This window comes from Phalacrocorax aristotelis, chromosome 2 (genome assembly GCF_949628215.1).
Source record: "Phalacrocorax aristotelis chromosome 2, bGulAri2.1, whole genome shotgun sequence".
Classification (NCBI taxonomy): domain Eukaryota; kingdom Metazoa; phylum Chordata; class Aves; order Suliformes; family Phalacrocoracidae; genus Phalacrocorax; species Phalacrocorax aristotelis.
Window position 1 is genome coordinate 162,245,981 of NC_134277.1, and position 576,716 is coordinate 162,822,696.

Consider the following 576,716-nt stretch of genomic DNA (forward strand, 5'->3'; position numbering starts at 1 on the left):
CTGACAGGTACTAAAAGGGACCTCTGGTGCACCTTGTCATCATGGTGTATAGCAACATTCAAAGAAAAATTGTTCAGAAACATGGGCTTCATGCTTCAATGAAAGAAGCTATGAAATTTGAAAATACAGCTGCAGGCACTCCTGGATCTAGAAGACACAACTGCTTAAAATGATGTGCTAAGTTTTCACTGCTGTACCAGGTGCCTCCTTAAAGGAACCTGATCACAGCCCTTCAAAATCCAGGGCTTGTGAAGGAACTCTGACCACCCGTTACTCACTGATCACTATGTGGGACAAACTTACGTTATAAATAGAGAAATAGTTGGTTAAAATAATACTGAAGGATGCCATTTCATCAGCACTGTAGGCACAATAGGGAATGTTGCCAGTATTGAAGTATCATCAATTTATCTAATAAGCCATTTAACGAAAATTATAAAGGTGATTTTTGGGAAGGCTTTAGTACATTGTTTTTCTAAAATGTCTGTTTTTAAGTCAAACCCTTTGCATTTTGCAGAAGAGGACTGAGGATGACACTAGTAAATATCCATGGGAAGTTACTAAACAACATGGGACAAGTTTTAGTCATATGCTTCTGTAAGAGCAGTGCCCATGATCATTCTCATCACTTCCAAAGCACTGGATTGCTTCATAAGGCACTGCTGTCATCACTGGTTGTGCCGTGCTGTCCTACAGACACCGACGTTATGAGTCAGGTCACCACTTCGACAGTTTGTCCTTCCAACTAGAGTCCTAGCAAGAGACAGTCAATTTCAGTTGTCACTTTTCTTGTAGCAAGGAGACACTACCTGAAAATGCAAATGCTTTATACAAACAGAGCGTATGAAAATCTATGTGTTTAAAGATCAAAGACTGTCTCACTTGCATTTTTAAATGTAGGCTTGATTTTACTCCCCACATCTCCATTGTTATCAGTGGAGATACCTCCTGGATTTGAGATTGTTCAACATATGATACTGGTTAAACGGCTCCTTTACCTTCCATTGCTCTCTGCAATCTTTTTCAGTCAACTGACTGAGCCCTGTGACAGCAGGTGATTAGCTGGTTAAGTACCACACACACACAGAGCTCTTAAACACCTGGAAGCTAAAAAGGAGACTGACAATTGCTTGGTGAGATAGCAATCAGCATCAACCCAACCAAGGAGAGTAGAGGAAGATGAGATGGGGACAGAGCAGGGTGGAAACAAGGACAGGACACTGCATACTCTGACAGTCCATGAGCTTTCTAGCATTTGTATAATTACATCTGAGTGAAAACTAAATCACACATTTAGTTAGTGCTTTCACCATTCTTATCCATCTCCATCACAGAAGCCGGGGCGGGGGGGGGGGGGGGGGGGGGGGAAGCACCAAGGACAAAAGAACAAAACACCATGTGATAAAGGGCAATGACTCATAAACCTAGAAACATTCATTTAGGAGAATAAAGCTGCCTCTCGGGAAACACAGCACATACTATCTCCAGGATAGTACCACTCCCTTACTGCTTTTAAAGCATCTTTTATTTTATTGTGAATTTCTTCAGAAGCTGGTGTTTGTTGATAGCTGGGAATTTCTATTTGTTTATTTATTTATTTATTTATTAATAATTCCTTGGTTAAGCATGTAGGATAAAGTCACAGTGAGATAACCCTATTCTCCTCTCCACAAATACCTTCACTTACTGTAAAATTCTAAGGAACAGAGGAACACAGTAGAACGAGGACAATAAACACACACAAATATGCTCTGAGACTAAAGCATTAGGAGAAGAAGTACACTCATTAGACCAAGTCTCTTTTTCTGTTCTTGATATTTTTCTTTATTAATTAAAATACTCCAATGTTTGTCTTCATGCAGCTGAACTGGATCCCAGTTTTATGGTAGTGATTGCACTTCAATGCTCAAATTCTGAGCATACATCAACTGCTTGAGTCAAAGCAGTCACAAATGTCAGTAAGTCTTTTGACTACAACATTGTCATTAACCATTCTCCAGTTTACATAACCTGTCATTTTTCTCTGCCAGCACATCAGTAAAATGGGAGAGGTGAGGTCTCCAACAACACACTGATTTTGAAAAGTAACACCTCATTTTGTTAAACTAAATCAAGCCAGTAATTCTTTTCTAGGATTTTGGGTGATGGCAAGATACCTCCTCTACACTTTTAAAAGGAGTCAGTCTCAATACATTACCAAAGATATAAAGAAATAATAAGGCTTTTTTAGCAAAAGTATTAAATAAGTAGTTACAATATCTTATATTTTATCCTTTCTTAGTAGAAATTGCTGACTTAACAGGACCTAGAACCTGGATCTCCAATGACTAATATATTTTTAGACTCTTCTGGGGTAGAGGTGGCATTAAATTTTATTCAGAATGCCTCTTCTTTTCCTAAAACAGTTTTGTTTGTTTCTCTAGCACTGCTGAGGCTAAAGAATTACTGGAATGTAAACTTATTACTTCCATTATTATAAAGCTTACATTTTCCTGAGACATGTGTCAACCCTGGGGAAACCACCAAAGATTATGGTTTTACTTCAGCAAAGCGATTCAAGCATGGTTTTATGTCCCTTTGACTTGTTGAATTAGACCTTTCATATTATTATAGCACAATCAATGAGCTACAGCGGTTATCCTGAGTCATGGAAAGCCAATGAATTATGTGATCCCTCAAGACTGGCCTTTTGCCACAGCTTTAACGGTAACAAAAAAGCTCTGCCTAGTATCCAGATTCTCCCATTCAAGTACAAGAACTTCAATGGATTGATAAATCAAAATATCTACACTCAGTGGACAACAGATACCATCAAGATTAGGCTTCACTCAACAGTATGTAATGAAGCTGAAAGCAAGGAATATATGCAATGAAATCTGCATAGATGATGCACATACAAAGTTTAGAACTCAGCCAGAAGACCTCTTAATTTGTTTCCTAAATGGACTTAGAAAATCCACAGCTTTCAGGTCACTGCCTGTGTGTGATTTTTCTGTTTGTTTTCATATGTACTACTATTTAAGACTTCAGTATCAAGTCTTCTTCAGAAATCATGTTATTCTTAGCCATGAGAAACCTTCTAATGCTCTGTTTAGTCATGGAAGTCTCAGAGATTACTTTGTAAGATCTTCAATCTTTACAGTCACCTAACATTACCCAGTACAGTTTACAGAACATGATAGTATCACAGCACAAGATAGCAATAATCCCTTGCAGCTATTTTGTTAAGGTTTTTAGGTTTCCATTCTGTTGTGATCCTTTGCATTTTTTCTTCGGTATGTAGGCAAAAACAAAGACTTGTGATACAGGTAAAAACAAACACAAAGCACATAGTCTTATTCAATCATATGTATTAAACAGGGTTTTTTTCCACTGCATAAGCATTTAGCTTAGTCCAAAATGTTAAAGACTAATTTGGTTTTTATACTCCAAAGAGCTAACTCTGTTTGGATGCAAGCCCTGAAAATAATCTTCTAATATTAAAAAAAAAAAAAACAAAAGTTTGCTGTTTAATATTCTTGGGAAAATCAATATCCACATTTTTGTCAGATGCATTAGACATATGTTCATAAAGAGTGCAACACCATGAATCACTTTTCCCAAGGTTCATTGATTGCTACTACCAAAATGTTATGAGTTAGAGACACAGAAGACAAATAATAAATGATCCTTTAAAAATTACTCATAATCCAAAGACTATTCAGAGTAGAGCAAATAAGAAAGGAGCTGGTTTAATTTACATAATTTTTTTTGCATTTACAAACTCCACTCTGCTTTGTCTTTTACCAGCACAGCTGGAATTCACACAGAGCCAGTGGCACCTAGTTCAATAGGGGTAGATACCCATTCAACCTCCAGCAATAAAATCAGTGCTATGAGTAAAACCACTTGCACCTCACAGTTGAGAACCTTCAATCTAGCTCAATAGCTTCAGATATATGGTCCAGATAGTCATGGGTGAAAACAGAGCGTACCTAAGGGCTACAAAGAAAATCACTTCGGAAAACAAGCCAACAACTTCAATTCCTCTCGCATTCTGTTTGTGGGACCAAACCACATTGGAGAATTTGTACAGGTCACCAAATCCAAGGAGGCTGAAAACTAATGGTCTAAATTATAGCCTTCACAGACTGGTCATTTCAAGGGTATTTAGATAGAGAAATAAATATACTAGGGGGAAAAAACCAAAAATACCAGCTTATGCCAGAGGATTTGTAGGGCAGAACTGAACAAGGGCCAGAATAAATGTCAGGTGCCAGTAGGCTTCTCTTACAAGATATAAAGCCTTTGAGCTATTAGGCAGGATTAAATGTGAACACAGCTGTGCAAATTTAGGTCAGATCACTTGAAAAAAGAATGAAGAGCAACCTCGATTTGTCCTCTGTTAGCACGTGCCTGTCAGGACACCAGTTCTGAGTTCAGCTCAGCACAAATCACTATCTGCTTACACCAGTTAATAATAATCTGCTGGTGGTGTTGGGCACAAAACAGAACAGCAGGGAAAATTCAGGCAGAAGAGGAGGGAGAGCAAAACAGAAGGAAAAAGGAGATAATACAAACTTTCACCTGAGCTAGCTTCTCACTGCTACATAATCCTCTGTTCTTCACACCTTCCCTACCTCTTCCTTCCCCAACTTGCATTTCTTCTTTATGACCTTCAGAAGAAAAAGAGGTTTTAAAGTTTTATGCACAATCGAGAGCTAAAACTCCAGACTCCTAAGAACATCATCATCTTCAATCTTCAGCAGTTTTTGTGTCTTATTCCCACTGTTCAACTGAATCCTTTTTTTCTGATATTCCCAGTGTCAGTCTTAGAAACACAAAATGCATCAAAAAGCAGCAACTTATTTGAAGCCTATTTAAGACACTCAGACAGAATTATCCATCGTTCTCACATTTGCCTGTGCTCCCCTCACCAAGAAAAGCAGCTATATTCTTCTCAGTCTGGGATCTTTCATTAGTTTCATAAGAAAATTAGAGCTCTTTAGGACAGGAACATTATATTATTTTCCTGTACTCATAAAAGAGTCCAGCAATATTTGTTTTTAAATTATACTCAAGTTAATACATGACTGATCTCCATACTGGAGGGACATATATCTACACTAAGTCCTTGGGAGCATATCAGGATGTTTGACATCATTCAGATATTTAGCAACACCTAAAGGTCAGTTCTGTTTGTCTTCTGCATATGCCACATCTGGACATGATAGCAAGTTGACCAAGATCTTCCTTGGAAAGATTCCAGTATCAGGTGCTGAAGGGCTGGAAAGGAGAAGTAAGAAGATGGATGTCATGGTTTAACCCCAGCTGGCAACTAAACACCACAAAGCCACTGGCTCACTCTCCTCTGGTCAGAAGGGGGAGAATCAGAAGAGTAGAAGTGAGAAAACTCCTGGGTTGAGATAACAACAGTTTAATAGGTAAAGCAAAAAAGCCGTGCACACAAGCAAAACAAACCAAGGAATTCATTCACTACTTCCAGTCAGCAGGCAGGTGTGTTCATCCACCTCCAGGAAAGCAGGGCTCCATCACGCATAACAGTGACTTTGGAAGACAAACGCCATAACTCTGCACTTCCCCACTTCCTTCTTCCTCCCCCATTTTTATATGCTGAGCATGACGTCACATGGTATGGAATACCCCTTTGGTCAGTTGGGGTCAGCTGTCCCAGCCGTGTCCCCTCCCAGCTTCTTGTACACCCCGAGCCTACTCGCTGGTGGGGTGGGGTGAGGAGCAGAAAAGGCCTTGACTCTGTGCAAGCCCTGCTCAGCAACAGCTAAAACATCCTTGTGTTATCAACACAAATCTAAAACATAGCCGCATACTAGTTACTATGAAGAAAACTAACTCCATCCCATCCAAAACTAGCACGATGGATGAGATACATCCTCTTGTAAGAGCCATGTTGCTGCCTGATGCATGAGTAAAGGAGGTAACTGCTTTTGAGCTCAAACTGTCATGTCACTGGAGACATGTCCAAAGAATCCAAGTACATAACAGAGGGACTTGCATGTCACCATGATGCTACTAACTAGTGACAGCTAATGAATTAGTGACAGCTAAGACAGTGAAAGGCTAATGGATTATATGGTTTTTGGCACTGTTCTGACTGCATTTCTATTTCTGGTCATGAAAAATTTCATGGCACTGTCTAACTCCACTGTAAACTCAGCTGTCCTTGTCAGATTTTAAACGCTTATTTTGCATTTTGCCTCATCAAATTCACTACAGAACTTCATTTGTACAAGTTATAGACTCCTTCAGATGTTCTGAGGACATTCTAAGCAAGCACATAGTTTACATTAATCACACCGATTATTCTTGTCTCTGAAAAATTTAAAACACGAACACTTACCCATAAGATTAATTTCACTAACTAGAAATGCCTTCATATATATGAGATGTTTCAAGTCACAGCATAGTCAATTGAGATCTGGCAAATACACTCAGGAAGACTCATGTGACCGTTGACCCCTATTTCTACACTGACTACCAGGGGAGCTGAGGGTAACTTGCTCAAGTACAGCCATGTGAGCCATGTCCGCATCCAGTTAGATGAAAGTAATTCATAGCAAAATTGCACTTATAAACAGGATTTTGAGTGTGTCCGAAGAATCACACGTGAAAAGCATGAGAGGCAGAATGTGTGTGTCTGTAGAGATATTATTACCGTATACATTTAAAAATTATAAAGGAAAAAAACAATAAAATCCTCAAAACTTAATGATACCACATTTTGCCTTTTTTTTCCCTGTACAACATTTTGCCTTTTATGGCACAAATATAGACATCTAGCTGGAATCAACATTCAGAGTATCACTGGGCTGAAAGGTGTTCAGCACTAGGAAATGGCAAAGATAAGGTCAGCCGTGGAATCTCCATTTCCTCCTTACTTAATGCATATGCATCATGTTATGATCAAACGCTGAGCTACCAAACCACATCTGCCTCTTACAGTGCTGAGAACAGACAAGTTCTGGGAATGACTCTGGACTTTTTAGAATACTCTATTCCCTTTTTCAGATTTCAGAAGATGTGTTATAAGGGAAATAAGGGATCCCGGTAAAAAAGAGAGGACTCTGCTGGTTCAAGAAAATATGTTCATATGCAGCAAGTCTCATTCTCTGATGTCTTCATTGCTTAATCCAAGTTTTGAGCAAGTTTAAGATTCTTAACACAGCCCTCCTTATTAAATAAAATTCTGTGAAGTTGCTAACAAAATAAACATTGTCAGCAGCTGCATTAAGGTTTCATATGGAATCAATGGAGCTGCTGACAATCGTAAGGAGAGCTGTTGTGTGTTTGCAGTGCTGAGACAAAACAGAATGACACAGCAAGCAGTGTCCTACACTCACACACTGAGCAAAACAAGAGCTTAGAGCACTGAAAGCTTGACAAGCAGTTCTGGATCATTATCACCAAAAATACTCAGAGGCTGAGACAGTATGGAAAGAAGATAACAACATTGGGAAGAGAACTTGACAGAGAGGGACCATCAGAGCAGCATCAGCAGAACTAGGATCTTGGTACTACTGAAAGTGGGAATATTTGCAATACATAAACTAATACAGCATGATGTTTTACTTTCAGGCTCAAAAACAAAAAAGAATAAGTTTTTTAAAGCCACCCTCACCTGCAAAATGTTAAACAAATTAAACACAACCTTTGAAACAAATGTTTATTCCAAGGGGCACTGACTACTATAGAAAGTAAAGAATCTGTAGACCATTTTCCATCATGATGGCTCTTCAGACAGGCAGTAACTATTAAGCCGGAATGCAGTAACAGAGGAACAGGTGCCAGTTTAGAGCAGCATGATTTAATATAAGCAATAAAATACGCAGAGCCATAATCAGAATGGTGACTTGTTTTAAGTGTTTGGGGCCATGTTGATATAAATACCTGCACCAGGTTTTGCTGTAGAGCAAGAGCTAAAGGATATCCACCTGCAGCCTGTGGAGGACCCCACACCAGAGCAGGTGGATGCACGAAGGAGGCCCTGACCCCATGGGAAGCCCGTGCTGGAGCAGGCTCCTGGCAGGACCTCTGGCCTTATGCAGAGAGGAGCTCACACTGGAGCATGTTGGCTGGCAGGACTTGTGACCCTGTGGGGGACCCACGCTGGAGCAGTTCATGAAGAACTGCAGCCCATGGGAAGGACTCACTTTGGAGAAGTTCATGGAGGACTGTCTCCCATGAGAGGAACCCCACGCTGCAGCAGGGAAAGAGTGTGAGGAGCCCTCCCCCTGAGGAGGAAGGAGTGGCAGCAATGTGTAATGAACTGACCCCAATGCCCATTTCCCATCCCCCTGCATCACTGAGGGGAGGAGGCAGAGAAAATCGGGAGTAAAGTTAAGCCCGGGAAGAAGGGAGGGATGGGGGAATGGTGTTTTAAGATTTGGTTTTATTTCTCATTAGCCTACTCTGATTTTGATTGGTAATAAACTAATTTCCCCGAGTCGAGTCTGTTTTGCCATTGATGGTAACTGGCGAGTGATCTCCCCTTGTCCCTATCTCCACCCATGAGCCTTATGTTATATTTTATCTCCCCTGTCCAGCTGTGGAGGGGAGTGATAGAGCGGCTTTGATGGGCAGCTGGCATCCAGCCAGAGTCAATCCATCACAGTGGTTTACAGAGGAAAAGACTAACTTATTTGTTGTGGCATTGCTTGGTCTGTGACAAAAAAGGAAAGGGCCAAGTGAGGCATCGCTAGACATGAAGTCAACGCAACAGGGCCTGAGATACAGCTGCTGAATAGAATAAGGCTGGCAGAGTCTATCGAAACAAAAGGAAAAACATTTCTTTCTCAGTTTCAGGCCAGCATCTTGGTAAACTTCACCAAAAGGATGGCTTTGCACGGCTACAAAGTTTGCCTCACAGAAGGACTGTAATTTTTGCTGGAGGCCTTGGCTCCTATTCCAGTCTCAGAACAGCTGTCCCTCAAGCTTTGCCTGACAAACCTGTCGCGCTTCAAGCATGTTGCTGTCATCTCCTGGAGCTAATGACCCTTCTCAAATGACTAAGAGCCTGCAGAATGGATGTTGAGCTCTTGAGGTTCAGTAGGACAGGGAGCTGGAGCTTCCTTTGGAGAGCTGGGTGCCCTGGCAACCCATCTCATGGTGTGAATTACTGATTCTCCAAAGTGTCTAAGTATTGCCTTTGGTGTTGTCCTTAACACACTTGAGTTGCAAAGGAAACAGTGCCTGAAGAGGAAGAAGATATGCTAACGAGATAAAGATATCCAGCTCGAGGCTATTTCCCTGAAATCCTCTTTGCTTGTGCCCAAATACTTCCATCCAAGCAAACTTGGGCAACACAGGCAGGGAGCTTTCTAGAAAGGCATCTACTGAGGAACCAGTACCACCATCCTGCCATGCCACCTCCATGGCCCTTGAAGTTCTGCTTTCCTAGCACTGATTAAGTGTGAACAGATCCTATGTCCATAGCATGCTGCAGATGTACATGAGCCAGCAATAAACTGCATATTTCTGACACCGGTAGCAGTCCGGTGGGAGCTGCATGGTATGCGCAGCAGGAAAACTCCCTCTTTCTGCAGTCATTTTGGAGACTGTAATGAACTACATACTGCTACGATTTACGCTGGCACCAGGACCCAAACAGTCTAGTTTAAAGCAAGCAGACTACCCATACCCTGAAGTTATAGAGAGACCACTATTTTGACATAGCCCTCCGTTCGTAAGGTCTAACCAGACAACAGTAGGAGATGCTTCTTGCCAAAATCAGCCAGAATTGTGTGGCTACTGGTTCTGCACCTGGGAGAAAACTGACTGCTGAGGTATGGGCAGCAGAGAAATTTTCCCCTTCCAGATGGGGCTACAGAGGGCATGTTGCTGTCTAATGGAGTTTGACTGCACTTGTTGCTGACTCCTCCCAGACACCAGAGCTGTTACTCTGCCATTTTAAGCACAGATCGGGTCTTGAAATCTTACAGGCGCTGTCCTCCTTCTCGCTTCCCGGTGGGGTTAATAATGAAGTAACTGAAGGAATTTGATTTTGAAGCCAAATGGTCATTGGAGCCTTTTGTGGGAACTGATCATCTTCAAAATGAATGGAAAGGCCTGTTATGTACAAACTTCCTCCTTCCATCAGTAACTGAGTACTTTGTAAGCAAAGTGTTGAATGCTTCTTCAATATTTTTTTTGTTCTAGGTAAGTGTCTAAGGTGTCTCCTAACTCCTCTCTTTCACAGACTAGACTATGCACAGGACAACCCTGTCAGAATATACCAATAGCAAAGCTGGAAGCAGCAGAGTTTTAACAGCCTGATCACTCCAAAAGCTGAGGCAGGCAGGAATTATATCAAAAGCTTTATAAACTTTTCATTATAACATCAAAACTGTTGCAAAAATATAAAAATTATGGGCAGCAGTTCCAGTAGCAGTCACTGGGGCACGAAGGCAATACTGAAACATATATAGCAGAACTAGACTTGGTTCCTCCTCACTCAGTATCCCATCTCTAGCAAGTCACAGAAGAAAGTTACGGAAAGAATGTAGCTGGCAGAAGACATTTCATATGGTCATTCATATGAGAAACCCCATCAGGTACAGAAATCTGGAGACTTTGCGAGGACAAGGCTGTACAGACATCACATCTTCAAAACTGCGGTGAAGTTCTTCCTCTTAGATCCGCTCGACCATCCTTCATAATTTTATTTTCAGACTATTGTTCCCAACAAGCAACATAAAGGCTGGGTAACTTTTTGCCCGTTTTTTTGTTACTTTTTTTGTTTTTTAAACCCCCTTTGTCAAAGCTCCCTGTCCACAGGTACACTGTGTGCCATATTGCAGAAATACTTAGAAAAGCTAAGGAACATTTCATTGTTATTCTTGGTCACTGCCATGTAGCGGTACTAAGTGTGTTTTGGGTACTGGACTATTTACAACATAGCAGTGATGACTGCTTTTACTAGATTGCCATGGCTTGCAGCTAGTTATCTCAGAGCTCTATTTAATGTATTGTTGTTTTAGGTAATGCAGACACACAGTTTCAATCAGAGGCCAGAACCAGACTGTGAACACACCAAATACTGTAATTCTACAGAAACTCTAACACTTCCCGTATAAATATTTATACTCAAATAGACATAACGTGGGGGAAGATTCTAGGAAACCATTACACGGGAGCTCTTCCCAAGGCAAAATATTGCAAACTTGGAAACTGTGAAGGAATTCTCCCAGCTACATGTCTTTCCCCAAAAGTCCTGCTTTGTCATTTCAGTAAGGACAGAGAGTTTACTACCACTCTTTCTCAGGTCTTTAGAACATTAGATATCCTTCCAATAAAAACACACTCAGTGAAGATACTACTTGGTATCAACTGGTCCAGCTGGATATTTTCATAAAGGTTGAGAAAAAACACATGAAAAAAAAGAAATTAAAATATTTCCTACTAGACCTTTTTAAATTGTGTGGGATAATCTCAGCAAAATGAGAGATGCACCCAACACCATGTACTCCCTGCGACAAATTTGCAGCCAGCAAAGGTGTAATTTCAATTATTTTGCTCCCATTTCACTAACACAATGCAATTCCAGGAACAAGAATATCTTGATGAAAATATATATCACCACAAATATCTGGTACAACACTGTAATTGCACAACCACACCCCAAGCTGCTGAGCTAGAAACCAAACCAAAACAACTTCAAAGACTCCAGGCCAGGAATTCAGTAAGAATGAAACACCTAGTCAGAAGCAGATAGGTTATCCACGAGCAGAGGAAATTTCATCTCCCAAGCAGAAACAGGGACAGCATTTTGGACTAAACACTTCTTATTCAGAGCAGGAATCTGAGCAAACAAGGATGAGACAAAGACCAATTTTTTGGTTTATGCCAACCTGAAAGACAATATTATTCAGATTTCCTCTGACACACTGGAACTTACCAGATCTTTTGCTTCGTACTAGTGTGAAAGAAAGTGTAATCTTAAAAAATTATTTACATTATTTCCTAAGTAACTGAATTCTCTGTAGAGGACTAGCCTCCCAGTCCTGACCCTGCTAAATTTTTGAGCTCTTTATATTTACATACCTCACAGGGACATTCAAGGTCTCTTAAGAACGAAGAGTCAGGAGAGGCACTAACAGCTTCTAAAGAAAGATGGGAGATGACTGTCAGGCACAGATATATGCTGTCTATATTAAAACAAGCAGAAGGCTTTTTCTCGGACTCCAAACAAGAAAGTGAGATGTGCATGAAATTGAAGTCAAGACAATGTAGTTAACCACAAAGCTCTAAGCAAAAATAGGTACATCAACATCTAAATAAAAGTCCTTGTCGTGGTAATATATCTGTTCAGAGCAGGTGTATTTAGCACAAATGTCTGCTCTGTTCCTGAAGATTTTTCATAGCCTAGTTCTTGGTAACAGATTAATCATTCCTGGTGTCCCACAATCAAATGCTTAACCCCCATTGTATTTGATTTTTGTATTAGAAGTACAATCAATATGTAGAAAGTCAGGAGAACTTACAGTGTGTTCGGTGGTATAAGAAGCTTAAGAAAACATGAACAAAACCCAGCAAATTTTTTTCATTTCTTATGACCTCATTTTACCTCTGTTGTAGAGGGACTACCTGATTTAAAAATCCTGTATGGCTTTTGTCAGAAGAGTGATTTTATTTCCAGAACTTACGATAGAATTGATGATTGGCCTGCAGGGGTGAAACTAGCTTTATGCTTCCATTTCACTCTGGATTTTAGACACTAGCTTGTTGTGCAAGCAAACATTTCAGATTTAATCTGAAAAACAACAAGATGCAATGAACAGAGGGCCCCCAAGGTCTTTTTATTGCCACTTTAGAAGCAATGGCATCTTTGCCTCTCATTTTGACCCCTGTGAATGTTTATATCTGCGTAAGATACTTTGGCAAAAGGGTAACTTTGGATATCTTGCAGACTCGGATATGTAGCCAGAATGTCAAACTGCTACTATTTCCACCTATGACACTAGATATGAAATTATTCAAGCTCTATTTTCAATAATAATTAAACACCTAGGGAGAAATTCTGGTACCTAAACATAGCGATCTAGTGCCATGTTATACCCCCTAAGGTATAAAATAAGACATCTATTCACAACTGGCAGTAAACCCACAATGTAAAGGATTCCTGTTTCCTTCTGAAACAGCAGCTAAATACCAGATGAGGCATCCTAAAGCCTTATGGTTAGACAACTAAACCTTTCCTCTAAAATCTACAAACAAATAAAACCTAGAAAGAGACTGAACTTAGCCTGAAAGCCACCCAGCTGGACTAGGTCAGCCTCTAGTGACTGCATCTCTGGCTGTAATGGAAGCTTGAACGCTTGGATCTCTACATATGATGTGTGCATTAACAACTAAATGTAGGTGTCTCAATGTGGGAATGCATTCCATTCTGAAACTGAAATTCATCTCACTTATTTTAGGTATATATATTGTCTATCTCTACATATGGGCTGCCTGTCTAGCAAAGAGAAAAATGTAGGCACCTTTAGAAGGAGATTCCTCTGACCCATTTTTCTACATCCATTTTACACTGAAATGAGTCACACCCTTTCTCTCCACAGATTAGCAGGGGAATCTCGGTGCTTATCTCTGATGTAGACTTCTTAAAGACAGATGGGAAATCCTACTTCTGGAGAAGAGGGTATTGATCAAGAACTAGATACCTACCTCTAGACACCTACACATACCTTTAGACACCTAATATGCATTTGAAATTCTACTCCAAAACACAACTCAAAACAATTGCCTTAATGGAAACAGCATTTTCAATGATACACATATCAGACAAAAACCTATGGCTAAGCGTCTAAATGCAGCTTTGACCTACAGACTGTATACCTCAAACAGAAAAATAAATTGTAAGATATAAAATGGATCCAAAACTTTAATGTAGGGACTCTAATGTATGAGCATCAGACTAATCACTCTCGGAATATTAAATGTACTTTTGTTTGTTTATCTTCTTTGTATTTTACTAATTTCTAATGACTCTGTGGAAAGGAAAGGCAAGATTAAATAATAGTGGAAAAGACCCTAGATGCAACAGGAATTGTACTATGAAATGAAGTCCTGTCCACTCACAGGTAGAAATTCCATTGCCTTTCACCTAACTCCCAGTATAGGGAAGTACATTTTATGGCTAATGAATTTTCCACTGCCACACTGTCTGTTTCAAACCAATTTCCAGTTTTGATGCTATAAAATAGTTTCTTTCTTCATCTTACAGGAAGAAATTAAATGTATGTATGCTGGAGTACTTTGGTGCTCCTCTGGGTTAAAGAAACGTGAATTATTGTTAGAACAAAGTAACAAAGCAGCAAGCCACTTCTTCCCCAGGAGTGACAGCCTGTCATTCTGGACAAGAAAATATAAAGGCGTGTTTTCTCCGAGTCATGTTATCATAATCAACATGAGTTTTCAGTGCCTCACAAGATCTTTCTCTTTAAAAAAAAAGCTTAAAATAGGAGAAGAAAAAGTGTGATATCAAGGGGCAAAGTTTCAACAAGATCTTTGGAGTTTTAATCACAATCTTGAACTTGTTGTATTGAGTAAACATTCATTATGGATTTCTGATTTCATCCTCCTATTAGCAGCCAGACATCCATGAAATGTAATTCTCACACAGGGCTGAAAATTAGGAAAACAGACAGAACACATGACTACGGCAGGCACAAGATTTCATCGGGCCGTAAATAGCAAGTTGTGAAATGTTCTGTTCTTCTGCATTTGAATAAATATCACTATGAAGCAGATGAAGACAGGCGACTCAAGCTATTTACAACTTCTGTCATAAGGAAAACGCAGTCATGTTTCCAGAGTGTCCTGATAGCAGAGACAGAAGTTGGCAGAGCACTTCCTGAGTGAGCATTGCATGCTATATAGCAGCTAAGCAACACACAGGCTGCCAGGTAATAAAATCAATTGTGGGCCAGGATATACATTTCACCCAGTCTAGAATCTCACCCTGATCTTCCAAAAAAGAGTCAGTGTTGGCTGAGTCACTGAGTCCTGTTTGCAGGACCTAACTCTGTCGCAGGATGAGCACGTTTTCAGCAGCTCCAGCTCTTTTTACTTCATGTTTATATGCAGAAACATGCCATCTGTGTGTCTTCTGAGATAAAATCTTGGCAGCAAAGACAACATCACACACTGAGTAATAGCCCAGTGGTTCCTGGAATATACTGATTGCAATAAAAGTAACAATGTTGGGTAAAATTCTAGTCCCACTGGTGTCAACAGAATAGCTTTGTACTCTGTCTATGAGTGATAAATACCTATTAAGAGATATCGGAAAAAAGAGACAATAAAAACACTATATCCATCTTCTTACTCCAAAGTTGCACCTAAGGTCATTGTTAAAATTTTATCAATAGCAACACTGTGTGCACTAGAAAGTGCAAAAGACTATTATTTTAGTGATGTGGATCCTCACATAAGTTTGAAGTTGAACATCTGAAACAATAAGTTTAATTTGATATCATATTTATTAAATTCAAGGACCAGCTTCAATATTGTAGAAGAAAAATCTTTGCAGGCTAAGTAACACATTTAACATTGTACACCCTTCTGGCACAGCGTAGACTTTGATATTTGCCCCTCTTTCCAGATGTCTCTCCTTTAGATAGAACAACATGCAATAACTTGTGTGGGAATTGCGCTTTTTTTGTTGTTTTTCAAGCTAGTGAAGAAAAGGTTGTTTCTACTTGCTTGGTCAAAGCAAGGATATACTGAGAGATAAGATGCAATTCTTCTCATTGCACAGAATCTTATTTCATCCACATGCTAAGCCAGAAAAAAAGGTCTGTGTCTGTAGAAGAGAAAAATAACTTAAATTCTACATCTACTTATGAAACTTGCAAAATTTGGCCATCGATGTAGCTCTCTCTGGAAAAGGTCCCACTCCCATTCAAAGCAGTAAAACAGCTATTTTCAAATTTCTTGCATATGACTACATGTCACTATTAAAATCAGGAGATATAAACGACTCTGAAAATTACAACAAGTGTTCTCACGAATCTGTCAAGCTTAATGGGTTTGTGGGATGATACTGTACAAGAACATTAATTATCAAACAGCATGGAATCTGAACAACATGATATCTGGGATATTTCTTGTCACATTCAGGTGCTCAGCCAGTGAAAATCAGTATAGTCTGACTGAGATCAAGAGTGGTTTTTTGCCTACTTATATCATAGGAGGATATTTCCCACTATATGTTTAAAATATCTTGTCCTTCTCTGTTCTTGTATAATAAGCCATTATTTCTGCAGCCAAGGCTTCTGAAAAACATGATTTCTGTGTCAGAGGGATAAAAATATCCCTGACACAATGCTGGATTTCATTTAGAAAAGCATCATAAAATTCACAGTTTGAGCTGGAATTTATTATTGATCTTTTCAGCTCAATGCAAACTTGAAATTGTGCTCTGAAACAAACAATACACTTTTCTAAGTCAAATCCTTACAACAGCATTAAGAAAAAGATCAAAAGAGTTCTAAAGTTAACCACTTCTTGTTAAAATATTTTATGGCTCCATATTTAGTCATATAGATGAAACACAGGGCAGGAATCTGTTTTGGATAAAAACTTGTAAAACTTGCATTTTCTTCCTTTTTCATTTTTATTTCTGTGATAAGATTTGTAGTTTGTGTTCTGAGAGCACCAGGCTGAGATGGGAGACCCATTTTAATGAGCCCTATAGAGACAGAGTAACAATATGTAATTAACCCTTGGAACTTGAGAAGACAGTGCTGTAAATCTCAAGCAACCTCTTTTGAAGGAAAACCAACTTGATTCAACCTCTCTTCTATCCTGATTGCTTTGCCCATACAATCTTCTGCACAAAAACTAGACTCCAATTTGTTTTTTACGGGATATTATAACATAAATAACAAAATGCCCAAACTTCTCAAACATTTAAAATCTAGAAGTGCAAAATAGTTTGGTTATTTATAGCACTACTATGCCAAAATTAAGGTCAGGAACCAGTCTTCTCACTGTCCTTCTCCCACCACATCCAAGGCCTCATCTGGGTTTTTACCAAGAAAGCTCTCTTGGTACCTGCAATTCTGTATAAGGCCTGACTGACATAATTTTGGCTGGGCTGAGCAGCTTTGTTCCCATTTCCCAGTTGAATGGGACAGGGCAGCTTCAAAACATGCATCTATTTCATGCGGTCCCTTGAGTGGCCCAGTCTAGAAAGCATCTTCTGGACATGCTTAAAGCATATGGTAAAGAGCAAACTACACCCCAAATACAGTGTCTAGGACGGCTTTCACCCCAAACCCAAAATATTGGTTGCAAAGGGAGAGGGTTTGGGGACTGAAGGAAACACCCTAAGGGTCAGAGTGGAGACACATGGCTTAAACATAGTCAACACTCCTTTACTACCGTATGTCCCCACCTTATGCCTTGTCTGGCAAATCCTACATTTAAATTCCTGGGTTTGGCATTAACAGTTTTAGTCTTGATGCTCTAAGCAGGCCTTTTCTGTCACTCGCAGGAGTTTGTTTGCTGGTGTAGAGGCTGCAGAAGACGCATGTGCTATGAGTTTCCAACATGCATTTGGGGCTCTGAGCAACCTGATCAAGTTGAAGATGTCCCTGCTTATTGCAGGGGGGTTGGACCTTTAAAGGTCCCTTCCAAGCCAAATTAATCTATGATGCTATGATTCCAGAGAAAGACCATGTGATAAATGAGGTGTTCAAAGACTGAAAGTTCCAGCTATAGCTTGCTAACTGTGCCTGCTGGCAAAAATGATACTCCCCAAGAAAGTCCTACTTTCTCCATATTTATGGTTTTTCTTTTAAAATACTATCCTTGGCTGGTGGGGCAAAACTTCCCATAGAGTGACAGAGGACACATGAATATGACAGTGTCCTTAGCCTTCAGAAATCTAACTACAGTCATGCATCTGTCAGGGACCTCATCATCTGAAACTCCATCAATTCAGAAGCCTTTTAGTGATGTTACAGCTGTTAAGGTTGTAATTCTACAGAACAAGGACATAACAGACTCCCTCTGAAATCACCAGCTATTTTGGAGGTATAAAAGAAAGCATTGGATTTCAGTAGGAATTCACTATGCTAGAAAGCTTGTGAGGAAGCCTGCTTTTTAACAAGCAGGTTTTCAAAGAGTCTGCTTTTACAAGGCTAGCTTGTGAACTGCTGGCTAAGCAGCCAGGTGCTGGAGCTGATTCCAGATATAGCAGGTCTTAAAAATTACAACAGCTCTGTATAAAAATAAGATGTGGAGAATATAAACTCTGGAGAGGAGAAAAATTTGTTTCCATGCTTCAGAAAATTTTGGAGCTCGGCTAAAAGGATTCTGGATATGTCAGTAACAACCGACCACGTGTGGCCTTTTCTGAGCAAACTTGCAGACAGTTATACATAAAGACTCTGGTGTAAAATGCTGTAGTACATTACTATTCCAAAGAGTAAGGAAAATATATCAGTGGCAAAACCCATCATATGGGGACTTCAGCAGTGCTTCATCTCCATATTCCCTTGGGAAGTAAACTTATCATCCTCATTCTATAACTATGTGTAGGCAGTGAAATGTTTGTTAAGAGCAGATAAGGAGAAAAGTGCTGAACAGATAATGCCATAAGCACATTCTTAAATCATCAAACTAAAGGTCCCTCTAGGCCTGCAACATATTTTTTAGAGACCAAGAGAGGCAGAAAAAAACAAGGAGCCATCCTCCTCATTACAGAGCCTTCCAGCCCTCTACAATAACACCCTGGCTCCCAGGCAGTTCCTCCCTAAGCTGAATACACCAGTCTATTTACCTCTGTCATTATAGAAACTATTCCATGTTTGTGATGACTCATGACCCGCTCGCTACATTTTTAGAACCAAAGACAGAAATTTAAACTGTATTTAAAGTGCATACTCACTGCTCATGGCATACAATTCAATGGCATAACAAATTTCTGAGCTTCTTTGCTACTGATTTCCTACTGCTTCCTACCTGTGATTTGCTTCTTTGCTCAGCAGTGACCTGTTTGCAAGAATTTTTCACCATCTTTCCAATACCTCTTTGTGCTCTAAGCAACTACTTTAGAGCCTTCAGTTCATTTAACTACTGAGGTTTTGAGGATTTTCTTTCTTGGGTATTTTTCCTCACCAACTGATACAGAAATTCTGCTTCTACAGAAAAGTTCATCTGGGCTGGACTCGACCTTCACTGAAATCAAGGACAGCCTGAATGTTAAACACAGCTTGTGTTTTGATGGCTAGCATGTCAAACTAAGTGTCAGCAGAAGGGAGAATGCTCCTCTCTTACACCACAAGGAAGATGATAGAGAAGGCAATATACAGCTGGGAAGTTCAGGTCAGGCAGAGGATGACACTACAGTGATAACACCACCAATAACAAAGTATAATCATCATTTTGAATCTAAAGGTAAGTACCTTTCTATGAGCTTTTCAGTGGTTTATCCTAAAATCCTCAATATCAACATGTAGGTCAGTTAATTCAGGGTAAGGTAATATCCCCAGGCAGAAAAATAAAAGGAACAACAACCAAAAAGAAAGGAAACAAAGAGAGTAACAGCGAATTGTAGAGGCACAGCTGTGGGTGCATAAGCACACGCAGGGACATGTGTCTCCTCTGTGCTCACAAAGCAAGACAGCTTCACCTCTCACCTTATTTGAACCAACAAAAGCAAAGCTGATCTGAGAAGCATTCTGCAGTAGGAGTATAAAAATGGTAATTGAAAGTTTATTACTTAACGCTTGGCGAAGCTATTTCCCATGGCAATTTGATAAATACCTTGACTTTTCTGCCCGTCATAACCTCAGACGTTTATTGCCTCATTTGCTATAACAAATGTTCAGTTATCTTCCAAATACCCAGCCTATATTTAACAGACTGTACAGTGGAGATGTTACCACAGTAGAAAACAGCCAAGACATGAGACTGGAAGTTCAGGGGGTGGGAAGGACAACAGCTTTCCAGAGAACTGCTCTCATCTTACACAAGAAAAGCGGCTTAATTTAAGCAGAAAACCTTAATTTAAGCAGGCTTGGGGAAACAGAGGGTCTTTTCTGCTGATGGAGTCTCTCCTCGTTCTTTCCAGCTACAGGGAGAGCAGAGACCCACATCTTCGCCAAATGCCATAGGGCAGGCAGAAGAAATCATCATGGGTTAAGTCACTTGGACTACTGAAATGAAGTATTTATTGCTGTATTTACTGCAGCCAGTTCTTGCTTAGGCAAGGTGATCTTAGGCAGCAGGGCTTTGCAGTCAAAAGAGAATTAGTAGCTGGAAATCCAGTATCAGAGTGGATTGTAATCCTCTACACAGTGCAATTTTTATGGCCAAAAGGATAAACCAACTTGTTACATGTCCTCCCTCTGGTTGATGCAGGCTGACACTGCTGCTAGTTTTAGCCCTCTCTGCTGCAATGAATTAATTGCTTGAAGGCATAGGGCTACGGGGAGCACTGCTGTGGTGGAGCCAGACAGGGTTCTCCTCCTCCCCACTGGGCACTGGGGCAAGCGTGTCCCCAGCCAGCAAAGCAAAACACCTACTGCAATGCAGAGGGAATTTTGGAGAAGAGATGGAAAGATATCCTGATGCTCACTTGAGAATGATAGGGAAAATACTGCCATCAGAGGACAGATCCAGCTTCAGTGAGGTTGAGCACCTCACTCACTGCAACTCATTATTGTTGGCAGGTATTTGTGATCACCAGGTAGACGTGCCATCTACGTGGTAAGGCACAACATGCCCTCCTTGCAGAGTGTCTTGTGCGTGCAGGTAGTGATTATGAGGCAAACCTGTCCCAAGTCAGCTCGCAGTGACACCCGTGGCACCCGTCCAGGCAGTGCCCAAAGCTATTGCATCCTCTGCATCTGTAGCGCTTTTATCTTTTGAATGAGATAGTGACATGGAACAAATTCCCAAGCCAATAAAAAAGAACCTGAGAAATCCAACAGAGTAGGTAACACCCATGAAAGGGGGAAAAATACATGGAAGACCACTGCAGTGTAAAACATGAGTCGTCTTGTTTTCAGTATCTCCTTTGGTGTTTGGGTACTTCCAGCAGCTGAGGAAAGATCAAAGGACCCCAAATAGACCAATGGATTATAATGTCCTATGGAGCCAGTATTAGAAGTTTATTCTTTGGTCAGCATTTCTCTGATATTATTCTAATTAGCTGCATTATGATGGTGGTGCCTAGAGGTTCAATTATTTCATTTCACCAGGGATGGCTGCTGTATTAATTTTTAAACAGTATGCTTTAAATATTTACCAAAGTTGTTAAGAACTTGCATGAGATGCCAAGAGATGCCAAGACCCTTCTTACCAATAGGAAGGATTTAACCATTTTTAGCAAAGTTCTGCTTGTTTTATCATTCAGCCAAACTCCACAACTTACAGAGAAATATTAACCTGTGTTATTTTCCAATAACTCTCCAACCTGAAAGAAATAGTTATGTGATTTTTTCCATTTATTTTATTTACACATTTAACCTGGAGATATTTTCTGCAAAAGACTTAATTCTTTCAGTATAGATATCACAGGTAGTGTAGTATCAGATAAATTTCACAGACTGGATTAAAAGAGGGGAGAGGACAAAGACAGAAAAGAAGAAATGGTGAAAATGTGATTCATTTCCGAGTATTTGGCTCTTTTCTTTAAACTCCAGATCTCAGATGCAACTAGATACAAAAACGTTCATCTTCTGTTACACAAAGGCAAAACATGGAAAAAAAATTGGTTTCAAAGTCTTAAAGTTTTATGAGAAACACAGAATTATTTAATTCTAAAATTCAAAAAGAGTTGACAAATATTTATATACATATATGTATATACTTTGATCAAACATTTGAACAGTTGCCAGAGAGGTTGTGGGATCTCCATCCATGGAGATACTGAGTTCACCTAGACAAGGCCCTGAGCAACATGACCTAACTTTGAAGGTGGCTCTACTTTAAGCAGGCGTTTTGTCTATGTGACTTATAAAAGTAATTTTAAATCAGTCAATGGTTTTATGTATATAAATGATAAATTATTTTGGAGGACCTTCAATGAAATTACAAAACATGGAGTAAATGTCCCTTCTCCAGGAAGGAGACCCATTTGATTAATCCTTCCTCCCCAAATTTCTCTGTGTATTTAGAGATGCAGGGAGAGGAAGCAACAGTTGCAAGCGTGTAGCTGAATGGGGACCCTGGGCCACTCCCCTGACCACATTGCTCATAGACTAGGTGCAAACAAAGCAATATTAGGTCATTTTCAGAGATAAAGTTTGGATTTTAAATCAGAACCAATGCTGAAATTTGAAGATTCTTATGCCAGATTTTCAGAGGAACAATCTTGGAAGAGGGTTTTTTTCTTCTTCTTCTTCATCCCCTTTTTTGAAAGGTATAGAATATTTTGTTGTTGTTGTTGTTTTGGATTGAAAATAAATGTCTAATAACATCTAATAAACAGATTATTTTGGCACTGCTGACGTATTTAAGTATGTTTTGGTTCTGTGTATTTTCCCCCCTCAAAGCAAAATTTCATCACAATTGACACCATCTTGTAAAATTACTGCGTTTTTTTTTATAAAAGCAGCATTTTCTGATAGGAAAGTATTTCATCACAATTTTTTCCTCCAGCTTGATCCGTGATATTTGTTCAGCACATTCTATTCCCTGCACAGTAACTGTAGTATCACTGTGCCATGGGCACTAAATAAAAATGAAAATAAACTAAAGACAAAATGCTCATCTAGCCTGAAGCAGTGGAGATGGAGGGAAGTCAATAGAGCTATGCTCAATTACACATATGAAGGGCCAAAACTGCAGTATAATGTACAAGATTTGTAGGGACACCTCAAAACCTGTCACTTTTATCTATTAAAGAACTCCCATCTTGCCCATTCGCAGGAAAGACTTCTTATCTTCTTACTCAGCTTGGCAGAGTCATACCTCACTTATTTCCTTCTCTGCTTATGTAAGTATTTCTGTTCATATGCTGGTTTAACATCAACATCCTCAAGCTAATTTATTGGGCTTTCTTGATTCACAGATGAGGAATTAGGTAAATCTGGTAGGAATGAGCATTCAGCAGTTTAAATGATGCTTCATAGTGCTAACCTCTGTGCTATCCTGATTGATATGGGCAAAGCCAAGGACCTGCACCTGCTGCTGGAATCTATGCGTCCAGTACAATTTTAGCCTAATAGAGGTGTCACTCAGAGCACCCAGGGTTTACACAAAAGGCAGGTTAAATCTCTGATAGCAAAGTTCTGTCCTCTTTTTCTTCAGTAAGGATCTTCTCTACAACAGTAATCTCTGTCCACCAAGAAATCTGCATAGATAACCAAGAATCACCTTATATATGACACAGAGTTGATTATATCAGCCAAAATATTTAGCTTAGATGACGATGGGCATAAGCTGCAGCAAAGGAAATTATGATTAGAGGTAAGGGAAATATTTTTTACCCTGCAGGTGGTTGCACACTAGGAACTTGTCCAGGCAGGTGATGGAATCTCCAACCCTGGAGATATTTAAAACTCAACAGGACATGGCCCTGTGTAACCTGGTGTACCTTCAGAAGCACCCCTGCTTTGGGCAGGGGTTGGACCAGATCACCTCCAGAGGTCCCTTGCAACCCAACTTAGTCTTTAATTGTATCACCAAGTTTTGCAGTCCTTTGCAGCCGTGCATTGCAACAGTTGAATGCTCAGTCCTACTAGACTCACCTAACTCCTCATCTGTGAACTGACAGACAGCTTAATCTAATCATGATGCCTGTTTAAACTGACGGTAAATCTACAGCATAAGGATGATCCGCTCCTGAGAAGCATAGCTAAATCAGGGCATTTAAGACTACACATCTGTGTTGTTACAACAGAAAGGATAAAAGGGGAAAGGGTACCATGAAGTGCCATATTTGCTGGCATATGTAGAGAAACGTCATCAACTGTAGAGAAACTCATCAACTGTTAAGAAAGTCATCAACAGAGCTATTGTGGCCCTTTCTTCAGGAGCAAGAATATTTCAGAGCAAAAATTCAATGCATAACTCAGCAGTCATAACTGTAAGAAAAAAAGCTTCAAGTGTTACACAACGGCTATCAGGTCCACCTCCTTGATGTCCTTTCCTCATACCCCAGGACTCTGCAATGTCGAGATTACAACCTGAGAACAATCAGACAACCAAGACAGGCTGTAGGTACTCTCTCAAGAAGGAAGTAGGTGGAAGCTCTGCAGTTCTCTGAACTTTCATAGCAGGCCCCTGGCAAACACCTACACAGAGTTGCTCATGACTGTGAGGCTCACAGCTTGTACCGACACACCCGAATATCTCTGTGCTTCTCAATCCTGCAGACCTGGGTGCAGAAGGGTAACTGAAGTAGTTGCACACGCAGAGATCAAAGGGAAGAGAGGAGAGCAGTCCAGGATGGAGATGAACTGCAGCACTGTAGGCTGCTGGTACAACAAGCACAGGGGTCTTCAGCCTGTGAGGTCCAAGGGTCAAGGTATAAATGTAATGGATTGGAGGACGCACAAGCCAAGGTACCCCTCTCATCCCTTGCTTCACATTGCCCATGCCAACCATGTTACAATGGTAGATGTAAGAGTAGGAGTGGAAGAAATGAGGCTGAAAGATCTGATAACATAAGTATGAAGCAGACTAGGGAAAAAGACTGTCAGGGTTGCAAACATAAATGCATACCTGTGCTCATACATTGCAGCAATATGTGAAGAAATTAATAGTCAGACAGGGTCAGCCTTATCTGAAAAGCTTGTCTAGAGTATTAAATCACTTTCTGTATTTACATTTTGAGGCTAATCTGAAGAATATTGAGAGAAGGTGAAACCTGAAAAATACTGACTAGTAGCTATCTTCTTCTTACCCAACAGAACTTTAAGTCTGTAAAAGAGCATTAGCTACTGCACATGCTCTGAAATCAAAATAAAACAAAGAGTAAATGTGTTAATTGTAAATTTACTGTTTTCTCCACTGCTAACATCCATAGGCTGGGTTTTGCAACAGAAAGACTGACACCTTTTTCCTGGGTCCCACAAATGCTTGTGTTGTGAAACAGCTGAACAGGGAGAAAGCTCCTAAAGGAGGAGGAATAAGACGACTGGAAGAGGATGCAAGTTTACTTGTTGAGTAATATAAGCATCAACGTAAATGAAAATGTGACTCTATCCTTCCCTACAGTAAACGCATATATTAATAAGTGTAAAACATACATCAATATTTAAAAGAATACTAAGTGAAACATTTTTCTCTTCCCTGGGATAGTTTTATTAAAAGCAAGAGACTTATTTCATAAAAAGGAGGAGAGAAGAAAATGAGATCAGTGCCACTTCTCATCCCAGTGGCTAGGTCACTCCCAAGAGGCAGAATGTGGACCTTTACATCCTCCATCCTCGCAAACCAGAATGGGGAGCCCAGTACTCGCCGTACTCGCAGTCCCATATTACAGGAAAATTATTATTAGGGGAAAATTCTTGGATGGTTTATCCCAGCTTTTGCACAGAGGGTATATTCCAATGTGTAGAAATAATTAAAAACTAGATTAGTCAGAGAAAATCTGTCTTCAAGTAGGGGCTAAAGAATTTGGAGAAGGTGCAAGAGACATTGGCTCCAACCGCACAGTCCTTAATGTTTAATTTTTGAAACATAAAATAGGACAATTTCAAAAAATCAGGAAAGACACATTCTAAAACTGAAAAACCCCTACAACACTGGCAAACCTCTCTCCTGGCAAATGGGAGATTAATTTCTGCTTCAGGTAGTCTTCTTTAAGGTTCAAACCACCCGAATAGAGGATTTAAAATTCCTAAAATCTCATGGATGGCACTTGAGCTTTGATGTTACTTAACTCTAAATGTAAGGGGAGGTGCGGGGGCTGCAGCTGCAACAGCACTGCAGGCAAATCAGGGTTTTTCTGAAGTCTCTTTGCTCACCTCTTCTTTAAAGAGCTTCTGAACACCTGCAGCTCCCATTAACTGCAATTTGTGGAAGCCCAGCTAGTCTGAAAATCAGTCCCTATCCCCACACCACAAAATACATGAAAATGAAACACACTGATACTTTAACATCAGCAAGTCACTAATAATCTGAGTAACTAATAATTACTGAAAACCACCTGTATACAGCCTCCATGAAAGTATTCTATTACTGAAGTATGCATATGCCCAGCAAGCAAATGTCTAACCCTTTCAACACCTCATTTAGCTCAATACACTATCTGCACATCTGTTTTTTCAAGCAGCTATTAAACAAATTATATTATTGTACTTCTTTTTTTTTAAACAACCCACCAATTCAGATCTCCCTCCCATCTCTCTGTGTAATTTTTGTGCCAGAAAGAGAATGAAATACTAATATCGCTGTTTTAGGAGATATTCACTGTTGCTAAGAGGACATCAACACAACTGTTAGCCAGCAGCAGTCATGGCAGAGATTAACATTTCAAAGGATTTTTGTCTAGCTTCATAGTCTAAACGAAGGGAACAATAGAAGCTATTTCCTTTTATTGTAAAAATCTCCCATTACTAATTCAAAGTCATTTAGTCAGTTGAACTGGCATTTGTTCTAAAGACATCCACCAATGAGCTGTTTTAATGCAGTCAATATATCACCATTAGCCTCACTGAGGAAATAAAAGATGATTTTCACAACAGAACACAAACGCTCATGTTTATTATAACAGGTTGTGTAAAGACCTGCCTCACAAACGTGCGGCCACACAAACGCTGGCATACACAGGACTACCCTGTGTGCAGGAGAACAGTATGGTGCATAAATTTCCAGTCCAAATGCAGGGTACCTGCACATGACGTGTTCAGCAATGCATTTTGATACAGCTTTAACGACAACACTCTGAAGATTCAGAGTTGTACAGGACAGTGTTTATTCGTTTACTTGAGTTGAAGGAGTCTGTGATATGGTCAGGGGACGATAACCTCCCCCCAGGATTTTTAAGTGTACTGGGGCTGTCTTATCAACAGTAATCACTGGACATTAAACTGCGAAGAGCTGTAGACTGCAGAGCAAATGCTGAACTTGCCTTTTCTTGCACAAAGCAAACATCGTGTGGCTCGCCAGTATATGAAAGCTTTTCTTTTAATATAGTCATGATCTATGATAAAAAACCTTCTGCTTAGTAAATGACTTACATTGCACCCTAGCTGGGCAGCATTTATTTAAAAATAGGGATTTTTTTTAGAAAAGAAAAAGGACAAATTTCTTTCTTTTATTAAAAGTGGAGAAGGATAAAGGAAAAACTGAAAATGCACAAAGTGTCATCTGACACATGGCTGCTTCCACCATGTGTGAACGCAGGTCTATAATCTGCAACAACCTATTGAACCACTGAGCTCAAATAGGAGCAATGTGAATCATCGTAGAATATGAAGCTGTGAATGTACAAACTATACAAACCTTAATAAGAAAACTGAAAACAGGATTAAAAGAACATCTTTTCATTTCCTTGTTCTGAGGTGTTGGGTCTGCTGTTATTATTGGTCCTTTATTTTTTAATTGTCATCTGAAGATTTAACAACCAGACATTTGGTTCAACAGGAAACAAAAAAGAACTAGAGAAAAAAAAATAAAAAGAAAATATTTCCATGGCGAACACCATGCTTGGGAAAATGCTGTTAATTTTGGAGAGTTTGAACCAAAAGCTTTCCGATTTTTAAGTCCTATTTCACTTTTTTTCCTGTTGCTGCATGGAAGATTGAAATAAGTAACCACTTCACTGAATCTAAACACAAAATAGTAAAAAGGTATGTAAAAAAAACCACAAGACATGAACAAACTTTAAGAAATTGATTTTTCCTCCTGCTTGATTTTCAGTTCAGGGCACTTCTATAGTTTTCCTACCACCATGGTAGAAATATTCTCAGGAAGATGTATGTCTTTGGAGGGCAAGGGCAGTGCCAGGACAAGAGAGAGAGAAGGCTGCACAACCAGCCTAGACAAACTGATATCACACACTAAAGGTACTACACTAAAACTGAAGATTTTAGAGGAACTGACTAAAATCCTTTCAACCTTTCCCTTATATATGAACAAGAATTTTGAAATTACAGAAAAACTGTTAGTGACCCACTTCAGAATCCCAAGACCAACAAGCCACAACAGCAGACTATAGGAAATGTAAATATTGGCTCAGCCTGAGCTGCAGGAGCAAGATAGGAAAGATATCGTCCTCCTTCAACCCCAGTACACATGAAAATTGACCTTAGGAGCTGTATTCTGTTGGCCTGCATACATACGGCATAACTTGGGTGAAGAGGATTCTTTATATGATGGGAAAAGAGCTGTTTCCCTCTTTCCCCATACTAAAATCCTCCCTCTACCCTGAGGAAATTCTGCCTCTTGGTTTGATGACTCAGAAAATTAAAAAAAAATTAAGGTGAAATCTTCTTTTCCGATGCATTATTTTGGATGGGAGAGATCAATATTCAGCCATAGACTGCATGTGATCTAGCAACATCAAACCTGATAATCCACTATTGATGCTTCCATCAAGACCTCAATAAAGCAAGCTCAGGTTTAGTCTAGTCACTAGGTACTGTGTCAAACTGACATACAAATGTGGTGATATACGTCTAGACATTTAACCAGCAAAGACGAGAGCTAAAATACCAGGGAGTTGTCTTAAATTTGAAGTGCCCAATGTAATGCAGTTTTACATAATTTCATAATTAAATTCTTAATCTTGCTATACCCAGTCAACAGCTGTAAGCAATGAAACTGCTCCCATCCCTCCTTCCCAAGGGTTTCACTAAAATATATAAAGTTCTTATATTCTGAAACATATAAAACTCCAGCTGAGTGGAGTAAGTGGATTATTACACTTTCCTGCAGCAAGAAGTGCACACAGGAGGTATCTACATGCTGCACTATATGAAGTCTGTCTTCATTCCTCTCTGCCTGTCAACAGCTCAGAATGTTTTGTCACTACAAAAAGGTGGCTAAATGTTTTAATAAGAAGCAGTATTTTCTTTTTCAGTCCTCAGGAGGGAGAGGGAATAGCTGGGTATTTAAAGATTGCAAGCAAGATATGAAGATATATTACAATTGAAGGATTTCCTTAGTCGATAGATGGCAGCACACTGGAAGACAAGAAATACCACAGCTGAGACTGATGCTTATTTAAAATGTGTTTATTATGAACAGAAAGAAGACATATGCTTACCAACACGTGTGCATGCAAACACAGCGACACGTGCACAAAGTTATACATGCACTTTAAGTTACATAGTGTGAATGCAGGACAATTCTTTATATGATTTCCATGCTTGTTGCTTGGATGATGATATCTAATGGCAAAATCTAAATGTCTAGAAGACCATATTCCTCTTGTTTGTGAGCATGGCTAGCAATCCCTGCATCGGGCCTGATAGTAGTAGGGTTTTGATCTGTATCTGAGCACATCCTCTGCTACAGTGTCTGAAAATACCCCGACTGCTTATTCGAAGCATACAGAGATAGTGAATGAAGACTTGTACAAACATGCCAAATGCATGTCAACACTGAAAAGCAGACCCTGCAGTTTTAAGAGTGCTTTTTGTCATTTGTGCTGAAAATGCTTCAAATTGCAGCCAGTCACTATGCTGTTGTCTCATCTCTCACTTCACCAAGCTTTAGCACTCGCCGCTGAGGGAGAACCCTTTTAAATTGCTGGCTCAAATCCAAAACCAAAAAGGGCACCCTCAAGTTTAATGTTCCTGACAAAGATGAATAATGTTGAAACAAGTTACAGAAGCAAACCCAGTCAGAAATCAAAGCACATATCTACTAAAGCCTGGGCTTCTGCAGCAAGCCTAGTCAGAACTGGATTCATTGCCTTTCTCTTACAAGAACTGCTCAAACCCAGGAGAAATCTCACAATTGTGATTACTCTTCCAGAATCACAGAGGAATGTTCCAGCTTTGGAGTATTTTTTAATTTTTCAGTTTAGTTCCTGTTAATAAGCATTCATATCACTACCTAAATTAAAGAAAGAACATTAAAATAAACAATTTCTTACAGAGAGAACAGTGAGGTTTATGTCAGACCTTTGCTGATTCTGGAAGATCACTTTGTGGTTTTCCACTGAAAAATTCCTCTCTTACACACATAAGAGCTTTTATTCCACAGAGTTCAAACAGATCAGAAGAGCTGTCTAACAAACTATGTTTTTCATCATCATTAGATGATCTCCAAGGTGTCATGTAGTTGTCTAGTGCTATTGAAGACTACAATGTTTCAGCTATTCTTGGACAGAAGATAAAATATATATGCATGGGGTTGTTCGACTGATGTCTCTGAAGATACATGTTTCACTGCTCTGTAAAAGTTGGACTTTCTAAGGTATATGTACAGAAATATCACATTTTCATAACTCAGCTGAGAACAAATGAAATTAATATCTGTCCATCACCTGCCAGGACAGAGTGGGTTTTCATATACAGCCGTGGGGAACTGCTGGCACTCCCACATGTTGCTAAGATCTCAGAAGGAATTTAATAGCCAAATTTCCAACCAAAGGAAACTACATCAACGCTTAAAATTCCTATGAACTCTAAAAGGATTTTCCTCTGTCTATTAATTTTGCCTCTGTTTTCCTCATAGTCACTTCAGCCTTGGTAACTGGTCAAGAAACAGAGAGTCACTATAAACATCACTTTTATTCACTAAACACTAGTGAATGTTCTATTCACTAAACATTTGATGAAATTACCTGATCTAGTGAGCTCTTGGATCTCTCCACCATTTCTTTCTTGGCTGGATCCACAAACATGATCAGCTTTTCAAATATATGCTTGCTGTGGTCCCTGCATCCTTTCCAAAACTTAATTTCATAGTCCTACTCTTGCACAGATATTTGTTCCATACAAAATAGCCTGGCACCCTGCTCTTACCTGAAGGTGGAAGAATGATTCAACGAACACTGTGCAACCTTGTGATACAAGAAAACTGAATTTGTTTCTGTGTTGTGACACATATTATAGCTGAATTTAGATGAATCATTTAGTTTCTTTATGTTTCTACTCCCTTTATGAAAAATAAAAAAGCAAAACAAACAAAACAACAACAACAACTACAACAACAAAAACCACCACAGAATAAATAGCACACATTTGGCTCAAAGGCTACAATGGAATGCTCAGGTGTGAGCGCTACACAACCCAGGAAAGTACTTCAGATACTGTTCTCATGCTAGTCCAAACACCTTCTTCTTCCTCCACCACACCAGGTAATTTGTGCTCCAGCAGCTTGCTGGTATTAAACCACTTTCCACAAATGCCCACCAACAAAAAGTGTTTTCTTTAGCTCACGTTTTACAAGACAGCTTTGGAACTGGCAGAGAGGAAACCCGGCTGAAGGGCTTGGACAATGACTACCAACCCACATTTATCCCTACTGCAGTCTTATGATTTTTTCCTAGACCTGAAATCTCTCCTTGAATAGTTTTGAAACCCTTTTGCACAACGCTGATTACAGGCAGACAATGAGACTCTCAAAATCTTTAATGCTTCAGTCCTTTTTAAGGTTTGGTGAAATATATAGAAAACATTGCACACACCATGACTGTTTATGGGAGCAGCTAGGACCTGGCTGGTTTATTACTTCAGAGACAGATCTACACAGGGATCTCCATGCTATCGTTTAATACAATTGTAGTTTTTAAATAGCTTCTGTCTGACTGCACAGCCAAACAGCAAGGATTTTAAAAAAATATGTATTATAAATGAAACAGTGGAAGATCATTTTCAAGGTTAAATGTGGTAAATTTGAATCAAGAATGATCAGCACAGAATGGATTAATTCTGCACTGGTTTATACCCACACAGCCTGACCAACTCTGGTAGCAAAGGACAATGAGCAGAACTGGATTTTTTGAAAGGTAGGGAACTGAGAGTACCTTATGAAGAAGACAGGTTCCCCCAGGATCAGTGTCTCTGGTAACAATACACAATGAGTTTGAGCAGCAGTAGTTTCAAAGAAGAGTCACAATCTGCATTCCCATTAAGTGCTTTCAGCTATAAAAATTCATCAGCCTCAGAAAAAAAAATCTGAATATGCACATGCAGTGCTGAATTTGTGGTGATCTTTACTTGTAACAGAGTAGGATCTATATTAAAACAGAGTCCCTGTGTTAGGAAAGCTATGGTTCTCCAGTGGGGTACATCCAAGTCATATGAGGACTTCAGGACCTTGCTTTTATAACATCTGAGTGTCACAGGTCAATGAGGCTTTGGTAGACAAAGAGTCACAGGAATGTTACTGGAGTTTGGATTAAATGGTGTGAACCATAGGTGCTACAGATTGCCAACACTGCTGCAAAAGAGCAACACAATGGGACAGAGAGATGCGGGACAAAGTAGTCGTGATGTGACCTATTGGTACAGCTGTTGGTCACACCATGATATTAAAATTACATGGAATACCCACAAAATGGTGTTGAAAGTGAACATGGAAAACACACTCAGTATAAACACTGAGACAAAGTGCAAGAGCTGACTATCAAGCACATACTACCATGCAATGATGGAGAATATTTAAAGAACCTCTTCATATGGGATTTGGCTCCATATTCAGATGTAATGAGTTTAGGTGACTACATGTGCACCTAGGTACTCTCCCCATTGCATTCAATAGAATTGATGGATCCCGGAGCATTTCCAATGTACTCTAAAATAAGAAATTCAGAATTGCAACCAGTCAGCTGAGTAGACTGTTTCTAAGTCTGTCATTATTTTGAGGAGGTCTAATAGTTTTGAAACTCTTTTTTAAACTCTTCATTTTTCCTGTAACCTATCTGAAATCAGAATAAAGTATTCCAGTACTGGTCACTGAGCCTCAGTAAAGACTTAATATTTCCTTGCCATCGGTATTGGTAGTCCCTCTTACACAAAGTCCAACAGAACACAAAGCCACTTATTAAAGCCTGGATCTTTATATTAATCTGTGAAAATATTTGGCTTTTTCATTATTATTATTATTAACTTCTTTTCTGAATGTATTCAAACATCACATCAAAAATTTTAGCAGGAAAAATGCTTTTGAAGTTATATAAATCAGAAATCATATTTGTTAACTTAGCTGACCCTAATATGGTAATTAACATAGAAATAATCTCTCTTGAGGAGATATAAAACATATGAAATCAGAAGAATGTACTGTACCATTTAGTCAACAACTTTGCACTAATCTTTTAAAAGAAGGTTCCAAATACTAAGTTTTAAAGTGCTAGAATAAACTAAAACCTTGAAGACTTTATTCCTAACCCCATAGAGCAGAATCTTAATTACAGCTTCAGAATTAGATAATTTCATATGCATAAACATTGTTCACAGGTTAACCACCCTTTTTGCCAGAGGATTTTGTCAGCGAGGAAGATTCATTCCTTTAAATAAAAACAAAACAACCAACCAACCAACAACAACAACAACAAAAACACCAAAAAAAACCCAGACATTATGTCAGTCTTATTGTAATGGCAAAGAACAAATCTGGCAAGAGGATCTAGTAGCCAAATCATTGACTCAGACTCTCTAGCAAAAAAAACTTCAGCTAAAAGCTGGAGAAGAGACATGCTATTGCAAAAAAAACCCCCACATGCATAACCTGTTTTAAAAATAAAAGTAACACAAACATTCCAAAGAAGGGGAACAAATCCATCAAGAAATGAGAGCAGTGAACAAAAGAAAAAGGGCTAAGGAGAGAAAGAGTCCTTTAGAGGAGGACTCAGTCTCGCACAGGGAACCCACCATAGAATCATACAATCATAGAATGGTTTGCATTGGAAGGGACCTGAAAGAACAACTAGTTCCAACTCCCTTGCCGTAGGCAGGGATACCTTCCACTAGGTAATGTTCTCAAAGCCTCAAAAGTTCTCAAAGCAATGAAAACTAAACAGGTATTTGCTAGTTTCCACCCTCTATAGCTTCCAGGTACTTTTCTGTCAGGGAAGAGGCCTCATCTCTTGTTCCTATGCAAACATTGGATCTTCAATGTCTTTGAATCTCCAAAAATGTTGAAATGTGATCCTGACATGAGCATAGATAAGCTATGGAGGAATCTCAAGTGAAGCTGAGGTCTGAAAGCATCACACTACCAGACTATCATCAGGAAGAATGGAACTGTGTGCACAGCATCAAATTGACAAGGCACCGTCCAAACCCACTTGCCTTATGAACCTTTGTAATTTAAAGCTGTGATTCACACAACACATTGGCAACAGTTCAAAAACGAGGGAGGGCAATTTTCAAACAGGAATACGTTGCTTTCTCCTAGTGCCCTGGAGGTCAAACAGGCATAAAGAAAGTCTATTTCTTTCAAGAAGTATACGGTTGCATCCTTCACAAGGCAACTGGTGATTTCTAATCACCCCATTTTATTAACACAAATCAGCACGGGCACATTAAACAATGCAGGAAGGAAGCTATTAGACAGAGAAGCTGCCTTTTCGTGACAACAGTCTAAATATCCTCCCATCACCACTCACAAATGCTAAACACATACCTTGATCCCCAAAAAGTCTAAGCCAATTTAGCAGGGGAAGCCCTAAAGATGCCTAATATGATAATTACAATTAAATAGGTGTATCTGCATTTTTAAAAATGTAGGCTTTGTAAGGGGGGCACAGAAATTGGAGCTTTATTAGGCACTGAAAAATTCCCATGTCATTTAGATCTCTTCTTTGCCCTCAGCAAGCATCTCTTCCCCTTGCCTGTTTGTACAGCCTTGGCACTAGGGGTCCATCATTCCCAGCATTTAGCTCTCAAGGCTCTGACAGCCGAACATATTTAGTCTTATAAATAGAAAAACATTTGCGTCAGCCACTACACTATGTTAATTCCCTAAATTGCCATATTTTCATTACTCGTTATAAAACATCCCTTTTTCCCCCTCATCAGGGAATGATCTCTTGTGTAAAGGAGATAAATGTGGTTAACAGTCTAATTAATCCTCATGTTAAATCGTATTTTCTTAGAAGGAAATACTTAAATTTATAGAAGGCAAAGAAAGAATATAAATTAAATGGAAGCTCCCCTTTCTGAAAAAGACTGTTCAGATTTTCTGTCCACGTATAACCCCTCTAATTGCAGCACTTCAGACCTTATTCCTTTCATCCATAGCATTTCCATTCCCACTTCTCAGGAGGACCGTGCAAAGATGATAGTCCAAGCCACACTCCTACCACATCGGATTCTCATATGAACAGAAGAAGCTTCTTTGCTGCCATCAATGGACACACTTCCCTTCACTCTTCCCGTTCTCCCCAAGTCATCTGCCACAATACAGCAATTACACTGCAACGTTAAGTAAACTTTACAATACAGGTATTCATAATGGGTAGTCTCAGTGTCCTCACTTAGCAAAGATTTCTTTGATTTGTCTACCATATGTGACCTAGTCTTATAACCAGTATGGTTGTTCTCATTTGCTGGAGGACCAGATAATCAGATAGCTAACAGGATATTTCACAGGGTAATGAAGCAGCAATTAATTTGTTAATAATTGTGTAGTGTTTTGAAGAGGTAAATAGCTGTAAGTGCTGGGTACTATAATTAAGAAATTGCTAGATGCAGATAAACTGAAAAACAAAATTTCATATCTGAAATTCCTACAGAGCTATTCACCATCCATCTGTGGATACTGTTCTTGCAGCAGCTATTGATTGCACAGCAGTAAGCTTGAGAAGGCTTAATTCTGAAAAACTAGCAGGTGAAATGCTGGTCTTATTCAAGCCAACATCCACCTTGCCCTGACTTCAGAGGGTCTGTATCCTGAGAAACTAACTTTCATGGTGAAATATTTCTAGTTTAGGCACCAGCAGGTCATTCTAGGTAAGCAGATTTATTTCTCCAGAAGCCACCTTATCTGCACACAATGATTGACTGGAATCATTGGCTGTGTCCATCTCAGGTGCTTTAGCATTACTGGAGGGGGAAGGCAGGTATGAAGAAAAAGCTTCTCTGCTTCCATGCCTGGAGATCAGTTTCAATACCTTAAAATACCCAGAACTAGTAGAAATGCTTTAAATTTTCATCGTGCTCATAGGTGGCAGTGAATATACTCATATTGCAAATCAGACTTAATTTTTGCTTCAAAGCAGGCCCTGAACTTTTTACTTTGTCTCATATTCACCAATATCATTAAAGTCACATTGACAATTAATTGGCCGCAAAGTGCTGCCACCTTGTTCTGCATTGATCAACAGAAGAGAGTGACCTGCAGCAAGGAGTGACTTGGGCAAGGATCAGCCTGGCTCACCACAGACTCACTAATGATTTGCATCACCAATGGAGGAAGAACAGCATTACTGTAGCTCAGACACTGTAAAAAAGGTATAAGGGAGTTATCTACTGTGGTCTACTGGGTTGAGAAATCCCAAAGAAATTACTCTTTTCTTTACATCAAACCAGGGAGCCCAACTAAAATGTTGTCTCTCTAGACAAGAAATCAAGTAAAATCATCCTTCCACTAATGAAAAAATACCAAATTAAAGGCAATACGACTTGCCTTATATGCGCTCTTCCAGTACAATATGCAAAAACTGGTCTCACTGGTTGTGTACGGAGGAATTGTACGGGGAATTGTTTGCAATATCTAAGAAAACAAAATCTGTTTTTCCAGACAAAACCTGATAGTGGGGTCAACCTGGATGCAAAGCAGCTCATTCCCGCTTGCAGTCTAGCCTGATTCTGGAGGCACAACACCCAGGGTAGAGAGAATACAGATTAATAGTGCAAATCTGTGCCTAAACCCAAGCAAGCAAATCTTCAGGGGATTAGAGCTTTCTGCCCACAATATGCTTCAAATCACTCTGCTTTGTTTTGTGATATTTCTTCATGTTGTCTGTCAAATACTGAGTTGGTACCACTGGATTGATTGCTCCCAAAATATGTTTCCTCACATTTCTAGTAAAATTAAACAAATATAAGCAACAGCTCAGTCTTCTTTCAAAAATATGCACAGATCTACTAGTTTATTTGATTTTGTGGCAGTCAAAAAATCTGCAGCCTCTCCTTAATCCCCCAAATAAATCATTGAGCTGAAAAACAGTATTTGAAGCATTATGGCTAAACAGTCACTTCTGGTAATACAAGCATGTGGAGCGCAGACACAGACCTCAAGTGCATGGAAACCCAAGACTCTCCAAGGCTCATCAGAACAGTAGGGAGCTCGCTGCCGTTAAGAAGCAACTTTCAACTTGCGTGCAGTTAGGTAAACAAAACATAGAACTGGTTTGCTTAACACGTGCTTTCTTTGTGTTGGGACAAAGCCACTAAAATCTAGGAAAAAGAAATGAAACAAAACAATCCTTTGCATAAAGAAATTTTGCCTCATGAGACTGAAGAAACACCTTGAAATACAATGGAAAATTCACTATTCCTAATTTTTTTGTCAATTATCATGTGAAAAAATGGACTGCCCCAATGGAATCAGATGAGGCAATGTCTCAAGAACACACAGTTCAAACCTACACCACAGCACCTTTGGAGACAGAGAGTGCAAAGGCCCTGATTCTACAGGAAAACAGCAGCATGAAGAAGCCATTTTTTATGTTGCAGGTGCCCAAACAGAACCGAAGAAACTGGATTTTGCAGGTTCCCCAGAGCTTTACTAAGACATCTGAAGTACAGAAACCAATAAGCAGGGGATTTTTTTAATCACTCTCATACTGAAGGTATCCTATGTTTCTATTTCAGTTTTGCACTGGAAGTTTCTTGCCTCAGCACACTACACAGGCAGTAACTGTTTAAAAACTACATATGTTCATGTTCGTGTTGTCATTCCAAGACAGAATTATCATCACCAACTTCACTTGGTAAAGCTTGTTAACATTTCTGTTTCTTAACCAGTCTAATTAAGGCTGCTTTTTCCTGAGTGGAAAGATCACAGTACAAAAAAAGAAAAAAAAATTAAAAAAACCCACCTCTCAAATTTTTGTATATTGTTGAGAAACACACAATGCCATGTAGCAGTTAATATACTGCGACAACCTGGGGGGTGTCAAGTGAAATACTGGCTGAAGCACAATCAAGGATGATAAACTATCTACCCTGAACCCTGAGTATCGCTGCCACAATAAATAAACAAAAAATAAAAACAAACAAACAAATAGAATAGAACATGGATTCAAAGTGACTCTTCACCAGAGATTCACTGCTACAAAATATAACAAGATATTGGGTCCATCTTTCTTCTACTGAAACTCTTACCACCACATCTCTAGGTATTTAAAGACAAACCTGCAGATCTAAAAATAAACAGATCCAAGACAGTGAATAACTGATTCCTCTTCTCCATTCGACACCAATCATAGTAATGAGACCTTCATTGAGAAATAAACAAGCTACATAATTAGTCTGCTATCCTGAGTCTCTTATATTCCTCATTTCAAGGAACATCAATTACTCACATCCCACATTACTTCCATTCTACTCAGGCACGGCGTCCTTCTTACTGCTACCACAGAGCATTAATTCTGTTAGAAATGCCAAATCACATAAGCAAAGTGATACAGAACATTGTTTACAACAGTGTAAGGAATCCCATAATGTTTTGTATTTCCTGCCTAAATTATGTATACGTTTCCACTTCACATTTGAGCCATGGCAGGCTCAGAATTATGTTTAGCAGTTCAGTTAAGAGATCAGTTCACACTCTCGTGAGATGTTCATATAATTCCAAGTCAGCCGGTCAGGTGCCGGAAGATAGCTTCCAGACCACAACTGCACAAGTCAAGGAACACAGCACACTTTATAAAAGCTGACTATTAAATGATATCAGAGAGGAAAGGAAAGATGTAATCTCAAACCTTAAGGGAATGCACACCATTTAGCTATCACCGTCTCCTGGCTGGCTTGCTGACTGATGACAAGAGCTACAGATGGAAAAGGTGGGAGGGAGTTAAAAGGAAAGCTGTCCAGCTCTTACACTTTCCAGACTGTCAACAGCTCTTCTCTGTTACTTTTTATGAAGTTTTTTCAATTTCCCTAGGAAGAATTGTTCATAGATTTAATTACCCTCAATTTCTAAGAAACAACATTGAAACAGAAAACAAAGTTATTGGAGTTGTTCTCTGCTCCTGAATTCAGTAAAGACCATGTCAGCGACTCCCACCAGCCTCACAGGGACTCTCAGCGAACAATTACTACACATCAGAACAATTTAGGGACAGCTTCTTTCAGGACTTGGTTGTCCAAAGCTCAGCTATGAGCCAGAGGGGCCTATCTTTGTACGAGATCCACACGCTTCCAAACTGATGCCTGTTTCTCTGAGCTCCTCCAGTGACATTTTGTCCCAGGCTGAAACTCAACAATTCCCTCTGGTCAGCATGTACTACTGAGGAAATCTCATTAGAGACAGATTTTAAATATGACATTGTTTTTCTTCCTTACCCTTTCCCCTCCTATCTTCAAAAGCCAGTTGAGTGCAAACCAAACAGAAAAGAGAGTAACAAGGTTTGACAGAGATATGAAGCCTAAGATAATATCTCACCAAGGCGTTAAGTCTTCCAAACATTTTGTAATAAACCAATGGCATACTGTAAAACACAAATGAGCATCACTGCGGCTGTGATTTCATTGTCCCAATGGGGGACCTGTGCCTGGCACAACGCCAGCTACGTAATTCAATACTGAGAGAGAGCACACAAATGGACCTCCGGAGAAGGATCGATTTTAATGTAATCCCATCTACTAATCAAAAGAGACTGAGAGACCAACATTCACTAGGAAATGTCTGCTCAAAGTTGTCATAGCTTATTGATAAAGATAGCTTTGTTTAATTAAGATGCAAAATGCCAACTCCAGGTCTAATTTTAGCTGCAAAAAATCAGTTATTGATGATGTGTCTGGCTGAATTGTTTTAACCTGCCCTAGAAGGTTGGGTTTTTAACTAGATCAGCCAGTGTGGATTGGTTTTTCATACTGCAAGGAGATCATGTTCTCATACTATCTTCATCCTCCAGGCATGAGTTGTCCATAGTTTCTTATTTTCCCAATATAAAACACATTGTTGGCCCCATGCCAAATCCAATTCATGACTCTCCGTCCACCACCATCTAGCCACCTGCAAGACTGTATCACGCTTTGTCTATCCTATGACATGCTGAAAGCAGCAAGCCAATATGCACACCTCAAAAGTGCAGATGACATCTTAATAATCCAAGCCAGATGTGTCTAAAAAGGTTATCACAGAATCACAGAATGGTAGGGGTTGGAAGGGACCTCTGGAGATCATCTCGTCCAACCCCCTGCTTGAGCAGGCACCCCCAGAGCAGGGGGTGCAGGACCACATCCAGGAGGGTCTTGAATGTCTCCAGGGAAGAAGACTCCACAGCCTGTGACAGTGCTCTGTCACCCTCACAGGAAAGAAGATTTTCTCATATTTAAGTGGAACTTCCTGTGTTCCAACTTGTGCCCATTTCCCCTTGTCCTGTTGTAGGGGGCCACTGAAGAGTCCCATCCCATCGTCTTGGCACACACCCACACCCTTTAGATATTTATATTGATGAGATCCTCCCTCATCCTTCTCTTCTCCAGGCAAAACAAACCCAGGTCTCTCAGCCTTTCCTCATAAGGCAGATGTTCCAGTCCCCTGATCATCCTGGTAGCTCTCTGCTGGACTTGCTCAAGAAGTTCCCTGTCCTTCTTAAACTGGGGGGTCCAAAACTGGACACAGCACTGCACGTGTGGTCTCACTAGGGCAGAATAGAGGGGCAGGATAACCTCCCTCAGCCTGCTGGCCACACTCCTTTTAATGGACCCCAGGACACCGTTGGCCTTCTTGGCCACAAGGGCACAGTGCTGGCTCAGGGTCAGCTTGTTGTCCACCAGCAGTCCCAGGTCCTGCATCATCTGCTGCATTATCTCCTCAGAAGGACCAGAACCTGGTCTAGGCTGTGTGAGTTTTCCAAGATAAGCAGAAATAACTTGCTTAAGACTACAATCAGTGACAAAGCATAAGAACTGTATCTTCGGAGCCCTGTGTCCCACTGTCCCCATCACTCTTGAATATTACCGTCTGAAACACTATCTTGTAAATACTTTTGGCTGCACTTATCTTTCAAAACTACAAATCACACAAACAGCCATTTTCAGTGGAAGATGGCAAACTGACACATGCTTTTATGACCCACAAGAAGCCTCATCCCTCTGTGGGGCACTGCTTGTAGAAGATGCTGTCCACGGTGATGTTATTTCCCCGAGTCTCGGAAAGCAACTACAGGACACAGCTTGGCTTCACAGGGCTGACAAACCTCTTCTGATCTAGTGCTGTAAAATGCAAACAGCAGTTAGGCTGAGCAGCAATATGTGAAAAGGCAGGGTGTTTTGCTGCAGTGGCGCGTACAAAATAATTTTCCCGATTTCCTTCACTCTAGGTTTTCCTCACTCAAAAAAAGCTGCAAAGTTTTGCCGCAAATCAAACACAACACACCCTAGCCTCTGCAAGATCGTAGGGACAAGCAAGGACTCTCTGACAAAATATCATGAAATCTTAGGCTCAGACCCAGAGTCAGGTTCAGAACTGACTTTTGCATCTGGAGTCTCTGTGGGTAACAGGCCACGGATGCAGATAGTTTTATCATATTGATCTTGAACACTGAAACTTGAACTTGTTTTCTGATTTGGCTCAAATCACAGTGCATTCCTATTCCAAATGTTGGTGTTCAAGGAGCTACATAGAAGTAGTCAGGCCAGGGCAGACTAAATCCTACATCATATGCGCTAAACTGCATAGCCTCACAGCTTGACCAATCCTCTGCTGATCTCCCACTTCCATCATTTGGACAGGTTGCTTTCAAGGTGTGATTTAACTTAAAAGCTTAGGCTTTACTTCTTTGACAAGCACTCAGTTGCCTCCATCTCCCTGCTGCATAGCTGTCACTCCAAACTCACCCCTGCTCATTTCCAAGGCCTGCTGATAGCTCTTTATTCATACCTTGCCAGTACAAAGTACAGGGCCTATTCCCCTCCCACCCACTTATTTGCAATCAGCTGGTGCAACTATGAGTCATCCACTTCTAATACAGACTTCAGGAGTTTATTAGCTGATCTCACAGTAGCTTGTAATTAGTTGCCACCATTTAGAGAGGAACAATTTTAAAGATTGCCATTTTCTTTCTCTTCTTTCCCTGGGTTAGAAGAGGATGGGTCCTTTCAGAAGACAGATGGCAGTGGAGATAAGAACATGGTCCTACCTGAGAAAATGGGTCCCTTTTCAGTACAGGGGGTGGGTGGCTAGATCTTGGCAGGGGGAGGAGAGAGGGAGAAGCAGCTTTCCTATGGAAAGATTATGAGATTTTGGAGAAACAGACATTTGTGATAGGTTGGAAGGAAAGTGAATGAAGGTATGGAGAGGGAAGACATGGAATGAAAGGAAGAACATGGGTGATTCAGCTTCTTTTACCAGAAAATACAACAGTCTCAAGCCCACCTAAGATGAAGGGGCTACAGATACTAGTAAAAATATTATATTTTTTTCTGCATAACTTCAATCACTTTCAGGCACCTGTTCCATCCTCAGAGCTGAACAAGTTTCCAGGATGCAGAACTCACATTCTGCTTCCCAGAGACAAGACACTAAGCCAAAGGAGGGAAAGAGTTGAGCAGCTCTTATGAGACAAAGCAGCACAAGGATAAACCCACCTCAAGATCATCCTTGCCAAACTGGACAAAAGGGGAGAAGAAAGAAATTTAATTTTGAGGTAAGGGAGGGATAAAAGGGAAGCTACCTTCCAAAACCAGAGGAGACAGGTCAGCACAGCTTTCTGTCTTGGCTAACAGGGAAAAGGACAAATGAGAAAGCAGATACCTGGGAGTGCCCTAGCAGTCAGCATGGTGGTTTGCTGGGCTTAACACTGAGATGAAACAGAAATGTGGCAAGTTCCCATGCAGGGACGGCAGAGATGAGGAGATGAGGGCAAATCATCAGGAGAGGAGGCAATGGTCAGCACATGTCCATGAAACTGGAGATGAGCAGGCCAACCCTTGCATGTTGAAGCACTGCTGAAGTCAGGACCTGTTCCTCTCAGGGAATTGGCCTGGGCAGATTAGCATGAAGCAGTAACAGCACAACACAATTGCAGGGAAGTGGCTGTAAGACTATTTCTCTTGTTTCTGCGGCAGTCTTGGTATGGGGACATGGAGATAAGAACAATCCCAAGCATTACAAGAAGTTGATTATATTGAGAGCTATTTTACACAACTCTGCCTCCATCCTACATTTGACCTAGAGGAGGTCATAGAAGATGCTGGCAAAGAGGAAAAAAGAGGGGGACAAGCTGTGAAGGGGTGTTTCTAAGCTAGGAGGAAAAAAAAGGCAGAAAAATGCCTACTGAAGCTTTGCTACATTTAGCTTTCCTCTTTTGAACATACCATCATGAACACTGTGGTTTTTAACAACTGCTTTTTACAATCGCAGCTACACAATAATGGCAAATATTAAATCCTACTACGGTACAATGGGGATTTTTCTTGAGAAAGACAGTGAATGTTTTAATCTACTGTGGTAAGGCAGATGGGTCTCCTTTGAGCCCTGAAGAAAAGATTGCTAATAATCAATTTATTATAGGACAACTTCACCATGCAGGTGGAAGAGAAAAAACTGGTTTTAGTTTTGTTTTCTGTTGTCACAAGCATCTAATTTCTCTGTGTATAGACTAAGCCTTGGAATTTTGCAGTTCTTTAAATTTCCTCCCCTCCATTTTCAGCATAGAGTTCACCATTCTAATTTTCTACACATTGAAAAAATTGAATTCTCATTTTTACAAAAAAAAAAAAAAATAGTGCTGAGAAAGTTAATTAACAGGTTTGGGTTTTCTTTAAAAAAATCCTGCATGACACAGTACGTGGCACCAAAACCAAGCTTTCTGAATGCTTTTAGCAAGGAAAGCACTGTGACATTTAAAAAGCAAAGCAAAATACAGATAGCATTCTGTGTACTAAAGTCTAGCGTTATGTGCACTATGGCCTAACAATTTCAGCACTGAAAAAAAACCAAACTACAAGCATCTCTGCATACAGATAGGGGTTTATGAACCAAGAAATAGATTCAGAGTTCACCTTTTGACTTCAGAGTACTGGAGACAAATCTGGCTTGCAGAAATGCAAGAGCAAGAGCAAAGACAGAGGTTTCAATTAAAAATAAAATTAATCCTGCAACGACAAACTAGACAAACTGTATCTATGAGACAAACTGATAAAATACAGACTGGACGGGCAGTGTGTGAGATGGGTAGGAAATTGGCTAACAGGCTGCACTCAGAGGGCGGTGATCAATGGATTTTACTTAGGCTGGCAAACTGTCACAGGTAGGGTCCCCAGGAATTCATACTGGGCCTTACACTGTTCAGCATCTCCATAAATGACCTGGATGTTGCGGTTGGAAGCACCCTCACCACGTTTGCCAATGACTCCAAACCGGGTGGTGAGGAGGACACACCAGAAGGGAGAGCCATCTTTCAGAGAGTCCTGGGCAGGCTGGAACAGTGGGCAAGCAACAACGGTATGAAGCTCAATAAAGACAAGTGCGAGGTCCTGCACTGGGGATGACATAACTAAAGAGCCGAGTGCAGGCTAGGGTCTGTGTGTCTGGGGCGTAGCCTTGCTGAAAGGGACGTGGGGGTCCTGGTGGACAACCAGCTAAACACCAGTCAGCGGTGCACCACTGCAGCAACAAAGGCAAATTGGATCCTGGGCTGCATCCACTGGGGAATTCCTAGCAGAGACAGAGAGGTGATCAACACATTCTACACAGTGCTTCTCTGGCCACATTTGGAGTATGGTGTCCAGCCTTTGTCCCCACAATTCAAGAAAGACATGGACAGATTGGAGAGAGTCCAAGGGAGTGTTAAAAAGGTGATCAAAGCAGGGCTGGAGAACCTGCCCTATGAGGAATGACTGAAGGAGGTCTCTTCTGACTGCAGGTCTGTTCTCCCTTGAGACAAGCAGGCCTAGGAGAGACCTCATCACAGTATTCCAGTACTTAAAGGGCAGCTACAAAGAGGATGGAGGCTCTCTCCTCACAAGGAGCCACGTGGAGAAGACATGGGGCAACTGTTACAATTTAGACTGGGAGAGGTTTCATCTCTGTATAAGAAAGATTTTTTTTACTCTAAGAACAATCAGTCACTGGAATAACCTCCCCAGGGACATGATAGAGTCCCTGTCTCTGGAGGTTTTCAAGATGTGACTGGACAGGCTGCTAGATGAACTCATCATCGCTCCCTTTCCCAAGAAAGGTTGGACCAAATGATCTTCTGAGGTCTGTTTTAATCCTAGGCTTCTATGACAATGAAAAGTTATAAAATGTATTTCCCACTGGGCAGGTTTTGTCATAATTTCCCTCAGATATTGCTTGATGCAAAAATGCATCTGATAGGAATCTCCTTTTTTTTTAGCCTCTGTCAGCACCTGGGAGATTTTAAATTCAACCTGTAACTGCAAATGTTTTTATTGGCTGTAAAAATAAGTAGTACCTTTCCCCCTCTCCCTCATTTTCTTTCTCTAAATTCTCCTAAGCTTTGGCCTCTGCTTTTTTCTAAGTTTGTTTTTTTGCAATGTCCATATTTAAAAATGTTTTAAAATCTATAGGGAATGTAGCGCCTTTCACTTTCACAGAATGCCATCTTTCTCTTACATTTCGGAAAATAAGAGAGACAAATGTAAATTGTGTTACCTTTTATTTTTCTAGGTACTCACCAGTTAGCTCTGCAGAGCCCTACTGCACCTGGCCTGGCATATAAGTGACCTTGCTGATAACAAAACCAGGAGTGAAAACCCTTCCCCATCCAAGGGGAAGTTTTTCCATTAACTTAATAGGAGCTGAAAACATCAGTACATGGCCCTTCAGATAAGGAGTTTTCTATATTCACAGCTGAAATAACATATTCATTCTACTCAAATAAAAGCATAGAAAAGTCTTCCTATCACTAATAATTCTTGTCACCTGCTTCTGAAGCCTCCTACTTATGACGTGGGCTCCTTAGGAGACAATGATCAGATTAAAATGCATTATTTTAAGAGATGCCATGCTTCTGGTAAGACACTGTAATGTTTTGGAGAGCATGCCCATGGGGCCTATAGCAAGCAATTCTCCAACTGTGAGTGGATGGTTATTTGTGTTCAGACTCAAAATGAAAACCCTATATTTCCAAAAAAATAGCTTTTTTTGTTTGTTTTTGACAGAAATAATATTTTGATGGATCTGAAACACTGCGCTTCAGTGACTCAGCATGTTTCATTTTGAGGTTTTGGGGTTTTCTAAATCTAAAGAGCTTTTTCTTTTTCCTAAAACAATTGCAGTTAGAAATTAAAAAAAAAAAAAAAAGACATTTCAAAACAAGACAAACCCTAAGCATTCCAATAGGATTACGGAACACTTAATTTCCAGCTTTTTCCCCCCAAAAATTTTAGAAGATCAATACTTCCCACAGGTTGATGTTAATTTAAGTGAAAACATTTTTAATTGACAAATATTTCACTATGAGAAAAAAATTATTAATACTTACATTCAGAAATAATCCTCATCCCAGTGTTTATGCCCCAAATATTCTATTCACTCACAGTGTATTTTATTTACTAAAATAACCATACGTGTAGGAAAGTTTTCTGGAGGATCTCCCATCAAGTGGTGAGAATTTATTTAGAATGCAGCAAGGGCAATGAATCATTCAAGTTGCTTCTTACCATTGTACATTACTTTGTATTCATCAGAGAATTTAGTTTTTTTCCATACAGCCTTGTTAAGTTTCGACAAGACTTGCCTAAGCATAATAATTTTGCATTTTCTACCATCTTTATTACTTTGTTGATCATTAAATCAATGATCTGGAAAAAAGGGATTTATTCAACACTGATTTGGGGCTTACAGTGGATTTGCTAAGACTTGACAAAGATTCATAAACAAAACAAGATAAATATTGCTCTTAAAAATAAAAGGAAGTAGTTTCTACTCTCTCTCAGCAGGTCCATTGCTCCAGACTGGATGAGACAAAATTTTTAAATGAATAGTTTAGGTTCCCTGTGAGAACCCACCTGACCTGCAAATCCTACCAAAGCAACGACAGAAAGTGAACGGCAGTTGTGCAAGATCGTGTACTACATTGCACAACAGTGGAGAGAAAAGAAAGCAAGAATGTAAGTTGCCTTCTGCACATATTGGCTAAAATGTCTGGGACACAACTTTTGCCAGCAGCTATAGCCACTCACGTCAGCAGTTACAGCAGCAAAGCATTTCAGCCTCCTTCCTGCACCGCCAGCCACAGTATTCATCCAGCATCATACTGCTGCTCTCCTTGACTTCAGAGTCAGAAAGGCTTGCTGTGAATGAGCCAGAAAAACATCTACAGCCACATTAGGAGTTTAGGCTCCAGAAAAAAGGCAAAGTCCAGGTGGGAGTCCTGACAAAGGCAAAGAGGACCAAGCCTCAGCATGGCTTAATGTCACTCTATTAGCAGTTGTAGCAATAAGGTCTAAAGGTGCAATTCTTTTAACAAGTTTGTGGATTTCCTTACTACCAGACACATTTCCTCCCTTTGGGAATTAACTTCCAACCCCTCTTCTCTCCCCACACAGAAAAAGCTATTAAGGTACAAATATGATATTCACAACTAAAAGTGTTGTCTCCAAAGAACTGCCGGTGAATAATGGAAGTTTCCTCCACCAAAATGTCCTTTTTTCCTCCCTCTTATTTTGCAGCCATAACATCTGTAAATATCAGAAACATGCATATCTCTTTAAGAGAAGCTGTGTTTTCCCATGAAAGCACCCACACAAAACACTAAATTACTCCTCCAAACAAAGGGTACTGCATATCCGAACCACAGCAGAGGTGTGCTTAAGCTATCTCTGAACAAGCTCTCTCAGGGGAAAGGAAAGGATGCTGCTCTGCTTGGGCTAAAGCACCCTACCAAGGCATGGATCCCAGTGATGTCCTGGTGCTGCTGGGCAGCAGGCTAAGGCAGTTATGGTGCCTCTGTTATCCAAGCTGGCTCATGGGTTTTGCATCCTCAAAGCTCAAATGCACTTTCCAAACATATTACATTTTTGCCAAATAAGCCATTTTTTCTCTGACTATATCTTATGACTAAAATCACAGAATCACAGAATGGCAGGGGTTGGAAGGGACCTCTGGAGATCATCTCGTCCAACCCCCCTGCTTGAGCAGGCACACCCAGAGCAGGGGGCACAGGAACGCGTCCAGGCGGGGTTTGAATGTTTCCAGGGAAGGGACCCCACAGCCTCCCTGGGCAGCCTGTGCCCCTGCTCTGGCACCCGCACAGGAAAGGGTTTTTTCCTCATACTCAGGTGGAACTTCCTGTGTTCCAACTTGTGCCCATTGCCCCTCGTCCTGTCGTTGGGCACCACTGAAAAGAGTCCTGTCCTGTCCCATCGTCTTGGCACCCACCCTTCAGATATTTATAAGCATTGATGAGATCCTCCCTCAGTCTTCTCCAGGCTGAACAAGCCCAGGTCTCTCAGCCTTTCCTCATAAGGGAGATGCTCCAGTTCCCTGATCATCTTGGTAGCTCTCCAATGGACTTGCTCAAGCAGTTCCACATCCTTCTTAAACTGGGGGACCCAAAACTGGACACGGCACTCCAAATGTGGTCTCAAAAATCCTTGCTACAATACCACAGTGAAAGAATGGTAAAGCATCCCCTAGCATTGCTTCATATTATGCCTATTAAAATCCTTCAATAGCAACGAGCCAGGAGTCCAAAGTGGGACATCATACAGAGGAAGATGATGGCAGATCAGAGGAAAGGTGGTCTTCCCATGCAAAATACCAGAACGGTCTGGAAACTAGAATGACGAAGGCAAGAGGCCGGTATGTGGTCCCTCAGGCAAAAAAAGACCACTGTGCCACATATATCAGAAAATGTACAAACAAGTGTAATGGTGCCTGGAGAAGAGGGGTAAGGCTCAGGATGTCCATGCTCTATCTCATATTTTGACAGATTTGATTGATTGGACCCACTTGGTAAAATAACAGACATCTATAATGCAAATGGCTGTTCCTCAACTATTTGTCTAGGTTCCTATTTAGACAGTGGAGACAAAGTCTGAGTGTGATCTTTCTATCCTAAAGTAGGCATTTAAAAATCATTGTCCATGTAGTGCCTTAGAAGTATCTTTATCTCTGCCAAATAGTCACCAGAAAGCTGCTGGCTACTCTGGATTAAGTTGACTCCACTGCAGATTCCTGAAGTAAAACAAATTAAATTCCACAAATCACCAGGATCTCATATAAAATGCAAACACTCTTGGACCTGAGCCTTCTTGTACATGAACTAGCAACAGCATTTCTGCATGGAAATCCTTGCATTAAAAGGTGAGGGGGGATGAGCAGACTTCACTGCAGTTCAAAGAGCTGCTAGATTGTGTGACTGGTCTCCAAAATCAAGGGGGGCAGGGAGGGGCATGGCATTCATCCTCTCTTCGGAGGTCTGGCTGCACAAACTAATGTCTCAGAGGGTGAGTTGGAACTGATATCCTTCCAATTTTGCACCTGTGCAACCATCAGAGGAAATATTCTCACTCAGTGCAAGTCTGTTGCCCACAGTGGGAGTAAATGGAGGTGCATTGCCACCAGACAGTTTAACACCAAAGGTGGGATGAAGGCAGAAAAGAGGACTGCTGATAATGAGACCATCACCCCTATCACAAATGCACCATGGCTGAATAACCATCTCCATTTATAAAATGTTTCAGAATGGAAACTACTCGTAACCAGGATTCACTCCACCACTCACACTGTATAGCTAGTGGTATATTCCAATTTTAGATCTTGTGTCTGTCTTGAGACTAAGAAATACTGTTCTCTCTAGCCAGAATAGGCTACAGGGATTTTGTTGCCAACCATAACATATAAAAGAACCTATAAAATTACAGTCACACACTAAGGCATATGTCTCACATTTAACTTAATGTTTATCTTGTCAGGAAATCCAGCTAGACCATGCCAACATTTTGTTTCATTCATGCTGTCTTCAAAATCATCTGTTGTTGACAGAGGAAAAGGAAGGGAAGAGAAAAGAAAATGCAAGAGAATTATCTAAATATAAAAAGAGAACAAAAATCAAGTTAATCTCAAAAATGAGGCTCAAAACCAAAAGCATTGTACAAAAGACTCCATCAGTAACAGCATTCACCTTTATTCCTCTCCCGTGGATTGAAGTCGTCATCCCCAATTTCACCTGGAAAATAAACAGTGATTCTAAATCTGCCCTTTGCACATCTATAATAGGAAGTGGACTCCTCAACTTCTGATAAGCCTTATTCTGCTGAAAGGCTTTGTGATTTCTGCTGCTGAGGAGGTCACCTTGACATGCTACAGGCCTGGTATCAGCCACTCCTGAAGAACACACTCATGACAAAAATCAGCTGCAACATAGACAGAAGCAAGATAGTGAAATGGTAGCTACTTCTTTCAAAGTTATCTGAGATATCTGCATTTCCTTCACATTAAGAAAAGCATTTCCTTACTTAAAACACAGCTTACACAACTAAATAATTCATTATGATGAATTATTTAGAGAGATGTGGACCCAGTATGTTTACAAGTCCCAAGCTGTTTTACAAAAGAGGAAATATTTATATAATTGATCCTCAAACTCTTTTTAAAATGTTCTTACAAAAAGAGGTTTAGCAGTGGCACTGGTCCTGAAAACAAAGCTTTTATAAACTAAGCTGTTGGTAGGAAGATGGAGTAACAGGGAAATTACGAAGCATGACCTTTTCTTAGTAATCGGTGACTATTGTTGCTGAAGAGATGATTCTTCCAAAAGCCATCCCTTAAGCTTTGAGTTATCTCAGGTATGGTAAAAAATGTCCAAACCAGACATAATTAAATCACTGACCTGAGGCATTACCTCCCAGAACAACCATCTGCCACATTCAGAAGCAGGGCAAGCCAGACCCATTTCACTATAAACATCATCACTTTTCCCCCATCAATGCATATTCCACAAGTCCCCAGAGTAAGCCATTTATGCCTAGGAATAAACCTGTCCTTGACAACCCAAGGATGTTTCTGATAAGTTCGTCTTCACCTCTGTCATGCTCTACATGCCACTCTCCTCTCAGAGTCTCTTCCAACTTCCTCTGCATATTTCCATGGTCAGAAGTCCTCATGGAAATGCTTTTTTCACATGCTGGCAGATCTCCTCTCTCTCTCAAAACAACCTCTTTCTGAAAGCTCCTGCTGACCCTAGCTCTGACAATTCAAAAGCTTTTACAGGCCACCCACTTTTCATGGGTGAAAAGCTGTACTGGTTAAAACCCTGAGAAAGCTGGCCTGACCCCGCACATGACCCTGATTTGAGCAGGTGATTGGAATAGAGGTCCCTTCCAACCTGAATTACCCTATGAACATACCTTATGAACAAAAATGGCTTTTTGCTATTCACTTCATCAAAGACTAAGTAGACTAACAGTCCCAGAAAGAAGCTAAGACTGGCTAAAACGGACTGGCAAGCATGCTTGTCATTCCTGGTGCTCCTTTTATCTAGAGAAACCTCAGCACAGAGATGCCCACACAAAAGGTACCTATTGCAAGAGAAATAATCTCTGTGCGTTGCCTGGCCTGTCCACAGCTGATCTCTGTGACTCCAGAGAGTCTCAGATGAGACACAAGGGAGATGATGTCCTCGGATTTTCTGGCTGTAATACAGCACAGAAGGAAAATAGGCAGAAGAAAAGCTCGGGTGAATTGAGCAAAGGGCTTACCTTTAGGTTGAATCTTTTTAAAAAGTTCTGTTAGCTACATTTCTTTATACAATATACTGCCATTTTCTGCTCTGAGGGAAACACCTGTGCTTGTATGGTAAGCAGACACCTGACTTTAGGAGGCGAAGCAAGGCAGGAGTGCTGATGAAGACACCTGTATTCCTCCTGCCTTCAGGTATGGTGATCAAAGTAGCTACAATCTACAATCATATCCTTGTCAACTCCTATCCCAGCTACACTTCTGTCTGCATTTAAACCAGTGAAGGATTCCCACCACAGCCAGGGTTTTATTACACATAACACAGGAATTTCAAATTATTCAGCCCTTTCTTCTTGTCTTCACACTTTCAGCAGTATGTTGTGTTTGTGTCCGTTATCCGGAGACAATGTCTCATCACTTGTTCCCAACACAGTCAGTTAACTCCCTCTTTTCACTGAGCATCATTCTTCATCTATGGTGTGTTCCTCATCTTTGATCTAACATCTGACAATGCAGCAGATACTCTACGCTGCACTGCTGATTCTGGCGTTAGATGTGTCCTAATTTAATCTAGCTAACCTATTTCAGGGTCCCACATCACCACTACATCTGGGCCACTCTTAGATTATTGTCATGGTGACTTCAAAGTTCATAGCAGAAAAAACATGTACACGCTGTATCAAATTCCACCCTTGTAAAGCCCAAGTTGGGAGGGTGGATATGCCCTGGGAGGCCATAGAGAAAAACTGATAAATTTCTTTAAGCACAAACAACCCTTGTGTGCAATAACTCCAAGGCTCATAATTCAGCAGGGATCTTGACATCTGCTGTTTATCCCCAAGCAGGAGAATGGAGCAGAGGAACAGAGTAGCCATGGTTACATCCCTGTCCCTGCTGCAGGTCACTCCCACCTCATCGGGTGCTGCCATGATCACGTAGTCCTACCCTGGGACAAACTGGCTTCCCAAGTCATCCTACATAGTCTGTTTCACCCTATATAGTCTGTTTATGACTCTGGAGAATTATTAACTTGCCAAGGATACTAATTAACTTGCTATGAGGGGCCTTGCACATCTGAGGTAGAGTTTGGCGGTCACACACGCAGGTCACTGCAGAGCACTGCTGATCTAGCAGCTGCTGAAAACAAAGGAAAGCCATTCCCCCCACCCCCAGAGCCCAATGTGTGTTCAGCATGTGCTGCTGTAGGCAAGAGGGTTATGCTGTTGTGTATTTTTAGTTCAACTAGCAGCGACTATTTCTGCATTCCAATTTCTGATGCCGAGTTATCCCACCTTCTGTTTCTCGATTAGGGTGTTATTATTAGCTACGCTAAACCGATGAGCTTCTCAGCACAGCAAGTTTAACGGGTAGACTTGATGATCTTAAGGGTCTTTACCAACCTAAACAATGCTATGATTCTATGATTCTAAAGCACTAATATCACCCACTACCGACACAAGTCACTTAAAGAAAACAATGGCTAATTTACAGTGCTGCTAAAAATTAGCAAGAGTCTGCTGATCGTTCCTCACTAGTTTTTTGTTTGTTTTTTCTTTTTTCCCTGAGCAATCTTTTTTTCCCTCTACAGACAAAAGAATTGACACAATCCAACACCTAGCCCTCCCTTTCCAGCCATAAAAGATAGCATATCTAAGGGCTTTTAGCATAACATTCTGGAATTATTGTTCCCCTCTGTTTTGGGCCAACCTGCAGACGTTGACTTCTTGCAAAAAAGAGTAGCCTTGCTGAAATGACATCTCTCTACCTTGTCTCTCTTCTGCCTCTCAATGCCCATGACTTTGCTGCTCGGTTCCCTGCACAAAGACAAGGAACATTCTGGTGGTCGTGACGTCCAAGGCTAAAACAGCAGCATGACATTGATCCATCCACAGCAGCCAACAAAAGCTTTTCGACCGACAGGGTTCAGGCTTCCACGCTTTTCTCAAACAACAATCTCTTCACAGCCTTGTGCATTATCTTTCCTTCTGAAAAGACTTTTGTGCATGGGGATGAATCCTGCTGTTTCTGAGGTCACTGTCAAGCACCCTATAGCCTCCAGCAGCGAAAGGGCTGGGTGACTGTAGAGCAAAGCACTGTAGAACATAACACAATGCAACTTTATTTTCTCTAATGTCTACCCTGGCAAACTCTACCGTCACACAGCTCAGCTTAAACACAGCTGCAAAGGGAGAGGGAAACAGAGAGAAAACAATGAGGACACATGGATAGAAAAGAGATGTTTTCAGCTGAGATTTTAAACCAAAAGTCAGGCAGGCAAAGAAAATAAATAGGGCTGCGCTGCTGTGTGGTGTGGAATAGACTTATGCAGTGTAGTGTACTCTGTGAGCGCCTGTATGAAGAGTCACTTGCGGCAGCAGATGCAGTTTAGCTCTAATGAAATCCATCTGCCTTGTCCCACAGAGATCTTCATAGCTTAAGATGTGGGATAGTTGGCTTCTAATGGCACAGAAGAGCTGTGCAAATAGAAGCCAGAAGCTGCTGAACTCAGGTACTCCATCACACAGAGAGTAAGCAGTCGCTACAGGTAGCAGCACCTAGCAAGCCTGCATCCTAGGCTCAAAACCTGTAGCTCAGAGTCTCAATCCTCTGCAGAAGCCAAAATACCGGTAAGATCCCAAAGTTTTTTTAGATCACAAATATACAGAAAAAAAAGGGTATACAAAGGGATATGTTCTTCCATAATTGTGTGTTGCCCCATGCTTCCCCATCACCTCTAAAACAAATGGGAGACTTTCTTATGCAAACAAAATCATTGCAGCAGTTGTTTCATGCAGACATCTTCAGAGCTGACACTCACAAGCCCAGGGCCTATTTAGCTAGGCCATGAGGTTACACCATCTGCAAGCATCATCTGGCCACAACAAGGTCAAGTCACAGCCACTGAGAGAGCAATAAGCTACGAGTGGAAAGGAGAAGGACATGATATAATAGAGATGGAAATTTTCATTCTGAAACACCTCACTTGTAGAGGACTCAGTGGAGGGAAATACTGGTCCTTTTCCTCTGTTCTTTATGAAATCATTCTCAGAAAATAGGATTGCTTTCCCTACTGCCACAGTGGTTTTTGCAGTACGGGCTGACAAATTGATAGAGATACAAGCAACGTTTCACTCAAGCCTCATCCTCCAAGTAATATTCATGTTCTTTTGGGCCATAAAAAAGTAATGGAATACTGCTTTCTAGCCTCAGAAATAAATGCAATGTTAGCAGCATGTTAGGAACTAAAATTACACATTAGAAGATGCTGGCAGAACCGGATTCCTTCCCAGTCATGCAGATCTGTATAGTAATACAACAGGAGAGATTTGTTTGCCCAAGTAGCTGGACAAAGAAAGAGCCTGCTGCCCCCCGGCTGCTAAATGGTGGCATCAGGGTCCTAATAGCCCATATAGTCCCTACCAAGCCAAGTTACATTAAGAAAGTCCCACTTGTCATAGTGCTGCATGCTGTGAATCCTTAAAAGCCATACTGTTACCTGGAGGTCAGAATTTGAAATTTTTATGCAAGAGAGACAGACACCAACTTATTATAGCACTGTTGCTATGCATTATCAATACGGGTCTGTGGTATAAAGAATAATATCTGCAATTCCTCTTTTAAAGTCCAATAGGATGCATAAGATCTGACCTATCCATGAAAACACCACATAGCTAAGAATAAATAAGAACAAATGTAGATAAATACATCTACTAGACACAGACCAGAAAGTACAAAAAGCAAGAATTTGGGAAATATATACACCAGCAGAAGGTCAAACTACAGCTTAGGCTGTCTTACACCTATGAGTCTAAGGATGAGAAAACACAACAGGCATCAAGGACATGTCAGTATATTGCATCTACCTACAGTGCCTCACATGCAGTAAGAGAAGCAAACTTTGTGGATCCCTCTGTGTCCACTGAAGAAGACCAGAATCACTTTCTACCGGACACAGCCATAAGAAGGGATTACTTCAGTACTGAAGCATAGCCACATCTGAGGTGTGGGGGATCAAGGCACAAAGAAACCGCACCAACACATGGCTGAAGCTGAGAGAGAGAGGCAGAAATGCCATCGGATTTCTGGCAGGTTTACAGAAGGACAGGGGAGAGCACACCAGCACCCTCTTTGAAGGGATTCTCTTTTGATCTGGGACAACACATGGGTGTCAGCAGCATCTGAGTGTAGGAAAAAAGTAAATTCTTTATTTTACACTTTGCTGGGATGCTCTGTCTGCTGCAGTGAAACAGGGAAGAGGTAAAACTGCTTAATAACAGGGTTCTTAGTATTGCAGGCACTAACAATAGGATTAGAGAGAGAATAAAATCATATTTTCTTGGATTTGGAAGATTTGGAAGAGGTCAACTTCTGACTCACTTGCCTGACAAGTTGAGATCAGGCATGTCGTGGTGTTGACCTTCTGAAGAAGGACTCCGATCATAGCAGCCCAGTGGCCACAATCACTCTGGGTAGTTTCAGCCCATTACCTCCTGGAGCAGTGTTAGCAAAGGTCAATCTACATCGCAGGCCCTGGTTTCTTTGCAGCATGTCAGGCATTGCCAGCATGCATGGAAGAGAACTGGGTACAGAGAAGATCAGAAGAAATAAATACTGAGACACCTGCACTATTCATGCTCTTAGACACACTTTTCTCAATGCCTGGTAGCTGTGCTGCTGGGAAGCACACGCTCACGGTCTGTCTCACCAAGCTGAGGGGGAAGGTTTAACCCATGAGCCAGAAGCCAGTGGACCCCAGGAGATGCTGAACAGAGACCAAGAGCTTCCACCACCTAAGCCAACAGACTAGTAAACAGTTACAACCTTTCCAAGTGTCAGTGAGGGTATCCGCTAGGTGGACACAAAGGTCGATATTACATGAGCCAGGGTATGATTCAGACTCAAGGAGAGCCTGCCAAGACCAGACTGACCCCTCAAGAGGATGAGTATTGGCAAAAAAAGGTAATTTCCTTATTAGGTGTGGATGGGGCACAACTTTTGGTAATTTTAGGGGGACAAAACAGAGTGGCCAAGCTCTGATGTAAAGATCTCACCTTCCCCTAACTCACTGGGAAAACTTTTATTTTCCATGGTTACCTGTCTGCCTCATTAAGCAGCAAATCTAGCCAATCACCATATAGTGTAAAGGAAGAAAATTACAGTATTGCAACACGGAAAATCACAGAGTGTGATTATTGAATGGAGTAATAAACAGCAGTTTAAACATAGCTTCAAAATAAAATGAATAGCATTGTTCAACTAAATGCAAGGTACAACATTCATCATCAAATCATCTCTTGCCTGAGGTTACTAGAGAGTAGGATCTGGAAAGCGGCAGCTTCCTTATTTTAAAAAAAAAAAAAAAAAAAAAGCCTTGGCTGCAGCATTTCAGAAATCCCTGTGTCAACCTGTTGGCAAACACTGACTTTTGAACAGCAACTATTGTATAAACCTTCTTTTGTTCTGAGGTCCAAAAGACGCAGTGGATGACTAACAAAAATAAGGAAATAAGGATCAGGATTTTAAAAGATGCTTAGTAATATCGTTAGATACAAAAATAGCTTTTTTTCTCTAGAACAGTGCTGGTGAAAAACACTAAGTGGGCATCAAGAGACCAGCTCTTAACAGCCGTGCACAAAGCAAAAGACAGACTGTGATCCCTTCCATTACCAAACAAATAAAATACAATAGAAAAAGCCATAAGGCAAAATGAAAAGAATCTCTCCTAAGCTTTCCAGTTTAAGCAAGGGAAAGAGATGCGGGGGTGGGGGGCACTGAGTATTAAAAATTGGTTATCGGAGATGGGGAACATCCTTGCTGTTTACACGGATATCAGACTCAGTGCCCTGACTTTCCCTAAACAAACAACCCTCCACAGAGGGTTTTAATGGCAAAGCAGTGCTCATGAAATCACCAACCTTTCCTGCCTTTCCCAGAACCATTTCTAAGAGAAGTTTTGCATCCCTGTAGTAATCAAAAGTCTGTGTATGAGTTCTGGTTTCCCCGTAATCATCTGCCCACAGACAGCAGCAAAGTAAGACTACATTAGAATATTTGCAAGGTGTTGATGTGTAATCCCCAAAGCCCTTTGACCTTCACTCGTTTGCTTGCATTGATGAGAGGGTCACGGCTCCACGACTTATTGAGGTGCCCCTTGACTCTGCAGTTTATAGCTCTGCGACATATATAAGCAGGATTTTGACTCTCCTACTGAGATCTCAGTGTCAGAAGCATGATCAGGTTTGTGCTCTTTTTACAGGCAGTTTTACAGGCACTTTTATTCCCTCTCTGTTATTACAAAGGAGAAGTTGCAAGATTTAAATATTCTCTAGATTTGGAGTAGACATCGAATCTTATGCAGAAACACGCTGTGTAATGTGGCCAAGCTGGTCTAGTGTCCTGAGAGTTGTAGCCCTACAGTGCCTCAGTTTAATTAACATAAAGATCCAAGATCACCCTCTTCAGTTAAACTTAGTGTCCATGAGCACTGTTATTAGCATGAATCAAACAGCCCCTTGTACAGAAGACCTGTTGTGATGATAAGGTCAGGTTCCTAAGGAAATTGTCTTGCAAAATAAAGCACAGATACCAAATACTTGTCTGTGGTTTCTTTACCTGCCCCTCATCCTAACAGGTTCCCTTGGGATGGAACATAATTCCCAGGTAATTTTTACAACACTTCTGGATAAGGACTGGGCGTGAGGTCCTGCCTACCCAAATTCCTTGTTCTCCTGTAGCTTGCAGGAGGAGGATGTTTATAATCAGAGACAAAGGGTGGGCCTAATTCTGCCTTCTGTTCTCCTCATCATCAGGATAATGATGGTTTTAGGAGGATCTGCAGACAAGTAGAAAAACACAGGATCAGGGCCAAAAAGCCCTGTGATTTTCAAATCAAGTTTAACATGAAAGACAGGTGCCTCTTAGCCTTTACCACATTACTTGGTACTGGGTCATACCCAGACTGTCCCCACGGTATAATTAGGAAGCAGAATTATAACTGTATTGTACCATGGGATGGGCTCAAAAGCCTGCTATTAAAATGCTTATCATCATTAAAGCCAGTGGTGTTTCCAGCCACGCAGACAAGGATGATCTGGGGAGGACAGGGGAAGATCAGGACGCCAGACAGGGAGAACAGGGGTTTAGAGAAGGACATGATAGACAGTAGCAGCAGCAGCTCTATTACTCCTTCCCAGTGACAAAATAAATGAGTAAATAAAAATAGTTAAGTGGAAGTGGAAAGAGCTCTCTGCAGTCATTACATAGTAAACACCGCTTGGCTTAAACTTACTTCTTATTCTCTCCCCCTTGGCTGTCCCCAGACATGTACGCACTCATCCACATATATTTGCCTCCACAAGGACACTCCACAGCTCTGGACCTCTTTTTTTTAAAAAATGACAAGGACTGTCCCCGTATGCCTTCAGATTAGAGCTATTCTTCCTGCCGTTTTGAAATGTACCCAGTACATGCTTTCTCACACAGAGATGAAGTGAGCATCTCTTACTGCCTGACCATCACACCCACATCTTTAAGAAGATTTTATTTCTTTTTTTCCTTCTTAGGAGAGATAAAGGTTTAACAGCAGTATTTTTACAAAAATATATATACACACACACACATATACTCACAGGTATGGTCGTGTTGTTATTATAACCATTTAGTCTGGTTTTAAAGCACTTAAGGTAAATGTACCCGTTGTGGACTACAGTGAGGTTTCTAGTCTCGGCTGTTCATACACCTCTCCGGTTTACAGCTCTCTGCTGAATATGATGAGATTTATTTGCAGAGTGGGCAGAGACAGAAGTACGTTGTTGCATGATTTTTTTTTTTTAAAGGGTTATTAATTACCATGTCAACCTTTGCTCTGCTGCTGCTGTCCACTTTTATTTTGGAAGCACAGCCGTGCGACACTGATCACATTGGGTTCCCCGACCACCACATTTTCCACCAACCTTTTTGAATATTATTTATTATTCCTTATGTATCTGGGTGGAGGGGAGGAAGAGGGACAGTATGGCAGAGATGGGAAACATGAGCCGGAAAACATGCTTGCCTTGAATTGTCATCACACTGCTGCTGGAAGGAGCGAGCTGGAAAACTAGCAACAAACACTCGCACGCAAACACACGCCAGGCACACACCACATCGATCACGGGGAGTTTGCGAGCAGCCCCACAGCTCTTACCTGGGTTGTCTGGGATCCCTCTGCAGTGCACCTCCCTCAGCTCCCTCTCCCCTATTTTTCCCCTCCGTGGGGAGCAGCAGGGCCGGTGCTGTGGCTGGGTGACGGTGCAGGTAGGGGACAGCAGGCAGCTGGCTGCAGCCTCGGCTGCCGGGCTCTGGCTCCTGCCAGGGCTGCTGCTGCTGCTGCTCCTGATGATGCCGAGGAGGAGGAGAGCCGAGTGAGGAGGAGGAGGATGCTGGCAGTGATGCTGTTGCTATGGTTACCCAACTCAGTGGCAGCGGCGGCACCACTCAGCGCAACAGCTGCCCCAGCACCCAGATCTCCCCGGCACCCATCACAAACGGCCCTCAATGTACAGGCACAGGTATTTCACCCCGAGCCCTTCCAGAGGGACAGTGACAGTGGGGAGGATAGAGGTCACTCCCTGGTGCGGCGCTGGGGCTCTGGGAAAACAGATGGAGTGATGCCTCCAAAATGTTTGCATTTTACACTTGTGGGTAAAGAGCTCACTACCCTGCAAAGGTCAAACACCAGCTTCTAGAAGAGCAGATTTTGATTTTTCAGAGGTGCCTTGCATTTTTATAAGGAAGTGAACGAAACAGCAAAGCTGAGGAGGGGAATAATTTTCAAAGTTCCCATTTTGATGATATTTTAAACTTTCTCTTTTAAACCAAAGGTAAACCCTCTTTCCTTAAAACAGGACTTAAAAGTGGGATTTTACTGCCTTCTTGTGCAAAGGTGTTTTTTGCATAGAGAAATCCCCTTATAAGTGAGTTCCTCGTGAGAGAAAAAACTGCCTCTTACCACGAAACAGTGAGAAAAAACCTTTCTGAAAGGAACCTTCTTACACAGCCCAGGACACTAATACTTTCATGCGTAACTGCATGAAGCAAGCAAGCTGAACTTTGCTTTTCTCTAGGGATCTGAAAATAAGAAAGGAAAAAGACCTGAGGTGGATGGACTGGCACATGAACAAAATGCAGAGTCCTAACTGAGACAGACATGTGAAATCAAGGCATTCAGTTGCCATTTATCTATCAAATACGCATGTCATGAGGCTCTCATTTTGCACTGGAACATCAGAAGACACAGTAAGGTCACAACCATCAAATGTCACTTCCATCCAAAAACGTCAGTGCAAAGCTGCATAATGCTCATAAGCCATGACAGTTCTTTCAAGAGCTGGTACTGTTTGCAGGACATTGTGAAACCCTGTCTAAAACCTACTGAAAAAGAAAAATCACTGGTGGAAACTTTCTAAAGGGATTTGCTGCTACTGCCAGAACTCTGCTTGCAGCCTGGATACTGCAGATGATATGAATCTGTGAGCCTGAGACACCAAGAAGATGCACTGGGTGGTGTTTCCTATTAATGTATCAGACCTGGAGAAATTATTGTAGGAGATGTGCTGGTGGCACCTCTTCTAGAAGACAGCGTCTCCACACCATGTTCGATTGAAGAGTTATAATATAATTCATATAAAGGTGTTTTCTATATATCTCTTTGCTGTGGGAGAACCTGGAACCACCCAACTGAGGAGCGCAATGTGCCAAACAGCATACATCATCAGATTTCCTTGGAATAGCTTCCCATTTCCCACCCTCCATGTTTCTTATAAAATTAGTCATCATATAAACCATTCCCCCTGTAGGTTTTTAATTAACATCCTTTTAGGCAACAATTCTGATATCCACTCAGAGACTATATGGAATAGTTGACTCAAAGGGCTTTTCTACCTCTCAAAAGGAAAAAAGAAACTTTTTATCTATTTTAATCTTCAAGAATGTCATGCGTGTAAAATTAGACAGTACTCTGAACCCTTTCTCAAGAGCTAAAAAATAATATTTGCTGCATGTATGGCCCAAGGGATTCCCTGCTGTAATTCTGGGTGCAGGGGGAGAAGATCTCACTGCAGTAATAACTTTGAGCATATCTAAATCACCACCTCCATAACTTACTAGCTGACAGCAAAACACATGGTTATTCTGAATAGATCACTGAAACCACAAACATCTTATTTCTGCTAAATCAGGGAGCGTACTGCAAAATGTATCTGCTGAGGTACGTGTAATCAGCTTGCAAGCTTGTATTTTCCAACTTTGCTTATTAGGGCTATTTTTTGAAAGCTGCATCTCTGATTTCAAGAACACACGTAAGAATAGCAGAAGATAGTTGGTCTATTTGGCTTCAGGTGCTTTGGCTCAGTACGGCTGTGTTACAACACTGAGGATCTGCCCACCTTAGTTCTCTTGTTGGCACTAGTCTGCAACACTGAGGAAAAATCCATCCCTAAGGACATGCAGAGCCCACTAAAATCGATGGCTCTTATACCTCACTGTCTGGACCCTGCAGATTGCACAGCTTCAACTGCGCCAAGGGAGAACAAAGTGAGTATAAAGCTCTAGCAAAACAAAATACAGGCAAAAAAATTTCATTTGACCTCAGACATACAAAGAGGTCCCGCCTAGTGTGATCAATGACCTTCACCGGTTTGCTGGGGAAATAAGTCATGTTACAATATGTAAAGCATGTTGATTTCATAAGTAGATATGATTCTATAAAGAAAGGACATGTCACATCCATATTTGACAGAGCCTAGAGGAAAGGCTGCATTTTCAGTCATAGCTTTCATTTTTAAGGGTAGAACCTATGTCATATCTTCCAGACCTGGTTAGGAATTACAGACCCCTTAGGATATCTCAGATGGTACTAGGCACATAGTTTATGCACCTTAGTCATGTCTAGATTATTTTCTTGCTTTAAATACCGAAGAGAGGTAAATCAACTTAGCCTAACACAGATTTCTAAAACAAATCAGTTAAATTTTCCCTTGTGTGTCTTTTTCTCTCCTGCGTTGTTAGGAAGACACCAAGGCTGACTAACTTAGCTGTGTTTATCCACAACACCCTGAGGTAAAGGCAAATCCCATCCCTAATCCTTGTTTGGAAGAGCTATCCCACCAAATCAAACATCTGAGCTCTGATGACTGTCAACGAAGATTAAAACCAAAACGTACCTTCTGGAAATGCTTTCTTAGTTGCCACCTTAGCCCCACAGGAGCCTGAGCTTTCAGCAGTGAAGACACCTGTGTGGCTGTTTAGCTGCTACATGTTCCCCAACTGGCTGAAATCTCAACAGCACAGACATACTTGGACATACTTGGTGTCCCAGAACCCAGCATAGGCAGCAAATGTCATATTCTAGATTCTTTGTGTAGAGCATTTGGGTTATTTAATAATAACCTATAGCAGATATTCCCATTAGGTAGCAGGATACCTAATAGATGTTCAGTGGAGAAGTCCATCCTGTGGGGCCCACATTGGGCTGGGAATCATTTCTACAGGCTGTAGACTCTCTTCAGTGTGCTGCTCTACACTGCCTGAGCTGTAGTGTAGTAGTCAGTCTACCAATTCTGCTAAGAGCAGGATTAAAAAAAATATCTGAAATTAAATTAAATAAGCTTAGAACTGCAAACTTCCCCGAGTACTCAAATCTCAGCACATAAAACCTTACACAATGACGCACAAGCATGTGCATTAAACACATACAGGACAAAGCAGTGAGGGTGTCTCAGGCCAGCTGTCTCATGTGGCAGGGAAAGACCGCAACACTAAGCTTCCACCTGGAGCACCCAATGAGTGGTTGCAGGCAGAGACCACATCCTGGTCTGCAACAGCTTTCTTCAAGTTCTGGGACAGAGCCTGCAGCACAAAAACCCTGTGACAGCACACTGTGGCAGTGTAACATGACAACACCATGGCTGGAGAGCAGAAGGTAGGGTCACATGTGTGCTTCAGGCTAGCAGTAGGAGACTCAACAGCTCTGTAGTTAATGGACAGAGAAAGTTAAGCTTCTCTTTTGATTAAATGAGAATATGAATTTACCTTCTGGTTGTGACAAAGAGTTTCCAGTGAATGCTTCTTTCTACTTAATCTTTATAATTTCAGGAAATGGGAAAGTGTCCAAAGGGAAAGTGTCTGGCCCACAAGAACAGACAGCACTTTCAGTCTTGGGGCTTTGCTTTCTTCTGGATCCTCTATACCCTCTGGGAGCATTCAGATGGCCAAGACCCTTTTAGGAAACATTGCACCATATTGCTTTAGCAGGATTTGAAACACCCTCTGATGCAAAAGGCAACACAGTCTCACATAATCCAGTTTCACGCTATGCAACAGAGGAGCAGTTAAGCAAAGGAAGAAGGAGAAAAACAGGAGAAGGGATCAGAGGATGCTTTTCATGCAGCTATTTGATAAAGTATGTCTGGAATGGTTAACTAAAGTATATCTATATTTATTTTGATCTAGCTGGTGACAGTCAGAGCTCCATCACTCATGCCTCATCATTGGAAGTGTTCAAAGTCAGGTTGGACAGGGCTTTGGGCAACTTGATCTAGCGTTGAACTAGGTGATCTGTAAAGGTGCCTTCCAACCCAAACCATTTTATGATTCTATGATTGTAATAAATATAACAGATTCTTGGGGAGTAACACAGCATAAAGGTGTTTTTAAAATAATGTACCATTTTTAAAATCATGCAGCATTTTCACGTATCATACAGCAGAATTAAAGGTAAAGATTACAGCACTAGAAAAAGAATAATCCCTTGCAGTATAAAGTATAATTTATTATTTTACTAAGTATGTATTTCACACAAAAAACACAGTGTAATATTTATAAGGATCACAAAGGCTTGGCTTGCTTTAACTGTTGATCCAAGAAGAGCTTCAATGGCATAAGCTTATGCTTCTAACAAGTCCTTACACTTATCCTGTCCTCAAGGCACAAATTCCTCATTCAGCTGCTATCCATTTATCATTTTGTTTCATTCAGCCATTCAATTTGTAGTCCGGCATCTTACTTTTTACAGCCAACCTGCCAAGTAAACAGCCTCGCTTTAAATAAGAAAAAGCTACATTTAGCCACCAGTGCTTCCCTTACCTGGAAGGCAGTTGGAAATCTCAGGATACAGTCTTCTCATTCACGACCCTGGAAGATTGCATACTAGATAGAAAACCCAGAGTAAATATACTAAGCACACTTCAAATGCTTAACATGATACAAACATCTGATAGGACTTGAGGGAACTACAGCAGTATTATAAGTTCAAAAACAATTTCTGAAGTGTCTTTGTGTACCATAGAACAAAGTTCTGGAAAATAACACATCTACTGACAGTGAGCTATAGGAATGAGGGGTAAACACATTCTGGACACCTTTAAAGAGTGACAAATATTGGATATCTACTTAAGCACATCTTCTTAGGGTCCTCTGCAAAACACAGTAGTTTGATTTAAAGGTATGTTTCTTATCTTACCAATGGCTAAAGCAAAAAGTGAAACCAAGCACGCAAGATTATCCTTCTCTATCCTCAGCTTAGTGCCCATGGTGGGGGGTGGATTTTGCGAATAATCCAGCCCAGGCCTGAAAGATCAGGTTACAGACAGCCTCAGGAGCTTCAGAGCACTCCTCTCATTGTTGCAGTATCTCACAGAATCACAATCAATCACTACTTTTCTAAACACCCCTATGGAAAAGGGCTATCATTGCCATTTATTTTGTGTATAGAAAACAAGGCATGGACTTTTTCAGAGGCACCCACACGAGCAGCTGAACTTTCTGAACACTGGAACAGGTTGCCCAGACAGGTTGTGGAGCCTCCATCATTGGAAATATTCAAAACTTGATTGAACGTTGTCCTGGGCAACCTGCTCTAGCTGATCCTGCTTTGAGCAGAGCTATGGGCAACATGATCTCAAGAGGTGTCTTCCCACATAAATCATTCTGTGAAATCATGAACACGTCCCGTATCCCACCGCTCCCAGCATGCATTCCACAGATTCCTGAGCTCTGCCCCCTTAGTTCAGCCACTGCTAACCTCTCCCTTAGTTTTACACATAGCCTCTACATACACATATTTCAGTACACATACTGTCACACCTCACACACATCCATCCCAGTCAACCTACAATATCCTAAACCCAAATCACTTGGTCCCTTCCTAAGTCTTTTGCTGCCTCCTAGATGTGCCAGTTTTGTTCTGTAAATCACAAGGGCGACTTCTTCCCCTTTTTAGCTTGGGCATAGCGTAGGGAGCCTTTCTCCCACCTTGGGTGTGTCACCTCCCATCTGGTGTCCCTCCTTGGATCTGGTCTACCCTCCCAGAAAAAGGAAAGCAAGTTTTAGAACTTCAGGACATCCCAGAAAAAGGAAGGCAAGTTGTGGAGAAATTCTTGTTTGAGGCAGACTGGAAAACATCCAGTGCAGTCAGCATGTTGGGGAGACAACTGTTTATGTCTAGTTGCTGCCGAACACCAGAAAACTGCATTTATTCAAATGTTTATGGGCTGTCTTAAGATAGAATTTATGAGCAATGGATGCAACAGAAAGACCGTTTCTTCTTCTCTCTTCTCTTTGGAGTATCTGCTCACAAGTACATGAGAGCAAGTCTTCCAAAGAAAAGCATATGGTCCATTTCTAATGTGAGCAAAACTGATTATTTCTCCTAGATACCTTTATGGAAACAGTTAAACTCTTTTGGCTGCAGTTTTCCAAAATTAATTCAGTGCAAGGCAGATGTCTCTGCATAAAGACTTTCAGCCCAAGCAATTAAGATACAGCAAAATTATAAGTAATAAAATCTAGAGCATTACTATAAGAAATGCTGGACAACCTTAACAACACTCATTGGTATCACTCCCGCCTAAAATACATAATAATTCACTAAACAGGCAGATGGGCTTGTTTGTTAAAAGACTCTTCCGTAGTAGTTTCCAGCTTATTTTTTATATATGTCTTTTATAATGCAAAATACCAGTTGGCAGGCAGTACTAGCAGTACCTTGCTATCAAGTGGAGTTTGCATATAAAGATTTAAAATAAGATAAAAAAAAAAAAAAGAGAACGAAACACTGTTTACCTCCAAAAGGCTTCATATTGTGGCCTTGCAAGCAGAGGAGAAGCATCACCCTCATTTGTGTCCGGGTAAACCATGGTACAGATAAGCTAAATGTGCTTGAGGAAATGTCTGTTACAGGTAGAAAATGGACAGGGCAGCAAACGGCTTACTCAAAGATATGTTTGCATGCAACATGTTATTCAGCCACTGGATGGCAATCTGTTGTACAAAACCCAAACGAGTGGCAAACCAGCACTTTCAACAGTGGTGGACGCTAATATTTCAGATCTGAACACCTGGTTTAAGTTGCTTTAAACGCTGACCTGTAACTTCCAAAACCCACATTGTTTTCTAGGTCAACGACACACCAAAGCCTATTTACACAGTGGTAAAATGGTATGAAGGGGTAAGATCAGGGAAAAGCCAAACTCTGAACAGTTCTGACAAGTCTGGGCAAAGCAATTTAACATGTCATCATCCAGACGGATGAGTCCCACCTTTCTACCACAGCTCTATAGACTGCATTGCAACAAAAACAGAAAAGGATATTTTTCAGTGTCCCAACCACCCCTGTTAATCATAGAAATTGCTGGTGGACACTTCCTTACCTCATATTCAAAATGGCTTTCAGCAAATAGGTCATTCATAGCATCATGAGGTGGAAGGAGCTCAGCATAACAACTTTTGAGACACGTCTACATCACAGACTGTTTTGGAAAGGCTTGCACAGCTATTGAATGGAGTGCAAATGCAGCAGTGCATAGCTTAAGTGAATTTATTGCAAGCAGAGATACATACCCATTGATTCCCTCTCTCACTACATTGTGTTCGTTCTCCTCTTTTGAATTACTAGCAGGCATGAAGCTTCAGATTCTCCCTCCGCAAAGCTAGTCCAGTTAGCAAGTTTGTAACAGCTACAATAATCTAGGGGATTGTAGAAAGCAGCAATGAACCTATAACCAAAAGGCCATGAAGAGGATATATACCATAAAGTTGAGTTCCTGTGTTCTGGTAAGTCAGCAGAGCAGGCTAGAAGCACAGATCAAAGTAACACATTCACAAGCATTAATGGGGGAGAGACTATGTTGTTCCTCTTCCATTCTGCAAAAAGCTAAAATTTCATGAGGTCTCACTTTAAAAAATAAAAATAACAGAGGATTTCTGGTGTTAAATTTCATTTCTGCTCTTCCTGTCCCCAAAAGAACTCACACAAGTGTCCATCCCATGATTACCTTGCCACAGCCATAGCAGTACAGCTACTGTGTAATTGCTGTGCATTATATCACGTGGACGCACCACACAGCCTAAGGGATAATCAGATGTTGGGGACAAGATTCCATAAATCTTCTCTGGTTATTTTGTAGTGCAGCCACTGACTCATTTCAGGGGAGCTTTTCCTTTGACACCTATTTAATTTTCTTTGTTATTTACAGGGAAGGAATGAACTGAAAAAAAAAACCCAAAGAAAATACTGGGACGTTTTAGGTGGAGAGAAAAAATACAGATCATGTAGAAATGTGGAAGTTTAGTTCACAATTTTTGAGCTGGCCTACGTGATTTGAGGATTGGAGGCAGAAAATTGCGTGCCATTCAGACCAACGTGTCTGTGTCTCAGTCTTACTAACCTCTGAAATCCCAGAGACCATGGTTACAAGTGCCAAAAGACCTGTTCTCACCTGTCTCCTGGGTGGCTGGAGAAATTAGTTGGAAGAAACTACACCAACCTGCTTTGTAGAGCTAATGCCAAAAAAATTTCCTCTCTTTGCACGCAAGGCCAAACAGTGGTTATGAAACACATACATGTTGAAGTTTAAGTAAGCTAAACATTAAAGGTTTTCATAAAGGGGGCTATGCAAGCTATATGATGCTCTTTGGTCTGTGGTAGTTCAAAGAAAGGTGAAAGATATTATTTTGCATAAGAAATCACAGAACCCCATCTTAATATCTGGGTAGACATCTGCTGTTCTTCTTATGGCTTACTATTTATTGAAGAGAGAATAAGAACTACTACTTCTTCATGACATGGTTTAGGAGGCATGCTGATTTTGGGTCGACTGTTGGACTTCATGATCTTGGGGATCTTTTCCAACCTTAATGATTCTATGACTCTATGATTCTACTACAAGTCTAAAGCAAGAGGTAAACCACAGGTGCAGAGAGCAACTGGAGGGCTTCAGGCATTTGCTGTAGCATAGGATTTATCTTGAAATCCACAGATACACAATTCAAACACATTTCATCCCCTTCATCTGTCAGTATGTTTCTGTTGAGCATATGACAACAAGAGTCAGTGATAATACATGCCACCAAATGGTTTTTCTCAATGGGGAGAAAAAAGACAGTGTAGGTGTAGAGATAGAGCTAATTTGGGATGATGACAACATAGCACCCTCTCACTGTATGTTCCAGCCATGTAGGCATATCTTTAACACTGAGACCATACAGCCTGGATATTGATACCTAAAGATATTTGAAAGACTGGAAACGAAGGAGTTGGGCCTTTGTGTTTGCTAACTTCTCAGCTGGAGGCTTGATATGAACAGGGAGGGATTTGGTTTCCCAGTAAACTAAATGCCCCAGCAGAACTCATGTTCAACATTCAGTCAAAGCAGAATATCCTTGTTCATGTTATTACACAAAATATTGATTAAGAACAGACATTATCCAGCTCCAAAGGAAGGACAAAGAAAATTATTGAGGATTTTGCCAGCTTTGGGACTTTCACTGCAACACATTGCCCTTGTTATCCTTGAGAAACAGCTGCAGTACACGTTATATGATTTAGCACGGTCAGAGTCCAGGGGATGACTGCAAAGGCTGGACATACATGTGTCAGAAGGAACAACACTTTACTTTTCCTTCTCTGCTTCCCGGATCTGAGGGGGAAAAAAACCCATGGTTTTGTTCCCCCCGTCCCATTCCATTCCAATGGGAAAAATCCCCACATACACTAACAGCAACAGAGGCTTTATCAGAGCCAAAACCCTGGGCACAGCTCCATCGTCAGAGTATATTTTATGGTCCTCCTTGCCACATAAGTGCAAGTAGGAAACTATGTACACACACCACAGCGTAGGTGGGAGCATGAGGCACCTGGCACTACTCTGCCCACAGCAACATCATGGCATAACATCAAGAATATTGTTATATATAGATCCAACAGCCAATGAGGAGAACTGCAAAACATGGCTCTTGCAAACGCTGCTGTATCCTTGGAATCACTGATTCAGTGTAAGGAACTGGGAAGGAAGAAACACTGGAAACAACAGAGGCTGTGGCTGATGGACTGCAGAAAAAGCTCAGGGGGTCCCAGTGGACTATGGGCTGAATGTGAGCCTTGTCAGCAAAGACCAACTGTCTCCAGGGCTGTAACAGGGCCACAGACTGTAGATCAAGGGAAGGGATTATCCCTCCCCTCCTCAGCACCCTTCAGACCACCTAAATACTGCATCCAGTTGTGGTCCCCCCAGTACAAGAAGAACACGGACAAACCAGAGCAAGTGCAGCAGAGAGCAACAGGGATGGCAGGATCTGAAGCACTTGCCCAGTAAGGAGAGGGTGACAGACCAGGGATTTTTCAGCCTGGATAAGACACTGCTTTGGAGGGACTACTGAAGGGTCAGCAGCCACCCCACTACCTATGGGGAGAGGTCATCAAGAAGATGGCAAAATGCTCTTCACAGTGCTGCATGATAGGGGGACAACAGACAATAGGCATAAGGTTAAATAAGGAGATTGAAACCTTTTCCCCATGAGGTCAGTCAAGCAGTGGAACATGTTGTCCAGAGAGGCTGTGTGGTCTCAATTCCTGGAAGTTTTCAAGACTGAACTGGATAAAGCCCTGAGCAATCTTAACTGACCACAAAACTGACTCTGCTTTGAGCAGGGAGCTGAGCTAAAGACCTCCTGAATTACGCTAGGGTACCTACGACTTGGCTCACTACAGAAGTCACTTTCCCTGTTCTCCAAATCTTCCTTAGTAGCCTGCCTTGCACTCTAGTCTGTGAAAGGAAAAAGAGAGATTATATGCATGCGTACTTCTCAGTGACGACATTCTGGATAACAGATTGGCACAGCAGGTAGATGTCAAACCAATAAAAAGGAAAACTAAAGAACGCTAAAGATAATCACTGAATTTATCAGAGTATTACATCACATTCTTTTTACTTTCCTTTCTTCTCTAGTCACAAATAAAGCAATAGCATTGGCTTCATTACCCAGCTCTGAAATTAAATGGGGCAGGAGAGAGACTCAATCTCTTCAACACAAAGTGAAAAGTAAATATTTCCCTCTGCCTTGAAAGCCTGCATGACCCAGTTCCCTGCCAACACACAGATATGAAAGAGATGTGAAAGAGAAAGGAGGGATAGATCAAGGTGAAAAACAGTAAAGGCTCTTCTTATAGCCTGTGTGTTGAGAAGTGATGAACCCTTATCTATTGTTTGTCCAGTTCACATCACAGACCATGCCTTTGTTTGCCATGCTGCATGGGACAAGGGATGATAACAGCCCCTCTATACTTAAATTGGGTGTTAGCATCATCCTCTGCAATCTACACAGACAGCCCAAATCAGCAACTGGGGTTTGGGTTTTGATAGGGCAAAACTGGGTCCCTATGCTTGAGTGGCCACACACAAACCCATGACAAGCACTACCTCTTAACAGAAAGGACAACATACTGCATGTTGTGTGTCACTGGGTGTAAGGTGGCAAAGACCTTGAGAGATCCTTATTCCAACCCTGGCTATCTTGTTAGGAACTCCGCAGGCTCGTCAAGGACCCCAGTCCTCAGAAGGTAGCTATACCTTTCCCTTACAGGCAAAAGCAGACTCATTAATGCGGCCAGATATCTCACACCTCTATTTTTGTTCAAAATGGAGAAAAAAGTGGGACCATTTTTGTTCTGTTCTGTCACCAAACAGCATCATTACTCACTTAGGGTGTACTATAATAAATCCTCTGCTAAGCTACAGCTGTGACATAAGGAACAAACAGGGTCTGACTGGGTGCAGAATAATGATGTGTCACCCAACAAGCTGTTGGAATTGATTCTGCACAGGGTGTAAAGAGATTGAAATTGGAGGCTCTGTCAGTCCTAGCCCTGAGCAACAGGACTGTGTGCTTTGGCTAGCCCTGCTGCAGGCTCTTCTTGTAGCCCTGGGTAAGGAAAATCCCAGTGGAGTAATCCAGTCTGTGTAAGTAGGAGAGCTCGCTCTCCTCTGGAGAGACTTGGACCTCCAGAAAGCCGTTCGAAGGACACCCATTTGAGCTTATCTCCAGCCTATCCTGAGCAATAGTTAGGAGAAATATCTGACTCAAGCTTTCACATTTTGGAAAATTTTCACAAATTTTCACATTGCTTCATCTTACGGAGCCAGAAGACTGAATACCTCTGGAGGCCCGAGAGGGCTTCCAACTTCCAGGAGATTTGCCTGGAGATCAGGCCCAGTGGCAACCAAAGCTAGTGATTTCTCTGCCTGTTCACTCTGTTCAGTAAGAGTGGGCCAGCCTGCAGGCAAGAGGGATGCTGTAGCCTCCTAAGGGACTCCCCTGGGACAGCACCAGGCCTGTTGCATATGCCTGCTTCCAGGGGAGTCAAATGTCTTAAATACTATTTAAGTAACACAGTGGGAAACTCAGCCAGGTGGTCTGAAGTATGTGGCTGAGGACCTTGTTCCAGATCCTCCAGAACTGACAAAAACAATACAGAAGTCATAGTTTTCTAATTCCTTATGTTGTAACGATCTAGAATCACACATTAATATATATATGTAAATGTGTATACACACAAATTCATACATATATCCACAGATACACTCTGCAGATATATATATTAATTTATACAAATTCATACAGGCCCTAATCACATATTGACAAGATACCTCTGTGTGTGTGCTTTTGTACATACAGGCACAAACACAATTTTGTGAGAACTTAGTACTCACAGAACTAAGCTAGTTACGCATAGTTGTAGTGCACACTTAGTACAAATACAGTTTCAGTCCATGTTTCTAGAACTAGCTAATACTTTATTTTATGCCTCTTTTCCTACTTGATTTGAAAATTTAAGAATATTTTGAGAAGGTGACTAATACAATGCTGGTTCTAAAGGATCTGCTCAGTTTCAAAACAAAGTTGTTTTCTAAAGTATTCTCATATTTATATTTCTCAAATTCTAAATTACCATAAATTTACATTTGAAATGACCCAAACGGTATTTATAGGAAAGTTCAACAAATCTGTTTCAGTCACAAAGAAAATAATCTCTGAATATACCAATCTTTCCCCAATTTCACATACGTACAACAATTTTGTCAGCTTAATCTTTTAAGAGATTAAGAAATATGAGATATTATTGGAGTTGTTGACCAGTTTTGCAACGTACTTTTTTCTCCTGATTCTCCAGTATGACAAATCAGTGAAAAAAACATGTATCTTTTTAATTCATACTGTGAAGGACATTAGAAAGTGTTTTCTGCTATTTCAATCTTTATTCCATTTTCCTTTTTTTTTTTGCACTTCCCTCATTCTTTTCCCATGCTTAGACAAGTCCTTGGACATGAGAACTCACCAGAAGATCAGGTGTCCTGAACACTAGAGGGCAGATTAGAAACAAACCATCAAGTTTATCTCTCATCATTCAGCCACTGAAATAAATTTTTTCTTCCGGTATTTTCTACTCTTTCTTTTTGCATTCCATAAGCAATTGTGATTATTTCAACTTTAAATATCTGTGCCAATGATCATAATTGCATAGCATTTTATTTTCTCTTAAGTATCACTTGGGAACCAAAACAGGAAACTTCATGAAAATAAAAATCACATTCAGACTTGTAGAAGGACTGTTGCTTACATGCTTCCTGCAGCTGATGGGAAATCAGTCTTGGCACTAAGACTGTACATAGGGTGAGCTCTAGTGCAGAACAAACCAGAAAAAATCCTTCACACCCTTGTACATATACTGGTATTGCAAGCATATCTCAGTTACAGTCACCAACAGCCAGGGCTAAAAGTTTACATTAAAAACGAGATTGACTTGCTTGGCACCCTTTTCACTGAATGCTTCCTCACTCCAGCCTGGTCCTGGACTTCCTCCATCCCTGCAAACACTGATGATCAATTATGTGTCCCCCTTCCTATAACTTCATCCACGGAGTTTCCTACATTTGGGAGACAAAGATGAGATTTCTGTCACTCCCAGCCATTGGTGGTCTCTGATAGAGAGGCAGAAGTCACATGCACAGCAAAAATGACATGCACATTTATGAACATTAGAGGGTTTCCCTCCCTCGTGCTGCCAGAAGCAGCCAGCCCATAAACATTTGAGACAATTCACCTCATTTCTCAGGACAGCTTGAGCGAATACTTTTTTAAAAAGTCAGTCATAGCCTCACAAAAAGCTTTGAATCACACCTGAGGTGAAGTAATCATGCTGTACTCTTTTGCACATCCTTAGCACGTCTCTTGTCACCACCAGGAACCTAGCAGACTGCTGTAATTCAGAGGGATGTCTCAGTACTATTTACAAACACACCTCCTTCTGCAGTACTGCTCTCTCAGCATAAATGCAAATACAGACCCTACAGTATCTCACACACATAACATTTAGTGCTATGCAGATCATGCCTAGATGTTTTGGGAAACTGTTTTCTCTATATGCTGATAGAAATATAAAAAACCTGCTATTCTTCAAGCCATGACTTTTCCGGGCAACCCTCAGTACAGGGTCACTCAGAATATATCTTGTGGATATAGGCAAGCAGAGGAAACAAAAATAGCCAGTCTCTGCTGGCAGAGTGTACAGGCAGAGACATGCAGCTGTATTAGTGTGGCTGAAAGTCTGAACTAACATATCTCAAGGGCTCTCAGAAGGAGTTACTAACTTGGGTACAGACAGATGTATCCATGTTATATGACTTCTGGCTAGGAGAGGGCTCTCACAAGCATGCAAAAATGCAGATCACAAACTCTGTGTTTCCAGTCTCTTTTAGGCCAGCAAGGAGAGCCAAGACACTTCTCTCACTCATCCAAAAATGGAGAAGAAATGCAACATGATCATGATAAACCCTCAGGCAGGAAGAAAGGGGCACATCAACTGATCCCGAAACAGGTGCCATTTCCGATGTGGTGAAACACAAGGGACACTGAGATCCTTTAAAAACCACTCTGAGAAGCTTTACAAAAACTAGATAATACGGTCATTCCTGTGTTTCTCTGTGGTGGGTTAGCCTTGGCTAAGGGCTAAACTCCCACCCAGCTGATCACTCACTCCACCTCCTCAACAGGTCAGAGTGAGAAAATAGGATGAAAAAGCTCATGGGTTGAGATAAAGACAGGGAAGTAACTTACTAGTTACGGTCACTGGCAAACCAGACTTGACATGAGGAAATTAATTTCATTTATTGACAATTAACATAGATTCTGTTAGCAAGAAACAAAGACAAGAAATTAAACTGACACTTTTCCACACACTCCTTTCCCACTCCCACCTTCACCCCCTCACTCCCTACTCCTCTCCCCACCCCGAGGGGCGCAGGGGTGGGGATGGGGGCTGCGGTCAGCCCATCCCAGCCCCTCTCGGCCGCCCCTCCCTCCTCACACCCCTCCCTGCTCCCGCGCGGGCCCTTCCCCGGGCTGCAGCCCTTCAGGGACCCCCTGCTCCCGCCTGGGCTCTCCACGGCCGCAGCCCCCGCAGGAAATATCCCCCGGCTGCGGCGTGGGGCCCTCCCCGGGCTGCAGGCGGGGTCTCTGCTCCGGCGGGGCCTCTGCAGGGCTGCGGGGGGTCCCTGCTCCGAGCCTGCACCACCTGCTGCCCTTCTCCCCTTCCTCCTGCCTGGGGGTGCCTCTGCTGCTGCTCCCTCCTCGGCTTCCTCCTCCTGTGCCGTGTTTTGCCTTTGGCCCATTCTGAAGCCCGTTTCCCCCCGGCGCCCCCAGCTCGGCTGAGGGGCTCGGCTGTGCCCTGCCGTGGGGCCGCTGGAGCCGGCCGGGACCGGCTGTGCCCGGCACGGGGCAGCCCCGGCCTCTCCTCACAGGGACCACCCCTGCAGCCCCACTGCCAGTGCCTGGGCACAGACATCTGGTATTCTCATATATTTATTTACCATGAATTCAGCAGGGATGTTATTGCGACATGTCTGTGTGGAAAAACAAAATGCTGTCTAATGACCTCAGTGTGAAGTGATACTAAATCGTATGCTAATAAGGACAAAACTATGTCCTGTGGAGAGGAAATAAACACCAGTTTAATTCTTCAAAGTCAACTTACTTCCTTTGTGGTCTACTACAGCCCTAACCACCACATTTCCAACAGACCACACCTCATCTTTGTTCGTATCCAAGGAGCTTCCTTTCTGTGCATGTGAGAGATCAGACCCATGAGCAAGTTCCTCCCAACAAGGACAAAGACAACACAGTACAGGTACAAATGGCAAATTATTCTTAACTCATTTAATACAGCTAAGGAATTACCCACACAGTTTTAAAAAAGCCTGGTGTGGCCTCAGACTGAATTGCATTTATATTTCTAAGTACTTGTTTTCAAGAGCAAAGAACATCAGTGAAAAGAGGAACCAAAAAGGTCAGATAAGATCATTGGGGGACAAAAATACACAAAAAGCTTGACTTGGCATAGGAATCTAAAGGTTGAGGGAGAATATGGTGACTCATGCTTATAAAGGATGAATGTCAAGAGAGTGGAAGAGTTAACTAACTTTATGTATGGTACTGGCACACGATCACCTGGATACATAATGTTCAGAAACAGACTTAGGTTGGAAAACTAGAAGATGATTTCTAACATTCCAAGAACAGTGGTTTTGCCCAGGCAAGATTGATAAGGTTTGTAACGGATTGAAGAGATTAAAAAAAATGCTTCTCTTGATACTACTAGCCATCATCTTCTTCCTCGGATCTCAGAGGGGATTTGTTAGATTGAACTTCTGCTGCTGCAGGAATACAGGATAAGTGCTAACAGACATGTCTCCTACTTCTTGAGGAATCATATCGTAGCAGCTCTAGGTTTCGCACTGTGGGTGGGGAGGTTAGTATTATTTATCAATGATACCAATGGTTGTGCTAAAAAAATTACTTATTTTGGAACGGGCATCAGCGAACTTGAGGGCAATTTGTGCCTCTAGCCAAGACCTGGTATAATTTTTTTAGATGTCACTGCCAGCCAGCTTTCTAACTGGAAATTTGGCACTTAGTTCACATTCATTTAAAAGGAAGTGAGGAAACCAAACACCTTGGTAAAACTGACCCCAATTTTTTTTCATACTTAAATCCCTGGTCAATAAATAAAACATAGAAAATCTGTGCTGCTGTTCTTTGGACTTTCTCTAGACTCAGTTGTGAGCTCTGTGGTTCACTGAGGATACCTTAGTCTTAGTATGTGCTTGCACAGAAAATCAGTCTGGTGGGGACTGCCATTGTTACTGTGAGATAAATAACAACAGGAGTTGGGAATGCATAAGTAATGCACATGTGCTAACAAGTATGAATCCTCCACCCTCTTTAATAGAAGAATACTCTACAAAAATACCTATAAACTTCTGTAAGAAACTATATGGAGGGGAAAAATAACCCCACCACATTCATTGGTCCTGGTTTTGTAACAGTGAAGCAGATTTTGCCCGTCTATTAATTTTGCATGCATTACACGCTTGGGCTAGGTACTAACTGCACATTTGTACTTAACTAGATGAAAGGAGATCAATGCTAGAAGTGTCCTGGATGGCAAACTGCTTTGCTTGCAACTTAATCAAATAATGAAAGAATTAAAAGTAATAATGAACCTACAATAAAGCAGGGAATTGTTATGTAATCAGGCCTATTCATATATATGGATCTTAAAATGCTGCTTATTTAACATTCTAAATTTCCCTTATTGAATAAAACACAGTCTAATGAACAATTTAACTTAGAACACAAAGCTGAATGTTACATATTAAATATTAAGCACACACCAAGGAAAACAGTTGTGTTCCTTGCGGGCATACAACTCTGGGCTGCTGGCTTAGTGGTTCAAAGGGAAGCAGGAGGGCATAGTCCCCGTGCGGGGAACCCTGGTGGAAAATAAGGATGGAAGGAAGCAAAGGGACGATTTCTGTGACTGGCTGACTTTTTTAAAAATTTATGAATCTACATTAATGTATGTCATAAAAATAAGACATACCTAAAAAATTGTGTCTCCCATTCTACAGAATATTTTTAATGGAACAGTTCCTTTGGCAGCAAAAGGAGTTGTAAAAGACTGATAAATCATATCAGCCACACTGATTGCAGAATGTTAGAGTGTAATGCAGTATTTCTCATTCCTTTCATTATTTATTTAACATTTTCAGCAGAAAAGGGGGTCTTTTTATGGACTATTTTCCCTTGAAATTAAGAACTTCACCAAAGTGAAAGGATTATGATGAGACAGACTAAGTGGAATTGATCCAATTATTTTGGTACAAAAAATTTATTTGACTATGTTCACCTCCTCTGACCCCCTAAGCAAGCAGCCACAGCAGCAGCAGGTGTTCAAGAACACTGCACATTAAAAATCTGTGAACTACTCAAAACAGTCGAAGAAACTGGGTGGCATATGAGGTACTATAAACTAGAGAAGTCTTACTGAATTGAATGGCTAAAAGTAGTAGGTGGTTGATTATCAAAATCATCTCAGGATCCACCAATGAGAAGTTTGGAAAATTTTTATAAAGTTTGCTCCTATAAATATTTTTGATCAGTGTTTAAATTCTTAACAGGGTGCACAGAGTACCTAGTGTGATCTAGTTGGACAAATTCAATTAGTTGTTCTGAATACCCTGGTCATCTAAATTGGAGAAGGTTGGCTAATACCTGGAGATAGGGCAGAGACTCATCTCTCTAAAAGCCAGCCACGATAAATCTCATGCCCCAGTGTAATTGCAGTTAAAAATTCAGGTAGTTTTAGGACTAAGCACAGGCTAACTGGGTGAAACTTAACTGCTGTACTAAAAAGTACAAGGGTATTTTCTGGCCTTAACTTTCTCACACTGGAATTGCACTGCTTGCTTTGTACGAAACAAGTGTGACCTGCAGTTACGTTAACAGTGAACAAGGATGGATGTTTGCCTGGGCAATGTGAGAAATAGTGGCCCTCATTCTTTTACCTGAAGTAACTGTTCTTTCTTTCATAACCCTAATTACTATTCACTGTAGCTATGATGTTTATTGAATTATTTAGCAAGATTTAGGTGCTGAAAAAGGCTGAAACAACACTGCTTCCGTTCCCTTTATGAATGCATTAAAAAGGGAGCATACAACTTGCTCTTGAGCAAGAACACATAAAGAATTTTTTCTTGTCCACAATATTTACTTGAAGTTGAAATTAAACAATAAAGTATTAGAGAAATGCATTGTCCATCCAGAAATATACTTTCAACAACTCTTATACCTTGCATCCTCTTTATACTTTCCTAGAGAAAGGATATAGGTGTACTTGTACATTGTTCAGCCTGAAACTGTGTTGTATTAAATGCTGCATGAACATGAAAAGAAACCCTATGTCTCTCAAAATATACATATAAGCCCAGTGCAGAGTTTAAACTATTTACCACCCCACACATTATGAAACACAAGGTGCCTGCTAGGTTAATTGAAAACCTAGGCTTTCTCATTGATCATTGATATTTTCATAAAGACAATGCACATAGAAATAGAGGTGGGTCAGCAGGATTAATTACAGTAAATTAGACACAAAAAATACCCTTACATTACGTTGCCAGGATATGAAGTTTCTAATTTCAACTGCAAGAGCAGCAGGTATTCACAAGTCACTTGAAATTTTTGGTTTGGTACAGACATATGCGTATGTTGCGCAGATCTATTTAGAATGCAGCTCCTGAATTTGTACACCATTGTAACAAAAAAAAGTAAGCATACGGCCAGCCAGTTGTGATGGCATCGCAGCAGTGAAAACATTTTGCTAAGCAGAAGAAACCTGACGCCTGCCTGCAACATTCTCTAAGAGTATTAGGGCTGAATATGAACTAGATAAAAAAAAAAACTTTAAAACATTCAGTGCAAAACTTCAAATTCACACTGACTTCATTCATTTGTACAGCTTCTTCCTGCAACTTTTTATGAAGAGGAAGATTTTCCTGACAGTAAATAAATTCCTGTACAACAACACATTTAGACAAGTGTTTAAGTTCAAGTACAGATTTAATTCCCATGGTTTGCTCAGTCATGTACAAACTCTTAGCTGAAAGCTGGTATCCTAGATTACCATCCTGGATCAGAGGAGTCATCCATTTATCACAGTATGTTGTATCTCCCCGGCATTAGAGGCTTCAAGGGATGACACACTTAAAACCCACAAGGGGGAAATTTGATCCATCTCACCTGACCTTTATCAGTGGTCTAGATGCCATAGCACATGATTTACAACCCACTCCAAAACATTTACCACCAACATCCCTGAGTCTCGTTATCCATGTACAAACACCTAATCCCTTTCTAATTCACTTCTACTGCTGTCCTCAGGAGTCTGCACTTCTTAATCACAAATTATGTGGAAAAGAACATTTTTGTTGGTTGAATTTGAACTTCTCACTATTAGCTTCATTGACTGCTATTTGGTTCAAATGTTCAGATGTAGGGAAAACACAGAAGCTCTTGATCTACCTCCTCTAGAGTATTAAATATCCTTTTATGTTTTATAATGTTAAACTTCATAGCTTTGCTTCAGAGGAGTCACCACCCTTCTTTGCATTCATTTGAAGTCCGAAATATGGTTTTTGAGGTAAGGGATCAGTCCTGCACGTACTATCTCAAGCAAAGATGCACTTTTCTCTCAGTAGCCTTCAGCACACTCCTTATATATCACAATGCATTTTCTGCTTTGCTCTTTAAAATTGCAGATGACAAAACCAGAACTAGTTGGGTTTTTTTGGTTCCTTGAAATCTATTCTGAAGCAGTTAAAACTGTAAGAGTAGTCACATTTTTCTCTCCAAATAGTGATGACCATGCCACTTCAGAGCAAATGATTGTTTGAGATGTGTTTCAAGAAAGTAAAATAGATTGTTTATACATTTATAGATATAGAAATTTCTTTCCAATATTCTCCACAGCAAGTGTGATTCCAGTTGCAGTAGAAATAAAAGGAAACTTTAAAATTCAAACTCCTTAAAAAAAAGTTACCACACCGAGTTCTACTTCTGTCTTTACACATACTTTCTGATACTCTTTATGCTTTCATAATCACATTATCAGGCTCTAGAAATGTCTTCCCCCTTCTGTAGGAAAGCCTGAGCAATGCAAAAAACTCAATGAACCTGCCAGTCATAAGCGTGCTGCTGAATGTGAATAATAGGAGCCAATGGAAGAAAAGATGTCATTCCCCCAAACCTGCCCTTTTCTAATCTCTTTCTTTTAGAATTGTATTTTGGACAGTGCCTTTAGACAGCACTGTGCAGTTTAACTTGGCAGCAGTCTTTGGGACTGAGAGAGGACTGTATTTCTCAGGTGTGCTGGGCAGCTACACCTCTCCCAGCAGTTTCAGCCAGAGTATGTGGGTGTGTGGCCCTCCAAAATCCAGCCATTAATGAGTGTCCCTCAGTGTTCAAAGTGAAGAGCTCCATTTTTGCTAGCTGCTTGGTGGCGTTGCTTCTGAGGAAAGAACATGCCATTTCAAATTTGGTAATTTAACTGGGCATAGCAAGCTTGGCGGAGCCTGCAGGAGGAACAACCATTAGAGACACATGTGGAAAGAGAAAAAGGTGGGAAACAAAGGCTGACTGCAAGGGGAAAAGCACAAAATTGATCTTGATTTCTGTTTTTATTTCCTCTTTGCATGGTTCTAAAGGGATTTTTTTTGATTTGTTTCTTCAAGTATGAAGTTCCTGAAATAGCAATAGATATCCTTATAGAAATGTGAGGGTGTTCATTGTGGAAGTGAAAGGAAACAGTGAGGAACTACTTAAAGCTAAACCTCAAAGTGTAATATATTTATAACGTTCAGAGTATCTATACTGAAATGCTGTAGTAACATACAGTGGTATCACCTGCTCGATGGTACTGATATGGAATATGGAGATTCCTCTGTATCTTAAAACTAATCTTTACATAATTTGGGAAAGACACTTCAAGTGGTTAAGTCTGCCTCAAAAATCTCTCAGAGACACCAAACACTCCACAACAATTAGTTTAGTGGTAGAAGTTGTGAGCCCAGACACAATCTGCTCCAGAGTAAGGCAAAAGATCTCCATCAACAACAAAATTTTTAAAACCCCATAATTTATTTTTTTGTTCAATTGTTTGCTCCTTCACTCATTCCAACTGCAATCTGATGGAAGATTCTAAGATGAACTAGACCTTTGGGACATGCCAAAAATCTCTGCAACAGGGCACTAGCAAGAAGTCTCACCCCATGCTCTGCAGAATTTATCTACATGGGAAAGATAAACCCTCCAACAGGGATGTAAGCCCATTAGAACGCAATATTAAGGATAGGGGTGGCTAGTTTTTGATGTAAGACAGCAGAGCTAAATTATAATTATGGAAGTCCTGCTATAGACCTACACAGAGACATGCAGTGCTCATCACCAAAGAGAACCAAGATAAATTAATTTTCATATGAAAGAAAAGGAAAATCTCATCTCTTCTCCTGGCTCTTTTTTTTTTTTTTTAACATCATCCCAATCAAATGGCAAATACATCCCTATTGCAAATATGGCCTGCAAGCCAGACTGTCCTTGGAAGGCTACACAGTACCACTACTATCCTAAGCCTTCAGGCACTGCAGAAGAACAAAACTGATCATCACTATGGCCTTCCTAAAAAGTAAAATATTTTCTCACCCCCTTGTTAGATAAGAATGTAATGAAACACTTATGGAAATTCACAGAATTCAAGTTTAAAGCTAAGGTCTCAGAGAGTTGCTAAATATGGTGTGTAGTGCTGTTAGGATGCTCAGGGTTAGAGACAATAAATTAACACAGACAACTAGAAGTCCCTGAGTATCAAATCTCATTGGGAATATATAAAAAAAAAAAGTGAGATGAGGGGGACGGCACAAAAAACTCCCTAAGGAACCTTCAAAACAACATATTTCATCAGCAGATGTGAAAATAAAGATGCCACAATGAACACAAGGATGTATCCAAAATAGAAGCTAGCAAAAGCCACAGGATATTGTCTGAAGCAAACCACAGAAACCACATACCACAGAAATTAAAGCAATAAATAATCTTCCATCTACAGGGAGGTCCAAGAAAAGGATTTAGGAGAAAATGAGAAGAGGGGTCAGAGTATTCTGAAGTAGGCAAGAGATGAGCTCAAGCCACCTTCCAGCCATGGAAAGATAAACAAACAAGAGAGAAGTCTAGCTTTGTCTCTTTTCACTAGCATCTCATGTTATTGCCTCTCAGTTTATACCACTGGAGAGTCTGAAGCAACAAGCAGCATTCTTCATGCTCTTGGTTCTACCAGTAGTAACGATCAGGATCCCTTTCCTTAATGTTACTAACATCTTAGGTTACTTGGGTTATTCATTTGCACCTCTACCTCAGTAAGCACATTCAATCCATATTCATGTTTTACTGTTTTTTTTCTAGAGAGAAATTGCGCACAAGTACAAATGTTTGAGACAATACAAACCTAGACCATTGGGTTTTCAGAGGTGTGTGGCAGAGAAGCAGGTCAAGGAAGAAACAAAGAAAATTTTTAAGAGGTTTTTAAATAGAAGTTTCAAAACTTCCAAATAGATTTGGTAGATAATGTCAATATAATCTTAATTTTTAAATTCCCATTAAAAACTGTAGTTTTCACAGTCACAAAACTGAGAATTTTATCTTCTGACAACACTGCCACAGGATTTTCCCCACGCTGTTTTTTTCCCCATTCTGGCTGCAAAAATATTAATCACTAATTCTACTTCCCACAGTCTTTTCAGAAAGATTCTGAAAGTCTGTGAAGAGTTCAGTGTGAACAAGTGCAAGGATTTTAATCTTTCTTACATTAGATAAGAAGCCCTTGTGTTTTCTGGGGCCTTGCACTGAGAGCACAAAACCAAGCCTACCAAAAACTATGTAGGAAAAGACCATCTCAGAAGAGTACCTTTGGTACACCCAGTCTCCTAAATATGCCAATATCAAGACATATCAGTTTGGTAAGAGGGAGACTTCTTAGTCTTCCCGGAGCAAATCTTTACAAAATAGCAAAAGGAAAGGAGGAAGGGAAGGGGTGTAACTGTTAAACTCCACCTGCTTCTAGTATCAAGAGAAAAGTTCACCAGCTTGAGCAGCTCGTTCATAAGCTTTCACACAAATGAAGGCCTGTAAATGCTTTTCTGAAAATTTTGCAACCCAGAGGACTGATTTTTCAAATACCAAGTGTGATGAGTGCTTCCTGGAGCACCATGACTAGTATCTTTGCCTGGACTTACATTTGCTGATCTAACTTACTCTACATAGACAACTGACTGCCTTTGCCCCATAAAATCTTTCTGCATTCTTCACAAATCAGCAGAGGTTTTCCTAACACCACTATCAGTACAACACAACCCTAATCAGAGATAAGAAAAACAAAGTCGTTGTAAACATATTCCCATTACAAAAACGTGATTGTCCTGATCATCTGAGAGACAAAAGCTGCGCTTTCAGAGTAATAACAGAGCATTTAACACTGCCAACTGCAGAGGAAACTGTTCGGTACAGATCAGGCCATAGCTAAATTGCAAAATGCGCCTTGTTCTAGCATGGTGAGCCTGTGGCAGCTTTGAATACAATCCGTCTGAGAGTTTGTGCCAGCCCATGCACATGGGCTGTAATAAAAAAGCTATTAAACACTTCTTGATTTGCAGTCTCAGCCCGTGGCTCCGTCTTAAGGGACTTAATACAGCAATAATGTCTTGCCTTAAAATAAAAAGAATCATTATGGGTCTTTCACATAGGTATTTCAGCTAGCAGAAGAACGTTATTTGGGAAGATTATCTTGGCTTTCTGTCTGTAGATGAGATCATTACATGGAAATCTTTACAGCCCCACCATCATCACTTTAAATTTTGTTTTTTTTTTCTTCTATAACATGATGTCTGGTTCCAATTGCTCTGAAAGAAATGGAAGTACCAAGAAATCCTTATTTTCCTGAGATATGGAACACTTCCATTGTCTGGTTAGAAGATCCTCACCTTGTGCCTAGTGTTCTCCATGACTTCTAGGCAATGTTTTGTGAAATGTAATGTTTTTCTTTTCCATTTTCGTGCTCCCCAGAAATCTACTAACTGTAGATTTGAACTGGTAGGAAGAACATCTATTGTAAAAGGCTGTGTTTGATTATATGTGGATTAGGGGATTTGTTAGGTTTTTACAGTTTTTAATTACAAACATCAAGTTTGACAACAGTTAACGAAAGTTTTTGTTTTCAGCCTGCCTTCCAAAGATATATTTGGGGTAAACAAAAATAAAAATAATAAAATATATTAAGAAAGAGGTTTTCTATATGCACTACTTTATATTAAATTAATAGCATGGCAACACACAGTATCAACAGCTCTAGAGTTTCTGCTGAATTATGACCAAGCTCCCCCTAAAAAGTTGACCTCCTTTCCTTTCTGATCTCTATAGATTTATTCTTTACTCTGCTTGCAACACAAGGTTTAATCTTGTAAGACCTTAAACTTAAATGAAAACATCTAGGTGCTTACATTTAAGAAGTACGTTGGCTGGTTCATTCTACAGAAACTTTGCTATCTCTGCACATACCTACCACTCATCCTTTGGCTCTCCTTATCTCACTCTCTGACCAGCAACAGCCTTTTCCCTGGCCTTGATGAACGCAGTCTTGCTGTGGTCATTGTCTACTTGGCATGATGTTCCCTTTCACCTTACTTTGTGTAGTTTCCTCACTTCATCCCTCATTCAGCACTAGTGAGAATCACAGCTCAGAGGTTTTCAAATGTTGTTTTCTCATCTTGCCCTGGTGTTTCTGCTTTCAAGCAACCTTCCAGAAACTTGCAGTGGGCTATCTAATTATTGTCCTTCAAATACTTCTTTTGCCATTATGCACTTCACAAACATTGCATGTGTTAGAAGAAAAAGCATAAGACCTACTGACACTCAGATCCTAAACGTAAGACTTGATACATTATAGAAAGTTGGGTTCTAATATAAACATGGTGCAAAATTCTACCATCTGCCCTTTGGGAATGCTTGGTTTAAAGCTGTGATGAGCCTTTTCAGCCTTATTGTTCATAAATCAGAGGCTGCACATCTCCCCAACCTCCTTCCTTCTTAAGCCACAGAAAACACAAGAGCAATCCGCTTTGTCCTCGTGACAGTCTTCACCATTACAGATCTGTCTTACATGGGCTATAGTCAAACTTCATGTTTTGCCAATTACCTGTGAAGTCTTTCCCCCCCAAGGACAATTTCTGTTTTGCATGACATATCAAAACATCTAAATTTCTTGATAAATAGGAGTCACATGGAGTAAGTGAGGTTGGCTCTCTAGAGAATTCACTTTTATCCATTTGGAAGACAAAAGAGGGGAACTAAAGAAACCAACTGAATTCACAGACATCATTAATAGTATTCAAAACAAAGGGATGTGTGGTACACACACCTATAACACACCATCTTGGATTAGTATCATGTATGACCAAACCTCCCATTTCAGACACACTGGTTTGGTCTAAACATTTGCAGGCATTTGTTAGGAAGTCAGGTTTCCATCTCACTGGGAAAAGCTAACCAGGTCTATTTTTTCTGGTGAGGCAATAAACCCTGGCTGCAGAATCCTAATGCCACACTTTCTCCTCTAAAATAATTTTGAGCATTGATTGTTGGAGAATGAAAATAGGCAGTGGTTTTTTGATATAAAAACACAGTTACTGTTGTAATATAGTCCTTTTTATGTCCAAGGGGCAGAGTAGGACAAATGAAATGGATGTTTTCCCCATGGCATTTTCCAGCAAGGCTTGCGTTGATCTGCAGTCAACACTTCCTACCATTTTACTCAAACATTGAATCAAACAAGGATGAAATTAAATCATGCATTTTCACTTCTTCACCCACTAAATATACTTTCATATACAGAATCCTTCCAAGTATATCACTGAGAGCCAGACACCATCTACCCCACACTGAGTCTATGTAATCAAGTCTCCATTGAAAACACAAATATAAAGCTGGCTGAGTGACTGATAGGCAAATTAGTTCCTGAGCTAAGCCCTGCAGGACAGGCTCGGCAAAGTAAGAGGGTATTTGCTATCTAGAAAACCAAAGAAAAGAAAAGTATAGAAAACTCTTGGTTCAGGAATTACAGCTTCATAGTACTCTTTATTAAATACAGATGCTAGAAATAGAAGATTGCTTTTGACATCTTTGCCAGAGAAGGTAAGAAGCCATAGATCATTATTTTGAAAGAGAAGGGCTACAGCTTTTTTGCACAGAGTCTTCATTGTGCTTTCACAGAGCTAAGGCAAATTCCAAACTGTTGGCCTTACTGAAAAGGTATTGCTTTTAAAAATGTTCAAGAACCAGGTCTCCAAGAAAACCAGACCCATAGCAGTAACCTAAGCTTTAGATATATGCCGGTGTCATCAGCACCCATTGAATTCAACCTCAGTACCTTTACTATACTGTCAAGGCTGACAAATTATTTCAGAGCCTGTTCCTGAAAATGTGCTGAATATAGAGCTATAGTTCATATACCAGTAGTTTGAAAACTAAAAGAATCAAGCAACACCTCCACCAAATAATTCCTACAAATAGCTATGTCACCGTTATCAATTCTGTCCTCAGTGAAGTAAAGCAGGTAGGAAAGAGCCTAATTCAAAGTTATTATGTGATTGGACACCAAGATGAATAGGCACAGTTGATGTATTGGTTCATTCAACATAGTAGACACCTTTAAGGTCAGAATAGAACAACATATAGTTCACTAGACTATAGACGGGAAGTATCACCAACCTTCACCACTTAACTATCAATGTACTTTCTTCCTCTAGATGTAACTGAGGACAGGGGAGAGAAACAAGTTCAGGAGTAGGAAAGGAAATGCTTATTTCCCTGTTATATTATATTTACTCTACTGCTGTTTCCAGGCTTGTTTATCATTCCTCAAACAAACATATTTCTTTGCAGGTCTCCAGTGATTCCTGAATGCATCAGGTAGATCAAATGTAATAGACTATTTCAGTTCAAAGGGACTTACAATGATCATCTAGTCCAACTGCCCGACCAATTCAGGTCTGACCAAAAGTTAAAGCATGTTGTTTAGAGCATTGTCCAAATGCATCTGAAACACTAACAGGCTTGGGACATCGACCACTTCTCTAGGAAGCCTGTTGTAGTGTTTGTTCACCGACTCAGTAGAGAAATGCTCTTAATGTCCAGTCTAAACCTTCCCTGGTGAAGCTTTAACCATGTCCATGCATCCTATCACTGGATTTCAAGAAGAGATCAGCACCTCCCTCTTCACTTCCCCTCCTCAGGAAGCTGTAGAGAGCAATGAGGTCACCTCTCAGCCTCCTTTTCTCCAAACTAGACAAGCCCAAAGTCCTTAGCCGCTCTCCATAGGACATTCCTTTCAGCCCTTTCACCAGCTTTGTTGCCCTCCCCTGGACACATTCAAGGACCTTCATATCTTTCTTGTCAGGCCCAGAACTGCACACAGTACTCAAGGTGAGGCTTTCCCAACACCTTTTTTGACTGGCTCGTTTTACTGTGTTTGGTGCACCCCAGGATGAGGTTTGCCCTCTTGGCTGCCAGGGCACACTGATGGCTCCTATTGAGCCTGCAGTTGACCAGCACCCCAGATGTCTTTCTGCAGGGCTGCTCTTCACCCACTCCTCTCCAAATTTATACTTGTGCCTGGCATCACTCTGGCCTAGGTACAGAGTGCTGCATTTTGATTTGTTAAATTTCATCCCATCAATCATAGCCCAAAGCTGCAACCCGTAGAGATCTCTCTGCAAGGCCTCCTGTCCCTCAGAAGAGTCAAAAGCACCTCCCAGTTTGGTATCATCAGCAAACTTTGCTAATGGTGCATTCAACTTCTGCATCCAGATCATTGATAAATATATTGAACAGAACCAGCCCTAGAATTGAACCCTGAGGCACACCACTGCTGACCAGTCACCAACTAAATGTAGCCCCATTTACTACAACCTTTTGAGCTCTGCCCTTCAGCCCATTCTTCACCCAGTGCACCATGAACGTACTCGTTCTACAGTTGGGCATCTTGTCCAGAAGGATGCTGTGAGGGACAGTACTAAAAGCCTTACTAAAAACCAGAAAAACTGCATTCACTGCCTTCCCTTCATCCACTAGGCTGGTAACCCTATCATAGAAGGATATCAAATTGGTTAAACAGGATTCTCCGTTTGTGAACCCGTGTTTACTGTGCCTGCTTATTGCCTTATTCTTTAAATGCTTTTCAGTAGCACCCAGTATAATCTTCTCCATAATTTTTCCAGGAACTGAGGTTAGACTAACAGGTCTGTAGTTCCCCCAGACTTCCCTCACATCCTTTCTGTAGTTTGGAATAACATTGGCTAGCTTCCAGTCATCAGGGACCTCCCTAGACTCCCAAGACCTTTGATAGATGATATAGAGGGGTCCTGCCATAACATCCACTAGCTCCTTCAGAACTCTGGGATGAATCTCATCAAGCCCCACAGGCTTGTGAACATTCAGATGGTACAGCTGGTCCCTTACAATTTCGCTGTCTACAAATGGAAAGTCTCTGTTCCCACACTCGTGGTCCTCTGACTCAGGGGACCAGGCAGCTCAGAAAGGAAAAGCAGCAAAATGGTATGCTAAGGTTTTATTTTGCCTTTACTGGTCTCTTGAGGATATTACCTTTCACAGTCATCCTAAACAACACTTACATGGGAAGTTTCATCATTACTCAAACATGCAAAACTAACCCAGAGAAACACAAGCTAACAACACAGTATGAAAGAGATGGTAAGGCTGGAAAAGGTGCAAAGCAGGTGGAAAACGTCTACACATAAGATGGAGTGAAACTACCTTTTGTTTTGGAACAGTACCAGAGGATCCCAAGTGCCAGACACTTGACCTTAGAAAGATAGCAAGAGGCAATAGCAGAGCTCTCAAGAGAGTAAAAGTGAAGCAGCTGTTTAAATCTGAATGAAACTGTTAAAAAACTCCTCAGTCAGAACTGCCATAATATTCCAAAACCTTTACAACAAAATGGACAAGGATTTTGGAGATGCTTATTTTGTTTCAGCCCATTTGATTACTTGATTTTTTCCTTGAGGGCTCACCAAGATAATAATCGCTTCCACTGGAATCAAGTTCCTCAGTCAAAAAAAAGCCACGGAGCTGATCAGACCTTAGCGAATCTCCCGCATAATATTTGTTGGGGTTTTTTTTGTGGTTTGGGTTTTTTGTTTGTTTTTGGGTTTTTTTTTGTTGTTGTTGTTTTTTAACGCTCTATATGTATCAGAACAGTTACTACATTCCCAGCTAAATGTATGTGGGAAGCTAGCACAGACCTACAACTCTGCCCAGGAGCTGTCAAATTAGTAAAACCTGACAGAACAATTCGTTCTCTCATCCCAGAAAAAGTAATCTGTTACTGCCACAGTTCCTTATCAATGAAGACTTTTTATCCTGTCTTCCTTGGTATCTCTGGCCATGTAGGACACTAAATGGGAAGGGAAAAGTCAAGGCTTCGCTAACCTTTGCTCTCTTGGCATGCATCTGAGTGGTAATGGAGCCTCGTCTGTTCCCTCTCTGACATGGAAAAGATGTGTTTCTTCTTATTCTTTGCTATTTTCAAAAGCAACCCAATCAGGAGACATAAGTGAACTGCTCTCTTCTTTGTGCCCATCAGCCTGGCCACCATCTGGCCTTTGGTTCCAATAAACAAGGTGGGGACAGGGAAGCACAGCATCAATAAACATTTTGTATTTTTTAATATATCACTTCCTACCCATTAAGTATATAGATCCTGAAAGGTGTTAAGGTGTTGATTTAAAACACCTACAGCTCTAAATATTTCTCTTTCCATGGAAACCTCCTGGGCTGCAATAATCCAGGCTTTCCTAGACTTCAGTTAGGAAACATGTTGCTTTGCTTTGCCTGTGTAAAGAATTGTAGATTTGGGGTTTCGGGTTTTGGTTTCTTGTTTTCTGGGGGGTGTGGGTTTGGGTTTTTGGGTGTTTGGTTTGTGGATTTTTAAAAATTATTTTTTTTTTGTGGTGGGAGGGTGTTGAATCAGGACTGAAAAGGGGCATTAAACACCGCAGAGGCAGGATGAATAATTTTGAGCACACAAGTCTGCATGGTGTCAAAGAGAGATGAGACAAGTTCAGTAAAGAGAAATCCCCTGAGGAGGCATACCAACCAGTTGTGACTCGGGAAGTCTCTGAGGGTGAAAAAAGTAGAAGGCTGGGAGAGATAGGTCAGGGGAAAACATCTCAAAGATACTCACCCCTTTTTACTCCCCCTTGGATATCCACCTCAAATCGAGGGCCAATAAGACCTTTGGTGTTGCACAGTTTGGCTATGAGGGTCTAGAAAATGGTTGATACTTCAACACATGGAATGAAAAAACAGGGCTGTTGAATGCCATCTGGTGCCTACTGAAAAACTTCCTTCTGAATGAACCATTCACAAAAGAGTGTTGAACACTGAAGGTGTATCTATAATCTTCTCTGAAGTTTGTCTTGAGCCAACTGATAGTGTAAGGACCCCTTCTGGAGTAAAGGGACTCTGCCCTTTTCGCTGTGTGGCAGTCTTCATGGATCTGATCCACCAGGACTTAATAGTACTTTTGAAAGTGAGGTGGTAAACCATCTTTGTATTGTCAAAGGTAAACAGATTGTACAGTGCATTGCTGGGTCAATGCCAGAGCACACACTCCAGCGAGCCAAAGTCGCTCCCTGTGAAACAGACTCTGTAACAGCTCCAAAATAAAACTTCCTGTGCCCAGGAAAACACAAGTCCTAGTATCTTCCACCAGCTGCTGTTAACATTTCTCTTCATTTCACAAATAATCAAGTAAAGCTCTCTTACAAGATGAGCTTCCTACAGAATTCTACAGAATTCTACAGAATACAGAATAATTCCTACAGAATTAAAGACAGGATCAGGATACTTAGGACTATAAATTAAAGGAAGTCATATTAGACATATGCTATGTTTTCTGTAGTAGAAAAAGGTAATTAAATAATGAAACAATTAACTTGGGTATATTTGTCATCAAATGCAGAAATTATGTCAGTTATCAGATGTCTTTTCCTAAAGCAGCAGAAATTATTGGCTATAGCTTGGAACTCCTTTGGCTTACTTCACAATGATGGTCAGACAAGAACATATCAATTCTATTTGACTTCAGAATCTATGCATTTGGGGAAACTGTTTATGTATCAGTCCCTTTATTATGAAGAGATGATAAATTCTTCAATGATGTCCTGGGCCCGGCTGGCATAGAGTTTTCTTTCTTCTTAGCAGCTCATATGATGCTGTGTTTTAGATTTGTAACAAAAACAATACCGATAACACACTAATGCTTTAGCTGTTGCTGAACAGTGTTTGCACAGCGTCAAGGCCTTCTCTGTTTCTCAATCTGCCCCTGCCCGGGAATAGATTGGGGGTGGCACAGTCAGCTGGGAGGGGTCACAAGCAGGCAGAAGACCCTAAATAACCAAGGAGATATTCGATGCAATAAAATGACATGCTCAGCAAAGAAAAGGGAAAAGAGGGGGTTTTATGTTAGTTAGCCGTCTTTTGCTCAAGAAGTGGGCATTGGTTGACCCATGGGAGATGGTGAGCGATGGCCTCTGAATCTATTGTTTTGCTGCTTTCTTTCTGACTTCTTCCACTTATCCTTCACTAATTAAACTTTTAAAATTATTTTCATTTTTTAACCTCCAAGCTTTTTTTTGCTCTTACTTTTCCTTTCCTCTTCTTCCATCCCACCACAGAGGTCAAAGTGAGCTAGCAGCTGTGTGGTGCTTCGCTGCCTACCAGGGTTAGCCCACAACAAATGGGCTAAGTATGAGATTCACATCAGAAGTATTGCAGATAAGGGTATTTGACAGACATGGATCCATTTACACAGGAAGGACCACCTCTGAGTAACAGGCTCAGAGCAGCAAAGGTGTGACGGGTATGACACAGCCGATGCAAATTATCTTTTCCCTGCTGAATAGAGTTAGGCTAAACCTTGCCCTGGAGTGGTCAGGAATTTAGACTATATGATAGTTACAGGTCATTTACAACTATTCTATTCTATTCTATTCTAGTCTAGTCTAGTCTAGTCTAGTCTATTCTAGTCTATTCTGTTCTGTTCTATTCTACTCCTGAAGACAATGAAGACAGAAGATCTCAGCTCAGGAATATCTGTAACAGCAGTAATCCATGAGATATAAGTTGATAGCTAGAGAGGGGGAAATTTTGCCTTAACTCAGTCTGACTAGGACTGCAACAGTTTCTACCAGGCTGGTTTTTCCTTGAAAAGTAACTGGAAAATTTTAACAAGACCCTCACACAAACATATGTAGGGGGAGAGGGGCATGGAATATTTCATCAGGGTCATGAAGTTGAAGCAGGTTGATGACAAGAGAGTTTAGGAAAAATGAGCCATGAAGGTCATTTGATTTGAGTTTGATCTTGCCTGCCTCCTCGTGAGCGTGAAAAACAACGTAAATGTAAATTAACATCAAACTACTGGCTTATACTTAAAGGAATTAAAACTTGTGCTTCAACAAGTGCTTTGATGGAAGAATGAGATGGTAAAACTTTGTAAAACAAAGGATTAAGAGGAGTTGAGGGTCCAGGGAGATCTAAGTTACACATAGCTTATCTATGCAGCTCTGTCAGTCCTAGCAACTAACTCTCCAGTGTCTGGAAGAAGAAAACCAGAACAGAAAAGTAAGAGCAGCTTGAGAAAGGCAAGTAAACTGCAAGAACATAGACTAGAACATAGGCTAGAAATGGAACATGAAAAAGTTCATTATTTGAACAAATATTTCAGAGGCAAAACGCGTGTCAGATTGATGAAGACAAAAGGAAGCCTAAGTCTTTATTGATGGTTAAAACAGTAGACCCTCACATCAGACCTTGCAGAAAGGGATCACAAAAAAATAAAAAAGGAAAAACAGGAACTCAGTAAAAGGTAAATGATTTTCAGGCGACAGGACAGACCCTGATACAGAAGAGACATAGAAAGATGGGAAGGAGGGTTTCACAGCTCCCTGCTTCGTGCATCCCTCATTTTCCTCTCAACCACTGCACTGCTGGAGCTTTCACTGCCAGATCCTTCACAGGAGGCTAAAACCTAGGCATCCATGAAATAAAATGTGAGCACTGGGGGTATGAAGAGCAAGTGCATGAAGGCTGAAGGACACACAGTGCTCCACCATCCTTACCAGAACAGGAGCTGAAAGTTAAATACCAAATGAGACAAGTGTTGTAGATGTTATTACAATTGATAGGGAAGCATGGACCCTTTTCCCAGGAGGTGGGTGGTGTCCTGAAGATGTCCCTAACAGTCCTAGCCTAGCCATAAATAGCCCTAACTTCATGTTAAGGTGAGTCCATTGTCCCATTCAACTTCATCTGCCCACTTGTATCCTCACCGCTAGGCAGAAAGCTCTTTAGCACAAGTATATGTTTAGTCACTCTTAAAAAAACTTTCTGTGCCTGGAAGGTTGTCTGTCTTAGTAAGTCTCTTAATAAAGACACTACCTCTCCTTACAGAACTTGCTTTACATATACCCTTAGGCCCTCAGACTACATCAGGAATACTAATTCATAGATCTATCCCTTTGACTAAAATATTTTTCAACCCATGAGAGAAGTTTCCTTAGCAGAACAATAATACAAATGAATAACCTCATTGTAAAGATCACTTTTCACAAATGGACACAGCTCATTCCTAGCTATGAAGTAGGAGCAGTCTCATTGTCTTTTCTGGCACTAGAAATTTTGGGTTTCATTTATGTTGCTTCATGTTTGGTTTCTGGATAGGGAAGAAACACATCCACCTTTAGAAATCAAACCCCTAAATTTGAGTTTGAATGAGCCCTTGGCAGGGGCTCTAGCCCTAAGTACTTTCTTTTAACATGAACACTTTAATATAATCTCCTTCTGTTGTTACCTGGCTGAACTTCAAGAAGAGTGAGGCAGCCACTTAGCAAATGAGATATTTCCGAATAGAAAGCGAGAGGGAACAAGAAATCCGTTATCAGAGACAGGCCTGCATTGCCTTGGCAATTAAAAAACTAATGACCCCATAGCTGGAGCCAAAAGACTTTATTGTTCTTTTCTACTATAAATCAGCCAAGCCGAATTCAGCCCAAATAATTACTATGCCTACATCCTACAGCAGAGTGCCTTATGAAATTACTGGCCATAGGAGGTAATCAGTCACTCTTTGGAGCTTCACGTTGGAGCCTGGAGATGGACCTTGCAAAGCCTCCTTTCAGCCATGTTAGATTCAGAATCTACAGATCTAGGCTAGCAGGCAGGTCCTGGACAAAGTCTGGTGTCATCATGGAAGCATGAGAATGATGCCAGGTTAGAAAGCAGGTGTATGTTCAACTGGGGATGTAAGCTGCAAAATTATGTTAGGGATGCAGCAGTAACAGGCAGAGGAATCAGATGAATCTTTGCTGAGACTGTGTCTACAGAGTCACTTAAACCTTCATCCTGAATTGTCTATTCTTTACCAACATCTCCAAATATTGGTTGTGCCTAACCAGCCTATTCTCAGCCACCTATTTAGCCGTTCTGCAGTGCTGCTATCATTTTCCATTCAGTGACATGTGCCATCGGAAACAACCCTCCATCAGTCTTGCATTGGCCAAAAACATATTTGAAAGGTTCACCCACTTCTGAGAAAGCCCAGCTAGCTCTGCTTCAGCCTTTCTGATGTGGAATTGCCCACAGATCTTCCTTTCTGTGGATATCAGACATTGACCCTGTGTAATGGCATTCAAATAAAAATGCTTTTTCCAGTCCCACAGTACACTGCAACTCTTGCTATGCAGTGAATTTTTCTGTTAATATCCTTTGCAATCCCATTCAACAGACATACGTCTATCCATCAAAATAAGAACCTTCACATCTTTTAAAAATCTACCTTTCACTCCCTCAAAAAAAATCATTGCCAAAGCCAAATCTCCATATTTTCTCCCAGGGTCTTTTTAGTAATTTTTAAAAAATCTAATTTATGGAAGCCAATGGTGGCAGCTTTGTCAAAATGTTTGCAAGAGGGAAGGGGGAAGACGTGCAGAAAAAAAGTGGAACATTGCTGTTGAAATCATCCCTTCAGTCCATTCCTGTAAGATCTCTTTGCTATTGCAGAGCACTCTCTAGGGAAACACCTCCTAAGAAAGCGGACTTCAGTGGGTTGTCAGGAAAGAGCAGCTGAGTGGAAAACAATATTTTTAGTGACGTACGCAGCCATGCCAAACACGTCAGCCTGGAGCTTAAAGAGCTGCTGAAAAAGTCCACTGAAGACTGTACTGGTCACTGTGTCCAGAGCTCCAATTTCAGAAAACACAACCATATCTCATTCATACGCTTGATCTCAACTTCAGCCTGGAGATGAGGGTGAGACACCAATCTCGCCTTCCTTCACACCACGACCCCCAGGAGTGACCCTACTGTCACCTCTTACCCCACTTGAATTTGCAAGCAATTCACCATACAGAGACTCATACTCCATTTGAGATTTCAGAGTGACCCACAGAAAGAAATAAGCTACACATTAATTAAATCCACATCTGCTACAGCAAATATTGCTGCTGCCAGCACTGCAGAGAAATGATATAAAAGTACCCCAGGCCATTAGAGAGAAATTCACTTGATTTCCTTCCAGTGCTGCTGACTCAGAGCTCTCCTGTGCTCTTGATGTCGTATCTCTTTGGCTTGCCCTCTTGACCCCATCACTCTAGGATTTCTTACTGGCTCATTTGCAGCCTAATTCTCTCCTCCTTATTCAACGTCTGTCATATTCATGCCTGTCTCCCTAGTGCAGAACGAACATACTTTTCAACCCCATCTTTGAACCCCTCTCCAAGCCTTCAAATTTTGATGGCACAGGCTGTTTCACAGTTTTAGTGACCTCACCACCCTGTTTCCTTGGGTGAGAGATGTATTAGTACGTAAAAACAGGGCCATTGGTGCACAGAATCAAACATTAATTGCTATCAATCGTAGCTTTCAATTGTTAGCACACCCTTGTTCAGGTGTAGTTAGAATGTCAATTAGCAGCCTTTCAGGCTGGTTTAGGAAGAGCTTTTCCCAGGGTCCATTCCCTGAAGGCAACGTGGGCTGAGGGAAGGGGAGGAGAGGGAGTTTAGTTGTGTGGATACAAGCAAAGCCTTACCATTTGGCCTCTGGGCTGGACACCAATGCCTAGCCTGCTTTATTTAGCAACGCAGCAGCACCTTTGCCATCTAGTTTGTTCTGTTCCCATTGAAAACCATCCTGATATCTTTACAGTACACCTATTTGCTGCTGGATGTGATCTTACTAATTTGTTGCCCCGGTCAGAGAAGTTACTAGGAACTCCCTGGTCTGGTACAGCCTTGTGATTATCACCCACTCTTGGCTGTGCAGGTGTTCAGTGATGAGGTTGTGGAGAGAAGTCCAATGACTCCATGGCTGGAGTGTTGCAATGGATGGCTATAAACTCTTCAGACACTTATAGATCATACTCATAGATCAGATTGTATGATCCTATGATTCTATACCACCTTCCAAGCCAAGTTTCCATTTTGCTTCTATTCAGACCAGCAATTTACTTTTTAGTTCCTTCAAAGAGGGGATTTGTGCCCGCAGAGCTTCCCACCTCCCCAGGAGCATAGCCAATGTGTTTTAACAGACGTGATGGTGTATCCCCTTTTCCTTCTGCTATTGTACTGAGCTATCGTTCAGTTGTTTTGTGTTGTAGCTCCTGTATCTTCTTGAACACTTCACCACTGGTCATGTCCCTCCAGGACCTGTCCTCATTTCACCCCTTTGACATGTGTGGGCTTTCCTTTGATGACGAACAGTCACTCAGCATTTGTTTCTGTCTCCCAAACCTGGAAATTCCCAAAAGCTTAACACGCCTCTGGCCAATTTCCCTTTCACGTCTCCATGCAGGCTATCCAGCAGCCAACTCTAACAAGAGGTTCACTTATCGTTCATGTATGGCAGATTCACCTCCAACCTTGAGCATCAAGATCAAAGAACTCCAGCACAATTTTCAGTAGGATTTTCCAACAAGATCATATAAAAATAATAAAAAAATAAGGTCTCTTAACTGCTTTCTCCATCCTCCTTTCATCATTGGTTGACATCTTCCTCTAAGATGTGTACTGCAGCTCAGAGAGGAACTGGATACAGCAGCTGTTGATTAGGATCAAGGGCACCGCTATGCATGAAATTAGTATTGATACCTTAATGGCCTTAAAAATATTTGTTAATTGATTACCCTTTTTATTCCACAGCCACAGTGAAACATCCTCTCTGTTTCTTTCTAAACAGGCATATCTAAATTCTTTGATTTCTTCTTTTGAAGCATCTAGCAACATGGACCATCCAACTCAAGCATTTGGCCAATGTTTTTACATCACTGCAGCTACTGAAGCCTTTGCTTCTTTCTGAGGTCTTCATTCTCTTCTAATTGTATCTGGAATAATCATTTAGAAGAGCAACATATCTCCTGCCCAAAGCTTAATATTTGTTGTCCAAACTCTTTAATGACTTTGTCTTCCTTTTGCCTGCATCACCTTTTTATCTTTTCCTTCCACAAACTTTTGCTCCCACAGACCTGAACCTGCCTTTCTTCTTTTCTTTCAGTGCTCTTTCCTGAATCATTCTCATCATATCCCTCCCTTTGCTTTCCCACAGGAACTTTCTGTCAGAATATCCCTCTCTGTCTTCTTCGTTAAAAACATAAGAAATTTCATGGAAACACACATTTGATAAGGTTTGTTATATTATAATCTGAACCTGATTTGATAGAAAATCAAATCCAGACACACAGCAGACTTGATGGCTTTGTGTCAAAGGAGGCCCATGTTTTATTTTAAAATGAATACATGTCTATGTTTCTAAATAAACACCCTGAAACTCCCAGCATTTCGACCTTCAGAGAGATGTCTCATCTGTATTAGCAACAAACTCACATAGAAACATTTTCTATGTTATTTTTTAAATGAAAACATAGGCTTATATTTTCCCTGTATTGCTACTTATATCTCATAAGGTGTACACACTAACTTTTCATGTTATATGCCTGCTTGTTTTAATCTCATATTATACTGGCAAATTATATGACACTGTAAGGATTGTTTGTGAAGATATGGAGTGATTAAGATAAAGCTACTTTCTTTATTAATTACATCAAAGTATTTAATGATGCCCAATGTATTAAGTGAGAGAAAGGTAAACCACCTTCTGGTGCTGTTGTTTCAGAAACAGAGGTATAGTAAGCGATATGCAGACTAAGGTACTTACATCATCTCCGTCTCAGAAGACTCACATAATTTTCATTCTTCCTAGCATTGCTGTTGTTCTTCGTGCAAGTGAAAGGTTCTTCTATGGTAAATTCACTGTTAAGTTTACATTCTGCTGTTGCTTAATTGTATTCAAACATTAATTAAAGAAGAGGTTAGTTATATTGGCAGTAGTAACTACTGAAGATATGTGAGTCATGGTATTGCAGTCGTTTCAGTTCCCTGAGTATACCTCTAAAAAAGGGACATAAAACAACGTGGGATACTTCAATTTTAATACCTATGTATAAGTCTAATTTTCAGAAAAGGTAAGCAATTATTCTATCAAAAATCAACTGCTCAACCATAACAAAGCCTCTGCTCTTCTGTCCACATTTACTTTACCTTAGACATCCTACCTTTGGAGCAATATCCACAATAATAACAACAAAACATGCCCCCTTTACCTGTTTAGGCATCATTATTACAAACATACCCAGTATGCACTTAAAAAAAATATGGTCCCACACCACATTGCTGTTTTAGAGAGTTCAGCTAAAAAGAACATGGGTCAATGCATCAAGGTTAGTTTCATTTCTGGGAACTGTAGGAACTGTTCGTGCCAAAACTAAATGTTAAAATACCTTGTAGGACACTGGAGGATAAGGCATGGATTAGAGCACACAATAGACTGCAACTGGCAACACATCTACATGAACCTCTGCAAAACTGCAACAGAGGATCACCCTTCAAAAGTGCCAGCAAATCTGCATGCGTGCAGCACAGGATGCCGTCTCACCAGAATGGTCATCTTCTAACCTTTAAGACATTCTAGTTGTCTCTTAAAAATCCAGTTTTTCTCCAGGTTTTTTACCTTTTTTCAGTCTTTGTGGATGACAGTGGTGCAGTAACATCTTTAGTAGGGACAACCTGTCAGGCACACACCCACAACCATTCTAATTTGGGTGTCAGGAAGAGCTGCATCAAATGCTGCGCCTATTTTAGGGATGCACAGTTCCCTCCACCCCTCCTAGATGCATCCATTCACCAGGCCCAAGTTCCTGCCATGATGTAGTCTTTTAACAGCTATACAGCACAACCCAGTGAAGTCTGTCTGACACTTTCTTCTGTCCTCTGAATAAATGCTGACTTAATGGTCACTTAAAACTGAACAATAAATAAATAGATAAATGAAGTAAAATCATCAGGTGTCCTTGCTCTCCAATGAGTAAGCCTGCTCCTCAGACAATGGCTTAGGAATCACCCAGGGACAAGCACAGCTAGCCTGTAATGCCACAAAAAGGCTGACAGTAATGCAGTTGGACGTTCATTTTGAACAAAACTTGGCTGCTGGCATGCAATCTGTTTTGAGACAGTACCAAGAGGACAGCTCTGACAAATGCCTTGAAATTCAGTGCCCGTGGCCCTGCCCTTGCCATGCTGCAGTGTGTAGCAGAGAACAGTGACAGTTCAAATGGCTGGCTGGCAGATACATTCCCAATACATTAACATTTTGCTAGAATCCTGCCAAGTGTCTCTTTGGTCTCAGTGGGAACCAACCAACTGCTTTAGCTACATTTGGATGGGACAGCTGCTTCATCAAAATATCCCATTAGTGGATGGTTTTGCAGGGTGCACAGCTTAGTAATAGCCTCTTTCACCCCTTTACAAATGTATCTTTCATGTCATAAAAGTCTAGTTTAATCTATATTCGTCCAGTCCACAAGCACCTTGTTAATAGAAATCAAAGATTCTCATTTTCCCAAGGTCCAACACAGAGACCATAAACTCTGTTCATCAGTCTTAGGGCAGCACTGCCAAGACCTGGCTCATGCCTTCATTCTGCCTCCAGAAGTGTGTGGGGATTTCATTAATGGAAGGTCAACACATCTAAACACATCTAAAGGTACCAGTCGCAGTGCACAGTCACATCTTTCGTAGTGCTGTGAGGCAGCCCCTGAATTACCCTAAAGTGAATTATCTCACCTGGATTAGGTTCACAGGAGGCTTCTAGCTGTGGAAAGACTCCTGCTTCCCTGCAGGGAGCTCCTAAGATGTCCTCAGGTGTGTGTGGAGTCAGACAAGGGCAGAAGCAGGAAAGTCAGCAAGAGCTTCAGTGAGAAAGTACTTCCTCCTGACTCCCTTGGAAAAATAATGCACCTGGGTGTATATTAACTACTCTGCTATGGAGCAACCCTACTACCCATTCCACAGTTCTGGGTTCTCCACTCCTGTTAAGCCCTTGTTGACTCAGGGCAGCGATGAAAAATAATTTAGTTTTAGCCCAACTCGGTACTGATAAGACTCTTGCCAACTAACCAGGCTGGTGCAAAGCCACAAAACTTGGTGTTCAACTCTGACATGCAGAAGCAGAATTATAGGTAATGAAACATCTGTTTCCCACTCTGCAAATGGTGTACCATTGGCTCCTTTGGAGTTGATTCAAGCTGCTCTCTGGAAGGCAAGGGTATCACTGTTGCAGCACTGTAGCAAACCTGTTCCCCCTCTAGCTCACACTACACTGAGCATAGTTTTCTAGACTAAAATAGCCATAGGAACAGTCAAGAATAAGGTAGTAAGTTGCTGTTCACATTAGGGTCCAGGGATCAAGTGAAAGGTCCTGCACCTGGGTTGGGGCAACCCCCAGTGTCAGTACAGGCTGGGGGATGAAGAGATTGAGAGCAGCCCTTGCAGAGAAGGACTTGGCAGTGCTGGTGGACGAAAACCTGGACGTGAGCCAACAATGGGCACTCGCAGCCCAGAAGGCCAACTGTACCCTGGGCTGCACCAAAAGCAGCGTGGCCAGCAGGGCGAGGGAGGGGATTCTGCCCCTCTACTCCGCTCTGGTGACACCCCACCTGCAGTGCTGCGTCCAGCTCTGGAGCCCTCAGCACAGGAAGGACATGGACCTGTTGGAGCACATCCAGAGGAGGGACACAAAGATGGTCAGATGGCTGGAGCACCTCTCCTACGAGGACAGGCTGAGAGAGTTGGGGTTGTTCAGCCTGGAGAAGAGAAGGCTGTGGGGAGACCTCACTGAGGTCTTTCAGTACTTAAATGGGCACTGTAGGAAAGATGGGGGCAACCTCTTTAGTGAGGCCTGTTGTGACAGGACAAGGGGTAGTGGTTCTAAACTAAAGGAGGGTAGATCTAGACTGGATATATGGGAAAAAAATTTTACAGCGAGGGTGGTGAAACATCAGCATAGTTTGCCCGGAGAGGTGGTAGATGCCTCATCCCTGGAAACATTCAAGGTCAGGCTGGACGGGGCTCTGAGCAACCTGATCTAGTTGAAGATGTCCCTGCTCACTGCAGGGGGGGATGGACTAGATGAACTCAAAATGTCCTTTCCAATCTAAACCATTCTATGATGATTCTATGATCAGAGGTGAAGTAAAGGACGGTTAAGATTGTGAAGAAAAAAGAAGCAAAATTAAGAAGAAAGACTAGGGTGAAACTGGACTGCTGTTTTACCAGGCAGTGTATGTGCATGGCTGCTTAACACGTTGCAGAGTGAACCCCTTCCTACCTAATGAATATTAAACTGAAAACACTGGGTGGAAGAGGAAGGAGGCAACCTTCAGAGGTCAGGCTTCAGATGGAGGCAAGTTCTGTCTGGGTTTTGTACAGTATAATTTCAGAGAACAAATCAGATGTCATCTTAAACAATCAATACAGCAACTCTGAGCATAAATCCAAGCCAGCAAAGCACCAACGATTTATGCACACAGCTATCAGATCCATAGTATTTACTCCAAGTATAATGCAAAAAGCATTTTGGCTTGCTGTCAGGAAAACAGACAGTATAGGAAAAAGGAGCAATTTGAACATCCTTTCCAACTGGAAACTAATTCTGAACCCTTTAAGATCTGATTTCAAAGAGTACTGAAATGAACAGAAGAAGCTCAAATGGATCACAGAGTATTACAGATACATTCCTAAGTCAGTCTGCTAGCAAATCGGCAGATTGAATGTGGTAAGAATGGACCATAAAGCAGTCTACATAAAAAAAAGGATAAAGTAAATTAAACTTCACTGACCAGATATTGTCATCTTCAACTCTGGTAGTGGCAGGCTATAAAGCTGTCCATCACCTATTCTTAAATACTTCAATGTAAAACCTGCTACAGCCTAGAGATACATCCAGTAAAGGCTACCTTTTATAACTTATGAGTGCCCAGTTTTTCCTTATTTGGTGGTGGCTCTGACTGGCCTTGGCTGAAGGACTCAACTGTTTGTGAACCAAGACCTAGCTTGGTGCAGAACATCTGTGTAATCCTGATTCTGTTTTCCTAATAAAACTGTTGTGGGAGGTGGTGGTGAACATGTCCATCCCCTTGGTGAGAACACCCAAGAGTTAAAACCGTGCAAGACCAGAAAAGTAATAGCAGAGATGTATTAGCTAGCAGATCCAACATTCAAAAGGGAAAAAATATTGACATGAAAAGGGTATAAGACCCTAATTTAAAAACCAGGCAATCAGAAGATGGCAGCTGAGGAGCATCAGGGATCACCCTGTTCCATAGAGCAATGGAGATGAGCCCTTCCCTGTCTGATCGATGAGTGCCTTGCCAACAGAAACACTGTGGTGAGCATATTAATGCTTAACCTGCTAGCTCATTAAACCTAGCTATCTACTGCGTGTAGTAGCCAGCAAAGAATTACTGTGTGCAAGTTGCCTACATCCTGCTTGGAGGCTCTCCATGTGCGCACTAAAGTTGCCGGAGTCAAGTATGCTGGAAAAGGAGAGTTACAGTTCATACAGAAAATTGTCCACACAACCAAGTTTTTGTAGTGGGCCATCACCACTATGATGAAAATGGAAAGAAATATAGAGCAACACCTAGAAATCTCAAAGTGAGAAAAAAACCTAAAAAACACATAACTAAATAAAAGGCGTTGAATGTTAAATGGTTCAAACACTACTACAACATTATTAGTATAGAAATTATAGGAAAATAGCAAAAATTATAAAAAAACACCATCCATATTTCTTTTTATTTTGGTACTGAAAAAAAATTGCTAAAGGCTAAAGCCTGATACAAAGAAAAATAATCTTTTAAAATCAAGATTTATAGATTGCCACCTGGCTTTTAATTTATTGCATCTCCTTTCTCTAATTAACAGGCTGTGTCACTGGAAGAGAAGAACATTAATGGCACAAGACCAAAGTGTCATCTCCTACTACAGAGTAAATCTTGAAGAGAAAATAATCAAAGCAGTTGTTTAAAATAAATCAACAGCCTTGGCTGAGCTGGCTGTCTGCATGGCAGGTATTTATCGCCTCACACAGTCTTTACAGAGGAACAATATCTGGCAGCAACTGGTTAAAAATAAATTAAGAAAGGTACTTCCAGAAAAGGAAACAAATAATACTGTTCAATATTTTCTTTCTGGTTAAGGTACAAACAGTCTCTTGAGAAGGGGAAGCACAAAATGGAGATGTATTTGCATCACAGTGCTCAGCCATGAATTCTACCCTCAGTCAATTCTAGTGTCAATCTAAAAATATATATTGTTATTTCATTTTTATATCGTTTCATATTTCATTTTATTCAGGAAACACACTATATCATTTTTAAGGGCCAGTCATCTTGGAAGCCTGCATTTTCAGGCACAGAGTGCTCCACTCTTCCTGAGCTCCAGTTAGAGCCACTTTAGATGTGATCCCACAGTCACCATGGCCACTACAGAACATAAGGCAGTGGAAATATTTCCACACACACCCCCCAAAGTTTGTTGGATGTGAGTACCAAACTCATGGGGCTAAGCAGCACTTTGGGATACATTCCAGCTCCCCTTCTTCCCTGGAGAGATCACTGCACTCTCAGCAATCTCAGATGTTTTCCAGCTTAGGCAGAAGCAGCTCCTGCTGCAGGTATCATCCCCCAACCTAGACCTGATGGCAAGCATGGGTTTTCAGTGCTTGGCACACAAATCTGATGGACAGTCCAAAGTCAACCATCATCCAAACATTCACATATACTTTTAAAGTTTAGTGTGCTTAGATTAACACTGACTGCATTTTTAAACTCTACATCAGTAAAGAGAGGAATCCTGCAATCTGTTCTGCTGAAGGTGTAATGTCAATTGACACAGTAATTTTTTTTTTGGCTGGCAATTAAGTGCAATATTAACAATATTAATATGGCAGCGTAGTTACTCTCAGGCTAAAGCTAAGAGAGGATTACAACGTTTAGCAAAGGTCACAGATCTCCCACTGCAGACATCTGTGGTTTCCAAGATAAGGCCAGAGGGCCAATGCAATCATCTGTTCTGAGCTGCTCCATGATGTTGCACCCTTTCATTTAGTGCAGCAGGGAAAACCCTTCTTCCTTAGTGTGTGCCTACCTTTGAGAACTTTAAACTGTGGTTGAAGTAGGTCAAGTAGTTTCTAAGAGATCCAATACTGACCCTATTTAAGACTGCATCTGGGCCAATTGAGACACATTTTGTATTTGATATTTTATACAAAGACCTTCATAAAATAAATGTACACAATCCTTTCCTCTCAGTTTGTGTGGCAGATTTTAGGAACAATAAAGACAGATCAGCATCTTGAAGCAACAGTGTCAGAGTTCAGCTTTCTCATCATAAGATCTTGCCATGTCTTTGACCAAAACACCATCTGCTTTGCTAGAGAAGAACAAAGCTTCTGATTTTTCCACTCTCAGTGTCCAGCATCCCTCACAATAGCCAGGACAATCCTCGATGGCTGTGGTAACTCTCTCCTTCCATGCTGTACCATCTGGGTACCTACTGGAACAAAGGATGATGTTCTCAGAAATCAGTCCAGATTTCATGGAAGATGAAAACATACTTTTGAGGTCCTTTTGTCTTATTTTTACTTTCCCAAGAAAGAACATCTTTAAAAATTATAGGAAAAAATATTCATTTATAGAGACAAAATTGCATTTTAATAACTTTCTTTTCAGCTTGAGCTTTCTACCTACATCAGGAAGGGTTCCCTGACATCCAGATAAGTCCTGCGTGTGGAGAAAATAAAAGCCAGAGCAGGTGGATGTGCCCTGAAGGAAGCCGCAGCCCGTGGAATGTCCATGCCAGAGCAGGCTCCTGGAAAGATCTGTGGCCCTGTGGAGAAGAGCCCATGCTGGAACAGGTTTTCTGACAAGACCTGTGGCCATTGAAGAGGAACCCACGCTGGAACAGTTTGCTCCTGAAGGGCCCATGCTAGAGCAGTTTTTAAATAACTGCAGCCTGTGGAAAGTGCCTGTGCTGGAGAAGTTTGTGAAGGACTGTCTCCTGTGGGAGCCACCCCACACTGGAGCAGGGGAACAGTGTGAGGAGGAAGGAGCAGCAGAGATAAAGCGCAATGAACTGACCAGAACACCATTCCCCATCCCCTTGCACTGCATGCCGGGGAGGAGGTAGAAGAGTGAGGAGTGAAGTTGAGCCTCAGAAGAATGGAGGGGGAAAGGTGTTTGTAGTTTTGTTTTATTTTTCACTATCCTACTCTATTATTAATTGGCAATAAATGAAAATAATCTTCCTCGAGTCAAATCTGTTTTGCCTGTAACAGTAATTGTTGAGTGATCACCGTGTCCCACTTTCAACCCATGAGTTTTCACCTCTCCTTCTGAGGAGAGGCTTGGTGGGTGCCTGTTGGTCAGCCAAGGTTAACACACCACAGTAAGGTTTAAAATGTATGTCACTGAGTATTCAGTGTGTGCCTTCAAATTCATGAATCGCGGGTGATGCATACAGGCAAAAAACCTGAAGATCAAGGGGCTCAGCCAACACAGCCGGGCCATGGAAAGGAGGAACGTGATAGCTGAGCTATCAGCCTGGAGTCTAAGTGGCTGATCAACAACAGGACCAGCTACCACGTGTATCACACCAGGTCTACCTGAAAATACTTGCATACAATGAAATACAAATTAAACCCATAGCATAAATGATATCTGGAATTTAAGTAAATGCTTAGCACACCAATTAAATAGTTTGAACAAATGTGTGACAAACAAAAGCAGCCAATAAGAAAGTACACGATACAATATAGAGGGACGTGTTTACATGCACATAACAGGGACCTGCACTACATCCCCCACCTGGCTGGGAAGTTGCATCTCAGGCTGCCTTCATTAACCATGGATGCCAGGGCTTGTTATTTACTGAATACATAAGGCTGTGTCACAGATCTGCTGTTGAAATCTAGTTCTGTGGTTAAGGGTAACCAAGTCAGGGTCCCCAGTGAGAGGCCCCAAGTGACAAGCCAGGGATTGTGAAGGAGGGCTGTAAAAAAGAAAACAGATAATACCTGTTTTCTGAGTGCATGGGCTTTTCTGCAAAGCGCTGCATCATCCTTCCTACAAAACTCTCTAGAAGGTATAAAAATCAGCAGTGGACATGAGAACACAGAAGATTTAATTTGACCATGAAGATAGCATGGAGTATTACAACTGAAATTCCTACATTTTCTTTTCCCTTTGAGCTTTGTATTTCTCTTGTTCACCCTCTTTTTCATGTGCATTATTGCAGAGGAACTGCTGACAGTCACTACTTCAGATGTGGGACTTTTTCGCAGCAGGATTAACTAAATCACAAAGGCAGAGCCCGTACACCATCAACCCCCTTCCTTTTCACATCCCAGAGGCAGATGGCAATAAGAAATGAATTTTCTCATATTGTTAAAGCTTACGCTTTTTCACCTGTGAGAAGGATTTTTGCTTTGGTTCAAGGAGGGAACTGATTTTACAGTTACAGTGGAAAAGATGAATAGGCTCTACATCAAGGTGATTAATATGTTCTGTAAGTTTGTGAAGAGCAGGGATTTCTTTTTATTATTTTTTTAAATTAAAGTTGTCAAGAACTGTTTTTGCTTTGCATATAGCCTTATGCTAAGACACATGTAGATTATTAGCATGAATTCTTGCAACACAAACTTGTGATGATACAATCCCATATTGGAGATGCTTTTTATCCCCCACACAGACTGGGAGCTCCCATGATATTAGAATATGTTAGACCGGTGCATGACGCATTTCTGAATTTCAGGCTATCACAGGATTATTGCTTGTGGCAAGACATTGAACATGATGCAGCCAGAACTAACTTTCTCAAGATCTTCAAGATGCAGCAGAAAAGGAACCCCTGCCAGAGCAGCACAACAGAATTGTGCAAGAAAACTTGGAGATGTGAATCCTTTTACAAGATTTCCCCCTGCAAAGATGTTTCCTGAGGGTGATAGGTTATATCACATGCAAGCTATTAGTCTGAGGATGATGTTAAACCCCCTGTTATTTCTCTAAGGATACATTCTAGAGCTGAATGATATCAAATCGGCCCCACAAATGCAGAAAAGTTATTTGTAGTTTGATGCAGATAGAAACAAATAAGGTTCTTGCTACTTTCAGATGCAATGTAATGAATAGCCAGGGAAAACTGTGTCCTGCTTGTGGTTGCTATGGCAAGAGCAAATTTCTCCCAGACAACCTACTTTCGTCCTGGGCAGCTCTTGGGCTGTACAGAAAAGCTGTTGCAATGTGAAACCCAGCACGGATCGCTGCTACATCACTCCCAACCTCCTCTTGTGATGTTCATCCTGCTCCAAGTGACCTTTTGAGGTTTCCCCAAGTTCAGTCCCAAATAGACATATGTTAACTAACACAAAAACACTGTTCCAAAAAACTGCATGGGGAAAAGTCATTCCAGGCAACTCCCTGAGACAGATAAGCTCTTAAAAAGCCATTAAGTCAGCATTTTCCTTAGTCTTTGGAGCTTTTCATAATAATATTGTTAAGGGGAATGTTGTGACTGTACTAATGATTTCCTCCAAACAAACTATTTAACAAAAACAAGGGGATCAAGATTTTGGGGCTCTTTCTGGTATGTTCTGGAACTGAACCATGACCCACACCCTTCCTCCTCTCAGACATGAGACACTAAAAGCTTTTTCCCATTCATAAATGAGACTGGATTTGAGCTGTGAATGACTGACAATGGGCTATTAAAGTCTCCTGAGCCATTCTGCTTCCCTCCCCCCTTCATTTTTTTTAGAGAAACTCTGACGGATGCCCCACATGATTCATTGGAATTTAATCACACAAAATAAATGGCCAAGTGCAATCTCCATCTTTCTATTTTTTTTTTCATTAACATACTGGTTAATAGTTGGTTTTCTTTTACTGTACATCATATCGATTATGCATTAGATCTTCATAGTAGTGATTGGAATGTAGACATCATCTTCCATTATTGAGACATTTAATATAAACGGATGTCTGGAACAGATTAGACAGCCATGTCAAACTAGTATGAAGCCAAAGCTATTAAAAAAGCACTATTGTTTAATTTTTTTTTTTTATTTTTATTAAAGTCTGTACTGATGCCTTTATCACTATGACAAATTTTATGTAGAAAACTGTCTACCTCATGGTAACTTATTCATATAGCCATATATATAACCAAGGTTTAAGCTTTTCTCTTGGCTTTCTACCGTGATAAATTTGTAGTAACTTATTGCTCTTTAAATGAAGGTTGAGCTTCCTTCTGCTCACCACAGCCTCAACACCTGTGTTGGTCATTATTATGTAGCTGTGAAGTTCCATCCAGCTGATCTCCCGTCGAGTGGCTGTATATGCATGTACTTGCTTTGAGAGCTATTCCCCTACTCTCTGCTAACAGAATACCTCCGGTACATGGTATATCCTGTATTTACTTCACTGTCAGTGCTGTGATCATGCAGGTCCAGACCCACTGGTGACTAATGATTGAGTCTAGCTGTTCTGTCCAGATCCCACAGATTAAAATTGCCAAGGTACAGAAGGTAGACAGCCTAGAACTTAAATTGCTAGACATCTGATGCACTTTTACACAATATGCAAGTCAGCCTTAAGCTTCAGAAAAATCCATTTATGACACTGTCTCTTTGCCCTTTTTTTCTTGCACATCTTTTCACATCACTAACAGTTAGCATTGAAGAAGCACATAGATTAGCTTTATTTAGCAATTGTTCTCTTGAAATCCAAAGGAACTTTGCAGTACTACTATTACTCACTTGCCATTTTCTTTTTGGGCCTGACAACATTTGCTGTTTTTCTTAAATTACCCCTCTGCTGAAACAGAGGTGTGAAGTGAAAATTCAGTTTTCATGTAGCATATTTAATCTTTATTGTTGGAGAAAAAATTCTCAAATGTAATCCCTAAAAAATGAGAGTCAAGGTAGAAAAAGAAGCCGGTATAATTTAGCTCTATGAATTTTTATCACTTCAGATTGAAAAATCTGAAATAAGAGCATTTGATTATAGCTGTTTCTAAAAAAAAAAAAAAATTCCCGCAGACAAACATAGGTATCTCTGCTATCACTGATTTCTATCCCTTTTCAATGTGGCTGCGTTCATCTTTCACTGGTTGGTCTCTGTTACTAATGAACTCTCAAGAGCAACTTTCAAGTTGTTCTTAAAATGGTTTAATTTTTAATTCAGTCCCAAATTCAGGATGCACTACACACCATGGAAAGCATTTTGACAGGATCCATCTCCTTACAAAACACTCTTCAGTCAGTGTGTAAGCAGGCTGACTTGAACACAAAGATAAATAGGAAAGAGGTTTAGAAAAAATTTCATTAAAGTGAAGGAGTCAAAGAGCTTTAAAATTTGTTTTATTTCATCTTTCACAAGAAAAGATTATTTTCTACAAACACTCGGACCAGAAGGAAAAGAAGTCTACCTATGCATTTCTCACAGAAAGTTTCATTTATGTTTTATAACCACACATGGTGCACACCACTGAAACATTTCTACATTCCAGATGGGAAAAAGCAGCTCTTAGGCAAGTGGTTTCCAGTTTTTTTAAAGCAAACCTTCTTGTTAATCCATTATTCCGATCAGTCTAAGGTCCATGCATCCCAATTCTTCCTATCATCTCTGCCTCAGGTTGCTCAACCCCTGACCTGTTCCTAAGTCCTCTCCCCAGAACACCAACTCTCCTCACACTTTGGTCTCTTCTTACCTCCACTTTCCTGGAAATGGCTGAACACCTGCCTTCCGATAGGAAGTAGTCAATGAATTCCTAGTTTTGCTTTGCTTGCATGCATGGCTTTTGCTTTACCTGTTAAACTGTCTTCATCTCAACCCATGAATTTCCTCACTTTTACCCTTCTGATTCTCTCTCCCATCTCACTGGGGGGGAGTGAGCGAGTGGCTGTGTGGTGCTTAGTTCCTGGCTGGAGTTAAACCATGACAAGGTGATACTGGAAATCAATGGAGATCAAGGGGGAGGAACAGAAAGCATTGAGCTACGAGTACCACCAATTCACCTGACTAACGAGGGTATGAGTAACTTCAAATCAATTTGGTCTAACTCTAACTGTGGAGTGGATAACTGCCTAAGCAGAGGTGGGAGGCTGTGTGAGGACACACGGCACAGCTGCTGTTTCAAGAACGTTCCCAGTCCCAGCCCCACCTCCTTCCCAGAGAAATGAAGGCAACAGTGGTGGTAGAACAGGAAGAGAATGTAGGAAGGAGCAAGCACAGCTATTGACCCATCCCAGCCTACTCTTTACCTGCAAGATTTCTTGCCTTAATAATTGGGTACACTGGATTAGACCACACACATTAGTGAAGAAAGAGAAAAATTAAGGCTAGGGTAGAAGAACAAATCACCATGACTCCAAATGCTTCCAAAAGCACAAATGCTTTTAACACCTGTTCAAATGAATCATAATTTTTTTCTTTAAGTAACAGCAAAGAGCAATGCTTTAAGTGCTATTTATTTTGAAAGTATCTGAAAATATTTACAGCTTCTGCATTAGTGCATGTATTAATTGCCCTTGTAACTTTAGTGTCCTATCAAACTGTTCACAAGTGATAGAGCCAATTATAGCAGATTGAAGTTCTAATTAAACACAATTAGGTTAATTTAATAAGCTCAGTTTTCAGCAAACACTAGAAAGCTTCCCCATCAAAATCAAGTCTCCTTCAAGGAGGTTATGCTGGACAAACAGGAGCTGCAACATCACTGATCGCTGCTTACATGTTAGATCCTAATGCTTTTCTGCCTCTGCCAGCTGGCCCGTGTCCACTTCCCTCTAACAGATCCTAACATTTAGCCATTATCTCTCCCACCACTGCTCCAACCACTCCAGTCTTCCAGCACCTCTTTCACCTTCTCTACTGCCACCTGTTAGCTCTGCAATAAATTCCCAAAAATGTATACCATATAGTTTCTCCTGGAGACAAAAAGGGGAGTATTTTCCCAGTAAAATTTTTATGCACTGATGTTTCCAGTATCTCCTTCCAAGCAACACGAACCTGTTTGCTTCTATACCTTAAAGTTGTTGAAGATCAAAACAAGCTTTAAAGTCCCAGCAAGAGAACATGAGATATGCCTCAGATGATCTTCAGTTTATCTGCCCTTATGTTCCATCGTGATGTTTGTAATCTGTCCTCAGATAGCACTGTGACAAATAGTGCTAATTCCAGGTTGGTTCTAATAAAAACAAGAGCAGTAATAATAGCTAGAGTTTTCCCACTGGTTGTGATTGTGCTGGAGTACAAATGATGCCTGAAGACTGAGCAGAAGGAGATGGGAATTTTATTTTCTTCTTACAGATGATTCTCACCATCTCTTTTGCCTTTAGGATTGCTCCCCTCTAGTGATAGCAGAGAAAAGCGTAGCTGATTGCCTTATGGCTACCACTTAGTGACACATAAGCGCTAGTTGCTTTACCCAAGGAAGGATATCAAATGCAAAACAAGTATCAGAATGGAAAGTGAATGAACAAGCAGAATCTGTGGGTCTCATCCTTAGCAAGCTGAGCAGTTTTGCTGATATGATAGACAACAACTGTAGATCTCCATCTGCAGGAACAAAAAAAAAAACCCACCCAAAACAAAACACACAATCCAAGCAGCATATTGACGCCCACTTCATGTTCTGGGGGACAAGTTCTGTGAAAGTCATTTTCAGACTTAGTGACAGAGATAAGGTTAGCTCCATGGTCTCAATGTGAGCTGAATTTCACCTTCATCAGAGATATTTTTGACTTACTGTAGCGCTTTAGATAGATTACAGAATGAAAGACCCTTCATTACTATATTCAGGATTTCTTTACGATAAGGGGGCTCCATGCTCATTACCAAAACCCTTCTACAACCTGTTGGCTGACAGGATCCATGTTTCAAGACACAGACTAGATGTGTGCAGTGTAGATATACAAATACAACAGAAAGCCTAAACCTTTGTAGGTTTAGGGCATAACTGTGGGGTTGGAGTAGATGACCTTTAAAGGACCCTTCCAACCCAAACTATTCTATGATTCTATAATACTGCTTGAAAGAAAGAGCCAAAACCAGACTGGGGATTGTGGCAAAAGAGCTCATTTATCTCCCCTGGCTATAAAGAGAGGTTAAGAGGATAGCTAAGGTCTTGACCACAACAAGGTAAGCATTCAAAACAAAGAATCAAACAAAAAAAAAATCAAGCAGAATTAATCCCACCTTCTGGCTCTGTATCTGTCTTACACTCACTATTTCTTTGCTTTGCGTGAGACAGCTTTTTGTGTCAACCAAGGACCTGCATTTGGGGAGAATCTTTTAGAGTACACGAGTTACGCCGTGCTTGCAGAGTGCAATAGAAAGTGGCTATATTAGACACTTTTTTTTTTTTAAATGTAGACACATACTTTCCCAGTTTGTGATAGACTTTTGTTTGTAATAATATTTTATCTTCTGTAGCACCTAGCATCTCAGCATGGCAGAATACTTTGCAAATATTTAATTAAGCCTTATGAAGTCCCACTGAGATCGGCAGGTAGGTGTTTCATAATGGCATCAGATATTTAAAATTACTTATGCACACAGACACACAAAAATTGTTGATCGTTAGGTTAGGGGCAGAAGTGGAACCACAATACAGAAATTTCATTGCCACTTCTCCAGCCTGACGATCTGAGGACTCTCTGACTTTGGAAGGCCTTGAGTGGACAGTGCTATGTCAGGTGGCAGTACAGCTGACGGCTAGAAAGGAAGGTGAAACAGAGTATGCTATGGCAATCTTCCCAGGATTTCAAGTGACAGAAGTCAGAGTGTCTAGCCCTTGGCTTCATTCACAGATGGACAGAAGGGTATAAGATTATTCTCCATCTCTGAACAGCCTATGGACAACTGCAGTGCCAAAGTGCAGAGTGTTCTGTTCTGGCATCCAGAATGGCATCCCAAAACATAAGCAAGGTCAAACCCTTGCCCACACAAGTCTGGCAGAGCTGGCTGTGTAGATGCAAGCTGGCATATTACATGCAATTCTCAGACTTCCCCCGGGCTTCCATAATCTATGGCTGCAGCACCTGTCTCACCAAATTACAGAGATAAGTTCATCCTTGAACAACAGAAAGGAGGAAATAAAAGCAAGGAAGCTGACACTTGAAATTGTACGTATGTTCTATAGTGAGGTCTCAGCCCACTGGCTAATGAAATCAAAACTCATATGGGAATTTATCCACAAGTCCCATTCATCAAAATCCTTATGTCTAAAGCTAACTCCTAAAATCCTACCTGAATCTATCCTTTCCCTTCTGCTCCAGATTTCTGGTAACCCACTGACTTGAAGGTGTGCCTTAAAAGGGCCACAGGACCTGTGCTCACAGTGGGTTTTGAGACATCTTTGGCTGATATCTTTAGCTTTGTTTGCCATATTCCAGTGACATGAAATCAGAGCTGGCAATCTGGTAGATGGCAAAGAGTTTCCTACTCGCTGCCCAAGGGTCTTAGCTCTGAGTTCCAGCCCAGGCCAGACTCCTTCAGTCATATGAGCAAAGTCACTTCCCCATCACATACTATGGCACCCAAACTTTAAAAATGTGGCAACAGAACTTCCCTGTGTTGTGGGCATGCTCTGAAGTTGGACATACATCAAATCAATAACATTTTGCACAGGTATTGATGAGCTAAATGTTGCCTAAACATCGTATTTCGATAAATAAAAACTTGAGCGTGAGACAATCCTTTAAATGCCATGGTCTTAATTCCTCTATCTTGGCTTTCCTCTCTGACAAAGCATACAGCAGTATCTTAAAGAAAGGTCAGATGTTAAGGGCTCCTTGGGCACCTTCAACACTGCTGTGCTGGTACAGACTGCTTAAGCATCCTATTAATTTCTTTTATTTATCCTTTTTTATTATTATTATTCCATAAGCCTTGATTGAGTAACAGCACAGGGAACAAGAAGTCCAAAGGACAGGGAGGAAGGGAACACCTGCCAGACAAATATAACTGGTATATTCACATCCATCTGAGCCAAGCAGGGTGGGCAATTAACTAAATCATTTAATCCATCCCTTCCAAGCTCTATGTATGCAAATGCAACTGGGACATTCTAGTCAATCACTATATACAATAGATTTAAAGATCTCTTAAAGAAAGAGATTACTGCAGGATTTTATACCTTGTAAGGCTTGTGAAGGAATGTTGTTAGGGGCTATGAAATATCTCTACCTATTCTATAAGCACACTTTGCATTAGCAGGATGCAGTGCAAGTAATTCGGCTAATGTGCTGCATTTGGAGAAGACCAACAAGAGCCAGGTACAGACCCATGAGAAGTAGCTTTTCTGTCACTTCTTAAAAGCTTCTGTCTGCTTTATCATGTCCATATCTTACAAATGTATATGCTGGCTTTTCTAAGTAAGATTTATGGTGGCTTGCTAAATGCAGAAGATGGCTTAAAGTAACCATCAAACACTCAGCCTAGCCTAGCTTTCCTGAGACCTAGAAGCTTTTTAGTAGGACTAAATGCCTACAATACATTTGAAATTCAAAGCATTTAAAATCAGGATACCCTTTTCAACAATATCAGGTTAAAAGGTCTTAAATAACCTGCCTGGGATCTTGTACTGAGACCACAACCATAACCAATCGTCTTCTGTTACTTCATACCTGATTCTCATTCTTTCAGTGACCTTGTGAAAAACACAGCCTTAACAAACATGTCACTGATAGCAAAGCAGCAACTGAAATGCTTTTTTACTGGTAATCTCTCTATCTATCACCAAAAAATAAAATAAGATGAAGGCATAAAGAATAAATGCCCACTTTTAGAAAGATTTTGCATCCTACTAGTGAGAGAACACATAATACCTTTGTCTTTGGTTATTCTTGAAAAGCAATGAAGGGACCCGTACCCTGTAGGGTCTCTCAATACTGCAGACTACAACTCACTTGCAGGAGAAGACTGACACCAGGTAGTTCCCTTCTACCTCATTTCATTCCTTGAAGCTGAACGCTGGTATAAATATGAGCAGGATGGGGCTGTTCCACATTCTCTGGGAACTATTGCCAGGAAATATAAATTGACAGATATCCACTGACTTAATCTGGGACCAGAAAAGAAGCCAAGATGCTCTACAAAAGCAATCAGTGTGACAGTTTAGACTCTCTTCCCATGGGTGTGAGCATCTCCAGGAATTTGGGGCTATTTCAGACTTGTGGGAAGCTACATGTGCTAGTATCAGCAGCAGGTCTCAGAAGACTTATAAGCAACTTCTCAAGTTCTTGGGAGACTCTCAATTTGCTTTTTCAGATCAAAAAGACTCAAGACGACCAGGGTCTTCCTAGATTCATGTGTTAAGGATATTTCCCTTGGCATTTCCAAATGATCCAGCACTCTGATGAAATGGAAGAGGAACCAAAGGGAGATTCACAAAATGTATCATCCCTTCAGCAGGCAAGTTTGCCCTTATTTCCAACAGCACCTTTGGCTAGTGAAGCTTTAGGTGTTACTTCAACCGCAGCAATCACTATCACTACCAACTAACCCAGTACCTAGCCTGCCCTTTACATCTGCACCACCACGTGTAGCCACTGTGATCTGAGCTCTCTGTGTTGCAGAGCTGTTATGTCTCATCACTCAGGTGTCTCATCAATTGTCTCAATAGAGATTTTGGCTTTCTGCATGGAGGTACCAGAGAGCAGGAGGTCCTGCAATGGTGCTGAGCCCCACCCCATAATTTTCCCTGGGGCAAGCAGGGGCCATCCTGTTCTGCTGCTCTGCCAAAGGGGCACCCTGACTCTATCGGTTCAGAGCCCCAGGACCACCCACTGGGTGGGAGATGATGAGTCTGGGGTGCTGGGGTGATCAAAAGGAGGACTGAAGCATTTGGGGAGATGTTTGAAAGAGAATTCTAGAAGGGAAAAAGGAAGTGAAAAGCCTTTGGGTGTTGGGAAACTTTTTCTCTTCCTACAGTCATTTGGGGTTTTACTGGTTTCCCATCATCCCCCAATCTTTTAACATGGGAGAAAACATCATTCAGAAGGGGAAAGCAAAGATGTTTTTCACCAAGCCGCTAAAACTGAAAGTGTAACCCCCTTTCTCCCTGAAACAGAGGGGTGTGGAGGTGTCTTATGTCAGAGATGTGAGATCAATTGACTTGGAAAGATATTATGAGAATGTGCACTGGCAATTTACAACCACCCAGAGCCATTTTGATCTGTCTCTAGCTGAGGACAGGAAAAAAAAATAAAGGCAGTCATAAGGACAAACAGTCCTTTCAGGACATCAGCCCAAAATAGGTTTCACACAATCTTTATATCCTGTAAATGTTAAATAAATCTGAGGGACAGCAGACAGGACACAGAAACCCAGACTACCATAGGTCTATTTTCTTTCTACATTGACTGAAATAGCCTTGTGAGGCCTTCATGTCATTTGTCAGCTCCACCTACACGTACCTCCTGGGGAAGGGCCTGGATAGAGACCTGCAGCCCTGCAAATTCGTCATAACTGTCGGATACCAGCAGCATCAGGTAACCTCCTGGGTTTTCTGCAGAAGAGAGACTGAGAGGCAGAGCAGAGAGAGCGAAGCAAGAGCATCATGAAGGTCTGGGGGCGTACGAGGCTGGGGCAGGGGAAGCAGATGATGAAGTGAGGGAGGATTAATGAATTCCCAAAGAAGGCGGCTGGGGCGGATGTCAGGGCAAACTTGAGCTGAGAGTAGTTGGAAGGTTGAGAGACAAGTCGGAGCAAAAATCATGTTTGGAAGCTGCTTGTGACAGTTATACGCTGATTTTCTCTTAAACCCTTTTAGGTGGGCAGCTGCCTGAGGCCAACCCTACAGACACCAGGAGTAATATCCATTTTGGTGCATAACTGCAGGGCAAATCCCATTTGAAGGGGAGGTAGGCACCTGTGTGCATTTAAGACCACTGGCCCTGGAGGTCTGAAGCTTTCCTAACACTAGGCACTGTGCTGGGTAATTTTATCTCTGTATTGCAAGTCTTCGAGAACAGAGAAAGCCTAACACACACAAACCATTTTGCAACTAAGTGCATTCAAATTCAGCATTTCCAGTGTCAGCTGGGGATCTTTCAGTACACAATACTGAATCTGGAATCATCACAGAGAGAAATAATGGTGCTATTCAGGTAGTATCTTAGACATCACATACACAGCAACTAGATGGTTTTTCTCCAGGCTCCAGGCAGTCAGTGCCTCATGACAGAGCAAACAGTAAACCAGGTTTCTGGCAATGGAAGCACAGATTTCTTCCTTCATGAAACTGAAGCCTTTCTTCACACTTTTCTCAGCCTGGCCATAAATCCCTCTCCACACTAATTTATTGCACTGTGCCCTGTGAATTCACGTGAAGACAGTTTCATAAAAGAATATGCAACCAGCCTTATGCTCTGCAATGGCATAAAAAAGATTTAGTATAAACAAGAATGAAGGCTGAAGGGAGAGCACCAGTGGGAAGTCTGGTCCTGTGACTAAATTAATACAATGACAGACACTCTGAAATTTGTCTTTTCTAGCAAAATGATGAGGTACCCTGAAAGTCTCCATGACAACACAGCCCGGCCTTGTGTTACAAGATGCTTATGCAAGAAAGAATCTAAAGGTACAAATCCTGGGGAAAGCCTTCCAAAACAAACCCCACAGGGTTTCAGCTGCTTCCCCCACCGTATTCAGATTTTCTTCCACATGTTTGTTTTTTCCTTATCCAAAACTTCAGATAAAAATGGAAATTTGCTTAGTCTTCCAAGTATATCACTGCTTGTTATTTTCAGTTAAAAAGACATGCACAAAAATGTTGAATAACATGGAAATCTGACACGATATTTCTTTAGTCAAAGTACTAAAACCTTGTGGCTTAATAGATTTTTGTGTTTCCAGAAGAGCTGTGTTTATTGTTCATCACTGTAACACTGGCCAGAAATGCCAAATATCAAAACCACTGTTGTCCATGGTGTATGCTATCTAAAAATACAAGCTATCAAAATTAGACAGAATACACTTCAATACAAGATTCTTCTATGGCAAAAGAGGACATGCTTTTACATCAGATAGGTTCTCATCCATGGTGGGATTCAGCTGCCTAAATGGAAATGTCTGATGCCATTTGAGATGTCCCAGGCTTCCCTGCTAGCCGCCATCTGCTACTCCAGAAGAGACCGGAGCTCCTGCAAGTCTTGTGTCACATCTGTCAGCTCTGTGGCAATAACTCGGACACCAGAACATTTAACAGCCAGGTTAAGGGCCTGAGACCAACTAGTATCTGGCACTGTCAGAGTCAATACTCTTTAGAGGCCAGGATTTCATCCTACAGATTTTATCTAGTGCACATGCAGAGTAAAAATATTATAATAAAAAAAGTAATCAAATGCTTAGTTTATGCCCCATCTCTGGGAAGAGCCTAGACCTTTCGAATTTTGGGGTCCATTCCACTGATTTCAGTGTTACTGTGAGGTTGCTCAAGGTCCAAATCAAGGCTCAAAGGTACAAAAATTGGGGCCTGAAAACAGCCCCCTTGCCTACAGGATGGCTGAGTTTCCCAGCAAAGCTTTTCACTAGGATCACAGAAACACAGGTGGAGCAAAATACTAAAAGATGTCTTATTAAGTTAACATGGCTAGAGAATTAACCTACAAAGAAATAAGCCAGGCAGGGATTATATAAGCTTTAATACAATCTTTTATCAGAGCTGAAGAGTCCCTAATTAAACTAACTATGGAAAATAGTACGTAATGAATCTGTAAATAAATGCCAGCAGGAGAGACAGCAGAGCTAAAAAATACCTACCAGGGCAGATCTCATCTCCAGAGGAGAGTTAAAAAGAGCAAAGCAAGATCAGAACTGCTAGAGCACCCCAGACCACCTCACTAATGAGCATCCCAAAGGGGAAATGCACAAACACCCAGGAAAACACCCATAACCTTCTGCCTTCCCTCACTAGCTCTTACCATGCACCTTTATCTCTGGGAATTTTAATGGAGTTTAACATCACTAAACATTCTAACTATTCATCAGTTCAAATGTCCTTTGAAGTCTCTGCTTTTACACGATATATTTCACTTTGTTTAAAACACTAACATTCCAGCAAGTTCTACCAGCAATTGCCTTTGATTAGAAGGGTGTGTGCAATATCTTGCCAAGTCCAGGAAACCACAGCAGAATCACAGAATGGCAGGGGTTGGAAGGGACCTCTGGAGATCATCTTGTCCAACCCCCCTGCTTGAGCAGGCACACCCAGAGCAGGGGGCACAGGAACGCGTCCAGGCAGGTTTTGAATGTCTCCAGGGAAGGGACTCCACAGCCTCCCTGGGCAGCCTGTGCCGCTGCTCTGGCACCCGCACAGGAAAGAAGGTTTTTTTCATGCTTATCTGGAACTTACTGTGTTCCAACTTATGCTCATTGCCCCTTATCCTGTCACTGGGCACTACTGAAAACAGTGTAGTCCCATTGTCCTGATACCTTCCCGTCAGATATTTATAAGCATTGATAAGATCCCCCCTCAGCCTTCTCTTTTCCAGGCTGATAAAACCCAAGTCTCTCAGCCTTTCCTCATATGGGAGATGCTCCAAACTCCAGACCATCTTGGTAGCTCTCCACTGGACTTGCTCAAGCAGTTCCCTGTCTTTCTTAAACTGGGGGGCCCAGAACCAGGCACAGCACTCCAAATGTGGTCTCACTAGGGCAGAATAGAGGGGCAGGATAACCCCTCTCGGCCTGCTGGCCACACTCCTTTTAATGCAGCCCAGGATACCGTTGGCCTTCTTGGCCACAAAGGCACGTTGCTGGCTCAGGGTCACCTCGCTGCCCACCAGCACTCCTGGGTCCTTCTCAGCAGATCAGCCCCCAGCCTGTACTGGTGCCTGGGGTTGTTCCTCCCCAGGGGCAGGACCTTGCACTTGCTTTTGTTGAACTCCATGAGGTTCCCTCTGCCCCACCTCTCCAGCCTCTCCAGGTCTCGCTGGACGGCAGCACAGCCTTCTGGGGTATCAGCCACTCCTCCCAGCTTGGGATCATCAGCGAACTTGCTGAGGGGACGCTCTGTCCCTTCGTCCAGGTCATGGATGAATACGTTGAACAGGACTGGACCCAGCACAGACCCCTGGGGAACACCACTAGTGACAGGCCTCCAACCAGACTCTGTCCCGATGATCACGACCCTCTGAGTTCTGTTGTTGAGCCAGTTCTCTGTCCACCTCACTGTCCACTCATCCAACCCACACTTCCTTAGCTTGCCTGTGAGAGTGCTATGGGAGACAGTGTCGAATGCCTTACTGAAGTCAGGATAGACAACACTCACTGCTCTCCCTTCGTCGACCCAGCCAGTCACGCCATCACAGAAAGCTATCAGGTTGGTCAAACATGATCTCCCCTTGGTGAAACCCTGTTGACTACTTCTGATAACCTTCTTGTCCTTTACTTGCCTGGAGATGACCTCCAGGATGAACTGCTCCATCACCTTTCCAGGGACGGAGGTGAGGCTGACTGGCCTATAGTTTCCCAGGTCCTCCTTGCCCTTGTTGAAGATTGGAGTGGCATTTGCTCTCTTCCAGTCCTTGGGCACCTCTCTTGTCCTCCACGACCTTTCAAAGATGATGGAGAATGTCTTGGCAAGAACATCTGCCAGCTCCCTCAGCACTCATTGGTGCATCCCATCGGGCTCATGGATTTGCAAGGATCCAGTTTGCCTAGTTGATCTCTGACCCAGTCCTTCTCAACCAAGTGGAAGTCCTCCTTTCTCCAGATTTTCTGTCTCTCGTCTGGGGGCTGGGATGCCTGAGGGCCAACCTTAGCAGTAAAGACCAAGGCAAAGGCGACATTCAGTAACTCCACCTTGTCTGCATCACCACCAGGAACCCTTCCTTGTTCAGCAGTGGGCCCACAGTTTCCCCAGTCTTCCTTTTACTGCTGGTGTAGTTGAAGTCCTTCTTGTTATCTTTGACATCCCTTGCCAGATTTAGTTCCAAGTGGGCCTTGGCCTTCCTCATTGCATCTCTGCATACCTTGAAAACATTCCTATATTCCTCTCAAATGGCCAGTCCCTTTTTCCACATACTGTGAACCTCCCTCTTCCATTTTACTGTCTCTAGAAGCTCTTTGCTCATCCATGCAGGTCTCCTGACTTCTCTGCCTGACTTCTTCCTCCTGGGGATGCACTGATATTGAGCTCAGAGGAAGTGGTCCTTGAATACTGACCAGCTCTCTTGGACCCCCCTGCCTTCCAGAGCCCTAGCCCATGGGATTCCTCCTAGCAGGTCTTTGAAGAGGCCAGATTTGGCCCTCTTGAATTCCAAGGTTGTAATCCAACTAGTTGCCCTGCTTCTACCATGCAGGATCCTGAACTCCACCATTTCATGGTCACTGCAGCCAAGGCTACCCCCAACTCTCACAGCCTCAGCCAGTCCTTCCTTGTTTATTAGGATAAGGTCGAGCAGCACATCTCGCCATCACCTTACTGGATCTTCCACCACCTGCATTAAAAAATTATCCTTGATGTTCTGCAGAAACCTCCTGGATTGTGTGTGCCTCACTGCCTTGCTTTTCCAGCAAATATCAGGGTGTTTGAAGTCCTCCAGGAGAACCAGGGCCTGCAACTGTGAGGCTACTTCCAGCTGTCTGTAGAAGGCTTCATCAGCTACCTCTTCTTGATCAGCTGGCCTGTAGAAAATGCTCACAACAGTGTCACCCATATTAGGCTGTCCCTTAATTTTTACCCACAAACTCTCAACCTGTTCTCCTTCCACTCCAAGGCAGAGCTCGATGCATTCCAGTTGCTCCCTCACATAAAGAGCAACTCCCCCACCTCACCTTGCTGGTTGTCTTTCCTGAAAAGCCTGTAGCCATCCATGACCACATTCCAGTCATGCGAGCTATCCCACCATGTCTCTGTGACTGCAATGAGATCATGGCCCTGTGACCACACACAGACCTCCAGTTCCTCCTGTTCATTCCCCACACTGCGTGCGTTGGTGTACAGGTACTTCAGAAAGGTGCTTGAGCACACAGACTTCCCTGGAGGGGTGTACAAGGACCCACTACAGCTATGCAAACCCTTGAGGTGGTTGATCTCCTGGTTGTCATCGTGTGAGGCTGCTAAAGCACCTTTGTCACTGCTCTGGTTGACCTGTCTTATTGCCCCATTGTATGTAATGGCATTAACCTTGCCACTTTGGACCCCACCCCCGAGTTCCTCAGTTTAAAGCCCTCCTCACCAAGTCTGCCAACCTGCTGCCAAAGATTCCCCTACCCCTTCCAGACAGGTGGAATCAATCCCACCCTAGCAGGCTATGGTTGCTGAAGAATGTTCCATTGTCATAAAAGCCAAAAGCAGTCTACATTTATGGGTCTATGGAAAGATTTACCTGAGTTCATGACAGAAAGAAGGTCACTTAGAATAAGTGAACCACTAACTACCAGTCGAGCCAGATAAATGGTGTACAAAAACTCTGCAGAGGCCAAGACGTCAGGTGAGTCAAACAGGATGTGAAGTTTAGTCATTTTACTCCAGGGGAAGGTAGGCAGCTGCTTTCCCTGGGAGCAGCGCAGGCATCTTACTCTTGTGGAACATTCCTCCACAATAAAAACACAGTATTTTAATGATCTGTTATAGATGCCACCCATCCCTCTGCCTGCATCCTGTTACTTTGTGAGCTCTGCTGGGACAACCTGCCTGTACAACAAAGTGGTTGTCTGCAACTTTTGTTCCTTCTGAAAATGATTCTGCCTTTCCTCCAGGACAATGTGCCGCAAGGTTCTCCCAGCATCACTCCAGGAAATTCAAATAAGCCACAAAAAAAACCCAGCCACCAAAAAACTTTCTTAGACACCCATGCCTGTATGTTTAGTCCTCCCTTAGGTCTTTGGTGGTTCTCCTCAGCATGTTGACAACTAGTACTCTGCTTAGAGGAGGACTCCTCCTTCAGCCCTTCTCAGTGGTGTTCAACAAACAAGGAGCTGGTGAACAACTATTTTAATGCTGGTTTAGCTAGTCTGTAATGCTATTCCACAAAACTTTCTGCAGCAGGACCATACACTGTAGTTGCACCCTGCAGGAACCACTCAACAGTACAATGTCCCCTACTGCTTACAGCTTTCCAGACTCCTCCACCTTTGCTGATGACTGTCCTTTCCCAAAGGGTTAGAGCTCAACAGTAATTTTTTCTCAGATCTTTTGTTTCCAGCTTGCTCTTATTTTTTTTTCTTGTCTTAAAAGAAAAATCACATTTCTGAATTTTTTTCATCCCTAACAGCCAAACTCACCTGAGCAGCTGAACCTACTAATTGATCCAAACCAGTCAATCCCAAGTGGAGAAGACTGTATCATGTCTTAAGATCAGTATCACTACAACAATCTACCACTATGGCAATCCTCCTTTCCCAGCTATTTTCTGGCGGAGCTTTTGCTGCTCTAGAAGCAGCAGACATACAGATATTTTACCCAGGAAGAAAAAAGGGAAGAAAGAACAGTCTCATATTAGAAAGCCTAATTTCATTTCTATGATTAGCCTAATACAACTGTGTATAAGTCCATAACTTACAGGAGAACCTTACACAAGCCACTGAGCTGGAAAGTCAGTCTGGGGATCAGCAAATAAATAGATTACTTTTTTCGTTTTGTTTGAATAATTTGTTTCAACAAAGTTTTTATTACATCACGCTTCATTATGGATACTAATACACCAGAATCCTCAAGGAAAGCTCAGAGACTAATATCCAAATTTCCATGTGCAGCACAGCAGAAATAATTTTTGGAAGATACATGCAACATGGATTTCCTTTGTATCATAAATATCTTAAACTGTTACCTTTGCCTCAGCTGAATGATTAAAACAATATGATAACAAGAACAGAAAGCCATCACCAAGGGGAAGAAAATACCATTAATGAAGTTATGGTTTAATATGGTATTTCTCCTCCTTTACAGTCAGTTCTTGACAGCTGATCTTGACACCTCATTCAAACAGAAGTCTTCAATACATTTCAATTACAAGAAGAAAATAACCAAAATTTTGCACAATAATGAACTAATGTCAAGCCTGACAGGTAGCTAGGAGGTTTGAAATGTCTCCTTGCACAGAGAGCAATATTGATCTGCAACATCTATTTCCAACCCTTACTTCACCCCTTTATCCTATTCCAATGCAAATACTTTCTTTCTAAATCTGCTTTTCTCTATCTTCATTCTTTCTTAGTTGAAATAACTTACCAGTTTCAGCGAGCTTATTCTTCTGGGTGGCGTCTTTTAAAAATAAAGATACATGCTTTAGAAGACAGAGTGTTTATAGGAGAAGCTCCACCACAGTCTAGATTATGTTAAGTGGTGGGAAGGACTAAGATCCCAAACATGTGCATACATATTCATCTACACCCACAGCATCACTGACAGCATTAGGTGAGCTTGTCTTGCTGCAAGTGGTGGCTCATGTCAGAGCATATATTTTATATGTACGATATTGCAGCTTGGTTTTGTTTTGTTTCTTCTTCTGAAAGCAAGTGTCTTGACATAAGGAGCAGCATTCCCTTTAGAGACATATGCATTTAATACAGTCATGTTTGCAACAGCAGAACAATGGAGAGGGTAGCTGAATAACATTTTACTTGAGTGATTCAGATAACTACATTTTATAGTAATGAGCTTCTGCTATAACATATAGTTAACCATTATGATTGTCAGCCTGAGTTGGACTGGAAAAATGGTTTTCAAGTGGGTTTTTTCCCCTCTTCCTTTTGTCTGGAACAGAACTATGTTGTTTTCAGTTTATATTTCAAGCCTAATATCCAAGAAACTGGGAGTCTAACAATTGGAGTTAGAAGTTATTAATTTCTCTGAAAAAAAACCCACAACCCAAACAAACAACATACCAGGCTTTTTGTGTCTTTTACAGTATTTTCTGCCTTTTCTCTTGCACCATGCAGCTGTACCAGGGAATAAAACAAGTATAAGACTTGCTTGTTGTACCTGAATGCAGAGTAGATAGCTGCTGTGAGTCTTTCCTAAAAACAAAGAAATGCACTACTTTTTGCCAGCTGAAGTCCTTTTCAACCCTGAAATCTTTTTCTTATGGATAAAAATAGCACCTTGGTGACAGGGCTGTGCCCAGCCCTTCTCTCCAACCCTGAAACAAGACAGCACCTGGCAAGAACCTGCTGGTGTTAATGAGGTGATGTCCGAACATCGATGGTATCAGCTGCTCTGTCCTGTGCAGTGTGAGACTTTTCCTGATGCACCCTCTTCCCTGTATGCATATAACTACTAACTACACAACACCACATGTAAGGACTTGCCGTTTGCTGTGTTCCTCCTGCATTTTTCGATCTCAGGTGCCAAGCTTTTCCTTTCTGCTCCCTGCTGTGAAGGACAGGTCGTATCTCCAAAGACTCACACTTCAAAGTTGTTGTGTTTTTCTTTTTTTTTTTTTTAACCTTTAGCTCTTCTTTCCTTTTTTTTTACTCCTGAAACAATTTCCAAATGTTCCTGTCCCCTCCCCATTATCCCTGTCCTAGCTTTTCAAGTTTAAGTCACAAAGAAGCAGATTGGTTTTTGATTAATTTTTTTCAGAAGCAGAAGAACAGCCATCCAAGATGAACCCATTAATATATATCTCCCTTCAGGATTTAATTTCTCCCTTACTACCCTTTCCTGCACCATTTCAGAGGGATTTACCAATGTGGACTTTCACTGGTTATAAAAACCCCACCCTTCTAACCTTCAGCATTTATTTACTAAAGCCTATTATTATTTAGTTTAAATACCTCTGTTCCCTCTGAGGTGCTACCTTTCTTTTCTTTCAAGTATACTTATAGGCAGATATCTTTACCTTAATTTCATTAACCAAGGTCTCAGACTCACGATTATCTTAACATATCTGCACATCCTACCCTTCAGTCTACATAACTGAGGGCTGAAGCATGGCTCTTTATCTTACATGAGACCCAGAAACAGGGTGGAAGAGCTCTCCCTGTTTTTTGGGAGAGCAACTGTGCATGTCTCCATCTCACAGTTTTGAGCCTTCAGCAAGCGCAGCCCAGACCACGATCTCTGCTTTCAAAGCAAAGCACATCACCAATGCTGTGTATCCCATCGCTGCAGGACTGTGGTAATTCCACTATCCAATGATCCCAAGTTAGCTGGTAGCAGCTCAACACTCCAGCAAAGAGAAGCATCTTTTTATTGGGAATACACCTACATAGTTTCAAACCTTCACCTACATAACAGAGGAGCTCAAATGAGGTGATGGATCTTACACTTGCTTTAAAAGTAATTCCTAGGTCATGGGCTTTACTAACAGGTTTTCCAGTCGTTTGTGAGCAGGGCTAGGAAAGAAGGAAACAGTTAAATCATTTGGCCTGTTTAAGATTTTTTTGGTTGGTTGGTTGGTTTTGGGGGTTTTGGTGGGGCACTGCTATGGAATGGATGTCTCTGTCAGAGGAGAAGGTCGCCACACACATAACAGATAACCAGGGCACTCACATATCTGCACTTGAGAAGTCTGAGGTAAAACAAACTGTAGTGAACAGATTAAGCAAGATGAATTGAGCAATGAAAGACAACATCTAAATTGTTATCTAAATCTAAATCTCAGCCTCAGTGTTGCCATAAGTCAACATGTTTGTATCCCTTTCAATTAAATGACCCAGATGAGTGAGAAACATAATAAAGTAGCATTCAAATATGAGTAGTAGCTCACTGCTGATTGTAGCATATCAGAAGTTGCTGTTCATAGGAAAAAGTTTCCAAGTGAGAGTGATCCATTTTTCAAAGGACATTGTGGACTACTGTAAATTCTAACCTCAGAAAGGCTGCAATTATGTATTTTAGAAAGCAGATGGCTAGGATGGGATGTGGTAAAAGAATATAAGATAATGAATGCTCTGGAGAAGGTTCGTTCTTTCTCATAAGTCCAGATAGATAGATGTTCAAGGAAATTAAGAGGTGAGGAATGAAAGGCAGATCAAAGCAATGTCATTTCTAACTCACAATGTGATTAAACTGTAATTAATTGCTAGAGGATGGAGATGAGGCCAAAAAATAGAAGAATGTTAAATGGGATAAAATATCTAAACAGATATCAGGAGTACTCACAGCTATTTTTATTGATGATTAAAATTTTTAATTAAAATAATTCACCCTATCAAAAAATTAAGAAAGGATGTTAAATCTCATGCTGTAGGGCTTGAGAGAATCTCCAAATATTAAGGGCTCTGGATGAGTCCCAGCTGGTACATCTTTCAGTTGTTAATTCTGACATTTCAATTCTACCCTATGATTTCAAATGAATGGGGCTGGGCCTCTGCTTCTCTCAGGCTAATTGGAATTTCTCAGCCCTAAACCATACTGTCCTTGTGCCCAGAGTATCTGAGAACTGCAGGTGCTGAAGGACACATTGCTACTTATTACTTCAATACATACCTCCATGAGCAATTGCATATGACTATTTATCAGCCCAAAGTACAGAGTAGAAGATAAATTATATCCAATTATCTCCTGTTGTCCTCTGTGATGTAATAATTTCTAGCTTCTCTTCAAAACTTATCACCTTCCTGGTTTCCCATTAACTTGTTACTGACTTTATTAAAAAAAAAAAAAAAAACACCAGTGTGGCTTACCATGGAGACATGACTGTATATAGAAATAAAGCGTGAACCAGGGGCTTAAAGCAGAGATGTTATCTTTTACAGGAACTCCAGAAATGGTTTCCATCTGACATGTGTCTTTGACCTGGTGATTCGAACTTAAATGTACTTCTTCATATCCTCAGTTAAGTGCTGAGGCTAATGACGTTAACGTTCAGATCAATAATCCCTTGAAACAAATTGAAGTGAGTTTAGGGCAGGGGAATCTGAAATACACTGAATCCCTCGGGACGCACCTTGTACCTCTTCAAAACAGTTACAGCATAGGCATTGTAAAGCCTACCTTGATCATGCAACTCTGCCAGCATTGTCCAGTCTTATTCTGGAGAAACTGCTTCCAGGGATCACAGAATAAGCCCCCTCCCTCTTTAATTAGACTGCTTAGTGTGCCAATTAGCACAGGTTGATAGGAACTTCAGTATGATGAGAAAGCAATTGTATGCCCAAAGGTAGAGATAAAAACTCATTTCCTGTTAGGAGGAAAAAAAATCATGCAGCTAGATTTTTGCAAAAATTGGAAACTCAAGTGAAATGCCCAAACTTGAACTCAGCTAACTTTAGTTCTTCAACTTAAAGTGGATTCTTTTTCTAGCTGCTATTAGATTGAACGTTATAAGGAACAAACTTTAAAATAAAGTTGTATGTTTTTCTGATAGGTGTGTCAGATTTCAGTTGTCTCTAGTGGGTTTGAGTCTACAGCAGAAGCAAGTAAGAGAGAGCTAAAAGTATATATACCCCTGACATTGCAGCATAGGGGAGTGCAGCATGTTACACTACAGCAGTAGAAATGTGAGGCTTGCCCTCCACTCCAGAATGACTTTCAAACCACACATGGCTTCCTTTTGTTTACCTTTTTTCTTTTTAAAAATGTCAATGGCAGTTGATTCACCCACTGTAAGTTAGATGGGATCCATCTTGGCATCTGCTTTACAGGGTGGGGCTTAGATGTCTTTTGAGTCTCTTTTCAGAGGAAAGAAATATTTCAAGCCTAAGGTAGGCCAGTGTGTCCATGTATCCTGCGCTTGTGGTCTGTGCTGCTCAGAGACGAGTAGACCCTTCACATCCATCGACTGCTTTGTGGTTCTGGGCTAGACACCTCAGTGGCTGTAGATCAGAGAGGCTGATCTGTGATCAACTTTTTGATGGCTAGGGTATGCCTAACCAGACCCCTAATTAACAAGAAGCTGTTGTTAGGCTCATCCATTTGTACTTTCCAATAACTAATTTGCTCCTACTGCAGGAGCGTGAGATAACAAAACCATCCCTAATCACTTTCTCACACAAAGCCTTCAGGCACTAGTACCTTTGATTTGCAGATGCAATAGTATGTTTTTACACACGTGACTATATATACGCAACAAACCTTCTATGTACTCATCTAAAGACAATATTGATTTGATCTTTCCCTGGTGTTCACAGAGTGCTGGGTTGCACTGAATGATGCAGAAGCTTCTTTGCAACTAACTACAGATTCCTGTATTTTGTTGGACATAAGATACATTTAATTCGCATCAGTATGCACAGTGCTTGCATATGCGCTACTGTGAGTCAACAGGATTTCAGGATGAAAGACCTCAAAATTAGGAGCAGCAAAATCCTTCTTTAGCTCCTGTTTTATCCATGATGCGCCAGAAATAACAGTAGTTGCTCCAGGCACTTCACTTGCTGCATACAGTATATACAGTGTACTTATTTTTGCTTTGAGAAGTCAGAGCAGCTGAGGGTCTAGATCTTGTCTAACCCAGGGAGGACCCGTAAGATAGCAATTCCTCTTCCAATATTACCAAAGAGATTTACATGGGGAAAACATAAGGGAAACATAAACACTCCATAACTGTATTTTCTGTACCCAGGCTCATTAAAAAAACACAGATAGAGCAGGCACAGCTATGTCTTTCATCCAAAAATTCAGTGATTAAAGTATTCACAATCACATGGTAGACTCTTGAGATCAGTTCCCTTGCCCTGGTTGTGTTGATCTTAATCCATATCTCCTTCACTCAGTCTGCCCAAAGGGTTTGGTTTTGTGAAATACTAAGAGTTGTTTTGGAACCTGTGTGCACCTCATGTTGAAGTTCAGTTATTTGGGCATTAAGAGTCTAAAAAAAGGTTATGTGAACCCAGTGACTACACAGAACTGCCCCCAACATTTCATTAATTTATATTTTCTCCCTTAGGCGCTCAGTGAGGCAAAGACTAAAAAAAAGTTTTCCCTTTTTCATCCCAAGGGAGAGTTATCATTAGGCAAAACAATCACACTCTCTGTCTCTCTCCTTAAAGAATATATGACTGTTTAAATCAAAGTGAAACCACTTCAATACACTAGAGAAAAACAGTAGGGAATAACTCACCTTGTGAACATCCTCAAACCAAGTGTTTAAGGTCTTTACCTTACATTTGGAGTCGTGGTTCTGTTTCCTTTAGGCAGCAGGAGTTCAACCTCCCAAACCTCCATAAGTGCTCTAACTGATCTGTTGGATGAAAGGGTGCCATATTATCTTTCTGTGTCCTGCTCAAGGCCAGATCTGTAAGGGATGCTCCAAGCCTTTCTACCTGATTGAGAGATACAGGTAGATGGTCATCACAAGAGATTGTTAATCTGGATAAACATATGAGCAAATCAGGATTTCCAGAACCGAGGCAATTCAAAACACATTCAAGAGCAGAGTGGTGAGTTTACCTCTGTAAACTCAGTGTCTGCAACCTTGGTACTTCCAGAGTAAGGCAGTTGAGCAGAGATTCACCTGGCACCCACACCGAAGCAAGCACTTAACAAGGCTTACTTACCAAAGCCCTTCTGTCCCCTTGCCTCTATACAGAGACCTGGTCCCTCCACCTCTGTGTTTTATTACAAGCAGCATATGTTGTTAACAGAAATAGGTCTCTCTACTAGTTGACTTATATCTGAGGAGAGTGAAATTATTGTTCTGTCATTCCTAATTGCTTTTATTAAGAACAGCTTGTGTTACTCCCCATTTGATGTCATGTTCGTTGGTTAATTATTTCATGTGACTGTCCTAAGAAAGTGGGAATGAAAGCAACTTCTCAGCTGTGCACCAGAAAAGCTGGAGATCATGTTAATAAGCATGCTTTATCAAGGTTTTATCCCACAAGGCTGATTAGCATTCATTTTTCAGAGTTATCCCAGCTGGACTCCTACCTCTGTAGCAGAACTGCGCTCAGCTGGTTGTTACCTAGGGTTGTTTCCTTTTACTTTTAGCCAGGATAGAAACTTCTCTCTTCTCTATAAGTCCTTTCTTTAACAACACCATCTCAAATTATATTTATTTTACTTTGGCTATGCACACAGGTAAAATCCTTTCCTCAGTTCATCTCCTTTCTACTCTTTGGCTACCACAGCTTTCCATTTGCTCATTCACCAGTTACAGCTAAGCTGGGTGTGTCACTCTCAGTGAGCTCCCTTTGAACATTTCAACTTCTTCTACAGATTAGAAACAAGCTCCTTTATGCAGTTTTATAATTTATCCCCCATCCCATTTAGCTTGCTCATTAGTGCATTAAAAAAACCCACCCAATTTCTGTTGTCTTTCCACTAGCCTTAACACTAAGGGATTAAATGAAACACAGCATTGCTCCCGTATTGCTCCCAGTTTTCCTTCAAGTGATGAAATTCACCTCTTGCTCTGGCATGAAGTCAGGATGCTGCCAGAGTAGGGACCTAACTCTACAAAGTGCCTACTGGGACCACACCAAGACTCTGATGCTCCTCACTGGTGCTATGCTCAGGCGCCCTCATATTCAGCTGCGACGTCCCATTTAAAATTGCCCCATATGCCACTGGTCCTTGACCCACACAGACATCTGCAGAGTTGTAATAACACAGGGATTCATAATCTTTACTTGTCTAACTCACCTGTTATTACCCTGCATCAAGCCTAAAACATAAAGCAAAATGTAATATTTGAAAGATAGCCAATCACATTACCAAAATTACTTTTTTTCCTCTATAAGTTGGTCCAGTGGCTCAATTTACATTAGGAAACACATGATTTTAAGAATCTGACAATATGTATGCATATTATTTGAGCTGCCTGTACACCAAGGATTGAAGTGAACAAACTTCGCCTTCTTTACCAGAAGCATATTTTCAGTTCACAGAAGATATCCTTATATCTGGGGTCACCAGGTGAACTGTGAAAAGCCAATATGCAGAGTAACACTGAAGACAAGACTCAATCCATGAAGTAGAAAAACATTCATCTATCTTCTCTCTAAGGAGCCTGGGTAGCCAGTGAGGAGAGCCAAAGTCCTCCAGACAGGTTCTCAGACCTCAGGATGGGATAAATTACTCTGAAGAAGACACTCTCTTTCTATAGAAGAAATATTTACCAGACACACGCAGTGGTTTCAGTTAAGTATCTGAAATCTAGCAGTATGAACTTGGACTTTTAAGAAAGCCACAAATTTTTACAGTTGGCAATGAGATTTAAGCATATAAACTTCTGTAAATTCATGAATCCATAACAAAATTCTATTTCTGTGGATATGATTATTTCTGATTGTTTCCTTTTCTCCACAGCAGTAAGCTTTTAGACTGAAATGCCCACATAACCTTTTCCTTCCATTCTTTTTCATTTACGCATTACTGTTTCGGGTATCATAAGCAAACTTTGAATGAATTCATTTTTCCATACTTTTACTTTAAAATCCATTTGCTATACAGTGCACGTCCTTTAAAATGCACTTCAGGGATAACTTATTGCTTTTTTGTTATGCCTTTACTATGCTGTATAAATCAATCAGAATTTTCTTTTTTTTTTTAATGCTAAATTTCCTGCATGATCACACCTAAAAGGGAAGCAAATGCTTCCAGAAGAAGTATTGTGCTATGGCCCCACAAGACGCAGATTTACAGTTGGGGTTTCTTTCTAGGTGTAGTAATTTTTGTTGGTAGGCTGATATTTTAATGGAAAAAGATGGCAGATGTAAACAAGTGATGTGAGGAAAAAGCACAAGGATCATTTCCCTCACTCCAGTGCATCCTATTGAGATAGAAGTTAATGAATGAGTGAGGTCATGGTTTAAATATGGTTCAGATTAGTCATGAAGTAAATCTGTTTCTAATAAAAACTTCCCAGTGGCCTGCGTAAAAGATACGAGATGCTCACCCAGAACTCCTAAATAGGCCTAATTATCACCTTTCTTGTTTTTTCCAGAAATTATAGGTAGTGAGGATTCCTGCTCTTCAGCACAAATTCCCTCTATCATAACAGCTGACATGCTGTAACTGCCCTAGAGCAGGGTGGCATTGTATCTAGGGCTTGTCATCACTTCTCAGGGACATGAGCTCATTACAAAATTTAATGCAAATGACCACAAAATATAGCTGTTAGCTTTGACTAGAACTGAAATAACACCATCTTTTTCATTGTAGACACTCTTGAAATATTTTAGCCACAGTTGCCTTCCTGGCCAAAGTAAAAATCATTACTTCCTTGGATTGTTATTCTGTCTTTTCTGCCTCTTCTTCCTTATTAACCTCCTTGATCTGTGTGCAGCTTCTGACAGGAGGGTTGAGGCTGGGGGGAGAATAAATGGACACCATTTTCTCAGATCCACTCTTTCTTTGGTATGACCTTATTCACTGGGCTAGGTAATGTCCTCCACTAAGGACCATGCTACAGAAAAATTCAAAGCAGAAGAAGTGAAGGCAGTGCAGCTACTCTGATCAGGAGAAGGGTGAGAAAGCCTGCCCTACAAGACCCAAGTATAGGGGAGGGTAAGCAGAGAGAAGATGTCAGGATTGGGAAACAGCTCCTTTAACCAAATGACAATCTCAGTTCATAACTTAGTATAAGCAAGGTCTATACAGGAAAAAAGGTGTACAAAAAAGATGTGGACAGGCTGGAGAGGGTCCAGAGAAGGGCCACAAAGATGATCAAAGGACTGGAAAGCCTGCCAGAGAACTGGGTTTGTTCAGCTTGAGAAAAGAAGTCGTAAGGGAGACCTTATTACCATGTTCCAATATTTAAAGGGTGGCTACTAAGAAGATTGAGACTCCCTATTTACAAGAAGCCACAAGGAAAAGACAGGGGTAGTGGGTATAAGTTACTCCTGGGGAGATTCTGATTGACACAAGAGGAAAATTTTGCACAATGAGAGCAAAGAGCCACTGGAATAATCTCCCCAGGGAAGTGGTGGATTGCCCAACATGAAATACTTTTAAGATTTGGCTGAACAAGGTGCTGGGCCATCTTGTCTAGACCATGCTTTTGCCAAGAAAAGTTGGATGATTCCTGAGGTCCCTTCCAATCTGGTATTCTATCATTCTATGAAAAAAAGTTGAAAATTAGAAGCGGGTTTCCAATTGACAGAGGGGTGAATTACTAAATCATAGAATCATAGAATCGTTAAGGTTGGAAAAGACCCTTAAGATCGAGTTCAACTGCTAACCTATCACTGCCAAGTCCAACACTAAACCATATCCTCAAGCACCACGTCTACCCTTCTTTTAAATACCTCCAGGGATGGAGACTCCACCACCTCCCTGGGCAGCCTGTTCCAACGCCTGACAACCCTTTCAGTGAAGAAGTTTTTCCTAATATCCAACTTAAACTTCCCCTGGCACAGCTTGAGGCCGTTTCCTCTTGTCCTATCACTAGTAACTTGGAAGAAAAGACCAACACCCACCTCACTACAACCTCCTTTCAGGTAGTTGTAGAGAGTGATAAGGTCTCCCCTCAGCCTTCTCTTCTCCAGACTAAACACCCCCAATTTCCTCAGCCAAGCCTCAGAAGACTTGCTCTCTAGACCCTTCACGAACATTGTTGTCCTTCTCTGGACACACTCCAGCACCTCGATGTCCTTCTTGTACTGAGGGGCTCAAAACTGCACGCAGTACTCGAGGTGCAGCCTCACCAGTGCCGAGTACAGGGACACGATCACTGCCCTGCTCCTGCTGGCCACACTATTCCTGATACAAGCCAGGATGCTGTTGGCCTTCTTGGCCACCTGGGCACACAGCTGGCTCAGCCGGCTGTCAACCAACACCCCCAGGTCCTTTTCCTCCCAGCAGCTCTCCAGCCACTCTTCCTCAAGCCTGTAGCATTGGATGGGGTTGTTGTGACCCAAGTGCAGGACCTGGCACTTGGTCTTGTTGAATCTCATACCATTTGCTCTGGCCCAACAATCCAGCCTGTCCAGTTCCCTCTGTAGGGCCCTCCTGCCCTCCACCAGATTGATACTTCCACCCAGCTTGGTGTCATCTGCAAACTTACTGAGGGTGCACTCACTGAGGGTGCACTCAATCCCCTCATCCAGATCATCAATGAAGATATGGAACAGGGCTGGCCCCAACACTGAGCCCTGGGGAACACCACTCGTGACTGGCCGCCAACTGGATTTGACTCCATTCACCACCACTCTCTGGGCTCGGCCGTCCAGCCAGTTTTTAACCCAGCGCAGAGTGCCCTTGTCCAAGCCGTGAGCAGCCACCTTCTCCAGGAGAATGCTGTGGGAGACAGTGTCAAAGGCCTTACTAAATTCCAAGTAGGCAATGTCCACAGCCTTCCCCTCATCCACTAAGCAGGTCACCTTATCACAGAAGGAGACCAGGTTAGTGAGGCAGGACCTCCCTTTCATAAACCCATGCTGGCTGAGCCCGATCCCCTGGTTGTCCCCCACATGCCGCATAATGGCATTCAAGATGATCTGCTCCATGACCTTTCCTGGCACCGAGGTCAGGCTGACAGGCCTGTAGTTCCCTGGATCCTCCTTCCAACCCTTCTTGTAGAGGGGCGTCACATTTGCTAGTTTCCAGTCATCTGGGACCTCCCTGGTTGACCAGGACTGCTGATAAATGATGGAGAGTGGCTTGGCGAGCTCCTCTGCCAGCTCCCTCAGTATCCTCGGGTGGATCCCATCCAGCCCCATGGACTTGTGAACATCCAGGTGAAGGAGCAGGTCAGTGACTGCCACCTCTTCAACAACTGGGACTTCATTCTGCTTATTAGCTCCATCTCCCAGCACAGGGGCCTGACAACCCTGAGGATGACCAGTCTGACTATTAAAGACTGAGGTAAAGAAAGCATTAATACCTCAATCAACCTTTTGATCAAACGCTAGGGGAAACATTTGCCATATGGATGCCAGCAGCACAGTTTGGATTCTATCACTTAGAAGGTCCTTTCCAGTCGCATATCCTAGCTTCTTTCTCCAAGAGGTAAGTATTTAAATGCCACTGCATTAGTAACAGCTCTCGCTTCCTGAACAGACTGGGTAGGCTAATGTAGGTTAGGGCCCACCACACTAAGATTGTGGATAGTATTAAAAAAAAAAAAACGCTAATCCAGAAAGTTGGTTCTAAAATCCAAACTCATGGTGGGTAGGGTAAAACTCAGCCAGAAGAAACATGTGCCCCAGAGCATCAGTCTTCCAATCTATCTTAGACTCCTTTTCTTACCATGGGATGTTTTATGCCCTGGAGCTACCTCTTTCTCTCCAGAAACTACTGACAGATTCTAGAAATGAACTTAGACTAGATTCCTAAATTGTAGATGGCTACAGGTAAGGGAGCTGAATCTGAGCATGACGTGCATGTTAGTTTTGAATACACACTGCATTGGCTAATTCTTCCTCCTGTGGTAGGGTAAAGTGACCGTTTTCTGTGACACAGCTTCACAAGAACAGCGAAAGACAGAAGAAAAAAAACTATAAAAAGAAACATCAGTGACACTACACAGGTGGTCATCTCATCAGATCGCATCTTCTAATGGCTAGGTGTTGTCAGCCCTGGAGTAAGTGGCCTCCACACAATAGTGAAGTACCACAAACTAATTCTAGGAGAATTGTGCTTCCAGGGGACACTGGAGCAGCAGATATAAGGGGAACATGGAGAGTGTATCATCAATTGTATTTTAATTTGGTACTATTACTGTGTGCCTTTTAAAGTTTGTAACAGCCTTAGTGGCAACACCATGTTGACACTTCAGTAAGTCATCTGGATGCAAGCAGCTGTATTACAGCTGTGACTCCCATCTCAGCTATTCTGTTTTCAGCTTTGAGACGTACATTAAATTTTGTGGAGCCACTCCAGATGGACACAGAGGTTTTAATCAGGTTGCCGCCCTGTTTCCTATTCAGTACAGGTTCCCATTTATAGTCATATAGGAGCACCTGAACTGTTCTGCTACTGCTGAGAGCTGATATCTGAGCATGGTCTGTCTTCACCTTAGTTCTGCTCACAGCTGTCATTAACATCCCCAGGCTATAAGCCTGGGCATACCTATAGTCCCAGGCTCTACTTGTGAAACTAATGATATGTTAATCAGTACCATTCTGTTCAGCCTCATTGTTTAGCACGCCTGGCCTGGCTGCATATTTTAAAAAGCAACACATTAGAGAAAGAGAATCATCGTATGTAACTTCTTTTTATGATGATCAAGTGGTACCTATTTTGAAGAATGTAGGGAGCTGAATATTTCGGTTACAACATCCCCTGATGAAAAGATAGTTTTGATCTAATCCTCCTAATGATGTCTGTCATGCCCATATTTTGCTCAGTCTCATAGAAATTGAAATTGTGAAGTGTTAAAATAGCCTGAAACAAAGCAGCATAGCACAGGTGGTAAAAGGTCTGCAAGGGCTGAAATGGGAAAGAAGTGTAAAGAGGCTTAGCTCACCCCCTTTAAATGAAGGGAAAATGAAAACCTGTGGCTATTTTTCTAGTGAAAATTAGGTAAGGGCAAGAACAATCTATTCCAGGCTGTCCCAAAATATATTCCAAACAGCTTTCGCCTTGGATTTGAGATGAGGAAAAACTTTGATAGAAAGGATGATTTTCCACTGAAAGCCACTTAATCCTCAAAAAGGCATCGAACAAAATTCCCAAACTACCCTTGGTGCTGAGTGAGCTGCTCTTATTGCTGAGTATGGAAATGGATTTTAACAAATGTCAGCAATAGAATTGTGTAGGATCAAAAATACCCTCAAGGAAGTGAGTGCTTGTAGCGTGAATGAAAACACAGGGTGATTCTCACTCTCTTAGCCAACACCAGGGATTTCTCTGGTGTTCCAGAGCAAGGTATAGCAACCTTATCAGCTTGAAGGTGAAAGTTTCAGAGTAGTAATAAACCCACGTCCTCCATTATCAAGGCCAAAGCAATACATAAAACATCCCAAGGAGTCATCTTCAGACATGATGACCCACATGAGAAGGAGGCTGGGTGAAAAACCACCTTCAAAGGAGGAAAATGAAGTCGTTTTAGGAGGTGATATTTGGTGACATGGAAGAAGTCCTCCAGTTTTAGCTGCATCCACTGTTGATCAGGATTTGCCTTGGAAACTCGTATTTACTTATATTTACAGGAAACAGTGAGCTCAGATGGTTTAACGAGACCTGAAGTTGGCACATGAGGAAAACTTGCTGCCTCCTGCCTGTTGAGACAGATCAAAGGGAAAACCTCAGCACCTGGCAATAGGAGTGTCTGAGAGATGCCAATCTCCTGTTCTCAGATTTCTTATGTTTCTATTCTCCCAAAACATGATTCTCTGTGCATCAGAGACCTAAGTCTCTCCCAAATAATTAGTCAGAAATAGGAAAGAAATAACAGTGTGATGCCCAGCCCCTGCATTGATGGATGCAGCTGAGCTGTAGCATGGGGAGGAGAGATCTCTCTGTTCCCAGGGAGGGAACAGTAAATGGTTCCTCTGTAAATTGTTCTAATTATGCCCTAATTACCGTACCTGGAGGAAATCCTTCAGATGCTCTGTGCTGAAGTCTCACCTTTAAATTTTGACAAACAGCTGCAAATTGCTGTCAAAGTCATTAAGCTAGTGGTGAGAAGGTCACCAGCTAGCTTGGTACCATAGCTTTCACACCCCCTCAGTTTTCTTCATTCACTTTTCTTTGTTCTGCAGCTTACACGCAACCCAGACACAGGATTATATCACCATCTCCCTCTGAAAGAAGAGGTTGTGGCAGACCAAGGTTCTTCATACAGTAGCCTTCAAATCAGGCTCAAAACCCCAAGCCACAGTCTCATAGCAGCTGTCACAGTTCTTATACTGGTGAATAAACTTAAATGGATGATAGCTTAATTTAGTGTGCTTGGCTAGGACACTGCCTGCCCTGTCACCTTTTCCACAGAGCTGGTTGTCTGGGTTAAGATGCAGAGCAGACAAGTAGAAACTGTAAACTTGAAGTGTCCTGCATGAACCCTGAGTCCTCTGATCCTCTGCCATAGAAGCTTTGTTGTTCCATTTTTACTAACATTAACATCACTACAAGATACTGCATATGTGAAGTGTATTTCAGTTCTAGGTAAGACATCCTCTTGAGAAGTCTTAACAATTGATGGTGAAACCTGAATCAGGCAGTTCCTCACCCATTTTACCGACATTTTACTGCCATGCATACGAAAGACACGAAGTCACAGCAGGGCTTATTGCACCAATGCAATATACGATATCCTATTTTTATCTAGGAAAAGGAGGAGCTAGAATGAAGACATATCCTCGAGGTCATGTTGTAGTGTTGATGGTACTTAGGACCAGTTCTAAAACAAACTTCCAATTCATGATCTAACCACTGGATATTATTTCACAAAATCATTTGGATATGAAAAAAAATAATAAGTTTTTGGAAGCATCAAATGCTAATTCTTTTGCTGCTGTGAGATCTGTGTCTGGTAGGAGCCCTCAGTTTGCTATTTGCATGGCAAAGAGACAGAGCACATATGTAGGTGGAATATTCATACATGTACCGGTTTTTCAAGAAAATGTGTTATTGTTTCTGGTACGGCTCATGTTAAATCACAGGGATTCATCAATGCTAAAACACTCTGTTCAGCCATACCCAGGAACCTCTAGAAGACCGTCATGTTGGAGAGTTGGAGGACTAATCCTCTTGGTCTCCCAGCTACATGCACCTACAAACATGACTGGATCTATTTGCTGAAGGCCTTAAGACTTCAAACATGTGGAGCACTGATAAATGCATTAATACACTCTAGTTCAGCTACAGGCTGCATAACTGAATGCTTAAAGAACAGATGCCTTGAACATCCGAAATGAAGATACAGTGGAATACTGGAACTTTTTTGTATAAACTGGTCATGCACAATCCAGTGCAAAGACGTTCATCCTTCCAGTAAAAGCAAAGAACAGTCCTGGGGTCCTTATTATTCTTTTATTTGTAGAAGAAACAGAGCCCCAGTAAAATTCAATGAAAGTTACCATAAAAGGCAGATATTTTTCCAGGCTTCAGAACACTTCTGCCACCTTTGGTATTGTTCAGATATTAGTATTTAAACCAGCTATAAATATTACATAAAAGATCATACATCAAATAATTCATCCATCACAGGATTTTCTGCATTTCTGTCTTAGACCATGGGGAAATTATCCCAGGGACATACGATCATAGTCTTAAGGCAAGTTTATACTCATTAGAATTCTTCCTTTGCCCACTATTTAGGAAAGCAAAGAATCTGTCTGTATTAAAGAGAAAAAAAACCCAGCCCTGTTCATTAAACATTCTGTGTATCTTAAAAACAAAAACCAACATCAACAACACTTTATAATGGAGGGTAGTTATTGCTCAGTGGGTAAAGAATGTCATAGATGAAAAAACAAGAGTCATTCAATGCCAAGAACAAACATGAAAACTAATTTTTAAAATTTTTTTGCTGCCTGACTTGTACATTATTCTTCCAAATGTAGGGTTGGCAATGACTACAGATCAAGGGAGAGGGAGAGGGAGGGGGAGGGGGAGGCAAGGAGAGGCGAGGAAAGGAAAGGAGAGGCAAGGCAAGGCAAGGCAAGGCAAGGCAAGGCAAGGCAAGGCTTGCTGGTGTGCCCAGTGCAGACATGGGCGTGTTTGTTGTGGAGAAGCAGGTTCATCAGCCAGGAAGGGGATAGAGCAACCCCATGCTGATGGACCCTAAACCATTCTGCCATGAGAGAAGTCCCTGTATCATGGAGTTATCTCAGATCTGTGCTCAGACATGGATGGAGTGCGATACCCAGATTAGTGCTACAGGGAAGATTTTTCTGCCCACTGAAGATCTACAGCGAAAGTAACAGAAGGAGAGGGTGAGGCTATCCGGTGCTGTGGACATACCATGACAGACTGCAGCACCCTCCCCAGTCTCTTGCTAGGAGACACCCTTTTTCTAGACCACGGGTGGAAAGAAGACCTACAGAAATTAACATCTTTCTAAACATCCACAGGCCCATTCAGCAGTACCACCTTGGACTTGACCCTGGGAACATCCAGAGTGGCGGGAACATCCAGAGTGGCAGGAGCATCCAAAGGAGATTTCAGGATTATCTCCTGAGCCTGCATGTCTTCTTGAGAGGTGCTGTCTTATATCCTGGCATGTCCTCCTCATGCATAGACACTCCTCTAAAGCACTGGGTGGTTCAGCCTTCAGAATGTGGCAAACAACCTAACATCACGATCAGGTGTAGAAAGAGGAAGGGTGGCAGAAAGCCCCCAAATGTGTGCGGCACACCAGGACCTCCATCTGGTCACACAAAAGTGTTATGCTAAAGGCCAGCACGATGCGGAGCATCTCCATGCCTCTCTCCTACACAGAGACAACATAACTCTATCACATTCGTCTAATAGTGTGTATGAAATCAGACGGCCCTGAGAAGAGTAGGGAGGGCCGAAAGCATAAGGGAGAGAACAGAAACAGTTGGTTTAATCCACCCAAGCAACAGGCTGCCAGTTGGCACTGCTGGCATTTAGTGTATTAACTGTCAGCACCTGACTGATTAAGCAGCAGAGCTCGGTGGTATGTTTCTGCTGTAGGAGGCAATTCTTCACTGGTGAAGGGCATTCTGTTTGAAGGAAAAAAACCTCGCTCTGTAGTCTGCTCTCGGTTTACACGGAAATAACAACAAAGTGGCTTTAGGTATACACCAGGGTAACTGACAACAGAATTTGACCTGACTTCAACAAAACTACATTCTATTAGAGGGGAAGGGATGCTATCCACAAGGATGGAGAGCTCATTGTGTCTTTGTTTGTACAGCTGCTAATACAAGAGGGTTCTTGATCCATGACCAGGGCTCCTGGGCATTATGAAATACTAATTATAAAATCCATCTATGTGACAACACAAGTCTATAAACACAAGCTGAAGCACCTCCCAGTGACTTTCTTACATTTAGGATGAAACACAGACAGTCTGAAACACTGAAATGTAAGGATCCTGCAAAGCTATCCAAAGTTAAAGTTCAGGTAAACAATACAGGGCTTCTAGAAATGCCAGATGAGATCTGTCTAATTCAGGATAATGCTTGCTTGTACCTTGCTGTGTTGGAACAGTTAGCTAGTAATCTAGCTAATCAAATTACTTGGTTTCTTTTCAAAAGAATTAGAAGGAAATGCTGATGCACCAAATATTTACTCTGGGTGTAAACATGATGGAGTTGCGCAGTGCTGTGTCTTTTCCTAGCCTCTAACCCAAACTTCAGCCATATATGTGAGCAAGCACAGATTCAGTAAAATGACCCCTGTACAAGGTCATTGCCAGCTGAGAGCACCAGGAAGCACGTATGTTGCGTGGCTATGGAGAGTGTGCAAGAAGTTTTGACAAGAATTTTTACTGTGGTTCTTTTGTTCTTGTTGATGGTGAGATTTTGTTTTATTTTTAATAAAAATCACAACACTTCTAAAAGTTATTTTCTAAAGGTTATTTTAACGGTGATGAGATGCCCTCTGAGCCTCCTTTTCTCAAGGCTGAACAAACCCAGCTCTCCCAGCCTGTCCTCGTATGGCAGCTTCCTAGTCCTCTGATCATCCTGGTGGCCCTTCTCTGGACCCCTTCCAGCCTGTCCACATCCTTTTTGTATAGTGGGGACTAGAAAATTTGGTTCTATTTCACGTTATACAAGGTCAGGTTTTGAGCTTTATTTTTATTTTCTTGTGGAAAAAAGCTGCCCACATCCTTCTATCCAGGAAACGTTTCCTGCAATCAAGTGAAATCCACTTCTACTGGTTCTATTTCCATCTGCTCTGTCCCCTGTCCTCTCCAGCTGACATTCCTTTCCACCCCTCTTTCCACCCTCTCTTCCTACCTAGTCCAGTCTCACGTCTCTCTGTATCTGGGCTCCTTGGACTTTGCTTTCAGGTTTGTTGTCTTGCAAACCCTCACTGTCAGCTTTAGCCAGAATGTCTTCTCCTCCATCATGGTGCCTTCACAAGAAACAACGGTGAACACAAATTATAGGCTTTCTGCTGTCATCACTCATTCCCTGTCAACACCCTCTGCTGTCAACACCCTTTATCTCCAGTTTGCCAGAGGTGGGAGGGATGGGATTCAGCCCAAATTCAAGTACCTACATCTAGATGTCAACATGTAGGTTGTCCAAGCTCCCATTAACTCAGCAGAGATTTGGTCAATCAGTCAATAGAACCTAGAGAATAGTTCATCTCTCATCACTGTTGGGTAGCACTACTGTGGGTTTCTCTGGAGCTTATCGTGCATGCTAACACCTAATGGTATGAACATTCACATAACTAATGTGCACGTTGACACTCAGAAAGACCTTAGGTCTTATGGCAATCTGGAGTCAATGAAAAGAAGGTCCTGCCAAATCTATGGAAAGTGCACGTGTTACCGCTGTGTATGGAGTTGCTGTAAGGTGCTAGAGCATGCTCAAGAGCACCCGTGTCTTGAGAGCTTTTTACTTCCACCATATTTTCCAGATGATTTACAAACTTGGATATCTGTGAGTCAGTAGCAAAAGACATGGCTCTACCATTATCAACAACCTCATGAAATTCAGCAAAAGCAAGTTCAAGGTCCTGCACCTGGGGAGGAACAACCCCAGGCACCAGTACAGGCTGGGGGATGAACTACTGGAAAGCGGATCTGCTGAGAAGGACCCGGGAGTGCTGTTGGACAACAAGCTGACCCTGAGCCAGCACCGAGCCCTTGTGGCCAAGGCAGCCAACGGTATCCTGGGATGCATTAAAAGGAGTGTGGCCAGCAGGTCAAGAGAGGTTATCCTCCCCCTCTACTCTGGCCCAGTGAGACCACATTTGGAGTGCTGTGCCCAGTTCTGGGCCCCCCAGGTTAAGAAAGACAGGGAACTGCTTGAGCAAGTCCAGCAGAGAGCTACAAAAATAATCAGGGGACTGGAGCATCTCCCGTATGAGGAAAAGCTGAGAGACCTCGGTCTGTTCAGCCTGGAGAAGAGAAGACTGAGGGGGGATCTTATCAATGATTATAAATATCTGAAGGGTGGGTGTCAGGACGATGGGACTAGACTGTTTTCAATAGTGCCCAACGACAGGCCAAGGGTCAGTGGGCACAAGTTGGAACACAGGAAGTTCCAGATAAACATGAGGAAAAACTTATTTCCTTGGAGGGTGACAGCAGTGGCACAGGCTGCCCAGGGAGGCTGTGGAGTCTCCTTCATTGGAGACATTCAAACCCTGCCTGGACGCGTTCCTGTGCCCCCTGCTCTGGGTGTGCCTGCTCAAGCAGGGGGGTTGGACGAGATGCTCTCCAGAGGTCCCTTCCAACCCCCACCATTCTGTGATTCTGTGATTCTGTAACTGGACTTTCAGCTAGTCTATGCATTAAAGCCTCTTGAGGAAGGAAAAAAAAAAAAAAGAGCCTAGTGTCTTTTCTTTCACATGGAAAAAATGGCTTTCTTCAGTTCTCAGTCTTCAGAATGACTGAAATAGTACAACACACATACACACCCTTCAGTCTCAGGCACGCACCCAGCAAGAAAATTTTCAGCCAGGAGAATTAACGGCTGGCAAAGTTACAAGTAACAGAAATGAGGGCAAGTCTTGCATAATCTTAACCCTCTACTAGCTCAGCTTATTGCAGTAAAACCTTTTCCTCAACCAACACCACACAGATCTTTCTCTTCCTCTCTGTTTTCACTGTCTTCTTGATGAGAGTCCTATTCTCTGCTCTTATCTCTTATCACTAAATGCACAAAATTGTTTTTCTTGCTTAAATAAATGAAGTCAGTCTTCTCTCAGTTCTGCCAGTGTACTTCCACTCCTTTCATCTGACCTCCTCTCAGGTTACCCTTGTGTGACCTAAATGACTGCTTCTCAAATTCTTGCCTCTTTCAGAGATTTCCATGTGATCTGCATCATCATCTTTTCCCCTTGTGCTTCCCCATCACCTGTACACACCTAGATTTTTTTTCATGCTTTACACTGATAGTATCTTTTTAGGTCAGAGACCACTGTTCTGTTCTGTGTTTCCACAGCTTTCCAATGCAATCCTGGCACAAGACTCATCTTCTTAATTGCAGTGCACAGATACAAATAAAAGACATGAAAGACATGTACTGCTAATAGCTACAAGCATATCTTGGTAAATGTTTTAGCTAAGACCTTCCACTCAACAAAAAATGTGCTGTTTTCCTTATTAACCACTAGGTCAAAACATAGTTTTCTAACTTTTTCAGTTAAAATGCAGCTAGCCCTGGTAATGAATCACTGAATCTCTCTACAGAAACTAATCACCTCTCACAGTGCATCTCTTCTTATTGACATTCCCCTTGGCTCAGGAGTGACTCACCAGCTGCTGAGCTATGAACTTTGAAATGTTTACTTTCACAGTACACAGTTTGGCCTCCATTGTTAATGAAGAGAAAGAACAAGGCAGGGACACCAAACACTTCATGCCAGCACTGTCTCACTCTTAATGATCACAGCAATCTGTCTGTTAAAAAAAAGTCTGAAGTTTTTACGTTACATTGAAAGTTATTATTAATTAAAAATTTTCAAGACTCCCATAGACGGAAATAACAAATGAAAGAGATGCTGCGCTGCGCTGCCTACAGAAGCTTATAGTCAAAGTCAAAATCAGCACAGATTTCTGCTTTTGTCCCAGTTCTCTGCCTCCCAAGCGTGTGTGCGACAGGACCTCCTCTGGGCTCAGCTTCCCAACAGTGACTGCGTTATGATCAGATATCTCAGCTCTATAGCTGAAAGCACAGCTGTGTTGGCCAAAACAGTAGCCGTCGTAATTTGTCTCTCCAACAAATAAAATGAAAGAAAGGGAGAAAAAGATGCTGGAGGTAAGAAGAGTAAGGGCTGTTTGCTTTTGAATGATCTCTGATGGGCTTATGAGAGTATCAAATTTAAGCAGGTTCTGAGACAAAAGGATAGAAGTGGAGGCACTTCATTATTAAGCCATAGAAATTTCAAAAATGTTATCACCTGGCTCCAGGGATGTCTTCTGGAGACAACAGTTTAAGACTGCTTAAATATCCTAAATGACAACACTTCTCATCTAGAGATCCGTAATTCTTTTTTTTTTTCAGATTATATACCTGTTGCATGAAAAAATAGCTTAAATTGTGAACGTTGATAGCAGATAATTGGGTGCATGTGTGTTTGTGGGAAATGTGTGAAATTATGGGGACAACCTCTTTAGCAAGGCCTGTTGTGACAGGACAAGGGGTAGTGGTTTTAAACTAAGGAGGGTGGATTTAGACTGGATATAAGAAAAAAAAAATACTATGAGGGTGGTGAGACACTGGCACAGGTTGCCCAGAGGGGTGGTCGATGCCCCGTCCCTGGAAACATTCAAGGTCAGGCTGGATGGGGCTCTGAGCAACCTGATCTAGTTGAAGATGTCCCTGCTCACTGCAGGGGGGGTGGACTAGATGGCCTCTAACAGTCCCTTCCAACCCAAACCATTCTATGATTCTATGAAATTGAACTTCTGATCTCTCAAGCAGAAGCCTGCTGCTTGCTACCTGCAACCAGTAGAAGCTGGCTGTAAATTTTGATAACTTCTGGTCTAAACAGAAATGGTACATCCTGAATCCTCCTATCAGTAAAGAGACATGAAAAGACCCCCAGATAGGAGGCTGATGACTTATTGTTGTTCCGTACCTAGACCATTCAGACTTGGAAAACTGTGGGCTCCCAGTCTGGAAAGAAAAGAAGACACATACTTGAAATGAAGAAATTTTGAGAAGGTGTAGGGGGCCTGGAAAGAAGAAAGTGAAGATCCTGGCTGGATTAAAGATCCTGAAAGGTGGGGGGCGGGGGGGGCTGGAGGTGGGGCAGATGCACAGACACAAGTCCAAGGGTACACCTAGGAACCTCATCAGTAAGGCCCAAGAGTTGTAACTGTGAGTAGCAGCACAGTACAGACCTACACGACTTTCTTCCCTAATATCCCAGGCCAGCAATGACCTCTCTGCAGTGAATGGAAGAGGAAGCCTGATGAATGCAAATACCACGTGGCAAAGTCTGTGAGTCAGAAATAATCAAGTAGGGTAAAAACTCCTGTCTCCTTGATTCTTAAATATACCTCACTATTCAGATACGCTACAGGTTGTCGTACCCTTTTTCTTGCCCTTAGCAAACTCCCACAAGCTTTACATGTCTGCCCATAAAAAAGTTCATCCAAATATTAATATAGCTATACAAAAAGATGTGGACAGGCTGGAAGGGGTCCAGAGAAGGGCCACCAAGATGATCAGAGGACTGGGAAGCTGCCATATGAGGATAGGCTGGGAGAGCTGGGTTTGTTCAGCCTTGAGAAAAGGAGGCTCAGAGGGGATCTCATCACCGTGTACCGGTACTTAAGGGGCAGCTACAAAGAAGATGGAGACTCCCTTTTTACAAGGAGTCCCATGGAGAGGACAAGGGGGAATGGACACAAGTTGCTCTTGGGGAGATTCCGATTGGACACCAGAGGGAAATTTTTCACAGTGAGGACAGTCACCACTGGAATAATCTCCCCAGGGAAGTGGTTGACTCGGCCACGTTGGACACTTTTAAGAGTCGTCCGGACAGGGTGCTGGGCCATCTTGTCTAGACTGTGCTCTTCCCAGAAAGGTTGGACTGGATGATCCCTGAGGTCCCTTCCAACCTGTGATTCTGTGATTAATATGTCTCTATAATTTGGTTTTATTTCAACATGATTAAATAGCCCCATGTTTCCCAAAGAACTGGGCATATTAGATAGAGTGCAAGGCATGTGCAAGAAAAAAATTTCAAATGCTGCCATGATTCTCCTTATTCTCCCTTGTCATATATACTCTGAAAGGATCTTGTAATCCATCTCAGACAGATACAGACTCCCATGGGATGTCAGTGACATTCTCTGTGGTCGATTTTTCAAATTCCCTCCTGTATGTACTGAACATTCCCAGCGTGTACTTGCCTGGGGTACAACGGATGAGTCTGCAGAGACCATGTTCAAGATCTAACCTGACAGTTCACATGTAGTAAATGATGGACTAACCTGAATGACAGAAGGTGCTGGGGCAGCTTAACATCTTTGGGAAAAGAAGAGCTGATATTCACTGCACTATTAAGGATAGCATGCAAGCCCCTGCAATTTCTGAGTGAAAGATACTGAAAGTTCACATACTTGTTCTTGTCCCAGCTTTGAAAAAGATCCCTTCCACATTGCCTAAGTTTTAGGGCTCACTTCCCTCCCCACCCCGCCGCCGAATTTTTGACTGGCCCACAAGTGTAGCACTGCTTTGCACCCAAGGAAGGGCACAATGTTGTAACGTCATTGTTCTCCAGATCTGTTCAACAATATTTTGGTACTCTGAGTAAGGTATCCCACTGGACAGAGCACAAAGACAGCTGCCTCTTCAGCAGCAATTATAGTCAGCAGGTACCCACAGTTTGAGGTGCAGACCATTGACTTTCTGCTTGGGATCTGTTTCCTCATCATTATCATTGAATATATTGAAGCAAGGGGACTTGCAGCTTTTGGGTACCTTACCTCTATGGGGTTTTTTTATTCATTGGCAAAACAAGTTATTAACCTTGACTTTTTAAAGCATTACACATTTTGTTAATCATTGTTGGACCTTACGGCTGGCAGCTGTGTTCCTGAGGTGACTGTAACTGTTAGATCCTCTATTGCTCCTCCCAGCGAAAAAAGCCTCACATACAAACTGCTGCATGGCTATAACTGGCTTAAGCTTGAGTAATGGTACCAAAGCCTACAGAGTGCTCATAAACCTGTACTGTGGAAATATTTGCCAACTATAAATAGAAGACTGTCAACTGAATAAAAGCAATCTTTTTCTGAAAACACTTTGTGATGCTCCCAGACAACTTCCACAGCTGTTACATAAAAAATGGATAGAAAATACCGCTGCTAAACCTAAGGATTTAAGGTTCTTCAATAACTTGCACACAATCTTATTGACTTTGCTTTTTTTTTATTGTTGTTCCAGAGATCTTGATAAAAACAGTCAGCAGCCAGAAAAATCTGTATGCAATGGGATGCTACTGTGGGCCAGCATACTGAATCTAGTCTAGCCTGAGACACCTTTGATAGGTGAGTGAGCAGCAGCTAAATCAAGCAGCTTATGTAATATCAGCCTTGTCTTCCTTTGTCTCTAATTCAGCACATCACTCCTCTCCCCTAGTAAAGACAAGCATCCTTTGACACTTGCCGTGCTGGACTTGCTCTTCACCACATTACCCGATGACTTGTCAAGCCTTGGTCCAGCAAGCAGAGACTGAACAGCAACACCACCTGTACAATTCGATGGCTTTTCTCCACTTACTGTTTTCTCACATGCCTTAGCATTAGCATTATCCCAGGCAGACAAGTGTGAATGTGAACGCGCATTGACCATAGTCTTGTACTAAGCTGATTTTAACTTCTGGTGGCAAGGGGTGTCCTTAGCTCTTCAGCTATTGAACCAGATACATAATGGCCCAGAATACTTACTGTTATGCTCATTCCAGACTGGTTCTTAATAACTTCACCATAAAGGCAGCAAAAAGTACTTCAGTAAGCACTTTGTTTTCTACATGTGACTGAATGAATGAAGCCTGGGCTAAAGGAGTTTATCGCTCACTATACTTTATGTCTTCCTTCTGTTCTGTTAACATGCATGGAGAAAGCATGTGACTGAAGTAACTACGTTTACTGAGCCGTTAGACAGCTCTGAAAGATCAGGAGGCCATAAGGTATTCATGCCTTGCATTTTCACAGCATTTTTCATTAATACAATTTTTCCACACAAAAATACTGTAGATCTTGATCCTTGCTTCTGTCTCCAGCATCATTATCTGTAGCAAGGTTATATATCAACAATATATTACGTACTGAAAACTGCACAAAATTCACTTGCATCAGGAAAAAAAAAAAGACAGCAATAGAGAGGCACAAGCATGCCTGGTCTTGTGAAATTTTATTTTCATTTTGGACACCATTTTGGACAAGCTGTTAACGTACAAAAGTTGGCATGTTTCAAGAGATACCTCAAAATCCAGTCTAAAACCCTGCTGCCTAGGTTAGTAATGGTTTCACTTGGTCTCATGGACTACTTTAGTAGCCAAATAGGCAGGGAATGAAAGACAAGACCCAAAGTAATAATGAAAAAAATATATATGCACTTGTGATTTACTCAGTAAATATCATTCAACAGCAAGCGAGTGGGAGGATTAATGAGAAAGCCTGTGTTCTTCATTAATAATGAGAGATGTTATTCTGTAGGAAAGATCAGTATTCAGCACACAAAGTGGACAGTATCATAGACTGGCTTCTGGAATTGCGTACATAACTGTATGAATGCAAGTCAGCTTCTTAAAGACCTGGACGCTGCCCTTGAGAGGCTCCTTCATGAAAACTGGTCCTTTTCCCCCAGTGTTCGTCATCATACCCTTGTTCTGAAACATTGCCTAAAACATTGTATGTGCAGCTTTGCAGCACCCTCTTAGTATGAGAGCTTCAGCTGATCGTTTATGGATAGATATTGTGTAGATATTTTAAAGAGATATTGTGTAGATATTTTATAGTACTTTAATAAAGTGATGGTCCTGCAAAGCTTAGGGCTTAAAGCTTTCAGAAAAGCCATTCCCATTCTGTCTTTAAAAAAGGCAGAAATAATGCTGGAAGGTTATATGCAGATATCTGGATATGTATATTGAAGTTCTAGAGAAAAATGAGCATGTCAAGAATTAAATTGGTGTTCTTCTCATCCACTATTGAAAGAATTCTGTGTTTCAGAATAACCAGTAGAAAATGCTCTGTGATGACTTCATATATAACCGGCACCACTTGCCAAGTGCACACTGCAGAAAAAGATCCATTTCTTTTCTGTAGACTACATGGTGCATTTATGATGGGAACCCTGTAGAGGTAACTTCATGTAAAATTTAGAACCATTTCCCAAGTCATACAAAGTGCTGGAGAAAGCAAACCCCAAATGCTAACCTCCAGGATACACAGATTCCCACCTAATTTAACAAGCTTCATAGATTTTTCCCGAAATATAGATTTGTGCTGATTCTCAGTAAAATTCTTGAAAGACTTTAAGGAAGAATTTGAAAACAGGAGCGTATGGGCTTGTGGTGTCACGATGTAGCGTTCAACGGCAGGCTCTCTCTTCCTAAGAAATTGTTCAGCAAGAAATCAAGGCCTCTGAATCCTGACTGTGTATCAAAGAAATTATTCAGGGAACAATCTGGAAAAGAAGGCAGTATTACTTATCTGCCTCATAGGTTTCTTGCAAATAGAGCAGAATATCAAACATTTCCTTTCTAAATCTCATGCTAAAGGTCAAGTGCAGTAAATTGCTGCAGTTGTACAGAAGTGAGTGGAACTAAAGCAGACTTTACTATAGATCTAGCTTGCACTTTCATACTAGATGACTCTGCATCTTTTCTTTTTAGTATTAGTGGAATATCCTTTATCCCACAGAGACATTGCAATTCAACCCCAATTATGTTTATTTTTAATTAAAATATTTGCTCAGAAACAGTCCTTGATGTATTTTAATTGAAAACGAAGTGAAAATTTTTTGAGCAAAGAAAAACTGCTGGAGTGGAGGGGACTGGAAAAAAAACCAAGGGTTTCCTTAAACCACAATTAAAAACTCCGTAAGACCAGTCATACATGTTTCACGTGTTGTTTATGTGTTTTTCTTTCAAAGGCTGTGGTTGAGCAGTAAGAAGAGAGGCCATCTGTTTTCCTTTTGCTGGTGATGCAACAGCCTGGCCAGGTAAAAGCATCAAGAAGGGAGAAGCATGTGCCTTCTTTAGAATAACTGAACATGCCTGGAAGAGAAAAGCTGTCAAGATGACATGTGGAATGGCAGAGAAGAAACATGGCCAGGAGGGAGGCTGCAGCACGGGCAGGAGGTAGAAGGTGCCTGTATCTAACAAGCAGCAAAAAGAGAGTGGGCGGGGACTGACTGTTCAGAGCACTGTGAAGTGAGGATGGTGGAAGCCTCAAAAAGAGGTGATTCTTTATGAAACAGGCTGTAGCCCTGGGAAACTTCTTGCCAAAGATGATGTAGATGCAAGAAGTTTGCATGGGCTCAAAGGAGACTGGGCTGATATTTGGAAGAGAGTACTTGGGATTATCTACTAAGCAGACAAGCTACGTCAGGCTAAGGTTTCTGCTGAACCATAAATACTCAGAAACCGTCAAAGCATTAGAGAGTAGTATTAAATGTTTTTTTCCTTGCTTTTCTTTTTCCTTTGGCTACTTTTTGTGGCCCTAATTAGAGAGCGAATACTGCACAGATGGTCCAAGATGACCCTTAATCTGAAGCAGTGTGCCTCTTCTTCTGGAGACAGGCAGCCAGGACTGATAAAGGATGAAAAGAAACTACTCCTGAGGGTACTATGTGTAGTAAACTGCAATCCCAGAAGCTACTGAAAGATTACTGGAGAGACAACAAATCTCAGATAAAGGACTCCATTGCCAGTACAGAGCTGGGTTTATAGACCAGTTTTCATTTGTTCTCTCCCACTATGAACTTTCTTGGGTTTAAAATTATTAGCGTCCTAGTTCCTGTTGTAACACAACCTAACTTTTGAGGCGCTAAGCTCTCTTGGGAATTTTGGGGGTGGGGAAGTCTCACTTTCAGGAAAATGTATAGGCAAATCCATCTGTAAGCTGAACCTTCATGCTCAGGGTGCATACAACAGACTGGTGCTACAGCAATGGTGCTTCCAGGCACCATTTCCAGCAGGTTAAACCGTCCAGATTTTTTTGCAGGTGTGTAGCTGGGAGAGACCAACTAGTTCAGCCTTATTCACCGACCAGAGGATCACAGGCACAGGCTATCACATACAGAAATGGCCACTGAGCACCATGGTGTGCAATTAATACCACCTTATCACCTCCAAAAGTTTGGCCTCACTGTTTGAAGAATTTGGACCTCTCTGGCTGAAAATTCAAGTGAAGAGCAGGGATCCATAGCCGAGATGGTTGATTTCTCTGTGGCAGATATTAAATTTGAGAGCTTACCGCAGCCCATCACTGGAACAGTTCCCCAGCTGTGGGGTCAAGAAAGGACCCATTTTTTAGGAGATGCTTGCAGAGACCTGCTGACAGGCACGTTCAGAAGATGTGTAAGCCACCGTAACCAGGGAGCGGTTAGTACCTTACAGCATCCTATTCAAGGAAACACCAGTCAGCTTTAGTAAGCTGGGCCTGCAGGGAGTCCCTCTGGAGAAGAGCTTTGCTCTGGGGTCCTTCAAGTCCTTTTTCTTCTCTGAGAAGCACCAACAGAGCTGGCAATACACAGCACTACTGTCACATGGAGGGGTCCTCAGTGGGAATCGGTTTGAAACCCTTTGCCTAAGGAGCTCTTTGCAATCAGTGACAGATACTAATGACAGCAATTGATCCTGGAGATAAGAGTGAATCAGCCTTCGAGGACTCCTGAATGATCCTGCAGCTTAACAGCTCCAGCTCGAAAACATCAATTTAACATCATGCCTGTAGCCACCCTAATTTTATCCAGGGGATTAGATTAAAAAATGTTTTTCTCCAAAAACAATGTCTGTATTTCGCTAACGTATGATACGTGCAGTGTTCACAGAAAAAAAAAAAAGATGCAGAGTTGTTAGTGTTGTATGCAGTAAGAAAAATTAAATACAAACTTGATACTTCTGAAATAAAACACTACTCATTTAATTTTTGGGAGGGAGCAAGGGAGGACTTGTGCAACTAAAGAAACACATTTCATTTTGAAAAAGAATTGTAAAATATCCTATGTGAGGTTGTCTAGAGAAGAAAATGATAATTTTGGCTTAGGCTCTTTCTATCAGTCTGAAATGCAAGCTGTTTCCAGTGACAAACTACCTCGTTCAAGTAAAGCTAGTGCTAGTTTTTCCACACATTGTCAGTCCATTTTTATCTTTCTTTCTGAAGAAATATCTGAAGGTCTGGCATGGACACAGAGACATCCAAAAGAGTCTGTAAAGTGCTTTGAATATTAAAACAGGGCGAGGAACTGGAATCGGTACAGGGCATCTGCCTAATGGCTCTGCTAAATGAGGATGCAGAATCCACATGCACAGATATCCATGGCATTGTATAACTTCTTTCATTTTCTTTTCTAGTTTCGTTCAGTGAGATCATCAAGAGTTTGATCAAAAACATAAAACTCCAGTGTATATGACTGTGCAGAATGTCAGAACAGTGAAGAACTGGTGCCAGACTGTAAAGTACAAACAACAGTTCAAAAAGTTAAAGGAAAGTAACATTAACATTTCAAACAGAAACAGTCTAGATATACAGAACATCAGTTTAGCATGTTCCCAACAAGCAACACCATCTAGTAAGCAAAGAGACAACTAAGAACACAGAACTGGAAGGAACAAGCAGTGTCATCAAGTCTAACTTCCTGGAAGGGCAAGTAGCCTTTTGTGGTGGGTGGACCCTGGCGGGACATCAGGTGAGCACCAAAGATGCTCTATCACTCCTCCTCCTCAGCTGGAGATGGGAAAGAAAAATATAAGGAAAGGCTCGTGGGTCGAGATAAGGACAGGGCGAGATCACTCACCAGTTACCATCATGGACAAACCAAACTTGACTTAGGGAAATTAGTTTAATTTATTACCAATCAAATCAGAATAAGGTAATGAGAAAACAAAACCTAAATCTTAAAACACCTCTCCCCCATCCTTTCCTTCTTTCCAGGCTTAACTTTACTCCCGATTTCCTCTATCTCCTCACCCTGAGTGGGGTGCAGTGGGCGGGGAATGGGGGTTGTGGTCAGTTCATCAAACATTGTCGCTCCTTCCTCCTCAGGGGGAGGGCTCCTCACACTCTTCCGCTGCTCCAGCGTGGGGTCCCTCCCATGGGAGACAGTCTTCCATGAACTTCTCCAACGTGAGTCTTTCTCACGAGCTGCAGTTCTTCATGAACTGCTCCAGTGTGGGCCCCCTACAGGGTCACAAGTCCTTCCAGAAACCTGCTCCAGCATCTGCTCCTCTCTCCATGGGTCCACAGGTCCTGCCAGGAGCCTGCTCCAGCGCGGGCTTCCCACAGGGTCACGGCCTCCTTTGGGCATCCACCTGCTCCAGTGTGGGGTCCTCCACAGGCTGCAGGGGGATATCTGCTCCACCGCTAACCTCCATGGGCTGCAGGGGCACAGCCTGCCTCACCATGGTCTTCACCACGGGCTGCAGGGGAATTTTTGGTCCAGTGCCTGGACCACCACCACACCCTCCTTCACTAACCTTGGTGTCTGCAGAGTTGTTTCTCTCACATATTCTCACTCCTTTCTTCAGGCTGCAATTGTTGTTGTGAAGGTTTTTCCCCCCTTCTTAAATATGTTATCCAAGAGGCGCTACCACCATTGCTGATGCGTTCAGCCTTGGCCAGCAGCGGGTCTGTCTTGGAGCCAGTTAGCATTGGCTTTATCAGACATCAGGGAAGCTTCTAGCAGCATCTCACAGCCACCCCTGTAGCCTCCCTGCTCCCAAAACCTTGCCATGCAAACCCAATACACTTTTTATAGACATTAGCTCAAAGGGGGTCTACTGAGAAGCTTTGCCTCTCAATCCCATATACAATAGGCCATGCAGCTCCTCCCAGTTGTCCAAACCCTGACACCACCAAACTCTAGGAGAGGGACTCAAGAGCATGCTTAAACCTCAGAGTTGCAAAAATTTAGGAAGAAGGGATAACTTGTGTTTATTAAAGCTCTGGGAACAAATCAGTTATTCAGTCTGGATAAGGCCTGCTTTAAATCTGCAAAGGAAACGTTGCAAGTAGTAACCAGACACAGAACCATGCTGTTATTGCTGTGTGGATGTTTAGAAATAGCTGAACTCTAATAGGGTTTTTGGTGTGAAAAACTGTGCAGAAGCAATCAGTCTGGCAGATATTTAGCCTATGTGAGCTGACTTTTTTTCCCTATGCTTTCTGTGAGTGTGCAGACCCAATGCAAAGGGTGAACCTCCTAAAAGCCAGCAGTAGTATTGAGAACAAGAAGGAATCCTCCTTTCATCTAGATCAAAAGAAGATGTCTGGGCTGATCTAAAACACCCTTTTTACAAGTCAAAGAGTGCAGATATCCTCTAGCTGACATAGCTGCCGAGGGAACACACGCAGACACATGCTGAGCTACTGAAGCTACTTATTGCAGGATCAAAACTGTCAGGTTCCTGCTGCCTTCTTAGAAATTGCATGCTGCTCAGGCCCTTTCTGGCTCTAAGAAATAGGATTAAGGACATCTATTTGAAAATAGGCCACTGCAAGAAAAGCCAAGGAGAGCTCCCAGCTGACAGGACAGGACCAAAGTGGGTCCTGTACCCAAAGACCCTTGAGGCTTGTGTCATTTCCCCCTCCCAGTGACCGCCTTTTCCCTGAACCATGACCAGACTGAAGTGTCCTCCGCACAGCAACCAAGTAGGGAAACAGAAATTAATGTTTCCCCACAGGTTTCTGAGTTGCATATTCAAAACTGCAAGAGGAGCTGAGCCCTCCATTACCACCAGGGCACATCAGGACTGGCCATGACAAGGTACAGACCCTACCAAATCCTTCCAGGCTGGATGTGCTTGTGCTGTAATGAGTTCTGCTGGAGCCCTGGTCCCTGAGCAGCCCTGAATCTGTCTGCTGAGCCTGAAGCAGCAAGTGGCTGTTGCATTAAAGACAGTTGTTTCACACAGCACCAGGCCTGTGCAAAGCCAAGAAATCATAGTAGCTATAAAGAATGCATATAGTCTAAGATAAAAGTCTTTTGGTTTTGTTGCTGTTTTTGTTTTTGTTTCTGTTTTTGTTCTTGTTTGTTTGTTTTTGTTTGTGTTTGTTTTTGTTTTTGTTGGGGGAGAGGGATAGGAAATGCTGTTCACCTTCCTTCAAGCCTTGCAAAAATTCTGGAACAAATGCATGTTTCATAAGCACCTGGAAGATAACAATTCACAGCAGCAGCTGCTTCATGTAGTGGCAAAGACAAGTAACCCATGTGGATTTGTCAAGAATAAATTGTGTTGGTCTGATCTAATCTCCACTTTTAGCAATGTAAGAGGCTTTAAGAATAAAGGAAAAGTAGCTGTCACAAATCTTACCATTGCTAAGGTTTTCAAAATGGTCGTATGTGACATTCTCTTAAGCAAGCGGCAGCAGTAGGGTCTAGGTGAGATAATGATTGATTGGGTGCAAAGCTGGTTTGATAATGTATCAGAAAGGTTATCGGTGGTGCTTTGTCAGAGTGGAAGGAGGTAGAAAGTGGAGTTCAGCCAGGTCTGTTCTGGATCCAATCCTGGTGTGTGTTTTCATTAATGAATTAGGTGATGGCAAAGAGAGTATGGTTATTAAATTTTCAGATGGCATAAAGCTCAGAGGCATTGTAAGCACAGGAGGACAGGATTTGAATTCAGGATGATTTTGAAGAATTGTATAACCTGTCTGGGGAGGGAAAAAGCTGAAATTCAGCAGTGACAAGTGGAAGGTTACAAACTTCAGCTTATACAAATAAACCAATACCAAAATTTGATGATAGCAGCTTTGTAGCAAAGTGTGGTATCACAGCAGAAGACAAGCTGAATTGCTTGTGAAAAAAGAGAAATCACTACCACACAAGAGTGAGCAACCAAGGTTATAACTTTTAATATGTGCAGTAATCCTTACTTTGGCACTAGAATGACTTCAGATGCCATAGTCTGGATGCGACTGCTCAGTAAAGATGTGTAGCAATAGTTCAGAGGAGAAGAGCACTATGAGAGACATGCAAAACATGACCAGAGCAGAAAGACTGACAGGCTCAGTGCTTGTTTAACTTTAGTAAGTCTCATAAGAATATATTCAACAAGCTTCATGTATGTAAAAGGCTTGATGCAAACAGGAATATAATAATCTGTTTTCTAAGTCTCCGTGGAACATAACCAAAAAACCCCCCAAGCTTGCATTACAGGAAGAAGTTTCAGTTTGAACTTTTCAACACTGAGACTTGCAAAGTACTGGAAAGATTTCTCTTCTAGATATAAGTTTGTACTAATGTACCAATACCTTTGATATGAGAGTCATTGCACCCTACTGAATGTAAGCCCTCATAAAGTTCATGCACCGAATGGGTGGATGTTGGATCACTTTGGGAGCCCCAGCAGTGATGAGTTCCAGGCTGGCTTTATCAGACACTTAAGTCTGGCAAACTCCAGTGAGTTTCAGTACAAAGATTCAGTGCGGGCTGTTCCATCTGGGCTCTGCCGGTGGCATCATTCTCTTCCCCTTTCACTGTTTTCTTGCTTCCTGAACTGTTCAAGGAAATTTTGTTTGCATGGCAGTGAGAATGGCAACACATTTTACAGTTTCCCTAGGGTGGCAGAACAATAAAAAGCTCTTGACAGCTGCTGAGATCTCTAACAAACAGAAGAAATCCATGGCTTAGGTGTGGTATTTATGTAAGCATCATTTACTACCTGTCTCTTGATTCATGGGCAGAACACTGTGGAGTTAAAAACCATTCTTTGTATGGCTCAGAGTGATCTTCATCAGATATGCTACTTAGGCTTTCACTGCAGTTGGATGTGCTGAGCAATATGGCACTTGCTCATGATACACTGCTTTGTTTCTCCTATGGTACCATTGCCCAAGCGTAGGGAAACATGTTCTGTTGAATCTGGTGTCTCTGACAGTGACTGATCATGTGCAATCAATGATAATTAAACCTATTGATTCCATGGATTCATGTCAGACCTGAGCCTTTTGCACTGAGTCAGTGTTGCATTACCAGAAAATCACCATTTCTGAAGTCAGACTGTCAAGTTCTGAGACAAGGCTACAGAGCTCAGAGGAAGAGAGAAAAGCAGGTAGTACCGGGGTCCATCCACCTAGCAGGAACAGTGGCCTCTCTCAGTGATGATGGCCTTTTGTTTGTGTACCCTCCTGGACTAGGGAACCCAGAGAAAATATCTGGGGACAGATCCCCAACAACTGCATGTTCAGAAGCTAGCACTTTGATATCAGATATGTTTGTATTGCATGTAGGACGGTAGCTGCAGTGTCTTTTGTTTTCTGGGGGTCTCCAGAGTTGTGGGTTTTTTTGGTGTCTGCTAATATGGAATATATTTGATTGACCAACCACAAGACTTTTCAAAGACTTGAAAAACTGGTGGGTGCTAAACTCTACTCAAAGTTAATTCAGGACCAGCCTTCTGTTTGTGAGCCTCAAAATCTGCTGCTGAATCCAGAAAGCATGAGGAGAACAGCAGCTGCCACTTCATTTTCATTTTACAAACTCAGAGAGTCCACCACTGAACACAAGAGCCCTCTGATCAGTGCTCCTGGATTGGTGACCTTCAATTCTTTAAGCGCTGCTCATAGCCATTGAAAACTAAAAAGCTGAAGTTCATGCAGAGGCAAATTGAAGTGAGAAGTAGGTAAATGCTGGGATCTAATCTTTTAGATTTATGGTAGCCATAGATTGTAGCCATATACTTTTAAAGACAGAAAGAGGCTTTGTAACTTTCACTTTGCATAACACAAGGTGGAGTGTTACAGTCACACCTTCGGGTGAGCTAGACTGTGGGTTTTACAGAATCTGTCATATCCTCAGGTGAACTCTCTAGCATTAAAAATATGCAGCTTATCTGTAGTCAGGACTTGTCTGACTTGAGCTACCAGTCTGTGAAGTGTTATGCATTTGTATGTTAAATTAAAGAGCCCTCTGCCCTTATATATATTATTCTCCTGAATTTCTATTTGGAGCTTTTTTTCACTCACTGCTTTTACATTTCATTACTGTTCTGCTGCAAGAGTTCAAAGTTTTCAAATGAAAGTCCTATGCAATTCCAGGGGACGATGCTCTTCTCCTACACCAGTCTGTTTGCAGTCCAGTATGGGGCGAAGGGAAATGCATGCACAACTCCCATCAACGCTGAAATGTCAGCTTTAACAATTCTCCCCTCTCCCTCCTGCCCCCTACCCCTGAGTGTGGATTATATCTAGGTCTTTTTGCCGGGAGCCTATATCCTAACCACTTGCCATCCTCTGATGTTAACGTTTGGATTTTTAATGAGCACAGGCAAAGAAGGGTGCTTAGCAACAATACAGATAGTACAACAAATACAGGATAAGCAGTTCGAGATTAGATTTTTATGCCATCTTAATGACAACACCAAGATCTAGTTAGTGCTCTGCATAACTATACCCCTAACACAGATGCCACAATACTGCAGTGCATATGCACTATTGGGCTTTCCACTTTGGGAAGTGGGATTTTGGAAGCAACCAGGACAAAGGGAGAGAAAGAGGTGATGGACAGCATGGTGTCAGGGCAGAATTTCCTCTAGCTGAATAATATTCAGTCTGCTTGATGGTATTGTCAAAATGCCCTCACTTGCATTAATTTCTTAGAATTTCTCTTGATCCTAACAGACTGGAGAATTAAGGCAAAGGTATTGGCACTATTTATTACAGATTACTTTTTCATGCTGTCTTTAACCCTCTTTTTAGCTCCATTCATTCCCAAGAATGACAGGTATATTATTAACAGATACAATCAGACTTCAGAAATCATGTCTGGGTTTTTTTTGAAAGAGGACTAGTTAAACTAAAGGTGTGAAACCTGGTCAGCCAAAACCAAAAGTGAAAGCTGTGAGATGCTATAAACTCCCCGAACAAGCTAAAGTCACCTTGCCTTTTGGGAATCACTGGCCAAGAAGCAGGAGGAGAAGGTTGCCATAACTGGAAACAGATCCTGAATCCCAAAGCCTGTGCAATGTAGAAGAAAAACAGCAAGATAGGATCTGAAGAGTTTAGCATGGGACATGAGAAACTGTCCCTCTTACCACTTGTCTAAGATGATGCCCTGGAAGGATTTGGTGTGTTAGACACAAGGCTCTAAAAAAGACCATAGTTACTAGAATTTCATTCCTGCACGTCCCAAAATGGGGGAATAATCTTGCCTTTACTTGTGCCCCACTGCTAGTACTGCCCTTATATCATGCCCTGTACAAGGCACGCTTTAGAACGGCAGGATGCCTGCCCATACTGAACGGGTGGGGAGGAAAGGGGAAATAAGACAGCAGACCTGTTTGAGTCCAGAGAATGGACCGATGGCAGAAACAGGCACAAATCCCCAGTCCTTCAATGTCTTTAATGTTGCTGCCTTGATAAACTCTCTGTCTGACCTATCACCAGCTTCAGGAGCTGCTTCGCACAGAGTCCCTTATGATGCTGCAAATCTCCTCTGAAAAACAACCAAAAGCAATAGACTTACAGTTTATTGTCCTGTTCCTTTTTCTCTGATTTTCCATGCTGCCACAGAAAGAGCCAAGTAAGCAAGGCACCATGGTCCCTTTACTCCTTTCTTTCCTGTGTCACACATCTTAGAAATAATCAGCTGCAGGAAAACTGAACAAACTGGCGTGATGTTATTGCATGCCCATTATTGCCAGGCAGTGATTTATCACTGTGTGACATACTATTTCTACACTGAATCTGGTTACTGTACTACCAAAAAGTGGTGGCTGGATTGAAAGCTTCACAGAGGTGAGGGTAGGCTCAGTGTCAAAGCAGTGTAAAAATCAGTTCATGCTAAGAATATCTGGAGTTGTGCTTTTGTCACCCAGTAAAATTTCAGCATCAGTTCACATCTCTTATTCGCCTTGTGCTGATCTTTGCTACAAGGAGAAGAAAACGACTGAACAAGAGACTTAATTGTCCATGTGTCAGTGTCTCAAATCCTTTCTCCCCCCTTTCTCTGTGAACCCGGAAGCACATGTTCATCTCCCAACAGGCCTGAGTCCGACCCTTGTTTCCGGGAAAGACACGAAGCTGCAGTTTTCTGTACATTGGCCAAAGAAAAAATGGGAAACAATGGAGACAGAGGGCAAAGACATGCATTTAGAAGGGAATGAGAGGCTTTTAATGAGAAAATAATGAAATACAAAGATAATATCAGAGGGAGTAGCTACAGACAAAGACCCACAAAGAGCAAAGCAAACCAAAGAGGCGTGGGAGGAAAATGCTGATGAGAGGCAAAGGGGAAGGCAGAGCAAAATGAAACAGAAAGGAGTCTCAGCAAATTTCCATAATGAGCACTGATGAAGCCTTTTATGACTGTAGACAGGGATTCTCAGAAATGCTCCCTTGTAGGAAGTTTGCATACTCATATTTTAATATCACTGAACACTTTCCCAGCCTTGGTAGAAGCAGACACCTTTTTGCTAGCTCTGCACGCTCTAAATCTGGGCTACCCCCGTGCATCACCTAGCTCCACAGAGCCACCTCACTGAGGTCTGCTCTGGAGGGACTGGCACATCGACACCAGGTCCATGCTGCCTCCAGCGAGTGTGATAGCCCTGCGCTGAAACTGGTCTTCAGGAGAAGCAGGGTAAGAAATATGCTATGTCCTGCCAAAGCAATGGAGACGTTGCTTGCACGGTACCTTGTGGGATGTGCACACAGGTTAGTGTTTAGCCAGAGCTAGACAGAAGCCTGAGCTGATTCAATTTGTGTGAGATTGTGGTTACCTGAAGCAAAGCCAAATCCACAAGGCTGTATGGCCTTAAAAGCTTTCAGAAATCTCAGCCTGCACTTACTTCAAGTCCAGACTCAAGGACCAACCCAGTGTGCAAAGAAACAGTGTGGATTATTGCTCTTTATGTACCCCAGTTGTTTACCTGATTTTATCCTCTGAGACTAGCTATTGTTCATTTTCTCAGACTGAATGTTTGGCCACAACATTTCCTGAGATAGATCTACGCAACTATAAATAACAAAAAGATTACAGTTGTCCTTGAATGAATGTTTGAAAGGTATACACCGCCGTTCAAAACTAGTGTCAAAAAAAACAAACCAAAACCAAAAACACAGACTGCCAAAGAAATCACCTTACAGCAGAGAGGAGGCTTTTGAGCTCTACAGAGTGATTTTTACCAGACTTTTCCATCTGGAACACATTTTGCTTGTGCAGTTGGTTTGTACAGAATAAACCCTCTCAGTCACTTTGTGAAGACTGACACCAGTAATCTAGTTCCTCTGAGTCCTACAGAATGACAAGAAATAGTCTCTGATCTCTTCAGGGCCTCTGCTGCAGACTTCAGGGGGAGGACTTTCCAGGGGATTCCCCTCAAAGTTGCACGAACAGTAATTGTATCCCCAGTCCAGGTTCACCAGCTCCCCAAACCTTGCTGGAAGGGACCGTAGATGGTTGTTTCCCAACCAAAGCGTGCGCAGATTCCTTAAAAGACAGACATCTTCAGGTAGACTCTTCAATGCGTTGAAGAGCAATAACAACGTTTCCAGTTTCTCCAGATTCCGAACAGTGGAGGGGATTGTGCCTATTTTGTTGTCACTCACATCTAGAAAGGTGAGGCTCCTCAGCTGGCAGAGGGGTGCAGGCAGTTCGGTGAGGCTGTTGTTGGCCAGATGGAGGCTGTGCAGCCTTTGAAGTGCCCCTATTTCTGGAGGCAGAGATCTCAGGCTGTTGTTGCTCAGAGTAAGCCTCTCCAAGTGACTCAAAGTGCCAATCTCGGCAGGGATTTTCTTCAAGTTGTTGGAGTCCACGTAGAGGCAGGTTAAATTCCTGAGGCGGCTGATCTCTCGGGGAAGCAGCTCCATCCTGTACCTCAGGCAGCTTTCTCGTTCTGGGCTCATCTCCAGGACCTGCAGCCGGTCCAAGCCAAAGACCTGTGCAGGAACCGATGCCAGCTCTCTGCCTGAGATCTTGAGTTTCTTCTTCCCTTCATACTTCGGATCGTGCTCTGTAAGGTACCTCCAGAGCAGATCAGGGCCTGAGGAGGCACATGCGAAGGAGGTGGCTGTGTCCATTGACCCACCAGAACCGTGGCAGGTTGAACTGAGACAGTTGTTGATGTTTTGTTGCACACTCCACAGACAACCTTTGAGGTTCTCGGTGGATTGATGCCCTCCGTCAGCTTTCCTCTCCGCCAGGCACGTTACCAACAAACATGCAGAGCATTTGGGTTGCTCAGGTACATCCCACTGAGTAAACAGTTGGTGTTCCCACTTGATCAGGTGTTTCCCTTCCAGCTCTGCAGTGTACACAAAACCCAGCCCCCAGGCTATGACGTTGCCTCTCACAGTTGCAGCTAGTGAGCTGCTGGCAAATATCTGCCCGTGCTTAGAAAGTGAAACAGAACTGCTGTGCCTGTGCTGTTCAGCAGGTTGGTTGAAATCCTAGTTTGTGTGTAGCTCTCTCCTTCTGGGAGCACCTAGGGTGCTGTTGTCTGAGGAATTCACATTGGTCAGTCCCAAGGGGTTGCAATGGAAGCAGCAAGGCTGGGTAGATAAAGCACATGGTAAACTGGACAAGAAGAAGACAGACTCATAGCTGGTGGCTTGGGAGCTGGGAACCATAAACAGCTCCTGTCCTCAGGTCAGTTTGTGCCTTTAACATTCAGCAAGCACAATAAATAATAAATTTTGAAATCTGGAAGTCCTTCTCCCCCCTGCTGAGTGTATGAACCCCTGCACCACAGAGATACTGTCCTGTGCTGCATTATTAAAATTATTAAAAGCAAATTTTTATTCCTTGCTGTCATAGCTTTTGTAGGAGACGTAAAATGCCAGGTTTATCCCAAGCCACTCGGCACAGCATGCAACGTAGAGAGCAGGGCATTTTCCTAGAAGGGGAAAATCGTGGGTTTGAAGTCTCAGGCTGAGAGAACTTTTACTTCATTCTCTAATCCTTGTGACTTTCAGCTAAAAAATGCCTAGCACAACCATTTCAAATGTTTTTCAAGGAGGGAGGGTCTCCACAGTCTCCCACAGGCTACTAAAGGCAGAAGACAGTGTGTTAGAGAGATCGTGTAAGCACGTCTCCCAGGTCAGGTCTCGTGAAGGTGGGTTACGCCAGCTTTGCTTTCCCACCCTGCTCAGTTCTGATCTCCTCAGCCCTCCCTGAATTTCCGGGGATCCTCTGTCCCGGCACTGGGGGGTGTGTGGCTGCACAGATCAGTGGTGAGTGCTGGGAGCCCTCTATCCAGAAGATGCTGACAAGAGGATTTCGGGATCATTGTTCAACCCTCTGGACTTACACTTTAGGCTCTGCTGGTTTTTAGCTGGATTTCACCCTGAAATACAGATTTTTAGGGCTGTTGCTTACTGGCTGTTACTCTTAACTTGGATTCAGAGCGCAAACACCATAACCCTATTGAAATCAAGCCCTGAATATCCTCCAGATTAATTTTCAGCTTCTGTAAGAGAAAACTATATCACTTGCCTAATACTGAGCAGTGTTGTGAGGCTGCTTTGGCACTACAGGCTCCTGGGATGTGGGTGCCTGGAGGCAGGCCTGCTGGGCTTCCCAGTAGGGATTGCCCAAGCTGTTGGTCTGGGGCTATCACAGTTGATTGATTGCACAATGGCACGAGCAGATCCTGGGGACACTGAAAGTGGTTACTGCTGTTCGTTAGGGTCACCATCAATGTCAGTAGTGTCTGAAGGCTGTGCTAGCTTCATCAGGAAAGGGTGGACATTTTACATGAAAAAGATTCATCAGAACTTGAGAAAGTCTAATAGTTGTTCATAAGTAAGAATGGGTACCATAACTTGGAAAGATACATACATCGGAGATTAATACAGCAGCCAAGAAAAAGTGAGATTTTTACTTGCAAGGGAAAGCTGCTTACCAGGAATGACAGACCTCACAATTAACCATAAAAATAAGACTCAAAGTTAAACTCAACTCCCATCAAGAAAGTGCTGAAGAAGTTATTGCAATTAAAGTCCTTTCAGACTTGGACGAAAGCCATCTCCCACTTTATTAAGGGGAAAAATGTGTTTCTAAGAACACATTGTCAAATACATCTGCCTTGTGAAATAAAACAAATTACCGTGTGTGCTGCCTTCTGCCTAAACATGCTTATCTTGTCAAATCAAACCTGAGTCTTTCAGCCAGCATGTCATTCAGAGCCAAAGCTGTGGTCAGGGGGAGGTTTTTGTGAGGTTGAACACTGGTCTCCTGTTGCGCTTTTTCACAATTTGTGTTTGACCCTGCATTTTCCTTTACCAGCATGGAAAGTTCTTTTTTGCTCCATCTTGTAGGACATCCTTCTTCCTGATGCCAATCACTGGCTCATCGGGAATGTCAGGGTATGATTAATGTCCCTCTGGCAAATTGTTTCCTTGTGCTTTCTACATAAGGTTTATGATCCAACATGTGAAATAACAAGAGAGAACTCATATTTTAAACACATGATCCCCCTGGAGACCCAGCAGGATATTCTCATTCTCAGTTCAGACAAACTCTGATGAGAATATTGCCAGCATCGACATTCTTGAGTCAAGCTACGCAAGGTATTCAGGAGTTAGCCCTTAAAGTGAAAATCTTCTGTTCATCATGTCTTCATGCTTTTCTAATCAGTTGTTCCCGTTTCACAAGTCAGAAGACAAAAATCTATGCTTGTGACATCCAGGTTTAATCCAGATTGATGAAGCTAAGCAGGCTTTCTTTTCTTAATCCAACTTCACCATTTACAAAGGTGTTGAAAGGAAAGTCCAGGCTCTGATGGACCCTTATTAACCTAAGGACCTCAGACAGGTGCTGAAGTTGGGATGTAGGAGACAATTGGGTGGCTGATGAAGAGACTATTACCCCAGCAGTGCTGGCTCTACAGAGACAGCAGCAGGGAGGACTCCTCGTGGTCTCGGATGGATGCTCACGCCTGCCAGCACCTGCCTTCACCCCCAGGCTGGCTCTGTCCTCCTGCTGCTCTCCCTTCCCATGCCATGGAGCGGCAACCTTAACCCTCAGCAGCACTGGACTCCAGCTCACAGAGGCTAAAAGAGGTGATAGTGGATTTTTTCCAGTCCATGTTTTTACTGTTGAGTTAGTGCAGTCATTTTAAGAAAATTTTCCTGTTATTCCCTGGCACAAGGACAGTACAGATTTGTGCCATAACCTTGTCCTTCCTCCGAGTCGCCTGGCTGCTAGTCACATAGCACCCAACGCCTCATCATCTGTAACACACATATTGCCACACCAACTCAGTGTGAACATGGGTCAGTAATGGTGGAAGATAAAGACAGCTACCAGATATTTTTTCCACAAAGACCTAGTTAACGTAGGCAAAACAGCCCAGACTGCTTCAGCTGACTGCTTTAGGATGAGCTGCATCGCTCTCCAGACTCCACGACTCACACTGGAGCCAACAAAGTGCAGGTGGTGCCGCCTGACTGAATCCCACTGTGAGAGACTGAGCATGAGATTCAAGACCTACCTAGACATAAGCATCTTACATCATTTGACATGATACATAATCTCCCCTGGGGTCACCCACTGCAGATCTGGAAAGACTTCCCTAGGTCTTGTGTCGTATTGACCAGTCCCCAGTCGGTGTCTCTGGCGTCCAAGACATCGTTGCATGGTGATACTCAGCTACACCTAGGCATCACGTACTGCTCCAGAAGCTGCCAAAATGCAGTCTACAGCAGGGTGGAGCTTGGCCAGTTTCGACATCAAAAGACTGAACTATCCGTAAACTCTACTTTCTTTTCTTTTTGTTTTCATAATTTTAATTTTTTTAAGAAAAATTGCCCAGAATGGAAAAGCTGTGCTCATCTCCCAGCCCGTTTTGTCGTCAGAGCGCAGAGCTTGGGCTTAGCTGCTACAGCATTTATTGTTTCTCTGGAAAAAACCACAAACATTTGGTTTAGTCCTGAACAGAGTAGCCTTGCTTTGATTACATATCCCCAAATAAACACATAGAACAGAGTTCAGCCTTACACAGTTTAATTATCCCATATTAACAACAAGAGGTGGGAAAAGGACAGCTCAGGAAAACACTGTCACAAAGCTGTACTGAGAAAAGCCACTCACAAGTGGCAAAGAAGGGGAATAGTCCATTCCCTCCTACAGCTTCCAAAAAGCAGCTAATTCAAAACTGTTTAGAAAACAAGTGTAAATTATTAAATAATTTAACACAGAAAAATATTTTCCCCAAATGGCCTGGTTTTGTTTTGGTTTTTAATTTATTTATTTGGCAGGCAAAAATTTTACTGGAATAGTGCTCTGTTTGCTATAATTGCAATAATTTACACACTTGATTTAAAAGCAAAACAAAACAAAACCCAACCCACAGTGATTCCATAAACCCCATGTGCCATTGGCACCTTTTTAATATGTAAATAATACATTGCCTGGCTCCCTAATGCAATTTTAATGGTGTATCTTCTTTTACCATAGGACCAGCCAAAACAAAATCCAACAAAAACGTAGCATATTCTTGGTTTTAAATCTCAGGCTCAGTGAAAAGGCTTTCCTGTGATTTACCAACAGCTTTGTTGCAGAGACAGGAACACTGAGATGCAAAAGCCCTTGTTCAAGAGCTGTTAGAGGAGAGGCCGTCAGCACTGTCTCTGCCCTATCTGCCACCTCCTGCCTGCATGGTCACCTTGAGAGATGCTGGACAGAGAATACAAGTCTGCCTGTCACCTTCCAGCACAGAGAGTCACCTGCTCAGGCACAGTGACATCTGCATTTTCTGGAGGGCAGCTTCTGACCATGCCCAGGGCTGTACTTGTAGGTTTACTGTCTGCCCAGATGGCAGAGCTAATTTGGAAAGTAATCTCCGGCCACCTTTCCAAAGACTGCAAATACCCATGAACAGACTGAGGCAAAAACTGTTGCAGCTTTTGGTGCTTGAGCTTGCAGGGCAGAAATCCTGCAAATACACCATCCTTTCTTACCTTTCATTGCAGGTGACTTTTTAGGCACATTCATATAGGGCTTGCTTCTGTAAGAGGTGGCAGCCTTCCTTTGATGACTATACCCATAGAAACTGGGTGGCCATGGACACAGGCGTTGAGCCGGGGCTGCACCATATGCCTCATACTCCTTTCGCTGCTGACAGCTTATGCTTGGTAAATGCCATTTAACTGGCTGGAGAGAAAACAAGATTTAAGAAAAAGCAGGAAAATGGCACCCACTGAATTCAGGGCACAGAGACAGTCTGGGGTGTCTCCAGGAACAGACTGAACAACCGTCTGCTAGGGAATATGCTGGAGCAAAGGGAATTAGGCTGCGTCCCTTTTTCTGGGTGGGAAAGCTACAGAGCTATAGTCTGCCTAACCCATGGAGATCTTTTGTTATTAAAGATACAGGTGTGTCCCTCATGTTCCTAGCACAGGCTCTTGGCAACGGTTTCAAGAGACATTGAAATGAAAAGGGTTATCCAAAAAACCCCTAGATCTCCTTCAACTAGATACCGCTGCACCATCTTACCCATATGGGGTTGGACTAGATGATCTTCAAAGGTCCCTTCCAATCCAGATTATTCTATGGTTCTATGATCTCACAGGGATGAAAGAGCCTGAACTTTAACAGAACATCATTATGTATGTACCCTTTGCACAGTGCACTGGAGTGTATTAAAGGCTGTGCCATGCAGGGCACATGCAGACACACATAGTGAGACCATCTACACAGGCTGAGGAGTCACTGTCATGACAGGAATTAAATGTCATATTTACATGGCCTAGTTAACGCTTGACCTCCATAGAACCTGCTCATTGCCACCACGTTTATTCAAAACAATGTCTCATAACCGGCTGGGAGGTGTCTTGTGTAGAAAACCTGTTCTGCCTCACTGCTAGAGGACTGAAATCACACTCAGCTTGGACTAGGAAAAATGGTGCTTTTAAATACAGTGTGATCAACATGCTTGCTTAATACTGAAATATAGCAAGCTGACCTAAGATGCAGTACCATAATGGCAATAGATATACCATTAAGAGTTACTTAAAAGCAGTAAGTTTTTCATGTCATGATATTTTCACTTTAATTAGTCTTTCCATAGCAAGAAACACAGTAAAATCAAATCAAAGAGTTTATTTGCATAGGAAACAGCAAAAACAGCACCACTGAGAGCTACACAGTAAAGATTTTGTTTAACCCTGACATGTGAACATGATATTTAATTTCATTTCCAGTAAAGCAGAGGCAAATTGTATCTGCTACGGGATGAGAAAAAGACTCCAAGGCTGGGAAATCATTATCTCTGAGCACTAGCAGTGGGGTATGATTCTGGGGTGGTTATAGACGGCTGTGGCTTATGCTTAGCTTGGCCAGCTTGGAAGCACCATGCGCTATGGTGAACGTGCCAGGGCAGGGTGCCTCTTTTCCAAAAGACCCGATGAGATTTCCAAACACATTCAGCACTTAGTGCCCGTGTCAGGTTCATTACTCCGATCGCTTAATACAAACCGCTTTGTGCAGAGGAGTTTTGAAAACGCAGCTGCTTTGCTGGCTGGCACATATGTCTGAGGCTGATCACCTCTCAGATCCGCACCTTTGTGGGTGGGATTGTCTTGGTCAGAGGGTTAAACTCACAAATGGCCCATTGTGAATGTTTTTTCAGACTCCATTCCCTCTTTATTTTCACTTTGCATTCTCAAGTTGATTTTGGCAATTAGCTGATAGGGGAAAAGGGAGAGTGTCTGACTTTTTTGCTTTCTCCCTCAAACAAAATTTCCTCTGGGTTTCCGAAGAACATTTTGTTCTGACCCTTTCATCAGAGTTCAACCTTCTCCTAGACCAGCCTGCAACTTCTGACCTAACCTCTAAAACATGACCCTGCCAAGTTATAATCACAGTGGATCATCCAAAACAGTGAAGTTGGGTCAGACTTGGGTTCCTGAGATTTTTAATGCCAGGTGATTCTCTGTGCTGCTGTGGCTGATTTTTGGGTGAAGCAGTAGTAGGCAGCTCTGTGTGTGTTGACAGCGAAAAGGGAATTTGGCATCCCTGAGCTGATGGAGGACAATGTCACTGTTTTTTGCAGAGGCATGTCCCTGACAGAAGGAAGCTAAGCTCCATCTGGTAGGACCAAACCCTTCGGGTACTGAAGTTCTTGCACATGGAGCAATGAGGAAGTTTAGATCACCTCTGCGGTCTCTTCAGGCCTTACTGTGAGATCCCACACGGTCCCATAAAAAGTAGCTCCTATAGGATATAGATTCACTTACGGGCTGAAGAACATTCAATTTAATAGGGAATTCATGGGAAAACACACATTGGCTGTTCACAACTGTCTGTCCACTGTGAGCTGAATGTGCTGGAGACCTCTTCCCCGGCTTTGGCAGGGCTTTGCCTTCCTCCCCTCCATGTGGATGGCAGATAGCACCAACAATCCTGTGATCAGCCTGTGTCTCACAGTTAATGCCCTGGACTGCACAGTGCAGGATTTTATTTCAGTTTCAAGGGTGAGGGGTAAAGCTTTGGAAAGAATTAACCAGATAACAGACAAAAATTTTGGCATTGGAATGGTTTTGTATAAAAAGCTACACGATGCATTGCTACTGTATGCTTTTCAAAAGAGGAAAAAACACTTATTTTTAATGTTGTAATATGACCTGATGTTAGAGAAAACAAAAACAAATTCACATATCACATCAAAGATAACAATAATAATAATAATAATCCATAAAAATAATCTGACCGACCGGCAGCATTTGTTGTCTTTAGAAGGCCTCCCACAGAAGAAACACAGTTGAAGGTATCTGAGAGCTCTTGGCAGGCGTGATGAATTCAAGTTTTAAAAACAAGTCTGGGGATACTCCCTGCACGCTACGGCCCTTTGACATTGGCGGGTCTGGCAGCCAGGCTTGCATAGTAAGCGCACTGAGTGGGGTCACACTGTCCATTGACTCCCGGAGGTCCCTGTGGACCTATGAGACCAGGCACACCAGCTTCGCCTTGAGGGCCGGGTGGTCCTGGCATCCCATCTTTGGCATAGCCAGGCTCCCCTGGGAGGCCTAAAATATAAAAAAAAAAAAAGGTGCCCCAGTGAGTGACACTCCCAGGGTACAGCACTCAGCAGTGTAACATTGCAGGAGATGGCTTTGCTGCCAAACAGGGAAGAATACATCTGTTTCTGCAGATTTGGGTCTGGCTAGCGTGTATCTACAAGGATGTAACAAGTGTGTCTCCTCTGAAAGAAAAATTTCCACCATCTATGGCATCCTTGGGTGGCACAACTCTGATGTGGCTGCTCTTCCTCTATCACCACATTGAAGTTGTGCAGCTGCATGAGCCGACTAATGACATATAGCCCTCATGAGGAGGTGAGGATGGGAAAGCTTGAGGCAAGAGCCAGCTTTGTGAGATAACTCATTTCCGTGAAGCATAGCAGGTCCATTGTTACTTTAAGGCAATGCAGGGCCAGCATGCCAAATGCAGACCATGGAGTTACGAAGGCTTCCCATAGTTTCCTCCCCCAACAAAGCAGGGTAAAGGCAAAACTGATCAATGGCTCCTAATTTCAGATTAGAAACAAAATATATTTGATGTTTCTTTGTCAGCAAAGGTAAAGCATGAACTGTATGCCTGAGGCACAGGTGTTGGATATGACCTCACATGACATCTGAGGCTGCCTGGATCTCTTGGTTCAGCTTGGTCACAACAAGATTCTGGCAAGGGCAGATAAGACAATTCATAGTTTATCTAGTAGTTAAAGCTTCACTTTGGATTAGTTCCAAAGGCCAGTTAACTTAGCTGTTATTGAGGTGGATCATTATACCTGTCAGTCAGGTTGGGGAAACAAAAGTGGCCAGATATGCTAGTGATGTATTTTTTCCCTTTGAGCCACTTCCTACAGAAACTGTGTGTGCCATATTTATGTTATCCTGATTGTCTATGTAATATAGCAGAGACTTGTGTCCTTGTAGCGGTTCTGAGTGATGCGTTTTGTGTGGTGTTCTGGATAAACACACCTGGAATTCCTGGAGGACCTATTTCCCCTCGTTGGCCAATGCCAGTCTCTCCTTTCTCACCCTTTGCTCCTCTTTCTCCTGTAGAGAGGGGAAGAAAAATAATGAACTGATAAGCATGATCTGTGGAACTAAAGAATACTACCATAGGTCTTCCATCCACACCGAAGCCAATATATTTGCTCAGAATAGTTCCTAATTGTAGCCAATCCTCTGAGATGAGACATTAAGTAGGAATGAAGACTCATCCCACTCCGATTCTGGCCAGAGGTGGAACACATCAGCAATTGCTGGTCACATTCACCACCTCTGGTTCCCCAGACTGAGGCTGCTTCTAACACATGCATTTTGAGGACCGCTTAGATGCTGCTAACAGGAGAGGTGGACACCAAAGTGTGATGGACACATGCCGTTATCAGACTGCCCAAACACACCAAGTTCCACTCACCTTTGGGGCCGATTGGTCCAGGTGGCCCTTCAGACCCAGTCTGTCCAGGCTGGCCAGGCTCTCCTGGGGGGCCAGTTCTTCCTGGGAGTCCTTCCTTCCCAGGGGGACCAGGAGGTCCTGGCCTGCCATGGGATGCTTTTATATGTGTGGGCTGGATCTGAGCCAGGATATAGGCTAACTTTGCTGTGAAGAGAAGGAAATGGGTTTGTTAGACTAGAAGGTCAGTGCTCCAAGAGACAAAGAGCCAGAAACAGTGGCCCAGCAAAGTCCAAGTATTGTCATAAATCAATTTTTCAGGACCACCCATTTCTTGTCTACACACAATACTTCCCCGTAAGTCATGATGGTGCCTCCCTGACCTTCTCTAAATTATTTAAACCTCATTTCTCCGTGGCTTTGAACTTCTCCTAAACCTCAAACTTAATCCTAAACACTTCTCTCATCCTCTGCTCCTTGTCTACCAAGGATCTGAAATGTCCTTTTCTTTAGCTGTGCAGCTGGTGGATTTGTGTCAAACTGGAATCATTGCTATTGCAAGAGCTTATTTCCACGGTTTCTGCTACGTGGAGCAAGATGCTACATGGCTGCTTTGTAGGGACAAAGCTTAGTTTCCTTGCTCTGGGCTTTTATACATGTGGAGTTAAAACTAATGTACCCATCTCTGGCTGTGAAGTCAGAAACTGTAAATAAGGCAGCTCCCTGCATCAGCATATTCTCCGATTTCCAAGCAGGCACATTGCTTGTCAGTTCCATATTAAGACCCTGAACAGCCTACACAGCTCTTAAAAGACATACTCAACATCACAAAAACATCCTACAGAATAGGGAGAGAAGGGGTTTCTATCTTCTCTTCATTGATCCAAAATATTGAATGCTTTTAGATTGGCATGGAATTTGAAGTCTCAGAGTGTGTAAATAAAATCCTTCAAATAAATCACTCTATTGAACCATGATCTTTAGCATGGAGGAAAATGCATGCAGCTATATGTCAGCTGCTCCAAGAGCTGTGTGAGAAGAAGCACTACAGCCCTGCATTTCCCTGTAGGTAGGACCAGAAGTGGTCTGCAATTCCTGTGCTATAAGAGAAGCAGTATCCCACACCCATTCCATCCCCTCTTCTCATACAGATGAGAACAGATGAGTATCAAATGTCACAGCCAGAAATCAGGAACATTTCTTCTCCAACTGGGACCTCAAGACAAAGGTTACATCCTACTCTGATTACTTTCTCTTCCAGGGCCCCATATTAATCTGCTTGACCTTGTATCTTCTCTTGTCCTACCATCTCAGCCCAGGCATCTGCAGGAACGAGTCTGCAGCAAAGCTCTTCGGGTAATAAAAAGTGATGAGGTGCTTAGCACAGGCAATGGCCTTGTGTTGAAAGAGAGAGAAAGCCCCTGTGCCGTTGCTGGGAACATCAACCTTAGGGAATGGTAAGGCTTGCTAAGCACATTTCATTTTACACATTCCTCCTTCCAGGCAGGCTTGTTGCAATGTGGCCTTCCATAAGCAGGAGAGGTGCAGGTGCCACCACAGCTATAGAAAGTAACTTTCGTACTCTCAGATATATCTTCTGGCTTCCCAGAGCCGATTACTTACCATCTAGTTGCTTGGATAACTCCTCTTGGATAAGCCTTCTCAAAGTCTCTAGAGATGGGGATTCCCCCTAGAGAGTAATAATCACAGCAATAACAAGACATGATAATCACAGCCAGGGGATGTGCAAACTAAACCCACCACAGAGGTTTGATGGGTTGCATTTCATCACCCATGGCATACACAGGGCTTCAGGGACTGCCTGCAAGAAAAACGTAAAGGGACTCAAAACATCTGCAGTCCCCAACCTGCTGGCAAGCCATGGGCTCAGTGGTGTAAGCAGGGAGCCTGGTCAGAGGGCGTAGCTGGGACACTGTCCCCATCTCCTTCCTAGAGAAAATCTCCCTCCTATACGTTCATAGGAGAAGTAGTAGAAATCAAATCAGGAGGCATCCTCTGCCCTACTAGATCATGGTGGAAAGCTTACCTCCTTTGTCAGCACTGCATGTTTCCTTGCAGAGAGAAGCATGCATGCCCCCATAGTTAAGGTGGGTATCTAGACTTGCTATAAACACTCATACTGGATGCGTGGCCTGCCAGCAGCCCTCATCTGGGGGAAGAGAAGCTGCTTTATGCATATGATACCCATTCTTCCAAATGAGTAGAAGGATCTGCCTGATTTCAGGCTACTGAAGGGGGAAAGGAGGTGCGGCTGCCTGGCGTTCGTCCCCTACCCCGCCTCCAAGGGATAGTACCTTTCATTCCCTCCCTCAGCTCTTTTGTGCGATGTTGCTGTTGAACAGCTCTAATGGCTGTCAAAACTCAACGCTATGTGAACAACAACGCTGGATGATGCAACTGACCAAATGATGAAAGCATTTTTGGTAGGTGGAAGGAGAAGTTTTTAGTTTGGGGCTTTCCAAGAAAATAATAATTAAAAAAAAGTGGTTTTAGGGTAACCAGACTCTTCTTTTTGCACAAACTCAAAAGAAAAAAATGTAGCTATATTTAAAAAATAAACCATTTCAGACCAGCAAGAGCAAAGTTTTCCTTTGTAAATCATAAAGTGAGGTGTTTCACTTGAAAGACTTTTCATTTTTTGGCTAAAATAATTCTTTGAATTTCTACCAGTTTTGAAAATGCTTCTGGTCAACCTAAAGACTGCATGTTTTTGCATATGAACTATTTGCATGAAACTCTTGCTTTTCCCTGACACCTATCCTTTTAACATACAACAATGCAGTCTGTGCCCTCTATGTTGATAAAAATCCTAAGAGGCTCTTCTGAATCAGAAGTTACTCTTCATTAAGGACTGCAGATTTTATTAAACAGCTAAGAGACGTTTCAATTTTAACCAATAACATTGCTGGCAAGTACGCAGTTGGTCTATTTGCTGCCTTCTTCCCAACACAAATTTTGCATGAGAAAAAGATCTTTGTTGGTGACAAAAGAAACAATTTTGTCATTAAGTACTAACCATTTGTGATGGCTCTCAGTGAATATCCCAGTAAGTAAACACGATTATGGAACATCACTGAACACTTACAAATTACCTTTTCAAGTTTGAACCCTATTAGTTGCATTAAGCCTCCATAATCATCACTGTATTTCACCAAATCTCTGTGTTGTTGAGAAAGAGATAGAAATGCTTTGTCTAAAATTTACCAAGCTTCTGCATCAGAGATTATTTCACTGTTTATTCCCCTCTGAGGTCATCTCAATTTTAGCCTCAGGATGGACATAGCAGTTTCACTAGTGTCAGTAGCTTTTTCTCATTCTTGTACATACATTACCCTCAGGCATTCTCAGTAGCAAGACTGCTTCCCATTAGGGAAAAAAAAAAGAGATAATATTAAACAAAAATAGAATTTTGTGAATTCTGATGAGCTGAATCCAGGATTTCCAGGAAACGAGCAGTGACCTTTCCACAGCTCAGCACTTTGTCTCGCATAACAAGCAGCAGAGGAAGGCATAAGACCTCTGTATGAAATGCTATGCGTTAACCCCCATATAGAAAGAAGCTTTTTCAAACTCCAGACCTATGGCCATGGTCATGTGACCTGATTTAGGCTTTTAGGGATATAAGGTGTCAGGAACTGGCCACCCTGGCTATAGGTCTGGTTTGCTCAGCTCTCTTGAAGTTCAATGCAACACTCCCACAACACATCCCTGAGATATGCTATAGCTCTCCTTTTTATGTATCAAGAGATAAAATTGTTGCCTCCCTATTATAACAGACACTTGCTCTGATTTCTATCAGCCTTACTGTTATCTTAGGTACTTTCCTGATCACACGCTGTGGAAATAAAACTACTGTACAAAGCCCTTCTCTGGCAATCTTACCCTTGGTCCTGGAAATCCTGGCTGTCCTGGAGGACCCGGAGGTCCAATTTGACCAGTGTCCCCTGGGGGCCCATGGGGACCCATCAGTCCTGGGTGGCCTTTATGACCAGGTATCCCAGGATCACCTGGAGGGCCCTTTTCTCCTTGAGGTCCTTTTTCGCCTTTGATGCCAGGTTCTCCCTAAGTGAAAAAAACAACATTACCACCACAAAATAAGAGGCAAACTTCTGATTTCCAAGCACAGCAAAACACAAACAGCTGAGCTGGCAAAGTTACTGAATACAACATCTGGTGCATTACAAATGATCCACAATTACTGATGGAGAATGATTAAAGAGAAGGCTGGGAGGGTGAGGAGCATGGCAGATCTCTACAGGCCATGCTTCGGTCTTAAATGACCCCTTCCTCAGCCCCTAACTTGAAAGATCTCTCTTTATTTCAACATTCTGAAATAACTAATAATATGCTCCAACCTACCCTCTCTCCTTTGGGGCCAATTTCACCTGGTTTCCCTGGTGCACCCTGCAACAAAGTAAGGGTGAGCATGAAAGAATTATCCACAATAACGGTAAGTAATAAAGCACATGCCTTTGCAATGATTCTTATGACCCGGGGAAAACTTCTTTCCCTGCCAGTCCCACAGATCCCTGAGAGCTCCCTCTTTGCTCTCAAATATCAACAATTCAAGAAAAGAAATCAGTTTATTGCAACCCAGGTAGCATCCATGATGTTTTTTCCCCAAGTCACCAACCCTATTGAAACAACTGGGAATTTAACTTACCTCTTTTCCGGGAGGACCTTTCTCTCCTGGTTCTCCCTGAGAGATATGGAGAGTGAATTTAGCACCAGACTGCAAGGAGTTGGAAGAAAGACCCTACCTAATAACCACAAGTCTTGCTTTCTGTTTAGAGCCCAAGTTTTCTGCTACACAGCAGCGGGTTTGGATGATTTATCCTTATCCTACTGCTACAGGTCATTCCTGGAAAGACACATCCTACTATTTAGAAAGCATTTTTTAGTAAAATGGCATACTGTGTGAATGTAAATAAAAGGTAGTCATTTCTACCCAACCAGCTGAGGTCAGGACAGATGTTTCATTGAAAGTGTGTTCCTGCTTTCAATATATTTTATTCCTTTTTCTTACAAATGTTTCAGAAACCTTTGTACACTTTATTTGAGCTGGTGCAGCTTAAGCAATATCGATGTTATAGCCATAACAGTCTAAAGATGTAAAGGAAGTAAATTTTGTAAGAAGATGTACCATTTTGTATTACACCAGCTGAGATAATGGATATAGAGCCAGTGATAAAGCAAGGTTGAGCCTGAAAGCTTGCCTGTGATTCAGAACTATATCATAGAATATTAGAATGATTTGGGCTGGAAGGGACCTTTAACGGTCATCTAGTCCAACCCCCAATATCAAATAGCCTCAATTTAAACAAGCACCCTATTAAGGTTTCTTTTTTTATTATACTCTACATTTATAATGTCATAATTAGGCAATACAATCTTTGCATTTTATCATTTCAGTGAAAAAAAGTCACTGCAGTCCTGAACTGCACTGATAAAATAAAGCAAACATTAAACTAGTTACAGCTAAAATTCTGCCTGCTTTCCCATATCGTGGATGGAAAGTTCACCTTTATAGTCCATTTACAAGCCACATACATGATGATATCTATAACGTGTTCATGCAGGTGATGTTTTTCCCATAACCTGGAAACGCATATAACAACTCTGACAGTGCTAGCATACTTTCTGTATGCATGAGCAGTGTAACTAATCACAGATGTGTGATCACATCAGCTCCAAATTTGGCAGCATCAGACTCACTTGAGTATTCCTTAGGGCCACTTCATTTTTAAATGGCCACCACATTTGCTGCTTTAAATTAATTTTCCACAGAAATATTTCTTTCTCCTATTTTCATCACGAAACTGCTTTTCCATTAAAACTCCTTCCCATCAAGAAAAAAAAAAAGAAAGAAAAGGGAAAGAAAAAAAAAAGAATCATCCTGTGCAAGATTCAGCTCTGCTAGATTCACATGGAAACCTTTTAAATCTCATTTTAAGTCACAGCAGAGCTAGAAACAAAAATATTTACCCAGCATTCACCTTTCCACCCTTCCAGTGGGATGTAACATATTTTACTCGCCTTGGAAGGGCTAAAAATATTGGATTTCGAGGCAGTCATATTTTCAAGTGTATAGGTATTATTTTGGTAGATATATGATTGCTTTATTTGCAATGTACCTCTGTCGCTGGTAAAATACCTATATTATTATTATTAGCACTTATAATTTCCCTATTTAGCCTGTCTGGAGTCCATGCAGAGCTATAGTCTGAGTAACTTAAATACCTCATACCCCTATGAAGACGACCAGCCTGATCAATGCACACATTATCAGGGCTGACTGGCAGGTACCAGCTCAGTAAATGAGATCACGGGTGTTCGTCCATAACAAAAATGCTGGTTTTGCAGTATCCTTTAGAAGCAGAGAGTTTGGTTTCTGGATCTGTCCGATCTCCTGCCTATGTTTTTTACCCAATTAAAGTTGTCTATATTCCTTCTTCATCAGTCCAACGTTTAAAAGCACGCAAATTAATAGGTCTAATCCATCCCCAGACATACTTACCGGTGGTCCTCGGGGTCCTATGAAGCCAGGGAGGCCTGGGCTGCCATTTTCTCCTTTATTTCCTTTAGGACCCTTAGGACAGAAATGAGACAGACACTAGCAGCCCTTTCTGCAACACCTCTTTTCCAGAGCATGCATTTACAGATACATTGGACCTGGGAAATTTCACTTTAGCACTAGGACTCCCAAAACTGGCAAGTAAAGGAAGAACAAAGTAGCTGAGAAAAGCATATTGCCAGCACCACATTTGCACTATTAATAAGCTACGTGGGGTCCCTGTGAGAAGATGAAAAGGAAGTGACAGTTGTGGAAGTGACAGGAGGTATGTTCGGTGGCGGTTCTGGCACTGCATGGCTTATAAGGTGGTGGTGCGGAGCGGAAACGCTGAGATGCGCCACAACAGGGAAACAGTGCAGATGGTCATACTGCTCAAACCGGAGAACACAAACAACAGACAGCTCCTGGGGTGCTCTTTTGCCTTTATTTCCAGGTTCAATTTTTAAAATGTCTGCCTTTTACTTATCTCTTATGATATTCTGTAAAACTATCCCTTTTTCTTACAGATCGGGGCAGCTTAAATGGCAATTCGTGATACAGAGCCATTTCACATACACTCTTATTTTCTTTTCTTTCCCAACTTTGTCCCCTACCCTTTAATTCAGAACATATCCCTTTTCCTTCTTAGAGTAAACTTGTCTTCATTTTAAGCCCGTCTTGTGCAAAGTAAGCACCAACAAACCTGACAGGCACGAAGCACGTGGCTTTCGGGGATGCAATCAGCCCTGGAGATTTCGGAGGCTGGGCTCCACTGCTGTGTGCAGGCTTAAGCATGAGCACTGTGAAGTGGGATGGGCACTGTCAAACGGCAGATGCAAAAGGAGAAGGCTCCTGGCAGGTTTTATCTTGTGATTACAAGTCAGCAATGGTGAAGGTGGAAGAGAAACCCTTATTGCCATGATAACCTTCCTCACTTCTTTTTTCCCAAATAGTAATACAATATTTCAGCTTGTCACACTACATCGTCAAGGAAATTAGTGCACTTCCAGGCAAGGCTAGAAATAAATTGACTTGTGTATAGCACAAGGAAATACTTCCCTTAATAACCTTTATGAAAGTGAGCGGATTTATTTTAATGACAGAGAAGGATACTGATGAGGTGACTGTTCTTCTGACCAACACTATCTCATTGTTTACCCTTTCTCAATCATCTGACTTTATCCTTTTTCAATCTCTTATGTTATTTTTGGACTGTGAATCCTCTGGAGAAGAGACTACTGTAGTTTTGTAATGTGCAGGCAGCTGCCTGGTGAGTCCCTGGGTCACTAGCTGACTGTCTAGGTAATGTGATAATGTGATGATGATTTGGCACTCACAGGGCATCCCAAAGCCACAGCGGCCAGGTGAAGACCCAGAAAGCCAAAAAGCGGTAACAGGAATTGGGAACAGCAGTGGGCATGATGAGAAGAAGAAATGAACGTTGAAAAGGAAGGTAAGAAGAAGTTACATCAAGGAGAAAAAAGCATCAGCCCTAATTCTTGGCTGCAGAAAGGCTGCGAGACTGCACCACTCCTACCCCAGCTGTAATCTGTGAGTTATCACCTCCCCATGCAGAAAGGTGATGCTTACTTCACTGAGACCACTCGGGAGGAGACATCCCTAGAGCAAAGCAATACGTGCTCAGGGCGCAAGGCTGAGGTTGCTTTATGGCCTTGCCAGGGCCACAGAGTGCAGTCCTGCTGCAATTTTTCAGATTCTCCTGTTACGCCTTTCTGCCTATTTGAATCTAACAGCCCAGCAACCTGTAACGTCTAGGCGGACAAAGAGAGGGAAGAGCCCTGTGTTGCAATAGATGCTACTGGACAGAAAGGTACATTTGCATGGATTTGCTGAATCCTGAATAATTTTCAGCAGCAGAACAGAGAAAGAAAAACAAAACCACAACCAAAACAAAACAAAAAACCCTAAAACTCCTCACTCTCCTTACAGCTCTTCATTACCATGCTGTTCTTCCACACAGGATGGCCCCAGTGGGGTTTCATTCTGCTTCGTGATCTTGGTTTACTGCCCACTGTCTGCTCTTTCCCCAAGTGCCTGGGGAGGATTTTGCTGCTGCTGCTTTTCCTCAATGGCAGCCTGCCAACTCCCCGAGGCCCTCTCCTTCCCTGTGACAACTCTCTGCTGGCTGCACAGTCTCTGCTTAGCAAAATTAAATCTACTAGTGAAGGTCAGGCATGATAATCTTTTTTTCCATACCAGGTAATCAATCGTTTACTTTTTCTGTGAGCACTTTGGCTGGGAAAAATGATGACACAGCTAGCAGCTCAGTTCCAGGAATGTAGCCAAACCCCCTTTGATGTCATGGCCAGCCAGTGATTTTCAGATCGCCGATCTTCAGACATGGCAGCTTCAGGGATGGTAAGCGGCTACATATAATCCACTCCATCTGTACTTCATCAATCACCACTCCTTGACATAACTGCTTGCTGCATGAGTATCCCTTTGTGGTACTTACTGGGTTACCTGCCGGGCCAGGTTCTCCTGCAGATCCAGGTGCTCCATTCTTGCCCTATGTCAAAAGGAAAAGCGTTAGTGAAGTAACGTATACTACAATCAAAAATATCCACCTACTGCTACACCAGCAGGGATTTCTTTAGCATTGTCTAACCTCCTCTCTTGGCATATTGCAGAGTAAGGGTCTCTTTCCAGTTGAGCCCACAACTTCTGCATCCCCGATTGCATGGCTGACCCCATCTCAGGACAAAAAATTGAGATGTGGACCCAAATCCCCTAGTCCGAAGAGGACCAAACCACCACTCCTCCTCCTTTTCTTCACCCTTATCCCTATCATACACAGCATCCTTCTGGACAGATGGAACCACCTACTCTGGCTGCTCCAAGTCACCAGCGTTCAGACAAGTCCCTTTAGTCCATGTTTGAAGCACCTTTTGGCAACTCACTGATCAAAGTGCTGGGCACTAGCTGATAGGTATGTCCAGATCCCCCCACACCTTCCTGTGTTAGAAAACTTCCTCTCTCCAGTGGCTGATGTAGGTCCTGCAAATTACTGCCTACCGTCCTCTCCTCAGGGCTGTCATCTGAATCAGGGTCCAGAGGCCAGGAATCTATTTTTTAATCATCTCAGGATTCCTCTTTTTTGGGGAAACATTTGTCCTAAAAGCCTTGAGGCATCTGATACTTGCTTGACACCAGACAACTCAGAATGAGCCAAATCACCGTTTAAAAGGACCTGTTTTTCACCATTCCTTATCAAAGGAGCTGAGCTGACTGCCTACACTGACTAAAGTTTGATGAGATTAATTTCTATACCCGGCTCCTCTTTCCTCCTAACTCACCATGAAGAGATGTTTTTCCCTGAATTGGAGTTGACCATAAAGACCAGCCTTTGTACTGGCAATATTTAAAATCATGCCCCGCACTCTTTATTAGAGAAGAAACAAAGCAAAGGAAGAACAAGAGAAACTGATACTTCGCCCCCCAACACAGAAAACCCCAAGTTTCTCTCCTCCAAAGCAGAATATGTCCTGGAGTTATGATAATTTCTGTCTCCTCAAATCTTTTTATTCATTGCTAGTGCTGTGCAGGGGCATGACACATTAGTGAATGATCCAGCAGTACAGGAATAATGAGATAAATTACAAGGTAGACACAGAGCCCTCCATATGTTCCAGCAGTCTAATTTAAACCCCTACCCTCCCAGCTCAGAGGGACCTGCCGCTCCAGCTCCTGGCATTGCTGGCTGAATCAGCATTTTGCCCTGATTATGGAATAGGTTGTACAATCTGTTTCACTAGCAGGTCTTCCGAGAAGGAAAAAGAAATCACTCATTGCAACATATTAAAGATGTGCCTAGATTCAGCAACAGAGACTTGTATTCAAATTTGGAAAGGGTTGATTTTTAAGAGAGACTTTAAAAACCCATTAAATTAATAAAAGTAATTTCTGAGCCACCCCAGATGACACTTTCTGAAATGTCAACTAAATTGCCATTTCACCGCTGAAGTTGTAATAAAACTCTACAGGTGTTCAATTAGACAAACCTTTTCCTAAAGTTTACTTTTTGTTGTTTCTTTTTCCCCCAGAAAAAATCACAGAGAGCATGACAAAAATGAATAATATCACAACTGGACCCCACATATCTCAAACTGGGCACCCGCAATTAGTGTCTACCTTGAAAACTGAGGCCATGTGAGGAGCAAGTGAGATGCCAGACAGGACTGGAATATGAGCCCTTCTGACACTGCAGTCCTGGCAGAATCCATTAAACTACTCTTCCCATGGAGTCAGCAACCATCACTCCATTTCACTATTATAAAAGTCTTCAGCTGTTTCTAGCAATATCATTCTGCCTACTTTGAGAACAACAAATCAAAGTGTTTTAATCAAACATCACCCGAATCTTGCTTAAGACTCTTCTTCCAAAACAGTGCTCTGGACTACAGGACATTTCCACTACACACAATGTACCTCCAGAAACGGCTTGTCGGGAGAGAAAACTCACCGGCTGCCCTCTGAGTCCTCGAGGGCCCTGTGGTCCTATGGGACCAGTATCACCCTGAAATGAAGAAAAGTATTCTGGGGAGTGAGAAAGATTCGACATGGAGACAAGCAAACAAGCACTTAAAAATGTTCCTACTAAATTACACTGTTCACTTATGAGGGGGAAACAGCGTTAAAGAAGTCTCACTACCCCCTTTCTGTTAGGTATGAGGAAGACCAGCCTTTTGAATTTTAAATATCTATCACTAAAAGCAGTCTAATTACAGGCAGAAATCATCATTATCGGGTTATCTTAAAGCTGGAGTTCTCAGGGACAGAGATACTTTAGTACTTCACAAAGAATTGACTTCTTTGTCCTCTCTTGAGGGAGGCTTAAGGCCTGCTTCTATCTTCTCTGAGGCATTCCCTAAGGTCTATCTCCCATTTTACTTTGTAGGGTACCATTTACAGCACAACAGTTTTCCAGAGATACAACGGGGTGCAAAGGAGAAACAACTTCCCCAAGTCCCACAGCAATGGCATGTCAGCACGTGGTATGTTGCTCAGCAGCTGCTGCAGGATCCCACGTCAGCTGCACTCTCCCAGGACTTTGCTATGTGACTGCATTTGACACTAATAATGTCAAAGGATCTGTTTGTACCATCTTTCTTTCCTGTGAGCAGCAGCGTCTTATTCCGTAGGTATTTCGCAGATTTCAGTGGAGCTATGCGTGAAGTACGGTACAGCTTTTGCAGAGGAAGCGTGACAGAACCTGGCCCAGCGGGACCTGCAGAATGAAGCACTTCTCGGAGAGGGGTGGCAGAAAGCAGGTCCATGGCTACACAGCACAGCCTGGGATTCAAACTATGCAGCTTTCTCTGCTTTTCCAAAGACACAGCTGATATTTAAGTGTCAGCAGCTGAGCAGTGACAAAAGCCCTCAAATTCTTTGTTACCCTAATGATCACTGCACAAACCATTCCCTGGGCTCTGCTGCAGTATTTCACCCTTTATTGCAGTTTCTGCAGCTGTTTTAGGTCAAGGTCACTGTGAATGAAAATCTTCATTTGTCAGAGAGCAGGAAATTAGTTTCTGCTTAAAATGTTACACTTACATCCTTCCCTGGTGGCCCCTCACGCCCAGCAGGACCTGTCGCACCTGGCTCCCCCTGCAATTCAGCAAACAGGAAAGAGAGATCAGCTCAAGGTCGAAGACAGACCAGTAACACCACTGTAAGTGGTATGGAGTTTCTGCAATACTGGACTGAGCTCAGTGAAAACTTTCTAAAGCCAACATGAGCCTCGTACACCATACATGACACCCAGCTTATAAAAATAACCCAGAAGCATCTTCTATAACTGATGCACAAGGCAGTGCACTGCTGTCCAGCAGAATATTTGCTAGAAATATTCATTTCCAATCTATTCATGATACAGAAACTACCGTAACGAGGAATAGATGAGGAACTCCAGCACTGGATTTTGCAGCTAAGCTCCTGCAAGCACAGCATTTTATTTCCCTGTAAAATGCCAGAATTAGGCAGAAGGACATTCAGTTTTGTATTCCACTTTCTATGCCCAGGAGCTTTTTGTACTGCATTGCTCAGAACTGAGAGGAGACCAACTTTTCATACAGGATTTGAGCTTTGGGTTTTGTGATCCAGAGGCAACTAAGTCAAAGGGCTAGAGACATTTCTATTCTCATTTCTGTAAGTTTTGTCCCTCAATTTACTTTGCACTTCTTAAGTGTTTTTCAAGGAGAGCTAATATATGATAACAAGTGCCTCACCTCGTCCATCAGTGTTTGTACCAGAGGGATGTGGTATGGAGGCATCCTTAAAACTTTCTCACAAAAGGCTATCTCGAAGTGAGAATCAGAGGATGCAGCTCTACCAGCTGCCTCACCTTACCTAGAAGCAGAACTTCAGCAGAGGGAATGAAGACAGCTGCTGTGATTTTATGCCATGGGTTGAAAACAGGCATGTTAAACACAGACCTATTATAATTTTTACCTATTGCCTCAGAAAGGCCAGCTTCAATTCACACAATCTTTCTCCACAGGATCATCATTCATGTGGTATGTGTTACTTACCTGGGGGCCTGGGGGACCTGTATCTCCTCTCTGACCTTTAAAACCCTACAAAAGAGAATGAAAGCAACAATCGCTCATTACTCTGATGCCTGAAACACTAAGAAAACTCTAGCTTGAATATGCACTTAATAACCTTTCCAATTTTGCCTAACATTACTTCCATAGCTCCTTAGGCTGCAAGACCAAGACTATACTCTGTGTATTCCTGGTGTGACCAGCCCACAGATTATTTAGCCCTAAATTTCCTTGTCCCCATCGTTTCAGAGGATACGTAACAGAGCACAAGGGCCACAGCTGGTAGAAGGTGTGTCATGAAGTTATGTGCTTTAAATCCTAGGTAAGGGACCTACTCTTCTCCAAGTATGAAGGATTTGGAAATGCCTGTGTTTGATTTGTGTTGATTACTTATTTATTTAGTCACCATGCCATGACTATTCTCACCCAGGCAAGATCTTTGGTTATAGGTTTGCATTAGTAAAGGTGTTCATCTACCCAGCAAAAGCTTCCTGTACAGAACAGGAACCCATCAGAGAAGCACCTACCGGTAAGCCTCTGGCACCCTCCTGGCCTGGGAGGCCTGGTTCTCCAGGCTTTCCCTATGGGAAACAATAATGTACATGTTAGTGAGAGTCTCAGGTCCATCTTTCTGCTGTTGAAAATCTCCTACTCCTCTACCTTAGGATGTAACAGCACTGAGGACCGTGATTGCTCAGGGTTTCTCCAGCAACACTGGAGTCGGCGCATACAAGAAGGACTGTAGTGACAGACATTCCCATACATACCGTTACCCACACAGTCACGAACACAGCCTTTGAGGTCCAAAGGCAGCTTAAACCTTTGGACTGGTGTACCTTTACAAGGTTTTAATGTCATAGAATCATAGAATGGTTTGGGTTAGAAGGGACCTTTAGAGGCCATCTAGTCCAACCCCCCTGCAGTGAGCAGGGACATCTTCAACGAGATCAGGTTGCTCAGAGCCCCGTCCAGCCTGACCTTGAATGTTTCCAGGGGTGGGGTCTCCGCAACCTCTCTGGGCAACCTGTGCCAGTGTTTCACCACCCTCATTGTAAAACATTTTTTCTTTATATCCAGTCTAAATCTACTCTCCTTTAGTTTAAAACCATCACCCCTTGTCCTATCACAATAGCCGTTGTTAAAGAGGTTGCCCCCATCCTTCCTATAGTCCCCCTTTAAGTACTGGAAGGCTGCAATAAGGTCTCCCTGCAGCCTTCTCTTCTCCAGGCTGAACAACCCCAACTCTCTCAGCCTGTCCTCGTAGGAGAGGTGCTCTAGCCTTTGGATAATTTTTCTGGCCTCCTCTGGACCCGCTCCAACATGTCCGTGTCCTTCCTGTGCTGAGGGCTCCAGAGCTGGATGCAGCACTCCAGATGGGGTCTCACCAGAGTGGAGTAGATGGGCAGAATCCCCTCCCTCGGCCTGCTGGCCGCACTGCTTTTGATGCAGCCCAGGATACGGTTGGCCTTCTGGGCTGCGAGTGCACATTGCCAGCTCATGTCCAGCTTTTCATCCCCCAGTACCCCCAAGTCCTTCTCTGCAGGGCTGCTCTTGATCCCTTTGTCCCCCAGCCTGTATTGATATTGGGGGTTGCCCCAACCCAGGTCTTGTTGAACCTCATAAGGTTCTCACAGGCCCACCTCTCCAGCTTGTCCAGGTCTCTTTGGATGACATCCCGTCCTTCTGGCACGTCAACTCTACCGCTCAGCTTGGTGTCATCTGCAAACTTGCTGAGGGTGCGCACTCAGTCCCACTGTCTGTGTCATTGATGAAGATATTAAACAGTACTGGTCCCAGTACGGACCCCTGAGGGACACCACTCATCACAAGTCTCCATCTGGACATTGAGCCATTGACTCCTACCCTCTGGATGCGACCATCCAACCAAGTCCTTATCCACCGAACAGTCCACCCATCAAATCCATATCTCTCCAGTTTAGAGAGAAGGATGCTGTGTGGGACTGTGTTAAAGGCCTTACAGAAGTCCAGACAGATGACATCCATAGCTCTTCCCTTGTCCACTGATGTAGTCTCTCCATCACAGAAGGCGACTAGGTTGGTCAGGCAGGACTTGCCCCTGGCGAAGCCATGCTGGCTGCCTTGGATCACCTCCCTGTCCTCCATGTGCCTTAGCATAGCTTCTAGGAGGATCTGTTCCACGATCTTCCCAGGCACAGAGCTGAGGCTGACAGGTCAGTAGCTCCCCGGGTTCTCCTTTCTACCCTTTTTAAAGATGGGAAAAATGTTTCCCTTCTTCCAGTCCCCAGGGCCTTCATCTGACTGCCATGACTTTTCCAATATCATGGAGAGTGGCTTGGCAATGACATCCGCCAGTTCCCTCAGGACTCTGGGGTGCATCTCATCAGGTCCCATAGACTTGTGTATATCCAGGTTCCTCAGGTGGTCACAAACCTGATCTTCCCTAACAGTGGGAGGGGCTTTATCCCCCTGGTCTCCATCTTGTGGTCAATCGACCTGGGAGAAATAAGGAGAGAGGCTACCAGTGAAGACTGAGGCAAAAAAGTGCTTGAGTACCTCAGCCTTCTCCTCGTTTGTTGATACTAGGCCACCGTTCTTGTTCATTGGGCAGTACGCTTTCTTTAACTTTCCTTTTCTGATTGACGTACCTGTAGAAGCCTTTCTTGTTATTTTTTTGCATCCCTTACCAAATCCAGCTCCAGCTGCACCTTGGCCATCCTGACCCCATCCCTACACAACCAGGCAGCATCCCTATACTCTTCCCAGGATACCTGTCCCTGCTTCCACTGCCGGTTCAGTTGCCTCTTGCTCTTTAGTTTGACCAGCAGGTCTCAACTCAGCCATGCTGGTCTCTTCGCTTCCTTGCCTGATTTCTTACACCTGGGAACTGAGAGCTTTCACAACCTACAGAACGTGTCCTTAAAGATCTGCCAGCTCTCTTCTGTTCCCTTGTCCCTGAGGACCATTTCCCAGGGGGTCCTGCTGACTAACTGCTTGAAGAGCTGGAAGACTGCTTTCCTAAAATTTAGTGTCCTGACTACACTCCTCGCTTTTCCCGTATCCCTCAGGAGTGTGAACTCCACCAATGTGTGATCACTGCAGCCCAGGCTGCCTCCAGTCTTGACATCACCAATGAGCTCACTTGCATTGGTGACCACCAGGTCTAGTATTACATCCCCTCGGATAGGGCTTATTACCTGGCTTAAGAAGTTATCCTTAATGCATTCTAGGAATCTCCTGGATTGCCTACAGCTCACCATGCTACTTTTCCAGCAGATGTCAGGGTGGTTGAAGTCCCCCAGCAGGACGGGAACCTGCGAGCGTGAAGCCTCCTGGAGTTGGAGTAAGAAGGCTTCATCATTAGGCACCCCTTGATCAGGCAGCCTTTAGGAGACACCAACCACAAGGTTCCCTTTGTTGCCTCAGTCTCTAATTCTTACCCATAAGCTTTCAACCTGCTCGTGGTTATTCTTCAGAGACAGCTCTTCACACTCTATTTATTTCTTGATGTAGAGAGCAACACCTCTGCCCCTCCTTCCTTGCCTGTCCCTTCTGAACAGCCTGTAGCCATTGATAACCACATTCCAGTCATGGAATTTGTCCACCAAGTTTCAGTAATGGAAATCAGTTCATAGCTTTCTAGCAGCCCCGTAGTTTCCAACTCCTCTTGTCCGTTTCCCATGCTGTGCGAGTTAGTATAGAATCATTTCATCTGGGCTGTGGGCCATGTCTCCTTAGAGGAACGCCTCTTGTTTCCCTTAAGGTGTTTCATGGGAGTTTCCTTCTTGGCTCCTGTTACCTCAGGAGCCCCCAGCTCATCTCCACAAGACTTCGACTGTGCTGCAGTGTCCCCAGCATGCCTCTGGGCAACAGGTTGAGGGCTCACACTAGCAGCCCGTCCCTCTAACCATTGTGGATCATCCCACAGCTTGTCACAGGCAAGCCTGATATATTCCCCCTCCCCCTTCGCCTCGAGTTTAAAGCCCTGTCAATGAGGCCCACAAGCTCCTGAGAGAAGACCCTCATTCCCCTTTGAGAAAGATAGCTCCCATTTGACGCCAGCAATCCTGGTGCCGTGTAGGCCATCCCATTGTCAAAAAACCCAAAGTTATGTCGGTGACACCAGCCATGGAGCCATGTATTGACAGATTGGGTCCACCTGTTCCTTTCAACACCACTGCCCACCAACCAGAAGAAGGGAGGAAAAGAACCTATGCCCCGGATTCCCTCACTAACTGTCCCAAAGCCCTGAAGTCTCTTTTAATCACCCCTGTGTTACTTACTGCAATTACATCACCGCCCATGTGGAAGGGCAGTTACAGGTAGTAATCTGAGGGCCGTACCAGGCTAGGAAGTTTCCTAGTGGTATCTCCAACCTGGGCTCCTGGGAGGGAGCAGACTTCCCTATGAGGAAGGTCAGCCCAGCATATTGAACCCTCTGTTCCCGTCAGAAGGGAGTCTCCTACACCTATGACCCATCTTTTTTATCTTGTGGAGGTGGTGGTAACATGGGGGGTAGGTGTTTCTGATCTTGGTGACTCCTCTGATGTAGCTGGATTGGCACCCACATCATCCACTGACTGGTCCTCCGCATCTAGAGCCTCATACCTATTGTGCAGGGGCGTCTGCGGGGGATGCGGTGGGCAAGGGAAGGGTTCTCTGGCTGCCCTGATTGTGGACTTGTTTCCACTTGTAGTTCCCCTTTAAGACCCTGCCTATATCCTGGTGGGGGGATGATACCGGATCTCTTTGATCACGGGCTCTTTCTGGTGGTTGACCCTGTTCAGGTTTCCGGGAGGTCAGAGCATGGTTCCATCAGTCTCTCTCTTGCTCGGAGTCGCTGATGCTCCTCAGTCTATCTATGTCCTCTCTTAGCTCTGCCACCAGGCCAAGCAGATAGTCTACCTGATCACACCTTATACAGTTGTTCCCTCTGCTGCCATCTGTTTCCAGCGCAAGCTGGTGGCCTCCCTGCAGCCAGAGACCTGGATGGCTGTGTGTTTTCTTGGGTTGACACATCCTTTCTGGCTAGTGCTGAGGACAGAGCCTTCCACCTGGTGGATGCCATGGCTATGCTCCCTCTCACCACCTGAACTTACCAAACTTACCTCTTGAGCTGGGAGAGACACTTCGCCTTCCCTGCATGCCCTGCCTCCATAAACTGCTGCGCCACACCCTGTTCGCCACAGTCCTGGTCGCTCGTGCTCCCTGGGGGTTGCTTTTGTACGTGAGGGGGTTTTGCTGCCTTTGCTCATGTCCTGGCCCACACTGAGTCAGAGCTGCCGCATCAGGAGCTCATTTGTTCCCGCTCTGGGGGCGCTGGGCTACCCTCTCTCTCCCTGTGCTTTTGCCTTCATGCTTTTGCTGTGGTTTTGCTGCTTTAGGAAGGTTCCTCCGGCACGATCCTTTGCTCCGGAGCCCTTTGCCTTGGTGGGGTAGTTGAAGGGGTAGCGCACAGAACTGTACCAACACTTAGTGAGCACATACAATATCGGCATCTGCATGTAGAAACCAGGTGTTTTGATGTAAGCACACAACTGTCTGCAGCGCTGTGACAAGTGCTGCTCCACATACCAGTTCTCCTAATGACCGGGGACTTGGCTCTTCACAGAACCACTAGGTCCCATTTCACAAGTCACAGAAAGAAGCTGGCAAAGCCAGATACTGGAAGCACATTCCTCATGCAACAAACACAGTTGCAAGGAATAACATTCACTGCCCAATTTATTAACATTTCCTTTTGGCTGACAACTTCATGGCTCAGCTTTTTTTCCCTCAACAAATGCAAATATAGAGTAAGTAGAGAAAATCAAATATAAAACCTCTAATCCTGGACAACAGAACTGTCACAGATCAATCCAGAAAAGGCTTCTCTGAAGACACCTCCTCTGAACCTTTTATGCCCCATAATCTTCTACCTAAAAAATAGATCACTACGTTTGATGTTACAAGAAAACCTTCTTCCTCTGCAATATTTACAGTAGCTGTAAAAGTGGAATCACTGAGTCTTAGTATATTTATGGTAGCTGTAGAAGTAAAAGAACCCAGTTTCTTTTCAAGATTGCTTATGTGTGACTCATAAATTGCTCAAGACAATATAGTCCTTCTGGTGTTAAAAAAAGACGTGCAAACAGGCTCCCTGCACCGCCTAAGGCCTCCATAGATAGGCAGGTCCAAAAGCAGTAATTGGATCCAGGCTCTGATTGACTGAGTAAAACAGTTTTAAATTACTTTACCGGTTCCCCAAGAGATCCCGGCTTGCCATCTTTGCCATCATTCCCAGCAATGCCCTGTAAATGAAATGCAAAACAGGGTATGAGGAAGGAGTCAATAGGGAAGATACAAACCACTCCTTGCCACACCACTGTAACAGCATAAACTGTTTCCCTTTCCAATATGGCAAGTCTAAGGGGTTTCCTCCTGTTCAGCAAGGCGAGCACTCTAACAATCTTGAAACAGGATTTTAAAAATAGCCGATATAAATCATTATAATGCCATTGTCCTCATTCAGCTAGGCTGCTTCACACTACAAATAGCTCTGGCCCTATCCCTATGACAGGTGAAAAGAACCCCAAATGTTGTACTAATACATTTTCCAGAGGAGAATAGTCTATGCCCAAGATGCATTTGATCTTGAGTCAGTGCAAAGGAATTATTTCAACTGCGGATTCAGATAAAGACAGTATTCCGGTCTATGGATTTTTGTGCTCTTACACTGGAGCTATTAGTTGATTTTTTGTGCTCTAAATAAGAGTATTTCTTCCAATGAGGAGGAAGATAAGGAACAGACCTGATTCACATTAGTAATTAACACTGAGCTTTCAAGACATCAGATACAGCATGCATGCGGTCCTGGACCAAGGACATAACATCAACATGACAGATACCGTTCTACATCATGCACCGCTTTCAAAGCACCTCAAAAATGTTACAGCTTTTTTTTGAACCCCTATGTGTTTATGAACAGCTTAATGTATTGAATTAGAAGGAGCTGAACTGCACTCACTGGAAGTCCAGGCAACCCTGGTGGGCCCTGTGGGCCTGGAGGGCCATCTTTACCCTGGAAAGAAAGCAGAAACACTGCAGGTCAGACAAGCTCCACAGATGCTTCTGTCAGATGAAGACTTATCAAATGTAGAGTTTGACAAATGTGAGAAGCTGGTCTTGTAGCCCATGTCGTAGAGTGTACAAGGTTTCCTTAAATTCCTTCTAGTTTAAACTGGAGGCCTTTCTTTTCACATAAAGCATCCAGTATTAGTTATAAGTTGTTACGGATGGAGAAACCCCTGAAATCACTGGTAATTTTTTTCTGAAGTTTAATTATATTTAATATTTAGTCTTTAGCTTCCTTCATGAGGTGTCCAGCCAGGAAGTAGAAGATATATATTTTATACCTATCAAACGAGTAGTTATGGAGAAGTGCCTTGCTGACAGGCCCAAGAAATCCCCTTACTCCACAGGACTACATGCTATGGGCAGTAGCATCCCACGTCTTTCACAGTGTCTCAGCCCTGATCACCCGTTTGAAAGGGAATTTCAGCCAGCCTGTCCATATAGTCTCTGGCCTCTCTGCTGAGAGTTCTCACTGATTTGATAACAGCCATCAGAAGTACCATCTCTGTTCACTTATGAAGTTCAGGTTGAAATGGATCTGCAAAAGGCACCTTGCTCATTAGGAAACCCTGCTCTAGAAATTAATCATAGAATTACACAGTCTCAACCTGTTCCAGCTCAACAGCATGCATTACTCAGGGAAGGTTCATTTTTTCTATTTCAACCTGAAGTTAGTGTTTATCAGATCACCTATCTCTCACAGGGTTTGCTGTTGCATAAAGTAGCATCTGAACATCCTTCAAATGAAACAGCAGTAGCAAAATTTTTCAGGGACTTCTCAAAGGTTACATCTGGACTAGTGTTTTCAGTCATGCCAGGGAATGGTCTCAGGCCCTGGCAGCTGAGCAGCCTGTGCTGTAACATCCTTCAACAGGTTGCTGGTTTCATTTTGACAATCCACACACACAGTTCAGGTGTTAGCCTGGGTCATGAAGGATCCTACAGATTTAGTCATCCTGTTCTAGAGCCTAAGAGATGTTAATAGCAAGGACAGACAGACGAGGTACAAAAACCTCCTTAGGAGTCCCATGGACTAGATTATGCTCTGGTGAATTTGGAGTTTCTTTTGGTGAGTAAACAGAACTGCAACAGAGTAATCTGTGGTTATTTGTGGAGGTCCTACTTGCACGTGTAGCGTTGATTCAGGCTGAATAGTTTGGGGAGCTTTCAAAGGACATTATGTAGGTTCCAACTCAGTTTTACAAAGCTAAGTATAGGTGAAGCTGGCGGTGAAACACACAGCTTAGAGCTTACTGTGTCTCCTGGATTTCCTGCTGGTCCTACTGGTCCTGGTGCCCCATCTGGTCCCTAAAAAAATAAAGCAGAAACAACATGAGAGATTAACACATTTTGTACATCTGTCAACACACTCCCTACCACAGCTGGCAACACTGAAGTTTTATTCAGTCACTCAGTTCAACATTCATTCCATCATTTCTTCATTCATCACAGAAAAGTGATGCCAACCTCTGCATTCAATCAGCCTCCGAAGCTGATCCAAAGAAATAGTCAGATACTTGAGTTTGTTCCTGGCCCTTCCTTCTGAAAATAGGGGACAAATAGGAAAAAGCCAATCTTGTGACAAAAATAACTCTGAAGAGTAGAAAATACGGGAGTTGTCTGAAGCACACTCTGTGGCAGGCAAATTCCTGGAGCCACAAGTCAGTGCCAACAGACAAAAAAGTCAGTAAAAGTTGAAGAAAAAAAAATATGTAGGAGAACATCATATTTTGCTCTGCTTTGACAGGCTCAGTTTTACTTTGCACATTTCCTTTGAATATGAGCCTACTCAGAGGGTCCCATAGGACAATTTTAAGCATTTTAATCCTACTGGAATAACCCCATGGCTGTGGTAACATAAGGTTAATACAGACACAGTAAATACATCTGTGTTGTTTGCGCCTCCTAAAATAATGCTCATGGCTGCACAAATGACCCACAAAGCAGGTCCACGTGTTGTCCCAGCAGCAAAGCATACAGCATCCTTCAGGTACTGCTACCATCTGAAAACAGAATTTTAATCTAATCCTCTTTTCTGGTACCTCCTGTCATTTAGTCAGTGTAATGTAAATTCAGCTTTGAAGAGACTGTGCTAATCCCCAGAACAGACGAAGGTTGCACGCCCTTAGTGTGGCAGAGCCAAACTGCACCGTAAGCAGCAATATGAGTGGTGATGACTGTGGGCAAAGAGAAGCGGTTTGGAAAGAAAAGCCCTTTGCTCAGGAAAAGTCCCAACTCTTGGAGGGCATAAGCAGTGATACCACAAGCAGGAGAGCCAAGTTATTTATTTCAACCCTGCTTCTGCACTGTGACCCCTTTTTAAATACAAAGAAGCATAATTGTATTTGCAGAGAGTAGAGCTAGGAATGAGAAGCACTGTGATGGAGAGGGACACATGTAAAGGTCCTTTTAATTCAAAAGTAACCCACAGAATATGAAAATTACAGAAAATCCAGTCTCATACAACTGTGTAAAATTGAGAACTAAAATACTCTTAGATCTGCTGGGTCTAGACTGACAACTTACTCCACATATAAGGAAACACCTATACACATACTACTAAGTAGTCTCTGCAGAAGAATTTTCATCATAATTGCCTTAGCATCAATTTACAGAGCGAGTTGAAGCAATCAGTGAAAAGCGGCCGATGTATTAAATAACAATTATCATGAGTGGGGAACTTTATGCACTCAGGGGACCATTAGGAACCTGCTGGAAAATGCAAATGCAATACGCAGACAGGTAGGAATGGTCCTTCCTTCCATATGGAGCTTGCAGCAACCTTTATTAGTAAGGAAAATACAGGACCATCTTTGCAACAGAGGAACTTACAGGTGGACCAGGATTTCCAGGAGCCCCTGAGAAGCCAGGTATTCCAGGGTGGCCCTGCAGAATGAAAAGAGAGATTTTCTTTATGCATTATTCAATCTCTAGTTGTGTAAAAGACAGCTGCTGACTGAACGTTGTGAGGTAACGTCAAAATGAGACAACACACAGAAAGCTGGTTATAAGGAAATAAGAAACCATGGCTTTTTAAAGCAAAACCTTGGTTTTCAAAGCACGCACTTCAGAAATGAACATAGTTAGATTTCAGGTGTACTTTTCTTAATGTGTACTTTAGTCTATAATGATGGTCGATGAGAACAGATATTGTGGAATTGTACAAGGCAGGAGATCAGGCAAGAAACCAAATCTGTTTAAAATATCCTACAAATCTCATTGAAAAGGTGCTGATTTGCACCTTACACTATTGACTCAGCCCTTGGCAAAATTAACTATGACAGTTTCCTCTAATTTAGACGATTCTGCTCTTTCCTGTGGCATCTCAGTCCCTCCTAAAAGATGTTATCCTTACATTCATCTTCTAGGACAAACACTGGCTTTTTTAGCCCAAAGACATCTGACCTCCTGGATCTCATCTAGGGGAAATGACTAAACGTTGGTTAATGTAGAGAATTGAATGCATCCAATCTAGAGGTGAGGCAACAGATCATAAGGGAAGGTTTTCATGGGAGATGGGGATGGAAGCCTGTGGGGGACTGCTACAATTCCACTCTTCAGCACAGCCCACTGGAGGTTTATCAGCGGTGAAAAGCTCCCATCTTCCTCTTCTGCCTCCGAGAAGGGTATTCCTCTACCAAAATCATAGGAGTTATTGATGAAGGAACAATCACAGTGATGGCACTGTCAGAAACCACGCTCTGTTTTTACCTGTTCGCCTTTTTCTCCTGCATCCCCGGTCATACCACGGTCTCCCTTAGCACCCTGGTGATGAAGAAAAAGCCATTGAAAGTCACTTAGATTCAGTACTCTATCAGCTTTTTGACCTATTTCATAAAGCACTTGGACATTTGAGCAAAAAGCACATAAATTAGGATTGAGTCCTACTTGTCCTCCTCTTAAATTCTTCCCTAGAGATTCACTACCAATGTTAGATCCAGAAATATATGTGAATAATGGCCTTTGAGCAGACCCAGCATAGTCCTTTTTCTATGTTGTAGTGTCATGGACATGACGAGGACTTCCACATCCTTAGAAAGTAGACAGGTTGTTAGCAACTTCACTAAATCAGACCTTGGTAAGGTATCATCTGGCCCAACAAAGTAGTCCACAGTATGAGCTAGTAATTTCCTTTCCCTTCAGGGACAGCAGCAATAAAAATGGCATTTCTGACGTGCAGTCAGAAAATTCATGCCCAGAAAGTGCTCTCCTCTTTCCCTCATTCTTTCTGTCCTAGTGACAACAGAAAGAGGCAGCTAACTTAAATGTAGTTGTCTGTATTATCAGTGCTTAAAGTAAGGCAAGATGAGTCTCACATCGTGAAAAATAAGGGGAACAAATTGAGAACAATGCACAGAACGCTGATGAATTGCTGGCCATAGAAATAATTCTCTGCTTTACTAGATGAGAGCTAGGAGGCAAGTGGGGGAGTGAGGGCTGCTATTTATTAATTAAAAGAGGCCTAATTCATATTGCCAGAAGGCGTGAAGCTGCTCATGAGCAAAGATCTGCAGTTCTACAGCTCTGTTTCAGAATGGGACCTAATACTAGTTTGGATTGTGTTGGTAACGACAATATACTACAGCTTCGAAAGCGCAAAGTTTTTTGGGTCTTTCACTGCGAGGACCCTCCTAATATATTTAGAAAAGATTCACAAAGACTGTGTTTGCACCTTCTTAGCAGCCTTACAATATTTTCTTTTAACATATGCAAACTGTGTGAATCTGCCTTTTTACTGAATACAAGTCCGACTGTTTATCAATTACTTGATTTTATTTTATGCACATCTACACAGTTTAAAATTGGTCCTGTTACTTCACCTAAATGTTCAATCTTGCTGCCCAAATCTCTGCTTTCTCACAGCATATAAGAAAGCAGCGGACGTGGTATGTCTCTGCTTGGCATTTCTGCCAGTGCTTATGGTTTGCTAATTATTTTAGAAATTTTATCCCAGTACATAGTTTCATTTTGATGAACCCTGTATTTACTTTTGAGACTCTACTGTTCTCCCCACCACACTTTTAATTCCAAGACATAAAATTAATTAATCTCTAATAGCTTGTCCAACACTCTAATAAGTGCAAATACAAATATGTTAAAATAGCAGAAACTGTTTTAGACAGTAGGTCAGTAATGCAGGAAAGTCTGGAGGAAACTGTGGCCCATTATGAAATCACCTTACCTCTGCCCTCATTGATTTGTTTTGATTTATTTCACATTAGGCCGTTCTAAAGGTTTTGGTTGTGCCTAGGCACTGGCATTGTGAGCAGACAGATGACAGACCTCTTCATGGGAAATGCTTGAAATGTAACATTATTGGAAACCTTTAGACATTGGAAGTTTTATGTTGGCCTATGTCCCTAGACTGTTCGGCAGAAACATATAGCTGAAACAAGCAGTTCTTCCTATAGCATATTTCAGGAAACATGCAGTCTGTGGATAAAACCACCATGGCAGATAGTATATATAGAGCTCAGCAGCCCATTGCATCACCCTTAATTTAAGTGATCAAGCATATAGGATTCAAAGAGGAGAGGAACAGGCAGGGCGGCTACGGTTGAGGCTTTAATATCTTACCTGATTTGGATTGAAACTTACTGTCAAGTCCTTATCTGTCATCATAACACCAATGTAATGAAAGTCAACATCAAGAATCAAGCCCTTGACTTGTGTGTGTGTGTCTGTGAGTCTCTGGGTGAACAAAGGGATGGGGGAAGACACTATTTAAGTGAAACGGTGTTCATGTGGGGAGCTGTGCAGTTCTGCGTGCATGTGGCACTCCAGTGAATTGTGAGTACACGGCCCACCCAACAGGCCAGTCCTACCTCTTTACACAGAGACGGATGCCACCAAGATCCTGCTTCAGCCAGTGTACTAACTAGCCACAAATAAGTTTTTACCAGACAACTGAAGAAAACCAACCAACCTTTGGGCCATCCAGTCCAGGTGGGCCTGCAGGACCTCTGGGACCAGCATTCCCCTGCAATGATTTAGTATGTTATTGATTAAAAAAACAAAAATCAACCATCTAAAATATTACAAGAAAAACAAGGTTACACCACATCCAGGGCATGATCACTTCTTCAGCTCTCTTACCATTTTCCCATCCTGGCCATCTCTACCTGGTGGTCCTCGGAGACCTTTATCACCTTTGAAACCTGGGATGCCTGGCAGTCCTGGTGGGCCAGGAGGGCATTCACTGCACACGTCCTAGGAGAGAACATGGAGAAATAAATTAGCACTAGACTGAAGGCACTTAGCAGACCCTACAGACACCCATTATGAATGCAGGAGTGTGGTGCTCATATAATACAGAGGGCTCTGAAGCTTGACCACACTGGGTAGGATCAGGGTTACTTTGCCTGACAGAACTGAAATGAGGGCAAGGTGGAGCAGAGCAAGGGTCAGCAGCTGAGTGCACACATGCTCCCTGTCAGTTCTAGTTGGACAGGTCCTAAGTGATCATCTAGGATCAAGAAACCAAAAAAGAAGCTCTTCCTAATGGGGAGGTCAGAAAGTGACAAAGCAAGACTACCAAAACCAACCTTGTTTTGAAGCTACAAGACTACTAGAAAACTCTGACTACACCAGTCTGAAAGAACTGGGTTGCTGCTGAGGGGACAGATTGCTAGGGAAAAGCGAGGTGCAGCACAATGTCAGAAAGGCTGTTCTGCAAGGGAAACAGTATTCAGCACCTAGCATGGCCCAGGAGAACTCATCTGATGGAGTTCGTGAGGACTGAGTGAATGTCATGGTGTCCTGGACAAATTCTGTCATGAATTACTACCTCCCTCCTTCTAAAACATTTTGAAGCACCATGTCAGTAGTCTTTACATTTCTACTACCCTCAGGAAATGAAACACCATGGGCACGACATTTCCATTTCAAAGGCAGATCCCCTTCAGGAAAAGGGGAGTGAGTCCTGGCTATAAGAGACATCGTAGCACAACAGACAGATCATCGGGCCAAGACTTAAGAGACCTTGCTCCAACACCCAAGTCTGTCAATGTTCCATTGCAAAATTGTGGGGTAAACTGTCTTTCTAAGTCTCAGTCCCTACGTGCATATTTATCTACTTACATTATAAGTGCTTGAGAAACACCCAGAACAACAGAGCCCTAATTTAACCTGGGATTTCAAGGTGCTGCTTTATATACATCTGTACCACATCTGGAGTGAAAAAATACCAAGCAGAAAGAATATGCAAGCCATATGAGTGTTTTAACCAAAACATAATGAAAGGAAAATAACAAAGGAACATCAGAATGACATCCTGTACCCAAGAGTCAGTCTCTTGCTATTGTCCTGGTCAGAAATCCCAAACAATACCATACAGTGAAATCTCCAGAAAAAAATAGTTGGTTCCATAAGAAAGACAGCTCTTCAACGAAGGCATTTCACAGTAGCAATCTTTAAAGGGTCCTTTTATTAATGGGGTTGGTAAAAAAAAAGGTAATGTTTTAGTGTCTTTTAATCCATAAGAAAAGATTTCTTGCCATGTCCTAAGACCGCTTAAAAATCTCCCAACTCAGCCCACATAAATCTGTAAAGATTTTGCAGTCAACACCTATCAAATACTGATTTATTTCACTGACAACTCTCTACCATGGAGAGTAAAAGCAGACAGATCATGACTTTTGAAACACGGGTGCATCTGGTTAATTACCTGCAAACTGACTTTGCACCCACAGTTCAAAATTGCTCCAGTCACTGTTGAAGGTATACGTGAAAAATCAGACATTTTATTAAAATGGTTTCTGGTTTCTGGTTTAGGTGATACAACGTGACAATGTTTATCTCTCCCTGGGAATGCACACCTCAGAAAGAGCTGAAAAAGACTCAGAGCTTTTGTAATTTACACCATGTTATAAAGACCTTTGTCGGTCATTTCACTGCTGGGGACGGTCAAATGGCATTGGATTTTGATGTCCAGCATGTGTTCTAGTGTCCCAGTACCAGTGCAAGAGGGAGACCTGCAAGTTTCAAGCTCTGACAGAGTGTTTAAAGGCCCCACACTTGTAGCCCAGATGCCTTCCCATCACAGAGCGTTAGTCAGGTCTGAATCATACAGATACACTCCCACCATCATCAAAGGCTGATTACCTTTACTAAGAGATTTATGTCCTCTGGAGAGAGCAGGGGCGAGGAACCCTGTGGAATGAGAAATTCATTATCTCAAGCAATTTTAAAAGGCATGAAGGTATAAGAAATTTGCCTGAACATGCTTATGGACTCTCATTGGTTTCCCTTGCCCTACCTAGAACCCACTGGGACAAACACATACTTTCTGCCCTACATTAACAATGCACTTCATCACACCTGCGATGAGTTTTTGCTGAGGGTACTTCATAGTGGTGCTAAGAAAGTGCCTTTAAAATTTTGGCTTTTATTTACATGCAGGATATCCAGTTATTCTCATACTGTTCCAAAACCATCACAGGTATTTTTATCATAACCTCTTAGTGGTTCTTAGAGTTTCCCCAGTTGTTCTGCTGGAAAGAGCAGCAGTGGAAATGCACTGAAGTCCACTTCTGAGGTGAGGTGTACAGGTCGAAACTGAGTTAAAAGGAGTATGTAACATAGAAATGAAGTTACATACTGGTTTTCCAGGAGGTCCTCTTTCCCCTGGATTTCCAGGTAGACCCTGCAGATCAAGAGAAATAAAAAATTGTGACATTGTCATGCAATAAGCCCCTGGTTGCTCCCACACTTTGCTGACTGCTCTAGACTAGCACATATTTTACTTTCTGCCACTGAGAACCACTGCTCCTTGCATGTGACAAACAGTAAATATCTGCAGCGTTAATGTCCTCTGAACCCCTCCTAAATCTCACGTATCTACTGTGTGACCCTGTTAAATTCATTGGAGTCGCACAAAGACTGAAATTGCTTTAGCTTGTCTTCTGGTCACAGGAAACACCATGAACTGCAAGTGTGAAGGATGAAGCTTTAAATCCCTCAAGACACCTGCAACATCCAAAATCAAGACCTTGCTTTGCACGAGCCTTGCAAACCTGAAATACCAATGAGTCTTTTGGTTTGTCTGTCGGGGTGTATCGGTGTGAGTTTTCATAACATGAAGGCATAGAAATGACAAGCATCCTTAGACTTTAAGGTCCAGCAAGTCATGGTTTGGAAAAGGGACGGCTTCCCCCACCTTCCCCATGGGTATCTCTTGCCTATCATTAACAAGTCCTTAGCTGGTTAAAAATCCAACAACAACAGCAAACAAAACAAAAGATTATTTTTAAATTTTTCCATGAAGTAATGTTCACATGGGAAATAGAATCTTTTGAACAGGACAGTTGGCCACTGTCCAGATGGTGACAGAAATCTGCATTGCCAGGATCCTTGCAGTAGTGTTTTCAGTTGGACTGGGTGTGATTTCCCCAAACCATGTTCTGATAAATTCCTGTATCCAGCTGGTCCATCACCCTAGGTCATCACTCAAGCATATGAATGTTCCATCCTTATTGAGTACCTTAAAGAACATACAAAATATCTTCTGTCTATCTTAGCCACATACAAAAGGCTGCCCTAAGTGTCCATTTTTGCATCTGCAGGATCAGTTTCTACTGACCATGTAAAAGCATCTTATTTGTGTTCAGTTTTGTTGATTCTGCAGCAGGACCTACCTGGAGAGGTCTCTGGGATGGTGCCATATTCCCCACCCACTGAAGATACAAATAATGGCTTTCAGTTGGTCTAGGCTCAGGAGGGACTACCTAGGGGCTCTCTGAGACTGTCCAAAATTTCCACCCAGAGAGCTCCTTTAAAAATTGGTCAAATGCTTTGCCAGGAAGGGGACTAGGCATTCTGTCGATCACCTTGTCTCAGGTTGGTCTGTTGTCTCCAGTCAGCTCACTGTATTATTTATGCAGACAACCAAATAGGGAGTTACTTGGCCACCTGGGGATTAATGACTTACTTAAGTGTACTGTGTGTGCACACAGGCAAAGTTATGATACCCTGCTACGCCATTAATTATAGCTATAGAGCAAACTTGCATTTCATCCTTGTATCTCACTTAGAACTTAAATCCTGTACCTTTGCTAGAGGAGAGAGGAAATGGGAAAATATATTGATTGTTCTTTTTCTATGTCCACATTAAAGACTTCTGGGTGATCAACCCTTCAGTTACCTTGACTTTCTAAGAGATGAATATTTAACATGAACTGACGAGGAGCTAAAGTAGAACTGAAGTAGTACTGAAGTCCATGGATGAAAGCTTGTTTTCTGAGGAACTAAACCTTCTGCAGGTGAGAACCGAGAGAAGATAAGTGTGAAGGAGATTCTTAGCTCGTAATTCCCACAGATGTCCTTCTGGGGAATCAAGCAAATATAAGGAAACATTATAACCACTTATAGTTTTGCTTTGTCCACAGAGCAGCAATGTGAATGTGAAAGGTTGTGGGATGTTCACAAAGTCCCTTCTCTTTCACAGATGCTAACTGTCGGCTCAAGCTTTTGGCACCCTCTCCACTGTAGTTCTCAACCACTTCTGCAAGCGGGAGGAGGGTTGCCTGAATAACAGTTACACTGATCTTATATTCCCAGACCTACTTTGTTCAGGCAGACTCACACAGCACTTGCTTAAAGGAGTGCGATGCAACGCAAAGACTTGCACCATGAAAATCATCCCGGATCAGAAAGTAACACAGAAAAGACAATGCAGAAATGTCTTTCATGTGACACTTAGCATAGCTATCAATAAACTATATCTACCATGGGGCTTACTGACAGCCTTCTGCTTAGGGTTCTGAAACACGACATGGTACTAGCAGTGGAATTTGAGCATTTAAAGAAGATTTTTTAAAAGAAAAATATAGAAAAAAATTCTTAGTTATGAGAAAAAACATACAAGAAGGGAGTGACTAAAACTGAAATCCTGGGAAAGATTTAAGCATGGCTGTGATATCCACATGGTATCAGATTGCCTCGAGACAAAAAAGGATGGACCTGTTTTCTTGAACATTTTGTGATATGGAGCTGGTGAAGTCTTTAACAGGGTGCAAATAAGCCAGGATAAGAAACTAAGCTATGTGCCATGGCTGACAAATCTGAAAACTACTGCATTCCCAGGAAAAGTCAAACAGTTGACAGGTACAAGACTGCAAAAAGGGAGTGGCCTTTGAAGAACACTTTTCTGAGTCAAAATGAACAAACCAGATGTAGGATGACGGCACTTCAGCTTGTTGCATTATCAGAGAACAGGCAGCTGGAAGCAGAGCCCAAAGTAGAGGAAAGATTGCTGGACTCTAGAGGCTTGGAGTTAGAAAAGGCTGACAACAAGAGCCAAGCTGCAAACGTTGCTCAGAGAATGCAGATGCTCGGAGGAAGGCACAGAGGGTATAACTGCATCTGACAAGCTGAGTAACGGGGAAGGAAACTGGAAAAGAGAAAGCCAGCAAATAATGAAAAGAACTTAAAAGAGTCTGCCCCCAAAAAAGCACGGCACTGAAAAGAAACACTGCTAATGCTATGTGGGAGCATGCGCAGACCCAAATAACAAAAGCTCAGAGTTTATACACTTTCAGGAGTTTGCAGCCAACGGTGGCTGGCACGAAGTAGACTATCCAAGGACCAGTACAGCATACCAGTGCAGGAAAAAGATGTCAGCAATAAGGAGGTATGATGCACAGGATCCAGAGTACTCTGTCAGCCTGCAAAATCTGACACACAGGAATGGTCTCTAACTGGGAACCGGTGGGAGCTGTGCAGATGACACACTGAAAAATGATGCTCAGGTAAGTGACGTATATGAAAATAAAAGAAAGTGTAAAAGCAAACTACTCACACAGGCTTATGGTAAGCTAGATCTATTACAAGACTGAAAATTAGACTTGAAATGCAATAGCTTAAATAGGTTATAGGTCCCAGGAATAAAAAGCCAATAGGGGGTTTAATAAGTGTATTCTGATTTGGGGTGTATGTACCCTAAAACAAACACGAAGACTCCTTGGAACTGCCCTTGTAGCCGCATGGGAAAATCAACCCCAGAATAGAAAATCCTGCTGTTCAGATCCGATGGCAGTAATGTATGCATACACAAAACTTTTGTAATTATGAAAATAAATGCAGGGGAAGATTAACTTCCCAGTAATACTGAAACTTAGTTATCATAAATAATTAACATAATTAAAAAGTTATTAAGTCAATGTTTATGTTAATTAAATTTATTATGATCAAAATACAGAAAGCGCTTACTAAATGGGTGCCCGCGTTGCTAATAGTAGGACATGACAATGTCTCAGTCAGATTGTTTTCTAATCTAAGGGAGCTAAGTAGGTATGTTGAACAGAAACAATTTATCTCCCAGCAGACAGACAGAGGAGAGTGGATGCTTCCCAAAAAATGTGTATTATAAGGGTATTTGGACAGAGAGTGTCAGCTCCTTTAAGGGTATTTTGTCAAAGGACCTTTTTCAGCAAAACAAGGGTAAATAAGGAGGAAGCCATAAATAAGAACATACAGGGACACAAACCTGACCAACAAATAAAGGAGGCAGTGATGGCAACCAGACCTGGACAGCCACACTAATTGATGAAGGCATGTGGGAGTGTGAGAAGGTTTATTCCAGCAAGGTTATCTGATCCAGAACCGTGTCAGTTTGGAAACTAAGGGAAAAGGAGGAAATGAGAAACAAAATATAGCAAGACACAGACCTAACAAGAAACGAACCTTGCCACTCACACTAACTGATGGGCTGTCAGCAAACCACAGGCTGCACTTCCAGCAAGACCAGTGTGGACTTTGCAAGTCATGTGATTGTAAACTAGGAGGACCCTGAACTGGGAGGGGTGCAGGACTTGATAGAGCTGTAGGGATGCATGAGGGGACATGCAGGGGAAGGGAGAGAAGAACAAACAGCGGGGTGGACAGAAAAGGGTATAAAAGGGGCCAGTCATGTAAAACAGGGCTGGTCCATGCAGTTGTGTAGCTGAGCCCTGCACCTGATCACCATGGATTTTTCTATCATCTTGTATCGTCTTACTGAACCTTTCCTTAACTACCTCTCTGCATAATGTGTATGTGTGCCGCAGGGACTAAGTGCCAGCTACTGGTGAGACCTGTATGTGCGTGTGAGTGAAAACTGGGGCTAGCTACTAGAGTCAGCCCAGGGTTGCAGGCTCCCCCAGCCTCTGCTGTCAGCTACTGCAGTGAGGGCAGGGGTCTTTAACATTCAGCCACTGGGGCAGGAACGGTGTGTGTTCCCAAAACCACCTACTGGGGGGACCAGCATGAGCAAGGTGGGTGAGAGGATCCACGCTAGTGGCTGGTATGCGACCACAGGTCATAGCCCTTGTGTCTGGTGCCAGCTGGGATGTGGCGAGTGTCTGTACCTTCCCCAGTCCTGGTGTGTGTGTAGGGGCGTGTGTATTAATCAGCAAACTTCTAGCTGGCAACAGGGGGACTTGGGTCCCGGCTGGGGTATCAGGTGGGTGGGGGCCATGCTGGTACGGCCATGAGGAACCGCAGGCGTGGAGTGCACGAGGAACAAGTCTATGAACATTGCATGTTTGCAGCAAGCATCAGGCTGGACCAGCAGGCAAGCAGGGGACCCATGGGGCAGGTAAGGGGGTCTGGGCAGGGGTGCCAGGACACAGGGGCTGTGCCAGTGCTTGAAGGATCTGCAAATATGTGTGTTCTTGTGAACCTAGAGCGGTGCGTGTGTGCCACCACTAGTGACCTGTCCCTGCCAGCTGAAAAGAAGGAGGGGACTTGACTGTCTGGTCTTATGTTAAATGTGAGTCCAGTATGTAGGTGCTGTTGAAGGCAGAGCCTTGCCTGTGGCAGTCCGTGTGATCAGCCATGTCAGTGTCCTCTGTTACCGTGTGTCCATGTCTCTATCTCCGGGATTCATGCAGAGCTTCATTAGTGGTTCAACCTGCAAACAGGAAGGCAGTAGCCACATCCCTCCACCTGGGCAGAGACCCTGGGACGTGGGCAACAGAGGCCACGCAGGTGGGACCTGGTCTGAAGCAGCTGGAGGAGGCGGCCATGCACATAACATCACTTAACATGTAGAAATATTCTTCGTAACTCTCAGAATGTGAGATTGGCCAATTTCTCTGAAAGAAGGTATTTAAGGCTACGCTTTTTAAATACTCGATACAGGAATACTGCTTAAAATGTGATATGGATTTTTTTTTCCCAGAAGCAAGTGCAAATAATATTTGAAGTAATTGAGGGCATGAAAGTAGGCAGAATACATAATAGTCCTGCTATGGAAGAAATTAGTCCTACTATAGGAAAAAACAAAGACCACAAAATAGCCTAGAGAAAGCACTTTTCAGGCTCTAAGAGCTGGAGCTTTAGTTAATCTGAAAAAAAAATCAAATTTAAAGACAAGGAAATAATGTATATGGGACAAGACAATATGTCCCAGCTTTGTCCCAGAGGAGAATTTGTAGGGATTTATGGACATATTGAATTCTTGAGGACAAATAAACAACAAGTCTTTTGCTAAGAGGAGCAGAACAAAACCAAACCATCATCACTGTACTGTAAACTTAGACTAGGATTTTCAAAACCTAAATTTTAATAAAACAAGGCACTGTCCTGAGAACCCCTGATAGTTGATTGAATTGCCAACAGGTGTTTCAAAAGGTGACTTTGGGCAGTGCTATTGCAAAAAATATGGCACGTGATTATTTAGCTTTAGAAAGAAGCTAGAATGTAGTCATGCAAAAAACCCCAATCTAATCACCTATGGGAGATAATTCTGGCCAAAGCTATTGCAAAAGAATTACTGACTCTTCCACTTCCTCAAATACAACTGTAAATCTTATTTAGAGTATCAGGGAATACAACAACATATAGCAGACACTTCCAAGAGCATCTGATGAGTCTGCAACTGGAAAAAAATAATGCAGAGAATAACCTAATGTGTGTAAATGTGATTTAAAATAATTATTCAGTCTCAGAAGAAAACATGGAATAAATTTGCAAAGGCCACAGCAAAAAACCAAGACACTGAGTCAAGTCATGAAGGCTTTTGCCACTGAATGGCTTGGGAGTTGCACGGCAAATTCATATTAGAAATTCAAATCAGAGTTTCCCTAACTGATGACGTACTGTTTAAACACAACAGAGTACAAAAATGAGCATGCTTCGAAGAATACAGGAATATTACATTGATACACGAGCACAAAAGCAGAACAAAAAATCCTTCGTAGCAGTCATAAATGAAAGTGGAGATCAAGAAACTGCAAATGCATGGTCCTGTCAAAAAAGGTATCCCTGCTGTTGTACCAAGAAATGTTGAAATGTGCCCTGTAGTTACATTTACACTTCCTAAAACACAGGTAGAATTGCTTAACAGGTGATCACCCAAAACAGAGAGCGCTCCTAAAAGACATATTGAGTGCAATTAAAACAGTGTAATAGGGGATGTGTTTTGTAAGTACCATAAAGAATGGTTCTGTTTGGGTAATTCTCTATGGGGAAAAGGAAAGATGTGAAGACTCCAGTACTGCCACTCCAAGAGCTAATCAGTGAACACTGATCTAAGTAGAGCCAGAAGGAGACTCAGAAAAGCTGGCTCTGACACTCCTCACACAATACAGTTGTAATAAACCCTTCTGTTGTATTTTCTCTTTAAAAACTCTTGACTAAAAATCTCAACTATCCGAGACAAGGGGGCAGTCAGCAAGACACAATCAATCCTGGATCTGTGGCTGCTCAGGGACAGAGGGTGATGGAGGCAAAGGACCTCAGACGCAAGCTAAGGAAGTGTGGGTTGGATGAGTGGACAGTCACCTCACAGAGAACTGGCTGAAAAACAAAACTCAGAGAGTCGTGTTCAATGGAGCAGAGTCTGTCTGGAGGCCTGTCACTAGTGGTGTTCCCCAGGGGTCTGTGCTGGGTCCAGTCCTGTTCAACGTATTCATCGATGACCTGGACGAAGGGACAGAGCGTCCCCTCAGCAAGTTCGCTGATGATCCCAAGCTGGGAGGAGTGGCTGATACCCCAGAAGGCTGTGCTGCCGTCCAGCGAGACCTGGACAGGCTGGAGAGGTGGGGCAGGGGGAACCTCATGGAGTTCAACAAAAGCAAGTGCAAGGTCCTGCACCTGGGGAGGAACAACCCCAGGCACCAGTACAGGCTGGGGGCTGAACTGCTGGAAAGCAGCTCTGCTGAGAAGGACCTGGGAGCGCTGGTGGACAACAAGCTGACCCCAAGCCAGCCGCTGTGCCCTTGTGACCAAGAAGGCCAATGGTGTCCTGGGCTGCATTAAAAGAAGTGTGGCCAGCAGGTCGAGGGAGGTTATCCTCTCCCTCTACTCTGCCTGTGAGTCCATGTCTGGAGTGCTGTGTCCAGATCTGGGCTCCCCAATTCAAGACAGGCAGGGAACTACTGGAGAGAGTCCAGCAGAGAGTTAGCAAGATGATCAGGGGACTGGAGCATCTCCCGTACGAGGAAAGGCCGAGCGACCTGGATCTGTTTAGCCTGGAGAAGAGAAGACTGAGGGGGCAGCTTATCAATGCTTATAAATATCTGAAGGGTGAGTGTGAAAAGAATGGGGCCAGACTCTTTTCAGTGGTGCCCAACGACAGGACAAGGGGCAATGGGCACAAGTTGGAACACAGGAAGTTCCACCTCAATATGAGGAAAAACCCCTTCCCTGTGCGGGTGCCAGAGCAGGGGCACAGGCTGCCCAGGGAGGCTGTGGAGTCCCTTCCCTGGAGACATTCACACCCCACCTGGACGCGTTCCTGTGCCCCCTGCTCTGGGTGTGCCTGCTCAAGCAGGGGGGTTGGACGAGATGATCTCCAGAGGTCCCTTCCAACCCCCACCATTCTGTGATTCTGTGACCACTTCTACTGTCATGGGCTGTGGAGGAATACCCTGGCCACAATCATTTGTTTTGTGACAAAGGGTGCAGAAAGAAAACTAGACCTTCTACTCCAAACACTGCAGGAGGAAAGGAGATCCATCCCATAGGTCAGTACACACCTTAAGGCAGCTGATGTACATCAATAAAGCCACATTAAGATTGAAAATGTCTTGCCATGGATTTCATTAAAACTGGTATCCATTTCAGCCACGACAGCATTATAAAGCAGTGCTGAGAAGGAAAGTTACAGAAGGCCACTGCCCCCTCCCCACAGTGTTCCCTCAACAGGCTCAAATCCAAACATCAAGCCTTTCAAAATCTTCAGAGCCTCCTCACTGGATTTCCTCCAGGACTGGTTTCCACATCACAGAGCTGGATGACCAGCAGAGAAAAAAATACGTTATTTTTTCTGATTCAACACTGCGACAAAGCCAGGCAGCAAGAGGGGTCAGCTTTCCAGCTGGGAGTCTGCCACTTTTCTCTCTATCCCTCAGCTCCATGACTCACCCACTGAGACAGCAGGAGTGAGGACACACACCAAGAGGTTAAAATGTCATCTCTCATGCACAGTAGCAGCAGCAAAATGAACTAAAAAAGAGCTTTTTAACAGCTCTAGCCCTGTTTTAATAAAAAATATTACAGGTTACTTATCTCAGAGGGTTCTAAGAAGTTCCTAGACAGCTTATCAATCATCCTTTTCCAGTGTGGGATTGCTCCCCAGTGTATGCTGCCAGGTCCCTTCTCCAGTGTCATTTTAAAATAGTTCAGTGGTAAAGTCGACTGTTTTCCTTGAGACAACCCTCCTTAGCCTAACTGTTCCCCCCTGACATCCTACCTTGTAAGAGCTCCACTTCTGCAAATCATCACCCTTGGACCATCCTAGTAACACTCCATTTCTGTGATTAAGTATGAGCACAATTTTTAGGGAAATTAGACTCAGGCATTGGCAAATTTCTTGAGCACTTACACTTTTATTTTACTTACATCCTGGCCAGGGGGCCCCTGCGGTCCAGGGATACCAGGAACACCGCGGAGACCCTGGTAAGGAGAGAACAGACAAATCCAATAACGTGAACACTACTTATGAGGTGCTGCTTAGCTGAAGAGAAGAAATCCTCAACGCAATAGTTATTGGGGAAAAAAAGTAACAACTATGACAGAGTTTAAGAAAAAAAAATTAAATCTCACATTGCACTATCACAGTAACAATCGTTTCTGTGCCTCAGGGGAACGTGCATCACTAAAGTCAAGCCTCACATGCCTTGATTGGAAAAGACATAATGAGTCTTTATAGGAGGCAAGTTTATGAACAGGAAGAAAATATGACTGAGCACAGGACTCTAGAGGAGAAAAGAAGGTCCAGCTCTTCAGTGCAAAGCTAGTACAGTGGCTAGGACTGGCTGTTGTGCTGGAAATTCACGCCAGTGTATGCTGAGACCACAGTACACAGTTACTTGTTTCACACCAATGGATTGCAACTTTGCAAAGCTGCCTGTTGAGGAACAATGTGTGTTTGGTGAATACAGAAATGCAGGTTTTTCTGTAAGATTTAAGTCTTTTTTTTTTAAACCTTCGATGCCTTGGCTATAAGGCATAGCAGTATGACTTCAATTACATGCCTTGAAATAGTTTTTTTTTTTTTGATTGAGGGGTTAAACGACTCATTCGTTCTTTTGTAGGACTATTGACAAGTAAGGAAAAGTTCTCACCATGCCAAAAGTCTCGATCAATTCTTTCTCACATCTTAGTATAACAGACAAGTAGCTGGTAATGAACAAGAGAAATTATGTTTGGAGGGTCAGCTACCCTGTGACCCTACCATCCCTGGGCAAAAAAACCTAATTAAACATGCCTTCATGAAATCGCTGGTAGAAACACAGTCAATGTGGTCATCCCCTCCCCATAAAATTTGGGTGTAGTTAGAAAGACATACTGTACCAATGACCCTTTGTCTCCTGGGGGTCCCACAGGGCCCTGCAAACAGAAAAGATACAGCAATAAAAACTCTTAAAATTAACACCCCCCTTGGCTAATTAGGGTGGGTCCTGAAGCACCAAGGTATAAAAAACTGGAGAAGGAAGGGTGAGGAGAAGGAGCAAGTCTGACAGGCTGCTGACATAGACATTGTTAAAGTGTGCAATACTCACAGCAGATTCTTTAGGGGAAGGATGAAAGGCAAAGCAAGGAAGAAATTGAGGTAGATCATGGAGGAAAAAGGGTGAGAAAAAAAGAGAGAAAAAGGGACCAGAGGGGTCAGCTGTATGCTAACATGATGCTTGACTGACCGAGCCCTGTACTTCATCACCACAGTCATAGAATCATAGGACAGTAGAATATCTCAAGTTGGAAGGGACCCATAAGGATCATTGAGTCCAACTCCTTGCTCCTCACAGGACTACCTAAAACTAAACCATACATCTAACAGCATCATCCAGATCCCCCTTGAACTCTGACAGTCTTGGTGCTGTGACCACTTCCCTAGGGAGCCTGTTTCGGTGACTGACCACCATCTCAGTGAAGAACCTTTTCCTAATGTCCAGTCTGAACATTCCCTGATGCAGCTTCATTCCATTTCCTCATGTCCTGTTGCTGGTCACCAGAGAGAGGAGATCAGCACCTCCCCCTCCTCTGTTCCCCTTGAGGAAGGGGGGACCTTCCTCACCACTGAGTCACCACTGAGCCTCCTCTTCTCCAAGATGAACAAGCCAAGTGACCTCAGCCACTCCTCGCTCCTCATAAGTCTTGCCCTCAGGGCCTTTCACCATCTTGGTCGCCCTCCTCTGGGCACACTCTAACAGTTTGATGTCCTTCTTACATTGAGGTGACCAAAACCGCACACAGTACTCGAGGCGGGGATGCAGCAGTGCGGTGCAGAGCGGGACAATCACCTCCCTCGACTGGCTACCTACGCTGTGCTTGATGCACCCCAGGACATGGTTGGCCCTTTTGGCTGCCAGGGCACACTGTTGACTCATATTCAAGTTTCCACCAACCCAAACCCCTAGATCTCTTTCTGCAGGTCTGCTCTCCAGCTTCTCATCCCCCAGGTTTTACGCGTAAGCAGGATTACACCATCCTGGGTGGGGGATCCTGTACTTGCTGTTGTTGAACTCCGAATGGCTGGTGATTGCCCAGCTCTCTAGTCTATCCAGATCTCTTTGTAAGGCCTCTCTAGCCCCAAGGGAGTCTACAATTCCTCCTAGTTTAGTATCATTGGCAAGCTTACTTAATATATATTTGATTCCCGCATCCAGATCATTTATAAAAGCATTGAAAAGCACTTACCCTAAAACTGAGCCCTGGGAACCCCACTGGTGACTGGCTGCCAGCCTGATGTAACCCCATTTACTATATTCTCATTAAATCCTATTTGTTACACTCTTCAGCATGGGTGAGTTCATGAATCTGAGCTAATGTCATCGAATCTTAATGAGTTTCAAGCCAGATGAGCTGGTGAGTAGGGGAGGTCTGGGTGGCAGCAACTGGGCTGTGAGGCTGTGAACCCAGGAGGCTCACAGATCTGGGTGCCAGTAACTTGAGGACCCTGGGGTGTGGAGGCCTGGGTACTGGGCAGAGCAGGTGTCCAAGACCAGCTGCTGGAAAGATCCACATTTCATGTATATATTCCAACAGTCACCTTCAAACCTTCTCAGCCAAACAGGAGGAGCAGGATTAAGACATTCTTGCTCATGTTTCTGAGAGTGCTGTTCAGGTTTATATGAGTGTTGATAAAGGCATTATTCTCTGCACCGGTCTGCGCAGTCGCACGCATGTTTGCGTATGCGTGTGCATTGCATACGCAAATGCCCATTGGGTATGATGCCACGTGCTCAACCTTGCTACTGGATGGACCTGGGGACACAGAACCACAACACCCCCGCATCTGTTGGGCTGGGACAGGACAATTCCCCCAGGTCCTGAAGACCACTGTATTCAGCTACCTCTAAGGCAAGGGAAAGCATACCATGGGACATGTGTGCTCTTTAAATGAGGTCAAAGCAGGGAGTCCAGTGGGTTTGCATATGCTATTTGTTTGGGGATGCAAGTTAAAAAGATGCAACTGAGTAGAGTGAGCCACTAGAAGGTATCCGCTTCTATAGGAACACCACAGAAGGGATGCAGTACCCATATCCAGCATGGATGAGTCAATCTGGTATTCCAAACACACCCAAAACAAGGCTTGACCTTACATCTCTGGGACTGTGTTTGAACAAATTGGCTCACACTATGACTCCTCTCCCTTTGGTTTCTATTTCAGGCACATTAATTCACTAATCCTCATACAGTCCTCCATGCAAGAAGCCTTAATACTCTGCTCAAGCAAAGGCTAAATACATAATTCCAAACCCATAGTAATATGAACAGGGCAAGGCAGAGCAAAAGCATTCTACTTTTGCAGCACATGAGCCCATTAGGCAACTTCAGCCTAAGCATGTGAATTCACCCATTTCTCCAAGCTTTTGGTTCATGTGGGAAGAACACACTCTGTTGATACTCAGTTTATGGCTCAGTGTTATGTAAATAGTAGCTCAGTACTTCAGCAAAGTAAAAATATCCTCACCTATACATACCTTTTAAGCAAGGAGCAAAGCCTGAGTGAGATTGAGGGCACAGGAGGAAACAGGGTGAGGACTCCAATTAAAAAGAGGTGCTGGCTCTCAGCTCTGAAGCTGGAAGTATTATACACACAATTTTGTCACATCGCTCTAAAGGGTATGGGCTGACACTTTTAATTCAGTGTGTAATATGCACTGAGGCAGCTCCACTGACTTTACTATATCTTTTTCCGTGGGACTCAGACTCTGTGAAAGCCTGATGGATTCAAGGTTATAGACCGTTTTTCAAATTCCAGAGTCTTTGTACTGGAGGTGAGGTTATGATGAATCTACATCATAATAGTTCTTTAAAAAAAAAGTATTTAGTGAAGCAGATTAAATAAATAAAAACAAATCAAATAGGGAATAGTGTGGCATGTAGGTGGCTACTCATCCTGACAGTGGTCAATGATGACACAGAAAAAAGTGATCTTCTGGTGTAAGACAAGTGATGTCTACACTCGGAGTCAAGTTCTTAGTCACCTGTGTTCATGGATATGCAGATGCTAAAGCCCAAATGAAGAATAACTTTGTTGTCTGGTGTACATCAGGATGCAGAAGTGAACCCTACCCCTCTACTGAATCTAAAAATCAGTAATTAAAAACTAGACACAGTCTAGTGGCTTTCAAACAAGCCAGTTACTTATTTGCTAATTTCATTTTAATTTTGATATTAATGACTGAACATCAAGAAATGCGATAACATCACTGTTCCTTAGTTAGGCAATAAATAACACCCAGCAATTCTTCAGTCATGGGGAACCCTGTGAGGAGCATGAAGGCCTCGACACAGTCAACAGTGTGAAACATGCCTGACCCAGTCTGCTTTACCTTATAGAGCATTCAGCATGGTAAAAGCAAATATTAAGTGGAGATACACCTCAGAAACCTAGATTTGTCAACCAGTATTACACAACAATATGACCTTATCATTTCAAGGTAATTTCCTGTACTAATTGGGAAATTTATATCTAGATAACCAGAGCATGAAAACATTTACTGTGATTGGCACAGTATCATGGCATGTACAATGGGAAGCGAAAGAATGCAAGATCTCAGATGTCCTCTAGCAATTACAGCTAGGAATGAAGTTTGCTTCCTCCAAAACATATTTCTCTTGCAAATTCAGTGCATATCTTGAGGACTCAGAGCAGGGCTACAGTCAGAGCACTCCCAAATACTCCTCATCTCAAGAGGAGCTGTACAGGACAAGTACTGGAATGATTGAAGCCCAGTGATATCAAAATCCAAACTTTTCAGAGCAGACTCCCAGATATACCTCGTGGCCTATGGATACAGGAGGTGAGGGCTGAGCTGCATGAGGTCCAACTAAACATTTGTGGGAAATTATGGGGATGATGGCTCTCTTGGAACGCAGCAATTAAAGCAATCCGATTTTTTATTTCCCTATCAGAGTGCTGACCGTATCACTGATGTGGGCATGTGTGTCACACTCATCCCTTCTAACAGGGTGACAGCAAGGTTACGTCTGCCCAGCAGACCAGACCTGCTGGCTCAGCACAGATCTCGACTCACATCTACAGCCAATGTGTCAAGACAATGCAGAAAAGTCAGGAGTAACAGCCAGCGGTATCAACCACTCCTACAGCACTTCTCTGCCTTTCTCTTTCAACTCAAACTGAATGCATCAAAAGCCCTCACAACAGTTGTGTAGAGATCTGAGCCATGAATGGCAGCCTCTGGACTAGTTTGTAGTTTACATCTTCAGAGGGTAAAATATCCCACAGGCTGGTGGCACAGCTGAGCCCAGGGAACCCATTCCCCAGATGGCGATTGGTAAGTTTTTACCTTGTCAGAGGCTGCAGCAGCATCTGCTACTTACAGGGGGTCCAGCCAGACCGATTCCTGGCACGCCTCTGTCTCCCGGCTGTCCAGGGAGGCCAGGAGCTCCCCTCTCACCCTGAAACAAAGGAAGAAGTTAAAGGCTTAGTGCACTGCTGAGAAAATGTGCTGAAATGCAATCAGGTTTTACAACATAACACTCATACACCCTGACCTGATCCTGCCCATGGAGGAATGGTATCAGGTGGTGTCAGCGTGGGGATATGGCACAGTTACTGTCACATCATGCCCCCTTCCTCCACATGAGCCCCAGCCCACTTCTGTGAGCTCTCACACAACGCCAATGCGTGCCGCACCACGTAACTGAGCGGAACACAGCCTCTACAAGTATTTTAACTTATCTTAGTGCACAGCATCCAATTTCCAGCATTTACCGTTGCCTGCAGGGTATTAGGCACTCTCCTTGGCTTGGGGAAACACTAAGCACCATAACGCGCTTTTCTTTCGCTGTGTTTCTACGGTAGATGGCAAACTTGCAAACATTGCTAACTACAGATTATTTATCTGGGTAAGACAGAATTAGAGATGTTTGGTTACATCTTAATATTCTCCTTTCCTTTACCAACAGAAACCTACTCACAGAAGAATATGAATAATTTTTATAAAAAAATAATTCAGTAGTTCTACCACTCTTTCTAGACGACTATACTATAAAAGGAGAGACCTCCCTTCTAGAAAAGAAGGTTTTCAATAGTAAAATCTGTGAAGCGCAAACAACAACTTGACACTGCGTTGTAGACGGAGGGCTAAGAAAGAATTCAGATGCGATACTTATATTTAACATCAGTTCCCTCGTCATAGGGAGAAATAAATTAAGATTTTTATGGATTGTATTGCAGTTGTGAGATTTGGTCTGCCAATCTCACTGGCAGTAGACTTATAACAGTGAATTTTATTTATGCTATTTATTATTACACTATTTCCAGCTATGTAGAAGCATGATAGAAAAATTGTTACCCATTAATTCTGCCCACCCAAAATTCAGTTTGCAATATCTTCTAATTTTTTTCCCTTTCTTTCTTCCTTCTTAAACTAATCTTACATTACAAAGAAAAAATACCGCAAGGACAGTGAGAGAAAATGTATTCTGATTAGTTCAAACACTCTGGCAGATCCCTTATCTGTTATTTTATTCAATAACATAATTTGAGTAGAAAATGTTCAATAGTATTTTCCCAAGCACAATTAAGGTTCTTACCATCTTGTATTGATATTGAATAGAATATTTAATGAGATTTCTTCTAGTGGGTTTTTTTCTGACTTTTGTATTAATTCTCAGTCTATTATTCTGTGTGTGTTCTGAACTGTCAAAGATATATAGAACTGACTACAGTGCATTTATACAGAATGCAGCAAACCGAAAAGAAAACATTTCACAACAGTTTGGCTATTTCAAAAATATGGGACCTAGATGGATCTAGCTCATACTGCTATATTCCTACTTATATCATTTACTGAACCTGTTTCAACATCCTATTTTTCTTCCAATCCAGATCAGGACACAGTCATTTCAAAGAGGAGAATTTCTGACACATCTGATTGAAGATTCAAGCACAATCCAGATACTCCCAGAAGGTTTTTGCTGTTTTATTCCTTTCTCTATTTGCTGCCTACTTATAAGGGAATAAACATTCTTTTCAGCTGAAATTAGTGTCATTAACTTAATCAACTAGCTGCTTTTTGCCTTAACTGCAATATAGGAGGGCAAACAAGGACTATCTGGTCCCATTAAAAAATAAATCACATTCTCCTTGAGAGAGGTGAAGGAAATGAGTGCTGCGGAGGACTGCTCTTTGAGGGGCTGACAGACAGCCTCAGGAGTAGGTCATCCTTTAGCTATGAAAGGTCTCTTTGCTGTATGGATTAAAGGTCCCCAGTCACAGTCTCCCTGAGAAAGTGTGCAGCATTTAGTCGTAGTACGTGTTGAATTCACATAATGCTGGAAGAAATTTTAAACACGGAAAGCAAGCACAGCTAATTCATATCTCAATATTTACACCTACAGACATATTGGAATAATAAAGAACCTCCTAAATGGCTAGAAGTCCATTTTTGAGTGAAAGTTTTACAAACTCTGTATTCCAGTGAAAAACAGACCATGTTTTCACCATAACTTTTTCTCCAGTTCAAGTGATGGAAAGAAGTAGTCCACAATGAACAATAAAGCCCACACTCACCTTATGTCCAAAAGGTCCTGGCAAGCCTGGTGGGCCTCTTTGCCCCTAAAGTGACAGAGCCAAAACCAGAAAACAGTCACCATGCAGCCAAAGAGGAGCCTGGACTTTGAGATAGTCAAGGCAGCAAGCATCCCACCACCCCCCTCCTTGCCTCACACTGTCCTGGCAATATTTTACCGATAACACCTAAGCAAATTATATAATCTGCTAATTTGGCTACAATTAAATGCTTTTAGAGAAATTCTGTCAAGCTAAGCATTTTTTTGCTGATCACAAGGACAACGGTTACTCCTAGTGGAAGCCTCCATTTCCAGTGGCCACCATGGCACACTGAAGGGGGTTTAATGTTCAGAAATACAGCTTCAGCTCTCTCTGCCTTTTTGGATGCAGCAATGTGATCTGCAGCGATTTGCACAACCAGGCCTTTCACCTCTTCAGCAGACAGCCCGTGAGCTCTTGTGACAATGAAGCCTAACTCTACCAAAAATACACCGTTCTCCTGCAAAAGTCATGCTCGTCTATCTTACATTGAACTACTCAGGCACAGAGCTTGCCAGCAGTACTTACCTGTTCTCCATCTTTACCCTTACCAGGCAAACCCGGCTCACCAGCAGGCCCTGGCTCACCAGCTGGACCAGGTAAACCGACTTTTCCTTCTTTTCCAGGATCACCCTGTAGAAGACAATCCAGCAAAACCCTTAGTAGCATACTAAAGACCATTCATGTCTCAGGTCTTTCACTGGGACTGAAACTTTTGTGCCTTGTCATCTGAATTTCTCTTGGTATCATAGGAAATCCTCTTTTAGAGGAAGCCTTTTCTTTCAGTAATCTCAAGGTATTTGTAATTTTCCTTAAGGAAAGTAAGAAGAGACTTCAAAATATTTTGGGAACCAGCTATATGAGAGAGCCCTTGGTCCACACATGACCCTGAGGTAGATCTCAGTAGTCTGGAAGATCATTTGACTGAAGGGGCTGGGATTCATCCCCTTCTAAACTCTCTATATATGTATACATGGGCCTCTGTTTCTGATTAATCATTCCTACTCCAGCGAACAAAGATCAGGACTCCAGCATGCTGGGCACTGTGCAACGTATAAGCAAATTACAAACCCCTGACCTCAGAGAGCTCATTGCCTAGCTATGAGATGGGACATAACACTTATCCAAGGCAGGCAAAAGGTAAGCGAGGGTGCACTGGAAAGCTGAACTAACGGTCCAGTTACAACAGTGTATCAGGAAAGCAGAAATCTGAGATTCATAACCATGAAAGCCAGTTTTTCTTCCAGCTTTGGATTGACAGTGGTGAACAGCAGGTACTTAAAACACCAAATGCCCACTCTCATCAGACAGTGAGTGCATGAAGATCATCATTGCACAAATGTGTGGCAGTGACTTCACTGCATCCAGTTGTATCTCAGTGGTTTTATTAGGTAAATTATAAAGCTGCAGCAGGATGAAAACCTTTACAGCATGTGTAATGGAGGGAGTCAGACAAGATGATCTAACAAGCCCATGTATATTAACCATCCATGAATCTATGAATTTACTTCCCAGTTCAGACTGCTTCTTTCCCGGGTTACTTAAAATGCCCAAGAAGAAAAGAAACAAATCCACGAAAGAACAAACTCACCTTTTCCCCCTTTGCTCCCTCCTTTCCTGGTAGTCCAGGGTCTCCAGGCACACCCTGGAGAGAAAAGAACTATAAAGCTAAAAAAGCTAAAAACTTTCTTTTTAGGCAGTATTTGATCCTAAAGCAAATGGATAGACCCATAGGTTCAGTAAAATCTATCTCAAGGATTAGTATCAGTTCTACGTTTCACAGTACAGACAACCTGTGTTCCAGAGAACACCACAGAAAAGATGTGTACAAAGTGCTTAAATGGGGGTGGGGGGTTGGGGTGTTCAGTATAAAAAAGAGCTGAACAGCAAAAGCAGAAAAAGAGCTAATCCCGGGTTTGGGGATTCTCTTTATACCAATAACTACTTTTTTAATTCTGTGAAATCCTCAGCAGTTCCCAATCCATTACCAACAAATACCCAATCATCACCTCTGTATCAGAAAAGCCAAAAGTCTCACAATATGAATTTTTTATGGCTACTGCTCTCCAAAGCTGTGCATTGGAAAACATAGCTACGTTCATTTTACCCTCTCCTTCAGTTTTCAGTCTTGGCAGATCTTGAAGGATTCCTTGTCAAAACGTAGATGATTTAGAGCTTCAGATTAAATACTGTAGCTTCCTAACTCACCAGAATATGAGTTAGCAGTATGGAGTGGTACTCCATTTTAAGATGTGAAATGATGCCTTGGCACCAGTAAGATTGAACTGACCTCCTTACAGGGTGGTTGTGATAATTATTTTCTTTTTGGCACCAGTAAAAATTATTTCTGACTACATTAGCTTTTATAGGTAATATATTGCTTTTACTGTATAGAAGTTTGCTTAAAGGAATATGAAATCAGAAAAAGTCTTTATTTTTTATATCACCTTTCAATTTGAAAATAAATCACTACATTAATACAATTAAATCAAATGCACCTTAACAATCAGTAGAAAGGCAATTTAAAATTTCTTTTTTTCCCAGGTAATAAATTCTGCCTTAAAGAGCCCTCTGTGCTAAACCACTGGGCCTGAATACATTATAACATGGGGTCTAACTGCTGTTTTTCACTTACTCTGGTGTAAGCCCAGAGAACCCCAGGCACTAGAAAGAAAATTACTGGTGGAGCAGGGAGTAGAGTTAGTCCAAAGGTTTTTTTGTAAACATGAAAAGCTGTATCATGCACAACTCAGTAATGTTGATAAACATCTACTGAAGTAAGGATGACACCGTATTGATTTCAAGGATTTGATTGTAGGATCAAATACTTACATGCTTTCATAATAAAAATGGGAGATTATCATACAATTTTTATACCAAGAAGTCATGGTTTCAAAAGGAAAGGACAAATGAAAATGAGGCGAAGGAAACAAAACCAGAGAGACCATAAACATCGCAGTATTTCTCTTGAAGAGCTGGCAGCAAAAATTGCTTCTGACAATTTGGTGAGGAATGAAGCAGCTCCATGCCTCCCTCTTTCTGCAAATAAATAGTTTTCATGGGTACACCACTCCCAGGTGCCTCCAGATCTTTCAGTTCGACCATTAAAGTAGGGTAATGAAACGCAGCCTTTTGAACCTGATAGTAAACCCTGTGGAAGGGAAAACTGAACATATTAAATAAAGAAAATAGGGCACAGATGGGAAAACAAATACACTGGTGCGTACATACCACATTTCCTGGCAAGCCTCTTGGACCTGGGGGCCCTGCTGGTCCAGTCACGCCCTGTTTTAAGAAATGAAATATGTGTGCATATATAATTCACAACTTGTACCACCACAGGAACAAGATGTTCCAAGCGAGATTCGAGTTCATGTCAGACAAGGTGTTGTACAAGCACAAAGCAAAACCCAGCATTTTTGTGAAACACTTTGTAGTGTAAAGAACCATGAAACAATACAAAATGGATGAAGGCTCTCTTTGGGAGCTTAAAATTACCCTCCATCAAACTAAATCTAGCTGAGATACAGGAAGAAAAGTCTGGGTCTGAAACATCAAAAGAACGGTATGTTGATTTATCATTAGAATAAAAATCTAGGTCAACAAAATATGCTTTGTTGACTATTCTACCTTTCTCTACTCTGGGGAACAAAACCTGAAAACACTCATTTGCACTAAATAGATGAACAACTCAAACCATTCAGAGTGTTATGGTTCTGAATTGCAGGTCTTTTCTGTCTGCAAGTGAAAGCTTTTTAGGGTGGGAAAGCCAATGTGTGGCTGGCATGGGGGGCATGAGAGGACATGTATTTGGGGATTTATGTCCCCATAGAGATGCACATTTGGGGTTACTAGGCTATATTTAGACATTTTCCTCTATACCTGACTATATCAGGTTGAAGTTGCTACCTCTGTAGTTACTTGGCACCCTGCACTGGCAAGGGTTCACCTGTCGTCACAGCTTTTAAGGAAAAGGATATCTATTAGCATACCTAATCCATTTAGGGCCAAACCAGACAGGCTGTCTAAAAACATCTACATCAGCAGACTGAAATAATCTGTCTGACTTGGAGTACAGAGAACCCCTTCTACTGGAAGGGCTGGGCAGTAATGTCTTGCAGAATGACAATGCAAACAGTTGAGAGATGATGAAGCACAGTCTTCACAAAGTGAATGTCTATCTGTTGTCTTTGGCTTACGAAAAGCAAATTAAAGGTTTCCTCATTTCTGCGTTATTTACAGACACCGGTCTACGAGCCAGTAGAAACATTTTGAGCAGTGGCAGCCTGTGAAAAAATGGCAACAAAAAGGATGCCTGCATATGCCTGTATTTCCATATCATTAACATCCTCCAAGCCACCAGGTTATACAAAGAAATAAACCCAATGGATAAGTTTGGTGGGAGGGGGATATTTTTTGCCATTTGTTTTTTTTCTCTCTAAAAATGTTAAGGAGTCCTTCAATCAAGAGTGAAAGAGAGATGGGGACAGGCAGTTTAGAGATTAGGGTCAAAGCACTGCTAAAGACAACATCTGAACACAAGCCCAAGAAGGAAAACCATGAACACAAAGGTGGAAGAAGAAATTTCAGTGCTCAAGGATGCTTAATTTTGATTCCCTATTCCCTCTTTCTGCCAGACACCAACATCCTCTCTCTCAATCATTATTTCAAATAGTTCTTCAGTCTTCCTCCTTCTCTGCTTGCAAAGAAAGTGTGTGGCCTTCCATTCAGCCACAAAGGGCTTATACACTCTCACAATAATAAAACAGGACTTGAATCCTTTGCTGTTCTTTAGCACACAGTCAGACAGTAACAGCACTCCCTACAACACATGCCTCAAAAAGTGGTATGTGATGATTCCTCTGGTGATGAGCCTGTATTAAAGAAAGCAGAATTGACGAAGAAGCCTAAAACCAACTGCGATCAAAAACTAATTCAGGCTGCTGCTGAGAAGTGAGCTCCCTGCACCAGCTGGCTGCCTGGGCTTGGCTGATATCGCAGTGCAGTAACAGGCTCCGCCGGCACCTCACCCAGAAAAGAGGGCATTTTGTTAGAGAGGGAGAGACTTGGCCAACAAAAGATGTTCAATTTAGAGCTGGCCTGACTGGGACATTGATCTGTTTGGTGCAGCTGCGCCTGTTTGCCCACAAGCAGCGAGCCTTCCAGCTGAGCTTAGGATGTGCCCTGTGCCCAAGCAGCCTGGGACTGCAAATCTGCAGGCATTAACTTCAGAGTCCCTTCAGGTGTGTTACTGTCAGAGAAAAAAGGTATAAGGAAAGCAGTTACTCACAGTCTCTCCAGGGGCTCCGGCTTCACCTGGGGCTCCTTTCTGCCCCTTTGTGCCCTGTGCAGAGAGAAGAGAGATACCAGCTGATTAGAGACGGGACAGAACTGCCTGCCAGACAAAAAGACTTCAAGATGCCTGAACGTGCACTAGGCAATGGTTTTCATTAATCAATTCACAGAGGAGTTTAACGGCTGAGGAAATGGCTCCCAGTTCTCTGTGCAGTGATAAAATGAAATATAAAAATAAACCCCTGAGACATAAGAAGAATTACTAATGACCGATCAGCTCAGAGGCTCTTTCTCAGCATGGGATGCTGAAACTCACAGGCATTCATCTGGGTAAAATTCTTTCCTATTCTCATGCCTACCAGGTACTTCATTTCCAGCTCAGCTCCGATGGTCTGCCTGTACAGAGGAAGTTTTGCCTGCAGTTCTCAAATCAAACAACAGCCATTTAGAAATGGTCAAAATAGATCATAGTCCAGAGGGTTTGTTCCAGTCCTACACACCACATAGCCCTTTCTTAAGGATTTTGGCAGGACAGAGTCATTCTCACTCACTGAACAGTCCCCCATTTAACAGAAGTCAGTTAAAAGTTGCACGGTACTACTGTTTTTTTAATAATGCTGAGACTGCTATTAAGCTGTTTAAGCTGTTGATGCCCAAGCTATAGCTGACACTATTGCCTGGGCACAGCACAGATGATGGTAGAGTGAATACCCTCCCATGCTGATACGAAAGCATACCTAGGTGATGACTAGAAATAATACGCGTGCGCCAAAACTTTTTCAGAAGATAATTGAGACTATAAAATCATTTCACATGAGCCTTCAGGATCAAATGGGTTGAGGTTGAATCTGAATGCTCTGAAATATTTTGCCAGTGTACTGCACTAACGTATCTGTGAGACCTGTGGTTCAGTGGCATCAATATAAGATGGCCTCTTGAAGCATCCTGAAGTTGGAAGGAGTCTCTCAGACAGTACTGATCATGCTACAGAGATACTACGTTTCTGCTTTGATTTTTCTCACGTTGTCCTGATGTCCAGCATAAGTAAATACCTCTACAGAAGTCCCTGAGTTCACAATGATGAAGGAGAGATGGGCTGTTGTGTATAGGGGAATTATTTACAGTGATATCGACCTCAAAGATACCTCTCTCTGGTCATGTCAAAGATTTTCTTCAAGGCTGGGCCCTCTTACCTGTACTCCTGCAGGTCCTGGGACACCTTGTTCACCTGGGACCCCAGGTAATCCCTGCAAAAACAGAGGGAGAGTTGAGGGAGCTGAAGGAAACTACTCCTTTTTTCTCCTGAGGAGAGGAGATGTTTCTCCTTCCTCCCACTGAGAGAAGAAAGGGTGTTTTTCAGAGGCTGTAACTGCACAGGACTCTCTCTCTCCTGGGGGCTCCATCCAGAACACGAGCAGTCCAGAATAAAAATGGAGTACCCAAAAGCACAATTTAGGTGGGCCACATCATTTCAAAAACCCTTACTAAATGCTGTACAACCATACTCTCAGCCATACTCTATTTAGGAAACCGCATAGTCCTCTTTTCAACCACTAAGGCCCAAAGTTTAGGTGCTTCAGTTCATGTAGTTACATAGCTTCCTCTACAGTCAGTACAAAGCCAAGCACCACCGTGGCCATTTCTGATGAGAGAAGCCTCCCAACTTTGGAAGGGACATTTCCCCCCAATCCCTCCAAAACAGGCAACTTTTATGTCCTCTCCCTGCTAAAGCTGAAATCCAACTGAAGAAACAATGGGTTGTGCTTACAGGTTCTCCGCTTGTTCCTTGATCTCCTTTTTCCCCTTTTGGTCCAGGTTCACCCTGATACAAAACAATAAGACAAAAAGAGAAATAAAAGGTATTTCCAAGGCTGTATATCACACTAGTCCTGTTTTGTAAGCGTGTTCTTTCAAACAGATACCGATTTCTAATATAGAGTAGTTTCTTCAAAGGACTTTGAGATCAATGAATCAAAACTATGATACCACACACTAAGATTTGGTGATTTTTTCCAGACTTCTTGGACTGTTGAGGTAATAATTATTGCAAAAATGCTCAGTTTAAAAGGAGAACAGTTTTCCTTCATAGAGGATAGTAGATAAAGAATTTGTCATTCCAAAATTTGATCCCTTCCGCTCCAGTGTATTAAAAGGTCAGATGATACGACCAAGAGCAAAAGCACCAGTGCCACTGCACTGCCCCTCTGTAGGACGACGGACCTAATGTCATCCTACAATTGGGGAAATTATCCCACATACAGACAGTTCCCTGTTCCACCTATAAGGGTGGGGTGTTCAGGGTCTCATCTTGAGCAGTTCCAGAGATGCGCACTATGTAGCTTTTCTTGATCTCTAGTCCTGTTAACATCTCCATACATCCATGCAACTCCCCCTCTGTCCTGCAATGTCAGTACACCATCTCATGCGCCACCGTCATTGACTAATAGGATTTATTCCTGTTCTTCCTCCTTACAGCAAATTGAAGATGCTTTCAGACAGAAATTCATCAGCTTTGTTCTCGGCTCTAGAACAATAATCAATAAGCCCGTATTTCTGCTTGTTATAAATTGAAAAAGATCAGCACACAATTATGGAACTAGCTGGAATAAACCAGGCAATACATGAATACTCACATTTGTATATTTATATGAACATATGTATTCAGGCAACAGCAATCATTACTTATTCATCATTTATAATACAAGGTGTTTCAATTATGCAATCAGGGAAGAGTAAGAACATCAGTGATTTGCACTACACACACATGAGGAATAATGATCAGTCAAAATGCAGAGCCCAAGACAAATCATCTTGAATTTTATTCGCATCAGCTATTTGCCAATCATTTCTGCAACACCTGGGAATTTAAAGTCCATTTGCAAATTATTCTTTAACAGACAAAATAAATGTAACTGCATAAATATTACTTATGTCTGTATTTATTATGCAGTATGAATAAATATTATCATCTGTGATAAATAATAAGAGGAATTTTACAAGTGGTACATTAGATCAACTTTTAATCAGGCAGTCCCTCATGCCATCTAGTGGCCTTCCAAAAGATAACGGGACCACCTAAAGCAGTCCAAGCAAAGGGTCCTATGCAACAAACCTGTATGGTTGTGCCTGGAAGTTGTTTTGTGTAATGACATTTCAAGCTCTGAAACCCTTCTGAGAGAGCAGAGCAACAAAGCACAGACATACGGCAAAGATCTGTAGGCAGGGATGGTGTTACTAAGTGGGATTAAGGGCACATTTTACCAGGGAAAACAAGACTGCAAAGGGAAGAAGTAACACAACAGGTAAAGGGGAGGGAAGCTTTTTTAATATTCTCCTTTCTTCTACTTTTTCCTTGATACTTGACTTGCACATTAACGCAAAATCAGCAAAATTCCATTCTGTGGCACAGCCACAAACGTGGGTAGAGGCAGCATTTCTTAACCCAACCTGTCAGCAAATCTGCTTGTGAGTCCTTCCAAATTTGCCGAACCCACGACTACCTGCTGAGACTGTTAACGCTGCCTGCTAGTTTTGCACCTTGTGGAGACCTCTGCCCCCAGTAGCTGGACTTAATCCACTGCCACCCACTTCTTTCCTACAGCTCAATGAACAGAAATGATGCAGAGACAGCTAACAGCTGCTACCATCCTGAGCCAGATCAGTGCTTACAGCTTCCTTGACCTGCTCTCAACAGTGTCCTGTAGTCTCAATTAACGCGTTAGTCATTTCTGTGCCACTTAAAGGAGAGCAAACACACTGGGGGCTCAGCTGTGCCCAGCTGCAGTGGGAGATAGAAGGCAAAGTGAGGAGCCATCTTCTGTTTTACTGCTTTTGCCTCTTTCTAGCCATCATACCTGATCACCACTGTGGTTCCCACACACCCCGTCTCCAAGAAATATTTAATGATTTTAACTCATTGGCCTAAATAAACATGAAAAAGTTTCCATGGAAGAAACTAACACCCCCCTCTACCACCCTGCTGCATCAGCAAGTTTCTTCAGAGGTCACAGCACAGGCTGCACCCAAAACACACAATGGAGCTGCGGTGGTGGGTAAATGGGAGCTCAGACTCACTCAGTCAGAGATTTTCTACTTCTGACAATTACTAAGGTGTCTTCTAAATGAAATTGATTTTAATGAATAATAAGTAAATAGAGCAATGCTGCTACTGCATTCTAATTAGGCTGCATTTCCTGTCTCCGCCTGTGTAAGTGGCTCCTGGCACTATGTACCACATACTCAATGGAAAGCAATAGCAAGTATTGTGTTTTGGAGAGTGCATAACATTTTTCAGCACCCTGCTGGCCCTGCAGCCTCTGTAACATAACCTATGACACTCTCCTAAGGCTTATCACCACCTTCTGACCCCTTAATATGTAGAGCTGTAAATCAAAGGTAACTATCCTTTCCTCCCCTTCTCCTCCCGAAGCTTGCAATGCTGTGTGCAGACCTGTGCTACAGTATCATCACATTCATCTTGCACATGGAGAAATCCCAGCAACCTGACCTGATGACACACTTCAAGCCTTTTATTCTTTACTGTCTTGCAGCTCATTTACAAGAGTAATGCACTCAAAGCAAAAGACATAACTCCTTCTATGACTGTAGCACCACAAAGACCACATACAATGTCATTGTTCTGCATATTTCCTTAGTATATATCTATTAGCAAACTACGAGCCAAAGGGAAAAGTGAACCAAAGAAATCTTGTCTCTATTTCCATCACTACCTCACATTTCTATTTCCTTCCGCAGCCTCTGAAGAACCTGGCATAGGTACTTTCTTTTCTAATGGTAGTCTTACAGCCTACCTCTGCTGTTAATACATGTTGTAAAGCCTCCTCATCCTTAACAAGTTTGTTCACATACAAATGGTGTGATCCTATATAATGCCAGATATTTTCCTATGTGCTGCAAACACTTCTCATTTAAGAGACCAGGACAGCATACAGCTGTGTCCTGGCCACAGCTAGCTTGGACGCTGGTGTTACCAGGACAGCCGTGGGCTTCTCATCATGGCTGTTTACAATGGTATGGTTGCTCGGAACCAGACTCCAGCTGAGCTCTTCACTGAAAGCATTTAAATAACATGGAAAATACTAAGATGCTGTGTGTCTATCAGATACAAGAGGTAGTAAGCCAGAGGCCGTGTTTACTGGAGAAGTTACTTACAGGAATCCTAGGGTGTGGGGTGAAGAAGGCTGTCTGGAAGAGAAACCAGAGTGTTAGAAGAAGCGTTCTGTATTTTTCTTGAAATGCAATAATGTATGTATTCTCCTTGTCATTACAGATTACACATTCCATATATCCCTCAGTAAGTTTATAAATGAGCAACTCATTGTAACATCTGGCTGTTTGAAAAAAAAACCACAAATATCAGACATTTCCCAGAGCATTTGAAAAATGAACATAAACTCAAAAACATCCCCTTATGTCCCACTGCTACGAAAAACAAAAAAAAATCCTTAACCTTGTTAGCAAGTTTACTGTTAGCAATCTCCAGCTCACTTTTCCACTTGGAGCCAGTCTTAAATTTCCTAATTCCGTGGCTGAGCTTGGTGTGTCTCTCTCTGCTTTGTACCATGCACAAGACACATACATCTCAAAATGGTTTTCTTAGGAATTACATAGTTATACTGAAGGATATGCCACAAGAAAAGGAACAAGTTTTGTAGAAAGAGGCAGTATCTTTTATCAAAACTGATAAAATTAGGAAGAAAAATTTAGTCCTTGATGAAATGAGGATATGTCAAAATGATCATCTATGTTTACAGCTGAAATAGAAATAATTTCTCCCTATAAACACAGGAATCTTGAACAGTCAGGCATATCTTCTCTCTATATCTAGCCACGTGGTATTGTGTTTGCACACCACCTTTTCTGCCTTGACTAAGGCAGGTTTATCTTTGGTGTTGTGATTGGATCATTCTTATGTGATACTCATGGAGTCTTCCTCCATGGTACCATGAAGCACTCTTTGGCACAGATTGAAGAGGCCCAGCTAACAGCAGGGAACAAATTATAATACCTCCTCCATTGCTGCATGAAGGTCTTCAGACACTTGATTTTCATCAACAGACTTTGAGTCAAATTCCCTCCATAATGTGACTGTGGCAGCTGTAACCAGTTGTGGTGAGAAAAGCTGAAAAGTGTTTATCTGCCCTTTTTTTGGGGGATCTATGAGTGGGATCAGCCCTCCTGTTGCAATGATAGGCCTGTTCCTAGTGCTTAATTCAAGGTGCTTACTCAGATTTTGCTGGAGGGAACTGTGAGATTTATGTATTTACATTCAGTGGATGCTGGTTTAATTGCCTTTAAAGAATTTCATTGTAGTCATGCTCATGCTCCCAAAAGTAATATTGCAGGCTCATTTTTAAAACAATAAATTTATGTTTTCTTGGTCTTGGGTACATGAAATCACGCATGACTGGTTTGTATGTTGAATCCAGTGCTGAACCTAGAATGAACTCGGGGATGAGAGGGTCTTTCTGGGCTTACAGCAGAGCATGGCATTGTAGGTGATGGAGGCCCTGGGAGGCTGCAGCATCGCTGAAGCTGAATGCTCCACCCCATAAGATCATGTCAATAAAAAGTGGAACACTCTGCTCTTCCTGGAAAAAGGTGAATTGTCCCCCAAGAAGGCAAGCTGTTGTTTACTGGTATCTGTTCAGAGCCAGTCTTATCCTGAGGTCTCAGTCGGAGAAATCTAGCTCTTTATGAACACGCGCCCTATTTTCAGCCATGACTTTCTTCAGACAACTCCCACAGCTGCTAAACAAATCACAAGTCCAATTTAAGTGCTACAACAAGGTAAGAGCATATAAAAATGATGTTTGCAAAGAGGCAGAAGAGGACACAACCTCCCCAAAAAATGAAAAGACCAAATACAACCTGGTATTGTTTCTCCAAAGCAAAGGGAGATACTCTCAGAGTAAATGAGTCCTAAAGTTTGTACAGAGAAGTAGGGATCTTGAAAAGCTTTGTTTCTGAGGAATTTGGGTGGAGGAAGTGATGCCTTAAATATTGTTGCAGCACAGAACACAATCTTACTTACTGTTCCAGGTAAGCCTGGTGGTCCAGGGGAACCGATGTCACCCTAGAGAGAGGAGAAAAATATAACTAAGGATATAAAAAGAAGCCCAAATAAAAGTCAACATTATCAGCTAGAAGATGCAACATTGCCAGATGAGATGTAACCCAATGACAGCCTGTCAGCGCAATGACACTGAAAATCCCATAGCATTTCTCTGATGGGTGGATTTTACCCCATTGCTCTGGCCAGAATTTCTGCTGTCCTTGCTTTGTTGCATACAGGAATCTCACTTTGTTGTCTTTATCACTTTATGACTTTATCATTCATCTGACTGCACAGGTCAATGAATTTCTAATGTTGCCCCATCCAGTGCAGGATTGATATGGCGTTTAATTTGCATTTTTCAAAGTTCTTGATTGAAAACCATGTTTAGCTGAATTTCTTTTGTGGATGGTAAAAAAATTGTCTGTTTTTCATCAAAAATATAATTTTCTAAATCCAGTGCTTGCCCTCCATAGATGGTGAAAGTCACTGGTAAACTGAGGGCTGATGTATCCTAGGAAGAAGAACAAAGTAGTACCCACTTCCTGATGGCTATTGCCACTAAAATGAGGGCAAATATTTCACTATACAGACACAGGCATCTGCAAATTCAGTACTTCATCTTTACCTTCATGTTCACAGTGGTTGAATGTAAATTTTGGTGGACATCACATATGTCTAGTTCTCTCATTTTCACTAAAATTAATAGTATTGTGATGGCAGAAACACAGACCATTCCTTAAATTATTGTTCTAGCACATCACAGACGGGCACAGGAAAGTTCTTTAGAATTTAATTCCAGGCTCATTTCTATCAGTCAGTTTTAAAACAAAGAAAAGGTTTTTTTGAATTAAAGAAACTGTCCTTAGATTTCATCAACTACTTACTATTTCTTGTATTAGTCAACAAATGGTTGTCATTGTCCCTCACACAGCTTTCTCTGTTGCTTCTTGGTAAGGCTCAGCTAAGAGACTTCTAATGTTTCTAATCTTCCTCAGATATTCTCCTCTACCACTTGCCTCTGTGCCCTTGCCTCTTTTCATCTCTTGACTAAGGAGAAGCATTCTCATTTCATGACTCACCTTTTCTCCTCTTTCACCTTTCAATCCTGGGAGACCATCTTTTCCTTTTTCTCCCTAAAAGCAGGGAAAAGAAAGCAGGAAACATGCATGTTTTGATTTGATTCCATTGGTCCCACTAGAATATTTTAAGCTTTCAGCTGATCTTACCTTCCTCCAAGATGTAGTGAAAGCAGTTAAAAATGTAACATTTTGGAGATGCCTTCATAAAATCCACACTATTTTCAAAAGCCAATTAATAGCAGTTGAGTTCAAGGAAAGGAAAGCACCAATCCTAAATCAGCTTTCATGTAGAAGATCCTACTGCCTGTTGCAGTTATAAAAACCAGATTTTTTCTAGCTGGACAAGAGAGACACCGGAACAGGAGTTAAGACCCAAAGCGGACGTTCATAGAATCATAGAATCATTAAGGGTAGAAAAGACCCTTAAGATCATCGAGTCCAACCGCTAACCTATCACTGCCAAGTCCAACACTAAACCATATCCTCAAGCACCACGTCTACCCTTCTTTTAAATACCTCCAGGGATGGAGACTCCACCACCTCCCTGGGCAGCCTGTTCCAATGCCTGACAGCCCTTTCGGTGAAGAAGTTTTTCCTAATATCCAACTTAAACTTCCCCTGGTGCAGCCTGAGGCCATTTCCTCTCGTCCTATTGCTTGTTACTAGGGAGAAGAGACCGACCCCCGCCTCGCTACAACCTCCTTTCAGGGAGGTGAAGAGAGCGATAAGGTCTCCCCTCAGCCTCCTCTTCTCCAGGCTAAACAACCCCAATTTCCTCAGCCACCCCTCATAAGACTTGTTCTCTAGACCCTTCAGCAGCTTCGTAGTCCTTCTCTGGACACGCTCCAGCACCTTGATGTTCCCCTTGTACTGAGGGACCCAAAACTGCACACAGTACTCGAGGTGCGGCCTCACCAGTGCCGAGCACAGGGGCACCATCACCTCCCTGCTCCTGCTGGACACACTATTCCTGATACAAGCCAGGATCCTGTTGGCCTTCTTGGCCGCCTGGGCACGCTGCCGGCTTATACTACCAGTTTTGTTTATTTTGTTTATGTTAAAGATTTCTGAATCATTCATTCACTGGTGCCTACCTCTCTATTTTGCCCAGGTAACCTGATCATTTGAATGGGAGATGCTTATAAAGGATGATGTGAATAGTCCTCAAAGTGCATACACAAAATATATTTATCTTGCATTCAAACAGGAAGTATCTGACCTACGGTTCTATGAATTTATATAGAGACTACATTCTGTCTCTTATGCTCTACAATACATATAATATGCCAAACTGAACAGTAAGACCTCACTTGATTTTAGATCCTTCTTGACCACATTCAAGCATGCAGTCAGTTATCAGGAGTACAGGCCTCATTTACAAGGCTAAATTTACCATCAGGCCCCTGATCCGGTATGTAAATGCTTCTGGAGGTTTGGAGCTAGCCAGGGGAAGCAGGAGGCACCAGGACTTGGATGGAAGTTAGGCCATCAGAAAATGATCCAACCACCTGGAGCCTTCTCCAGGGCTCAGTGACAAGGGGAATTAGTGATTTTTTGCTGCAATTCACTTTTTAAAATGTTCTTAAATCAGGCAGGTATTTCTGAAAGTAAAGTCTAAAGACCGCTGAACCTCTTCTACTGCCTCCTGAGTCATAACTTTCTGCATTTAATGACATAATGACTGTTCATTAACACCTCTGCTGCAATTAGGAACAGTCACTAGGTAGTAAAGTACCTCTTTGGAAGGGGTACTTGGTGACATTGCTGCATGCCAATCAGCTGCTCACCACAGCAATCACACCAAGAGAGAACATCATCTGGGAACAGTCAAGATAAGTCTTCATGGAGCCAAATGGCCAGAAAAAAATCAAGTTGTGGCTCAAAGTCACTCACCCGGTCTCCTTTTTCTCCTCTCACTCCAGGTAAACCCTGAAGACCAGGAAGACCTGCTTCACCCTGAAAGTAAGATAAAGAAGTGTGTGAAATCTAGGAAGAGGCATCAGCATGGCTTCTATTAATAAACCCCGTTACTCTCAAATATAATTGAGAATGAAAAGGCAGAATGGTGGGGCAAACTCGTCTCTCACTCACGTCAGTTGAAAATGCATCAAGTCTGCTCTTCAGGGCAGGCTAATCTAGCCATGGTGCCCTTAGGCTGGGAAGGATGAATCCCTGATTTAGCTGTCTATCTCTTGCATGTCTAATACTGGACTGTGAATTTTTCAGAACTCATAATGACGGCAAATGTTTTCTTCTTGATACCTACTGACACCATGATACAAATGGTCTATGCTGTAGGCCAGAACCTGCCCCAGTTTCCTCATGCGATTGATTATAGATGTAGTTTGCTGAGAGAGAATTGGATTAGTTTTATTATCGACTAATTTCTTATTCTTGGAATATCATTACTTAAAACTACAGCTAAGAGCTCTTTTTTTTTGCTGTTACACTGTTAACTGACACCATGGAATTTAGGACATGTTTTCTTCATGATGCTCTGTAGCAGGACCAAACAAGCAAATAAAAGCAGCTTAGAAAACTAAATCTAACTTTCATTTTCATTTCTAATGATCTGGAGTAGTCTGAAAATACAAAAACTGCACTGTATTAATCTGAAAGGTACAAATGTTGCCTGACAAACTGATCTAGAATTTTCTAGATGCACCATTGCACATTTTGTTTTCTTTCTGTTTGAACCTTACCTTTGAGCTTCTGCTTTATAATACTTGCTATTGGTGTAATTATGATCTCTGTGCCATGTGCTTTGTTCTAAATACATCAAGTATTCTCAAATTTAGCTCCAGCTTGACCCAGTTTGTCATCTGAAAATAACCATGTGGTTTCCTATTTATAATTATTCTGCTCTCTGCATTTTAGTGCAATATCAGGAAGGATCTCAGTCATGGGCAGGACCCAATTGCGCTAAGAGCTGTATGAATACTGAATGAAGAAAAGGTGATGCCTGCTTTAAAGATATTATATCTGAAGTATGACAAGAGTCAAAACATTATCATTACATAGGTGCAAGGAGTCTGCAGAAGAAATCAGGTGAGGAACAAGATGCTGTGTTGAGTGAGTATGACTAGGAACATCAAGGTGACAGTGACATTTTGTGACAGAGGGAGTGGTGCTTTATGAGAGCCACTGCAGGATCCTGGCTGATGATGAGACCCTAGAGATCATGAGGACAAAGAGGGGGCCTAACATTAAAGAAGAAAAATGGAGAATTTGGGAGAAAAATAAAAACATGTGGTGTAACTTTGGCATCTGGAAAGGTACTGAAGCAAAACATCAATGAGTCTGTGTGAGCTCAAGGATAGAAAGATAATAGAAAACAGCCAATGTGGATTTGTTAAAAACTAATCATAGCAAACCCATTCAGTTCCCTCCCTTGACATGACAACTAAGCAGACAAGAAGGAAGCATTCGTGTGATGTATCTCGACACCAGTAAGACATCTGATGTCTTCTGAGGTCAGACACAGTATCTGATGAGTAAGACACAGACCAACATGATGTTCTGACTAACAAAACTACAGAAATGCAGGGTAGAAGTAGGGTCTCTGGAGGATGGTGTACACATGATTGAAGAAACTACATTCACACACCTGTTATTAGCTGTTTCCTGTCAAATTCAGAGGATATATGAAGTCCTCTAAGGGTCTGCACTATTCTATATTTTAATTTACGACTGAGGTGACAGAAAAGAGAACATTTATGAAATGTGTGGAGAACACCATGCTTTGGAGTGAGAGGCAAGTGTTTTGGAAGGTAGTATTGGAATTCACAACAGCCCTGTGTGGGGAGGTGATTCAGCCTGAGTGGCAGTGCTTTGGTTGGGGGTCTGACCCTTCACTGCACCGGGCCCAAGCTTGCCCTGCAATGGCAAGCCAGGCAGTTTTTTTGCCCCACAGTGAAATGACACTGCTAGACAGTGACCACAGGAACCACTGAGGAAGGGTATAGAAACCGCTCCCTGAGAGCCCAATGCAAGCACTCCTGATGTACGGCTGGCCCACACCAGGGTGATCTCCCCTTACTTGGGACACCAGGTAAAGATACTTCCCTGGGAACTAAGTGATACCCATTAGGTAGATTATAAGGAATTTTGGAATAGAAGCAGAGTAGTCCCCAATTGCAGGGTGGTGTAATTGTTATCCACTTAAGTGCCTTATACCAATAAGCCTCACTTTCTACCTCAGACTTGGAATCTTATTCCTTCAAGGGGTAGGTAGGTAGCAGCAGGGAAGTCTGACCACAACACCCTGGCAAATATGAAAAATGGTCAGCGATTCCTAAAATTGAATGGTTGTGGAGAGACTGCCACACCTCATGGAAAGCTGCTATGAGACTCGTCATGGGCTGCTTCTTTCCTTACTCCATCTAAGTCCAGTTTGTGGGGCATGTTTTGCTTTATTGCACAAGACAACATGGGAGCTGAGGTCATGACCGTTCTCCCATTTCATTGTTACAGCAGAAGATTGGACTGACACTGGTAGGACAAAGAGAAGACTGAGGCTCTGAGAGCCTTATGTTACTGGCGTATACTCTGTACCCCAAAATCCTAAGATGTATGCCAAAGATACAAGACTCTGCCTTATACAGATTTCTCTCTCTACAGTTTTTCATACTACAGATGAATAGTTGGCATGTGGGTGACAATGTTAACATCTATGGTTAGTGGTCCTTACTGGGGTCTAGACAGCTGTGTGCTTTAGGAAATCACAGGACATTTCCCTGGTTCTTCACTGAGTTCAGCAGTTGTCTGCTGAAATCCAAATCCCAATACAAAAAAGACTAACATAGCTGTGTCTAACAGTCATCTGGGGTTATTTCCTAGTAAGCATTTACAACTTAGAAATGACAGCATCATCCCTTGCATCGCGTAGTTACAAATAAGTTCATCATCTTCTAGAACCAGCAGCCTGGGTTAACATGAGGTGTGAAGGAAAACAAACACTTTTAAGCCACTCTGCCTTCCTTTTCTTCCCTATCCACCAGGAACAACATGATTGAATTTTCCAGGATACAATGAAAAGCTGGATTTAACATATTTTTGTTCTGGAAATTTTTCTATTACTCTCTCCAGCCACGAGTCTCACCCACTCCTCTGTTGCATCTTCAGTTGCAGATGCAAATGACATGCACAGATCTTGTTACTGTCAAATGGCATTGTCATTGCATGTAGTCATTTTATATTGCTCTGACAGGTAGGCCTTGCTGTTAAGACTATTTTTCCTGCTCACCTGCTCACCAGGTTGGCCACGGCTCCCTGGTTCACCCTGGAAAAACAAAAGCAAAACTTCAGCACTGCAAGGACCTTACCCTTTTGTAAGAACACTTTCTCATTGGTAAAGTGTGTCCCCTATTGCCCTGGCCCATGTTGTTCTACCTACTTCCCACAAGGCACTGAAATTGCCTTCTTGGTGGCTTGGGAACCTGGACCACAGGGAGCTGATGCAAGGGCCAGGTCAGATCTCCCTATATATGTTGAACTGAGAGAGGAGCATCAAACAGGCTTTGGTATTCTGGAACACCATGGACTCTGAAAGGCAATGAGCCGCATCTGCTCATCCTCTTATGCCTCCAACTTTAGAGGAAACTTACACTCCCGACTTCAGTATAAGAACTTCCAAAATCACACCCTGATTAACTCAATGGCTACAGCAAACTATGAAATAAAATTCCTTACCTTAGGGCCAGCTTTTCCAGGAAAGCCTTCTTCACCCTTTTCCCCTTGTTCTCCCTGCAGGTAACACAATAAGTTAATATACAACCTCCTCTGGTGGTGAAGCACGTTTGCAGGCAATACTGAGCAATATTTTGACTCAGGTCCTCAGTATCATCCTAAGGATGCAAATGGAGCCATGTGAGAGTACATTTCCTGGAATGTTTTTCCATTCTAGTATTGTTCGTGATCACATCTCCAGCACCGATCACCCTTCTGGAATATTTCTGGAATAATACAAAGTCAACCACTGTTACATTAAAGGTGTCCATAGTGAATTACCTGAAAAACAAAACCTCCGGTCAGTTTCTTGAAATGATATGTTGTGAGAAAGTCTGCATTATTTCTGTTAAGAAAAGTAAATAATTGTGGCATTGGGACCTTGGCCACTGTGCCTTTTAGGTAAATACTTTGAAACTGATCTATTGGTATGGGTAGTGTCAGCACAGAGAGCAGAGACTGCAGTGCATTAAGAGCTGAATTGTGCTACATAGCTGGGAAGTGCAGCAGGTACTACACAGGCTGTGAATAAAATCCAAAGTTTATTTAGCCTCAGAAATTTGTCATAGGCTCCAAATTCCTCACCTTTATTCACCAATAAATGGGAGCTGGGGACTCTGCTAGACCTGGGCTCAAGCACTCAGTTGAGAAAGACAAGTATAAATGTAGTGTGTTATTGGAATGAGTAGGCATCATAGTGCTCAAGTATCAGAGGCAAGACGACCGCTGCCAATGCAATCCAAGGCAGTAGATGGTTAAGAGCTGTTGTCCTTGTTCCAATATAGAGTCATCATCCCCAGAGCCTAGCTTGGCCTTCATAGTCAAAATATGGCACACATCTTTGACACTTATTTACATAGTGATGCAAGCCAATCAGAATGTCTCCTACCTCTAACACTCCTATCGTCTTTCTCCCACTGCAGAGACAGCAGAGGAGACAACTCTTCCCAATCTGTCATTTGTAGAAGCTTTCAAATGGGGCATAAGAAGTAGGAAATAATGAAGAACTGTCTTTCTGCCACACAGCCCTAAGAAGACTTAGGGGATGGCATTTCTTCTTTTCAGTCCTTCAGGGACGAAATGTCTTTGGGACCGGCCACACTTTGTTCTTCTTCTTCAGGCCTTGGACACATGTCTTGACTTGCCAGTGTCACTGGCTTTCCTGACTGACAGTAGAAGCTTCTCTGTTTGCAGTGCTCAGCTGTGTTTGCCAAATAGGATGCAGTAGTTGAAGACTGGAAGAAGATCTCTCAACCCTGCTGTATTTACAACCAGCTCCATCTCCATAATGACTCAGTACAGCTCAATCACTCCAGCTGATTTGGCCTTGGAGCTTCACCGGTGCCTCAGTGATGTGGGATCGGTGAGGTAGCGTTTGGCACAGGAGATGTGCCCCCCCTTCCCGCTTACACTTGCTAGCTCACCCAGAGAAGCTGCTTAGGTGAGTAGCTTAATACCAGCGTACATGGTGTCACTTGCCTTTTGACCTGGAAGCCCAGGAAGCCCATTGAATCCATCTTTGCCAGGCAACCCCTAAACAAGAGAAAATCATAAGCTATAAGCACATGTTCTTTAAATCATTAACAGTAAGCTCAGCATAAGCACACTCAGTTCATCCCTAAGTTTAAGAAAAGAAGAACCACCTCATACATTTTGTTCTGACTTTTTCCCTACTGTGACTCAAAATATACAAAAGTTCTTACAATGCACATATCTGTTCAGCCCTTTTTCCAGTATCCCAGTTTTGGTGAATGACCACTGGATGTCAGTGTTGTTACAGGCAAACAACAGCATAGCACTTTCAGGCACTGTGGATTCTTAAATAACTTTAAAAATTACATTTTTACTATCATTCTCTGTAAGTCTCTATTATATGTAGCTATTAAGATGGTTTAAAGTCTATTACTTCTTTTAAATATTGGTAATTTCTTATGCAATACATAGACTCCTAAAACAAAATTATACCGTACATAGTGACAGAATTGTTTAGCAAGAATTAAAATTACATTTAAAATTGCATTTAAAATGGTGATAAAATGTTTTGTCCCCTTTCCAAGTGTCAGTCAATCCCCAAATACTGCAGACTGTAGGTGTCAATTCTTAATGCTTCATAATTCACCTTTCTTGACTTAACAGCCAACAGAAATTGCTAAATCTGAGATTTTAATTTCAATTCTTTGGCCTAATTCAGGAAACTCCAGGTTTGGAAGAACAATATCTTGCCAGATGAAAAATGAGTTTTGAAAGGTATCATACAAGGAAAACATCATGATCCCAATGTGTAGGAATAGCGCAGCTGGGACTGTAAAATTCTTGTTCATAAAAGGTATCAGAGGTTAATGTCTGCATTAAAGGCAACAGTGTTGGAGCCCACATTAAAATCTTGCATGCAGACAAGCTGCAGGAAAGGAGGCAAAGACTTGAGAACTAAAGTATCTGAAGTCATTGAGAGCACGGAGGCAAGGGGAGCAGTTCCTCAACACTTACAGAGGGTCCCGGTGGTCCGGTTTTACCAGTAGCCCCAGTCTCTCCCAGCAGTCCCTGAAAAATGAAATCAGAAGATAAATTAAATAAAAATCAGTACTTCAGGTAGCATCAGCTTGGTTCCGATGCCCAGCACAGAGGTGTCCTCTAGGACCAGCTGTGGCTTTTCAGTGAGAGTATATGAGAGAAATCGCACAGTGCCAGAGGCCCTGACTCAGTTCCCACTGAAACCCATGACCTAAAATTCTCCCTGTTTTTTCTGCTCCTTGATATAAAACACAAAAAATGCAAGCTTGTTTTCTTACGGGTGCTCCAGGTGGTCCAGGGGGTCCAGCAATGCCTGGGGGCCCTGGTGGTCCCTGTAAGAGAGAAAGCAAAACCAGTCCATCAAACTCTCTGATAGTGGCTGAAAGCCTCAGGTGCTTCCCTGTGCATCGGTGCCCTATTCGACATGGGCAAAAGCACTGAGCTTTATTTCATTAACTTCTACAAGGAAATCCAAGATGCCAAACGGAGCTCCAAGGGAACCATGCTCACGAGCAGAGCAGGGTCTCCTGCTTAAGCCACTAATTACTATTGCTACAAGGTGAGGTCCGTTCTCCAATCCAGTACAAGAGTCGGAGAAGTTGAAGGCCATCAGTGGTAATGTACAACACAGAGCAAGCCCAGTGGGATCCCCTGTAGCATCCAGCCTAATTTGATCTGGGTTAATTTTGTTTCAAAGTGACCAATTTACATCTGCAAAAAGATCTCTTAAGTAACTAATTAATGAACCAGGCTTGTGGTTTGGGCTTTATTTTTGGGGGAGGGGGGCCTGGGGGGTAAAAATATGAATCCAAGAGGGTGGAGAAACAGTATAGTGGAGCAGGTGTTTTAAAACAAATGCACCACCATTTTAGTGCTCTACATTAACTTTGTTGATAGTAAAAGGTTCTCACAAACTCATACTTCAGTGCACACATTCAGCTGGATGTGTCCTAACAGTCTTTCTTACTCATCTCCCTGCAACAGCTGTTTCTCTTAGGGAAAATATTCTCTCAATAGCCATCCAATTTTCAGAGGGATTTATTTTTGTGTATTGAGCAAATTGTTAAATTTGGCTTCCTAGCTGAGAAATTTGTTTCCATACTCGACAGATCTTAACAGGTTGCCTGAGATGCAGAGGTGTTTGTTACTTTCAGCTTCCACTGTAGGCAAGATAGAATTTCTCCTGTGCTCAGAATGAAGCATGTGTTCATGTATTTTTTGGATCAGGACCCAAGCAAACAACATGAGGACAGATGTGAGAAATGGATATACGACTGAGTTGAAATTTTAGCCTGGCTGTCTCTTTCTGCCTTTCCAACATGATGACTGCATTCATTTTCACTTTGCAGTATAGAGAGAGTTCTGGTGTGTTTGTACTTTAAAAGCCCCAACAAACAACCCCACCAGCCCAAACCCTATGTAAAGAATTGAAACTGAGCAACAGATACAAGATAGAAAATGGCCAGGCAGCATTTTCCCTGCTAGAGCTGTGTCACCATTCCGTATCACAAAGCACAGCTTTTGTGATTAAGGTATTATGAGTCAGTGTTAGCGTTTCACATTAAAGGAAAACTGTAGCCGAAGAGAATAAAATGGTGTAAAAAAGTGAGGACATGGAGTTTATTTGTGCCATGGTTTGGCAGAGAAGGTAGCAGATAAGCAGTCTTTTTAGAATACACTTGTAAAATTCAGCCAGAAGGCAGCCTTTCACCAATAGATGGGGCAAAGTGACCAAAAAAGGGACCTGCAGATGCATTGGCTCCCATGTTTTGCTTTCATTGCAACACAGAACAGCCATGGAGTCATCTCACCAACAGCATTAGCATTTGTAGAGTGCCTAAAATGTGAGCACACCTAAAAATTCCACAGAAAAATGTGCCTTGGGATGCATTGATGCTACTGATGTAATTCCTAGGGAGCCCTGCATCGGCATCAAGGGATGTTGGTTCAGCTGCTATTGCAGAAGGGTCCTGCAGTTAAAGAGCTCCAGTCGCATCAGGAGACACCTGGTCAAGACCACCCATCACTTTAAAAAGGCTTTGCCATTCAAAGAAAAGAATCAACTGTCCAAATTAGCCCAGCAAAAGAGAAAATACCACACTGCAGACAGAACTGGATGGAGTGACCTCAGGCTCCAAGGACCTGGAAGTTCTCCTTAGTCCTACTCCACCTCTACAAGCATGGTATTGCTGAGAGGCTGTGCAGAAGATACGGGCTCCAAGAAGGGGCTTCCTTGTAGAGTGGGTGCAGCACTGGGAAAGAAGGCAACAACAAACTGATTCAGCAGCAGAGTGGACTATGGAGGAAAGAAAGTGCAGACTTTTACCTTTGTAGACTTTCCTTGCCAATTCCTTTGGTTCCTCCCTAATAGGCTAATTTCGTTCTCTCTCCTTCTGCCCATAACTGAACCACCTCCCACCATCAAACACAGTTTCTCCATGACCCTACAATAGGGACCTTCTATCAAGAGGTGAAAAGCTCCAGCCAGGACCCAGCCTCAGCCCAAGCATCTGCAGGTCTGATGCAAGTTACCCCACACAGTACAGACGGGTCAATCTGACCTAAAAGCAAAGTCTTACTCAAGCATCTCTCAGCAACCAGCATAATCCCTGAAACATGAGGTGCTATACCCTCCTCATCCTAACTATTTCTCCTAGTAACTCTTGATATTCTCATTATCCAAGACAATTTCTAAACATTCTCTTAAAATTTCCATATTCTGGACCACAATAACCTTACACAACCAGAAGTCTTTAAAAGGAAGGACACCAATCTGTACCCTAAATTACCACTGATAATTCCATTTCATTGCTTTCAATGAGAGCAATCATCCACGACATCATGCCCAAGTCTGGGTTACTCAGGTAGCTTCACCACATGCTGCACCAACAAATGTTATACCTACTAATGGAAAGCTCTTCCGATAAAAGCCTAAGATGGACAGGTTGATGTAATAACCAGTATCCCTGGGAGGTGCACAGGATGCTAACAGGCTTCTCCAGCTGACTGCACCCACTAGTGCATCTACTGTCCTACTGGATTTCTTGCTTTCTTCAGCCTGAGCTACAGCAAGTGACTGGGACACAGAGAAATAAAATGGCACGGTCACATGAAAGTTGCGGAAATACATCATGCGTTACCTTTACAGAGCCCTCCCTTTTGCTACTATCCAGAGAAATCAGTTTCATTTGTATATAAATTTCTGTTATTGTAGCCTTTCTACTGACTTCTGAGTATCCTTCAGAGCAAGGAGTATCATTTCTAAGTACTTAGAAAGGACCAAACTGACAGCATTTATTTGTGATTAAAAAATCCCATGAAACAGCAGCAGCAGGACAGCTTGTAATGTTTAACCCCAAAATCTCACACCATCTGTTTTATTTGCTTCCCTTTTTTAACTGAATTCAGATTAAAGTACCTGATTTAAATGATCACCTTTTTCAGAGATCATTTGATGAATTATACAGACGACAGTCCCTGTCCCAAATCAAGTCCCCAGTGTTATCCCTTTAAAACTCTGATCTAGAAGAAAACAATCATGGAGTGTAGAGGTTCTGATGTGTGCTTCCTAGATGTTGAAGCAAAAACTTATATATGAAAACTTATTCAAAAACAGGGCTACACAAACTCAGTTTGGAAAACAAATACAAAACATGGATCTTGTATCAAAACGTTTAAACCAAAGTATTTTCCAACCGCTGTTTTGAAACAAAAAGATTTCAAATGCTCATTAAAATCCAAACAGTGTGCAGAGGTGTGTGCATTGTGGCATGACATTGGGTGGGGGTGGATTTTTTCAGGCTTGTATTTTATCCAGCTCTATGTCTTAGACAATGTGATGCAGGGACAGTTCTCAGGAAAGAAACCAGACACTCCCCATAGTGGAGGAACAGCTAGCTGTGCCTGTCCTCCAGGATCCGCTAAAGGATGCTCTGCTCTTCCAGTGTGTACTTTGCTGAAAGGCAGGCGTGGAAAGGCAGAACTATTAAGATTTAGGTGCTGCACTTTCTAATGAAGCTCTGAAAAAGAACAAAAACCTTCATCTGTGACTGTATCAGTAGGCTGCTTGGCCTAAATCTCTTTTCCATGAAAGAAGGGATGGCTGTGTTTTAGAAGGAGGTGAAAAAAACTGCTGTTCCAAGATAGAAACTGAAGCCTGATGGCTTTTCCAGATATCTGTCTCTAGAGGCAAAGCTCGTACAGACATATTTTCTGTATACTACTCCATACTGACGACTGGATTCTTTTACACTATGAGAAAAGCTTAGAGAAGCCTTTAATCCATGTCAAAAGAGAGCATGGTCTGGGCTTTTTAGTCAGTGTGCCAGCTTTATGAACAAGAAGAACCTCTGGGACATGCAAGAGCATCCTGTCCGCTGCCACAACGATAGCAAATTGCATAACTATGGTGCTGACAGCCTTTTCCCCTCCAGTGTCTGTGCTTGTCTCCACTTCAAAATCAATTACTCTCTGCAATTTTGCCTCTCATAAAGTCCCCACAGACCCTTCCTGTTGGCTTTGCACTGTCTCCCCTTTATTTCCACTTCTCTCGCATCAGAAATGAGGCTGTTGCAGCTAGTTTTGTGGAGCAGTCCACATGTCTCACTATGTCCCTTGCTACTCCAACTCTCCACTTCTCCTCTGCTGCAGCTGAGTGGGTTCTGGGCTCAGCTCCTCAAATCTGCTCTTCATTCCTCACCCCAGGCACTACAGTATCCACCAGAATAACTACTGTGAACTATTTTCAGTAATGCTCCGTTAGAGCACCATATTGCTCTCTTTAAATCCTGCTTTACAAACCAAGACAAAGATAAGAGGATGTAGAAAAAGGCTGTTGCTGATGACACTGGAAACCAAAAGCCTAAAGAGCCGGCAGATATGAGCATTTCTGTATGATGCATGCTCCACAGTCAGCTTCAGTGATAGTGCCGTAATTCACAAGCAGATGAGGTCTCCAGTTATTGCACCAGGTGGTACTGTAATTGGAGTACCAACGTTTATTTTTTAAAATAAAGTTTTTCCAACAAAAATTCTCTGAACTGTCTTTCCAGCTCTGTAAAATACTGAATAAAGTTGACTTTGTACATAGCAGTCTCTCCAGGAGAATTTCTTGCTTCCAGTGAAAGGCAGTATTCGTTTAATTTCATCCCTTAGTGTAAGACGTGGACATGATCTCTTTTGTCTACAGAGGAAGATTTATTTCCCTATGTGTTTGCTTTGAGTTGGTTTACTGAGTCAGTGCAGCAAATGAGAAAAACAACAAAAAAACCTCCCTTATGGTCTTTCGTTTCAGTACTATTAGCGATCTGCACAGGTGAATACATTTTTTTTCTTTACTTTTGTTAAAGGTATAGATCTTATTAAAGATAGCTCTGAGCAATATCTTCCAATTTTGAGCAGCACTGGCATAGTTTGAATTCAATCTGAGCTTTGCAGCTGGGGCCTGTATTCTTTTCTTACATTTTGCAGTATTAACTTGCATTATAAAAAGGACATTAAGGACATCATGCATTTCAGGGGATATAATTTATTTCCTGAATTACTTAAGAAAAGCTGAGCTTGAACTCACACCCTACGGACAAGTCCATGCTAATCAAATCACTGCTAGCCATGATCATAAAAGGTACGCCTTGTACTGGTCTTCCTCTCAGGTCTCAGTTATACCAGGTTATCTAGCCTAAGGCAAACCTCAATAACAGCCCAGAGATACTACAAGTGTGAGGTACAGTATTTTTGTTTAAAACTCAAAGAGTTTTTACTTGTTTTGCTATCCCACAGGTGGACAGCATGTACCGGCTCAGCTCGGGGAATCTAGAAAGTGGTTCAGCAGACCATTTGTAGGTACCTGCTTTAGGAAAGCTTCAGGCTCCACTGATTATATTGACTGGATCTTCATCAACAGCAGCTCAGACACCTGTATCCCCATCTTTAACGTAACAAGTGCTTGCGTTTGGAGCTGAATCCCTGCCCTGGTGATTCAGCGATACAGCCCAGAGTGTCTGAGCCCCCAGTACTGGGGCATCATCCCCCGTCTCTGCTGAGCCTGTGAACACAGCCTTCACGGCCCACTCAGTGTACGCTGCCTAACTGCAGATCTCCCTCCTCAGGATACCCCTCATGCCCAGAGAAGCATTTGCAAAGGTACCTCATCAGCTGCCTGCAGCCCCTTCTCTGAACTTTTCCTATCAACAGATGATGGGATAGACAAGGTATACTGAGATCTTGGGCAACTATGCAGAAATGCACAGCCTCGTTGTTTCCTGTGCTTGGTACCCAACCATCTATTTCAACAGAAAGTGCTTTACAGAAATGATCATTTTTCAGTCTGCATTTGAACAGCCTACAGCAATAGAAGTTTGGCCCATGATTAAGGTTCCTGGAAGCTAAAATAGTACAAATAAATAATAACAACATAAACACATTATGAGTTCAGTTGTCTGTGTCCTTGTTGCAGGAAAATCATTCATATCCAGAGGGGAAATATGACCCAGAGTGTCTACTCCATGGCTTTAATGGTGTTGCAAGAGCACCGTTTTTAAAGGTCACTGGAAAATAAATGCTCATTCTTGGAGGTGCTGACTGGACAACATGGGGCAAATAAGTACAGGGACTGGTTCACCACCACAGCTGATTTAGAAGGGGAAAAAAAATTTAAAAATAATTCGGGATTAAAATTACTTTGACTTGGTGTGTACAAGGAAAGAGGCACAACTAGGGCTATGCTACTGTCACAAAACTTCACCAGGCTAGCTGAGAAGTAGCCACCTTGGTGCTGTTTCAGGATTTGACAGTTAAGTTAACTTTCAAATGTAACCACACCCAGTCCATGGTCACAGAATCCCAGGTTGGAAGGGACCTCAGGGATCATCCAGTCCAACCTTTCTGGGAAGAGAGCAGTCTAGACAAGATGGCCCAGCACCCTGTCCAGACGACTCTTAAAAGCGTCCAACGTGGCCGAGTCAACCACTTCCCTGGGGAGATTATTCCAATGGTGACTGTCCTCAGTGTGAAAAATTTTCCTCTTGTGTCCAATTGGAATCTCCCCAAGAGCAACTTGTCTCCATTCCTCCTTGTCCTCTCCATGGGACTCCATGTAAAAAGGGAGTCTCCACCTTCTTTGTAACTACTCCTTAAGTACTGGTACACGGTGATGAGATCCCCTTTAAGCCTCCTTTTCTCAAGGCTGAACAAACCCAGCTCTCCCAGCCTGTCCTCATATGGCAGCTTCCCAGTCCTCTGATCGTCCTGGTGGCCCTTCTCTGGACCCCTTCCAGCCTGTCCACATCCTTTTTGTACAGTGGGGATCAGAACTGTACACAGTGCTCCAGGTGTGGCCTGACAAGTGCTGAGTAGAGCGGGATAATGATCTCTTCTGGCGATGCCCTTTTTGATGCAACCCAGCACCCTGTTGGCCTTCCTGGCCGCAGCAGCACACTGTTTGCTCATGTTGAGCTTTCTGTCCACCAGGACCCCCAGGTCCCTTTCCACAGAGCTGCTCTCCAGCCAGGTGGATCCCAGACTGTGCTGCACTCCCGCATTATGTCTTCCCAGGTGCAAGACCTTACTCTTGTCCTATTTGAACTTCATAAGGTTCTTGCTGGCCCACTCTTCCAGCCCACCCAGATCTTTCTGCAAAGCAGCTCTCCCTTCTGGAGTGTCTCCTTCCCCACTCAGTTTGGTGTCATCCACAAACTTCATCAGGTGACACTTGATCCCGTTATCCAGATCACTTATAAAGATGTTGAATAACATTGGGCCCAATATCGATCCCTGGGGGACCCCACCTGTGACAGGTTGCCACTTGGAAAAGGAGCTATTTACCACCCCACTGTGGGTGCGGCCTGTCAGCCAGTTCCCCACCAACTGCACAGACCACTTGTCTAGGCCATAACGCATTAATTTCTCCAGGAGGAGGCTGTGGGGGACTGTATCAATGGCCTTGGAGAAGTCCAGGTAGACAATATCCTCCGCCCGCCCCATGTCAACCAGGCAAGTCACTTTGTCATAGAAGGCCACCAGGTTTGTCAAGCACGATCTGCCTTTAGTGAAGCCATGTTGGCTTTTCCCAATCACGTGCTTCATTTGACTTGTGATGGCCCCCAGGAGGATTCGTTCCATAACTTTCCCAGGGACTGACATAAGGCTGATGGGCCTATAGTTACCCGGATCCTCCCTCGAGCCTTTCTTGTAGATAGGGGTAACATTTGCCTTCCTCCAGTCCTCTGGGACATCCCCCGTCCTCCATGACTTCTCAAAGATTATGGAGAGCGGCCTGGCGATGATGTCAGCCAGCTCTCTCAACACCCTCAGGTGGATGGTGTTAGGGACTATCGCTCTCTAGGGGTCAAGCTCCTGTATAATTCACATACTAACTCTTCCTTCACTGATGGTGAGTATATGTTAGGATTGACGAGGAATTTTCTTCCCAAAGCCTGGGACCCAACAGTGTTGGTAAAGACAGAGGTGAAGAAGGTGTTGAGGACTTCTGCTTTTTCTGCATCATTGGTGATTGACTCCTTTTCTGTTCAACAGTGGGCCTATGTTTTACTTCTTTTTCTGCTTGTGGTTGACATACCCGTAGAAACCTTTCTAGTTATTTTTGACATCTATGGCCAGTTTCAATTCAAGCTGGGCTTTTGCTTTTCTAACTGCATCTCTGCATGCTCTGGCAATGTCCTTGTAGCTCTGGATGGATAATCCTCCACTTCTCCATCTCTGGTATGCTTCCCTTTTGGATTTGAGTAGACCCAGGATGTCATGGTTGAGCCATGGCGTCCTCTTGCTCCACTTACTTCCCTTTCCTTTATAGGGGATAAACTGGTTTTGTGCTTCCAACAGAGAGTTCTTGGAGAACTCCCAGTACTCACTAGGTCCTTTATCTTCCATGGAAGCGTCCCATGGGATCCCTCTCAGCTGAGCCCTGAGTGAGCTGAAGTTTGCTTTTCTAAAATCCAGAGCCCTTGTCTTATTACTGACCTTCAGCATGCTCAGCAGAATCCCGAAATCCACAATATTATGATCACTGCAGCCAAGGCTATCACTAACCCAGATATTACAAAGCAGGCTTTCTTGGTTTGTGAATAGCAAGTCCAGCAGTGCCTCATTCCTGGTTGGCACGTCTATCGTGTATCAGGAAACAGTCCTCTACGCATTCCAGGAACTTGGTGGATGACATGCGAGCTGCCGTATTGTTCTTCCAGCAGATGTCTGTGTAGTTGAAGTCACCCATCAGGACCAGGTTCTGTTGGCCAGAAGCTTGCTTTAGTGCCCCAAGTATCGCTTCATTGGCATTGGCATTGTGGTTAGTATGTCGGTAGCAGATGCCCACCGTGAGGTCCTGCTTGGAGATGACCCCTTCAAAGGCATTCAATAGAGTAGTCGCAATCACCATAGTTGACTTCAATACATTCAAGGTTTTCCTTAATGTAGAGTGTGAGTCCTCCACCTCTTCTACCCTGCCTGTCCTTAGGAAAGAGCCTGTAACTGTCCATTGCGATCACCCAGTCATTTGAGTTGTCCCACCATGTTTCAGTTACTCCTATGATGTCATAACCTTCTGAACCTTCTGGTCCTTGAAGTGGGACTGACATCATCTCAACTGCAGTTCATCACTGGATCTGCCAACCCTGCTCCAGAGTAGCCCTCAGGTGGGTTCCCTTGCACAGCTGCCTGATCCTTCTGTGGCTTCTTCCAGCTTCTCAGTTGGACTGCACATGACAGCAACTATTTCTCTTGACAAAGCCCAGCAATAACTTCAGATGGTCTTTTCTATGTCTTTCAGAAACACTGTGCCTTCTACAGCTCCTGTATCCACTCCTTCCTTCCCACACACCTATCAATGGGGGGAATCAGGTCACAAAACAAAACTGTGTTTAAATTTAAAAGAGCAGAGGAAAGGGAGGTTATTTTAGTGTCCTAATCTAGTTTATGTGTGGCCAACTCAAATCAGTTGGGCTCAGTGCCATGGAGATAGCACGGGAATAGGTGACAAAGACTTCCATACATGACTTGGAAGAATATCCATGTAACTACAACATAAGGAAACCACTCTTCTTCTTGAGGTTTTTTTGGGCATAGTCTGATTAAGAAAAAAAATGCTGATGAAGTGCTTAAAAGTGCTGTTAAGCTGAAGTAGTTTTGTCACAAACTGAATGTAAGCACTTTCTCCAAACAGAAATATAGAAATCTGCAGTAATATGTCCAGAACAGAGTGCCAGTACAGGAATAGGAACAATATTTTTCCATTCTTACAGTTAGCCTGGAGGAACAGTCAATTTAAGTATCCCTTGATAGGGCTAGCATTATATGTGGTTTTAATTAACATAAAATTTGCTAGCTTTATTTAGCCTGTGCAGAAAGGAAAATTACTTAATGCTATGTCAGCAGTTTTCTCAGATACATTTGTACAATGTTAACACATGCATATATATTTTTTAAAAAAAGTTGAAGGGAACTTGAGCTGAGCAAGTATGACATTGGATGGATAGTGTCAGATATTTTAGAAATAATGTATGGGGAAAATCTTCCTCCAAAAGCAATGAAAATCCTCTCCCAATGGTTCAGAAAGCTTGGGGGCATCTTTTAATGTTATCCAATGGAAAAACAAAACAAAACAACACAACAAAAACAACAACAAAAAACAAAACCACAGAAACCAAACCAAAACCAGCAAAACTCTTAAACACATTAGAAATACTGTCTTCATTCTTTTTGAAGGTTGCTGATGAAATACTCGCAAACCAAATACCGTACCGTACCAAAGGAAGATGTCTTAATAATATGTAAACCAGTATCAAGTGGTGTTCCACAGGGCAAGGTTCCCGGCTGGACACAAAGGCCCTCACCTGCACAGGGTTGCAAGCCCTTGGACTGCCTCTCTGACATCCTCCACAGACATGTGAAGAGCTTATTACAAAACGTCTGCCACAGAAACCATTTCTGCGTGATGTTTCCTGGTTACAAGGGCATAACTTGCCAGAAGAAATAAATGAAAAATCAGCATCTGCTGTCTAGCGGTGTGGCGTTCGTTGCAATACATCACCAACAGTGGCAGTAATGGAGGCTCTTCATTCCTGCCCAAAACTTAACCAATTATTGAAACAAAATCCCAAAGCCAAAGATCCACCTTGTTAATTTATTATTAAAAAGGGAATTAATTAAATGCTCAGTTTTATCCTGAGTAGTCACCTTAAAGTGAGGTTGCATCTTTCCTGCTTGAGGACATTCCCACAGATATTACTTTTGTTGCAGGAGTGACCCTACAAAGTGAGTCGGGTCAGATAATTTGGCTACAAAGTTAGCAAGAAACCAAGCCAGGGGTAAGTGTCAGTGTTGTTATAATACAGGGCAGAATGGCCTGATCCAAGGTGGAGCCAAATCTTCCTTGATGATTCTTAACGTGCACAGCACAATTTTGTCCTTATGATGTTACAGACGGTGCAATTTGGAGCAAGAACTTGCCAAAAGCTTTAAAAAAAAAAAAAAAGGAGCTAAGGAGTCATTAACTTAAGACATCCTTCCTCACGGGAAGAATAAACCTTTAGTTTTAAGCCCCTATCAATAAACCAACACCTATCCCTCTATAACAAATAGAAATGTGAGTATCAAAGCCACAAAACCAGTCTTGTGCTCAAAGAAGTGTGCTTTCTGAATAGCAAGTACTTTTTGAACTGCTTCTTCCCTCACGCGTGCAGCACAGGAGGTATATCTGCAATCGCCAATTCACACAGCCAACAATTAGCTGAGACACTGTCCTAAACACAAATCATTGCTTTCCCTCCAAATGATACTGCTCTGATCACAAGCAGTGGGGAAATCACATACAGAACACCTCCTTATGTCCCTGTTCAAAGTTGCTGAAAAACTCCGGAAGGTAAAAGTAATTGCTGCCAGACAGGCAGACTTCTCTCAATCACAACAGGAAAAATCAGTCTGGCTCTTAAAGGAGAAACACTAACTTCAAAGACGGCGCAGGTGAGAAGAGAACAAGGTCACAGCATGCTGCATTGTGGTTCCAGGTTACCTGTTGCCACAAAATATGCTTTCTCACATATTATATGAAAGTGAAGAAATCATCACTTACCTGAGGGCCGATCAGACCATTGATTCCTGGGAATCCAGGTTCTCCCTTTTTACCCTGTGTGTTCAACAGAAGAGAAAATATTAGTCGCCGAGGAAAAGACTGCTACTGACTTTCCAAAGTCTTTCACCCCAGAACTGGTAAATCACTGTGATGTGGGTACACAAAACATGAAGGTTAGAAATGAAGGCAGCAAACACCATCTGGGTGCGAAACTCCAGTTGTCTTTGACAGGTCTGTACCTCTCCGGATTGTGGTAACAGCCCCCACAGATGAGGGCTGGTCTCATGCACACCTTGGCGACTCTTACACCCTGCAGTCCCACCTGGGTGCTGCCCACAGAGGGTCAGAGATGTCACGGTGCTGAGATGCAGCCAAGGGAAGTGCCATGCTGAGAGGCCCTTTCCTTGCTACGGTCTAGCCCTTCACCCCTCCCCAGGAAGCCAAGCGATATCCCTCGAGTTCCTTGCACAGTCTCATGCATTAAGAATGGAAATAATTAAGAACTCTGGTGCATGGATGAATATAAAAGATTCACAGTCTCTAAGCCAGAAAATAGGAATCCATGAGGCATTTCTAAGTAGGGTTGGCATTAACCGCCAAGGGATGGAGCTCACTGACTCCTCTGCAAGCAAAAAAAGATTCCTCCAGAGGAACCAGAGAGCTTCGCCAGTGCACGGGAAGGATAAGCCAGGACCTGGAGTGTACCCTTGAGACAAGTTCACCTATATGGATGCTGTGGCATGTGTTATAGACTTGGGTTTATCCTCAAGTAGTTCACAAGGCAGAAGTCCTTCATAAGAAAAAAAAAAAGGAAGAAAGGATATAGTAAGGATGCCTGAAGCACCGGAGTTAAGGCGGGGATTGGATTTGTTTCTGAACTCAGCAGATGACTTGCTGTGTTATTTTGAGCAAGTCACATATTTTGTGACTCAGCTTTCTTGTAAAAATAATCTGTCCTTCCCTGGCACATAATAGACACTGAATCGCTAATAATTCTGAGGTTGTTAGTAATATACTAGCAGGGTACAAGAGGAGTCATGTAAGTATCTGAGAGACAGAGAAAAGTTATTTTTCCCTTCCTCATTTCTACAGCTGACCCAAACTAATATTCTTTTCAGAAGGATATTATAATAAACCAGGCCACTTTCATGTCACTGATGATGTGATTGGTCATACAGAAATATAAAAGTTATATAATTTTGCCTTTATTTTTCTTTATTGAAATATGTCCAGAAAAATATTATATCATTCCTGCTGAGTTAAATGAGTGCAAAAACTAAAAACATTACACACAAACCAAGTTTTCATCATATTTTGCTCAGTGTTGACTGAGTTTCATTAGCTGGTGTGTCAGGATCTGATCTTTTCCTTATTTCACAACAAAAAAAAGCAGCTGTCACATACAGAAGAATTAAAGGGGTGATTATAACATCCTTGGGTATCAGAGGACGTTTGTAGTCATTTCCAGGAAAAGATTTTTTTCCCCATTTCCCTAATACCAATAAAAATCTGCATTATATACTCAAGTACATGCACTATTCATAAGTTCTCCTTCTACTTTTTCAAAATCTATCACTTCTTAGTTTCTCAAAGCCAAAAAGAGCCCGTTTTTAACCTACAGGACTCATGTCACCACAAGATTCAACATATGTTTTCTAGTTAAAGAGGCTCATTTTGTCAACTGCCAAGGTGACCATTCAAGGGATGCTGTTAAAATACTCGTTTAAATAAATAAATAAATAAGCATACAGGGCGTGGTGTGCGAGGGCAGACACGGGAGATGACTATGACTGCGTGCCACCACCAGCTCCCCATCAACACCGGAGCCGTGCATGATGGTGGCTGGTTCCACAGACACAACACTGAGGCCAGCACACAGCACAGTGTAACCCATTCCTTCACGTCCCACCAACCTCATTGGTCACTGGGCATAGTTACCACCCACCTTATACCTCTCCTTCCAATGCTTTTGCATCTTCTTAGACTCTAATTCAGAGACTGCATTAGGGGCAGGAAACTGGTATAAATGCTTTTGATAACCCTTCGAATCAGCAGAATGGAATTAGCTCCCTAAGTAGTCGCCCAGATATTGCAAGTCAGAGAGCATGAACACATCCTGGTGCATACTCTGTCCAAACCCACAATGGCTGATACACACGTTAGTGTTCAGGGGAACAAAATCCCAATGAGCCTTGTAACCTTGCAAGCGAAGAGATGCAAGTAGCACACGTAGACCTTATTTTGGAGGTCCACAAGCGTGTGGCTTTAGCAGCTTTGTAGCTTAAGGGCATTATTTGGATACAGTTTGCTGAAATGCTACTTTTTGGAAAGTTGGTCACACCTGTAAAATATTACTTGGGGAACCTGAGGAAGGTGGTAGCAGCACCACCTTCTCCCTAAACCCATCCCAAAACCAAGAAGGCGGAGGAAGGACATATTTTGCCTCCTGCGACAAGTACACACCGATTGCTCTGTTTCCATACTGATGGCCAGGCACACTGATCTGTGGCAGCAATGAGAGATGTAAAGGGAACCTATCCTTTCTTTGGGAATAATGCTGACAAACTTTGGTGCTTTTCAAAACACTGGGAAATCCCTTAAAGCAGCATATAATTATACTGACAGAGAAGCCGAGTGGAATTTCCCACTGTGAAGGGCACATTTTGGCCACTCAGAATTTAGCCAAAATCAAACTACAACAGATCTGCTCCATAACATTACAGCCTGTCTGTAAAGCACAGAAATACTTGCTGGGAGAAATTATACCTATGAGAGCAAAGCTCAGCAAAATTTCACATCGCCTAATAATATGACACAGAAAATGAGGAATTATGCTGTTACTTAGAGTAAGAATCAGCTAAGTGTGTAAGAATTTGTACCCTTCGACTATATGAAATACATTATTTGCCTTCATCAGCTCTTTGAACAATAGCACAGTTAAAAATGTGTTTTATTGGAAATTGATATATTTACCTCATTGACAATTACAGTCTCACTCTGGGTTTAAACTATACCATCAATCTCTTTTTCCTTCTTTTTGTTCGTTTGCTTACATTTTGATTTCTGCATGGCTGAACTTTGCCAGGGCAGGCAATGTCATCTGAACATTTCAAATATAACACAAATATTAACACAGTCGTCTCTTGGAAAGATCTCTACCATACAGAGGACAGGAAACCAAGAGACAAGAAATTTTGAAAGGTAACATAGCCCAAGACTGTTTCTCATCTTGCTGTCCAACAGCCAGAATGGCCATATATTTTAATATGCATGTTTTTCACTGAGGTTTGGCCCCAGGACAGAGTTGCCTTTGGTACCAAGTCTATAGGAAGCATCCTTAATTGTCAACGAATACGACTGCTACCATAAATGCCAACTATTTCCTCTGTAAACTAGTTGGGATACTAGGATTACCCATTTCAGCCCTGTCCTTTTACCTCTACATTACTAGAGAAGCCAGAAGAAATACAGAAGTGTTAGTCAATATTTGAGCCCCCTGAGGCACCAGCCTTTTACCGTCTCACTATGTGTGAGAGAATGACAGTAAATTGTGAAGTGAGAGCGCCTCCCTAGCTTGAGGATGCAAATACCATCGGGGTTGGCCAGCTAATGGCTGATCACGGGGGCTGTTGCGACAAAGGAAAAAAAGGTTTTTAAGAGCTTCTAGACACGGAGAGAGATTGCACCTTGGGACTGGCTCCTTCCAAAAGCCCTACTTAGTCTGCTGGGCAAATTTGTTCTCCTCTCTCTCCTGGATTGTTTAGACATCTGCCCCTGGAGATACCAATCAGCTATCTCCTTCCCTTGGCGCCTGCGAGTCTAAGGTGTTTCAAAACAAGGGGAGTTCATACAGAGAGAAATAAGAGTTGAAGCAGTGTCGACCACACATTTCAAGTTGTGACTGGCCAGAACAGCAATATCATATGCAACAACACAGTTAGACACGAGACAGATGGGTCAAGAAGGGGAAAGTCAAATACATATATTTCTGTCCCACCATCAAACACACAAAGAGCTCAGCAGCCCTCCAGGGATCTGATAAATTTATCTCCCCTGTGACAGCTAACAGGGATAAACCTTTCATGTACTGGCAAGTGCTCTTAACACATCTCCTCTGGGTGGAGGGTACGCTCTGAACCCAGTTGTCCCCTGTTTTAACAGGATCCTTTAGGCTCTATTGTAAAACAAATATGTAGCAGTGAGACTCGTAGCCTCATAATCCAGTTGTAAAGAGCCAAGAAAGGTCTGTTAAGGTTTCTGTGCTGCTCTGACTTCGGGCATAAACATTCAGGGGGTGTGGACACATGAACATGAAAACCTCCTGAAATGTGACAGCTGAACTAAAGATGCAGAAGACACCCCTTTGTAACTCACTCCCGGAGCTGTATCCAGTCCTCTTGCCTCCAACCTGACAGACCGCGACACTGACCTTCGCAATTAGCTCACCAAAAAAAGGGTCTTGCAGTAAAATTTTTCTAAGTTTACTCTGTTTCTACAGTCAACTCACTCGTATCCTGTGCTTCACATAAATTATTTTGTGCGTGCAGTAACTAGAAAAAAGGGGAATTATTATTACTTATCTGCTGGACTCATATACATTAGAGTCTTAATCATTGAGAAGGACATTCATTAAAGGTTATGATTTTAAAAAGATGTTTTCCATTTTTTTTCCCATAAGACTATTCTTACTATACTATGAGACTCCTGTATATATTTTGTTTTTCACTGATTGTTCTTTGAGCATGGGAAAATTTTGAGAATGGAAATTTAGAAAACCAGGCTGCAGTACAGCACATCATACCCAAAATTGGTTTAGGTAGCTGCTACTTAATGCCTATGGGGAAAGTCCTGCTGTAGGATAAATAGATGTTTTCTTTTGGTCTCCTTCTGAAAGTTTGATTACTTGAATGAACTTACATAATTTCAATTAAGAGGCAAATTATCAAAATCCAAGTTATGCAGAGCACACTTCAGAAGAACCCTGTGTTTAGGCTGGATTACCCAAAGAGCTGCATGCTTTCCAGAAGCATGTCATACATCTGCACCTTTTGTGTCTATCAAGCAAAGAAAGCTGGACTTATTTCCTACAAATATTTCAGTAGATCAAGTGTCAAAAACCTTAAAAGCAGAATCAAAGCACTTCAATACTCTTCAATTTCACAGAAGAAATAGGAAGAGGGGGAAAAAAACCCACAAAACCATCCTAAAATGAAACCAGACTCTCAAAGTTCTACCTCTTTTTCACACAATTTTAGTAAAATCAGAGAGACAGTATTGTCTATCACTCAAAGGTCTTACGGGACAGATGAGAACAGCAAAGCATCTTTCTTCACACTGTGTGCTCTTGGTGTAAGGATATTGTTGTCAAAATATAGATGTCAGGTGCCAAGCACTTGGAATCAGCTGGCTAATAACATGAACATAACCTGTTTGCCTGGTTCAGGTTGGAATTGTTATCTCCTGCCCCCAGACAGGATCAAAGGATGGACGTGAACTGTCAAATTAGCAGTACAGCAGATGTACTGAGGAGACTGTGCACATTTTTTTCTATGCCCATAAAATACTTCAAGACCTGCAACTAAAGCAGGCTAACAGAGAACTGCTTTTAAATGCCTGAGAGATGATCTGTCTTCCCAGCTTATGATCCCATTAGTGTGCTTCTGCTACTGGGCTGCTCCCCAAAATGTAATCAGGCCTCCAGTCAGCCTCCCATGTTAGAGAACTGTCTGTGAGTGTGCATTACTATGATTACACTGAAAACACATGGTCCATATTGGATCTTCTGGGAATGGCTGCAGGAGAGGTTCATATACAGCAAGCTTAGCTTATGATAAAATTGGCAATCAGATTCCTATAATACCATTAGCTCTTTTTAGAACACAACAACCCCTTCACTATCTGCCCCCAAACATGTCTGGTTTCTTCTTTTTTCAAAAAAACATTAGGCAGATGTTCTATCACAATCTTCAGCCATCTCAGGAGTCTTTTTTTTCCTAATGCCAGCTAGGGTCCTGCCCTGTAGTATCTTCTTCAGTCTGTCCCTTGCTCCCTCAGACCCCATCCTCCTGCACAGCAGCAAATCTCAGCCTCTGGCACACTTTCTGTGACTCACCAGCAACCTTTGTGCTTCTGAGGACAGCTGTGAGTATGCTGCTTTCTTGTCCACAACGTCTGGAAAGTTTCTCTGAGAGTAACATGGTGGTGATCTGAACTGCTTGGAGGTGACCTGCTGGGTATGGCTGGGCTATATCTAAAGTTTTCAATGTTTGCTGATAGCAAGGCTCATTTGCTGGCAAGCCCTCAAATGCAAACAGAGGCATAGAATAGAATCAAAGGATCATTTAGGTTGGAAAAGACTCTTAAGATCATGAAGTCCAACTGTTAACACTACCAAGTCCACCACTAAACCATGTCCCTAAGTCCCATATCTACACATTTTTTAAATACCTCTGGGGATGGTCACTCAACCACTTCCCTGGGCAGCCTGTTCCAGTGCTTAATAACACTTTCAGTGAAGAATTTTTTCCTAATATCCGATCTAAACCTCCCCTGGTGTAACTTGAGGCCGTTTCATCTTGTCCTATGGCTTGTAACTTGGGAGAAGAGACCAATGCCCACCTCACTACAACCTCCTTTCAGGTAGTTGTAGAGAGATAAGGTCTCCCCTCAGCCTCCTCTTCTCCAGGCTAAACACCACCAGCTCCCTCAGCCACTCCTCATAAGACTTATGCTCTAGACACTTCTCTGGGCACACTCAAGCACCTGAAGGGCTTTCCTGTAGTGCGGGGCCCAAAACTGAACACAATATTCAAGGTGCAGCCTCACCAGGGCCAAGTACAGGGGAACAATCACCTCCCTGCTCCTGCTGGCCCCACTATTCCTGATACAAGCCAGGACGCTGTTGACCTTCTTGGCCACCTGGGCACACTGCCGGCTCATGTTCAGCTGGATGTCAGCCAGCACCCCCAGGTCCTTTCCAGCCACTCTTCCCCAAGCCTGTAGTATTGCATGGGATTGTTGTGACCCAAGTGCATAACCCAAGACTTAGCCTTGTTGAATGTCATACAATTGGCCTTGGCCCATGTCCAGATCCCTCTGCAGAACCTTTTTACTCTCAAGCAGGTCAACACTCACAAACAACTTGGCGTCATCTGCAAACTTACTGAGGGTGCACTTGATCCCCTCATCCAGATCATGTATAAAGATATTAAACAAAACTGGCCCCTGGTTCTTGGTCTTAAGCACGATCTTAAACAATCTGTAACACGGTCTTAAACAATCTGTAATACCCCTCTTGTATGTTCAGATATACTTGTACCACACATCAGCAGAAGACTCTGCAACTGCTCCTAGAAATACGTAGTGTAAGAGGAGATGATGGAAGAAATTTTATGCAAGTACAATGAATGCATTTAAATGAAAGACTAAGCTTGCAGTAGCCATCTTAAGAAATTAAACTGACACTTTCTTTACTATAATGTAAATGGTAACTCTATAAAGAATACGCCTAAAAATATTGGCAACTGTACTATCCCATGTATTCTTTTATTTCTTCAGCAATAACTGGAAAAGCAACTTCAGGCTAAAAGAATATCATACTTACTCTTTTCCTAGAAATCTTCCTGAAATGTATGACCCTATTCCTGTCAGCCAAACTGTCACTAGGGTTTTTGGCACAATGCGTCATCTTCTGTGAAATCTACACACTCTGTAGGTGGCTCCTGCATCATATTTCTAACATCAGCCAACATTGTCCTTGCACAGCTCAGGATCCTTCTGTTCTGTTGGACTGTGCTATGAGACATGAATTCCTCTATGAAATTTTTCCAAACACATCTTTTGTCCATTAGTAGTTTGTGTCAGTTGCATTAAAGCTAACTGCAGACTTCTAAGAACTCCAGCAAATGGTCCTATCTGCCTCCCTGTGTCAGGACAGGGGTTCTGTGCTTGTGCCAACTTCATTTACGTCTTGGTTAAGTTGGTGTAGCACCACATCTTGAAACCCCCCCATGCATTAAAGAGCAGAGTGATCAGCCAAGCAGGCGGTTAGTGATTTTAACCTGTTCTGTATAAATCTGCTAACAATACCAAAAAGTAGTCCCAAATCTGCCTCTAGCTATGTCTGATTTTTCCGTCCTTACCACAGTGAAGAAGGCAACGTCCATGCTAAATACAACGGGCCAGAGCTGCACGTGCAAAGAGCACAGGAGCTTGTGTTCACCCACCCAAACTCCCCTTCTCACAAAAGATGGCCTTTGACATTCCTCCTACCAGATACAGTCACCTTGCAATGCAGGGACATTTGTGGGAGACAACTACTTGGCATGACCCAAAGGTGTACCGGGGAACGTGCTCAGTGATGAACAAACCCATGCTCGCACTGCTACTATGGCTGTATGATTTGCTTACACATTTGTATAGCCTTATACTCCTACCCCTATTTACAAGGGGTACAGAGGTGAAGAGATGTGAATGTCTTAGAATAGAATCATAGAATCATTTAGGTTGGAAAGACCCTTAAGATCGAGTTCAGCTATAAATCTAACACTGCCAAGTCCTCCACTAAACCATGTCCTTAAATGCCACGTCTATACCTCATTTAAATACCTCCAGGGATGGTCACTCAGCCATTTCCCTGGTCAGCCTGTTCCAGTGCTTGGTAACCCTTTCAGTGAAGAAATTTTTCCTCCAATCAACAACCAAAGTCTTACAACAAGCCAGGGCTGGAGCCACAAATGAAACTGAGGCATCCTGATGCCGGCCACGTCCTCATCGCTGGATTATGGTGCTAGAGAGCCTTCTTGTTTGGGTGTGTGCAAGAGGGTTCGCTACACCTCTGAGCTGTGACTTCAGAGCCTGCCCTCAACTCACATCCAGTCATTTAAAATTAGACTAACACAAATATTTGAGGAGATTTTTGCTCTTGGCATTTTAACTTCTAAGCCTGCCTAGGGAAATGCTTTCTGCAGCCAAATTTATGTAAGATGGTAATCAATGCCTGGATTTATATGCATGCTTTGTCAAGAAGTGTACTAATGGTGAATTGGTAGTATCTGTTCTCTCACCCGCGTGTAGGTTATCCATGTAGATCCACCAAGCCCAGGACTTTGATTCATCTCACATATTCAGTCATTGAATAATGGCCTTTAATTAAAAATATATATCTATCCACTTAACATGTCGGGTAACTAATAAAGACCCTTAGGAGAAGAAGTCTAACTTGCCAGACACAACAGAGTCTAGGGAAACATTCAAAGACAGGATGGATCAAATGACATCTCTAATCAAATGATCATTAGCAGGAGCATTTTGTGTCCTGTTACAGATCCTGACAGATCACTGTCCTTTACCCAGGTAATATGTTCTATTAATCTTATTCAAGAAGCAATGTTTCACAGCAGGCTTTAAAGCCAGGACAGTTCAGAACTTGTCTACTCATAAGTAAAGCACAGCACAGTTATTTGCTAAAGTGATAAGGTGAAATGTTCTAGAGACTGGAAAAGTACAAGAAAACAAGTAAATGCCCTTTTCCACTGTGACATTAACACGAGGCTGCATGTGCCATCATCCCAAGAAGAAGATTCCTAAAAGCCAAGCTTACAGCTCAATTTCATATCATGCATTTCAATGGAAAGTCTGTGGAAAACCACCTACCAAGGAATATATTTCTTCCCTGTACTGTCCTTTGCCCATAAGCTTCCCATGCTCAAAAGCAGCTCTTTCACATCCACTCTTTAACAGCACTGGTGCTGACTCAAGTGCAAAGCAGCACAATCTCATCTATGGATTAAGCTATGATCAAGTCTCTGTGAATACTTAAAAAAATAACCCAGCAAATTGTGGTACTGAGACTGAAGTAACTGCCTCAACAAAGGTTAAATAGGTATCTCACTTCCACTCTTATCTGTTGTCTACTGAGGTGTTGTTCATACGAATGAGCTGAAGCAAGGAAAGGCAGGTTCAGAGCGTTCATGTAATGTGATCAGGCCCACTATAAAATTTACTGTTTGTCAGTACTTGAATATTTCAAGACATAACTCTGAGTCAGAGAAAATCCAATTGTTTTTTAACAAGAGGAAACTATGAGGTCCAACAAGGCCAAGTGCAAGGTCCTGCACCTGGGCTGGGGCAACCCCCAATATCAATACAGGCTGGGGGATGAAGGGATCGAAAGCAGCCCTGCAGAGAAGGACTTGGGGGTACTGGGGGATGAAAAGCTGGACATGAACGAACAATGTTTGCTCGCAGCCCAGAAAGCCAACCGTATCCTGGGCTGCATCAAAAGCAGTGCGGCCAGCAGGCCGAGGGAGGGGATTCTGCCCCTCTACTCCGCTCTGGTGAGACCCCATCTGGAGTACTGCATCCAGCTCTGGAGCCCTCAGCACAGGAGGGACATGGAACTGTCAGAGAGGGTCCAGAGGAGGGACACAAAAATGGTCAGAGGGCTGGAGCACCTCTCCTACGAGGACAAGCTGAGAGAGTTGGGGTTGTTCAGCCTGGAGAAGAGAAGGCTGTGGGGAGACCTTATTGCGGCCTTTCAGTACTTAAAGGGAGACTATAGGAAGGATGGGGGCGACCTCTTTAGCAAGGCCTGTTGTGACAGGACAAGGGGTAATAGTTTTAAACTAAAGGAGGGTAGATTTACAATGGACATAAGGAAAAAATGTTTTATTACGAGGGTGGTGAAACACTAATACAGGTTGCCCGGGCAGGTGGTCAGTGCCCCATCCCTGGAAACATGCAAGATCAGGCTGGACGGGGCTCTGAGCAACCTGATCTAGTTGAAGATGTCCCTGCTCACTGCAGGGGGGTTGGACTAGATGGCCTCTAAAGGTCCCTTCCAACCCAAACCATTCTATGATTCTATGATTCTATCTAAGCTCCTGGTGGTGAATGGTACACCAGGTCCTATTTTGTAGGAGCTTCTGTTTCAGTATAGACCAAACAGAATAGAAAGTAATAAATATTGCAAGTGTCTTTGCATTTATTTGACTTCCAGGATAACAGCACTTCTCTGAACTTTCAACCTGTCCATACTACTAGTGGCTTTACACACTCAGAGTCATATCAAGAATCTGCTTGGCAGCAAGGAGCAGGCACAAAGACAGGAGAGCAAATGCCAAGAAACTTTTCTAGGGTCCCACAGTACCCTTGTGGACTCCAAGAGGTACTGAAAGTTGCTGGACCATACAGAAGGACTAGAGGAAAGGATCTAGGCCTCCAGGATCCTTAAATAAGTAGAAAAGTATATGTAAAGTGGGTCAAACCTTATTGAGCAAAGCTGTCCCCAGCCTCTTGGGAATTACTTTAAATAAAAACAGCAACTCACCCTTTGACCTGGTAAACCAGGGACTCCAGGCTTGCCTTCCGGACCAGCCTCTCCCTTTAAAAGCAAAGTTTTAGAAAGTTAACTGAGTAAGAAAAACTAATGAAATATGTAACCACTTCCGAGCTGGTTTATGCTATCATTACAGCATGGCTACCTAGATAACTCTTACCTGATAATTAAGCTGTCCTGTGAGCAGAAAAGAATAAGAAAACAGGATAGAGAAAAGTGATAATGCCCTGATTAAATACAGAGCACACATCTATATTACATAACTAAAACCAGGTTTACCTAAGTAACACATCTTCACAATGCCATCAATTTTACAAAAACTGATGAACAGTGAAACCAACAAACAATTCAGAAGTGAGGAAACACAGAGTATTTGCAGATGAGGTAGCAGTGACAGTCTGAACTTAGATATGCTGCAGAGTTGGGTTGTAAAATATAACTAGAATAAGCTATAATTAAGTCAAAAGTAAGAATGCTGGAATGTCTAAATTGTTACAAAACTTGTGTTGAAACACAAACACACATACCCAACTCTTATTTTTGATCCATAAAATATTTTAGCCAGGACCTTGTGGCATAAAGCCAACCCGTTTTACAGCAACTGTTCTCTGACCTTCTTTACATGATGGCTTACAAGTTACCAGTGAGTGCCTCTCTGAGATATGCTGAATGCTCATACAGCTCTTCAGGACATTAGGAATAGAAAAACAATCAGGTTCTGCATGACAACAGCCTCGAAGCAAAGTCTGCCTCTGTGCAATGACCGCCCATGTCATGGGTGCCACCTCCATATGTTCAGAGTGGCCACCCACAGCAGGATACCTTCTCTCAGCAGTGAAGAAAACAGGAGGCTGGGGGAACTGTTAAAGTTCTTAGTGCCTGTATAATGCATAAGATTTTTCATGTATGCCTCACACTAGTCTGAGTTTCAGTTTCTGGGAACTGCAAGTGGTGAGAGAAACAACTTACCGGCAGTCCAGGAGGTCCAGGTTGGCCTTGTGGTCCTCGTGGCCCAGGCTCTCCCTACAAAAACATTTATTTTAAAGAAGTGTTAAAAAATCTGTATGAAAAATTATATGGGCATATTACTGATGTTGGCCATTTTACAGGACCTATACCACCCCTTTCCTTGTAGGTGCCAAAGAACCAGTGCAGACACCAGCTGGTTTTCTCCTTAATCCTTCGGCTACTCAGATTATCAGAACTCATTGGACTGCACACAGACTGATCCACCCACGCTCAGCAGGCATTTATCCATAACTGGCTCTTTGTTTTTTCAAAGGTAGTAACTCTACCAAACACACTGAGTTATCCTGGATATTCCAGTAAAACACTGTGGGTTGAGGTTTGGTGGTGGAGAAAAGCAAGTCTGGCAAAACCGGCTTCCACAGGCATTTCACCTGAGGCAACACAGCTGTGAAGGGCTTTGAAGTATCATTTATATGATGCATATCATTATATTAAATAACAGTAAAATACAAATTGCACACCTACAAACACAAAATAAAAAAATAAATATATTTTATTTATACGTAGGACTACAGACTGAAGAAACTGGTGTCTTTTCCCTATTTGAGTGCCGATGTTCAGAGATAAACTCAGCATAAAACTCAAATACAGTTTAACTTTTATATTAACACATCCCTGGACTTAAAGAATTGCGTAGCAGACTCTCTCCAAATCATACTTCTCATTTACGTTAGATTCACTGCACCTGAAAAGGATGTTGCCCTTTTTCCTTTGTTGTTTTTTTTTTCCACTGTAAATAGGAAAACTTGTTTCTTGATGTCCTGACAATGCCTCTACCCGCCTTAGTTCTGAAGCATTATTTTAAAGCAAAATCTAATCTAACAGGCAGTTAAGTACTTAAAAGCATCCTTGAAAAGGAAAAAATAGATATTGAATCTCTCTTACTTGCTCTCCTTTTAGGCCTTCTGTATGCACCTGCAATAAAAATGCAGAGTCATAAAGGAAAAAAAGAGGAAAGACAATGCAGAAGGTGCCAGGGATGTGGTGGATCCCCACCGCACAATTTTCTCCCCTCGCCATTCCCTCAAGACGCACACTAACCGCCACAGCTCCTCAGTTCAGGCTGCAGGCTGAGGCATACTTTCTATTTAAGCAGCTCAGACTGACACAAGGTTTGCTCACTCAGTTTACCTGTGAAGTGATTTGCGTGGCTGTACAGTGAGAAGGGAATTCATGATCTCATTGGTACAAATAAGTCAACAAATTCCCTGGCTCTTGTCTTATTTTAAATTACAAAGTCATCTTGAGTGAAGAAAGCATCATAAAGGCAGCAGGCTAACTTTGGATATGGTGCATGATGCAGACCTTCCTTCGGCTCCTCGATGCAAGCCACCGTGGTTGTGACTGACAGCTGTCAGTCTTCTCAGCCTGTTTTCCACCCACCTCCTGGAACTTTATGTTCGTTTTCAGGTTTTATACATAGCTTTCAAAATCGCTTGGCAACTACTGTCACATCGCTAATTTCACATTTAAGCAGGACAGTAAAAGGCTCTTACCCAACCAGTTTTCTCAGAGCTCTCTCTTTCTCCCTCCTTTGCTTTCTATCACATTCTGGGTAAGGAAATTGCTTCATGCTTTTCTCATGATGACCAAGAATCTTCTCATTCTTGTCTCTAGCAGCCAGTCCTTCTTTGGCACAGTGCTACAGTTAATGTTGCTGGTCTCAATGGCCCTTTAATGCTTTCCACCAATAGTCCAAGAGTGCTGTTTCTTAATTTTAATCCTTTTTTTTTTTTTTTTTTTTTTTAATATATTGGGGTTGCATGGCAATGTTTTGGTAGTGGCGGGGAGTTGCAGGGGTGGCTTCTGTGAGAACCTACTGGAACCTTCCCCTATGTCCAATAGAGCCAAAGCCATCCGGCTCCAAGATGGACACCCCACTGGCCAAGGTTGAGCACATCAGCGATGGTGGTAGCACCTCTGTGTAACATATCTAAGAACGGGAAAAAACTGCTGGGCAACAGCAGCCAGGAGAGAAGAGTGAGAATATGTGAGAGGAACAGCCCTGCAGACACCAAGGTCAGTGAGGAAGGAAGGGGAGGAGGTGCTCCAGGCACTGGGGCAGAGATTCCCCTGGAGCCTGTGGTGAAGACCATGGTGAGGCAGAGTGTCCCCCTGCAGCCCATGGAGGTTAATGGTGGAGCAGATATCCACCTGCAGCCCGTGGAGGACCCCACACCGGAGCAGGGGGATGCCCAAAGGAGGCTGTGACCCCATGGGAAGCCTGTGCTGGAGCAGGCTCCTGGCAGGACCTGTGACCCTGCGGGGGACCCACGCTGGAGCAGTCTGTTCCTGAAGGACTGTGCCCTGTGGAAAGGACATATGGAAAGGAACCACACTGAAGCAGTTCATGAAGACCTGAAGTCTGTGGGAAGGACCCACGTTGGAGAATTTTGTGCAGGACTGTCTCCCATGGGAGGGACCCCACAATGGAGCTGGGGAAGAGCATGGGGAAGAAGGAGGGGCAGAGATAACGTGTGATGAACTGACTGCAACCTCCATTCCCCATCCCCCTGCGCTGCTGCGGGGAGGTAGAGAAACTCGGGAGTGAACGTGTGCCTGGGAAGAAGGGATCATTGGGAGAACAGTGTTTTAAGATTTGGTTTTATTTCTTATTACCCTATTCTGGTTTTGACTAGTAATAAGTTAAATTAATTTCCCTAAGTCAAGTGTGTTTTGCCTGTGATAGTAATTGCTGAGTGATCTCCCTGTCCTCATCTTGACCCACGAGGTTTTCATAGTATTTTTCTCCCCCTCTCCAGCTGAGCAGGGGGAGTGATGGAGCAGCTTGGTGGGCACCTGGCATACAACCAAGGTCAACCCACCACAGAAAGTAGAAGGGTTACTCCCTATCTGCTTTTTTACCAGCCCCTGCAAAACTCAATTCTAGGCCTCTCCTCTGCATACTTTGCAGTAAACCTTCTTTCTCCATTTACTTGGGGATGATCTCTTCATACAGGCAATAGTAACCTCTGGACATCCTTATGTCCCTGCCAGTGATGCCTCTGGGGTCACTGAAGGCATTGCTGAAGGCAAAGGGATGCACAGAGGCACGTAAATCTAGAGCCACAGTAAAGATCAACCCCCCTCTCCTATTTTCTCAGTTTGCTTTTTTATCACTGCTTTCCTGATTTCAGCACATCAGCTCCTAGCTGTCTCATATTCCACTAGGGCTTTTTCAGACATAATGCAAGGAAAGATCATTTCCCCTCATCACAAATTTCCTTTTTCTTCTCCCCTCCCAATTCCCACATCCAGCCTATGACAAAGGCACTCAGTAATTCAAGTCAATTCTGAACTTCCATTTGCTTTTATAAATTTCACAAGCTCTACATTCAAAAGACCACTAGGCACCAACTCAGCAACTGTGCTGGAAACCACACAGTCCTGTCACAGTGCTGCTCTCTCTGATACACCTGAGGCAATGCTTTCATTGCCTCTTCAAGTCCTAATCTTCACATTTCAAAATCTCTCAGAATTGTGGCAGTGCATCTCCTTGTTCGACCCCATCACTTGCCTTCTTCAAAAACCTTCAGTGCCTTAAATTTCATTTGTTTCAAAACAACTTTTATGAACACCTCTCATTTAGTAAAGTCATCCCACCCCCAGCTTCCCCCTTCTCTTCTCATGCAATAACGCCTACAATGTTTGAGAAAGCTACAAAAAAATCTTACCGAAGAGCCAGGCAGTCCTGGAACTCCTGGTTCACCCTGCAGGGAAACACGAAAGAAATGAAAGAACATAACATAACACAGAACACAACATAGCACAACACATAACACAAACCAAAAGCAAACCTCCGAGCATGTTTTCCAGTTGCTGTTGTACATTCTTATTTTCAATACCAGACTGCGATTAATAGATATGAACACGCAATCCCAATTAAGTCTGTTTTCCCTACGTTGCAGATGAATACACTCAGGAACTAGTTGTGTTCTTTGTTACTGTGATGTTACACATTGATTTTAATGACGTTTAGTGATTTAAATGAATGGTGCACTGGATACACCATAACATTAATTTTGAGCTTCAAAAACCTTACAGTTTGTGTATACATACCACACAAATACGTCTCATTGACGCTCAGATCCCTAACATATCTGCAGGATGGATATTTAAGAGCCAAAATGCTTTTGTTAGTTAATAAGCAAAAAATCTTTGCAAAAAAGAAAAAAAAAAGTGAGAAATGGAACCATTTCCCCCAAGTCATTTTATAGAGCAGAATCGTGCTATAAGTGTTTGTAGGACACTGAGATGCTACACCCTTCTTTACACGATTTCTTGCCATGTAGGCTATCAATTTCTTCCAGAACATTTTTTTTTTCCAGCAGTGTCCACTTTTGCATTAGTCTGCACCTAAAGTAAAGGAGGCTTAGTCTTAAAGCACAACAAATAGTGGAAAGACAGTCTATACTATGGCAGAAGGACTGAAAAGACACACATCAGCTGCACTGGAAGGAATGGAGCAAGGAGCTAAACATCTTTTGGAAGCACCAGATTCAGCCACTTCAGAGATATAGATGAACGATTATGAACTCAAGAGGGCTCTCTACTGCACACGTGATGGAGCAAGATCTTGTTGCTTATCACCACAGTGGATGTGTCCTGCTTGTAGGTGCTTCTGAAACCTCACCTATAGCTGTTGAATCTGAGTGGGAAAGTAAGGGGAAATAGAGAGATTTGCTGCTGATCTCTTCATTCTTGGATAAGGCTCAATGCCTTATTTGGAGGAGAAAAGGAGAAAGAAAATCCAGAATTGGGAATGCCTTTCCACTCATGCCAAAGAACTAGGTAGGAAATACCAAAACCACAACATCACCTTTAGCAAAGATGGAAGCATAAGGCTGCCCCGGGAACTCTAACAACTCTGTAAAATAATGAGGTCAAAATTGCTGCTGAGAACAGTGAATAATTATTTCACAGGTAGGAGGGTTGCATTTGCTTGATTGGCACTTTCTGAGTCAATTCTATATCTCCTGGGTCAGAAAACCGGCATCTGCACAAACATATTGACATTTCTACTCACCTTTCTTAGGTGAGGAAGATTTCCTGAGCAAAACCACTCCCTACTTCCTTCTACTCCCACTGTGAGGGTTAAACCAAGAGTAGAGGAGCTATAACCCCACATGATTTAGCACCCACCTATACCCATTTCAGACCGAAGCAACATCAGAAAAGTGGAACGTTTAAATGCATATAAGTTTCACTTATGCACAAATGAGATAAATATTAGGCCAGCAGCCCTGATATATCCATCACTGGGCACCCAAGGAGGAATTAACAGATGTGTGTCCACACCCCTCCCGTGCACCCCATCCCAACTCACCTTTTCTCCTTTGGTCCCACTGGCACCTGGAGGGCCTGGGCTGCCAGCAGGGCCCTATAAACAGGTAAAATGGAGAGAAAAAGCTTTTTTTTACATACTGCAGGTCATCAACTGCAATTCCCTTAAAGTACAGGAGAAACATAAGGCTGCAGGTCTGGGTATCGGTAGCACAGTTATGTCCCATTGCACTGGGGTAGAAGCTAATACAACACACAAGGCTTCTTTGGCTCTGCTGCTAGAGAGGAAGGGGAAAAAGGATGGAGATGCCACAACAGCCACGATAACAGCAATCCAATTTCAGCTGGTTCAGAAGGATTGCAGTTCAGGGAGTACATCAGTGTCAAATACAAAATTTAGGATAAAATTCAGGCATGAAGATTTGCCCGCTGCTAGATGTCTAGACACAAAAAAGGCAAAAATACTTCAGAAAAACCCAACTTCTGTAATAGCGTGTCGCTTGGAGAAATTGTTCCTTGGAAGTAGTAAAAAATCAGCATCCACCTTGCACATCCCTCTGCAATTTCTCACTTCATCCACATTTGCTGCAAGTATAAACCAGTCCCGTAAACAATGTAATGGGCATAGTGAACATAGTTCATTGTGATTCCAGTGCTGCTTTGAGCACGGGAAAACATTTCCATCTTATAAGGATAGTGATAAACACTAACTAGACAAATACTTCTCAGTATAAGGTAAATGGTGGCTGAGGAACCAAGCAGAGGCAAAGCAATGATTAACTGTCAAATCCCCCATGGACAAGCAGGGAAAATTTAATGCAATAATCTTTATCACCTCACAGAGAGGAAGGTGTAGATTTAACAAAGATTAAGATTGCTAATGATGCTATACCTTACCGTCTAAATACAAAAGACATGGAAAGATACGGAAATAAAAATACTTCCCAACAAAATATAGTTGAAACTCCAGCTGCTAAAAGAGCGATAGCAAAGAACTCAGGCAGCAGGAGGCTGCCATGCTTGTAAAGCACATTCGGGTCAGACCCCAGCCACCTCAGCTGTCCTCAGGATTTGATGTGAGGCTCTTCCACCTCTGCAAATGCAAAAACGTGCCTCCAGATGATCCTTTCCAGAGAGGGAAGCAGCAAGAGCTAGTGAATAGGATGCAGACACAGCAGCCTGAGGGCTTCAAGGCTCAAGGGTGGCAATGATTAGCTGCATGGCTTCTGGCAAATCACTTTTTAGCCTCTGCTTCTTACTCTGTCCTCTGTTATTTGGATCAGAAGATCCTTGGGAGTAAAGGATGCCTCTCATTAGGTATTGTGCCATGAGTAATGCAAACAGTCTTGTGGGATCTACAGATAGCAGTTTTAGACAAAGCATTATCTGTCTAATCAGCAGAAATGTACCGGTCCTTTAGACCGTTTCCTGGTTTCATCTTGTCTTAAAAATGTAAATAGTTCCAAGCCTTTCTTATTGAAAACAAATATATTAAATTCAGTTCTCCTCCTTTTACGTTGTGGGAGGGAAAAATAGTTTATAAAAATCAGGCTTAAGCAACTGAATTTTTATATGTACTTCCTTACGTCTTTAATGAAAATTAAGACAAACATCTAACCCATCATGTTTAAAGGACTGGCATTTCCTTTAAGTATATATTGCATTACAATGTAATTCTAAAACCAAAGAAAAAAAAACAAAAAACCCCAAACCTGTGCCAACAAAGATCCTTAGAATAAGAAGTACAAAACCTGCCAGTGCAGCGGGGTCCTGCCGTGACTCAGCAGCCACCAAGAATAAATCTCAGTTTTAAAGTCAAACTTCCACTCGTTCCAAAGAAAAGCCTCCAGGCACTGAGTATTTGCCACATACCTGTCTCCCCTCCACACCTGGCTTTCCAGGGAATCCGTCTAGGCCTTGTTCTCCCTAGAGAAAGAAGGGAAGAAACCACCGTAACTTAAACCTGTGGTGTTTAAGTCACCATTCTGCAAGAGATGTCCGTGTTATCTGCTCCAAGAGTAAGGAATACGGTGAGAAATCCAAGACAGCCCAACAGAGAAAATGGCTGACGTCCCCACATCTGTACCACGAACAGTTGCTGGGAGCCTCCCTCCAATAACAAGGAGATGAACCAAGTGTAGTCAGTAGGAAACCTTTGTTCTCTCTAACTTTGCTAACTGTTGGCACTTGTCTGTCCAGAAAACTTAGCCCCAAATACCTGGGATGTGAATTTAGAGACGAGAAGCGGCTGTGTGCCAGCTTTCCATGTGGGCATCCTTCGCCTGCCTGCTGAGGCGGGTTCATGTAAACCGGACAAAGTGCACGAGAGGAACATCAGCCCGGAATAGCTCTTACAAAAATAATGAATCCACAATCCAGCAACAGCACATTTTTACTCAGTTAAGAAAAACCTTTCCTTTCCCACTTTTGCTTTCTGTAACCTGGGGGAACAATTAATCCATTCCTATATGTCTTCAGAGCTGGACAGTCCACAAAGTCCACAGGCAATCCATTCCACTACTTTATTTTTTTTTTTAATACCTGAAGATATGTTTTTTTGCCTCGGTACCTAAACCTGACTTTTTCTTGCCGCAGTTTCAGACTAGTATGTCTTTCCTTAACCCCCCACAGAGAACACACTTTTCATCTTTACAATGGCCTTTTATGTATTTGAAGACTTATAAAACTCCCCCTTCAAACTTCTCTAGACTAAACAACGTCAATACTTTCAACTTTTCTTTATGGGCATGTTTTTCAGACCTCTGATCATTTTTATTGCTCTCATTTGTGCACTATCCATTTCTTTCACACCTTCGCTGTAGCTAGGTGCCCAAAGCTGGATACAGCTGAGGCTAACTTTGAACAGAAAGATTATTTCATGTTTTATAGAGTATTCTTCTGTTTAAATCCCAGGATAATGTTGCCTTTACCCAAAACCCCTTTCTGCAGAACAGCTTCTTAATCAGTTTTTCCCAGTCTGTAGCAGTGTGCTATTTGTTGTCGTACGCACACGAAGCATCCTGCAGCTGCCCCTTCTTGATGTCACCTTCTGCCTTGGGGGATTGTGTTTTCAAGATCATTTTGAATTCTGACCCTGACCTCCGTCGTACTTCTACATTCAAACTTCTCTTATTCCATATTTTATAATCCAGATCCTTGATAGAGATGATGACTAGATCAATGACAGACCCCAGCTGAACTTCATTTCTCTCTTACAGGTTGTGGCCCTTGCCCATTCCAGCCTCTTTAGATTAAAACTCTTTGAAATGGGGACTTTCTCTTACTCTGTAAAATGCTTAAACCTCTGTAAAATGAAACACTGTTTGCTTGGATCCTGCACACACAGCTGAACATAAATTATTAAATACACATACACAGTGCCACTGTCAACTTGTGCGTGTAAAAACAAATTCTACAACTACAAGGAGTGACAGCAAAATATTACTTTTACTCTACTTTTTTAATGTTTCAGACATTTTAATTCTGATTACTATCCCACAGGATCCCTGTTAGACCTCTGTTATTATCTGCAAACCCACACTTATGGCATTGGATTTAATTAGGTTCTTTTGAAAACGACATTGATTCAGCAAGTCAGAAATTGATTTGCAAATCAATTTTTTTTCCCTTTAGAAAGTCAATCAGTCTCGTAACATGTTATTTCAAAATTATATATCCAAGGAACAAAATTAGAGATACCTGTGCCCTACAGAAAGCAGCTGCAAACCAGTGTCAGACATCCAGATCTACTTGCTTTTGGGGCAAAAATTTCTATATTAATGGTTTCCTTTACATTGACTGAACTACAAGCATCCTGAATCTGAGACTTTCAGTAAGCAACAGTCTGGCGGGTTGCTGACAAAATGTGCAGTGCATTCTCCGGAGAATTTTTAACATCAATACACTGCAGCAATGAGTGCTTCACACATGCTGTTTTAGCTGCCAAAACTGAAAAGTGTCAATATTCTTACTGCTAGTAATAGGGGCTGGGAAAGGCAAATGTATTATTTATTCAAATGTATACAATAAAGCTGTTTGAAAATACTCCAAACAATTGTGCTTTCAGTTGTTTCTTCACAAAAATCTGTCATTATAAAAACTTTTTTCCAATCTTTAAAAAAATGTTAGAGAAAGTGTTGGGGTTTTTTTTTCCCAAAAGAAAGAAAAAACACAATAAAATTTTTATTCTCAAACTTTCACTTCAAGACTCCATTTCCTTCCCCTGTGCTATACTGGTTTTTCTGCTTTAACGAGTAGAACAAAGTGGTGAAGAGTCATAAGCAACTGGGGGAAATCCCAATTCCACACAAAGTTTAGTGCTGTTTTCTGACCTCTACCAGTTAGAAAGTGTTAATGATTTGTTGGAAAATTTGTTTTCCAAGAGTCTGTAGGGCCTTGGGAAGCACTGGAGGAGAGCAAACCCACCGCACAGAGGGACCCGGCAGCAGCAGACCAGCCCCGCTTCCTCCTTACATGAGCTCTTCTGCAACACAACAGACAAGGATTTACTGGGTGGAGATATGTTTATGCAGCAAAAGCAATGCCCCGTGTCATGTGCCTAAATTAACATGTCAAGTGTTGCATATATTTGTGGATTATGATAGCAGGGAAGTGCATCGTGGTTATCTCTGCGGAGCCTGGGTCTCCAGCGAGCCCACTGGATGCACAAGGACATGAGATCTCACTCATATTGTGCAGTGGCTCTCCTGAAGTGCAGGTGTAACTGATGATACTGGATTTAGGAACCTCACTATAAAACCTCAATAGTTTCCTCGGAGGTTTGAGGATATAAGAATATAACAGCAGGAAGTATTATGGGATGTTTAGCTTTTTTTGATACTAGTGTGCAGATTCGATAGACTCATAGTGCATGGGCTAGTGCTCTCATCTGATATAAGAAACACGTTTCTCCTCAGGCACAAAGAAACACAGGTTGCGTAGGTGTCAGTATTCAAGTTACAGACTGAAGAGCAGACAAGAAAATATTTGGCCCGCCGAATTTACGCCCACTGTTTTTGCAGTAGTACTGACTGGTAGAAGTTAAAGCAATGGCAGTGGGTGCTCTGAGACCATCATTAAAGTCTGGAAAAAATCAAAGTACAATTGTTGTAGCAGAGATCTGGCTGCTCCAGGAAAAAAAAAATGAAAAAAAAAAAAGAAAAAGCTCTAATTGTGCATATCCTTTTAATGAAACAATACCTAATTCATTTCTTCAACACTTTAATCTTCCTCTAGCACAGTCAGCTGCCTGCCCACACAGAGCTCCAGCTTCCTCTCCCATCACGGTGATGTCAGAAAGATGGATTTTCTTCCCAGAGCCAAATATTCCAGAAGATTAGACAACCTCGCCTCCAGAAAGGCAGCGGAGGCACTGGCTAGACACAACACACTGAGCCAGTCCCGCAAAGGGCTGAGGCAAAAGCGTGAGGAAGATAAAGTACAATCCAGCCTTTTGCTGTAGCTGCAGTGGTGAGGACAGGTAATACGAAACATGATCATGGCTATTTCATGATAAACAACAAAATGGACACTGCGAATGGACACCTTAACACATGGTAAAGCAAACCACAGTATCTCACACTAAGGCTCTATTGATCATTTTTCCCAGTGGCAGAAGCTTGGTGTAAATCTCTGGGTTTCTTCTCCAGAAGGAGATGGAAAGTGAGAAATGAGAACAAGGCCGTGGTAGCAAGGTAATAACTCCCTCCTTTGCACAAGCACATACAGCCAGATATCACTAAAGACAGCTTGAACACAGGCAAAGCTGCCAGACCAGCACTGAGATATTTCTGTCTCAGGACCAGCTTGAGACATAAGCAAGACAAGCCACTGCTCAGGGCTGCAAGAAAGGCCGTGCTGCCTGTTTTACCTGCGCGAGAAAAGGGTGACTTGGTCCAGCTGAGAGCCTGGTGATGCCCCATCTCCCACTGGTTGTCAGAGCAGGAGCGGACCAGCACCCAGTTCTCCTAGCCAGGGGCAGCAAAATGCATTTTCGGAGGCGTCTGTGGGAGCCTCAAGCACCACCTGGCAGGTCTGCAGCAGAAGTGTGTGCACACCTGAGGTGTCTCCAAACACAACAAGCAAAATGAAATAATATAGACTTTGTGTATGCCCAAATCTCCATTTCAATGCTTATTCCAGCTATAATAGGCACTTGGTCTCTTTCTTGAACCATAAACGTGGTTCAAATCCCAGAGCGTCCTGTGCTGTGTAAAACAGTTATTCCCAGACAGGAGAGAGGAAGGAGCACCAGTTGGATGAAGCCTTTAACAGACAAACTACCAGGTCCTCATTAAAAATTGAGCTTATGGTGATGGGAGAAGACAGAAACATAGGACATTGGATATTCTGAGCAACTGCAGTGAGACGGGGAAATGCTGGATGCAGATGTGGTCAGCAGCAGTCAGTGGTCATTCACAGCTCTCAGGTGGTGCAGACACAGTGTGGACACCCTGCTAGATCTCCTCAGTGGCTTGCCTTCATTAGACTCCTCTCTCCTCCATCCCCAGCTACACACAGACAAGAAGCCCCTAATTGTGTGCTTAGTAGACAGAAGAGATCCGTAAAACCCTCCTGTGCTCCCAGGGGAGGTCATTCCCGAACAGCAGTGGGAGGTGCAGCACAGTGAGGGAACTCCATCATCAATCATCCACCAGAGCTGCTGACCTGGAAGCCCACCCCACCTAGGACACAAATGTGAAGAGAAGCCTGGCTTTTCCTAGCATGCAGCAGGAATACCTTGTCTCCTCGTGTTCCCTTTTCTCCTCTTTCTCCTTGTAGACCCTAAAAATAAAGAGAAAAGGAGATTATAAAACTCAGTCCAAGTAGAGGAATAGTTATCTCCTCTAATTAGTCACCAGATCACTGTACTGTACACATCTGCACAATCTATTCAAGTGAACCTCAAGGACATTTTCCGTGTTTCCAGTCCTCAAAGCTGGCCACAAGCATGGTCTAAGCAGACTCACAGAGCAGGGTTGACCTGTGGGCCTAAGAACGTCTGTAATATTATATTGCCTGCAGACACACAACCCTCCTGCCAACTGCAGTGTGGAGGGACAGAGAACACACCACAGCTGCAGATGGTCTGGAAAACAACCAATGCTTTGCATTTTTCATGTTGCTCATAAACAGTGAGGACTTAGAGGACAATGCTGATGGAAAACCGTATCGCATAAACAAGAAAGAATGCCCATGCCTGGTGGTTTTGGATGCAGTAGCTAGGCCGGCAGCAGGTACCTCTAGGTACTGGCAAATGCTAGATAATCCCCGTCCTGGAGGCCCAAGCACATTTTTGCACTGTGAATCTAACGCCAGTGTTCATCTGGACTGCATAATTCATCTCCTCCCAGGTACATCAGAACCATTTGCTGGGACTTAGTCTGATGAAAGATGGCAACGCTAATACAGGCAATCGACTCAACAGGCAGGAACAGATTCCACTTTCCCTTGGCACAGGAAGAACCTTATATTTTATCTTTATTGTAGCAACTGGGCAACCAACGAATGACTACAGGCAGACAAATATGCTCAGTCAGTAGTGAACTCACCAAAACTGCCAAAGCTTAAAATGCTGCTTATTCTAACAATACATTTGCATTTAAACTTCAGTTTATACTACAGTGGAAGCTTACCTCCAAGCTAATGAGAGCTACATGTCTGGGCTTATTTGACCCATAGGATGATTTAGATAATTACTAAGATATTCAGATTTCAGGCCATGGTTGAGTGTAAGCAAACTCTGTACAGCCCTGTCCATCTCTAATGACCCCAACTGAGCCTGCACAGCTTTCCAGACTGCAAAGCAGTAACCCCACTATTTCCAAAAAGCAGATGGCAGGAGGTTTAAGAATATTACTCCTTTAATGCACTAATAACTATGGGGCCCTCATGTGGACTGGGTAAATGATTACTGCCTTGCTCCTCCCCAGCAGTCCAGGCCAAATGTCAATCTTATGACAGAAATGATCTGCAGTAACAGCGCACCACATATATGTGCTTTCCTTCTCACCCAAAAAGGTGACTCAAGGAGCAGGAAGGAAGTATCCTTATAGCTATGTCCATTTATCTCATTAATATTGCAAGGGTCTATGGCATGGGCAGGTAATGTCACCCATTCATTTCGTCACCTTCAAGCCTAATACAATTCAGCCTTAGACCTTACAGGGAAGCAGCATGCACCTGGGCAACGACAACAGTGCTCAAGCTGTTTTGAACGCATTGGGCCTCTTTGCAGTGAGTTGTAAAGCAAGTCCTTGGCTGACACAGGGAAATCTTTCAGTACATGAGCATGTCTGGTACGTCACTAAAGCACACTGGTGTACAGTTGGGTCATTAAACCTCAGAATATCTATCAGCCTTTAAAAACACCAGCTTAAAGCCTGCCTCCATAATTACCAGGTGAGACCACAAGGCAGAGACGCTAACTTGACAGAATCGAATTTATTTTGGTCTTGCTGCCCTTTCATTCAAGGCAGGTTTGTCCCCTGACCCCAAAGGCTATCCCCTGACAGTTTTGAAAATTTGATTGGAAACTTGCTGAGAGGTGGTGATTTTTTATTGGTGTTATGATGAAGTTTTCAAGCACCATATAAATGGTGCATCAACACAGATGAAAGCAATTGCGTTACAGTGGGAGGATCACAAAATCACCATCTGTTATCTCCATAACCAAGTAATTTCTACTGACGTCTCTCTACTGGCTACAGGTCCGTTCTCATTTAAAGAAGTCAGAAGAAACTCAATGAAGTCAAGAAAATGTCACTATCTGGACATAGTACAGGTCAGTGGTCAGACATACCCTATACTGCTTAATAATAATAATAAAATAAAAAAGATAGGTGACCAGAAGACACTACAAAAGTGGAGAAAGTTTCTAGAGTGTCAAAAATTTAATAAGAACCATGACTTACCGGTGCCCCTACGTAGCCTTTAATTCCTGGAGGACCCTGTTTTCCCTCGGATCCCTGGAAGGAATTGAGATACAGTAAAACATCGGAAGCTGTTCCACGTAAAAGACCAAGACTAAAAACAGTTATTCAGAAATGTAGCTTGCACTCCTGGGCTCACAGGGAGCTGTTGAGCTTCTTGACTGTCTCAGCCCTAATACACAGAGCAGTGTCTGACTTTCCAGCTATTCACCCAAAGCGATACCCCGTTGTTTTCCTCTGTCCCCAGTGCATAGACATTAACAAGTTTATTCTTCAGCTTTCAGTCGTGCCCTAAAATGGCAAACTCTTCCATGCGAGTTCCTCTGCAGGTTGTTTCAGAAGTTCTGGCAATGGCGGTCGTTGCCTGCCTGCCGTGCGCAGGGTGACTGAGCTCTGTCTTGACGCCTGAACACGGTGTCGGGAGAACACAGCACAGGCGTACATTGCTGCAGATGCCGCAGCAAAGGCTGTATCCCAGCATAAACAAACCACAGACTTCGAAGTGTTACGCATTTTGAAGAGTAATTGAAAAGAAACAGATCAGAACTATATTCTCCGATGTTTATTTTCAGCGTAAGTGAGAGAAACGCAAGAGGATCGGGTACGTTTCAGCAGTTCTTCGGTTGGTTACACACCGACTCTCTCCCTGGAGAAGGTAAACTGAAATGGAGAGCACTCTCACTGTGTGCTTTTCTGTGCCTTACATGCCTGCAAATGGTCTGGATTCTCTGCTGAACAGTATCAGCCCTCAGAGCCATCTTATGGAGCTAACCTGACAAGGAGGCCATGAGAACTGGTTAGATGTATTATACCACCTATTTGGCTGACTGTTTTCTTACTTATCTTACTTTATTTTCTCCTTTCTCATCTTCTTAACTCCCGTATTGGGTGGCTGTAGTGGATAAGACTTCAAAACAGATCAAGATTTCATTTTTAAATAATTTCTATGTTTCATTTTAATAGATGATTCTTATTTAAAAAAAAAAATTTAAAAAGTGAGATGTGTTTGCCATTAACTGTTAGGAGAACCAAGGCTTTTTTGTCCTAGTGCAAGTGCCCAGGAGGCTGGTCATGCCACACCACTGTTTACACATGACTTAGACCAAACGACAATCTCATTTGGAGCAGTCATTAAGCGCAGACCTGGCAGGCTGGACTTTACTTGGCTAGTGTTTCACCTCTGCTTTAAGCAAGGCGTTGCCAAAATTGTCCCCTCCCTGTGCCAGAGAGGAATTGACCTGTTAAAGAAGATGAAGCCATGCCCTGAACCTTGTGAAAAGTTCATCAGCCCAGCTGTAAAGTGATTGAACCTGTGTTAAGTATGGAAGTGAACCAAATAAAAACCCTGGGGGGAGATTCACAAACAGGGTAACAAGAGCTGGGCTTAGGCACAAAGATGGCTCTGGGGTCTCTACAACATCAGGCACCAGAGGACCTCTGCAAGGTCAGGAAGTGGTGCAAGCCCTCTAATGGCAGAGGGAAAGCAGAAGAGGTAAAACTCTGCCATCAGCCCACAGAAGAATACTACTATCAAAGTGTAGGCAAAACCCCTACAGAAATAGATGCCAGCTTCAAGTTGTCCAAATAATAAAAGTGTTATGTTCAGTACTGTTACATAAAACATGACTATAACACTCAGCAAAACTTCTAAATAGAGAAAATGGGTTTGTCTGAATGAGAAGACTTGCTGATCCCACTCAAGGCCTGTGCTGAGATCATGTCTGGTAAACCAGAGAAGTGGGAGACCTTTGACAGCTGAGGCAAAGAAGACGGAAATTTGTCAAAATGAAACTCTTACCTAATACTTTATATTTTAAAGGCATGATTTTTTTTCCCTCTTCCTCTGCTTTTTCTATCAAGTGCAGATAACTGTCAGTTCAGATGGGAATGCTATAGCTATGTCAGTGCCACAGCAATGACAGCCATGAAAAACCTCTTTAACATTTTATTAAAGATACAGAAAACAAAGAAGGAAAAGGCTGAATATTTGCTGGAGGATTTTACAGGCTAAAGAGCCTGTTCTCAAAAATTCAAGCTTTGTTTCTCTGCTATAACATCATACAGTGAGGGACCTGAGCTATTGCCTTTTTCTCTGGACCCATTTACGCCATTTAAATTAACCTGCCAGGTCCCACATATTTATGTGAGAGCCTTCCCCACTGACCAGTGGATATTTCTTGCCACCTCAGACCACCGTGGTGTCTTCCAGAAGTTCCAACACTGATTAGCACAAGGCTGACTGAGACCTCTTCTCTGCTTCTACCAGCTCATAGCCAGCAAGATCAGAGAATCATAGAATGATAGTATCGTAGAATCATTATGGTTTGAAAAGACGTCTAGGATCATTGAGTCCAACTGTTAACCCAACACCCCCAGGCCTCCTAAACCATGCACAGAAGTGCCATGTCTACATGGCTTTTGAACACCTCCAGGGATGGTGACTCCGCCTCTCTGGGAAGCCTGTTCCAATGCCTGACAACCCTTTCAGTAAAGATACTTTTTCCTAATATCCAACCTAAACTTCCCCTGATGCAGCTTGAGGCCATTTCTTCTCGTTCTATCACTAGTGACTTGGGAGAAGAGACCAACACCCATCTTGCTACAACCTCCTTTCAGGGAGTTGTACAGAGCGATAAGGTCTCCCCTCAACCTCCTCTTCTCCAGGCTAAACAACCCCAGTTCCCTCAGCCGCTCCTCGTAAGACTTGCTCTCCAGACCCTTCAGCAGCTTCTTTGCCCTTCTCTGGACACGCTCCAGCACCTCAGTGTCCTTCTTGTAGTGAGGGACCCAAAACTGAACACAGGATTCAAGGTGTGGCCTCACCAGTGCCAAGCACAGGGGCACGATCACTGCCCTGCTCCTGCTGGCCACACTATTCCTGATACAACCCAGGATGCTGTTGGCCTTCCTGGCCACCTGGGCACACTGCTGGATCATGTTCAGCCGGCTGTCAATCAACACCCCCAAATCCTTCTCCACCAGGCAGCTCTCCAGCCACTCTTCCCCAGGCCTGTAGCATTGCCTAGGGTTGTTGTGACCCAAGTGCAGGACCTGGCACTTGGCCTTGTTAAACCTCATACAACTGACATCAGCCCATTGATCCAGCCTGTCCAGATCCCTCTGCAGAGCCTCCCTACCCTCAAGCAGATCGACACTCCCGCCAAACTTTGTGTCATCTGCAAACTTACTGGGGGCACACTCAATCCCCTCATCCAGATCATTGATAACTATATTAAACAAGACTGGCCCCAACACTGAGTTCTGCGAAACTCTGCTCGTGTCTGGCCACCAACTGGATTTAGCTCCATTCATGACAACTTTCTGGGTTTGGCCATCCAGCCAGTATTTTACCCAGCAAAGGATACACCTGTCCAAGCCATGAGCCGCCAGCTTCTCTAGGAGGATGCTGTAGAAGACAGCGTCAAAGGATTTACTAAAGTCCAGGTTGACAACATCCAGAGCCTTTCTGTCATCCACTGGCGGGTCACCTGGTCACAGAAGGAGATCAGGTTGGTCAGGCAGGACCTGCCTTTCATGAAGCCAGCAGGCTGGCTGGGCCTGATCCCCTGGTTGTCCTGCACATGCCTGGTGAGCGCACTCAAGATGAACTGCTCCATAACCTTCCCCAGTACCAAGGTCAGGCTGACTGGCCTGTAGCTCCCCAGATCCTCCTTCTGGCCCTTTTTGTAGATGGGCATCACCTCAGCAAGCCTCCAGTCATCTGGGACCTCCCCTTTTAATCAGGACTGCTGATAAATGATGGAGAGCATCTTGGCGAGCTCCTCTGCCAGCTCCCTCAGTACTCTCGGGTGGATCCCACCTGGCCCCACAGACTTGTGAGTGTCCGGGTGGAGCAGTAGGTCATAAACTGTGTTCTCGTGGATTATGGGGGGTTTATTCTGCTCCTCTTCTCTGCCTTCCAGCTCAGGGGGCTGACTATCCTGGGGATAACTGGTAACTGGTATGACTATTGAAGATTGAGGCAATGAAAGCATAACTTACTACCTCAGCCTTCTCCTCATCCTCTGTGGTCATGTTCCACAACCAATCAAGGATGGAGATTCTTTTTGTTAGTGCATTTGTAAAAACATTTTTTGTTATCCCTTCCAGGATTTGTTATGCCTATCCAGTGGCCAGGCTGAGTTCTAGCTGGGCCTTTGCCTTTTTAATTTTCTCTCTGCATGACCTAACAAGGTCCCTGTACTCTTCTTGACTTGCCTGCCCCTTCTTCCCAAAATGGTCAACTCTCCTTTTTTCCTGAGTCCCAGCAAAAGCTCCTTGTTCAGCTAGGCCAGTCGACTTCCCCACCGGATCATGCATCCTTCTTGGTGATTAATGAAGTTTACTCACCAAGTCTGATGAAAAAGGTAAAAAAAAAAAGCTAAAAAACGCACACATTTTTACGATGAAGGCAGTGAGCTAGGAACAATCTACCCTGGAGATTTCACCAAGCAGCAAAAGCAGTAAAACCGGAGATGACATACCGAGGCCATTTCATTCCTGTAACCCATACATGTACCCTAATGGGCTCATCATCCATTATGGTACCTCTGTGGATTGAAGTCCTATTACCAGAAGTCTGCAGGACCCTTATATGTGCTACTGGAAGCTTCACACAATTAATGAGGTCTGTAAAAGCTGTGAGGCACCTCCTTAAAAGAAAGTGCCGGCAATTCCTGCTGAGGCAAAAATTGGAAATCCCTCAGCCAAGCAGATAAACAGGGGGCTGAATTTCCTGGGATATATGTACAGCTGCTGAGCATGCACTGCGCTTGCCTGGCTTGATGCAAATTAAGACGGATTGAACCGGGAAGAACCGCATCCCAGCCAACCAGAGAAACTGCAAGGTAGCTCTCCATGCAGGCTGGGGTAGAGCTCAGAGCCACTGTTGTGATGATGATGATTTCAACTAAAAATAAGTGATGTGGCAAAAAACAGCCATTACAACAGTAATTGGAGATGTGACCTTTCTGATTGCTCCACCTCTGCCCACCTCTACACACCCCGCTCCACACCAGTGAGGTGGTTGGTCTTTACACTGAAGAGTAAAGGAATGTGGATTTATACTTCAGATTTTGAAGCCCTGTCAGCAAAGTTAGGATTATTTCTTAAAATAGCTCAGGCCAGAATCCAGCTCAAGGATGCTGCATATAGACAGCACATCCGATGAAGTAAATAAAAGTCACTGTGAAAGCACACAGTCATTTTATATTTAGCCATGTAGCTGAGAGGATGAGGTTAGCCAAGCTCACCTCTTCCCTAGGAGCATTTCGCACTGCCTAGTCAGATGTCTTTAGGTCCAGTCCCACCAGTACCTATCCTGCCCACTCCGTAGTGCTGAACTTCTATTCAGCATTGTCTCATTACTTGGCTGAACTATACACGCCTGATGATCCTGGTGGGAAATATGGAGCATTTTCCAGGATCAAGCCCTTCTGGAGGTAGATGTAGATGCCTCAGTTTAGTTTGATTTATAAAAGCTTTGCAAAGCAAGAGTGAGGATCTTCATACCACAAGAAGCATCTTGTAGCCTACTGGTTTATAATCCCACTCCGGGAAACATGCAGGACAGAGAGAAAATATGTATTTGTGGGTGATGCATCCGTTCATATCATCCACTCCAAAATCCCACTGAAGGGCAAAATGATATCCAGAGCACCTCCACCCAGCTCAGCCCAGCCCTGCTTCACAGCTGTCATTTATCCCCTGCTGAAGATGCCATGCAGCTTCCACAATGAACCCCTTCGTGTTGCTGAAGGCAATATGGCTCCCGCAGAGAACCATGGGAGGGCTGCCAAGTGTTTCCACTAATCCACAAACACACCATTAGTTCTAATACCCTCCTGATGAGACTTTAGGAAATTATGAACATTTGACTCTATGAAAAAAAGACATTTTGGAGAAAGGGCTTCTCCATAGCTGAGGAACCCAGAAGGACCTACGTAAATGAACTGCTTCATGGAGTCCTCCCAGACAGAGCCAAACAACAATCAGGACTACATCTGGAAAGGCGTTCAGGTACTTAGCTCCTATTTGAGGACATCTTTTGTGTTATAACAACAAGACTGAAACCTCCTGAGGGGTAGTTATCCCTCAGGAAAAGGCAAGGAGAGCTGAGACTTTGAAAGGCAGTTAAAGAATTGCTCATGAGAAAGGCTTCAAAGTTTAGATGCACTTCTGACACTCAGCTATGTCTCATCAGATTCCCTTTTCAGAAGCACCTTGTTTGAAGCAAACTCAGTGATGTAAGCACTGGCTCAAATTCTGTATCATTTTGCCACTGCCTACTGGTGCAAAACTGATGCTCCCAAAACAGGCAGAAACATCCAGGCTAGGATCGCTCCATGATTATTTTTTTTTTCAGTCATAGAGTAGGGATAATATTTCTCACCTGCATTGTTGTGAGAGTTGGGAAGGCTTACTGAAGACATGAAGCAAGGCTTATGTGCCCCAAAAAATGTTCTCCTCACCTTCTCCAGCTATGCTGTTGATTGAACAAGAGGTATTTCTTCTTTTTACATACCTTGCCTAATTGCTGATAGCTTAGCAGAGCCCTGATGAAAACGAGCTTTTTGAGTTTCTTCATTCACCAGTGAGGATATCAGAAGTCATAAATTAAAAGTAATTCAAGCAATCCACACATATAAAAAGTCAGTGAAAAAAATATGCCTGTCCATGTAAAGAAAAAAATGGAACGCTTACCTTCGGACCTGCTGGCCCAGGCAGTCCAAATGCTCCTGGTTGTCCTGGCTCTCCCTGCAAGTAACAGCAATATCAGTGGTAAATGCTAATCTTATACATATAAAGGCTAGGATGGCTCAAAACAGTCATTATATACAGCTTTAGAAATGGAAGCTCTATCCAATATCTACAGTCCTGAGTACCGCTATCCAGAGATCTGAAAGGTTGCGGTGTGCTTTCTTCACAAAAATAAACTCAGGAAGAGACAAACCAAAAACTGAAGCAGCTATTCATCTGCTTTACAAACACAATTACCTAAGTAGCAAGAAATGAGTTCCCTAAGTTGTGAACAACTTGCACTGACTATAATCTACGAACCTTTCCTTGGAGATAACATAATACATTTGTTCTTGAGCAGCGACATTTTAGTGCAATAAACATGTCCTATTGTCCTGGTTTGGGCTGGGATAGAGTTAATTTTCTTCACTGTAGCTGTATGAGAATAGTGCTGATGGCACATCGATGTTTTCATTGTTGTTAGGTAGTGGCTAAGTGTCCCTGTGCAGTGCCTGTACTAGTCAAGGACTTCTCCAGCTTCCCATGCTCTGCCAGGGGCCCAAGAAGCTGGGAAGGGGCACAGCAGAGGCAGCCGACCCAAAATGACCAAAGGGATATTCCATACCATATGACATCATGCTCAGTATATATAACGCTGGGGCAAGGAGAAGGAAGGGGGGGATGTTCAGAATGGTGGCATTTGTCTTCCCAAGTAACCGTTACGCGTGATGGAGCCCCGCGAGATGGCTGAGCACCTGCCTGCCCATGGGAAGGAGTGAATGAATTCCTTGTTTTGCTTTGCTTGTGTGCACACCTTTTGCCTTTCCTTTTCATTATATTATTATTGCTATAATAATTATTATTACTGTTTTGCTTCACCTATTAAACTGTCTTTCTCTCAACCCATGAGTTTTCTCACTCTTACCCTTCTGATTCTCTCCCCCAACCCACCAGGGGGAGCGAGCAAGCGGCTGTGTGGTGCTTGGGTGCCGACTGGGGCTAAACCACGACACCTGTAAGAAACTCTGGAAGTCCAAGTATGTCACTGTCTGATCCCAGACTATGCCATACGTGATTTGATGGAATTGCATCAGTACAGAAAGTGACAAAGGAAAATTATCAGTGTTTTTCCAAAGTGGGACAGTGTGGCCCAAAGCAGAAGCAGAACGTTGACAGGAAAAAGACCTCTTCTAATGCATACCACTACTTTGGTGTGTGCCTGACCTTCGAAAGAGTCCTTTCCCCGAGTTTCTCCAGTCTCCATTAAATGATTGTCACAAAGGGAGAGTGAATGAGATTATAAAGGTCTACCATTGGGATGAAGATAATTCAAAGTGATGGTGATCAAGCAGGGGAAAGGAGGGAAAGCTCTAAAACACATTTATATAAGATTCCGGCAAATGTGTTTGTGGTTTTATGCTTCAACTGTAGTCCTCTCAAAGGCAATATTTAGTATGCTTCATCCTTCTTTGAGCTAACCCTACACCTCCTCCTGTGCTCTTCGCTTTTAGCAGTGCACAAGAGGACTTCAGGTCCTTGCTTCTGCAACCGATACATCTATTTCTCTCACCCCCGTCTGTTGTGCAAGCAGAGGATGGCTCTCTGCACCCCCTGCCATCTCCAGTAGCCAATGAATCCTTGCCAGACAAAAAACAAATGGCCAAGCTCTGCAGCTGCAGCTATTAACCAACGCAGCCGCAGCAGTGAGTCCCAAACCACAAGCTGCCATGACTGCCCCCTTTCCCATCTTAATGAATTGTAACAGAGCTGTCCTGGGAGCCTCTCAGGATGGCTAATCCATACGGCACCTGCCATCACTGCAAACGTGCAAGGGAGAGTGCTGGAGCTATTAACCTCCTGCCATTTGTTTCTGCTGCTCCTAAAATGGCCATACAAATCCCCAAGACATGTTCCACTCAATACAGATTGATTTCCACTGCCTGCCTTGCACTGAAAGACAAGGATTACACAGGAGTAACAAAAAGGCTTACAGCTTCTCCTTTTGCTCCATCCTTCCCAGGGGGGCCAGGTGAGCCCAGGGACCCCTGTAACAAGAGCAGAATTATCATCAGCACAATATTAACATCCATTGCAAGTACAAGGACATGAGTAAGACATCAAGACGAGAATAAGGAATGAAGAGAATCATTTCAACACAAACATTTATTATTTACAGTCTCTGGAGGAGCTGTTGCTGACATTAACACACTATGGCCAATTGATGAGCTGTAATGAAGAACTAGGCACTCTTGGCCACTCAACTCATTTAAGAATAAATGAATATAAAAGTTTTGCAGCTAATTAGACACGTAACCATTGAGTCATCTTAATATCATCTCCCCTCAACCTCTCTGTCCAACACTCCGTTGTCTCAAAACACTGCTGTTTTATGCTAATTTTTAATTTTTTTTTTTTACTCCTTGCTTGTACAGCATCCATCCCAAAGCTCAGAAGCCTCTAGGCACAGCTATAAAGCACATAAGTAATGAGTCTAAAAGCAAACAGGAAACTTGAAAAACTCAAGCAGTCTTCAGGAACTGCCCTGGCTATTGGAAAGCGAGTCGGAGAGCTGTGAACGTGCAAAGCTATAGAAGGCAAACAGCAAGCCAGGCACCACGTTTTACACCTTCCTATGCACCAGGGTGAATGGAAGCAAATATGTTGAGGCAGAAAGCACCACAGCTAACAGGGACTGCAGCAAATGCAGGGAAAAGGCAAGTTTTGCTGCATGAAGCTGGCAATTTAGAAAACAAATGGAGAATGAAAAGACAATAGACACACAACAGGCAAACCAATGTACATGGTGAGGAACTGGCTTGGTGTTTTTAGTTCTACACACTGCAGCACTTTCTTTTTAAATGTGTTGTTAAAAAAAAAAGGCTCATATGAGAAACAGACATGTGTACTGCAAACTGCCACCCTGGGTTGTAATTGTAGCGGGCAGGTTTGTTGTGTGTTACTTGGAGGCAGATCTTGCCTTGCAAGATCCTAAATTCCCTCCTGCAGATGATGTTTAAGGTATTCCTGACAAATGTGCCCAAAGCAAATGCTAGTTGACCGAGCAAGCTTGGTGCAGGATATGGGTTTTTTTGTTTGTTTTAAGATGATGACACAGTAAGCAGCTAAAGGCCACCTCAGTCCAAAATTTATTTATGTTCAGTGCAAGAAAGGACACGACAACATTTGGCCTTCCATGTCTAATGTTGAACACTGGTGTTCCTGTATCTGGAGTCATTAGCACTGAGCTTCTATTCTGTTTCACTCTTCTCTCCTGTTCCAGAGTTTCACAAAGTTTAAACAAAGCTCATGCCCTTGAGATCTACACGTTTGTCAAATGTGGCTGAGTATAGTCAATGGATTTTAAGATTTTAAGGTGCACTTTGCTGAAGAATAGTACAACACCACAGTGTCCTTTTCTTAGCACCTTGCTAACATAAAACAAGAAAACACAGAGGTAAATCAAAAGACTTATAAGAGTGCCTGTTTTCCTTACCCTTCCACAATAGCTTTATAAACTCTTAAACTTTTCGCAGTATAAATAATAAAGACTTGAACTTACTTTTTCTCCTTTGTCCCCTTTAAGTCCAGGAAAGCCGGGGGGCCCTTCTTCACCCTACAACACCAGTGGAAGAAATACCTTATATGAAATGCCATACCATTCTGTTGTATATTTGTGTATTTTAGACAGCACCGTTATCTTCTGTTGAGAGTTGAGGCCAACTTCACATCCTCGCTGTAACAGTGCCGTTCTCCGTCACCTGTAATTTGCCCATATTTGAACAGGTTCACTTTAAATTTTCCATTCTCGTGCCTTCCTCTGGCTGATCGCTCCCTACTCTCTTTTTTATAAATACCATCCAGAACCAGTCCTTTTCCAAGGACAAGATTAGAGACCTATCCTTGCTAAACAAAAGTATTTCAAGCATAGAAACATTTCACTGAGACTCTCCTGTTGTCACATTTCAAAGCACGAGGACTGAAATTCAGCGTGGCCATCTTACTGCCATGGCAAATTTCCAATGGCATTGAAATTTTTTTTAAAAACCCAAATGTGGGAATTTTCCCCCTTTTATCTGCTCACATTAGGCCAAAATGTAACCTTGGAAGCCACTCCACTTAGACCTTATCAAAAGGCACTTCTCGTAGTCAACAGCTAATTTCACCAAAGAGTGAGTAGGTTTCAGCAAGAGCTCTGTGAATGGAGCAGGATTAAGCCTGCTGTTGTGGGGTGCTTGCCCATGATCCAGCAGCCTGCCTACATCTGTGCTGCATGTTCATGCCCCAACCAACGGCACCCAGGTTCCAGCATTGCTGGATTTTACAAGAGGTGTTGGCACGAGTCCTTTAACAGACTCTTACCAGCGTCTCTTCTGCCTGAAACAGTGGACATCCATATGTGGGATGTAAAGCCACTTAGCACTGCTGGCAAATGACATGCCACAAAGCAGAACAAAGTGATCGAGAGCTTTTTCCCCATCTGCTTTTGTAAAAACCCAATAACATAAAAGTATACCGTTGAAGAGCATTGAAGTGGCTAAGCAGTTGATGCATAAGTTGTCTGTGTGTACATAAGAACTACCTACATATGCACTTAAATTCAGGCCAGATTCTGCCACACTCAGTCTTATATGTGACATTTTTTCCCTGCATGAGTAGTCCAGCAGACTTGGATGTATTCCTAGGGAAAGGTTCCAGTCAACGTCAGACAGAGTGACAAAACTGGCCTTATTTATTAATTGGTATATTTGGCACTTAAAGGTTAATAAAAGATAGTATCTGGAAAGTAGCTGTGCTGTATATGCAAATTAAAGCCATTAGATACTTTTATAATCACATTTCTTGCTAACTGAACCTTCAAGAAGCACTCTGTCTAGAATTTGCAATGTAGCTAGTGGTAAAAATCAGAGCTGCTGTATTTGAATGGCTCCCTAATGAGGTAAAAAACCCATCAAATAGCAAATGTGATTCTTAAGGAAATCATTGCTCCAAGAGGTCAATATAACTTGAAGGAACTGTTGTTCTATGGCAAACTGTGCAACATAGGTAGGAGAATGATTTGTTTCTTTTCTGTGCAAAGTAAAGGAATACAATTAATTAGCTGCTTCTCTTGACTTTTTTTTTTCTTTTTTTTCTCCATGATGTAGCGACTCCTTGGCACAGCCGAACAAATGAATCGCAGCATCGGTCAATAAGTTTGATGCGCAGTGCTCATAGAGCCATTCATGCTGGACAGGACCTCATAAGGTTTCTATGATTCTATGATTCTAAGTCCAACCTCCCACTCAAAGCAACATCAACAGTGAATTCAGACCAAGTTATTCAGGGCTTATCCAATTTGGTGTTGAAAACTTTGAACAATAAGGTTACTCTTCTTCCCAGATGCAAATGGTAACTTGCCTCCTAAGCCAATAGCATCGCAGGAAAAGAAGGCGGCTTTTTCTTTTGCAAAAACGGAGGTTCTATCCTTTTGACTCTTAACAGATCTCAAGCAGCTGCTTACAGAGGTGTGAAGCCCAGAGCAGATTTGTTGGCCCTCATGGCCAAGAGGCTACATGGGCATTTGCAGGAAATCACTGTAGACTCTCTCCCACTTGGTGACCATACATGCCAGAGGCAGTTGGTCAATGCAAACTGCCACCCACTGACCAGCTCTAGGGTCACCAAGCAAAGGAGAGGGCCTTCAGGGTTGCACTGCTCTCAGGAGTATGTGATCCAGCAAAGACCAGCACTGCCATACATCAGACAGCCCAGCACAGAGCTGACCCTTTACTGGAAATAAAGCTGGGGAGTTTTACCATCTTGCAGGGAAAACCTTTGAGTATCCACCAGATTTACCAGTTCCTCCCCAAGAAGAAAACTGCACAGAAGCAGCATAGTCTCAAGAGATTGATTGGTTTAACGTCTCCTGGGGAACCACCACTGAGACCCTTCAGGCTAAAGAATGGAAAGGGCTCCTACTTCTTTCTGCCCCTTTCGCTGACTCCCCGTTAAACCTGGCCAGCTGCTTTATATTCCTCAGAAAGCAGAAAAACCTGTCAGGCTACAGGTAAGTTCAGCAGCTGTTTGAACCTCAATAAAAACACAAGAGAGATTGCATTGTTTCTGTTAAAACTCTCACATTCACGAAGTAAACTGCATAACCTACAGGAGTGAGCAGTGGAGGAAAGCAGGAAGCAGAAAAGCATTGATGCTGCTGTGCTTGCATAGTGTCAAAGTAGTTGTGACAGGCCGGGATGGGAAAGTAACCAACAGCTTGCACCCTTAACTCACAGCCAGCTTCCAAAACCCCCACTGAGGATGCAGCTAACTGGAACAGAGTCCTGTTGCCAGAGCAATTTACTTCACTAAGCAACTCTTTATTTTTTTAACAACTTCATGCGCTACACCGCAGAATGGTCACCCTTCCTTTTCACTTGTCCACCATGTATTTTTAATCAGGTAAATCCCAAGCATTGTGCTCAGCATGCTGCTAAGACCTAGGAAAGTGGTGGTGGACCCAAAAGGTTCCTTCCCCTCAACGCCTCCAATTAGGTCAGCTGGGTTAGCGAAAGAGATCACCTCGCTCTCCAGCACTTGTGGACTGAGGGGCTCTGCCAGCGCATCTATCCTTGAAACCGTTTTCTAAAGCCAGGGAAAGTTGCAATTAGAGGATGACAAAAATTGCCCAAAGAAGAAATCGCAAGGACCCGAAATAACATTGTTCAAGAGAAGTTCTTGCTGGGAACATTGCAGCTCCAGCAATTAAAAAGAAGGCAGCAGATTTTCCGGAGTACTTTCCCCTTTTCAGGCTCATGGGCATGGTGCCCTTTTCTTCTCTACTGGAAAGCCAACCACCCATGTTTAGTTTGATCCTCTGCGCTGCACAGCCAGTGGCCTTTAACTGAACATTTCCACCGAAGTTAACAAGAGAATAAACATGTTCATTAGCTCACCATTGACGAAATATTTGTCAAAAGAGCCTAGATTTGGCAAGCTGCCATCTGATCTAAAGCAACCGGAGGACTTTTCTTGCAGTACGGCTGTGAAGTGCAATCAGTCATATGGAAGCAGATATGGCTGAGCAAGAAAGGGCATGCACGAACTGCAAATACTAAAGTCATATAGCAACAGACTGTGACTATACAGAGTTTACATGGCACACAGGTAGCTACATATTTCTACAAATGCCATTTTTCACTTTTCAGTAGTTATTATACGATTATTTACTTGAATTACAACAACGCCTCATTTGTTCCCTGCTTGGGTCACTCTGCTGGGCACTGTATGAATAAATATTAAATTACAGTCGCTACACTCCAAAGCTCAGTTTAAATTGCAAGCAATGTGTAAATATAATAAAGAAATATCAGAGGCTCAGAGCACAGGCCAGAGAAATAGCTGCCAAGCAGACATGGTCTGCAAGGGTGCTGGGCTGATGATTCCAACCACCACAGTGGGAAAACGGGTAGGCTTTGGCAGCTGGCATCAAGCCCTGGGGAAGAAAAGCTTATGGCATTCCTTGCACAAAGGCCAAACCTGGTTGTGCCACTGAGAGGGATAAAAATAATACTATATACCCACAGGCTGGCTGCGTTCCCAGCTTCAACACAATGAGATTCTGGTGGTGGCATGTAAACCACATGTGTCTGTTTATGCCATGCATTTCTACTGCCACCCGTCTACCTTATGGATATCTGAACTTTGAAGGCTGTCCATTTCTGGAGAAACATCTGGACCAGAATAGCAAGGTAACAAGGATCAGGCCTTCCAGGGAACTGGGAAGAAGCAGCAAAGGTAGAAGAGACTATTGTTAAGGAGGGCAACAGAGTGTAGGTTCTAAGGCAGCTTCCCTTAGGCTTAGCCTACACTTTCTGGAGTAGCTTTATGCTGTAGGTGGGGTGACTTGTTGCTTCCTTGGTCAATAGTTGTGGACAAAAACTTGAATGTGTAGGAAGTGGTACCTGTGAGGAAGTGTATTAACAAATAAGGCAGCTTGGCTTAGGAAGTTCCTAAAATGCTGAATACTGCCAGCTCTGAGGATGTAGCATGAGACAAATCATCCTGAAAACTCCATCTTTCATTCCTCAAAGAATTGATATAAATTCTGCAAGCAAATTAGAAAGGTTTTCTGAGCCATACTAAAAAAGTTTAGGCAAAAATCAGTAAAAAGGATAGAATTTTTAATTTGCTTGTATATACTTTTTAATAGAAGTGTTCAGAGCCACAACAGATACAGAGCAAGGCCTAAGCACTACTGTCCTTCTTGTGGAGCCTCAAAGCAGGGCTTACATGGGCATATGGTTTGTCCAGACCCAACTGTCAAAAGAAAATGCTACATCAGGAGGAAATTCAGAGCGCAGATAACTCTCAGCTGCTGCAGAGTGAGTACTGGGGTGACAAAGAATAAAGATATACCCCCTGGCTTCAACCATATCATCTATTAAAAATACAGAGGTGAGGTGGGGAAGTATAGATATACTCAGATAGGTTCCTTCATTAGCTTGTGTACATGAGCAGAGTTATCCGATTTCTACATTTGAGCAAGGATGTCTTCCTGGTACCCCAGTGTCACATGGATTTCTCAGATCATGCCAACTCTAGATTAGTGATCCCTCTGTGGTCATGAGGATTGGGATTTTTTTAAACCTTCCATTACATGCTCACTATATGCACATATAGCTTAATTTGTTGCATACCACCCAATGATTCACCTCACCTGTGTTATATTGAGCCTCACTCACCCACAGCCTGAACATTAGGTACATGGTCTGTGACCAAACTATATCTACATCCCATGGAGATTCTCAGATGGCTGAATAGAGATAACTATGAAATTAAAAAGCAGATAACATAATTGCTAGATGATATGTTTCCTCAGATTGGGAACAATTAATAGAGGAATTTTGCCATACCCAGCCTCATAGCAGAATTTCTCTGAAAAGAAAGAGACTTAAAATGGAGGAGGAAGGGATCTACAGGTATATGGAAAAATACAGGGATAGAACAGTTGGGTATTGCCTGATCCTAGAGAGACATCAAAAGTACACAAAAGAATAATCCCTCAGTGATGTTTTTAAGCAATCTACTCAAGTTTAACTGCTTTTCTTTCTTCCACTTGCAGCTCCTCAAGCATCTGCCAAGTTTACAAATATTTCTTCCAACTTGAGAACAGCTGTAGCCTATAATCACATATTTTATTTCAAACTCTGGGTTGTGGCCTATGTTAATGGAAACAAGGGCAAACTAAACAAGAAAATAATGGGAAAAAATGAGTCCAAAATACATGGTTAGTTTCTCATTTGCCTGTCAATTCAAGTAAATCACTGGATTCTTCCTTCAGCTTACAGAGCAGATGACAGAAGATAAATCATTCTAAGGTCAAGCCTATACGTTTTCTTTTTCTCTTCCAAACTGGTCTACATCTAACACAGAAGTACCACTTTTCTAATCTTAAAAAGAAATAAAAAATTCTAAACCTGTCACAAATGTCAATAAAGGTGTCATTGGGAGACCTTCAAAAATCTGCCAAGCAGAACCCCATGAATCACACACTCAGCATACTGACAGCTGTGCAAACTGGGGGGTCTGTATCCAAGGTAGGAGACAAAATAACAAGAGCTGAAGAGAAACAGAACAAAATGGGCAAGTTAGAATGGAAACAGAAGCAAAATTGAACTGTTCTGTGTTGCCACTTCACCTTTAAGACACCCCTCTCTCCTTTGTTAATTAACTTCACAGCACCCCTGTGAAGTGAGAAGGAAGTTATAGCAACCCTAATATTGCTTTTTTCTCAAGAAGGTGATGAGTCAGAGGTACAACTGAGCAGAAGACATATGGAAGGCCACAGAGTCAGGGTCAAAGATAGAAACTCACTCCAGATTTCCTGTGTCCTAGGTCAGTGCCCTAACCAAAAGTTTATTCTTTCTCCCTCCTGGCTCTTTGGCCTGCATTTAACTAGGCAACCTGATGTTCACACAGAATAAACTAGAGCATGGGTAAGTGGCCTACTGCTGATCTATGGTTACACACTGAACTGTTTCCACTCTTTGGTGAGAAAAGTGAAGAAGGAAGACAGAAGAGATGCCGCAAGTTGAGTGTGGCTTTCAGGTTAAACCTCTGAGAACAATTCCAAGAGACCGCATGGTCTGGAAGGATATAATACCTTTGTTTTCTAGGTTTTCCATAGAGGAGCTACCAACTTGAAGAGGCTGAAAGGAAAGATTTCACAATTTTGACTTCAGCAGCCATACAAAATAAATATTTTATTGAAAAATAGTGTCAATTTTGTGTTTGTGTTTTTTTAGAGTAGTGAGGGAAAGACACAGGTTTCATTGAAAGCCAGGGATGGCCTGCAGATCAGCTGAGAGGCAGATCTGCGCTGGATATGTGTGACCCAGTTCCATTTTCAAAAGCTGCTGACCAGACAGGCAGCATAAATGACTGCCATTTTCCCATGGACAGATGCAGGATTCTACTAGCCTAATGATGCTAAAACCCTATTAGTATCTTGGCAAATTTGACACCGAAACTGGCATTATCTTCTGCTTCCACAAGAAATAAGACATTCATCTCAACCTGGAGTTCACTTTAATTCATTCTAAGAAATTAAGAAAATCTTCTCTAGTGGGACTCTAATTTATATTCTGATTTAATAAACAGAAAAATTATGTGGACATGATACACAGGGGTCAGTAGCAGTCATAGATTTGGCTAGTCTATCAAGAAACTCAGCCCAGTATGCAGACAGATGGTTTAATGATAGTTACAGGCATTTTTTGTACAGCAAACATATCAAAGATTTTATTTAATACATTGCATAGAAGTTATTTGTCCCCAAAAGGTACTTCCCCAGGAGAAACTCAGGAGATCTTGTCTTTCAAGGGCCTCTGAACCCTTGAACCTTATCATGAACATCATGGACCCTACCGTGAGATCAGAAGGGTCCTTCTGACCCCCCATCATATGATCCTAGTAATTCTTCTTCTGGGGAGACAAAGTGTGTCATTATTTCAGGCATACCAACAGATATCTTTCTCTGAAGAAACCTAATACTCCACCTTTGCATCAAAATAGGTAAAACAACAGCTGTATCGCACTTAATTTCACACTTGGTCACCCATAAACTTAGCCCTGCAGGAGAGAAGATGCATCAGAGCTTACTCATGTGGTAAACAGCTATACCCTAATCAAGGTCACTTTAGAGTTCAGAATGGCTTGGAAACGTCCTAAAGACTTCAAAGCTGTCATCGGTGCCCAAGATCTGGTTCATTATCTTCATGTTAGCAGCATCCCCCCCACAACACTCCTTCACTCACTACATAAGTAATTGCTGAAAGACTGGGGTGGTCAGACACCTTTGACAACTATTGAACTGCTGGTTCATCTATAATCAAGACTTACTTGAAGAGAGCGTGTATCTCTGCAACAGGGAGAGCACAGGAGAGTACAAAGGGAAGCTGTTGTCTTTACAATACTTTCGTTCAACAGCTAGAAGAGTTGCCCAATCAGTTGCTGAAAGGTTCAAATTAAGAAACAGTCAAATGGCTTGCAGGCCTATTCATTATTGAACACACTGAATGGGAGGTAGAAGATAACTGGAATTGGTACCACAGTGCCACTACACAGGGGAATAATGTGAGAAATAAACTGGACTACAATGTGTTGGATTCCCAGAAGCAGGACTAGTAGTTCTTCGAATCATAGAATCATTAAGTTCGGAAAAGACCTCTAGGATGTTCCTGAAATTTCAGCTTTTCTTGTTTGCATGGTTGGAGCAAGAGGGTCCTCGATTACGATACATTTGTCAGACACCGAAATGTGAGAAACATAACAGCTCTGCTCCGAAATCTTCCTTGTCTCAAAGTACAAGCTGATGCTCCTCGCTGACATCTGCCACTGCTCAGGACCAGACAAAGATCTTGCCAAGTGCTAGAGGGCAAGTGCTCACTGAAGTAGAAAAATAACCCAGTCATGTATCATGACATTGATTAATTTATGTCCTTACACCTAATAATAGGAGACAGAAAATAGTTCTGGCCTGGGGGATGATTTGCTACTTACTGGTTGATAACCTAGCCTTGCGAGAAAAATCTGTTAATTCCTTTTGCTCCCCTTCTGGGAAGTTCCTTCAGACCTCCACACACCCCTCACAACTTTCAGTAGCTCTGAGAAGAGCACATTAGGACAGAGGAGTACTGTGTCAGAGCACTCCAAACTCCAGTGCTGATCTGCCCCAAAACATCTGCTGTTAGTGATATTCCACATTCACCCCTTAGAGTTTATTCTGGCATCTCACTGGAATGCATAGAAAACTTTTCCTCAAGATTAACGACATCATCTAGTCCATGATTTTTCCCCTCCTTGCAAAGCCCATTCCTTTCAATCTCCCTGCTGGTTAAATCTGCAAAATCACTGATCATTCTCCTTACTGCTTTCTGCAATGAGCAACAGCTCTCCACATCTCTCTTTAAATGTCAGGCCCAAACTGAAGACAGCATCTTGCCTTAAGTCTTACCACCGCTTACTTATAACTTGCAGTGATACGCCTCTATTGGCTGCCAAACACCTGAGACGGCTCAGCCAAGCCTTTGCCAAAATTATAAATCATTTTTGTCCAAGCAGACACATTTGTTTACAAAGTGATGCTGCTCCCTAGGTCTTTTTCATCTCAGAGTGCATTACTAAGGTCATGATTGTTCCTCCCATTTTACTTGAACACTGAGGTACAAGAAGGGGAAAAGCTAGGGCCAAGATCTCCTATGGAGCCAATGATATAGAGCCAGAAATACAAACTGAGTCTCCAGAGACCCAAACCCACTCACAGCACCAAATGCATCAGATTCACTTGAAATAACAGGCACTAATGGTCCACACACTTTTTCTCCAGGAAAATAAATGTTTGCCATGAAAAACCCCACATTTTCCTCAGCTGGCATTTGCTCCTATGTGCACATTCATTACGCAGCAGGGTCTGAGACACAAATCACCATCCTTCTGTCAAAGCCAGAGACAGCAGGCCTTGTGGGCTTTGGGAGGCATAGAGATCTCTATGTAGTGCTTAAGAAAATGGGTGAGAGACCCAAAAGGAGAAATTAAAGATGTCTAGGGTTGTACCTGGGCAACTAAAGAACAGCATGAAACATGGTGCTGCCATGGTCTCGCTTGCCCTCTCCTGCGCCTTCAGAGAGCCCATGAACAAGGCACCTGCACCTTCTCAGTGGTGAACAAGGAAACTCAGCCTGGCAACAGCTTTGAGCAGTGGAAAGGGGAAAATATGGCTGCTTAACTAGATAGATGTGAAAAGGCGTAGCAGGAAGAGGGGCAGGGAACACTTAAGATGCCTTTGATAGAATGGTGATGGCAACTTGTTTCATGCAATGCTTCAGCTCTCTGTGATTCATTAGGCCAAAAGATCCACTTCAGAGTTTATGCTCCAGACTGTTAGGGAAGCTTTTTTATTTTCCACCTAACAGGCGGCTAATCCGTACCTATCCACTGCAGTATCACTCTCAGGAGCATCCCGCATTTGAACAACAGCTATCAATGACAGAATCAAGGCAATCTGGTTCCCCCACCCCCCCCCCCCACCATCCCCAGCCCTTCTAGCAGAAGAAGCACAGAGTTGGCAAATCTTTCTCACATGCTGCCTTTCCACACTACCAGGGGATCTTGGCAGAGAAATCCTCTAAAGAAGCAAGTGCTGGAGACTTTGCAAACTTCTGTTTGCCAGTAGATGTCATTATATACCAGCAATGCACCTGCCAGCCACGGGCCAATGCTGGAAAGAAAGAAATGTTTTCTAAGTTTACATAAGGAAAAAACCCCAAGTTACTAGTATTCTCGCACCGCTGAGAATTAAGCTGTCACGATGCACAATTAGTATGTGATCTGGCTTCTAGTTGTTTATTACAATCTGCAGCTGTTATTCTGGGTCACAGAAAACCACAGAATTTATCTAAAACCCTCTAATTATTGTTAAGAAAAAGAACTCTATCAAACCACGGTTATTTAGCTGTGCAGAATGTACTTTAACTACAGTTAAGAGGACCCAAAAATACTCAGCGTGCAGACTGAAATTGCCTGCATACACAAGAGGATTCAGAACATACTCAGAGTAGTAAGGCAGATAGTAACATTAATATACCTCACCTTTTAATCAGAAGATTCAGAAAGAAATCACAGATACTACCAACTCGAGGAGCTGCATGACAGCCTTATAAAGTAGATGAGGTGTTAATACAGATGCTTAAGTGCTGGACTGAGACGTTAAGTGCTGAGTGACCTTAACCAGATGAAGTCAGTAGCTAAGTCTGGTTCCCAAGAGAGATGATTCCCAGCACAAAAAATAATAATAAGAAAACCTGCAGATATTGCACTTTCACTTTTCATTACCTGGTCAGTTTGAGCTATGCTCACATTATTTTTTATTCTGCAATAAAGTAAGAAGATCTGAGCAGTAAGAACCAAACCCCGAACAGGCAATGTTTCTACAGCCACTGTCTCCAAGGAACAACAACTACTGGGCAGTTGGGGGTTTGTTTTGTTTTCAAATTTTAAACTCAATAGTATCTCTAAACTGGGAGATGTTCCCTCATCTTGTTACTGCCAAGACATGCTCACTGAAGGAGCACTGCCTGCCCACCTGGATGCTGATGTGCAAAGGCTCCTGCTGCCTGCTGCTACCTTAGGCTCTCGGAGTCACCCTTCAGCTCACCAGACCTGGGTAAAGTAGATGGTATTTAAGAGTTTTGGGACTTAGTGATGATGTCTGAAGACCACAGCAGCCCAAACAAGGCCTGTAACGTCACTGGAGCACCTTCCCTGCACCAGGCTCAATGTTTCAGCAGTGAAAAGGACACACACATCATCTCTTGGGGAGATAATTAGTGTTATTTGGAAGTTGCAGGAATAAGGACTAATTCTTGGTTTGTGCAAGCTCAGGCTCCACATCATGTAAGTGCTCAGAGAGCAAATCCTGCTTCTAGAAGTTCTGATGGTTCCTCCCCTCCTTTGTATTGAGGCTGGTTTTAAGCTGTCACCTTTGGCCCTTGCTTGAGCTACGCTGCAGCAGCCTGGCAACACACCCTGGAAACCTTGACCCTGACTTGCAGAATCACTTTCCTGACTTGGACTTTGACTTACTTCATCAACCACAGACCAGTCTGGTGATCTGGACTCTCAGCTGAACCTGGCTACCACCACTAACCCATCCTGCTCCCTTTCTGGGGTTCTATGGGATAAGCTGATGAGGCTGGTGAGGTCCCTGCCCTGCCAGTTATGGGATTGCTCCCAGCTCCCTTACGGCACAGCTGGTCCTTGCTGCACCCTGACACTCAGGGACCTGACTCTTAAATGTTATTATAGCTCTGTGTGTCTAAAATACAACTTCCAGCCTGAGCCTTACCTGCAACCAAGTCACACACACAGCCCTTCTGGTCCCAAAATGCATCCCTTAAAAATACCCAAGCAAAAGCTCTCCTTTGCCATCAAACCAGCATGCAATGTCAGACTCCAGCTATGTCTGCGGCACCTTTTGCAGGCAGAACGGCACTCATTTTCTTGTGCCCCAGGTTACTGGATGCTAGCCAGCCCCTACCCAGAGGCACTGCACTCGTGCTAATTCGGTAAGCCCTGCTGACAGTACAGCATTAGGGTAAAAAAGTTAAATGGCTTTCAGGTCAGACTTTTCTTATATTCAGCTGCCTTGGGGCAAAGACAGAGAGCACAGGGCTCTGTGTGGATAGACTGTATCTAACAGGGTAGATTTCCACAGCTTTTCCAGAAGCCCTAAAAATGACAATAACTCCAATTTGAAAGACAAGTGAGGGAAGGGGAAGCAAAGCCTTTGTTTGAAGGATCTAGCAGGCAAGATACACAAAGCCTGGAGGGAAAGAGGTTCTCCAGCTTCATTTTACAGGAACAAAGACTAGCTGCTTTGCCCAAGGTCAGCAAATCTGTTGAAGCCAAGTTTTAAGCCTGGGTCTCCTGCAGCCCAGCCCAGAGCCTTAACTATCTGCCTGCTTTTCTTTTCTATGCTTGGTCTTGCAGTCACTGCATCTCTAATAAGCCAAGTCACTTCAGAGGTTTTGTTCTCATTAGAAATCCTATAATAATCCTTCTGCATTTTTATCAGAGCGAGTCATTACCATGAAAAAAAAACATTGTTAGGAGAATATAGACTTAATCTACTAAGGTTGTTTCTTATATTCTCTGCTGCATATGTGATTATTAGCATGAAGGGAAACAGATAAAGCATAAAGGGAAAGCTCAGATACTCTTGGAATGAGGGAAGTCCCGGTGTAGGCTATAATGAAACCTTCATCCAGCACCTCTGCAGAAGGTGTGTGCTCCTGGTTAGAGTTTTCTCCTCCAACAGAGTCGTTTCCTGTGGAAAATCACACTAGTGATCACTTGACCCAATTGTTTCATGACACCTTTCTTGTGTTTCCTACTTTTCTCCAACAGTAAAAGACAGTGTTGGCCCAGGCCCTGAGTGGACTATGGGAACTTCTGTCCCCTTCTGGGCGATAAGGGTGTTAGGAATATTCAAGAGTTGTACAAAAGTCTAAGAATATCTGCCAGCAGTCAGGCCAAAGGTCTAGCTAGCTCCTACCCCATCTGTGGAAGTGGCCTTATGGGAGACCTCGCCAGCCTACAGTCCTGCTATCACTGATCACAGTGCTGATGTCCTGAGGCAGAGATAATGTCTTTGTACAGACTGGATGTTTACAGATGTTTCTCTTTAATTAACCCATACACACTTTTTTAAACACACAAATTTTAAACCTCCAGAGCAGACTGTAAAGAGGATCTCTGATACCTACTCTATGAAAAGCAACTTCATTTTATTCATTTTAAACTTGCCATCAGCTAGTTTCATTTGTTTCCCCCTAACTTTTGCAACAGAAGAAACAGTGAAAAGTCATTTCCTACTGATATCTCCACATACCACTCAAAGTTTGACAGATTTTCGTTATATCCTCTCCAAAGCCATCGATTTTCCAAGGACCTTCCCACCTGCAGGACCTTCTCACTACCATTGGCCTCTAGGATGCTGGAAGGGTGGCTCTGCACCATTGCATAATACCCTGTACTTTGCAAGACAAGGGCATAAGTTTTTGAAAGCCTCTAAGTTAAACTTTGTATAGAGGCATTAGAAGAGCAGGCTGGCTCACGTTGTGAATGGTTGTGCCTCGGGAATGCAGACCTCATATTCTACAGAATGTCCCTTCTGATATATGATTGCCCTGACTTTGATCAAGAATCACCAAAACCCTGCTTGCTTGAGTCATCCTCAAAAATCATAGAATCATAGAATGGTTTAGGTTGGAAGGGACCTTCAGAGGTCATCTAGTCCAACCCATTCTACTTTCTGCTTCCTTCTGCCCTCACTCCTCTCATGTACCTACTCCTCTTGGATCAACAGAGGTTTGAAGATTTGTTTTATAACTCTTGCAGGACCAGGCTTTATGGTATAGCAAATTGCCATTTGAATAACCTACGGAATAAAGACAAACATTGCTTTTCATGGTGATTGTGTTATAGAATTGGATATCTGCCCATGTATAATAATCAGTTCAATAACATAAGGGTGTGCAAACAAGTGAATGAACGCACAGTAAAGGTGAACACATTTATGAGCAGAAATATAACAGACTATATCTAATGCCACAGGGATTAATCACTCCAAGGGCTGAAAGAAGACAGTCAACAGTGTAAATTTAAGACCCAATACAGAGCAGTGGCAGCTGGATCACACCTAACCAGGAATCCCACTTGAGAGCAGTTTACATAAGCACCTGTACATACATTGTGTTATTTTCCTTTTTAATATCTATGCACAATTACCTGGTCTGCACATGCATGTTTCTGGACGTAATAAGCATCCCCTACCAATCCAAAATATTTAGGCCTGGCAGAACATGTTGGGCTTGAGCCATCACAGTAAATTTTCTGGTTTTCAAAAAGTCACACAAGACCTCACGTTGACATGAATTAGATTTTTAGCTACAGCTGCTATTAACTTTTCGTTTACCACTAATGACGTGCTTGGCATGTTATGTATTTTAATACAAGCATCATTTTCGCTTTAACTTAGTGATGTAACTGAGGTAATGGCCTGGAGATGCAAGGTCAGTGTCTCTGTTGTCCTCCTGGAAAAACACAGGATTTGCCCTCCAACAAATGTGTCAGACCTCACATAATTGCCCTACACACAATACTTGGCAAAAGCATGATCTGGCACGTGTTTGGCACTATCACAGCTGAAGAGCAATACTATAATAAAGGGATGATTTTAATCTTGTCATCTCAGCCTTTTCAAAGGTGAGATAACTTTATTCTATCAACACTTAGGCTGTGCGCCTTGTGCTTAGAAAGGAGCCCATATCACATGCACAGCAACGATTGCACAGACTGCAGCTGTTTGAAGTCCAGCATCTCTGATCCAGTTTCCTAGCATTGGCCCATGCCCATAAAATTCAAGGAAACATAAAGCTGTCACAGCCAGAGTGAAAAACAAAAACTCACACTCCTGCAGCCATTGCAGCACAGCAGGCAAATAGAAAGAAGCCATATGAATCCTCTCCTTCCAGGTGTTCTCTGTCTGGGAAGGGTTTCATTTCATAGGCTCTCCTCTTTGTTTCAGGAGTATAGATGGTAACTAGCATTGCTGGCACTTGCATCCCAGCTCCCTGTGGTTCTGGCTACTTTCCTCTCATAGACACTTCTTCTAATGCCAAGGTACAGACGCGGCACTCTGCTCCCACATGCAATAGTGATCCATTGCACGCGCACCACCTGCATTGCCGATCCCCCCACCTACAGTCCTACCAATTTCTGCTGCTGAAGGCTCACCTTTGCACCTGAAGGCTGACCCTAAGATGATCTTTTGTGTTTGGAAAAAATTATACACACAAACACATTGCCGAGGCAAGCAGCTCCATGACCAGCAGTGGAGCACTCTAGCGTCATGCACAGTGGGGGTTTCCTGAACCGGGGGAACCTGAGAGGAGCAAAGAGACCCACCAAGAGCCTGCAGCTCAGCCACAGCAGCTGAGGAGACCTGGGCGCAGCCAGGAGCAACAGTGGCCAAGCCCCCACACATCTAAACAAAACGCCTAGGGACCAGCAGCAACAGTTCACACAGAAGGGTGTGCAGGAAGGGCATGGAAGCTCTGCCGTCTTGACCAAGGAGCAATGGCACCCACCCGGCCGAAGGCCACAGCCTCTCCAGGCTCTGCACCCACCACGACTGATGCAGCTCCCCAGACGGAGCTCCCGGGGGGAACACGCTGCCGCCCAGGTGTCCGGCTGCAGGGTGTGCCCTGCCCGTGTGCCGGTACCGGGCGGCAGCAGCCAGCACACCCTGGGGGAGCTGCGCCCGGGTAGGGGAGCTCCTCACTGCCGACAGAGCTCCGGGAGGACGCGAGTAGGCCGAGGGGTGTCAGGGAGAGCAGGAGAGAGACGGACTGCTGGAACCGCACCCTGCCTTCCCTGGCACAGGCCCGGCAGGCAGAGAGGATGCATGTTAGGGAGGATCCCCCATCCCCTCTGCCCCTGGCTGAGCACAGGGACTCAAAGGATGGGGGGGCAATGGCGACAAGATCCCACCCGGCACAGCAGGCGTGTCTCCTCCGTGACATTCCCAGGTGCCCTTGCATAATAGGTAGGAGGCTCTCCAAGTGGAACCAAACAGTAACGAAGACGATGGTTCAGGGAGAGCAGTCTTCAGGCTGCTGAAGCAGCTAGTTAGCTAGGTCTCCTGGAAATCCAGGAGATTCATGAATGCTGGTCCATGAATGCTGGTCACTTTCTAAGAGCCATCTCCTAAGAGCGCAGGAGCTGGCAATTCCAAAGTGTTGGAAGTCAAGCAAGCAGGGCAGAAAGCTGGCTTGGCTGAACAGAGATCTTCTAGAACTTAGGTGGAAAAGTGTACAAACAGTGGAAGTAAGGACAGGCAACATGGGAGGACTACAGAGATGCTGCTCGCCACTGCAGGGAGAAAATTTGTGCAGCCAAAGCCAAATTAGCGTTCAAACTGGCCAGCACTGTGAAGGGCAACAAAAAGGGCTTTTTAAAATACATTAACAGCAAAAGGAGGATCAGAGATAACATTGGTCCATTGATTCATGGGGTCGGTCACCTCATAAAGAAGGACATAGACAAAGCAGAGACATTTAATGCCTTCTTCACTTCTGTCTTCAACACTGATGATGGGCCCTGGAACCCCCAGAGCCCTGTGTTGGAAGATCATAACTGGGGGGATGATAAACTCCCAGCTGACTTGTTTGAGACTTGCTGCTCCAGCTGAATGTGCATAAGTCTATTGGGCTTGATGGGAGTCATCCCAGGGTACTGAAAGAGTTGGCTGATGTTATTGTGGGACCTCTCTCCATTATTTTTCAACAGTCTTGGGAGTCTGGAGAGTTCCCAGTTGACTAGAAGCTGGAAAACGTTGTCCCTATTTTCAAGAAGGGTAAGAAGGAAGATCCTGGTAATAACAGGCCTGTCAGTCTCACTGCAGTGCCTGGTAAAATTATGGAGAAGGTTATTCTGGGAGTTATTGGAAAACACTTGAGAGACAACATGGTCATTGGTCATAGCCAGCACAGGTTCACAAAGGGAAACCCCTGCTTAACCACTTTAATTTCCTTTTATGACAAGATCACCTATCTATTTCACCAAGAGAAACCCATAGGTGTGGTTGGTTTTGGATTTTAGTAAAGCCTTAAATACTTTCGCTCACAGTATCCTTCTGGACAAAGCCTCCACCACACAGCTAGACAAGTCTATAATACCTTAGGTGAGCAGTTGGCTGATGGGTCAGGCTCAAAGATTTATAATAAATGGGGTTACATCAGGCTGGCAGCCAGTCATCAGTGGGGTTCCCCAGGGCTCAATGTTAGAGTGAGTGTTCTTCAATGCTTTTATAAATGATCTGGATGCAAGAATCGAATGTATGTTAGCTAAGTTTGCCGATTATACTAAATTATGAGGAGCTGTGGACTCCCTTGGGGCTAGAGAGGCCTTACAAAGAGATCTGGATAGACTAGAGAGCTGGGCAATCACCAGCCATTCGGAGTTCAACAAGAGCAAGTACAGGATCCCCCACCCAGGATGGTGTAATCCTGCTTACGCGTAAAACCTGGGGGATGAGAAGCTGGAGAGCAGACCTGCAGAAAGAGATCTGGGGGTTTGGGTTGGTGGAAACTTGAATGAGTCAACAGTGTGCCCTGGCAGCCAAAAGGGCCAACCATGTCCTGGGGTGCATCAAGCACAGCGTAGGTAGCCGGTCGAGGGAGGTGACTGTCCCGCTCTGCACCGCACTGCTGCATCCCCGCCTCGAGTACTGTGTGCGGTTTTGGTCACCTCAATGTAAGAAGGACATCAAACTGTTAGAGTGTGCCCAGAGGAGGGCGACCAAGATGGTGAAAGGCCCTGAGGGCAAGACTTATGAGGACTGAGGAGTGGCTGAGGTCACTTGGCTTGTTCATCTTGGAGAAAAGGAGGCTCAGTGGTGACCTCATTGCATTCTACAACTTCCTCAAGGGGGACAGGGGAGGGGGAGGTGCTGATCTCCTCTCTCTGGTGACCAGCAACAGGACATGAGGAAATGGAATGAAGCTGCATCAGGGAATGTTCAGACTGGACATTAGGAAAAGGTTCTTCACTGAGATGGTGGTCAGTCACCGAAACAGGCTCCCCAGGGAAGTGGTCACAGCACCAAGACTGTCAGAGTTCAAGGGGGATCTGGACGATGCTGTTAGATGTATGTTTTAGTTTTAGGTAGTCCTGCAAGGAACAGGGAATTGGACTCAATGATCCTTATGGGTTCCTTCCAACTTGAGATGTTCTATGATTCTATATCCCCATCTTTTAATCAAGACAGCAATGTACAGCTGATACATCTTTGCTTGCCATCAGCAACAGCATTGACACTCAGCCACTGGGCAGACATGGAGCACAAACACACCAGATACCAAATACGCTTCCTCCGCAGATGAGGACAAGCTGCCTCAGCTGGCATGAGGACCAAATAAACAAAACAAGCTAGCCATAAACTCAGGGATCTCTGTGCCTGCACATTCATTCAGGCCAGTCAATGTTGTTTGGCTCTCCCAGTCAAAGAAGTTCTGCACATACTGTGCGTTTTTTATTTTTCCCTCTGCAATCCAGACTTGCAGACCTATTTTTCTAGGCATAACAATAATACAGAGTGATGTTTTCTGACACTTTTCTGCAGACATCAAAACACAAGGAAACAAGAACTTGCTTCAACTGCAGCACAACTTATATTGTAAACATCGTGTTTCCCATCAGACTGCTGACTCTCACCACCTGCCAAACACATGAGCTGGTTTCCAAAGGCTGAATCCTGAGTCTCAAAGGCTAAATAGTGGCTGTCAGTGGGAGGGCTGCAGGAAGATGGATGCAGAAATGTGTGCTTTATAGCCCCCATGTCTGTAGCTTGGCTCAATAATATTTCCTGCCATGAGCAACCCTCATTTAGATTGTAATTTCATATGATGCATTACCACTATATACAATCTATATATCATAATCACAGAAAGAATAAATGAGAAGATGCAATGGCCATAAATGCCATGTTCTCACTAGTGCAGCATTCTTCTTTTCAGACCGCAATCCAATATTATTTTAAATTCCCTGAGCAATTGGGTAGCCACAGACCCCCTGGAAAACAGCTCCACAGTTTCTTAATCCCATTTTCAGTATGATCCATGACTTCTCCTTTAATACATCCATCTATCTCCTAGACCCTCCTGTCAATCTTTTTCCATTCTTCTCCACAGCTCGAAATTTCATTTTGGTGGCAAGGAAAACACCCAAAATCAGGTGTCGTATGGAGCTACAGAGAGGAAGAGCTACTTCTCTGAAGTCTAGGTCTGCAGCCTTGTTTTGTTGTGGGGAATGGGAAGTTTACAACCAGAATTGCCTGGAAACCAACATATTTTTTCACGTAAATTGGTCCAGTCATGCTACTTGTTTCCCATTGTTGATCACCACTGAACTTATTTTCCGACATGGATAGCCTAGCAATTTTCAGTGGTTTTTCTGTATCCTCAGTTTTAACCTCCAAATCTTAATACTCTGTCCTGCCTATTATTTGCAGTAAGAAAATACTCTAGCTTTTGTTCTTCAGGTTATTAACGAAAATATCCAATGAAAAGAAACAGTGTGGCAGTCTCCTCATGACCCAAATTTAATCCTGTTGAAAATTCAATAAACTCGAAATTATACTTTCCCTTTGTTTTTCATCCTCCCAGCCAGTTGCTTTACTGCATTATCCTCCACAAACTCACTACTGCTTACATAAAGCAAAGATTATGATTTCAGTCTTATAGCATTTTACATGGTCAATGCACAAAGGAAACTCAAAGAACATGAAGAGGGAAAGCAATGAACCCACAAAAGCTTTTCTGCAGAAGGAGGCATAACACAATATAAAAGTTCCCCCAAAAGAACCAACTGTATCATTTCTCTTGCATCCTGTGCACTCAAAAAGCAACCTCTGAGCTATGGAAAGCAACAGCTAGTGACTCTCATTTAATTAGTCCAATGAAGGATTAGATCTTACCTTTTCTCCTTTTTCTCCTCTGCCATAGGCTCTGCCCTAGAAATGAAAGAAGAGGGGAAAAGGCACATTTGATAGCAAGGATGTCAAACGACAGTATAAATGTATATGTCATGTTTTCATTGTTATATATCTGAGATATATCTATCTATCCATATATATCACATCTATATATATATAGACACACAAGTCACAGGACAGCTACTATAGAGAAAGAAATTTTCTTTGGGCATCATTCCTTGATAATAATTCAGTGAGAAATTAAAATAGAAAACCTACCCCCTGTTCTCCTACTGCAGCCAGGAAAACTTATTTTCTATTCAGGGCAGAGTCAGATATTACATTTCCAAAATTAAAGATGTCAACAACCCTTATTAGAATGAATTTTACATAGGGTTAAAGAGTTTCTCGCCTAAAAACTCAGTCTGGCATTTGCATTAATTGCAGCTGGGGGAAGCTGTATCTTGGTCATCTCAGTGTAAGAGCTGAAAGAGATTTGCATCTTCCTTGTGTTCAGTTGCCTCACACTGTCCCCGTTGGATGTGCAGCTGTGCTATAATCAAGTACACTCCAGTTACACATTTTAATTAGAAGTCACTTATCTGCTGTATTCAGGAATGAACCCACCCATTTCCCCAACTCCAAAAAATGCTGTTGGGTGCCAGAAAAATCAGCTTTCCATTGGGATAAAGGCCCAGCAGAGGGAACATTTTCAGCTGGGCACATTGACATTAGGAGCAAATTCTCACCAAAAAGGAGAAAAACAACTACTTGTATTTCCATTTCCTCATGTAAAATAATTCTGGTATTTTTTTACTTACTGACTCTCCTTTTTCTCCTCTGAGTCCAGGAAGCCCTTGGGTGCCAGTTTCTCCCTTGAAAAAGATAGGTTGTTAACACCACAGAGTTAATTAATTCCTTTCTTAACAGGCATAAAAATAACAGATGAGATTTCCTCTTACTCGTTTGTGAAGTGTGTGTACCACATTAGTGTTTGTATTTTCTGGTCAGCTTTCTGTTGCTTTGATTTTTTGGGAAGCAGTGTAACAAGGGTTTGACTGAGGTTGTGGATACTTCTGGTCCCACCAGTCTGTACCTTCAGCTCCTGCCATAAGGACTGGACGTACCTCATTACATTTATACCGACTTGAATGTCCAAGTTCTCAGATTGATATTATAATCTATTTTTCCTATGAAAATACTGCTAGAAGCCTTCAGGATGCACTGGCAAGGCAGAGAGCTTTCTCTTGTTAGGTATTTTAAAAGTCCTTATTTTCCATTAAGCCAGGAAGGCTTTGGAATGGTGGTTTGCATAAGATCTAGAGGGTGTACACCTAAAATATGGAAAAAAAAAACCCTGTAAACATTATCAAGATTTTAAAGCTATTAAAAATAATTTAAACACTAAACTTTCATGATCAGCTAACTCCTCCTTCCCTCACAGAAGTGTGCAACACATACAGAGTCACTCTTCTTGCTTGTTCCAGTGGAAGAGAGGGAAGGGTACACAGAAAAAAGACATCTGAAAACATACAAATTATGATGGGTAGAGGAATGAAAACTGGAGAAGGAAATAAGTAGGGAGGAAAAGAGAAAAATGGTCAATCAAAAACAAAAAACCCTTTTTCTTAATTTGTCTCCTAAAAAAGACAGGGGTGAAAGGGATAAAGAATCAAAGAAGATACATAATTTCATAAATATTCATCAGATGCAGAACTAGAAGTGGTGCCAAAAAACAGCAAGTGCAGGAAAAATACCTGCAAATCATTTTCACATACTGATCCGCAGTCACAAAACCGGAAGGAGGACCAGCTGAGGATATACCCATTAGTAAGAGTAGTTAAAGGCTACGTGCAGTGCTGCCAGCAGTTCCTTCAATTCCTCTAGCACCAGGAGCTGCTGGAGAGCAGAGGGCTCTGCCCACACACCTCCACCTAGCTCCTCCTTGATTCTCACCCAAAAGGTGTATCCCAGAAATAAGCTGTGCTGGGCTCCCCGTCCGTCACTAACAGACACAAAGTCCTCACCTATTGGTACCTCCCATCGCCTTTTGCCTGTAGGGGGTTTAGGCACTTTGGACTGCAATATAGACATGGCGTTAAGCGGAAAAAGTCTCAGACCTGGAACACGACCCTCCAGTACCGCGGCAGCAACATGTCCAATGACCCCTGTACTTCCCAAATCTCCCCACGTGGACCACAGTAGGATTTAATTTTGTCACTCTATTCAATTTGTCCTGACCTATGCCCCAAAAAGCAGGCTGAACTGCACCAGACACTGAAACATTTATCGGGATCGTGCTTTCTTTTCCTCAGATCAAGACAGGCTTTTGAAAGCACAAGAAATATGAAAGTTTCTTTCTTTAACCTTTATCTTTCTTTTGCCAAAAGAAAGAAACCTCACAGGGCAAGTAGCGTGTATGCAAAACCAATGTCACAGTCAATTCAAGTAGGCTGTGGCAAAATTCATACAAGTTTTTATGTAACCGTCTCTTTTAAGTCACTTAAAGTATATCAGAACTCCCTTTTAATTTGGAGGAAAAAATACATTCTGCTGGAGCCTATCTAGTACACTGGACTTCACAAACTTCCCAAAGGCAGGGAAGCAATGTCATTTCTATGATGTGGACAAAAAAAGATCTCACAGAGATGTGATTTTCTCTAAATTCGGATCGACAGCAGTGCTGGAAGAGAGCAGAAGCCTGTTGACCCAGCGCTCCGACCAGCCAGCCTCGCTGCCTGCAGATACAGCATACAGAGCAAGTACGTAAGGAAAATAAAGTAGACAAGGCTGTCATTAGCATCTAAACTTTATCAATAGGGCCCAGCTTCAGGCACATTAGCCAATTCTTCCAAAGCTATCTCCTGCCTCCCTCTCCCCCAGCACCACCCTTTACTGTATCTCCTTCCAAAACACGTACGCCGTGTTCCCATGCATTACCTTCAGTTTAGCAGCATGGGAGGTTGAGGCAGAGGTGGTAATCCCTGAGGGATTTTTTTCACTTTTTCTAATAACTGCAAACACTCCAGTTTTTGCCCTGCCTTTGGAAACTTAAATTAGAGAAGGAACAGAAACTCATTATCTTCCTGCACTTTGTATATTTGCACTGGTCAGATGGTACGATAAGAAAAGCCTGGCCAAACCTCCTCCCCTAAAAGAAGGAATATGCTATGGGAGCTCAGGATAGCAGAGCCTGGACACTAATCTCTCCATCTTCAACTCAGATGACAGCCACATTCACTTTACTTAACAGACCCTCAAACTGACCTTTTTTTTTTTTTTTTTTAAGAACACAGAAAGAACCACGTAGCCATTATTCCTTCTTTGGATAAAGAGTGAAAAATCTACCAGCTACTACTGGTCTAGGGAAAAGAAAATGAAACCAAACCCCCAAACTGTCTTAGCTTAGAGAAGGACCTTCACAGTCCTGTTATCGTTGTCAACCGCTCCAAAGGTCCCTGTTTTGGGGCAAAGGGAGGTGTTTTGGTTTTTTAACACTGACCTCTCTCCCTGTTAGTATCCCCTGTCAGGATTAATTTCTCAGGTGACTCCCACCAGCTGTGTGCTGTGTTTCTGATACAGCTGAACCAGCTGCTTTCCTGGGTTCTTATGTGGCCATATAGTCTTCCAAAGGGCACTTCTCACTATCAGCCTATAAAATATTTTTGGATAATGCTCAAGTACCTGAAGCCTACCTAAATATCCCTTGGGCCCCAGTTATTTAGGGGTAGAGTTTAGCTTTGCAATCCAACCCAAATAAGAGATGCTCAGTAGCAATGGTGTCTACAGATAAAATGATGAATTTTGACTCGGAGTCCTAATGTCACTCTGTTTCCACCTTTTCCTGATAATTTCTTTCCTTATTCATTTGTTCACTCCCACCTCTCTGTTTAGACAATGAATGCTTGGTCTTTTCTTATGCTGTACTTACTTGTTAGCCTGTTCTAATCAAACCTAAGAATATAGTATAGATCTTACGATTATTTTTTGTGTGTGTTTCTTGAAGCCCCAGCTCTTGGATTCCAGTAACAAATGGAAATCTTTGATATTCGTTACCTTAAAAAAGCTTTACAGTCTGCCTCATTACATGACAACAAAGCTTTAAAGCACAATCCTTGGACCTTAGAAATGAGAGGTCAAGTTGAACGATCCTAAAACATATTATGGACACTTACAACCACATAATGCAGAAGCCACTCATAATTTTGTGGGGCCGTAGTCTTTCCTTAACAAAGTCCCAGGTGGTAATACTGGGGAGCTGCAAACAGTATTCACTTTCTTCCTCATGGCCACCTGGGATGCTCCAGGTAGAATAAACTAATTACATCCCACCAGAAGTTACTCATTTATTAGGAAGCATTGTGGGAGGAGAAAGGAGAAATCTCTGGGCTTTGGAAGGTCCTCAGCAATGTGTTGTGGGTTTTTTGGGGCAAGGCTTGTCTCAGGGAGAGAGGAGGAGAGAGATATTAGTTCCTGCACATAGAGCAGGGACTGTGATAAGCTGGTCCTTGGCAAAAGCAGTGCATGAACTGCTGTCAAGGGTGGTAAATGTCATTTAATAACATCTTTGCAAGTCAGGAGCAAAAATCTATTACTTGCCTTATTTAGCAGATAGAGAAGCTAAGTAATTTTTCCCAAATCATCATATTTATACCAAATTGTTGTCAGAGCCTGGCTTTAAATGGCATCATCCCCAGCTCTCTGAGACTCTGACACGGTCCTGCCTCGGCTGTATACGTGTCTTGGATCACTACAGCCAGGGAAAAGTCACACACACCTGCAGAGCTCTTCAGCACCCTGCCTGCAGGAGTGGGACAGCTATTTCAGGTTGTTATTGAAAATCTGCTGATGCAGTGCTTGGATATACACTATTTTGTGTTCGACTGGTATCTCCTGCACCCCAGCAGTGCACCAACAGACATCCTCACCAGCTCATAGACCTTGCAAAGTGGTGAAAGACAATGGGATGTTGCTGCAGGCGCTTTTATTATTATCATCATCATCCTTCTGCAACGTCCTCACAATAGTCATGACTCTGCCATTCTTCAAAACAACCCATCATTATTTAAGCTGTCACAGATTAAAATAGAAAGTTGCTATATAAAGTGGAAGCATAAGGAAACATTTTATGCATTTTCAGTCAGGCACATCTGAGCATTAATGTGCCCATGTTCTTTCATGCCAACAGAAAACATACTCCAAAACACATCTCCTCATCACCCAAAACCTCTCCCTGAGACAAGCCTTTCCCCAAAAAACCCACAACACATTGCTGAGGACCTTCCAAAGCCCAGAGATTTCTCCTTTCTCCTCCCACAATGCTTCCTAATAAATGAGTAACTTCTGGTGGGATGTAATTAGTTTATTCGCCATACAGGTAAACAGTCACTTGATTGAACTTGCAGAAGTGATTCAGATGGAAATAATTTTGAATACAAACTGTTTTCAAACATCTTTTTAATCGCACAGATGGTGAAACTGGGAACCACCAACTTTCATCTCTTCAGCAATGTTGTATATCTTTGTTTTCTTCCAGTACAAGCGCTCCCTGTAAGTCAATTGTCTGACAGCTCTATTTGTAACCAAGCACAGAAGGAAAATCTGTGGAATGCTGAATGTACACATGTACATATCAAAGAAGCTTGCAGAATATGCAGAATAACATAGAGGTTGTGCTGTGAAACCTGGAGCAGAGATCACAACCACTCTCCTACCCTGCTATCTAGGAAGAAGAGTCCTGAGGAAAGTGGATATTTAACATGAGCTCATGACTCAGTCTTGCTAAAGATAACAGATTGTGGCTATTCTTTGCTCTAGTCTCAGGAAATTTTGTAGAGTGTGACTGGGAGGCTGCTACCTAACCTATGGGTATCTAGTACTGCTGAGCAAGGCACAGCACAGGAGCAGCACATGGTTTTCCAGGTGACTTATGAAAGCTGTGCATGACCTAGAGAATAACACGGAGTTGCAAAAATGCCTGTTTAAAAGCTACAGGAATAGATTTTGGAACAAACTTACTCTAGGAATGACATAAAGCAGCAACAGAGAAGCTCAAATGCAAGCCTGAAGCAAAGATACAAGATGGACAGTCTCCTGCACTCTCAGGCTCTTCCAAAACTATCTAAACTCAGTCATATGCCAAACTGACTCCTATTTCTCAAAATCAGCTCCTCCGCTTACTTTGAAACTGTTTTCTTTGTTGTTCTTTTTATTGAACAAATGAACTAGTACTTATTACTGACCTTTTGACCTTTAGGACCTTCAGGGCCAACTGGACCTCTCTCCCCCTAGGACAAAAAGTATATGATTAGTCAGACTGATCTTCTCATTATACAACAGAGCAAGGGGCTCAATGCAGCAACAGCTGAGGACAACAAAAATGTTTTTAGGCTTCAATGGAGAACAGACTAAAAATGACATGCCCTCAAGAGCAGTGACAGTGAAGCTGGCTTCTCAGAGGTACCGGTCACAGCCAATGTAAGCAAGTACACTGCTTTTTAAAGCTATGAGATATTTTTTTTTCAGTTTGCCTGTATTTACCTCCAAAATATCTTCTTTTTTATTTGAAAAAGGATGCACATAACTGGGCTGGATAAGAATAACCACTTTGTTTTCAAGGTTGTTACCAGGACTACCAGCATGATCAAAATCACTGCATTAGGTAAAGAGAAAATGACTGGAAAGACTGCCATTACCTGTACAGACACCCCACCTGAACTCATGTGAATAACACATGGCTCTTTCTATGAAGTCCTTTCTACCACTAGGTCTAAAGTGCTTCTTGAACAAAGACAGCCCTTCTTATAACTCACTTGCATGGTGTCGTACCCTTATTTCCAAACCCAGCCAGCATGTCTCAAATGAAACACACCCAACACTCACCTTTTGTCCAGCAGGACAGGAGCAGTTGACAGTCTTGAGGTGGCCAACTTGCTCGTTACCAACAGTGGGCCTTACTTCCAGGGGAGGTGCTTCCGTCAGGACCGTGACCTGGCACTACACCCAAACACTCAAGGTTATGATGAAGCCTTTGACTCTAGAAAGCTTTCTCTTCAACCCGCTTTAGAGAAACCGCATAGCCATTACTCGATAACGTACAGTAAAATGAGTCATAGTGAGGAACGAAATCCCAAAAAAGCCATTCGTTCAAGCAATGGGGAAAAACATGGCAAAATGAACAATGAATCTCTTTAACAGGATCGAGGAGGTAAGAGTGGAAGGAGGGTGGAAGTTTCTAATGAGAGCTGAGCACAGGAAACTAAGCAGCAACGGGCACCCTTGTAGCTCTTTCCAAATAAAACCAGTGGGAAACATGTTGAATATTTCATGCTGAATTTCTGTTGTTCCATCATCACTTCAGGGTTTTGTTTCCCCTGACAGTCTGACAAAGAAAGAGCAACGTGGAAACTTCGAATTCCTCATACTCATCCCTCTGCAGTGATCCTCTTCTGGTGCTGCTGCATTACCAATTATATAGTTAGGCTTCTCACCATCATTAAAAAAATTATAATCCTACACTGTCATATATTCCCTGATTTATGTAATAGATTTCAACAAAGAATGTTCATGTGAAAATGAATAAATGACAGAAGGAAGCTTACTGGTCCAGAGGGAATATCACAGCAGGTCTCCAGCTCAGCATGCCGAGAATCACAGTAAATAACCATTCGCTGAAGATCAAACTAGAAGACAAAGTGAGGCAATAGTCTCAGAGACAGTAAATTATTAAAAACCGCCTGTCCTTTTGCTTGGATACAAACAGTGCAGATGAATACAAACAAAAGCCAGATGTGGCTAAATTCATAGTGACTCTATGGATCCTGTAGTCAATATTTATCTCTCTGTGTATCAGTAATGGACCAATATCTCAGCATGCTTCAAGAGTGCTGAGCTAATGAGATCCAGAATATGCCTATTAAAATCCTGGTGCAGGTTTTCATACAAATAAGGAGGCATGTTAATCCCCATGTCCTGGCCAAATTTCTGTCTGTGAAGACATATTCTGAGCACCTACATCCTTCTTAGAATTTCATTTAGACATAAAGTTAATTTTTCTCCTGTTGCTCCTTGCATCTTCTGATCATTTACTCCTGCGTGAAAAAACCCTATTAGCACATTTAATATGCACATTCCATCCATTTTGCACAGCTAAGAAAGGTTACACGAGTCTCAAAACACCAAACAACCACAGAGAAGTTATACCGGGTTAACACTGCTACTGGACAATCAAGTCCCACCTGCAGGTCTCAACTTTGGTTCAACTGGAGCAAGAGTGATTTAATACCAGGTATCTTTTCTGTGAAACTGAGAATATATCATGACTCTCCTGAGTTAACAAGCTTTCTTTTTTTTCCCCATCTCCTCCTATCACAGGTGGAAACATTCATAATGTCAAGATCAGGCAGTAAAAGACCTTTATGTGTGTAGTGCAATACCCAGCCTGACAGCATTTGTGGATGATTTTGTCTCTGATTTTAACTATAGAACATTCTAGGACTAGACAGAAAAATTAAATTAATTTCTCATTTTTAATCTCTATTATGGAGATACTGAGAGTCTCGCATAGAAAGATGGCAAGTCTTGTGTATGATGAGATGCCAGTCTGTCTTAGCTGTGTAACATAGGTAACGTCTCAGTGATGCTGCTTCAGGAAAAGGGTCAGTTACAACATAACCCCCAAAACCCCAGTCACATGCTGCAAACCAAATGCTGAACGTTACCCCAGCTCTAATCGGCACGTGCAGTACTTACATCAATGGGGACGCTATCGTACAAGCGTTTGCCAATCACAGTCTTTCCTTGAATGTCAATATTTTCTCTGTCTTCAATAGGTAGCATCTGCACCAGCCTGCAGTCTATGTAAAGTGAGACAGCCTTTGACTGAATGCTGAGGGCAATTTTGTGCCAGCTGCGGTCAAAAAGATCACTGACTCGTGCGTTTCGGAAGACCACTCTCACGGCGTCCTTGGTGAGCCCGATGGCATTGTACTCCACAGCTTTGTTCTCTCCGTCCAGTCTGATCGAGACCTATAGGCAGACAGAAATGATTTTGCCTTTAAAGTGCAAAGCCTCGTCCTTCCTTCTGCCTGCCCGCCATTGTGACTGACACCCCAAAGTCAGGGGTGGTACGGCATGTGGTGAGAAGCCCAGACAAAGAGAAGAGGACAGAGTTTTGTGTGAGATATGAAGTTGGACAGGGAGCCTACACCTGTTCTAGTAAATGAGATGGGGCAGGCCACAGGCTTGGGTGCAGACCCATGAGCACCTAAGGACTTTTGAGTACAGACCTCGGCATGGTTTCAGCACATGCCACCTTGATGCCTCCCAGGCAATGCTTGGGCATGGTTGGGTAGTAGCACATGTCAGAGGCATCTATTCAAAGGTAGAGAGACAAAGCTGAGACTGTTTTGGATCTCTCTGTACCATGCGGTACTTCCCAGCAGGCTCTGTGCTCTTTAGTATATGTCCTCAACCATCCCATGGAGCGTGGACAAATCCCTCATTGCCTGGAATGAAACCAGTCTGCTGAGCTGCAGCACTGCCCACGCTTTATTTCAGATGCTTTGAACAGAAAACTGAAACACACAATAATGATTATGCCTTAGGCTCAGAGAAGACCTAGGACTGTGTATTGCACAGTGTGGACACAGCCAGGCCATGCCACTTAAAGTCTGTGCTGAAGACTGGTTCCTGGCCTAATCAGGTTCATTAGAAATAGAAGAGACAATGCCTAAGGATATGGGAAAGTTAAAAGGGTTTTAGGACAGATAGCCTCAAATGTTTTCCTTTCTGACTAAAATAATCAAGTGTAACACACAAGAAATGAGGTCCTAAGTGACCATTCTTAAGCAAAGTATTTTCAAGTGAGAGTGGAAAAAAATTCCATTTTAATTCTGTATTAAATCATGTCACTCCACTTGAACACTGCAGAATCAAAATCTCACCACTGCCTCTGTCCATCTTCCTTCCTTTTCATGTCTCTGCCTTTCTCCCCCCACTAACCATTCCTAACAGCACCTCGCTACACCCCACCACCGTGTTGCAAGCTACGGGGCAGACAAAAATAGGCTTTTGAAGACATTATACTTTTGGTTCATTTACAAATTGATTTCTTCTTTTAGCAAGTCAGGCAGTTACCAGCAAGCAGCAGGGAACGAAGCAAAGCACAGAGCCAGGGGAGCAAACAGCGCATCCGCAAGCTGCAGAGCTGGAAGGAGTTTGGCCACGCTGGCACTGAGCTGTCTGACGTAAGCAGCCCAGAGTAGGCTGCCTCCAGATCTGACCCAACATCTCCACGCAGCTGAGCACCGTGCTGGCTGGAAGCGCCAGCTTGGATCAGCATTAGTTCAGAAGTGTCCGCAGTCTCTAGGCTCTGCAGGTCTGCAATGTAGTGGCCAAACCACTACTGACTTTACATGAAACAAGGCTCATGATGCTCTAAGGCACTTTTGGCACCACAATTTAAGGCACTTTTGAAAATATTAATGAGAATCTCGAGTGCTTTTTTCTCTCCACACCTAAGCAGTTCAAGTTTCCAGCTGTCTCCAAGAAATACTGAATGATATACACATTCTCACTCTGCAGGAATTAGGAATGCATGTAGCACAGTAAACCGTGTTTCATGTAACAAAGTGTTGCTGATAATAATTTTCATATGAACCTTTTACCATTGTCTGAAACTCAGACAGCTAAATCTTCAAACTGCACCTGTCCTTCACTGTGAGTTGCCAAAATCCTTTCAGATACTAGTCCCGAAGCAGCAATACTGCATTACATGGCTACGTGAGCCCATGTTGACAGCCCGGTTTGGAGTCATGGGTAATGCCATCAGCACCGTGTTTGTACTGAGCAGGAAAGCATACAGCCCATCCAAACCACCCCCTCCTCAAGCACACCAAACCCCTAAACTATAGCATGCTGCTAAGAACACGCTATACAGGGACAGACAGCCCTTTACTACACTCTTACGGCATTTTTATTCTGAGAATATGAGAGTACTTGACAAAAATTATTAGATCAAATACTGCAGCATCCAGGGATCAGGGTTGTGGAGTGATAATAGGTGTTACATCCACATCCTAAGTAGGGAACCCATAATGCCTTTGCATGATATCTAGAAGTCTGTGCAAAAGCTTAACATAGCTCACTGCTCTGTGGTACATCTGTGCAGCCGCCTTTTGCCACACAGGCAAAGTATTTTCCCTAAACAGAATTACCTGAAAAAACAACCAAATCCCCAAAAGTGGTTTCAAAAGAAAGGATGGTATATTTTCCTCCCCCTTTCCAACTAATACATCTACCTGCATGCTAACAACAATGAAGATCTATGCAAACCTTCCTCCAGAGTTTGAATTAAAGGCAAAGGATTTTCAGCAAAATGAACTGAGAGGCAGGCAAAGGGATTTTTAATAGTCCACAAGGAAAAAGGAGTGGGAGGTTAAGGCAAGAGAGTTGGTTCATGCAACAGAAGAGAAACAAGGCTGCTCTTGCTGGCTGCAAAGGGCCTCGTACCTGTGGTATGCCGTACTTGTCAATAATCTGCCAAATATACCAGTCTTCTTTCTTGGAAGCCTTACGGAATTTGAAGGTAGTGACAAAGGCGTATTCATCAGGCAGACCTTGTGGAAATACATCCCTGGCACGGGGAGGGAAAAAGAGAGTAGTGTATCAGGCTTAGCAGCGAAGAGAAGAACTTCTAAAACTCTCTGCATGTCCCAGCAACGCTTCCCAAAAATATCAAATAGCTCCACAAAATCTGCTGTATTTGGCAGCCTGCAGAGAGATGAACATGAGTTTGTGCCCTCCAGGTGGTTCTGTCCTTGAGGAACCCTTTTTGGAACAATGGTGAAGCTCTCAAATTAAATGAGAAACAGTGAAAAACTGCAGTCTAGTATCCATCATGTCAAAGCAGTTTCACCTGATGCTTCAGACCACACAATCTGTAAACCATTCTGTTGTCCTCTAGGTGCGCTGGAGACCTGTGACATCTGACAGTGGGCAGGCACACTGAAACTCACTATAAATGTATAGTTATAGCAACAAATATTGTAATATTTGCCCCAAAACATGTGCTACACCTCATGCCTGCCCAAGAAGATGTTCCTTGACTGATGGCCTGGGAGAAGAGGAGAACCTTCTTAAATCAAACATAACAAACACATTAGGCAGAAATTTACTCAGTGCAACACCATGATCCATGCATAAGTCTGAGGTAACCAAAATCAGCACTGTTTGACTCAGCCCTGACATAAGAACACAGCATAACATGAGCATGCAGGGCTGGACAGAAGGGTTAGCTAACCCACTGTTATTATTTTTTTTTGTCGCTAGCCGTTACTGGATGCCTAAGAATGAGAAAAAAACAGAACAAACATATCCCCGCTACCTCCAACCCTTTGGGATGGAGAGGTCAAATTCAGAGACAACTACAATTTCTACATTAATAACTTGTTATGGATTTCTCTTGTATGGAATTCTCCAGTCTCCCCTTGAACTCAGGTAAACTTAGTACATCCACAACATCCTTTGGCAAGGAATCACACAGCCCTGCTACCCACCGTATAATAAGCCTCCTCGTGTTTATTTAGTACTTAGCTCAGTTCTTATAAGGGCCAACACAATGAACCTATTCTTTTTCTATTTTTCATGCCATTCATGATTTTGCAACTTTGCTTATAATGCCTCTAAGCCATCTCTTTTTCCAGCTGAAGAGTCCCAGTTAACTTCGTTGTTCCTCATGCCCAAGCCAGCCTGACTCTCTGATCATTTCTAAATAGGCCTTTCCTAAATATCATGTCTTTGCTTCCGGACATGTGAGCAGTGAGGCATAAGCACCCGTTAGAAAAAGAGAAAAACAAAACACAATAGCAGCAATTAATGCAGAGCAAAACAATGATGACAGATTCTCTTAAGGAATATTTGACATAGTCCATCACTATGTAGAAACTGGCACAAATACATGCAAAACTAGAGGCTCTTAATAGTGTTTAAAGCAAAATCCTCAAAATTTCCAAAATACTTTGTTTTGCAGTTACACAAAGGTTGAAAGCCGGTCTTTCCTAATGCCAAAATATTCAGTCATTTTTTGATCTGTGCTTTGAATTTCCTACCTTTTAGCCAAGTTAAAAATTCAGAACACTGTGCTTTCATCCACTAGTGTGGCTTTTGCTATATAAAATGCCCATGCAGGCTATGCACCATTATAAGCTGGTCTTCCCACTGGGGACACAGGCACTTTCTGAAGTCTTCCAACACAAGAGAAAAATGAACCAGGCTCCGACTAGCTCCTTTACAGAACCATTCCTTTAGGAGAGCAGACAAAGCTGTCTCACTTCTTGGTATTAGCTATTCACAAACCAGCCCTCCCTGGTCACAGATCCACCTCACCCCAGCACCCATCTCTCCCATGGCACACAAAATAGCCAGACACTCCCTCCCTTCGTGACAAAACAAGAAGTGTGTCAGTTGTCACTCTCGTGCCAGAGTTGCCATGGAGAATACAGCTGGCATGACTGGGGCACAGAAAGCCACCAAGGAAGTCTACGGGGTATTTGGCAGGAGAGAGTCAGGTCAATCACATCAGTCAGGGACAGGGCACCCTGCCAGGTCTCCTTCACTGTTGACATGCCTTAGTGCAAATTTCCTGTCAAATGGCTTTGTACACTTGTTGTATCCAGGTTTGTCAGAGAAGATGCATGTTTTGGCTTTTAACATCCACCCCTTCAAGAAACTTCAGCAAGGTGGCAATGTTGACAGTTGAAAAGGTGTTGCTTATTGCACTGTCCTCTTGAACAAAAACCATGGATGTTTCTATATGACATTGCTGCCGGTGGGGCATTTCCCTGTGGCTCAGCTCCTCAAACTCTGTCATTGCTACATCTAAGCCTAGTGCATTTACCATCACTCGCTCCTCACCACCTATCTTCACCATCACATTTAGGTTTAATGAGTTTCCTCCCTGTCCTGATCTTTAGGATTCTGACTCACATTTTGGGCCCACAGAGTGCCCGCTAGAGAGTATTGAACTGTCTCCTAGCTACACCCCACCACCACCTCCAGCCACCTACTGAATGAAAAGCAAGCAGAGAAATGGTTCCTCGGTTTATCCGGTGGTGGCACAAGGTAGTGGAGTTACAGCTCCGGGGTGCTTTGCTCTCCTCCTGATCCATAGCACATTTGCTGTCATCACATCAACAGCAGCGGGACACATGCTTTCGATACTACCTTTCCATAATGGTTTTTCAACTCTGCATATGCAGTTGTGCTTCTTTCCAACTATGAATTAAAGGCAGTGGCTGTGACTGTGGCATCACTGCTTTGCTGAGCAGGGAGGTATAGCAGCATGTGGTTGAAATTAATCCCCAAGATATCCTGTTAAGCCTTGGGCCTGACAACCTACAATCAAATCTGGAATAGCCCACTGCTAGCCTCCGTGTTAATATAGTCTTTCTGGATACCGTTGAGCTGGGAACCGGAATATCACCATGCAAGATTAAATTGAAGAAGGGCTTTCAGATGCTTAATGCCCACAGAAATAACTGGGAGTTAGGTACCTAAATATCCTCGTGCGTCTGGCCACACCTCATCACACAGAGGCTGACAGATGGCCCATCAGGTAGATTGAAACTGACTGAAAGCTATAATGACCTATTACCTGTCACCCTCAACCGATTTTTAAAGGTGCTGAAGAACTGGCTGCAAGTTGCCAACAGAGAAAGGCTTTGTGCCAAAAACAAATCTAAAGACACTCTTGTTGCTCTGAAGATATGATAAAAGCTGTTTCTGAAGTCCTTGGTCCCTGCATCTTTTACACAGATGCATTGCTGCATAAATAACAAAAACTCTGTTTATGAGTTTTCATTTAGTTCCTCACTAAAAAGTGATCTCTGTCTAGAAGCCTGTCTTAACTTAGGGATCCAAGGGCAGAAATTGCTGTCCCCAGAAATATTTTATTTCCTTCTTTCACCCAAGGCTGAATTGAACTGATGATCCATATTATGGAGCTTTGCTGGATGCCTACAGGGAGCACTCTGCCAGCCCCTTAGTCTATAATTCTGACAACAGGATGGATTGCAGAAAAGGCCATTATAAAACTCCAGGACAAGAGAGTCCCTTGGTGCTGCAGGTTAGTCTAAGAGTTAATTAACCCAACTCCAAGGTCAGCTGAATCCCAGCTTCTGCAAAGAAAAAATTATAATAACCAGGCAGGAGACTGTCTTAGCCATTGCCATGCTATTGCTATTTTCACGATATATCCTCCTTCCTACATGCTTCTGTTTGGCATAAGAGCCTACATCTGTGACAATCAGCATGAGATCCTACATCTATAATAATAACACAATGGAGAAAAATAAGAGTATTCTCATTTCAGACATTGAATGTAACGACAATTAATAAGGCGTCTGCATTTCGTGAGAAAGGGTAAGATTAATGTATGTGGGAAATTTGACCACTTCTACAACAGCTAAAACCTGCTAATACTCAGTGTAACTCATTGACTATTAGGGGTTTTCATGTCTGAAACAAGGCTGGAGAAAGCCAGTTCATGTCCATATGTATCACATCACCAGAGTCTCTTGGAATGACAGAAAAGAAGGAAAAAAAAAAAAAAAAGAAAAAGGAAAAGAAATGGTTGTAGAATGATTGTCACAACACAGAATCAACCCCACCTATACAGCCTTGGCAGACATTTCTTTGGCCTTTAGTTCAGAAACCTCAGTGATAGAACAGATACAACCTCCCTAGGCAATTTTTCCCTGTGTTTCACTATCCACCATGCTACAAAAAAGGTCTATCTTATATCTCACTTGATGCAGTTTAGTCTTCCTGAAATAACTTTTTCCACAAGGAACCATGTGAACAAATTCTTCCCACCTCTTGGCTGCAGCCTTTTGTATGTTTATCATCTCTCCCCTCAGTCTTTTCTTCTCTAAAAGACCAGAAAAACTTTCAGTCATTCCACCTCTGCCAAACTTCATCTCCTTTACTTAGTTAGAAGTAGGAGACTCTACCCACACTAGTCCAGGAACGCGTCCAGGTGGGGTTTGAATGTCTTCAGGGAAGGAGACTCCACAGCCTCCCTGGGCAGCCTGTGCCCCTGCTCTGGCACCCTCACATTAAAGAATTTTTTTCTCATGTTTAGCTGGAACTTCCTGTGTTCCAACTTGTGCCCATTGCCCCTCGTCCTGTCATTGGGCACTGTTGAAAAGAGCCCAGTCCCATCGTCCTGACACCCACCCTTTACATATTCATAATCATTGATAAGATCCCCCCTCAGTCTTCTCTTCTCCAGACTGAACAAACCCAAGTCTCTCAGCCTTTCCTCATATGAGAGATGCTCCAGTCCCCTGATCATCTTGGTAGCTCTCCACTGGACTTGCTTGAGCAGTTTCCTGACCTTCTTAAACTGGTGGGCCCAAAACTGGACACAGTACTCCAAATGGGGTCTCACTTTGGCAGAGTAGAGGGAGAGGATAACCCCTCTCGATCTGCTGGCCACACTCCTTTTAGTGCAGCCCAGAATACCATTGGCCTTCTTGGCACATTGTTGGTTCATGGTCAACTTACTGTCCACCAGCAGACCCAGGTCCTTTTCAGCAGAGCTGCTTTCCAGTAGTTCAGCCCCCAACCTTTACTAGATAACAAGCACTTGTCTGGCAATAGAGGTCACAAGATCAGATAGGGACCACAGCAAGATCCTTCAGCTGGGAAGCCTGCTCTCACCACTTCCTTAGAACAAGGAGCCATGTCTCTCACCCCTGACCTCAGTACAGCATCTTGGCCTTTTTCCAACCCCAGCACTTTGATAAATTTTGGGACAGCCCACATACCAGGCCTAACAGCTGCCTCTGGTATGGGGGAAGACTGAGGGAAAGGCCTGGCAGAGAGTGGGAGAGGGTGCAGCACTGAATCGCAAATCCCAGAATCATTGAGGGTAGGAGGGACCTCTAGAGATCATCTACTCTAAAGAAGGATTTTCTTGCGTTCAGATTGAATTTCATGTTCTTAATTTGTTCCTATTGCTTCTTGTCCTGTCACTGGATGCCACTGAGAAGAGTCTGGTTCCATCTTCTTTACTTCCTCCCCATCAGGTATTGTATGGATAAGATCGCACCCTAAACCTTCTCTTCTCCAAGCTGAAGAACCTTAGTAGTCTCTGCCTTTCCTCATATGAAACATAAGTTTGAGAAGAAGTAAGCAACAAGGAAACATTCAACAGGTTTCATGTTTAGTGTAGAATGTCTTGGCAGCTTTGGGTAGAATTTTCTTCTCTGAAGAATAAATGATGAAATCAGGGCAAGAGCTCATGGAGAAACCCGACGCAGGTAATTGAAGTCAAAGCTGATGTCAGGAGCCAAAGCCTCCAGACAAACACATCAAGATATACATGCCCCAAAATCCCCAAGACTCAGAAACTGGGGAAGACAACACTGTACCAATATAAAGAGCAAACAGATCATGACTAGAAGTTAGGCCAAGCATCAGGAAGTTCTGTGAGATGGCAGCTGGGATGAGGACCAAGCCAGGCTGGACCCAGATCAGGCAAGAGAAAATTGAGGGATGGACAGGGCAGGAGGACAGCTTTGGAGCCAGGACTAGGGGGAATAGATGCAGAACAGAACAGGACAGTAAGACAAAAGCTTGGCATTAGCCAAGACGATAATAATGAGAAACATGTTTTAGTTCCCCAAACCAGAAACCTGGGGCACAGCTTTGGCCAGAAGACTGACTGGAGAGCCATAAGCAACAGTAGGACGGCCCCAGTTACCTGAGGAGTGGGGAGAAGCACCAGTTGGATTTAGGGAGCAGCCCTCAGCCAGCTAGAGAGACCTGTAAGTCCTTCAGTGACCAGTACATTGATCCAGCCGCTTTCCTGGCTGTTGTGCTTGCTTGTTCACAAAACCATCACAGGCTGCTTCATCACAAATGGGAAGAAAGGTCATAGTTGTAGGCTCCAGATCGGAAGATGAATAGGCACATTTCCCAGGCAGCTAAGCTGGCACTTTGTAAAAGTACTAGTGCTTATATAAAAGGATACAAATCCTTTAAGCAGGTGATAAAGTCAATTACATATATTACTCAGTTAATGATTTTGTATCTAATTATGAGATGTTGTTATCAATTGTTAAATGTTGCTTGAGGTTATTTGCAAGACCGGGCAGATGTTTTTGTTTTGTTTATTATTCCAGTTATCAGTTTTGTGCAGCTTTATAAGACTGCATTTTCTGTGAACAGTGATGGTGCATATAGCACCTTCTCTGAATCCTGACATCCAAAGGTTAAAATGAACGAAATACGCGAACGCCTACCATGGTGGTATATCCATTTGGGTTCATTCCCAAACCACAGGAGTATGGAAGTAAAAATACAAAAGGCTGGAAGTACAGAAGTTCTTTAATTCCATGTTTCAGTTAATCATTCAAAAGGAAGCTTAGTCATTTCAATTACTAATTAAGAAAGTTAAGCCACTGACTTTCAATCTACCACTACCCTTAGCACCAAAGAGCCTTTGCTAAACTTTGATTGCCCAGGGGTTCTTACAGAGAGCAATCACCTCAGCTGCTAAACACTTCTGAATTTTACCTGACTACACTGCACTGCTTGAATTTCTGACAGTTAGACGGGTTTCCCAGTATTTAAACTTTCACTCACCCCATTCCTATCTACTGATAGAAACAACGACTGGACATAACACCCCAGCAGTGGTGACTGAGTTGCCTGATATGGAGGTAGTCAGCTCATACATGACAGTTCTTGCTTATACACACAAGGACTGCACTAGTCCTATTTGTCATAGTATCAGATTCAGTAGATCATCATTCCTAGCATTTCTGAAGTGCAAACTGGACTTCTTCACTTCAAGGGCTTCTCTCTATGTAGCCCTGGTGGTAATGCTTTACAGTGCTAAACCACACTGCCACTAGTTGTTACAAGCCGCAGCAAGCAGAGATTCTACCCAGAGACTGCTGTGAGCCAAGCAAGATGGGTTTATTCCCCTTGCCACACACCCCAGTTATTTATATACTACTTATCAAGACCAAGGTGTCTTTAGTTGGCTGGCCTTCTCCCAGATCAGGAATTTACTTACTCTGGGACTTGACATAATTTATGGACTTTAGAGCAAACAGTTTTCCTTTCAGTGTATCATATTTATACTTTTTTTTAAAAAAAAAAAAAGATTGTGTGTTTATATGGAGAGAGTGGGGGAGGAGAAAAGGGCAAATCAATCCAGGTTGGCTCCAGGATGAAAGAAATATTGTGAAATCAAGCAAATGTAAGTCATGGGACAGTCTCAAAGATGCACTGAGCTGAGTAAAAGAGCTAAAACAGAATAAAAAATAACAGCCCTCATCCATAAGAAGGAAAAGAATTACTATTGATTTTTTAAGCTGAAGTTCAAACAAGCACAGAGAAATTTACTGCAAAAATGTTAATGATGACAATTCAATCTATGGCTTATGGTTACTCAGTGAAATTATGCACTCACTCTTTTCAAGGCTAATGCTAGCAGGACTCAAATGACAACCCAAAGAGAAACTGTTCTGATAGACTATGACACAACTGGCAGCCTCAGGTCATAAAAGGCTCCAAGGATTTAATCCATGTTGACACAGGATTAAAAATTGCTCATTCTTTTAGGGGTCCAAAACTCATATTAGCTCATGGATAACAACATCTACTAGGAACTGGTCTCTTACAATTAGCATATATATATATCAGTGGGACTGCTACCAAATATTCCTTTTAAAAGCTATTTACTAAGCCTTAATTTCTTTTGTGAATTTCTTGATACTGCCCCTCACAACCATTGAGGTACACTGAGAACAGCTTATACTCCACCAGGACGGAGCCTGTAGTTGCTGCAGAGGCTCCTGACCACATTCTATAGATTCTGTGACAGCAGAACTGAAAGGATCAAAGCAGCAATATATGTGTAGGTACTGGATAACTACTACAAGGCTAACCTAGTGGAACCAAACAATGTAAAGCAGAGGCTCAGATGAAAATAAGGTGAAAAAACAGGGTACTCACTCAGTTTGCTGAACAACAGGAAAGCTTCCAAGTCGCACATAAGCACTCTGAATTCCATTTTCTTTCATTCCAAAAATCTCTTTCACACTGAACGAATCCATCAGGTCAAATCCTGTCCATAATGGAAATATAAATATAAGCCATTGATCGGGCAGTGGGACATGTCTTCAGCTGTACTTAGGTAGTTATCTTAGCTCACAAACACAGCACTTCAGAGATTAACCTTGTTCTTATTGGGAAAAGCCAGAACAAGATTCTGACACGGTCTATTCTGCTTAGTCCAAAAACTCAAAAAGAAGCATAAATTCAAACTGTAACAAGTCCTGAAGAGATTAGAATAGAGTTCTCCAGAAATCAAGTCATTGTTTGCATTGCCACAACACCCTGGAAATGCTGTATAATTCATTAATCCCTATGTAGAAAAATGCACAGGTGCAGACTGAAACACTTTTTCATAGAATTATAGAACCATAGAATCATAGAATTGTTTGGGTTGGACAGGATCGTTAAAGATTGTCTAGTCCGACAGCCCTGCCATGGGCAGGGACATCTTTCACTAGATCAGGTTGCTCAAAGCCCCATCCAACTTGATCTTCAACACTTCCAGTGATGAGGCAACCCCAGTTTCTCTAGGCAACCTGTTCCAGTGTCCCACCATCCTCATCAAAAAAATGGTTTACCTTATCTCCAACCTATATCTACTCTCCTTCTTCAGTTTAAAATTGTTGCCCCTTGTCCTGTCACTACAGGCCTTGGTAAAAAGTCTCCCTCCAGCTTTTTTATAAGGCCGTTTTACATATTGAAAGGCCAAGACAAGGTCTCCCTGGAGCCTTCTCTTCTCCAGCCTGAACAACCCCAAGTCTCTCAGCCTGTTCTCGTAGGAGAGGTGCTCCACCCCTCTGGATTGTGGCCCTCCTCTGGACCCACCTTAATAGGTCCATGTCTTTACTGAAAACTGCTAGTCCAAGACAGTGGACTACATATATTCTTTAGAGAATTTTAATATAACTTATTCCAATCAAGTCATGATTATCAGCTATTAACTTTGACTGCAGACATTTGTGTAAAGCTTCTGACTTTGTTCTGACAAGGCTTATTAGCTCAAGCATAAACCACACACGTGGGTCTACACAGCTCCACAGTCAATATGGTCCCAGCCACAACGAACATCTGTGACATGAAGTCCCAGCTGCTAAACCCTGCCAAGGACAGCGAGGGTACAGTTGTGCCATGCTCCTGAATGCATCTAGTTCCTGGAGGTGCAGCACTGTATGGATGGAACCATCCTGCTTTTAGCTCCAAACTGGCTCCACAGGATGCCAGTTCTGGGCCCCCCAGTTCAAGAAGGTCAGGAAACTGCTCAGCAAGTCCAGCAGAGAGCTACCAAGATGATCAGGGAACTGGAGCATCACCCTTACGAGGAAAGGCTGAGAGACTTGGGTTTATTCATCCTGGAGAAGAGAAGCCTGAGGGGGATCTCATCAATACCTATAAATATCTAAAGGGTGGGTGTCAGGACAATGAGACTAGGCTCTTTTCAATAGTGCCCAACGACAGGACGAGGGGCAATGGGCACAAGTTGGAACACAGGAAGTTCCACCTAAACATGAGAAAGAACTCCTTCCCTGTGCGGGTGCCAGAGCAGGGGCACAGGCTGCCCAGGGAGGCTGTGGAGCCCCTTCCCTGCAGACATTCAAACCCTGCCTCGATGCAGTCCTGTGCCCCCTGCTCTGGGTGTGCCTGCTCAAGCAGGGGGTTGGACGAGATGATCTCCAGAGGTCCCTTCCAACCCCCGCCATTCTGTGATTCTGTGATGCACATCCAAAATAAGAGCCACTCCCAGAACCAGACACACTGTGGAGTTAGAGGCAGAGACACTGCAAAAGCCAGGCTGAGAGTGACTGAGCAGACAACCTCTGTTTTTCTTTCATGTGGGCTATTCCAACCTCTTCTCTCCCTCACACATGCACAATTACACAAATTAGCTCCTGTGGGTGTAATTCTAGCACACAAAACTGGTGATATTATACTAGCTTATTTTGGTAAATTGATTTTAAACTATGGCAGTGTTTTAAACTTTGTTCAGTTAGTGAGCTCCTAAAACTTTTATAGGATAGATAAACATTTTTGTGTGGTGAACTTAGGCCCTAAGATTCTTGGGTTTCTTAATTGCCTTTGTGAACCTTTCAAAACCTAGAGGCTGCAAGCCACAGCAGGGCTTGAAAACAGATGTAACAGGAAAAGGCACCCAGCTAATGATATTATTCTTCAAATATAAAGGAATAAATAGATGCAAACAAACCTCTGTGGGCCAGTCCTGAGGCAAATCAAGATGTGACAGCAAACAGCAAATAAAACAGAAAACTTCCATCATGGAGCTTTTTCAAAAGAAATAGCTTTTTTTTCTGAGGAAATATAATCTTAATTGTTTGCAAAGACAGAAATTGTTGCCTGGTGCCAAGCTGAGGCCTTTTCTATTACAGTAACTTTCCTGGCTGTCAACAGCTTTTCCCTCCTGTCCACTCTATTTTCAGCTATTACTGGACATTCAGGAGGGCAAATAAGGCAGTTAAGATGCTCCAGGGCCTCGTGGCTCCACCTCATAATCACCTCTGCAACAACTCCAGTGATACACTCTCCTGACATACTGTAATCAGCCACGATTGCAGCTATAAATCGTAGCAAACAGACCCTACCAGAATATGAGAGCTCCCTCCTGGCTATCACATAAAAAACAGTATGGCCTGTCCATATAAACCCTCCCACAGCTCATCTCACCATGCGGTACGTACCCTTTATCTACAGCAACCACAGAAATGTGGAAGGCAGCTGAGTGTTGCTGGTAAGAAGAGACCACACTGACTGGCAAGAGAAATTGTTAACTATTCACAGCAGCTGAGCTGTGAACAGTGAAGGCTGAATTGCTGCCCAAGTGATGTCGTAATGTCAGGTCACCAGAGTCCTCAAGCTGTGGAATATTTCTCATCTAATGGAGCTCATAAAGCTCCATTGCTCAAAATACACAAGAGCAAGATACAGTAACAAGAACTTCTTGCTAAGTTTTCCCATCATTAGCTCAGACCCAAACTTATTCTCATCTTTCTCTGACAACGCAGGCTAACGTTCACATCAAGAGCAACTGCTAAGGTGTGCACACTAGAATGCTTTTCCAATGCAAACAAGTTAAGGCTCAGATTTAATCAATCTCTTTTTTTTTTGCCCTAAGATTCCCTCACAACATGCAGTTTAGAAAGCCTAAATAACACCATGAAACATATGCAAGGTTATTAAAACTATTTTGCAAGCAGAACTTGCAGTAATGAAAATAAGTCATGCTCGTAACTTAGACTATTTCATTTGCATTCAGGATTGAATAAAGCGCACAAGTAAATCATAATAGGACTTTTTGTATTCAGGTTATGGATCGGCAAATTGCAAATTTCTTGAAATATTTTTCATTAAAGAGTGAATGAGGGTTGTTCTTTGAAAAATGTCATGTAGGTCCACAGGAAAGTTCAGCCCTAGATGTGTCAGAGTCCACACTCAAAATGAGCAAATGGTTTTGTTTTAATCACACCATTAATTTGTTCTGTGTCAAATTGAGATATTGCCTCCACTTTCCTTAGAGGGAGCTATGAAACAAATTAATTCATGTTTACAGAGCACTTCACATGGGGTTCATCTCGCTAAATGTCAGTTCTCTAGACAGGGTAATAACATAGACTCTCATTCAGTTAGGCACGGAGAGTCAAATACAGGCGCTTCTAGGGAAAGATTAATCTCATACTAAAACAGATGCCAAAAGTGCGTGTTCCTTTCCATTGACATAAAGAGGGCTTAGGATTCTCAGGTTGCATGCTAAACCTCACCTAGTAAAGGTCTATAGCTGGTGAGATTGCCTCCACTCTTAGATACTCCCTTGCCAGCCAAAGCCATGGAGGTAATGGACACGTTGGTTGCTGGAGGATTTCAGCAGCATACAGAAAATGTGGCATCAGGCCATACAGCAAACAATGACGAACTGTGCTGAGGATGAGAGGCATCTCTACTAATTTTAGCTGTCTGAACAGGAGGCATGTGATCTATACAGGTTACTTCGGTTCCCTTGTGGGTCAGCAGAGAAACATAGGAGTCTCTAGGAGGACGACTCATCACATCTGTCTCAGACCTATCTAAAGACAGGCTGAATCCCTATTCGGCAGTGCCCACCTCCTTCCATTCAGCAGAAATTCCATTTCAGACTGCCGAAATTAGGTGAGATGTGTTCCACTCACAGGGAATGCGATCCGTTTTGTGCACCGAATGAGGCAGAACTAAACAGAAAAAAAATGCTCACTTATCACACATAACTTATATTTACACCGTTTCGTTTGCCTCCAGGACTGAAGAAAGGATGCAGGTTTTTAAATTCAGACTAGCAATATCCTAAGATTGCTATCCTGACCACTTACTGTAAGAGCCTCCTTGAACAGATACCATTCCATTTCTAAGTGGGAGAAGAAACAAGCAAACCCAAAATATTGTCATTTGAGCTGAGAAATAGTCAAGGCAGATTGCCCAGGTGGGACTGCAAGGAAGACATCTAGGGAAAATTAAAAATTAATTTGTGCTTTAAAGTCACCTCTAAGGTTATTTCAGCTTAAGGAGAAGAAAATAATATTTATTAGTGTTATTTTTTTGTTTATTTCATGTGCTTGGAAGCACTTCGGAATGAGTATGTTCCCTGTTGACTTTAAGACTGGAACTGGGATTGTGAGGGACACAGCACGGTGCTTTTAATTCAGCCTTGAAACACAATGTTAATGGAAAAAATAGGTGATGCTGTAATCATTTCTCCAACAGGATTTTTCACCTGGCACTGGCTGGCTGCACTGGAAACAGCTCAGACCTTTCCTCAAACATCTTGCTGGCCATTTAGTCTGCTGTACAGCACTTCTGGGCTGGAGTGACAGGAGAAATACGGGCTATCCATTGTATTCTCAACCACCAAGGAGGGGCCACGCTGTCGGTGCCATAGTGAAAATGAGATCTTACAAGTAGCTTCTCAGTCCTCTCCACAAGGGAAAGGGGAAAGAATGTACCTGCCTAAATTAGCAAGGACAAAGCTAGTGTTACCCAGTCATTGCACCATGCTCGACCACAGGATGAAAGGGTGGGACTTCCCTGTTCTCAGCTGCTTTGATTTAAAAGGTGTTTTTTTGTATACCAGGGCAGGTGTGGTTTCCTGGTTGGTTTATAAACTAATCAGTAATGCCATAAATATGGCAATTTTTAAGATGAATAATGCTCTTTGATCGTAAGCCTCCTACTCCATTATATCTACTAAAACAATACGGGGCACTGAAACCCTCTAACATGATTACATCTCCTGAAATGCAGCACGCTTTAGTCCATTAACATTAAAATTAAAATAGTGACCTGAAAGAGAAGCTCAGATTCCTAACAGCATACTTGACTTGAAAAGCAATTTCTTATGCACTGCTCTGCTGATCAAATCAGCCGAATGTCTCTTTACTTGCAAGTAATAACTGCCTTACAGGAAGCAGCCCATTTTTCCGCAGTCAGAAAACACAACCAGATCTGCCCATTACAGGGAAAAGATGGGCAAAACTTGGCCCTGGACAGCTTCTACATCATCTAACTGTAATAAGCAACCAGATTCTCTTCTACAGGAAAGATGTCCACACTGCACCCAACCACACCCTAAAGCGTGGCCAAAGGATGATCAAACAACTCTGTACTTCTCCAATGGTCCTACAACATTTATTTCAAGATAATTATTTCAAGACCAGACTGAAGGGGCCATGGTTGGTTGCCCTGAGTATGAGCTGGATTTCTGCCTGGCTCCTTTAGGGGCCTGATATGGACAACATGGTGGCAGCTAGTGTGCTTGTTGTGATTTTCCTGTCTGTCCCGTGTTCAGGGGCAAAAAAAGCCCCAAATTAAAACAGGACCCGAGCCCAGAAAACCAGAGCAAAAAAAGGAAGTTTTAATAGCTAGAAAACACAGCATTGTGCACGATTGGAAAGACTTTTCAAAGTAGGACAGAGCCATTAACGTCTTCTTTAGTCTGAGGAAAGCTTCTGAGAAAAGTCTCCTGCTTTGCATTCCCAAGGAGCCCAAGGTAACAGTCACAGCAGGAACCACTGGGACACTCCTAATGGTGAACGTTTCTGGTGAGGCAACGGCCTGGAGGGGAATGTGGAAAGCAGATGAGAAAGCAATCAGGAAAGGCACTGGACATCAGCGCCTCAATGATGTGTCCAGAAAATATTTATTATGGGGGATTTCCAGCCTCAGGCGCTAATATCAAACAAAGCAGCTTTTGCAGGAAATGCTCCATACTCTGGTCTTACTTAAACTCTCAGCTGAATTATCAGCCTTGTCAACGTATTGATGGAGTATCACCAATAGCCAAGGTCAGGGAGGTTGTCACCAGCTACTGGTTCTCTGAGACTCCTGAAAATAGCAATCTGTATTGCCTGTGATAAAACAGCGTATGTTACTTTTACTAGAGGGAGGTCAATGGCAATAAACTTTATAGTAGACTAGAGGAGTGTATAAATTCCTAGGAAGAACAGTATCACTTGGGAGCCTTTCAGCAGATACAAGATCTTATCAATTTTCTTGCCTAGCATTTCTGCAGTCTTGAAAGTCAAGCTTTCATGGACTGCCTGTGCTCACATGGAAGGGCCTGCGTGTTCACTAGGTCCTGAACACCCCTTTCAATTCCCCCAGTATGGTGTACAAGGCTATTACTGCTATAAAGAGCCCTCATTTTTATTACCTGTCCTAGTTACTTTCATGCTAATATATACTTTAAAGATAACATAAAAAAACCACGTTATCATGCCATATTCTAAACTTAAATAGTGCGTTTAACCAGCTATGCCTGGTAATTAGTTACTTGAAGTCAGAGTACAGACGAGGGGTATTTTTCTTCTACTGTATCTAAACCTTTGGCATCCTTATCTTCCATAACACTCTACGCTGAAACCGGCTACTTCTGGACAGCCAAGATGTGTCTCAGTTCAGGGCTGGGATAGAAGTAAAAGTGTCCAAACCCTGAAGGGAAAACCTACTACTTTATTCAACATGTGTTGCTGTTATTGTTATAGCATCCATCATCTGCTACAGCATTTTTGTTCTTCCTGACATTCCTTTCTCCCCAGGAAAGGAAATCCTGGCAAGAGCTGACAGAGCATCTGATATTAAGGATATTTTTAAGACCTCACTGAAAACTCCATCTCTAAGGCTCTTCCACTACCTTAAAATTACCTACATCCAGATCAGTATATCACTGCCCCAACCACAGAACCCCTTGGCAACAAGAAGTACTATTTAGGAGGGGGTGAGGTGCACACTGGTGCTATCATCCTTCAACATCTTGTTGGTGTGCTGGCAGGAGGCGGTCAGAAAGCCCCTTTCCTCTTTCTTGATGACCAGCTGCTTGGGTTGGTGAGATGTCTGTGATGACAACACTGGGGTCAATGTCAAAGCAGCCAGACACTAAATCTTCACACTGTCCCAGCATGCTTGTGGGTACACAGGTGTCACTTGTTTGCTCGTGGTAACCTAGAAAACAGGTAAGGTCAGAGTCCTGCAGCTCAGACACTATTTAGACCTGTCGCATTTTGAATGATTGTAAAAAGGGGTTTGAAATAAAGTCTTTTGTTGGACTAATCTTTTTACTCTCTCTGGCTGTCAAAAGAAGTGCTTTCCAAAGACTTAAGATGGAAAAGAATTCTGCCTCCTTGTACTGTTTTATTCCTCTCTAGTTCACCTCTCTAACAAAGACAGAAAAAGCAGCAGCTTATTTTTTGCATGAATAATTCACCCCACATCTAGCACTTCCAGCTCAACAGTTTGATTCAGCAGTACCATCCGGCTGTGGTTATCTGACTTATTCCCAAAGCATTAAGCACTGCACCTCTGGAGGAACAAACCAGAGAGATTTACTGGTTGCCTCCAAGCCTTGCATGAAGTAGTGCACTGACTAAAGGGGTTGCACAAGTCATTAAAAAAATTAATTTTCTATATTTTACAAGCAGCTTGCAAGGGAATTTTGGAACTATAAAATTTTCTTTAAGCCTATAGATTAAAGGCCCTCAAGAGTGTTTTAAAGAGGTTCTTGCTATTAACCGGTTGCCCTTTTTTCCACAGATGTTACAGTTGGGATTTAAGCAGCATTTCATGCTGGTCTGAATTTCTTCTCACCAGATCCACCGGACTTCAGTGAGGACAGCAGCTAAGAGCTTAAGCTAATAATGAGGCTTTGTTGAAGCACATGAAACAGCTCTTACGCCAGCATGAAGAAGGTATCTTCCAGCAAGCCTACTGCCTTCTAGGTGATACTCCATAAGGTGGCTTAGAGGACCCTTTAGATGGTCTCAGTTTTATAAAAATAATAAAACAGATTTACCCTCGATACACGACGCCAACACTCAGGCTGTTGGTTTATGGATTGGGTTTGCTTCCGCCGCATCACGACATGTGGGAAACTTTTCCTTGGCCCCAGCAAAGGAGCAAGCCACACAGGCAGATCACAAAAAAGGGCTTGATCTCAGCTTAAGTACCAGTCCACTTTTGGGATTACGAGAAGCAGAAACCTTGCTTGAGGCATATAACAGAGTTATACCTCAAAAAGGAGCAAGCTTTGGTAGGCAGTGAGGCAGGTGAGCAGGCGATTACCAGGTTGAACTGTGGGGCCACCCTGTTTCAGAAATATCAGCTTAAAGCTCAAGTCAAAAGCAGGGGACAGATATAGCACTTGGTAGCCTAACACAGGAAATGAAAGATAACACTTCAGGAAAGATAAAAGGGATTTAAAACCAGTAAGAAAATTAGGCCAATGAGCCAATATGAGAGAGGGGCCAAAACCACAAGCAAATAAATGAATACACTGTTATAGTCCTCCCACCTGGTGGAAAGAGCTGTTGTAATCTAACCCCCAGCCTGTTGTAAAAACAGGAAATAAATACAGGTCTAAAGCGGCTGCCTCTGAGGCAGCACCTTTCATCACCTGATCTCATGTTAATAACACACCACTTTGTGTGATGCATTGTTCTGTTTATCTGCAACAGTCCACTTATTCTCTCTTACCTGTTTGCCTCTCAGTTTTGCAAGTGGCATATTGAACAACACTGAAAGCTGTTTTTGACACTGAACTCTTTGCCTCATTACTGAAGGCTTTTCTGTGTTGAAGTCGTTCTCCATTTTCTCAGTGATGGACATTTGGCTTAGTGCCACGGTCCCTCTTTCAGCTCCTTTCCTGCTCCAGTGATTTACAAGATTAAACAGGGGTTCATTATTCCTTTGATGTCCTTGTACGCCAGATAGGCTTGCACTAGCTGAACTTACTAGGACTATTTGTATAAGCTTCTGATTTTGTTTAGTTCCTCTATTTTGAATTCGTCTTTTGAGTTCCTCGGTGCCTAAAGTGCTCTGTGTTCCTCTGGAAAACCATAAAATGGCACAACTGCACACTCACCACTTGGGACAGCAGTGGGGAGGGGAGGACTCTACACTTCTTTGAATAAAAGTTTTGTTGGCAGTACAGTGGTCCCAAGAGGAGTCCATGCATATAGCTAAGAAAAAATGACAGTGGGTGTTTATGAGAGCAGAGTGGCAGGACTGATACATTCAGTATAACCTGTAACGGTTCCTATTGCTTGTTTGTATGAAAGGCCAGTATTATTTTTTAGGGTAAGAAAAGGTATTTGAGGAAGAGTCTCCCTGTAATGTTGCTATCTGGGCTATAGGGAAACCGCACCAACATGTTGTTTATGAAAATAAAAATATTCCTATTATTTTTAGGTGCTATGAGCAAGGCCTAATATGAAAGCAGGTAAAGACTACTCTTAAAGAGAGAAACACAAGAGAAACTGTGGTGGTTGCTATATGCCAGATGATCAGTACAAAATAGATTAGACCTACAGGTAAACTAAAACCTGGCCACAGCTCTCATCGGAGAGCATTCACCCCAGACAGACTGATTTAATTCCAAATGTCCAGAGGAGTTTATTGAAATTATTTATATATGCACCTTCTTCCCATCATGTGTGCACAATGGCCATAAAGCTTGCACAGGTGAAGAGTCTATGGGGTGGTTTCTCCAGGCTCCTCTTTCGCAGCAATCTGTCTCTGAAGTAGAATTAATCTAAAATATTTGGACCAAGAAATATCTGGCAAGTACCTCATAGTTAGCCAATCCATTAGTGTTTTTATAGCCAAAGGACTGGTTATTCTTGGGCTATGAATAGTCAAAAAATCTAATTTATTTCCTTTTCATCAACCTCAAATGCACTGGAGTAAGAAAAACTCCTGGCTTGTTTAACTTCTGGGAGAAAGCAAATACCACAAGTTTAAAAAAAAAAGAAAGCCTGTAGGTCTAGATTTATTTTTTTTTTTTTAATATGCAGGTGGATCTGAATACTTCATGTGCACATTCCTGTGCATGCTTAACCCTTGTTAAGTCTTACATGCGAACGCAGAAGTCAGAATTTGCCACCACTGAGAGTCAGACCAGAGAACGTCTTTCACAGGGACCGCTCAGCTGTTACCTGTTTTCTTCCCACAGTAGCGGATTTAAAGTAATTTCAGCACTCATCCTCCATGTTTCCTGATGTCTTTGAGCAGCTCAGCCAGGCTACCTGCTGCAGCACAGATCTGATGCCTAGCATCGGTCAGGTCATTCCCAGTGCCAGAAGTCCACTGAGATCCATGATGCTGGGTAATAGCTACATCTCTGACCATATTAGGAAAAATATTAATTTAAAATATGAGGGGTTTATTTAAAGAACTCAACCCAGCTCCGTTGGTGACAGAGTGGTTATGCATCCTCTGCAGGGTGCTTGAGTGTTTCCCGGCTCCTAATCCAGATGCACACTTTGGTGGCACCCTACCCCGTTGGGGTGACGGGAAACTTTTACTTTCCCATTCTTTAGTAGAAGGGAAATTCCTTGGTACATAAGCCCAAAAGAAACTACCACAGGTCCCCAAGCCAGATAACTTGGGGATCTTGACACTGGGCATGCCACAATGCACATCTAATGCACAGGTTAGAGTTAGCCCACAGGACTGCAGTGACTACACTTAGAAGTCACAGATGACTTATTTGTAATTATTTGCCTGCTTGCCCTAGTTTTCTGGGAGTTACTGGATATTAAAATGTCCTTGAAGACAGGTAAATCATTTGGCAACCTCTGAAAAGCTTCAAAGATCTTTTAAGTGCAATGACCTAGGCAATAATGTTAAGATTAGCTATCGCACAGTACATAGACTCCTAGAAAGCAAAGCTAAAAGGGACTCGCTAAAGTCACCTGCACCAAAGGTATCCCACCTACCAGCCCAGGGGACAAATCCACCCCACAGCACAAGTCCATCCATTTTCTCCAGCTCACAGGAGGCTGAAATGACCCTTGGGTCTACAGGTACAAGTCAGCTACTACTTTCCCTATATACTTCTCATCAATAGACAGCAGCTAGAGCCAGATGTATATGTCTCAGGAACCAGGTTTCAAATTCAGCTCTCCAGATCCTTGAAGAATGGAGAACATTAGTACTCAAGGCAGTGCTAATCACTCTATGAATTTTTATATGGGGAACTTCCCAGGGCAAGTGTGGAGGGGAGGAAGAAATAAGAAGCCCTTAGCCCTTTCCCCATTACCTTTGCCTAGTGAGGGGTCACTGAAAAATGTGACAGCAAAGTGGCAATGCCACGGCACAGCAAAGCTTCATCCTTCTGCCCCACCTCCACACCAGTATCCAGTCCTGCCTATACACGTATAACACAGGATGGAGAGTGGCTGGTGTCCACATGAATAGCCAGCTTCAGCTTCACCGCATATGTGCAGTCTTTGCCGGTGACCATCGTGTCTGAGCATCTACTGTCTGAAGACAGTGATCCGTTACAAATCTCTGCAGCTATTCATGGATTTTGCACTTGCCTCTCAGGGGCTTCCCAAGGAGACTATGAGAGGGACAATACTGAATGCCAAGTACAAAGGGAGGGCAAAATGCCCATCACACAGGCACCACAAAAACGCTTTTGTACCCCAGAGGACATCGGTCTAATGTGCTCGTTCTGCAGGTTCAACAGCCAGGACACTCTAATTTCCTCCTACCACCACGTGTTTTAGTGGGCAAATATAAATAGTCCCAGGGATATTATAATTAGCTAGTGAGTCACCGGCATCTCTGGAATGTGAACCCTGTGCTGCAAACCGCAGGACGCTGGAGACATGCTGACAGTTAAACCCAGCCGCTGCAGTCTATAATTGTAGGGTACTAGTTTTACAACCAGTGCCTCTACCATGAAATGCCCAAACATCCTTTACAGACCTACAGAAAAACACAGAGGTCATAAATACGCTGGCATTCTTCTCACGTGCACATGGAGGTTTCCGAGATGGAGAAGAGCGTTAGAGGCTGAAGTCAATCTGTGGTACAACCCATAATGCAATTTCTGCTGTTCTTCATACACACAACCTTTGCGACTAAACATGAGAAAAAACCCCTTCCCTGTGCGGGTGCCAGAGCAGTGGCACAGGCTGCCCAGGGAGGCTGTGGAGTCCCTTCCCTGGAGACATTCACACCCCGCCTGGACGCAGTCCTGTGCCCCCTGCTCTGGGTGTGCCTGCTCAAGCAGGGGGGTTGGACGAGATGATCTCCAGAGGTCCCTTCCAACGCCTACCATTCTGTGATTCTGATTCTGTGACTACTTAGGATTTAGAGTCAGGGCTTTATGTTCCCTCCTTGCCCCATTAACATCATCCAGTGTGGCTTGTATGGGATGTATAATGTCGTGTAGTGTCTGGAAGTATCTGTCCCCAGGGTTAATTTCTCTTAGCATTTATGGAAATCATTGCAGGTTTTCCGTTACTTTTATGGCAGATTCCCTCTGGAAACAGCAGTCATCTGTTGAGGAGCATTATCTCCTCTGGTGGATAATGTTGAGGACGAGAGCTCAGCCCATTTTTAATTCTAGGGATCATCCAGATTTCTGCAACCAAATCCCATGTCCTGCAGGTCTAATTTAAAATACAAAAAATTCAAATGTGAAGTTTTAAAACCTCAAAAAACCTCAGAAAATATAATTCATTTTCAATAGCTTTCATGTGTTGTTTTGATGCAATATAATGGTTCATTAAAATCCACACAGGGCACATCTTCAGGGTGCAAAATGTTATCATTGTGTTTTCCTGCCTGGTCACAACTAATAGAAGGTCATGATCCTTGGTTAAATGCTGATGGAACCAAAATGACAATTCAGCAATGTAAGAGATAATAAGTACTACAAGTGGGGTGTTGTTTTGAATACTTCAGGGCAGATGAGTCAAACCCTCTTTTGCCTTCATTTCTCTACTGATAAAAAACCCATGGTACCCACAAGGATGCTCTAAGAACTTTGTTTAAAGTATCATTAAGCATTACTTTAAAATATCAGACTTTCTGGAAGAGAAACGGTGTTTATCCTGGTATTCTAAACAGATTTCTCCCTTTCTTTCAAAATTCCCTGTGTGATTTCTAATGCACGCAGTAACATTTATATTCTGAATTTATGTGTTATCAACTGTTAAGCAGACGCTGCTTCACTTCACTGCCAAAATTTGTATCAGTAGTAGAGTAAAGCTGCCTATATATTCTTACCTCATGCAATCCCATTTCACTGTGGCAGCCCTTACCGAATGCTACAGCTAGTGATTTTTTTAAAAAATGCTATGATACCAGAGGGTCACAGAGTACAATCCTTTGCTACGAGAGGGCTCACGACCGTCCATCACTGTTTATTTGTCTCCATTACTACTACTTCACCCTTGTTCCAGTACTTCATATCTCTGACAGTTTGAAACCTTCTTCTAATGTCTTGAATGTCTCTCTTAAACAGTTGATACCCATTTCTTTTATACTCTTTGTCCTTTAGCTTGAGTGATTCCCCTATCTCCCTTCCACTATTCCCCTGATCTATTTGCAGAAAACAATAGTATCTCCCCTTTCCACCTGCACACTGCAAGATTAACCAAACCCAGTTTTCTAATCTCCTGTTTGAAAATAGTCTCTCTGGCTCTTGAACACACTAATAGGTCCTCGAGGCTGAATCCATCTTTCCTAGCTAAGGAGGTCTGAGCACACTTTTCTAGATAAGCAGTAACCAAAGCCCCGTCCACTCTCATGAGTTCTTCTCTATCTCTACAAGACCTACTTTACCTCGTCCAATAATGTCTTTTGCCTTTTCCCCCAGCTGTACAGCACTGTGACTTACAAATATCTGCTGACTAAGACACCATCAGTTTCCAGAGTGTGAGTTTATAGCACAAAGTCCTGTTATTGATCCGTAAGTACCATTACAGGCCTTTTAAATTAATAGTCCCAAGTCAGTTGGAAAAAATCCCATATTTTTGAGCCGAACCAGTTCCTCCTTCAATGATATTCTCATCCAAATCTATATAGTGGTAAATCACAGAGAAGTTTAGACCTAAAGCTGGAGCCCGAGGAAGTCCACCTCTGTCCGCCCTCTGGCTTGTTATTCCCTTTCCTAGAAACTTTGTCATTATCCCCCTGCTAGCCAGCTTCTGGCTCCCTTTACAACTTTTATTAATCTCTACCCTTTTTTGCTTTAGCAGTGATTTTCAATACAGTACTCAGCAAATGCTTGCTGAAGTCAAGATAGATGAGATTTACTTAGTTCTGCTCATCTAAAGAAGAAAATCACCCGTCTTTTAAAAGGAAAATATCAGTTTAGGATGTTGGCTCTCTTCTAGCTCATAATGTGCTTTTTGACGCAGTTATTCACTTGATTATGCACGGAGCCATCCTCCTCACCCCTACTCTCAGCCTCCGACTTAACAAAATCCCATGCAACTTGGTCCTGAAGTCAGATTTTTTTCCTTTACATTGCCCAACAGAAGATCTAATTTCGAAGTCAGATAAAAGTATAGAATCTGTTAATTAGTGCTTGAATTAAAATTGAATTGAAATGTGAACTAGACATGGGCATGCCATTTGTAACTCCATTCTTCTGGAAAGGATCACATAGAAGATTATCAACATCCTGAGCAGCAGCTTCCCCTGCAAATAGGTTCATTCAGAATCAGTAGGGCTATTTGCTGAGTAACTCTATAGTTTGTGCACCCCAGTGACAGAAGAACTACCAGAACAGGTTAATGCAAGACCTAGGAATAGACAGCAATTGAAAATGGGTGTTTGGGGATTATGAGTTTGGGTCTAACAACCAGAAAAGATGTTACCACCCAGCATTATCACAGGCTTAGGTGTAATCAGATTGAAGCCAAAATAAGCTCCCTACAGATAGCACAGTTAGAACTGATAATTTGTGCAGGCAGTGAAAATCCCCCAATGAAAAAAACTCTGAATAGGTAGCAGAGCTGTCAAACCTTGACCATTTCTGCTCATAATCAAGTTGCAGAAGAGCCTCCAGCCTCCCACTGCAGTAACTTACAGTTTTTGGGTCAGTCACAGATATTCCCAGTACATCCCTGGTGGGCAGGTTTTCTCTGCCAATAGGTCAAACTGTCCTGGGGGGCTAGAAAAGAGGTGCAGCCCACACATATGTCTGACAGACTAAGTCTTTCAGCTGGCTGGAAAGTTATATCACAACTCACAGAAAAGCAGAGATATCACCAGAGTGGCTTTCCTCTTGATTTTTCACCAGCATTTCAGGAAAGATGGTTCTTCTTGGGACTTTTTACCTTTTCTTTTTGTTTTGTTTTGTTTTTCTTATATACACGCATATAAGCATTTCTTCAGTGGTAATTACCATTGTGCTTGGACGTCCCACAACAATCACAGATCAAATAAATGGACATTAAAACTCAGCAAAAGTAGAGTGGGGAAAAAAAGCCATCTCCGAGACTTAGTGTATTTCTCTACTACACTAAGCTCCACTGGCTTTTTAATTTGCTGTCATATCAAAAGAAAGGTCTTGAATAATTTGCTAACTCTTTTCCAGCCCTGCAGTGTCTAATGTACTTCTCCACCACTGAATATGTGTTGGATTAAGAAAATGCCATCTAGGAAAGGTGTAATTAATCAGAACATCGCACTAGATACATACAGTTATATTATTTCAATTCCCAGATGTACAGCAGAAAAGTGTGTCTCTTTACCTGGAATCTCATCAGTCCCTCCATTGGTGTGTTTGAATCGATCTCCTTCCACACGGACGTTTGGACACAGGACATCTGAAAAGCAAAAGAACCAGTACGAAATTATCACAGGTACACACATCAATTTGGAAGCTATAGAACTAACAAAGGCTGATCTCCTGGGTTTTGCCCAACACTTGCACATGGTCCCACAGCAATAATTCTGTTCTCTGCATGCCCTAAATACCCTTCATCTATCCTATCCCCTAACTACATGCTGGGCAGGAGACCCAATGTGCTACATCTGGTTTCAAGATACTTTTTAATGGCTGGCCAGCCAAGAAGCTAAACAGAACAACAACCAAAGCCTTTCCTTCAGCTAGGATAACTCTCCATGTTTTTCTCTTTTACTAGTCTGTAAATCTGAAAGTAAGTCGCAAAAACTTACGAAAATTGATAATATGATTCCGCTCCCAGATTTATTGGAAGGAAATTTCTGAAGACGCAGCTGACATTGGGGTGTTGTCCAGACTTTTCAGAAAGTCCTGCTCAGAAAAACCTCGAACATAAGTGCTAAGACAGGAAAGAGTGCAGAGCACAGAATGATGAACTGACTTTAGTCACACCAAGGTCCCAAAACAGACCAGTGTAAGAGACAAAAAGCGAAGCCCACTCTCCTATATCTTATTGTATTACTTGTGATTCCCCTCTTAATACTCCTCCAGGACCATGACTATATATGTGCCTGCTCTCTAAGTTTGTTCAAGCAGAAAGCAGTGTTTATGACTAAACTTTGAAGAATATTCACACCTACACAAAGGTTTCAAAAAAGTCATGAAAATACCCATCCTTTGTCAGCCATTTCTCATGCACCCAATTAGTGTCAACACAATCACAGGTAAATGCTTTTCTGCAGAGAATTGTCTGCCTACCCACCTCTTCCCTGCTGTATCTTTGAAGTAACATTTATTTATGCTTTGTTTTCCCAGATCAATAGGTAATTGGACACTTATAAAAAATGGGGACAGGTAACTCAAGGAATCAGTTTAATGAGAATATAAAAATGAACCCCTGACTTTTCACTGCTTGCTCAGCTCCACATTTATGTCCTTTCCCTGATTTAAAGAACAACCAGGTGAGGACAGCCAAGTCCCATCCCTTCATTCACCCAGTTGCACACATGATCATACAAATATCCTCATCTTGATGCATATGGTATTTAGCGTCATCTCCACCTGGTGTTTAGTGTGTTATTCCTTCAGTATCCGCTGTTGTGCTTGTGAAGGAGCAGCAAGGACCAACTACTCCCTAAGGGATGGGGAGGCAGGAGATGAAGGTGACCCAAGCCCAGGCAACACCTTCACCAATGGGGCACGATCTCACAGGGCTCTCTAAAGACTTTCTACAGCAGGTCTACCTTGAATTGTTTGCAAAGCTACATCCAAAAGCATCAGATAAAAATTACTTTTCTGAGGACACTTCCGGCAGGCCTTATATCACTCCTCCCGCTTCCTGACTCTCAGTAAAACATCCAATGTTCCACACGGTTTGGTTAAGCCTAGCAAGGAAGTCAGATATTTTTCCTGCTTCATTGTGCTAATGAATTTATGGTCCAGATTATCAGGTGCAGGTGAGGCACTCTCAGCTCAGTGGAAAGAAAAAGGACTGTAAAAGCCATTGCCAGAAGCCCCAACAGCCAACGCAGCCATCAAAAGCAGTCAAACACATTCAGCTGCCTCTTTGCTGCCGCAGCGGAGGATCCCAGAGACTGATTACTCATGGAACTGTGTGTTATCCAGGGCATTTCAGATTTTCTTTGGACCATCTTTAAAGCTGCTGCTTCTATAGATAAAACCCAGAGTAGTCACGGTTTTTTCACCACACCAGGAACCAATACTGACTGATGCACAGGACCACTTCCTGTATTTTAGCCAGAGGTCTCTTGTGCTCCCTGATGCCTGTTGGTTTGAAAGCCAGGATACTTCACTCAAACCTGCTTATGTCTTAATGTTTGACAGGTGAAACCATGTAGTAAGTTGACCTCCATCAGAGGTCTGCATAAATTCCCAACACAATAGGGAACCTCTCCTCTTCCAGGAGAACTTTAAAAGTCAAAAAACTTTTAAACCATTAAGACTTGCAAGAACCAAAGCTAGGCCACCTCTATTCCCATTCAAGACTAAGCTGCACTGACAAGAGATTTGCTTAGAAGTGTCAGAAACCCTGTGCAGATGTTTTATTGATGCTTTGAATTTTGTTTTTGCTAACCACAAATGCTCTTCTGGTTTACAGGCACTGAGTCAGTGCAGTAAACAGCACTTCTGAGCCTGTCTCAGAACTGGAAGATGTATGGCTGTGCAGAAAAATAAGCACCATAAGAAATCAAAATAAGCAAAATTCCCCCAAATAAAGAGTAAACAAATGGAAGGCATGAATAAAGTCACAAAAATATCATTCACCTCTGCTGCCCAGGACTCCTGAGAGTTCACAGGGAAGACTAAAACTTCTCAGGCGCAGCAGCGTACTTCTTCATGCAGCAGGGAGGTAATGTGTGAATTATAGATACATAAATTACCACTCCAACCTTTAGTGACATCACACACTCTCCACCAGGTCCAGTTAGAAAGAAACATGGCTTCCTAGCAGGGAAGTACGAGCTAGCGAAATCTTCCTGGTTATAGCCCTTATTTTGGAACCAGGACTATACAGCAAACTCACATGCTTGGCCTAGGGACAGAAATGTCCTGCCACAAAAAACAGAAACGTCAGTGTTAATAAAATGACTCTCTTCTTCCAGCTCTCTCCTTTAAATCCCTTATTACCTCTTAAAGAACTGTGGGCTCACTTTGGCTTTCATTTTACAAATGTCCTGTGCTCCCTTTGGCTTCCCCCTTCCTGCCTGCATCTAAGGCACAAGCACAAACAGTCCACAAGGGAAAGAAAACAATTGCAGTGCTTGCTTTCCAGCTACAGAATAAGTCACAGAGGCACAAAAGGAGTTAGTGCTTTACCATCCAAGTGAGCAGCATGGCTACTTGTGTCCAAAGGCGCAGTGTGCCAGACTGACAGCACGTCAGTCCCAGCTGAGACCAGGTCTCATTGCTACACCCAGGGGTGCATTGTAGGAAAGGCAAGACAAAAGATGTCCCTTCCTTGCGCTTATTCTTTCTGCTACTGCCAGGCCAAACTTTGAGGAAACACTCCCCGTGCTCAGAGGATTTGCAGCAATGAGCAGCCACTGCAAATGGCAGAAAGAGTGATAAAATCTGCACTGCAACGCCATCTCTACTGACTTGTAAACATTTACAGATTTGCAAACGAGAAGATAACAACTGACTGACCAGAGCTTTCGGCCACTGGTCCTTGCTATGTCCTTTCTGGCCATGTCATTCAAAGCTATATGAGCTTGCAATTGCTCTTAAATACATATTGTTTAAAACTACTTCCTTGTCCTCAACTTTATGTAATATTCTATCGATCCTCTGGTTTATCCACAAATTTTATCAGCAAAGACCTTCCATTTATGACCATGCAGTTCATGGAAATTTTTAATAGCACCAGAACTGCTATATATCCCTTTTACAGTTGCACTAGAAATTATGACTTTCCACTGACACCTGCTACATGAGATCAGTCAGCCTTTAATCCATTGCAGAGTGTTACTTTTTAATGCAAATGTCATTCAATAGGCAATAACAATGCCTAAGAACAAATGTGGTATATCTAGGTAGTTACCATATCAACCAAACTGTAACTCTCCACAGAAAGAAAATAGTTTTGTTAGAGATGACCTCTTCCTCATGAAATTATAATCCTTGTCTAGGAATACCTAATAGTTTCCATTCTGTAATACTTTATTCACTAGCTTCAATATCAATTACTATCTTTTTGTGTCTGAGATCAGGCAAACTGGTCTATGGCTATACATATGAATCATTTTTCTTTCTTTAATAGCAATACATTATCATAATTTCAAAGACCTGTAATGAATATTGTACTAGGAAGCTGTATGTTTTCCCAGGTATCTTCCTTCTCTTTTACTACTGTTGTGCTGTAGTAGTCCAAACTTGCTGAAGATGACTGTGTTTTGTTAGGATGGCTCATGAATTTCTCCTAAAGTCAGTTGTTTCTTAGAACTAGAAGGTTCATCCAGGGCTGTCACCTGAAACCTCATTTCCTTCCTCTAGAGACACACAAACATACATCCCTGTAAAGTGCTAAACACAAACCCCAGTTGCCAGCGCTCCATCCTTTTGTCCTTAGGACTCTACCTAAACAGTTTCTTCATTTTCATTTTCATTCTTTCAAGAATAAGTAAGCCCTCAGCTGCCAAGGGCTCCTCCAGGGACTTGTATATAATGAAAGCTGAACACGTGTAGCTGTCAAGTTACGCAAGAATATAGTAGAGAGGTGAGAACAAAAACACAAGAAGGTTAAAGCAAACATTATTTATTACCATGTTTCTTTTTTTTTCCTCACCAAACCAAGAATTTTAGGATTGCAGATCTCAGCAGCACCTGGTGAACTGCCAGAGATTCAGCCGCTCTCTGCATCTCCATTATTTTTCCATTCCCACAACAGAAAGTCCAGACTTTCTGTTAAAAAGCATTATATTCCTAACCTAAAAATTTCAGTTATCTCAACCTCTGACACCAGTCTTTAGCCAACCACAAAGTCTATCCATGGATAAGGAAATAGTCTGGCAAATGCAGGCCTCATTAAATGCTGTCTTCCAAAACTTTAGACCAGAATTCAAAATATTTACAGGGAATAACTGTTCTTTAGCCACCATCCAAAGAGGAATTCTGGATTGTGTCTGCTTCTGAGAGCTAAATAATAACAAGAAAGAGGGATCTGGAGGATTTGGGGTGGGATTGAGGGGGCACCTACATAAAGCAAGCTTCATTTTTTCTGTAGTTAATATTGCAGATTTTTGCCTACATCAAAATAATGCTTCCCATTGAAGCCTATGCTTAAAGGGGAAGGGCTTGGTGAGAAAATTTTTCTTGAAGTTAAGAATTCATGAAAGTAGTTTCTCAGAGGAGCTTTTCCAGACCCCATTAGCTCTGTTTTTCAATTATTTAGTTCTCTGTGCAGCAGTTCCTCCAGCACACTTAACTCCCTGCCATCAGTTGATGACGAAAGTGACTCCTATATATGGTACTACCTTTATTTGTTCTTTTTTTTTTCTTTTATAAAACATTGTACGTGGTCTATTAAGAAGCCTCAACATTTAAGGGTTTTTTCCCCTCACTCTTTTAAAAATACTTATTCTTTTAAAAGAATACATCCATGTTCTTCCCATATTCACAAAATACTTCTTGCAAATGTTCATTGTCAGATATTCTTTCCCAGCAAATGAACCAATCCTTAAAGTGCCACCCACCCTTGGAAACACATTAATACGGAAAAAACCTGGCATACCTTTCAACTACAGTGGTGGCACCGGCAGTGTAATGATACTGCAATTGCTTCTACACTAACGTTATAATTTGTAGCACGGTGTAGGTAAAACAGAGCATCACAGCAATTATAAGATTCTACCTTGCAGTTTAATGTCTTATGCAATCCTTACCTCCTTTCTGAAATCACGCAAAAATCATGCAAAGGCTAGAGCACCTCTCCTACAAGGACAAGCTGAGAGAGTTGGGGTTGTTCAGCCTGGAGAAGAGAAGGCTCTGGGGAGACCTTATTGCAGCCTTTCAGTACTTAAAGGGGGACTATAGGAAGGATGGGGCCAACCCCTTTAGCAAGGCCTGCTGTGACAGGACAAGGGGTGATGGCTTTAAACTAAAGGAGGGTAGATTTAGAATGGACATAAGGAAAAAATTTTTTGTGGTGAAGCACTGACACAGGTTGCCCAGAGAGGTTGTGGAGGCCCCATCCCTAGAAACATTCCAGGTCAGGCTGGATGGGGCTCTGAGCAACCTGATCTAGTTGAAGATGTCCCTGCTCACTGCAGGGGGGCTGCACTACATGGCCTCTAAAGGACCCTTCCAACCCAAACCATTCTATGATTCGATGATCTTTACACTGGGAAGTTTAAAGTCCATCAGTGCCAGGAAAATCACCCATTCGGCCGCTGCAGCCAAGGTGGATTCTGCCTTTTTCCTTTCAAATAACACCTACATTGATTCTGGATGCGGTTTCCATATTTGCACACCAAGGCACTCTATCACCACAGTGATGGGCCTCATAAATGGGTATGATGAAATGGAAAGGGAAAAACCAATTCTCCCCACAGCAGAGCATATAAACTGAGCAAACACAGCTTCAGCTCACCCTACTCCTCATATCGTGAGACTGTGACATTGTCACATCTTTCCACTGAAACGTTATTCTAAAAATACACCAACAGCCAGCTGAATTGCTCTCCAGACTCCCCTGCTGCTGAGTAGCTCCCAAGTATCTGCAGTGAGAGTGCTGAAATTTGCATTTACAGTGCAGCAGCCAGCAAATGTCGTTCTTTGGGTAACCACACATTTAGTGCCCTGCACTGTTCAGTAAAATCATTCCTGCAACATACATTTAAGGTCCCACGAAAGAGGATGGTCCTCGTTGGCTCCTTCTGCAGGATTTGAGAAGCAAGGCTACCTCAGAGGCTGATTCAAAGCAGAAACCCAGTTTAGGTGCCCTGATTTTCCCCTGAAAAAGCTGGTCTCTTCCTACTGGTTACAGGGGGAACCTAAGGACACCTGGTTCCCAAGTTAGACATCTATCAAAGGCACCACAGTTACCTCCATCCAATTGAAACAAGCATTCCTGGGCACTGACACCAAGGCATGTTCAAGCCCATGTCTGTGCCAGCAAATGGCCTTAGCCTCCGAAACACGGTGGCTGCTGGCCATGAACACTCCCTGGCACATTCTAAGTACCCACCTGGGCCCTTGAAATATTCCAATAGAGCGTTAGCTCACCTGGGCCAGAGTGTGGCAGACACCGGTGCAGATGAGCGCATTACATTGCCCAGGAATGCTTCTGGCCACATTTACGGTTACTAGTTGAGATACAGCCCATAAATGTAATCTTTGTTAAGAGCTCCGTAATAAAGATCGAAAGGACCCTCTTGGGCAAAAATGTTAAATTCATTTTATGGTCACAGGTCACCATATTTTAAATGCATTTGGTTCAAACAAGAAAGTGGGAAAGGGGCTGAGTGCACAGCTAAGAAATGTTGTATCTTATTTAAGTAGGGACAGGGGAAATGGAGAGAGTTCTGGTGTTTGCAAAATACTCTAAGTCCTGTTGAAGGTGAAGAAAGAAAAAAAATGGTAAATTCTTTTCCTACACTTTGCTTCCTGTCCTGCCTCACATTGGAACTGTTCACATAAGTGTGAAAAATATTGTTTTCCCCACAATGCGGCAGGCTGTTCTATGTATTTATGCCACCTTCTCACCCTGGATCGAAACTTCTCTTTCTTCTCCTTCTGTCACCATCCACTGCCTTTTTTATTTCTCATTTCTGCCTGTCCTGTGCTCTGGATCTTGATTCCAGAAAGGACCATCCTACTACAGGTACTTACACACCAACAGCACGCATGAAGTGACAACTACCCAACCGCACCGACACAGGGATCGCTGAGCAGCCCAACAGCCCTATCTCCAGGTTGATTCCAGACTCTAACCTTTAGCCCGTCTTCAGACGTCCTTTAATATTTCCTAGAGAAGCTCCTGAATCTTGGTGAGGACTCATCTTTCCAAGAGATACCTACACTGCAGGATTCACTGATAGCCTCTTTCATGCACCCACACAAACGCAAGAAACTCACTGGATGGCTGACAGCAGACATATATTGTCAAAAGGACTGATGTAATTAGCACCATTTAAGTGAGCAGCATACAGAATTAATTTGCACGTGCTCCCACAGGGACTGTGTGGGACTATGTGACCATAAATGGCACTATGGGAACTATGATTACAGCATCAGGCCTTGGCACTTCCAAGCTAATTCGCTTGTGTCTGCCCCTAAACAAACACACAGACTGTGTGCCAAGGAGCTTGTCGGCAAACAGCACAAGGTTTGAGGAAAGCAATTAGCAGCTGCAACGCCCAGGCTATAAGCTGGTTGCTACTCTGGGGCATGAGTCCACCCCTTTCTCTCTGGTTCTCCCACCTTGGGAAAGAGACGAAGCTTCACCTTGCAGAGTGTGCTTGATCCCAGTGAACCGCAGGGTTTCTCCCGCGTGGCTGATCACTGCCTTAGCAAATAAATTGCCATGAAAATGGCTTCATGCTGATGACCGATAAAATGTTGAACATGACGGCAGTGTGGAGCTGGGTTGGAGCACAACCTCCAAGAGCCGGCAGCCACAGCGACAAGCCCTTCCCCAGTGGCTGCTATGTGGGCACAACTGGACCATGTCAGTCCCGACCCAGCTTCTGGGCTCCTCAGGGCAATTTTAGCTGCATTCACTGCCTGTACAGACAGGCTGGAGAGATCAGGGTGCTGCAAAACTGAAAGTTTCCTGTTTGCCCCGTGCCCAGACAAAGAACAAGGATTACAAGTACTGCTCACCTGGCTGTGGGGAGACAAAGCTCCACCACCTACCAAAGTGAGTATCCCAACAGTGCAGAAAGAAGAGATCGGCACATAATGCCTCTCTAGGGATGTAGATGAGGACGAAGAGTCTGTGAATAGCAACAGAAAGCACTCCAGGGAGACTGTCTAATCTGCTGACCACCTTACAGCTGCAGGACTGCCAAGCATCAAAAATGTCATTGTTCTCCCCTCCCTTCTCACTTATGATGTTTTATAAAATAAGGCTTTTCTCTTCTTGGATTTTGCACCATTGCATATGGGTCAATTCCAATATCCATTAATGTTATGAATAAATGAGACTTCTGTGGTCTGTAAGGAGAGCTGAGCTGAAACGTCTGTGCTTCATACTCCTTTAAAAACATAAGGATTGACATGACACGTGCAACTGTTGATTGTAGAACTAGGAAGAGAAGCACCTCCACTAACAGAAGCAGATCTCTATTATCTTTCTTCCTATGTTATTAAACAAGTAATATGGAAGTAAAATTTTGCCAGCAGCAAATTTCACAACTGGGAAACGGTAGCAACAGTAGCAAAAAAATGCTAAATCTCATATCGATGGCTGGTTTTAGGATGGAGTCAAACGTTGTAAAATGTTATTGACACAACAGAGAAGGTGTTTTTGTTTCATTTGGTTTTTAAAGTAGCAATTCTGTGTTAGTCCTGTAATTGAAACAACTGAGATTAAAAATAAACACAGTGCGAAGCTTCGGTAGGTTGGCTCTCACTGAACAGGAACATTAGAATATTTCTGCTATAAAACCCCATCAATCTCACTTGCACTTGGCATTCATGAAAGGCACATTCCCCAAATAAGCCCAACGGAGCGGTACAGCTACAGATATGCCGAAGCCATTAGTTCCCACTCCCAGCTGGAGGTACAAACCGGTCTGTCCATTATCCTCCCATGTGCCACAACACAAAGACAAGAGTCTCCTAATCTGGCTACTGTCAAAACAGTGACATGCCAAGTTAGAGTTTATAATTGATTTTCAACAAGCAAATTCTGAGAAGACAAAAATGTTATTTTATTTGTTAAATTGCTATAAAAACAATGACTTCTCCGGAATTATAACAAGAAATGCATGGCAAGGTATGGCATACTGTTATTTCACAGTAGTTCCAAAAGTGCATTAATTAGAGGCAGATTGGTTCAAAGCTGATGCCTTTTCAGCTGATCAATAAATATACACTGGTTGTTCTCAAATAGCTTTCAAGAGAGAAATATAGCTCGAGGTCATGTTTAAGAGGGACTTTGACTGGCCTTGCTCTTCTGGTGTAATTATACAACAGCAAATTGAAGACTATCATCTTCCCTGTTGGTATTTTTGGGGGCTACTGTAACAGCGGCTCTGGGACTTGAACCAGGAGCAGTATAATTATATCACAAGAGCAAAGCAAGGAAATTTCCATATAAATACAAGGCTTGACTCTGGTTAAGAGTTTGTTTTTGTTTTGTAAAGAATTGTAACATCACCTTTGCAAAATAGGGACTTTGAAGATAAATAAGGGACTTTACTTTCCACTTAGAAGAAGCCAGGATAAATTCATGTCCTGGCAGAAGGGTCTGGATGCACCCCAGCAAACCCTGCAGTTCGCCTGGTTGCTGTCTGCATCCTTCCACTACCTGGTGTGGCCTTTCATAGGTGAGACACTGAACTGGCCACGTAGATGCAGAAGGTACCTGGGGGCATGTAAAACGCCCCGTCATCAACTAGAGAAACCAGTCTGACACTTCTTTGGTGGTAAAGCTCTTCAGAAGAGATTCTTTAACACCCAACCATCCCTCTGATAATCTTCACGGGGATAAACCTTGGGGATGCCACTGGAAACAGAGTAGAGATGAAGTGACTGATCATGTGAGAACAAGGGCTTGTCCCAGACCTGGCACCACCACAAGCTGGCAGCTTTCAGAGCTCAGTAAACTCTCTGGTTCTGCCTTCTTGTATGCTACAGAGTCCAGCTGGAAAAAGACATTATTCAAAATGATTGAAGGGTGGCAGAATCAGGGCTAGTGCCTGCTTCCTTCCATGCAAAATCTTTGAAAGGGTCTTTGGCATCAGCTTTTGGCATTGTTAACGATTTACAGACCTTTGAGGGATTATTTGGGTTTTGCAGCTCTCAAACACATTTTGAAAAGCCAGACTGAAAGCACTGGGTTCACTTCTGACTTATGTTTTTAAAAATAACTTCAGTCCAATATTCATTTTGTCTGAACAGCCTTATCCACCTGCCAGCTCCCATACATGCCACAAGGCCCATACTTTCTAAGGAAGTTTGCATGGGATCTGGGCACTTCATTCCCATGGGCACTTGCAGGCATCTCTCCCCTGAAGCCTAAAAGCAACTGAAAGAAAAGCAACTAAGTGGGAAGTGCTTTTGAGGGCACCTGCCCCCTCCTTTCTACCCAAAGGATGTTGCAACTGGAGCCTGGAAAGCAAGTGTTTGGGGCTATAAATCAAAGCAGGCACAACCTGAGCTCTGTTCCTCGAACCAGGTGCACATAGTTCAAACGCATTCTTCCTTTCCCTCCCCAGAGTTTTCCCGGCTCAAAAATGTCAATCACTCATCTTTAAGGCAAAAAAAGAGGTCAGAAATGATGCTTCAGATAAGACAACTCTGCAAGAAGGGGAAAGGGAGAGAATCAACCCAGATTACAAAAAGGAAACAATTCAAGAGACAGAAAGCACACGAGTATCAATCAGCAGCTACAGCCCTGCCACTTCTGGATACTGAGGTCTTCATTCCCCACTAAGAGCCTATCTGTGCCAGAAAAGATCCCATTTATCAAGCACTGTGCCTTAGTACAGGGCTGCCACACCGTGCAATACACCTGTGCCATGTTATTTATGTATTTGAAATCAAACCGTGCTATTCTTCTGCTAGCCTGCCAGAAATACAGCCCAAGCTTCCACACAGGCATGCCAGGATGATTTAATGCTGTAAAAGTTTCGGCTACACAGCTGTGAAAGGGACATCACAGCGTGTAAGAATGGCTGCCTCCAGAGGACCTGCAAGCTCGCAATGACTGTACCCATCCCCACGGTTCCTCTTGAGGGAGCCGAGCACGCTGACTGTCTGAAAAGGAACGTGGTTTGCATTGATTTTTTAAAAGATATTCAGTAATTGACATTTTGAACTGAAAACAGAACATACTCACTTTGCAAAAAAGATCAAAATAAGACATTTGAATAACGTCAAAACTTTTTTCCAGTCCCTCTCCATCACCAAAAATCTATCTAAATTGGCTTTTCCCAGGAAGTTTCAGTCTTGATGAATTAGCAATTCCCCTATGATAGACATTTAATTAAGAGGTCCCAAACCAACTCTGAGATGTTTCTTTTCCTACGCAATGTAATGTCCACAAGCCCATACGTGTAGGGCTATATGGTTCAGGAGGTGGATAATTTTATTTTCTGCCAATTAGGAAAGAGAGATTTGAAATCGATGTTTAAATCAGAAATAAAATAATAGTGGGCAGAACTACGGTATTTCAGCTCGAGAGCCTCTGATGAGTCCTGAGGGACAACCTTCAGCAATTGCTCATCCTGCACATTCCTCTCCAGACTGAGAAGGAAAGAAGTTTCAGAAAAGCTCTGGTGGACTCAGGAAAGGACATTCGCTCTCATCAAATACCTCAGCAGAAGTTCAGCAGCAGAAGTAGGGTCTGTAGTGAAACCTATCTCCAGAAGGTGTCCTTGCAGAGTCACTGCACATTTTTAAGTACTAATTCCCAGAGGTTGTTGTTGTGTATATTTTTTTAATTTGCACACCCCTGTTTCTTTTTCAAGGACCCCCGAAACCTGCAGTTCCAATTTAGGCCAAGAAACAATTGTTTTTCTTCCTTTTGGACTTTTCTCTTTTTTCCCTAAATGATAGTTCTGCAGAGCACATACTGGGAACCGCTGGCTTAGAGAATCATCAGGCAGGGCTATGTAGCTGTGAAGTGGGATTTCATAGTAAGCTCCCCATCCTTGGTCTGCATCACCAAGCATGGAGATCCACTGTGATCCTCTTCAGCACAACGCACCGCGTCTTTGCCCGGGCCAGCTCGCCTCCGTTGGCTCCAGCACGGCACTGGGTGGACACAGTCACGCAGCCTCTGAACCCCCGCTAGTCCGTGCCTTTGTACAGTGCTAAAACGAAGATGCACCAGAGAAGCACACAGGCACCGAGAACTGGGCAGACTCTACTGCATTGATACATTTTTTTTTCCCTATCACATCTATTGTCTCAGATGTTGCTTCCCCTTTCTGCATTTGTGTAAAGGCAGATTAATATTAGTCTAGCTGATACCTGAAACAGTAATTCTGTGAGTTCTTTAGTGGTCATTTCCCATGCTTTATACAGAGCGTGTTGGGCACAAAGCAAAATAAAAGCAGGGAGGAGCAGGGACAGAGTTTGGCTGGGATGTTCATGTGTCTCTGCACACAAAGAGGGCACGGCTAGGAGGTCTCACAAACACCTGGCAAAGGACAGAGCAATCAGCTTTGTTTTTTATCAGGGAGCACTACAGAAGAGCATCCCTGCAGGAAGCTTCCTGAGGGTCATTTCCAATTGTCCGTAAGATCCAGAAGCAATGGGGAAGGTGTGTGGTGCATCCTAGAGAGGAGTTAGACAACTATACAGCTACTGATAAATGCAGAGCTGTTATCTGGACTGGAATATAGCATCTGTCCCTCATGGGCAATGGGAAAATAGTATCACAGCTTTACTTACCAGGGAAGTTGCCTACTCAGTAAGGTTTGGCTTGCAGCTACGTGTTACTGATATAGAGGGAGAACTGGAAGAGGAGCTAATGTCATCGAAGGGACTGCAATGCCTAAGGAAGTTACCAGCTACCTTTGGCAGTCTGGATTCCTTCCCTCTTAAAGACAGACTTGAGCCTTAACTAAATGCGGTGAAGGCTTGTGCATGTTTACCTGACCTAGCTTGCAGAGGTACAGCCTTGGGGAGTGGATATTTTATGTGCTGACCTCAAGAAGAAATTGTTTCTGAACAAGGATCACAGGAGAGTGAGTTTGTGCTTGCAGAAGTGTAACAGGGCACATATTGGGCTGGGACTTTGTATGTGACAGAAGGAACACTGATGAAGTCTGCTACAGGATTATGGCTAGACACATTAAAGCTTTTCATTAGAACTTTCTGATAACATTAGAAATATTCTATATAATTACCATTAGCTAGAGTGGCCATAAGCATAAAGTGGCAAAAAGTATAAGTTCATTATAAAAATTATGCAGAATACATGAGAGAGGAATGCAAAAGATGGAAAATAGAGCTAAGGAAGTTAATTCATTTCTTAAAAAATCTTTCAATAACTCCAAAACACATCCCACAAGTCCCAGTGTGGACCAGTTGGCCCTTTGCCACCTTCTGCTTCAGGGCAATGGAAACAGGATCCATCAACTCAGCAAATACCATCAGTGAACAAAAGCCCCACTGCCAGGATTTGTTGGCACCGGCACCATTCCCACGCATCGCCCCACATCCCCTCCAGAGAGCAGGACTGCGTATGACATGCTTAGTCCAAGTGTCCCTGCCTGGCACCAGCACCCGGAGCTTTGTCCTCTTCCCCTCCCTGTTTCGCCGTGGGTCTTTCGGAGGCCTGAGCTGTCTGGACCATCCAGGGGGTTCCCTCGCACACCGAGCCGACCTCATTGTGCTCTGCCCCAGTGAGCACAATTAATAACCACAGCTCGCCCTCCTTTAATTGAGGCTCTGAATAACCAAGTGCAAGTACCCACCCCTCCAACAAAGGCAAAGCTACCCGTACCGCAGAGCACAGCTGCCACTCACACAGGTCCGCGCTGGTATTTCACAAAAGCTGGCATATTTGCATGGAAGGCGGCTATCACAAAAAACAGCTACGACCAAATGGAGGACAGCATGAATACCAGGAAAGCCCCCATGGCAGAGAGCATTCTAGCTTTCCGCACCCCATGCTTGCTGAGCACCAGCAGCTTGGCTAAATTATTTTGTCCTGCAACAGGATTTTCTACGCAGCTGTGGAAGCCCAGAGGAACGATATACATGGTGGTGATGAAAATTACTGCAAACCAGAGGGTGTTTTTCAGCTCAGAATACAAAACAGATCAGCTTGTCTGCAGGCACTGGTAAGAAAAATACTAATTAGTGCTAAGTATGGTGATAGGCCAACTCTCTTGCTTAGTTACTCATTCATTAAAGTGAAATTAATCTGGATTTAGATCTATATAAATGAGTTCAGAATGTAGCTGGGTGTTTTGTTTTGCGAACACCCATCTGCTGCTGTTGCTAATAGCAGAGAAACAAAGCTAAAAGTGCAACATAGGACACCAGAAACTAAGCCCTATCCCTAATGACCAAGGCATGATATGAAACAGCAATGTGCCCTGTTACAGCTGCTAGTCCCCAAAACTCAGTTTGAGGATGAGACATTCAGGTGAACAGAGATTAATCAAGATAAGGCTCACACAGAATTATTGGGGAGCAAAGGAAGGAGGCAGGAAAGGCAGCATGCCTCTAGTTCCCCATCTGGAGAGGTCAGAGACAGCCTTGGCTTGGTAAAGAGTGAGAAACCCTTATATATAAACCATCACATTCTTGGCTTTGGCCATGAGGTTCCAGAGCTTCTGTATTTCACTGGGCTCCTCATCCCAGCAACATCTCAGATTAGACTTCATTGTTCACTGTACAAAAACCCAAATCCACGTAGAAGAAGACACCATGAAGCATGTGACGTGCATACGGACTATTTCAAATCTGAGAGCTTTGCTGCTAAAGGAAAGATGATTACATCATTCAGGACTAGCTGAGGGAACCCCCATCCATGCCCCAAAATAGTGCAGTATGGCCCAATGCTTCCACATTCAAACATCCCATCTGCTTGACAGTGCTCAACACTTCTGTGTTTCTATACAAACCAAACTCATTCTGTGGACAGGAGGGCAAGAAGGCAGAAAGAAAACTATTGTCCCCACTCCCATCCATGCAAAAGTAGGATGCCACATTCCCACTGCCTATTAGGGAAAGGTTCCTGGCCTGCTATTCCCTGAACCATGTCTGGTCATTGTTCAGAAAGAGCTCATTAGCACAGAGTGAACCCATCCCACCCCGTGTCCCAGGGGTTATGGTGCCAGGGACAGTGCCAGGGCCCAGGCCTTGTGCAGGGACTGATGGAGTTTCCAAGGGCCTGTGTTAACACAGCACATCCCTCTGGGTTGCATTTCTCCTTGCTCCGCTGTGCATGCACGTGTGGAGGTGGCTGTCCTGGCAGACAAGAGGAGACACAGGCAGAATGTGTTCCAGATGACAGTGACTCCATCCTACAAAGGCCTACCCAGGGGCATTTATTTGGGTAGGACATGTTTTTATATGACACATGGTGTTATGTCAAGAGGGAATATTCATATAAGTAAGACAATGCAGGACTGAGCCCTTTCAAAATTAGACTTCATCTATCTTGGATCTTTTCTTTCCTAACCATCCACTAGCCATCACATCATTAGCTTCACAGCAGAACTGACTGCCTTTATAATGATCAGTCCTAAGGCCAGTTCCTCTTGAATTGTTCTGTCACTGCCTCTCTGGGAAGCAGACAAGGCAGGGGGAGAGATATGGACCCAGCGCTCCTGGTGGGGAACTGAGAGCTTGCTCTCTGCAGTGATCACCAGTAGGAATGTATGCCCTCTTTCCCTGTTAAGTGTTAGATATGTGGCATTGTTTTCTGTGCTCATAAATGACTCAGGATTAGTTACTGAGACACATGTTGGCAGTCTTCCAGGCCCCCATACAAGAAAACTACTCTATTGCTTTATGGACAGTCTTCAATTTGTCTCTAATCATCTCCATTAGAGCACAGTTTGCCTTCTAATCAAAGAACAAGTTTTCCATTTTTTCCTTCTTCCGATCTTCTGCCCGTGACAGGACCAAGACGCCGCAAACAACCCTATACATGCAGACACTTATAGATTTAAATGTCCCTCCTACTAGGGTCTGGAAGCTTAGAGTCTGAGAGAGAGATGTTCTGGTGGCCTCTCTGCTGGGAGAAAGCATAAGGCAAATATATTGGTGATCTCTCAACAAAGAGGTTTTTTCTACTTTCTCTGACAGATTCGCAGATTTTACAGCTACAGAAAACTACGACCAGCATCAAGGCCTCTTGCACAGGACGTCAGACATCTCATGTCCCACAGCAATAGCTGCTCATCTGGAAATGAATCTCTCCTTTCTCAGAAGAAAACGCTGTTAAAGCCAGCAGTTTGAGGCTGAACAGAATAAGACCACATCTCTTACAAAGGCATCAGCCTGCATTTTAAAGAAGCCAGGGGACGACACTCTACCATCACCCTTGGTGATCTTGTTCCAGTGATTAATTATCTTCAGAGTTAGGAAAAAAAAAGAATCTTACAGGCCTCTTGAGAAGCAACCTTCAGTTTCCACTTTTATCTTGCTGAAGGGATTCAATCAGTGTGCCAGACTATTCTCCAAAGGGTTTATAGTCTGGTTTGTAGCACAGAGGTTACAGCCTACTCAACAATTCCCATACGTCCAACAAATTTTACCATAGCTGATGGGTCCACTCTTTTCATGTTTCCATACTTCTCCAAAGGCATGATGGGCACTGATGGTCCTATCTCCTAATATACGATTCCACAGGTGGTTTGGGAATTTTGATCATTAGCAATACCTGTGTTTCATGTGGCATGAATTTTCTAGGTCAGTGTAAGGTCGTTTACAACTCCAAATAAAAGAGTAATTTAAAGGTAAGATTCAGATTCAGCCGGAAGCAGAGAGTGATACACTAAACAGGCTGGCTATCTTGTTCTAAGGGAAGTATATGTTAAACTGTTTCCTTAGACTACAATAACTAAAAACCCCAAAATGTTGATTTTTTAAGTTGGAATATGTTACTGAGACCATGATTTTGCAGATATGATAAAGGTGAGAAGCTCCAGAGAGACTATACGGTCCTTTTAGTAAACGTTGAGAACAGAAAGGGAGAATGGCAGTAGGACCTCTGGGCAGTGAAGTTCTTCTGTTGAAAGGCCAGATTCATCCCTGGTCAGAAATAAATCTTGAATCATGAGGCAGAGTCACATTTGCTGTAACTACTGCATGAGAATTAATTTGGACCTATACATCGAAAACAGAGACACAAGTCTAGACTATAGACACCTTCTCTCCTGATTTCAAAGGAGGGCTGGGCAAGCAACAGCTAAGGGCAGGACAGTGTTTCAATGGGTCTATACTGGAGGCAGTGCTGGTACCGTGTCCACAGCACCATGACTCTCTTGATATCTTGCACAAATACGGAGCAAGCCCAAGTTTTCATCACAAAATACCTGTCCAGACAAACATAAAGCTGCACATGTAGATCTAATCTATTATTTGCATTAACTACTTTATACATGTATATAAACTGCGAAATGTAATTGCTTTTGAATTAATGCTGCCATGGTGTACCCAGGAGTCACTTCCTGAGCTGGCCCATTTTAACTAGGAGAGTATCCACCTCCCACAGCTGGATTTCATCTCTATGCTTCACCTTCATTGAAAAGAGCTGCCATAGCAGAACAAGTGTATCCTGCAGGGAAGGTTAAATGCCGCTAGGCAGAATCATAGGGGAGTAAGCACTGCGTTACTTTTTCCTCAGTGAAAGATAACACTAAACATTTCTTCACACTATCACCCTAGCACGATTCCTCCTCAGCCACAAACCCGAAAGTGTAGGGAGAATCAAACTTAGCACCCAGCCTGATGTTTTAGACAGAAAGTGACATAAGAAGCTCAGCCTAAGAGCAGGAAAACACCCAGACACTGGTTTCTCTTTATTGACTTCAGCCTTTTCATAGCTCCTACCACCCCTAGGAAAATCATCCACAGCGTGTCAAAAAAACCCCAACCCCAAAAACCCAACAAAAAATACAAAAATTACTATATAATTACAGATACATTGCAGATACATGTTTACTTTCTCCACTTTCTCATCCAAAATTATATAATTCAACATCTACTAATTTAATGAAAACTCAGTCTGTGCTATTCTGAAATTAGGACAATCCACTCCCCCCGTGGGACCACAGATCCACCCAGCATGAATAACATGTTTAGCCACCCCTGTGGTTTCTATTCCCTAGACTTTTTTTTTTTACATTTACTGAAAGAAAATCACTTCATTCACTTCCAGTCAAATATATATATATGTAAGAATATATACACATTAAAAAAATAGTGGATGCTATAAAAAGAACTAAGTGCAGAAGAAGAAAATAGAAAGGGTGCTGGATAGAGTCTGTACTCCAAAAAAGGCAAATTTCAAGGTAGGATTGTGGAGGATGCTCAAGCCCATGGGAGATGCGGAGTAGCCCATCAGTGACCACCAGGAAGGGCCCATATCCACAATCAGATGACCAGTCAGCGCCTTCCAATTGACTTTATCAATGCTTCATCTTCTGCTCAGCTTGAAACCATCCAGTCACAGGCAGTGGCTCCCTGGGCAAAGCCGATGAAGCAGGGGGTGCCCTTGGTCCCCTCAGTCCCATTCCTTTTTAGTGACAGCAGGTTACTTGGAAGCTTGTGCTATAATGAAGCGTGGGTGGGGGGAGACAAACCAACCTCTGTGACTATGAACTTATAGGCATAAATTATTTGCTTTTCTTGGCATTTCTCTCTCTCAATCCACCACAGCACAGACTTACGGGTAGAAAAGACTTTTCCTGAAAAGCTGTTTTTCTCCTGTACATTTTGTGGTGAAGGGAAGACAATTATTGAGAAGAAAAAAGAAAAGAACAGAAGATAAAAGGGCCAGCCTTGCACAATTACAGCCTCAAGCGCTCCTGCACCACTCCTGGACTGCACCAACATAGCATTGTCCTGGCACGACACTGGTGGTACCTTTGAATCAGCAGCAGAAAAGACATGAGCAGAAACACCATCTGGAAATCTACAGAGCCAGGCCAGGCCAGGTCCATCTTGGGTGCTGGACTGTGCTGATCACACAGGAAGATGTAGGGACATACTCCCCCTACCTAATACTTCCATATACAGCCAGGAGCGAGGAATAATCTGCTAAGAATTTCTACATTTGTTTCACAGAATCACAGAATCACAGAATGGCAGGGGTTGGAAGGGACCTCTGCAGATCATCTCATCCAACCCCCCTGCTTGAGCAGGCACACCCAGAGCAGGGGGCACAGGAACGCGTCCAGGCGGGGCGTGAATGTCTCCACGGAAGGGCACTCCACAGCCTCCCTGGGCAGCCTGTGCCACTGCTCTGGCACCCGCACAGGGAAGGAGTTCTTTCTCATGTTTAGGTGGAACTTCCTGTGTTCCAACTTGTGCCCACTGACCCTTGGCCTGTTGTTGGGCACTATTGAGCCCAGTCCCATCATCCTGACACCCACCCTTTAGATATTTATAGGTATTGATGACATCTCCCCTCAGGCTTCTCTTCTCCAGGATGACCAAACCCAAGTCTCTCAGCCTTTCCTCATAAGGGAGATGCTCCAGTCCCCTGATCATCTTGGTAGCTCTCCACTGGACTTGCTCAAGCAGTTCCCGGTCCTTCTTAAACTGGTGAGCCCAAAACTGGACACAGAACTCCAAATTTGGTCTCACTAGGGCAGAGTAGAGGGGGAGGATAACCCCTCTCGACCTGCTGGCCACACTCCTTTCAATGCAGACCAGGACACCGTTGGCCTTCTTGGCCACAAGGGCATGTTGCTGGCTCAGGGTCACCTCGCTGCCCACCAGCACTCCCAGGTCCTTCTCAGCAGAGCTGCTTTCCAGCAGTTCAGCCCCCAGCCTGTACTGGTGCGGGGGGTTGTTCCTCCTCAGGGGGCAGGACCTTGCACTTGCTCTTGTTGAATTTCATTACTTTCCCCTTGGCCCAGCTCTCCAGCCTGTCCAGGTCTCGCTGGATGGCAGCACAGCCTTCTGGGGTATCAGCCACTCCTCCCAGCTTGGGATCATCAGCGAACTTGCTGAGGGGACGCTCTGTCCCTTCGTCCAGGTCATCGATGAATATGTTGAACAGGACTGGACCCAGCACAGACCCCTGGGGAACACCACTAGTGACAGGCCTCCAGACAGACTCTGCTCCATTGAACACGACCCTCTGAGTTCTGTTGTTGAGCCAGATCTCTGTCCACCTCACTGTCCACTCATCCAACCCACACTTCCTTAGCTTGCCTGTGAGGATGCCTTACTGAAGTCAAGACAGACAACATCCACTGCTCTCCCAACGTCGACCCAGCCAGTCAGGCCATCACAGAAGGCTATCATGTTGGTCAAGCATGATCTTCCCTTGGTGAATCCATGCTGACTGTTTCTGATAACCTTCTTGTCCTCTACATGCCTGGAGATGACCTCCAGGATGAACTGCTCTATCACCTTTCTAGGGATAGAGGTGAGGCTGACCGTCCTGCAGTTCCCCAGGTCCTCCTTCTTGCCCTTTTTGAAGTCTGGAGTGACAATTCACATATCATCCCTGCTAGTAGGGCAAGATTTATTTTAGGACTAAAATGACTGGATCTGACACCAGGATCTCTAAGCCCCAACATGCATCCTCTGTACACATGGATGCACCAAACTTCTCATGCAAAATCTTCAGTTTCCCATAAGGAAGGGAACTGTACCACAGGTAAATCAGGTCAACCAAGGTTTTTTTTCTGAGGTCTTTTACTGCCTGGCTGTGTGAGCTCAAGAAAACCATTGGATTCACTAGAAATAATTCAGAATTGATTAAACAATTATTATCTTGCTACACTACTAGTTCACAGAAAATAATTAGCAGTGAGATATTACTGAGTGTAAACACAGACGAGTGAAACTACTCCATGTTCCAGATGAGAGTCCCAAAATAAAACTTACTTCTTTAGTTACAATCTAAACTAAGACGATTAATGTTGAAAGAACTAAAGAAAGAAAACAACCTGCAGTAGGATCTGAACAAGAAAATACTTTCTTGTCCCTGTGAGACCAAGAGATGGGTTTGGAAATTTAGGCAGGGCGTGACATTTTATGATCAAGGCATGCACCCATGAAAATCAAAGAAAAAAGTTGAGACTTTTCTTTATTACAGACCCCATGAACTAAACCAAATAGAAATACCCCCTTCAAAAGCCAGATTACTTGAGAGATGTAATCATCTCAAAAATAGTTTGCAGAGCTGAATGTGGTGGCAGGGTGTAGCAACCCATCCACTAATTCCACTTGTTTTGCCATCCTGTGCTGTATTCTTGTGCTGTCAGCAGGTACCCAGGGCAGTGTTTTTAACTAAATAATAATATGCAAGAGGATTTACAATGAAAAAGAAATCCCATCCACTGGGATGAGCTGCTAATTATAGATGATAAAAATCCCTGATCCTGAACTAGCCATAAATTAAAGACATTCCAGTGTACCACCTCACATTGCGTGAATCCGCAGTGTCTCACTGCATATAAAGCTGTGAGCATGTAAATATTCAGCCGGTGATAAATGCATTATAAATATAATATTAGCCCAAGGAAATTAATTCTTCAGGATATTATCAAGGCCACTACAGAGTCGAAGAACAATTTATCAGATAGGTAAACAAGCCAAGCATCAGCTGCTATGCTTGCTAATAGAAATAGGAACAGCTAGTGGAAATGATGTTGAATTTTCAGAAGATTTGTTGCTCTGCAAATTTTACACTAGTTCTTAAACAGCTCCGTTAAAAGTCAACATGCATGACTCACTAGTCCACAGAGCTCTGATAGCTTGGAGGAATAGTTAGCAGATACCTCCCCAAATATATTGATTTGTAACTAACACAGTAAATTTTCTAGGATATTTTGTCTGTTTTCAGAAGTTGTTATATACTCAAAGTTCAAGTAAGTCTCACGGCCTATGTGTTACAGCTCAGATCATGATGAAATCCTTCTGGCTTTATACTGTGTTGCCCTTTTCATTGAAGCAGTGAGCTCTGAACTATTAGGGCCACAAGTGTAGTTTGGGGGTCATTTCTCTGGAAGGCGAGTCATCACTGCAGGTTGTTGAGAAGCTGGAGTAGGGCAGGAACTTAATGCCCAGTATTTGCACTCTAATAGGACTCCTGGGGCTGGGCACTGCCAAAATATATAGAGAAATACAGTGTCAGGAATTGAAAAAATAGATATCCAACCTAGACACCTACTGACTTTCCTTCCCAGAGTGCCAAGCAGGCCCTTTTACCTCTTCCTGGACCTGTGCAGTGTGTTGCGCCAGAGAGCATCGAGACTGGGTTTCAGGAATCTGAGATCAAAAGCTGTTCTGGGTCTTTCAGTCCCCTGGGATTGTCTGCCCTGTGCACACCCTCTATCACAATCCTTATTATGTGTGCCACACTATATACAAGAGTCAAAATATTTAAAACAATCCATGCAGCCTTCCAGCAGAGCAGAGACTACTGCAGAGCCGCCATTCACATGGACACTTTTGCAAATGACATCTGCAGTGAATTAATCGGAAACTTGAATAAATATTTCTTAATTACCCAAACCCATACTTATTAACTCCGCTGGTTCGAAATAATTTGCCACCTTTCCAGTCCCATTCATAGCCCCAAACCCACAAGAAGCACCAGCAGTTCTTCCACTGGGTTTTTTCACGGGGTCCTACGAGTGAATTTGTAGCTTGGCTGTATGGGAGGACAATCGGTATGAGCCAGTAACACGGACTTGATTAACATGCAAGCTGGTCTGAGCTGGCACCCTTCCCATTTTGATTCCAGTACGATACAGTTTGTTTTGGGGTCTGACTTTGTTACAGTGCAAACCAGAAAGATCATTAAGCAAGAGTGGATTTGCAGGCCTGCCTCAGGATGCAACCTTCATGCTTCAATTAACAGTAAAAAAAGGCTGTTTGCAGCAAAGGTGTCTTTCAACAACATTAATTAAAAAAGCTGTCTCCTCCTCTGTTGCTCTTAATTGCATTTCAGCCATTAGTTGCTTTTTAAAGCATTATCTCCTTGCTATAATGAGTCAACAGACTGCAGCAGGTAGTATCACAATGCACTTTACTTCAAGGGCCAATTTATCACAACGTTTAGGAAGAAGCCCAAGATAAGGCAGAGGAACCCATTCTTCTCACAGGAGTAGTCCCTTAGGGATGAAGTACAATTTAGCAGTACAATGCTTGACCCAAAACATATGGCAATACTTGACAGTAGTTCTCTAAACTGGCACTGTCTCCTGCGACTGCACAAATACCGCAGAGTCGGGTAGCTAGATGAGAAATGCAACGCGCGGGTCTGAGCTCGCAGCCACGCTGCCGTGTATATGAATCAGTAATGTGAATCCCAACAGACTGACTTACTGGCGTAAGGAACCAAGTATTATTGTATTCCCAGGAGGTGGGGAAAGATTCAACTCTTTTGCTTTTGGCTGTCAAAGTGAGGAATCTGATGTGAGGAAGTTATCTCAGCTCTCTCAAAAGTTAATGAAAAGGGATAGGCACTCAGAGGTTGAATCATGCCACCTGTCTTGGACAGCCTTCTTCAAAAAGGATGAATCATTCTCTGGAGGTGTCTATTCCTTTCCACTGACTATCAAAAAAGTCTAGACAAATAACTTCCACACGACTGCAGTTAGGTGATATGAATCCCACTGAAGATACTTGAATATAAAGATAATAATATTGTTTAATTCAGTTTATAGATCTCAGTTCTGATCCAACATCTGTTTTAAACTCAGAACACCCTCAAGCTATTAGAGTCATTTGCCAGAAAGCAGTAGCACTAGCGACTAAAATTCTGCTGCACCATCCTACTTGTGTCATATTAGCATTGCAGCCTCTCACAGAGATCTTATGTCTTCACTGCCAAAACTGAGAGGTTTTTATAGTAGGTAACTAATATATGCTATCCATCTTGCTATAAAACCCTGGGGGAACAAAGCACAGTTATTTCTACTGCACTGTAGCTAAACGAAGTCTAACCCAGAGGTGGTGGATTGGGTTGATCGTGTGTAGTTACACTGCATTAAAAATGTCCTGTATTTCATCTTCACTAGGGCTTTAACATGTTATGGCTTTTTGTCTACTTCACTGTAAAAAAAAAAAGACTGATGCTTCAGGCTGAAAGGACACAGTTTTATTTTCCAGAGTTTATAAATATATAAATAAGTATCTGTCTGATATACACACCCACACATACACACATATATATGTATTTTATATATACATTTCTTAATTTCCTAGAGTACAGATCAAGTTATAGCCAAACTGACACTAAATGTTGACTATTAAGTTATAAGGAAATGAATGGAGTTTTGAAACCTGACATCAAACAAGGTCGCTGTTCAACAGTTTAGGACAGCAAGCAACAAAAACTACAGTATCCAATAGTATATTCCTATTACCCAAGTATCCTAAATAAAATAAATAAAAAATAACCTAAATACCTAAGCGTACTCCCTACTTCTGGTCAGCATTAGCAGTAGTACTGACAGTTCCCAAAATGGAGAGCATGCCGAAAGGCATTTTATGCAGAACTCTCAACTATTCTCCATCATTTGTAACTACATTAACACAGCAGAGCTTGTTCAATCTCTTATTTGCATTTTAAAGAACCTAATTAGTACTTTATCAAAAATGCAGTTCTCCTAGGTGTTCATAATGATCCCATTGCTTTTGTTTCATGTTATAATCAGGATTACTCATTTGAAAATGAATTTGGTATTTGGGTATAACTTATAGGGAACTTGATGGGATTGAAACACTAACCCTACAATTTGCTAGCAAAAAAAGCCCACCAGCTAAACCATGCTGCAGCTTTACCACTGGGGAAGAAATATTCTCAGCAGACCAGCACATTACAATTCAATTTTGCACATTGGCTCAGTTCATTTGAAAACAAAATGAGAAGCTGAAATTCAGTGGCAGAAGGGCTGATAACCTTTACAAACTTCCACAGAAAAAAGGATGCACCAGTTTATATTAGCAAAGGATGAAAAGGGAAACGGTTATGTCATTTGAGTTTGAGCTCCAGTAATAACATGAAGATCTCTTACACAGAGTCTACTCAGGGTTTACATGTATCAGAGATCTACCTACAGCTTCAAAATAAGCCCTTAGAAATTTAAACAACAAGCTTTGCTTTGGTCCTGAGCACAGGGATAGACAACACGGGCCTCTAAAAAAGCTCAGCAAGACACGGAACTGGAAGCAACGGTTTCATTACAGATCTTAAAAATAGGTGGTCCTTCTCATTTTGTTTCATGTGTTAATGTGACAGCTTATCTAGGTCTGAGCACAGTTGTGTTCTTACAGCTCACTTCTGCCTGTGAAATCATTTCCGAAATCAGTTTAACTTTCAGGTGATGCAAAGACCTTGATTCAATACTGCAAAAGGCCACAAATGTTCCAGTGAAGCTATGTGATGAGGAAAGAGCCTTTTACCCAGGCCAGAGTTTTTGTGCTAAACTTTTGCCCAGGTGCCACAGGCAGCCTGTGACCAGCAACAGGTCCCTCTACCAACACCCCGCACCCCCCGTGGTACCTCCAAGCTCCCTCATTACCTGGAATATTAGGATCGGCAGCTCTAATTGCAGTTATTCATCACAAGACTTTGAGGCTTGAATATATGGAGCCAGAAGAAAACAAACAAACAAACGAACAAAAACCCAGCCCTGACAGAACAAGCTCACTGTTGCCATAGGGGGTTTACAGAAACATTAATTCCATAAGAAGTCACGGGGTTCAGGAAACAGATTTCAGGAGAAGTGTAATATGCTGCGATGGGACCTTTAGTGCATTGCACGGGGTTTTGCATGCTCTGACAAACATTCATACTTCTCTATCGTTTGCAGTAAATTCTACCAGCTCCATCGGCAGAACTGGGACTAAATTTCCATAGGACCTTTCCAGACTTGGCTTTCCATATCCTAAATAGAAGTACACCCCTGAATCAAGGGAGAAAAGAGGAAATCTTTAATTCACAGGTGCAACTAACCAGGGCAGGTGATGGTCTAGTTGCATTTATAGCCTGTGCTGAAAGATACCATTAGATTTTTATGAGAATAGCCACATAAAGCATAAAAAAACCCAAACAAAAAACCCCCACAAACAAAATCCCTAAGGCAGGCCTAGAACATTAAGTGGTGTCCTTTCAGTTTGAGCTCAGTTTAGGGGCTCTTAATGAAGGAGAAATAAAGCACTGACTGCACACAAGAGCTGCTCAGGTTCAAAACATTTTAGCCTAGTGAAGGACACATGGCAAGGGTTTTCTCCTCACCTCTGTTTTTCTCGGACAGAAAAGCCAGTAACTAAACCTGAAACCTCAGAGGTTTTTGTGTGCCTTGCCCTAGTCTCCTGCTGAGCACCTGCCCAGCTTCAGAGGTTATTCTTTCTACTGGCCATTCTTTATCAGTCCAGCGCAAAGCAAACACCAAGACGGACAGCACTGCTCCAAAGATGAGTCCTCTCTTTCACCCCATCATTTGGAGTCCACTGGAGCAGACAGAAGCCTCCTTCTGACTGCAGCTGGAAAGTATTGGGCTCCACAGCCTCATTTTGAAAGTGCTGAGCACCCACAGTTCCTGGAAATCAATGAGGGCTGCAGGCACTGTTAAAAACAAGCTACTAATAACTTTCAGCACACGACAATATGTTCCAACTTTTTGCCTGTTCCTATTTCTGTATTTCTCTTTCATTCCTACACTATTTAGAAATGGCTCACATCATCACCGTATTTTTCCTCTTTTTGTTCTCTAAATGGCACATTACTTTTTCATAAGATGCAATTTCTCCTGCCACTGAGACCCATACTTTTCCTGATTGTCTCAATGTTTCTTTCTAATGTCTGGGATTTACTTTTATTTGTCATGAGTCTAATCTTCTCTCTGCCTTTACATTAGTTTTACTGTATATCAAACATAGTTCACAAAGATTTCTTGTCTGAAATGCAAGAAAAACTACTGCAAGCCATGGGAGATGTTATCATTCAGCTAGATTCTGTGATTTCGGACAAGAGGTTGTTGGCGGTCCAGATTCATTGCTTTACATAAAGTGATTGTCCGTATTTTATGATGCTACTCTTTGTATGTAATTGTTAAAGAAAGAAACAAGAGATAAGAAAGGCAAGTGCAAAAGGTTTAATTGATCTCATTATACGTCTACCTTCAGAGTCCCTTATTAAGGTTCCCAGAAGTCAGCACAAAGGTGCACGTTTGGAACAGACTCCTTTTCTCAGATGTATCAAAGAGTAGTAGAACTAACACCATTTTCTGCCACAGACTTATTTCTAAAACTCTGCTGTTTCAATGACTGTTGGATTCATACCTTGCTCCCTCAGCAAAAAGGAGAAATTGGGCCACAACTGCTGCAAGGCTGAATTTCCTCATCACCTGAAGGCAATGCCTAAGACATTGCTTTTTCCAACATACAAGAGAAGAAAAATAAATCAATAAATCACTTTCCAAAACTGTAACAGAGCTAACATTGGCTTTGGGGCAGAGAAGCTACTCAGGTGCAGGATCACAGAAATATCAAAGTGCTGCCTGGAGGCACTGGCAGACAGTCTGTATCCAAGTGAAGGTGGTGGTCAGCTTGCTCATCCCGCCTACCATCGAGTCCCAGCAGGATGCTCCCAGCCAGCCACAGTGTACGTCGGAGGAGGGAGAGCTCTCTCATTACAGCGACATTCCTGAACAACCAGAAGCTAAGTCATTAGTAAAGCAGCAATAATTATGCAAACTGAAAAGCCTATTTAAGGAAAATGGAACAGTATCATGAAGATATCCATCTGCAGTGGGATATTTTTGTTAAACATGCAGTTTATTCAAGGCAAGCAAGCTGTGCTGAAGCCTAGAAGTGAAGTTTAAATGGGAAGAACCTGCCTAGCAATCTACTTTGTGCACACTTAAACCAGAGGATAGCAGAGCACAGGCTCACATTTACAGTGGGAGCACATGGAGGATTTTCCTCAGCCTTCTGAAATTCTTAGCTAATGTTCATCAAGCTGATATGGACTAGCACTACTGTACCAAAGGAAGCAGTCAGGCCTTCCTCCCACTCCTAGTTATTTGTTCTCACCTTGTGCCAGTTCCTCCCTGGGACAGCAAATATCCATGCGGCTGCTTGGTGAACTAAATCTGAGCAAAAACTAATCTGGGAAAGAAAACAAGAACATTCATTGGCTCTCTGCTGTAGTTCATGGTGGGGCCACATAAATGCCTGTGCTGGCAGATGGGAGAAGGAAGTCAGGAAGAATAAGACTTTCTTTTTTAGCAGTGGAGCTGGCTTTAACTGGTCATAAAACAGCATGGTTGCTAATCTCAGAATAAACCTACTCATTTCAGAGTCCCAAGCAAAATAGGAAGTTATTTAAATGATATGGAGTTTACACAGTGGCAGGACTGTAGTCATGATCTGGGAAAACAGTCACTTCTACATCATCTGTGGAGGAACTGAAGACCAACCAGCCGCCACTGCAAACTCCCTGAGCTCAAAGACTTCTGTCTGTCAGACACCAGCTCTGGAGCCATCTTGCTCTAAGCTGGTGGTGACTGGACAAAGTGGAAAATCAGATCTGAGGTTTCAGGTGCTGTAAGAGAAAAAAGAATATCTCTGCTGTGCTTCCCGGAGCCCTAATCCAAGATACCAGGCTGTCCTTCAACCCACCCAACAGCAGAAGAAAGTTGCATAATGTCATCACCACTAAGCCCATCAAATATTTTATCTCCTCCCAGCGTATCATCCATGAAAAGTGAATTTTCTTCTTCTCTCTCAGACAAAAGATAAATCAGTTGGAAATTCTGTCACAGGCCTTTTATCTCTTTGCAGGAAACTGCAGTTAGCCAGCAAATGTGGTGATGAAAGGATGTGTGATCCTGTCATCTGTGACATGAGAGATTGCTAGAAGTTGGAGACGTTAGAGTTTGAAAAAGCCACCACTGCAGCTGGAGGAGAAGAGCATCAAGAAGCAACAGGAGATATCAGAGGTGATATCAGCTGGGTCACTGCCTAGCTACAGCTTTTAAAAAAGCAGCAGTTGTCTACTGAGCTTTTAACAGACTTCCCAAACCATCTGGAAGTGACTAGATTTTTCAAGTCAGAATCAAAATGTTAGTAGCTGCACTTAGCCTGGACATACTCTTAAGCAGCCAAATGGAATATGCCACTAAAAATGCTGCCTGTGGCAGGTGTGATGTATACATGATCCAGAAGCACTAGAGTTAAATTATCTTCATGGGACACCCTGTGCTAGTCAGACTTTAACCAGTCTGTTAGACATCAATTATTGCTCCAAAACACCTCAACCTTCTCTGCATTCAACATGGAGGTGGGTGCCACAGATTCTTCCAAGTAAATGTATAGGTGCACTTGTGGGATGTACGAAGTTCTGCCAGATGACAAGAAGCTACATTCACATTTCCAAGAGGTCTCTACAGGTCATCACAACAATGAAGAAGAGCTCTTGTAGTAAGACCAAGCAAGACTTGGAACTACTGCTAAACTGAACTTTTGAAGAACCCAAATAAAGTCATACTCCAAGTATGAAAGTAAAACCAGTCTACAAATTCCCAGGTCCAAAAATTCTGCCCAACAAACTAAAACTAAATTAAAACTAAAAGAAATAAGACTACTACCACAACTGAGTTCATTAAAATACTTTAGGATTCCCACTCCTCCCAGCTTGTTGTGTTCCACCTCCCTTCCTATTCCATGATGTCTAATGCAAAGCTATCTAGAAATCAATGTTTTTGCAGTGAAATCTCAGAGCTCCGCAGAGAATATAAAATGGGGGTCAACAGGCAAATTCTGTTAGGTGCTGATGTATTCTGATATTTCAGTACTCATGTGAGGTTTGACTATATTGATAAGTCTCTTAGAAACTGTCAGTCAAGGTATGGCAATTCAGACGCCTACCCTTAGTCACAGTCTCTGTGCATGAGATATTTTTAACATTGAAGGCCAACGAGAAACAGCCTGATGTTCTTCTGTGAACATACCATGAACCTGAGCAAAGGCAACTTCAAAAAAAGACATTTCTGAAGGCTTTAGCCTATTATTTTGAATGGTGTTCAAGGTGTTGCCTTGAAGGCTGGAAGCCCTTTTGCATCACAAACAGAACAGTGGAACCATACGACTGACATTTTATGCACTGTAAACACAACCCAAAGTCAACAAAGACATGTACAAATAGAAAAATAAATGTTATGAATCATCTGAACATGTGACTGCTTTTGATATTTTATCACAGGCCTCACTATATCAACCGAAATCAATGACAAACCATTGGTACCAACCAGTCATTGAAACATTTCAGCTTCATCTCCTTGCGTTTGCAAAGCATTTCAGATTCATATGACACAGTCCTTGGGTCTTCCATATATCTGCAGAGGAACTCATCGTGGCAGGGATCTCATCAGGCTCACGGACAACTGAAAACTGGTTATGTAAAGAGCTACATTCTACACGAAAGTCACTACTGGACATAGACCAATGATGAGCACAATACTCCTGTAGTTCTTCCTGAGAGAACATCTGCTTGTGTTTCTCCTATTACTAGCTGTATTATAAAACCCCGAATCTTAGCAAAGACTCTACCTCTAAAGCCAAATTTATTTTCAAGCTGTGAAACGTGGCTTTTGCAGTAGAGCAGAGGCTTAGTAATCGCATATACATGCCTTGCACTCCAAGGGTGCCAAGTGACAGGCTTCTGCTTTATGGAGCCAGTAAAGAGTGAGAATGATTTTGGAGAATGTTTTTGCTCAGCTTTGCAAACTGTATCTTATCACCTTCTTGGTTTAATGATAACAGAATAAACTCAATATTACAGCATCTAAAGCACTGAAATCAGTGCTTTTAAGAAACAATTACCTCTGAGCAGGTACAGGTGTTTTAGATCACCATTGCAATACCCTCCCCCATTGAGGTTTAAATGCCAGATGATAGTGTTAAAACCCAGCCCTACCAGATCCAAGCCAGGCTGACAACTTTGTATATGCACTAACTTATCAAATCCAGCTTTAAATTAAATCTGGGTTGAATTTGAAGAAATTGGCTCTCTTTGATGAGCATAAACTTACTATTCACCTACCAGAAGCAGATGCTAGTGTATTTTTAAATATTCCATAGCTGACTGTTGTTATCTCTACAACATAAAAGCAGAAAACCTATTTAGGAAGCATGTAGCATCTCTGGAATTTTTAGCAGAATGCATCTCTCCTGCTTTCCTGTGAAAGCATCACCCATTTTTGTCTGCTAACTATAGACCAGAATGTAATGGAGATGTTTGGCAAAAATATCTCACACTGACACAATGTCCCACTGAGCAGACAGGTTATTTTTTGATTCTGCTATGCTTACTTCCACAAGATCAAATGAGAGTTAAATGCTATTAATGCCCTTAATGACATGTTCTTAGCAATAAACTCAGTCAAATATAGCAAGATGGAATGACTGAGTCTAGGACAGGCTAGTGAGACCAGACACAAGTGATTCTGAACAGCTGTTGGCATGAAATTCAGTATTTGCAACACTGCACAACTATTCACGTTTTGGTAGTACAGCAGTACAAGGACTGGAAGACTCATCATTGGTCAGTACAACAAAAATACTTTCTACCATTTCCGCTCTTTGACGAGTCTCATGTGTCTCCCAAGAGCTCACAAAGAATTATGTCTGTTAAAACACTACCTTGGCTGTGGCAATACATGCTCTTGCCTTAGAATGAGCACGAACTAAACAGCAATTTGGCATGTGCCCTCATCACATCCTCCACCCACTCAGTGGTTTGCATGCTCCTGTTCTATCTAATGCTGTCATATTAAAATTACAGAAAGTAAACTACAACAACTATTAAAAGTTTTACCTTCTAAATATGTGTAAGGCATAGCCCTTACAGCTAATGCCTTTCCCGTTCCCACTGTGTTAACATGAAATTTAAGTGGCACACGCATCAGAAAACACTTGGTCCTGTTCCCTGCCACCTTTTCCCACATCCCAAAACAGTTCCATCACCACGTATTCAGATAACTAAAGAGTTACCTGATCTCTTCATTAATACTTTTGCTGATGGTTCTCTCAATGTCTTATCCTGTATTTTAACAGTCAACTTCAGTGACAGCAAGAATTTCTAAATATCATGCCCATTAAAAACCTTTTGCATGCAAACCAATAAATTCTATTAGTATGACAAGACTGCCAAAGAGCAGTTTTCCTGCTTTAAATCAAAAAAGAAAAGACTTAGGGAAGATATGTAACATCCTTCCAAGCAGAAAAGACTGATGTACAAAGGAAAAGACTGCTCTTTTAGATATCCAGTGAAAACAGGACAGGAACAGGCTCCAGCTGCAGCAAGAGGGACTGAGTCCGGGCACTAAGAAGGTGTCCCTCACCAGGGCTAGAGTGAAGGATCTAGGGATGTTACAGCATCTCAGCGGAGTCCTTGGACCTAAAGAACACCTCCCAGGAAGACCTATGGCAGGCCTACCTTCTATAACTGCTGCTGCTGTGGAAATCAGCCCACTGCACCTGCATCTGTTGCCTTACTTGATACCCTGTCTTTCTATCCTGCATCCACTTCTCCAAATCCACCTGCACTCACTGTGTCCTGTGTACCTGGATACTCAATTCCCCTTGTCACTGTTAACTTCCTTACATCTCATTATTCTGCCTGAGTTGTCCCCAATATGTGCACATTATCTACTTGATGTTTGTTCAGCTAACTCCCTCCTCCCTGCTCCCTTCCTTATTAATGTTCATTGATGGTAGTGTGATTCCCTGTGTTCTAACACAGAAACCAATTCTTTTAGCAGCCCGTTTACCCTTAAAAGTTCCCTGTATCTAACAAAACTAAACCCTTCCCTTTCACTTATTCATTTTATTTCTTTCTTTCTCTTTTTATTTCTTTATTTCTTCCTACCGAACCCACTAGTGCAGGTGGGAGCAAACAGCTTGGAGAGTGACCGCTATCGTGCTCAGGATGACGGATGCTCCCCGTAATCCTTTGTGATTTAATGAGGAGTGGCATGCACACACGTGTGGACATAGTATGGGCTCAGACAGGCACAGACAAATCCCATTATACTGTGACAGGTAAATGATTTTTTGAGAAGGTGACAATCACAGACCCAGGTACAAAGTTCTGAAAACACTTGCTTTAGAAAAGGAACATAATAGAATTTCAAAGGAAAATCATATTTGGGAGTTCAGCAGCTGCAGTAAGAAGTTGTTTGAGTTGGTTGAGTGTGCCCACTAGAAGGATTTACCCTTCATTCTACCTGAGTGGTGTGTATGATTACATAAGATTTTGGGGCAAAAAGACCCAGCTCCTTCAGTCTGCATAGTTTACAATTAACATCCACCACGACTTTCACTTGTATTGGGATTACACTATCCATACTCACTTTTATTCAGGCTGAAAAAAAAAGCAGTCACACCTAGATATTGTTGGGTTATGTCAACTGGTTTAAGCCTGCTTGTGCTAGTCTCTCTAGAAACATACACAAACCCAGAACATTACATTAGCACTTCTTTCTTGCAAATGGAGGTCACAAAGAGCCATAAATGAGCCTCACACCACCACCTACAAGGCCTGGTGTTTTTCAGGCAATTTATTGTCATCTGATCTCTTCTCCTTGGTACCCAGTGACAAGATGCATGGGAATGGTTCAAAGCTGTGCCAAGGGAGGTTTAGACTGGACATTAGGAAGCATTTCTTTACAGAGAAAGTGGTCAGCCACTGGAACAGGCTTTCTAGAGAGGTGGTCAATGCCCCAACCCTCCAGTGTTTCAGAGGCATTTGGAAAATACCCTTAATAACATGCTTTAACTTTCAGTCAGCCCTGAAGTGGTCAGGCAGTTGGACTAGATGATGGTTGTAGGTCCTTTCCAACTGAAATTTCTATTCTATTCTATTCTATTCTATTCTATTCTATTCTATTCTATTCTATTCTAATCTAATCTGACAGTAACACAAGTTCCTGGCCTGCAGACTTGGTCATTGTAACACTGCAATGTCTTACAGCATCACACAGGGAGTCATCTCTTGTCTTTCAAGTTCAGACCTACGAAGCAGAGCAGTGTCTCATGATTTTGACCCAAAGAACTCACAGCAGTCACAACACACACTGCAAAAAGCAGCAAAACAAGGTAACTTCTATGTAGTCACCAAGAACTAGAGAGTGATTTATGAATTGTGGAAGGAGAAAGGGACATGTGATTGCTGTTCCCTTTACAGAGCTGGGAGATACCAGCCATAATGCCATCACAGTCCGCTTCACCAGGGTGCTGGAAATTCTAAGTTCATTTATTCGGTGTGACTTTCACACACTGTTCTCCATTAAAAGTCATTCAAAATATCACCAAGGTTTATGTGGTTGATAGACAGAGGCTAGTGAACACCAGTTGTCAGTGGAATTGGGATGCTGCAAGGCAGACAAGCACATGAATCCTTTTGCTGCATGCATAGAACCCTTTACACACTGTAATGCCAGAAAATAAGGGGAAATAAACTAAATCTGGGTATAAATAAGATGTCATCCTTCATATCCAGTAGTCCAAACTATTATAAAATAACTGAACTATCTCAGACCCAAAATGGAGTTCACTTTTCGGTCTCGAGTTGACCACTAGAAGCTGACCTATAGCTAATGCTGACTTGGGCAGGAGAATCCAGAAGTGATCACTTCATCACACTCCAGGTAGTAAAATGGCTTCTTACAGAGTGGAACAGAGTGGAAGACAGTAAAATAAAGAATTATCAGCATAGAATTATAAGCACGAAAGAAAACAATCACAGCTTTTCATACCTATACGCTAACTGAACCTATCATAATTCTAATTGTGTAGAAGAACTTGGAGCTCTACTTACTTTCACAGAGACGTCTTCTCAGCTTCCCCCGAATTTTATCGATGGCGTTGTAATCAGAGACATGAAACACGTGAGCAGACTTGGGTTCTGAAGCAATCTCATCTAGTTCCTCTTTTAAGGCTTCGCCAACACCCACAACAAAGATCCTAATCCCAGCCTGATGGGCTGCAGTGGCTGGATCCAACACATAATCCTGGCTCCTTCCATCAGTCAGAAGGATAGCCACTTTTTTAACAGTCCGATCACTAAGTCTCCCACCAGCTTCTTTGGAAAAACTGTAGGTGTTGATGTACCTGAGAGCATCTCCAGTGTTCGTATTACCTCCATAATACTTAATTTTTCGTGCAGCCTCTTTGATTTCCTCACGGGTTTTGTACTTTCCCAGGTCAAACTCTGTGGTTGGACGATCACTGTATCGCACCACACCTACACGAGTTTTGTCTGGGCCAATCTCAAAAGTTTCCACCAGATTAGACACCCACTGCCGAACTTTCTCAAAATCTTCTTTTCCAACGCTGGAGGAGGCATCCAAGATGAAGACAAGGTCATAGTGAACATTCTTGCAACCTACAAGGGTGGCAGAAAATATCACTAAGGGAAGCTGAAATACGAGTATCAGACATACTAAATATCCCTAGGCTTAGCTCTCTAGTGAGCCGTTTGGAGGAGGCAGCAAACCTCCTCTCTATCCTGCAGAGAAAGTGCAGATTCTCAGCCTTTCTTACTTGTGATTCACCTCATCTACTTCAGGACATCTAGAGTAGATCAGAACACACTTCCCTTGAAAAGGCAAACCTTTTCCTTCACTACTAACTGCCTCTGCTCAGTCTTTCACCCACACCATCTGCATGCATATAAAGCTATTTTTCTCAGACTTCACTGCAGTGCCTTTGCTCAGGCAATGCTCTAAAATGACCTTGGCAGATCAAGAGATCTGTCCTGACCTTGCCTGTGCCAATCCAGACCATGAGTAGCGAAGCTTTCATGTTCCTTATTGCATTAACATTATGATTTATTTATGCTTAGCTAGAAGCAGTTCTTTTGCTCAGCATGATATCCTGGTGAAGCAAGTTTGTAACAAGATTACTTTGATTTTGAGGCTCTCTACCGTTGACTGTTGACTGAAGGATGACTCACTGAATACTGGCATGGCTTCCTTGACAACAAAAGGCAGTTGCTCTGTAAGGGAAAAGTTCACTTATCCCTACAACCACCCTTTTGGCTCCAGCCATGATATTTGTAATTTGAGGCCTGTGTAATCTAAAAGGCAAATGTATTTGAATTGCAGCTTGCTGGCCCAGTGAAGTCAGACTGGTCATATATTTGTCAGCCACTTGCCAAGAAAGTAGATCTCTCAGGAGATGTTTTCTAGCTCTTTCTGAATATATGTAAGCCAAGAGGCAGTATATTCATAAATGTCCCACAGATGCCAAAGATTTATCATCATAATGCCTGAACTGGACAAAATGTATATAAATACAGACATGTGTTTATTTAATTGACTCTTATTGTCCATAGTCCCAAAGAAATTATGAGTTTCAAGATTGAAAGCTGCTCTACAAAGTCAATTTATCTATGGTCACAACCATTAAACATTGTTTCTCCTGTAGTTCTTGTCTCACATCATCTCACAAAATATAACCACTTATTTGAACCAGTGGTAAAAAGCTAATTTGACCAATCATGTGGAGAACAAAGCACATATAACCTGATACAATACAGAGAGCTGGTCCATACCAGTGCCTGTGTTACTTTATTTCTCCCAGAGTGACGGTGCTCTTCTATGTCCCACCGAACTGAGATGTTATATCTGTCCTCTAAACTGTTGCCAATTGCCTTTAAATTCTGCTGCTTTACCAGAATCTGAGCTGTTAGCCCACATCTGCCCACATCCACTAAGAGCGGATCTGTTCTGTTGACTCCTGTTTCACTGCAGGACCCTGATTCACAGAATCACAGAATCACAGAAAGGTGGGGGTTTGAAGGGAACTCCGCAGGTCATCTTGTCCAACCCCCCTGCTTGAGCAGGCACACCCAGAGCAGGGGGCTCAGGACCGCGTCCAGACGGGGTGTGAATGTCTCCACGGAAGGGCACTCCACAGCCTCCCTGGGCAGCCTGTGCCACTGCTCTGGCACCCGCACAGGAAAGGAGTTCTTTCTCATGTTTAGGTGGAACCTCCGATGTTCCAACTTGAGCCCATTGCCCCGTGGCCTGGCGTTGGGCACTATTGAAAAGAGCCTAGTCCCATCTGTTCCCACTATGACTGTGTTAGTAACCTCCTCTGGGCTCTGACCTGGACTAACCAAGTTACCTGCCTTGGTCAGAAAATTTGAGCGTATTTGTGAGATACGTAACTCCAGGGTATGCCCACCGAGGACAGTTTAGCTCTCCATACATTAAAGAGTGACATTCCCACTGTACGGTTTGCACGTTTTTACATCAGATCAGTTCCAGCCAGGTCCCAAGCAACTAAATGTCCATCAGTGACTAAGACCTCAGACCTGCCTGACCTCTGTGGACTTGCCTGGAGAATGGCTGGCCCTGGATGCTGTCTTTAGACCTGATCCAGACCTTGACTTCCTGACTCATGTTCTTGGCTTGATCTTGGACCTGCTTCATCAGTATGAACTTGTCTGGGAATTTGGGTTACCTGTTGAGCCTGGCTGCCATCCCCCAGCCTTCCCTGCTCCCAGGATGGGGGTGGTAGGAGAGTCTGTAGCTGGTGAGACCCTGTCCTGCCAGGCCAGGGAGACCCCCAGCTCCTGGCTCCCCATCCCTTAGGAAGCTGTCTGTCCTTGCTGCACTCCTGATCAGAGCTAAAGCACTGATGTAAATACACCCAATGTGGATGTAGGCTGAGGACTAGGGCGTTTTCCCCAGAACAGACCAAAGAGTATGGAGGTATCATACACAGATCATCCAGTCAAGCACTTGATTGACAGCCACCTGAGTGAACAGAAATATGAATCATGCTACCCAAAGGTAGAAGGAATGATGCTGTTGCCATATTTCCTCAGTGGGTTCCAGCACTTGAATGCACAGGAAAGTCAAAAAGTCTTATTCAAACACCAGAGCTAATTTATGATCATCCTGGGGTTGTGCACCTGCCCTGAAGAGGACAGGAATCCCAGAACAGCCCACTGCACTGGGAAGAAGCTTGTGGGTGGCTCATCCACTTGAGGAGGACTTGCCTTCAGATAACAGTAAAATCATTATAGATGGGCATTATACCACTGTAGGGCCATGCTCATGGTATTGGATGATTGCCATGAGAGTGGTTGGATATGCAGCTGGTGTGTTGAGAATGATGATGAAAAATGAGCATCATCAGTTGCTGTGTTAATTCCCATAGCAGGGTACATCCCAGAGACCTGACCCAGGCGCTGCTGTTCCTTCAGTGTCTAGGGAACAACCCATGGACATGGGATCACATTGGGAACAACCCATCCATATGTGATAACGTTGGAAACAACCTGACCACATCGGATCATGTTCTGTGACGGCATTTTGTGAGTGAGGCAACGCTTGTCTCTAACCACAGAGTAAGAAAGGTCTGGCTGGAAACACACAGTAACTGCCTCAAAGGTAATCAGAGTGTGGAGATGACTGAATATGTCATTTTATATTATCAGATATAAGTTACGTTACATCTATGTATATTGGCTAGACTGCCAAGTGTAGTTCTGCTTGGTTTTTCAATATAAAGGATATAATATATACCAGTAAAGGGTAAGCAAGAAATCTCCACTCTGCCCCATCAATTCATTATTATATTAATCTATTCTGTTTGAAAGAATATTAAATAAGTGAGACTAACCAGAGTATAAAACCCACAAGGTACAAGACCTTCCTGTTGCTTATTTTAACGACTCTCAGCAGATGAGATGACTGCAATTAAAAACCAAACAGAACAGACAGAATGAATCCTGTTGGCATTCAAGAGCAATGAGTCTTAAAATAAGAGGGGATTAAGGTTTAAAAAGTGATGCCTATTCAGACAGTATGAAGGGAAGAAATAGATGGTCCTTCAGGATCATTTTCTTATAGTCAGTGATTCTTTGCTTACAGACCTGATGGCAGTGAGACGAAATGTTGCAGAAAAGCTTTTAGCAAATATTAATCTGCATTTTTAACACAGTAATGTCCACTGCTGGACAAAATTGATTGTTTTCCAAGAATTCTATAATAATATTGTTTACTGGCAGGAACAGTTCATGTTAAGGGAATATAGGAGATAATTCATAGAAAGTGAACTTTCAGTTTTGTAATTACAGGAATACTCTCTGGAAGCATAATTCCAGGAGTTGTATTCATCCACTCAGACACTGAGTCAACCGTTTTGCAATATTGCCATTAAAAATAGTTCACAAATAAGCCATAATCCCAAAATGAATTAAAGTAATTACAGAATGAACATATAAATGGAACCACCATATCCTTCCTGTGATTGATCCACAGACAGAAAAAAAAGATGAGATTTTGCTTTGTTTCATTACTAAGTGCTTATTGTTGTTAAACACAAAAAGCCTTATATAGATCATGTAACAAAACTGTAAAGCAGCTATTCCTTAGACTGAGACAAGGTCTAAAAAATACTTTTCTTTCTTATAAATTACCTAAGGCTACACAATAGCATCTTTCCTAGAAAAAGAGACAGAAAGCCTCCATCTCAAAGTACCTTTGGGCTTTTTTTTACCAATAAACTGTGTGATTCTACAACTGTTTTCTGTCTCTGAGATATAGCATCATTCACAGCCAGATAACTCAACTCTTTCTACTCCCCCCAAAAAAACAATGCGTCCGTGTCAAGTCTGCCTAAAGGCACAGTCCCTCAGCTGCACCATCCCCTAATGCACTCAGTGGCATTTGGGAGAGAGTGCTCATCATCACAGGCCTAAAGCCGTGCCGGGGACTGTGTTAGCAACTAGACAGTATGAACCAAGGGAGGGCACAGTGTCCTGGCCCTGCTGAGCTCACTAGGGAAGTCCCAGCCAGCCAGAAGACACACTAGATCTAATCTGAAACCCACTGAAGACAATGGAAGAAGTGATCTCCACGCCAGTGCAGGGTAGATGAAGCACATCCAGAGTAAACTGCAGGCTTCTCCCCTTGCTGTGGGTAGCTGCAGAACCAGAGACACTAGGTAAATCATAACCTTGATCGCTGAGCTATCTCTATCCCTAAGGTCTGTTTTATGTCTTTTCAGCAGTAAATGTCTTGCTTGGGTTTTATATTGTTTTCCTCCTAGCAACAATAGCTTCTCAGCCACGTCAAAGGCCCAGCAGCTACTTATCACGAGGCAATAAGCCGAATGGCACGTACCTGCTCTTTGTGCCTCAATTCTTTCCCCGCTGAACATGAATGTGAGAAGAACCAGGAGATGGGGCACACGGCGTCTTCCCATAATGGACATATCTCCTCTTTCACATCAGCTTGTCTTTTCGTTGTGATGGGAAGCTTGCTAGAAATCCAATCTGTAGCCTAAAATAAAGAGCAAGTGTTATCTCATAGAAACGCAAACAGAAGTAATGATGCAAGTGATGGGAGCAACGTTCTGGGGAGTTGTCTCTTCTGCCTGTCATTTTAGTTGACTAGACAAAAACTGCTCAGACAAAGAGGCAGGAGTTTTGAAAAGCTATAGCCTTTCACTGGCTCTATTCAGTGTGCAGCAGTCTGAACGGAAAAAGGAGAGAGATTACCAGATTATTTACTTTAATTGAGCCCACTGCCAACTACACAATCAACGCACTGGAGTGGAAACCATTCCTGACCTGGCCCTCCCACACATTCATCATTAGGAGATCCACAAGGCAGAGCTGAGATACAAACCACTGCAAATCACACACAACCCGTTGCCACTTCACCCATTGCTGCTGTCAGCTCCTGAACCTCAGAAATGACGAACTCTAAAAATACATGGCTGTTTTCACACACGTATTTGTTGCTAAAGGTCCTTCTCTAGAGGAGTAAATTCATCAGCATCTAAACATATCTTTCAACTGTTTAGTTTAAAGGAGTGCAAAAGCTCAGGTGGATGATCTTCAGTTCAAGGTCTTTGGTTTGAGTTTACCTTGACTGAAGCCGCTGAAGTCAGCCGCTATTGCAACAAGCCAGGCAAAGTGGCTGGGCTGTTAAAAGTTCAGCTATGTTTTTTACAGAAAATTTTATTATTTACTTATTGCTGTAGTTTTATTATTTTTTATTAGACAGGTCATAAAATCATTACAGTTCTATATCCCATGGACACACGCAGGGGAAAAGAGTTTCCGTGCTGTAGCTCCTCACTGCTTAAGGAATCATTTTGGAAAACTTTCTCCTAGCTCCTGAATCAATCTTTTCCTCTTTAAAGCACAGATTTCTTTGTTCATTTTCTTAGGGAATTTCTGTTTCCTCTGTTTTTTAACATGCACATCAGCTTCTTGCTGTTGATAGCTGCGTAAAAGAGGCATGAAGGGGAGACTGTATGTTGTAGGTCATTGCTGCAGAGTCGGTTATGTATTCTAAGATATTTCTTTTCAAAGCAATAGGGTTCTGTGGGAATCACGGACAAAAAGAATGGCGGCGTCAGCATTTGTTCAAAACCAGTTTTGATCAGGCAAATGTTGGGCCTATCTCTACCATGTGTCTCAGAAATAAAGTGCATGTTGTGATGGTTTAGGAAATAAAAAAGAGGAAAATCTTATGTAGTTGTTGAGACGTAGCTGTAAATCCTTATTCCCAGGACAAAATACAGGCTCCTATATTTTCAAAAGTCCATACCATATGCAGACAAGGAGAAAAGCAATACATCTAATAAACCCTGCACCCTGCAAATAAAATTTGGAAGTATCTGCCAGTAGTGGAACAGAACTGCAAGAAAGAATTAAACAAAAAAAAAAAAAAAGGAAAAGAAAGAAAAAAGAAAAAGCATGCTTATTCAGGCACCATCCCTAAATCCAAAGGGCACAGGCAGGTGTTGTATTTTACACCTCAGCCGTACGGTGTCCCTGCGAGACAGTGAGGTGTTCAGGTTTGAGCAAGCTGCAAAAGGTTGCTGGGTAAAAAGGGCATGAAAATATCACCATGCCCTACAGAAGTTAGAATTTCTTTTTAAATAAGTACATTACTGAAATACCAGTCAGGCAGCTGCCTGCAGAGGGATCAAGACAAGCATTACTTAAAATACCTTCAGCCCAAGGTTTTTCCTTCTGTGTATTTTTTAGGAAACATTGTTTTCTGGCACTGGTTATGGGAGAACAGGTTAGTGGGAAACCAGATCTGCCATGCAATGTTCTGCAGTTCCAGTGGTGAGAGCTCAAAATGTCCTTTCCCTGCGTCTGGACTTGCACGGCTGCAAAGTTTTATAAATACATTATTAAAAACAGTCTTTGCCAGCTGCTAACCCACATGAGGCCAGGATAAAAGGATCAGAGCACCAGCTGGTGTCAGTCAGCAGAACGGCAGCAGGACGGGCTGACACTGGCTCGACAGGCAGCAGGCGCGGCGGGGAGCTTGGTGGACGTGGCTCACTGGGTGCACTCGTGAATTCTGCCCCCACAGAAGGACTACCTACATGACCAGGTCTGAGAGCTGCATCTCCAAGGTGTCATTCCTCTCCACTCTTTGCCGAAACAATTCAAGAGCTCATTGCTGTATTATGAATGCTGAAAGGTGTCTCAGAACAGTAATTTAGCCTAAAAATATTGGGAAAAAAAACCCAGATCAAATCAGAACATCTGCTTAAAATCGATAATCATAACCTGTGGTGGCTTAAATAAACATTTGTGGTTCAATATTATTCTTACATTCAGGCCAAAATACAACATTTTATCCATTTTTATAGCACGAAGAATTGAACCAAGTCTCTTAACTTGCAGCTACTTTATATATGGATATATCAGTGAGAGAAAATTGCTCCATTCACAACAACAGGACTCATGTCATGGCAAGGAAGCCTCCGGTGGTATTAGAAGAAAGGTTGGAGATAAAGAATTTTTAGTGATGGGTTTTCCACACTGGTTTCTTTCCCACCTCAGTCTGTCACTGTGAGACTGAGCCCAGTCTGAAATTACAGCAGCTGATCAACATTTATTTCCCCTTCCAGGAGAAAGGGTTGAAAAGGAGCCAAAAGTGGGACAGTTTAGGCTTCTGAGTGATCCAAGAATAGGAAATTCTCTTCAGTTTACCCTATTTCCAAATGGCCAACATGGATTTTTGTATTACTATTATTTTTAGTTCAGCCTATCATGTGGGAATAATTTTGCTCAAAGCGGCCCAAGTCAGTGTACATACTTTAAAAGTACCTCCTTTTTACTTTTTATCTCACAGACATCACTTTGAGATTCCCTTGTGACACATTTAGCTGTATTAAGTGATATTGTAAAAAGAACTGACAAACCCTATCATGTCTGAGTTTATTACCAAACTGTGGACTCTGTGTCTGAGGCTCTGTTTTTAATAGTTTAATGGCGAAGAAAAGAGGTGAGTAATTCTAGCTACATTCAAACATGATGTGGGAATGGCATCCAGGCTGAAAAGCATGTTGGTAAATGTTAAAGTGAGCTCTCTACACTTAAAATACAGGCATAGTACTAAGCTATTCATACCGCCTCACAGCTGAACAAACAATATGCAGAAGATAGACACAAGCTCTATATAACCTTCAGCTTCAGTATGGCTTTTTCAGGAGAGGAGGTATAGAGTTTTAGGTTAGTCAGCATCCATCTTAAGGCCTCTCTACTTTTGAACAATAAGTAAACATTCTTTGGGAAATGTACGCTCATAAAAAGCAGCATTAAAAAAGAAAAGAGCTGAAGGAGAACTGGGTCTTCTTATCTCAAACATATTTTAATATTTTGCTCACTGTTGGGCTTCCCTTGCACTCCTGCATTTTATGGGATGCTGCTTTGTCTTCTCGAGCTTTATCCCTTGAGGCTGAGAACAGAGCTAGGGCTCTGCTTTCCTAAGAACCACATACATATCCAGAACAGAACCACGCAGCTGGGCTGCATTTTGTAATGGGGTTTATTTCTGATTGAACCAAAGTCAAAGAATATCCTGACATCAGTTTATTTAGAAAATGAAACTCCTGTCCACTACAAATGAGATGATGGTGTTTTCTACCCTGCGCTCTCTGTCTTTGTCCTGCCAGAGCCTGATCCTGAAGGGACATATAGTGACTTTGTTCTAAGCTTCCTTCTCAGATAATGCTGTTGCATCATTTTAATTCACAGGACAAGGAGGAAAAACTTGTATGAAAGAATAGAAGCAGAACTGTTTGCTTAGAAGTGGCATCTTAAGAAAATACAGGGGCAGATACAAAGAATGTTACAGAGAAAAAAACTACTGGATTTCTAGGACAAGCAATTTCAGCACAAGCACTGGATATTCCCTATCTCAGCCTCTCCAGAGACTGCTCTTCTGTCCTGGTTTGAGAGAAGTCACCAACAGCAAAAACAACGTGAGATGGAGATGGAAAAAAACCAGAACACTTTCTGTGATCTCTTTCATCCTTCAGAGGAGTGATTCAGTCACAAACATTAATAAAACAAAACAAAACAAAACTGGAGTCAATACTAAGATGAGCATTTCAGAAGTGTGATTTAATAAAACTGCTTCTACCTCATGCGAGTAAAAGTTCAAAGACCCTACAGGGACAGTATAAAGATCAGTGATTCACAGCTGAATGTAAAAAGCATGTCCAGTTATGGACTTTAGCCTGCTCATTAACATATCTGAGCTTTTACTTACGTTTTACTAAATTATACTGTTCATCTTACTGTTAAATTCAAGAGGGGCTGATACTATTATTGTGCCTAATTTCATCCATTTGTCTGCTGCCACCGAGCATCACCGTGCATCATATAAATGTTCTAACTATGCTGGCATTCATAATGTGATTTTAAATGTCTTTGGTATGCTCTTCTGAAGAAGAGGTTAGCCTGGGGTGAAAAAGACAGTGTCCAATTATACAGCTTTTCACACATAAAAAAACCAAACAAACAAAAAAACCCAGAACACTAATACATCTGATGTCCTAGAGCCAGCTTGTTGATCTTGCCTCTTCCAACTACTGAACTAAGCAATTCAATTATCTAAATTATTGCTCATATGAGCAGGAAACCAACCATATAAAAGAGAGATGGGACTTTCTTTCCCCCGATCAGCCCACGCAGTCGTATATCTTTGTTCAATGCTTTTTAAAGAAATCATCCAATGGCATTTCTGGAAGATATGCATCTTGCCAGGCCTGATCCAAAGCCAAGTGTAGTTAATGAAAAAAGGACCATTGATTTCAATGGGCATTATTTCAAAACCCATGTGAATAATCGAGCAGAATATTCTCTGCTAACACCAGAGCTGTTCCCGAGGTACTTTGTTCAACCACAACTGATCCAAAGTCTGCTAAAATCAAGGCGGAGACTGGCAGCAGGTCCGCAGTTTGTTGGATGAGGGCGTTCATGCACCCTGCTGGTGAACAGCTCTCTAACATCTGCTCTAAGTGCCGGCAAGGCTGCAGGGACTGAGACATTTCTTCTCTTCTTTTGCAATATCACATCTCAAGAGCAACTTTTACCCCAATCCCTAAAAAAAAAGATCAGACGCAGAGAGATGGTTAACGTGAATGCTAGCCAGAGTCATCTGTCAGCTTTATAGGAGATGAAATAGGGTGGTGGGAAAGACCAGCAGACAATTCAAACCCATCAATTTGTTTGCCTTAGCTGAACTCTATTACTGACCTGAAGTACTTGGTGCTGGAACTACCAGAGCCCATGAATGATTAATATTGCTGCAATTGGAAATAAGTTTGATCATGCAAGAAATGAAGTCCATAGAGAACAATTAGGAGGGGAAAAATAATAAATAGCTGTTTCCTAAGTGACAGATACCTGTCCAGGAGACAGAATGAGACAAGAATCTAATGGGAGAAAATATAATACAGAGGAGCGTAACCAAGAGTCTTAGAAGGCCGTAAAACATACCCCAAGGGGGACTGGATTAACTCAGCATGGCCATTTCCTAATTTCTGCATGCTCCACTTTGCAGCCTTAGAAACCTTCTTTCAACCTCTGTGGTGTTGCATGTTCACGCACAGGGAAACCTGAGAGAAGGTCAGAATTAGAATTCAGGCACTCCTGACTCCTTGACCTATGCTTGGATCACGCATCCCTCAAATTGACCCCTTTGTAAATGCATCCACCACAGACGCTTTAAAACCAGCTCTTACTGGTTGCCTGCCAAATCACTGCAATTCTAAAATACCCTAAGTGCTAGATGAGGGCTGTGCAATGTATTTTTGCCTGCTGCAGCCACGCTGTGTCTGCAGGCTAAAACCTTGATGCAATATCCCCAAGTATAACTTCTCAGTGATTCGTTCAGAGGAAGTAACTCCAGATTTAAATTGTACTCTTGCATGTCAAGCTTAGATTGGCTAAGAAAACCCAAAACTAACCTGCAATAAAAAGTCTCTATGATAGACTCTCCCAAACTCTACAGTCTGTGGTTAGGGCACTACCAAATCCACACCACTATTGCCAAATTAATTTTGTTACCTCTCCTATAAGTAGGCCGCACTTGCATGGTGGGACCGGTTGCGTGCTGTGTCTACACCCCAGCTCCCTGATGGGATAAGACATAGGTGCACGCTGTTCTGCAATGCCCCCACTGCTGCTGTGCCCAGGAGAACAGATGCTGCAAAGTGATGCTCCAAACCTTTTAGATCTGGCCAAATGGCTAAAGCAAGTCTTAAGAGCATGACACAGAATGCAACTGTCTCTTGGTCTCCCACCATAACTTCTGAGGAGCTAGAAACAGCCTATATCCCTTGCTAATGCAGAAAAAGCACATTCTGAAGCAATGTTTGAGAAAGTTACACCCAGCAGTTCTTTGGCTTTGGCATCGTCAACCAGTCTGTAAGGAAAATCCATACTGTACCATATGAACACATGTGTTTATTGACCAGCCAAGTGGCAACCCTGTGTCACTTCAGCTAATAAGGAGCTTGAATTTCAAAAGGAATTCTACATCTCAAATGCTGGCTCTGTATGAAGCACTATTCCACAAGCATCTTAGTTAACCTGACTGAAATAATTGTCAAGGAAAAGACTCACAGAAAGTGTTTTAGAGTGTATGTTGGGTCCAAAGGATTAGGAGAGCTGATGGGGGAAGCTTTGCCTATCTCATTTGGGAAAACAATGCCTGCAAAGCAGGGTTTGCCCAAGAACCAGGCACCAGCCCCTGTAGTGCCGGTACTGAGACCTTCTTTCCCCAGGTTTATTTACTAGCTGGCAAAACCAGGAAGAACAGCTTGAATCTAAAACTGAAACATCAGTTTGATACTTTTGGATGCATTTTTCTTTATAGTAAAGTAGCTTCTCAGTGCTGCATTTCATTTAAATCGTTTTTTCCCCTTAATTTCTACCTACTTTCCTTTGGAAAGCACTAGCCTGAACCTCTTCAGCATGGACCAGGGAATTAGGAAGAGAACAGGAGACTCAGAGGTCAGTTAACTTGTCATAATCTTAGTTGGGAGCTACCCTTTCCTACCCCCAAAATAACCCCAAATATATAAATTTAGTCATGTAGACTGCAAGTCATTTACCCAGCACATTCGCACATATTATGCCTCTGCAGTGGCTCATCCATTGGGGTGCAAATGTATTTGAAACCTGAGGATATTAATACAGTGAAATGATTAGATACATAATAATTTATGAATGGTGATGGACTTACTAGGGGGGGAAACACACACTCCAAACTACATGACTCAATAGCAGCTGCACAGCTCACCCATCTCAGTAATGACTCTATCGCACCCTGGCTAAATTAGAAAACTTTGTCCATACTCCCTTGCCTACTTGTTTTAATCTTAACACAACTCTGAAACATGCTGTCACCGAAGCAGGGTTTGCACCATACGTATGTCCTAGAACTGAAAAGTCCACATCTGCATGCAATACAAGGCACACTGGCTATTTAGGGTAATAGATAACATTATTCACAGGCCTTCATGGGAAAAGGAGCACAATTCATACATTTATATTAACAGCCACTGCCGGCTGCAGGATGTCCAGATTAATGAGGAGTGATGTAAGCACGACAAAGACAAAATTATGTCTGCAGAGGAAGCAAACAGTTCATACTGTAGAAATAGTTTGCTGTGGAGTGGAAAGATCCTGAGATTTGTCCCCACTACTACATGCTCAGACTGTCCCTACTGCTGTATGTGCGGAGCATGTTGATTTATTACAGGGTCGCAGAACACCAGTCCTTTCCCCATAACATGTACCGGGAAAGTCCCACAAATCCCATTTCCTCTCCAGCAGAGACAGAGCTGTTCCAGCCCACATTAACTATTAGGAAGAAGCCTTTAACATTGAGCCCCTCAAGGCTAACTAATATGAGAGTGCTCTACTCTTACAGGGCCTATTTCCTGCTTTTTATATCCTCATGGAAGTTCTTCCAGCTCTTGGAATGAAACTTAATATTTTCTTTTTTAGTACAGTAGAGGATTATGTCAGTAAAAAGACCCATATGTCATGGCTTTATATAGTCAGCTAGCAGAGCTGGAGTGAGGAATCAGGATGGGGTAACAGCCTAAATCTGTTTGGAAAATAGGCAACATACTTTCTAACAAAGAGGTGCCTGGTGAATGCATTTACCAGAGCTCCTACTGGGGCCAATACAAGGAAGAACTGCTTTGGATTCCTTGCTCTACGCCTTATGATAACGGCCTGGATGAGGATTACCAGAATCCCTACAAGTCCCAAAAACTGTCTCATACCAGTTGTCTGTCACTCTCAGGGTTATTAACAGGGCTATCCTAATTTGAAATGTACCGTGCACTCACCCACCACTTCCCCAACACTTCTGCTCAACTGTCCAGATGACAGAAAATTTCCCAAATACAGGAACATCAATGCCTCCTACTTGCACTATGTGGGTGAATTTCTCCCCCTCATGTTCCAGCAAGTTGATGGCCATCTAATGTCATGAAGTTTTGTTCAGAAACAACTACATTTGATTAAGAGACTTAGTGTTGCAAAGCCTTTCCATGGTCTAATTTCCATGGTCTTGGCCTTTGTAATGAAACCCAGAACTCTACTGTGGGCACCAACACACCAGCAGAAGCGAAATATTTGTGAAGGAAGGCCATGAAAACAGGAGATATCTCTTGTTACTTGGGAAGGTGCAGACAGCAGGGTTACATCCTGAGCCTTAGCCCTTTCTGAAGCTTCCCCTCTTTACCCAGCACTTGCAGGAGGCTTTGTCCCCTGTGCAGTATCCACGGCCTGAAATCCACCCACACTCAATATCTCCATGCTCATCTACTGAGAAGCATTGACAAATTTTTTTAAAAACACAAGAAAGAAAAAAGACAGCTAAGCAGATATAGGCAGTTTGCAAGCAACCCTTTCCCACCAGGTATTCTAGAAAAAGGTAATTCTTCGCCTCCTTGTTGCAGCAGGGTAGAAAGCAATTCACAGTTAGTTGACATTGCATCAAGGCTGCAAAGCATTTTGGGAACTGACCTGAAGCCCAAAGTGGGGCTGGAACCCAGATAGGATTGCTGCTTTTATTTCTCATAATTGCATATGGAAGATTTGAGACTGAAAAACTTGGAAGCTAGTGCCTCAAGTCTTTTTTGGCTCTAACCTCAAATGCTTCTCTCCCCCATGAAAGCAGCTGGGGCTAGGAGGAGAGAGGAGGACTCATCTTCTTGACCGTAGAGGTCTGGATTGTGGATGTCTTCACCATCAACACAGATTGCTTTAAAATAAGGGAAATAAATAAGGGAAATAAGAAGCACAGCCTTAATACAGCATCAGCTTTGAGTGAAGACAAGTTGACAGCATATCCTTTATGTCTGCGCCATCTCTACCCAGCACTGTGGCCACCACCAACACGGCGCTAGCAGGTAAGGGGAACACATAGGAGTCAAGCAGAAGCGGAGTTTGTTCAGTGTCACAGAGATCCTAAGCCCAAAATTGAGGTAAAACACACTTTACTCCTCTCAGATTCTGAACACAGCACACAGGAAACCACTGCCTGTGAACCCTTCTGTGATCCTGCCATGATCCTGGCAGTGGGAGACCTGCAGCAAAGTCCTGCCTTGTCATTTTTCCTGGCATTGCTGCTTTCAGGGCTGTAAGACAGAAAGCAGGAAGCTGCTGAAGACACTTAAAAGAAATACAGCAAACAAGGGTCTGAAAGCTGTCAATTAAACAGGAAAAAACTGTAGCCAGAGAAGGCACGCAAACAACCCCTATATTCTACCAGGAAGGGCTCTCACCACCACTGTCACTTGCATAGAAAGGATAAGAACCCAAAAGTTGTGCTCTACAGCCCATACGCAGCGCTCACACCAGGCAACTGATAGACCCAGGAGGCCTGTAGCATGATAAGAAATGTCACTGCCTGCTACCCCTGCACAACAGTTGGGTCTACGTGTCTGTGCTTAAGGCAAGGGCTGGGACAGTGTCAGGTCAATAAACCTGACATTGGCTGGAAGGGCTTTGAACCATCTCAACTACGACCCCATGCCAACCCCGCCACTCTGCTTCCTTCCTTTTAGTTCTTCCCCCCAACATCAGAAAGAGCAGCGGTCACTCTGTTGCAGGAAAGAGAAAGCAGAAAGGGAGAGGGCCATGAAAGAAATAAGGGAGTATAAGGAAACACATGGATGAAATATGGAATAACATCAAACTCGGGTCTTCCGAACATTTTGTTTTTTCATATCTCAAATTTTCATAATTAACTCTAGGAAGGAGTGTGATACCAAACTGCCTCAAAAAGACCTAAAATGTAAAAACTCACTTCCCTTTCCTTAATATCCTGAATTTGCATCTTAGAAGAAGAGAGAGATATTAGGTAAGTAATAGTAAATACCAAAGATTTTATATGATAGTTGGAGGGAGGATATTTTCAAATGGATGAGAACTCAAAAATTTTCAAAGTTCCCATTACTTCCAAAACTGGTAACAACCTTGCAGACTGAATTGTTATTTCAGGAACAGGGTATTGATCTTTAGGTACAGGTCTTTTATGATACTCTATCTACCCATGTGCTCTGTTCAGGTAGATGGCCAAGGGCTGTGTGATGACATCAGGAAAGCAGTATTTTCTTGAAAACAGAGATAACTGAAAATGAGAGAGCCAGGATCAGATGGCAGGACATACAGTAGTTACTAGGAAAAAAATAGCAAATGCAAATTGGAAATTTTGGTGGAAAAGACATGGAAAAATTGTAGAAACGAAAAAAAGATACCCACTTAGACAGCAGTGCTAGAACTTAAATCAAATTACATCTGTGCATTTCTGGACTTTAAAAACGAATTTAAGATACTGTCTCACACGAGGCTATTTCCTAGGACGTTGCAGAGCTTTGGCTGGGATTTATCTCATTTATGTCTAGACTGTAGGTGTCTAACTAACATTGTATGTGGTTTTATACCTGAGCTCCTCAGGATGGGTCCCCTTTCCAGTTCATGGGGGAAAAAAAATAAAAGAAAAAGAGAAAAAAATCCATAGCCAGATTGATTTTATCTCTTTCTAAGGAGGATGAGCATAATAAATGAACTACTCACAAGAAGTGTTTCTTTTCTTCAGATGCAATAAAGGGAGCCTAGAAAAACAGCTAGGATTTGATACTGATAATTCAACAGATATTGGTATTTCAACAGATGTCTATCTGGTCAAGGAGACATAAGAAAGTCAGCCAAAATCAGCAACAGCTAACAGATGGTATTTAGCAGGTTCAGAGGCAGAGGGTGAAAAGACTTGAGTATAAAGTCTTTGTCTAATGGGGAACAGAAGAAGCACATCTAGATTTCTAAGCAGATACCCTTCCTGAATGATTAAATTGTCTTAGAAAAGCAGGTTTGGGTAGAAGGACCAAAATGGAGTTAGGAAAAGCAATGTCTTTTTGAACTTTTACAGTAGGTTACACAAAGAGAGCTTAAGAACATCCTGTGCAGGATTAGTCCAATTTCTGCGTAATTATAATGGATATAGGAACTAAATCTATGGGGCATTCATGGAATCGCGGATTGCCTAAAGAGTTACACTTCAGCCTGAGTTTTCTGTTTCCATAAACTGAATTGGATGAAGTCAGCCCTGATGTTCTGCTGCCCTAAATGCCAGCTGGTAATGCTTTGCTCTCACTGACTCTTCAGGTAGGCTCTGGGACCTAGAGGCCAGGAGACGGTTCTCGCCGGTAAAATAAAGGTTACAAAAAGGCACTGAGTACCTTGGCCTTTTCGACATCTTTTTTGTCACTAGTTTTCCTGCCCCACTGAGCAGCAAGCAGGTACTTTGCTTTCCTTTTGATGCCAAAGTACTAATAAACTGCCATGCTGGACGAAGGTGCACAATTTACTCCACATACAGATAAGCAAATATTTCAAACACAGTTCTCTGAAGACTAACTGGTTTAATCTACCTGTTGCCAATTAAAAAAAAAAAGGATGATGGGATTGTGCTTGTTTCGCTGTTTTGTCTTAGCTAGCAAGACTGACAGCTTATTCTTTGTTAGGTAAAACTCGTTTTCCATGGATATATATAAGACCTAATTTAATGTATGAAAGTTTTTCATATTCATGTTGATGCATTCAGGGAACAAATCTTACTTACAGGTTATTACAGATGAGAGGAACAATTATGTACAGTCTGACCTCCTGGCCAATATAAGTCCAAAATTATTCTTAATAATACCAGTATCTCATCTATTTCTTGTTCAAAAGTTGCAGTACTTTTCCTGCTCCAGAGAGCCATCGGTCTTGATTTATGAGACAGAATATCCCCGCACCAGAAGTAGAAAGTTTTTCAAGTGCTCAGTTACCATCGCCTGATGTACTTGATCTCTAGAATGAATGCATTCATCTTCTGTTTGCAGTGTCATGTTTTAATCTGAAGCTTTTCTCTGGCTTCTAGGGCCCAGACGAGTTGCTACGCTAGTGGTTAATAATTAAAGAATTTGATTTTTTTCCCCCTACTAAAGTAAACATGAAACCTCACAATGTTATTATCTATTCCTTATCCTAAAAAGAACCCAAACAGACAAACAAACAAGACATGAAGTAACACACCAGCTCAGCTACACTAGCAATGCATCAGTTGTGCAGTAAAGAGGAAAAAAAAAAGCATTCTCAAGATCAGCATAGCACCTTGCCTTTTTCTACTCTCTTCAAAACTCTAAACACTGCTGCTGCTGCTGACCAGTGGCAGCTTAAATGCTTTAGGAGAGAATCCAAATACAAGGTGATGCTGAATCTTCAGCCTGAGAAAAACTATGCATTTGTGTACAACTAAACAGTAAGTACCTCAAGAACTTCTCCAAAAACCCTGCTGGTAGCTATAGCAACTGCACTCCCTGTATTTTCACTAGCAAACGTTTTTTAAAGCTACTTAAGAAAGCCCATTTTTCAGCCATTATTTACATACCTAACTTTCAGGCCTTTCAGTGCAATCCTGCTCTCCATGCAGCTTCCACCCTTCCACTTCCACTTGGCATGCGTGGCATGTGAGTTGCTGAGGTGACCCCCAAATTCAGGGAAGGAATTTTCTCTCCAAAATTCAACAGGCTTAAATCTGAACTGCTGAACTGTGACTTTCATTTCCAGCGAAACACCATGCCGGCACAAACACTTACATCTCTCAGGCAAATCGGGCATCCGAGGAGAATTACACTTAAAGCAATAACTGATATAAGTCCCAAAACACTATGAAGAGAATGGGGAAAGAAATAATTTTTAAGAATCCTAAATTTTTAGATCTGGAGAAATATTTACTGTATGATAATTCAGGTCTTGCTACGTTTACTTACTAGCAAGCCCTGTAAAGCAGCAAAACTTCAATACTACTTTGGATATGAAAGCCTTGGAGAGCCACTATACTTTGTTCATCTTACATAAATTACGCCTTTCCCCGGTATGGTCTTCTCTATATGATTGGCATCATGCAGTACAATAGCCATGTTTGACATTTATCTTTTGAAAGGGATTTTACCCCCCTTGAAAGAGCTGTGTGAGACCAGACGAGAGTGCTCGTGGCTTCCTGTATTCTTCAAATCAACCATCTGAGCAGAGGACTGCTGTAGGCTTAACTCTTCTCTCTGGTGCTTCCATCTGCATGAACAATAGCTTTGACTCTCAAGCCTGAATGGGAATTATGCTAGCACTTCACATTTGGTTTACCCTGTGGGAAGACAGAATTTTATTTCCCTCTGAGGTGTATGAAATAGAGAAAAGATTGAAAGCATAATGCAGGTTTTCAGTCTTCGTGCAGACCTTCCACTTCTGAAGTATGTGGAAAAATGTTTGTCAGAGCAAATTGCAAAGCATATCCGCTCTCTCACCCCACAAGCCTCTTCTCACTGACAATAGACTGCTTCTTGTTTTCCTACACCACTCCACTACTTTGACGTATTGGTTCATTTATTCACGTGTAGCAGCTTGTCTAACGTGCCCGTGACTTCACTAATTATGAAAAGATCACCACGAAAAACAAAACAAAACCCACAAAAAAATCCTTCATAGCCTACCATTAGATTTCTTCTAAAAGCTTTGCTTTGGGATGTGTTTTTATAAAAGCTAGTCCATTACTTTTATAAAGCATTCAATTATATCCACAGAAATGCCACTGGATAGCCATGAGACCAGTGTTTTCCCTGTTTTTGTGTACTTTGTAGGTAAAATCCCTGTAAGGCTGAAAGCTCTAAAAGACAAAAAAGAGTGTTGAAAGCTATAATACAGGTCTCAGCATTAAGGCTTTTGATGTCCACCTTAAGCTAGAACAAAGACAGCTGCAATTCAGTGTAACAGGAATGCTAGTTCTTCTCTCACACATTGCTGTGATGGTATCACCAATGTTATTCAACATCCCAATATATTAAAGCATTATGATACCTGGAAAATATTCACAAGTTGTCATCTTGTTCCTAATAACATCCTAGAGGCAAAAAGATTTCTTCCCCACATACCAACGTACAAGAGTGTCAGCTTTGTGACTCCTGCCTATGAATTACACCGGGAGGACTCAGTTTCACTGGAAACAATTCAAGAACAGGAAAGTCAGGAAAATGAAATTACTTCAAAGGAACATGAGTTATTGGAAAGATCACGCAAGTACAGACTAAGTATTCAACACATTGCAGTTTCATCAGATTCCAAATAGCAGGAATCAATTATGTTTTCGCAGCAGCAAATCTGTGGTATCTCAGTGCCTGGCTCCATCCTGATATGCAGCTGCAACTCCATGTATTAGTACAAATCAAAAAGAAAACTGAAAAGAAAACCAACAACAACAACAACAAAAGAAAAACCCCAATCCCCTGTGGAATTACACAAGTGCAAAGTATGAATAAAGCCACACAGACCCTGGTTATGAGGCTGACCCACCTTTCTGCGGAGGACAAGCTCTTTAAATATGTTACCAAAGCATTTAAATCCATTCAACAGTTACTCTAAGACGACTCTTCTACTTAATGAGAGACTTCTCTTCAGCCACAAGTTATAAATAGGAGCATTGCCTTTGCATAGTGTGAATCTTGCAGTGAAGGGAACATTTCTAGGGAAAATGCAAAGATTTCATCTAGGACTGGATTATATTATCCCATTTCTCATTTTAGGAAAAGAATGAGAGGAGGGGAAAGTGTTTTTCCCACCACGTGGCTCTCAGCCGTGTTAAGACCCACCTTATTTCTGAGCTCTGTCCTGCGGCAGAGGAACGCCTTTCTTGCAGGCTACAGCCCGGCAAGTAAACAGGCAGGGACAGGCAGGATGTGGCCAGAACTTGGGATCTACTCTACCCCTCCCAGGGACCAAAGTAGCCTCACAGCCACCACAAACACAGAGGAGGATGGTAACGAAGGGCTACCCCTGCTGTGGTGCCTCCCATGATTACTGCTTGGGCAACGGCTCCCCTCGCCTCCTGCCTGCCCCACAACAACACGTGGGCAACTTCTTCACACCCCTTTCGACTGCAGACAGATACACCAGTCTCTGTGCTGGTCCCAGTATCGGTGCTCATGTGCCAGGGAATGCACCAGCATTTGCAGATACTCATTGAATTCAGATTGCTGCCTGTCAATCAGAGGTCAGTGGCTTCTAGTCTGTGATTTCAAGCCTTTCCTGATGCAATTGCCTAGCGAGGTTATTGCCAGGAATGTTCTCTGCCACCTGCTTTTGCTGTACAGAGCAGCCCGAGTGCATTATTTTTTTGTAACTTGTCATATACAAATTTTTCAAAATATTTAAGTCAAAATTTTAAACGTACAGATTTTGACAATTATTGAAAGCATTAAAAAAGTTATATATTTCAAAAGTTATGTATTTTCAGTACGTCAAGTGTTCCTACTGAACTTCTCAAGTCAGTGGAAGCCAGTGCAGACAATTATCTTTTTCTTTAAATACCACACCCTGAATTATGTGATTCAGAAACTACTACAGTCTTTCCTAGCTCTGCTGATTTAGTAATACCGCTTGCAAAAAGATCAATGTTCAGACAATCCCACTGGTATCTCAGCATACCTCTTAGCAGATTAAAACACTCCATAATTTTTATTGGAATGACAGACTCTGCCCCTAAATAAAGACACCGTGGTAGAAGCCTCAATAAATTGGAAGTGATTTTCCACTTAAGTCTGTATAACACCAAACACACTGTTGAAACCTTAAATCACAGATAACTATTGGTAGTGACAGAGCCCTCCTTAGACTTTACAGATTTATTCCCAGAAAGCATTAAACCTAAGGGAGGGGTTGCATTAATTTTCCTAACTCTATTTCCCATTCTGTTCAGACATCGTTTAAACCATATCCCAAAGAATTGATTTTTACTGTCTAAGGAAGCGTTAGCGTGAACAAGATCAGAGGCCTTTCCCCGAATGCAGGTGATGCAATAAAAGAACCTGGATGGAGAAGGGGACACCTGTGGCTTAAATACAGGTTGGATATAAAGCAATCCCTGAGGAATCCGTAAGTTCCCACCCATCCAGAAAAGCTACTTAGATTCATCACCAACTTCTCTCATTAAAAGTTTGGGACTTGGGGTCCCATACCCTATGGCATACAAGCAGGCACTGAAAGAGAGACGCACACCATTACTTTTATATGGTCACCAAAGAAAGCAGCTTGCCTTTTCAAATCCATCTTAAAACTTCCACTTCAGTGGAATCATTGAAGGAAGATTTTTTTATTCTCCTTCAAGTATCAGGCTAATATTTTTAGTTTAATAAGACATAGCTACCCTATTTCTCCTTTCTTCTAGAAAATAATAGCACAACCTTTTGAAAATTTGCCCCTGTTCCTAATACTTCACAATGCCCTTTTACAAATTTTAGCTTTTAATTCCCATTCTTTTCAATTTTTGGGGTACATAACAAAGTGATTTTATATTCCAGGGGCTGAAATCGATAGTCTTCTGTGATTCAGTTTGAATTCCCCAGAAAGGCAAGAAGCTTGTCTTTTGTGATATACCATGAGCTGAAAAGGACCATCTCCAGTAAAACACAAGATTGCACAACTCCTAGGACCAAAGGAATGTGCTGCTTCAATATGCATCCATTAAAAGATAAAGCAAGCCCAATAATCATCCAGATGCCTAGAAAGAAGACTTGCTCTTGGCAGCAGGCAACACATTTGAAACAGCAGCAATGCCAAAAGCATGAACAGGTAATAACTGACTCTTTAAAACTCAGTAAGACAACAGACCTCATGAAACCTCATGTAAAACCTACCAGACCTCCCGGTCACTCATCTACCACCCAGGAGTCTGGGTGGTGCTCTTGGCATTGTCACAGCTCCCAAGAAACATAAGAAGCTACCGAGCCAGAGCTTTTCAGGAAGAAAGGGGAGTTAGTCAATGAATAAACAACACAGGCAGATGGTGGGACAAACAGGGGTAGGTTGGACAAATCCATTCCCCAAATCTTCTTTTAGCCTGCTTAAGCCTCCTGAAGCATAACTGCGTGTATCCTCACCCCAGATCTTGTTTCAGTGACGGTCCCTGTTACAGCACCTTGGGGAATTTTGGCAGGGGAACAGTTCAGTGTCAGCCTCTGCCCTACAGAGTTGTCCATGATTTACCCATGGTAACTCCTCCAAGTTTCTCTACCCTGATTGAGCCTTTCAAAGTCCTAAAATAAAATGCTCCCTCATCTGATCTTTGAGATGCCACCATGCCCCAAGTCTTCCATCAGGGTCATCTCCCAGAAAGTCTCTGTTACAAACTGAATTAGAAACATGTCCTGGAGGGATGAGAAAAGCATTATAACAGGTTATTCACTTGTTACCTTCCCTTTAAAATGCCAGTTATTTACACAGGGGACTTGGACACTGAATTACTTGTTTTGCATAAGGTTACTGTGACAGAGCTGGAATTAAGCTCAGTCCAGCAGTCAAAGTCTTGCATCAGAAGGAAAGCCCCCCTCTCCCACATTATCTCTGCTGGGACAGGAGCAGAGGGTGCCCTGTTTACCAGTGTTTCCTGGTTTATCCCTGTGCCAAAAGAGTTTACAATCTAATAGACAGGATTTCACAAAACCTGTAAGTACAGAGCCAATCAAAGGGAATTAATAGACGCCTCACCCATCCCATTCTTAAGGAGAGCATTAAAGGAGACAAACTCTCCTGTTGGCTTTGCTGCCATCCAGCACAGCATCACGTCACAAAACAGAGGAAGGATTAGCACTCATAATCTGATCCAACAAAGAAGCTAGCTAAACAAGAAGAGCTGGTAATGAGGCAGAAAGGCTGTACGCACAATGGCATGGATCCTCCCACCTAGGCACGGGTCAAGAGTATTCATAATACTGTAATTTAATTGAGAGACTTCATAGATAAAGACCAATTTCTGCAGACAGTGTAGGACTGACAGTGGAAAAATCCATGCTTAGTGGAGCCTTTTAATGACAAAACAGAATTAACAGACATTATCCCATTTATAACAGGAATAAGTGAAATGATCATTCACATCAATGTCTGTTTCACAGAAAATTGTCACCATGTTCCAACAATTATTTTTGCTGGCTGATTTCAATGCAAGAGAAACACTGTCTTCATGTCCTTATTGTCTTAAATTGGCTACAGGAGGCAACTAAACCAACCCAAAGGTTAGTATTCCCCAAGGCAATGTAATCCCTCCTCCTGCATGGGCCCTGGAGGAGAGAAGGAAGAGCTTTCTTAAGATAATCTGCAGTCCAACAGCCTAATACTTCCTATATCATCTAAACATGACGGAGCACTTAGCTACATGACATTACTGTCACACCGTGTATCTCCTGCAAGATCCTAAATCTGATACCTGGGATAAAATTGTCACATCACCATGCTACAGCTATTCCAGATCCTCCTGCTCACCTAAACTGCTCTGATATAGTTTTAATCAATACAAAACTTCTCTGCAGTGCTAATTTATAGAGAGAGAGATGACACTGCATGTTGGTCAACAGCGATGGGCTCCCTCAGCCAGCCTGTGGGGAATGCAGTCCTGCTAGGTAACTCTGCCGAGCGATGCACTGAGGCTTTATTGAAATTATGGGGATTAATCTGACCAAATACAGAGATTTACAGAGTAGCTGTCTATATCTGAGTAAACCACCTACAGGGCCTTTATAATCCATAGAGAGGAACAGACACTTCTAGGGAGTAATACACTTCAAACAGGTCAGATGAATCATCTTGCAAAACCTCCTATTTTTCTACGCCATCCCTAACTTCAGCGAGGGGTGTCTGGCTGAGCAGGACACCCTCCAACAGACACCTAAAACTAAGTGAGGTACGTACTCAGCCTGTCTGCTCAAGGCAGAAGACCCAAGAAAGGTTAAATGCCACATAAACTAGTGGCACAGCCATTGCCTGTCCATGCCACGTGTCATGGCAATTATTTAAGGGAATTCAGCCCATGATATGATGAAACTTCAAGTCAATAATGAACAACAGGACAAAGGCACATAGCTAAGGGAAGAAGTGACACTGGTTAACACGGAATTGTTCCTGCTAATGTCTGGTGGGTTTTTTTCTTGTTCTAGTTTGATTTTTTCCTTATGAATCCTGAAGACCTACAAAGCTGCCAGCAGCTCCTCCAACCAGGTGGACAGACTCCCCTAAACTCAGTGTACCTGCAAGCTCCCTCTGTGGCTTCCTCGTCTGGATAGGACCTACCTTATGGGTTATTACCTCCAAAAATACTCTCTGTGAGAGAGACGGGGAGCAAAAACAGAGATGGAAATGAGGAGAAATTTAAGTAAGCGTAAATAGTTTTAAGTTTTTTATCATACCCATGGAATCCGGCATAAGGGTACTTTGTGCTTTATCTGTTTCGCTGCATGATGTTACCAGTCTTAGCTCAGAAACTGCTGAAGGAAAGGCGATCTCTCTTTACATAAGGATACAGCTCAGTCAAATGGTGTCCTGGAAAGCAGCATTTCTCTGACTTCCCTGTATTGTCACAGCTAAAATTAGCAACTTAATTTTATAGCCCACTCATAACTGCCACAGCCTTCCTGGGGTCATGGCCCATAGTCTGGGAACAGCTGCTAACGGAAGTGAAAAGGATGCTAAGGGAAGAAAATATGACAATAGAGGTATCAACTGAAAAGGAAAAAAAGTTGAAGGCGGCAATAAAAAGACAGAACAGTGAATTAAAAAGAAGAAAGTATTCAGAAATGCACAAATAACTTGATTGAAAAAAAGAACAGAAAATGCACTGAGTAATAACCCCAAGGGATGGCAAAGAAAGAAGCTAAAATAAGCCCACTTGTAAACTGATTTAATTTCAGGTATCAGTCATAAAAGTACTTACCCGTATAATTAAGAAAAGCCTCCAGAAAACATAAAAACCACTCTCAGAAATACTCTAGAGGTGGTACCATAATTAAACAGCAAAGCAGGCCAGGGGAAATTGGTTTGAAACAACTCAAGCACAAGGTGGCTTATGGAATGTCAGACTTCAACAAAGGTTGACAACCCATCTGTTAGGAATGAGCGATTCCCTCCTGCCCAGCCTCCCAGAGCAACTGGACAGTTTTATTACCTATGCTAAAGTGTTGTCCTTTACAAAATGAATGATTTTTTTTTTCTTCCTGCTGCAGGAATGTGAAGTCACCGGCCATTGCAGAAGTGGATCCTCGGGTCCCGTGTTCAGACTGTGGTACAGCAGATCATGTAGATGAGGCAGATTTGGGCTTTGCCAGCACTCACACAGGACCAGATGAATTTCAGGTGCTACAAGAAGGGCTGAGTCTTGCTGCCTTTTAGCAGGTACCAAATTTGTTTCCCAGTCAGGAGTTAAAACCACTGTGCCTGACCTAGATCTAGCCCATGGGGTTTGCTGAAGATTTTCTGATACATTTTGCAAAGATCAGCACTGAGCACCCTTCTCTTCTCAAGTACTACAATGGGCTGAAAACCATGAGCTCCTTTGCATTCCTACCCTATTGTTTCATTAGGATATTTCACTTAATGTGGAGAAAAACTGTGTCCTACCACAGAAACAGACAAAAAGTTGCAGGGATGCCCAGTACAAGAAGTGCTTTGAAATGGGTACCGGCTGTTGTTTCATTTCTAAGAACTGCAGTGGAGATCAAGACAGTCCATGCAGATATTTGTAGCCTTTATCTGCTGATGAAATTGGAATTACTGAAGTTCTGTCATACAAGGGCTAATTAGTTTTATACTAAATGTGGAATGAACCGAAATCCCCCTGGTACCTCCAGCTCTAAAATTTCCAGCTCAAAGAAAATCGTTGCAATTGATATGCAGAATAATCCTTCTTATGACAATCAATATTAAACCTGGTTTCTCTGGAAAGAAATACCTGGCTGCTGCCAATAGGCACATAATTCAGTGTGGTTAAGCAAACAGCACTGCGAAAATTGCACTTGGGTAATAAGCAGTCAAACTGCAAATAAGTGTTGCCTAAGCTTAGATCAAAGAGCTCAAGTCCAAAAATATTTAAAATTGTCAATGGTTTAAACTTCCCCTCAAATATGATAAGAAATATTGTAGTTTTGGCATCTCTTATTAAAATCACTTAAGAATCAATATTCAGGACATAACAATAATCAAATCCAGTTGCTTAAACCGAACTCGAGGGATCCTTCTATTTTGCAAAGAATCAAAGATTAATTTCTAAGGAACTGAATCAATGCAAAGTAAATAGACTCTGATAAGCTGGGGAAGGATAGCTTACACCTACTGCATAGTACATAAGCTCTGTGATAGCAGTACTCCCTGAGCAAAGGAAATCTAGACAACTGCATAATCAGGACTGACAGCACTTGCAAAATATGACCCATAACTCAATTTCATTCATTCCTAATGAATTGTCAAGGCTAACACAGCTTGGAGAAGCTTTGTGACGTGTAACCAGATCAGACCCAGGTTTTGCACTTTTTGGGCAGCTGTGCAGCCACATCTGCCCTGGTGTGGGATTCGTGATTCTTCAATGGGCTCTCAGGACCGGCTGCTTTGCTGCTTCTGTAGTGCAAAGGTACGCAAGAAAGTGCCAGGACTCATGGGCACCTGCCCTCTCTTTATTGCTAAATTTCCTCCATACCAGGGAAGTATGGGAGGTTTTTAAAGACTATTTATACTGTTTTACAGGAAAAGGTCTTTTAAGGTCAAAATACTTCCAGAAATCTCAGGCTCTTGTTTGTGTGCTGTACACAAAGATAGGTATTTGCCATGAAAGCCTCAATATAATAAAGAACGGCAGTCCAGCACACTTTCAGTCTCCCAAGCAAAGAAACTCCGGGGGTTTTTAGGTTGTTTCTAGCAGCACAAAAGCTATCTCACTACTTGCATCACCTGTGATGTGAAATTAATTTTCCACTAAGGAACAGGAAGCAACATATCTGTTGTATATCAATAATGTTTATTACAGAAGTGGGTTGTTTCTTTTTTCCCCACTCCAGATTAAATCTCTGATCTATACCACTAGTCCCTAGCAGGTGATATGCCCACCATCTACCCACCTACTGCCATTCCTGAAACAGTTTTCTCAAGGCAATAATAACGCGTGCATACTTCTGCCTTGCTAGTTGAAGCATCAGCTATTTAATCTTCATAGAACTTTTAGTGATGGTGAAAAATAAATATTATCATACTTCTCCCACCCTTATATTCAGACTAGGAATGAATAAACAACTTTTTCCTCAACCAGAACTGCAGGTCCTGTTTTGCAGATCATATTCACATGATTAAATATTTCAGCCTAGTCAGTGGAGCTGGACATCAGTAGAGTGGGGAGAAGAAATCAGTGCACATTCCCCTCCCTACACCCCTGGCCAAGCTCCACTGCTGGGGATGTCAGCCTGGGGTTTGTAATTGCTGGTCACAGCCCCCATGGCAGCCAGCACCAGCAAGTGCCATAGAAATCGTACAAAGGAAAGGAAAAGACCTGAGATGGACAACAAGGGTTGTAGCATTCTCAGTGTTGCATTACGATCTCTGAATAGAAGACCGTGTCATTTTTGTTCACATTTCTCAATAACTGGAGTACAGACACACTGCAAGAGTAATAGAAGTGGGCTGGAAGCTCAGTAAGTTCATGCACATGTCTTGGACAGAAAGGGGGGTCTGCCTGCCCCATTCTACAGCTTCCTTACTCTTCATGGTTTCAAAGCCACACCAGGGTACATCAGGGTTCCCAGGGCCTCATTCCCCCACATGAAACAGCTGTGCAGAGATTCAGTCTAAAGGCTGAGCCAGAGCAACATCCACTGTATGTGGCCCCTGTCTATATCCAGTGGACTTTTTAGCTGTAATGTTGAGGCAAAAAAAACTCAATTTAATCTGCAATTTACTGACCCTTGATGTAATTTATAAATCAAGATCATTAGGACTAACACCTCCTATCCCCTGAAATACACCCCAAAACCTAGCAGTGTTTTTTAAACAAAATTTGAAACAGAAAACTATAAAATAAATGTTATGATTTATTACCTCACAAGATCTTATAATTGCTTGCCAAGGAGAAAGTAAGTCTGAGTGCAGCTTGAGCAGACCACTTCAAGGCTTAAGACATGAAGACTCCCAAAAGCAAAATCTTTGCAGAAGCTTCTCTCTCTTTCTGCAAAATACATGGCTCTGCTTGGCTCTGCTAACTGGGCTAGGACAGTCACGTGAGCTGAGCTTTCCTCGGGCCAGTTTCAGAAGCCTGATGCAACTTCCATTGAAGGGGATCACAGAACCTTCAGCAGCAACTGGAACAAGCCATAAGGAAAACACCAAGTAAAATGGCGTATATGATGGAGGAAATTAGCAGAGTGAGCTTGTGTCCAAATATGTCTAGATAGTTTCCAATTTGTTAATTTTCCTGTTCTTTTCCTGTTCCACCTACATTTGCTACAAGAATTTCAAAATATGTTTCCAATTCCTCAGTTACAGTTTCGTGACTTCTGTAGATGCTGTCTCCCTCTTTCCTCATTCCCAAAACCTGAGCTCCCATGCTCCAAGACATCTTCGTAACGGCTGGTAATGCCTAATACAAAGTGAGTGGCACCCAACAGAGAGCAAGCCTTATGAGGAGTGGCTGAGGGAACTGGGGTGGTTTAGCCTGGAGAAGAGGAGGCTGAGGGGAGACCTCATCACTCTCTGCAACCCCCTGAAAGGAGGTTGTAGTGAGGTGGGGGTTGGTCTCTTCTCCCAAGTTACCAGTGATAAGACAAGAGGAAATGGCCTCAAGCTGCATCAGGTGAGGTTTAGATTGGGTATTAGGAAAAATGTGTTTACAGAAATAGTGGTCAGGCATTGGAACAGGCTGCCCAGAGAGGTGGTGGAGTCACCATCCCTGGAGATATTTAAAAGATCTGTAGATGTGGCACTTCAGGGCATGGTTTAGGAGACATGGTAGTGTGGGGTTGATGGTGGGACTTCATGATCCTCGAGGTCTTTTCCAACCTTAATGATTCTATGATTCAATAAGGGTCCAGCATGCCTGTCTTTAGACTCATTTGACCAAAGAAAGACCTGCAGGAATGGCTCCTCTGTAAAAAGCTAGTTGTAAAGGCAGAAATGCCCTGCTACCTCTTCCTTGCTAGGGAACACAGAGTTGGAAAGGGTGGAAGGGGATATTTCAGTGTCATGGAAGACAACACATATTAAAGTTTATCTGAGAAAGAATGGGGAATTTGGCATTGCCTGAACAGCTGAAATAGCCCAATATCACCTGTATTATTCAGGTATGATGGTACAGACAAGACGTTGATATAATGCAGGTTTTTTTCTTAACGGTTTTGCTCCTCATTATGAGAAAGGGAAAGAGTTTAAGAATGGATTTTAAAGGGGAGGAATTGCAATCAGCCAGCAGAGATTAATCAAAACAGGTTTTAGAATAAAGTGTTGCAGTATGACAAATTGAAATATCCTTTGAAGCCAAGATAATTACTGAGCAAATCTCAGAAACATATTTTAGCAAGAAAGTTATCACATGCTGGAAATAAAAGTGTTCTTTTATTCCAATTATTTTCAGTATCATAATCTCCAGAATCAAAAGCTAGTTCCGGCATGCAGCAAAGATGTTTGCCCTAAACCTGTATAAAATGTCAGCAGAAGTAAGAAAAGACTTCTGTGTATGTATAGGTGCTTCAGGGACACTCACCCACACATTGTCTGGGTCTCTGAGCTCACAAAAAGCTTCCCACAGACCACAGAAACAAACTAATTCTTCCACCTAATTCTTCCTCCGTCAGGTCCCCATTGGGGACCTTGTTCTTCCACCATACTAACATGAGTCACATTCATGAGTCATACTGATACTTCCCCCACAATAAGTCTCCCATCAGATGTACTGTTCCAGTCCAAAGCCTCTTCTCATTCATGGTATTGGTCTCACTCAAATTTGAGAGACAGTCACTCAGACTAGAGAGAATACCGTTTGCACTGATAAAACAAGCAAGATTTGGCCCCAAACTGATCCCAGGAGAGAGCAGCAGCACCGTCTGCTGTTCGGTAAGTCAGAAGACCTGGTTTCTTCCCTTTGCTTTGCAAAGTGTTGAGAAGTGCCCTTCTGCAAGTTACTTGGAATAATTCTACCCAAAACCAGATGACATTCGTCAGTTGGTGGGCAGCCCATTGCTAAGTTCAGAATGGGACTCTTAACTTCTCCAAGCCTCGGTTTCACCAGAAAGGATCCCAAAACAGCACACCGCCTCTTATTAGAAACAACAGCAACACAACACGCTTATTGAAGATACACAGTGATTCTGCAATACTAAGAACTTTCTTTTGCAATAATATTCCATCAACACTTTACCTATGTAAATTCTAATATACATCTTCATGTACTTGATATGTCTTATTGGAAGTTACTTCAGAGCACTTTCCCAGCTGCGGACAAAGAGCATAGTCTTTATATATTCGGAATAGCATCATCATGCTGGGAAATATGTGTGACAGTTGGTAGAAGGATTGAAACTTCAGTAGAAACTACTAAATGCAGTCATGGAGCTTTTGAAGTAGAATAAACCTTGCATTCACCTGCCTTACCTATCTGAGATCTGAGAAACTGCCCTTACTATTTTATTAATTAGTATTTATTCTGCAGTATTTATACAAACTCCCTGAAATCAGACGTCTAATCAGGTATTTGTGAAAGAAAAAGAGGGGATTTAGGCACGCATCTAGAGTAATCCTGGGTGGAAATTAAGCACACAGTTACATAGATAGATTTTGCAGGTGCATCTTCCTGAGAATTATTCCATTAGTGTCCACACCGCACAGATGGGCTGCGTTATTTTAAGATCTTAATCAAAATACGTGCAAACAGGCACAGCACCGCATGCATACTAATGCCTGTGAAGTGTCAGCTGTGAAGCAGTCAATACACTTTTTAAGAACACTAGCTATGTAAAAATACAGAAGCAAAGGAACTGCTGAATTAGGCAGCTTAGAGGAAGACTTAGAGGCTACAGCCAGAAAGTAATGCATAGCACATTTGTAATAAATACGGACTGAAGAAAACATCATCCTGTTAACGCAGCATGGTATTCCCACACACTGATAGAAACTGAAGTGTCACACAGACAGAACACAAGAAGGTGTTAGGACATCAAAACCCCCAGGTATATATGATTAGGAGAACCTACCCTAAAAAGAGTAACTATAATGTAATCTTGACATCTATAAACCTCCTGTCAGCTCTGAACTTTTTCAGTGGCTTTCCTCAGCGAGAGCATTACCCAGTCCTCAGCCTCTGCTTTATCATCTGCAGTGAAGGCACTTTGCATCCACTAATCACAACTCAAGGGCTGAACCAGACCCAAGCTCAGAGGACAGACTCACGTAGCAGTCGGTGGTCTGAAAACTTTTTCGACTAAAGGAAAATAAACCAACCCAGCTTAAGAATACTGTTACACAGTTCCTCAGGGATTTTCTTTTCAAGAGACAGATCCTGTTCCTGCATGCCTGTATACTTTAAAAAAAAAAAATTCTTCTGAACTTGAGCTGCCTCCCTGTGCAAGGGAAAATGAAAAGGACAAAGCAAAGGTTGTGTTCAGAGTCACAGTGCCCCAGGTGCCAGGCTTGTAAACCCCAAAATGTCCTCTTACCTGCACAAACACAGCACCACTCCAAGTGGTAACTGGTGCCTCAGCAGGCAGCTAAGGTGCGCTTTGCAGAGTTGTCAGCCCAGGCAGGGACCTGTCGTGGCGGTGGGCGTGCAGAGGCAGAAGTGGACACAGGGACACACGGACACAGACACGGACACACAGGCACTCGCCCCCCCCAAACACCCCCTGTGCACACACGTGCTCACAGAGAAGTGCTGGTGACAGAGTGGGGACGGGCAAAATGCTGCATCTTCTGCCCACCCACCCCCACCCTGGCTGGGAAACCAAGGGGAGGAAAGAAGGAAAAAGAAGAAGAAAAGAAGAGGAAGAAGAAAAGAAGAGGAAGAAGAAAAGAAGAGGAAGAAGAAGAGGAAGAAGGGGAGGAAGAAGAGAATGGGTGAAAGAAAGAGAAAGAACAGAAAGGAAGAAAAAATGGAGAAAGGAAGAAAAAGAAAAAAGGAAAAGAAAGATTAGAGAAGACAATAAGAGGGAAAGAAAGCGAGAGGAGAGAGAGAAGGAAAAAAAGGAAGAAAGGAAATAAGGAAAGGAAAGGAAAGGAAAGGAAAGGAAAGGAAAGGAAAGGAAAGGAAAGGAAAGGAAAGGAAAGGAAAGGAAAGGAAAGGAAAGGAAAGGAAAGGAAAGGAAAGGAAAGGAAAGGAAAGGAAAGGAAAGGAAAGGAAAGGAAAGGAAAGGAAAGGAAAGGAAAGGAAAGGAAAGGAAAGGAAAGGAAAGGAAGAGACAAAGGAAAAAAGAAGAGGAGAGAGCGGAGAGAGGAGAGAGCAGAGAGAGAAAGGAAAGGGATAGAAAGAGAGAAAAGAGAGAAAGAAGGAAAGAGAAGGAAAGGAAAGAAAAGAAGGAAAGAAGGACAGGAAAGGAAAGGAGGAAAGGAAATAAAAGAAGATAAAGAAGAGAAAGGAAGAAAAGGAAGGATGGGCGGGAGGGGGCGAAAGGACGGGCAGCGAGCAGCGCGGGCAGGCGGCCGGCGGGAGGGAGGGCAGGGCGGCAGCGGGACCTGGCGGCGGGACGGGCGCGGGATCCGGCCCGGGCCGGGCGCCGAGGCGGGAGAGGGGCCGGGCCGAGGCGGCCGCGGGGTTTAAGGAGCCGAGGGGAGGGGAAGGAGCTGGGCGGGAAGGGCTGCGGGCCCCCCCGCCGGCCTGGAGCGGGGGAGCGGGGGGGGGCGGCCCGGGACGGGGACGGAGGGGTGGGGAGGGACGGGGCTGAGGGATCCGGGAGCTGAGACCCCGGGGGCCGTGGGGTTGAGGGGCTGAGGGGCCCGGGGGTGAGAGGTGTGAGGAGTGAGGGAGATGTCTGAGAGAAGGAGGCTGGGGGTGCCGACCCAAGGGGCATGTGGGGCAACCTGAAGCCCCCTGCCCTCCAAGAGGAGGGGCAGAGAAATGTCCCCCGCGGCGAGGGGCTGGGGAACCGGAGGGAGACGTGTCCCCAGGCAGTGTGGGGAAGAAATGCCCTTTCTGGTTTAGCAAACAGGTGGCCCCTTCGTTTACCTCATCCCTGAGCTCAGTGTCTAAATAAAAAGTCCTCGGCTGGGATATTTCTGCCTGAATTTCAACTCCAGCTTGTCTGCTGGAGCCACTAGTCCTTCACCCCTCCTCCAGACACATCGCTCCGTCTCCTCCCTGCCACACATCAGAGTTGCAAATTAGACACTGCTGAGAATTAGAGACAGTAGCTTCTCCACATTAAGCAGCGTTTTGATAGCTGTCCCCCACTCTTTCATCGGGGATGGATGTCCATCAGAGCGGGCTGTAGGCTCACAAAGTAGCCCAGTCCCAAACTGCCGGTCCCAAATGGGGGCCGCAGGGGATACACAGGCCATCGTTGTCACCCTGCATTTCCATGAAGGTGTTCAGCACGGCTGTAAATGCAGTTGTTTCTAGAGCAGGTCTGTCAGCCAGGATCTAGACCAGGTTATGGAGATGTTCTTGCATCTGCTGAAATTTCCCAGTGCAGGATTGAGGCCTTATGTAGCAGGCTTGAGGCTGCTCAGCTCCGTGAATGCCAACACAGCTTCCGTGGCAGATTATAGCTTTATCTGGTCTGTCTGCTACATGGTACCAACAGGTGCAGAAATTGATTTCCGTTCTGTAATAGCTCACCCTCAAGCTGAAGGAACACTGCAGATACCTCTCTACAAAGTTTTCAGCTTTTCAAAGAAAAATAATTGGCCAAATTCAGTTATTCCTGCCCATATTTCAAGATCTATTGGGGATTAAAGGTATTAGCTTCATATAGGTGCGTATATATATGTTCATGTGTGTTTATAATTTCAATTTTTAAAATAGGCACACGTATTTCCTATGGTTTGGGCAGGAAAAATGTTATTAAACTAATAATTTTTACAATAAAATTGTAAATAAATAATATAAATCTTTACAGTACATTATTTCAGGATTACTGTCGCAGTTGCTGGGAGATGGGAGACTGATCTGAAGTAGATGCTCTTTTTTGATTTGGCCTCTCTCACCACGTGCCTGCCTGTGTCTGGCAAGTGCTCGCTGTAAATCAGCACACAGGAGCAAGGCCCCGCTCCCCCTGCGATCAGGATCTCTGGGGCTTTGCCTCGAATCGCTGTGGGAAGAAGCAGAGTTACGCAGGGCAGATCACACCGTGCTCACAAACTACCCCCACGTGCTCCAGGGCACCGGAGCACTCAGGAGGTCAGTGGGCCACTGTGTACCTCTAAGGGGTTTCTCCCTGCGTAATAACCTACAGCAAAATAAAGCTCGCCGGTACACGCTGCCCCTTTCTCCAGTTTATTCATACAGCTAAAAATCTTTTGACTCTGGAGTCACTTCAGTTTGTTTCAGGTACCAAAGCCTGTGGTGCATGCACGTGCGATTAAGCGTGGAGAGGATTTCTGGTCTATAAGATGGCTGGGGTGGCAGCTCTCTAGTGCTTTCTGTAAACCTTCTTCCCAGTGACAGATGTTATTTTCACTCACCCCAGTCTCCTCCCTGTCACTGCCAAGGTATAATAATGTTATCCTGTAAGAAACCTATTTCATCTACCAGTTGCTCCCTTCCTTGGGAGGAACACATTCCTTAACTTCTGTGTGGGTATAGAAAGACTTTGCTGATGAAGAAGGATCACCACCTTTGCTGTTTTCTTTCAGGTTTCCTGCAGGGATCATTACCTCGATACAAGTGAGAGCCTGATTCAGCAAAGCACTTAGGTAGTTATTTACTGAATTGGGACTTGAAGTTAGTGTTCATAGTGTGGCTGTTTAAGGTTTTTTTTCAGGATTGCATTTTAGGCACAGGTTATTAGAAAATCTGTTCATAGATTATTTTTTTTTCAGAAAGCAAAGATCTGTAAGGGAGTGAAGGAAGGTGAAAGATTTCTTGAGGACCCACAGCCTGCTTGAACACTGCCAGCTTCTGGAGCATGGTTTATTCACAGCTCTACCATCAGAATCAGCCTTTCATTAGTCTACAAAAAAATAGATGCAGTATCTAATTCTCCATATGCATCTACAGCTCTGAAAAGGAAACATCTGTCTCAGATTGTTCCCATTCCAGCACTCACAAACTGCATCAAGCGGAACAGGAGGATAGTGGGTTGCTCAACTCTAGACCAAAGCAGCAAACCAAATTTTTTCCCATAATAGAGTGCTACAGGATCTATGCTGACAGTTGATTTTACAACCCAATATTTGATTAAATATTATCTTTACCTAATGTAAAAATGTTACGTCTATGGGATGCTGGTGGTTTTCTCCCTGAAGCTTCACCTTCCCAAGACTTTGGTGACACTAACGGGAAAGGGATTGTTTCAACAGCACATCAGCTTGATCAGCTGTAAGAGATTAAACCAAGAGGTGTATCGAAGATAAGTGTTTCCTACAGTGGAGAAAACCTAATATCTTCACTCTTTCTTTAACAGTGGCCTACTATGCATTTATGTTTTGCAGCGGTTCGTATTTCAGCTACTGCGTATAATAGTCATCTGTCAATATACTTCAAGCAAGCTCAGTTGTTAAAGCTGTTGCTCCTCTGCATTGTACCAAGGTGATTAACAGGAAGGAATTCATTCCTCTGCGGATATTTTGTCTCCAGTGATCTGGGGAGAAACATAAACTTTTTTAAGAATATGTTGATGGGAATCCAAGATGCTGTCTTGTGACGATTTCTACTGGAAACAGCTCTGAAGCAGCAGCTCACGGGGCTACAACAACCATCAATGCGTGGATACATAATTCAGTTTTCCCATATTTTCTGATTGTGAGACTTTGAATTCCATTTTCACCCTGGGGTTAAGAATATAAAAGATGGTTGTACCAGGTCAGGGAGAAGGTTTGTGTAGCCTGATATCTTATCCTTAGGAATGGATGCCTCAGCAGGTGTGGAAGGAAACAGTAATCATTCCACAGTGCTTCCCCAGAATAGCTTTTCAGTCTGTGAATGTGGCGCAGGGATTTCCTCACAAGACATGGTGTGTGGCTTGAACAGCTCACAGTCCCTTCTTCTTCAGTAAATTTGACCAGCCACAGTTGAATCCATATAAATTACTTCCAAACGTTTTGTGGCGATGTATTTCTCAATAGTTCACTACCAGGAATTACGCAGTCTGCAAATCACAGTGCCTTCACTGCCTGAAACTACTAGTTTGATCACAGATATAACCATATGACCATAACCATCAGCCAGGTTTTTTCTGCAGTAACTTTGCTGCAGTTGTGCAGTGCTTTTTCTTCGGACTGGTTAATGGTGTCTCAGGGCTCTGACAGGTTTCTTTTACAAATTACCTGAAATTCTGGTGCTGGCAAGGCTCAGATCAGTAGCTGTGTGTTGGCAACTCATAAATTCCTAGGAAACAAGGAATAACATCACTGGGGAGCACTCCTGTGCCTTTTAAATTTTTATATATATTCTCTTGTACACATTATATGCTGTAGTCCCAAATGGCTTACATTTCAAGGCATGAAGCAGATTCAAATGGTCTCTCTTAAAAAAAAGTCTCTCTAGCATGGAAATGTTTTCTTTTTTTTCCTTCCTGCAGTGTAGAATTTTCTAAGCCAAAGCCCTTAAAAGCAACGAAAGAAAAATACAAAATTGTGCAGTAGGATACATGTGCTGTCTTGTGTTGCAGTAGGCATTGTGTGCTCCGTCACGGTTTAGTTATAGGTTGTATATGATACGTGTATCATGACACTATGCTATTTTGGTCTCACTTGTTGTTATCTTACATTGTTGTTACTAGTGATTTACAGGATTTTTAATTCCCAAATCCTGACTCATAAATAATTTCAATTTGATGAGCACTGCATGCAGTGCTTCATCCAGTACTGAAAGTTACAAAGTCATGAATTATGGAATCCTCACAGTTTAGTGGAAAGACTTGTAAAGTTAATCTAACAACAAGTAAAATTTCTACTAATCTTACAGTACTTTTTGAAATAAAATCTTAAAGGCTAAAGAGAAGTAGCAACAAAAATAGAAAAAAACCCCACCATCATGAGCAAAGACTTTGCTCATTTGCTGCTTGGTCTTTAGAAAGATCATTCTTTAATTAACTACTTGAGCCATATATAATTAATTCCTGTATCGGTAACCCCATCTACATCTAAATACCATTTAATCTAAAACAGTTTTAAGAACAATGATAACTCACACAAATCATTATTCCTGTTACATTCCAAGTATTTCTTGTCTTCTAACTTATCTAAGGATAGACTCATGCTGCTCTGTCTCTCTAATGTTCATGTTCATTAATGTTCATCCATCTCCACAGTCACCAAATTCTGACTCTTCATTCACAAATCACCTTTATAAAAATGTAGCCTTTAATTTGATGAGCTAGGAGATACTGTATGTAGACCATATCACAAGTACAATATTTAATAAGACCCCATTTGTCTTCTCTGTGTAATTCAGGACAGAAAATGCTATGCTAGAGAAAAGGAGAAAACTTCCCGCATGATGGCCCGACCTTTTAAAAATAATTTTTGTAAAACATAACTGTTTTAAGCAGCTCATCAGGCTGACATATGAGCAGGATGCGTAGTGGAACAAAGTTCTATATATATAACAAATGTGATTAATCACATGGCTCCCTCCACAACAGTCTACAAAAGCAATGCAAAAGCCAAACATATAATTTAGTTCCAGTTAGTTTTACCAATATCACAGAGTTCCAAGTATCACATCATTTACATACGTCTGATTTAATTATTGCAAATTAAGACTACTGGTAGATTTAGTAGCTTCTGTAAATCGGATAGCTGATCAAAGGTGACAGTACAGCTCTATACTTAAATACTGCTTCTTCTCTCCAGCTATAGGTGATCAGCTTCTGTGCTGCTGAGTTCTGGAGCAAGGTAATAAATCACATCCTGCCTGAAATCGGGACACTTTTAATGATACTGCCACAGTGGAAGAGGCTTCTGAAAATGACTATGACTCAGTGGATCAGGTGGTCAATGAATTGCAAAGTGGAGCTTGCCTAATGGAGCAGCACTGAACAGTTTTCACAAAATCCTAGAATGGTAGGCGTTGGAAGGGACCTCTTGAGATCATCTCATCCAACCCCCCTGCTTGAGCAGGCACACCCAGAGCAGGGGGCTCAGGACCGCGTCCAGACAGGGTGTGAATGTCTCCACGGAAGGGACTCCACAGCCTCCCCGGGCAGCCTGTGCCACTGCTCTGGCACCCGCACAGGAAAGTAGTTCATTCTCATGTTTAGGTGGAACTTCCTGTGTTCCAGCTTGTGCCCATTGCCCAGTGTCATTGGGCACTATTGAAAAGAGTCCAGTCCACTCATCCTGACACCCACCCTTTAGATATTTATAGGTATTGATGACATCTCCCCTCAGGCTTCTCTTCTCCAGGATGACCAAACCCAAGTCTCTCAGCCTTTCCTCATATGGGAGATGCTCCAGTCCCCTGATCATCTTGGTAGCTCTCCGATGGACTTGCTCAAGCAGTTCCCTGTCCTTCTTGAACTGGGGGACCCAAAACTGGACACAGAACTCCAAATGTGGTCTCACCAAGGCAGAGTAGAGGGGGAGGATAACCTCTCTCGACCTGCTGGCCACACTCCTTTCAATGCAGACCAGGACACCGTTGGCCTTCTTGGCCACAAGGGCATGTTGCTGGCTCAGGGTCAACCTGCTGTTCAACAGCACTCCCAGGTCCTTCTCAGCAGAGCTGCTTTCCAGCAGTTCAGCCCCCAGCCTGTACTGGTGCCTGGGGTTGTTCCTCCCCAGGGGCAGGACCTTGCACTTGCTCTTGTTGAACTCCATGAGGTTCCCCCTGCCCCACCTCTCCAGCCTGTCCAGGTCTCGCTGGACGGCAGCACAGCCTTCTGGGGTATCAGCCACTCCTCCCAGCTTGGGATCATCAGCGAACTTGCTGAGGGGACGCTCTGTCCCTTCGTCCAGGTCATCGATGAATACGTTGAACAGGACTGGACCCAGCACAGACCCCTGGGGAACACCACTAGTGACAGGCCTCCAGACAGACTCTGCTCCATTGATCACAACCCTCTGAGTTCTGTTGTTGAGCCAGTTCTCTGTCCACCTCACTGTCCACTCATCCAACCCACACTTCCTTAGCTTGCCTGTGAGGATGCCTTACTGAAGTCAAGACAGACAACATCCACTGCTCTCCCAACGTCGACCCAGCCAGTCAGGCCATCACAGAAGGTTATCATGTTGGTCAAGCATGATCTTCCCTTGGTGAATCCATGTTGACTGTTTCTGATAACCTTCTTGTCCTCTACATGCCTGGAGATGACCTCCAGGATGAACTGCTCCACCACCTTTCCAGGGACGGAGGTGTGGCTGACTGGCCTATAGTTTCCCAGGTGCTCTTTCTTGCCCTTTTTGAAGACTGGAGTGAAATTTTCTTTCCTCCAGTCCTCAGACACCTCTCCTGTCCTCCACGACCTTTCAAAGATGATGGAGAATATCTTGGCAAGAACATCCACCACCTCCCTCAGGACTCACAGGTGCATCCCATCGGGGCGCATGGATTTGTGAGGATCTAATTTGCCAAGGTGATCTCTGATCTTTCTCTTTCTTTCTCTTTATTTATTAACGTTTTGAGGATTTGCCTGGAGTGCACTGCAACCTCACATTTCCTTGTAATATGGTAAATCAACATCAGTGCCTCTTCACCGGCATTTCAGTGGAGCCAGCCAAAGTGGACATGGCTTTGGTGGCTGAAAGTAAAACCTAAATATAATATCTCCACCTCTGTTAAGACAGTGAGACATCTCTCTTCCCCTCTTCCAGTTAGATCTCAGTATCCTTGCAATCAGCAAAAAATACGGAATTCCAAAGTCCTAATTCATTTGCGAACACCCCTGCTCACAGAACTCAGAGGTGTCACATATGCCCGGAGTAGAACTGTATGTTAAGTATCACCAACACATTACTGTGTGTAGTTCACCTTTGAACGTGGGCAAAGGGGTTTTCTTTCCACCTCTTCTTGAAGATGTAATGCAGATTGAGACAACAGGTACATGCTCTATACCATCTTTCTAGGTAGCCTTACTTTTGCATACATTCTCTATTTCTTTAATACTTCTGTTGTTTTGAAATCACACAGTCATTCTTTGAATAGAGACAAATATAACAGGAGCCGGAATAAAGATATGATTATGACTCTAGAGTTAAGGGTACCAATGTAGATATAAAATAGTACAATCTATATTTTGAATGAGACAATTAACCGACTTCATGCCCTTGTAGTCACTCATGATCTTGCAACAATACCTATAAGAAAAGAAATTTATTCTGGTGTCTTAGCACCGTGACCCTTATTTGTGCTGAAATAAGGGTCACATATTTGTGCTGCGTTTTTACACACAGTTGACCTGAAATGGTTTCATCTCCAGCTTGTGCTGGTCGATATACCCTGCAACAGTAAAACTCGTTCACGTGCTGAGCATCCTTGCTTTATTCTAGAACCGTGCTGGAGAACTTACGACTGAACTTACCAGCAGCGTGAAAGCAGTGAATCAGATGTAAGAGTGTGCATGTCATTCACGAAGGAAATACACGAGGGTGAGTGGTACTGTGGGTGTAAAACTTTTCACAATGCACATTTGAGATGAGGCTATTACTCATATATAAAGAAGCTGAGCATCCTCAGCAAGTGCTAATCATACATTTCTTTTTTCCACTATATTGGCCTGTCGCCTGGTATGTGAAATGGTTGGAGGCTGATGTTGTTTATCTTATCCACCATAGATTCCCATGTTTACACCACCCAAATGTCCTTCTCTATGAAGCCATTTTAAAAGCCCAGAAATAGTTCTCTAACATTTTTCTCCATATATTTTCAATGCAAAACAATATTCTCAATGCAGAAATAACTTTCCAGTGTGAATAATTTCATATCCTTGTACCTTCTGGGTCTATAAGTCACATTTTGTATCTCATTGGGAGGCAAAAACCTCATTTTAACCAAAGATAAAGTCAAATTTCTTCTCCCATGACTTTGAGAAAATGAAGTTCTGTAGATTTTTATATACAGAAGACAAAAATAATGACCCAGGCTGAATATGGCTTATTCATGGCCTCAAGCCAAGACAAATATAGAAGGAAATTTTTAAGGAATAAGTTTGAGAGATGAAGATGATATTCTCATATAGAAAAATTTATTTTAAATGGTAACTGCTTAATGTTTTCTCTAAGTTTGAAATATTACAATTAGTCTGGGACGAAAGGTTAGAGGGTATCGAGCTGGTGAGGTGGTCAAAGGGAGAGAATATATGAATTTATTACATGGATATCCATAACTCATGTACAGTATATTTACTAGACACAGCCTTTTTCTTTCCGTTAGACTTCATCATACAAAGAAAAATCAGTGTCAGCAATGACAACAGACAAAAAATGCACCCAGCTGCTACATATTTACAGACCGAGCAAGGTGGTGGAAAAAACCCTATGAATATAAAGTACATTTTCCTGCTGAAGAGCTGATTGTATTTCCTTCTGGTCCTGTTAAAGAAGTATTAACACACTATCTGACATATCATTTGAGAAAAGGCATGAGAAAAAAAGAAAAAGGAGAAATTTTGAGAGAGGAGAGGTCTGAAGAAAAGGGTTGTCCTATCAGACAGGTGGGATGAGTTGAGGTGAAAGTGGGGAGGAGAGCAACTTTGGGTATTATTCTGTGCACATAATACAGCACACCGCTGGGTGATCCAGACTCTACTGCTGGATGCAAGGAGCTGCAAGTTTGGTCTTCAGACATAATGTAGAATTTGAACAGATGGGAAATTTGGGAGGAGAAAACATTGTGAGACTTCTGACGGAACACTGAAGAAGCTTGAATTTCACAGAGTGCACACCAGGCAGCTTAGGGCAAGATGTCAGGGTGACTTAGTAGAGTGGCAAACCAGAAGAATTATTTCACTGGACGAGTTCTGAAGACAGTGGGACAACATATGTGTTTTAGAAATTACAAGAACATAAGAAGAGCTGTACCGAGTCAGCCCGAAGTTGCATATAGCCCCTATCTTGATTCCACTAATAGCCAATGAGACATGCTAGAGAAAAACAGGGCAAATCTACAGTCAAGCTTTCCCAGAAAAATCTCCCTTGCTCCAGTAATTTGTAGTTTACTTTGTTTCTAGATGAGAGGGTGGTATCTAAAAACGTTCGGTGGATGGATTTCTCCTTCATGAAATTTACAATTCCTATCTGAACCCTATGCAAACCTATCTTGTAGAAAGTTTCAAAACTTTACCACATTGTACAAGCAAATAACTCCTTCTGTGCATTTGGCATCTACTCATTTTATCTGATGACCCTTAGTACCTTTACTAGACTGGAGTGCAATCATTCCTTGGTCAACATCTCCATATCACCCACAATTTAATAAGCCTCTATCATATTCTTCTTCATTCTTCATTCTTCATTCTTCTTTTCTTGCAGGATGAAGAACTGTAGTTCATTTGCTTGATCTTCATACGAATACCTGCTCAAACATCTACCTATCCCTGCCAGTCTTCTTTGTACCTTTTCAAATTCCAGTTTATCCATATTAAGATAGGGAATTGTTTGGGAGGCCAGAGTCAGTAGTCATGACTCGGCCATACCAGGATTTATACGGTGACCTAATGCTTACTGCTTTCTCTCTATTCTTTTCCTCATAATTGCAACATACTCTTGTGCTGTTGCACAAGAAGCAATCTGATCTTTTTTTAGATTCCTCACAAAACATATTTTTATCAAGTCCTCATAACTACCTTATGCACAGAGTAAACGTCTGACCGACATGTATGGGTTTCCCAGGATATTCCATTATGACACACATGAAGGAAGGCACTGTCTAGCTTGGGCAAGGCTGGACCCTTTTCTGGTAGCAACAAAAGCGGTAAGCATCAGACACAGCAATCGGTCATGATCAGTAAGTGCAGATAAGAAATGGGAAGGTGGATTTGACCTCTACCACCTCTTTGCCCTCCCAAATGCCAGAGCAGTTAAGGAATTACTCCTGTTTCATCAGATGGGACATTAATCTCTGTCTAGTCTTTTCAGCTTGCTATGTTCCTCTTACTGGGACGACAGTTATGTGGGTCTGGTGAAAAGCCCCATCACAACAGATTCTTCGTGGTCCTTTTATAGCTTTCTCACTAGTGATGAAATATTTCAACAGAGCAAAAAGTAATTTTAGCAAAGTGTTCAACACAGTTTCATAAATGTCCCCCTGTAAGATCTAACTCATGGTCTCAAAGAGAGCCTGAGAAAACATTTCCCCTGCTTCTGTCAATACTGAGCGCTCCTCTCCTAAACTGAAAATCCTAGTCAGGTGTTACAGCTTGTGATGACTGTAGGACATCTCACTCCCATCACAAACTGAGCAAAATATGAGCAGTGAGCACAGCAGCACAGTTATACTCTCTCTAATACAGTCTTAGAAGATGTCTGCAGTGTCATTTAAAAACTCAGAGGAGTGGTAATGCCACATGGGGTTATCAGAGAGCTTTATTCCATGAGTGTCACCAATAAGTGTGTACAGAATTCACCTCGCTGTACAAAAATATGCATGTTGTCAGGACACTGAGACCAAAAAGACTTAAATGTTTTGAACCTTCCCTACATTCACTGTCCATTTCCATGTATTTCATCAGGCAGCAATAAATTACCCCATATAAATGAATAACTAAATTACATGCAACTCAAACAAAGCTGCTGCTCAACTCCACTGAAAGTTACAGTTTTAAGTCACTTGTGAGACTACCTGTGATTTAATGTAGTCATGTTTTGAGGCAAATAAGCAGCTCCATAAGATTCTTCATTTAGCAGAAATTTGGATAACAAGACAGCACAGACTGGCACCTGATGGCTTGTCCAGACAGTGTACTGGCTGACACAGATAAGGAAAAATGTGAACATTTAGCCCTGCAAGTGATTTATTTGTGAACTAATTATTATATAGAAAGGTACGGCTCCTCTAGAATGGTCTCTCTAGACAATCCCATACCAGTGTCACCTGGCTGCAGCTACCTTCACAGGTGACTCCCAGTTTTGGAAGCTCTCTGGTGAGACAGTATAGCTGCATTGTGAGCGACACTCCCAGACAGTTATTCTGGCTCAAGAAATGGCTTTAACCTGCTCACATGGCATTTACTCCTCTTAACAGCTCTTCCAGTCTTCTACAGGAGGAAGACTGTGAACTAGATACAAGTGCCTCATGGGCAGGGTCTGCCATGTAGGCCACCAAACCTCTGCAGTGATGACTGACCTCAGAAATTACTATTATTTTCCTAATACTTCAGAGTTATTAAAGTTAGAAAGGTTTTCCTAAATGTCCTTTGCTATGAACGAAGATGCATAACACCTCTGCAGAATGAACTGGGAAAAGTTCATTCCTTCTTTACAAGAAATAAACTATCTGATTAGACAGTTGAACAGTGCTATTGGATTCCCCCTCAGCGCTCTCTTTTCTAGCCTAAAAAAATCAGATTATTTCATATTCTCAAAAGGTTTTGCCAGTCTTGTTGCTTTTTGCTTATACCTCTCCAGTTAGCCTGCATATTGAAGTCTATGTCAGTAACCACAAATACTCATCCATTCAAAAATAAACAGGAATAAAGAGAAATAATTTAATCTCAACTTTTTTTTCCATGTTAGCTGTACATTTATTGAATAAAATTCTCTTTCTTCCCTCTTCCAAGTCTTTAATGAAGATAACTCAGTAACTGTAGATTCAGTACAGACTGCTAGGAGCCTACTCAACATCTCTACTCAAACTAGCTGAATACTTTTGGGAGTGATTTTCCAATCTGTCATTCATGCATCATCTTTTGCTCATTGTGTATATCTAAAAATGTCACATCGGACCTTACCAAAAGCCAGCAGAAGTCATGAAGTACCATTATATCACTTCCCCTGTACCTACTAATCCTTTACTTCTTAAAAAAGGTGAATAGATTGATTTAACAGGATGTCACAGGTTGCTGGACCTAACAATTTAGCAGTCCGAGAACCTGAACAAGATTCATGAATGAGGATTATACCATGCTTTTAAAAGGGGACATAAACTATCAGACTTAAAAGTATTAGCCAATCTCTCTGTCACAGAATTAAAACACTTTCCCATGCCCACAGCATCCCACAGAGATCACCTATGAGGTTAGTGGTACCTTCTTTAAATATCAAAGATGACAACTGTCAGAAAACCCTGCCATATGGATGACCTGTGGCTCTGTTTGTTCCTGTGATGCAGATGGGACGTGAAAGAGGACCTTTGAAATACATTTCAAGTTATTTTTTCAAAGTACTTTTATAGGTTCATTCATTTTCCAAATATAAATTCCCATACAGTTATTTGGAATACAGGCAAATATGTTTAATCCCTTCACCTCTTCACCTGGAGAGGGCATTACAATAACAAAAAAGAAAGGCACATGTTGCATCGACAACAGCCAGATGGCAGAACACGTGCTTTCCTTTGCAGACCAGAAGATGCTTATCCAATACTCTTAAACACTAGCTTTTTACAGCACTCACTGCCACATTCTCTTTCAGGCCCTACATTGCAAGAGTGAAGTGGCTGGACTGGACAGTATTCAGAGAGCTGGATGAATGCTCAGAACTCAGGAAAACATGACCTAAGGAAACAGATTAAAAGGAATGGATTGTTTAGCCTAGCAAAGAGGAAATTGAGGGCGGGCATAACAGAAATCCTGAAATATGTAGAGGGTTGCTGAAAGGAGAAAGGTAGTAGATTTTTCTGCATAACCATCTGGGTATTGCATTAAGCAATGAACTTCAGTTGTCTTTAGGGAGATAAATTGTCAGAGAAAAAAAAACAGTATTCACAAAGTTACTGAAATAGGCATGAAATCTTTATTCTTGGAAAGTTTGAGGATTTGGGTTGGTTGGGCTTTTTTTTTTTTTAGAATTTGACAAAGCACTACTAGGACAGATTTGTGTGGAGCAGGAATATGGACTAGATGAGAGTCTCTGGAATTGCCTTAAGCCCTGTTTTCTGTGATTCACTGTCCTACAGTATTCATCCCACAGCTGTAGCTCCCTGGCTATAACTGCATCCCTTTACTGAATGCAGTGGCAAACATCAAATTATCTGTCAGCTTAGCTATTGCAGAGAATGCAGTGATGGTACCAGCGCATCAGTTCTGGATAAACTTCCATGTATGTCCTTTGTGACACTTCGACTCGGGCCCTTCCCCCCCACCCCCGTTTTACTTCAATAGCTGGGAAGAGTAGGGATTTTCCTGCTTCTGCATGTGGTGAGACTGAAAGCTGGATGGCTTGAGGGCACATTTCTGTCAGAAGCAACCTGAGTCCAACAGCTCCCAGTTTTCAAAGATTTGCTTGCTTTGCTGTTGAGCACACTCACTTTAACTCACAGATCTGAATGCTCAGGAACTACAGGATCATCTCACCTGGCCTTTTTTGTTTCATCTTTCACTCTCCTACTGGGACAAATCAAATCTGTTTGCTTAAATACACTCAGCCTTTTCCCTTGGGTTCTAGGGAAGGGGAATTGCACTTATTTTAGCTTCACCCAAAGAGAATCCATCCAGAATAAAAGTGTTAAATACTTCAAAAGTACCAGTTTTTAAAAAGGAGAGTTGAACCAGGAACAGATTTTGGTGGCTTTTCTTTAGAGGATAGTGAATCTTTCCATGTCAGCAATTTACTTTGCTTTGTCATATTTGTCTTCCTTGAACTGCACAGGGTTGTTTTTATTTCAAGTTTCATTAAGGAATCCAAAGTGGAAAGAGAGCTGCTGTATTAATCAATAGCCGAAGGAAATAAATCTCTGCTCTTTCCTGCAAATGTGCTGCTGCACGATGTGCTTTCCTTGGGAGAGTTTTATTCATGACAGAAGCCAGCCATCTGCTGGAGTGCTGCTGCAATAACTCTTTCTAGGACCGCAGGACAGCCGCTTGCTGATGTTTGAAAAAATCCATATTTTTCTTCAAACTTTGTGAAGAATAAGCAGCTTGGAAAAGACGGCGGGGAAACTATGCAGAGACCCCTTAAAGTCGACCATTAGACAGGCATTAAATGCTGACAGAGGTGAAAATGTCTGTGATGAGGGAGATAAAGTGCAAAACGTTAAGCACTGATTCACCATCTATCTGCATGGTGAAAACCTAACCAATGAAAACCAGAGCGCTGAACCAGCTGCTCCTCAGACCTTCAGAAGAGAAGGACTAGAAGCCTGTCCTGGTATGGAACCCACCAGGAGGAGCCAACCAAAGACACTCCCTCACCAGAAAGTCATGCCACCGGAACAGTTTGTTGCCTAAAAGGGTACAGGACTTACCACGGGAAAAGCATTTTGGGATTGTGTAAAATTTAGGGTGGAAGGTTTTAAGGGGATTATAGAAATGTGCAAAATGTAATATGGGATGTTTAGAGGAAGAACCAAAGGAGATATTGAGGTGAACTGGGGAGAAACAAGAGCAGGGAAATAAAGGGAAAAGGAGCTGGACATGTGTTTCCATGTTACTGGTGAGTACTGGATAGCCAGTGCTTGATCACTACAGTCTATCCTATATCCTCATGAAATCCTATTTCCGACTACCTTCTCCATTCTGTGTGCATTTGTCAATGCTAGTGAGCTGCAGGGTGGGCTGCCTGGCAACTGGGATGAGGTCTGGGTGCCAGCAACTGGAGGAGACCACGGTCCAGGGGCTGGGTATTGGGCAGACTGGGAGTCCCAGGTCTGCTGCTGGAGAGATCCACATTGTGTGTGTGTATTCCAATAGCAGCCTTCAATCCTGATCAGCCAGAGGGGCAGAGAGGATTGAGCCATGTTTGTTCATGTTTCTGTGAGTGCTGGGTTTGTTCATCTGGAGGTCAATTATAAAAAAACCACAGTAATCTGTCTGCGTTGGTCTGTGTGTCTGGGCACATATGGAGCCTGTAGAGTGTGTGTGTGTGTCTACTGGGAACACATGCTCAGCCTCACCCCAGGCTGGACCTGGGAACACAGAACCGCAGCAGCCTAGCAGATATCAGGCTGAGAGAGGATGAAAGCTTCTGGGTCCTGAAGCCCAGCAGGTTTGGCTACCTCTGACAAAATGGGAGTGAAATTCCAAGTCTGATCCTGTGATAACTAAGACCAGGGGAGAAATCATCAAAGGTACCTAAGTGACTTCACAGCATGTGTTCAGTTTTCAAAGGTAACTGAAGGAGGAAGAAGGAAGTCAAGGAGGTGGAATGAACCGACCACCATGTTCAGCTGGGAAACTAGGACTGTTTTTTTATTCTGAAAGAATCTGTAGCTCCTGGTCCCAAATTTGTCTTCACAAGCCAGATGAACATAAGCCAGCAGTGTGTCCAGGAGGCCAGGAAGGCCAACAGCATCCTGGCTTGTATCAGGAATGGTGTGGCCAGCAGGAGCAGGGAGGTGATAGTGCCCCTGTACTCGGCACTGGTGAGGCCACACCTCGAATGCTGTGTTCGGTTTTGGGTCCCTCACTAGAGAGGGACATTGAGCCGCTGGAGCGTGTCCAGAGACGGGCAAAGAAGCTGCTGAAGGGTCTAGACCACAAGTCTTATGAGGAGTGGCTGAGGGAGCTGGGGTTGTTTAGCCTGGAGGAGTCTGAGGGGAGACCTCATCACTCTCTACAACTCCCTGAAAGGAGGTTGTAGTGAGGTGGGGGTTGGTCTCTTCTCTCAGGTCACTAGCAATAGAACAAGAGGAAATGGGTTCAAGCTGCATTGGGGAGGTTTAGATTGGATATTAGGAAAAATGGCTTTACTGAAAGAGTGGTCAGGCACTAGAACAGGCTGCCCAGAGAGGTGGTGGAGTCACCATCCCTGGAGGTGTTAAAAAAACATGTAGACGTGGCACTTCAGGCATGGTTTAGGAGACATAGTAGTGTGGGTTTGATGGTTGGACTTCATGATATTGGAGGTCTTTTCCAACCTTAATGATTCTATGACTATGATTCGCTACTTGCCACCACAGCCAGATGAAGAAGGGATCAGGTTATTTCACCCCAAACGCCCTGTTCTTTGCCCCACAGTTCGAGTTCATATTTAGTAATGGTGTAGGAAGCCATATCTCAGAAGAAAAAGACTGAATATACTGCTTCAAGGCAAAGCTGATTAGCGCCTTTACTTGGGTAGAGAGGTGTATCCCGTTAGCTAATGGGGCTGAAATAATAATGTCTTGCTTAATAGTCTCTGGCAGGAACCTGGTGCAGCACTGCTTAGAAATGACAGCTTGATGATAGGATAAGCTGGTTGATTTACCAAGTGAATTACCACTGGAAGTGCACCCAGACCTCAAACTGTGATTTTTGACTTAACACCAAAGTTTACTTCCCACCCACACAACACTGGCTTGCTTACATTTTCATTACCTTTCACTGACAGATCTCTAAAATGAGAAAATGATGAACAGAGAAAACCCGGTGATGGAAAAACATTAATTGAATTACAGACATGAAAAAGGGTGCTTACTTTCAAGAGGAAAAACAAAAAAATCTTCCATACCTCTGTTCCTAATACAGCAGTCTTGGATTGTTGCAACTAAGAGGTTATTACCGATGGCTTTACATCCTGCTGCCTCTGGATATAGGCATTGCTCTCCTGGTTGTATGACTAGATCGGCAACTATCCCTGGATTCCCTGTCTGCAGAAGAGTGGCAGTGCTTCTCTCTGTGCAGCCAGCTTGCCATTGGTGTGGCCACTGGGACTTTTCATAGACGGCAAAATAGTCTCACAGATGAAAAGTGGCCTCTGGAAAGACAGTAAATCCAGAGCATGCTCCCTGCTATTCCTGCCAGGATCTTGGGACAACTCCGGAATGTGATGGGTGTACGGGGTGTCCGTGCCCAGGCACTGGCAGTGGGGCTGCAGGGGTGGTCCCTGTGAGGAGAGGCCGGGGCTGCCCCGCGCCGGGCACAGCCGGTCCCGGCCGGCTCCAGCGGCCCCACGGCAGGGCACAGCCGAGCCCCTCAGCCGAGCTGGGGGCGCCGGGGGGAAACGGGCTTCAGAAAGGGCCAAAGGCAAAACACGGCACAGGAGGAGGAAGCCGAGGAGGGAGCAGCAGCAGAGGCACCCCCAGGCCGGAGCAGGGGCAGGAGGTGGTGCAGGCTCGGAGCAGGGACCCCCCGCAGCCCTGCAGAGGCCCCGCCGGAGCAGAGACCCCGCCTGCAGCCCGGGGAGGGCCCCACGCCGCAGCCGGGGGATATTTCCTGCGGGGGCTGCGGCCGTGGAGAGCCCAGGCGGGAGCAGGGGGTCCCTGAAGGGCTGCAGCCCGGGGAAGGGCCCGCGCGGGAGCAGGGAGGGGTGTGAGGAGGGAGGGGCGGCCGAGAGGGGCTGGGATGGGCTGACCGCAACCCGCATCCCCACCCCTGCGCCCCTCGGGGTGGGGAGAGGGGTCGGGAGGGAAGGGGAGAAGCTGGGCATGGGAAAGACCCTTGGATGGGGAGAATGTGTTGTTTTAATTTTTTTGTCTTTTTTTCTCACTCTCAGAATCTATTTTAATTGGGGGGGAAAAAATCCCTGTTTCAAGTCTATTTTGCCCTTGTCAGTAATTGGTAAGTGATCTTCCTTTCCTTATCTCAGTGCACAAAGTGGAAATGGAAATATAGGGGGAAAAGCTCCCCCCAAACTTTCATTTTGCAGCAAATTAACAACAGGAACGCCACACTTCCTTCTCCACTACGTGATCCGTAATCAAGCAACTACTTTCCCACATTTTTTCTCCCCCACTCTCATGCTAAGTCTGCACCTACATCTTAAAATGTGGACCCTGGATAAAGCAAAGACCAACGAAACAAGTCAGCCAAGTCACCTGAAGTCAGGATTGCAGAGAGTATGTAGCTTACACAACCCAAGTGAATTTCACCTAGGACATTTTGGGGTTTGCTTCTGAGGAGTTTTTAGTGCCTCCAGTCTAAGCCGACATACCTCTCGCTGTGCGTTTGACTCACCTCTAACACACAACGTAGTACTATTAGAATAAATCCCCATTCAGGTGTCTGTCAGCAGTTGGACAGGTGTAGCTGCAGGAGGCCTAAGAAAGAAGATTGCTTCAGAAATTCACTGAAGCCCTGCTGATAGATTCCCTTTGACTACAAAGCCAAATAAAAAGTCTTGGTCACACCAAGACATGTGCTCTTTGCTCATCTCAACTTTAATGGACTTTTTGGATCTTTCTTGCTCTGAAAACCTGGCTGATGTTTTCACAAGGTGAAACATGCTGCTCTCTGTTCATTACTGGGCCAGAAACACTCAAAAGACCTTTCAGAGCTTCTGTTCCTATTTCCAGCAGGAATTAGCAAGAAAAGAAGTATGAGGAAGAAAAATGCATTATGTGTTTTATACTTCTAACAGCTCATCTTTAGGTTTTGCTTCTGGGTTTAGCTGGAGGCTCCACACATCCTTTATTTTAACTGAACCAATTTCAACTTCTGCTGCTACAATAAATTTCTGGAGCCACAAGAAGTGTCAGCAGCCTGCCCAGGGTAGAACCCTATGTACTCAAGGAACAAAGTTAAAAGTACTCTTTGCTAATGATTTTCCAGCACTGCGCCTTTTATTGACGCTTCTGCTGCAATTGCCTGAAAGCATGTCACCCCTAGGGCCTCAGTGAATATTCAGAGGAAACAATTATGTTTAAAATCATGTCTCTGAATGTTTCTGAAAATTAAGGCAACCTGTTGGTACAAACGACCTGAGAGCATTACCGCATTGATCCCAAAGGCAAGCACGGTGCCAGCTCATTTCTGAAGTTGTAAGGCTGTTTTCCAAGAGTTTAATGTGCCCAGGTTACATGAGCAGGAGAAGTCAGAGCCAGCATTTATGATCTTCCAGCCCCACACTGACAACTAGAAATCGCAGTTTAGAATAACAGGGTTTTCCCGACTGCTGCTAATCGGTGAGCTCTTCTGGAAAGAACCCTACTGCTGCTTAAACTCCAAGTTGGTCAGTATAAGTGGGACCACAGACTCTAGCATGGGATCCTGCTCCCTGAGATTCACCCCAGAGCAGTGCATGGACAGAGATTAGTGCAGAGTCTTTGGTTCATCATTAGTAGGCCTGAAATCCGGCTCCTCCAGACTTGAATGAACAGCTAGGTGGAGACTTTGGCTGGGGCTTTTAAAACTTCCAGTCTTCACAATTTGAAGAGGCAGGGAAAAGTTTACAGCAAGCATGAATGGCAGTCAGAGTGAGGACTCTGGCGACCTTCTCAGTTCTGTGCTTCTGGTTCTTATATTTCCCTGCTGCTAGTTTGTTGAAGACTGCATTGTCGTTTCTTAGAATTCTCCACAAAATCCATATGGCAATCACTGACAACGTAAGGGTGCTTGCAAAGGGAATCTAATAATAAGTAATAATGAAGATAAAAAAATCTTAGTCTGCTGCTCCAGGTCGTCACTTCTAAAAGCTTTCCTGAATCTCTTCTCTGTTGTATTGCCTTCCATCCAAGACTGAGTTTTCCTGCTGCAGGCTGAAAGGAGAAAGAACTGCAAGCAAACACCCAGGCAGTGTCTCCAGGCACATTTCTGCACATTGTAGGGGACAGCCAAGACATTTGGCTGTTTCATAGTGTTGCCATCTGTTTCAAGTCGTGACTGGGATCCGGTTACCTCTGGGTTGTCCTCTTCACACTTCCAATGAGCCACCATGTCTGGCTCTAGAGGTCTATGAATCAATCAAGAATTTGCCCTTTTTTCCCTCATCCCAGGAAGTGTTATTCTGCTGTGCTGTGAGGCCTCTCTGGGGGTGGAAGGTGCTATTTATGAAATACATGCTATACCTAAATTAGATAATTGTGCCACTAGTCTGCAACTTTTGCTCATGACTCTGACTGGGAAAGGATCTCACTATTCCACTAGCTCTGTGTTTGTTGTGTCAACTCACTGTGTCTTTATTTTACACTGAGGGTAAAAAATCTTTGGAGTGGAGTCCATCTTTGTGTCCTGCTTTTCTACAGCCTAGGGGAAAGGGATGGAGCTTGCTTGTGCAGTACAGAAAAGAAATTACCTCCTGGGTTCCTGAGTTGCAAATACATTGAAAGTAAAGGCAGAAAAGTGGAATATGCAATCAAAGAGGTTTTCTCTTGGAACCACCTACTGAACAGATACACAGATATGAATCCATAAAGCACGATTTACTTCTGCATAAGAATAGATCCCTCTCATTACCTGGTTGCTAGATTTTTTCACTTTATACTCAATATTTGAGAATGTTTTTATGGGTCAGTTAGATCTCAGCTCTACTGATTGTGTCATGCCCAGTTCAAACACATTACTGAGTCAGATTTTTTTCTGATGTCAGTATGAAGACAATGTGACTGAATTGACGTCAGGGAGTGATGCTATACGTACAACATGTAAACGGGAGCAGAGCTTGGCTCCCCTCCGCAATACCCACCTTGATGTGGCCAGAGTTCTCTGAAAAAAATCACTCTTTTGCCCTACTCATAGACTCATAAAATCAAAGAATGGTTTAGATTGGAAGGGACTTTTAGAGGACATCTAGTCCAACCGCCCTGCAGTGAGCAGGAACATCTTCTACTGGAGCAGGTTGCTCAGACCCCATCCAACCTGACATTGAAGGTTTCCAGCGATGGGATCTCCACAACCTCTCTGGGCAACCTGGGCCAGCATTTCACCACCTGGATTTTAAAAAAATTTTTCATTATACCCAGTCTAAATCTACCCTCCTTTAGTTTAAAACCATCACCCCTTGTCCTGTCACAACAGGCCTTGCAAAAGAGGTCGCCCCCATCTTTCCTATAGTCCCCCTTTAAGTATTGAAATGCTGCAATAAGGTCTCCCCGCAGCCTTCTCTTCTCCAGGCTGAACAACCCCAACTCTCTCAGCCTGTCCTTGTAGGAGAGGTGCTCCAGCCCTCGGATCATTTTTGTGTCCCTCCTCTGGACCCGCTCCAACAGGTCCATGTCCTTCCTGCGCTGGGGACCCCAGAGCTGGATGCTGTACTGCAGGTGGGGTCTCACCAGAGCAGAGCAGAGGGGTAGAATCACCTTTTTCAGTGGAATCAGAATCTTGCTTTTTCAGTGGAATTCTTCTGAAATTACATTTGCCCTCTAAAAGTTATTTTATGTGTGCACAGGACTGCTTTTTCATTACTGACTTTATACGCTAGCAAGCATTACATAACATTGAGTCATACCTATTTTACTAGCAAAAGGCAACATTTTGGAAACGTCCTGCTCTAGTAGTTTGGATAGTTATGAAAGTTCCCCTGATGCTCCCACATGGATACAGTTTTCCATTATGGAAAACATTTGACTATCATCACATTTCAGACTGAATGAATTTAAAGCCATAGGAGAGCAGAAGGATGCACAAATTCAGAACAGAGAGTGGAGCATGATATTCCCTAGACTGCTCTTCCAGATAACCCTAGCAGGCATTTCTAAACCAAAGCCACCATTATTCACTCTACAGAAATCTAAGGATGGAGCCCAGATTTTTGAAGTATTTGTGTCGTGTCACAGAGCCCATTGTGTTCCTTGGCACTTTGATATGGTGGTTTATTGCCTTTAGAGTATAGTTTAGACACACTTTAACGTGACAGAAGTACTGTGAGTCACCAGAATGAATGTGTTCTTCCCTGTCCTTCCCTCCTTCATGCTGACATAAGCACTGCTGATGCCATTCTGTAAATCAGTGCTGGGACAGATCCCAGTAGAAAACTCATCTTTTGGGGGAATTTGCTATGTTACATTCCCTGTTCCAGATCAGTGTGCCGCTGTTTGAGAAGCAGTGCCAGCATAAGGGGGTGGTGGGAAGGTCTAACCAGCACAAAGTACCAGGACAGCATACATTCATATTGGGAAGCCTGAGTTAAGATGCTGCACCCAATTCCTGTATGAATTTCTCAAGATTCAGCTTCCACTAATTTTTTTATATCATTTTTTTTTCTTCTTCTTAAAGAACGTCGGATAAACTGTAGATCAGACTTCTGCCCTGTCACATGGGAGGCAAGTTTCCCAGAATTCAGATTAGCCTTCTAGCAATTTTTCATAAGTGAACATTATTTCTGAAGCATAGGACACAGAGCATGAAATCCCTGTAAAGCTGGACACTGGATCATGGAGACACTGTTTCAGCAATGACCTTACTAATGCTGGAATTGGAAGAGTTTTCTAGTCCCTTCCCCTAACCAAAAGTCTCCTGCCCATGCATCCAACAACAATTTGCCACTGCACCAACAGAACAAAGATGGGACCTCTAAGTCCTTTTCAATCTCACTGTTTTATATTTTTAAAGCAACATTATCAGTTGTTCCTGGGCACATGATTTAATGCATTTAGTTGCATTAAAAGAGCTAAGTAAAGGAGTAGAACCATAGCAAGTCATTCTGATACATGTAGTGACCTTCCCACAGTTCCAGACAATTGCAGGTTGTTCATCCTAGTTGGGTTGTCACTGTATTTCCAAGGCAGGGGTCTCAGCCAGGTGGACTCAAACACCCATTTGAGAAACCTTCTTACGTCATGGCTTAACAAAGAGCAACAGCTTCTCAGGTGAGCCAGACCAAACTCAAGAACTCAGCTGTTCTCTCATGCCATCCCTCTTCTGCAAATCTTTGTAGCACTTTCTTTGGCAATCACATTAATGCCGTCTAGAATACTGTCTGTTTGGGAACTTGTGAGATGCCACCAAAACATATTGGGATTGCAGTTTCATATTCAAAAGTAAGGAGGTGTGGTGACTCAGAGATGCAGTTCAGTTTATGAGTTAAATTACTATTTGTCCTTACTGCCCAGACATCACAAGCAGGCCATACCTCTCACATGTTTTATTCCTGGCTTAGCATCTAATTTTAATTCTTTGCTTTATGTTGAACTATTACAACATTCTTTTTCAGCTTGAATTATCTGGCCTGCATAGCTTTAAGCCCTCATTTTTCAGTTAGCTTTCCACAGAAAACTGACTGATAAAGCTGGTGGCAAGTCACAGGGTGATTGACTTGTATAAGTACTGCTACTACTGCTGCGACAAACCTGGGTGTAGTTTCAGTCCTGGTAATGCCTATTTTCTCTTCAGCAAGAAATACTCAAGATTGAATCCCAGAAGAACCTCTGGATGCTGGCTTTTATCTTACTAAGAGAACAATCAAGGAATGTGTAATTTAAAAAACAGTTTCATATTTTCTGGTATTGTTGGAATGCAGAAATAGAAATAGTTTCCAACACCTCATCTGCTCTGTCTTTGGCTGTCTTCATCATGTACATAGAAGAAAGAATAAAAGGCGAAAGTAGGCTTACCTCTTTCCTATAATTAAGGTGCTTAGTTCTTCTTTTCTATTCTCCCATCAACCCCAACATGTTTAAAGGCTGAGTGCCACTGTTTCTAGCCATCCTCTGTTTTTCCAAAGGTATTCGTATATTTTGCCAACTTCTGTAATTTTGTGGCAAGTCTCACCATTGGTTTTTTTAAGTCCCAGCTTCTAAGATCATTTGAGAAGCAGAAAAGACCACTGTTACTAAAAAAGCAAGTCAAGCAACCAAACAAGTGAACTACCAGAAGACAAAGGCAAACCTCTTTACTTGTTAACCTTATTAATATTTGCACCGTACTAGCATCTCTGGCAGCTTGTCATAATAGATGTTTAAAAAAACACAAAATAGTTTTTCCTCCCTAAAAAGATTTCTGAGACTAAGTTGAAACTGCACATTCTTGGTTTATTTCACAGTATACATAAAAATAATATTCAGTCTTCAAAAGATGACAATGATCTTAAAAGGTGAACAGGTAAACCAAAGGTAAACAGGTAAAAAGTGCAAGACAGAGGTCTTTGAGACAAGACAATGAAAATATAATGATTAACTTTTCCTCCCTTTACCAAGAAATTGGGAAAGAACAAACAGAAGTAGGTCTGAAGAAATAAAGGAGAAGCAGTCATCTATTGGACGATGCCTTCTGAAGGATCCAGTGAATATCTTGACATTAGCTGTAAGACAATGAAAAAACCAGTGCAAAGTGAAAGTTATTTTTATTATACATTTTTGTACTACATGTCTTGGTTAGTAGCCCTGCAAGTGGACAACTGAAAAAATAGACCATACAATGTAAGAAAATAGAGGTTGAAGGACATTAAAGATCATCTGGGTCTTGTCATGTCTGAATGAAGAATTAACTCTTCTGAAATCATCCTTGGCAGGTGTTTGTCTAATGTATTATTTAAAATTTCAATGACAGATATTCTAATCTCTGTAAACAGCGTTCTTCAGTGTTTATTGTCCTTAAAAGTATTTCTCCTTTTCTGACTTAAATGTCTTTTGCTAAAACTTAAGCTAATTACTTTTTCTTCTGCCAACAACAGATATGAAGAACGTTTTAGTCTTGTCTTTCTGAAACAAATCTTGCCACAGCTGAAAGTGGGAGGGCTGTATTCTCAGAAGCAAATGATGTTATTTCTTTTTGCCTTGCCCCAGACACAGTATTTTCTAGGTTCCTGTTTTCCATTTGGTCCCTCCACCCAGTCCACATCCAGATTTTTCCTGCATGGTCCACATTGGTCTTGAGAAGTTGTACTCCATGCTGGAGTCAGGACTGTAGCTGGGGCCTTTCTAGTATTGAGCAGAGTAGGGGGATATTTGCCCTAAGGCCCACATGTTTGAGCATCTCACAAATGACAGAGGTGTTCGACAATATAAACTTATTTTCACTTCGTGGTCTACGAATGTCTCCAGGCACTGTTCTGAAGACTTCTATCTAAGCAGTCAGTCTAAAACATTTTAATGGGTGGCTGTTGTGTCTTAATATCCTGTGCATTACATGGTGCATGATATTCAGTCATCATCCACCTGGATAATGTCTCCCAAGGCCATCCTTCGAGCAGCCTGCCTCCTCACAAAAGAGGCTTCATCCATTTCCCCTTGCTTTGCTCCCCGTTCCTTCTGCTTTTTGGCCACATTTTCAATGAGTTTGCTTGCATCACTGAGGGTTTTTTGTGTTCGTTGACCTGCAGATTTCTGCTTGCCTTCTCCCACGCTTGGATCTGTGACCTTTAAGGGTTTGGCTTTCCCATGGTCTTCCTGCTGCTCTTTCACATGCCTTACTCTGAATCGGCGCCGAGAAGCATTCTGGCAAGGATCAGGGATGGTGTCAGAGCTGTTAGACTCTTCGTGCATATCAGATACCTGGAGAGTGGGGATTAACGGCTTAGGGCGTGTCTTGGGAGCCTCTTCGACACCTGGTTGTTTAGTCAACTCAGAGGTTGTCTCTGGAGGCAAAATAACTTGAATTTCTCCCAGGGGTTTGCTGCTTTTAGGGGGTAGGGGATCATCTTTATTCTCCAGAGCAGCCTTCTCACTCAGCTTTATCTTTTGAAGGTTCTCCAGCTCCCCCTGAACCAGATTCTTTACCCTTTTCACATGGGGTTCGTTGCTGATGGAGTTGATAACCATCAGTTTCTGAGCAGCCATTTGGGCTTCTCTCTGGATGCTCATAATCTTTTGGAGCTGGGCTTCTTTTACTTCCACAGGGATCTCCAGGGGAGCCAACTTCACTGGCCTCTTCAGAGTGACATCCTCTGTGACACAAAACTCATTTGCACGATGCAGTCTGGGAGACAAAGCCCGGTCTTTTATCACCTTTTCTGGCCACAATTTTTTCTCTCCCTGGGGTAGCCTTTTCTCTGAAATTCTTGGAGAAGGAGGATGGAAACAAAGATTTCTGTGTTCACTTCCTGACTTCCCTCCTGGCAAGATGAGAATGGGATTTTTCCTAGGCTGCAGGTTCACAATGGTGACTTCACTGACAGTACAGTTATACTTGGGCTTTTCTTCAGCCATTGGGACACCCTTAAAGAAAGCAAACAGATGTGGGGATCACTATCACACATTTTATTAATCATCAATGTTAGGTTTTTATATGATGTTTGGGAGTTTGACAAGACTGCAAGCTTGGTGTCCCTTGAAGCATTCTCCTCATAACCATAAATCCTAAGCACTGTGCTCCGTATTTTGGCTTACCACAGGCTAATCTAAAATAAAGGGCAAATTTTGTCTCCACATCTGGAGATTAACGAAGCCTGGCAACTGAGGAATCAGGGCCTGTCTCCTCCCTGACTGTCACCGGTGCATCTCAAACAGCATTACCGTTTTTTCTCCCACTCTGTCCCAAATATTGAGTGTCCTTGCTAAGCAGGGAGCAGCACCAGCCTGTACACTGCAGTCACTAATTTAAAGGAAGGTTAGGACCTCCACAACACATGGGAAATACCAGAGAATTTATGTTTGCCTGGGGAAGCCCCTAGCTGAGGCCTAGATATGGGTCCTTCCTTTTTCCTCTGACATCCTGAGTGACGGGCGTTTGTGATGAGGGTGATCGTTCAGCTCATTCCTGTGTGTGTACTGACATGTGCTTTATAGGGCAGGGCAAGTATCTTCACTTCCACCAAAATTCTGCCTAAATTTATAAGGTACTTTTCCACAGAATAGATAATTAAGCCAATAATGGTTTTACATGTGTCAGTTGAAAATACCCTTAAATGGGCCTAGATGATGTTCAGAATACTGTGGATGTTGTTTGGTTTCAGAAGCAATACTTCTGATGTGCTAAACGAAAGAACTGCTACGTGGCAGATGTGGCAAACCTGGAGTTCACTTCTTGCCCTGTTCAGAGAAATTTTATGTCATGGTCGGGAAAAGTTCCTCATTTTCATCAATAATATTAGTATCTCATTGTAAACAGGGCTTTGCTGTTTGACTTTCTAGTGCTGTGTAGGCAATGACAGGCTCATCAGGAGATGGGATCTGTCCCTGCTTCTGCCCAAACGCGTCTCTTCCTTAAGGTCCGTTTTTCATTCCCACTCTCTGTTTCTGTTACAGATTATATGCTTTATGGGACAGTCAAAAGCAATATTCTTGATGGTATCTTGGACTTCTAGACCTTGCTATCACAAAGATATTTTATTAAATGATAGTATTAACTTGTTTTCCCTCTGACAGAGAACTTGAGCTATTTTACTTCACAGCTGTTCTTATCTCATCTAATCAAATCTGCATTGGTAATTCCTGTTCACTGATATTGGTGGGATTTTTTTAAGTACCTGAGTTTAGTATCATAGTAAATAAAAATTATACCCCTCTTGCCCTTTCTGTGTCTTGCTCTGTCCCAGGAAAACACTGAAGGCTGTCTACAGCTCCGTAAATGTGAAGTGAAATAAAATAAATATAAATAAACCCTTGTCCTAAAATGCAGGCACATAAAGCAATGAGACAGAATGAAAGCTCCAATGCAAAATGAGGTATGGGAATGGAAAGAAAGAAAAGGTAAACAATATAGTAGGAACAAGTTATCTTTTATTTTTAAAGATCTTGGTTGAAAAGTCTTTTAGCTGCCTTTAAAAAGAGAGTACCCAACTGAAACCCAGCCACCTATCCAAGCCTATAGAACAACCTGCCTAGACAATGACTCTTTCTAGCTATGGCCATTCTTTGTTCTCACTCTAGTTTCAGATAAGAGTGATTAAGTGATTGGATCATTCTCTGCTGCATTCATCTGAGGAAAAATCAGCCAAGTAAAGAATGCTTAGAGAAATTTTGCACACCACCTAAATCTGATTGGAGTCCTAACGTTAATACACTTAAAACCCATCCAAGGCTAATGTGCAAGATAAGCTGCATCCTCTGTTACCTTGCTCACATTACTCAATACCTTCTCAAAATGTCCATCTGCTATGTATATACTCCTACTTAAAATTTAATTAAGTAATTGGCCCAATCTTTTGTAGATAATTGCTCTGTGCCCAAAATTCCCTCTGCAGTCAATGAGAGACCCATACAAAGAATGAGTGCTTCAAGCTCTCAGGATCAAAGTATTATGATAGTGGTATTATCAAAGGGACCACCAGTCTTTATTTAGAAATCACAACCTTTATGTAATTTAAATACTTTCCTTCCTGGTCTCAGCTTGCTGATCCTTCTGATATAAACCACACAGAAATTGAAGGGCAGAGGCAGAAGGGTCGTAGTACGTTATTACTATTTTACTAAGTTTATTGCATACGCTGCAGCCCAGTGGCAGTTTAGCATGGAGTGGCCTCAGATCAAAGGAGACTTGGTGCCCCCCATAAACAGGAATCCGATGACCCTCTACTTAAGCTATCTTAGTGCCCAGACTGGATGATCCTAAGAGGTGTTTCTCTGTTTTTACTTCATTTTGATTCCAGGAGTCTGCTCATTGCAGGGCAATAAACACTCGGTTTATAGGCAGAAAGTGAGATTTGCAGTCGAGTCTTAGGGAAACCTGATGCTATTTTGAAACATTGTTCACCAGCTTGATGACTAGGTTAAAAAAAGGGATTGAACTGAGGTTCCTTTCCAGTCTTGGTCATCAGCTTCTGTTGTTCTACAACTGACGAAACCAGACAGATTTAAAGCAGCCTCAGGAGCCCTGAGGTATTTTGTTGGTACATACCTGGTAGAAATGGGGAACCAAAATGAGCCAAGCACATAGGATGCACTTAGATATCCTGACAACCAGCTGGACTTCAGCCAGAAAGTCAACCCATTGGCAGGACAAAGCAGCAGGTTGTTGTGCTTTCACAAATCTCTGCAGGGCTTAAGATCCAAACCACTATTTTATGCAAGTCACATCCCTGTGTGACTCCAAAATGCTCCCCATTTCAGTTCTATCATGAACATAACCACCAGGAGGCAGTTCTGGGGTTACAGTAGACATGATTATAGATCTATCATAGTTGAAGGGAATCCTTTAAAAATCTGTTTTCTTTAAAAATCCCTGTTTTCCAGTCACACTTGTGAAGTTTCCTCTCCTTGCTCAATGAAACCAAATTTATAGTACATTACATAAGAAAAAAACCCCAAACAAACAAAACCAACTCTAAATCTCAAGCTCTTCATACATAACGAAAAAACGAAAACCTTTAATCTCATTGCTACAGGATAATCTGTAGTGATAAGCAGATGTTACACAACTCAGATGCTTTTCCCATCATCACGTGTATCAACTGATTGCTGCAGTTCAAAGGGGAGGACAGAAATACCTAAGAAAGGAAGTTCACAGATCAAATCCTCCAGCTTATCTGGTTGAAAGCTTGTCCCCAGAGTGGAGTTTTTTGAGTTCAGTTCCAAAATAAACACCAAGCCTTCAGTGTGCCTTAATTCTCCATGTGATGCCTGAAGCTCTGCTACTGAAAAGCCCTCTGGCACGTGAAGACCCATTACATATGCTGTCATTCAACAGGGGAGAGAAATTATTCAGTTTAAACATCTAGGAATGAATGCTTTGCTTCCACTCCAGATTCTGCATATACTGTAAATAGCTCAGGTCATTGTGAACGGACAATGCAACAAACAGAGCCAGCACCTGAATAACTCCCAGAAAAGCCTTAAATAGCCAGCCTCCCAGCACTCTGTCAGCTGGCATAAAGATCACACCTGCAATGTCAGGGATTTACATCATCATTTGCTGTACCAGGAAAAATTAACAAAACAATATTATCTGTCACCCAGTGAGTCCTAGGAGGTCAGATGGTCCATCGGGCTGGTGAAGCTAAAACATAACAGTGTCTATAATCAGCAGTACTGAAGACAGTGCTAACATCACACCTTTGATCCCAAAACAACCAGATACCAAGGTGGAGTGAGTGGGAGGACTTCACACAAGTCCCTGCTGAGTCTCCTCAGTGCAGGAGCCACAGATCGTGTGTCATCCTGCCACAACTTCCTTTCCGTTGCACCACTTGAGATCTTAAAACAACAATGATAGCAAGAAGAGTTTCAAAACAACAAAAGACAGTTGAGTGGTCTGGACACCGGCCCAGTATTAGGGGACTCACTTCAATTCCCTGTTCTACCACAAGCTTCTCATATTATGGCAGGGAAGATGTTTTGTCCCCTGGTGACTGTGTTTTCCATCTGTAAACTTGTACTGATTCCCTCTCCTAATCCATAGGAGCATTTGGGGTGTAAGTACGTAGAAAGTATAAGTTACTCAGCAACAGGTGAAATGGAGTTGTGTTAGTTCCCATAATAGTTTCAATCCCAGATAACTTAATTTTCAGAAAAGAAGTGTTCTACAGAAGGTAGTACCTGTTGAATAATCAAAGCATGAAAAAATCTATAATCACTTGAAAATTATGTCAAGTAATGCTAACCATCTATGCAACATTTTTCTCAATGCTGCTCTGCCAATTTCTTTACATTTTGTAGGATTTTACAGATCCTTAGTACAAGTTTTCCTTTGTAGAGGACTTGTTTTTATATTATGGGTTTTATTTTGCAGGTGAGAGGTTTTGGGCATGACTCAGTATTTGCAATCATTAACCTAAAGGAATGTTTCATGAAATCATATTTAAAATTTGTTCATAAGGTTTGGGGGATCTTAAGAGGAATTACACCGTTTCATACAAGTTGGCACACTCTCGTTCCTAATGTTATCATTGCTTTAATAGCTCCTCCCTGAGTACATGAGGAGACCAGTCTGAGTTCCAGGAAACCTACAGCAGACCAGTCCTTGCACGCACATCCAGTTTGCAAATCATGGAGTTTCCAGACTTCCCACATGACTGCAAAGCTTTACTGAACAACCTAAGTCTTGGGAAGTTTGTAGGGATTTGCAATATTGCAGAAAAGAAGGGGAGGTGCAGAACTCCAGTCCTGGACTTTTTATTGGCACTCTGTGATGACAAGTCATGTAAGCTAAGTTTTCCAACCTCCACATTTAAATAGGGACATTGTTCCTTATTTAGGCCAAGACAAAGATTTGTAAAAAATGAGCAACTAATATTAGACTTCTAAATACAGATTTAAGATATAAATAAATGACCTGTTTCCCAACAGTAGCACTGGCTTTGCAATTCCTAAATTCAGCGAACTTATTTAAGAATCTAAATCATAATTCAGGATTCTCGCCTCAGCTTCAAAAATCTTAGCCTCAACTGTCAGAATAAGGAGATTCAGTTCCCAAAGTCCCGAGCGCCTGCAAATCCCGGCCATTTCAACAAGACACTATGAGAAGTAAAGGCCTGCATCTGCAGTTGGACCCATGCTGACAGGGGTGTGTACGTGTGACATTATAACATTAAAAAAAAGCCTAAGTCTTCTCACTGCTGTGAGTGGAGTGAAGCAGAAATGAAAAATGCAATATCCCCTGCTAACTACCAGCTCCTGCTTGCGTTACATGCCCACGAAGAGAGCAGCATGAGCAGAACTTGCAGAGACAAAGAAACTGAGCTCTTACCTTGCCAGTTTTTCTTAATTTAGAGTTTGGCACTGTAAAATCCAGAGAGATGGAGCTATCTGCTACAGTGGAAGCTCACGTCCAGGAATTAATTTGGTACCCTGCACTATCCCACTGATAACAGAGGCCAGCACCTTGGAGGCAGTGAGAGCAACTCTGCAATCATTCAATCTGCCTGTTCTCTGGATGCCACTCATCCATTGCACTCAGAAATACCCAAGGAGACAAGCACCTTTTCTCAGCTATCCCCTGCAATATTTCATTGAGAACAGAAGAATAAGCATCCCTGTCTTCTGAAAAGGAGGTGTCAGCAGTGCCATTATATGTTCTTAAAACATATAGGCTAGGAAATGCAATTCTTAGAGGAGAGACCCTCAAGTCCCTATATCCCTTCTTCCATAGCATTGTGAGGTCATTACTCCTGCCAGAATTGTTCCTTTCTGTTTCATTAGACCAGTTAGGCCAGAAGTGAAAAACTGGCATAACTACACCGGCTGGCACCTTTGGAGGTGTCCTTTGAAAAGGACAATTTAATATAAAGAGGCTTCAGTACTAAAATCTTCCTGAATGTCCAGCTACAAGACCAAAAGTTCCTCTCTCACCTTCTTACCCCTTGCTACAATATGTTTTCATCTCCACAGCTCCAACAGAAGGGACTGAGATTGTTTCTAGCCCAGGCTTGCTTCATGTTTTAGTTAGGACATACTCCCAGTGCATTGCTTCAGGTGTAGTCTCATCAGACCGGAGGATTTTCTGTAGTAGGAAAGGCATTGGGATGGCATCTCAGAGCTATTTGAAGGCTGTGCACAATGGACAGGAGTGAGTTCTTCTCTCTTCACGTGTCAGAGCCCAGTCTGAGCTGGATGTCTAGGCCACCCCCATCAGAAATGGAGAACGACGGGTTCACGCTCTCTGAAAATAGGTACCTCAGACAGTACCTCAGATAGTGGGGCGACTTGTCATCCAGGAGATCTTGTCCCACTTCAATGACTTTGTGGCTCCAGTGGCTCAAGGTAAAGGAGGGAAACTCAGACTAGGGAGCCAGCAGTGGACCAGAGCCTGAGAAAGAGACCCATCTCTTTAATGGCCGGGATGAGCCCGGAATATGAACCCTTCGGGATCATTTTCTTACCCACATTCTATGGCTATGAGTCACTGGATATTGTCATTTCACAAATACATTTTTCAAATGTTCCTATTAAGTTGTAGGCAGCATTTAGTGTTACACCAGTATTGACATTAAAGCAGAACTACCTGCTAGTCCTGTTAGTCCACTGATGCTTTGACAGCAGGGGCACTACAAATAGAGCTTCTTTGTAAAAAATTATTAAAAGTGACCTGAAAGTCCACAGCTTTCCAATTTCTTGAAAACTTACCATTTCCTTGTTGAATGCTGTAGTGTTTAAGGCCAGAAGAGTCAATGACAGCCCATCCTCTGATCCACTAATGATATGGATGTAGAAAGATCTTGATGTCACTTCTTTTACCCTCAAGCCTATTATCTGACTTTTCTCCCTTTTGCTCTTCAAACAGTGGCTGCTTTACAGAGCAGTGCAGTGGGCAGGCAGGGGATGTAGGAACTGCTACTGCTTTTTCTATGGACTTGCTCCGCAGCCATAAAGTCACTGAACATCTCTATGCCTTGCAATCAACGGCTGCCCTTCAGGCAAGAATTGGGAGGCTATTAAATTTGCTGAGCCGCTCGAGAAGATCACTATAACCTCTTCCAACCTGAATTTACCTCTAGCTTCCGCAGGGCGCTGTTTGGTTTTATTCAGTTCTGCCCAATGGTCCTAAAGTTGTGCAATGTTTTTCAGCTACTATGCTCTGCTCTGAGAAGGCGACATTTCAATGATGTGTGGATCCCTGCACCATTTGGAGACCGCTGTAGGACCTTCCAGATGGTAGGCAGAATACATTAATCTATGTCATGAAAATGTAATTCATATGAAGGTAATAAATTGTTTATGTATAAAATAAGCAGGACTAATACATTAGCATTCAGGGCTCAATAGCACCAGGATACAGGCACACACTGCTCACAGTGAACCCAGTTTTTTGGCTGTTATAACAAAAATCAGTTGAACAGAATTATTAAGTGCAGATAGTCTGTATTTAGATAGGATATGCCAACACACTAGCTACTGCGCTGTTAAAACAACCCGCCCCTCTCCATAGTAAATTTAACTCAATCGTAAGAAACCAGCTATGATTTAAGAGAGAAAAAACATAATAGTAGAAAGAGCTTGTAACAGCATGGGCTTGCTGCTACATTTGCATTGACGTCAGAGCAAACAAGATTAAATGAAGGCAAGCACAGCTACAGAAATGTGACCTTAAATACAGCCTCAGAGTTGCAGATATTGCCAAAATCTTAGCTGTAACTCCACCTGGTTTGCTGATGTAGCCCCACAGATAATGTCTTCAAGAAGCAGCCAAAGATCCCTGTGGCAGCTGGCACAGTGAGAGCTTTGCTCACTTTTGAGCAAAGGGCATATTGCCACGGAGAGGAATCAGGATGGGGCAGAAAGAATCCCACTGGCACAGTCCTCTACAAGGAACCATTGAGGGTGGCAGAATTTACAGCTGCCTCTTAGCTGCTATAAGCTCTGCTGGGGCTGCTTTGGCCTCTGTGTAGTCCAGGATTAGGGAAAAGATGAAAAGAGGATTGATCTCATTTTTCCAGTCACTCATTCTCCTTCCCTTTGCCCAGTGTAACCTTGACACTTTTGAGATCCAGTCTTGGAAATCCCAAGCCGCATAGAAAACCAGGCCACTGGGAACAATGGTTAATGGCACCTTCAAAAAGCTAAGAAAAATTGCAGCTAAAAATCTGTTACCATAGGAGCAAAGCCCATTCAAGTCTACCCTTTCAAATAAAGCATGATTACATGGTGACATTGCCAAAATCTGTACCACTGTTCACTGAATAAAAAATTGGAAAAATATCCACAACCAAGAAAAAAATTCTCTGGCAAGAGAACATCCCTTCAAAAAAACTAAGCAAATAGATCCCAGTCTTCCCAGACACTGTGATTTAGAGTGAGCGAAAGTGTTTCCTTTGACTTAAACGATGGGATTACCTACTGTGCGTCATTTAAACCTCTCAAAACCAGGCTGAATTGGGGTATAAATGATTTAATGACTTTTCTAGGTCTCACTGCTCTCATCACTATTTCACTTTACATTTCCACTTTGGATCTACAGGGCAAAATACCTTTCTAAAGATTCAAAGGGAGTCAACCAGAATAGCAATTTCAGACTAATTCTCCTATTTGGAGAAGAAAATCCAAACACACAGGTACCTCTTCTTTCATGTCTCTGTACAGAGAAGTTGTTCTTGAATGGTTAAAGCATACTGGGAGATCGTTGGCAGACAAGTTACACTGTAATACCTTCTCCAGTCAATTTGTCCCAGCTGAAGAAAACTGGAGATATTTTATCCATGAACTACTGAGAATTAAATTCTTGTGGCATCTCTGTCTAGCTACAGCCAGCTGGGCAATTTTGGGTTTCCTGCAGCTTAGAGGCCATAATATAACCAGGTAGGTTCCTTGAGGGGGGGGGAGAGATTTAATAATAAAACTTAGCCAAATAACTGCATTACACTCAGGGCTCCAACCAGATTCTCCTGTTAGAGTACCAGGCCAAGCAGTGTGCTATGAGGAGCTAAAAACCCTTTCAAAATTTTGTCCCTGTGGCATACAGAGTTCATGGGGGCTTACTGCCCTTCTGGTCTTGTTTCAGGCTCATAATTCAGCCAACATTTTTGGGAAGCGCAGGAATTTTTGAGAGCCTCTTGGATCAGATTTCAGGATCTTGTATCGTTTTCTTACCCAGCATAAAGAAAGACGGGGGGTTTTGGTTTTGGTTTTTTTGGTTTTTTTAGACATGCAGCTTTATGGCTACAAATACTTCTGAAGAGATACTTGGCTTTGATGGTGGTGGTTTTGAAAAAAAGCAAATATCTCTAATCAAACTGAACCAAGCCATTTCCCCCATCCTTAGGAGCCCAGGGAGATAAGCTGTATTATCCTACCTGACTTATTACTGAAAGGTCATTGAAGACTTGAAGTATGCTTCACTGCATTTCTTCTGTCCTCTCTTTGACAGGTAGGACACAAACGCTGTTGTTGCATTAATTGCAACGGGTCCTGCTTTAAAATCTTAGAATCTTTATCTCATGCAGAACTTGCTGTTCCTGGCCGCATGGATCACTGGTGGTGTCCTGGAGGCACTTAATGTACCATTGAATGTCCGTACAGCAGCAGTTTTCATTTCTTCTGAACCATGAGGTATGAGATCTTAGCACTTGCGACTTGTGCTTTGAGCGTTTCTAGTCCATCAGTCAGAAGTCGCTTTTTTGATTCAACACTTAGCAGTTGACTTTACTTAATCAGGAAATGTAAATAGACTCTTTGCTTCACTCTGACTCTATTCTCAACTCTTGGACAAAAGACAACCTATTTTAAAACATTACAACTACAGCACTGGTTCTACCCTTTGCCTCCTGACTTACAAGGAACGATGTACTGCTGCTGGGATAAGGAGCACCTATTCTACCAAGCCGGGGAGTGATTCTGCCAATGAATAATACACCCTAGTCCACATGTGCACACGGGAGGGGGGCCCATTTATTTCATTATGGACTTTCTGAATTCAGTCCTGCCAGCTCTCTAGGAATTTTGATGACATTACTCACCTCCTTCATTTATTTTTCTCTTACTTACTACAATTGCTTTGCACTCAGGAGTTGGGCAGGAAAAAAGAACAGCTTTTCTCCTGAGAGTTAAATACATTTCACTGCAAAGAACAAACAAAGCCTGGAAAAATAGCAGCTTTCTAGTACAGTCCCAGGACTAAGGCAGCCTTGTACTTCTCCAGGTAAGCTGCTCTCCCTCGAATTCACAAGGACCTCTTCTCCTGCTACAAAAACATCTGTGCATGGAGGCATTTCCAGGTCTTCTGTAGAGAATAGTCTAAAGCTAGAGCTAAGATGGCATAGTCTTCTCCAGTATGGTCCACACCACCAGTCAAGTTCATTATATTATCCATGTGTTTTGGAGACCCACCTAACAAACTACTGTTCTGCTTTCAGGACTGTAGAACTGCACTCAGAAATGCAGCTCTCACTGGGAATCTTTCTGTTTATTTTGGTGGGTGTTAGAACTAAATCAACAAGGAAGCCTTCAGTATCATTGGAAGTTGCATATGTATGCTGCAGACAGAGGTACACCCTGGGATCCTTCCAGATCCTAGAAGGCCTTGATCCTGCACCTTTTACAATCAATGATGATACTTCCCTTGGTTTCAACATAGGAAGGATAAAGATGGGGGCTTTCCCTAATTCACCAGAACAATTTTATAAATTGCATGTAGTCTTCACTCAATTTTATGTGTGGCTGAAGAACAATGAAGGAGGTCTCCTGATGAAAACTCCATTAAATACCATTTAACACCTCCAAGGCTCTTCTCTGTGAGGCTCTTCAACTCTGTAAACTCATCTTCTGTCACAGATCTGGATCAAAAATTTCAAAATCTTCTACCAAGCAGCATTATTCACTGTTTCCACACTCAAAAGGAAAAGTTGTGAAGGCTGAACTTTCTCAAATTGCTGAGTGTTAGTGCCCATGGTACTTGTTCTGACATCCATAACTTTATTTCTGGCAATGCTGCAAATCATATTTCTTACTCATCTTTAGCTTACTGAGTGATCCTGTTCAGGAAGGCACAATAACCTGCCCTCTTCATCCTCTCTATTTTTTTGAATTCTACCCACAATTTCTGCATGTTCTTTTCATCACATATTTTCAACCTCCCACCCATATCCCCCTTGGGTATTATGTATGCCCCTTAGCTAAGGGTCCAGTGCAAAAACCTATACACATGAGTTGCTACATACATGCGAACAATCCCATCAAGCTTTCTTACAAGTGGAGAAGGGTGAACATTAAACCTATCCCCTTTCTAAATTCCATGCAAGGCTTTGAATTCAAGAGTTAGTAGAGTCGTGCCTCCTCCTGATCTTCTGAAAAACAGAGTTTTCCTTATCAAGTAGAATTGTTAAGCTCATTAGCTTCAGTAGGAGGAGCCTCCTGACTCTGTTAAAAGTACCTCTGTCTATACCAACAGTTTTTTGTTCAGCATAAAGAAGTCACCGATAACAGCTCTATCTCCCAAACTGTCTCCCAGTTTGGAGTCCCAGTCCAGTAGGCTCCCAGACTACCCAGATGCTTTCTCTGAGCACCTCTTAGTACCTTAGCTTGCTCTTAGCTCTTGGACCTTCTGTCCATCTCCACAGGACTGTGGCTCCCCTTGCTCTGTCTCACCACAGCGTTTGCTCCTCATCCCTGCAATTCACTCGTGAAGGAGGCAACTTCTCCTTATATGACTTGGAAAGATTTTTGTTTTATTTTTCTCTGATGAGAGATACAGTCGGCTACCTTGACACACACACTTCTTCTGTGTGCTCATGTTACTTATTCTGGTTCTGCAGCCTACTGTCTTATCTTGTCAGAGTGCTTTGAAAGGCAAATCCTATCACAGCATAATAGGAAGGGAAATTAAAGCTATTAGTACATAACACTTTCTTAACAGGTCAGGGAACAGAAGGGGAGTTCTCTAATCAGCTTCAGATTAATTTTCTTTCTCATAGTCTTGAATAATAACTAAATATCAGCTCCTCCAGATGGCTTTAGATGCTATTAATATATCCGATAAGTAACCCAGAAAGGTAGCTAAAAGGGCAAATATATGTGAACAGGCATTGCAGGGCATTGGCTGTGGAGGAGCAGTGGCTGCTTATTCCCCATCTCTAGGAACATCTTTAGGGGAATGTGTCCACAGTGAACGGAGTCACATCCTGGCTGTCCTTCCTGCCAATTTTGTTTCTGCTGCTAAAAAAATAGAGGTATGGAAAAACCTAGAATGAGTCAGGAAGGCACATCGTACCTATGACAAGAAGGCCTCACTGAAACAAGATTTTTTTTCCTAACATTATAATCTGATCGAATAGCAGAAAGGAGAGTCCTACTTCTCATCTCTGTCTCCTCTATGGCTCTGCACTGTATCACTGGTTGGGTTCCTCACCTGAGAAGCTGTATGTCATAGTGAGAGGAAGAATGTTTTCCGTGGCTACTGTCATTAAGTACCTTGATAATCAGTCTCCTTGCCCAACCCACCATACCATCTACACATATCATTTGGCAGCTGGATGGTACGTGTGTTCCTGCTTGGATGACATAGTTGGTACCACGTGTGTGTTATTACCTCTCAGTAAAATCCCTGCTCAGGGTTGGTTTTAAGTTTCTCCTTCCCAGGAAGGGTAGGAGCAAAGGTGAAGGGATTAAAAGGAATCATAGAAGTTCAATAGCATCATTCAAGATGATCTTTAGCCATTTCAGAGCAATGAACAACACCTTGTGTACTGGAGATACATATAAACTAAATTCTAAATACATAGGGACTTTAGTTCCTCTTGCTATATCACACCAAAGTTGGGCTTAAACCACACATACTTACTTGTTTTAAATAATGACAAATCAAGCCCTTTTGGTGCTCTGCAGGCCATTTGGTCCAGCCCCCCATGGCAATTTACAAAAAAATGGAGGGAATTAGCAGTGATCTCAGTTCTTAATCTCCAAGGGCTCAGACTCAGGAGCAAAAGCAAACTTAACCTCTCTTGCTGTGGTTCCCATATTGAAAGGGGTCTAAATAAATTTGTCCATAATCTTAAGGCTAACATCAAACACCACCTTATAAAAATAAAGTGCTGACTGGAAAGTGTGTGGGTGGATGAGTGGGATGGGGAGTGGCTTTTGTCTGGTTGTCTCTTACTTTTGTTAGACTGTGAGGAAACATTCCTGAAACATTGCACTGCTGTGCTGTTACTGCATTACTGCTACCACAGTATGACTGCAGCACAGCCAGTCTTCTGTCACATGGTGCCACACCCTGCAAAGCCACCAAGCATCCCACATCACAGATGTGCAGGTTACATTTCACAGCATGGTCCTGAAGAGTTTCTTTATCTTCATGAGCTATGGAAGCTTTGCATAGTTCGGGTAGAGAATGTGCCCAATGCCCAGTGCAACACATAGATCCATTCTCAGCATTGTACCTCAGCCCCTCACAGTTTTTTGAGTGCTTTTCCAATTTTATAGTACCAATGTGTTGGGAAGGCAGCATGACTAGCACCACTGAAAACAGAATACACGCCAGCTCTTTCACCGTTTCTTCAACAGCCATCTGAATTGCTCTCCTCATTAGGAAAGCTACCCAGTAGCACCCCAAGCTTACAAAATTTCAGTGTCTAACACCCTTCTATTGGGATTTTCCCCCTTAGCTACCTTTTCATATTGTAGAAATCAGACCAGCTTTCTCATCTGCTTCCCGTTAATTTTCTCATTCCATTCTTGGATCGTGGAAATCTCCTTAAGGAAATTAGGCAAATCAGACTTAAAATTCTCCTGAAAGCTTTCCCCAGTAGTGAAAAGCTGACGGTGGTTGTTATTAGTAGCTTGGCTTTAGAGCTACTTACATGACTGGATAAGGTAGTCTATTTTAGTAGCAGCAATTTTCTAATCTATCAGAAGACACCGGGGATTTCAATAGAGAAGACAAATACATCATGAAAAGCTATAAACATGCTTTACTTATAGAAAAATCCTAAGAAATGTAGTGAGAAAGGATACAGAAAACTTGTACTTCTATCATTTTTTAAAAACATAGTTTAGTAGAGGTCTCCTGGGTTTTGCACCCATCCTAGAGGACTGATTAGGAGGACTAGATACTGTTGGGGATGACATGAAGTTGGGGGGAGATATTTCCCTTTCATTCAGAGCTACAGGCCTCTTCTTCTAAAGCTTACACCAAGTGGTGCTTCAGAGAAAGATGCCAAAGACTGAACAACAATATTGCATAACGGGAGATGGTCCCTGCAGGTAAAGAAATTTGTAGAGCCTAGGCATTCAGTTTCCAGCTGTGTGAAATTGTCACCCTGCTAGCAATAACTAGAAGAATTGAGATTGCAACCTTATCTGGCATCTTTTGCCAGCATTAGTTTCAATTTTTACATGCTCCAAAGATCACTGGTTCCTGTTCACAAACCCAGTTAAATATCCTGAAATATATCTCTTCTGGAAAATTGTTCTGTTTTAGCCATACTTTTAAATAGATGCTTCCACGAGGAGGGATTTTCAGCCAGTTTTTGCTGTACAGTTCATTGTTTCTAATCTCTTCATTGCCATTACTATGGCAATCAAGTGCCTGTGCAATGCCCCAACAAGAAAATGTCTTTTTAAATTTGATTAGTTCCCAAGTTCAGTCTTATTACTTATTAATAACCTCATTCTGCCCATGGTCTACACTGATCCCTCTCATCAGCACTGGCTCCTGCTCTGTTCTCAGCTTTCTCAGAGTAACAGTTTCAAAGGCAAAAATTTACAGCCACCATCCGACCAACAAAACCCCTGTACAATCAACAAGAAGCCAACAGCTCCCACACTTACCAGCCGACCCGGCAGTTCTTGCTTTGCTCGTTGTTTTATCATTCCCAAGAAGCGTCTCCTCCTCTTGATGAGATCGATTTACTCTGCAGTGTTGAAGCCGCGATGGCCGTGTATGCAGAGACCAGGTGCCTAGCTTGCTCAGGAGGACTGAAAGGCTTAGAAATCCTACCGAGAGATAAGAAGTGGGAGATTAGAGTCAGCACTGCTGCAGTCACTTAGGGACTGAACAGCTTCTGTATCCCAAAAAAGGCAAATATGAATGTATTGTATTCGTCTTGCTTCTTTGAAAAGAGGAGTATTCTTACTTTAAGTACTCACCTTTAAAGAATCCCCTTCCTCCACCTATCTTGTGCCCATCATGCACCCTTTGCACCCTTTCATTATTTTTCCTTCTCTTCTTTGCCCTGCTTGTCCTTCACCATGTCTTTGCGCTCTTTTCATTGGAGAATGTGGCCCAAAAATCCTCAAATCATATCTGCCCTGCAATTAAGGTGCTGATTCCTAAAATAATTCCCCCACATTTGTGTTTCAGCATCTAAATTGAAATTGTCTGATTTTCAGCAGAATCAGTGATGGGGTTTCTGGGTTTATTGGATTTCTGAAATCCCAGTCATTTATGTCATATCCAAATCCTAGTGCATGATGAGGTGCATAAGTCCAGGGAAGGGTGGCAGGGAAGGTGAGTGGAGCAAGATGTGTTTCAAGCCATGTCAAGCCTTTGGTGTTACCCACTCAGATACACTATGTACATTCATTGCACAGAGCAGAATAAACTTCATAAGGTCATGCTGAATGTGCAGCAAGTTTTAGTCTAGTCTTATCAAATATTTTGACAGTCCTAATCCCGGTCCATTGACAGCACTCCCAGCTATGTGCCAAAAGGGAACAAGGCAAAGTGACTCAGCAATGAAAGCCAAGGGGCAGCCTAGCCTACCAGATCTGGGAGATCACAACAATGCAAGTATTGTCTGAATTAGTTGAGTTAGAAGAGATGCAGCAGGGAGAGTGGACTCTGTGACCAACCATCAAACCATCAGACAACATCAGGGTTGGGTACTCTCGAGGTGAGGAGTAAGAGGCAGGGAGAGAAGAACAGATTTATACTATGTCTCCACTGTGACACAGAAACTGCTGTGTCCAGCTAAAGACAGCAGCTTCCTAGTATTTATCTTCCTCCAGTTGCATCCTAAGAGCTACTTGTCCCTGCCGGAAGCCCTTATGGAAACACCAGTTGAAGCTATGACACGCGAATCCCTGTTGTTACCTGATAGCACCAGATAGCATCTGAGCTTAGGCTTGTTCCTACCAACAAGTTCTCAAACCGGCAACAGTTTGCTAATATTGTTTGGCTGAGCTTACTTGGTGCTGCTTAAGTACCCTGCAGTGTCACTGATGCCCAGCTCTTCTGCATTGTCCTCTTCCTGTGTCCCACCACCTTCAGGTTTTACTTTCCCATAATATAGTCCCATGGTGAGGTCATCAGAATTACATGGACCTTCTGACAGAACACAGATGTTTTGGGCTGTGCTCCTTCACACCCATGAGTCTTTTTAAAAGAAAAGCCTGATTTCCAGACTTTTTCATTTTTCCACTGATTCTTGTTTGGAAAAGATGCAGATGTTTCCCATTTGGCCAACGCCTCCCTATATCCACAGACAGATGCTTGGCAGTGTCAGTGCTTATTTGCAGCCTCTCATCAGATGTACTAATGAATGCGTGTTTGCAGCAGTGTTGTCTTTGGTGTTTTTCTAAGCCATTCTATTGTGGCAAGCAAACCTATTCACAATTTCTGTCAACCAGTGGCTGTGCTGAAGCCATAGAGTGGTTCCTGAGACTATTTATTTTTCATTTCTGTCCTGAATAGCTAGGGGAGCTGGGCTTTTATCAGGACCAACAGGAATAGATCAATTCAGTTCCAGACACCCAGCAAAGAAACATGAGACCTTTAGAAACACACAGGAACATAATCAGGCTAAATCTAGACAAATAAATTAAATATGCCTGGGTACATTCTTTCATACTGAAGCCAGCATGCATGGTGCACCCCATGTCTGCGATAATAAGTGTACTAGCCTGCAAGAAAGGGTGACTGCATTCAAACTGCCTCCTTTGCATGGTCCCTGGCAGGCCCTAAGTGCCCACCTGTGCCCAGGAATCATTTGGGAGGATGCTGGTTGTCACAGACCAAAAGCATGTCAGTGAGCCTTCCAGCACTCCAGCAGCACACGATCCAGTTCCAGTGCCCAAAAATATTCCCTGATATCGTTGCATTGACTAGAGCAAGATGTATCCTCAGAAGGGCTGGTGCTAGAAGTTATTCTGTCAGCAGAGACAAAGGTTATGGCAGTGCTGAGTTTGGAAGAATAAAGATTAGAGCTGTGCACTATTCTAAGTGCGATCTACCCAGCCTGGATCGCTGATCACAACAGGATTGTACAAGGAGAGAATTCAGTTATAAAACCAAGGATGATTACTGGTGTCACTGGGGAGACCAGTGCCCTCTCTCTTCTTGTTTGAAGGGTCTATGATCTTAATCTGCAGAGACTTTATTGTTTTTGTAGGGGAATGTTTTGCAAGGAGATAAATTAATACCTCATGTTTTCCTTCTGTGCTATTTATTCTGGAAGGTCAGTCATCTGCCATGTAAATAAATAGAAGGTGTATCATCATTCCTGCTATGGTATCCACATTTCCCATCTATCACTGGGTAGCGAGATTCCTCTGCCATAGGGATGGAAGCCAGGGGATCTGCAAGTACCTTTGTGTAGCAGCAGACGACCATTTCAGCAATAACCGTGCTAAACCACATCCAGATAAATAATGTGGGACAGTGGGAACAAGAGCCTTAATATTCCTCAAATTATGCCTCTGAATAGGAACTTCCTTAACTGCATGTTCCCCCTGTCTGCATGTCAGTATGGGAAAATCCAGACTAATAATACTGTTGTTCTTGGACATTGTATAGGTTAAAAAGGGAGTGAAAAATTCACTGAAGTACCAGTTCCTAAGGCCAACTTCAGTCAGCTCACACCCCCCAGATGAAGAGCATGAATAGTTCCAGGACCTGAATGTGCAGCTGCTGGCTCATGCAGGATCAATGCATGCAACCCCAGACCTTCCTGTGGCTGAGCAGGCCACCAGGACTTCCAGAAAGCTCCTGGGCCCTGTGGTGCTGGGCAGAGTCTAAATACCATTGAACAACAGCCCCTCAAATATTTACAACCTGTATACATAATGCATGGACTCAGGGAAGACGTGGAGGCAGCAGAGGGGGAGTGATCTGTTCCAGTCACAACAGGAGGTTAATTGCAGCCATTTGGGCAGGCCAGCTGATGCCGCCTTCCAGCTCCCTGGCTGTTATGGACTGTGTGTTTCTAACCCGTTGGGCTCTGGTTCTTTCTTGCCACCAAAGTATTTTGCCTTGATTTTTTTTTTTAGCCTAATTAACCTGGCTGACTCGTGTTAGGTTTGGGAAACACAATCCTGGGCCAGTCCTACCTGTAACGTGGAGTCGATGCTCCTGAAGGCTGCCAGGGCTTTATCCTCCGAGAAGGACCACAATGACTCCCCACACTATAACGCAGGTCTATAACTTTCCTAAGCAGGATAGATCCTTCCAGGCAGTAATGGTTAATGGCTGGAAAGATTCAGCAGTCCCAGTGTCATTTTTAAAAAGCAATTAAAGCAGGAAATAATATTTTTCCAGAAAAAAACCCAAACAAACCTGCATTTGGCTGTTAACATGATGATTTGAGTCAAGCACAGCACTATGGGAACTGGTTGTTGAAAAGAGAGAGAGTTAGCTCTCTGCTGCAGGACTTTTCTATTTACTGTGCCAGCATCCTTTCCACAGATAACACAGTCCATAGGACAAGTCCTTCAACCCCTGTGAAAATGGGCTATTGATTTATTTTTTCATTTAAAATTCTGTCCTTTTTCATCCCTGATGTGTTTTGCTGTTGTTTGTCTGAAGTCCACTGAGTTGCACCGAAGTGAACAGACAAGAGATATGTGCTTACAGTTTGGCAGGGAATTGCCAGGCCTGGGAGTTTTCAATACCAAAAAGAAAGATGGAAATGCCTAAGTAGTTATTTTAATCAATTGTTCTTTCTAATGAGAGCAGCTCATGGGGTGAAGTAATCCAGTCAACATTATGTATTAATGTTTAAAATCCTTCTAATGCAGAGCTTGGAGTGGACTTTCTGGATTGGGAGTCAAACAAAAATCGATACATGTCAATATATCACCAAGGTCTTTTGGGAACACAGCTTGTGTACATTAACATGAGTTTTAAAATGTAGACTTAAAAGATCTGAAAAATATCATGAAGACAGAAGTCAACATCTCTGAAGCAGTGCATAGGGTTACTGAAGGCTCTACCTGGCTCCTGTCAGCTGTTTCAAAAACATCAGCAGACCACTTCCCTGTGTATGATAAATACACACTTCCTCTCTCACGTGTTCTTGTATGCACAAACCCAGAGCAACAATAGCCCAGGCATGTTTAAGGCTCTCATGCCAATGCTCTGTCCTGTCTTTTCACCTGCCTTTGAAAACAAAATATTCAGAAATTGCAGCAGGCACAAGTAGGTGTGGCTCTCAAAAGATTATGTGGGAAAAAAAGGCTTTTGTAAGACAAGTTAGAAAGAAAAAAAGAGGATTTAGGTTATTCAAAAGAAAAAATATACGAAATCTTGTTCTAAAGTATATGTGAGGAACAAAGAAATAGCAAAAGGCAAATTACACTGAAGACTGAAATACAATGGAGAGGGTGGATAATCAGCTTATGGGCTGCTTTCATACAATAAAGAAAATCATGCATAATTTTCAGAGATTCACTTCAGATCTCACTGCCTTCGAACAACATCCCTTATGTAAGCAGAGGCTCATCAGAGCAGACCTGTGCTGTTTTCTGCCTTCCATTTGCACCATTGTAGACACAAATGGGACAAATCCCATCAGAGTCCTCTGTTCTCATGAAAATGAGAAATAATGTCAGCTGTGCCTATTACACAATATATGCTAAATTACATATTAGTTACTGTCTGTAGAAAAAAAGGCTAGGTGACCTCTTACACCTGTATACAATAATTATGTTAACTATTATGATATATACAACAATTTTCTTTTCAAGTCCAAGACAGTTATGTGAGGTCTGTCTTCGCTGACTGCTTGCACAAGGAAGGGGGGCTAATTCTGTTCCCTTTTTAAATTTTTGCTCTTGTCTAAATGTTGCTGCAGCCAGAAGTTAAGAAGCTTGAAAGCAGATCTAAAGAAGAAAAGTGGAGCAAAGTGCATTTTCCTTTGCTAATGTTCACGCTTTTATGGTAGATAATAAACTAGACAAGAAGGTAGCCAGAAGTATCAACAGTATGTCTCCGCAAGTACATTTTAGCTGCCAAAGACTGCATGCAATGTATCCCTATTGCCCAGGTCAAACAGATCAGATTTAATCCCCCATACAGCCTCTCTCCAGACCGCTACTTAGCTCACAAGACTCATGTGTGAAGCCCTGTGAATTGGAAAAGCAGAAACCAGAATGCTAACTGGTGCTTCTTACAGATTTATGATGGACTTCTAAGCTGTGACACTCAAAATCTTGCTATGGGCAAGAATGGAGCACACCTCACAAAGATATGGAGCTATGTGAAGTTATTGTTAGTCCAAAGTTTTTATAATCTAATAGTCCAAAAAATTAGTCCTGTCATAAAATTATACATGTATAGTCCAAATTAATACAGAGGAGGCTCAATAAAGCTGTTAAAATTGTTATTCAAGGAAAAAAAAAAACACAAAAACACAAAACAAAACAACTTTTTGATATCTACCCTTTACTTCAGTACTGTGCTCATTCTTCCAGGGCCTGTCTGGCTCCTATATTGACCATTTCATCCTTACTCAGGAAGACTGGGATGTGGGTTGTGCTACGTTGTCAGTATCCTGAAACGGCTGCCAGAAGTAGTATGAGATCTGTGCTGGGGCTTTCTTCATCCTCTCTTCTGGGCAGCATGTGATGCTGATGAGTTGCTTTTCTTCAGTTTTGAGTTTGCTGGGAATTATTTTTATACATTTGGGTTTATACATTTGTTATCTCCAAAACTAGTTTTACCCTAGCAACATAGGGCTGCACTTCTGCAGTGACCACTGAATGACCTTTAAGATTTGTCTTTACAGTCTGGGTTGTCTGGTATCATCCCATCTCTGTACTCCTCCACGCCACATTTTATTTTGAACTCACAGACTGTTCAATCTACACTGTAACTCTTTGTTATCACTATAAAGAAAGCTGATCTAAAACAGACACAGGCCATAGTTATCTGACTTCTAGACGATTGTTATCCTTAAAAAAAGACAAGTTTAAAAAACCTGCAGCCTAGGCAAGCCAAGACGAGTCATCAGTCTGGACTGTCAAGTCAACGCAAAGCCTGTGGCCTTTAACTTGTAATAGCAGAAATCATAGTTATGGGGCTTCAAAGCCTCCCTGCCATATGTATGTCAAGACTTGAATTGAAAACCCCTCTCAAACGGACCTAGAAAGAGACACTTCTTGGGACATTGCCACAGGCAGGCCCAACCATCCAGTAAGCCCTGGTGACTCCCACCTCATGTATTAGTTCAGCCGTTGCACCAAACCATCCCTGGGTTCACATGCCAGGCGGCTGCTCCTTGGCTGCTCTCTTGCTATTGTGCCTAACGCTTTAGTGAGTAGCTCACAGTCATTGGCTCTGCACGAGGATTTTAAAATCTCTCCAATTTCCAAGTGTCTATCTGTAGCCTTTAATCACTGTTAAAGTCCATCTCTAGCATCCTGGACTAACCTTGAGGCTGAGAGTGCTCAGAGTTTTCCAGAATGTTGTTCTACACTGCTGTGCTGTCTATGACTTTTAGCATTGATTTCAGCTTCCTCTGTAACAGCCCTGCTTCACATTGTGTATTTCAAACCCAATACAAGAATGCTTAATGTCATAACCTTCTTTAACTCCTCCTTCCCTCCATTTCTTTCTCACTACAGTACTTTATTTTTTGTGTGAGTGCACACTACCATGAAGCAGACACTGTGATTTGTCAGCAGTTGGTTTCAATTAGAAGTCAATTGGGAGACTTACACAGAAGAACAGCTCCCAGTATCTTTGACAAATCTTTCACTGAACTGAAAGGTTAATTAAACATCACATACTTTGGCTCACTAAATGCATATGAATTGAAGATATCAAAAAAAATCAGCCTTGGTTTCCTGAACCTATTAAGTTCCTGTTATTTGTTTTAGTTGAAATCAAAGCAAAGTCAAGATTAAAAAAAAAAATCCTAAGAGAGGCTCCCCATGCCACTGATAAAACCACACAACCAAACAGAAAAATGAAACCAAGATGGTGATTTGGAAGCTTCCCTGGAATTTACAGATGAAAACACCCAGAATCACAGAATTGCTGCCATTGGACAGGACCTCTAGACATCATCTCATCCAACCTCCCTGCTCCAAGCAGTGTCAGCTAGAGCAGGTTGCTCAGGGCTCTGTCCACATCCCTACTCTATCTGACTCACAGCACAGCTCAGAGCTCCAGGTCAGGCTGATGTGTGGTTTGGCCACAGAAATCCTTCCATACAACATTTCTTTGCATGCTTTCCAGAGGTGGCAGTGCTAATATTTAGTTTTGCAATACGTTCCTGGGTGGATGCTTGCAGAATATGGAAGGAGGGTCATAAATCCTGGGATGCCTTCACTTATCCTTTGGTATGGGGCATAACCTTACTGCTTCCCTCTGCATAACACTGGCTGAGGTCCTGCAAAGCCAAGAGCTTTCTGACACAACGTCACTCTGGTTTTCCTCTGTTGTGCTGTGACTTCTTTTGGTCTAATATTGCAGTTTGGTAATATAGCTCTGGAGAGCTTCCTCCTTTCCCTAAAAGAATGCTGTCATTTGCAGTCTTAATGCCTGGAGGACTCTCTGATGCCTTGTACAGTTTATATTATATACTCAGGAGATGGGCTGATGTCCCTAGACTGTCATACTACTACAGTGATACTTATAACTGGTATAGTGATGTCTTATTTTAGATATGACTGCTTCTTCTTCAGTGGACTCACTGGACCACATCACGTTCTTCGTTTTGATAAAGCAAAAGGCTGTAAAAATTGGCCCTTCTTCTGTTTGCCATGTCACTGTCTTGTCTTTTGAAAATATTAGCTGCTGATTATTATTCTTGATGCTAATATTAAGATATCATACACAAGCTAAGTAATTAGGAGAAGAGCATCTATGTTCTTATTATCTAAAACTACTAACAAGCACAGAATTTTTCCTGTTTTCTGCAATTTACCAGTTTGACTTGCCCACAGTGCTGTCTGGTGGCCAGTCAGGGCACACCAAAGTGAAGCTGAACCCTTATCCAATGCATTTGAGTACTCTATCAATGTTCACACTGAGAGTACTCACAAGCACCCACCCTTTTTCAGACTTCACGCATATACAGAGGTTCTTTGGGACTGTACAAGCTGACACAAAAAACATACCTCTCCAATTGATTATTGCTGAGTTTGTGGACAACAGTTAAAACACATAGTGAGTTTAGTTGTGAAGATGCCTAGAGATTTCTAACATGCCCCATGTTTTGACCTCCAGATACTTTGCTCTTTCTTAGTACTATCTTAAGCATATCTTCTGTCATAGTAGTTACCTGCTGGAGCCATTTCCCTAATCTTATGTGGAGGATTGGACTAGCTGGACATCTACAAGATACATCTACATCTACATTTGTCTGATCTTTGATCGTATCTCAAACTGTAGCTGCTCATCAACAGGCACAAACAAGCTTTTCCACATTCTGCAAGTGAAAAGTGCATTTATTCTCATTAATGGTACAGTGGTCCTGACAACCAGGCATCCATCTTCATCAGTATCCATTTATTCCACTAGAAGGGATGTACTGACCTCCAGGTAAATAGGCGACAGCTTCTGCACCCCTGGACTCTGGAAATATCAAGCTCTGCCTAGGGGTGGAGGAAGAACAATTCAGGAGCTTATGGGTAAAACTTAAGGGAGAGGCAAATATGGGCAACACTGTTGTGGGCATTTTCTACAGGCCACCTGATCAGGAAGAAGTCGATGAGGCCCTTCACAGGGAGCTGGAGGCAGCCACACAATCACAAGCTCTGGTTCTCATGAGGGACTTCAGCCACCCTGATATTTGCAGGAAAAGCAACACAGTGAGGCATGCAAAATCCAGGGGGTTCCTGCACAGCATCAAGGACAACTTTTTGACAAAGGTGGTGGAGGAGCCAATGAGGCGAGATGTAGTCAGCATGGATTCACCAAGGGAAGATCATGCCTGACCAACCTGGTAGCCTTCTCTGATGCTGTGACTGGCTGGGTAGACGAAGGGAGGGCAGTGGATGTTGCTTACTTCAAGTTCAGCAAGGCTTTTGACGCTGTGTCCCATGACATCCTCATAGGCAAACTAAGGAAGTGTGGGTTGGATGAGTGGAAAGTGAGGTGGACAGAGAACTGGCTCAACAACAGAACTCAGAGGGTCATGATTAACAGCGCAGAGTCTGTCTGGAGGCCTGTCACTAGTGGTGTTCCCCAGGGGTCTGTGCTGGGTCCAGTCCTGTTCAACATGTTCATCGATGACCTGGATGAGGGGACAGAGCGTCCCCTCAGCAAGTTCGCTGATGATCCCAAGCTGGGAGGAGTGGCTGATACCCCAGAAGGCTGTGCTGCCATCCAGCGAGACCTGGACAGGCTGGAGAGGTGGGGCAGGGGGAACCTCATGGAGTTCAACAAGAGCAAGTGCAAGGTCCTGCCCCTGGGGAGGAACAACCCCAGGCACCAGTACAGGCTGGGGGCTGAACTGCTGGAAAGCGGCTCTGCTGAGAAGGACCTGGGAGTGCTGTTGAACAGCAGGTTGACCCTGAACCAGCCACTGTGCCCTTGTGGCCAAGGCAGCCAACGGTATCCTGGGCTGGACTAAAAGGAGTGTGGCCAGCAGGTCGAGGGAGGTTATCCTCCCCCTCTACTCTGCCCTAGTGAAGCCACGTCTGGAATACTGTGTCCAGTTCTGGAAATCCACAGTTCAAGGACAGGGAACTCCTGGAGAGAGTCTAGCAGAGCTATGAAGATGATCAGGGGACTGGAGCACCTCTCTTATGAGGAAAGGCTGAGATACTTGGGTTTGTTCAGCCTGGAGAAGAGAAGACTGACGGAGGATCTCATCAGTGCTTATAAATATTCAAAGGGTGGGTGTCAAGAGGATGGGACTGGACTCTTTTCAGTGGTGCCCTACAATAGGACACCGGTCAATGGGCACAAGTTGGAACACAGGAAGTTCCACCTAAACATGAGAAAAAACTTCTTTAATGTGAGGGTGACAGAGCAGTGGAACAGGCTGCCCTGAGAAGCTGTGGAGTCCCTTCTGTGGAGACATTCGAAACCCACCATGGATGCATTTCTGTGCCCCCTGCTCTGGGTGTGCCTGCTCAAGCAGGGGGGTTGGATGAGATGATCTCCAGAGGTCCCTTCCAACCCCTACCATTCTGTGATTCTGGGATTCTCTGTACGCATCTCAAAAGATCTGATAAATGTGTATTTCAGCTACTCTCTCCCTGTTTCATTATCTCAGTTAGGGCTGCTTTATGCTTCTAGAGCTTTGCCTTGATGTTGTTGTACTTCTCTTTTCTCCTTTGCCTGACTGTACAAGAAATTGTTTTTGCCTGTCTTTTCTCATGCACTTTATGTTCTTGGCCAGTCTACTTCTTTTTCTGTCTCATCTGTTTCCTTATGCCTGGACCCCTGCATTCATTTCTCATTACTTGTTTGTTTTTGCATTGTTTAGGAAAAAAGTCCAAGGTGTTATCCCTGACTAACTTGGTGCTGTTATCGGAACATTTGCAGGAGGTTTCTGCTTAGGTTTCCAGGTGGTGTGAGTAGACCAACAATTGATCCAACTGTGGTTGAATAGAAAGATCTCTTGGCATCACCATCTTTTTTTTCCCTCCTGTCCCTGCCCTCTGCTCTTCTAGTTCCAGCCAAATACTGCTGTCTCAGGAGATGTATAAAACTCCCTTCCCAAACTTCTGTACTTTCTGTAAAAACAAATAAACTCTTTGAAATTGAAATTGCAGATTAAAATCACTGTCCATTCCCATTGGACTAATACAGGAGTGATTGTTCCACACAGAATATTATCCATTCTGATCATAAAGGACACAAATGATAGTTGTTTTAATGCTTTTCCTGGGAGACTGTGCCACATCCTGATCAATGTCTTTGTAAGGAGTTTGTGCTGATAATCAGATTCAATTTTTGAGTTTTAAATTCAGCCTGTTACTCTGAGTTACTTTCCATTGTATGTCTCTTAATCAATTCATTATTATTATTGCTGCTGTTTACATTAGTGAAGTAAGCAGTGGAAATGCTTGGCTGCAGTATAATATTTGCTGGTTTATATGTGTGTAATAGTCTCCTTTGCACTGAGGAGTTTATAATCTCTTTAAGACATAAGATAAGAGGTTATTGCAAACACTGAGGACTTACAGGACAAGGTGATGGTATAACAAATTCATATAACAAACCAGTCTCAAAAATAGACAGTCTGTCTTTCTGAAACCTGCTGTGTATTACTTGATTATGAAAACATTTCGAAGCTTATTCAGGGCCGTAACTGCTGTCCTTTCGTGTTTATACATAGACGGCCTCTGCCCCAAGAAGTTCACAGTCTAAGTAACAAGGTTATCAAAGATATAGATAGACATCCCTTCCCTCAAGTGCTACTTTCCAAGGTGATACTCATGCACCTTTCTGAAAAAAAACCCAAGCGGTCTTCAAATATCTTAATGAGGAATTCAGGAATGAGAAAAAATGGTGGCAGTTTAAAACCCAGTGTACCTGCCATTTCAGCGAAGCCGCCGATGTGAAGGGCTCTGGAACAGAGGATTGCACCAGGGGACCTTTACTCAAGCAGCAAAAGCGCGAAGGCAACAGGCACTGGGAGAGAGGGGTACCCCAGCCCCCCAGAGCAGGAACAAGTGAGCTCCTGATGAGTGGCAGCTCTGACTCAGCATGGGCCGGGACATGAGTGGCAGCGGCCAAACCCCCTCACATACAGGAGCAGCCCCCAGAGAGTGCGAGCAACCGGGAGTGCAGCCAACAGGGCATAGCGTGGCAGTTTGCACAGGCAGGGCGCAGGCCTGCTCCTGGCGCTAAAAGGTAATTCAGCTAGTGGTCATCGCGCCCCAGAGGACCCAGCTACGGTTTCCACTCGCCCAAAAGCCATGGCCAGAAGGACTGAGGTGACACAGGCAGAGCCCCCACACAACCATGCAGCTGTCCAGGTCTCTGGCTGCAGGGAGGGCCTGAGCCTGGCACTCGTACCGGAGGGCAGCAGAGACCACAGCTGCTTGCGGTGTGACCGGGTGAATGATCTGCTCGGCCTGGTGGCAGAGCTGAGGGAGGGAGTGGAAAGGTTAAAGAGCATCAGGGAGTGTGAGGGGGAGATAGATTGGTGGAGCCGCACCCTACCATCCCTGGGGCCAAGGCAGCGGGTGGAGGCTCCACAAGGAGCAGAGGATCCCCTACCCTCTTGCCACCAAGCAGATGGAGGGGACCTAAGAGACAGGTGGGAATGAAAACAGGTCCCTGCTCAGGGCAAATCCCCTCCTGGCCTCCCTCACCTTCCTGGCTGCCCTTACACACCAGATACGGGGCTCTGGAACTTGGGGGCCAGGCAAATGAGGATGTAGGTGAAGGTCCGTCCAGGGGGTTGCCTAGGGAGAACTGGTCAGCCCCACGCATTATGACTGCCTCTGTTAAGAAGAAAAGGAGGGTAATTGTTGTAGGCGATTTCCTTCTGAGGGGAACAGAGGGCCCAAGATGCCGACCAGACCCATCCCACAGGGAAGTCTGCTGCTTCCCTGGGGCGCGGGTCAGAGACAGAACTAGGAAACTCCCTGGTCTGGTACGGCCCTCTGATTACTGCCCGCTCTAGGTTACGCAGGTGGGCAGTGATGAGATTGTGGAGAGAAGTCCAAGAGCGATCAAAAGGGACTTCAGGGCACTGGGGCGACTGGTTGAAGGATCAGTAGCACAAGTAGTGTTTTCCTCAATCCCGTCAGTGGCAGGGAAGAATGCTGAAAGGAACAGGAAAACTCACTTGATTAACACGTGACTCAGAGGCTGGTGCCATCGGTGGTGTTTTGGTTTTTTTGATCATGGGAGGTTTACATGGCACGGGGTCTGCTGGTGGCAGATGGAGTTCAGCTGTCTCAAAGAGGGAGAAGGATACTTGCTCATGAGTCGGCAGGGCTCATCGAGAGGGCTTTAAACTATGTTGGAGGAAGGAAGGGGATATAGCCAGGCCCACTAGAGAGGAGCCTAGGGATGGCATGCCAAAGTTGGGGGTGAAATCGATAGCCCAGCTTAAGTGCATCTACACCAATGCAGGCAGCATGGGCAACAAACAGAAGCTGGAAGCCATTGTGCAGCAGGATAGCTATGACATAGTCGCCATCACAGAGACATGGTGGGATGACTCTTATGACTGGAGTGCTGCAATGGATGCCTATAAGCTCTTCAGAAGGAATAGGCAAGGAAGGAGAGGCTGTGGTGTGGCTCTATATGTTAGGGAGCATTTTGATTGTATAGAGCTAAATTATTATGATGGTAAGGTCAAGTGCTTGTGGGTAAGGATGAGGGGGAAGACCAACAAGGCAATTATCCTGCTGGCAGTCTGTTATAGACCAAACAACCAGAACGAAGAGGTAGATAGTGTGTTCTACAAGTGTCTGGCAGAAGTCTCACAATCACTAGTCCTTGTTCTTGTGTGGGACTTCAACTTACTGGACGTCTGCTGGAAATACAACACAGCAGAGAGGAAGCAGTCTAGGCGTTTCCTGGTGTGTGCAGAACTTCATGACACAACTAGTAAGTGAGCCTACCAGGTGAGGTGCATTGCTTGACTAGCTGTTTACAAAGAGAGGTGGACTGGTGGGAGCTGTGGTGGTTGGAGGCCATCTTGGGCTTAGCAGTGATGAAATGCCCAATGACAGCACAACGGGCAATGGAGACGAGTTGGAACACAGCAAGTTCCACCTAAACATGAGAAAAAACTTCTTTCCTGTGAGGGTGACAGAGCAATGGAACAGGCTACCCAGAGAGGTTGTGGAGTCTCCTTCCCTGGAGACATTAAAAACCCACCTGGATGCACTCCTGTGCCCCCTGCTCTGGGTGTGCCTGCTCAAGCAGGGGGGTTGGACAAGATGCTCTGCAGAGGTCCCTTCCAATCCCTACCATTCTGTGAGTCTGTGATTATGTGAAATTATGAGAGTTCTCAATTCTTGCTGAAGAAAGGAGCAGAGTTAGCAAAACCACTACCATGGACTTCTGGAGGGCAGACTTTGGCCTGTTCACGGCACTGCTTGGGAGAGTCCCTTGGGAGGCAGTCCTGAATGGCAAAGGAATGCCCAGGAAGACTGGGCATTCTTCAAGAAGGAAGTCTTAAAGGCACAGGAGCAGGCTGTCCCCATGTGCCGTAAGATGATCCAGCTGGGAAGACAACCGGCTTGGCTGAACAAGGAGCTTTTGCTGGGACTCAGAAAAAAAAAGAGAGTTTACCACTTTTCGAAGAAAGGGCAGGCAGCTCAAGAAGAGTACAGGCATCTCAGTAGGTCATGCAGAGAGAAAATTAGAATGGCAAAACCCCAGATAGAACTCAATCTGGCCACTGTTGGAAGGGATAACAAAAAATGTTTTTATAAATATATTAACAACAGAAAGAGAGCCAAAGAGAATCTCCATTCTCTATTGGATGCAGAGGGGAACATTGCCACTGAAGATGAGGAGAAGGTTGATGTAGTTAATGCATCCTTTGCCTCAGTCTTTAACTGTCAGACCAGTTGTCCCCAGGGTATTCAGCCCCCTGAGCTGGAAAGCAGGGACAGACAGCAGAATAAATCCTCCATAATCCACAAGGAAGCAGTTTACAACCTGCTGAGCCACCTGGGCACTCAAAAGTCTATGGGTCTGGATGAGTCCACCTGAGACTACTGATGGAGCTGATGGAGGAGCTTGCCAAGCCACTCTCCATCATTTACCAGCAGTCCTGGTTAATAGCGATGGTCCCAGTTGACTGGAGGCTTGCCAATGTGACACCCTTCTACAAGAAGGACCGGAAGGAGAATTCAGGGAACTACAGGCCAGTCAGACTGACCTTGGTACTGTGAAGATTATGGAGTGATGCCTCTTGATTGCGCTCACTAGGCAAGACAGGACAACCAGGGGATCAGGTCCAGCCAGCATGAATTCATGAAAGGCAGGTCCTGCCTGACCAACCTGATCTCCTTCTATGACCACCTAATGGATGGGAGAAATGCTGTGGATGTTGTTGACCTTCACTTTAGTAAAGCCTTTAACGCTGTCTCCTACAGCATTCTCCTAGAGAAGCTGGCAGCTCATGGCTTGGATGGGTGTGCTTTTGGCTGGGTAAAAAACTGGCTGGATGGCCGAGCCCAGAGAGTTGTGGTGAATGAAGCTAAATCCATTTGGTGGCCAGTCACGAGCAGGGTTCCCCAGGGCTCAGTGTTGGGGCCAGCCTTGTTTAATATTGTTATCAACGGTCTGGATGAGGGGATTAAGTGTGCCCTCAGTAAGTTTGCAGATGACAACAAGTTAGGCGGGAGTGTTGATCTGCTTAAGGCTAGGAAGGCTCTGCAGAGGGATCTGGACAGGTTGGATAGATGGGCCAAGGCCAATTATATGAGGTTTAAGAAGGCCAAGTGCTGGGTCCTGCACTTGGGTCACAACAACTCCATGCAACGCTGCAGGCTTGGGGAAGAGTGGCTGAAAAGCTGCCCAGTGGGGAAGGACCTGTGGTTTTTGGTTGACAGCTGGCTGAACATGAGCCAGCAGTGTGCCCAGGTGGCCAAGAAGGCCAACAGCATCCTGGCTTGTATCAGGAATAGTGTGGCCAGCAGGAGCAGGGCAGTGATCGTGCCCCTGTACCAGGCACTGATGAGGCTGTACCTTGAATACTGTGTTCAGTTTTGGGCCCCTCAGTACAAGGACATTGAGTTACTGAGTGTGTCCGGAGAAGGGCAAAGAAGCTGGTGGAGGGTCTGGAGAGCAGGTCTGATGAGGAGCGGTTGAGGGAACTGGGGTTGTTTAGTCTGGAGAAGAGGAGGCTGATGGGAGACCTTATCGCTCTCTACAACTACCTGAGAGGAGGTTGTAGTGAGGTGGGTGTTGGTCTCTTCTCCCAAGTTACCAGTGATAAGACAAGAGGAAATGGCCTCAAGCTGCATCAGGTGAGGTTTAGATTGGATATGAGGAAAAATGTCTTCACTGAAAGAGTGGTCAGGCATTGGAACAGGCTGCCCGGAGAGGTGGTGGAGTCACCATCCCTGGAGGTGTTAAAAAATTGTGTAGACATGGTGTTTGGGGACATGGTTTAGGAAGCATGGTCATGTTGGTTTGACAGTTGTACTTGATGATCCTAGAGGTCTTTTCCAACCTTAATGATTCTATGATTCTATCTGGAGTCTAGCAGGGTGATCTCACTCTGTCAGCACACCTTTGTCTCCCTGACTTTCTGTGAGAGACGGACTGTCAGTCTTTCACTAACTCACGTTAGCCTCACTTACCCAAATTCCTCCCTTCCTTTCAAGCACTGTTAAAATTTTAGGCCCCCTTTGATTTTTATGTTATTTTTAGCTTTGGAAGAATACCACTTTCTAGCTGAATGGAGCCGTCTAGATTGTGGATAATTTCTCTCTGTAATTCATGGCCAGGTGTTGCTATGTAACTCCTGAGCTATGTACCTCAATTGCTTTCTCTGTGTGATGGCTTTATCTTTCTTGGTTGGTACAGTGCCTTTTTGCTTCAACCTGACTGGAGAATGGGGAAAAAAACTAAAAAAAAAAAATTACTTATGAGCAGATTATCAACTTAATTGAAAGTAATGGTGCATAAAGACAAGGTTAGCACAAGTTAAATAATATTTGAATGTTAGGTGCCTGCAAGCCCGTGAGGACTGGTGAAATATGCTGTAGGGTATATCAGAGACTACCAGAAGAAATTGTTGCATGATAAGAAATTATTTTTAAGGTCTCATGGAGGAAAAGTACCAGAACGGAAAAGAAAGGCAAACAATACTGTCATAAAAAGAGAGGTGAATTCCAGATCAGTCAGCCTAACTTTGATGCTTGGAAAGAAAATAGACCAAATAATGAAAGAGTTGATACATAAGCACCTAAAGGAAAGGAAAGTGGTAAGAAACATCCAATGTTAATTTGTCAAAAACATATTGCTTCCATCCAGCTGAAGACAAGACAACTTGTCCAGTTTGTAAGGGGAAGCACAAAACATTGACATTTCCCAGAACTGTGCTCCACCATCATTGTGAAAGTTGCAACTTCTCCAACTTCTCACATTGTAGAAATGTGGTTCTATGGCTTTCAACAACCTCCTCTGGGTAGATTGTGAATTTTTAATTTAGTTTAAATTTTAATGATTTTAATTTTTTTCTCTTAAAATTTGTAGCCTAATTTGCCAGTTTATTGCAGTTCTGAGTTAAAGTAATGGTGATTAAAGTACCAATGCCGCTTCCTTAAGATCTACCTGTTTACCCAGTCAGTGGTGCCAAGGGAACGAATACAGCCTCAGTATCATAAACAATCCTCTGGAACGGATGCATTTCTTGGAAGGAGAACATTTCCTTGTGCACAAACAAAAAGCATGCACATATTCCTGGACAGAGAATATCCAGAGGCAGCTCAAGTTGTGCTTAGCATCCATGTGTGGACAACAGAGCTGAGTCCTAGGTAGTCTGTGGAGAACAATCAGCAGTCTACAGAGCAGAGAAAGCATCAAATAGAGGAACAAGTCATTGCCCATGAGTTGCATATATGTGTACCACTTCAGTGATGCCCCTGTAATCGGTAAACTACAGATTGCCATTGCCAGACAGGGCAATCAAAAGCGTCTCAAATGGAGGCAGACTTCAGGGGGGGAATGTGCCGTGTCGCCACCAGATAAATGCAGCCTTAGAGACCTAACACACAGACTAGCAGAAAGACCTCCACAGGTTTACCTGGCTCCTTAGTCAACGCAGTTGGTGGCTCCTGGCAAATGATTCAGCTCACCCTACAGCAGACACCAGGACTCAGCTCAGTTGTCCACAGTGAGGTGAATAATGTGGCTGAGATTCCTTAGCAGGCTTCCAGGCTGGGCTGGGAAACATGACACAAAGTCTAAGGAAAACCCCTACTTTCTGGGACTGGCATCCAGAGGTGAGGTGGGATTCCCTGGGCAGCTCCAACAGTACCAGATGGCTTTCCTTAGGTGCTTGAGTCTCTGGACTGGGTCAGTTAAGACACCCTGCTGACAGGCAAACACCTGTTTGTGGGCACAAAAAGGTAGGACTTAATCTGAGCTGAATTCCATTTTTGTTCACAATTTCACTCTTGAAGTGAAATAAGGCACTTGCACTTAATACAAGCCTAGAGAGTCCCTGCAGGGAATTGGTGTGGAGAAGCCAGAGCATCCTATACAGAAACAGATTTTACAGTGACTGTATTCCACAGACAAACCCTCTGACACTGCTGCAAACAAGGTACATGGCACTCAGGGACTTCTTGAACACCATCATTTACTTAAGGTCCCAGAGGGAATTACTCACTGAACCAGGCAGGGAGGAGACTCCAGCAGTAGCACTGTGTCTGTTGCTTGGGACTGCTCTGTAGTGAAGAGGTTGGCAAATTGGAGGGAGCCCAGACCAGAGCAAGAGTGACACAGGTGCTGGAAAACATGGCTAATGAAGAAAGAATGAAATTATGTGGGTATGTGGATATGCATTAATCACCTTCATGCGTCTGAAAGGCCTATATAAAGAGAATTCTGATCCGTTGCTCTCTGTATACATTGAGGAGGGAAAAAAACCCCAAGTGTCTTGGTTTTCACATGGAAATACATGTTACCTAATAAGAAAGGAAAAGCAGACAACAAACCTCCTAACAGGAAGGATAGTTGAGCTCTTACACAGATTGCCTCAGAAGGCAGTGGATTACAAGCTAAGAAGCTTTTAAGGTGTTATACAAACTTCTGCCAGTGGTGGTCAAGATTTATTTAATCCTGCTGCAGCGTGGAATGGTGACCCCATCTCATCCTTTCTAGACTTACACTCTGTTGCTATTATAAATGTAATTCATGCCTAACATTCAATCATTTAATTCTGTTGAGTCAGGCAGATGGGAACACAGAACTGAATGAGGAAATGGGGATGTTCTTGTCCTTCACCCAAAATAAGAAAATCATGTTTCCACTTTAATGATCTTTTATACAGACTCTGTCACCCTTACTACTATTTAATGAACTCCTGACAGCACTGATGGCACCACTCTCTCTGCAGAGCCTCGCTATAAACCCTCCCAGTGAAACTGCCTTTTGGCCTGGCACACACAGGAGAATCAACATGGAAAAGGAAAATGAAGAAGAGGAAATAACAGTGAGTGGAACTGGGTAAAAAAAAGGAAGGAATTGGTGGAAGGTGAGGCGATGTGGTGATGCAGAGTTAACAAAGCAATGCAAAAGGTGATAACAAGAAGAAACACCCTGTGGTGAGAGAAAGCAGGGAGAAAGTAAAGAAGCTGTATAACAAGCAGGTCAGTGATGTTGCATTAGCACAGTTCGGTGTATTTCTCTTGACAGAGAGGGAAATGAGAATTTAAGCACTTTTTTCATTCAGGAAGACCAACAGAAAAAGGTTATAACATACCCAGCCATTCACTGCTTTTTTTAAACAAGAAAAAGTCTGAAGATGAAATGTTATTGTTATCTCAAACAAGAGCTACAAGAGCAAGAGAGAGCACGGCAGGATTAACTGTCAGATGAAGAAAGGAAGACTCAGGGGTTCCAAGGAGGCAGCACAGTCCCCATCTGTGCCAGGCATGAGAGGTGACTGAGTTTGCTCGAAGGCCCATGTGGGTCTCACTGAAGCACAGGACCAGCCTGACTGCCTGCAACGTACGGTTCAGCACAGGTCTGATGCTGAGCTCACACACTTGTAGCAACAAAGGACTTTTTTTCCTTGTGTAACTGATGAGAAGAGAGACTTATGTCTGTCAGACTGAAATGATTTGTCTCAAATTAGCAGCTTGTATTTCAGTGAGCACTGCCTTTCTCCAGGGCTAGCATGATTGCAGGGCGTACCATTCCCAAACACATCCATGTTTCATGATGCCTGAAAAGACAGCCTATATTGCTGCTTGGTGCAGAGCAGCAGCAGAAGATGAAAGGAAGATTGAAAAGGTGACAGTCTTCTTGGACAGACAGCAGCACGCTAGGCATTGATTGGGTTGTTACCTTGAGTATATTCAGGTGTCACATACAGAGCAGCATCATTTACAGGTCTCTCACACAAGCTAAGTTAAAGAAAAAAAAAAAAAAAAGAATTGGAGAAGGGAAACATGCTATGACAAACAAACCTCCAACTCGCTATTCAGAGATGGAGCAGCAAGTAGGGGGATGGAGGGTCACGGTCACTCTCCTCTGTAAAACAGTCTTGAGAGCAGAAGAATCAGTATGTGCAAAATTCAGTATCTTTATTAGGAACTATGCACAAACACAATTTTTTCATTCTCAAACATTATCCTGTCGTGTGTGTATACTGATCTCCCACTCATCGCAGTATTTCTGTATCAGGCATATGGATAGTACCAGATCATTCTCAATGACTCACTATTTACGTGCAAAATGTCATGAACATCTGAGAGTGTTTTACACCTGGAATGCTATTTTTGGCAGCACCAAGTGACTCAGTTTTCCTAGCAATGTTAGCAACAGTGAGAGAAATAAACGGCAATTTTAATTACATTTCGTAGATATTTTACAGCAAGGCTTTTTATTTTGGCAAATAAAGACATCTGGAGTCTAAATATTTTACCTTCTCTGCTCCCACTGCTTTAGGATGGTAGCGAAGGGACACTATACATTGCTGTTCCCATACATAGTTGCTGTGTTCACAGAGGCACCAGGAGCGTATCTCAGACAGGCACTGTGGAGCAGGACAACAGAGAGCACTGTACAGTAGTCACAGGAGAAAGGATCTGCTGATGGCAGGTTATATTGCAGAGTTGTATTTTAAGGTGAGATTAAGCTGTGCACAGGATAGAGAGGGCTCACCAAGTGCACGTGTTCATTTCTGCCTTCCACAGTCTTCATAGCCTGGATGCCAGGGCCATGGGACCACTGCTCCTCCTGCACACACCACCTATGTCCATGCAGCACACAGGCAGGAAGGTTGCAGGTAGTTAACACCTAGGGTCAAGCTCCTACACAATATTAATGCTTGTGTTTTTCCTGCTCTGACAGGTGAGATGGACCCAGACCTGTCCAATGACAAGGCACAACAACAACAACAACAAAAAGCTTATGTGTTGTTTTGTTGTTTGTTTTTGTTTTGTTTTTTTTTTTAAATCTTGCTCTCTCTAACAGAAGAGCTCACAGTTTTGCTCTCCTTCATTGCTAAATATAGTGAGTACTGTAAAAAAGTCATCCCATGTGCTGGCGACTATCCATAAGGGACATTACTTTAAATGCTTTCTTTATTGTTGAAGCAAAGAAGTCATTAGATCCCACTGCAGAGCAGTGAGGGGTACCACCTCCTCTCCTGAATTTATGATCTGTGAGCTAATGCTCCTTCTAATTGAAAAGGCTAGTGACTAATGAAAAAATAAAGGATGCAGCCAAGCTTGGCTGGATGTTGGGAAGTTCATCAATATGCATTTTCCCATGACACTTAAGGATATTTCTCATAAGAAGGCAGGAATCAGGCTGTGAGATATGAAGGCATGAAGCAGATATCCTTACCCCATTTTCTCTGAATACTCACAGTCACAAAGAATCCCTGGACATTCTGGAAACCATAACTCATACCTTAAAGTCTGAACCTGGAATAAGTATTTCATAATCCTCCCAAAGTTCCTCCTTTAGCTTCAGTGAAACTGTGCTTTAAGATCTGTGATATCAGATCTCACGTAGGAAAAAAATCTTCTCTTTGGAGATACGAATGTATGTGTACGTTTGCTTTTCAACTGTTGATGTGGGAACAAGTAGGTCTGCTTATACAGAGAACTCCTTTAGAGCTACCTATGAAAGAAGAGGCGGATGATTTTAACAATATTCAGCAAACACTCTGTTAAAAGACTAACTAACTAACTAACTAAATAAATAAATAAATAAAGGGAAGTGGTTCGCCACATTGGACACTTTTAAGATTTGGCTGGACAGGGTGCTGGGCCATCTTGTCTAGACTGTGCTCTTCCTAGAAAGGTTGGACTAGATGATCCCTGAGGTCCCTTCCAACCTGTGATTCTGTGATTCTGTGACATTTTCACTGCACTTAATTAGCTGAAATTGGGGGAAGAGACAGACATGAATGGTAAAGCGACTAATTTAGTCCCATTTGGCTGAGTCAAAGCCCCAGCAGTACCCTATGTGTCATTTACCTGACATAGTATTGCTAGGAAGCCTTTTGCTAATCCCAGTTTTAAGCTGAAAGATTTCTAGAACACTTCAGGTCATGTAATAGACAGAACTTGGATTGAGCTGGGTTAAGTAAAGTACTTAACTTATTTAACTTATCCCTGATTTAACTTTCCCTTAAACAAAAACAGCTAAAGCAAACCAGGAATGTGTGAACTAGGAGCCACCAATCTAAAAAATAAGTAGTATAGAGCCAGGATTACCTGCCTGTACGTTCAAATTTTCCACATCCAGCTTCAGGGTGGTTGCTCAAATAGTTGCTTCGGCTTGGAGGCTACGCATCGCCACATAGCTGAATCCAAAGGTGCTTCGCATCTTCCATCTGGAGGTTCTGCATTTCCCCCCAAACACTCCCAGAGGCTAATGCAAAGGCTCCTTCTCCAGGCTATGTGTGGGGTGAAGGTCTGCATCCATTGGGCTTTTCAGCTGAAAGACTGTGGCAGGTACATTCCCCCCAGCCCCCCTCGGAGACGGGGGCTTTTGGCACGGTGATATCTGGCTTTTCCCACTTCATTTTCATGCCCTTTGTGCTTTGCCATGCACCCAGGCACGTGCACCGCTCGGTAGGGGAGGGGTGGGAGAGGCAGGACCCCTCGGCCAACAAAGAGGGTCCACAACAAGTGAGGAACCTGAGTCCATAGAAGCTTCTGGATCATGACCAATTTTGACCACAGCTCAGATCCGACCCAGGGTATAAATAGGGTGGGCGCCACCAGAGACCCCCTTGGAGCAGCGGACCTGTGTTCAAAGCCTCTTCCCTGGGGTTGGGACACTGCCGGAGGAAACCTCCTGGGATTGAGTGCCCTCACCTTCTTTGGGGTGAGTGATTTCTTCTGCATATATCCTTGAGTGAGTCCTCTCCCCCACCCCTGCCTTTTACTCTATTCAATAACCAAGGTATGCAAGGGATTTTATCAGAAAGGAGGATTTATATATATAGATATAGATACACACACAGGTGAATTCTTCACTGCATATGCCGTTAGCCCAGTGTGCCCCAAATGCATGAAAATGCAGCACTGGACATGCAACTTCCAGGTCACATTGAGCCCCTCAGCAGGATCGATCTGCATGGCAGGAGCTTGCCCTTAGGGCAGAGACTCTGTCAAAACACCCAAATCTGCCAAAAATCAGGGAAACTTAATCAGATTTGCTGAGGGCCTCCCTGTTCTTCCACCACATTTGTACTGAGCACAGTATTGATTCAAGCCTATTATTTTCAAGCATCATTAAGAGTACAATGGAGAGTGATAAATTATTATTTTAATGTGAATATAATGATATAAAGACACTTTTTAAATAATTAGATCCTCAGCTTTGAGAGTGTGGAGTGTCTTTTTCCTATAAAGTTTGTGCAATGCTGACAGTAGTGAGGTTTGAGGTGTGCCAAGGGGGACTGACGGCTGCACAAGGAAACACCCGCAGGGGAAAGGCTTGTCTCTCAACGGTGGGTAGCCTTCTTCAAGATTTCTGCTTGGTCACTGCACGAAAGGAGCATGGGATTGCCCAGCAGCGAGAGCAGCAAGCAAAGTCTTGGTTACAGTGTTGAAGCGTTATTGCCCATGACTATCCAACCCAAAAACTGTCCCGTTATTTGCACAGCTCCCTTCTCCTTCCTGGTGCAAGTAACGTGGGAACATGTTTCTGCAGTGGGGTGCCCAAGGCTGTAAACCCTGCTCCCTGCCTAACACAGAGCTGATTATTACAGCCTACTGAGCACAGGTTGCTTAAAGGAAACTCTCTCTATATGCTCCCATGTGCCTCAGTTTACCAAAAGCAACTCCTCGGTAGTTGGGCACTCTAAAATCCTTGCACACAACACTCCACTTCTCAGTCACATTGAGTGTGGTATATTTCTGCACGTGAACTGCTCTTCACGGTCCCCTGTGCCCAGAAATCCCAGGGACAACCTTGGATTCTCCCAAATGCTACAGATGGAGGTGTGAGCTCAGAGGAGACCTTCCCAACAAAAACCAGGCAGATGTTCACTCCAGTACCTTTCAGATCCTGGATACTGTACTGGAAGAGAGGTGGTGCCCAGGTAGCCAGAAGGCAGGCTGCTTTGGCATCAGCATACATTGACATGATGAATAACCTCATGGCAATGAGGCTCTGAGCTCTGGTTGCTGGTGTCACCAAGTCCTCCTGCTGAAGAACCCCCTGCTTTTCCATATCCTTAAATAGGATGAGAGCGTCAGTCAGGTCAGGGATGACAAAACGTAAAACTCATTGCTGTAAATTAATCCAGAGCAGAATAGCTTGACCAAAGCTAGGAGGTGTTCAGGTAGAAGGTGTTGGTATAGAAATGAAAGACATTATTTAAAAAGTCTAACTGTTTAGGAGTGAGGATTCAAGACACCAAATTGAGTTCCTCCTTTCTCTGCCCAAATCATTGTAAACAGCCCTCCGGATTTGACCAGGAATGGCTTATGAATTTTAAATCTTTTAAAAAATTAACTGCTGCTGTTGATACTGAGTGATTTGTCCAAGGGTTAGGTCATCTCATTGGTCTCTCATGATGATTACAGACTAAAGTAATGACCAATAACTCTGGTATTAAGGCTTAAATATCTATCACTGCTTGGGAACCGAAGACAGCAAAAGGTGGCTGAATGGATCTACATGAATATTTAAGTGTCATTCTAATGAAGATGAGGCAGTAGCAGCCAGGCAGTGGTTAGGACGTGATATGGGGAGGGACTGGGGTGGAGACAAGATGGGAGAAAATGCCAATTAGCTTAAAATGAGGATGAAGGCAGCTTGAGCTGCAATCTCTATTTCTGTAAGTATGGCAACTCTTTGGCTAAAGAGAAGTAGCTGAGGTTTCTGTGGAGCTAGAATTTCTTTTCCCAGAGAGTTGCTCAAGACTGGCTACTGCAGTTCACCTTTGCCAAGATGTTTAATCAGCAGCAAAACCATTTGAGAACATACATAAAGAGGTTTCCCCACAGTTTAGGCAAAGTTTAGCTGTCTTGGAGTCTTGCAGCCTTACAGATTACTGAGCAGCAGGTCAGGTCCTGAAGTCCATAGTTGGTCAAAGATTCCCAAGATATGACTGCAGTGTACTTGCTTTTGCCTAGCCTTGGATGAGACTTCTGAGTTAGAGTCCAGAGACTCCCTAAACCTAAGGACAGCAAATCCTACATTTAGAAATTCATAATGAATTTAATTCACAAGGAGTGATTTCTCAAGTGGAGGATTCAACTTGTCTTACAAGGCTAGGATTGTATTTGCCCAGGGCTCCCTCTGTCATCAACAGAAAGAGAAGGGATTCAGAGCTTAGGATGAGATTAATTACCCTCTGGAGGTCCCTGTACCTTGTCACTGACTTCTCACTTGGAAGTTCCCTTGTTTAAGGTTTTAGATGGCCCTTGAGCTTAATGAAAAATGTGGTGATTGCTGCTTTCAATGCCTATGGGGGCCAAAAGGAACCTCATTAATAAATTTAAGATCTATAACCATATAATTCTTGGTAGTCACCTTTTAAGCTTTCAAAAGCAGAACAGGATGGTTATGGTGAGTTGTGGAAAAATGACAGGAGAGGGGTGTTTGCCATGTAGCACAGGCTAATTCAAAACAACTAACCTGCTACCATCCCATGTCCACATTGCTCAGAGCCTGTCGAGGACCCTGCCAAATCCTTAGGGCTCAGCATTGTCAAACTCCATGTGCTGAAGTCTTTTCCTGAACTATCTAGCTCAGTGTTACAGCAGCACCTGCAGACTGCAATACCACTTGCTATAAACCTTTTGGATCCGAGGCTCTGATTTTTGCAAATCCTAGCACAGAAGAGTCCTGGTCTGTGGCTGTGGTTTTCACTTGCTGTAGTGGTCCAGGTAATTCCCAGTGGTGGTTTAAACAATATGATGTGGCAGAGAATGGTTAGTTTTAGTACATAGGTTGTCCTGAAGTACATAGGTAGGTACAAGGTCCGTAGTACATAGGTTGTCCTCTTAAATAACATTTTCACCAGAGGATAACAGAGTCTTTGTGGTGGTGGTCACTCTCACCTTCCCACACACAGGCAACCTTCTCAACCTTGCTGCTTGGCCCTATGCTGGAGATGCTGTTTCTTGATAAGAAGGCGGCTGCGAATTGGTTGAGATACAGTTTTCCACTGGCAAAACCACATTTTCCTGGACACCTGACCTTTGGGCAGTTCTTATTTAACGTAAACACCAACAACATGGTCCTGTCATTTGGTACTTTCAAAAATCAAAGTAGTGTTTCCTCAGAGACATCTTTATTAGCCAGAGATAAAATGTCTTCTTTTGCAATGAGGGATGACAAATTAATTGCATTAGTATTTGCAAAGTGCCTGAAAGATCTAAATGTATCCATATATTCAAGTAAATTAGTATTTATTATGATCTAAAAGAGACAGATGCCACCACGGGCCAGGACATTATATACTCCCACTCCTTCATTGGCAAACGTGGTCTTCATTTGAGTGGTGAATCCCCAATCGGATACACACACACTGTTCAGTTTGCTGGTGGTGCTAATCACTGGCGACTTTCCTTTTGCACTAAATGGGATGGTTCCAATGCCAAGGACAGGGAGATGTTCAGGAGAAACAACGTTTGTTTTTTTTGTTGTTGAGTTTGCTTTTTTTAAATGTATTTAATGCAGGAAGCCAATGTGAGCCTTTGAAGGGGATGTAGCAGGACAGTTGAATTTTGTATGAAAGATGGTGAGGTGGCTGGTACAGGTATTTTGGGGCTGGAAGAAGAAGTGGGAGAGCCTGAACTGAGAAAGCCACAGGGGAAACAAGGACAGCTCTACAAAGGTTGGGCAAGAGCTGCAGAGGGAGTGGGTAGGTTTCGAGGTGGAAGGGCAAAGCTGAGAGGAACCCAAAGGTGGTGACAAACGTGTTTGAGAGTGGAGGGGGCAGCAGCCAGAGTGAATGCAGATCCTTAGGGAGGAGCAAGACCTGAAAGTACATACAGACCAAGCAAATGAGTCCTGCTCGTTGTTCAGACGCTAGCTCGCTGCAAAGCCCCTGGCAGCAGGAAGATATTACAATCAGCCTTACATTTCACCTCTGCAGACATCATTTTTTTTCCATCTGCAACATGACAGAAATTAATATTTGCCTGTGGCTGGGGAACTGAATTTTTGATTGCTGAATGATGCTACGGGAATGCAAAGTGGGTTGCTATGAACAAAATGTGTGCATTTATTTTGTTGCTGACGTAGTTTCCCAGGGCAAGGCAGAGGAGAGGGGGCTGGGTGAGATGTAGGATGCAGAGCACAGCAGACATTTTCACACCTGTCCAAGGCTGTTGCTGTTTTCTTACCCTGCAGGGGATTGTGCCAGATGCCCAGGGACATGAGGACTTAACACCCTCCATGCTCTTCCCTAGGAGTGCCCCGCTCCAGTAATCCTGCACTTCCCAGGGATTCTCCGCCTGCCCTGGCTGCTGGAGGACACACAGAGTTTGAAAAGAGGCATGACGGAAAGTTCATAAATTGGGGTGGGGGGTCAGAAGATTTTTCTTCCTTGCTAGGAAATCTTTACACTGGCTCCATAAAACGTAGCTTGAAGAGTCATAGGGAATGACCATCTCCCAGGGCTCTGCACTCACAGGTGGCATCACAGGGTTGGCTGCATCAGATACTTCTTTTGGCCCATAGCAGACCCTTGTCGCATCCAATGGGAGTAACAATTAAGGAAATGAGGATATTGTGTTTTACACTGTGGGAGCACCAGAGAGACTGAGACAGACCGCGGACACACTGCATCTGTGGGAAAGGCTCCTCAATGGAGCACAAACTTCCAGCGTCTTTTGTATATGAGGGCCCAGCATCTCCCCTCCTGGACTGCAGTACTTCTGGAGTTTTCTGAGCCCAGTATTTCTGACCAGGGAAATCCTATGGCTTTTTGAGTGTTTCTGCCCATCCTCCTCCCATCTGTGCACAGGGTGCCCCACTGCCAGACCAGGGTGCTATGGGGAGCAGGGAGAAGCTTCTGACCAGTTGTTGGTCTGTCTATGTGCTTTCTGGCAGAGCAGAGAAGCTGCACTTATTTAGATTTATATGGTGTTAAGGAGAGGTCTGGGCACCTTTCCCATCTATTAAAAACACAGATCAGACAGAGTAGAGCAGCCTCCGTGGTGGAGAGGTGTCTCAGTCAGCAGCCTGGGGACATGGGGACATGGGGAGGGAGGGGGAGGAACCAGACAAAAACTCATCTTACCGAAAGGTAAAAATCTGAATCAATAACCTTCCGTCCCTGCTCCCAATCAATACTTCCCTCTCTGAAGACATCACCTGACATTATTCAGCTTCTTTTTCAAGTTCTTCACTGAATTCCTGGCTTCTGCCTGACTCATAACAGGAATCTCGGCAGTTTTCAGACTCAAGGGGCTTCATTTTGTGGCAGAGAGTTGGCTCTGGAAGATGAGCTAATTCCCAACAGCACCAGCTGAAGGAGCAGGTCAGCAGCCATTACACTCTTCTTAGCAAGCAATCGAGCCATGCTTCTGGTCCTGCCAAAAGGCTTCACCCTCTGCTATGTGGAGATAAATGGAGATGAGTGCTTTAATTATCTATCTGAAACCATGCAAATTCAGAGTATGGGTTATGATGTGAGGGAGAAAGGCCTCATTCAGCAAGACAGAAGAGCCAGTTTGGGAAGTAAATAAGACTTTCCTTTGTAGATACGGAGAGGGAAGGGGGGGGACTATTTCCACCTGCAAACTTGGTTTCCAGAACTGACGGTAAAAGACCCAAGGGAAATGTAATTACAGAAGCATATTTAATGAGCAGAAGTCTCATCAGGAAAAAGAAAGTCTTTAAATAAAAAGTGATGAGAAATGGCAGGACACAGTTTAACCCTTGGAGCTCCTCTAATTTTGGTTAAATAATTTCTGTTGAAGTTAGGTAGTGAGGCTCACACAAAAAAAAAAAAAAGAAAAAAAAAAAAAAGAGAAAAAAGAGAAAACCAAAACAGCCAGACTCTGAGGAATCAGAGAATTCATGTAGAAATCACAATTTCTGCAAATTCCCTGCATTACGGATCATGAGATGGGGGTATGACCTATGCTTTTTGAAAGGTAAGGTGCATTTTGCCCATTCAGGAAGACCTGGGAACTGAAAAGACTCAGGATCTCTGGCTGTTTAGCCAACACAAAACAAGTTCCTCCAGGAGCCATTGGAGGAAGAATGCTGTCAAGATGACTAATGCTTCCTTTGAAGTTCAAGAGCAGATTCCTTTATAGCTGTAGACTGAGAACCCAAGAACAGGATTATTTTTGAAACCAGGCTACAGAGGGACAAATACTGAAAGATTTTTCCTAGAAGCAAGACATAAGTTACCCGGTGACTTCAGTAGAACCAGTCATGTGAGTAATCAGTACTCACATGCATGGGTGTAAGCCACTGCCTAGATAAAAAGCAAGTTAAATATAGCATTTATTAGGGTGAAGAAACTGAGGTTAGTTTAATCTAAATTAATTTGGTATCCAGTTAAAGGGCAAGAATACATCTCTTCTGGCAATTTCCCAAAAGCGTCATCAGCAGGGTAGTAGTAGTAGTAGAAGAGATTCATACGATAATATCTAGGACATAAATACAATGTTTAAGGATTTTAATGGAAATTAAGGCACAGCCAGGGACATGAATGAAGACTCTTGACTCTTGTTGACTTCAGTGAGTCACTAATGCTCAGCACCCAGACCTTGGTGTGTGACGGGATCTCACCCTCCAAAGGCAAAAGCCAATAAGTAAATTGCCAGCTGAGTAGACACGCTGATGATTAACTTGTATTAATGTAGTTAACAGTGAAGCTATTAGCAAAAAAGCTCAGAATCTGTTAGTCTGGTACTTTTTAAGAGAATCCTTGGAGCCAGGCACCCAATTGCCTTGCAAATGAGGAGTATTTGGCTCATAGAAAATAAAGCTAAACTCATATATAATCCATCCCTTCTCCTTAAGGCAAGATTAGGTACACTTAAGCCATTCCTATCCAGTGTTCATCTACCCTGTTCTTAAAAACTTGGTGGTGGAACACCCACATCTTCCCCAGTTCTTCATTTTCATTAGTGTTATAAAACTTTTTCCTGATCTAAATCTCCTTTGTTACAATTTAAGCCCTCTACTTCTTGCCCTATACACCCTGGGATGGAGAGTAGTATATTCCCTTACTCTCTGCAGCAAAAGTTTTGTCTGATTTCAGACTCATTTTGTCTGATTTCAGACTCCTTTCCTCCAAATTGAGACATTCCAAATCCTTGCATCATTTCTTTGCTGAGAAGGAGAAAATGTTACATAGAAGAGTCTGGTCAGGTCTCTGCATAAACTATATCTATGCCCTTTTTGTTTTCAAAGACAGTTGCAAGCAAAAAGCTGTAGGAACGGATTAGTCTACGTCTTCATGACTTGATTCTGATCTCCACTCTAAGATGGCTCCACTGGCCTCCATAGGATTTGGCCACAGAGCATTGCCCTGTGGCTCCTCACTCATTAGCTGTTCTGCTGACCTTCCATCCTCACACGCCAGTGCCTGCGCTCTCTTGACTTGGATCTGGGGAACTTCCAGCACTGCAGAGCTACTGCTATCCACGTTCACTGCCATTGCATCTCTCCTAGCTCAACCCTTAAAGCAAATTTCAGAAATATGGTTGGACAGATGTGGGCTTGGCTCAGCACTTGCCTACTGGACACTATCTGATCTCTAGTATCTGATCACTTAACAACACAACGCAAACAGGTATTACTGGTGCACAATCAAACTTGGTTTAACCATTTGCAATGAATTGTTAACAAAAGCGATTGCTGACAGGATGAGACTCTGCTCATCAGTAATTGCATTTCTTACAAGCATTGTTGAATGTTCAGCTATAAAGAAACTGGGATTATTCCAGCTTTTCCTTTATTCTGTCTTATTTGACCTATTTTCTCATTCTTTTTCCCTCCCTTTGCACGTTTCTACCAGATTTTAATCTATGGAGGTGAGACTCTGAAAATCTTCAGCTGCAAAAAAGATTTAAATAAAAACCAAAATCCTTTAAATTTATTAAAAGGTAACATTGTTTTGAAATACTGTAAAGTTTCAGAGCTAGTAGTCTGTATTTTCCAAACTAACTATGTCTCTGTAAACAAATTTATAACTGTAGTTGCCTACCTGATTTGCTGCTAAGATGAGGTTAATAAAAAAAAAACACCCAAGGTAGAGTGGAAATTCTAGCAAGAAAAGATATCAGACGCCTTATATCTCCCTGTGTGGGCCTACGAAAGCACCGATATTTTTAATTACCTTCAACTAGGCTGACCTGATTCATTATCATTAGCTCAGAAAAAGAATGTGATGTCATCAGCAACTCTTCAGGAGCAAGAGAACGAACAACCTTTACTAAAACATTTAATTCTTACAGACTTGGAGTATTGGGTAATACCAACAGTCTGATTCAGTGTTGACACGTCTAGGCCAGCCACAATCTCCCTTGTGCTGCGCTATGGATACATTAACAGACAGCCCTGTGCTGCTGTGGTGTGCCAGAAGATGCTTGCTTTTGCAGCCATGACATGGGTTGAGGCAGGTTGACTGGACCCTCTGAGCTGTGGGACAAAGCCCATTCCCAGTGCTTGGGGACATGTGCTCACACATGTTGTTGGACTCCTGTACCACAGCAGTGGCTAAAGGTCCCAAATGAGAACAAAGGATTTTGGGCCAGATACTGTACAAGCTCACAGAAAAATATGGAGCTACTCCAAATAGACAGGCAAAAGAAACAATTAATGTCCATGTTTCATGACAGGGAACTGACATATAGACCAGAGCAGCAGAGGGATCCTGAAATTACTATTGCTACCATAAACCAACCCTTTCAATGCATTTCTAAAGTGAGGAACAGAGCCCAGACACCATCAAACCGTTGCCAACTCCACTTTGGTTGTTGGGCCTGCACTCGCCAACCTGGCATTGTGGAGCAGAGACTTCTGACTAATTCCAGGAAGCATCAACCAACACAGTTTATCGCCTTGAGGCTAGCGCTGGTGCAGCCAATCCACAGTAGGGCTAATGGGTATGAAAAGGAGGTAGTGACACCAAGGAATTAATTTTCTCATATGAATTATTGTTATAAAGAGACTCCTACACTGAGGAGGACCTGAGATGAGAACCAGAAGCACAATGACAACTCCTCTCTTGTTCCCCAAGGGTGCCTTGTCTGCACGCCCAGCACTCACGCTGCTGTTTCTGCAATGAAAGCACAACCCTGGATTGTCATTTGCCAGCAGCTGTCTTATATGGATATGCTTGACTTGATCACTTGTACAGTCAGCCTAAGAATAGCTTCCTCTCTAACATCTGATTTCTCTTAAAGGATAAAAATAAAACAATCAGAGCCTCGATATAAAAGAGCAAACTGCTGAACACTGCACTGCATGCATCTATGTTTAACGAAGGAAAATTTCACTTTACGAGGGGCACGAGTTATTTGTGTCAACCATATTTGGCCTCGAGACGAGTATCTAAGCTGCCACTTCTTGGTCTGACAGCTAAATGACTTTTCATATTACAGAGTGCTTCAGCACTCTGATCATCGTAGGCAGTTCAGCTTTTATCATGACCCCTGTGAGCTTGCAGCCATAACTACTTTAACTCTCCCAGCCAACGCCCAGGCAGGATACAGGCACTGTCACATTCAGGATCGTGCCCAGCTGGCTTTTTGGAGGCAGGCACGCAGCTCTGGGCATGGGTTATGCCGTGTGTCAAGCTTGCACCTCAGTGGCAAACAATCAGCCTTGGCTGGTAGGTGTAGCCGCAGTGTCCTGGAGCCATATCAGGCAATTTAAGAAAGGTATTTTGCTTATATGTACAAAGGTGATGATGGTTCTGTTCAAGAGCAGTGTGAACAGCCCAGTTTAGGCTTCCCAGTCTGAGTCCCTGCACAGCCAGTGGAGACAAGTAGTTGTAATACTTAGCCCAGATGACTTGAATATAGGCTATAAATAGCACTTGGTCCCTTTCCTTCTCCCCTCCCTGTTTGCGCTCTGCATTCAGTAAGCATTTCTCTCATATTGAATCCTCATAGGACATCTGTGGTACATGGTACCACTTATAAAACAGATTTTTATTTCCTTTTCAGAAACAAACAAACAAAGAATCCTAAAAAACCCAAACCAATAGGAAATCAAATGTGATCAGCATTTTGTCCAGGATAATCAGACTGAAGGATGCACTAACCAAAGAGGAAATGCTGAAATCAAGATTACTTTTTATTGTTTTGGGGTTTTTAGTCTTTTTTTTTTTTTTTTTGACACACACAACAGATCTGTCTCTGCAGTGCCAGACCACCTGTCACCTCAATAAAATATTTTTCCTGATTCAAAAATAGCATAAAATGTGCTGGAGCCAGGTATGAATTAGCAAGTATGCTGCTGAACAACATGATTAAAGCCAAACCTTCAACCAATTGCTGGGAGCTGCAGTGCAAGAATCTGAGCATTCAAGGCAGGCCATATCAGTGCCAGGCTCCTGACAAAACCTGGTCCTGCAAGGTATTCTATGGCAACAGTGACATCAGAAATGGGTGAGAGCCCTAAGGGACAACCAGCAATGCAAGTCAGTGACACAAGGCAGCCCAACGTCCATTCAAACCGTAATGCTGTGAGACAAGTGTGAAAATATGTTTGTCCTCATGTGTAAGAGTTGGGGAACATGATACTCTGGGATCTAATGCTTAAGACTTGTTGTCAGCAGGAAGAGGTCCTAACACTTCCAATACCCTGCAATCAAACCACATCTTGACCCATCAAACCTCAAGAAAGGCATGTCTAATATTACTGTCTCCTCAGGCTAAATCTTCTACACATTCACCACAAACCCTTGATCAAAACCAACAAGACTGTCCCCGGCTGGGAGAAAGGAATTGTCATCATCTGTCTTCATGCCCAAGGCACTGCGCCACCAGTGGGTGTTTTGACAGATGTCATATGAAGGGTTTGTGTCAGCTCTGGAGCTGGGTACACTTCTCCTCAGTCCCAGTCTGGTGCCCTCAACAAGGGTCTGGTCGTTCCCCCTGAAACATGTTTTTTGGCAGCTGAGTTTAGCTTGATTTTGGCTGGTAATTCCTCCCCCATTCTCTCTTCTTAATTACATTTGATTTTCCTTCAGAAGAGAATTCTTTTCTACGGTCATATTTTTATGGGAATTTTAATGAGTCACTTGGCATGACATTAATCACTGAAGATTTAAAGTGTCTTTAAATTGTATTTTCCTTCCTCTTGAATGCCAGCCACACATTTTTGTTTACAGTGAAACACTAGGAAAAAAAATCCTTCAGCCTATTTTCCTCAGTGCTAATTGGGGGTTTATTACTGCTTCATTTGCTTACAATTGAATCAAACAAAAACTTCCATCGTTTTTCCATGGTGCTGCTAATTGAATCGAGTGGGTTATAATGATATTACTGTATAAACATAAATGAATATTTTTTAAATAAATAAATGAATATTAAAAATATGCCTCTAAGGACAGACACTAAGTAGTTGAATGCATGCTTTTCTGAAGCAGATTTTATAGCTATTCTTAAATAAATACACACAGCTTATTTCTGCACGCAGATTAACACAGAAGTCAGCCAAAGACGGTTTAAAAGTCCAAGGATGGGATTTTCCAGAGAACCAGGGAGGGTGGAGTGCCTACTTGCAAGGGAATTCTGTTGGGATTTTGGCACGTAATTTCTGTGAATCCCAGGGAACGCTGCACACCTGGGTGCCTGCTGGATACAGCACTGCAGTTGACATTACAGCTGGCTGCCCTGAACAGCTACAAAAGGGGCCACAGGATTTAGCTGACCAGTTCAACACTTCTCATTAGTTATAAAGTCAGGATTTGTTTTGTGAAAATTTCTATTTAAGACAACCAAGGTTGGAAATAAAACATTTGTTGTATTTGCTGATCATTTGGGGAGAGTGTTTTATATGGTTCTTATCAACGTAGCCCCCAAAAAGCATCTTGCTTTTTCATCTACATCAAGATTAACCATTGATGCTGATCTCCCAGGTTTCTCTCTAGAATGTTTTCTTCATACTTCTTTTGATCTGTAAAGTTTTTCTTTCAGCTAATGTCTTTTTAAAAAAAGAACAATCTCTCCAAATTCATGGTGATTATTTTTGTCTAATTTAATCTCTATTAATCCCTAACTCTAGTGTTGATCAGATTATGTTACATAGATACTTTAGTGCAGGCATCTGATAAAGGCATCACCCCCCGTATAGGTGAGACATTGTGCCCATGTTCAGCTTTCTATTTTGTATGACACTTCTTGGAATAAACTTATTTTGTTAACCATAAGTGCATTGTAGCTTTTTCAAGGACAGGCAGTGCCAATATCTGCCCTCATATTATCTCCTTTTAACTCCCAGGAAGTCCAGGAATGGCAAGATGAATACTTGCTATCTACAAGCATACACGTTTAACAGAAGGGGATTCTGATGCCTGAAGAAAAGTCAAGGGGAAAAAAAATCATTAATGGGTTGGAGAAAACAAATTGGAAATATTTATTTTCTATTTCACATCATACAAGGATTAAAAACACCAAGTGAAACACTCAGGCGGTAGATTTAAAGCAAACAAGTGAAGCTGCTTTTTCAGAAAGCTCATAACCAAACAGCCAACTTATTGCCACAGGACATAACTGTACCTAAAAATGGAAAACTGTCCATGTGGAGTTTACACACATTTACAGAAGACACATGAATCTGCTAAGTGAAATGGTCTTGATGAAGTCTTTGACTCAGTCAGGCTATTGACTGCTAGACACTAGGAGGAAAAGACTCCCTTGGCACTCGCTATGTTTGAACTATCCTTTCTCTGAGCTTCCCTGGAGGCATGAACCAAGCAGCCCTTTGCTGTGGTGGTTCTTATGTGCACTCTCATGGAGTCTTTATCCTTAAACACAATAGACGAAGGGCACTCTTTTGAAGTTTGCTTAACTGCAGAGGTTCTAGGTCAGTAGCTATTTAATCCTGGCCTCATGGGACATTAAGTGTTGGGTTGCTTTTTGGGTTGGGTTTTTTTTTTTTTTTCCCTTTGAACGATGTAGCATATTTGTCAAAATGCACCTTGAATATAAATGGAAAAAAATGTGTTAAATGAATTACAAGAGGATTAGCTTCATTGAGTCTGTTTGCAATTGCTAGTAGAGCAAATCTATTGGTGACACTTTATATTTCACCAGAACAACAATCTAAATAAGATGCAATACAGTACATTGAATTTTTATGTACTTACCTGTAGTTGCATAATAAAGCATGAGTTATAGCATAAGTGTGCTTATGTATGGTAGTTAATAGTTACTCATGTCAATTTTAATAACATGTTGCATAGAAAGATGCTGCCTCAGTATTTCTAAAAATAAAGTATGTTTAACCTGATGTTCATATATTAATACCCTAGAAGCTTGACACTAACTCATTACTAGCCCCTTTTGCCTTTGGTACATACACAAATTGTTGTTTAGTTATTGTAGGGCTGCTCATCATAAGGGCAGTGTTGCAGGCATTAAGATATTTTTATACCTGTACTGAAACATTTATTTAAAAGCAATTAGGCACATCTATATTTCAGAGCTGTTCTGGGAAGAAACACAGTTATGCCACATGATAAAGGCTGGCAAGTCCCTTGGTCCTGGTTTATCCTATCTGACTGTAGGCACCTAAATACCTCTGCTTAGGGAGCGACTGTGCTGAGATCCCTCTCTTGTGAGTGTTAAGGGCTGGAAGAAGCAACCGGTTCACACCTCAATCAGACTAAATCGCCTATAGAAAGTACCTTGTTGTCCCTATTGACTGAGGAGTGAAGACAGGGAAACCGGGCAGAAGCAGATATGGGGCCACTACACCTTCAAGGCTTTGCTTCTAACTATACGCACTATTTTCCAAAATCTACCCCTGGAGGAGACTGGTAGAAGACCAGACCTTATGTGGAACAGCAGGCTTGTCAGAGTTTGGTTGTTGCACTCAGTAGTATTAATGTAAAGTTGCTCCCACTTTAGAGCACCCCTAACTGGTCTAGCAATCACTGATGAGCAAGCCTTTTGAAAACTAGGCTCTCTGCATGAGTTTCCACTGGACCATGTAGACATACCTTGGATAATTAAGGACAGCCAGGACAGGATTCCCCCTTTTCCAATGTCTAGATAATTTCTGCAAGGCAAAGGAATAGGATCATCTGCATGAGCAGACATGACTGAAAAACCATGGGCAGCAACTTTGTTCAGCACAAACAGGACTTTTTCAAAGGGTTAACTTTGAAAGTAGAGCCACGCTGTTAAAATGCCCTGTACTCCTGCAAGAAAAGAAGCAAATTCTGTGTAAGTTATAAAGACCTCCTGAGAAAGCCATAAGAATATAGCTTGTGGTAAAGGGCATAGCAAGGTATATCAACTGGGAGCAAGTTGATGAAGTTCGAATTGGAAATACAGTGCAAGGTCCAATGTTTCCATTAAGTATTTCAAGTAGTTAACTAGCATGCTGTCCAGTAGTAAATTAATGCTCTGCCTTTTTGACATTATGCTTTGGGTTCAGCCATGTATTGTGAGGATGAGATGAGTGAACCACTGAGTAAGGGTCTATGTGGTCATAACAACCCCTTTTCTGGCCTTAGGTGCAATTTATTCAGTTTAATGGCAAAACTCCTCATGACTTCAGCAGGGCTAAGATTTCATGCTGTGAATTTATTTCACTGACCAGTCACAAGCCTTTGACCAAAGCATAATCTTATCTCCAGAGCCAGCCAAGACTGAACACAGCTATAAGTGCTCAAGGGCAAAAATTTAAGATGCGATTGAAAAAGCAACACATAGCCAGGACAGATCCATCCCAGCTGCTGAGATGTCCATTGCTTTGTGCTTCTGTTTACCAAAACATTGTGTTTATTCCTAAGCATGACAAATGGGTTGTGCTAGTGATATATAACATGGCACACATGTAGCAAAACCTTTACATTGCTCCTGCCTACTGTCATGGTAATAGTTTCACCCGGCAGACAGAAAATACACAAAAAGCTTTTTTGCACTTTTCTTCAAGTGATGTGAAATTGGAGTTGCACAAAGGCAAAGCGCAGAGCTGGTGGCACAGGTGTTGCAGGCAGGAGGTCTCAGGCACCAGCTGAGCAACACTTGTGGTATCATTTTGAAGAAAAGATGCGCTCTCATTTATTTTCACCTCCCTTTACTGAGGCTAAATGGCTTGATTTTCAAAGGTGCTGAGCCTCCCTGGCTCCCACTGACTTCAGCTGGAATGACAACTGTGTCTCAATTCTGAGGCTGGCGGGTCACTTCACCAAGCTAAAAAACTAACTTCAGGCACCTAACTACGCAGACTTTTTCTTAGTCTCTCTCCACACAAAAATATCAGGCCATAACTCCTTAGCAAGCTCCTTTCTTTCCCGTAAGTGATGAAATGGTGAACATTCAACTGAATGATGACATAAATGATGATGATATATGTCCATCATAAACCCCCTCTGAATATCTGTTCCCTTGAGTACGCAGCTCCAAGACAGTAAGTTGATCTTTTGCTAAAACCTGTGGCCCAGCCAGGGGACCTGGGCACAGCTCCTGGCCCTGTTATAGACATTTGGTGTGACCTGGAGTAAATCATAGTGAACAGACAAGTCTTGCCAGCTAACTTTATTTTTACTTGGAAACAACTGCATAAAAGCACGCTGTTTATTCAGACGTTAGGATGTGTTGGGAGCTGTTGCAGGTGCCTGGCTGTATGGGTACCAGCACCACTGGGGACCTCCTTTTATTTTTTTTGGTTGTAACTCATAGCAGAAATCCATAGCCTTGCAAGTTCCCAGGTACCAGACACCTGCACACAGACATAGCTGCCTTCATTTCTTCAATCATACAGTCACCAGAGAACAGTTCCTTCCGTGGTGCACTTCAAACAGTATATGAGGTTCAATGTGATCTCATCAAGTCCGTCTGCTAAATATTACTTCCAGATAAACACCACCCCATCCCCGCCAAAACCGAACTGAAGATGCCATTAGTGTAATCGAAACTGTAACCTCCAACTCACTGCAGCTTAGGGCCTTGTCACATTACGCAACGCAAAGCAGATAGATGAGGTGCTATGTTTAAATACAAGAAGCTATACATGAATACAAGAAAGTCATTAGTAGCCAAGGCAACTAATTGTGATGGAACCTTTTTCTCATAACAGATACCAAAATAAGCTAAAGAATGGAAGAGACAAAAAAAGAAAAAAACAAACCACAAAATACACTATTTAGTAAAAGAAACTATTTTAATAGTACTTGAGGCATCACATTTCAAGCTATACACAGAAAGACAAGCAACAGGTATTAAATGTAAGGGCGTATGGACAGCACACTGTTCATGACAAGGGCTCAGCCAGCAGTGGAAGGACAGATGCACAGACCATAAAGGCTGTGTGTCCCACTAATTCCCTGCAAACCACAGACCTGGATCCCACCAGTTCCCCAGTGTTTGTCTGCATAGAAAATGTCAATTAATAGATACCCAGAGAATAGTAAGAACAAAGCAGGAATGTATACCTTGTGCCCTTAACACTCTGACAGTCTTTGATCTTTTTCAGCTCAAGGATTCCCTCTTTTTGACCCCTTTCCTTTCCTTTCCTTTCCTTTCCTTTCCTTTCCTTTCCTTTCCTTTCCTTTCCTTTCCTTTCCTTTCCTTTCCTTTCCTTTCCTTTCCTTTCCTTTCCTTTCCTTTCCTTTCCTTTCCTTTCCTTTCCTTTCCTTTCCTTTCCTTTCCTTTCCTTTCCTTTCCTTTCCTTTCCTTTCCTTTCCTTTCCTTTCCTTTCCTTTCCTTTCCTTTCCTTTCCTTTCCTTTCCTTTCCTTTCCTTTCCTTTCCTTTCCTTTCCTTTCCTTTCCTTTCCTTTCCTTTCCTTTCCTTTCCTTTCCTTTCCTTTCCTTTCCTTTCCTTTCCTTTCCTTTCCTTTCCTTTCCTTTCCTTTCCTTTCCTTTCCCTTCCTGCCCTTTCCTTTCCTGCCCTTTCCTTTCCTGCCCTTTCCTTTCCTGCCCTTCCTTTCCCTTCCCTTCCCTTCGATTCAATTCTGGTTTCATCTTCCAAATATTTTCCCCTTGAACCTGTGCAGATTCTCACTCAGGCACCCCTTGCAGGGAATTCTGCAGGTTTCTTATCCTTCCCTCTGTCTCCCACAATCCTCACCTGATGGTCCCCATTCTTCTATGGGTGAAGATGCTGAGGAATAAATCTCTCTCTGATGTACTCTTTATAACAAATTCTCTGGATGTTCGTACATTCAAACCACCCATTGAGAGCATGCGGGTGTGAATAGGATTAACACATGGCTGATGTAAAAGAGGTTATGGTGCATATTGCACAGAAACACGAAACCATCAGCGATTGCTCACCTCCCTTGGCAAGGTACAGGCATGATATGTCACCTCTGAATCAGAGCAAGGTGCCAAATGGCTGCATCACGGGAAGGATGGTTTGCACCCCTGAAAGGGTCCTGCTTCTGCCCAATTAACATCTAAATAGGATAACACATGGTTCGGAGAATGGGGTGAAGGTCTCGTGGTACAGGGAAGAGATGCATTCAGAAACCCAGCGACCTGCTGCCAGACTTGTGGCTCATTGCTGTAACTCTTATGGAGTCCCACTGGGCTCCTAAGTCTCTTGGGTTTGAGCAGAAATGCCTCCCAAATGTCCTGCACTGAGGCTCCAAGGACCCAATTCCATGTGGTATTAGACAAGTGCTTACATCTGGTTTTTTAGGGCCAGTCTCCACGAGTTCTGTTTTTCAGTCCCCTCAGAGGTCACCTGCCTCAGTCTTTTTTCTTCCCCCCAGCAGACTGAAAACTCTGCTGCTGCCTGAGATGGAGATCTGATATGAAACAATCATAAGCAACGTGAATGTTTGAAGTAATCCCATTTTTTTCACCTGTCTTAAAATGTCTGCTCCCAGACCTAGACTCAGCCACAACTGAGAATACAAGGCTTCCTCAAAAGCAAAAATAACACAGGGCACTGTCACCCCTGTTTGCAACCATCAGAAAGGGTTCAAATTTCCTGTGGGAAGAGGGGTAGGAAACCTCATCTTCCTGACCTCATGCTGACTACCATTTACAGCTTAAAAGAAAGAGAAGATTGCTCTATCGGTGATTATTGTCCTGAATTTATTTGATTCTTTCAGACCCGAACCCCAGCTTTCACTGACCTCTTCATTGCCTTCCCATATACTATTTCCTTTTATTCCTCCATTCCTTCTGGTCTGAACATGTGCTTCTTCAAATTTGGTGAGAACAGCTGTACACAGTATTTTCAGACACTATTTCACCAGTAGTTTCAGTGATAGGGTTAGCATTTGGCTATGGTGAATTAAAAAAAAACCTCTCGCTAATACATCTTATCATGTGTTTTGCTTCCCATGGCCACATCAGACTGCTGGCCAGTAGCCCAGCCTCACTAGCCCAAGCCTTTTCCCCCTCAACAGGCAGGCACTCTTACTCTCTGATTCTTTTCTTACTTCTACTTCTCACTTTTTCTCCTTAAAATCCGTACCGTATCTGTAAATGCAGTTCCAAAGGTGAACCTGAAGCAAACAATCCACACTTGAAGCAAGTGCGTTTCTATATTTAGCAACAGATGCTTCTGTTGTGCTGCCGCAGAGTCTTTTTGAAGAGCTGCACCTTCAAAGAGGTCTTCACAGAGCCACTGAGCTAGAAAGTATTGAAGGGGAGTTGTCTACAACTCAGGGTTGTTAAGCTTATAACTCTTAAGCTTATAGCTGGAGGCAGAGCAGAGGGACATTTGCATGGTTAGCTCTGTTTCTTTTCTTCCTAGAAATTGAAGAGAAGGAACACAGGGTGAAAAATTAATGCCAGAGCTAAAAAAAACCCCAGCGTCTGCCTGTAATAGCACTCTCTCTCTTTCCCATATACCCCTGCTCAAACAAGAACCGAGACACATTGCATGTCCATTGCAATGACTGATAGCTTAACACCCCTGAGTCTTTTTTTTTTCCCCAGAATAGATGTGAATATCCATATCCACCCTACTTAGAGCAATATCACTGCATTCAATTGCATTCTGCTTTCCCAACACTGCCCTGACACCTCGATTGGTGAAAGCAGACCTCATATCCACTCCTGGCTGATCTCACTGGTGGGGCTCTTAGCCCAGCCATACCCTCTCAGGAGAGGCTACAGATGTTGGAAGAAGTCTTCCTAACCCATGCACCAGAGAGGACACTGTTTGCTGCAGTACAACCAAGGATGCTAACTCCTGCCCTTCACAGTTTATTAATTTCAACACGGTTTAATGATTTTATGGTCATCTATGGGGTGGGCTCTATGAAGATATCTCATCTGATGTCAGCCCACGGAATTCTGGTTTCACTATTCTGCAGAATATTTACAGGACACTTCTAAACCAGTATTAAAAATATGTGGCTGCCTCAGCACACTCCACGTTGCATAAGATGGAGGAAGAAAGTGAGAATTACAAATATTGTTAGTTCTAGAGAAAAGCATTGTGCAGAAGTTTTCCGTTCTCTGGCGAATTTAATGCAGATAAAAACACCTGTATACTTCCAATTACTTGCATACCGACTATCTAAACCTTCTGAAACTTGAATCATTTTGTACTTATTAGTTAATGGTCAGATAAAGGACAAAAAAAACGATACTTCCAAGCAAACATTCTCTGAGACTTCTTTTACAGAAATTTGTTCAAGTATTTTTTACATTTTCTTTTTTCTGATTTTATTCTGTTATTTGATACCTGCGCTATTTTCATTCTTCTTTCTCTTGTGACCCCAAAGGCGGCTGGATTTGAGCAGAATGAAGATATTTGTACATCACTCACGTCCCAGTGAAGCATCATCTTTGACTAGGTGGCCATTGATGACAATGAGACTTTTACCTGGGTTAGAATTTCATGGGCAGCCCAGGATTTGGTTCATAGCTGGCAAGGCACTCTGGGGGCTTTGCAGGAAAGAAGCACTGCAACTACAAAGCCAGAGTTATTGGCGCAAACACCCTGTTCTCAGGGAAAAGAGTGTTTCCCTGAGCGTAAGAACTCTGCGGAGATTTCAGGATCCTCTGTCTCATTTTTATCTTTTGCCATAGCTAAGGCAAGGAACTTACCACTGATGACTGCAGACAGGTCAGCACTGCTGCAGCAGCAGCATGGGGCTGTCAGGAGGTCATAATTACAATTAAGCAGCCAGGAGCAGCCTTACCCCAGCAGGACAATGGCATATTTTGTGGGGCAGATGCCAGCACACCAGCGCAGTCATGCCAATACCCCAGCCAGCAATATCCAGTTGCTTCTCAGAGGTGATGGAACATTGCGGTGGCAATGGAGAATGGGGGCATACCAGCTGGTTTACTTGCATGATACGTGCTTTAAAGAAGTCCTATTAGGACCCAGATATTTTTCATTTTCCTGTCCTGTAAGCCAATGGGTACAGAAGGCAGGAAGGAATTTCCTTTTTGCCATATTGATGATTTGTGGCCGTTTCCTTTTTAGAGCTGCACTTGACCCCCAAAACAGAGACAATATTAAGCCTGATGGGCAAAAGCTCTAAGCCATCATGTAATGTTTTTCAAAGATAAGAATTTGCTAGTACTTTCAAGCACAGAAACATCTGCAGAAGTGGGTGGAAGGGAAGTGCTTTGGGTGCACAGATAATTATTGGGATCGTTAGATGATAGATGAGGTTATTTTCTCAGCTCTGTGCATGGAGTTCATGACTCCATCCTCATGAAGCGGTGCGACATCCAGTCACTGCAAGTAGAAGGAAAGACCATTGCCAATGACTGTCATCTAGAAGATTCAATGGCCTTTTCACTCCAGAGAGGAAAAGAAGGAATTGTTTATTCAATATTAATTCCTTTCTCCATGGCCTGTAAAAGATAAGGATCAAGATCTACAGTTTCTGGTTATAAAATAAAGTAAGTGCTGGGTATGATTTAGGAGCCTATACACCTTTGTGATTCCAGTGTGTTGCTCTGCACATCAGTCCATACACACTTCAATTACAAGGAGGGTTTTGTTTTGTTCTGTTTTTTATAGACCTGTTTTGATTTGGATGCTGAATCTCATATATTTTAAAATGTGATTTGACAAGAATATAAAGTTTCAATTGATTTGGTGCTAAATGGAAGGACACACATAAGTGTTGTCCTTCATAATAAATAAATAATATATCCATAATAAATCCGTAACAAGGGAGGGAAAAACTGGGAGAATTTTTTCCCCATCATATATCAACAGTTTGAGTTCATTGTCCTTGACTCTGTTAAAACACTTTTTATCTTCCGTTACCTTACTTTTATGCTTGGAATGAGGCCATATTTCTGAAATTCATGTAGATAAAGTTATTGAGTATACTCAGTGTGAGTGGAGAGCATAATAGCAAACTATAAAAGTAGAAGGTCTGTTTATAAGAGTTATGCCACTGTACTCATTCTGGAGGATACCACCAGCTCTAGAGTATATTACACTGCTGAATGTACTTGGGCCCACCCAAGGTTATAGAGTGCTCCTTCTCCTCCATCTTGTGTTACTGCTCTGTTGAGCGGGGTAGTGGCTGTTCTACTCTGAGAGGAAGGGAAAATAGCTTTTCTGAGACCAGGGCTTAATGCAGAAATATGCCAGCACACCAATATTTAAAACATACATATAATTGAGTACAAATTCATTTGGCTTAGAAGCCAAATGAAGCAGGTGATTGGGAAAATCCAGTGCATTTACCAAAGCCAAATCACACCAGACTGACCTGATCATCTGCTAAAAGAAAATAACGTTTTCTGTCAACATCAGGAAAGCAGCGGATATTGTTTACCTGGATTTCAGCAAAGCGTTCGACACTGTTTCCCACAGCCTCTGCCTAGAAAAATGGCAAGATACAGACCGGATGGGAGGTCTGCAGGATGGGTAGGAAATTGGCTAGCAGGCCACACTCAGAGGGTGGTGATCAATAGTTTTTCTGAGACTGGCAGCCTGTCACAGGTAGGGCTCCCCAGGGATCAATACTGGGCCCTACACTGTTCAACATCTCCATAAATGACCTGGATGATAAGACTGAAAGCACCCTCACCAAGTCTGCTGATGACACCAAACTGGGTGGTGAGGAGGACACATCAGAAGGGAGAGCCGTCTCACAGAGAGACCTGGACAGACTGGAGGAGAAGGCAAGTGATAACTGTATGAATATTAACAAAGACAAGTGCAAGGTCCTGTAACTGGGATGACATAACAAAGGAGCCCAGTAGAAGCTGGGGCCTGTGTGACTGAGGAGCAGCCTTGCTGAGAGGGACCTGGGGTCCTGGTAGACAACAAGCTGAACAGGAGTCATCAGTGTGTTGCTGCAGCAACAAAGGCAAATCAGATCCTGGGCTGCATCCACAGGGACGCTACAAGCAGAGACAGAGGTCTGATCATCCTACTCTACATAGTGCTTGTCAGGCCACACCTGGAGTACTCCATCCAGTTCTGGTCCCCACAACTCAGAAAAGATGCAGACAGACTGGAAAGGGTCCAAAAGAAGCCCAGACGCTAAAATTATTAAAGGGCTGGACAACCTGCCTATGAGGAAAGACTGAAGGAGTTAGGTCTTTTCTTCCTGGAAAAGAGGAGGCTGAGGAGGAACTTCATCACAATATTCCAGTACTTAAAGGGTGGCTACAAAGAGGATGGAGGCTCTTGTTGAAAAAGAAACCACATGGAGAAGACAAGGGGCAACAGGTACAAGTTGCACAAGGAGAGGTTTCATCTCAGTATAAGAAATAAATTTTTTACAGTGAGAACAATTATTCACTGGAACAACCTCCCAAGAGGTGTGATAGCGTTCTCATCACTGGAATTTTACAAGAAGTGACTGGACAGGGTCCTGGATAATCTCATCTCAGCTCCCTTTCCCACAAAAGGTTGGACCAGATCATCTTTTGAGTTTCCTTCCAACCTGTGCTATTCTACTGTTCTGTGTTCTATGCTTATTTGGAATTTAGCAGGATGATGGAGTCTAGCACGTTAATAACAACATTCATCCGTTTCACAGAAAACTGAACTAAATTAACATCTGTTGCATAAGGTTTCATAACCAGCTTCAACTCTTATAGAGTGGTTTTCATCTCCAGGTCACTAGTGTTGTTAGAAATGGCTTTAGAACACCAAAAAATCTTTGTTTGCAGCAGGACTCCCTTATGTTCTTGGCTTAGAATCCATGCCCTCTCTTGCCACTTTTCCCAATTAAGTTACACTATTTTGACAAGGAACCAGTTACATGTAATATATATAGATAAAAGATTGCAAAGAAATCAGGCTGTTGACACTGGAATCAAAATGACCACAAACCTCTTGTGGGACTTTAAGAAAATCACTTCTCCCCTATTTCTCCACTAAGGCTAGCAGACCTTGCCTGGTACTCTATATTGCTGTAGCATCTAGTTCTACCTTCAGCTAGATTTTCTAGACGCATTTGTAATACAATCTTCTGTATCATTATATCACTTGATCACCTTTCTTGTACTCTGAATCCTTCCCCAGTTTGTGCAAATCCTCCCTTGCCCTTATGCAGCAGTGGAAAGAGGTGATTCAGTGTCTATCCGAGGGCATTCATCCGTTCAGCACAATGGGGCTGCCTCAGCATAACTGAGTGTGCAATGAATGCTGCTATATACATTATCTTTATCTTATTGAAGGCATATTGCTGGGTGGTGGCTACTGATGTCTAACCTGGGACTTGAAAACATTATCCATGTATTTCACATGGATATTACTGCAATTCTTCATGGGACTATTTGTCGATGTTGTCCACAATTGTACCAGTTTATAGCCTCTGGGAAACATTTTCAGCATACCTTGTAAATCATAAGCATTTTCCAGTTACTCCTAGAGAGAAATCTCAGATTTGAAAAATTTTCATATGTTTCTTCCTGTAAGAGGACACAAGGGATTGTTATTTAATGCACCAGGATGGATCAGGGATCCTGGCGCAGTTTTGGCTTTGCCAGGGTGTAATCCTCACTGCATCTTGGTTACTTCCACACCTTTGAAAAGACAACACAAACAAAAGAAACAGCTCATCTATGATTGACTGTCCCTATGATTGACTAGATTGGCCTTTACACAAAGTAACAGAAAGAAAGAGCGGGTTTATATCACATTCAGCATTATGTCTTGCCTCTTGAGGTCCAGAAGATCAAGGCGTTACTGGTTTTTTCCCACTTGTTTTGCTTAGGAATAACTCCCTGAAATGTAGCAGACCAGAGTTATATTTGAAGGTTAAAGTCACTACATATTCAGTTAGGATGTCTTTGAATGTATAGTTCTCAGCCTGTCCCCACCAGGATATCCGTAAGTGCAAAATTGCCTCCTGCACTTCGGAAATGGAGTGCTTGGTACTAACTAAAGGCCAGATATAAGGAATTTAGCTACTCATATGATTTAAATTCCTGTCCTGTTTATATTCAGATATGAATAAATCATAGTTTTCTTAGAAAAATAAATACTAAATGGAAGCACAATCTACCTCTTTAAATCTATCGGCATCCTTTCGGATCAGAGGAAAATCTGCCTGCAAAGAAGTTTGCCTGAAACCTGCATGGCTCAAAAGCTCTTACTTGCTATGCACCTCATGCACAGAATTGCCTTCTGCTGAGAAGTACAAGGAGCACAGACTGTATCTGTTTTTAAATCGTTTGATATCACTTGCATTGTTCAAAAAGATTTTGTGACATGTCCTTTAGCTCTGGTAATGATTTATTGTTCTATTGTGTTTCATTAAGCTATTATTTGTGAAGTGTTTTGTGAGGTATTGCATGAGAGCTGCTATATAAGCAGTTTTATGGGCTGGAATGACAATTCAGGTATCAACAGGCAAGGATTAATGGTGCTAATTATTCAATAAAATTGTTCCTTTCTTTAAGTCCTTTTTTAAAGGGAGGGGTGAATTAAAACGAGTGAGTGGATGTTGTTTATAATAGGTGTAAGCATTTCTGCTGATGGAAGATACAGGAGAAGATCGAAGAACATGAAAAATAACTCCAAATATTATCTATTTGAATGTGGCTACTATATGTCACGTAAATTACTCAATAAAACAAGACTGTGCAAGCTACAGAGCAAACCTAATAACACCTCACATAATCCATTTGCCAAATATGGAAAAAAGGTAAAAAATGCATCCTTTATCATCTTCCCCACCAGCTCTAACCTACAGCAGATTTGCTGAAGTGGACTGTACTTCTCTAAAGCTTTCAGTAGGAGGCACATGTCTACTGCACCCAGCTCTACCCAGACCAATCTGCTGGAAGAAGTGTTCCCCCAGTGAAGAAAACGTATCTATTGGGTTAAAAATGTTCAAGGGGTTTCTTGTCTCCAAGACAGGGACAGCCTTTCCAGGACCAATAGGACATTTTAATTCATAATGCTAAGCAATCCTTGCATTCCTGATTCACAGGGTTGTTCATCTTGTCTTGGCTTCTGTAACATCTACCAGTTAGTACACATTTTAGGCCTCTTTCTGGGAGCTTCTGCCAATCCTGAGAAAGTGATCACTTACTGGCCTAAAAGGAGCATGGTACCTCCATGTTAAGTAACATCTCTAATAACTGTAAGTATCAAGTGCTAATCAAATACAAAATTAAGTGTGGTTTTTTTACTTCCACTGTTTTGAAGTAAAGGGTGATCCAACCCCAGTGTGCTGCCGTTGTTCATCCTTGATGGTAGAAGGCCAGGGAGATCTCCTTTGTTGGATGCGGAAGGTAACCTTGCCATGAAAGATGAGGAGAAGGCTGAGGTACTTAATGCTTTCTTTGCCTCAGTCTTTAATAGTCAGACTGGTCCTCCTCAGGGTTGTCAGGCCCCTGTGCTGGGAGATGGAGATAGCATGCAGAATGAAGTCCCAGTTGTTGAAGGGGTGGCAGCCACTGACCTGCTCCTTCACCTGGATGTTCACAAGTCCATGGGGCCGGATCGGATCCACCCAAGGATACTGAGGGAGCTGGCAGAGGAGCTCGCCAAGCCACTCTCCATCATTTACCAGCAGTCCTGGTCAACCGGGAAGGTCCCAGATGACTGGAAACTAGCTAATGTGACACCCATCTACAAGAAGGGTTGGAAGGAGGATCCAGGGAACTACAGGCCTGTCAGCCTGACCTCGGTGCCAGGAAAGGTCATGGAGCAGATCATCTTGAATGCCATTATGCGGCATATGGGGGACAACCAGGGGATTGGGCTCAGCCAGCATGGGTTTATGAAAGGGAGGTCCTGCCTCGCTAACCCAGTCTCCTTCTATGATAAGGTGACCTGCTTAGTGGATGAGGGGAAGGCTGTGGACATTGCCTACTTGGACTTTAGTAAGGCCTTTGACACTGTCTCCCACAGCATTCTCCTGGAGAAGGTGGCTGCTCATGGCTTGGACAAGCGCACTCTGCACTGGGTTAAAAACTGGCTGGACGGCCGAGCCCAGAGAGTGGTGGTGAATGGAGTCAAATCCAGTTGGTGGCCAGTCACGAGTGGTGTTCCCCAGGGCTCAGTGTTGGGGCCGGTCCTGTTCAATATCTTCATTGATGCTCTGGATGAGGGGATTGAGTGCATCCTCAGTAAGTTTGCAGATGACACCAAGCTGGGTGGAAGTGTTGATCTGCTGGAGGGCAGGAAGGCCCTACAGAGGGACCTGGACAGGCTGGATCGCTGGGCTGGAGCCAACATTATGAGAGTCAACAAGGCCAAGTGCTGGGTCCTGCACTTGGGTCACAACAACCCCATGCAACGCTACAGGCTTGGGGAAGAGTGGCTGGAGAGCTGCCTGGAGGAAAAGGACCTGGGGGTGTTGGTTGACAGCCGGCTGAGCATGAGCCAACAGTGTGCCCAGGTGGCCAAGAAGGCTAACAGCATCCTGGCTTGTATCAGGAATAGTGTGGCCAGCAGGAGCAGGGCAGTGATCGTGCCCCTGTACTCAGCACTGGTGAGGCCGCACCTCGAATCCTGTGTTCAGTTTTGGGCCCCTCAGTACAAGAGGGACATCGAGGTGCTGGAGCGTGTCCAGAGAAGGACTATGAAGCTGGTGAAGGGTCTAGAGAACAAGTCTTAAGAGGAGCAGCTGAGGGAGCTGAGGTTGTTTAGCCTGGAGAAGAGGAGGCTGAGGGGAGACCTTATCGCTCTCTACAACTACCTGAAAGGAGGTTGTAGTGAGGTGGGGGTCGGTCTCTTCTCCCTAGTAACAAGCAATAGGACGAGACGAAATGGCCTCAAGCTGCTCCAGGGGAAGTTTAGGTTGGATATGAGGAAAAATGTCTTCACTGAAAGGGTTGTCAGGCCCTGGAACAGGCTGCCCAGGGAGGTGGTGGAGTCCCCATCCCTGGAGGTATTTAAAAGAAGGGTAGACGTGGTGCTTGAGGATATGGTTTAGTGGTAGACTTGGCAGTGATAGGTTACTGGTTGGACTCGATGATCTTAAGGGTCTTTTCCAACCTTAACGATTCTATGATTCTACGAACTATTCACTCCTAGACAATATAATCTTTCAATGTTTATTAATAATGGATGTATTAGGTTTTTTCATTGGCTTGCTCTGTGTAAGTGCAGGTCCTCTTGTTTCATACAAAAGAGTGCTCATCTAGCCACAGGCACCTGACAGAGCAAATGACTTCCACTTACCACATAAGAAACAATTTATAAGGTTTGGAGTAAAATAAGCAGCCCTCCAGCAGCATTGGAATATCTTTTTACTGACCTACAGGCTTTTTGTCCTACAATTTCCCCTAAGAAATGGCTCTGACCATGTCAGACTTCATGTCAGAGGAGCTCATTCACTTTTCAGTACAGAAAGAAAGTACAAAAGAGAAAACTTTTCCACTATGAGGGCAGTCAAACACTGGGACAAGTTGCCTAGGGAGGCTATGGATTCTACATCCCTGGAGATATTAAAAACCTGGCCAGAGTCCTGGGAAACCTGCTGTATCTGACCCTGCTTCAGCAAGGGAGTTGGCCTAGAAGATCTCAAGACACCCATTCAACCTTAACCATTCTGTGATTGCGTGAAATACCACTTAAGGATCATAGTTCTCAACGACCTGAGACAGTAATGGGCTGTTGGGTGCCCAGGATTCTCACAGGTCAGGTATTTAGATTATCTAATGTTGTGTTTTGACCCCAGTAGGAAGCTACAGACCTCCTTGCCCAGTGGGATGGCACAGAGCATTGGAAGGTTAAAAATGTGAAAACTCCTGGGTTGACATAAAGACAGATAAATGTAAAGACATAATTAAAAAAAAAAGGGGGGGGGGAGAGAAAACAAAGAGGAATACAAAACAAGTAAAGCAAGTAATGCAAAAAAACCCCAGTTGCTTGACACCAACCTACTGATGCCCAGCCAGTCCGAGCAAGGGCAGCCCTGGCTAACCTTCACCCCCCACCCAGTTTTATTGCTGAGAACAATGTCATATGGAGTGGGATATCCCTTTGGTCAGTTGGGGTCAGCTGTCCCAGTTGTGTCCCCTCCCAGCTTCTTGTGCACCCCCAGCCCACTCGCTGGTGGGGTGGGGTGAGGAGCAGAAAAGGCCTTGACTCTGTGTGAGCTCGGCTCAGCAATATCTAAAATATCAGTGTATTATCAGCAATGTTTTATCACAAACTCAAAACATAGCATGCAAGCTACTGTGAAGAAGCTTAACTCTATCCAGGTCAAAACGAGTACAATAATGCAGATTTCTTTAACCAATTATATAATGTGGATTTATGATTCCAATGTCCATCACTTCATTTTAAAAATACTCATCAGAAGAGTTAAGTTTTTTTCCCTCCTTTTCATCCTGGAATGAGTTCTACATGTATTGTTTCTTTACATGAGAAAGTAAGCATGGCTCCCACGCTGAATCAACAACGTCCTTTGTGTTCCCATTGCCCTACGGTGGGGTTTTCCCCATGGCAATCTCTTTTAAGGCCACTGAATCTACTCTATACCAGGATAAAGGACAAAAAAACTTCAGAAAAAAAGCGGAACTCCCCATTCCTGCTACTGCTTTACCTCACCCCACTAAGGTCCTCTGCAGAAGAGAAATGTTTGGTTTGCACAGAAGATCCTAGTTGTACTGACTGTACCGTACCATGTCCCAAACTGCCACTAGGATTAGGCAGGTGGAGAAAAAACATGAAACAGTCTCTCCCTCAAAATACGGACAGCGGCTTTAGAAAGCCAAAACCTGTGTAAGTAAGGTGCTTTCTCCTTATGGCTTTATTTGTTATCTGTGTTAACTAGATCTGGGGAGACAGATCAGGGAGGTAAGGACAAACTTTTTCCACATCAGCTTTATTTCACTCGTAGTTTTCCTCTCTCCTTGTAGGTTCCCTAGGCACTGTCTGATACACCTGGAGATTTTTTCTTTACCGGTAACTGCAGCTAGGAGCATCAGCCTGCAGGAAACGTCAGTCTCCTTTACATAAGAAAATGCTTTCAGCAGAGACACACATGTTTCCATACAGCTTGACTTCCAGTTCTGCCTGTTGTTTACCCACTCCTTCCTAAGCATGCATAAGAGTGTCTGTATTTCAGTGCTGTCATAAGAATTATTTATTTACGTTGCTGTGCTGACGAAATCCTAGATGAAACAGAACAACTTGTAGAGCTGACAAATCCAGCCAGAACACAAAGTGAAACTCCTGCTTCCTTTCTGTACACTTCAGCTGGGAAAAGAAGATGCTAATTTGTGAGGTAACCAGTCTAAAGCATGACCCCTGTGCCTGTGAAGTTCCACATTTTTTGCCTCCTACGAGGGCAGAAGAAATAATAGTTGAGCTGAGGGACATACATAGCTCTGACACTGTTGGTTAATTCCCAGCTCTGCTCTCCCCAGCAGCTGAGTGCTCAACTTGGATATTTCTGAAGTATTTCTTCTCTTTAGAAACCAAGGCAAGTCATGTCTTGTGGCTGCAGGGCCATGGACCAAAACATGACCTGGTTACTAATACAACCAGATAATTATTCCCTGATGGTTAATGTGTATTCATTATAATGTGTATCTAATGCAAATTATTAATTTTAATTGTGTTCTCCCCTCCCTACGCACACTTAACTCCCATTGACAGGGAGATCAGAACGGACCCCCTCCGCTTTCACTTATTAGCAAGTGTTACAAGGATTATTCTGGTCGGGAAGGTTTTGGGTGCTCTGTGATGGTGTGTGTGACTCATCCCCTATTGTAGCACGTAGGGAGGATTATTTTTGCAGTGTTAATACGAAAAAGCATGTGGAAAATGTAATGCTTCAAAGAGGTGCCTTCTGTGGAAAGTCATTGCTAATCAGGTGGTATGTGGGTGTCATCTGGGTCTCTGTAAACTATAGGTCATGCCAATATTTGAATCCTCTGAAGATTTTAGCGTAATTAGGGGGAAATAATTAGCATTTCACCTTTCATGGGGAAATTGTGATTAACTGTGAACTATCCCTTTTTAATGATTTTCAGGCTTTCTAGAATTGCAAGTTCCTTGCTGCTTTCAAAGCTGTGTGCTTAATGACAACCAGAGGGCATGTGGAAGTCTTATTGACTATCACAAAGGGTCTCCATCTCTCTGATCCAGAAAATTACTATCATCACCTCTTTATGCTGAAACACTGCCTTTACCCACCTAAGATCTGGACCATATTGTGCTAAGTTCTGCATTTCAATACAAAAAGACGTGGTGCCCTGTCTAACTTAAACAAAAACTGTGAAGGTGTTGCGTGAATAGTAGGAGTCTGAGTAGTGGCAGGGGGAGATCCTACCATTGAGTAGGTTCACACAGGACCCCCTTGCTTTCTAAACTCCTCTGAGAGGAGTCCAGGTGTGTCTGAGTCCACTCTTAGTCTCAGACTTGGTCAACAGTTTGTTTTCTAAGGGTTATAGAACTAACCACTCAGTTATTTGTTGTTAGTAACTAATTTGGCAGATGCCCAATTTAACATTATAAGGCCGGTCACATTCAATGAAAACTATCATGGCTAGATTAATGAATAGTGCAATTTATTAAAGCAACAGATAAACAGGTTCTTTGGATTACCAGTGACAAAATTACTGGTTACAAGACACCCACAAATACTAAGAAAATGAGTAACATTGCTAGGCTACAAGTGCGTTAAGCAAAAATGAAATTACTCTAATGCATCGGAGATTTAAAGTGAAGCTATAAAGAGGTTTCTAAGTTTTCCCAGGGAAACACTTGGTATAACCAAGTGTTCAAATCTTATCCAAAGGTGTCCCAGTTGAGGGGGAAGAGAGGCTCAGCCCGTTGACTGGTCTCAGAAGTCAGAGTGGTATGCGATGGTATCTTCCCCAACACCCTCTTTCTCTTCACATATTTTATACTATTTTTTATCTTTCAGGTGGAGCTTGAGTGGTATAAAACTTCCTCGCTTTGCTTCTAAAGGTGTAGACTAGAAGAATTCAAAGCACATGCCCAGTGAGGGGTAGTCGCACCTTAGAGGCAGGTAGCTTTTGGGATGGAGGTGTGTTTAGGTATTATAAAGGTAAGTTTAATTTCTAAGTCACCTCCAGCGATTAGTCCACATAAGGAAATCAGAAGCATTAACTATTTTGTAAAGAATCACTTCACATAATAAAACAAACTGAGGACTACAGGGCTAAAGCTGTCAGGCTGACGCCACTGCTTCTTCTGCACAGAAATGTCGTGTATCTTACTGTCTTCCCAGTGGGCTTTACAGAGATGAATACCAGACAGTAACCCCACTTCTTTCCAATGGAGATACCTAGTCCATGCAGAGGCGGTGAGTACAGCAGGAGACAGGTATGTGAGTAAACTCTGAACCAGTTATCTTAAGCCCTAATTACAACATAGTCATAACACAACCCCCCTGGGTCTCTGGAGTCATCTTGTGCTAAGCTCCTTGATACTATTTAATTAAAAGCTGTTTCAGTCATGTACCCGAGAGCTGCAGTCACACTTCTGATTGACATGAAGTCTTACCCATAATATGAAGCATTTCTGCTCTCATTAATCAGTTATGTGCAATATGAACCAACCTCATTGGAGATGTTCTCTGAGTCTGCTACTCCCTTGCAGCAGTACCTGTTCCTGTGCTTGTGTTATGGCCATTGCTGTCTTGTGATCAGCTGTGGAATTCATGCCTGGAATCAAAATTCCCTGAATTTGGCAGGTTTCCTCTTCCTGTGGGAAGAGTACAGTCAGATCATTTCCACGGAGGAACAAAGTCTTCCTTTTTTGCCCTCCACCCAAATGGACAGAATTTTAACCTCCAAGGACACCCATTGAGCCACGCAAGGGGGTCCGTCCAAGATCCAAACAAGAGGCCAGGATTTCCTGCTCTCACTGATAGACCCTAGGATATCAATTCCATGAAAGCCACAGGACCAAATCTATCTACAACTTAAATGGGATTCCTTTAACATAGTGGAGAGGATCTTAACACATCCTAGGGTAAGGATGACCTCCCAGAGCTCCAAAGCATTCCTGAGTTGCTGGGATGCATGCACTGAGGACCCATCCTAAAGGGATAGAGAGTTTTGTCTTCTGATTCTGATATGTGTAAAGCTGACAGACCCCCAGGAGGTATACTTATCCCAGAGTAGGCTGTGAACTGTTAGTTTAGATTATTCTGCAAGAAAATGACACTGGCCTGTCAATGCTTTGTATTATGGCTTTCCTGTTCTCAGCTACAGGTAGAGCAAGTGTATAATCCTCAGGTATCATGTTTTCATTAGAAACACGTACAACCTACTTCCCAAAACCCTTTGATGGGATAGTGTAAAGTAGGACAGAGAACAGCCTCAGTATTTTAAATTCCCTGATATCTTCACTGCTTTTCTGGCTGACTATGGGATGCCCTCTTAGGTGCACTCCAAGACACTTTGCTGCTTGGCACTTCAGTTGCTGCCAGCCAGCAGAATAAGGCATGCCCTGAATCACAGTGGGGGACCTGCAGCCATCTCCTGTCCAACTCTCTCTGTAGGTACTGTGGACCATATGTTATCCCTGGCAGGTTACTACCAGCAACACTAAACATAGGATCTGGCAGTGCTCCACCCTTTCTCCCTGAAACACCACAGATATCAGAGGAGTTGCCAGCCATTGATAGGCAGGAGGTTCAGCCGAGAGCCATCTGTCCATGCCTACTTTCTGTCACGGCTGGTGGTGATGCCCAGCAAGTTCCCATAAACCTGCAGAATGAACTGCATTTGGCCTCATGTTGAAAACTGGTGCTGAGAGGGAAATGTGACAGGAAGCCTGTAACTTTCACCTTTAAAAAAGAGGTATGCATGCAAGAGGAAATTAAGGAGAAGAGGAAGAACAGCACGACCACCTACCTTGCTGGAACAGAGTGGTGTGTCACCATATGTGCATGCTTCAGGGCCTCAAGGATACTGTGCTTGAAAGAGAGGTGACATCTTCATGCACAAAATTAATAACAGCAGTGCAAATAAAGACTGTGGCTTAACTACTGTCATTAAAAGCTCAGTAAAGAAGGCAAGTGGTGAAGGTGATGTGACACATTCTGCTAGCCTACCTAGTTTAGACACAGTATTGCCTAAAACAAACTCATCATTAGACTTCATAGCTATGTGAATATGCACCCATGTGTATGCCACAGGCTGGGATAATGCTGTGGGAAGTTTGCAGGTTATGCTGGGGAGTGGCAGGCAGTTCCCATACACTAAATCCCCCTTGAAGATAGATGCATGCAGACAAGGGGGTACTCCAGCAGCCTGAAACCCTGCCTTCAATATCAGCTTGATGAAGCAACTCCAAATAGTCAGATCTGAGAGAGCAAAAGTTTCATAGGGGTGAGCACCATTGGAGAAGTGGAAAAGCAAAATTTACATGTGCTCCATGATGGCAGGACAGACCAAATCACCCACAAATGTCAGAGAAGCAGCCAGTGACTGGCGACACTCACAGAGGTGGCTGCAGCCCAGGCTAGCTCCATGGAGCATCCTTCCAGAATTCATCTTCTTTCCCCCTGCTTAAAGCTTCTGTGCATCTGTGAGGAAGCCTCTGAGCCATATGGGAGCAAAAGTGGGATAGTGGGACCAACCTGGCTGTAATTATTGCCCAGGGACACTAGATGGAGAAACGCCTTTAGGGATAGTGTGTAGGTGAGGGGTGTGTCAGCAGTCTTACAGGAAAAAACAGAGGGAGTAAGTGCCCTCAGCTCACTCTTATTGATGCTGTTGGCTTAAAGTTTTGCTTAAAAGCTTTCTGTTTTCGGATCCCATTACAGCTCCATACAAGCCATTAGTTAATTAAGTTATGCCACCAGAGTCTGTCAGAGCTTGGATATGTTGTTGCTCACTGCCAGCTCTCTCAGGCTCCCCCTCTCCTCCCTCCCCTTCACCCCTCACCACTGGCAGATTTGGAAAATACAGTAAAAAACAAGACCCTGAGTGGGTCATAGAAGTTGTTTCATCCTTTATGAGGTTGAGCCAACATGGCTTTCCGATGCCAAGTACATCAAATCATTATTTCCACACAAACGTTGTACCCATAGCTTTCAGATACCAAAAGCATCATCAGAAGCCATTACTTTATTTTTGCCCCTACAGGTACGCCTCTGCCTCCCCCATGACATACCTCCTAGGAGCAGGAGTTTACTTTTAAGAAGAGAAACCCTCTGTATGGAGCAGCCAAGCCATCTGTGCCATTCTAGGCATTGTACATCCTCCAAGACACACAGAGGAAGAAGCAAATTGGCAAAGCTAAAAAACTGACTGCCCCCACCCCTGTTTGCCCCAACTTGTGTGCCAAAACCAGTGGTTTCTGCTGGGGAACAACCTCCCATGGTGTCCATTGCCGCAATTTCTTGCTTGAGCTCTGGAGTGTCTTATGGTGTCTGAGCTAGCAGAGTAACTCCAAAAATGGAAGCAATGGATCCATGTTGACAGTCTCTGAACCTAACAGTCAGAGCATGTTGACATAGTGCCATACTAATATGGTTCCCCAGACCTGTATCATATCAGTGTTCAACACTGTACTGTGTGGCTGCACCAGCCTGGCTCTACGCTTAGCTTCTGTACATCTCACTGCCCAGCCTTGCATCAATTTTATGGCCCTAACCTGCTTTTTGCTGATGCTATAGACTGTATCATCTTATGAATTCTCCCAGTGACAGCCTGTTAATTAAAATCAATGTGTGAAAAAGAATTCTATTTATGAGTGGGTATCTGTATGTAAAACATGCAGATGGTAATGGAGATCTCTGAAGATTCTCTGAATGCATCCCTCAAAAGAAGGGAGTCAAGGTGCTTTGATGCACTTGTGGCTATGTGGGGAAAGTGTGATGGGCTGGAGGTTCAAGGTCTGGACAAAGAAACCAGGACTGATTATCACCATGAGCTGCAGTCAAACAGTTGTTTTCCTGGGAAGGCAGCCGCAGAGGGTAATGAAGATCAAAGCAGTCATAGAACACCACCAAGTTACTCTGAGCAAGTAACAGTAGTTACTACAGGGAATAGCAGAGTCAATGCAAATGATGAATCTTGTACCTGGCATAGGTAAAATTTGACTTTTAGTGTCCAGGGCTTGAGGGTGATCACAACATCCTTCCAATTCTTAAATAACCCTCTTCTTCCAAGAGCTCTACCTGAGGATGGACACATTCAAGTAATGCTAAAGCACTGAATCTTATGCAAGGTAAAGACTGCAGATTCATCCAGCCCCTGCACAAGTTCAGTGAGCAGACAATCTCTGCTGCATTTGGAAGACAAACCTTTTAACCATAAAGATTAGGATTCTGGGGGAAAAAAATCCCATTGATTGAGAGCAAAATAGAGAGCGAAGCCATACAGATATTCACTTTGTTCTTGATAGCTGGTGATTTTACAAGCCTGGAACACAACCGATAAAACCAGTAAACCTGAAGCTGCTGTACTTCACTCTTAGCAGGGGGCTGTTTTATTTTTCAATGGAAAGGAAACAGTACAGTTATCACCAGACGATCTAGGTTGCATTTTACCCGGTGCAAAAGCAGAACCCAAAGGCTATTCAGCAGAGAAGCAAACTGCTTTTGACAAGTGACAACATGTTGTACTTGGATTGTTTCTTATCAGAACATGCAACAATTTAGGAATTTGTTTCTTATATTTCCTAAGAGTGTATTTTTAGCCTCACTGACTAAATTAGCTACCTTTTTTCCTTTCTTAATGTCTATGTTGCAAGCTACTGACAGCAAGATGCAGAATAATCCAGCACTCTTCCCTTATCAGATGCAGCTCAGGGTCTTTGCCATTGAACATGATCTGAGGTGTGGAGGCTTTATCAGACAACTGACCTCATGAACTCATGAAAATACTAACTTGTGGCTGTAGCGCTGTTCCTCCTAAGGCTGAAAATAATACTGTGTGTGAGTGTGAGCAGAAGGAGAGAGTTGGGGATACCAAGAGGCTAAGCCATAATTTGTTTTCTTTTGTCAAAGCCAATAATTTTTTTATTATCAGATATTGGGACTATGTCAAGTAAACTGAGTTACAGACATATCAGTGGAAAGGGTGTGAGCTTAACTGAAAACACAGAGGAGGGAATGAGAAGAAAGTTGAAAATGGCAATAGGGACTAAATCCAGCCTCATTAAAACTCAGTGGATGCTAGAGTTTGTATTATCTGAAAGCTATGTTCAAACTCTCCCTATAGTTTTAAAATAAAGGTGATTGACCTATTTCATTGTTGCGTTTTCTTGTTGTCTTATGTGCTGGTTTTGGCTGGGATAGAGTTAATTCTCTTCACTGTTGCAGGTAAAGTGCCGATGGCACATTGATGCTTAGTTGCTGTTTAGTACTGGCTAAGTGTTGCTAAACAGTGCCTGCAGTAGTCAGGGACCTTCCCAGCTTCCCATGCTCTGCCACATGGGCAAGAGGCCAGGAGGGCAAGAGGCCACAGCAAGACAGCTGACCCCAACTGGCCAATGGGATATTCATTCCATAACATGTGAAGCCGTGACCAGTATATTAACTGGGGCAGTTGGCGGGTGGGGGGCAGTTGCAGCTTGGGGATTGGTGGCATTGGGTTGGCGGGCAGTGAGAGGCTGCATCATGTGTTGTTTATTTTGGTTGTTCATTCCCCCTTCCCCCCAACCCGGGTTTCGTACCTCTCTCATTGTTTTCCTTTTCATTGCATTATTGTTGCTGTTGTTATAATTTTATTTTAATTATTAAACTGTTCTTATATCGACCCATGAGCTTTACCCTTCTGATTCTCTCCCCCATCCCTCCGGTGAGGGAGTGAGCAAGTGGCTGCGTGGGGCTGAGTAGCCAGCTAAACCACAACATCTTGCAATGTAAACTTGTTAGTGCAGAGTGCCTCAAACTGCTAGACTTTGCTCTGACACAGAAGGTGTAATTCCATCACCACGACAAGATGTAGCAAAGCCTGAAGGAGGGGAAGTGGTGGCTGATAACTCACCATTGGTTCAAGAGAGTGAGTCTGGTATCTGAGACTGGCAGTCTCCATCATATCACAAGTAAAAACAAGCAAAACATGCCATCTTCCATCCAACCCTAAATTAATTTGCAGAAAATACTGGATCCAGGTGAAAACTGAATATGGCAGTGGAATGTGGGATGTGTGCTTATCTCAAGATAAGCAGCTTCGAAACTGCCAAATTATTAGTGGCCAGACCCACAAGGAGATGTAGGCACCTGGATTTCCACTAGACTGGTGAAATTTAGCACCTAAACATGCTTGTTAATGCTGGCTTAGGTACCTACTGATAATTTTGAGTGTCGAGTGTGTTCAGGATCCCATAGGACCTTGAAATTCCTCAAGAGCTGACCATGAAGCTGAGAGCAGCTATTGCTGCAGTCATAAACAGGTAACTGAACTAGTGCTACCTTGTGTTTAAAGAATTAGGGAAAAGAAAACAGCTTGGAAATTACTCTTAAATAAAGATCTAGTACTTGCAGTTCTTTAGACAGATTCCTCTCGTATGAAAACTACTTAACCTCACCATGGTCTTTCTCATTAGAACATAGGGCCAAAATACAGAAGGTCAGGTAGTCTATCTCCCTGCTCTGAGACACATAAGCTCTGCCTGAAATAATATCAGACTTACTTTTGAGATGGAAAAACCTGAAAAGCAAAGACTAAAACTCTGAAACCTGGGGGCTTAAAGTTCGGCCCTGCATTCAATGCTGAGACCCCATATCTTAGAGCTGCTGGAGTTCAGTGGTGTGCCATGCCTAGCTATAGGCAACTGCACTTCAGCTTATGACTTTTAGCACCACCTGTGTGGAAATGAAGTGTTTGGACAAAATAGCCCCTTGCATGGGCTCCATCCTCAGTTCCTCATGGTGAGGAGCTGGAGAGATAAATGTGGCTTTTTCAACCTCGAGGGCAGGGCTTGCCAGCTGAAATGGCAATGGGAAAAGGTTAGGCACCAGGCAGGAGTGTTCCTCAAGACACTTGTCTGACAGCACTGCACTGAAAACATGTCCAGAAAGAGGTAAGTGGATGGAATTAAGCCCAAAGGACTGAACTTGTAGGGAGAGAAAGTAGAAGCAGAAGCACCCAAGTCCCAGCACCACAAACAGACAGCAGCAGCTTGCTCCCAGCAGTTTGGGAGCTATTCAGGACCGCTGAGTATCCAGCCTGAGCATTTCCTCCCCATGTCAGTTCGGCCCCATTTACACTAATCTGTGTACAGTCATCAGCTTTGTGGCACCAGCACAGCAATGAGGCTACAGACGTGATGAGGCCCATCAACATGACCTCACCAATGACCACAGCAGGCCAGGCCCACTTGTGGGGGCATGGTTCAATGTGGCCCCTATATGGGAGGGGACAGACCCTTTGGATCAGTCTGGGATCTTTATTTCTGTCCCTCCTCAGAAAGGATTAGTCTAAAAAATAGTCCTAAAAATGGTCCTATAAGGTGGTGGCAGGATCCACTCATGAGTGGATCAAAGCGATAGACTGGACTGAGAAGGAGAAGACTCAACGTCTGCTTCTCACTCTGCCAGGGAATCAACTCAACCTTTGTGCCTCTATTTCACTTTTCAGTTTTTGTCAAATTAAAATCTTAATATTCTGGAGTGGGAGCTGTTTTTCAGGACAGTGCCACTAGTGCAATCTGCTGCTCACTCGCTCCTGATGTGTCCCCTTTCCTCCCTGTGGGGAATTGCATCTCTCCCTGAATATGTCCTCATTTTTGTCCTGATGCCACCCATCAGCTGTGTCAGTACAAAAAAGGGGGAATGATGGAGCTGGGCTGTGACAAAACATGTCTGTCCCTTTCCCTTTTGTCGTTGCATGGGTTTTGGCACCCTTTCACTGTGAAACCTGGACCATTGTGTTCAGTTTTGGGCCCCTCAGCACAAGACACATATTGAGGTGCTGAAGTGTGTCCATCTGAAGGGTCTAGAGCACAAGTCTGATGAGGAGAGGTTGAGTGAGGTGGGGTGGTTTAGCCTGGAGGAAAATAGGCTGAGGGGAGACCTTACCACTCTCTACAACTACCTGAAAGGAGGTTGTAGTGAGGTGGGTGTTGGTCTCTTCTCCCAAGTTACCAGTGATAAGACAAGAGGAAATGGCCTCAAGCTGCATCAGGGGAGGTTTGGATTGGATATTAGGAAAAATGTCTTTTCTGCAAGAGTGGTCAGGCATTGGAACAGGCTGCCCAGAGAGGTGGTGGAGTCACCATCCCTGGAGGTGTTCAAAAAACATGTAGACATGGCCCTTTGGGACATGGTTTAGGAGACACGGTGGTGTTGTGTTGAAAGTTGGACTTGATGATCCTAGAGGTCTTTTCCAACCTTAATGATTCTATGATACTATGAAACCCCAGAAACAGGTGTAGGGAGAGGGAAAGGAAGAGAGGAGCAGGAGGAAGAGATCTCGGGAGGCTCTGCTGCATGGGTGCAACCATGCCCTCATTGTGTCTGTAGTGCCTGGTGCCAGGGCCAGGCTGCAGTCTGATCTGAGACTTCTGCTAATTATTACCACAGAGTGATGTATTGTGACAGATATCAAGCCCACGAGCACCTTGATGCTCAGCATGTAAAATCCATCTCCATGAGCTGGGTTTTCTCAGGCCACGGTGCAAAGCTTGACTGATCTCAGAATGCTCTGACGTCGCCCCAGCCAACCTGACCCCAAATGCTCGCTAAACAAGCACCAAAAGCCCTATTTTGCATTGCCTGTAACATCCCAAAACAGTGTCTGACTTCTCAATTAGTCTGAGAGAGGACCGTAAACTTGAAATCCAAACTGATGGACTGTGAAATCCATATCACGTTGTCACCCACAGCACACTCTCCCTGCTCTGCACTGAGCTATAAATAGATTTTCATTATTAGCAAGCAGACAAAGGCAGCCTGGAAGATGTTCCACGCTGACACTACTCCTGGCTTACTGATTTCTTGTTTTCACCTTGATATAGGAGTGAAGATGGGGACAAGCAGGGAGGGGCTGCTCAACAGCAACAGAGCTGAACTAATTTCTTCCCCTAACCAGGATTATTTCTGGGTTTTGTTTTGGGCTTTGTTTGGGGTTTGGTTTTTTTTCCATTCTCTCCCCTGGAGCCAAGAGGCTCAGAATACATTACCCAGTGCAACAGAATGCTTTACACCCACCTCCTCTGTTAGGTCATCTGTTTAAGCTCCTGGAGTCTGACTACCAACTCCCAAATAATGCAGTCAATAAACCCCTAATATTTTCTCTCTCCCTGTTTTATTTCTGTTATAAATAAAAAAAAAAAAAAGAAAAAAAAAGGAAGATGATCTTTGCTTTAACCATTTAAATGTCTTGTGGGATCTATCAACTTGATAAAAACAGAAGGGACTGGAATCTTCTGGGAGAAGGCAAACCCTGAGATGTCAGTCTCCTTTACAAACTCCATCTTTGCAAAGAATGAGCTTGTACGTGCCTTTCTGAAAAAAAAAACAAATCCACAACAAAAGTGTCTGATCATAGCCACTGATGAGACACTGATATGACCCTGAAGCATAAATCTGAAGATTTGTCCTTTAGCCACAAGACACAGAAACCCCTGGTACACATTTTTCAGTGGTCCTGTCATACTTTAACAAAAAAGAAACTCACATTAGAGGCCGAGATGAGCAAAATGGTTAATTTTTTCCTGCTCATTCATCCTTTCAGTCTAAATGCCAGCTCTTCCCTTCCCATGCACTGGTCCCCCATGACATGCAGCGGCTATGTTTCTGCCTGGTTCCTTGGCATTTACATCAAGGTCAATTAAACAAGACATTGGCTGACCATTATTTGTACAGTAGGAGTTTATTCCTCAACTAACAGAAGTGAAACGGCTTGGCAGAAAACCCAGGAGGGTTTAGTTTTGGATCAAATAGCAGACTGAAGTTTTGAAATAGCTGGTGGTATTCATTTGCTCTGCAAGCTGCCTTCTTTTGTATCTCTGCTTTCTCTGAAAATGAAGCAAACCCCCAAATGCCCATAACTCATGCATGTTGTGTCTGTGAAGAAAGTCTTACCCACAGACCTGTGTCTGAGGGTATGGTTCCATTAACGTTTCTTTCCTCCAGCAGATAAGTTCACATTTTTCCAGCCCCATTTTGAGCCCCACCAGCTATTTCTTCCCTGTGACAGTTTTCAATTCCACAGTTTCCGCTAAGCTACTACAATAGTTTCTGAGTCTTTACTGGAAGTTGGATCTTTGGACAAGAGGAGGAGTGGAATACATTAAACCCAAATCACTGTTACCTACATCTGTAAAATGAACCAGGTTTTAAAAGTTTTTGTTTCAGTGAGTCAGTCTAATGCATGGCCTCTAAATGGTAGCATAGGTAAAGCAAAGGGACAGTACGTTGCAGCTTGGGAGGAGGGGAGTGTATTTTGGCACCAAAGGGGTTGCAGAATGTCATGGTTTAACCCCAGCCAGCAACTAAGCACCACACAGCCTCTCGCTCGCTCTCCCCTGATGGAACGGGGAAGAGAATCAAAAGGGTAAAAGTGAGGAAATTTGTGGGTTGAGATAAAGATGGTTTAATAGGTAAAGCAAAAACCACACATGCGAGCAGAGCAAAACAAGTATTTTGGCAAGTGTTCAGCCATCTCCAGGAAAGCAGGGCTCCATCACACAGAACGGTCACTTTGGAAGACAAATGCTATAATTCCTAACATCACCCCTTCCTTATTCCTCCCCAGGCTTTATATGCTGAGTATGACGTCATATGGTATGGCATACCCCTTTGGTCAGCTGGGGTCAGCTGTCCCAGCCGTGTCTCCTCCCAGCTCCTTGTGCCCCCCAGCCCACTCGCTGGGGGGGGTGGGGTGAGGAGCAGAGAAAACCTTGACTCTGTAAGCACTGCTCAGCAGTAACGAAAATATCAACCCTGTTTTCAGCACAAATCCGTAATATAGCCCCGTACTAGCTACTGTGAAGAAAATTAACTCTATCCCAGCCAAAACAGAAAGAAAATGTTAGGTGTTAGTACAGCCGCAGCCCTGCACAGGCTTGGAGCAGCAGCTTTGAGAGAAGTAACCTGTCCAGTTGTCTTCATGAAGTGTTACCTGCGTAGTCAGTGAACATGTGCTAAAGTTACCTCTGATTCTTCCTGCAGGATTGAGGCATGGGTCACATACCTGTGTGTGACTTCTGTAGGGTGCCTCAGTGAGTAGTGCAGGGAAATGCAGTGAAGCTATACATTAATTCAAATGTTTCCCCACAAAATCTAAGTTCAAGGACCATAACAAAACCCAGCAGAACGCCATCTAAGCCTGTGTTTCATTTTTTCTTATTTTATGGTTGGAATGGGGGCTGTAGATGGGGTTTTTCCTATGCTACTATCCCTGCTTTCCCACAAGTGATGCAAACAGATTTCTTAATTTCTGAAGATGTACAAAGCCATGATCAGCCATAATAATTTTCATTTACCTAACCCTTTTCAGAAAACCTCAAGACTAATTAAAGTTCATATGATGCAAAGACACTTTGGAACTTTATAGTGCACACTCAAGAACTAATGAAATTAATATCAGGACAATAAGGAATATTAACAGAATAACAAATGCTCCTGAGTCTTAATAACAGCTAAAAAAAAAAAGGGCAGATACTAGATGTTTTAAATCTATTAAGCGCTTCTGCTTTGTGTATTGACACAGGTAATGAGTTCTACGGAAGGAACGCTACACTTGAAAGCCTTTAACACTAAAAGCTTAATTTAGTGTACAATGAATAATACAGGGAGCCCATTCATGGGTCGATCAGAATGGGATGAGAGAGCACCAGAGGGGCAGACAGATCATGTTAATAGGAAGCTTGAGGCTTATTTAAAAATCTATACTGTAGTTAAAATTAGAACGCAGATTGGAACTTGGCATTCTGTTGCTCAGGAAATTGGTAATGGGATACTAAAACCTTGCACTTCTCTCCGTCTGGTCCTAGTTAGAAGAGGACAAAGGCAATGACAGTCACAATGTCATATACCACAGGGAGCCATGAATGAAAGTGATAATATAAAGAAATCAGCATTTTCCAGCTATTTGCACAGTGTGGTGTGTGCTGTATTCCTTTATATTTCCAAGTGTAGAAGAATATGGGTCAAATGTGGAAGCGGACATTGTTATTAATTTCATGACTTTTCCAAGGGTAGATGATAATTTTGACTTTTGGCCTTTTTCTTTAGGTGTGAATTCACTAATACCATTCAGCCCTCTGTGGCCAGTGGTATCAGCTGAATCAGATACATCAGTGAGTATTCTGGATTAAACAGCCTTTGCCTGGACATGATGGTGCAGGTGGTTCCTCTCAGTCCAGTGACCCTCCTGATCAGAATAAAGGTCTCTGGGGCTTTTGTCTCTTCCCTGGAGGAAAACTATTCTTATCTCAAAGTTCATCCTTACAGTTAGGTAACATTTAGTAGGACAGATTCTGAAAGCAAAGGCGAGGAAGGGAGAAGAACAGTATCTTTTTGAGGGCTGATGCTTCTGAGTCAGGTCACAGCCACTTGCCAGGGACAATACCTGGCTCCACTGTTATCTTTTCATGATCTTTTAATCAGGCTCTGTGCCCCAGTTCACTGCCATTCATTTTGCTATAGACAAGTATGTTGTTACCTTAACCACAAGCTGGGAAGCAGAAAGCATGAAAAAGACCCTGGAAAATCCAAGGTTTAGAAGAAAAGTGCTGGGGACAGCTGTCCATGTCCTCATGCAAAGGGACCAGAGCTGCTGGATGACTTCTTCCTCTAATAGAAACCTGACCTGACAGCCTGGAGAATGAGCCCACAGGGAGAGTTCAGAAGAAGCAGACTATCAGGTGGTTTTACATCCTCAAGGAAAAAGTGCTTGGAGATTCTAGAAAAGACCCCTGGAGCTCATTTTAGAAATCACAGAATCACGGAATGGTGGGGGTTGGAAGGGACCTCTGCAGAGCATCTTGTCCAACCCCCCTGCTTGAGCAGGCACACCCAGAGCAGGGGGCACAGGACCGCATCCAGGTGGTGTTTGAATGTCTCTAGGGAAGGGACTCCACAGCCTCCCTGGGCAGCCTGTGCCCCTGCTCTGGCACCCGCACAGGAAAGACATTTTTTTCTCATGTTTAGGTGGAATTTCCTGTGTTCCAACCTGTGCCTGTTGACCCTTGGCTTGTCATTGGGCACCACTGAAAAGAGTCCAGTCCCATCATCTTGACACCCATCCTTTAGATATTTATAAGCATTAACGAGATCCCCCCTCAGCCTTCTCTCCTGCAGGTTGAACAAACCCCGGGCTCTCAGCCTTTCCTCATAAGGGAGATGCTCCAGCCCCCCCAGTCATCTTCATAGCTTTCTGCTAGACTGTCTCCAGAAGTTCCCTGTCCTTCTTGAACTGAGGAGACCATGAGGTACGGGAGTGTGTCCAAAGAAGGGCAAAGAAGCTGGTGAAGGGTCTCTACAAGAAGTCTTAAGAGGAACGGCTGAGGGAATTGGGATTGTTTAGCCTGGAGAAGAGGAGGCTGAGGGGAGACCTTATCGCTCTCTACAACTCCCTGAAAGGAGGTTGTAGCGAGGTGGGGGTCGGTCTCTTCTCCCTAGTAACAAGCAATAGGACGAGAGGAAATGGCCTCAAGCTGCTCCAGGGGAAGTTTAGGTTGGATATTAGGAAAAACTTCACTGAAAGGGTTGTCAGGCCCTGGAACAGGCTGCCCAGGGAGGTGGTGGAGTCCCCATCCCTGGAGGTATTTAAAAGAAGGGTAGATGTGGTGCTTGAGGATATGGTTTAGTGGTGGACTTGGCAGTGATAGGTTACTGGTTGGACTCGATGATCTTAAGGGTCTTTTCTAACCTAAACCATTCTATGATTCTATGATTCTATGACTGGACACAGTACTCTGGATGTGGCTTCACTGGGGTGAAGTAGAGGGAGAGGATAACCTGTTTCAATCTGCTGGCCACGCTCCATTTAATGCAGACCAGGACACCGTTGGCCTTCTTGGCCACAAGGGCACATTGCTGGCTCATGGTAACCTTGTAGTCCAACAGCACTCCTAGGTCCTTCTCAGCAGAGCTGCTCTCCAGCAGGTCAACCCCAGCCTGTACTGGTGCATGGGGTTGTTCCTCCCCAGGTGCAAGACCTTAATCTTGCTTTTGTTGAATTTCATGAGGTTCCCATGGCCCAGCTCTCCAGCCTGTCCAGGTCTCGCTGGATGGCAGCACGGCCTTCTGGTGTATTAGATAAACTACAGTAAAAAAATTACCAATGATTCTTAACATAATTCTTTCCCAGATTCACAGGAACAATGGAGAGTGGTTAAATAACTTCTTGTTATTTTAAAACATATAGGAAGTATTAAAAAAAAATTTTAAAACATGTGTTCTGAGCAATGCCTTATGCAAACATAATCATTAAGATAAAAAAAATTATAGGCTCAACTGGAGGAATAGTTAGAATTTTTTTGCTACTGTTTAATTCCAATTTTTTTTTCTATTAAAGTCTGACATCCCTGGCTGACAGTTTAATTATTAGGGTAGTATGATGGATAAAGGGACTTGCTCTGTAGTGCCTCCCACTTACTAAACATTTGCTTGCAACCACAGCTGCAAAAAATGCCTCAGTTCCTCAAAGCAAAGATAATAATTTCCTTGTTGTCAGTGCCCTTAACACTTATTATATGAACTCTTAAAGGAAACCCACTGTTTCATCACTAAGGGTACCTTATGGAAGTCAGAGCTGTATGAGGCTCCAGATCACTGAAAGACTGTAAACTATCAGTCTATGCTTTTGAGCAGCCACACATAGAACACATAGAACCAAACACTTCTAATTCAGTGGGATTATTTGAGGCCATCCAGAAAAGCACTTTAAGAATTTTGAATGTAGGTCTGCAGTGCCTACAAAAAGGCTCTGTTCCAAATAAATTTTTAGACTGTTTGATTTAAAAAAGAAATCAATAGAATTGTTTAAGTTGGAAAAGACCTTTAAGATCATTGAATCCAACCATTAGCCTAACACTGGCAAGTCCACCACTAAACCATGTCCCTAAGCACTACATCTACACGTCTTTTAAATACCTCCAGGGATGGTCACTCAACCACTTCCTTGGGCAGCCTGTTCCAAAGCTTAATAACCCTTTCAGTGAAGAAATTTTCCCAAAAAGCCAATCTAAACTTCCCCTGGTTCAAGTTGAGGTTATTTCTTCTTGTCCTGTTTCTTGTTACTTGGGAGAATGGACAAACACCCACCTCACTACAACCACCTTTCAGGTAGTTGTAGAGAGCGATAAGGTCTCCCCTCAGCCTCCTCTTCTCCAGGCTCAGCTCCCTCAGAGCTGAGCACATAAAACTTGTGCTCTAGACCTTCACCAGCTTTGTTGCTCTTCTTTGGACACACTTCAGCACCTCAATGACTTTCTTGTACTGAGGGGCCCAAAACTGAACACAGGATTCGAGGTAAAGCCTCACCAGTGCAAGATCACCTCCCTACTCCTGCTGGCCCCACTATTCCTGATACAAGCCAGGATGCTGTTAGCCTTCTTGGCCACCTGGGTACACTGCTGGCTCATAATCAGCCAGCTACTGACCAACACCCCCAGGTCCTTCTCCTCCAGGCAGCTTTCCAGCCACTCTTCCCCAAACCTGTAGCATTGCATGGGGTTGTTGTGACCCAAGTGCAGGACCCAGCACTTGGCCTTGTTGAACGTCATACAATTGGCCTGGGCCCATCGATCCAGCCTGTCCAGATGCCTCTGTAAGGCCGTCCTTTCCTCAGGCAGATCAACACTCCTGCCCAATCTGCTGTCGGGGTGTGAGAGTACAGAATAGATGTGACGGTCCAGAATAACTGCCTAACCAATAGAGACAACACCTGACTAGAAGGAGAAAATCTTGAGTAATAGGGCAGCAAAGTTTGCTGTAGGTATGATATTACACACTGTCATAAAACTTGCAAAACATTGCAGACTGGCCTTCTGATGCTGGGAGAGAAACTGGCAAATGAAATTCTGTGCCAATAAATACAAAGAATTGTATGGTGGGGTAAGAACAGAAACCCCAAAACTTAGCTGTACCTGCATAACAGTGAACTCTATATTTTTAGATATGTCTCCCCAAAAATATGTTGATTCAATGCATACAGCTGCATGGAAGTGTCAACACAATGTCAGCAGGAGGCCAGTAGTCAAATAGCCTTATGGATTATGAGTAAAGAATAGAGAACAAGCCAGAACATTTCCTTCCAGGCTGGTGTAAGTTACTAGTGTTCCCATTGCAGCATGTGCATTTCTGGTTATTCCATCTAAGAAAGGTGCAGAAGAACTTAAAAGGCTACAGTGAAGGAAAAGAGAGAGTATCAAAGGTAAAGAACAGCTCTGAGCAAGGACAGAATCTTGAGCCTTGAAAAAGAAGAGATGTGGAGAGGCTGTAACAGAATTTTGCACAGCATGGAGTTATTACACAAGAACTAGTGAGTACCAGATTAATTGATCAGTCAGAAGATTTACACAAAGAAGTGCTTGTTCACACACTGCATAATTAAATCATGGAATTCATTGCAAAAAAGATGCTATGGAAGTTATAAATAGGTTCAAAAAGCAATTAGGTACTGCGTGGAAGAAAAGACCATCAGGGCCTGTTAAGCTCAAATCAGAGATACAACCTGCAGCACGGGAAAACCCCAAGCTGGGATCTGCCTAAAGGTGGGAGAATATGCCACAGAAGTGAGTAATATCAGCATATGCCTGATCTGTATTGATATTCTTCCCCTATTCTTCTATGACCATGGTCAGATACAGTTATTGAGCTAAAAGGACCGTCATATGATGCAGTATGACTTTTTAGGGCTGTAACCCCACTCCTTGGGCCTCAAATATATCTGCATGAGGCACATCTTTCTTTCAGCCCTCCCACTATGGCTGAATCAACGAGAACTGGGACCTGTATGTGTCCAGACAGAGAAGCAAGCCAGAGCCTGTTCCTGCAGACTGGAAGTGTGGGCATTGTGAACATCGATCTTGATGTTATTCTTCCCCCCCAGATATTTCCAGACTTTTTAAACTATGGCAACCGTTAGATAAAATTAAAAAAAAAAAAAACCAACATGAAGAAATCATGAAGGAACTCAGTTCTTTACATACCCTCCCACTGGGAAGGATTATCCCACCTTCACTGTGGGATAAGCAGGAAAACTGGAATATGTCTACAGGGGAGAGTTTGTTCTGGAAGGACAGAAAGGAAAGAGGTTGTTGTGTTTTACGTCAAGAAGATGTGCATTTTCCATGAAGTTCAGAAGTGGAACATACTCCACATCAAATGAGAAGGAGTAATGGGAGGAGTAATGGGATGAGATAGGTCTTCTCTAGACCATGGACACCTTAAAGACAGGTTGTACTGTCAATAAGGAACATCAAATGCCCAAATATTTGTTGGGAAAGCATGGTGGGTTCAAACTATCTATAAAGTCCTTGAAATGAATCAAGGACATATCAAAAGGTGGAGGAAATTATAAGGAGAAAAAAGTGGTTTGGATTTGGTTCTGTTTAATAGGGAGGAACTGGTGAAGAATCTAAAAAGGGAAGATGACAGCTGAAAGACTGTGAATCACTATTCTAAGAAAAAGGAAGGAGTCAGAGAAAAAAGTAAGGATAATGGACTTCCCAAAAAAAAATAAAAATGAGCATATTTCAGCAAACTCAGGGAACTCATCTGTAGGGACTCTTGGGAAGGTAATTTAAGGGATCAAGAAGGATAGAAGAGTTGGCAGTTACAGCAAGAGAGTGTATTAAAGGCACAATAGCAGCCTATCTTGATACAGGGGAAGGACAGAGAGCACAGTGAGAAGCCATTATGACTGCATCAGGAGCTTTTCAAGGGTCCTAAAATAAACTAAGAAAAAAAAATTACACAAAAGGCAAAAAAGGTGTGTCATTAAGGACGAGGGATAAAAAACTCAGGGAGGGTTTGGGATAAAATGGGTTACACGTTGAAAGGAACATAAAGACAGATAGTAAAAGATTTTATAAATGCATTAAAAGTAGGAAAAAACATAGGAAAGTACTGGTCTATTACTTAACAGGGAAGGAAAAGAAATAACGTAATGAAGAGAAGACTAAAGAATTCAATACTGTCTTTGCTGCAGACTATGCTAAAAATTAATTATGAACAGCTACTTAAGGCAATTAATTTTAACAGAGGACAAGAGGACAAGCTCAAACAGAAAATGAATAGGTTAAAGAATATGTAGATAAGATAGAGCTATTCGACTGCATAAGGTATAATGGAATTCTTCAAAGGATTTTGAAGGAGTTCACCAAAATAATCTGTGAACGATTTGCACTTACCTCTGAGGACTTGTGGATGACACAGGAGATGCCAGAGGAATGAAGCCGAGAAAGAAGAGTACTTAAAGAAAGGGGGACCCAACACCATGAGGCCAGTCAGCCTCACCTTTATCCCTAGGCTGACTCTGGAAGGAGTTGTTGGACAATCTATAGGCACCATGGTAAAAAACAGGTGATAGCTAACAGGGATTGCGAAGAATATATCATGTCACATTGACCAATTTTTCTCCTTGACAATGTAGCACAAGTGTTGGATGAGAAGGCAATGGTGGATGTGATTTAAGCTGACTTCACTGAGGCTTTCTTGCATCCTGTATATATTTATAACATCCTATAAGCAGTTAAGAGGAAGATGGTACAAAAGATATTTCTAAATTGTGTGTTCATCATTGCAAACTTATTCACACTCAGGATATTATTTTATCTGCCTCAAGAAGATCCAACCTTCAAACTGTGTTTAGCCAGACTACATCAGCTACCTTGGGGAAAGACAGCAAGACAAGAAGCTGCCATGTGTTAGCTGCTTCACAAGAACTGGCCTGTACAGCCCTTTCCCCTTTGATAAATGTGAGGCAGATGGAGGTCCCTTGCCCCTCTATTAAAGAAGGGTAATTTATCATGTTTTTGCCTTGGATGAGAACATATAATATGGTTCTTCCCAATGACAGTTGAGGACATGCAAAAAAATCCAACCTCCCTTGTCTGCCCCTCTATAGAGAAGAAGTGGCCATTGCCTGGTGAAGATAACAAGTAGTGTTCGTGCATTAAAACCTTTCTCTTTAATGAAACCTGCGCATAGGGATGAAGTCTCGGTTACAGACATGTTGGATTCAGGTAAATCCAGCAATTCAGCAGTTAATTGGAACTTGCCAGGAAACTGAGAGGCTGTTACAAGGGGTCCTGTGAGGGTCTTTCATGCATGTGGCTCATTCAATATTATCCTTGGCTGATAGCATGAAAAGGCCCATAAGATTTGCTGATGAAGTCAAGCTGAGAGGTGTTGCAGGGACCCCAGAGGACAGGATCACAAACCAAAATGGTCTTGACATATTGAGGAGTTGTTCTGATAAAAACAAAATCAATAAAGAAGTGTTCTGCTTAGGAAGGAGAATTCAGATGCAAAATGGGAAATAACTGACTAAGCAGCAATACTGCAGAAAAGTCAGGGTAAAAGCTGACCGCTAAATAGGACTCAACAATAAGCTGCGGTTGCAGAAAAGGCTCATCCCATTCCTGACTGAACTAACATATGGAAGACACAGGAGGTAATTAGAATTACTCTCCTTTATCTTGGTGGTGAAACCTCAGCTGGGGTATTGTGCCTAGTATTGGGCATCCCACTAAGATGTAGAAAGATTGGAGAGAGTCCAGAGGATAACAGCAAGGATAGCAGATTTAAAATGGCCTATGGGGAAATTGGCTTTGTTTTGATCAGGAAACAATGATAGGAGGAGGGATATATCAATGGTCCTCTAGCCCATACAAGGTCTCCTATAAAATAGGACTATGGGGACAGAGAAATTTGTAGAATAGACAGTTCCCAATAGACTCTTAGAGGATGCTAATGAAGAAGGGCAGCAGAAAGTCCTAAGACAATTTGGGGACCTCGTCCTACAGAGCTTTTAAAGAACAAGTTAGACAGATATTTACCACTGATGAGATCAAGATATGCTTAATCCTGCCCTACACAGGAATAAATACCCTTACAGCCCCGCATCCCTGGGTGAAGAAATGTCCTTCCCCTTCCTTCTCCCTTGTGTTTGAAAACTCAATTTCTATGCCTGGGAGGGAGCCCTATAAAGAAAAACAGAGAAGCCAGAAAAATGTCACCTGGCTGGACACAGCACAGAATCAGGAAGGAGGTGTGATGATTTCTGGGGATGACCAAATGTCTGGATTCAGAGGAAACAGGTACTTCTCTGCAGCTCTGAATCCAGCATCGGATAGCCAAGATTTTCACATCCCTCCTATCAGGACTTTCTGCTGGCTTACTCTGGACAGCTGCATACTGAGCACAGGGATGACAGACCCCTCATCACCCAGCATGCTGCATGCTTTAGTTATTTTTTGAATCTTTTGGATACTATATTGTATATGGCCTTGAGAAACTTACTAGCAGCAAAGCAGGGAGTCAATGGGAAGGCCAGGAATGGGTAATTTCTGCTCCACACTCATCCTTTATTCCTTGAATTCAAGTCTTGGCACTTTTTATCTACCCTGTGGCTCAAAGAATTAGTAAGATGGGGAGAAGGCAATGAAGTTTTCTCTCACAAAATTGTCAGAAAAAAACAAAAACAAACATTCAGGGGATTTTATCTAGAAATGTCATCTTTACTCAGAAAGTAAAAAATTGTTTATTTCTGCATGCCTAGTGAACATATTTTTCATGAAGTTTGTCTGTCTTTGTCACCATCACAACTGCTGCTTCTGTCAGATTCCCTCATTTCACAGCTCCCCCCCAAAATTATCTACTTAAAGAGAAAATAAAGCTCATTTCCAAGTAGGTTTCAGCTTGTCAGCAGAACGTATGATTTACATCATGTGCATGAATGGTTCCTACAGTACTTTAAAGCTATCCCAGTTGCTTCCTCCCAAGAATAAACCAGAGGTTACCATAAAGTCTATTTTCTGAGAAATGAGCGGTAGCTTCTGACTTGAGATGCCTGCGTCTGTGTCTTACCCTATGCAATAGGCATTAAAAAGGAGTATCTCAGGGTAAAATTTAGCTGTAAATGCATTCTTCCCCAAAGAGCACATCTTTTACTCTGGAGTATAGTTAGAAAACCAAAATAAACCAAATAAAATATGCCTTGAAAAGACTGTTCTAAACAAACATGCTTTACCAAAGTAAAATTCCATCAAATTTCTCAGACCATGGGACATGTTGGTTCATTCCTTTATAGAATCAAACTTTAGGAAAAGATAAAAACAATTGTATCATCTAATGTAGCTCCCCTCCAGAGTAGGACACTTCTTATACTGTGTTTTATTAGCCATGCAAGCAAGAGAGAGGGAGTCTGGCTAGAAGACTGATCCCGGACTACTGAGTAGCGAAGATGCTCTGAATTGCTGCTACTGAAACAGCACTTGCTTTTGCAGCTTCACACTCTGTGCTGTCGGTGGTTTGTCACCACCATGGTTGCTCAGCTGGGCCCTCAAGACTGTCAGGACTCCCCAGGACTTCTGCAGCTGAGGCTGGAATACTCTGGCAGCAGGGGAAATTATGGACCAGTAGATGGGAAATACCTGCCACCATCCTGGAAATACCTGCCACCATCTTGATCTTTCAGGAACATTGAGACACTTCCATCTCAACATCAAAGCCCATATGGCCCAGAACAAGGCACGGCATATGCCTACCATGGCTTCTCCCTGATCTAGCTTGATTGACCCATCAGGCACTCCCATGGGACTGCCCAGGGGCTATGAGAAGGAACCAGGTCTGAAGGTAAGATGGAAGCTGGTTCATCGTCCACTGCTCTGTGACCATTCAGGTTCAGCCCTGGGATGACTGGAGCTGTCACGGCCGACTCTTCTATAGTGCTGAAGAGAGTCATCTAATAACAAACAGACAAAATAACTGAAACCTGCATAGCAGACAAAGCTGCACTTAAGTAAAACAAAAGCCTTGGCCAGGGTGATGAACCCTTCAGAAAACAATGTGCAGTTCAAAACGGTGGCTGGCAAGAGTTGCATTTCCCAGTCAACAAATCCCTTCAGTAAACACTGGCAAACACATAACTTAGAGAGAGCAACCAGACTCCAGAGAAACACTTGCTCAGGCAGAGTCAGGCCCCTGAGCACAGCAGGCAGGAAACACAAATAAATCAGAGGAGAGGAGCTGTTTCACTCCTTATATATCACACCAGAGCAACAACACTGCAGAAACTGGGAAAGGGCGTGTAAACGGGGAGATGAGCACATTGGGTTAATGAGAAAACAAAAGTCAGGGGCTCTGAAACAGAAGAAGGAAACCAGTCTTAAATAATTAGTTCAGGGCTTCATTTTCCTTCAAAGCAGTTTTTATATTAATAAGTTGGGTTTAGCAGGGTTTCAGTATGATTAGCTCTGCCATGACAATGATTTGCAGTTCTGTCTTCATTCTGCAAGGAAAAAAAGAAGGAGACCAAACAAGGCTAAAACTTAACCTACCTGAGGCAGCTGGACATCCCAGGGGAGCCCAGACCTGGAAGCATGTGCAGCACTGAGCCAGCGCAGTACTGCTGCCTGCAGATCTGAGCCAGCTCGGGCAGGACTGGCCTTAGTGATTTGCAGCTACAGCAGGGTTAATCCATGCCCTGGATAATCCCCTCACAGGTAATTAAGAATTCACCATATCCTGGAACCACCTGAGGAAGGTGTACGGCACCTTGCTCATTGCAAGACTCACTCCCCTGAAGATTCAGCACGGACACTGAAGTGGCACCACTGCAATGTGTTTCACTGGGGACCAGAATATACAAAGAGAGGAGAGGGACAAGCATGCTCCAAAGCCAGAAAAATCTCTTTTTGGTGGGGTGCTGTGTTGAACCGATGTAGCAGACAGATCTTTACAGTCCCTCCAATTTGCTTTTATTGAAAGTCTGCATGGGAAATAATTGGTGTGTTAGTCGACACTGCAAGCTGTTGGATGAATGCACTGCGTTATGTAAAAGATAAATATGCATATATTTCTAACACAGCTAGACAACTTTCATAGGACTTGATGGAGAAACTTCAATAAATATTTAATGAGGAACAGATCAGATCAATAGCTGTGTAAATTTTTGCTGGTGCATTTACTGTTCAATTGATTAAGTTTATACAGAAACAGTATTACAGTACTTACCCAATACCAGATGAATTATACAGAGACTTATACTCCCCGATCCACTGTTTTGATCTGCTTAAGTAGCATCGATGGCTTTACTGAGCAAAAACAGGCAGTTGCAAAAGTGAAGGCCCAAGAGTTCCAGAAAGTACCAATATTTTCTGGCATACCAACCTCTGGGCTCCCAGTTTGAGGTATTTTAAAAAGGGCTTGAGTTTCCCCAATGTTCTGAGTCTGGTCACATCTGAGAATAAATCAGGATCCCCCACTCCAGACATGGTCAAAACTGAGGCACCCAAATTCATCAGCAATTTTAGAAATCATCTGGACCTAAAACAAATAGGCTTTAAAATGGGAAGATTAGAGTAAAACAAAAACGATTAGGAAAAAAAAAACACCACACCAAAAAACCCCACCCAGCTGGCTAAGAAAGCTGCACTCAAGTATTGTCTTTTTTCCAAGAGTGTGTCTGTGTGGAAGTTTCTCTTTGGAGATGGGAGGCTTTTTTTCTTCCTCTGATCTGATTCTCAGCACTTAGGAAAGCTGCCAGAAGCTGAGGAGCAGCCACGTTTCACATGCTTACCTTGAACTTTATTTGATAGAGCCTAAACCATTACATTATTTGATTGGATTAGGAGGAGTACACTGCGGCATTGCATCATTACCTGAATTTAGTTGACCTCTGGGAAAATGTACTTCTGACGTCTCGATCAATCCAGCCTTGTGTTTTTAGCTCCGGCCGGAGAGATGCTGAGGGAAGCCCCAACACAGCAACCCAGGCAAGCTCCCGTGCAGGATCCATCCCCCGAGGGCAGACAACCCAGGCGCTGACTTGCTTGCGTGACTTCTGCAGCCACTTTCCTTTGTACAAGGTGACTGGCTACAGCATGGGAGAGGGGAGCTGAACCAGGAATAACACGGACAGCCAGGCAATGTGCTGAGAGGCATGGGAGGAGGATGGAGGAGGGAGAGGAGGTTGTTGGTTTGTGAAGCAATTTTTCAAGTAGGAAAGAAGCTTTTTCTCCTTTTAAAAAATATTTTTCCCTTAGATTCTTAAACAGCCTCCATTTATCAACATATGAAGGAGATTGATTATAAGATAAATACTCAGTCCATAAGACGATGGGACTGAAACCACTGCACGCAGCTTGGTTTTCCACAACTTACAGCCTTGATCTTATGGCCAAGGACCCTGGAAAGAGGTGTTGATCCCTGCCCCTTCCATGTAACCGTACTAGCTCAGGGTCTTAGCATGCAAGAAACACGTTTTGGGATATGCATGGGCAGAGCTAAAGCAATGGCTGCTAAAGTTATTGTCCCTTTCCCAAGTTTGTGCCTGTGCCTAAATCCCTCTCTGAATGTGAGCAAAGGGGAGGAGCTTAATGTTGGTGCTAAGTAAAGTCTGTCTTTGTTTGTGGCTGAAGGGCTCTTGGGATAGACCTGTAGTTGGGTTTGGTTTGGGTTCCTCTTTCAAGATGGGTTTCTTTTTTTCCTCCTGTGATCTAATTCTTTGTACTTGCTTTGTAGTCACAAGATTTTTGGGTTTTTAGGACAAGAAGATCCCAGTTTTCACAGGGAAGTGTGCCACCACCAGGACCTCTGTGGGATGCACAACTCCAACACAAAGTTCTTCATCCTACAACACAAAGTTTCACAGCACCCCCAGTCCCACCACAGATCAGAGCTCATACAACTAGCTTTGATCCGAAGCTGGCTCCAAACCAGCCCAGTCACAGGTGTTGTTACAGTCAGACAGAGAAGCAGCATAGAGCAATTGCCCAAAACCCCTGTAATGCTGATTTTGAAAATAAATGTTCCTTGAACATTGCCTGTAAAGGGTTAATTTTTAACTGATCATTTAATGCGCATTCTGAAATTAGCTTTTAAAAAGCCCAGCAGCCCAATAGGTTGCCCACAACGCAGTTTTTCATAATTAAATATACCTCTTATCCAGGTGCTTGTCTGTAAGATGGTTATAGGAGCAATTAATTATTTACTAAACCTTTAGCTGTTTATAATGAAAAATTCATGGAAAGTGTGACCATAAACAGACTAAGCTAGAAAATGCTTCAGCAGATGAATGAAAAAGAAAACTAAAAGCATTTCATTTCAGGCAGTGTAAGTGCCTTTTCACCCATCAGATCATGGTGCAGAATGAAAAAGTTCCTTCAACCTACACCAATATAACGGATGCTCTTTGCCATTGAACAGATAAGCACCTCATGTCTTTGACAGTGCTTTCTTGCTTGCAGTAGGTAGCTTTGCATGCAGCAGGCAGCTCTGCACAACATTTAAAAATATTTGCAAAGCTTGTCACATAGCCAGCAACATCCTAATACTGTGCTGTGCAAGAACTTTCTCTTGCAAAACAACTTCCCATCTTCTCACAGCACTTCCAGGTATCCTCACTTCGCAGGGTGTAAAGCTATTTCACTCTTCCCCTATACACCATCTAACCATCTGATTTTTGTAACTCCCCAGTGTTCCTATGTAATGGGCTTAGGGGGTTTGTTTTGTTGGGTATAATGTATTCAAAGTCAACAGCAAGTATCAAATGCATAAAATCACTGGGTTTCACTACCTCTTATTTCTTCCTAAGAAAAAGCCTCCTTTTATCTTAAAACTTGGGTGTGCTATGAAATCTTCTACACCATAATCCAGAAGTAACAAGCTACTGCTACAGATTTGCTTGACTGCCTTCACCACCAAATCTCATTTTTGTCCCTGGCACTATCTGGAAAAAGCATCCACTCCTCATGGGGTTGCCCTAAATGAATAAAGCAATGGAAAGTTGATGGAAACATCGTAAGGCTGTTAAGAGAAACAGAAAACAAAGGTGAAGGATGTATTTGCAGCAGCAAATACATTTAAAAAATAAAGTAACCTCCTGGAAAATATTCTTTTACCCCAATCATCAGGCAAGAGGGATCCAAATTCCAATACGAATTTGGTCCATGGCTTTGGTAGGACATGTGGAGGTTTCTCTGTCTCAGGTTCCTCAAAGCCTTCAAAATCTGTAAGCTGACCTGAAAACAAACATTTGCCATCTCCCAGTTTCACCCAGGCGAAAAAGAGGATAGAATCCTATAGGAATCTGACAGACCCCAAGGTACTAGAGGTACATACAACTGATGTCACCTATCTTGACCATCTTAACCCCTTTAAGTCCTTTGACATGGTTCCACACAACATCTTTGTCTCTAACTTGGATAAATATGGATTTGACGGATGCACTATTTTATGGATAAGGAATCAGCTGGATGACTCCTTCCAAAGATTTGCAGTCCATGGCTCAATGTCCAAATGGAGACTGCTAACAAATAGTGTCCTTCAGGGATCCGTGTTGGGACTGGTACTGTTCAGTGTCTTTGCTAATGACACAGGCGATGGGAACGAGTGTACCCTCAGCAAGTTTGCAGATGCCACCAAGCTGAGTAGTGCAGTTGATAAGCTTGAGGGAAGGGATGCCATCCAGAGGGAACTTGACAGGCTTGAGACCATGAGAACCCCATGAAGTTCAACAAGGCCAAGTGCAGGGTCCTGCACCTGGGTTGGGGCAATCCCCAATATCAATACAGACTGGGGGATGAAAGGATTGTGAGCAGCCCTGCGGAGAAGGACATGGGGATATTGGTAGATGAAGAATTAGATATGAGCCAGCAATGTGAACTTGCAGCCCAGAAAGCCAATTGTATCCTGGGCTACACCAAAAGAAGTGTGGCCAGCAGGTCAAGAGAAGTCATTCTTCCCCTTTACTCCATTCTCACAAGACCCAACCTGGAGTATTGGATCCGCAGCACAAGACAGACACAGACCTGTTAAAGTGGGTCCAGAGGAGGGCCACAAAAATTATCAGAGGGCTTAAATACCTCTCCTATGAAGAAAGGCTGAGAGAGTTGGTGGTGTCCTGCCTGGAGAAGAGAAGGCTCCAATGCAACCTCATAGCAGCCTTTCAATAGGGGGCTTATAAGAAAGACGGAGCAAGACTTTATGCCAATGCCTGTAGTGACAGGAAAAGGGGCAACAGTTTTAAACTGAAAGAAGGTAGATTTAGATTAGATATAAAGAAGAAATTCTTTACCATGAGGGTGGTAAGACACCAGACCAGCCAGGTCGCCCAGAGAAGTTGCGGATGTCCCACCATTGGAAGTGTTCAAAGTCGGGTTGGGCTTTGAGGCACCTGCTCTACTGAAGGATGTCCCTGCTCATGGCACGGGTATTGGAACTAGATCATCTTCAAAGGTCCCTTCCAACTCAACCCATTCTATGATTCTATGCTTCTAAAAGTCTGTGGCAAATGTTTTCCATTCTTCCTCCTCTTGCTATGGCAAATTGCTCAGTGTGACCAGGTACAGGTGAAGTTCTCAGTCCTGGCACCAAACCTCTTCCCTGCACTTCTCCTCCTGATGAGTGACCTCAGCCCAAGAAAACTCTATACTTATGTGGCTGCATCTTCTTAAGCCTTTGTGCTGGTTTCCTCTGGGACAGAGTTTATTTTCTTCATAGCAGTTAGTCCAGGGATGTATTACACATTTGTGCTGAAAACAGGGTTGATAATACAGGGGTCTTTTAGCTGTTGCTGAGCAGTGCTTACACAGAGTCAAGGCCTCTTCTGCTTCTCACCCCACCTCACCACTGAGTAGGCTGGGAGTGCACAAGAAGCTGGGAGGGGACACAGCTGGAACGGCTGACCCCAACTGACCAAAGGGATATCCGACACCATATGACGTCATGCTCAGCATATAGAGCTGGGGGAGGAAGAAGGAAGGGGGGACATTGAGAATTATGGTGTTTGTCTTCCAAAGTGACTATTCTGCATGATGGAGCCCTGCTTTCCTGGAGGTGCTGAACACCTGCCTGCCAATGGGAAATAGTGATTCAATTCCATGTTTTGCTTTGCTTGCACACGCAGCTCTTGCTTTACCTATTAAACTGTCTTTATCTCAACCCACAAATTTCCTCACTTTTATCCTTCTAATTGTCTCCCTTACCCCACCAAGGGGGAGTGAGCAAGTGGCTGTGTGGTGCTTAGGACTCAGCTGAGGTTAAACCATGGCACTATCCAAAGCTACGCTTCAAATGAAGTAGAGAGAGAGCTTGAAACTATGCTTACCACCTTCTTTGAGATGCCCTCCTCAGTGCATTATATGGTTATTTGGGACAGAGCCATTTAATTTACTTCTGTTGACACTGATCTGCTTTGCATAGCTGAATTAAGACCTAATGAGCAAAAGAAAGTGGGAATTTCTCCACAATACAGTAGTTTGGGCATTCACCTGGGATCCAGGACACTTTCTCCTAGTTCCTGCTCCAATTAATAATTAATTATTCATGCTAAAATGGAACGGTTTCAATATGTGTAAATGAGATAGACACATCTTCGTTACCGGAGAGGCTGAAGTAGGTGCTGGTGAGGGCTGTAAGAAAATGCAGGCGGGCACATTCACAGCAGTTTGCCAGGAATCCACAATAATCTGCCAGCTGCAGTTTGGCTGGATCTTCCTTTTCTGCTTTTGTTTTGGACTTCAGTCCAAGAACTGTAACAACTAGAGGCAGGAGGACAACATCCCATCACTAGACAAATCTCTAATGATACAAGACTTTTTTTCTTCCTTTAATAAATATTCAGTCCATGCTCTATTCTTTCTCATTTTCTGTGCTTTTAGTGTCATTGTTTTTCTATGTCTCTTGGAAGATTTTTGTACAAGGGCAGAATTAAGTTGGTTTTTTTTTTTTCGTTTCTGCATATTTTTTTGTCAGCTTCCTTCAATATTAACAGCCACTCCTCCTAGTTTCTGTTCTTTTTACTATTCTCCCTTTTGAGGGCTTTTCAGCCACACCTCTTGCTTCAGAGTCCACCCTCCCTATCCCATCCCACCCGTGCCAAGTGACTTCTCTTCCACAGCCCTTGATTAGTGTCCCATCAGGCTTTGTCTTGGTGACATCTATATTCTTGGTTCACATTTCACACTGTCCTATTTCTTGGACACACCTTCTGTTACTGTATTAAATCAGGCTGGTCATCAACATGTTATATTACAACTCTCCTTAGACCTTTCTTTGGACACCCAGCCCTCTTTGAAGTCGGAAAATGTTTCTCTTTCTTTTCTGCCTAAAGTCCTGCCATATTGTGCTCTCCCAAACAGCCGTGTGGAGCTGCACATCTTCACCAGAATGTGTTTCTTGTCCTTTCTTTCTGCACTTCTCTCTTCCATGACTCTAGGAAAATTGTTGTCCATTGATGATATATACTTTGCTCTATTTCTTTTCAGACTCCCTTCTCATCAGACTCCAAAACCCTCAGGACTGTCCAAACACTCAGACATTTCCTCCTCTGTTAAAAGTTTTATTTACCATCCTCTTTCCCTCCTTTGCCATTTTCTCTTCCCCTATTCATTAGGAGTGACAATAAAACCAGATTGAAACTCACAGCTCAGTTGGTTTTTGACAGTCAAATGTCTGCAGAAGACCAGATGAGGTTCTTTCTGCAATCTGGTTGCCCATTCAAAGTCAGGATTGTCTCTCCTTCCACGGCACTAAACCAGCCTTCAGAAGCTGTGTTTTAGTCCTCGTCTCCTTTACGACTTTGGTGCTCAGATCCCGTGTTCTGGCAGTTTTGTGCCCCTTATTCATGAAGCAGTCTCACCTATATGATCTAAGAATGATATTTATTCCATGTGTCTGAACAGTGCTTGCTTCCCCACCCCCCAATTTAAAAAAAAAAAAAATCTCATGCTGAACACCTCTCTTGAAATTCTCAAGGTTTTCGTTTTGGTTTTTTAGCTTTTTCCCCCCCCTCTTTCTTCTGTCCATTATTCTTGTTCCTGTTAATACTTTGCATGTCTCTGAAGATGAAAAATATTGAGCCATTGTTTCAAGGTTCACTAGGACACTATTTAAAATGAAAAACAATAAAAATATTCAGAGATTTCAAAAAAAGAAAAATACTAGCATAACCCACATAAGCAGTAAATCCATAATTGAAACAATCAGAAAAATGCATCAAAAAAATCAGAGGGCATAAACTCAGTTTTCTTTTCTCTTCCCTGATATATTTTGAGTCCATTTGACTACTTCCAGGAAATGCTGTTCTCACCCTTTCCTCTTCTTATATCATAAAGAACAGAATATGTAGGCTGGGCTGCAATCCTACAGCCCATGTTCTGCACCCCAAACTTCCACTGTGCTCAGAGAAATATCGATAGGAGTGATAGACAGGCGAGAACAGCAATTTATGTATGGAGACACACAGTCTCCTTTAAAACAAGACCTAATAATGTATTCATTTTCCCCTCAAGGGAAGACAATTTGGTCAATGTTGACCCACTCCAGATTTGAACAAGTGCTTTGGAAGAGAAAAAGTGATGGAGCTCACAAGTCATCCTCTCAGCCTTTGACATTGAAAAGCTATTTGACTGGTTAGTTCCCTTCTTGAGCTTGCTGTCTGCTTAATTCTCTGTGCCTCTGGTTGAGGAAGGTGCATACAAGGGCAAGCCAGAGCAAGCCAGACAATACTCACAAGTATATGGGGCTGCACTTACCTTCTTGCACCCGCCCTTGCCTCGTGACATCTGCCAAAACCACACCATTCCTCAAGCATATCCTGACACGGTGAATGGACCAACACAAGTTTAGAGAGTGATACCTTGTTCTTCTCATCCACTGAGCAAAGGACCAAGTCAATACCAGGCACCTTTGGCAGCTCCTGCTGAGATGGAGGTCTTATTCCATACACACATGTTGAGAGGCAGTTGACTCTCTGGCATTACCAGTAGACAATATAAACTCAGACACTTTTCCACGGTTGTGCTGCAGGTCAAAAAACGGCTCTGGAAACAAACCTCAGTTTCCTTCCTTCTAAAGCTGTGCTTTCCCCGGTGCCTGTCCTGAGGGAAAGAATTAACATTCACAGGCCTGGTAATTATGTATGATGTGCAACTTGTATATCACATGTTATAAATAAGTGTTAATATCCACTTATTGTATTTCTTTCTGTAGATATGTGTTCATGTCCACACTCCCCATCTCTACACATGTTCTTATAAACCTTACATTAAAAGACCCGGAGTGTTAGAAAACCAAGCACTCATTAAAAATAAGCAAACATCAGAAGTGAGGGTTTGTCTGCAACCAGAATTTGATACAAAATCACACAGAATAGTTGAAGTTGGAAGGTGGAAGGAACCTCTGGGAATCATCTAGTCTAACCAACCTGCCAGAGTAGGAATAGCTAAAGCAGATTGCTCAAGGCCATGTCTACATGGGGTTTGAATATCTCCAAGGATGGAGACTCAACGTCTCCGATAAAACTGTTTCAGTATTTGACCACCCTTACAGTAAGAAGTTTCATTCTCCTCTCCTTTCCAGTTTCAGTGGTTTTCCTCCCACCCCCATCTAGTTACTTCCAAATACTTGAATTCTGTTGTATTTACCAATTTATTCTATACGATGCTATTCAGTTTTTGCAGTTGATTTGCAAAGTTTCACAGCCAGCATGCGGTTATTTCACCAGTATCACTAGTACACCAGCAACACTGCCTGTCGTATATGCAGATTATAGAGCAGATTAATATTGCTATCAAAACATTTTTGTTGTATCTATGAACTGTGTGAAAAAAATTTAATTAAGTTACCTTAATTCACTAAAACTTAATTAAAAACTTGGGTGCTCATTGCCCAGAGCAAGTTAGCATGAAATTCAATTTGTGCTCATCTGTTTAAGACTGGCAGAGTGTAAGACAGTGCCTGAAACATTCCTTTCTACTAAAGTCTACTGGTGCATGCCATTGTTTGTATTATGGTTATTCTTCGTGTCCTGACAGCATCTGAAGGATTCAGTGCCCCCCACCCCCAGTCCCGTAATAATATTCAGCACTTACTACAACATTAAAATATCTAAGTGTTGGTGTGCTCTAACTGTGCTGAATGCTTGAAGCAATACCTCTGGGACACACCTTCTTCTGAGTCCACACAAGTAACAGATGTCCAGGTGCAGATGTGCCCCTCATCTCAAAAAATTTTTCTCTGGCTTTGTCTACTACTGCTTCAGCGGCACTGCTGCATTTAAGATGCTATTATTGAAGTCTTATTCCTGCTCTGTGACTCTGAATAGGTCAGATTCCTTCCCTCCCTCCACAAGAAGGCAGGCCTGAGAAGAACCTCTTCAGTCTCCAGATCCACAGACCTCCTCCAGTAGGACACACACATCATGTAATCTATTCTGAAAATGGATCAAGTTCCCTTTTGAAACAAGTTAGTTTCTCTTTTCATACAGTCCTCATTCATCCCCAGTTTATCCAGATCCTTGCACATTTTACAATGCATGTGTTAATGCCCCATCTTTCTTGCATCATTAGGAAAGTTGACACTGCATGAATTCAATCACCCTAATGAAATACAGAAGCAAGAAATATGTGGTGTTTCTTTTATCAAGAAAGTAACCAGCTGGGTCTAGCATGCTCCAGGTGCTGGTAAAGCAAATGTATTTCACTGGATGGCAAACACATTTTTCACTGGCATCCTTGTCTAATTAGTCTTTCCTTTGAGTTTGAGAGTGTGATTAATCAGGTAAAAAGTTATTCTTCCATTAGCATTTCCATATTCCATTCACCAAAACACCCAAGTACAAACCCATGTAACATGTTGAAAAGTGCCAGAAATAGAAGAAAACACAGATTTCAAGATCAAGAGCATGATGCTCAGTGATGCTGAGAACATAAATGAATAAATGAAAAGATTAATAAATGCATGAGTAAATGACTACAGTAAGATGTTTAGGTAAAGTGGTGAGAGAAATGACATAACTGTAAACTCATTAATTCTCTTCCTAACCAGCTCCTGCTACAAAGGGTGACCAATTTCCCGGTTCTTAATAGGTGATTAATTACATTTTAGCCTGCCTATGAAGCTATAATACCATTATAGATTCCCCTGGTATAACACAGTTTTGCTCTTTAGCTGGCAAGTGCAGCCTGAGGCTAAAATTTCTAGTTGTGTTAGGTCCCATAGGCCTAAAATTTTATTCAAAAATAAGGTCATAGAGTAAATAAAACACTGAATTGTGGAAGACAACGTAACACTTCATTCTTTCAATTCTTATGGTTCTTTTCCAGCAACTCCGTGGCATGACAAATTATTTGAATAGGTGTGTCAAATAAAGACTTACACATCACCTTTTTAAGTTTCATTATTTGAAATTACTCTTTTTATGAAACTTTCCAGACCTGATGGGACAAAAAGCCCCATCAAGCATTACTGAGGCCAGCTGGGAGGAGCTGCAGTTAGTCATTCACAAAATGTATTAAGAACAAAAACACGACAGCTCTAATTATTATAAATGGGTCATTAAATCCCTTTCAATTGCAATGTGAAATACAATCCCTGAATAACAAGCATCTCCTGGAAAAAAATCTCTTCTCTGAGGTTAAAAAAAAGATCCGTTCTGATCTGAATGTGATAGAAGGTGAAGTGCATTTTCCTAATGAATGCTAGTGTTGTTAAGGCATTAATAGCTAGTAATGGGAGGAGGACTGGGATGAGAGAAGAAATATTTATAGAAAAGGTAATCTGCAAAAATGAAAGACAGCCTTGGATTGTCGTATTTCAGACCTAGATTTTACAGCATTAAAGCTCTCATGGGGAGGGATGAATAAGGTGACCTTAGAGAAATTTCCAGTAACTTTCTGAAAGTCGTTGCTTGGAGAGAAGGACTGCTCGTATACATTGCCAAGGGAGCTGGTGGAAGTCCCTTTCCTGAGTACCCTTGAGAAGACGTGACATTGTGCATACACATCAGCCCTTTCAAAACAACAAAGGAAAAGCAGCGCAAAAGGAAAAGAGCCCAAAGGGAAGAACTGAAGATACAAAAAGCAGTAATAATTCCCAAAATGCCATAATAGACCTTTTCTTTCAGCTATTCAGTTCCAAACTTTGAGCACTAGACTAACAAGAAGACAGAGAATGTGCGCTAGGGGTGAGAGCACAGGCCAGAGCTCTTATTTTAGTATGCAACTTACACAACATACTTCATGTGGACTAAGGAATCAGTTATACATTGGTTCATATTAGCTAATAATACATATTACCATTAAGTAGATTTTTCTGTAATAGGAAATATCTCAGGCCAAAATCTAGACCTTCTCGTCTATTACAGCAAGGTAAAAGAAATTTTCAAATTAAAGTATAGAAATAGTGAGAGTTAATAAACAAAAGTTTGTATTCAAACCATTTTGACTGCAAGCAGTGGAAAAGCCATTTTCATATACAATTTAAATCTATATTAAATAACTCCCTTGGATTTACATGGCCTCATAAATACAGGGGCTTATTCTTCTTCCATGCATGTCTCTCTTCTGGACTGTTTGATTCCCTTAAAAGGGACAGAACAGAAACAGAAGAGCCATAGATAATTAATTCAGAAAAAGAGAACACCATGAAATGTTCCCTACACCTCTAAATGGAGGTCTGACAGAACAATAACTACCAATTCCTGGATCTGTTTGTATGTATGCCCTTGTAGTTATTGAATGCCTATGCCTATGGTGAGCAGTGGTCAATGAAAGCACGAGCTTTGCAGCCTACGCGTTTCTTATTGGATAAAGAATAACACATGACACATGCAGCCCCATGCCCACTTCTGCCTTCCTGAGAAAAGCCAAAGTCCTTCACCACCATGTCATCATCAGAAGCAGCACAATGCAAATTAGGGGACTTGTCACCAAAAACAGTAGTTGAATCATGCCTTGCTTATTTTCTTTCCAATCAGAGATGATCATAAGTAATAAAGCCACAAGCAAGTCAAGTCCATTCAAAAGCACCTTTTAAAAACGCAAAGGGAGAAATTCAATAAATGATCTGGACATTAATAAATACGGGACTTCATGAGAACTCCCAGCCAGCCAGCCTGCTGACACTACTGAAACACGATGCAGTTACACATCTATGTGAAACAATTTTTTATGACCTTGGAATAAAACCGACGTCTTATGACAGCAAGTCCAGCTCCCTTATATTCAGAGCTACAAGGTATCAGTGTCATTAAACAAATCAGATTGATTCTTCCCCATTTCTCCTTCTGAAAGAAGCTTTCTGCCTGTTTCCAGCCAAAATGCATTTCTGGTCACTTTATAGCTGTTTGCTCTCTTGCCAACATTGTTCCCTATAAATACACTGGGAGGGTAAATACCTGGGTGGTAAAAGAACTATTTAAGCTAAAAGACAACCTCACCTCCAGCCATACTGTGTTTTACCTGTCTGAGCAAGCCAAGCTCTTCCAGTTCCTCCAGTTAAGAAAGGCTCTCTACTCCCATCAACACTGAAGTAACTCCTTTCTGCAAGTTGCACATGGAGTTCATTTGCATTCAGCATAAATGTAATTTCAGTGCTCTCTAATTCCCTCTATCTACTAGACTAGCTCAGCAGATACACCCTGAGAGACGTGTACCCTTTAGTATCCTTTTCATGGTTTTGCCATCTTGGTATTTCATTGTTAACCTGCAAACAACTATGTTTTTCTCCTCATTCATTTCCAGCTGATGAGCTCTGCCACATTGCCAGAGCTCCTGTCTTCAGTCCTACATGACCTGGGCATTCTTCTGATTGTGTTTGGTCTTATTTCTCAGACTGCCATCTGTAAGTCACCCAACACCTACCTCACTCGTGATAGACCCAACTCCCTTTGCATGCAGAATGCACCATTATTATAATAAGCTAACGTTATTCTCAAACCCCCAATTTTATGCCAAGTTATAAAATAAAATATTAAATAAGACTAGTTTAAAAATGTATCTTTGAGGAACTCTGTTAGTAACCCCCACTGGTGTTGATATTTCATTGTTGTTGGAACCAGTTGTTTACTTCTCCACAAGCTCTTTACGTACTGAACCCACCTCCATTTCTCCAGTTAAGTGCTAATTTACATTGAAGAACTGTAGAAAATGTTACATTGATGAAATTGAGTGCTTTCCCATACTGGTTCCTGGGTAGCCTAACACAATCCTCACTATACATCTTCCTTGCTTTCTACCTTATTACCACGCCTTAGTCACCTTTTCTTTGACATTTATTTAGAAACTGATATTCTATGAGATTAGACCATGCTCCTCTTCTTTAACTTCTTTATTGCTGTTCTTCAGGCATTTTAATTCAGGAAGAATCAAGTGAAGAAATAGGACAACTCTGAGTGTGAAACATGAAGTCTGCACTTCTTATTGTAAAAGCTTGAAAATAAGGTAGGGAATTCAGTCATTCAGATGACTAACAGGTACAGTACACGGAAGAAGAATAAAATTGTGAGGACCGGAAAAAATAGTGGGGTTTGGGTTGGGGTTTTTTAAATTATTTTTTGTCTCTTTTTGAGGGGGTGGGGAGGGGCGGGTTGTCTATTTTCTGTCTGCTTTTCCTAGGAAACAAGGCTGAAGCCATTATGCTCTGTGTGACTATGAGCATGAAACTGTGTGTCTTAACTACCTGCCTGCCTAGAAAACCTCTGGAGGAGAGATCCTAGCAGTCACTGCAACCTGGCCTCACTCTTTCTAAAAGTTAAAGGATCGACTCCCCCTTACAAACCCACAGGAATCTAAGATTTATTGTTCAGCTGCTCCTGAAACTAGTTATTTTGAGAAGTGATGAAGTTACAGTGCCGTCACATTGCTGTGAGGCCATACTGAAAGATGCACTGAAACACCTCATTTAAGTGGAGAATGCTGTTCTTCAGCTAAATCTAAATTTACTCCTGAGTGTCTTTGAGCTATGAGTTCATACCTCAGTGCTGTGAAGGACATCAGAAAAAGTCGGGCTAGCAATTACTTCCAAGTGAATAATTTATTTAACAAATTTAGATACTTCCTTTTTGTGAATTGTGCCCTGTGAGTACCAGAGAACACTGTTTTCTTTAATCCTTTATATTAAAAATTCTGCTGAATATTTTCTGCAAATAGTTTCTGATGTGAAAAATGAGGACACTCTTTCAACAGCCCAGTAATCACAGCAACCACGATTATCTCATGATCACCAGGTAACATTCCTCTTCTCTTTGTTGTATCCTTTGCTTGTTTCATTCCAAGTCTTCAAAGAGCAGAGATCTTCTCTTGTTTTATCTTCATGCACAGTTTAACACAATGGAGCTAAACACTCTACATCTCACTGTAATATGAATAATAATTCAGGCTATGATCTCTGTTGTCAACACACATCAATCTCAGCTATTACAGCTCCTCTAAGACAGGCAGCAAAGCACCTCATGGTATCCTAATAACACTTCCATTAGACACAAGAATTCTAAAATCCCCACTTACTTCTGTGGAAGAAAAAGCCACATATAGAGTGATTACTTTGGGCATCTGTTGTAATGCTTACACAGAGCAGCCATGCTTCCAGCCATCTAACCTAGGTAATAATCAGGTCAGTGCAGGTCAATAGAGGGGACTAAACATCTCAGACAGGCAGTTCGGAGTCAGCTGTGGCTGACTCTCCAGTGATGCTTTCAGGACATTGCACGCTGTCAGTAGGACGGTGTAACATTCCCAGCTGGGAGTTCAGCTGCTGTGGGATGAGAATAGAGGACTGTTCATTCTGCATGAAAAATCCCTTTCACCCCTGCCCCAATCTACAGTGTTAAGAGGGTTGAGGGGGTGGAACAAATAAACAATTGTCAAGGGAAACCTAACAGTAAACCAGAATGAAAGTGGCAATCCACTAGGAAGCTTCACTTTCCTACATGCTTTACTATACATTTCACTATATCTAGCAGGCATGCTGGGTCAGGTATAGTACTTGGAAGCTGTGAAGGCTCACAGATTATGGGAAGGGAGGAAATGTGTTTCTGGAAGCAAACTCTAAGTTGTTGGTAAGATTTATAGACCAGGACTCCAGAGGAGCATCCGCTGAATGATTCTCAGTGCCAACCCTAGACCTGACTAGAAGCAAAGTCCCAATGCCTTGCTGAAAGAAGCTGTGGGAAGAAGGGTAGAGATTTCCTAGGATCTGTAGGAAATCCTGGAAGGGGTGGAGCAAGCTCAACTACAAAACAGAATCAACCTGTGGGCACCATAGGGAAGTCTTCATGTCAACATCATCCCTTCATTTGGGACAAAGCAACAGCACAGAAAAGATGCAGCTGGAGATCACAAACCTTTACTTTGAAGAGCAATTGAAGACACAAAGCCTCTCCTTCCTCAGCAAGATATAGCCTAGAAATGATTAAAATATAAGTAGTAAGCAACAAAGATCAGACAACAAAATAGAGACCTATTTAAGGAGCAGGCAGAAAAACTGACATTCAGACCCAGGCTAAATATGTTTGTGGTTCTTTGCAAATGCTAGAAATTTAACACATAACTTAGGAGAACTACAATGCCTCTTCTAAGTGCCAATACTGAGTTAAAAGAAACTTGGGGGAGAAATGTCATCCATGTAGCTATGTGTCAATATGCTTGGTCACTAGAAGGGCTGCCAAGGCAAACACAAAAGGGGAATGATCACAGAGGAAGTGAATTCAGCATTTCTTTTCCCGGTAACTGTATTGACTTCAGGTCCCACAAGTAGTAGTATTAATCCTTCTGAAGCTCCATCAGTGCCTCTGGAAAGCTGTAAGAAGCTGCTAATGAATCACTCTCCTTGGTCTTTCTGCTGCATAAACAAGGGGTCTCATATGTCCAAGGCCTGGCTGCTTTCTCCAAATACTCCCAAACCAGGTCCTGTCTCCAGCACTCATGAACAGTAGAGTGGTAAGAAAATTATTTCTTGCTAGCCAGGACATGTATAATTCTGTTTTCACCAGAATGTGCCAGATGAAAACTCCAAAAAGTATAAATTACGGTTTTTGTAATTTGCTTTTTAACATGGAATTAGGCCCTTTTTCCTCTTTTCCTGTAGAAAGAGTGATTTTGGTAGTTGGTCCTGGCAGCTCCAGTCAGAACCACCTATATGGCTTTGTTCTATCCCACATAATTTCATGAACCATCAACGAAGTGCTACGCCTCGCTTTGTATCAGCATAGTGACAGTGCTAATTGCAGCCAGGCGGCCCAAACACCCTGCCACCATGGCGTGGAGAAGAGCCCATAGAGGTTGGAGGACTGACTCAGAGAAGCAGGGACAGAGGTAATTCTGTCTTCCCTGGAGGAGGATTATTGTTGCAGTCAGTTCCAGCCCATAAGGACATCTTCCCCACACGTCATGCAAACTGGTGGTCCTGCCAAAAGCTGCATGCACTGTTAATGACTACACGAAACACATCAGAGAGCTTGAAGACATGGTTGTTGCTATGTGAGTCCAAAGAGCACATTGTAGCTGTCTTTTCCCTGCTTGATGAAAAGCAAGTTTGGGAATGATCTTAGGCAACCTCAGCCCTCTTTCTTCCAAGCTTCCCATCCATTCTTTCGACTTCGGCTCAGTACCCAAACTCTCCTCAAGTTCTACACACAGCTTGGGGGCCCACCCAAGGACAGGCAGATTGCATGAGTATAAAACCCAGTTCAAATTGATCTACAGGGTTGTTTTTTCCATGTGAAGAAAAGCATAGTAAGAGAAATACAAAAGCTCTACCATGAGCTAATGCTGTACCAGAGGCAAACGTTACATGAGATATCTTCATCCTTTTGCATGTAATAAATATTCAAGCCACATGTCTTTAAGGCACTAGGCTAAAGTGCTTAACATTTGAGTACACATCATTGAAAAAGCAGGTTGGTACTTTAGTACTAACTCATTTCTATTTTTAGTCTTAACACAGCTATAACATCCCCAGAAGCCTGACCACCCTGCTGTGATTAAATATACTTGTACAGTGAACTGCTGCCTAGATTTTAGAGCAGGTATATTTATTTTAAATCTCTGATCAGCATAGTAAACCCTTATTTTCAGTCTAGGCTATTAAAACAGAAGAGCCATTCTTCTATTTCATATTTAACCATGCAAAGGAATTGTTAATGGTGATTTACATTTTTATTGGAATTAGCGGAAGGACTTATATAAAGTTAATTGGAAGTTTTCATGCCTGTCACATCACTGAAAGTTGCTGGGACAATGAGGAAAAGTAATTCTGAATTGCTAAAATATTGTGAGAGGGCAAAGAGGAGTCTTCTAAAGATTTAAGATCTGAAATAGCCAGACACGACAGACAGGTGATGAGCACTGGAAGGGATACAGGGGATTGGAAGAGTGCTCATGGCACTACCTGAAGTATTTTTATTTCTGAATATATATGTAAATGTTTTAAATATTGAAGTACTTATTTATTATTTTGTATTAAATTCTTAGAAACTTCTGTATAAGAACAAAGGCTCTTTGCATATATATAGCAGGGGATGGGTTGGTCAGAAAGAACATAGTCCAAGTAGGCAGGACAGAACATTTTTACAGAAAGAAGTACCATTATATACATTTTATAAGTGGGGGAAATGAAGCAGGATGGGGCAGACCTCCAGACAGAAGATCTTAAATTGAGGTGTTAAGATGCAGGTTACTAAATGTCAGCAAGGTACTCAAGCTCCCATTCCAGTTAATAGAGATCTAGACAATGCAGTCAGTGGAACTAGGTGCAGCTCAGTGTTGTAGTGTGCTGAGGATTGCTCTCTAAGTTCGTTGACCAGTTCTTGCCCTATTCTGTTGCCTAGGCACAGTAATCCAATTTAGATGCTCTTTGGTACCCTCTCTGTTCTTCACTTTCCTCTCAAGAAGCTGAACAACCTCCTCCAGCCCCTCTGTTCTATCTGACAGCCACATACAGATGTCTGAGATGCACCTCAAATATGTCTCAGATGGTACCAGATAACTGTGGTTAGACAACAGAGTCCTACTCCTCTGGTGACTATCACGGAGGTTTCAACAGACGCGTCATCTATATGGATGTCTTTATTTGGAAATGAATTCTACCATTAGGGTTTCATTTGTGGTTTTACATTTTGAAACTTGGTTTTTGTCACATTAAATATCACGCTGTACAGATCATCTCCAGGTTCACGTGTCCCACCGTGTTCTGGCTGTTCTCTAACCACCACCAGGCAATCAGAAGTCTCCTATCAGTCCTGCACCATGTTAGCCAGCCCTGCACAGAAGTCTTACATGCTCTGGGGGGCTTCAAGCAAGCAAAGGAATTATGCTGTGACTCAGTTATTCTGGGAACAAAGTTCAGCTGCCCAAACACAGCCTCTGGAGTCACTCTGGGCACTGTGGGTTATCCTGCAGCTGCTCCGGAACAATGCAATTCCTCTGCCTGTCAGATTTGGTACAACACATTTCCTGACTGTAGTTACAGTCCGTCCACGCTCTCAACCCACAGTCATTTAACCACACCTGAATTTTACCAAAGACAAAACGTGATGAATTAAGAGGATAAACACAGACAGCTACCACATCTCCAATGACTTGCAATAATTCATTATGCAGTGTTAAGTCTGACCATCCTCATTTCCAAAACAATGAAGTGGTCCAGCCCAAATGGCTGCATCTCCTCAGCCTCTGCACTGAATCTGGCCCCATCCACTCTCCAGTTTAGCAGAAATCCTAAAACGGCAGGCTGTGAGAAAAAAAACTGTGTGGCTGGGAAATTCATGGCTATCACATCAGAGACTGTCTATGCAGTAAGCTGGGACTGGTGTGCTCTCTGCTACCAATGAACTGAAAACTGAGCACACAGCTGGTGTGTATTATTGCAGCTCGTTACAGCCTAAAGCTTTTCCTTTTCTCTTCCATCTACTCCTCCTGTTTGTCTCAGACACCTTTTATTTCTCATCCATCGAGAAAAAGGCATCTCAGAGTAGGCACAACCATTTACTTTGTACAATTTGTACAATTGTCATGACTGCAGATGAGATGTCTGAACACTAGATCTCTTTATATAACAGCTATTACTGGTGGTTCCTCCAGACACTGTCCAACCACAAGTATCTATATATTAATGCACACTGAGCAAAGTTTTAGGACAGGATAAAGGACTTTAAACACCATTTCCCCCTCTTTGTAGTTGCTCTACCTAATCTGTCCTCCTTTGCTCTGAAAAATTTAAAATACAAGGCAGCTCCAGGACTGGAAGGAGGGTGACGTGCGAAGGGAGTCCTTTCCTCAGTCTGTTGCAGATGTTAAGGTCAAATGTATAACCCAGAATGTTAGGAGGAGTTGGGGGGCCAAAACAAACCAGAAAGTAGTAAACCCCTCTGATTTTTCAGTTGCAAGATAGCAATCACAGTAAGATACTGGCCCAGTCATACTCGCTTGGCAGAAGCTTTTCCCCTAGTGTGTCTGCATTACGAGCAAATGGTTGGTAATGATTTGTGTGCATGCAACACTTCTAAGTAATTAAAACAAACCTCTGTCTGCTGCAGAATGCAAATGTGCCAACGAACTAACCCAACTAAGCCAACTTTGTCTAGGCTCAGTAAATTCACTGCAGTGAATATTCCCTTGGAATGGCCAATTGCAAGACAACAGCTCTAGGAAGCCAGCTGGACATCCACTTCTTTAAAGACAAGTAACCCTCCTGACGAGATAGCACTGTGTGTCGCCTATTGTAGCTTGAGTGCTTGGAACGTGTGGCATACTAAGGAGTTTTATATTAATTTTATACGTCAATTATTGCTTGCAGGGGAAATGGAAATAGTGGCATGAGTTGATGTGGCAGCAGAACTTCATACATCGCCGATCAACCTCTTTTTCTCTGAAATGACAAAATCCCAAAATTTTCTCCACTGGAAGAAACAGTGACATAGTTGAGGCATCACTTGCAATGATCAGGCATGGTTTAGGAAGCATGGTAGCGTTCAGTTAATGGTTGGACTTGATGATCCTAGAGGTCTTTTCCAACCTTAATGAGTCCATGATTCTATGATTCTATCAGAACATGAAGTTTGTGTTTTTTCACAATTTGGTGAGAAAAGCCCACTTCTACCATGAGGGATTGTACCACTTCAGCTGGGAACATCTATAGTTTGTGACAAGGTGAGGACAATGGCAGATGTTTTCTTTGTTGGCTTCTGCCATCTAACAGAAGAGGCAAACCACTGCTATTAGCATCTGCCTTGGGAGAGATTAACAGCTGGTATCATTTCAGCCATTGCCTAAAGATATCAGTAGTTCTTCCATTTGAGTAGTTTAGATAGTGTCAGTGTGGGTGGTAGAAAGACGTACCATTTCCCAGGTGAAGAGTATGAACCCTAGAATAAGTGAAAGGACAAAGGGGAGGGGTGTGTGCTCTTGTGTGACAGGTATTTTCAAAGTAACTTTGAACTGGCTTTCTGGTCACAGCTAAGAAAAGAACCCTCACAGACAGACAACTCCCCACAGAAATTAAATAGAAAGCTTTTATCTGCATGGCATGGCAGGAGCAACACAATGTTTAATGATCTTTGCTAAGAATCACTGGTTCCCTACATAAGAAAGAAGCATTTTCCTTTACCTTGGTATTTGCTATTGATCTTGCTCTTGTCTTTTTGCCCAATTTGGCGTGCATTTGAAATTGTTCATTCACGTGTCTCACAAGATTTGATGTCTGTACGGTTTTGAGGAAATTGCAAATTGCTGTTGTAAGTGCATTTTGTGTATTATGGTAACTGCCTATAATATGCCAAAGGACAATATTAAAGGAAAATATCCTGCGCACAGTTGCAGGATTGTGCAGAAATCAGCACTCAGATTAGCATAAGAAGCATTTTATAGTAAATGTGATAGAGGTCAATTAGTTGGTCCAGAAATTAATTTCTTAAAATATATGTGTAAACTTCTATTTCTCCTAAGATCATGCAATGAAAAATTAGGTAGCAACAGCTTTGTAACTTTAAGAAGCATTGACAGAAAATGAGGAGAGATTAATTTTCTTAACCTTAGATGAAACGTTCACCTTTCAACTCTTCCAACACACATCTCTAGCAGGCATTCTCTGCTGAACATGCTGTCACTGTCAACTCATTTCTATTGCCAAGGAAATCACTTGCAAAAGTAATTTAAATGCCGAATAGTTATCAAGGTTATTATAAAACTACAGGAATTAAACTAAATCACTGTCCTTATTTTCCTCTCTGCAGCAAAAATTCTCACATCTCCCTCTATAGCTCCCATTTATTCACACATTTTCCCTTACATATGGCAAGATTTATTTCAACTAACTACAGCCATCAAAAGCTAGGCTTGGCTATCTAAGATTGCCTTTTAAGCTCATGCTATTTTCAACAGAGAAGGACTTAGAAAAAGATAACTCACTTCAGAAGATCATTCAACCCCTGGTTTTATATGCTTCTGTTTTGGTGGGATGAATTGCCCTTTGAATTTGCTGATTCCTCTGTGTTGTCTACAGGGTGAACATAGAAGACTCTCTTAAACCATATATCAACCTCCTAAATGGTTAAGTGAGTTCTAATCTCTGGCTTTCTCTCTATTCAGGTCCCAACACTATGTGCTGCTTGGCTTATTTCCTCGTCTCTGCACCAATTATCTACCCACTTAGGAACTGATCTCCTGGGTAATCAGTTCCAGTCTTCAATCATCACAGGAAGTCATGTCATATCACCCCAGTCATCCATTCATCAAACTCCCTCTTAAAAGTAGTTATGTGATCTGTACCCGCTACTCCAAATGAACAGCTGACCTGCATTAATCTTCTTCCTCTAAGGCTTCTTCTAATTCCCTGCCTAACCATATTTATGATCAGTTTATAGCCCATTTGTCCTTTAGCTTCTATCTCTCCCTCAAATTTACCTGCTTATAGATATTTATAAGCAATAATTACATCCTCTGCTAGCTTTCAGTTTGTTATTCTGAAGAAAGCAAGCTGTTAGTTCTTTCTTTTTTTGAGGTTGCTTCTCTATTCTTCCATTCTAGTAACCCTGTTGTTCTAATTTTAATACCTCTCTTGAATCAAGCTGATGAGAGGGGTACAGGTCAGTTGCAATAGCATTAAAATTTCCCCCTTTATATGGAGAAAACCCACCTCAAACATCCCAGTGTGCTTTCTCCTGACAGCCTTGCTCTAGTGGGTCACAGCCATTGTGAGCCGGCTAATATGTCTGTATCTTTCCTCTCTTTTGTTTTCTGCTGAGAAGACTTTGTCTTATAACAGGCCTTCAGAACTTCTAAACCTTCCTCCAAATTTCATCCTATGGCAGTTTTCCCACTCTTCATGGCCAGAAATTCCTTTTGTATGTTTATCCAATACTCCTCTACCTTGATAATGAATCCCAATTTTTTTGTCATCACTTACTTCTGCCGATATGGTCTTATTTTTGTGCCAGTATCCTTAGTGAAAACAATAGATGACATGAGCTGCAAGAATTAGCTTTGAATAACTACAGAAATAATCTTCCTAGTCTGATGATTCTCTTATAATTATAAGCAGTTCTCAGAATCCATTTCAGTAATTTCCTAGACATTTTAGTTCCTTTACAAATCTTTGTCTCCTCCATCTTTATAGTTTTCTACACAGAATTATCAAACATCTTACCGAGGGCTGAGGAGGTTCACTTCTGGAATGAATGTGGCCTTTAAGAGTACCAAACCATGTTTACTTTAGAAATAAATTCATAGAAATGTTTTTGCAAAATTCTAAGTTAATTATATACTGAATTTTTAGGATGTGAACTTTAATGTGGAGCCTATAGCTACCTAGAAAGGGTATCTGGGGTTTTTAACTGACAAACTACATGAAAGAGTTCATATATACAACATACAAACTCTGATCTCTGGTGACCACAAGAAGACAGAACAAATAAATTTTTTACTAGTTACCTAAAAGAAGATTGGATATATATCTTTTGGAGGCAAATAATAACAGTCTGCCAATCTAAATACCACACTTGCCCTCACACTTCCCTTAGTTTTACCAAAAGACTTCCTGAACAAAAAGAACTACCTTAACTTTATTAATTCATAATCCTACTATTGCCTCCTTTTATCATCAGTCAGTTGACTCTAAATTCCACTAATTTTAACATCTCTTGAACAATTTAAACTTCATATTTCTCTTGTTAATTTGAAATTATAAAAACTGAGACAATCCATTCAGGCATTTTCTATAGAAGAGCTGACTGCCTTCTTTGCATTTTGGACAAACGTTGCTGAGCTCTTCCATTCAAAAATAAGCTGTATAGGGAATCTAGTCCTGTTAACAACTTTATACCAGCACTAAATCTGTCCCAGCTGGCCTACAGAAAATAAAGTATCACATAATCACAGGTTAATTTGGGTTGGAATCCAACCTCCTGCTCAAAGGTGGTTAGACTAGACCAGTCTGCTCAGACCCATGGCCAGTCAAGTTTTGAGTGTCTTCAAGGATCCTTTACCTATCTTGGACATGGAGTCTGTGAGATGCCCTATTCACTGGATCTCAAATAAAAGCATTGCCATTAGCTAACAAAGGAAAAAAAAAAAACAAAAAAAAACCCAAACCCAAAATATTTGTAGAAATTTAGAGAATGCTAGGACAGAGAATGCTCCATCTAGGTGTCTGCCTGAATATGACAAATGTATATGTACATATCACACACGTCATGTGTTGTGGTTTAATCCAGCAGGCAGCTGAACACCACCCAGCCATTCACTCACCTCACCCACCCCCAGTGTGATGAGGGACAGAATTGGGAAAAAAAAAGTATAATTCATAGGTTGAGATAAAGGCAGTTTAATAGGACAGAAAAGGAAGGGAATTATGATGATGATGATGATGATAATAATAAAAAAGATAAAAGAATACACAAAACGAGACATGCAAAATGCATTTGATCACCACCCACCAACCGATGTCCATCCCATCCCTGAGCAGTGGTTGCCGCCGCTCGCCAACTCCCCCCAGTTTATATACCGAGCAGGACATCATATGGTATGGAATATCCCCTTGGCCAGTTGGGGTCAGCTGTCCTGGCTGCGTCCCCTCCCCTCCCGGCTTCCTGTGCGCCTCCAGCCTCCTCACTGGCAGGGCAGTGTGAGAAGCTGAAAAGTCCTCAACTGGTGTAAGCACTGCTCAGCAACAACTAAAACATCAGTGTGTTATCAACATTATTGTCGTGCTAAATCCAAACCACAGCCCTACACCATCTACTAGGAAGAAAATTAGCTCTATCCCAGATGAAACCAGGACATGTATATATGTATACAAAAATTTCAGAAAGAGAGAGAATTCAGTGCCATACACGAGGAAGAAAAAACTGAATCAGTGCTAATCTGCATCTAAAGCATATTTTAGATAAGTGGAACTCAACTGAGTTAAAGCAGATATGCCACAGAAAACACTTCCTAAATGTGCATGCACCAGAACCATGAAACTCTCTCCCTTGTGCTGCATTAAGTATGGGCTTTTTTATGATCTATCATTTTTTTAAGTCTTCATTTTACCTTTCATTAAACATTACAAATTGTGTCTCATCAGAAAGCATTGTTTTTCATGGCAACATTTCAAACTCAGTGACTGAGGAGACTTTATTCTGCATCTGAATAGGATCTCCATTTTTCTCTTAATGAAATAATTTTTTTTGGTGCGAGTGCATAAACAAATAAGAAAGTGAGTGGGCAAAGATGCTTAAGGTGCTTTCATAGGAACAAGCTTAATTAATATCCATCTTTCAAGAGCAGCAGTTTGGAATCTGTGCAACTGTTTTATTTGAAAACATTAAGAAGAAGCTATAGGGCAATTAGCAAGACCTTGGTTCTGGAAAGCTAGTTTGAAGTCTATTGCATCAGTTTGAAATTGAGCCTTCCATCAATTACTTCTCTGATGCAGCTGTTCAAGTGGAAGTTCATCAAAGTTTTAGCAGGAAGAGAAACATGGCTATACAACTCAAGTCAGAAGATGAGTGGTTCACTAAACAATTTTGGCTGACCCTTGGGAGTTATTAAATCATAGTATTTCCATGTGTTGGACTTGGGACTCAAGTCTTACCCTTACATCAGACAAGTCATAAAATTACCCAGTTTTGCAACAACAGCAACAATGAAAAAAAAAATGAAACAAAACCCCAAACCAGGTACAAAATCTGTCTGCTCAGCTTAAAGCTGACAATTCCACATACCCCTGCTGTGTCTAGATGTACTGTCTTTTAAGTGTCTTGCCTTCCTCATGTGAGCAGACAGAGTAAGGAGGAGGGTGTCTACAGTTTCTGCCATGATTATAATCTTGACTGAGACCGAGCTGAGTCCTGCTGTGGCTAATACAAACTGCTGTGGCTTTCTCCTGCATATCTCAACCTGACTGTTAACAGCCCTACAGGCCACATCTATCTCCTATATAATTTCTAGTCCAAAGAAACTAGTTTGAAAAGGAGGCATTTTTTTCTTTGTTTTGCAGAGTTTCTCTGCTGTCAGCATCTGATTCAACTGTCACACATTCCTCTCTCTTACTAGGAAGGGTTTCTTTGGGTAACTTTAAGTCCCATTTTTTCAATATGCTATGGTGAAGGAGACTCATTAGTTCGCCAAAGAGCAGCTTTGACTGCGTTGTGGTCCTTAGCTTTTCTCTACAAGCGCTGTTCATCATCAAGAACAGTCATTCCACAGAATTATTAGTTTCTGTTATACATAAGCTATTTCTACTTGGCATCAGAATATCTAAATTTTTTTTCAGTAACTAAAAATTTAACTGATCAAATGAAAACACTAAGACATTACAATTATTTGAAAAGAATAACCAAAGATGCCTATAAAATCTGGGCTGTACCAAACAAATCATGATGCATGATGACTTCAAAGATATGACCGCATTAGCTTAAATAGGAAGAAAATATTTTCAAGCTTATTTACTCGTACTTTTTAACAAACTTGGCAGTAAATCCAATTTTAACAATAACTAACCGCACAGTCATTAATCCTGGAACTTAAGCCAAATGTAGTCTTCCATACTGAGGACATCTGTGATTGTCTCCTTTGGATTTTGTTCTCTGTGCATCTTATATAAGCGTAGCAGAAATCTTCCAACTCAGATTCTTTTGTTTTGTTTACAGCACATAAAAAAGCAGGCTTGGAAACCTGTCAACTAAAGTTTAGAGGGAATAGAGAAGGGGAAAAAAAATTAAAAAATAGTTCTGATTAATTTGTTTCACTGGAAAAAAAAAAGAATAGAAAAAAGAATAATCATTGTAGTCTTCATTTGTACATACATAAAAGAGAAGACAGAAACATGCAGAATGTAGTCAGAGTAAAAAAGCACCTGACAAGGATTTGGTTATTGTTGGATGCTGAGGTTTGCTCAAGGCAATAGGAGTCTCCATCCTCTGCTTCTTGTGGTTAAAAGAAGCCCTTTCCCAAAATCCTGCTTCTTCCCAAATGTTACACAAATCCTTTTCCACTTCCAAGGAAACCAGCCCCAGCTCACAACTCCCTTGAATACAACCCAGATCCTCGGCTATGTATGTCAGAACATACTGATCTATTTGGATATTTTAGCTCTAAAAAAGAAGAGCATCCTCTGATTTGATGCTGCCTCACCTTGCCCTCATCACGCTTGGCTTAATGGTGAAGCAAAGGAATATTTTTAGGTACTGAGGAAATGAATAGTGAAAGAACATGCAAGATTTCCACACTATTCCTTCCTGAGTTAATGCATAGATCAACATTTCCCACTTACACCTCTGCTTTTATATCTTCTGTTTACCAGAGTATATATAGTTATTGCCACTGAAAAAAAAGCGCGAGGCATCTAACTTCAAACGGTACCCTTAAATGGTGCTGACAGTGTACTTTACTTGCAAGAACCACAAAGCGGAATAAATAAAAAGAGCTGTTGAAAGACTAGCTAAAGAGGTTCAGGTACTTGCTATAATCATTTTGCAGCTGGAGATAAGCCTGAAAGAACATTAAAGTTTCACAGCAGAGATGCGATGTGGAGTTGATCAGGTCAAAAGGTTAAAAATGTTTTTTTGCTTATGCTGCTTGAGAGTAGATTGTGAGATATATATAAATCATTCATATTCTATTAAAATAGAGCTTTGATTCACTTTTTGAGAATTTCAACAGATTACCATACCAAAGCACCCGTTTTTGTCCAGCTCCCACTCTTCAGCCATCCGTCTTTACTTTATTTTGTCCTCTTCAACATGATCTCTGCATCATTTCTGAAAGCTCAGCACTTTGCAGCTCTCATTTTCTGGCACTATCATTTCTTTCTTCTTTTCAAATAACTGTCAAAACATACTCCTTCACTTCTGAAAGCCTTTCCCTTTTTTGTGATAAAAATTGTACAGAAACTCTTTTTGGTAAAAGAGTGCAAAAGCACTGCATAAACCAGATTCTTTTAATAACTGAATAATTTTTATATTCACCAAAAAAATATGTTTGGTGTTCCAGATTATTTGCCCTATGAAATTATAATGTCAAAAGCATTAATGTAATTTATCAATGAAAATTAACAAAACTAGGTTACATCATGGTAAGCTCTAAAAAAAGCTGATAATTTGGAATATTGACAAAACATATTTTAGATTGAGTTAGCTTGGGAATTAATAACTTTGAGAAGGTACCATTTTAAAGATATTCAGAGCATGTTGTTGGACAGTCAGGAACCTGGTTCCAGTTCTGGTATTCTGGAAAAAAGTTCTTGGGGAAAAGTTGGACCTGGTCAGGCTAATCTTTAAATCATGTTATGCCTAACATAAGTCATCTGAGTAAAGACGCCCACACGTTTTACTGCTGTTCGACCTTGGATCTTCATGCACATTCACTTGTAAGGATTATACATTTCTGTGGTGTCACATATTACCGTAATGAAAAATGCTAGAATGGTACATAATATGAATGCAGAGAAAAATTCTATTCCGTAAAGTGTCTGTCATTATTCATACTGAACATTGAAGTTATTTCTAGCGTGGGTCAGGCCTATCTTTTTAAATATTTTACTGCATATATTTGACTAAGTAAAATATTCATGAATATATTTCAGAATAATTGAATCTAATTTAGATTCTACTTTAGAGCTCTTCTATTCAACAGGTCTCACTCTTCATATTCTGCATACTTGTGAATTGGAGAACTGTTTCCTGCTCTGGAAAACATTTCTGAATGTTAAGCAGATTGTACCGAAGAAGTACTACTCATTATTTTCTTATGAATGTATCTCAGGCATCCAAGCAGGATGCAAAAAAAAGCCAGGCCACGTGAGCTAACACATATGATGAATAGTGATGATTTGAAGTGAACAGTTTGCAAACAGAGCACAGATTGAAAAGTTTTCATCAACGGTATTTAGCAAAAGCTTATAAATAACACAGATATCCATGAAAGTCAGGAAACATTTCTGAATTAAAATGAGACTTAAACACATGAAGGTTTGGGGCTGGCACCTCCTCCTTAACTGGTTGTACCTTTAAACCTGCTGGGTCTCTGTTTCTCAAGATGGTGTTCAGTGTAGTAGCTAAACGTAATAAATTCATGCCAAAGGTTGAATTTCTTTTTATGTGTAATTTGTGGAAAGTGAGAGTGATTGTACAATGCAGGATACCCCCACTTCTGGTATCTACCACCACATTTCTTGTAATGGAAATCTTGTAATGGACTTTTTAAGCCCCAACAAAAGGAAACAAATCAGAGGAGAGACCACTATGCATTACAGGTTCATGTAGCCTGGCTTTTCTCAGGCAATGCCAGGTCCCAGCCATGACGACACTGTTACAAGCAGCAATTCTGGGTACATACAAGCTTTCTCTAACTTTAGGGATTGTTCCATTGCTTGAAATAGACCACTAAGATTGAAATGAAAGCATGAATGAAGGCAAGCAGCAACCTGAGATACCACAGGATATAAGTGGTGGTATCTCTTTCACGTTTAATTCTGCAGCACTCGACCCCAGACCTGGTGCTGAGGAGGCAGGATCAGACCAATGCACCAACTCTACCATCACGGACACACCGGGACGCAATTGGGAACTGTCCGAAAGCTGCAACAAGCTGCTCATTTCAGCAGTTTGCCAGCTTGACTTTCATCTCAAGGTGAAAGCAATGAATTAGGCTCGCTCAGAACTGACTTCAGTTTTGTCTCACAACGATGTGGGGACTGATGTGACAATGGGAGCACTAGCAGTAAAATTGCTAAAGTGTTCAAGGATTTCTAAGGTTGTCAGAGCTTGCATCGAGAGCCCCAATTATTTCTATCTGTAAAGCTGATCAGAAAATCCTCCAATATTATCAGTTGTGTGTACCTAAGCATTTGTTACTTTTTTTTCTTTTTTTTTTTCCTTTTTTTTTTAGCTTTTTTAAAAGTCTGATTCATCTCTGAGGCTGACACGGTATTCAAGTTGGATGAAATGAAGGAGTTCCCCGGGAAGATATGAATAACCCCCTCTGCCTTCTCTCATTGCACAAGATCAGCAACTATTTCTGCTGCTCCTCACTCAAAATGATGCCAGGAAATGATAATTCATCCATCCCTCCTCTGCAACGGGTATTTTATAGAAATAGAAAATGGGGCTCTCCTCAAACATTACACTAAAGTAGACTGAACTGCCAATATGCATATCATGACTGGGAAGATCCCATCAACCACAACAATACAGAAGTATTCAGCATTTTAGCCATCCTAATCTGCCTCCCTAAATTTCTGTTACATTTTCACCTGGATAAAATATTTGCTTATGCAATCCCTGCTATGTGAGAAGGAGAACACAAAGCAAAGTCCCATCTCAAAGTTTTGTCTCAAATCCAACCAGCAGGAAAGTTTTTGACCTCACATGTGATGAACAGTACTTTATTACTCATTAATTTGTTCATAAAGGCAACAGACGACTCTAGAAAACCTCAAAGTTTTAATCAATGTACAGAATTTGCCTAAGGCAAGAGAAGGAGTCAGTGTCAAAGCTGGCATAAGAGCAAGGAAGAATATCTGTCAAAAAATGAGTAGAATTTTTTTTAACACAAATTTGCCATAAAAATTCTCCAAGCACTCAACAGGAAACTTTAAATGGCTTCATTTCTCTGCAGTCTGGGGCACAAATGGTACAACAAGGTTGCCATAAAATTGCCTTAATGCATTCTATAGACCTGGTTGTGGTCATGTCTCTCTGCATGAGAGCATGTTTATTTGCCTCAGGGCTTTTTATATTACTGTTGCCCTCATGTTCTTGAGGTTTCAAATCATTATTTATAAGACATTCTTCAATTTAAAATGAAAATTTGCAGAGCAAATCATACACTTGATGAATACCTCCAGCTTCTAGAAGCACCTTCAAAATATATGTGTGTGTGTGTGTGTGTGTGTGTGTATATATATATATATATATATGAAAATTTCCACGTGGTAGGAATTAACCCAGCTTCTGCAAAACTGATTAATTTAAAATGCATAAAACATCACAGGAGCTCAGGAGAGAGCAAACTAATGAATGTGGTGTTATATGCTCAGCTTCATTCTTCATCAATATTTATTTGCTTTCTCTACCCCACCTCCTATGACTAAAAGACTTTTAAAAGTCTTTCTTCATTTTAAAGATGACTCTGAACCAAAGTCCCATTCCAAACAAGAATCTACCCCTCTCTTTCCTGCATCTACCTCCAGAGTGCAAGATTTTTTCATGTCACTGCCCTTCATTGAATAGAGGCAACTCAGTGAAATGTCTGTTGGACACCTCCTAGTAATACCAATTTAGATCATACAGAGTGGCTGGAACAAATCAAATCTTCATTTATGGTGTGAAAAGATCCATCAGGAATTGTTTCTTTAATTTTGTTGCTATGGAAATACCTGAACTTCTCCCCCTGAATTAGCAGACTTCATACCACAATCATTTCTTTTATATGTGGAAGCTTCTGATCTTCAACACCAGCAACCTGCCTAGACCTGTCCCCTCCTTCCCTCACCTACTTGGGGCATGGCCACCTCCATCTCTGCATTTAGAAATAAGACATCCTTCAGGCTAAGGTTGCACTGATACAACTGCAATCAGATGCTGCCGTTGCTGATGCTGTTTCATGCTAGCCTAACTGGATTTTCCATTTTTGTCATTGCAAGCACCACAGTGCTTTATGTGAGAAGAGGACCATGCACTTACGATGATACACATATCCCTGGAGCCCGCATGGCAACTTGCAATGTAATGATTGGCTTATTTTTTCATGTTGTTGTCTCTGCTTTTGGGCTCCACAGTGAAATTCCTTCTGTGACAGTTTTCCTACAAGACAGCACCAGTTAGAAGAACAGGGTTTATATGCTCTGCCCCATCTGGGTTATGGCATTTGGTGGACTGAAGCTTTAGTTACGTTCCCCACACACAGTGGACAAGGTCTGCCAACCTCGATTCATGTGACCCAGTGCCCAGGGAGGACTTTAACATCCCGTGTCTCCCTCTTCTTCTGGGAGAACACCAGGAGCTTCCTAATCTGAGGACCTTGCAGCATAAGTCAGGCCCCAGACAGGATACACGCCCAAAGAGACAGGAACTTTTCCAAGCAGCAATTAAATAACCTCTTTAGTCCACAAAACGACGTTTCCCTTATGTTTTGCTTATATTGAACTCTAGGATTTTTGCTGCTTATAGTTCCAGGATTATAAAAAACTTTCTTGTCCTGGAAAAGGCTTCCCCAGCAGAGTGAAATCTTAGACTGAAAAAAATTTTCAGATCTTTCCCCATTCAGTGATCTGGAGCATTCAGCAATGTGGAACGTTAAAATCTGTCACCATTAGCACAGGATTTATTAATTGACTTTTCTGACAAGGTTACCTAGTGGTTACAGCCACCTTGTAATGAAGGTGTCAGTTCTTACACTATGGAGAGTATGATAGACCCTTTTGAATGCCTGTTTCTGAATGAAGAAAGACAGTTTGACAGACCTTCACTCCAAGTACCTTCAGGTTTATGAAAGTGATCATCCAGAATCCATCAAGGAACGAGCTCAACTTAAAGCTCTGGGATGCTGTCGCTGTGAATTAACCAAGTTGTCTCAAGCAAAACCACACCGTTTCCAGTGATATATCATGGAGAAGAAAATAGAGACATTTCAACCCTGAAATAAACTGCAAAACTTCCCCTTGTTTCATAGGTAAGCTTTTTGTCTGCAAGTTTTTCATCTTCTGTCCATCTTCAGAGGCTTACCAAGAAAAATTTAACAATAAAAAGGGTAACTTTATCACTAAAAGGTTAGTTCTTTCCACTGTTAAAATATTAACTACTTAACTGACAACTGAAAAAAAGGCTAATTTCTCCCATAGCAGCTGCTGTACAGCAATCACTTTAAAGAGTTTGAAATACATCAAGAAAAAAAAAATGAAAGAAAGGAAATTTAAAGTACTTTGAGTGAAAAAGTCAAATTACTTTTCTTCTAGGAAACTCCCCTTTATTCCTCTCACATGCACAGAGATGCTTCAGATGGAAGTCTTTTATTTAACAAGTCCCTTGCTAGCACCAGCAATCTCTCTTAAAGCAAGAAAAGAATCAGTCCTCTCTGGGATTTTGGGTCAAGGGATTTTTATTTTTTTCAAATGATTCCTAAGAGTTCTTTTGATGAAAACAAAGGATTGAAAGGAAAAAAGTAAAAGAGAAGCCATGCAAACTTTTGTCTGATCCTCACGCCTGCACTTGTGGCTCAGCTTAGCCTGAAATCTGACTGCGATACCTTGGTGTTCGTACTCCTGCTGGCACCAGGCTGTTTGGTTCTGGGTAACTTCCCAGCCACCTCGTGCCAGTTTTGTCCTTGTATTGGATTACTTCCAAAGCCAGATGAGACAGAGCCTGGAAGTTGTCAGACACCTGTGAGCTGGAGCCCTTCTTCATGGATTTTCTTCCAAGTTACTAAGGCTGGTCACACCCCATTAGGTCCTCTGTCTGGTTTGTTTCTTGAGCATATCGAGAGCTTCCAGGTGATGCTTTACTCTTTCAAGGAGAAGGAAATGCCACCTTCTCTCCCAGCTAGGGCTCACAAATCTTCAGGCAATACTTAAAACCACAAGGATGTCAGTTTGGGCTGAGTTCCTTGTATGCTTTTTGAAGGTCAGAGTAGCATCTTGCTCCATCCATGGAGTCTCCAAGAACCCCACAGAAAGCAACCATCTCAGGTATTCACATTGGGAGGGTTATACAGGAGCAAAAGTCCTCAGAGGGACTGAAATAGTTGATGCCCCTGTCATTGCAGTGCTGCAGCTGCAGGAGGAATTCACAAATGCCCTTCCTGATCAGAGCTGCTGTTGCAGGTTGGCATCATCCAAAGAGGACTTCCCAATCTAGAGTAAATGTATTCCACCCAGATCCTGGCTGTGTACATCACCATCACTTTACAAGTGGAGAGGAGAGGCCAATGGGGCTGAGGGAGGAACCAAAGGGCACAGTCCCACTTTTCCTCTCATTCTTTCAGCTGCACGTAGAGCCTGCACTGCCACACTACTCTCTTTCTCTGAGAAGTCAGTCTCTATAACCCGCTCTATAACCTTTTTCCCCAAGAAAACATCACTGATATGTGCCTAGACAGGGCATTTCAGTGGTGATCGAACAGCCCCAGATGTTATTTTTATGATACAGAAGTTGTGTGATGGAGGAAGAACAAAAAAAAGCTGAGCCATTGATAAGACAATTTTCTTCTTCTGAAGATGAAGCCTAGTGAGCATCCCTGTAATCACCAGTAGGAGAGCTTTTCCTCTAGTGTTCTGAAAAAGAGATGAACATCATATACTGGAGCCTCCAGCTCTCTTCACTCCACTTTGCATTTCCCTTCCAGCCCTGTAAAACAAGCCATTTATTCTCTAAGATCATCAAATTTTAATTCTTTTAATAATCAAATTACCAGCAAAATTAAATGTGACAGGTCCATTTCCAACCCTTTTAATGATCCTCCTATTTTGCCATCCACAGTTGCTCGCCTTTATCACTTTCTCCCATGTGCCTTGGCTCTGACACCTACGAGCACCAAAGGCTTTATTTATGTTAATTAACAAGGAAGTTTCCTTCCAAGTGAATAGCCAAATTATCTGACTCTTGATTTAATGGCAAAATCAGCTTTATATACTGTGATTTGCTGTTAAAAGAATATGTACCAAGTGAAAACTGTCCTTCTGAAGTGCTCAAGCAGACAGCAGTACCACTCCAAGTTGGAGTATTTCAGCTCTGGATGATGTCCCACACTTGAAGCAGGTACTGCAGTTTTGCAGTTACCCATTTTATTTTCTCTTTATTCACAGATTTCCTCTGCAGCCCAGCCCTGCACATGCCTGGTATGATGATTGCTGTCTTTGTGGTATTGCTCATTCTTTATCTCTGGACAGCAACTTAAGAATGGACGCAGCTTGCCCCAGAGACTCTATGCAAAATGAAGCCGTGCTGTAGGTGGTGCAGTGTGTTTGGAACAAAGGCAGAAGAAGAAGGGAGTCACGCTGGATTTATAGAGGGAGATTTTACAGATTTAGCAAAGCTCACCTCTCTCGTGGCCCAGGGTACTTTCTGGAGAAGCATGCTATCTGCATGCACGCTTCAGAGGACTGAAGGTGGGGGGAGGATCTGAACGGTCAAATGGGAGGCTCAGAAGTAGGTTGAAAGCTGAAGATACGTATTTAAGGTCTCCATGAAAACTCAACATCACAACTCCGGGCACTGCAATTAAGTCAGCATGCACAGTTACTCATCCATTAGTCACCCACTGGCTTCTCCAGATACATCATGGCTGGAAGTCCCTCCATTCCCCTTATATAGGAAACTCCCCATTACTGATGTATGTGCAAGATGTTTCTGTTGCCTTCTACAGCTCAGCCTTATTAAACAACTCACCACTGGAACACTTTCCATTAGGTGGGCCAATGAAGATACAATGGGTTAGACCCATTTTTAGGACATAAGACCTTTCTCATTCTCTGACACAAGTGTAACCCTGACATTTCCTTCTCATCCCTCCATGTCCCCAGCATAGCCAGCTGCTAGCACTGAACAACAGCTCATTGAATCATCTGTAGAAACAGCATCAATTAACATCAAAAACTGGAAGTAAAGGTCCTACATAAATTAGGTAGGAGCATCGTGAAGGTCAATGTACATGACAATGTGTATGCTCACTTCCCTCGTCTTCCACCTCAGGACCAAAGCTGTCCTGATGCACCTCCAGCACAGCATGAGAACTTCTCTGGTAATGAACGCTGGTCAGAGATCTGATACATTCACAACTGCTTTTCATGATGCTGTTACAGAGAGTATCATTTTTCCATTTCCCTTCGTCCACCTGTATTCCGTCATACATATATGGGAATTCCTATGAGGGTCAGTTCTGGAGCCATCATTGGTGGTAGGGAGTACAGGGACCATTACAGTGGAGACCATAGTAAGTACTTATCAGAGAAGGAGGGCTGCAAGAATACAGTGTGTGGCCCAGAAATCCCAGCACACACATCTACAATGCATATCAGGAATGGGTGGAAAAGGTAAAATATCAGAGATATGGTCTTTCTGAACATTGCTTGCTTAACTGACAGCTAGCATTACCTTCATGTATAACATCTGCCTAGCAACAACAGAGCTTCCAGCTTCTCCTAGTGGTAAATCTCAGTGCAAGCTCTGCTTTTCTGGGTATCTCACAGAAAGTTCATTGCCAGTGGACACAAAATGGGCATTAGCGATTCTGAACATTTTACCAACCTCTCTTAGAAGTGCTGCATAAGTCAAACAATGACCTGTTTAGCTGTGCTGTGCCCCTGAATGAGAAGAGCATCGACAAATTGGAGCATCAGTGCCTGGAATAACAGAATACCTTTTTAATTATTTATGATTTGAGCTTGCAAACTTGCTAGCCAGATGGATCTGCAACTGAACAAACCAAGGCTGACCTGAGGCTACAAGAACCTATGTCAGCACACTGCAGAGGTTTTACTGGAGATTGATTGTGTTATCTCATTGCCACATAATCACCCGGTTAATTTTTAAGACCTTTTTTTTTTTAATTATTTTTAATTATATCACCTAATCCAGACACTCTCTGTTCACTTTCTCACCTGGTTCTGATATATCAGCTTTCAGAGTCCAAATCTTCTAATAACTTGCTGCAAGATATTAAGCTTTATTCTGTATTTTTGCTTCTGAGAAGAGCAGGTAGAATTTGCAAAGTCATAGAAGACAGATAGCAGACTGAAAAGACAAATGAGGAGCAATCTCCCTCTAACCAACTAGAATTGTAATCACAGCTTAGAAGATATAACAGGTTATTTCAAAGTTGCCTTACCAAAGGCTGATGGAGGGAGACCAACTTATGTTTATTTATTTAGTTATCTTTTAATAGAATATTAACTGGACTCCTTCCTGCAAAGCATATTTCTAACAAATTATTTTATGTATAGAAAGAAACAAATTTTAAAATATCCACTTTTCCTTTATTTTAACTTCTGAGACAGTATGTGAAGACAACATGTTATAAAAGACATTCTCTATCTAAGGTTCCAGGTATGGACTAAAGGGCTCATATCCTTCCTCATCAGTGTGTCACCTGATAAGTATGATGCTTTTTTGCTCATGGCATCCTTCAAATAAATGATTTTATTTCAGCATTACTCTGTTTACTCTTACTTTGTTTAAAAACGATATACTTTCATGTCTATGTAATAAAAATTTCAGATGAGCAAGTATCAAATGATGAATGCAACACATTTATCTGACTTTCTGGGCAAATATCCTTCTTTATTCACAAATCCTGTTTTGCTTTCATGAATATGGTCATCAAAATGAAGTCCTTTTTAATCATTACTCACAAATATTGGGCATTATAAGACCATATTTTCATGTAAACTGAGATGTACTGGAAAACCTAAAATCAGTTCTGCTGCCAGATTCAAGATACAGAATCCCAGGTTTCCTTCTGTCTGGTAATCACTGGACCACAAGGGGTCCACAACTTCTTGTCTAGACATAGGCTAAGCCAGTTTGTTTCTGGTGAATTGTGACACATTAGTAAATTTTCAGGAACTTCAGCATTTTCTCTGACTTCAATTATCCAGTTTTCATCTCCTAAAACTCTCCTACTTGGAAATCCTCACCAAGTAGAATTTCCTCATACTTGCTTTCCATTCCCTAAAGTCTATCTAAGCAGTCCTTATCAAGGTCAGTTTTAATTAGTGAACTGAAGATTGAACACTTCCATTAATGATCTAGAAGAGACAGCAAATATCATATTAATGCATTGGATTGATGATGCTAGAATGGAAGAGGACACACCCAAAGAAGAAGGAGAATTCAGTGTTAAGGAGGACAAAGAAGTTATTTCTCTTCATCAAAAATATCCCTTTTTTCCTCCCTCAATCTTTCTTATGTTCTCTCTCAGTTTGATTTTCTAATTTGATAGCTCCTTGTTAAGCATACATCACACTTCATGTTTTATCCCAAAATACAATATTTATAATCCTAAATCCTAAATCTGGGTTCAGCATGGGCTTTGTTGAGGACAGTGAAGCCAAAGGCATGGTACTTGCTGTAACAAATAACCTCTTCTAGAGGGAGGTTAAAATGCATATTGGTGCAATATGGTAAAGCCAATTGTCTTGTTTTACCCCATCTTTTATGCAGGTGCAAGGAGATATAAGGCCTATATAGAAAAATAGGTCCAACCCAAAATTGCAAGATGAGTTGAAACCAAAGTTTTTGAGCTCATCTTTCCTTTCCTGTCATGAACACATTCATACCAGTTTAAAGCAGATGTAATATGTTATCACTCTTGCCAGATGTAATAAGTTATCACACTTGTTTGTAGCTTTTCACATGGACCTTACAGTGAAGAAGATGATGCCCCAAACTGGAGAACAAAGAATGAAGTCCAACATCCTTTGCGTATCACCCAAAGATACAACCAACCTTTTCCATGCACACACACTTGGAATGAAAAAGTACATGGAAAATACTGCTGCTCCTACATTTACCCCTGCCTGTATTGCTGTTTCAACACAAGGTTTCTATGCATCACTATCACAACTAATTCTTTTCTATCAAGCCAAAGAGAAAGAAATAAGTTAACTCCTTACTCTTCAAAAGAGGGCATCTTTGAAGACCTCCTACACAACAGCCTACAGAGGAGGATGAAAGGAGTGTTTGACACTTATAAATGGATGTGCAAGAACTGGTCAGGATTTTCTTAATTGTGTGCTTTACATGGTTACTATTCCATAAGGTTTTCCAGGTCTCAGCTGTCAGTCAATGAGTAAACAAAATGGTATCATATCAGGGTACAAGTGAGACAAAAGAGAAACATTACCAGATAACTAATTGCCTGGTGTGTAGGAAATTCACTATAAATGTGTATGAAGCTGCAATTTGCTGCTGTATTCAGGCTGGAATTCCAAAATACATCTTTTTCATATGTTCCCTTGAGAAAAAAAATTTAAAAGACTAGTTTGCAAAAGACTAGCGAAAAGAAAGCCAAGAGATCCTTGACACATTGTGAAGCATGTTTTTATCTTACAGTCAGGCCTTCATTTTCCTATTACCCTTCCCTCATCATAGTGCCTGAGTTTCAAAGGGGTCTTTTAGGCAACGTGTGCTTCAGGAGAGGAACATATATGATAACAACCAGTGCCTCAGCTGCCTCACTCCAGGTTTACGTTAATAGCTATGAGTTTGGAGATAAAAGCAGGTTTGATGTTCATACCTTCAAAAGGCTCCTTTTCATGTCAAAAGCAGAGCATCTGGGTGCTACACTAGTAAGTATTTCACAAATCAACCAAACAACAACAGCAGCCTTATAACTGAAGCTGTCCCACTTTTTCTCCCCATCCATCCCTCTTTGGTGTAGTTGGAATGGCTTTCTGGTAGCAGCATCACTGAGTATTTCAGAGGAACCCCAGTACTTCCACAGGATATCCACAGAACTTCCCTTTCATGCCTAGCTTAGACTCCCCAGCAGGTCCTCCTGGGAATATACCTGTGCATCTTACTTCAGTAAAAGCTGTTGCATAACTTGATAGTTTGAAAGATCTTTTCATTGATCCCAGATACTCCTCACTTATCCAGTTTCCTGCTCAAAACCATGACCGTGGTGTGTGCTCTGTCAGACTTCCTCTAATGACATGCCTGAAGATTTGTTGGCCCCTGCAGTACTCCCAGCTGGAGGTAATTTTGATCTGCAATGAAAGGCAATAAGTGAAGAGTTCCACCCAGCTTTACCATAGGTGGTTGAATAAGGAAAGTAAAAATGCCACTGCAAAAGTGTTTCTAGTTTGTATTTTACTGGTTCATCACCTTAAACTCACAAGGGGAAGGTAGATTCTCATCTTATTTACAGAAACAATAACTGGTGCAACACCACAGCTAACAGTGGAGTGGCTCATACACTGCCTGAGAGAAGAACCAAGCACACAGAATCTGTCCCACCACAAACATCTTAGACAGCAATACAACAGAAATCCTTGAGACACAGCAACACTATGTACTTCTCAGAGAAATGTTCCAAAAATCTATGAAGACAGTTTGCCTTCAATGCACAATTCCTATATAAATGCACTCTCTCCCACTCCATTATTCTCAACTGTAAGAAGTTTGGAATAAATATTTGCTGGGTTTTTTTTCATGTTGTTGGTGGTTTTGTTTTATTTCCATACATCTTTGATATTCTGGAACCTATGCTTATTCAATAAATACATCTGGCTGATGCCAGAAATGGGATAATAGAGCTTTCTGGAGAAAGACCATGACCATGTGGTACCCTAATAGTACCCCCAAAATGCACGTGTAGCTCCAGGGGCAGAAACAAATTTCTGTAATGCTCCTCCTGTTTCTGTGTTATAACCACCTTGTGCCTTGACTTACATCTAATTTGTGAGCTTTTAACAGTTCAACCATTCAGGTCAGTGACTGTACAGCACCCTTCCTAATAGCTCCCTGATACAATTGGAGCACCTAAGATCTAACTCAGCATCAATATCCTCTCATTTTTTGCTAAGGTACAATATACATATAGCATTTGTACAACTAATAGCAAAAGGAGGCCTAGACACAATGTTTCAGTGGTATTTTAATCCAAATCCATAGAATAGTTTTGCATACTGCAGACCACTGAGCATATGCTTTTGCTGGAATGAAAACCAGAAAGGAGTATGTATCCCAAGCTCACAAGGGACAGAGATGAACATCTAACATCAAGCATCAAAGGTTCATCCCAGGCTACACATGAATTATGGGGAATTTGAATTGACACTTTTATAGCCTTTTACAAATTTTGAAAAACCTTATGCCTGAAGATGATATTTTTCTGAGTTACACGCTTTTGAGCATTATGAGATGCAATCAAAACCTGGAAGCAAGAGTTAGTATTTTATGAACTTTTAATTTGATATTGTTGCTATTGTACTTTAAAATTATAAGCTCACCATAAATTAAAACAGCATCTTGTTTGCTAGCTGGCACAGAACCAAAGCTCAACACTTTCCAGCCTGAGTCTTCAGAGATTCACTTTTTTTCTGGATGCTAAAAGTCTTTATTCCCCTTTACAATTTTGATTTGCATTGGAAAGTTTAAATATGAGTTTTGATGTGCATCTGGGCAATACAGAGTCCCTGCATTTTTTGCTGTTCTGACATAAGATAGGGTTGTGGTTCATTTCATATTTAGTCTGTTTAGAAAGCACAGCCTGGCAACTGAGTCACAGTCCTGGGTGCCAGGTAGTAACCAGCTCTCCAGGGCAAGCACATACACTCCTCATCTTCCTAATGGCAATAAACGGGTCCAGTTTTTCCTATTCTACTATCCTTGCCTGTTTCAAGCTGTAAGAGAAGACTGACTTACACAAAAGTAGAAGGAGGAGGATGTTTGTCCACTTAATGCTTATATTGCCTTCCACCTTGTCCTTTGGAAACACTAGGGTGCTCCACTGACAGAAGAAAATTACTTAAAACCAGGGTGCCAAAACTTTAAAGAGAAGCACAGTCCAGATCATGAGTGTTACCCTTTTATTTTTCATTAGCATGTGAAATGTTGTAAAACTCAAACAGAGTTTGTATGGGGAATAACATGACTGACTTTGCTGACGACGACCTCAGTCTTGAAAGTGATATATCTTGAACATTTTAAAGAACTGTTGTTTTTCCTCTCACATAACCACTTCCAGACCCTCATGCTACAGGACGTGGGAGTTTTGCTTTATTTCTCCCATTTCCAGCATCCAGATAGCTCTTTTCTGCACTTTTTTTCACTCAACAATGGATGTCTTAAACAGAAATGCTGCTGCACCATTGCATGTGTGTACGAATCACTTAATTGCAATTCACAGTATTTAGGGAAATGGGTAAACTGGGTAATCATAACTGTCCTTTCTACCCTTAAAAACTGTGAGTGAAGAAGTTTGTGAACACCCAGTAAAATTCATAGTTGTGGCTGCTTTGGGGAGTAAAAATACTTTACTTGCAATATTGGAATAAACACTGAGTGACTAATATTTCAAATATTCCTTTTCTCCAGCTCAGTACTAATCTTCCACACCTGTAGAGACGGGTAGGAGTTGAACATATTCATGGATAATAAGCTCTTCAATTATGTAGACAAAAGTAATAAACAAGCAACTGTAGCTCGACCCAGAATCTGTAGCTGAGACCCAAAATTTCAGCGCAGAAAGACTGGAATAGCAGTTGCAGAGGATTCTACAGCACTTCTAGTAAAATCACAGTAAGCTTGAAACTATACCCTCTTGTTCTAACACAGAGAAAATCAGGGAGGTCCCCAGAAGTGTACTACGCAACAGGTCAGACTATCTGACTACAATGGTTCATTTGGATGTTTTAGTCCTGGAATCAGAGAGCCTGTAGTTGATATTGTATCTCCAAGCATAAGTTTAGCTCTTTGT

General features: G+C 42.6%; 2 protein-coding genes and 1 long non-coding RNA gene across 6 annotated transcripts; 1 reads left to right on the forward strand and 2 right to left on the reverse strand.

The window, feature by feature from the left end:
• The first annotated feature begins 146,703 nt into the window (after positions 1 to 146,703).
• On the forward strand, positions 146,704 to 154,962 carry LOC142053784 (uncharacterized). Of its 2 annotated transcripts, XR_012659322.1 has the most exons (5): positions 146,704 to 147,127; positions 147,955 to 148,095; positions 150,269 to 150,372; positions 152,981 to 153,049; positions 154,054 to 154,962. It is a non-coding gene; the product is annotated as an uncharacterized LOC142053784 (long non-coding RNA). The 2 variants fall into 2 exon arrangements; XR_012659321.1 differs by having other exon boundaries at positions 152,981 to 154,962.
• A 16,114-nt stretch (positions 154,963 to 171,076) lies between these two features.
• On the reverse strand, positions 171,077 to 433,346 carry COL22A1 (collagen type XXII alpha 1 chain). 3 transcript variants are annotated; one of them, XM_075085889.1, is made up of 65 exons: positions 432,772 to 433,346; positions 387,608 to 387,766; positions 382,285 to 382,851; positions 346,960 to 347,034; positions 330,833 to 330,944; positions 322,313 to 322,436; positions 319,553 to 319,828; positions 318,403 to 318,483; positions 317,684 to 317,797; positions 317,044 to 317,088; positions 311,623 to 311,676; positions 310,805 to 310,840; positions 290,789 to 290,842; positions 289,221 to 289,274; positions 287,194 to 287,247; positions 280,474 to 280,527; positions 278,300 to 278,344; positions 273,434 to 273,487; positions 271,605 to 271,658; positions 269,953 to 269,988; positions 267,164 to 267,193; positions 266,219 to 266,272; positions 265,241 to 265,294; positions 253,912 to 253,965; positions 242,108 to 242,161; positions 241,806 to 241,859; positions 240,798 to 240,851; positions 239,283 to 239,336; positions 238,837 to 238,872; positions 235,485 to 235,547; positions 233,592 to 233,645; positions 232,489 to 232,530; positions 230,607 to 230,639; positions 227,203 to 227,256; positions 226,628 to 226,681; positions 225,430 to 225,483; positions 223,371 to 223,424; positions 221,731 to 221,784; positions 220,668 to 220,772; positions 220,101 to 220,145; positions 217,904 to 217,981; positions 213,404 to 213,439; positions 212,450 to 212,503; positions 203,226 to 203,270; positions 202,730 to 202,777; positions 200,723 to 200,836; positions 200,553 to 200,606; positions 198,338 to 198,391; positions 197,459 to 197,512; positions 195,881 to 195,934; positions 194,520 to 194,573; positions 193,750 to 193,803; positions 188,062 to 188,115; positions 187,520 to 187,564; positions 186,543 to 186,596; positions 185,452 to 185,505; positions 183,445 to 183,498; positions 180,933 to 181,004; positions 179,079 to 179,114; positions 178,775 to 178,819; positions 178,298 to 178,477; positions 176,018 to 176,084; positions 174,419 to 174,601; positions 173,974 to 174,051; positions 171,077 to 173,016 (listed from the first exon to the last, which is right to left on the reverse strand). In XM_075085889.1, the coding sequence occupies exons 2-65, from the start codon at positions 387,696 to 387,698 to the stop codon at positions 172,829 to 172,831; spliced, it is 4,845 nt and encodes a 1,614-aa protein (XP_074941990.1). In that variant the 5' UTR covers positions 387,699 to 387,766; positions 432,772 to 433,346; the 3' UTR covers positions 171,077 to 172,828. The 3 variants fall into 3 exon arrangements, with proteins under 3 accessions (XP_074941990.1, XP_074941991.1, XP_074941992.1); XM_075085890.1 differs by lacking the exon at positions 432,772 to 433,346 and adding an exon at positions 414,813 to 416,028; XM_075085891.1 differs by lacking the exon at positions 382,285 to 382,851.
• Positions 433,347 to 439,930: 6,584 nt separating this feature from the next.
• Positions 439,931 to 457,146, reverse strand: LOC142053990 (uncharacterized). Its single transcript, XM_075086193.1, has 2 exons — positions 456,986 to 457,146; positions 439,931 to 442,069 (listed from the first exon to the last, which is right to left on the reverse strand). The coding sequence occupies exons 1-2, from the start codon at positions 457,025 to 457,027 to the stop codon at positions 441,056 to 441,058; spliced, it is 1,056 nt and encodes a 351-aa protein (XP_074942294.1). The 5' UTR covers positions 457,028 to 457,146; the 3' UTR covers positions 439,931 to 441,055.
• Between the last annotated feature and the right edge of the window lie 119,570 nt (positions 457,147 to 576,716).

Coding starts and splice junctions, on each gene's coding strand:
- COL22A1 (XM_075085889.1), bottom strand. CDS start 387,698: ATGTCCATTATGGGAAGACGCCGTGTGCCCCATCTCCTGGTTCTTCTC. Junction 223,425..225,429: donor CCGGAGCCCCTGGAGAGACT/GTGAGTAACTGC, acceptor TTCTTAAAACAG/GGCGTGACTGGACCAGCAGG. Junction 195,935..197,458: donor CTGGAAATCCTGGTCCACCT/GTAAGTTCCTCT, acceptor TTATTTTTTTAG/GGACCAGATGGGGCACCAGG.
- LOC142053990 (XM_075086193.1), bottom strand. CDS start 457,027: ATGATAAAACAACGAGCAAAGCAAGAACTGCCGGGTCGGCTG. Junction 442,070..456,985: donor AAGAACTGCCGGGTCGGCTG/GTAAGTGTGGGA, acceptor GCTTTCTTTAAG/GGTGTCCCAATGGCTGAAGA.